Below are 576,716 nucleotides of genomic sequence, written 5' to 3'. Positions count from 1 at the left end.
AGCCATTTCTCCTTCATGTGCACTGGGCAGCTCTTAATTATCTAGCTGACTGCTAGACATCTTTACTGTCATCTCTCTGGTTGTCACAGTTTGAGAATGTAGAGGTTTCTGGATCATTTCATTTATGTTTTTTTATCACTATGTTCAGTGAATGAAACACTTTTAAAGAATGTTAGAGAGCTGCTGAAAGACTCTTTTGCACCCACATGAAAATCTGTACTCCAAAGGTCTGAATCTAATGCAATTTCCAAAAATTATTTCTAATTTCAGCTCTGATAACTCGCTGGAGGGCTGATTAGAAGGAAATGACTGAGTGCACTCGATTTTTTTTATTATTATTTTTTAAAGTGATCTTCAATGCATGTCACATTAATGCCCTAATTAATCCACCTTGAACTAATACAGAGGCCACCTCACATAAAAAGATTGGAGCATTAGAAATGTCACCTCATAAAACCTCAAGAGCCTTCCTTCCAGGAAGTGGAGCCCTAAAGCTGATGTAAGAAAACTGGAGAATTACCCAGTAAAGCTATTAAGCCAGGGGGAAAATAATAAGAAAAGAACCAAACAGTGGAGTTTTTAAAAAATATTTATGCAATTGTCTATAAAAGACCTAATTATCTGAGAAAAAAATTTCAGCTCAGAGACTTGGGTGTTCCCAAACAGAAGCACTAAATAATGACATTCTTCACTGAAAAATCGTATGAACTTTTGAAAAGTCATGCATGAACCAGGACAAATTATATTATCAGGAAAACATAGCAGATCATTAACAGGACAGGAACTTCACCTTGTAAAGGGCACTTCAGCATTTTCTGGTACTGCTTGAACTCCAGATAACACTGCTGCAGGAACTGTTGGAAGGTTTATGCTTAGTACTATTTCTGTTACCAGGAGATGATGGTAGTCAAAGCAATTCCCCTGCTTAGCCAGCCAGAAGAATATTTTCTATCCCCTTAGCCATATATTTTATGTATCATCTGATGAAGAGGTTTTAAACTTGTCTTGCACTTTTAGCTTTATATGTTCATTTATGAATTGTAGCTTCTGAAACTACGGAATCATAATGGCATGCTATGGACATAACCCAGTTATTTTTGTTGCTAATATCATTTTTTCCCCACTCTGGTTATATCTGTAATAATTTTTTTCTTTACAGGTTTAGCTTTCAAACTTGTTTAAAAAATTACTGTTTGTTTTACTTTCCTGTTCAAAAGCAGCTAGGCTAGTTGTACCTTTCATTAAAATAATCAACTTATGGGTGAAGTAACCCAAATATAGTGCTAGTATGTAAATGAAGACATAAATTTAGATGAAAAGCTGTCCAGGATGTGGACATAATATGAAATTCCTCTTCATTTTTCAGTTTTGAATACTGGTCACCCTAACTGCTAATAATGTACGCTATTGTACATCAGAAGACACATTTTCTTGACAAGCAGCTGGTGTTTGTGAGAATATCTGCATATATGAAGAAAAAGGTATTTGTGTACAAACTCAGTGGATTTGCACTGTTAAAAGTATCATCGATGTCAGAGTAAGGTCTTCAAATTTTTGAGAAAATGCAAAGTCCTGAATTTTGCAGTGCATATTTCAGGCCAGCTTTCCTATAGGGGTTTCTAGAAGTCAGGTCTCAAGAGACACTTTCTGGTGAAATCATGATTCATTTTAAAACTCGATAAAAACTTTCATTAAATTCAGTGAGGACAAATTTTATTTCAGATTTTCAAGCAAACAGTAAAACCTGTAAAATCCTGAGCTGATTAAGCACCTTGTGTAAACTGGATCCTTAACCCAGTTGCTTTTATTGTTAATATTGATGATTGTTTTTTCCCCATGATCAAGTTTCTTGCATTGAATAAGGATTAGATCAAGTCATTTGTGAGAAAGAAAAGAAGCAAAACAAGACTGGAAGATGTTTAGTTAATTATAAATATGGTAAATGTAGTGACTACTGCAGTGTTTCAGTATGGAATAAGAGTTTTGATTAAATCTGGATGAAGAAGAAAAGTGACTCTATACTTTTTTGGTCTTCATTGCTTCAGGTGAGACACTAGAAAGCAGCATTCCCTGTAAAACTGACTTCTCCTTTGTGCAGTTGTATATGTGACATTATTGACATATTTGTGAAGATAGCTTTGTATTCATAATAATGATAGAATTATTTAAAGTTTGACTTCAATTATGGTGGATACCAAAGCACCTGCTCTGCAAGATAACTGCTGTTGTCAATCTCTATCGCACTGAACCCTAGGATATCAAACACATGCAGTAACTGTTTCAGTAATTATCAAAGCGGCCTAAAGTGAATCTTCGATTGCTAAATGTATCAGTGAACCAGTAAAAAAGGAATGGGAAAGAAAACTAAGGAGATGATCAATTTTGTGGGGTCTTGCCATCTCCTAAAACAAATAAAAAATGATTCCAAGATTCAAAAGCTGGCACCTAAATTGTTAAACGATTTTGTGTTTGTTTGTGTGTTTGTTTTGGCTTTGGTTTTGTTTTTCCCCTACTAGTTCAATGAGATGTGGAATCAAAACATACCTTCTCAAATGAACTAGCAAAGATTTCTCTAGAGTTTTCAGGCACTGTGGACCTGATCTCAGCTAGGACTAATGGTCTGGAAGTCAGCTTCCAGCCTTACTAACTCTCTCTGCCAATGTAGTGTTTCTAGAATTAATATTTTTATAGTCAAATAAGAAAAAATAAGATAAATCAGAGCTGAGTGTTTACTGGTATAATTGCTATAATGTAGAGTATTTCAATTATTTCAATTTCCCTAAACAATTCACTGTCAAATATGCTGGAAGCATTCTGTCCTTTGTGTAACACCAGAAATCTGTCTTAATTTAGAATCTCAGCTCCTCTGACGCAGGTCTCTTTCTGAAAGGATTCCCTGTCTGAATTTGCAGTCTCTTTTAGAGATAGACTGGTTGTTACACAGCTAGCACAGTTATTGCACAGTCCCATTTTAGTAATCCATAATAGCCATCTGTGCGCTTTCAAAATCCTACTACATAAAAACCAAGCATTTTTACAGTCCAAAGGGGGATACTTAAGTTTTTGAATGGATCTAAGATAAGTATTTAATGGAAACTTAGAATTATGCTATTAGGAGAATATTGACTTTAGAGGAGCTGTCTTCAGATTCATTGCTTTAATACAAGAAAAGGAACCAGCTTAAATATTTCTGACCAATATGTTCAGAAACAGTATAGTAAATTCTTACACAATAGTGGTTTTCTAAGGCTCTTTAAAAAAAGATTTTATAATTTCACAGAATCACAGAATGTTATGGGCTGGAAGGGGCCTGGAGAGATCAGCTAGTCCAACCCCTCTGCCAAAGCAGGATCACCTATACCAGGTCACACAGGAACTCATCCAGGCAGGTCACATATTCTAAAACTTAAGGAATTCAATAGGATAGTCAATTGTATCTTCAAAAATATGTAGCTTATGTAAAAAGGAAAATTTGATTCTGTCTTTTACAAACTCGTTTCTAAATGGACAGAATGACATATAATCAAAAAATATTAGCACCAAGCAGTTTAATTTCCATTAATTCAAGATGAGAAAGCAGTGAAAACGAACTGCACTCATTATTTTGGTCTATATAATAATTATTTTTGTGACTTTTTTTTTTTAATAGAATTAATTGTAACTTGAAAAATAAAAGCATATTTTCACCATACTATCAATCCATTTGATTTATTAAATGACTCTACAAATGTCTTACAGTGCAATAAAATCATAGAGCTTAACACTAAGGTTACTTTCATCTGAAATGTGCATATAAAATTTCTTAGTTCATGTAAGGATAGTCATTGGTTTTGTATCACTATTTACTTGGAAGTAGAAAGATCAAAATTAGTACTATCTGTTAGATAGTCCAAAAAAGGATTGCTTATTTGGCTTTAGAGAAATTATGATGTAGTAGGGAATAATTTTATGAAGTCTGTATTTTCCATCTTTAGGAAATGTTAGTTGTTTGAACTTAAAAATGGTAACTTGCAGTGCCTTTTATTTCAAACAATCCCTGCAGTGTGGGGAAATGCTAAACACTTTTTGAAAAGCACTTTTTATTCCTGATGGAAGCTGTGGGGATAGTCAATGAAACAAAAACATTTTTCCTGCTTAAATTTTATTTTAAGATCTACACTGTACAGTAGAAAATAGAGCACCGATTAATAAAGTCAAGCAACGATAAACCATAAAGAAAAAGAAAGAAATGGCAAAATAACTTGTGTATTAGTACTATTTTCTCCATGGACCCAGACACTGAAGTAGTTACAGGGAAGGGAAATTCTATTAAGCAAAGAATTGTCTTGTGCACTCTAATATTGTAGAATCATGATTATCTGATAGTTTTGGCATGCCCATAATTTAAGCTGATCATTTTCTTGTAATTTTGTTAAGCCTTATGTGCTCATCTTTTGCTTTTAATTTGTTCCATTTAGGTTATTGCATAATGTCAACAAATATATAACAAATAATGTGAAAATAGGTTCATTATATTTGTTTCCATTTTGCATATTTTAGGGCCTGCTAGTGTCTGACTCTTCGCCAGCAGTAAATTTGCTGCTCTTGTTTTAATTATTGTTTTCACATTTTTAGGAAAGTAATGAAGGATTTTGTGTATTCACCATAGCATTTACTTCACCTTTCCAAACTTCTGTCTGGATTAGAGCTGACATATCTCATCACTTGTAGGTAATAATCATGTTCACTTAATTCTTTGGATGCAGACTCAATGTGATGGATCTTAGCTTTCTTGTTATTACAAAACAAACTTGATGGAGCAGTACTGTTAGTAACATCTTTCATCATCATTTATTTTACCTAGGGATGACCTTTGCTAACTCAAATAGGAGTCTACATACTAGAAAGTAATATTTTAAAAGCAATATATATAAAGATAATCAGATATGAGTATTCTGCTTACAGCATCTGACCTAGCGTCTCCAAATTATACTTCTCCTTCACAGATAGCTTGGATATCTCAAGACGTGTCAGTGGTGCTGACATAGTCTTAGATGTCACAGAAGTAAACTATATTTTGATGTCCAATCTATAAAATACTATATTTAGGGGTACATTTTAAATCGAGCTCATACAGAAGACTGTAGGAAGTCTAGAGATTTAGCAGCTGCAGAGGGGACATTAGGAAGCAGCTTATACCCAGTTGTGCTCACGCTGTGGCCCATGAATGCTTTTGAAAGGTAGATGCTTATCTATCTTCTTTCAGAAAATGGGAATGAAGCAGGGATAATCAGGAGAAAGAAGCTGAAGGGGGAGAATGTGGCTATTTTTAAAAAAATGAGTGATTTTTTAGCCACATTTTCTTTTGTTTGGAAACCTAGAGTTTAGAATACATACTGAAATAGCACAAGGTAGAGGACCGTTTATGTGTGTTGTGTGAAGCAGTTCAAACACAGGTTTCTTAGGCCAAAGCAAAAAGAATACTAAGATTATTTGGGATGAAATAGAAGAGCACAATTACAAACATGACTGATTATCCTGGTGGTTAGATATAAAGAGGTCAGATCAACACACATTTCAGCCATATAAATTTAAGAAAAGGAGAAATATGGGGAATATTAACCTGGAAAATACTCTGTGTATAAACTCATTGGAATAAGACTAGTGAAATTAGTTGGTAAAGTATGTTTACATTATATTATATGTTTACATTATAAAACTTCAGAGAAGTAGCCTCTAAATTTTGGATGACTATTGCACCTTCAATTTGACATGAAAATAAGTATTTAACCATACGTAAACTTCAGCAGATTGCATCCGATCAAAAAAGAACAACTTTCAGTTTTGGTATTACAATCATCTTAGGGTATAACTTCCATGGATTTGTAGGGAAAAAAACAATTGTGTAAAAAAATAGTAGAGTATTAAGACATTGAAACAGTCTGATTGTAAATTCAAAACCAGTAAAGTTTGGAACAGAAGGAAATCTCTCAGTTTTCAAAAGCAATAACAATATAGAACCTTTAGCTGTTCACGGTGGTTTGTTAAAATACTTCAATGTAATTGTGACCCATGGAGGCAATGGGTGGAATTTAGAATTTTCTACTTAATTCTCCTAGGAGGACAACATGATACCTTGCAAATCAGTGGAGTTTCACAGATGAGTATGTACCCTGGGTAAATTAAAATACATTAGGGATCAATGTGATTTATATTTTTATTTCTCTATATGACTATATTTCTAATTATATTATCTCTGAACTAGAGAATTACAGAATTCTTTCTCAATCAAATAATTTTTTACTGTCAGAGAAATAAGGTTTGAAATGGCATACATATAGTACCCAAGGCTGGTTGAAGCATCCATCCTTTAATAACAATTTTGCTAGTTAACAAATGTTTACTATTATTTTGCTAAAATAGTAGTAAACATTTATGATTCTGCTAGCAGAAATAATAAAAGAAATAGAACAATTGAGATGCAGTTATTTCTTCTCAATTAAATTCTGTTGTCATAGTGATCTTCCAGTCATGTTTCTGCAATAGTTTTACTACATAGACTCTTCCTGAATTTTTTTCAGATTCTAGTTCTGCTGTTCTCCTTGCCTTGTAAGTATCTGTAAATACCTTCAGTTACAAAGCAGTATTTGTAATTAATACTCTCTTCTGGGGCAGAGACAAGGACCATAATCCTTTCAGGTCAAGCAGTCTGAATTCTGTAATCCCTCAGACCTATTGTCCTTCTTGCTTTCTCAACACTTAGCAGCATATCACAAAACATCAGTAGAATCATAGAATCATAGAATCAAGAAGGCTGGAAGAGACCTCAAAGATCGAGTCCAACCTGTCACCCTAAACCTCATGACGATCTAAACCATGGCACCAAGTGCTATGTCCAATCCCCTCTTGAACACCTCCAGGGATGGTGACTCCACCACCTCCCTGGGCAGCACATTCCAATGGCCAACCACTCTCTCTGTGAAGAACTTTCTCCTCACCTCCAGCCTAAACCTCCCCTGGCGCTGCTTGAGACTGTGTCCTCTTGTTCTGGTGCTGGTTGCCTGGGAGAAGAGACCAACCCCCTCCTGGATACAACCTCCCTTCAGGTAGTTGTAGACAGCAATGAGGTCTCCCCTGAGCCTCCTCTTCTCCAGGCTAAACAGTCCCAGCTCCCTCAGCCTCTTCCTCATAGGGCTTGTGCTCAAGGCCTCTCACCAGCCTCGTTGCCCTTCTCTGGACATGCTCCAGCAATTCAACATCTTTCCTAAACTGTAATTTTGGTTAAAGAAATGAGTAAAAATAGATCCAGAAAATAAATTTCCTTCCTGCTTAATCTGAACAAATGTTCTGAATATTGTTGCATTCCTGCAGGAGCTGCTTTAATGTATTTTCCAGCTGACCTTAACAACAGTCTCTTAGGATGTGTGGGAAGATCATTGCTGACTAGAATCTAATACCATCAATGTTCAACAAGAACATGCTGCAGAGAGGCTACTGCCAGGTTGTATTTTGTTATTCCTTTTTATTATACAACTGCTTTTTAGTGGCAGCATCCTGTTCCGCATATTTAGTGACTGTTCTCAAAGCCCACAGATGCCCAAGAGAAAAAGTGTCAAGAAAAAAGTAAACTGCAATAGTTATGGAAATATCGAACATTGGATAGATATTTCAGGGAGAAATAAATTGGAAAGGTAAATGCTTTTCTGGTGTATCTTCTTCCTGCCTTCACACTGCTGCATTTTTTATTATTGCTAAGGACAAAGATCTTTAACGGAGAAAATAATATTGCAACATGGAACTCTAAATATGTTTGTGCCAGAGTTCTGTGAAGATGTCAACCTTTCAGCAACACACCTTTTTCCCCCTTTTTTCCTATATGCTTATTTTAGACACATTGGAACTGTGGTGCCCATGGTAAAACAGAAGTCTATTGTGAAACAGCAGCTCTTGATATTTGGCAACTGCCTGAGGAAATTTGAATCATTAGTAAAATCTCTCTAGCAGGTTACAGCAGCAGTTAGTGGAGCAAGGGCACTTCTGAACAAAAATGCAAATGTCTTATCATTTTTAATTACAGCTAACAGAGATTTGGTTTCTTTTACCTTCAGTGGTGAATGCAACTTTAATTAAGCAGAGCAGTAAATTAGCTTCTGCCGTTTTGCATCCTGGACAGCTGCAGTACTCAGAGCCACAGCAATGACAGTTAGGAAAGAAAATACATGAGTAACGTGCTGAACTGCAGGGGCAAAAAGTTCCCTCAGTCCAAATAATTTGTTCCAAAAAAGATTTCACCAGGCTAATGCCAAACAGTGTTCAAAGGAAATATACTTTCTTCTTTACTGAAAAACAACTGGCTGAGTTTTCTTCTATTCTTGGTATTTGCCATATTTGCTATGCACTCCATCATATTTGATGTCAAAGCTTTTGCATTGTTTATGGAATGTTAGAAACTTAATTTCTCCTGTCTTAAAGACTATAAAGTACTGTACATTCACAAAGGGAATTAATGTAAAAGTAGTTCAATTATGTTCATTTAAAATAAAATAACTGTAGGGGAAAATGTATTCTTGTGTGTTCACATAAATTGCTAGATCTATTATACCCCAAGTTTGTTTGTACTCTTTCAGAGAGGAATTTTTGCTTTGAGTTAGTGGGACTCTGTTACATAAAATGGTTTTGCATTGCTGTTTTTCTGTCTCCATTTGATCTTGGAAAATCAGAGGCACCACTTCAGACTAGTCTCTAACAGTAAAAGCAGTAATGATTTCAGTAATGTGAATTTATTTCAGTTACCAGTTGGTAGAGAAGATGGCAAGAAGCAGGATAATTGCTTGAATATCTTTGATAATTACCAGAACACCAGGTCAATTATTGGGTCAGATTCAAAAAAACATTTTCTTCTGGTTTGTGAAATTGCACATTGGTGCTTTTCGGTGGCTTATGTCTCTGTTTCCATAAATTAGTGTGTGCAGTCTGTCTCTATGGCCTCAGGAACAATTCTCTTGCTTTTTGAGGCATCCAAGTACTGATGCTAAGACTGAAAAACTTACAAGAGCAGATAACTGAAAATTTGCCCTACAAATAAACATAAGCTGGGGATAACATTGTGTTGGATGGACTTTTTTTTAATCAGAGCTGCTCACATCACTATGCAGTAAGAGGAAAGGGAAACTTGTTAGCTGTTTATTGATTAGAATGTAAGTAGGGCGTTGTTGTTGGAGGGTTTTTTTTTTGTTTGTTTGGTTTGGTTTGGTTTTATGTTTGCAAGACCAGCAAATTTTTATGGATTTTTAGTACTGAGTGTGAGACGGAGACTGATATTTCCTATTTGTTCCTTCTGTAGCTCTGAGCCCCTAACACCGAAACAAGACATTGAAACAGTCTGATTTTGAATTTACAATCAGTAGAGTTTGGAACAGAATGAAATCTCTCAGTTTTCAAAAGCAATAACAATATAGAACCTCTAGCTGTTGTTGGTGGTATATTAAAATACTTCAAGTGTAATTGTGACAGAGACTGATATTTCCTATTTGTTCCTTCTGTAGCTCTGAGCCCCTAACACCTAAACAAAACTTTTAGGGCTTACATGTACAGACAGCAGAAATGGATGATGATTAAGATTACAAATGGTATATGTACAGCTAGAAAGGAATCCAAAAAGATGGTTTAAAGGACAAAGATGGAATGGATTTCTTGAGGCACTTAACTCTGTCCTCTTCCTCACTCTCATGTTTCTTCATAATAAGTTTATATTTCTAAACATTTACTTCCACCTCATTACAGTTAATAAAATGCTTTTCAATAAACTGTGATAAATTTAGGTGCTACAGAAAGAAACAAAAGCGTCAACATAATTTTTCATAGATAAAAGCAGGAGAGATCAGACATTCAAACAGAAGTTCACTGTCCTTCAAATATTACTTTTGAGGTCAGAAAGAGCTAGGCTTTTCAACCCAAGCTTTCCTTTTCAGTCCACAATCACTTGTATCTGGCAAGTTTTCTCTCAACTGTAAAGAGCATAAATGCTCCCTACTGATTTTAAAATTTCACTTCAAAAAATTGTCTGTGGAAACCTAAAAAGCACCCTGAATTTCTGCTGAGTAGCTACAAGAGAAATTTGTATCAGTGTAACCATAGGCTGTTATGTCTTGTAACTGAAATAACTCTTCTCAATATTTACTTGTGCCTCTAAAATATTGATAGACGTCCTCAGCTTTTTGGTTTAATTTCTGTAGACTTCAATTAAGAAAATGTTCTCCTGTCATCTAATCATTGCTTTATTCCTGCTATGAAACCAGCTCCAATTTAAATTCACTTTTCTGAAGTAAAAATGGTTATGAAGTATATGCAATATTCTGAGGCCTTTCCAATTACAAAATGACCGCTTAAAGCAATAAGGCTCTTTGTCTTTCTTGTATTTGTTAAGTTATAGCAATACTTTTAAATTCCTTTTTTGGCATTTCATGTTACACAAAAAAAGAATTACAGAAACATTTATTTCATAATAATAGTTTGGTTTGTTTTGTTGTTTGGTGTTTTGTTTTTACTTCTCACTAGTAATTCTAATAATAAAAAAACAATCTGCTGTTGACTGTGGTAAAAGATGTCACCACAATGCCACCACTATCAGAGAGTATATTACAGTGATAAAAATAAACATTCTATGAATATAAATATACTATTTGTATTGTCTACTTTTAAATATTGCTAGTAACTGTGGAAATAAAGGTCAATGTCTATAAAATATAATAAATATTTCATATAAACATATCAGAGAGTATGTTACTGTGATAAAGTACTTATTTGCTACCCAAATAAAGAAAAGTTTAGTGGAACATTTATTTTTTTTTAAAGATCTATAAAGCTGGTATATCAAGTGTTTTCTACTGATCTGATACTGCCTGTGGATTTAAGTATGCTGCCTGTGGCCATCCTGCAGCTATAGAGAAAAATATCTAGGGATTATAAAACTGACTGTATGATGCTGTGCCTTGATTGAGCAAGACTGAACAAGCAAGAATGGAACAGGAAAGGGCAAGAATTTGATCACAGTAGGTTGGATTTCTATTATACTATTATACTATTTTTCTTGCCAATTTGAGAGGTAACACAAAAAGAAAAGCCAGTCTTAAAGTCAGTACAATGGAAGCATATGGTAACAATCTATTCACACACATTTCTGAAAGAAAAAAAGCACACAAAACACAATGCAGTTACAAGTGTTAGAGAAAATGACATAGTATATGTGGAAGATAAGATGCAAACTGCAGGCTTAGGCTTTGATCATATTTCCTTTGGGATCAGCAGTTCATTTGATGACACAAATACAAGTGGAAATGGGAGGAAGATATAAAATATTTTCAGTTATGAAGTATTTGCTAGTTGTGATGGCAGATTTCTTATTGCTACTGACAGGAATGCTATTAAAGATATTGCTAACACTTTCCTTTTATTCCCCCGTCAAATACTGAACTTGCCTGTTTGAGAATTTCATTTGATCATTGTTGTTTGATACCCTTGGTCCTAGATTATCCAGCTATATAAATTAACATGAAATAATCCAATCTTTATTTTTCAGAAAAGTGCACTTCTCATCTAGAGACAGAGACTGGGAAGTAAGGACAGAGATAATTTACTTTTCTGTAAAGGGGGGACTAAAAGACCAATGAAGTTATAGTGCTATTTTGAGTAGCATAAGCAGGACTCAAGTAATTCATAGCCTCTCTGTTGACCTTTTGTGCTGAGGACAATTTTATCCAGGCAGTGGAGATGTTCTGTAAAAAGAATCAAGAGCAGCAGCATAGTTTAATATTAAGGAAGGACGTTCAGATGTGATATATTCCAAATAATTTGAACGGCTGTCTTTGTGGTGTCACATTCTTAATGCAATTTACGGGTGCTGTTGTGTTCCATCTTCAGTCATTTGTGTTAAAAAAAAAATAAAATCCAAGAGTGCAAATTAGCTGAATGAAAACACAGTGTGTCACTAACTATGGAAATATAGTCTGAAAACTTAAAAATATTTAATAAATCATCACACTTTGTCAAATCAAATCAGTACAATGCATTGATGTATAGAGAACACTGAGCACAAAGTATCACCAGTGATTAAATACCTGTCATTTTATCACAGACCATAATTCACTTTCCTGAGTAAGCAGTTATGATAGAATATAATAAAATAAAATCCTTCAGCAGGATGCCATTATAATGAGGAAAACTGACTTGATAGAGTCTATGCATTCAGTGAAACTTCTATCTCTTCTAGAGGTAACTGCTTCTTATGTAGACTATAGCCCTTTAAATGGTTTCCTTCTATTTTTGGGGACTGCGCCTGTTGAAGCCCAAATTATGCACAGCAGAATTTGTTCTGTGTTTCTCTTACAAATATTAACATACTTGGGTTTCTTACGTCATGCTTTTTTTCTTCCTAGTTTGATAAAAACTCTTCTTTGGTATTTCTAATTATCAGAATTCAATTCTGGCTGTGCTGCATTCATCTTCTGTTTCACCTATTCATTATGTTGTTGCTTGGTTTTTTGTTTTGTTTTGGGATTTTGATTGTTTGGTTATTTTTTTTCCCCTTTTTTCATGTACATCATTAAAAAAGTATTTTTTGGAAATGGATTCATTAATACTTGTAATCACAATACTATAACTTTAATTTCTTCAGAATTGAATGAACAGCTGCTATGTTCTTTTTTATTTACAGGCTGGAAACCTAGGGAGCACAAGAAGGTAAAATGTATTTTTATAGCTTAAAAATGGGTTCTGAATGTTTCTGAATACAACAGTAATAGTAGGGAAAAGATTCATAAATCAGGTGAGACAATATAATTAAATTTAGTTTAAGGATGATAAAAGTATGTGTGACATGTCTAAGGATGCAGTCTTGCAAGCTGTTAGAACTGTGGCAGCATAGATTTTGTCAATAACCTAGCAAGAACAGCTGTCATACACATTCATTAACAGCAAGATAGAGCAAAAGTGGCTAATGTGCAGCACAGTTTTTTGTGTCCTCTGTGTCACAGTCAGTGATATCTAGCACTCTCCCTTGTAAACAACAGTAAGGTGCAGATTAGGTCACATTTGCAGTAGGAAACCTAAGGGAGCACAGGAGATTCACCTTTCTTACGCTCCTGGAATCTTCAGGCCAACAAAGTAAGTCTGTGGTTTGTCTGGCCCTTTCCATTTTACCTTTATTTCATATCTAGGGATTTACTAAAAACAAAGAGCTGTCTGAGAAAGTTGGGGGCATTTTTATCAGCTATGAACAAACCAGATTTGTTGAATTAAGTGCAGTGATTAAATAAAAAAAAAGCAGCTCTGACAGTGCTCACCAGCTGTTGCTGGAAATATTTTCGTAAGATCTAAGTAAGATTTGTAGCATTTTTAATGTTGTACAGAGACAGCCAGTGGCATAGCAGCAAAGGGTAACTTCCAGTTGTGATGTTCCTTCTCAGTTATCAGCTCAATAGTTCCTGGAGGAATAAGATGTAAACTAACAGTAGTGTCATGCCACCAGTCAATGTGGGCAGTTCTCTCTTTGTATGTGAATTCCAGACACTGTCACTGCCTGAGTCCACCCAGTATTCTCTTTTACAAGTCAGCACAGAAAATCTAATTAAACAAGTGTCTAGTTTATGAGAACAATGGGAAAAGCTGATAAGCATTAAACCCTCCAGCTGAAACAATAGTTTAATTGTGAGAATTAGCATGGTATGTGTTGGGTTATAATAACGTATAAAGAACTGTAATAATCATCTTCACTCTCTGTACCTTTCTGAAACTTGAAGCTCCTGACTCTTTTCACTGGATTTATATTGTTTTTTTTGGTTTGGTTTTGTCTATGATAATTATCCTAAATAGTGATTTGTCTGAGTGGTTATTTTAGAAGCTTTGATTAGGTACAGGCTACTATGAAATTTATGTGCAATTTAGTGGTTTTGTATAATGTGTCCACACATCCAATAATGACTGAGATTAATTTCTATTGCTTTTGCAGGAGTTACATTTCTGTAAACATTCCTAGAAATCTACCCATGACATAATTTCTCAACATAATAGGAAATATTTCTCCTCACCTTTGTGTTCTTTTCCTGTATTTTTCACCCATTCATGCTTTCAAAAGTATATGTTTTTCCTCCTCAATTTCAACTGAAAAGAAGGCATGGCTAGTGTGAGGTATTTTTGCCACTCTTCCACTTTGACAGCACTGATTTACTGATTAATGGGCCATCATCTTGCCTGTGTGTAAAGCAATTGCACTCAGCTCTTGCTGAATTACCAGAGGAGCTGTAAAACAGACTGCTGCACACTGCACAAGCTTCCACCACTCAAAACTCTGCAAGAGCCACTGAATCATATTAGGGCAGTAGCTCCTGGCTCCTGATGACTTTGTGAGGCAGGTGACCTATTGCTCCCAAATAAAGACAATTTGGTAGTTTGGGACTGCACAAGTCAGGACTCTCAGCTGGACTGGTCTGTGCCCCACTAAAACACTGTGCTCACACTTCTTCCAATTTTGATTTCTGCTGTGGAAGCCCCACTGAGCAGACAAGTTAGAAGGATTCACATAACCCTCTGTACTGGTTTGAGGCCAGACAGAACGTCTCTTGCCCCGAAAGGGACAAAAGAATGACACACACAAACGGATTGGAGAGCGATGGAGAGTTTAAACGGAAAAGCGATTGGTGAAGCTACAAGAACACTACAAAGCATAGTGGCAAAGAACATCCTAAAGCATACAGAGTCCCTTACATAGTACCCAGAGGTTTCCCAATCCTTCCCTCCTCCCACCTGAGGGTCTACCCAAACCCTCAGGGCTCTTTCTTCCACCCCTCCCACTGCTAGGCAAGTCTCAGGCTGGCCAGGTCTGAGACTCCCCCCTCTCCATTCTCCTCCTGGCATTAGGTCTAGACAGTTCTAAGGGGCCTGAGATACTCCCCCACTGTTACCTGATAAGAGAGAACATCTCCCACGGGGGCAGAGAGGGAAGAAAGAGAAAGAATATGACTCTGCAGATGGATTTATAGGGCGCAGGATTTATGGGTAGAAATAGGCCGTTTCCTGTGTCCACCCCTATTGGGTGGGCACCTGGGACACCAGAGACGTATCTCATGTAGCAGTGGCAGGGGGCACCCAGCCTAAACTGCCACACCCTCACACCTTTTTTTTTGTATTTCCACTGAAACTCAAATTAGACCTTAGGTACTCCCTGGTTAATCAATTGACTTGCATGAATTTTCTGCATGCCTGTTGTCTGAGATGGAGAATTGCTAGTGTCTTGAGGATGGAGGAATCCAATTCTTCTTGCTGCTGAATGACTCTTTCCAGCAGTGTGGAAACAAAATGTACCAGAGGTTTCATAACCTTTCCAAACATTTCAATTGCACCTGTGGTGTTTATGCCACATTAGCTCTTGGGATTATATTAATTATATGTGCAAACCATTCATTCAAGTGTCTAAGAGTACAATTGCTCTGTAGAGTTTGTTTTCAGTAGAGTATATTGCTCTTGTTTCCCTCCACTTTGCTATGCTGAGTTTCTGATTGCACTTGTACATCCTTCCCAACCTGCAGCTGCCTTGGGTATAAATGTCTGCTCTGGTATTCTTGAATTTTAAATTCTGACCTTAAGTTTAAGTTTTAGAAGGGTGGGGAATATAAAATGTTGCCTTCTACTTCTTTTGCAGCACCAACTGTGCCCAGATGACCATTTTAATTCTTCTTATTTGTATCCCAAAGATAACAGGATTATCTTGACAAATAGTGCTCATAGCACTGTATAGGGCAACTTATTCCTCATTAAATAGAAAGTGTATGAACTTTTCAGAATTTAAGCCTCAAGTAGCTGGTAAATAGCTGGCATAGAAGATATTTCTGTGTGGGTCTTGTTTAAGCAGTTTGGAGTTATGCAGAAATTTCTTACATACATCAGTCAGCACTCAGTTCTTTTTCATAAAGCATGTGACAGATTCTAACAGAACTTAGTTGATTTAAGTAATAAACTAGTTATCAGTATGTAGTTATACATCAGTTATAAGTATTGTATAGTTATATATCAGTTATAAGTATGTAGTTTTCCATGTTCAGCTTTTAACCTCATTTTGTATGGTTAGGAAGTGAAGATTTGCAGAACTCCATTGCTAGGACTATGCTCCAAGTTACTGTATTCTTTCCGTGCTAAGTACAGGCTCAGGTAGACAGCAGCAATCATTGTTTCTCTGAACTAGTCTCAGTGACCATTTGACTTTTGATTACTGACCTGCAGTGATCTATGTGCCTACAAGTGGCAGTAGAACTGCAGAAAAGCACAGTCCCATTCTCTTTGAATGTTTGAGAGTGTGTTTGCAGCTGCAAAATGCACTCTCACTGGGTACTGATGAACATAAGTATTAAGAAATCTGCCTTTCCTGAAAGCTCTTCCTTTCTGGCTTCCTGTATTTTCTTTAATAATACTCAGCACAGATGCTGAAGATTCTCCACAAGTATAATAGCTCTGGGCTACTTAGATGGCAATGCAGCTTTTAAATCTTTCCTTTAGCAGTTTAGACTCTCTGGAGAAGGACAATGAAAGAGGTTCATAATTTGCATCAACCTATTTAAGACTATGAAAGCAGATAGCCTTTCTTCTGTGTTATAGTGGATCATTATTTTCTGCATTAAAACTTCTTTTATGCTTGTTTACCAAAATGTCTGTCAGTTCTCTTAGCTTCTTTATTGCTCCATGATAGCCTCATGTTTAATAATTAGGTCTTTCAATTTTCATCCAGGTTTGAAAGAGAATAATTTCAGAAGAAGAAAAGTCAAAACAGAAACAAACTGTCAGAGAATTTAATGCCATTCTCAAAGGTTTCTGGTTTTAAAAAAGCTTTCTAGCATGCAAAATGTTTTTTTTTTCCAGCATGTTAGTAAGGCCCACAAATACAGAGCTACTAATAACAACTGCATGAAAGCCCCAAATATTTCTGCACAGAGAGGGTTATCAAACATTGGAATGGTCTGGCCAGGGCAGTGGTGGCGTTGCCATCCCTGGAGGTGTTTAAGCAGCGTGTGGACCTGGTGCTTAGGGACATGGTTTAGGATTGACCCTTAAACTGGGTTGAGTGTTAGACTGGATGATCTTTGAGGTTTCTTCCAACCAGAAGTTTTCTGTAATTTCTGTGTTTCTGTGACTTCATTTCTGACTCCTAGTAGATCCGCAGAAAATTACTGGGGTTAGATCTGGCAGACACCAATGCTTCTCCTGTCAGTTGCAGAGCTCTCTTTATTTGCTGGGTCTGAAAGCAAGTGATCCATTTTACTCTGTACTTGAACTGTACTTAATGTGAACAAGAAGTGATAGAGTATAATAGGCATTCTGCATAAAACTTTAATTTCAGTTAGTATGTGTTAGATGAAAAAGGGATATATACTGCAGATTTTTGGCTAAGATTTTTGGTTAGGAAATAATATTTAAACAGCAGCTCTTCTAGTTGTAGCTCCAAAATTAAACTAATTTAGAGTGCACTTATTCTAAATAGAAAATGTCTTGTAGATGCAATTATTCTGTTGCATGAAATCACATCACAATAATTGTTTTTCTGGGTGGAAAGTACTTTATATAACTGCAGTTGTGTAATGAAGTGAAGATTAGTATACTGCACATACAAGATGTACAGTAATTGTAAAGAAAAATCACTTTCCTTTCTTTCAGCCTTTCATTTTCTAGAAGAGTCATTTGCACTTATGAAGTCAATCCCAGAATGTCGAGGCTTTTGCCTTTCGGAAAATGTGAACATAAAACTGAAACAAAGAAATTAATGAAAGAATGCTCGTAGGAGGTTTCTATGTGGACTGTTCAGAGTAAAAAGATCCAGGAAAATGAAGGTGTTTTTTAACTGGAAACATCACAATTCTAAGTTTGAGACAGAAAGTAGGAAGGTGAAGAAAGATTTCAGCAATAATATTTTCTAGGTATGATGAATGTGTGGCATAGTTCAGGAATCCATGTTAGAGTGCCTAATCTTCTGAATGTGAGATTATATAGAATTATTTAGCATGGTCTATTTAGTAACAAAATCTTTTAAACTGGTAGTGAGCTGTTCCTCTTACAGAATATGTATTTACTGATGAGTTAATGTTAAGGAATAAAATTGATAGTCTTCTCTCTTATCCACTTTACATCGGTTCACCCATCATTAAATTGCACAATTTGCCTGTCAATCACGAGTAAATTCCATATGGCTGCTTCTTGCTAATTACTCTAATTCACTTTTTAAAAGAGGAGATGAGAGAACAAGCAAGACACTGAAGAAAACTTTTTTTTTATAACTTGTATAGCTTTTTATAACTACAGAATAAAGTACAGGTAGTTTCTTGTATGACTTGGAAGTCATTGATAGGGCAATGGAAAGGTGAATCCGTCTTACTCTGCATATTTGCTCCTTGAAAAGATGAAGATAGTGCATATTGGAATAGAAACACTGATAAATGAATTGCAGCACTGGCGTATTAACCAAGTTGGTTGATATCTCAGTTGTAAATGTGTCTGAATCAGTGACTTTAATCATTGTGGTTTGTGAGGCAAACAATTAAATATCAGATGTAGCTATTTATATGCAGGCTAGCTAAGTATGACTTCTCTTTTTTTATTTTTTTGTCTCCTATTTTTTTCCCTTTTTAAATATTACAAGAAATTGCATTATAAAATGTCATTAATCAGTTTAATAAAATCCACATTAAAAGCAGTTTGATGTTTGGGCTTCTCAGTATTTCATAACAGTGACTAGTAAAAGGCACTTGCTTTGAATTTCCAGAATAATTTCAATTCTTCATGCTCAATTTATACTGTTTTGTTCTTGTGCTTACCTTACCCTTGATAAAAATAACATTTCTCCCCTTTTGATATATTGTCTCTCAATATATCCACAGAAGGTAATCACATTAAACCTTGGATGTGACTTCTGGTAGGTTAAAAGCCTAGATTTTTCTCTCCCATAGTATACACGTCTCTGTCAGATCTACAGTTCTTCTCTGTATCTGCGGCAGAAGAGATCTCAAGATACATTTCTGTGGTATCAAAAATGCTTCTTCAGATCTGAGAGGCCCTTGGCCAGCTTCCTCAGTGGGATCTTGTTCTCTCTGAAGGTGGCTTGGAGGTGATTTATTGCTGAGCCAGATGGACACACAGCGCAACAGCACAGAAAATCTTGCCCTCTCTTGCACTACATGCAATGTAGTAACAGACAAGTTTGAATGTAACTAATCTGGTCAAGTGCATAGTAAAAGGGTTTAGCTTAAAAAAACATAAATACTGACTATTCTGACTTAAATTCCTGATAATATCAAGCACCCTGAGCTCTGTTGATTCCTGTGTACCAAAACTGCAGAGTTATAACCTACAGGAGAATGGAAGTTTTAGAATAGAACAGAAGTGTATGTGATATTTTTCCAAGTTAGTCATTCTTGTGCTGGGCATACTTTTACAGCTGCAGAAATGTTACCAGCTGCCTAATTCAGGTTATACTTTGGATGCTGCATCTGAGTTATGATGTGGATGAAAAATAAGGTCTTGGAAGGTCTGTCAATGAAGGTGTGTCACTCAGAGACAGAAATACTATTTAACAAATAAAAGCAGGACATGCAGGGGTAGCAAAGGGGCCTTCTGAAAGGAAGGAAAGAGAGCTACTGATTTGGATAGACATCTTTGAAATAATTTTCAACATAATATGAACAAAAAGAGCAAGCCAAATTTATGCAAATTGTGTATTATTACACTCTATGTAAAGTGTGCATTATACCAATGAAGACTTCGTGGTCTCATCACTACAGTGAAAATGTTATCATTGATTAGAGTGAGATCAAGGGGTTTTTCCCAGTTCTTCAGTCTGGACTCATTTACAGCTACTGTGAGACAGCAGATGCTCTCATCTTTTCACTACTCTTTAACTATCGTCTGTGAATGTGACCAAATTAATTCTGAAGAGCACTCTGAAACTCACATGCTTATTCAGAGATTATGCATGGAGGCAGTATGGACAAATCCAGTGAACATAACATAGAATTGTTACCACATACATAGAAAAAATCTTTAAAATATTAGTAAAGAAACATACCTGAATACTGTTTTTCAAAGTTTAATTTTCTAAAGAGTAGCAGAGATCATGACAAAATTTTCAAAATTCAATGCTTAAAAATATTCAGTCGTAAAAGTTAATGTATTATTAATGCAATAATAGCATTTAAAAAATATTGGTATTTTAAAAAGTTTATACGTTAACAAGGAAAAAGTGAGAAAACATCTTTCTAGTATTATATAAAGCCTGGGAGATTGCTTTGCTTCCTTTAAAAATAAAGTGAGAAGAGCCCTGTAGATGATCTGTACTTGTATTTTGAAAATCAAAGCTTTATAATATTCCATTGGGAATAAAAAACCTATTGAGGCCATTTTAGTAATGTTCAGAAATGCAGCATGATACCAAGTCAAGGCAGTACCTGCTTAAACCTTAATGTAAGAAAGATTGTGATTCCATGCCAACAGAGCTGCACAGGAAAATGATTTCACTTTAGCTACCTTCAAATATAAAAAGTATATGGTATTTTTTTTCAGCTATTCTTTTCTTAAAAAAAAAAAAAGGTTTTCCTTTTATAAGATCTTGCAGGATCTATAAACACCTCACCAACCTTTGATATTTCCATTATAGAAATGAAATGTAATTCAGGAATAATATGCTCCACTCAAGGTACATGGTGAACAAAACACAGTATAGTGTCTGATGCATTTTTGCATGCTAAAGTCCCATTTGGCTATGCAATTCTTCACAGCCAGGATTAGAAATTTCTAATTATCCAAAATATATGATATTGGTATATGTTTTGAACTGACTGGAGAAAACTAATGGTAGTTTTGTAAAATGTTGGGAAGTTTGGTGCATTTTTGGTGGCCTTATTTTATGTCTTTTAACCAATCTGGACACATGTAAGTAAAATGCACAAATTTAACTAAAATAAACTTGATGAGGAAGAAAAAAAAAAGTATATTGATAAAGATTGAATATTTTAATGGCAAAGGAAATAAAAAGGTTATAAGCAACATACGAAAAATGCTCCACTAATGTACTAGCAAACGGAAAAAGACTTTACATTTGCATTTCATTAGAATGAATCAGTGTATGAAAGCACACAGCTCTGAAGAGTACAAAAACAATGTTTTCAACAGCCTGGTTAGCCTTGTTTATCACAAGTGTCTTATAATATCAGCAAATGACTGTGGGATTCATGACAGTTTATTCTCCTATTCTTCATATTTATTGGTATATAACTTTTGAACTGAAGCCATAAATGTTTTCCTTACCTACTAAAAGATGTCTCTTTGTTTTTTCTTCAACAGCTATACTGTCATTAAAACAATGAAATGCCTAATATCTGAGATGTATAGATGAGTATGTGCAATAAGGTATACACTATGAATTATAATTTACTTGATCATACAGCAAGCAGCTTCAGAGTGAGGTTTCCTTTAAGGTAGAGTATGTGATGCTCAGTTGAATGCAAATGCACAAAAAAGATTTTAAAAAATTGTACATGAATGGATTATGTCATAAAAAAGATTAAACAATAAAATTAACAAAAAAAAAGATAACATTCAGTTTACAGCAGCAGGATTACTTGAAAGGTGTCATTGTGGCTACTGATCTCTTTCTGATAAAAAAAATGTAATGCCACTTTTATTTTCTACATAATTTTAAAATCTTTTGTCTTAGAAATGGTCATATTGTACTAGACCAGAAGTTTATCTAGTCTGTTATTTTCATTCTGACCTTGGGAAGGCTATTGTTTACTGTATCTGTAGCTACAGGAAAAAATACAGTGATAATTTTTGTCTGGAATAATTGAAAATGTATTTTTTTCCATTCTGTTTCCCTAGGTCTTCAAGTGACTTCCTGATACAAAGCTTTTACCCTTAGTCCTGAAGTTTTGTACACATTCCAAAATAAAGAACATTGATATTTGTAAGTATTCAGGATGATCGTCAGATATATATATTATTTTGGGATCTTGATATTTTGGTCTCAGCAGCTTCCAGGAACAGTGATTTCTATTCTGTTATGTAGAACAAAAAGTGTTTCTTATTAATTTGCTACCCTTCAAGTGTTTTTTTCTTTTTTTCCTGTCCACTTATTACAAGAAATTGAACTCAGAAGCTTCCAACCAATTACAGATTAAAAAAATCCAGGATAAGAAAGAGTAATCTTTTTCCATCATCTTAAGTAAAATGATTTCAACCTTTTTGAGCATTTTCCATTCCTTTGATAACTTCTCTGAATTTTTCTCTGACATTTGAACTTCCCTTTCTGAACCTCTGTCAGCTCTTTAACATTGGATGTTTCGGTTGGTTTTGGTGGTTTTGGGTTGTTTTGTTTTTTTTTTTAGCAGATAGAATCAATACTTCATATATTTTTCCGGAGAAAATGGCATTCTAGATAGATACATGGTCATTTCTTCACTGTATTGGCATGTTGGACGATAAAGGTACTTTATTCTTTCCTCTTTCTTTATTGTCAGCTAGTTTGGAAGGCACAGTGTAACTTGTTTCAGATCCTCTGTGTGAGTATCAAACAGAAACTGGAAGGAGACATGATCACTCATTTTTATTTTCTTGGTATATATCAGTGTTGCATTCAATTACTGCTAGATAGAATTAATATCCTCTCAAATGATATGTGATTTGATTTGAGGAGAAGTTCTAGAGTAGTGGCTGGGATAAGAGCTTTTTCTTTCCTCTGAAAGAGTAGAGCTACTCCAGGGGTTGGCAAGGCTAGTTGTCATGGAATGCCTGTATTTCCAGTCCTGTTGAGAAACCCTTTAGTTGCCTGTAGCTGGTTAGTGTGGTACTTTCTAATTCTGCCCAAGATTAAACCTATGGCCAGATTTGTGGGAAAGTAGGAATTTCCCCTTATGCTGGACTGTTTTACTTTATAGTGTTTTACCTGAAACACTATGTCCTGAAATTGATCCATACCTCTAGCCCATGTTCTATGCTACAGAATAGCATTTTCTCTGTCTTGTCCATTTACTTTAGAAACATTGTATTGGGCTGTCTTTCAGCTATACCCTATGTTTTTTGGGGCTTTTAGACTCCTGATTCTCCTTGTATGTCTTAAATTGAATTTAGAAGACTAAGTCAGAGGCATAGATTTCATTAAAGGCAGCAAACAAGCAAAATTAGATGCTTCAGTACTGTGGAATCAAAATTTCTCATAGATATGGATCTAAGGTCTGTCTCAAATATAAAGACATTCCATAATAATGAATTCTTCATGGATAGACATAAGTGGAAAAAAAAAAGACATGGGAAAGAAAAATAAATACACAAGGCCCTGATTTTTCTACCTCATTAAACAACAGAAATTAGAGTACAGTCAAAATATTTTGTTCAAATTGATTTTATAGATTTGGAGACTATAAAAATGAAGTAAAAAATATAAAAATATATTAAAAAATAAAAAAGTAAAAAAACTATACTTCGAGAGTATAAATACAAGTTATTTCACGTTATTTCTTCACTCTTTAATGTTTTATGGTGTAGATGACTTTGGGATTTTTTTAAATATGTATGTATATAACAATTTATTAAATATACTTTAAAAATTTACCATCTGTTTATTTCAATACTTTTGGACTGAGAAGCTTTGCTGGTTTGAGGCCAGACAGAACATCTCTTGCCCCGAAAGGGACAAAAGAATGACACACACAAACGGATTGGAGAGTGATGGAGAGTTTAAATGGAAAAGCGATTGGTGAAACTACAGAACACTACAAAGCATAGTGGCAAAGAACATCCCAAAGCATACAGAGTCCCTTACATAGTACCCAGAGGCTTCCCAATCCTTCTCTCCTCCCACCTGAGGGTCTACCCAAAACCCCCAGGGCTCTTCCTTCCCCCCCCTCCTTCCACTGCTAGGCAAGTCTCAGGCTGGCCAGGTCTGAGACTGCCCCCCCCTCCATTCTCCTCCTGGCATTAGGCCTAGTCAGGCCTAAGAGGCCTTGAGGATACTCCCCCGGCATTACCCGATAAGAGAGGACATCTCTCATGGGAGCAGAGAGGGAAGAAAGAGGAAGAGAATGACTCTGCAGATGGCTTTATAGTGTGCAGGATTTATGGGTAGAAATACGCCATTTCCTGTGTCCACCCCTATTGGACGGGCACCCAGGACACCAGAGGTGTATCTCGTGTAGCAGTGGCAGGGGGCACCCAGCCCAAACTGCCACAGAAGCCAAGATGAACATGCAACACATACATAAGCTAGGCAATAAAACCAGCTTTATGGGTTTTTGCATTACTGTTTTATCTTTGTTTCTTTCTGAAACACTAAACAGGTCATGAATTCTAAGATCTAATCTTCTGTAAGCATTAGTAATGAGGCAGTGCAGCAGAGAGGCATGGCCTTTTCCCATAAGATTTTACTTTGTTTATGAATTAAGTCATATGAAGTGTAGAATGAGAGATAAGACATGAAATTTTCAGGTGGTGCCAGCTGGCACAGCCCCATTAAAATAAATGGAAAGACACTAGTTATCACCAATGGCTTGTGACTCACACCCAGGGTAAATAAAATGGTTAATATGAATGTTTCAGTCATAAGTCTTTTAGATAGAACTATTGACATGGCAAGGACAGAGACAGGCATTCAGCATCTGAGACAATTTGATATATGTTTTGGATTTGAGACAATGCATGAGTTTTCTGTCTATCATCCAGTTGACCCTGGCTCATATTTTAACTTAGTAGAAAGTAACCTAATACTGTGAAGTTTCTGGTGACTGGAGTAAATTGTGGGCTGCTGTATAGCATTAGGATGAAAGATTCAGGCAAAGGGGGAAAATCAAATCTTTTCCCCTTTGTTCCTCATCAGACACACACTGAAGTGTACTGAGTCCTTGTCAGCAGTATGACTCTCGACTGACGCTGTAACTACTAAGTTCAGTAAAACCACTTGAGCTGAAAATATCCATATCACTTTCTGTCATTTTACTGTAAGGTATGTGTGGGATGCCATTTTCCAAACTGAACATGGCAATAGCAACAGCGAAATCTGTGTGTGAGGATGCCTGAATGGCCATGGAAAGAAGTGAAAGCTTTAGATTTTTCTACGGACTTTCACATTTTACAAGTTCCACCTGTGAGTTCTGTAAGGCCCCAAGGAAACAAAATCTAGAATAAGAACCAGAAAGACGTGTTTACCTGCAGTTAAGAGAATCAGAGAGGCCATTCTTTGGCTCTCACTGCAGGAACATGTACCTTTCCCTGCCCTTTGTCTGCCAACACTGCTAAGTTTACAGCATTCTGAGTGAAAGATCATCAGACTAGGTCAATAGTGCATCACTATATGTGTAAGATGAAAATACATATGGTTTGTCACTAACCCTTCATTTATTGTAGCTGTGATTTTTAATATTGTTCCTTGTAAAGCACTCATGTATGGTGGTGTCTGGAACACAAATTAAATTTGCCAGGAGGATATGTTGTTAAAAATGATGAATATGCACCTGTGATCTTTTCATCTGCTTTTACTTCCTCTGGTTCATGAGTTTTAAGTAGAGGAATGACTGGGAACAATAACATCTAACTCTATGCCTGTGTTTTGGACTTAGAAAAAGATTAGTGTTCTACAGAATCAAGAGTTTCATGTCTGTCAGTAACCAATAGTCATTATTACAGTGAATAAGAAATAAATTGCATGAGTTATTTAGTTATTTAAAATACTGAATGAGATGTGCTGACTCCCCTCCTCCCCCCCCCCCCCCCCCCCATTGTATATTTAAAATGTAAATTTCCAGTATAGAACAATGCATTGTCAAAATAGGGAAGGTAGGCTCTTGTTCACTTTCAGTGATATTTAGGCTGTTACATGTTGAGGTTTTCTTAATGACTGAATATGGGAAAACAGTTCTATGCCTGGAAATAAGTTAGGCAATATATTTAAAAACATAAATTTCATAGCCTATTTAATATATATTTTTTTCTGAGATTTATCTCTTCTGATTGATTTTCAATTCTAACAGAGCTAAAATTATCCTACGTGTCTTCACTACAGATTTCTCATCAAAATTTGTAACTGAATTGAAAGGACTTAACTATTATGACCACTGAAATATTGGTTACTATCTTGTAATGAAAAGACTACCATAACAATCACCATACCGTTTTCCATTATAATGAGAATCATTGACTGGCAAAAGGTGAAATAATGTATAGGAATTTTACATTTTACTTGTTAATATGAATGAAAAAAAAATTTAAAAGTAAAGTATGCTTCTTTAAATGTTCTCTTTAACATCAAGATAAGTAGGGAATAGAAAAGAAAGTAGGGAATAGAAAAGAAAGTAGTAGGCAAGACAGAATTATCTTATCCCTTCACAGAAAAAAAAAAAAAAAAGAAAAGAATGAAAGACTTTCATGAATCCTGCTTGCACAGGATGTGAAAGACAATATTATTTCATAGACAGCCTGGCTTCTCCATTTACATTACTCTTGGATCAGTGCACAAGCAAGTTTCTCACTTTGGAAGCTATTGTTAAGCAAGCAAACTCAGCGGTTTTCCTTCCAAATGAAAAAGAGAACAGTTCCATGGACTAAGATTTGCTCTCCAGGTAAGATCATGATATCTCACCAAGTTACAAGTAATTGCCTACCCATTTTAACTATAATATTAGGGATGAATAGACTTTAGGCTATTTCAAAATATGTCCTATTAACTTTAATACATACTAAAAATTGTAGCAGCATTTAATTTTCTACCTTTCAAGAAAGCTATGTTTTTTCCTGCGATGAGGCCTTTCTTTTGAAGAAATTACTGGAACTAAAAGGCGCTCAGTTTCATTTTTTCCTGAATTCTTAAACTTATTGCAATCATAAACTCATAGAATATTTCAGATTGGAAAGGACCTCATGAGCTACCCTACCCCATGCAGCCTCCTACATCTCATCAAACCCTTGCATTTTCCGGTGTCAAAAAGTCTGTAATTATAGGCACACACACAAAAATATCCCCAACCCCCCAACCAAACAACAAAACCAAAAACCCAACACAAAACTTTCTGAAATTAATCACAGTATGTAGGTCTTCTAGTCTGACACTGGCAATTAAGGACTGGAGTCATCCTCTTTCAAGTTCTGCTAAGATTTTCTTCAAATTAGGTAAGACGTGATTCATTATGCATCAGTGCCAATTTAACAAATGTTTAATTATGCTATTGACTTCTGAATGTTCCTTTTTGAGAATCCTCTAGAGACACAGTATCTCACTCTTCTTTCAGTCCTGGGGGACAGGAAGCAACTCATGCCTAGCTGTCAGTTTCATGAAGCTGTAGCACTCACACTGCATATAAATAATAATTGTGTATCAAATGTGAAAATAGGCAATTGAAGATTAACAATCTGTAAAAGCACCAACAAGATCCCTAAAAAAGAAACATAATTCACCTTTATGAACATTTTCAAGTGATTCTACTTCTGCTCCTTTTAGATGAGATAGGAAATAGTAACCTCCCTGAGACAGCTGAGTGTTATGATACATTAGCAGATTACAAAAATATAGTGAGGAAATGCATTAATTATCTAGATTAGTCTATGTTGGTTAGCTTACTCTCTGTTCCTGAATTTAGATTATGTGTTCTTAACTATCCCAATTCTTTCTTGTGTGCACCAGATACTTTTAATGTGATATTTGAATCAAAATGTTTAATTAATGCTATTTTGGTAAAAGTTCTGAGAAGTGCTTAGAATTTTAACTCTGTTTCATTGTGTTTGTATTACAAAATATTAACAAAAAAATCATAAATAGCTTCAACAGACTTTGACTTTGTGCAACTAAGGGCAAAGGTTTTGTTCCAGCCTTCTGTTAGCCTAATTTTCGTGCCACTGTAATAAATTATGTCAGTCTCTAAGTGTACCCAAGGTGTGAATACACATTCTAGAAGTCAGCTAGAGTGACATGCCACTGTGGCATGCCTTCCCCATTAAGTCTTCACTTATATTTCATTGCCAGAAAAAGCAGATGTTTTAGTGACATTTGTGCCATCATCAAGGGATCTCCTTATCTGCCAGAGAAGTTTTATAACTGCGCAATTGAACTGTGCAGCGTATTAGGGTAAAGAACATAATGTTTATCCAAGTGAATGCTTAAGCACTTTAAGATGGATGGTGGATATATTTTCTCCAGTAATTTTCTCCTCTTCTGTAAAACAATATTATAGTTCCATGACTGTATTGCAGTACTCTTATTAATATCCACAATAAATATCCATTTGGTTTATGAAAAAAAAAACTCATATATGTAGCTCTTTTGTCACACAGAAGCAGTTCAATGTGTTAAATCTGTCTCCCAATCAGTAAACAAACAGCCTTGTGTCTCACAATCTCAGCAAAAGTACTCTGTACTCTGTAAACTCCTTGCAGCAGAAAACAGTTCCTCACTAGGAAACACGCTCTAAATGTGTAAAGACATGGAAACCTTTAACAGGAAATTTAAGTGTAATCATAAATATGAGGAAAATATATGAATGATGTGTAGCATGTATGCATGGATAGAAATTTACCCTTATCCAAAAGATGGCTGTATTTCACGGTACACTCCTGCCCTGAGCTGATGAGTAGGTTTCTCAAGCAGCAGATTCCTGATTGCATTAATTCCTGCATCAAGCCTTCCTCAGACTCTTAGCAAATAACTCGGCATAATCTATGGATCTTCCTAAGAGGCTTTTGTTAGTGCCAGAAGTACCTTCTGACTAAGCAACAAAATTTGTTAAACCAGTGGTTAAATAAATTGCTGACTAACAATGCATCCAGCAGTAAACCTCCTTCTGCTGTGGTTCACTTCCTTTAATCACAGTAAATCTACTAATCTGCCATAGCATCTCATAAAACTCATCACAAAATTTGAAGAAAACCTTTGGTGTCAGATCCAAAGATATATTAGGACACTTAACCAATAATTGATTTAGCTACATTGCTCAAAGTAAAATTTATAAACAAAGATGTTCACAAAGACAATTTAAAAAAAAAAAGGATTTTCTCTTCATTTGGTGTATTTCTAGGATTGTTGAAATTAAAAGTGAGAATAAAATGACTAGTAATTACTTATGTTATTCTTGCCAGTATATTTAAGTAGATTTCTTTTGACAGTGTTCTTTATTCAAAAATTTCCCCTTCTTGCTCTTGGAAATATTTAGAGCAGAGGTGGAGAAGGAAACAAAGGAAAATGGAAATCAACAAAAGGATGACAAGACTTGCATATAATACATGATATTATTTCAGTGATAGCTTTGGACTTGGCTAGACTTCCAAATAGTGATTTTTCTGAGGAAATAAATATTTGAAAGTCATTTTGTTGTCTACATTAAGTCCCTAATGATAGTCACAATAAATTTAGTTTATCTAACTGAATTGGGCACTGGTCCTGAGTAATTTCTCTGGTAAAGGGGCCAAAATTATCTCTTTTGTGGTTACTTGCATGTTCTTTTCATGCTATTGGCAATTCAGTGTAGGCTGAAATAATCCTGAAGCTCTTCTATATAATTCTCCAGAATCTTGATTAAATTCATGATCAGGGGCCCAAATAAGTGCTACAGAGTAACAGTTCACTCCTTTGTAAGTGCATGAGCCAAACTATAAATGAAAAATTGGGCTATGAAATTGTATTTTCTCTTGAAGTAGCCAAAAATGATAAATATCCAAATTCATATAATCATTGTGTATAATTTTAACTACAATAAAGCAGATGGTTCAGAACAGAAACAGCTTCTTGTGATTATTGACTTGCTAAAAGAAAAAAGTCTATATGGTACTAGTGCAGGAAGATTTCAGTTGTGAAACTTGATTCCCTTGTTTCTCTACTTCTCTCTTCAATTAGGAAAATACTCAAAAATCAAACAATTGTTTTTTATGCTTTCCTGTATCCCAGCCAGCTGCTATGTACTTTTGGGTCTATAATTAGAAAGTTTCTGTTTTGCTAGAGTTCAGATAGCATTATTTTTAAAAGAAGCAACTGTCAATAATAGTTGAGCCATAAATATTAATTAAAATTTAGCATTTCTACAGAGTGGATGAAGTTTGTTTTTAGATAAAAGACTAAAGTTTTGAGCTTTAAACTTGATGAGAACATTAGAAGAAAATAATGTTGCTTGTATTTCATCTTGAAATCTGATTGTTCAGCATAAGTGTTAGTGACATCAAAATTTAGTGTCAGCTGCAATTTTGCTTTCCTTTTTCCCAGTCATAACATACCCTCTGTGCACATCTATTTATAGAAAGGCCCAAGTTCAGGTTTCTTGTGCTCTTAGAAAGAATGTAACCTTGTGGCTATAGTTGAGCAATTTACCACCGAAGCAAAGTAATTTTAATCTCTCAGAATGACATGCAGTTGAAGACCAAGTATTCTTATTCTATATTCTAATGGAAACTATCTCTTGCTTCCTGGTAAGTAGGTAAATAAAAATACATGGCTTCATCCAGGACTCTGAAACCAGCAACAATGAGTTTCTCTCCTGCCACTTGAATCTGACTTTCAAATGTAGAATTCTTGCTCCACTCCATACATTAAATGGATGTCTTTCACTTGCTGGGAAAAGTCCTTGAAGATGATCATAAGTATGGCAGATTTGGGGGGGTAGGGTGTGGTGTGTGTGTTTGTTTAAATTTATTTGTTTATTTGTTTGTTTATTTATTGATTCTTAATATGTGTAAATTTCTGGGAGGGAAAATGATGAAATTTGAAGTTAATAATGATCACACTTAAGGTTTATGAAATGTTACTACTAACATTTCATAACTGAGGGAAAATGAGGTGGAGTGATTTACTGGAGGTTACTTTGAAAATTAGTGATGCTTTTACAAGAATCCATGCCAGGCAGCCTCTGTAGATCACACTAAGTGAAAAGCAATGAGAGTCTAGAATAGTTTGTTATTCCTGTTTTTCATTGAGCCACGTATGTGCTGTTAGAGACACTATATACAAATCTAATGCCCTTCCCCATGGAGTTTAATCTCCAGGAGGAAGAATGCCATGGATTCTCATGACAGCCAAGAGCTTCTGTTAAGAATTTGTGTCTCTTCCATTCTTGCAGATGGCTATTTGGATTGTTAAGGCAAGAGCAGACAGGAGCCTTTCTTTCCAAAAGCATAAGATGAGTTTAACTGATCCTTGGACAGAGGACTCAGTACCAGAATAAACCGGGGAGAAACATCTAGTGTGAGGAAAAGAACAGGAATAAAACACAATCTGGAGTAAACTGTGGCTCACTTGAAGGCCAAGCAGCAGTTTTACTAGCACTAGTCCGTAGGACTGTTTCCAAGTAAGCTAACAGCAATCAGGTTTGTCTCTGCCGTGATGATTGTGGTGAGTGTAGCCAAAGAGAATTTATGGGGTGCTCTGGATAATGTGCATGTGAGTGCTTGGCGGTAGGGTAGGATCAGGATACTACGTATGCAGGAATGCACATGTGGGAGATTATTATTGTAGCTATGCATGACTTCCAGCCATGCTGGTGGCTTTCAGCTAAGGAGTTGAAATGCTGAGAATTTCAGATACCATTTGAAATCTAATGAAATTTCTTGCAATATAAGAGGCATTACTCTTATCACATGTGCCAGTGTTACTGTACCATCAAAGCCTGATAAGAATATGTGAGGCTAATATTAGTCTGTGACACAGATTCAAAGAGAGAAAACAAACAATAAGATTTGGGATTTCTGCAAGTATTTAGTGCAAATCTGGTTCTGTTTCACAGCTTTTTATGTGTATTGGCAGACTGATGCAGAATCAGCTGGGATGCTGCTGACGCTTATGGCAACACAGAAGAGAAGCAACAGCTAAGGGACTTCTCAATAATAAATGAGGTGAGTGAAAATAGAAACAGAATTTGAGGATTAAATTTGTTAGAATTATGGAGTTGTTAATAATATATGCATTTGAATTGGTGATCATCTTATGTTTATATTAAAAGAAATGTTACATTATATATTCAAATGTCATGTATAATTGTGAAGGAAAAGGAACTGAAAGAAAATCACTCATAAATGAGTATTACTAAAAATATATTTCTGTAACAGGTAAAGAAAGTTATTCTGGATATTTAGTGAGGGGGGAAAAGTGTGAGGAAATGGACTCCTAAAATGAGAGTTAATGTGTTAAGGTGTACAATGGACTGATTCTAATGGCTCAGTCATAAAACTTTGAAAGCAAGGGTTTGTAGAGTAAGTGCTGACACTATCTTAAGCAATATAAACCATTCTGTAATGGTACTGGATTTCTGGGATTTATATAAATATATTAAAAAATAGCTAAGCCTTTTGAAAATAAATAGTACAGATTATAGTACAAACTACAGATGAAGAAAAGATGCAGTGTAGGTCAAAACAACACCTTCAGGATAGTGGAAGATGAGGTTTGCTGAGAAGATGCGTATTCTAACAACTTTCACTGTGTTTGGATGACCTCTTTCAAGTGGTTTCTCTGGATTTACAGAAGAGGAAAACAGGGAGAATTAGTGAACTTCTGCCAAAAGATGAAAAATATATTATTGTGATCTTTAACTGTCTCCAAACATCTCCTTCAATAAGAGATATTTGTATGTCTCTGTATACATGCTTTCCCACTCTGTGTCTGTGAACCAGCTGTGAATGTTTATTCCAAGAAGATCCCCAAGGTAATTTGTTAATTTTCTGGGATTGTTTTAATTGCAAACTTCTTGCATTCATTTTTTTTAAAGTCTTTGCTCAGTTCTAAAGTTAATAAAAGCATTGTCTTAATGTTACACATCTAGTCTGTATTCACATTTCTGTTTCCAAATGAGGTAAGTGAGCATGAGTTTCAAATTGAAATGTTGCAACATTCTGTCCTTATTTAAGGCACATGTTTTGGACTGATGCGATTACCTGAGAGAAAATAAAGAAATTTAGAGGTTAATTAGGTGAAGGGCAGACACAATTTTTGATTTAGCTTCTGGAATAACAACATACTCTGTAGGATGCTTTGAAGTTTTCCACAAGCATATAAAAAATTGGCTAGGAAGAGAAATAGCCAAGCCTAAAATCTTCTCTTGCTTTTAAGGACTGACCCAAAACAAGTGACACTCTATAAAAAATAGCCATAAACTGAAGGTGAAAACACATCCAAGTGCCTTGTAACAAAACCAGTACAGTTCAAAGGCTGTAATGTAACAGCTACAACATATTTGGCACTTATTATCTTTATACTATTTTTATATCCTTGTAAAAGAAGACTAGTCCATTGTTTCATAGTATTGTGTAGAGGAGATTAAAGTATAACACAAAAGTTGTTATGGAAATTGTATCCCTTGAAGTAGTTTTTCAAAGGCAAGTTACATCAGGATGTCCATTCTGGCTTCAAGAAGTCTTAGCTTTTCTAAGAAGCAGACCAGGTTATACCAAGAAGCAAACCATGCTTTGTATTGTAACTTTAATAAGTAATAAAGTATACTTCACCATTTAGAACTGTTCAATTTTTTGTCATGTTTAATGTCCTTTTCATGGTAGCAAGGTGATGAAAGACAAAGATAATAGTTCCTTGTTCTCTATAAAATTGAAATGTACTTTATTCTTGCAGCTCAGAACATAATATTGTGTCACTACTTATCTCTTTGTTTAGGCATAAGTCTCCCACCTGAACTTTATTTTGGGTGGTATTAATCAAGCAGAAGCCAAGTGAAAGCCATCAGAAATTTAAATCCATAGGCTATCAAAATTAGAAGCTAGACAGTGTTGGATGCAGATATAAGTGAGAATGAAATTCCATATTTTAAAAATTCAAGAGCCTCACACATATTGTATAAAAATGTACCTATTTGTTTTAGAACAGTAGCTAACCATATCAAAAGACCTTTTGAAGTTATCCTTGTGAGATGTTGTAAGCACCTGTTAAAATGGAAGTCTGGGTTTGAGAGAGTACAGGATTTGAAAGATTGCTTTTCTTTAGAATTTTTGTGTGAGAACACTGTTCTTAGACTTTCTGGTCAATATTTATTCTCTTTTTATTCTATTGTGCAAGTGTTTTCCCTCATCATGGAAGCTTTAATAGGATTACGATAGTGCTCCACTGTTCTCTCACAATCAATGGAGTTAGGGGCTATTGTACTGTTAATTCAAACAATTATGCCCTGTAAACTGTGTGTATGTTAGTAGAAAGGCAAGAGTAAAGAAGTGGCTCAGACTGGCCAATTGAAATCATAGCAAACTGGGAAATGTAAGCCACGTCTAGCTAGCAAAGTGGGATTCTTATACAGGAAATGTGTAAAGCAACACATTTGACTTACGATGATTTTAGCAGGTTTTAGAAAGATGAAGAGAGTTCACTTACCTTGTTAATGAAGAGTGGCAGAAAACGTCTCTTTTGGATCATCATAGTGAAACTGTGCTTCCAATGTTAACCAAGTTGTCAAATTAAAAGGGGCTTCTTGCTTCAGTATTGTTCTTTCTTTCATATTGCATTGATAGACTTAAAGTGTTGGAAATTAGCCAGTGTTAAATTCTAATTTCCATTCAGTGCTATAATGAAGTAATAAGCACAATTTGATTCAGATTAACAATTTCTTCTTCACCTAATTAAAAGCTTTTTTTTTTTGTAGCTTCAATGTTTATACGAAAATAGCTATTACCTTCATGATTACTATTTTTATTGAAAAAAGATAGTAAAATTCATCCCAAGTTACTCCAAAAGGAAGCTTATCCCCAGTTCTTATAATTCTCTGTGGTATCTGTCTAAGCAAAGCAAAATCTTTTATTCAACTAGATTGTGAACATTTGCCTGGTTTTGTCCTGTGAGCAAAACTTCAATACAAATTTCCTTCACTCCCTGCATGCAGCTTGATTGTTCCTCTTAACCACATTACACCTTGTGGTGTTTCCTGCACAATACTGCTCAGCATAATCTATTATGTAGTATTGAGAAGAAATCTATATTTAATACACAAAGTGCAGAACAGATATGAAGAGGATTTTCTGCTTTACTCTTAAAAGTGCTCACACAAACCCTACTCCTTGCTGTATTGTGTGAGCAACACTCATACGATGGAGTGAGCAGTTGCCTATAGTAACTTGGTAATGTCTTTGAATGAGACCTGATGACACAGAGCGAAATTATTTGGAAGAAAGAAATAGGGCTTCATAGGGGTGAGGGTCAATTATTAATTCTTTCTGTAGTATGTCTCCTTAGGTGGTTTTAGATTCAAGGTCTTTAAGTCTAAGTTTCAAACTTCTAAGCAAGGAAGCTTTGAAAATGTTTAAGATCTTCATCGATACAGCAGAAAGCAGGAGTTTTTAAATTGCTAATGGCTTGTTTTATCTAATAATTTTCAACAGCAAATTCTAAAGTGGTAATTAAATCTGTAGGACAAATTCAGTCCTTAGCTGAATGCAGAACCATTTCCAAATTTAGGGTTTTACAAGGGATCTTCTTTGTTTCTAAAAGTATTGTGAATTCACCTCAACATGAGGAGCAACTTCTTTACAGTGAGGGTGACAGAGCACTGGAACAGGCTCCCCATGGGGGTTGTGGAGTTTCCTTCTCTGGAGACTTTCAAGACCCACCTGGACATGTTCCTGTGCAGACTACCCTAAGTGATCCTGGTCTGGCAGTGGGGTTGGACCTGATGATCTCCTGAGGTCCCTTCCAACCTCTGATATACTGTGATTCTCTATTACAACAGTATTCTGAGGCTTGATTTTTAAAATAAATATGTATTTAAACATTTTTCTATGTATCACCATGTCATTTCAATAGACTTATAGTAGGTACAGAATTAAGGTCTTGGCTTGATTAAAGAGAGCACTGAACTTCTAGAAAAGCTAATTGCCCATTCAATGATACTTAATCTTCTTCAGTCCTCTGAAGATGTGATCTGATGATTTACCTATGAGCTGTAAGCAACCTTAAGGTGTAGTTGTCTCTTTTGAGCTTCCTCAGTGATAAACTTCACCCTTGTCCATAAGAAGAATGGAAACTAATGTTGGAACTTTTAGAAGAATTTTGTGGAACAGAAAATGCTGTGGAACAGAAAATTTTGAATTCTTAATTCTGACTGAAAGAGAAGAGGATTCCAAATACCTTTGAATATATGCTACAGGGTACATTTCCAAGTTACTGAATATAAAAGCAGAGCTGTGACTCAGAAAAACATTAACTGTTATGTTAGAAAGGTGGAAGAAGTCACAGGTAAGTACTGGAAATTGTCAGAAAATGTAACCAAGTTATATTTTCTGTGTTAATGTTATTGCCCAGGAGGCAGGAGAGACCACAAGCATGGATGGTGGTCAGTGAAAAGTACTGACTTTGACGTGGATTAGATGGTTTGCTCCCAAGTTTGGTTGTGAACTACAGGTCAAAACAGTGCACCGTCCCTGGAGGTGTTAAAAAAAAGGTTGGATGTGGCACTTGGAGCCATGGTTTAGTTGTCAGGAGGTGTTAGGTATCGGGTAATAGGTTGGACTTGATGACCTCTGAGGTCTTTTTCAACCTGGTTGGTTCTCTGATTCTGTGAGATAAAGTGTGCATACATAGGTAGAATTATCCAACAATATTTACCCTGCTGAAAGACATATTCACATTAATAGATTTTATATTAATGTAATTGTGGGAAATTTACAACTTGTGTACTTATATTGGGATTTTTATTATTTTGTTATTACAGGATGTCTAAATCATTTATGCAGCTAGCTCAGGAGCTTTCTGAACAAATCATCACTGAAGAGAATAGGGACACATGGAGCAGAAGAATCCTTGTTAATGCCTGTGACTACTGAAAATGGGAATGATGGGCAGAGATGTGTGTTAGATAAACGATGTTGATTAGTAGACAGCAGCTCAGGGATTCGTTGTGGTCTCATATCACTTTCCTAAATTTCAGTGTGCCATGTTCTTATTTTTTTTCTCTATCACCTCCTATATAAAAGGGATATCAGTTCTTTGATCTCACTTTCTACCTGAGACTATTAGAACTTTGTTTATGTATATGCACACATGGGGAGAGAGAGGGGAGACAGTTATGCCTCTGCAGACTGTGGAAAGGCTCCCAAGCTCAGGTCTTCTTGTGTCCCAGTCTGCTCCCCTAATTGTATCTCCTTCTGTTTCCTCAGTCTGTGAAAGTGCTGTGAGTTTCTGCTCACTGCACAGTTAAAAAAAAACCAGTAGAGTTAGATAATGGTTGGACAAAATGATCTTAAACGGCTTTTCCGACTGAAATAATTCTGTGATTCTACAAAAAAGCTTCATAAAAATCAGACAGAAATGGATATTTTATGGTGGTGGTGGTGTTTGTTTTGTTTGTTTGTGTGGGCTTTTGTTTGCTTGTTTTGTTTGGTTTTGTTGCTTTAGATTAACATCCTCAGGTCATGGAGTCTTGAGATATACACTGCCAAATAATAAATGATGATAAGCTTTGTATTCAAGATGTATCCATTTGGGACAAGCTGTAGATAATGTCCCTTACCAAATCACCAACTTGTTTTGCAACAACTGAGCATTGAAGCCTGATAAAATCGTGAAATGTGTTCTCTGAATTTAGACACTCCAGATTTCCCTATAATCTTCATATTTAAAGGGATTATCCACTAGGATATAGAGTGGACAACACTTTGCCTTGAGTACTGCTGTAACTTTCTGAAGTGGAGGAAGACAGAACTGACAGATAAAGGCAAGTAATACAATCATAGAATGCACTGGGTTGAAACGGACTTCTAGAGGGCATTTAGTCCAATTCCTCTGCATTAAGCAGGGACATCCCCAACTAGATCAGGTTGCTCAAAGATCCATCAAGCCTGATCTTAAATGCCTCCAAGGATGAGGTCTCCACCACCTTGCTGGGCCACCCACCCTCACAGTAAAGAAATTCCTGATGATCTGTATCTACCCTTCCCTAGTTTAAAACCACTCTCCCTTGTACTATCTCTACAGGCCTTTGTAAACAGTCCCTCTACAGCTTTCTTGTAGGCCTCCTTCAGGTACTGGAAGGCTGCTATAGGGTTTTCCTAGAGCCTTCTCTTCTCCAGGTTGAACAACCCCAACTCCTTCAGCCTTTGTAGGAGAAGTGCTCTAGCCCTCTGATAATTTTTATGGCTGCCCTCAACCCTTTACATTTTTGTGGCTGGCCTCAACCCTCTACATCAGGCTGATGCCCCTCTTGTGTCGAAGGCCCCAACACAATCTTTACCAGTAAAAAGCCTATGTTGTACTATGGGGTTTTTAGTGGTTTGGGGTTTTAGAATCGCAGATCTGAACAAAAGATCAATTTACACAGTGTCTTCCATGGGGTTTCCATATGCTGTTAGAACTGATGTGGAATTTTTCAGCTTTCTGGAAATACCCTCAGTAAATGACAATGATCTGTGCCCTAAACTGCTAGCGGGCTGCCTGAGAGCACCAAGAACCATTTAGCCCAGGAGATAGGCATCTAAAACAAGCAAAGACATTGACCAGCTGACTTGTTTGGAAATAACTGCTACAGGGCACTCAGTCACCAGCTCTGAAATTCAGTTAATTAATACTTGTCAGAAGAGCTTTACCCAGGATGCCTAATGTCTAGTTGTACTGACCTATAAAACAACAATTGCAGCTGAGATGACTACTTAATAACACCCTGCTTCCTGAATGCTGTGTTTCAGAAATAGGCACAACAGGCTTCTGATGCAATTTTCTTTTTTTTTCAAGACTGTCACACTTCCTGTCCTGCTTTTATTCAAAAGTTTCCATCTAGCCATAGTGCAGACAGTTACAGCTGAGAGCACTTAAGCTTTTCATTTTACCTATGTCCTCTTGCAGACATAGTCAATACTTTCTCCGAGGGCTTCTCTGTGCTTTAAAATATCATTGTCTTCCTTAAGAAGTTTTTCTCTGGCTAAAGTAAATTTCTTGAGGGCTGCAATTTCACCTATTATAACATTTCATAGCTCTAACCTTATAAAACCAATTTACTAAGCATGCATATAACCATTACATTGCAATTTCTGATTTGCTTTTAGTACAGTCCATTCATAAGATACAGACACGAGATTTGGTTTTCAGAGCAGGTTGTCGAAAGATTTCTTCTCTACCTTTTATGCATAGCCAAGTAGTAAGTAAGCAGAGGAGCAACACCAAGACAGGTTTCTCAGCAGCTCATGCATAAAAATGCTGCCATAAAAATGAGGTCATCAATGTTATCAGACTTTCAATATCTGCAACTGTTTGGGTATTACAGCCTCTCACAAGGCAGCTTCTTGTGCTCTGAGACTGACTGCTTGCCTGTGTACAGGCTGCTACTATCTCCCAGGCTCATTTGGCTGTTGATGAAAGTCAGGGTCCATTATGAGGAGGTTCACTAGGCAAATGGTGTGCCTAGAGCTCTGAAAATGCCAGCCAGTTTTGCTGCATCCTTCTGCCAGTCCTGCTTATGGGGGGTGGGAAACACTGGGAGCTGTCTCTACTTGAATACACCACAGAAAAAGTTGTTGGGAACTTGGGAAGTTAAGGGGCTCCCCTTTTGGGGGAGTCATTTCTGTCATGAGGAATTTGGCACCTGGTGAGAAGTAAGACTGTACTGCATTAAAAGTTGGAAATCACTGCATTGCCTTTTACAGGTACAAGAAGACACATTAATCCTTACTATATTATAGCATAAAACATAATTTTCATTTTAATTAATTAAAATTATAACTTTGAAGAATAAACTTCAATTAAAAAACTTAAGTATTTATTTAAATTCTAGCTGCTGTAAATGGAATTGTGCCAGATGCTAGATAAATACATTGTGTGGTATTGACAGCTCTTTAATGACATGATAGAAAACCTGTTGTAGTTGGTAGGAGTGTTTTTACCATATCGAAGTATTTTGAGTCAGGCTTTTCATTACCATGCTTCTGTTGGTTATTTTAATAAAAATATCATACTATATTCTAAGAAGCACTTCCAGAATACTCAAGACTTGCATTTTGAGCTGTAGCACATAATGTTTCTGAATGAGAGAGAGCAAAGAGAGAGCAAAGCCTTAAAGGCATAACTGTGGGTTATTCTGAAATGGAGGGTATAAGCAAGAAGAGTATAAGCTTTGCAAGTTGCTTGAGATAGATTTAGAAAATCATCCAAGTGTGGTTCTTTGTGACATCTTTAAAATAAAGTAATATTCTCAGTCTTATGCATCTACTCACAGAAGTATATTTACTGATCTGTATATAAAGTATGCTTTTGTAACCAGTGTGGTAGCACCAGTATGGAAGCATAGTGCAAAAATAGTATGCCCTGAATTACTTTTAGCAGTATGTATGCTGCTACAATTTTTTCCCCTAAAAAGATGAAAAAAAAATAATCCCCCAACCTATAGAGTGTATAAAGAAACCACAGTCTGATTCCATCAAAATCAAACTTCCATCAGAGGGAAAACAGCCACCCATGCAAAAGGGAATGAAGGGGAATTCAGGAATAAAAGGCAGCACTGTGAACTGTCAGTGTGTACCCACCAACAACAGTTTTAGAATGGTCTAAACTTAAATGCAGAAAAGTGTCCATTTGATGGAATGCTTGTCAGGGAATGACAATGTATACAGGAGATTTTAATCATGAATATTTTCTTTTTTGTTTGTTTTGTTGGATTTAGTTGTTTTACTTTTTGCCTTGGGCTTTTTTTGGTTGGTTGGGTTTTTTTGGTCTAGTAAAAGAACTGCAGGGATGAGTACTTACCCTATCAGTAATTCCTTTAGTTGCTCTCAGGCTCTAACATTGCAAATGGCTATATTTGATGTTTATAACAAATATATCTTAGAAAAAAATAATTTTCTTATGATGGTTTATAAATAGCAGAGTCAGTAGATAAATGTGTAGCATGCTGGCACTGTTTTTCATCCTTCACTCTCTGTAGGTTGATGAATGTTTCTTTGTTCAATGCAACAACTTGTTAGTCCTTAGCAGTAAAATTTGTCTCATCTGAATCTGAAGTTCGTTGATATTTTAAGATACTGATCTTGGCATGTAAAAACACAGTTTTGATGTTAACTTTAAAAAACAACCCAAAAACTAAATGTTTGCTCCCTGCAAAAATTCACATGGTAGCACCCTTCAAATTGAGTTTTGGTTTTGTTAGCCAGCAATAGATGTGAGAAATTTTACAGTTTGGAAAAATGAGGTCCCTAACGAGTCATCACCTTTCCTAGGTGGAGCTGTTTTGAGTATTTGGTTATAAGTAGTTTTGGTTATAAAGAAATGTTTGGCAAATACCAATAATGTTTTGGTTATAAAGAATTCTTTGGCAAATATCTTTTGAACAGGTATGCCAATGAAGAGCTGAGTGAAACAGCAATATTTTTTTATATTCTTGTACATACGATACTGTTACACCATTCATAGACCTAAAATTGATTCATATTGAGCTCCACAGCTTTGTCCATTATAAATATCAATCTTTGATTTTTAAGCACATTAGTACAGATGGTTTGTATAATCCTAGCACTTAAAATAGGGAAGAAGGAAATACAAAAACATATTTCAAGATGAGATATACATAATAATCACAGGAATATAAAACATAAATAATTTGAATTTTACTTCTGTTCTAGGGACATTAAGATAGTTTTGTCTTTGGATAGTGTAATGGAAAAACAAACCTGAAAATTTTCTGAGCTGGCTGCTTACAGCTGTAGTATATATTTATAATAATTATAGACAGTAAACCACATCTAGCAGAATGGAAGTAAATTTCTTATTGGCAGTATTACTGAGTTCTACTTATTTATATACTGAGTTGAGTTTGAGTCTACATAATCTAAACCTAAAGGAAGAAAGCTTAGGGTAGGATTCTTTATCTTTTTTTTTTTTGAGATATCATTTCAAATGCAGCACTTTATAAACTTTCAGTGTAGTTATTTATTTATTTATTTAAGAAATGTTCTAGGCCATAGATTTTTCTAACCTTTCTCTGAAGAGTTAAGACACCGTTTTGTTAGAGGTCAACTTTGTATTTATTTTTCTGTTTAGAAAAATACACCGTAACAGCAAGAAATCCATTGAAAAGCTCCTAGGAACACTGTAATTTGCAGGAACAGGATTAAAAAAACACTTACTCAAGGTGAGAAAGAGGTACTGCTGTGACCAAGAGGAATGAATAAGCTTCCACAAAATGACTTGTTTTGAGAGGCTTACAGACACAGCATTATAAAAAACCACCACACATTGCATTGCAAGTGTGACAAAATCTTCTTGCATCAACTGTTTGTAATGGTCCTTCATGAGAGCTCTTTTTAGCTTAATCTGATATTCATGAAATTTTGTTTTATTTTTTAAATGATATTATTTTGAAGAAAAGGTTACAAGTGGAAATTTCTATAACATATAAACGAATAACAATTTAGGTGAAAAATGTTCTTCTGACAGCCACTATCTGCAGAATGAATCAATGTGTTTTGTCAGAACTTCTCAAAATCACAAGAGAAAAGTGAGTAGTCCCTTTCTCAGTAAAACCAAGAAACATTTTACCCTTTCCTAGTTACAACATGGCTGGTGGGTTTTACAAGAATCATAAGCAGCTCGGAGACCAAGTATAGCAGATTCCTGTGAAGGGAATTCCAAGAAATATGTTAAGGACTGCATTATTTTTTTTTAATGGTCCAGATGAATTTGTGGCTAGGTATAACACACCACATTTAAATAGATTTCTTGTAACTGAAAATTATTTTATAATTTTAATAAATTTAGAGTTTGCATGTTTTGAACTCTGAGAACTGTAGCATCTGCTCTAAAGCGTTAGTCAGTCTTAAGGACTTTGCAAGTTTCCTATTCTCAAGGTGATTACAAGAATAGGTTTTCAGTTAGACAAAATCTTTAGTGCAGTTCTTTGCTATGAGAATAAGGATAGATTTGGAAAAAATTAGATTGCTTTTCTTAGAGTTGTCCCATCATTTTGAATCTACATAATAATTACTGCCACAAATCCTAACACTGTCCATAGCTTCAATTTTAATGTTATAGTAGATTTACAGTTACTTCTCACCATGAAGCTGGTGTAGCAGCTCATATTTTGAGAACTTTGTTTTTGCAGTTTGAGGAATGAAAAAGATGAAACAAAATGGTGAAATGTGTCTCTGTGTGGCTAAAAAGTGCAATTCATGCTACATTATTGATCATAGAATCAAAGAATCATTTAGGTTAAAAAAAACCCCAAACCTTAGGATCAAGTCCAACAATTAATCTGACACTGTCCAGTCCGCTGTTAAACCATGTCCCTAAGCACCATGTCTGCATGGCTTTTAAATACCTCCAGGGATGATGATTCAACCATTTCCCTGGGTAGTCTGTTTCAGCTCTTGATAACTCATTCAGTGAAGAAATTCTTCCAAATGTCCAACCTAAACCTCCGCTGGTGCAGCTTGAAGCCATTTCCTCTCATCATGTCACTTGAGCGAACAGGCCTACGCCTGCTCTTTACAACCTCGTTTCAGGTAAATGTAGAGAGCAATAAGGTCTCCTCTCAGCATCCTTTTCTCTTTTCATCTTCCATGCAGTGCACTGTTACAAATGTGATAGAGAAATTAATTTTGTCTTAGGCTAAATTCCCAATATTTTAATGTTCATTCCATGGAATACAGGTAAGGCAGAGACAGAGTGTGATAAACATGACAATACTGCTTTCTATATTCAAGAAACATAAATTTTAGTTTTCAGAGAAAGCATGTTTTCACCAGAAATTTGTCCCTCTGAGCCAAGTACATTCACAATTATGAGTAGTCCCATTACATTGAAAAATTAATTCTTGACTATTTTTGAGCTGTAAAGAAATGCAAGAGCCCTTGAATTGGATTGAAATGACAGAGTCTAATATAGTTTGTTTGCAATCATTCATCTCTGAAGGTTTCAGGATTAAAACTGCTCACAATTTGTCTGTTATTCAAACATTGCTGAGAGAAGACTCCTAGGAAGTGAAAAGTAGGGTAAAATTTGAATGAGTTCTTTCTATTGTTTTATAAGCTATGAAAGTCAGTCAGCTATACAGTATATGTAGAGCAAAATTTTTACAGTGTGCATAGTATTAAATTGTTCTTCAGTACCAATGATAGCAATAGGCAGGAATTTATACACCTGCATAAGTTTATAATTCTCCATTGCTTTCTTTCAGGCTGCTTTCTTCTCACATCTGAGGCCTTAAGATTATCCTCAACAGGTGGTTAATTTCTTTCCATGTTGCCACAGGAAGCCAAGTGCTTGTGTTCTTTGGGTTAGGAGCAACTAGTCAACCTTGGTTTCATAGATGCCAGAAATGCCTTCGAAGTACATCTCTGCCTAAGGTAAGAGATTTTTATGTTTTTTTTTTAAAGGAAAATCTAAAGAGGTTGGTGGAATAAATGCAAAGCAACCATTTGAATTTTGTGTAATGCTTCATATATCTTTTGAAGACTTGTAGAGAGCACAAGTGATGAGGCAATCAGTCTGTTGCTCCACCCACTGCAAGCACCTTTCTAATCTGGTGTCAGAAAGTGAAATAGATACTGTGATTTCTCTAAGGGGAAAAAAAAGTGAAGGAAGGGAATTTAATAGGACAGCTTAATGTCTCATGCTTTTGGATGCTGTGCAACTGGACAGGTGTTTTGGGAAGTCGCCCAGGGGAATGTCTGCACTGATGTAAACAAGGAAGGAGTTTTCATTTCATGAATCACTAGATTGTCAGTGATGCATTACACCTTGTCACAGATGTTCTGAAGCAAAAGAGGTATTGCCTTAAATTGTAGACACCAATGACTGGAAAATTTGAACCTGGGGATTTGTAGGTTGGGTGATTTAACATGGCAATTTTGTTAACTACTTATTCCTACTGCAAGCATTTTGGAGATGCTTTTTCTGAACAGAACTTGTAACTGATGTAGTGGTTATTCTTTCCTAGTGACAACTACTCTTCTCTGTCAAATGCAAAATATGATGGTTTTGAACATCAAGCAATTGCTTTATTAATGGAATAATACAGTAAATCATTACTATATAGAAAGATTTGTGAGAAAGTCTCTTTACTAATGACTGATAAGGTAGCCTTTAGATAGTCACTGTGTGTAGTACTAGGTATGCTGGAGAAACGAGCACTGCTTTATTAAAGACAGTTTAAATTAGGGGAACACTTGGTGCCTTTCATCAGCATCAAGAAAAAATGCTATGATTGCCCAATAGAAACTAGTGGTGAAAGCTGAGGTAGCCAAGGTAAGGCATGGAAAATAGCATTCTTCCACAGTGCTGAGTAATGATGTGGAAAGTGTCTGGTTGTTGATGCCTGCTGTTGTTTTTGTATTTTTTTCCCATCTTGATTGTTCATTTTCCCAAGAAATATATCAGTGGAATAATTACCTGGGCAAGCTTTTAGAAAACGATTCTGGGCTTTATTTGTTTTCTTAAATAACTTTTCTGTATGTGACTATTTAAAAGTTTATTTTGGTTTAACATTTTGTTCCCTCCCAAAAGTCTGTCACTGAAGCCATTGTGTCTGTCTGTTGTTCACAACTTAGTATGCTTCCCCGAACTAAATCCTTTGGTAAAAAATTTGCAAAAGGTGTTTGTACTATCAGCTAAACACAATATATCCTTTCTGTTAAAAATAGATAGTATTTCTAAACACCTTATATATAGTGAATATGGAACTGCACTTGGGCTTCTTTCACTTCAGTGTAGTGTAATTTTGATTTTGACTGTTTCCAGCTCTTACCACTTTGTGTGTGTCATTCAGTGCACAGAACGTGGGCAAAAAATATTGCTATCACCTTTGAGAAAATATTTTTTATTTTATGGATTTCCAAAATTTTATTCTATTAATTTGAAAGTTAAGATTTAGCATAGCAAACACCTGACAATCTGCAGTACTTAATCTACTAGCTCAGTGAAATGCTGAATTAATTCAAATTTGAAAAGGACTCTCCATGTGTAGCAAAAGCATGTGTCAATTACATATTTAATTAAATAAGAGATATGAATATTTTTGAATGCTTGAAATTTATGGTTTCATTAGACTGAAAAATTAAGCCTAAAAATGTGCAAAAATTCACATTAATCATTTAGTTTTATCACATAAATGCAAATGGCTTGGAACTGAGCTTCATTTCAGATTGTAAGTAGTAATTACCTAGTGACACCTCATGAGTTTCATTAGAACCCTGCTTTTAATAAAAGTGGGGAACTCTGGGGATCTGCACAAATAAGAGGATTATGGTATTTAATCAACACAAAGTGGTAACAATAAAGCTTCATTAGATAGCATTTCCAGTATGAAATCAAGGAACATGGTCTTAAATGTGAGTTAAATGTTCATTTTAAAGTATTTTATTATGTGAATTCTCTCTTCTTCTCTTTATGAATGCGTTGATTTGTATGAGTTAGTTTGGTGCCTGAAACAATCACATCCAAAGATCAGAAGTTGAAAAAGTCTTCCTTCCAATTTTATTTTTTTCTTTATACAATGCCAGTCTGCAATTTGTTTTAGTATTGATTATTATTTTAATATTTGTTATCCACAAATTATTTGTCATTGCTTTTATCACAGAATTGTTTCTGGTCCCTGGCTTGACTATATATTGTCCACAAGCTATAAATTCATAAACAAACACATACTAAAGAAAATTTCTAGCATAATGATACTGAAATATTTGTCTTTATCCATGAGCAATTGTCCAATTACGTACAGAATTCTGTATAAAAGAAGAATAACAGCAAATAATATTCGTGGAAGGAGATTGACTTTTTAGGCAAAAGAAAGGTCACAAATACTTTGCATTAGTTTCTCAGCTCTAATCTGATAACTGATTATCAGATTAAGTGTTAGTTCAGGGAAAGTGTAATTTAAAATGTTTGGATTGTAATTTCCCTTTCTCATATGTTTAAAAAAATATTAAAATAGCAAATGAAACATGAATTCTTTATATTGATTTTGTTGTTGCTGTTTAGCACGCATTAGCATTATACTATGCATATGGGAATGTTGTGGCAGGGTACTACAGTTGTGCAAGTATCCCTAGACCTTTATAATTTACCTTATGTATTTAATCTAATATTGAGAGCCTTAATCAAAGAAAACATCCAAGGAAATACTTCTCAAACATAAGGAATTGTTTCTCTGCTGCTACACTTGTGTGTGGGAATTTTATTTTCATAGAAGTGTGTGCTTCTGACTTATTTTAATTGTGGGTTTGATGCATTCTTAGCACTTAAGTACCTTTCCAGGAGGTCCACCAGTCTTTTTTTTTTAGCATAACAAGAAAACAAAACTGGAGATAGCTTTATTTTCAAGTTGGTTCTCACTTGTGCAGCTTATTCTAGATTTTAGTTCAGTATATGAATAGCAGCTATTAATTTTCATCTTGATTTCTGAGAAGAAATATAGGGATGTTATGGTGGAAGTAATAATATAGAAATCTCATTTTAAATTGGTTTGGATTAGTATTTAAAAGGTATAAGAGAATCAAGTATAGTCGAGGGGTTAAAAGTTTGTCTGTAAAAGGCAGGAGATATGTCAGCTGAAGGTTACTCAAGGTTATCAATGAAACAGTCAGGGTTTAGTCTTTTCCATGTACAAAGACAGGCCAGGTAGCTGAATATGTTATGCATCCTCTGACTCTCTTTGTGTGAGGGAAGTTCTGAAAAACATCTTGTGAGTTTGGCCAGTATCAGACACAGTCTTCTGGACATCATGATCTACTCTGAGGTTTTGTTTAGCAAAGTTTTGTTTAGGTAGAGAAAATGTACAACTAATATTCCTAAAAAGCACCAGGGCCTCAGCTTTTTTTTCTTTATTCTTTGTGGGGTTTTTTTTCTTTGTTTTATATTTTCATCACGTTGTTATGTTGTCTTCTCATTTATAATGTCAAATTTCACTGAGTGTCTCATTCTGTTGCTTTGACTGCTGTTTGTATCTCATCTTACGATATCCTCACCACTGCAGCTTTATGACCTGTGATGTTTCCAGTGATGGGGCATCTACCACCTTTCTGGGCAATGGATGCAGTGTCACATTGCCCTTTCATCCTTGCATCCAGTCTAAATCTACACTCTTCTAGTCTAAAACAGTTACCTTTTGTCCTGTTGCAAGAGGCCTTGCAAGAAGTCTCTCTTTCTTGCATCTCTAAGTACTGAAAGGCTGCAATAGGGTCTCTCTGGAGCTTTCTTTTCTCCAGGCTGAACAAAGTTAGCTCTCTCAGCATTTCTTCATCAGAGAGGTGTTCCATCCCTCTGATCATTTTTGTTGCCCTCCTCTGGACCAAATCAAATGGGTTAATGTCTTTCCTGTTCTGAGGACTCCACAGCTGGATGCAATACTCCTGTCCAAAAAAATCATAAGAATTTTTGCTGTCCAAGAAGCAGTGCCTCCAGGCTGTCGGAACAAGTAGAGCTGTTTCATTTCCCAGCCATCTGTCTAGAGTGAAATACAGAAATAATGTGCAACTTATAGCAATTGTGACATTTAATGCCAGAGTTGTTAATGATAGAGCATCAAATTCAACAAAACAAGAACTTAAACCCTTACACTCTGGTTATATATGACTATTTAGTTTGATTCAAACCCTTCACTTCTGACACTCATGTCATAAAATAATTTATTAATATTAATGTTTTGGAAACAACTGGTCTCCATAAATTTGAATATTTAGAAAATACATATACTCTCAATACTGACCCTTGAGCAGTGTAAAACCATAAAATCTAAGTTCATTTAGTAATTAAACCTCAACAGGAGGAGTGCTCATACCTAGGTTAAGCCAACAGATCTGAGGGGGTGTTAATGGGAAGGAAAGGGTGGTGAGAAGCAGAGAGCAGTATTGGCTTAATGTAGCTCAGTTGCTGCCAAAAAACCCATGTCAGCCCATTCTTATACTCTACTGTTCCCTGTATTTAAGAACAGTAATGCCTGCCAGACCATGAGATGCCAAGTTGATAAAATAATGTGTAAATAAATTATTTGTATATGCTTTTTTTGTAAACATAATATTGCTTTACTTGAAGTTTGGTGGTGAAGAGGAAGACTCAATAAAATAGCATTTCACCGTTGAGGATGGCCATCACGTCTGATCAAACTGACACAGCTATTTTGGATTACTCTAGAGGAACACCAAGGAGATAGGGAAGACACATGTAAACTTAATATTTGCAATTATTGGAAGTTATTTTAGGTATGAATTGAAACTGAAAGGAGTTCTCTTCTGCCACAGAAGTGGTGCAACTCTGTTGAAACTCTGGGCTAAGAAGTACTACCCTATAGGATATATATCAAAGGGTAGTGTTATATGCCTTTTGAATAACAAACCTCCAAAGTTAAGAAACTCAGGATCTTATTTATACTGTTTTCATTGTGTGAATCTGACATTTTTTAGCTTATTTAGCCCCATCAATGTAATTGATGTTAAAAGGGTATTCCTTAGACTAGAGTGATATAAGCACTTCCAGAACTGAGTCCCACATTAGTATAGCTGAAATGAAAGAGCAGTAAGAGTATAAATCAGACAATATCTAAACCTTTTACTCTTTTAAACTACCAGATGGGCTTAAAGGAATTTTACCAGTTTTTTGAAAGATTTAATTCTGTATTTCAAAAAATATTAAAATAACATCCAGTCTAACTTCAACAATTTTATTGACATTTTGACAAAAATTCTGTACTTTTTTTTCTATTCCACTACATATGGCAATTGAGACCTAACAGATGCACAAAGCTTTTAAGCAGTACTGTAAGAGGAAAATTCTTGTGATTCTTTCTAGAACCACCCTTAAAATAATAAATATGTAAATACTGAATAATTTTTCAGTACGTCTGGCTTTATGTGATATTACAAATAATAATAAGGTAAATTAAAGATCAATTTCAACATGCATTAACTGAAAACAAGCAAGTGTTAATGCTTTCATCTAGAAAAGGCAGTGCAATTAAAACCAAGCAGCTGTTGTGGAAACCTTAAGGTTTAATGGCTAAAGCTATAAATCATGATTTATAGTCAGAGAATGCAATTTCTTGAAATGGATCAAGCCTGAATTAAACTTATTCCAGGAGTGAACTTCTTAAGTGTTTTTGGTTGGTTGGTTGGCAAGGGTTTTTTTTGTTTGCTTTTTTGTTGTTGTTTGTTTGTTGCTGTTCTTGTTTTATTTATTTAGCTCTATATGATCTGCAAACTGTCACTTAAGTAGAAGCCAGGGATATAATTTGTACTTCCCATGAGAAAACAGTAAAAAAGTTGAAACTAAGGAGAGTCTAAAGCACTTTGTACGTTCCAATCAATTCTTCCTCACGATATCTATAAAGTCCCCTTTTACTGCGGTTGTTTTTTCTACACTAGCATTAGACATTTCATGATATCTCTGGGTTTTTTGAACTTCATGGGATCATATATCTAAAAGCAGTTTTGTACCACAGACTAGTAAAACATAGGGAACACCACTATTACAAGGAGTGAAAATATACCTGAAGGCATAGAGAAATGTTTATGTGAGGGAAAACTTTCAGCTTATCAGAAGAGATTTGCATTGGCAGCCACTCACTCCTCTTGATGAGAGGACTGAGTAGCAAGTTAACTGTTAGGTAATGTGACTACAACTATGATATGCTCACATTATATAAGGATAGGGGCTGATCATCAATGTCTGACCTTGCTCCACAGCAAATAAATGTTAGATTGTTAACAGAATAATCCGAGGTGGTCTTGGGCAACAAACTCTTAGCCTCTTCATGAAAAGTATAGAAGCTTAACTCCTGACAGATTTAATTTTTCTTAACCCCCAGATGATTTCAGCTTCCTGTTGTTTGTGAGCTTAGCTTCATTGTTTTCTCTTATATATCCCATAAATAGTGGCAACCAGCAGAGGAGATGGTATTGAGATAGTACCTCTGTCTTCTTCAGGCTCCACAAGCTGCAGGGGATATCTTGTCTGCCATGAAGCATCTCCTTCTCTGACCTTGGCCCACCTCCTCTTCAGACCTTGGTCTTCGTTTTAGTGTTTCTCAGTATTATATGCTTTTTTTTTAAAAAAATAGTTTTCACGGATGTGCCATCAACTAAGCTGATGTGCTGTGGTCTTTCCATTGAGCCAGTTGGACCTGGCTGTGTCTGAAATGGGACAGCCCTTGGCTTCCTCCCACAGGGGCCAGCCCTGCAGCCCCACTGCCTACAATCTTGTTGTGTATATACAAAGCACAAATGAGAAAGTGTTATGAAAAAACACTGAAAATGTTTGGCTTCGGTCTTAGTCAAAGCTGGGAAATTTTGTAACATTTTAATTGCATGGGAAGTCCATTTCCTTTCCAAATTTTCTCTTTCTCTCTTGTATACATAGTAGGAGACCATTTGCTCCACATAGAATGTGAAAAATGATGCTGCAAAACTACAATACCATTGATTAAAAACTAAATGTTATGATCCAGAGCACAGCTGTGTGGCTGAGCCTTTGTTTTCAGGAATTGACATCTTCCCTTTGCCCACCAAAGTAATTTTGAAATTTGATTAAAAGGAGAAGAGTATATCACCTTTGGAAAAACTTAACCACAAAGCTTCTAATTTTCAATAGCTAAGCTTCAATTAAACTTTTTGTATAGTGCTCAGACTTTAGCAAGTTTTAAAAATGCTGCTCTAAACATCAGTTGTTTATGACCCTGCAGGTTTAAGGCACAATGCTATTTGCAGTTTGGCAGATATTTCAGCTAGATCATACATATCTCTGCTTGAAAGGTCTTCAGCAGTATTTTGTGCTTCCTGGTGTTGAGTACTGCTGTACATCCAATCACATCCATTTTGGCATGGAAGTCTGTTCTTCCATTTCCTTTTGCAGCAGCTATTGAAAAAAAAAAATCTTGAATTTATAAGCACAGCACTAAGTACTCTGCAAAGATTAGTAGTCACTCAGCTCTGGCATTCTAGTGCTTCCAAAACTGTGTTGCAAGATTTGCTTGTTACATTTTTACAGTAAATGCCTAAAAAAATGTTCTGCTATAATACTGCAAGATTAAACAACAACAACAACAAAAAAAAAAGGCAGCCAAAGAAAAAGCTATCAGCAAAGAGATATTCAGCTGCTACCCAAAAGAAAAAGTACTTCACACAGAGTGCATAGATGAAACCAAAGTGCAAAAAGGAAGTGATCAGAGAGGAAGGATAATGTAGTAATGAAATAAGAGTACTGCATATGCTGGGCATGATAAAAGCTGGACAACGCAAATTAAACACCTTCACTATACCAGCTTACTTTTTAATGAAATAGAAAACTGTCACAAGAAAAGAAAATGTCACCAAATGTCAGCAGCAGAATAACCATGAAATAGGATGTTTTCCTTGAGATAAAAGCTGCACAAGCTCTAAGAAACTCTCCCAGTCAAGTTCTAAAAGAAGAAAAAAAGTCTTAAGGGGAAAATGTCAAAGCTAATAGAGAGTCAAAAAAACCCAGTTCTGCTGGGACAGAATGAAAAATAATTTCACACAAAAAACATCCAAGTACTGAGTGACCTGAATGAATGACCTGGTACAGGACTCTCCAAATTTAGAGAGATCAGAATCTTTGAATTACAATAGAAGTCAGTAAATTGTGTTATGAAAAATTAGATGCTGTGGGGAAGTGTATCAGGGAGTTGTTTTGTGTGCTTATTTAGGACTTTTTATAAAGCCTTCTGAGAAGAAAAGAGCATTTATCTTTCCTGCAGTTAGATGCTTTAGTCCTTGGGAATGAGAAATAAGTTCAGTCCGTTAATACAGAAGACATTCTGGACTCAAGTACCCGGAGATCATGAAACTTGTTTTCTGTTTTCCTCTGCATAGAGATTTTCACCCTCTTTTCTTTTTTTTTTTTTTTTGTTTGTTGTTGTTGTTGTTGTTGTTGTTTTGTTTGCTTGTTTTTGTTTTCAGGTGCCCCTCTTGTGTATTTAGGGCTGAAATGTCTCCTCATTTGTCATCGTGTAAAATCAAGACCTCTTATGTAAATTATGTAACATCCATAACCTATCAACCTATGTATAGTTTGAGATTTTACATATGTATACTGTGTATGTACTGTATACACAAGAGGAGAGGAAAAAGGGTGTAGGTAAAGGGGACTTTAGTAGAAGAGATGCATTACCTTGAAAAAAAAATAGGAGATTTAATTTTTAGAAGAAAAAGAAAGAAACCAGCTCAGATAGAAGAGGTTAGGTCTAAAGTTGCTGCCACAAAAACAAGGGCAGTATCACAAACCTGCTACGAATTTAGCATGTCTGCAGCATCATCACCAACATCCAGATGATGCATAATATGCCTTTGTTGGCTTTGGATGCCAAGCTAAGCTCTGAATATATAAAACTAACAAACAAAAACACCAAAAGAAAACCAAAACAAACCCCAAAACTGGAGAAGGGAGGGGAGTGAGAGGGGAGGGGGGAGAAAAGAAAAAATAAAAGAGAAAGTTAAGTCTAGAAACCCTAAATCAGTGTAATACTTAAAGTAAAAAAAAAAAAAAAAAAAAAAAAAAAAAGGTATTTCCTGACACCGATTACAGCAAGAGTAACTGATTTAAAATGTAATGACTGGCTGTACTGAATTTGGCTGTCGTGGAGTTAGTTTTCTATGTTTTATCCCATATTGTACTGTGGTTTTAGATTTGTGACTTAAATGGTCAGCATCCCAATATTTTAGCTGCTGCTGAACAGTGCTCACCATGATATTCCAAGCACTTGAAAGGGTTCATGTCTCCTCCTCTTGCCCCCTGAGCTACTGGATGCTGTAAAATAAGAGGTCCACTAGGCCCTCTATGCCCAATATGGCAGTCCAGGAAGGCATTACAGGAATGGCAGATATTTAAACGAAACAAAACTGTCATAACTTTATATATAAAATATATATAAGTAATCCTTTAAAACAAAAAACTCTTCAAGAAAGAATATCTTAGAAAAGAAGAACTTTAAGCAACACTTGAGGCTTGCTCTTTAGTCTTTTTTTTCAAATACTATAGTATTAATTTTCTTTACAGATGCAGAGATGACAAATTCCAGGAGAAGGTTTACACTTGTGAATCTTGCATAGGAACCAGTTGCTCCTGATCAATGTCCCAATTTAGGCTACTCATTTAAGAGATGTAAGACTTAGGTTCTTCCCTTTCTCTCTCATCACTTCTTCCTAATCACCCTGATACTGGGTTTTCTGATTCCTAGACTTTTTCTCCATAAACCAAACAAAAGGCTTGAGACAGATCAAGTGGGACGGTCAACACCACAAGATGATAAAACAGTCTTTCCACAAGCTTTATGTGTGTAACATATTGATGATGAACAGCAGCGTTAAAAAGAATGAGCAAGTGGTCTTCCCATTAATTTCCCTTGCCTTTGACTGTCAAATGATACAATTCCCAAAGACATGCTTTCTGAGTATACTCTTACTGAATTCAAGTACAGAGTTTGAGTTTGTGTTTATTCAGTACACCACCCCTTCAAGCTTTCCATCTTATAGATAGGTGCAGCCAGCAAAAATCATCCAGAATCATGGATGTCCTGCTCTCTAAAGTGGTTTTCAACTGCATTTGTAATTCTAGCTCTAAAAAATTTATTTTATTTACACTGAAATTACAGTATAATTTAAAGCATGCTTTTAAAACCTATTATTCAGTGTGGGAGTAATGGTCATATTCAGCCTCAGATCAGCAAAGTATACATACAGAATCATTTCTGTTGGAAAAGACCCTCAAGATCATTGAGTCCAACCATTATCTAACTCTGCCAAGTCTAGACCTAGGGATGAAGAAAAGTTTGTGAGCTCTGAGGATCTTGTTCACTAAAAAGGAGGAATGTTAGCTGGTACTCCAGTAATTAATGGTTAAATTACCCTTGGGTAGTAAGTTGTACATAGCATAACTTTACAATCTGGTAACTTTAAATTTTATGTCTAATTGTAGCAATGGGAGTTAGAACACAGGTTGAAGACATAATGAAATTACCACAGGGAGGAACAGACTAATGAACTGAAGTCCAGCAAAAGTTATAGCTATACTGCAGTCAGCTTGAAAATCTGTAAATAACAACTCTGAAAACCAGTGAGGGCACTAGACAATTGATTTTATGTGTATATAAGCATAAAATGTGGATTGGGAGGAGTAATTGAGTTTGCTATATTGTCAAGTATGTAGTTGGGAAAAAAAAAAAACACTCTGTCATCAGTTAATCTCCTTTGCACATCTTTTTCATCTTATTTGCATTTTTAATGCAAAACCCCACAGAATCTCTCTTCAATCATACCAAATCGGTTTGTGTCAAATAGTGCACACATAACTTTGTAAGTCTTTTAATTCTTCAGCACAAAATCCCAAGAAACCAAACAAAAAAGAAGTCATAATAAATACAGGTGACTTTACTTCAAGGTATTTTACTACAATTGTATATATTTTTAATATTTTTTTTAAGTTTCTTTTCTGTGGCAATGTCACATGAATATCATGTAGGATTCCTTACCTGCTATAGAGCCTGAAAAAATGTCATTTGGCCTTCCAAAGGAGGCCACAGCTTTTACTTGTAGAAATTTAAATGCTATTGATGTAATCCTGCCTATATAGCATCATCATCCTAGGTACTGTGGGAATTTATCATTATCACTATATCATCTGCATCACATCACCTTTATCAACAGAATTAGTTTTTGTTTTACTCAGGCTTACTATAGCCTGTGACTTGTTATAATAGCAGACATTCCATTAGTTTATTGTGCTATCAGATCAGTACTTAACATTGTTATTCTTTCCTAATATTCTGTTCTTTTTGCTGCAACTGAAGCCTGTTACTTCTTGTCCTCCACTGTGGTGGAGGAATAAATTATTTTCCCATTTCTCCAAAGTCTTTTACAAAATTATAACCTATCTTAGCACAGAATCATAGAATAGTTTGGGTTGGAAGAGACCCCTAAAGGTCCTCTAGTCCAAACTCCCTGCAATAAGCATGGTGATCTTTAACTAGATCAGATTGCCCAGGGCTGTCCAACCTGACATAGAATGCTTCTAGGGATGGGACATCTACTACCTCTCTGGTCAACATGTTTGAGTATTTCACCACTCTCAATGTGAAATATTTCTTCTAAAGCTACCCTCTTTCAGTTTAAAGCCTTCACTCCTTGTCCTGTTGCAAGAGGCCTTGCAAAAAGACTTGCATCTCTAAGTACTGAAAGGCTGCAATAAGGTCTCCTTGGAGCTTTCTTTTCTTCAGGCTGAACAATCTTAACTCTCTCAGCTTTTTTTGACAGGAGAGATGTTCCATTCCTCTGATCATTTCTGTGGCTCTCCTCTGCACCCACTCCAACAGGTTCATGTGTTTTGTCATGAGGACTCTAGTGCTGGAAGCAGTACTCCATGTAGGATCTTGAGAGCAGGTCAGAGTGGGCAAGTCACCTCGCTTGACCACACTGGACATGCTGCAGCCCAGGAAAGCCTGGTTGACTTTTGGGGCTCTGAGTGCCCATTGTTGGCTTATATCCAGGTTTTCATCCAGTAGTATCCCCGAGTCTATCTGCACAGGGCTACTCCCAGTCCCTTCAACTCCCAGTCTGTATTGATAACAAGGACTGCCCTGGCCCAGATGCAGGACCTTGCACTTGGCCTTGTTGAACTTCATGAGGTTCACATGGGCCTATTTCTCAAAGTTGTCTAGGCTTCTCCGCATATCATCCTGTCCCTTTGGTGCATCCTCTGCGCCACTCAGTTTAGTGTCTAGTGCTGAGAGTGCACTAGATTCCACTTTCTAAGTCAATGATGAGGATAGTTCAGGTATTTTTTTTTTAGCTTTTTTTCTTCCTTCTTTTTTTTTTTAGGTTTAAAAAGACAATCAGTCCTCCCTTCCTGTGTTTCCTGGACTTCTAACCACATGTTGCTATAAACCTCGAAGCTGTGACTAGTTCCCATCTTTCTTGGACTGATTTAACTAAGTCTGCTCTATTGTTGAGGGCAATGCCCATGGCAATTGGAGAAGAGAACAGATGTGTAAACTGATGCTCTGTAATTCTCATATCCTTATCTGCCACCTAGGCAGGACTTTTTCCTACCCTGTCCTCCTTATCCTATAAATATTTGACTGCTGTCAGCCAAGTGTAATGTGTTGTACTAATTATCTGGTTTGCAAACAACACATTGTACTGCAATTTAAGTGCTGTTCCCCTTACCTTAGTGCAGATTCACTAAGCATCCTCTGCTCCACCATCCGTGTCATTAATGAAGTCACTGAATAAATTCCTAACTCAGTATAGCCTTCTGCAGGTCCCCAAAACACTCTTTGAACTTCATTATGTTAATTGTTCTCTGGCTACAGTTATCCAAACAGTTTTGCAACTATCACGTAGCAATTAATTAATTTCAGCCTCCTGGCTTCTGATGAGCCTGTACAACAGCACTAAAGTATATTATGTGTACTGCTTCTACAGAATGTTTACAAACACTTTTCTGGAATATTTATGTCAGTTTTCTTAGAGCTAAGCACGAGCTGGCTGTATCTCTTTAGCTATCCTTTGCTTGCTTAGATTTTTTTGCCATTAGCACACTACACTTACTCCATGTACTATCATTACAATTATGGTTTTCCAGTCTTTTGATGCCTGACTCTTCTCAATGATTTTGCACAGAGTGATTCTACAAGTTTTGAGATCGTCCTTTATATATCTCTGGAAGAGGTTCATCAAGTCCCAAAATTTTGAAATTATTTAATATGTAAAAGTAGACATTACTGTTGACTTTTCCTGACCTGTTCTGGGCTGATACTCTACCACCTTTTTGTTACTACTAACTGGTATTAGGTATCTACATACTTCCATTTTGTTGTTTTAATGAAGGTGGATGCAAAAATGTGAAACATTTTACCTTTCTAAACATCATTTATTACTATTCCCCTGCCTCCCCCCCCTTTACCAAATTAATATTTTGCCTGATCTTTTTCTGACTATGAATGCATTTAGCTGATCACAGATTTTCACTTTTTAATCCCTCCATTTTGCCAGTAAGTGGTATGACTAGACTGAGGCCATTTTCTCAAAGAACAGATACTGGGTGTAATTTAAAGATATTAAGAACTGGATAACAATTCATTGATAATTCATTACAGTGGTAGATTGTGCAAAACATGGTTAAAGAGCTGCACTTTATTTATAGTCTGAGTTTTTGTGATTTAATTTTCTACTCATTAATCATCTCTGGCACATTTTCATTGCTAGATTAACTGCCCATCCTGTCTTTGCGTGAATGTGCTTGTAAGCTATGATCAAGTCATCTTTCAATCTGCATTTCGTCTCTAAAAAATAAGTCTGAATTCTCCTCGCAAAGGGCTACTTCAAACAACAAATCTGTAAACCTGCCTGGCTTTATTCACATGTTTCTGCAGGTGTATGTCCTAGAATAAGGTTAACCTGGTTCTATGATGATGACTAAAGGGTGGTCAAGGTGGTGAAATATGAGCATTAAGGGATAAGGAAGAGATGACCGAGTAGTGTATGAGGTTGGGAGATAAGTGGGGCTAAAAACGTTAAAGAAAGGAGAGGACTGAGGCAGTGGGAGTCCCTGTGCTGGGACTAAATAAAGAGTGTAAAGATACTTTGATTTTGTTTTTCCCATTTGTTATTTTTGACTATTTGGCTAGCCTGGATTTTTGGATTATGTAGGTCATACTTGTGCAAAAATTTAGATTTCATTATTTTTCAAAATAACTGGTTTCCTGTTTTTTGGTTCATTTTCAGAAGGTGAATAAACCTGTCTGTACACTTTATTTTGACACATCACTGTGAAATATAATCATCCTCAATTTCTGTGTGCACGCTTTAATAAAAGACATGGTAGGCAAGCACATAGATATAGATGACAAGCATTTAAAATAGCATAAACCAAGCCTGAAAGATAAATTCTTGCAAAATATGATGATATGATTTAAAAGGAATTCCTTTCATCCGTTCCTAAAACATTCCTTCTAGGATATACATTTAGGCATTGTGTATAGTCCATATGATGACAACTTTGTATCAGTTAGAAAAAATATAAGGCCCTAATTCAGGACCCAGGTACATAGTAAGAAATGAATGAAAATAAAACTACCTACCTCCCCCAACTTCTTTTTTTATTATTAATTTCATAGCTTATCTCCAGTGCAGTCACTATCTATATTTGAATTAAAATCCTAAGTCACCTTGCCTGTCACATTGCACTCACAGTCACATTGCAAAACCAGAGTAGGAACTACACAGGAGTGCTGGATTGATAATAAAGTACAATTGCCATCAGCCTCTTGAAGTACTTGGTACTCCAAGTGCACTATGAAGTTAATCAGAACATTCGGCTGGCATTATTTACCTACTGGTAAGTTCTTCTGAATTTAAAGCACTATTTAACCTGGGGTGAAAACTTCCCTATGTACATGAGAATGGAGTTCTTAATGAGATATAACTCTTGTTCCACAAGCTAGTGTGGCACTGAAAACAAGAGCATGAAAAAGTCAAGGACTTCAGTAATACTTCCATTGGCCCTCAATTTCGGTTTTACTTTATTCCACCATCAACCTTCTTTGTACAATAAAACATATAATCAAAGCAGGGAACTAAGATAAAAGTGAAAACAGGCACTAGAATCTCTACTTTGGGTTGCTTTTTTTTTTTCTTTTCTTTTTTCTTTTTACTTTTTGTTTTGTTACAAGCTTAGTCTTTGATCATTTCCCATTTGATCAAAGGGTGCTTTGATGCCCTTTGAAGAAGTAATGAATTATGGGAATAAAGATATAGAATTTGATTCACATTTTCATCTGAAGAAAAAAAAAGTTTGCAGTAGATATGTCAAAGGATGTAGAGATAATTGGGAAAAAACAATACAGGAATATAATCTAGTTACAAACAAAAATGAAAAGCAAGCCATATATATAGTGTATTTCTTCTAGAAAATATGTCTCTAACTGCCTCTCAAACTGCAATAAATGTTTTCAGCCTGGAAGGCAATGTATACTTATGAATATCAAAGTGCAAAATGTATTGCAGATCTGTGCCTGAACAGTATTTACCACAGCTGAAACAATTTCATTATACTGAATTCTAGAAAGAAAGGAAGAAAACACTAGGGAAAGGCAAGTATGTTTTTAGCCTTCTATGTTGTTTGTAGAGTTATGTAGTAAATGAGGTGGGTTTTTTTTGGTAGACCGTTTGATTGTTTGCTTGATGTCTGGAGTGAAAATTGATAGAAATGCCTTAGGTAAAGTTTGAACTTCTTTTCAAAATCATCAAAATGAAAGTCAGTTTGCTTCTGACAGTAAATACACCTAACCAGGCATGGAGAGAGAGAAAAGGGATCTGTGCTAAACAAACAAAAGCAAATTCGGGAAAGAAACTCCAAGCAAACAAAAGAGACAATGAGTTCTTGAACATACAGAGGATTTGAACAGCAATCAGAAAGAATACACCCTAAGGAAGGAGGAGAAAGATGTTGCATATTTTGGGGTGGATGGAAAATGTATTTTCATTGTCTCAGTAGTGCATGGAACAGCAGGGCTCAAAATAGACAGGATTCCTACACCATCTGCCCTGCAGGAAACAAATTATTTGAAGGAGCCTGAGATGATGACTGAGTATTTTGCAGGCCTTTCAGGTCTTTTCCTCAAATATTACTTAACTTTCTAACTCACTGAAGTGATCTTTAGCATCCTATTAGTCATTGTAAAGAGTCCATGGTATACTGGGGAAATTCCAGAAAAATGGAAAAGTAATTTTTGAAAATAAAACTTGTAAGATGAGCTGGAATACATGAAGTTGCCTCACTCTGGTTCCACAGGGGCACATTAAGAAAAAAGAAGGTTGTAGTATGCTCAAAAGTGAAGTAAAGCATTTAAGAATAAGGGCCACTAAACATTTTAGAGTAAAGAAAGCTGCAACTCCAAGAAAACTCTAGGAACTATTAGGGGAATGAAAGAAAATCACAATACAGTACTGTAACTAGAAGTGTTAATATAATTCTTACATGTGAGAAATAAGCAGGAGTGAGAAGCCGTTATCAATCTGTCTGCAACACTGGTAAAATCAAGAGTGAACTATTGCATTCTATCTGTTACTTAGTTCTTAAATTGGTATTTTATAATAAACATAGCTGAATAAATACCCCTACTATAGCTGTTTAAAGTGACAGGATAATTGTTGTGGAGAGAGATCAAGCCTGGGAATGACACAGAGCTTGAAATTCCATCCATATTAATTTTTAAATTAGTTAATAAATCATGGTATATTACTGTGCATATAATCTTCCAGAATAGAAATCCGTTTCCTTTGATTTATTTGGGTCATTTCTACTTTTAAAATTATTACAATAATCCTTGTTTGTATTCACTAATGAAGACCATGTATATTTTTAAACTTCTGGTCTCTGTGTTTTGAATGTTTGGGGTTTGTTGTTGTTGTTGTTTTGGCAGGTTTTTTTATCCTTCTGTGGCTTTGCCTCTGAAAGCAGTGCTCTAATTTCTTTTCAGGCTTGCTTTTCTTTTGTCATAGATTTGATCTAAAACTACTCAAGCTGATTCTTGTTTGGCTATACTTGTTATAGAGTGAACTTTTTTTTTTTGTTTGTTTTGTTTTGTAGTTTAAAAAAAAAAAACAAACAAAGCCCCAGAAATCAGTCAGCCAATCTCAGGGAATACAAAATAAATAGGACAATCAATAGCAAGTGTAAAATTATAAATTGAAATTGTGATGTTTTCATAAAAATATTTGTTATGTTAGTATAATATTCCCAAAAAGATATAGTAACTACTTTTGCTACTTTCTCTTAAAAAATTAAAAAAAAAAGTTTATATATGAAAAAAGTCTTTTAGGAGAAAAAACAGATCCATTTCAAGTGGTAAAAAAGACTCCAATAAAATTGGAAATGACCCTCTGGAAAGAGACTTTTATATGAGAAATTATTGAGTAATATTTTTTGAAATTAAAATTGTAGGAAAGTATAAAAAATGAAGATCGTAGCTTGAAGTACAAATAGAATCTCATATACATACATTGTATGTCATTGTGTTTTTTTGGTAGTAGTAGAACAGAGGACATCCTTAGCTTTGATGGAAATCCCATTGGAATTTGTTTATAGTTACTTCAAAGGATTCAGGCTAGTCTGTAAGCCTCTGGCCTACATCAGACCTACACTGATAAAGGAAAAACTTATCCTAGGTAGATCACTTCCTGAGACTAAAGACACACGAGAAAGACATTCTGCCCCAATGTAACCTGCTGAAAGCCAAAAAATAATTAATATCTGTTCATGAAACCAGTCACACACACAGATGTAGAAAATAATTTTCTTGCCAAAATAATTCTGATTTTGAGAACAAAATATGTTTTGGCTAGAGACACGTATATCTAAATTATTTACTGTGTTATTCTGTGCACTTAAAACAGAATAAAAAGAACATGCATGTACGTATATACACCTTCTAAATTGCTTTTATGTCTCTTTTCTGCTACAGAAAAAATATACAAAGCAATGGTCTCCACATTCTTATTTCAATAAAAAATCATGTTCCATTTGGAAACTCATTATTTCTCCTGTGGCAGAAAATCAGTGGTTTGCTTTTTGTGAAGAAAAACTTAAAATACTTCAACCTTTCAGTCCTATCACTGTTCTTGCAGTTGCATTTATACGAAGCAGCTTATGCACCTGCTGTCACACTGAACTTAGATATGCTTTTTCTTCTGATAGAAGTCTGCAAAAGTGCCCACTACTTGCCTCTCTTGCTGTATTCAGAGTTATCATGATGCTTAATTCCAAAAGCACTGTAATTTATTACTATCCAGTCAAGTTTACCAAACACACTGAAATCACAGAATTAGAATCACAGAATTATTGAGGCCAGAATAGACCTCTGAGATCATCAAGTCCAGCCTATGACCTAACACCACCACACTGACCAGACCATGTCACCAAGTGGCACATCCAATCTTTCCTTAAACACCTCCAGGGATGGTGACTCCACCACCTCTCTGGGCAGTCCATTCCAGTGTCTAATTACCCTTTTCATAAGAAAATGCTTCCTAACATCCAACCTAAACGATAAACACAAGACCACAAGTTCTTCTTGCCCTTGAACTGGCAAAAATTGGTCTGGTCATCTTCAATTTAAACTAAGGTTTGTAGCTAGTCAGATACAGAAACATGTTTACATTCATATATACTGCTGCTATTGATAGTGGATATGATGTGAAAAAAAGGATAAAGATAAAAATACTGGAGGTTCTAAAATAGATTATCTGCATTCTGGGCTGAAACAGAAAATCTAAGTTTTTTTAGCCCCTATATTAGTGAACTGTCTAGGAGCAACACACCTATTTATATTTGAAGAAAAAAAAATACAGCTCCAGCAATAAGAAAAGTACTAAATAGCACTGAGAGCATGATGATGTAAGTGTTTGGGACCCTGATATGCCGATTTTAAGAGTTCAGATAAGATATATAATAGATTGTGTGATTCCGCTGCAACACAAAATGAAATGGTCTCACAAAAAATGTCCTCTATGTCCACTACCTTCCAGGTTTTAGAGATACAGGATTCTTCTTATTTATTTAAGGAAAAGATCATCATAGAATAACAGAATGGTTTGGGATTGGAAAAGAGCTTAAAGATCATCTAGTTTCAACACTTCTGTCATGGGCTGGGTTACTCAAAACCTTGTCCAACCTGGCCTTGCACGCTTTCAAGGAACAAGCATCCACAACTTCTCTGATGTTCTGGTGAGACACCTGTTCTGGTGTCTCACGACCCTCACAGTAAAGAATTTCTTCTCAATGTCCTCTTTCAGTTTAAAACTGTTACTCCTTATCACACCCCCTGATAAGGAATGGCTGTGGCTTACCCATGTAAACAGATGTAAGGAGATACATTATTCCTCAGGGCACGGCACCTTAGAGAAACATTGCAGAGCATTTAATGACTGAATCATCCTTCCTTCTTGTCTCCTTCCCTTTACTACACAGCTGAATGGAGAAACAACTCCAGCAAACCAAGCTGAAATACTGAAACTAGAAGAGTAAGAACAGTAACAAGATGAGAAAAATTGCAGGTTAATTCCACCGACCTTGGACTTTAAAAAGAATTTTGCCCTTACATATTTGTCTTCCTGTTCTGTTCCCATGATAGTACAGCTTTTTGCTGTCTCCTGCTGCTGATTGCCAACAAACTTTCAAACCTAGCCTTGATTAGTGAATCTCGGTAACAGATTTTTAGTCTTCATAACTGGAAACAACATACTTCCATCTGTTATGCATTGTGTGCACACATAGATGAATCGCAGTAAAAATAAAAATAATTCAAACATTTTAAAAGATGTTTGTAATTTGATGCTCAGAATGGGCATGATAGAAATCTCCTTTGTAAAGAAAACACCCAGATGGGCTCACCATCTACACTACATATGGCACTCAGTTCCTTTGCTTTACATCCCACTGTGCTCACAGTGTAATCCATAATTGGTTTCCTATTCCTGCAACATTTGCTATCTCTGTTCATAGCTTTCTATCAAGCATCTACTTATTGCTGACATAATGCATTATTATGTGGTAATTTTTAGATTGTTGGAAATGTGACAACATTAACTTCTTTGTGAACTGATCAGTGCTTTGGCTTTGTGAGGTAGAGAACACTCATACAGATCCAAGATGTGCAATTTCAGCCAACTTAAGCACAATTCCCTATTCAAGAAGAGATCTCTTAAGATATGCAAGGAAAAAACAGAGATTCAGGAATGTGGAGGAAGGTCATGAACATACATGAGTTTCTCTAGGTCTGAACAGTTTAAAGATTTTAAATAGAGCTCTGGAGCTGCTAGTATGGCAACTGCAGGCTCATAGTTGAGAGGCACAAAGGACACAGGAGTGTCACTCTGCTGAGGTTTTTGATTTCCAAGGTAAAGTAGCAGTACCTGTAGACTGTGGGCTGTGAATATATGTGATGAGACATTGAGGCCAGTGACAGGCATAGAGCTGCTAATTCCAGGTCCTAGAAATTCTTAGCTTTAACACTAACTGAATCTATGCATCGAAAAAGCACCTGGACAGTTCATTAAGTACTGACACAATGCATAGCAGTGATCCTAAAATCATACCCTGCTAGTGTTCCTAAGAAAAGGGGTACCACTCTAACATATGATGTTACCCAGTTGTTTTGAATTTTACATTGAGTTCTGATTGTCCTTTCTTTGAAAAGATTAAACAAAAAGACACAGTGCTGTATGATTAAATACTACAAGAATATGGCAGACAGATGAAAACTATAAAATATGGGAAAAAAAGACTAATTTTTTTCAGTATTGACTATATGGTAGGGAAGTAAAAGCACAAAGAGAAGGAAAAGACTATTTTAATGTAACATTTCTTATAGAGTACCAAGCTATAGTCCAGTAAGACAGCTATAATGTGCTTAAAAATAGGGAAAACACTCTACTCTGTACACATTGGAATTACCATGTGGTACTTTCAGTCATTTAGTATGTCTACAATGAGGAGAGTAGTGAGACCCAGAAAAGAATCAGCTACTTATGTTGAAAACATGCAGAAATTGTTTAGACGTTACATATATTCTTGAGGGGATTTGTATGTGAAAATATATGTCTGTATCTTGTGCAATGTTAGATAGAAGCTGACCGATAAGAGTGTGAAACTCTACATATACATGCATATATATATACATACACACACACACAAACATATAAGGGAAAAAAAAATTGGCATCTTTCTTGAACTGAGTACAGTAATAAGGGAAACCTTAGGGCTGGTGACAACAGAAAACTCATAAAATAAAATGCTGAAGGTTAGAGGGGGAAATCAGCATGGTTTTTTTGGTAGTCAGCATCTTTTCTACATAACATAGCTTATACAAGGGAAAATATCTGTGATAAAATATACCTCATTACATCCTTTAATTTTTATTGGTGTCATGACACCTGATAAACTGAAACTGCTGATTGTGTCTGGTACAATGACAAGCCATAACTGTTTCTCTTTCTTCCTCTTTCCTCTTTCCCCCACCTCTAAGAGTAATTTAAACGGCTACCGCTATAATCCATGCAACAATTTCTCACCGTACATATTTTCAGATTATTATACCTATAGATTTACAGATGTAGTTATGTCTGGTTTTCAGGCTCTAAATTTACTTGCACTGTGCACAATTTTATGTGCACCTTGACTGCTTATGGGTATTACCATTGCCACTATATCACAAAACAGCTGAGGCTGGCAGGCACCTCTGGAGATCATCAGGACCTAACTCCCACTCAAAGCAGGCTGACCTAGAGAAGCTTGTGTCTGGTCATTTTTTGAATACCAGCAAGGAGGGAGGCTATGCTGTCACCCTCAGAGTAAAAGAAAAACAATATTTTTTTCTTGTGTTTAAAGAGAATTTTCTCTGTGCTATTTTGTCTAGTCACTGGGTCCTGTGGAGAAACATCTGACTCTGTCTTCTTTAGATATTGAAAATATCTCCTCTGAGACATTTTTTTTTTCTTCAGTGTAAATAGTATCAGCATTTTCAGCCTCTCCTTGTATGATAGATGCTCTAGTCCCTTAATCATCTTTGTGACCCTTTTCTGTACCCAATCCATTATGTCCCAGCCCTGTATTGGAGAGTCACAGCACTGCAGTTGTGTCTCACCAGGACAGACCAGAGGGGAAAGATGATCTCTTTCAACCTGCTCTTTTCAACCTGTTGACAGTGTTCTTCTCAGCACAATCTATGTGGCTCTCGTTCTTCTGTGCCAGAAGGACACATGGGCCCAGACTGATGTTCAACTTGCTGTCTACCAGGACTCCCAGGGCCTTTTTGACAAAACTGTTTTCCAGCCAGACTGCAGCCTGTAATGATGCATAGAGTCATTCCTATGAAGGCACAGGACTTCCTGAGGTTCCTGTCAGCCCATTCTTCCAGCTTGTCAAGGTCCCTCTGAATAACAGCACACCCATATGATGTACCAATTACTTCTTCTGTTTTTTCTGTGGTGTCCAAACTGGCTGAAGGGTGCACTCTGTGCCATCATTCAAGACATTAATGAATCCAGTATCTTTTTGTGGTTAAACAGATGGGAAGGGTATTGTTTGTTCAACAATAGGTTAGGTCTGTATAAGGAAAAGGGTGAGGGCAGGAATGGATACACATGATCTAAAATATTAACAGCATGTCAGACTTTAAACAACCTGACCAAAATCAGAGAGGTGTGTTAACCTGTTCCACACCAAGGAAGGTGTGACTTGGGTAGAGAATAATTGAAAAGGGGAGAGCAAAGACAAATAATTATTTTTTAATTTTCTTTAAAAAAAAAGCTCCACAATAAAACTTTCACTTTACTTAGTTTATACAGACACACATTCCAGTGTCTAAGGAATCTTCCTTCACTGTAATTTGAGATGGAGTGGCAAAGACCTTGCTTTCAAGGGGAGAAAGGGGAATAGCCTTTAAAAGGTCATTTTGACACAATCAGTAAGAAGTGTATGTACACTGTTTAGCAGATACTGCTTTTTAATGAGAAATGGGATATCATCTGTTATTGTTTTCCACTGTATTTTTATCAGCTGCGGAGTAAATAATATCTGAATATAAGAAAGTGAATAGCTCAATTGTTCCCAAATGAGGAAATATAAAAAAAAAAAAAACCACAACAACAAAAACAACCAAACAACAAAAAAGAACAAGCAAAAAAACCCCACCCAAACACCAGTCCAAATTGGTATAGTAAAAACTTTATTCCACCCTAATTCATTATTTTAAGTGTTAACATTTTACAAAAAAAAAAAAAAAAAAGTTTGTGTCGTGTTGGTCACGGAGAGAAAAAGATCCTTGGTGGCCCTGAGTGCTACCAGAGCACCAAAAAAAGTGATGAATGAAGCCAGAAATCCCAGAGTAATTTCTTTTTATTTATCCAGATACTTTTAGGCATCATGGCCCCAGCTGTCTCTGAAGGAGATGTCAATTTACACATCAATGTTGATAGAAGCACTGCAGGACCTTGAATAGTTGAAATATTGTAGAAGATGTCAGTCTTCACCATGAATGCAGTCCCAAAAGTAGATGGCTTGGACCATATGTTTATACAGTAGACACTGTATTTATCTTGCAGTATGATGAGATGATAGCAAGGCAAGTCTAACTGTATCTGGTGCAGCATTGCTCTTGCTATTAGAGTTTCTGAGAAGTTCAGCATTTGTGCTCCTGAAAAAAATGATGAAAAGTGCGTTTTATTGCTTTAGACCTGAGCACCAGGTAGAACTGTGACCTAAAGGTGACCCTCATAATGTAAGAAGGAACCAATTTTATGACCTTTGAGTTTATTTGTGATTTCTTCTCTTTCCACCTCTGAATTTCCACACCCACAAGACTCTGAATCAATTACTTCATTATGAATAAAGACTTCAGATAACAGGAAGGATAAATAGCAATAAATTCCATGACTCTGGTGTCTATGGCAAATACTGAATATATGAGGAGTCATCTTAGTATGTCGTAAGTTTACTTTAATCATCTCTTATGCACATGTGAAAGAAATGTGTTGTTGTTTAAACAATACAGTATAATATTCTTAATTGCAAAAAAAATATAGTATGAATTTTAACAGGTCACAATTCTGATGCATGCTATGGTTAGAGACATAATTATGCATATTGGGACTCAGTGGGTTCAATTAATAGGTCAAATAGCAATCCACGGTGAGAGTATTGTTTTAACATCGGTTCTAATCACATATTTTCAAAACCCCAGAGTTTTATTTAATGTTTAAACAGCTAAATGCATGGTTTAATTATTGAGAATGGAGAGTTCTAACTCTTCTCAGTGGTAATAATGTTCCTTAGGAAAAAAAAAATGTTATTTTAGCTTTTTATATAGAAACAGAGATGGGAGAATAGTAATTATCGAGTCATTGAAAGCAGTGTTCCTCAGCTGTAGGCAAGCATTAAATGCAGAGGTTTCCATTCTCTTTTAGCAAGGCAGTACAACTGTCATCTCTTCTTTTCATCATGAAATAGGTAAAAAAAAATTATAAACCAATCATTAAGCAACCTTTAACATAGCTTTGAGTTCTTCTCCTCTTTAATCATTTAAATAAAATTAACATGTTTTATTGTAACTGCTTCTGAAAACCTTGTACCAATCGTTGTGTCACTGGACTAATCACAGTCTAGCTTAACCTTACTGGCTTCAGAGGCATTAGCTGGCATTATAGTAGAATTGCATGATGCATGGTTCAGACCACTTCTGAAATACCATTAGAACATTTTGGTCTGCAATTTAAGAAATATACAAGGTAACACAGTGTATCATAGGAATTTTCCAGTACATCTTGGCACTTACAGCTCTAGTTACAGTTTTGGAAGTAGGGGGGGAGAAAAAAAGACAAAATGACCTTAAAAGAATCTGTCTTACTTTAGTTTGTCCTAGTCAATAGAGTTTTTATAGTTTGCTGAATCATCTGCCACCCTGTAGTACTAAAAATGTCTTTAATGCATTTTGCTGTCTACAGAAGGAACTTTCAGTCTATGTTATTTGATAGTTAACTAAAGTGTACAGTTTCCCTTTTTTCCCTTTCATGGCCAATTAATTTCTCTTATAAAGCCATCAATTTTGTAACTGCTAACCAATGTTTCTCCATTAGACCAAGAGTTAGAAGCTGATCCCAAGCTAAGTCTCTGTGAGCTCTGCTAATAAAATGGTCCTTCTCAACACTGATGAGAGTCAGAACATTATGAACTTGGGGATTCCTATTCACCTAAGGCAAAGTTAAGTAATTTTACACACAAGCTAAGCAGCATGTGCAGCCAAGTGTAACTGCCAGAGTTTTGAAACTGGCTATGGCGTGCACAGCATAGCATGGAATGTGGCATTCCTTGGTGTCAGACTGGTTCCAAGGACTGTATATTATTGCACCAAGGCTGCTGTAAATTTGTAAACCATTCCCAGGAGGCTGTTCCAAAACTGAAAGACTGGCATAACACAAGGACCCCATACTGTATGCAGTCTTCATCAGCAAATTAGGATGTGGGATGATTGAGGGTGATGCTCAGAGGTAATGGTGTAAGTTTCACTCTACTGGAAATGGGGGAAATTCCTCAAAAAATAGAACGGAGACTATTTCTTATTAACATTCAAAGCCACAGAGGTTTTACAAAGAACAAAAAAAATTGACTTTAGGATCACAGGAAGTGTTTACTTAAGGATTGGTCATAACTGTCTGGTGACTAGAGAGACCTAAGTAACATCGTTTTTTTAGAAAGAAATATGAGCTGTTTTCTTGGAGAAGAGTGGCAGAGATCTCTTCTTCCTCCAAGGTGATGACATCTGTAAAGAAAAGGAGAGAGGGAGAGACAAGGCTGTAATGCAAAGAGACCACTGAATTTTCTTGGAAACTCTTTTATTGTTTTAGTGAATTATCTATGTTTTCAAAGCTCAGTAACTTCCACATGATGTATGTGTCAGGTGTGAACAGAACCTGAAATGACCAGGAGATTAAGGATTCAGACTACCTGTGGCATGATGCACTGATACTCATGGTATTTACTTGGGGGGTGAGAGAATCACACTTGGAATTATCATACCTTACTCACAATAGATGTTTAAATTTCTTATGTTTGTTTCAAGTAAACACTTCTCCTTAGGATACAAATCATCACAGGGTAAAATCTGCTCATTCATCTTTGCTGGAGGCTTTCTACCTTCCTAAATAACTCAATATGTGATAAACCACTGGACTTTCTTGGCCTGGACTTCCAGCTTCCCAAAATCAGATGAAACAGTTGCACTGTTACTAATCGTTTTCTTCCTATTCTCCCGCACTTCTCTTTTCAAATTTCATTTCACAGAGAATGAAAGTAATTTTAAATCATACAAATTATTTCCAAATGTGCTCTGGCAGGCATGATGGTTTTGTCGTGGTGAGGTGTTTTGGGTTTGGGTTGCTTTTGTAGATTTATGTGTCTCCTGAGCCATGTAAAGATAAGATAAATTTTATCTCTGTTAAAAATATCTATCCAGAAATTGTACAGCCCAAGAGCTGCATGGCAAAATGGAGAGACACATCAATGGAATCTCCTCAAAGTAATAAAGTTTACAAATTCATTGACCTAGAGATGGGATCTGAATAAATGGATGTAATATCAAGCAGGTGAATTTGGGCAGACAAATCTCTGTGACTTTAGAAAGTCCAAGGATTAGCCCAGCTTCTTCCAGATAAGAGAAAAATTTCAACTAGAATTAGGGTAATTGATGCAAAAAAGTCAGGTCCAGGGTTTATTGAAAATGGCTAGGTTTAGAGAATTGTTGCCTCAGCTGGCATATAATAATATTTTTAATCATAAATATTTTATATAAATTCTAATTTCTCTATGATCCAACAATAGACACACCTTTATTTGTTCAGTTTCCCAAGAAAAAACTCCTTTTGTTCACATAAAATATTTGAGGACAGGGGAGGTGGGACTAGATGACCTTCGGAGGTCCTTTCTGGCCTGGACCATTCTATGATACTAAGTGGCATGCACATTTATTAAGTATGTACTTCCAGATTGATATTAATGTTTACTAAGTTTTATTTACATTTTAATGTACATTTTACAAATACCTGAACCTACATCACATGGAAAAATTATTCAAGATGAAGGTTTTCAGGAGTGTTTGAATGCCTCACACACTTGTTGTCACAGACCAAATATTCTCATGCTGTTTCAATTCACTCACACTGCAAACTGAATTATGGATAAATTCATGTTTCCCAGAGATTCTTCTTCACACATACCTGGTCCTAGGGCAAGCAAATATTGTGACACTGTTGGACACTTAAGGATATTTCCAGAGGCTCTAAGGCTCCTCAAAATATATGTAATTTGCATAACTCACAGTGAAAATTAATTCAAATTAATATAACATATCTTTAGAAAACTATCATGTACTGACAAAGAATGTTCCAAAAATCAGTTTAATGGTGTCTGGATAGGGTTAGAACAGTGTCACATTATGGGTAGAAATCTACCTGTCTCAGAGCCCCAGGGCTCTTACTAAAACTGACAAAACTAATGTTTGCCTCTTTTCCAGTACCCCAATGAGAACACAATGAAGTTCAGAAAGTCAAAATAGTAGATAGATTTAATTTATTAAAGCAAAAAATATGACAGATTCTGGATTGCTGGCACACTAACTGCAAGTGATCGAACTCAAGTTCATAATTCTGGGTAGTATTTGACAAAGTTGGAGATGCAAATCTTTGCAATAGCTCTAATATATAATAAAAATGGTAATGCTAGCACAGTTAAGCCATATATTAAATGTACACCTCTTACCAAGAAGACATCCCTGTCTTGGGTGGAGGAAAAGGAGCACAGCCTGTCAATGACCCTCATCTCTGCTAAATCCAGTTTCTCCCCAGAGAGGTGTTCCTTTCTTGTTCTTTTATAACTTAATTCCAGCTGTTTCTGCCTTCTAGGTGGTGTTGAAAATTATTTGGGTGGAGAATTGAGTAACATAGTCATGCATGTTTAACATTTACTCTGTTTGTCTCATTATCATACTGAGGGTTGTCAAATTTAATATTAACGTTTCAGTTAATCGGGCAAAGGTCTCTGCTCAGGCACTATAACCTTCAAAATCTGTTTTGAAGCTGCACGGTATTGATGGTTTAGCCTTGCTTCATTAGTTTGAGCTGAAACAGGGCTGTTTTATTTTCAAAAAGCCTCCTACAGCCATTTGGCAGGCCACCTTCACAGATCTTAATTTCCAGAGAAAACATAAACATCTCTTGATTGTAAGCATCTCAACCTTGCTTCTGAAGCACACTAAATTAACTTACATTCCTGCCCCACAGTAAGCTGGGCAGTTATCCAAAAAAATGGTTGAACTGAAAGGATTCATATATATAACAGACAGTTTGGCAGACACAACTTATTTACAGGTTCATGATGTCATTTGAGAATTAATACTACTGATGTGTAACTAAATCTAAGTTAAAATGATGATTAAAAATATACGAGCCACTCACCCATAAGGTGAGGGCACTCAAACCCAGGAAGTTACTTTGGATGGCATCCTGATCCAAAGAGGGAGGCCTATGACTGCAGACCCACTTCTCTGAGGAACACCAGCTCAAAAACGCTTTCCATCAGGCTCCATTTATACCCAAAGTCAGACTGGGGCTTGTGATCACATCCAGCTTTTACAGATTGTGTGGGTCTCCAAGTCAGGCTTATTGATTGAGGTGGTCTTTGCCCGGCTCAGGTATCTGGGCTACATAACTGGGGCTTTGCACCTGTCACAAAAAACTTACACTTTTTAGCAGCTGAAGTCAAACTTTGAGGAAAGCCTGGCAAGACTTAGCAGAGAGGATAAGGTGAGCTAAGGCTGCAACACAAAGTATCTCCAATCGTTCAACAGGCAGGGCAAGAAAATCTAATCCAACAGCAAAACTGCCAGCCTGGAGTCAGCAGAAGAGTCATGTAGTCTTCTGGTAGTTTGCAGCAGTGGAAGGACAGCTGAACCAGCAACTCATATCAATCAGGTTCAAAACCTCAAGGCATTATTTACCTCAAGAAAACAGTTCTCCAAGTTAGTTTGGTCAGACTGTGTGATAACTTAAGGAGAAAGACAATGTGACACAAGCACCACAAGAAGATGCCGTGAAACCACAAGGGAACAGAAATCATTGAGTGTCTATTTGGTTGTGAGCTATGCAATCTGTGCTTCTTAAAACTGGGCACAGACTGACTAGATATTTATGTTAATTATGTCTGTGACTTGCCTCCTAATGATCTAGTTCACTTGTTAAAAATGACAGGACATGTTCCTTTTATCAAAAACTACCACAGCTGCATAAACTGTTTTAGCAATCTTTGATGAGTCTTTACCGAATTCCAGCTGAACTCCTATGAAACGTTTCTGTTTCAGGTCCTTTGCAGTCTCTGCTACTGCTTCTTTAGGATCTCTGTAGAATCATTGTTTCTAGGGGGACTGCCTCTGCAAATTCTACCTATCTGCCTTTAAGAACTGGTTGTCATCTACCTTTCATTTTCCTCAGAACCTCATCTTCAGGATTCTGTGCTTCACAGAAAAGGGGAGCAACCTTTTTGATAGCTGCAGTCTTTTAAAGTTCATGAAGTACCTGTGTAGAAATGAACTGTAGATCCACTTTATAATGGATTTCATACTTTTGAATTTCTGTTATACTATGCATTTTTTTGTGTCTTTATCAGTTTTTCTTGCCACGCTTTACAATTTGTTCTACTGTCTGCTACAGTTCTGCTAAATTGAGTATCTGCTTTCCCCTGCTAACTGCAATTTCAGTGGTGATATACTGTGCTGTAAAGGAGATGCCCTTAAGTTTAGTGGAGCTAAACACTTACAACCTCAGTAACCTTCAGAGTTGTCTTTTAACTGTCTTAATTTCTTGTTCATCAAAATGCTCAATCACAGTTAAATGCTGAAATACAGTCTCCTGAAAAAAAGTTCAAACAGTTTTCAGGAGACTTTGTTTCTTTTGTTCCTGTAATTGTGAACCATCACAATAAAAATGTAATTTCATGTCCTATAAATACTAATCTACACTCATGACATAATGCACCATGATCCTTAAATATATTACAAATGTACACTTGAAACATGGCTGGAAAGCTACTCAGTAGAAAAAGACCTGAGGGTGTTGACTGACAGCCAGATGAATACGGACCAGCACTGTGCCCAGGTGGCCAAGAAGATCAAGAACATCCTGGCCTGTATCAGGAAATGTGACAAGCATGACCACAAAAGTGATTGTCCCCCTGTACTCGGAACTGGTGAGGCCACACCTTGAGTACTGGATTTAGTTTTGGGCCTCTCACTACACGAAAGACAGTGAGGTCCTGGATAGGATCTAGAGAAGGTTAATGAAGGTGGTGAGGAACCCGGAGAAAAGGTCTTATGAAGAGCAGCTGAAGGAACTGGGATTGTTAATCTGGAAAAGAGGAGACTGAGGGGAGACTTTTATCACTCTCTACAACTACCTGAATGGAGGTTGTAGTGAGGTGGGTGTTGGTCTCTTCTCCCAGGTAACAAGTGATAGGATGAGAGGAAATGCCCTCAAGTTGCCCAAAGGAGGTTTTGATTGGATATTAGAAGAAATTTCTTCACTGAAAGGGTTCTCAAACACTGGAACAGCCTCCCCAGGAACATGGTAAAGTCTCTGTTCCTGGAGGTGTTTAAAAGATGCAGAGATGTGGATGGTTTAACACCAGACTTGGTAGAGTTAGGTAAGGGTTGGTCTCAATTATCTTAAAGGTCTTTTCCAAGAAAAACAATTCTATATAATTCTTGAAGTTTTTCATGTTTCCTTTGCCAGGAACCCAATCTCAAAGAAATGTGAATACTAACAATATCAAACTGTTTTAGCCAGTGTCTGTAAATATAGACCAAATTTGTAATTGTTTATCACAGCTTCAGGATCTCTCTGACTTTTGAATTTAACTTGATGGCAAATGTTTAGTAATTGCAAAAAATACAACCAGCTCGATTCTCACTTTGAGGTCAGTTTACAATCATGTCGTTCTTCAGGAAGAGCTATTTCCACACACCCACAAAGGTATTTTTAATGGAGATTCCAGTGGTCTTGTTTCCTCATCCAAAAATTCACACCTAGATTTCTCATCCAATATTCATTTCAGTATCAATATCCAATCTATACTTCAGAAGTGTTCCCTTCATGTGTGGGTGAATATGTCAGGCTTGTGTCACCTCTGCTTGCAGCTTTTGAGGATTTAGGTTTCCTCTACATGAACTGCTGTCTGACTACAGATCTTGGGTGTTTGGATCTGTGCATGATACACTTTCTGTCCATCACAGTTTATTGCTATTCTGTGATGTTTCTCACTTTATTTTGTTTTTCCATTTTCCTCTTGTGATAATCTGTTTATCCAGTGCAATTGTACCTCTGTTTTCTTCTAGCATCTTTTTGACATGCCCTTGCTGCCTTTCCTGCTTCAAGTTTCCATCTTGCAGTTGTCATGCCAGTAGTTTTGTATCTTTGATTCCAACCACTGTTTGATCTCTTCTAACAGAATCAGTCAATATGACATAATTACGTGGCTGACTTGTTAAATGGCTGTCAGTTAAACATTCCTGAAATTTAGAGAAATGAAAGGAATTCTCTTCTTCAAGAGGCACATGATGACAATGATGTCCTTCAAAAGGTTTGCTTTTATTAGTACAGTATTTTTCCTATAGTCTTAAAGAGGTAGTTCTTCTATCCTCCCTTAATATCATACTAAGAAGAAAATGGAGAGCTTCAGATATTGCTATGTTTTAAAAAATAGCTACCTTTTGTGACTGCTTTTGAGTCCAGCTCTTCATGCATACATTCAAAAGCCTGCTTAAATCTTCTCCATGACCCTATACCATTGCTGAAGAACCTTAGTAACTTCTCACTTTCAATAGTATTCTTCTGTCTGTCATTATTTCCTTGAAAACTTAATTTTTTCCACAGCTCACTTCGATATAATGCAACAGCTATAAAATGTCTGGTTCTAAAGTAACCACTGGAAAGATTGAAACACTGCTTCTGTGTGATGTAAATTTTTTTGCTTATGTAAAATATAACCATCACATCAAACCTTTTCAAAAACCTACTGGGGAAAGTAATACAACTGACTTCCTTCCAGTAAAATTATTCTGTTGAACTGCTGCTCTAATCAGCCTTGCCTTAAGATGGGATTTTCTTTTTTTTTTTTTTTTTTTTTTTTTTTTAATAACTCACCCCTTTGTCTCTTGTTCTCTGTGCTCCAAAACTGTACCCTTCCTGTGAAGCTGGTATATGTCTTTCTATATCAAAATAACAGTGTTGTGAAAAGCACAGTCTGATGGTGATGTTCAGCTAAAACCAAAACACGAATCACATCCTACCTTGAAATCAAAGCCATGACTGCCTGAAGGAGGATCATTTGCTCCAAGGTTACGCTGAGATAAGGTACATAACCAACTCAGATTGCAGGGAATGTATTCATGCAGGGAGACATCATGGCTGTCACTTTAGATGGTATGATTTAGTATGCCATCTCTCTTCTTATTTTTTAGTAAACTCTCTACAGCCAGAGTGAATTTTTTGAACAAAGCCTAGAAAAAATCCAGGGATAATTTTGGGATTACTGTTATATAACAGTGAGTGATTCAGTTCAGTTTGCCATTTTGGTCCTACTTTGTGAAATTGGAATAGACCACATTAGGAATAGCTACAAGATTTTCTGACTAGAGCCTCTGATGACCTGAGGTGAATCACATAATAAAATTTTAGAGCTGCCAACAAAGTATCCAAAAGGTCATTATTTAGGCTGTCAGAGTCTTCGTTCACCTTTCCCCTGAATCTCTTAAAGATTTTTGGGTCTAGACCTTTATTTGTCAGGCTGGGAGCTTCAAAGTCTGCTGTAATGCTCTGTTTTTGACTGCATGGAGAGATAAAAGACTGAGGGGGAAAAAAAAATCTTTTGTTCCGAGTTAATGAATCTCAGTAACTCTAAATGAATCTACATCCCAGTGTGTCCTGTTTTTGTTGTGACAGAATCACAAGTCAGCCATGGGCTGCAGGCCATTAGCAGTTGTGAGTCAATCAGGGCAGGTGACCAGAGTTGGCTCACAGGTGTATCCTAGAACATAAATGTCACACTCAGTGTAAAAGAGGAAGTTTGGTGAGGACCAAGAGTATTTTGCTTGGGTTCTTTGTGATCCTTCTGCTCCTCCTTCTCTTGTTCCTGAGGACTTACTTGCTTATTGTGATCTCTGTGCATTCACTGGGCTGAGTATAACTTTGCATAATTCGTGTTTGCATTGATATCAGATTTGCTGTTTCATTAAGTCCATTTTCATTCCACCCCATGCCTTTCCTCTCATTTTTCAAATTCCCTTCTCTGTTGTACTAAGGCTGTACTAAGCTTGCTTTTTTTTTTTCTTTTTTCTTTTTTTTTTTCATATAACAAGTAAGTACTGCTGTGCTGCATTTAGGTCCTGATGAATCTTTTGGTATGGCACAGTGCAGTTTGTATTTTGTTTTGTATAAGTGTCAGAGAGAAGAAAAGATGCAGATATAAAGTCAGCCCCTTCTAAAAGTTTTAAGTTACTTTCATATTTGTTTCCTGCCTTTGTACTCAGTGCATAACTCATGAATGACAACTTTAGTATGCTGTGTGATGTGGATGTGCCTTCCCTCTGATGCACCAAATTGCACAGCTTTGTCATTTCTACTGCATGGTCACTTCATAATTCAGTGATCTGATCTTAATGAACATCTAACCCCAGGCTTTAGTGACTTAATAACGGCATTTGAATGATACCAACTCAATCACATTGGATATCACAGAATGTTTTTGGTTGGAAGGGACCTTAAAGGTCATCTGGTTCAACCTTTCCTGCAGTGAGTGGGACATCTTTAACTAGATTGGGTTGCTCAGAGCTCTGTCCGGCATGGTATGGAATATTTCCAGATCTACCAGCTAAGATTCCTCACATTTGTTGCAAGCTTGGAGTAAATGCATGCATATATTTAACAGATCAAAAGACACTTGGTAAGTTGTTAAGTCACAGGAATGTGCTTGATGCGTGCCTCAACTAGGCCAAGAATATCAACGACTGTGGCATGTACATCAGCAAAATCTGTGAGAGATATAACTATCTTACAGACAATATATAGGCCAGATGCCTAGGTTCTCAATCAGCAATTCTTTGTGAATCACTCTATACAAGGAAACCTTTTTATATTTACATAAAATCAAACTAAAGTTTCTCAGGATAATAATTTTTCTGTGTGCTACTGACACTCAAAAGTAGATGAGCATTCTGAGTCCCAATGCAGTAAATGGTAGATAGAAGGTATGATACCTGAGCTCAGAACTGTAGATTTTTTTACCACAAATGTGCTATAAAACAAATGGCAGCTCATAGGCCATTCATTGCTGGGTATACAGTATACTGACCCCAACACAGAAGTGAGAGAAACATAGCACACAAAAACTCGGTGTTAACTACAGATAGATTAAGCCTTTCAACCTGAAATTCATCCAGGGGACAGTCTAACTATTCTTCCGTAAAACAAGATGCATCTCTCTATTCAGAACAGGGTCTTGACGGAGGTGCCTGGAGAATATCTAAAATTATTTTAGATGTTCTTGAGTGTCTAACCCAGCCTCTAGGTGATGACCAAGATGGCTACAAGGTTCCTCTAGCTAGCTCCTGGAAGATGTCTCAGGGCACTGGATTCAGCTCAAATGAAGACATCTAATGTTTTCATTTGTTTTGTTTTGACTGAAACCAGATGTGACTGTAAATGTGAACTTCAAGGAACAGCAAATTTTGACTGACTGATCTCCAGGTGTTTTGTTCTATGAATGTTATAAGAAAGCTACACATACATGCAGTACAACCAAATAAAGCCACAAGACTTAAATAGAGTTTCATGCACAAGAGACAAGGAGCTCTATGAATAACAAAAATTATGGCTGTAGCATCTGCGTAAAATATGAAAAAAAGTTTGCAAAGATGGATTTGATTTTTAAAAATAAATAGCTATATAGATCCTTGTACATAGCCATGATTGTGCTATCAGAGACTTTTAATGAATTTTTAACAGAAAGCTCACTTTCCTTTGTTTATTCTCTGTGAACATCTGAGTAACTACGTTTTATGGCAAACAAGTTTCCAAAACGTGTTAGAAATATTAATTGTAACTAGTTATGTATTGTCTATTTCTATTGATTGATTGATTTTCTGTAAGTGACTGCCTAAACTCTTAAAATACAGGATGTCTTCTGTCTTTGCTTACTAGTTATATTTCCAGCTCATATATCTCTCATATTTAAAAAGGTTATTATTTCAATTGTTTTGCCTATTTCTTACCGAAGGTCCCCACCACAGCTTGCCTACTAATACAAAATAGTAGAAAATCCAAGAAAAATCTGATTTTATACAGATATTTCATGGACAAAAGCAGAGAGTAACTTAATCAGGAATCTCACTAAGGAATCATATTATATGATGGTCACACTAATTCAAAGGGAGTTGCAGAAGCAGCAGTTTTTGTTCAAAGTCTGCATTCATCCAGATAGTGTGTACTTTGCTGAAGTGGCCTGCTTTTCTTCATGGCTTTCTCAGTGTGGGAAAGTTGATACTGCAAACCAAATACAAAGCTTGTATATTTTGCAGGTCTCACGCAATGTCAGAACTAGCTTCAAACATCTAGATAAGGTAATGACAGATTAATCATGGAATTAATCTCACCTAAGAGATAAGTAATGAGTAGATCTTGTGATAGCATAAGCTATTTCAACTGCCAATAAAGAGGAACAGGCATTTGCAGACTGTAACTCATGACAATTTTGGAAATCCTTCTTAGGGTGCACTGTATTCTAGATGTGCCTCTACTAATTATGAAGGGAAACCAGATGACTGCCAAGACACAGGCATCTAGATCACAGTTCTATATTTGAGCATAAGTATTTACCCTGTGTCATCCTCAAGTTTTGAATACTACATTTTAGATTGGTTCATCTGTATTTCTATTAGTTATCTCACCTGATTATTTGAAGACCAGCTCCGATCTGCAAAGCAACAAGCGCAGTATGCATAACAGATCTTCCTTTCCCATCTCATGTTCTTACATCAGAGCTAGTCAAAATAAAGCCACATGCATAATTTTTGTGCTTCAAATGATGTTTCATTTTGTGACAAAACCAATTAGGGATATTCATATTTCTTATCCTGTGGTGCCTTTTCACATGTTAAACCCCCTTTTTTTCGTTGTCGTGAGGGCATCCTACGCCCAGAATTATACCCCAGATATTGCTAAACTTGTCCTAACATTTTTGGTCACATCCCCTCTTCCCCCTCCTTTCTGGAGTGGGTACTCAGCCCAGAGCTGGGAAAACAAAGGCTGAGGTACCAGTCAGACACCATAAATAAACCAGCCTGCCTTCTTTGGAGTAAATAACGCCATGAGCCCACCTCACAGGATGCTTATGCCATGCCTGTGCTCCTTCCAAGTTTGGGCATAATTCTAGCCACATGCTTGGCCATCAGCTGGAAAGATCTTACCACGGTTGACTATTGGTCCAAGTTCAAGGCTCAAGTAATGTATAAGTATTCCCTAAATTGTAAACAAGTCTCTCTCTGCTACCACACTTTGTGCTTAAGCTTTTGCTACTAAGCTCTTTGCTATCACTTCTATTAATCTCCACTCACTTGCACGCGTATTACTGGCGTCTGCTGTCTAGAGAGAAGCCAGCAACCCATGAAGTGTCACCATGTCTCAGTTTACCTGGAAGCCCACAAAGAGTCCTTCTCAAGCTGCTTTAAAGCCACAGCCAGCTTTGCATCATATCTGTAGTCCCATCGTGTCTTGAAAGGGACTGAACCCCTGAAGGGGGTTATCTTTCTAGGCTGCACATGTTCAGTACCAGATATAGTTCAGTTTAAATCTCCATGCCTGTAGCTTGCGTGGTGTTGTGAATTAAGCTTTATAAACAGCCTTCCCGGCAACATCCGGAGTCATAACTCGTGATCTTAATTGACTTAAGTCTCTGAAAGGTTCCTTTAAGTTATATTGCCCTGATGTTTGTGTTTCTTCTAGCTACTAGAGCCACCAGAGCTTTGTCGAGTTGCCATCTGGTAGACAGGCAGCAGAATTGCTATGGATAGAAAATGAAGCTGGCTAGGCTGCTAGTGGGCTAGCTGTAAATGAACTTGATGGTGAGAATGCCTCCTCCTTTGTGTTCCTCAAAGATGACTAGCTCTGCAGCTGCAAGATAAGAGATGAGGGAGGTTTTTGCTCCCTGGAAAAGTGTTTTGGGAACCAACCTGGCAGGGAAGTAAAAAGGTATTTGAAAACCAGGGTTTGTATTCATTAAAGTGCCGGCAGTTGCTGGCAGTTTTTGATGCAAACACTCCTTGTCTTGGTGTAATTATTTGCAAGTGGCTGCGGGCACTGGGCTGGGGGAAGAAGTTTTTTGAAGAGCTCCCGAGAAGCCCATCTGGATTCTCAGGGGTCTGCAACATCCTACAACAAATTGCAAGTCCCTGTTCTTAATTGAATAACTATTTTACAATTTTTCTAATTGGGTTCAAATTGTTATATGGTACCAGTTTATGGGCTATATCCACAATTGTGCACTAGAATCTGCATATAAATATTGATTAATGGTTATTAATATTTTGAAAATACCAATATTCAATAATAATAAATATTTTTCATATTTCAACTTTTCATATTAATAAATTAATAACCTTGTTCATTACATTTGTTTACTGTGTTGAATTGTAATTATCTATGAATGCGACTCTTGTGAACTTAAAGAAGGTAAATTGTAAGGAAAGATATCAGACAAGATGCATAATAGGAATTTAAAATGGAAAAATAATGTTGGTTATTATTTTCTGGCTGATTTAACTCTGAAAATTTATCATCAGTGTAAGTACTTACAACAAAAGTGTGTAAAAGCAGAAGGGACAGATTTCCATCTGATTCACATCAAAGTATATATGTCAAAGTCAGTGGAAGTATGTCAGTTTGATTTAACTAAACATATGACCATTGTGTGGAAGTGTTCAGAATGTTTTTGTGAACAGTTGCAACTTGGGAATAGCAAAATCAAAGTAAGATTTCTTAAACTTAATATTAGATTTTATAGAGCTTGGGTTTTCTTCAATTTCAGTCATAGTTGCATAAGCTCCCTAGGTAAATGATGTGTATGTGCAATATTTTTGTTAAGCTCATTGTCTCATATTATCATCTGATCTTAAATGAAGTCTTAGGCCAAAGTGTGGTATCTTATGGTTAGAAAAGTCAAGATTCAGTATATGGTGTCCATCCTACTCTGGTTTTGCTCTAATGAAACCCTGTTGATTGGCATTCTGTTCTGATTGTCATATTGACTTCTGATCAGCCAGCAGTTTCCTAGGGTTTTTCTTTTGTAGGCAGGGACAGCAGGGACTGCAAATGGTTGCTCATATAAAAGAGAGTTAAAATGGAAAAATGTCACAGCCAGAGGAAAGAAAGGTGCTTTATTTAATCTCTTTGACACTGTATTCCACTAGTCAGACAGATAGACAGATGGAATGAGAGAATCCCGACAGACATAATACTGTTCTACAATGCTTAAGCTTCTCTGGTATTTGATCCTTGCACCTCTAAAAAATGTTTTCCTGTTTCCTTTATGATTCCACAGTCTTTCTGACACCCAATATTCCAATTTTTATCTTCAGGGATTAGTAGGAAAGTGAGTAGTAGGAGGTGACTGTGCTTTGACATAGCTTTTGTTAATACTTGAAAATTATGATGATGTCTCCTTAAAGGTGTTTGGGGTTTGTTTGTTTGTAGGTATTTTGTTTATTTGAGAGTTTTTTTCCAAGACTTAAAAACCTTTTTTTTTTTTCTTTCCCCCCCTCCCCCAGTATTTTCTAGTAGTTCACATCTTTTTATTACTAATCATTCTTCTTCCTCTCACCTGCTCATTGCCTACTGAAACCGCACCTTTTTTTTTTCAGTTAGGAGTGCTCAACACTTGATTGCACACTTGTGTCCAGGTCAAACTGCTATTGAATTAAGAGCAAGATTACATAGCTGACATTTTGTTCTTGTGTCCTAGTATAATTATAGCAATTTGAGCAATAGTTAGACCCTTCTGACTTGATTTTGATGCTCTAGAAGGACTGTTATTGCTGGTGCACAAATGCTGATGGAACCTAGTAGTTTTAGAGGCTTATTGGAATTTTGAGTGTATATTTGTGACAGAGTAATCTGTATTATAAAAGCACATACATTTTCTTTTGGTTTATGTAAGGAAAAAATATTGAAAAAATATAAAATGAGGTCAGTCATATGTCTTTACATTTGATGGGATGGAAAAGAGGAAGAAATACCCATTCCTTTCTCAAGAGAAAGAGACGTGCTGAATGGGGAAAGGGAATGCATCTCTACTATTGATTTCTGTGGTAGGTGTGTGGGTGAGAACACTATTCAAGATGGTTTTTCCACTGTACTTTGCCTCTGATGATTCATCTGTTATTCATCTCCCTGTTCTGTCCTGAAGAAGGAAAATACAACTGTATTGGAAGCATCAGGGAATTTACTTCAGAAAATAAAAAAAGAGATTTACATAGCAATTTGTATATTTGAATCTCAAACTGGAAAAAAAAATTCTATACAGAATACTAGGAACATTTTACACTGGAAAACAAATTAAAAAGCAGAATGGCAACCTAAACAAATCCTGATGGAGATAAGATACTTGTCTCACATAAAAAGTCAAGACTTCTTTGGAAGAAGTTCTGTGTGTCTAAAGGAAGTTTGTTTTGAAATATACCTTAGTAAGTATAATTCAGCTTGTTGTTAGAGAAAGGCAAGGATTCAGCTCCTATGAGGTTAAATTCTTGTGTTATGATTGTCTGTAATTGTATCTGTGCATCGAAATCTGAAGAGTCTTCTTTAATAAAAGAATAATGTGGTTTGCATGGTTCTTACTGGTAGTGACCTGATAAAAATAAGTAGTTCTGCCTATGCCTGATGAAACAGGTAAAATGTCCCTCATATGTAGTCATTATTTAACATGTCTACAGACTCCAGAAAATGCAAAAAGGTTTCAAATTATGTTTGGGAAAAAAATATCTGCATTACAGGAAAAAAAAAAAAAAAAAACAAACCCACATGTAACAGCCTTACCAGAAAAACATTCTGAGCCTGTACAAAGGATATAATATACTATGGGCAAAAGGCATAGTACTATTTTTTTTATTTTTTTTTTTTTAATCTGGAAACTTGTCACAATTTTGCCTGAGTGACCTTAAAACTTAAGTGTCTTGAATAATTGCTTATTTATCTATTTCATGCAAATTCATCATAGTAAAGAAATCCACCATCATATAATTTTTGTCAGGAAAGAAAATGATGATCTTCGAGACAGTATTAATAAAAAAGTTATATTCTTAGCTATATGGTAGAACAGTAATTAGATATTTTGCAATAGATGTAACATATTATTCAGTTGTAGTAATCATCATCCTATGTATTTCAAAGCAAGCTGTAAACTTTTGAATTTTTGAGTACTTGCCTTACACAAAGAAATGCATTTAAAAGTTATGGTCTCAGACTAGTCAGAAAATAGAGGTAAATAGCCATATGAAAATAATAATAATGAACAATCTTTAAAAAATTTTGTTCTTTGTGAGTTATATATGAACACTTTAAAATAGTTTATTATTAATATTTTCCTTTCTTTTACCTATCAAAGAGAACAAATAGGTTAGATAAAAAGCACTAAACAGAAAAAAACTGTGTCTTTCTTGTTTTGTCATTAAACTATTGAACATATAAATAAACATAAAATCCCTTAAGTTTTTATGAAAGCCAACATTTGTCATTAAATAATACACAAATTTGAGTTAATTCTTCTGCAGTGCCACACCTGTGGCAACTGCTAAAGAGTTCTGAATTCTGAGGCTTTTCAGACCTATAGCTGAGGAGCAGTGTGAAATATTTTGTGGTATTGTCTGGTTCATAGGCAGTCACATGTTTTTTCTTTGGTCTGCTATATTTCACAATTGTTTAATCCCTTTTTACAGTGTTAAGTTTACTTCTTTCATAGTTTTTTATTCTGCAGTCCTCTTCTGGGCCTCACATAAACAACAGCAAGTGCCAACCAAGTATCTGGCATCACTGGTAACCACCCTGAAGCTGTTGATGAAGGAAATTACTGGATTTAAAGGGAAAAACCTGTCCCCTGATTGCAGAATGAGCCTGCTAAATGAAGAGCCATTAAAGGAGAAAAGGACAGTGTATTTGCAAATTGCCTTACAATGTCTTGATTTCTGTAGAGACCCTTTTTATTTAAGAGCAAATTATAAGTATTGTAGCTTCCGTAAGGAAAAGACATAGTTCTAGTCTTTCAGCAGCTCCCTACAATCAAATTCTTAAAAACACTTGGCAGGAGAATGGCAACAGGCTTTTTTTATCTATCTCAAAGCTGCTTAATTTCACAGAGGGTATAGATGCAGCCAGTTTCCATTGCTGGCACTCTATCTCACTCTTCTGTATTCTCACTGAATACCAACAGTTACATATCGATACTCTGTCCTAGTTGTGCAAATAGATTGCTGAGGGAGCCAGAGCTGACTACAGTGTGGAGGGAATTAAAAAAAACAAACCAAAACAACAACAAATTTAAATAGCCAAACCTAAATGTTTAAAATCTAATAGCCTGAGGCAGAAAGACAAGCAATTTTCACACATTGAAAGGAAAAGGGAAACATTACAACAAGAACTAGCTACCAATTACTAAGCTGGTAATGGCTGATGAGAGAGTCATGTGCAAGCTGTGATCTAGAAGACTGCACCTGAAAGAGCAGATATATTCTGGAAGACAAATATGTCAATACCCTGTAGTCTGTTTCCCATGGTATAGATTTTAAATCATTTTTACTTTTTCAGCTAGGAACCAGGTGAATACCCTGATGAAACCTTGATCTTAACCTAACAGACTGGAAGTTAACCAAGCTGGCTTTAATGGGTTCTGGATGAAGGCCAGTTGCAATAAAGGTGAGTGACAGACGGTTGACCCAGATTTCTGTAAGTGCCATTCTGCTGCAGTCTCCATTGTGTTTACCAGAGCCATGACACTTTGTGCTTCAGAAAATCAAACATAAACTCAAAATCAAGGCAATTACAAGGCACATCTGATTTAAAGACTTTTGACCTTAATTGGAAGGATATATTTTACACAATCATTTTCGGGGAGGAAGCTGCTATGTGACATTTAAAAATTCTGACATAAAAATGATATAATGCCTTTGGGGGAAAATATAAATCGTAAATGGAAAGAAAAGTAAAAGTGACTAAGTCATAAAGTCTACAAGCTATGAAAAAAGAGAAAGTAAAGCAAACAGTTAATTTGATTTTACAGCTGAAAGCCTACATTTTTACAGAGAAGTTCCTTCTGCTGCTTTTGCATAGGCTCTTTATTCCCATCAGGTGATGAACAGTTTAAGGAGCTTAGGATATGGACATAATAAATGTTCAAAACACTTTCAAAATGCATGCAAATAGGACAGGTGGAAGTACATGACTAAGAATTCATAATCCTCACATCAGTCAGAACAATATAACAGCAGCAGAAGTTTGCTATGCACAGGGCATACTAGAATTTGACAGCTTTCCATTACTGTTGGCAGGAAAGGAATGTTACCTTTGTGTTTTGTAGTAAACGCTCTCAATGATACACCTGCTGGCAAGCTGTCAATTAGCACACATCATTTTCCTGCATTTTCTTTATGCAAAGAAAGCAAGAAACCACTAAAATCACACTGACATAATAACATTAGTTTGCAAACAACAATTCTCTTTACCTTTTAATGATCACACCTCTAACATCCAGAGAAGGGAACAGATTCTTGTTGAGTATCCCATTGGTGTTAAAGGAAGAGCCTGGCAACAACTGAAATATCAAACCAGTTCAGTAACAGGAACTCATTTATCATCTTGAATTCCTACCTAGTGGTCACTAATTTTTTAAAAAATATTTACATCTTCATAAGACATATGGAAAGCAATATGTAATGGCTGGAAAAGCAGTTCATGTGAAATTTCTGTACAGGCAGAAGTTCTTATGGCTGCTTGAGATCTAAATTTCAATAAAACCATGTGGTTTACATGGAAGAAATATTTTAGGGAAAACAGAGTACTGACTGATTGTGGTTATTCTATATTGCATGATGTTTAAAGTTAGTAAGTGTTAGTGTAAATTTAGTAACTATTGCATGGTGTGTGAAGGGAGGCAGAATTATGGAGGCATTAACAAAGGCATCAGGAGATACTAGGCTTGTGATAGCTTACTACAAAGTGAAACCAAATGCAACAAAAACGCTTGATTTATCTTGAGTGTAAATTCTGAAATTAGTGTAGATACTCTGCTGCTAATCACAAAGATATATAGCTCAAGGAAAAATTAAAAACGTCATAAGATGTCCAAAAAATGTTTTATTTGCAAAGGCAAACACTTGAAAGACCATGTTTTTAATTTTCTCATGTTAAGTTTCTTAGTTTTGAGTGAGATGATAGCCCATAGTTAATATATGTGATCCTGAAGTTAAATATATATCATGTTGCATAAAAACAATGACAAAGGAATTACAATTGTCCAAGGAAGTGTAAATCTGTAATGTCTTAACATTTGAACTTTTCAGCCTCAATAATCCTTTTTTATATAAAGATTGTTCAATCTGGGGGGAAACATGGAATTCCTATGCTATGCTTATTAATCTGTTACTGGTTTCGTGTTGCTATTTATCTGTCAAGTTAAAGCATTAAATATTTGTCTCTGCTTTTTCAGAAATACATCCATAGAAGAATAATTGTTGGACTTTATAACGTAGAAGAAACTAAACGCATCTTCCGCAAGGGATACTCTGCTAGCCTGAAGGTTTTCCTCTGTCCAAGTTCACAGGCTTTCTGCAAATAGGCAAATTGATATATTAGATGTTCTTGAAAACCTTTTGTCATCTTTTCATTTACTAAACAATGATTGGCTTTTTAGAACTTCAGGGCAGAAGATACAGAAAATCTTGTCAAAGTATAAAGAGTAGAATATTGTAGTAGCCTTGATCGTCTTTCTGTTTAATCTGTGCTCTATGTTTACTTTTGTATTGTTCCAAATTGTTTTGGTCCTCTCTCTGTGATTCCTGTTATTTTGTTTTCAGAAGTAGCTATTTTCATGCAGAAGGCATGATCTTTGCTCATGGTACAGACTGCTAGATAACAGCAACCATTCTAAGTGCCTTGATGGCTAGGGAGGGCAGAAATTAGGCTCTGTCCCCTCAGCAGCCTTCAAAAAATGTTATGCTCTTTCCCGTTAAAACACTGTAAGTAGTGCTAAAGCTCTGCGACAACATGGACGAAGAGGTTTAGGAGTCAGTCCTCAGTTCTAAACTGTGTTTTCAACAATGATTCTCATCAAACAATGATTAACAGTGGTTAATCACTGAGCTTGTACTTTGCCACTACTATGTATCCAAAAATTTCTTCTCTCATGACTTGGGGTTTTATACTAGTGGTAGGAAAAACCTCAACAGTTCTTGTCAATCACAAACAGACTTCTATATCTTTCGAATGATTTATGTACAGACTGGAAAATACTCTTATTATTGATGGCATAAATCTACCAGAAAATTTAAGATATGTGCAAGTTCATAAAAATCATCCATGTGTGTTGGCATTTTATATTATAAACTGACAAGAAAAGAACACTTCTTCATTTGATGATACTTATCCATGACTAACGATGCATGCAATTTATGATACCAAGGGCTTCAATTTAGGCTTTAAAGTATGAAAATTATGACAGATTTTTTCCTGATTTAGATCTAGTTGTTTGATCATTAGACAGTTTTGTTGAAATACTTAGAATCATAGAATTATAGAATCAGTCAAGGTTGGAAGGGACCACAAGGATCATCTAGTTCCAACCCCCCTGCCATGGGCAGGGACACCTCACACTAGATCAGGCTGGCCAGAGCCTCATCCAGCCTGGCCTTAAACACCTCCAGGGATGGGGCCTCAACCACCTCCCTGGACAACCCATTCCAGACTCTCACCACTCTCATGGTGAAGAACTTCTTCCTCATGTCCAGTCTGAATCTCCCCACTTCCAGCTTTATTCCATTCGCTTAGTCCTATCACTACCTGATATCCTAAAAAGTCCCTCCCCAGCTTCTTCTTACATGAAAATAAAATGCTTAGTGGGATAAAGGTTTGTAACTTCAGGCTTCTGTACAATATAGAATCTATTCCAACTAGTCATCATAACTCTCATTAATTAAGGTTTCCACTTGATTTCTAGCCACTTCTTTTATCTAGGTCCCAAGCCTTGCCAAAAAGTTTTCCTCCAGTATTCAGTTTAGAAAGAAGGAAAAATATGCTCAATGGTATAACTTTTCTGCACTTCTGAAGTAAAATAAATTAAAAAAAAAAGAGTAAATTACAATCTTGATGCTCTTGCGTTCATGAACTTACAGATGTTGTGTTTAGCTGTCTAGCTTTGTACCCTAAGGTTGTAGTGTAAATTAAAATTCCCTGAGTTCATTCTACCAGCTTGTTTAATTATTCTAAGACCAATAGTTTTTATATATTATCTCCAGTTACAATTCAGTTCATAATTCATTCCTAGCTTTTCCAACAGCAGAATATAAAATGTAAAAAATAAAAAAAATGTAAAAGATTCAGTACAGATTGTTCTACTCAATATACTGTGCTCTTCAACTCCCCAAACTCACATCCAACCACTCAGGAACAGAACAGCTAAGTACAGATGTGAAGCCAGAACATTATAGTAACTCACATTAGCATGTTATCACAGTAATAACAGAGTCACTGGATTTTAAAAAATATAAACCAGCCGTTAAAGATGTAATTGTGATAGGAAACATTGTTCTTGTCACGGTGAGAAAGTCATCTCAATATAAAAAAATTATGTTTGAAGTTTTGAATTGTTTTCACCAAGAAGCAATCTTGGCTCTGCTTTCCAGGCTATAACAAGTTTATGCCCAGCTTGCATGATGCTCACATAAGAAGTCAGATCTGTATGCCTCCATGTGTATATACTTATTTAATATTGAAATATTTTCTTCTGTGTGGGGCTTTATAGGTAGGAAGCAGGATCAGAATCATAGCAATTGTTCTCCTATGCTAAACATGTTGTCGTGGTTTGAGTTAGAACAGGCCTTATTCCACATATGTTATATTTGGTACAAAGCTGAGGGATCACGAGGGTCCAGTTCTCTTCTACAGTGGCCAGCATTCAAACAGGTCTCTGCCTCTTCTGCCTTCGATTCCAATCCATGTGCTTCTGAATCCGCTTCCAGAATCTAGCTCCTGAACCTGGTTCCTGTCTGCTGCTGAGTCTGATTTGGGATTCTTGCCATAGCATCAGTGGTGACTGCCATCAGCAGAGTGGGTTTGATATTAGTTTAGCAATAAAATTAAATATATACAAATAAATACTATTATTTTATTTAAATAGTTTTACTTTTCCAATTGGTAAATCTCTCCCTTATTCCCTTTTTCTTCCCCTTTGGGAAAGGGGAGAGATTAATATAGAGTGTCTGTCACTCACTTAGCATCTGATGACAGACACATTCTTATACATCACCATCTGCCAAGAGTTCTGCTGCACTTTTATGCTGGGAAAGATGGTGTGAGGTGCAGATTTTTTTTTTTTTTTAAATTCACAGAACATTTGCTTTTACCATACCAGGATTTGCTTCTACATTCTTTGAAGAGGTGGTGGTTGAGTCTGCACGGTTTTATCTTCCTTTACTTCAACTAAAGTAGGACTACATACCTTTCTGGGGATGAATCTGGCTACAATATTTGGCATTTTGTCTCTGGATATGCAGGCTGGGGGCTGGGGCAGCAGTAAGAGAAAGTGAGGTTTGTGAACACCTGAGGAACCTGACTACATCTAAATCTATGAGACCTGACAGGACTTCATAGTCAAGGAGTATTTGTATCTTTATTTACAAAATACAGGCTAAACTGTGAGACTAGAGCTGTTGGGTGCTGATGATGGCAGCTGAAGAACAATGGATAGTTAGTTCTAGCCACAGCTAGTGAGACATCCATATAGCAGGATGTCTCTTTTTCTACCATACAACTCCTTTGCATATCTGTTCTTTTTCTTCTTGAGGAAGGTAAATGAATCTTTTTGGAGATCCACTGGAGAACTTAAAGATTTTAATGACTGAGCTATTAAGGAGAAATTAAAATTACTTCACTCACTTGCCAGTCACCCTTGAGAAAAACCCTAACAAAATAAGCTTTTCTCTTGGTGTATCAAAAGAAGCTAAAGTAAAGCCATCTGAGCATTTCCTTTGTATATTCAGATGTTAAAGGAAAAAAAAAGAAGATTCCTAATGTGCTAAGCAGCAATATGAACTCAATGAGCTGATACTTCTGTAAGCATTTTTACCATGCATCATGAAGTGGTTGCTATGGAGAGAAACTGGCTGATAAAACACCAGTAAGGCAGTGTTTTTTCCTTTCTTCCTTTGTTTTCTTGAAAGTTTGAATGTTTTGCACTTGTTGAAATGCAAACATTTTGCTTTTCTTGAGCAACGAAAACTATCCCAAGACATGCATTGGAACTGGATTAATGAAAATGTAAACCAGTAATACCTACCTTATTAAACACCTATGTTAAACCTTCTCATTCATTGTAATTTCCATTAAATACATATGTCTTGTTCCTCACTGTTTCCTAATTCCTCTACACTTTCTGATGCCTGTTTGATATCCTAATTGCCTAAAGACAAAATTATTGTCTTTTTTATCTGTTGTTCCGGTTAATGACTTTTCTTTCAGTATTATTAAGCCAATTACTTTTATCCAGCTCCTATTGACTGCTGCCAAGAAGCAGCTTCTGATGTAGTGAAAATATGAGCTGTTGTTTGGCTGAAAGTTTATTATCTGAGATATGATGAACTATGATATAGCTGTTGTCAGTTTTCTATTATGTGCAATGAAGGTGGCCTTGTCGTTTGCTTGGATATGCAGACCGTTGTAGATGAATATGTTGGACATGTGGATAAAATGTTGCTGTCTGAAATTTCTCCTCATTCTGTTTTGTTTTCTTTTTTTTCTTTTGAACTTCCTGTTGCATAGAGGTAGGTATTAGTAGATTTTTAATTTTTCATGTTACTAATAATATTTAAATGTGCCAAAGTACACATAGAAAATTATAAAACTTTACTTAGAGGTGTCTATTAAATTGTGATGATTCAAATGTAATCTTCTAATACTCACAGACTCAACTCAGGGGAAAAAAAAATCTATGGATTTCTTTCTGCTTTCAAAATACCCACTTCAGGACCAGATAAATCTGTAGTTCTATGTGCTTGCTTTCATGGCGCATGCCACGAAAGAAGTCAGATCAAAAAAGCAGAACCCAGTGAAAATAGTGTCTTCTACAGCTAAGAATAAAACCCCTACATATTCTTCTGCATGGTTCTATGCACCTAATATTATATTTAAAGCTGAATTAATGAAATAGTAATTTGTAACTAGAGGGGTTTAATTTCTTTTTATTTATTTACCTGTTTGTTCTCACTGACTGCTGTCAAAGTTACAAGATGCAGAAAGGAAATATAACATATATATTTATATATCAGGGTCTATGGAAAGATGATCAGAGGGCTGGAATACCTCTCTTATGAAGACGGGCTGAAAGAATTGGGGCTGTTCAGCCTGAAAAAGAAAAGTCTCCAGGGAGACCTTAGAGCTACATTTCAATATTTGAAGGGGACTTATAGGAAGGTTGGGGAAGGACTGTTTAGAAGCGCTTGTAGTGACAGGACAAGGGGCAATGGTTTTAAACTGGGGCAGGGTAGATGTAGGTTGAACACGAAGAAGAAGTCTTGTACAATGAGTGGTGAAATACTGGAACAGGTTGCCCAGGGATATGGTTGAGACCCCAAACTTAATCAAACTTAAGATCAAACTTAATATAGCTCTAGGCAGCCTGATTTATTTATTGATTTTTTTTTGTTTGTTTTATTGAATCAAGAAGGTTGGTAGAGACCTCAAAGATCATCGAGTCCAACCTGTCACCCTAAACCTCATGACTATCTAAACCATGGCACCAAGTGCCACCTCCAGGGATGGTGACTCCACCACCTCCCTGGGCAGCCCATTCCAATGGCCAACCACTCTCTCTGTGAAGAACTTTCTCCTCACCTCCAGCCTAAACCTCCCCCAGCACAGCTTGAGACTGTGTCCTCTTGTTCTGGCGCTGGTTGCCTGGGAGAAGAGATCAAAGCCCTCCTGGCTACAACCTCCCTTCAGGTAGTTGTAGACAGCAATGAGGTCTCCCCTGAGCCTCCTCTTCTCCAGGCTAAACAGTCCCAGCTCCCTCAGCCTCTCCTCATAGGGCTTGTGCTCAAGGCCTCTCCCCAGCCTCGTTGCCCTTCTCTGGACATGCTCCAGCAATTCAACATCTTTCCTAAACTGAGGGGCCCAGAACTGGACACAGTACTCAAGGTGTGGCCTAACCAGTGCTGTGTACAGGGGTACAATGACCTCCCTGCTCCTTAGTTGAAGGTGTCCTTGCTCACTGCAGAGGGGTTGGACAAGATGACTTTTGAGGATCCCTTCCCCTGCAATCTGTGAATCTGTAAGGAGGCTAGGACACCTGGAATTCAGTAGCTGTTGAAAAGAGACTATTACTTATCCCAGATAATAGATTCTCAAGGACACCATATAATCTCTTCCCATTCTTTAAATTGCTTTTATTTTTTCTTCTTAGAGTATGTGTGCTGTATGCAAATGTAAATTGATCCCATCAGTCAACACTAAGAAGGACAGTTGTGTAAGACGATTGGCATATGGTGAGTAAAAATATACTTTGATAGAAGAAAGTGCAAGTCTGACTCCATAGCTGTTTGGGTTTTTTTTGTTTTGGGGGGGTGTGTGTTTGTTTGTTTGTTTTTGGTTTTGTTTTTTCCTCTTTGTGAGTTGTTTTTTTTTTTTTTTTTTTGTTTGGTTTGTTTTTTTTTAAGAGGAATGTGGGACATGAGCACAGAAAGTGGTGGATATCATCCCATCTTGAATGGTCATACTCTGAATCTTATTACTTCCAGTAGTTCCATCTTCTAGGGATAGATTTTTTTTTTTTATTTATTTCAAGGCACTATGGACAAGCCAGCAGGCAAAAATGCTACTTTTAAGTTTATAGCACTCTTTGTAGTCCACTGCTAGAGCTCCAAACCTAGAGTTTGCACTGTTGCAAAAATTGTTTAGTGTATTTTAAACAACCCGGTTGCGTAGTAACCTGAACTGAGAAGCATTGTATCTGCTTCATCAAAATAGCTTTACTATACAGAGAATATTTTCAGTTTCCGTAATGATAGGATGTACATGTGCATACACACTTATATATGCGTGTGTGTGCATTGTGTGGTTTATATGCAAGTGTCTATATTCTCCAACAAGTAACTGCAAAAAAAAAACCAACTCAGTTGTTCTGTGTCCCCTTAAATATATTTGCATTATAAAAGAAACCGTTCATATTAAACTTAGAACAAATGAACTGTAACCATTCTGCAAACACAGCATAATCATTAATATCTGCATGCACTTCATATAACCCTGGTTACTTATCTTTCTCTCATGTTGTAGTCTTAATCTTTCCCCCTCACTTTTCCATTTGCTAAGTGGTTTCAGAAAATCTTTTCATGATGTGGAAGCAAATGAATACTTTATCTTCTCACGTTGAACAAAGTGTTTGTAGGGAATGTTGAAATTTATTTGATCTTTTCCATTACTTTATTGCAGGTACAATAAAAGCATATAGAGCCTTTCAAATAATTCTAGGCAATTCCCTTATTTTAGGCTACCATTATCCTCCCTAAATCTGAATTTAAAACCTACACTGTAGGTTACAATATAAATGTGTGTATGCATATACAACACTTGTATTGCTGTCACTATGGAGAAGATATGAATGTTTTATCAAGATACATATACAAATTATTAAAATTAAAAAAAAGGCCACTACTTTTCCCTGTTTTCTCATACATGGAAAAAAATTGTGATAATTTTTAGCTACCAATGTATTTTTTTCTCTTTATTTTCAGTGGGGTTTTTTCACTACATTTTGGAAGAATAATTGTATTCTAGCCTTGTGACTTAAATATTTAAGGAAAGAGAGAGAGATCATGAATCCTAAAGGCTGTTACAGTATCACCTCATTTTACCACACTTGCGATGCTTTGCAAATTAAAACATAACAGAATATGACTGCAGCTAGATATGGCTAATCTCTGGACATTGTTATCCAAGTGAATCTAGCTCTTGAAGTCAGCCCTTGAAAAAGAAATAGCACATCTTTTTGGTGCATTGGTGTGGCCCTAATAACCTGGCTGAGGTGTAAGATTAATTATCTAGAATTTATGGCTGTACTGACATGTTTACCTTCTTTCTGGGATCTCAAATAGTAAGACCACTTAATATAAGACCACCTAGTATAAGATAATGCTGTATCAACATGTTCAGTGCTTATTGAAGCATCTCTATACAGTGATGCCTTTCACGGTTCAGAGGTGGCTGAGACGTTACTCAGTTCCTCTTGCCTTTTAGGAGATCTCCAACACGTTATCATGTTTTCCAATATTTCTTCCACTGTCATGTGTTTTCTACATCTGAAAGTGATTGTATGTGTTGAGCCTCATTTTGAATGTCTCCAGGGGTGGTGCCCCAACCACCTCCCCGGGTAACCTGTTTCTGTGTTCCCCTACCCTCATGGTAAAGAACCTGTTCCTAATATCCAGTCTAAATCTGCTCTTCTCTCGTTTGAAGCCATTTCCCCTCATCCTATCACTACAGACCTTGGTAAACAGTGTCTCTCCATTCTTCCTTTAGGCTCCCTTAAGGTACTGGAAGGCTGCTATTAGGTCTCCGTGGAGCCTCCTCTTCTCCAGGCTGAACAACTCTAGTTTCCTCAGCTTGTCACCCTCCTCTGGACCCAGTCCATCAGCTCTGCGTCCCTCCTATATTGAGGGCTCCAGACCTGGATGCAGTACTCCAGGTGAGGTCTCCCAGAGCAGAACAAAGTGGCAGAATCACCTTACTTCATCTGCTGGCCACACATCTTTTGATGCAGCCCAGGATGTGATTTGCTTTCTGGGCTGCAAGCTCACACTGTCTGCTCATGTTGAGCTTTTCTTCCATCAGCACTCCCAAATAATTTTCCACAGGGCTAGTTTCTATCATCTCATCCCCCAGTCTGTATTGACTGTGAGGATGGTTCTGGCCTAACTGCAGGACCCTGCACTTGCCCTTATTGAACCTCATGAGGTTCATCTGGACCCACATCTCCAGCTTGTCCAGATCCTTCTGGATGCCAGTGACAATAACTGGTGAGAAATCTCCCTGCCTTTATCCTGACCCACAAGCTTTCTTCTTCATGTTCTCCCTATTTCTCCCCTGTCCCACCAAACAAGGGAGTGAATACAAATAGTGAGGTAGGTGCTTGGCTGCTAGCCGTGGGAGTCATGGGCTCAAACTGAAGCCCATGCAGTCCAAAAGCGGCTGCAGAAATATATGAGAGCAGCAACGGGAACTGGAATCTGTCACCCTTCCTCCCCTTCCATAAGTCAACAACACAAGCCATCAAATGCAGTTCATCAGATTTAAAAGGCACTTGCTGCATTTTTGGTGGATGATGTAAAATGGGTAGATATCACCACTAGATTCTACACAGTTCTTTCCTCCAGGGAACTTCTCGAGATTTTGGTACACCACGCAAGGCAGATGTACTTGGCAGTGCAAAGAAGGCCACTGAGTGCCATTTGTGGCCATCTTTATGTCAAAGTTAGGAGGCCACAGGTTTAAAGCTGCCTTAAATACTCTAGTTTTTATTTTTCTCTCCCCTTCCACATCATGTTACTCAGTGAACACCAGCTCTCTGAGTTTGGTATGATAAGAGTTAAGTTTTTTTAAGTATCTTGTCAAATAAGTGACCAAAAATAGTGCAATTAACATAAATGTAATCTTTTAGTCATTGCTTTTTTAATATCAGCACGGTTGATTTACACTTCCTGTATAATACACCAAATCACAGAATCCATCACAGAATCCATCAAATCACAGAATCACAGAAACATTCAAGTTGGAAAAGACCCTCAGAATTACCACATCCGACCACTAACCCTATTCTAAAAAGTTCACCCCTAAACCATTTTCCCAAGCACCATTTCTAAATCCAGGATTGGTGACTCAACCACCTCCTTGGGCAGTGCATTCCAATGCCTGACCACTCTTTCTGTGAAAGATATTTTCCTAATGTCTAGTCTAAACCTACCCAGTCATAGCTTTAGGCCATTCCCTCTTGTTCTATCACTAGGGTGCTAGGGCATATGGTTTAGGGGTGAACCTTGTAGAGTAGGCTTACTGGTTAGACTTGAATGTTTCTGTGATTCTGTGATTTCTCTAATAAGTAGAGATATTTGGTTTCTACAATTATACTATTATATTTTGTTGACCAGCTTGTGATTGTGGCTATAACCATGTTGAAGCTGTTTAAAGTACTTTTTAAAATTTCTGTTACCACTGACACGTTACAGAATCTTGGGAAACATGCCTGATGGAATTTTTCAAGATTGTCATGAGAACTATTCATTGAAAGAATAAAATGAAACCATTTTCAGGGTCTAAAGAACATTATATATTAATGAAACTCCTAAAGAGGGATCAGAGTTATTTTGTTTCAAAAAGTATTTTCTTAGATGACTCATCAGTAAAATGTGTTTTTAAAAATGAGTGTAGATCAAATTGATTTTTTTTTCTACCAGCTGACACTTGCTTATGGCAATAATATTATGCTGATGTGCTCAATAAGAGAGGTCTGAGATCAATATAAAAGCACTTATAGTAATGTTCTGAATTTTTAGCTGTGGGTGTTTCCAAAAAATTACATGAAGAAAACAATATTAGTTACAAAAAAACAAACCACCAACAAAACAAACACACAAACAAACAAAAAACCCCAACACAAACCACAACCAATCCATTATTTTTTTGATATGAAAAGCCAGCTACGGAAATGACTTTTATATTTATGGAATGGTACATTTGGGCCACATTTAATTTGTAAATTGATGCTATTTTTCTTGTTAACATCAAGATTTGAAACAACCTTTTCTGTTTGTGTAGAATTTCCGGTTATATTTAATTTTAGCAAGACTGTTTACACTGTAGATTCCTTACTTCATTTGCTGTGAGGTTGGTGGAACACTGGAAGAGGTTGCCTAGGGGGTGGTGCAGGCCCCATCCCTGGAAACATTCAAGGTCAAGCTTGATGGGGCTCTGATCAACCTGATCTATTTGAGATGTCCCTGCCAATGCAGAGGGGTGGGAATAGATGATCTTTAAAGGTCCCTTCCAACCCAATCCATTCTATGGTTTTAGAAAGCCTTGGTGATCAGCATCACAACATCACATATTTTTGTACTAGCACAATGGTGATGTTCTATGGATGAGAACCTCTGAATTCACTTGTAAATCAGTTACACAGTAATTGTCATGACTGTCAGAAAATGCTGACTTCCAGTGACCTGAGAAAGTTTGTATGTCCAATTTTAATGACAACTGAGAAAATGCTGATATTTAAAGTGCTGTCAGCTCAAACACTGGAAATGTTGAAAAACTCTTACTCCCTGGTGAGGTGATGGTCCTTGATTCCTAAATGTTTCAGTTTGCAACAATAACAACAAACTATGAAGGAAATGTAACACTCCAGTAGCCAGTGGTTCACTAATGTGTTGTAACTAGATCTTCTTGGAACAATTAAATTATCACAGAAGACAATATACTTGGAATTACTAAGAAATCTCTCTACTTCAAAAGACAAAAAGAGTTGCAGCCAGATACAACCTTCCAGCGAAGCCTGAAACAGGGCAATCACATTGCTCCTTCATGTTTACTCTCCAAATGTTAACAGACTTAAATATTCAGAGTAGAAATTAAATTTTTATAGTTACTATGGGAACTGTGGGGAAACAAATAATAGCAACCTTAGAATAAAGACACCTTTAGAAGACAAGTGACATTTAGTTCATAGACATATGCTTTGTCTGCTTTCTGCAGTGTTGGAAATGCCCAGACTTTGGCTCTGTTCCTACAGATGATGACTACCCTCAGCACCTCGTGGGTCAGATCTGATTCTCCTTGTTTACTGAAGTAAATCTGGGGATACCACATTTATGGAGACAATTGGTGCTGATTCACATCAATGAAGGATATTTGGGCATTTACTTATGTTACAGTGCAGGGTGTTTCAAAACATGGAGAGGCAGACTCCTGATTTGCCAGATGTTAGAAAAGGTAAACTCCCACTAAGGAAATTAGGGTATATCTTTGTAATTTTTTTTTCTTCTTGCTATAACTACTGAATCTTATCCTAATTTATTTTTTCCCTCCCTCTCTCTTGTCATGATGTGCTCCTACAGATCTAAGGTTGTACAAAATGTAAAAAATTATAAAAATGAATACCAGAGTGACAATGTGTCAAGACATACAGCCACGTGGGTCAGATCAACACTGGAAGGCAATACCTTCAGGATCTCATTTCTCTATAAGGCTATGCACAAACTTCCACCTCACAGTGATGGTGCAGCACTGTCTCCATGCATGGTTTATCTATTTATAGCCTTACTAGTTTGATACCCCTTACTTTACACTTTGGAACTAGTATGCACTGCCAGAGAAGCTCAGATGTTGAAGCACCAGCTCTGTCTGGCCCACATGCTGGAAGGAAGGTCAGGCAAAAAAGACAAATGGGTCCTTGTCCCCACACTGATACAAGCTAGGCAGGAATACTGCAATTCAGATTTAGTTCATTTGGATTTTTTTCATTAATCTAAGTTGCTAATCTTTAGATTAGCAACTCATGAAGAAGAAATTTGCTACAGAATGCAATTTGCAGAACATCAGAAAACATTAGAAGCACTTAAAAAAATCATAGTAATATTGTGGATTACTTTGGTTTCTAAGTTAAATTCTAGATGAAAGCTACTTAGGAAGTTAATGTGGGAGGGGAATTTCAGCCCACCACACCGCAACAATTATCAGTTTTGTTAAACCATTCTTTATTTCCAGTTAATGCAGTTACATTTATCTCTAAAAGTAACATCACAACACTGTTACTGATAACAAAATCATTGGTAGTCTAGTTAAATATCAAGAGCTAGATTCACATCTCAGTCACTGAGTCAGGGTTTCAGTCATGGAGAATTTGGGACTTGGTGCTTCTGTAAAGTAGAATATACAGGTGGGGTTTTTTTTGTTGGTTTTTTTTTTTTTTTTCCCCAGAGTCGTCTTGGATTAGAGTTCTCTCATTCTCATTTTTATAGTCTCCTCTGAGGTGTTTTTTTTTTACATTTTATCTAAAGAAGTTATCATTTTTGCCAGGCACCCAAGGTAACACCATATCTAGAGCTCTAAAGGAATAACATAATAAATTATGTGTGTGGTTCAGATACTCTTGTAAACTGTGAAATTTGATTTTTTTCAATGACACCATGAGCTGAAATCACAGCCAAGTAGTTTCTCTTGTCAGCACTGCATCTGCTATAAGTAACAAGGTTGCACGAGACTTGCTGTGTTTAATAACTTTCTGAGATCCTCTTACAACTCACATAGGTAAAATCTTTCAGGTTGTGGATCATGAACATATAAAACAAATCTGATGTCATTTACAACACCTTTTCTTGCAGAGCCATCCTACAACATACATCAAAGTTTGGTGTTTCAGTGTTAGCAAATGTTATTCATGATTTCTATGAAGATTTAATTTAAAAGAAAAATCTAAGTATTATGTTGATTTTTCTCGGACGATTAATATGAATTATTTGTGAATAATTATTGTAGAATTATATGCTATGGGTACAATAGAGATAGACTTAATAACATCACAATTATCCATTTTGTAGTTATGGAAATATTGATAACCTTAGTGTCAGAGTATCAGCATATATATTTCCATATCTCAGATACATAGGCTCAAATCTTGTTCTCTCTGACATGAATACTTGTGCCTTAGTCACTGGGGTGTGCATTTAAAAGCATGCACAAGCTGCACATGGGTCAAACGATGTAACTTGTTTTCCTCCATTTATCAGCTAAGAAGGGGTTGGGTTTATTTTTGTACTTTCTTCATTTGTTTGATTAGATTGTTATAGCTAACGGCTAGTCACGTAGTTAGCAAACAAGTTCAGAGACAGAAAAATATATAGAGTAGCCCAGGGCACATGTGTCCAGCCCTGAGAGATGGGCTGAAGTCACACAAGATAATAAAAGGACCACTGCAGGTTAAAGGCTATCTACCTAATTTATATTGGGTTTTTTTGGCAATTACAGTGTTAGATCTCATTAGTTAGTTGAATTATTGTTCTGACAGTTAGGCCTATAGTTAGTTAGTTTGTTTGTTTGTTTTTTAAAGTAAAAGCAATATTAAAGGGATGCAATACAAAATATAAATCAAAACAAATTTGTATTTGTTTGCAGCAGAGCAAGTCAAATAGTCCAGTTTGAGATTGTTAGGTGACCTAATTTTAGGATATTTATAGGTACTTTCACACTTACGTATTTTTCGCATGTTTACTTTTCTTGAGTTTGAACTGAATAATTCATTGTATTGAATAAGATGTAGCCCCAACTATACATATTTGGATTTAGTAGCTGTTGCAGAAACAGCTTGAATTTACAATAAAATTTGTTCAATATAATATTGAAGTTGTGTCACTTAAATTAACAATAAAAACAATAGTTATGTGTTTAAGTTATTAAAAATAAAGATGTTGAGCTATTTGAGCCACAGTTGAATTGTCAATATCAATTCCCACAAGGAATGGGGGATCTTCAGTGTTTGAAATCTAGTTAATTTTTTTTATTGTTGAGTGAATTTAGGTGGGATACCCACAAGAGCAAAACTGCAGTGCTCAGAAGCATATAAGCTGTAATTTATTTACTATGGAGGATGGATGTAGCAGGTGAATAATGATATCAACTTTAAAATTTTTGGTTTAGAACACACTATGTACTCATCCAGTCTCATACTCAATTATGACCTGCATCAAAGATCCATGAAAACAGACCTTCCCATTGATGAGTCCCTGCCTCCACCTCAGGCTTGAGCTTCTACACCATGTTGCACATTTTTCCTTCAAGACCAACAATAAAAGATTAGCAATGTTATAAAGAGCAAAACACAATCAAGAAAGTGCAAAAGAAAAAAAAAAAAACCAACAACAAACCAAAAGCCAAATCCCACCACAGAAATAATGCTGCCCATTTAAGCTGAAATTATTCTTTGTGATTCTGCTCTGAACTCATTCCTTAATACAGAATCACTATATTGACAGAGGGTTACTGTCTCACTCAGTAAGCAAGTATTGAGTCTTCTTACACCACTCCAGGAGACTGTTTGTAATGGCATTTAAGTGCTTTAGAAATAATACACATTTATTGCATAATAACTAAGCACTGTAGGAACATTGACAGCTCCTATTTAAGGAAAAAGAACTGAAGCATCTAGGGACAAATGTCAAGCTAAGTAACATCCAGAGTTTACATGCTTTATTTGATAAACCTACACTTGTGTTGCTGAGCATTGTAAATTTTAATTTTGTGTTTCCTTGTTGTTTGTTTTTTTTTTTTGTAGTGTTGCACATGCTTGAAATTTATTGAGTTTGGATGCAGTTGTCAGTGCTCACTAATTCTACAAATACAGTTCCAGATGTCTCAACCTAAGCAAACAGAACAGGAGGAAAGCATGATTACTGATAAGAATTCTTGTTCCACTTGCACAGCACCCTGCCCATGGGTAAGATTTCTGTCCATTTTTCTATAGTAACACTTTCCTAATCACGAAATAGCTTGTTTCATTTCTATTGCATCATGTATTCCCATTTTTCATCTAGACAAATAACTGAAGCAGATGTCAGATCATTCTCTAGTACACAAATAACATTTGTTCTCAGAATTCTGTTTTTATGAAGTCGTATCTGAGTAGTTTAATTGCAGCTAAATCTTTAACAAAAGTTAAAGAATGCAAATCATAAGCATACCTCAAACGTGACATTGAGTCACCTCCTGGATAGAAACTATATAAAAGCTGCAATTAAAATATAGGAATTTATATGATAAGCTGGATGGAAGAATAAGGAAAAAAGGATCAGAGGGGAAAAAGTGGAACATTTTCAAAGATACTGACTGATGGAAAATAAAGCACTATGGTGAAACCTTATATCTGTTAGCATTTAATGTGCATAATCATTTTATGTTTAGGCAGTTTGACTCCATGACAGAGATTGCAGTTAGCTGAAAAAAATATAAATAAATGCAAATCATTGACTAAGGGATTTAAATATTGGAGTCATTATTTATCAAATAATTTATTTGACAAACAATATTCTGGCTGCTGCAGAACTGGTTGACATCATAAGCATTTGTTTAATCAATTAGTCAATAAGAAATGACAACAAAATAATGTGTTTGATAAATAAGATTTGGCAAGCTCAAATATAAGCATAATTTTACTTTCTGAATCCTGTATGAAGTAATTTTCTTGAAAAGTAGGAACTGTAGTAGATGTTTTTTTTTTTTCTCAGCTCTCCTTTGGTCAGTTAAGAACTGGAAATGAAGTAATGGTTTTGGTTCACGCAGTCATGTTCCTCTAGTTGTTCATGAATGACATTGAAGATTAAGTACTTTCTCCAGAAAAAAATAATATTTGACAGATCATGACATTAAGGTTGAGAAAGGCTTCATCCTAGACTTAAAGGTATGATAAGTTCTTGTAGCACTCCACATAATGGAGTGGTTATTTAAAACACTTTAATTTCACATCTTCTGTTTTTCTCTTTGGTAAATGCACAATGATGATTTGAGATATGCTTTATTAAAAGTATTATTTGTTATCATAATAACAATACAATATGAGCCAGAAATGAGGATTATACAAAAAAAAAAAAAAAATCCCTGATGTTCAAAACTTATGTTAGGTCAAATTGGCATCTAAAATGAAGTTAGTGTTGGTTAATTGAAATCACAGGGCATCTTTCTCTCTTGAGATGTTTCAAAAATTACTCTAACATATTTTAAAATCAGGTCCAAAGGTGCACTGCATGTTGTCATGTTTCCATGCAGGCTTCTCAGAAACGCTTCTGGAAACAAGCAAAAAGATTTATCTATCCCTCAAACCAGGCGGGGCTTAAGCCAAACACGTATTTCAAAATGTATCTCTTGGTTTTAAACTAGATAATGTCAGTTTTCTTGGGCATTGTGTTTTGTAACTTCTTGTCTTGTCATCCTCTCAACTCTATCAATCCAGATTGATAAAACATTCCACCTGAGAAATTGTATGTACTGAATAAACCAGGAGGAATTCCTCCAATGTCTACAGATGTCCCTGGTCTGTATGGGGATGTGAGCACAAGTGGTCCTTTAGTATCTGCTGTACCATACCTGTACCTCATATTTTGATTCTTTTTTTTAAAGATTTAGATGTTTTGCTAACTGAAGTTTTTTTACCTAATAGAGCATATCTGAACGAAACCTAGTAGCTTTTGTTGTCTGGAAGGACAAATAATGTAACAACCGAAATTTCTAAGGAAGCATAGCCCAGCAGTGATTAGAGATAAAGATGTTTTTTGAGGCCTGTGTATCTGACTTATGTTGCAGCTTCCTGTTACTTCAGGACCCTACAGATTTTTCTTTTGCATTCTACATTCACACCTTCTTAGGAAGCAACAATATATGTAAGATCATCTAATGATACCTTTGGATTTAATTTGCATGAAATGATGAAAGTTTGCAAAGGAATGGACATTTTGTGGCATCTTACGCAGAAGGAGTTTGGTTCTGACATTGCGGAAAAGTGAAATTGTGTGATTTTAGCTTAACCAAAAAAGCAAACAATCCAACCCAATAAAACCAGACAGATATTAAAACACAATATCCCAAAATAACCTATCAAAATATTACCTTTACTCCTTAATCTGTAAATGGTGCTGCATTTGAAAGCAGCTGTTAATAATGATTGTATTGTTAGGCTTTGGCAATATTGGTGTATCAACCTGATGCATTTCCAAAACTGTGGGGCTTCTAAAGCACAAGTCCAAGCAGTTTTTAGTCTTTACAGCAATGACAAGGGGATTCACTTGTCTGCTCAACCATATTACTGCCCACCTTTCAGCTGTTACTGACTGTAACAGCTTTGGCAAATGTCAAAGTCACAGGAAAACTCATGGGGTATGTTATCACACTTTCCCTCTCATTGTATACAGAGCACATGAAGTGAAAAATATTTAGATGACCTCTTTGAGGCTCAAAAAAGAGTCATCATAGAATATCATGAGTTACATTTTTTTTTTCCTTGAAGCTGCAGGGCTAGCATATCTGTTTATTTCAATGAAGAAGCAAATAATTTAAAAGTCTTAATAAGTGAGCGTATTCATGCATGTCACCTCTAATTTAACCACAGGCAGTCTGCTTCTAGCTGTCATGTTGTACTTTCAGAATCTGATACAGTAATTTAGACAAGTGTATTTTCCTCATGTTCAGCTGCAATCCTATTGGAATTAAAAAAAAAAAAAAAAGAAAAAGAGAAAGAGGAAAAAAAAAAAAGAAGTGAAGGGTTCAAAATCCTGGGCAGGCTACTTAATTTGTTCATGAAAAACAGAAGAGTCCCACATGGGGATACTGTGCTTTTAGAACCCTCATATCCTTACCCAAACATGAAGTCATAAAGTGCACAAAATGTGTTGTACAGCCATTGAAGAGGAACGACTCTAATATAAATAGCATATATATTTGCCATTGCCAGGCAGCAGGTAATATGTGTTCATAGTCTTGTCCCAAAGAGCAAACAAAAAACAGACATTAGTTATCACAAGCTGAGGGTTTTCCTGTCAAAGTCTGTGTCAAAACTTATATTAACTTCGGTTCTGTCATAGCAGAGCGCTGACACCTTGCAATGCCACAATATATTTCAGCATTTTGTTGGTACTGCTGCATTTTCCTCCTCACATTTTTGCACCTTTCATTATAAAGATCCACTGATTTTCTCTCTCAGTTGGCACAGAAAAAAACATCTTGATAATGAGAACAGTAGTTTTGAGCCATTCAAGCATAGTTTTCAGTAATACTGTTCTGAATAATTTTTTTAATGACACTATTAGAGTTTGTGGTCTGACTGTGCTATGCCACAGAGAACTCAATTTCTTTTACAGGGATGGTAATGAGAGAACATTAAGAAGCAGGTGTGGAAACTTGCCAGTGCCATGACCAAAAAAAAAAAAGGGAAAGAAAAGTGATACTGCACGTTCTAATGGAGAAAAGGCTGAAGTAGTGAAGGGCAAAGCAGACAAAAAAAAAAAGAAAATGAAAGAAAAATAAAACATAGGAGAAGATGCTGAAGTTGAAGAGGCAGGACACCACTTTAATCCCAGGACACCACTTGACAATTTAGGTTTCTCTGTACACAGCATGTAAAAACATTTACTTGTAAATATTTTAACACATATAAATAGATGTATTCAAATATTTACACAACTGACAGAACATGAACCCTTCTGTAGATTAAAACAGATATTTCATTGACAAAACCAGCAATACGCCAAAAAAAAAGACATTTTCAAGTTCAGAAGAATTGTATCTGCTAGTTGTTGTGAAAAATACACTCTGACAGTACAAACCAAGTCCAGGAAAGCTCAAGCATCTTTAGATTAAAACTAAAATAAAACCCATCCACATGACTGTTGTTTTCTTGTTTTTTTTGCAGAGTCAATATCCTGGAATCACTGAGAATCTTCCTTCTTGTGAAGACTCCATCTGCCCACTTCAAACTGCAAAATAGAAGGTAAAAATCCAGAAAAAAAGATCTGTTTCTCTTGTACCTCGGAAAGATCTTAACAGCTTCTAACTGTTTTTTTTTTTAATTTATGGCCTTTTTGTTTGACTTATTTTTACCTTTTATTTTTTCTTTTCTTCTCACAAACTGGAATGTGTAAAATAAAAGTAGAATTGGAAAAGTTAGAAAGATCAGCAGATCAAGAAAGCAGCTTCTCATGGAAACAGAATGATGTTATTTATCCTGTGGCATAGCACAGCTGGAGTGCTTTCAGAAACAGAGAATGTTCATGCTGAGATTCAGTAGAAAATCCAATAGCAGTAGGAAAATCACACTTGTATAATTTTAATGATTGTACACAGCAAAAAAATAGCATTCAGACTAACAATATGATCATAAGTGGGAATGGCAGATACCACTGGAAAGAACAGCATAATGTCTATCAAAAGCTTTGGCTTTTATTTCCTACACTTTTATACGCAGAAGGTCTGCTTCGGTATCTATCAGGGAAGTATTATTCATGGATAGAGACCATGTGGTGCAATAGAAACATGCTTATGATGAATTAGATTCAGACTTCTAGCTATGAGTAAAATGTTCATGGGGAAAGTCCTCTTCTAATTAAGATGTGAGAATTTTGCAAACATATTGCAAATGGTTTTACTGTATTGTACAAAAACAGTGAGTTGTGCAAAAGAAAGGCTTTTTCAGGAGACTAAAACCTGTATCTCTGGTTAGCTTTGAATGAATGAGAAGTTTTTCTCTGACAAGTCAATCTCCTTCCCTCCATGCAAAACTTTCTACAATAACCTATGATGTCTCAGCTATAATAAAGGCAAGAAATATTAATATAGTTTAATAACAGTTTATTAGCTGTTGATATGTAAGGCACAAACTGGCACCTACAAAGCCACTATGACGTTTCTTCGCTATGTTTCCTATAGCTTCAGTCTTGGGGAAACAAAGCAGCTTCAGGTCAGGATCAGTCCTCTCTCCACAGCAAGCCTGACCTTCTGCTATTAGGTAACACAGAACTGAAGCGAGCACTGTGAAAAAAACAAACTTGACAGATTTTTTTCAGAGCCAGCTATGGTTCACCCAGCCTTAATAAAGGGAAAGTTTACACTGATATCTCTGTAAATATTTTGTGGCTGTCTATCTAAGAATGTATTTCAATACTCAGTATAAAATGAACAACAAAACAAAGCTACTGTTAGGCATATATCATTGTGATGAAAGATACAGGTGAAGGGAAATTTCTGTTGTTCTTATGAATGCTGGACAAAAATACCAAACCAAGCCACAACAAACCAAACCAAAGCAGACAAACAAAAAAATCCCCAAACCCAACCCAACTAACAAACCAACACAAACCCACGAAAAAGACAAACCCAAAGCCAAATAAACATCTTCTCCCAAACCCACAAAAATACTCCACAAAACTTTTTCTTAGAATAAGATTCTATGATTGCATTCTGCAAACTATTCAAAAAGATTAAAATTCCTTTGAATTTCAATATAAACTATAAACTCTTGCTTATCAGTTTCTAACATTTCTCAAAAAAGAAGTTTTCATGAGCAAATCATAAGAGGCTCAATATGTTTGAAAGAAAATTATATTATGTGTGATTTTGAACTCTCTAGAGAAAAGGAGGCAAGGACTGATCACTCTCTAAAACTACCAGAAAGGTAGGCGTTTAAGATGTGATGCTAAGAGACGTGGTTTAGCACCAGACTTGGCAGAGTTAGATAATGGTTGGACTCTGTGATCTTAAAGATCTTTCTGAACTGTAATCATTCTATGATTCTATGAAAGTTGTAATAATTACTCATTAGCAGCAATAGCTATTTCAAGACATTCCATCACACATTTCAAGTTCTTGGCTTCCCTGTCTGATAATTTAAATTAATGCCATACACTAGAAATAGAAAAGTTTCTCAGACAGTGTAAATCAACATAGATCCCATTAAATCAATTGTCCAAAACTAGGTGTGAATGCATATAATTCTGACTAAATTTGTAAGTAGTTAATTTACAATCTTTTCTCATCCATTTTACTTGTTTTAATAAATACAAGATAATGAATTATATCATACTCCATCTATCTTGCTAACAACAAAAACAGGGGAGGCTGTGAATCAATCACATAGAACTTCATCAGTTGGCAATCCCCTATTTCTGTTAGTTCCTATTGATTCAAGTGCTGTAGCAGACAGATTCTGCTTGTCTTCTTTTTCTCTCCTGCTTGTCTCAGCATCTTTATTTCCTGGGGCATATATCTTCTCATATCTTATACCCCATATCCTGTTGTGCCTAGCTTCAAATTTCACCAGGGGAGGTTTAGATTGGATGTTAGTAAAAATTTCTTCACTGAAATTGTGGCCAGGCATTGGAACAGGATACACAGGGAGGCAGTGGAGTTGTCATCCCTGAAGGGGACATACCCCTTTGGAACATGGTTTAATGGCCATGGTGGCGTTAGGTTGACAAGTTGGACTTAATGATCTTAGAGGTCTTTTCCAACCAAAACAATTCTATGATTCTATGAAAGAACTAATGTTTTGGGTTTTTTTCTTCAAATTTTGAACTATGGAAAAGAAGTGATAGTGATGCAGAGCTGCAGAGGATCTAAAGAACAGAGGAGGTAACAGCCACGACAAAAGAGGTCACCTGTTCTTCTTTAATCTTGATTTGTACCCTAGTGAAGGATCATAGTGTCACTTGACCAAGACCTGGTGGCTACTGAGCTGCTGTGGAAATGGAAGGAATGTAGATGTGAGGAGGAATTTAGATGGAGGAAAAGTCTCCAAGAAAGAGAAGAGGGAGAGATGAAAATAATAGCTATTGCCATAAGAGCATAGAAAGTCTTGCAGCCTGGAGAAACAGGAGAATGAGACAAAATCACATGAAAAAGGAAAGAGCATCACCTGTTTATATGAGGCTGAATAAAATCCCAAGGTAAACACAATAGAATCTGTTGTTCATCCACTGTGAAAGATCTGACAGATTCTTCCTAGATTATGAAGAATTACTTTGCCAGCCTATGAGGCAGTCAAAAAATTAGAATCTTAAAGGATTTCAAGTGTTATTTTTCCCATCTTTAAAAAAGTTGGTAGAAATTTTGAATAAACTGTGCAAACAGTTTACTGTGGAGGTAAAATGACATTGACTGTGTTTTGGAGACCTTCAGACATATGAAGTTGTTCAGAAACATAAGATCCTGTGACTGGATGAAGTGAATTTTGGAGAAAATCATCCTTCAGGATGCTGTGGCTGTAAAGAACTTAAAAATCAAAAGGGACAAACTTGGACTCGCTATGTAAGTACAACACCTCCTTTTAACACACAGAAAGAGGGGAGGGGAGAGAGAGGGGGAAAAAAAAGTCATGTGGGACATTACAACAGATAAAGAAGTATCATGAGTGAGGAATATGGAATAACAACACAATAGCAAACTAGGTGATAACCGTGATGTGCCTGGTCATCTCGATATAGCTGCTTTATAATGCCTGTAGTAAGTTTTAATTTAAAATTGCAGTTTATCCAACTATTACTGTTTTTCCTTTTAACCTGGAAATAAGCATCTCAGGTTGACTGATTCTGTACTGAAAAGGCATGTGAATCTCACAGCTTTATTTACTTTCTCTAGTGTATTCATGATGGTTTACTATTGTCAGTATGACTTCAGGGATCGTCCAATTATTTAGAAAAATCTGCTGCTGCTATAATTGCTAGTTATAATTTCTCACTATTCTTAAGTGGAATCAATTTTTATGACAGTTCAGGATAATCACATCTTAAATCTTTCTGCAGTAAACTTGAATTTTAATAAAGGATTCCTACCTTTGATAACATGAGCCTTTCAAATATTCAGATTGAGAGCTCCAGATTCAACGCACTTAATTTGTTGCTGAGAGGTGGTGAGAAGGTCAGGAATGAAAATACAAATTTTGTGCTAATGCTGGCAGTTTCAATTCTACATCTGTTGGCTTTTCCATATTGCAGATGAACTCTGATAAATTATACCAATTTATAATTCTAAAGCAGTCCCATGGGCATAATCTTCTTTTGCATTTTAGTATGTAGTTGCAGAGATACTGTTTTCGAGTCTCCTTTACACAGCAAATGTAGCAGACTCTTCTTCAGTGTAATTGTCATGCTGTACATGAATACTGCTTTAGGATCTGGGAAAAGGCCATTGTGTGTATGACGATGCTCACCTCAGCTAATGTGTACCTGGATTCTGCAAGTCAGGGTACAATGTAAAATAATGCATATTTACATCGTTATTTAACACAAAGTTGTAGGAAAAGCCTGACAAGGGTCTCAGGAGATCAGTTAATCTGCTCATCCTAAAGACTGCAAGGATATATATAAGGGAGTCCATGCAGAGAAACATATGGTTAAAATTCCATGAGGCATACCCTTAATAATCCATTTATGATAGACTCTCTAATGTCTGATTATGCATTTAGTTGTGTTTAGATTGTTTTATCAAAATGCACAAAATAAAACCTTTAAGAAGAAAGACTAATATGTTATATGAAACATAGCTCTTCATGTAATTTTTAAAATGATTAGTTACTCTGGTCTACAGCCCTTAAGCGACCTGGTCCCTAATTATGGCAGAGGGATTGGAACTAAATGATCTTTAAGATCTCCTTCAACCCAACCCACTCTATGATTCTATGATAAACATCACTTAATTCTATCAGTGGGTTTATTTATTGCTGATCTATTTATAACACTTTTAGGTAAATTAATTAGACTTATCTTCTGCTCCCCACTCTGTATACTTATGATTAGGAGCCATTTTGATTAATATCTGTATGCATTCTGAATATGAGAGGTGGATTTGAGATAATTTTGTATGTTTCCAGTACAGAAATTTCGTTAATATTTTAACAAGATATGAACATCTGAAATAAAAATAAGCAGAAGCATATTTAATCATGTTATATTTTAGATTTTTTTCCCATGTCTAACAAACTTATAAATAACAAACTTATAAATGGAAATATTTCATTAGTAATGACAGTATTACTAGCAATAAAGGATAACAAAAAAATAATAAAAAATATATACAAGGAATGTGGTAGTAGATAATTTGAGTATTGAAGATAACATTTGGTATCTCTTGATTTCCCAAACCCTTAACAGATAGATGGAACAGAACATTATCAATGGACATATTAAACATGACCTGATAGCTTATTACATGCTTGCACAGTTTGCAAGTAGAAATGCAGCTTCACAACAAAAAATCTTTTGTGTCATCTTTTGTGTCTGCTGAATATTATACAACACTATTATAAAAAGCCTTCTGCTCAGCCACTTTCCAGTTTCTAGAATTCTTGTGAAAATATGCTAGAAAAAATGGCCCTGTGGCTGTTAACCATTTTGTGTAAAGTGTTGGCAAATAGTGTGAGCTGTAAAAATCTGAACAAGTAATTTCCTCTGTGTGAAGATTGCTACATGCTCAGATACTGAACATGTAATAACTACAGGAAACATGTAACAGGTTTAAACATGTTACATTAACAAAAAATTGGTTCCAGTCTTTGCTAGCACAACAGTCCTGGCTGTGAAGTGCTACAGCGTTCAAGCAAAGACCTTTGCCTAATTAACTGCATAGTTATTATTACCATTTACACCTCTAAGTATGGTAATGAGTCAAACAAAGTACATGTTAAACACAATGACTATGTTACTCAACTCTCCACCCACACCAAGCTAGATATCACATAGAAGGCAGGAACAGCCAGAGTTAGGATATACAAAGCCATGAGGATATCACCTCCTTGGGAGGAAAAGTCTGGAGATCTAGCAGAGACATTCAACAGATTGTACTCCAAATGTTACAAGGACAAGTGTGTGCCCAGCACAAAAATATTTATATTATTGCACTTTTACAATTGTTGCTGATGCAGATTAGCTAATCTTAGTGCTACCAAATAATTCTTGTTTCCTGGCACTGGACATAGCTGAAGGCAGAGAACAGTACTACTGAGTAGTGTGGCCAAAGCCACATTTTTCTGGACTGCCTTTCTCTCTCATACACAGGTTCGTGACTTTGCAACGACTCCCTTTTTTGATGTTCCTAAAGGACAAGATGGCATTCAGAGGGACCTTGACAAATTTGAGAAGCAGTCCTGAAGTTCGACAATGCTGAGTGCAAGGTTCTGCACCTGAATCACGGCAATTCCCAGAACCATTACAGGCTGGGAGAGGATAGAATTGAGAGCAGCCTTCCTGAGAAAGACTTGGAAATAGTGGATGAAAGCCTGGACTTGAGATGACAACGTGCACTCACAGCCCAGAGGGTCAAGGGAGCTGATTCTGTCCCTCTACTCCACTCTAGTGAGACCTCACCTGAAGTACTGTGTCCAGCTCTGGAGTCCTGCGTACAAGAAAGACATAAACCTGTTGGTGTGGGTCCAGAGGAGGGTCACAAAAATGATAAGGGGGATGGAACATCTCTCCTACAAGAAGAAAGGAGAGTGTGATGAATGCAACACTCCAGCACATCTCGAGCAGGGCTTTAGTGGAAAAGCTTGGTATCAACACAAATTTTCTGCTTAAGCTCAATTTCTGAGTTGTCAGATGGCCACAGAAGTACATCCCTCCTTGTCTCTACCACTGAGAGTCTCTAGTGAGATCTGACTACAAGCCCATGATCATCCCACAGTGAGACCATGATACATCTTTCCAGCAGGCCCAGGCATTTTTCTCCTATTTGTTATTGATTCATGGCTCACACCAAAGCTCACAAGGCTTCTTGCATTGTACTCAGCTCTTGGCCACAGCAATGACTTGATATTTGTTTCATACACATACAACATATTTTTAAAAGACTTTACTGTAAGTTTAGATCTAATTCTTTCCTTCTTCAAATGGCTCAGTAATCTACCAATTGCTTACGTGTTATTTTACAAGGGGAAAACCTACACTATATAGTATGTATATAATAAAATGTACTTCAGATTTACATTCTCAGACAAAGGAGTGTTTTCCATAAACATGCGAATACCAGAAAGATGTATGAATAAATGCATGATTGTCTGTGCCCAATAGCTGTTAAATTCTGTAGGTACCAGCTTTGTACTTGCCACTCAATTGTTTACAAGAGTCATTGGCATTTTGGAAAGGAGGAAAAGGGGAACAGTTCATTAGGCACTTCAGTTATATTCAGCCCTTAGATCCAGAGAGAGTATGATACACTAGATATGGTAAACAACATTTTTATCTAAGCTCTTTCTTTAGCACTTAAAGAGAGGTGAATGGCTCTTGTCTGTCATTTTGAGTCTATTGTGCCAACCTTAACTATTTACTTTATAAACACGTAGGAATCTACACGTACACTACTGTATAAACTACATATTAAAGCATAGAGGAAAAAAAAGCTTTCAGGTGACACAACCATAAAGATGAATAGCCCTTTAACTTGCTTAGTGATAGGGACCTTACCACTTTCCAGCCCAAAGCACTTGGATTTTTATGTTATGTTTGTAATGCATTTTGTATTAAAATGCAAGCTCTTACGGTAATGAACTATAATATCTCATGAATTATGAGAGGGGTTTTTCTCATCTTCATTTCTATCTTTTGATGCTAACAAAATAAAGGTTTGATTTAAGCTTTAGTCTGAGAAGGTCCAGGATATCCCACTCCTTGGAAGGTTCTTAGATATTTAGTAACAAGGAGCCTCCAACTTCATGTTGGAGATTTTAAAGAAAGAAGCTTGTTCTACTCACCATTTCAGAATGTACACTAATGTACTAAGATATCTAAAAAGTAGCTGAGTAGCTGACAGTATTTCTGAAGCCACCATTGAAGTGCAGCAAGCAGTTCAGACACTGTTATATCTAATATTTTGCACTGGGCAACTGTTTTCCTAATCAGCAACTGAAATTTACTGCCAAAGGCAATTGTTTCCAGTTGTTAACAGCTTCTGGGGAAGCAGACACAAACAAAGCTAACTCTGTGTTCAAAAACCAACTTCAGACAACTAAATCCTCTACAGAATTTGCATTGGTTATCTAATTTCTACAAGAATCAGTGAGTTGGAAAGAGATGCTGATGTGTATCCCTTGTTAGGATAGTACAAATGTGACATCAGCAATAGCAAGTAAAAAGTCACTTCTGCCCCCATAGTTATAACATTGCCATGTTTTCCTTTGAACTTCGAAAGCAAAGAGAATGAAATATAGAGGTAATACTTACTTACTGTTTTCTGTCATATATAAAGTGGAGTGAGAATCTTGTGTAGCAACTGCAGTTAAATAATTTACTTTTTAGTATGTGAATGAGCACATTCTTAAAAGAGCATTTATTATTATTATTATTATTATTATTATTATTATTATTATTTCAAGCCCTCAGAGTGAGGACACATATTATGCAAGCAAGCAATGAAATGTCTTTATCTTCTAAGACTATTCACATTTGAACAAGAACAATATTGTCATTGTCATCAGTGGAAACTCAGCTGACCCTTTGCTAGCATAGCATCTATTATGCAGTTCCCTACTAGGCTTCTGTAGACTTGGTTACACTTTTTATCTCAAATAATAGCAAATAATAGCTTTCACATGTCAAAATCCTTCATTAATCAACCCTATTTTTCTAATAATTTATTTGCTACTTACATAAGTATTTACAAACTAAAAAGAAATGTTTGTGTTGATGGCACTATTTCACCCTTTGTGGAGTATCATTCCCCTGAGTCATGCAGTATTAATTCTTATATGCATGAATGCAACAATTTAAAAAAAAAGATGTAACAACAAAAATAATTAGTACTCTATGTCCCATTTGGATTGTCAGGGTTACAAAATGCAACCACTGAATGGAAAAAATCATTAATGAGAAGATTTTAACAAGCAACCGTGAGCCAAAGTCATTGCTCTCATTTGCATATCAGTTTGAATTACTCAAACAATACTAGGAAAAGAGAGAATTAACCCTGTAAACTAATAAATAAACCCAGATATTATAGGAGTAATGCAGAAAATAGTTGTATTTGGAGGAGACTGAAAACCAGATGATGTATGTAGACTAGATTGAAAGAAACAGGCAGTCCTGGCAATTGAAAGCTATCAGTTGAAATCAGCTAAACTATGATGGTCTATTAACACTTCGTAGATGCAAAATAAATACATTTCCTTAAGCAAGGGAATGAAAAGATTAGCAGGAAACACAAAATACAGAGCAGTACTGAAGCAGCAGTCAATTTTTAACCAAGACAAGACACATTTGGAAAAATGGATACCTTGCACATCAATAAAGGAGGTAGTCTTGATGCAAACCTGGAAAGATATTGGATGCTTTAAGTGACAAAGTGATGAATGATCTCAAGAGTAATTGAATGATCACAAATGCAGAATAAATATTCAGGGTGACAGGTAAATGGCTATTTTTGTGCATGCTGAGAAGTGTAGAAAGTCAAACCTAAAATGGCAAATCCTCCTACTCCTTAACTTCATTATGTGACATCATTGACACTGCTTTTGTCAATTACACATGTGTTCGGTAGATGGACACTTTCTGGGGTCAATGTATACTTGTAGAGTTTTCTTTCTGTACCTTTCCTAGGTGTCAAAGTCTACCCAAACATAATGATGAAACCTTCTTCTCTGTCCTTTCTTTCTTCCCACAGTGATAGTTTATTTTACATAATCAATTATACTCTTCATTTTAGCAGTGTTAACAAGATTCTTTAACCAGTTTTTAATAGCTTTACTTTCATGATTAATAATCAATGATTGATTATTAATACTCAAATTACATGAGTGGTATGTCCATTTACTTGTTGCACCTTTACTGTACACTGACATCAGTTTCTTTTTCTACCTCTAACTTTCGTCTGTTTTACATAAGCACACACTGGTTTTGAAGATAAAACAGCTAATCTGTTTAATTTATTGATTCACACTGATGCAACAACAGGCAAATTGCACAATCATAGATCCTTTCAGGTAGGAATAAATTAATCTCACCGACAGTCATGATCCGCTATTACAGCTACTAGCAGTATTAAGAATGCCTGACAGAGTCACAAAATTCTGATTTTACATGAGAGATGCTTTTGTAACAACACCAACAACCAAAAATGTACACAAGTGCAATTTAGTACCTCACAATTATCTATTCCTAATTTAACTATGGGGTGGTGTTTTTTTTAAATTATTATTCTGTAGGTAAGCACTATTTAATTTCCAAGTTCTTTGTGTGTTTTCTGATCTGTCACATACGTATTTATAGATAAAAAAATTACATGTGTCAGCCTAGACCATCTAAGTTTCATGTACAAGCACATTTCTCACATTAGATTTTATATGCAAATGGAAGTGTTCCTGCACTATGATCATTCTTTGTGAATGTTTTTTATCAGAAGAAAAATAGTTATTGTGTCGATATAACTCTACTGAAGTGTGTGGTGACTTGTAACATTTGAAGATGCAATTAAGAGACTGCATTTAAATTCATTTGAAGTACAGCCTAATAATAGCTTTCAGGATGAAGAATATCAGAAGTATTATATATAGTCCACAGGATACAGTAAATTTGCATCATTTAACCACCTACTGAATCCTGTCTATATGCATTCTGTTCATTACCAAGCTGCATAAAGACCTGTTTATATACATTCTTAAAAGCAATTACACAAAACCATAGCAACAGGAGATAGTGCTGACATCCCCTTAACTGTATCACTGCCTTAACACTGATTTAAATACAGTCTGATTCAACTTTTATGTATACTAACACCTCTTTCATTCCACCATGACTTTGTATTGCTGATACATTCTCATATTGTTTTAAAATTACCTGTTCAAAAGCTGAACGCAACTGCCTCTGCTTGTCTGGAGGAGAATCAAGATTGCAAGCAGCTCAACATCCCCATTACTCCAAAAGCTGCATTCCTAAAATTCCTGAGTGGCTATATTTGACAAGAAGATAAAAATTAAGTATTGCAATAACTACAGACAGATGTTCTACCATTTAATTTAAGTTCTCAATAGCAAACCCTATATTTGAGCTTTAAGGGAGCAGAAGGAGACAAGAATATAAGGACAGGGATACGCAGGAACACCCTTCTGCCTGCACCTTCTCTTTCCCCAGTAGCTGGCTATGCAAGCCCACAGTTTCAACTAATTCAGCATATCTCAGGTCTGTGCTAATACTTGACCAAATCCCCTCACTATAGGGCTGAGCTGTATTCCAGAGCAAATTTGTCTCCTGTGGAAAACGTTGACTTTCATCTAAGAGGCTTCAGTGTTCATTGGAGCAAGGGCTAGAGCTTACACACAAATCAAACTTGTATTTCTTCCTTTGCTTTCTTTCTGTTCCAGTGACTATTACTTTCTGGTAGGGAAACCAATCAAATACCTTCAGTTGAAGAAATTCAGAGCAAGACAGATACATCCCTAACTACCTGGTAACATTGCAATCAGGGCACTCTGCTGAGATGTAAAATATTTTCATCAAAATTCAATCAGATACAGAATAGACATTAACTGAGTCCCGAGTGATGCCTGTCAGCTGTGTAGCTGTGATCAATGGAAGGAGGTTTTTTGTTTGTTTTGTTTTGTTTTCCCCCTAAGTGATTCAGATTGTTCTGAGCATACCTGCAAGATCCCACCCTGAAGGTTTGATTTGTGAATTCCACTGTCATTGGGATGTAGCATAGACAAAGAGCAGCTATGCTAAATGTATTGTTGGTCATCCTGAGCAGCAGAAATGTAGGTATTTCAGAGATTTGCTGTATCTTTTGACACTAAAAGTTCTAATGACCTCATTCTGTGCATGCCAGTGCCTTCTGTTGCTAAGCTAAAGCAAGAGCTGCAGTAAAGTTCTCTCTCACAGCATGATGCAATGTGCTCCTTCTCCCCATGCAGAAAAGTAACTGCATGCCCTCTGTGACTCAAAGATTCACCCTATAACACACCTTTGTAGACTGCCATTTCATCTGACAAGTTATATGCCTGCAAGTCGATACAGTGTAGCCAAGTTCAATAGGAAATCTTAATGTTTTACATTGTGCTTAAATTTGACATTATTTATCCATTTTGGGGAAAATGATCCATCCTGTGAAATAATAAGACATAAGGCAGGGGTGTACATGTGAGATCTGTGAAACAGATAAAACTCTTCTGCCAGCATCTATTCAGCTTGTATCAGATTTATCAAGACTTTTACCATTTTTTAAGTGAAAGAAATTAAAAAATAAGTCACCAGAAGCTATGACACTTAGAACAATTAGCAGATTCATTGTAAAATGCACTTGTGAAAGGCATAAACAAACACAGCCTGAGGAGGAGAGAGAAGATGTTCTAAAATGATAAATCTGTTTAATGCATTGCTGCTTTGACAGTTTGCCGATCCTTAATTTTCCTTGATGTTTAACAGCTTTATATTTTAAAAATCTGAATGAAATATATTAAACTTTTCTGGAAAAGAGTAACTCATTGGATTGCTTTTTCAGCTTCTCTTTTAAGGACATTTTCACACCTGTGTGCTTTCTTGCTTGTCAGTCCATGACTACCTGAAGGGCTCCTGCAAGGCTCAAAGTGACAAACATAGATCTCCATAACTAAATCTCACTGCTGGTCAGAATCTATCATTCCTTTTCCCATCTGTCATTTTTGTGGTCTATGCCTTAGAAAGACCTTGAAAATCAAGTCTTGCAAAAAGTTTCTGCTGAATTTTCGTCATTTAAATGAAATGGGAGTGTGCCAGTAGTTAACCATTTAGATTATACACAAATACATGACAGTGTTTCATTGATATTGTTATATGGATATTGTCAGCCAGAGTTTTACAGCATCTGGACACATAAGGAGAATTATATCATCATAAGAATTAAACAAGAATTAGGCTAATCAGCCGTGAGGCTTTTGTATTTAATCACTTGCCCCATATCCTGACAATAACACACCTTTCTTCCAGACTATAAAAGCCACAACCAAAATTAAATCTGCTCATTGTTAATAGGAACCCGTGATGTTCTGCTGCAAGATTTTGTTTGACTATGTTGGTCCTCTTCAACTATCTCTGTTTTGGTTTCTTATTCCTTTAATAGTGTTCCTTGTTTTTTACCCTCATGAGAATTTTTATAAACTATATTTCACACAGACTTGCAAAAAGGGTCAAAACTGAACCTTCCATAGAAGACCTGTTTATACTGCTTTGTTTCATTTAATCTGGTATTGACTTACAGAAGATACATTTCATTTTGCAGGCAAACAACAGCTCCAGACTTCACTAAGCCTAAATTCAGGATAGACGAGTAATTGCACAGCCATGTGTTTCACAGAACATATGATTTTAGATCATGATGAAGAACATTAAATGCTACTTGAAGATTAAGAAAAGCAAGATAGAATCAAAGACAAACATTATTTCAAACTGTTGCCAGCAAGATTACAATTAAAAGGGACCTCAGAGAGGATAATAAATTGCATAATTCCTAAAAGTCCTTTTGCAGGTGTTACACATTTGCATTTGCAGTGGATTAAATATCTAGAAGAGCATGCAATCATCATCACCTTATAGGTTCAAAAATCAAATACAAAAGAACTTTTTGAAAAGCATAAACCCCAAACTTCATTAGTAGTATTAAGAAAAAAACATGTGCTGCTCTTGCTGCTGTATATAACCACAAGATCAGCAAAGCGAAAAAAAAAAGAGCACACCAAAGTGAACCTCATCCACAGATGGAATAAAGAAGGATAAAAGGAAACTCTGTTACACTGCCAAAGATAAACATAATCCACTCATTTTCTTGACCACAGTCATGTAAAAACCCTATGATTTGGGCTAGGAATTGGGAGTTAGGAGTTACTTACATCTTGCCTACATGGAGCCCCATCTCCCTTGGTCAGGACACCAGCCAAGGACTCCTTACTGGAATTGAGAATGCTTTTCTGAGGGGTAAGAAAATGTGTAGCACACTGTAAATTTTTAATCTCAGGTGATTAACTAATACAAGTATAATGTTTAAGACACCTTCCAGGTTCCCACAGTATATTCTTGCTTTTAAGTGTTGATAAAGCATTCTTCCACTGTAGCTGTGAAGGCCTGTAATAGTGGTGTATTAGATCTGAGAGTGAAGTTCAAACTAATCATTGTCTCAAACACTGCAGTTAAAACTTGTGAGTGAAGCTCAGCTTAATCATTTTCTTGAACCTTTCAGTTCAGTCTCTTTTCATCACACTGAGTGTGCAGTCTTATGAGAGGAAACATGACAAAACTGGGAAATGGTTTATGACTCCCTTCCTTTAGGTTTCCTGCTATAAGTTCATAATTAATTTCAAGTCTATTTAGGACAGAGCTCTTCTTAAGAATCTCCAAGCAAAATTATACAACACAAAGTAGACATTAATACCAGAATCCCTTTTAATTCCTCTTCCTATGGAGAAGAAAATCAACCAACACACAATCTTTCAGCGAGAAAAACTATATCTTGTCCATGACTCTGAAGAATTCTATCAGAAAGTCTCTCCGAAATACAACATACAGGTCAAGAAGTAATCCTATTCCAAAACAGTATATTTTTAAAAGATGATTCTCTGGGCAGGGAAATTTATAGCTGTGCCTAAGACATAAGAGGCCAATGTGTAGGCTTCCTGCTCAGAACCATACAAAGGGGCTGCAGGTGGCTGCTGCCATTCTTCTATCCACTGACCTTTCTCTGTTGCACTGATGAACAGAGTTCTTATAAATGATAAGGGTGCTGAGAGGCTTTAGTGGGTACCCAATGTCCAGCCAGAGTCAAACAATCTCAGTGAGTCTCAGAACTAATCAACACTGATATGTAAAGACCTAGATGCTAATTATAAATTACATGCAATTAAAAAGAGGAGTTGCTCAGATTTAAGTTATTCAGATCCCTGTGCCAGGCCATTAAATCCTCTGAAGCTGTAACGTGTCAGTATAGGACATTTGTGAGTTTACTGCCACAGTGTTTGTTTGTTTTTTTTTTTTTTTTTTTTTTTTTGTTTGGTTTTTTTTTTCCCCTGCCATTGAACACTATAATTTGAAAAAATTCTTTTTACATCTGACAAATATTCCATTTTATGATTTCTATTACCATCTCTGCACACACAAATGTGATCTCCCAGGGGACACCATAAATGCTTAATTCCATTAACCTAGACATATAGCAGTAAAATGTAATTTTTTAATGTTACATTTAAAATTATACTGATATACTAAAAAAAAAATTGCAAGAGAATTGCTGTGTGGGAGACAGTCTTTTGTAGCTACAGGGTTTTTTTTCCCCCCAATTCCTCAGCATTAATGATTGAGTGTCATTGCTAGCACTACTGATGTGCATTTGAACACTGCATCAGGAACACTGTATGTTAGCTCAGCTTCAAAACTATTCCTGAATAGGTGCTTACCCTGCCTCCAAGATTACTGGAAACAGTATTCAATTGTCCTATAGATATTTTAGAGGAATTTCTGGTGTATTTTTGGAAGTATGATCTTCATCCACCTAAAGATAAAAGAAAAGCAACGACTCTCATTATTGTAGGTGAAAGCTAAGTGCTAGGATACCTGAAAATAGACAACGTAGAGTGCACTTTGAACAGAACAAAAGGGAAACACAAACCTGAAGAAGAATAAAGAAATGATAAGTAGGGCATGAAGGACACAAATGGAGATAAAACTGGTTTTGTTGATTCCTAATGTGGTATTCTGCAAACCAGAAAAGTGATAATAAAGTGATACCTGTGGGAACTTCAGAGATAAATCCTTGAAAAGGGGCAAATATCGGGGGGGGGGGGGGGCGGGGAAGTAGTGCATGCTTACAAATGCAGCATGAACCACTTCATGACTTTAAAAGACGTGGCATTCATTGATTGCCAGAAGAGAACAAAGTTTAAAAATACAGTTCCTTAACAAACAATACTGAAAGAAAACTTCAATACCAAAAAACCTGCAAATTTAGCATTTGGTAAAGTAATGAAAAATGACATTCTTTATTCAGTGATACAATATTCCTGTAAATTTTAAAGGAAATTAGAATGAAACCATAAATAATTGTTGAGCTCAAGACTGCTTTTGAAATATCAGTGACAAGCTTTCTATTTCCACAAAAGCTTTTAAAATGTTACTCTAATGTATTTTTCAATATTTCAGAAAGAAAGGAATAGCAAATGTTTGCCATTATTGTAAATGTATCAACCTGTACATAAAATTTTCTATCTATGGAAACAGAGTAGAAGCTTATGTAAACTGACTTCCAGCATATTTCTTTTTTCTTATAAATGTTTAATGTCACTTTTAGAACCTAAATTGGGAAATCAAACCAGCAGTTTCCTTTATATATTAGCAAGATATTTACTTTCACTAATAATAATAATTTGCTTTTCATATATATATTGTGCTTTCTTTTGAAAGTTTGCCTTAAATATGAGATACTATCATTTAGAAGAATATAGAAAAGAAATTGGCAAGATTTTCATTGAAGCAGGTAAAGTTGGTAATAATAATAATAATAATAATAATTTCTGTAAGGAATTGGTAATGTAGAAGCATCACTTCTCTTAAGAGAATCCTGGTTTCAAAGCTTTGTTTTGAACTTTCATTCTGGACTTTCAAACTTCAAGTCAGATCTCACTCCACACTTCCTAGCAATATAGAGAACATTCAGTTTTGCCATTCACTGGATTTGGCTGGAATTAAGTTAATTTTCCTCATAGCAGTCTGTATGGTGCTGCATGTTGAATTTGTGAGCATATGATATTGTGCTTATCTATACAAGCTCAAAGAAAGAGGGAGGAAGAGGGAATGTTAATGGTTATGGCTTTCATCTTCCTTATTTTTCTCTGTGCGCACAGCTTTGCTTCACTCGTTAAACTGTGTTTGCCTTGACTCCGTGAGTTTTCCTCACTTTTGCCCTTGCAATTCTCTCCTCCATTCAGCTGTGGCATCAGTGAGTAAAAACATGAATGAGGAAAGGCCTATCTGCCCACTCAAATAAATGCCACACAAGCCATTAGTCTGACTACAATGGAGACAAATAGAAAAGCAAAACTGCCCTTTTAGTCAGTAAGAATTTCAGGGAAGTTTTTGTGAGTTCTGTGGTGGGGCACTGGAAGAAGTTAGTAAGCCTTTATAAGGGATGCAGATAGGAAAAATGGAGCATAAAGGGTTTTTTTACTGTGGGCTTCTGATATTAACGATGAGGTTGAAAGAAACTAGGGTGGAGATCTGGAAGTTCAGGAAAGCCAAGGTTTGAAGAGAGTTAGTGGAAGAAGATATAGGAGCTTGGCTCTGCCACTTGCTGGAAAATTTGTTGCAAGTTCATTGGGAACAACATCATCAGCAACAAAGTTTCACAAGGAGGAGACAAGACTGTGACTGTGAGTTACACTGACTGCTAAAATTCCTTTCCTAACTCTCACCTCCCGTAGCACAGGCAAAAAGGACAATGGCATCTGAGGCAGTTAATTACTTTGCATATGGATAATACTAACCATGCTCTAGATCACTTCAGCTTCCTTTCTTGAAAGATTTTTTTTTTCCCCTAAATATTAGGGTCTAAGGATTAGGTAAGCAGAAAAATAAAACTTAAGGTTTTTTTCCTCATCCCTCAATAGTGGTAAATGATTTATAAGAATAAAAGATATACAAACTTACTGAGGCTTGTGTGTTGGTTTGTTTTTAAAATGCATTTTAATTACAGATGTTCTGCATTGCAGAGAGATACTGAAAACAGAGATAAAGCAGTATAAAGAAGGGAAGAAAAAACCCCACACCACCACTGCTCGAAGCTCAGACAAAAGAAACCCTCTAAATCATGAAAAAATTCAAGAGTATAATTTCTCTGATTTAGGCAAATCGAGACATAACCCACAGGAAAATATAAGGTCTGATCAAGGTATGAGGTATTTCACCATCATCATTCTCATTTTTAAAACAGGACAGGGAAAATTTTCAGAGCTCAGTATTATTAAATCTTGTATGGATGAACCCAAATCTTTTGTCCAAAGTGTTTTTACTTTATAAATTTATATAACCGTAGCATTCATTAGCAGCAAGTGCAATTTATAATATATATATAAAAAAAAATGTAATGATCTACATTCCTAACAAGATGCTAATGAAGAACACTATCAGAGAATGGGGAAAAAATAATTAAATTATTTTAGAGGTAGGTAGACAGCCCCTTGCAACAGTAGCTTGCATTGAATTTATTAGATTTCAGTTAAACTTTTGTGGATATTATTTCTGGGTTTGCTTTTTTGTTCTATCCCCTTAGTGATAATTTTTACAGTAGGCAGATACATGTTCTTACAGTCCATGGAAATAAAATTGTAACCTGCAGTCCAAAATACGTACTCTATGTTTTGGATAGTAGGCAAATATTTTTTGTAAAGCCAAGGAAAATTATCAATAAATCCAAATGTGGTATGATATAAAACAAATTTAAATCTCATGAAAGTGCAGGCCTACACTACTCTGAATGTCACCTTCTTGGCCAGATATACAGCAAAGATCCAGGTTGCCTAATTTAGCTTCTTTGTGGTTGGCTCTGGCACACTCATTAGAGTATCAATTCTAAGGTCTTGCTGCGCAGCTCAGGCTTGGATGGATCTAAATCTGTCCTGACCATATTGGCAAGATATGAGTTCTTTCTTGATAGTTACAGAGTTGTCAACAAAGAGTCCAACCTAACACACTTTACCTTTTGGTAGAACTTCCTTAATCAGAAAGATTCCTTGTCCTAACTCACAGCAAGAGGATACATGGATTAATGCAAAGCAAGCAAATTGTGCTCTGAAAGGACCAACTGCATTATTTTATGATTTAATTCTTCAATTCTGCACTTTGTTTGATTTGAATGTACTCTCCTGCATGTATTTAATCCTTACTGAACTTTATCTTATTGATTTTGATTGTTTCTCCAGTCTTTCAGGAACATTGTGAATTCCAATCCTGCCTTCCAAAATACTTGCAAACATTCCCATTGGATTTTATAAGGAAACATTTTATTCCATAATGAAAAGCATTAATGGAGATATTGACCACTATCTTGCTCAGCACACACCACTGCAAAATTCCTCTAATGAAGCCTGAGAGTAAGCAATGGATCAGTAAAGTTAATGTCAAATAAATAGTGGTACCTAAGGTATCACTTCTATAGCTTTCCCCAGTGTTGGGGAACCCAGTTCTCAGACCATGAGGGGGGAAAAAAAAATTATACTTATTTATCTTGATTTTTTTTCTTAACAAATTTACACTGGCCATTTACTAACAACTTGTTATTCTATACAATCAAATTGTGTTTAAAATTGATTTGGCAATTAATCTTAAACTTTGATGCTGCCATTTCTTTTACCCAAATAATTTCACACAAAATTATGACACTGTCAAGCAATTTTTTCCATCAGGTATTTCCATCTGGAAATTGTAACTGGGAATATCATGATAAATATTCCACTATTTTTAAGATTTAAAGTAACACAAACTATTAGCACATCTACCCATTTTTAGACTTATGTCTAAGGCACATAGTGTATCTTTTGTTTGAATACATCAATTTTCCTTGGTTAAAGTACAAATTATTGTTGTTCTAATTACAACAAAACAAAACAAAACAAACAAAACCCCCACCAAACCCACAGAGAGCATGAGTTTATTTCCAGTATTTGAAATGGTAGCCTACTGATTTCTTCTCACAGGAACAGCCTTCACTGACATATCTCTAGCCTGTTACCTGGCAACCTTGACACGTTAGGTATTACCTGCCATGGATGTCACTTTCTTACTTAAAAAAAGAAAAGAAAAAAAAAAAAAAGGAAGAAAAAAAAGGAAAAAGAAAGGGCAGAAGCTGGGCTCTGTCTTTCCAAACCAGTGAGTGAAACGTTTTTGTTTTTTTTTTGACAGATCAGTCTGTCAATATCTATACTGCTAAAACTTGTTCAAAACAGAGGAATATACCACTTACATAATCTATAAATTTATAACTAAGTATAAGCAGACCAAATAGAGCTTCATACTTCATGATGTTATTAATGTCCAATAAGTTCTTTTACTGTTACCTTTTTCTGTGACTGATTTTTCTTTGGAAGGATAAGAGAAAAAAAAAGAAATCTTCAAAGGCTCTCTCTATCATATTTGTATGAAGAGTGGACAATACATTAAAATTAAAATATAAATCACAATATCTAAGAGACAGGACTTTATCCTTTATGCAATAAGAGCGAATCCTTAATGAGGATAATGAGTATTGTTTTGTATACATAAGAGCTAGAAAGATGCTGAAATGTTTTATTCATTTAAATGAACAAATATGCAAGTTATTGTGTCTTTGATCTGTCTCAAGAATGGATCAAATAGAAGTAGTCTTTTTAAGTACAATATGTGCCTATGTGAAAGATGTGAGAAAATTCATCTCCAAACCATAAGCAAAAGTAAAAATCTCACTATAAATCTAATGATCAGATGAGGCACATCTGACTGAAGACAACATCTGAAAAGAGGCAAATAATAAGCTTTAGTTCAAAATAAAAGATTTGCTTATTACACTCAGTAAAACAATGCATTAGAGAAACCTCTTGCTTTGATTTGCTAAGAACCCTCCACTTATTTTTACAGCTTCTAACTCTAACCACAAAATAATACATTTGTTTGACAAATATATATATATATATATATGCCCTCTTGCAGCATATATATGCCATCTTCTTTTTGTTATCTCTCACTTTTGCTGACTTTCAGTAAAAGTAGATGAATTAAACTTTGCAGAATGTTGGCAAGACAGGACCTTTAGTTCAACCTCAATCATAATGTTTAAATAGTTGGTATAGCCAGAACAATTAACTTCTCTGGTGATTCAGAAAAGTGATATTATCATTTGAAGATACCTATGGACTTCAACACATGCTGAAGCTCTAATTTATGATATCTGTTGCCAAGTAACATACAACTTCTCTCCATCCTATGGAAATAGAGACATTCTGGAAACCTTTCATTCAGCCTTCAAGAACTGGACTATAGAAAGGTATTTTACAATTTAAACATTCACTTTTGATTTTCCTTCTTCTGTCAACTCTATTGATGCCTTGACTTGATATGTATGCACCTAGAAGAAGATGGATAGTGGCATAAAGTGCCTATGATTACTGCTGTGTTTTTCATTCCCTCACTGGCTCAGCTATGTGAACTGTTGTAGGTCAGAGAATCCCACTGACATTTCTGGCAGTTTTAGGAAACTCCCCAAATCTTATAACTGAATTGGGAAATGGAAACTGGTCTGGAATGAAAGAGATGCATGAAAAAAAGGAATGTATTAAAAGGTATAGGAAAAGGGTATGATACAAATATTCAACTACTAGTGGTATTGTGTGCAGAAAAAAAAAAACAGTTGTGAGGCTTAGATAAAAAAGAATGGCAGAAAAAAATGTGAGACTATTGAAACAATCAAAATAGAAGTTTTTATGCAATACATTGCTACCTGATTTGACACAGAAGAGGATACTGCCATGCACAGGGAGAACAGAGTTGTGCACTTTGTACATAGTCTGAGACAGAAACATAAATACCTGGGAAATGATGAAACAAAAAGATCAAGAACTATCACAAGCACAAAACTTTATAAAGCAAGAATTAAAGTCCAGGAAGTGGTGTTCTGCTCAAATGATACAACATATTTTTTTTTTCCCTATGGCAAAGAACTTCAGTTTGTCAGGATCTATTCCTTTACTTTGTTATCTACTGAGTCAAATAAAACTATTGGCTTATTTTTATTTGCCTTCCATTATAGCACTGAAAAAATAGGTACAAAATCTACTACCATCAAAGCTTTGGTGGATGAAAAAATGTGTGATAAAGTAATGTTGGCAGATGTTAACAGATGGCATAATATTGCTACCATGTGTGGTACAGAATCATAAAGCAATACCGAAGGAATAACTGCCTATTGCAATAATTGTGAGGTGTCAAAATTAAAGATGGATGTTTATAGATATAATGAAGGATTGGCTGAACACCATTTGAATCATAAGACAGGATGTGCTTGTTCTAGGTGCATTCAAAGGTGATCTAACATTAGCCAGTTGTGAAGAATACTATCAAGAAAATGAATTTCGGTCTTGTTATACCAAAAGGAACATCATAGACCATGACCCTTAAAGACTATCTGAAGTCTTCATACTCAGAATGACTATCATCAGGGATCACAGAATCAGAGTAATTTAGAATGGAAAAGTCCTTTAAGATCACCAAATCCAAGTGTTAACCTAGCAGTATGTGTGTGTGCTTGTGTGTGCGTTAAGGAGCAGTGAAATTCCTTCATCCTTACAGACTTCATCCCAGATATTTTAATCATATCATGATGTTAACTGTAGCCCCACAGATTATCTACTTGAGAAGTAGAATAAACCAGCTATTGAAGTTAGCTTTTGTACTGGTAGGAATGAACAGCTTTTGCTTCATTTTCTTGTAGATAAGAACTAATGGTCTGGAATACAAACTTAATTAAGGGTTAAGTTAAAGAGCTCAGAAGCTAATAAGATAATTTTAGTCTTTATTCTTGTAAGGACCACAGTACTCCATCTGAACACTGGTAGTTATTTGAACACAATACTTATATTAATTTTGTTACAGGAGATGAAAAAGGTAATATAGCCTAAATTGTTTTTGATTAGTGCTATTCTGTGGTGTAAATTTTCATCTTAGAATAATTGGAAAGTTAAAATATTTTACCCCTAAAAATGTTGCTTCCTAATAAGATTCTAAGCAGTTTACATACAGATGAAAATAATAATTTCTAAATCTTTATTTTGACATAAAATTTCCTTTGACCAGATGGATGACAGCTATAATATTTTTTGCATACTACTTTTACTTTAACAAAAAATGTTCACAGAAAATAATGAGATTAATCCTTGTTTTTCCAAAACATCATCTGCCATAGGTTTTATAATAACATCATAGAAATAGTTGACTATAGTATCAGGTTTTAAGGAAAAGATTTACCCCCATTTACCCCCTCCCCTAGGCAAAGTTCTTCATGCATTGACTAGAAGTATAGTTTTGGGTTTTGGCAAAAATGGACACAGTGATGGTTTGATCTGAAAAACTTTGAATTTAAGATCATGGGCTAGAACTTTGAGTATTTTACTCTTATTCACTCATCTTGCTTGGAATTCAAACTAAAGCAGTCATATTCTTTCCATCTTGCAATAACTCTTGCTTGTATATTTGGGTCCCCAAGAAGGATAATCCTATTTATGTTTGTTCTCACTTCACTGTTCCATTTTTAAACCATTTTTTTAAAAAGTTGTGAATATGACAAGAAAAAGAAATCTTTATTTCTGTTATTACTTTAGTCCAACTCTAAGAAAAATCTCTTTCAGTTTGCTTTAAATTGATTAATTACTGTACTATGAAATTAATGCAACAGTTCTATGAAAGGAACTATGTGAGGAAAAATGATGGATTCAGACTATTGGGACAGATAGCTTTAGGGTAACGCTTTGACATTGTCCTATTTGGTATATGATAAATAATATTTAGTGACGGATAAAGTGGGGTAATTAGAATAAACTTTCAAAAATGAGTTAACTGAAATACCATGGAAAGCCTTGTTCCCTCCTCCAAAATAAAGGAAAGAGTGGACTGGAATGAGAAGAGGGTGATTCAGAGCCAGATGATCAGCCCGTAAAAAGCAAAGATAGAGCGGTTATTAAAGATATCTTCAATATACTGATTTTGTTTGCTGGTTTGTTTATATGAAGAGGGTGGGTAGGGATAAAATCTTCTCAACTTTGTGAAGATCATACTCGTAAGATTCAGGGAAACTCATAAAACTACTCGTACTACATGTACTACATGTATTTCTTGCAATAGATTTTTGCTAAACTATGTTCTGGATTTAAGAAGCTTAGATGAACCCAAGGAAAGTGCAGAAAATATTGAAAAGGTAGGCCACTGTGGGTTGCTAGATAGACCTACCATGCTTGGGCTGAGGAATCCATTCACGTAAAATTAGCTTGACTTTCAGAGGATATTTCAGTGACATGATTATATAAGGTTGCTCTGTTCCTAATCTTCCCTAGACATCCGCTTAGGTTTGCTGTTGGAGAAATACCTTTGAGTTAGACTGATGCTTGGTCTCAGCCAGTGAAACTCTTCTCATATTCTTTTGCTTGTTCAAAGCCTACCCAACCCCCTAAATTTTGACGGATCGAATGCTGCTCTAGCAAAAAGGAATTCTGATCATTCAGTGAGTGAACATCCTTAAGCTTATGCTCAATTATGTATCTAAGTGTTCTCATCCGACTGCTTATGAAACAGTAGTACTATTCTTAACCTAGACAAAGATTTCTGCACACATTCCTTTCTATGTCATAGTTTTGCACTGGGTTATAAACTATGATTAGACCCACAGGGAATGAGAACCATCATCACTTTTTGTGCACTTGTCACCATGCAGTCACTATGCTCTGGTATGTTCTCCAATTATTACAAGAAAAATTTGGATTCACGTGTTTTTTTTGTTGTACCAGACAACACTTATCAGATATCAGCTAGTAATAAGGGCAAGGTTCCACTGCTGAAAGGAAAAAGAAGAAGAAGGAAAAAAAAAAAAAACAAAAAGAAAAAAAAATATCATTAAGGTATAAAGGAATGGTTTGCTAGGTTCTGGAAATGTCTAGGCTTCCACTAATCTGGCAGTGAACTACAGCAATACCTAGCACGAAAAGACAGAAATTTTATTTTCCAAAGCTGCCTTCTTCCTTCTCAGGCCTGCCAACTCTTGAAAGCACACAAGCAGATGAGATAACAGACAGTTAAATTTCAAGATTAGTTTCATACTTAAAGATGTGCTGAAGTGCTTTACTGGGCCTGGGCCAGACACTCAGCATCTTCCAGGATCAGGTTCATATTTATGAGTGTTTCATCAGTGAAGAAAATCGTAAAATTTAATGGTTTTGTTCCCATAAAAAGGGAAATATAAAGCACTCATTGCAGAGTAACCATGAGAAAAGTACTCATAGAACATTTTTTCCTTTGTTAATTAAGCAAAAATTTCATCTGGGAGGAGCATTTCCTGGCAGCTGATGTTCAGTGGAAGTTGAGTTTTAATTGCCACTTAAATCTATGGCATCTCTGTGAACAAACAGGTGGAGCATATCCACTTTGAGTGTATGCACATAGTTTTATTTATGACAGATATAAGAATGTTTTCTAATTGATTAGTTCCTTTTTATTCCAAGGAGGCTGTGGCCAATTGCTGTAACCTTAGATTTTCCTTTTAAAGAGAACATCCAGAGTTTTGAAATCTGTAGTAACATGAAAAAAAAAAAGCCCCTAATGAACAACTAACAAACAATTAAGCAGGCATATTGCATTTACAACTCTTGAAAATGGGTGTTATTAATTTAACTGTTTGGCTGGTTAGGAAAAGAATCTTTAGCTCTTAACCAGCAGCCATTTCTAGGCTGTCACTTTTTATGATATGAAACTTAACTAGGAACCAGCTACTAAAGTACACTTAATCAGTTACCAAGCTACATTCTATGATCTAGAAAACAACTCAGTATTTTATATCTTTGTTTTTCTAACATACAGAGAAAAAGATAATGCATTTATGAAATGCTTTCAATTTTATTCTAATAACAACAAAAAAGTAGCAATTAAGAACGCTTTCTTTCCTCTGAATCAGCTGCCAGTACAAAGAATATCTCATGTAACCAGCTCTCAGAAAGAATACATTCATTGCATTTTTAGAGGTTTAGATGAGACAGTAGGAGACCATATGTCATTTATTTCACCTATTTGGATGTGTAATAGTACACACATGTGGCTGGAAAGTAAGCATCTGTGTACTGGATGTAAGTCTCCATCCTTTTTTGGATTAGTTTATACTTTTGATTCTCATCTATTGAAGGCCTTGATTTCATTTATCAGTATGTTATTATGTGAAAAGACTTAAGCTGACCATTCACTGACCTTTTTGGTGGTGGTATGCTTTGTGTTACTTTGCATTTTTACTTTGTGTAAAGTACTTTGCTCATGCCACCTAAATCAGTGAACCAGTTGAAAATTTGCAGATTAGTCTAGAAAGGACTATCTGATGTTAATTTATTTGTTTCCTGATTAGAGTAAATTAAAAATTAATACTATATATATTTTTTTCCTTCTACATAATTTCTTTTTTTTTTTTTTTTTTTTTTTTACTATATCCAGTATTTCTTCAGGAATAAATTTAGTGTTACAAACAGAAGCTATAACACTTGCTCATATTGCACAAGACTATTAAAGGGATGACATTTTTCTGAAAGGAAGAGGTTACTCAATTTATGAACTTGAAGTAATTTTGAGTGGTTAAATCTGCACTGGGTTTGTTTTGAAGACAATGTTAACTGTAAGAACTGATATCTGAACTGATGCCTAAACATCAGGGAGAAGGAAAGGAGTAACTTCAAGGAAAAGGGCAGGACTGCAGTTAAAAGCAGGCCTGGGTATAGTAGAAAACTCAGGTACTGCAACCCAGAGGGTCAAGTGAAGAACATGGTTAGAGGTCAGACAGATGGTCAGCTAAACTGGGAATCACAGCATTGAGGAGGCTCTTGAAAGATTAAGCAAACAGAAAGCAAGGAGGTATAAACCAGCTTTGAGTATAAGTAAAGCCTTGAAGGTCATGAAGCAAGGAGAGTGATCAATATGGCAACTATCAGTGAAGATCTCTACCAAAGGACTGTTCTCCAGTAAGCCTGTAACTTCCAAAGAGAATCATACAATCACAGAATAGTAGGAGTTGGAAAACACATCTGGGGACCAACCAGTCCAAATGCCCTGCTAAAGAAGGCTCACCTAGACCAGGTTGCACAGGAACACACTCAGTCAAGTTTTGAATGTCACTAGAAAAGGAGACAGTACAACCTCTGAGGGCAGACTGTACCAGTGTTTTATCACTCAGAGTAGTTCTTTCTTATGTTTAGGTAGAACTTCTTGTATTTTAGTTTGTATGCATTACCCCATTGCCTATCACTGGGCACAACTGGAGGGAGTTTGGCCCCATCCTCTTGACACCTAGCCTTTAGATATTTATAATCATTGAGAAGATCCCCAAACATTTGAGCAGTTCCAAGTCTGAAATTCTCTTGCATGCTAATCAGTCCTAAGCATCTGAATCCATTAAAGTAACTGCCATTTTTTCATTAAAAAATAAACATTGAGATCTTTAAAATTATTACTACTCTTTGGGGCATAAATCACTCCTCCAGAAAACATTTATTTTGTTATTCAATGAAAAACAAAGAAGGAGTACTGAAAGTTATTTGGATCTTTGTTTTTAAGTCATTAATTTTAGCTTAAAAAATATAAAAAACATTATATGTGTTACAATAATAGGTTAATAATCTCTGTTGGTATTCTATGTGAATCCACAACATGAGAAACGATTCAAAATGAGTAGAAATATGGCACGATTAAAGCCAGTTGTTGTGGCCAGAAATGGTACTTTTCAAAACAGGTAATCTTAGAGAGGGTTTTACTGAGGCCATATTTGAAGAATGGTTTCCACAGAAAGATGCTCCCTTCATACTGCAACATTATTTGATGAAAATATTTTTTGGTGTTTAAAGCTAGGCTATTTAAAAGAACAGCAGTTTCATGCAGCAGTTTCATGCAGAAAGGCTGAATTATCTTGTGTATTCACTGTAATGGTCTAAACCTGGTACAGAGAGACCTTCCAAAGATTAAAAGGAAGTGAAGAAAATCATTAGGTAGAAATGGTACCAGTGGAAATATGGGACAGAAAAATTCAATTCTTCACAAAGTATTTCACCTTACAGTAAAGTTTATATATCTTGCTACTTTTAAAGGACTTGGCTTAAGGTGTTAGCTATCTAAAAATTACATTTCTCAACTAAGATCCTGTTCCTACAGAATATAGAAGAAAAAAAGATCTGATGAGAAACGTAACTCCAATACAAGCTAAAATTTACTTAAGACAGAAAAAAATGCCATTTTAGTCCTTCCCCACCCCTAACTTCTGAAAGTGCTACAACTTGTTACAACTTCTATCATGACACAAAACTGAACATAAAATTGTCAGTGTTCAAATTGGCTTTGGTTGTCTGTACCGGCTTCCACTGGGATGAAATTATCTGATTGGCCAGATGAGATAATTAGAAATGACTTTTTAAAAACAATTTTTAACACAATATGATGTCCAATAAATATCTAGTAAGACTTTGAATTTGATGACTTGGTCAAATTTTCATGCATTATTTCAATCTAACCACTTTTTTCACCCCTTATACTTTAAAGTCATATTTTTATCATGTATTGTTTATAAAGAGGGTATGTGTCAGCCATGCAATAAGCTGTGACACACAAAATTAAGATGGCAGAGCTGTACCTAGATAAAGCCTCAAAACTGCTTTGACTGGCTCACACAAGTGACTTGTTCTCCACAAGATTTTACTCACAGTCATCACTGTGATATTACAGTGAAACTTTCTTCATGTGTATGTATGCATCACAGAATAACACAGAATTTGGCTCAACTTTCAGTATTTAAGTTTTTGTTCATCATTAATAGCTTTTGTTGTTGTTGTTGTTATGAACACCTTTGATAAAGGCCCTTTTACAAATTTTTAATTTACTCTGTTACATTAGCAACAACATAGCAGCCTTGTAATGGGGAAATTTCAGTTGACCATCACCTTATTTTAATGTTATGGTTTAAGATTCAAGTCTCTATTAAGTTTCAAGCATCTATTGTCTCTTTCTTTTGTATTAGTTTGTAAATCTATCTCCAAAATGTATCCTGCTTTGAAGCCTGCCCTTATAGATCCCTTTATAAGGGCATTAGGTACTTGCAGGTCTATTTTCCTTCTTCTATTTTAGACAATTGTCAGGAGCTGCTTATCTCTATTGGCTATCTGGGCAACTAGCTTAAGACAATACACCTAACTTTTAGATGCTTAATCTTTCTTAGCCTCTTTTCTAGAAATATAAAATTTTCTTTTTTTCCTTTCTTTTTCCAATCATCTATGCACTTTCCTCACTTAAAGATTCATTTCTCTGCAAGTTCTTTTTGCTGCACTGTTCTTGATAACTGATTAGCTTAAAAGGAGATGGGGAACTTTATTCCTTATTATTTTCCTGCCACATATACTGCATATGTTACCTTTTTCAGTACTGCATTTAACGTCTGTCTGAAGAAATATAACCAAGTGCTAGAAGACAAAGAGCACTAAGATTAGTGAGAATGTTTCTTCTTAGGAGAGCATTACAGTGGAATTGGATGGATATTACTTCTAATGATAAATTATTTTGAGAGGAGTTTTTATTATCTCATTTTTTCTAGAACTTTCATGTGAATTTTATATATAGAAACCTCTTCAAATAACTTCGTTCTTTGAAGGACAGAAGTCTGCTAAAAGATTGAAATTATATTTATTGAGGAATAAAGTGGGGACACATTTAAATTATACCAATATTAACATATATGTACACCTATATTTTGATTTAATGAAAAGTTCATATGCTCCCTTAGTTATAGTACAAGGAATTTTTAGGCAAATAATTTTTAAAACTATTATTTTGATTTTTATTATTGTTGTTTCAATAATCTACTTCTGATTATACTTGTTATTATTACTACAAATACATTTCACAAATCATATTTTTAAAATGACAAAATATATGTGACAAAATTAGAAATCTGTCCAAAAAAGAAACAAAAGTCACTAAACAATATCTCATTTCTAAGGCTCTGTAGAGCAATTTCCTTTTATTGCTTGATAATTGTTAGTTTCATGTTTCATTTTAGACTGCAATAAAGGTGTTAAGGAAATTATAATGCTATACATATAAGAACAAATATTATTTATTTAATAAATAGTCTGTACTTGGGAACCGTTAACAACTATCAATCAACTCCCGACAGTCTAACACATCTGTCTGTACTTGGGCTGCGGTTCTAAAAGGGTGGAATACCAGAAACTCCAAAATCTATCAAGTTCTGGATTTGCACAGCTGATTGAATGTACCTGAATATTTCATCATCTGACTTGGGCTGAAAGGGAAAAGTACATTATCTCAAACCCTATAAATAGAAATCTCAAATGGCAGCCTTTGAGCTCTTCTGGAACTGTGACCTGAATCTCCTCTAGGCTGGGATGACGCTCAGGACTCTGCCAGAAAAGCTGACAGAAGGCAAGGCAAGTCAACCTTCTAAGACTCAGTTATCCTTTGAGGAATGCCAATGCATTGTGAGCATTTACTCCAAACTTGAGAAGGGTTAGATTTTATCTATAGGGTAGCCTCTTCAATCCACTTCTGTACCTGTCTGTGTTTGATTCTACACATTTACCTTTGTGAATATGGGTGCCTATATATTTGATTGGATCCAAACATTTCTGTGTGTCTCTATGTGTTTGTATGTTTTGTGTATATATATATATATATATATATATATTTAATCAGTTTAGCATACCCTGTAGTAAGTTAGCATGACTCTTGTCATTCTCAAATTTGTAATTAAGTCAGTTTCATTATAGCACATTCTACTGAATCACTTGTTAACCTTTAAATTGGTCAGTCATTGAGTTCTGGTAAAATTAAACTTTTTGATTCATCTCATACTATTAATAAATTTTGACTTGCTGCTAAATCAGAATGATGTCAAACATTTTCATCTGTGACATGTCGCTGATACTAATTCAGCTGAGAGACAGATCCATGAGGAAGGAAGCATAATGATTCATAGGTGCCACAAACACTGAGTAAAGAAGTGGGACCAAATGAATAAATGTATGAATCTAAAAGCCAGCTGGCATGAGTTGGATTGCTTATAGGCTCCATAAACAGAGAAAAGAGAAACTGATATGACAAGAAATATGAAGCAAGAGGGAATTATTCTCTCCAAACAAGGAAGGAGGAGTCTGGCAGAGAAAGAGCAGTAAGAAGAGGTATTCAAGCAAGAAGATTAAGGAGTTGAGGGAGGTAATGGAGACTAGTCAACTGGAACCTGGAATGAGTAGCCTGAAGATGGAACCTGGAATAAGCAGCCTGAAGATATGAACACTATAATATATATTCACATCAGGTAGGATAAATGCATAGAATAACAAAGGTCCAAGTGCAATTTTTGGTAGTGTCTGACAAGTGTTACTCATTTGGAAAAAAGACTGGACTCTGTACTGGAAGTTTCAACACTGGGCAACCGTAAAGTGAGCCTTGGGACTTGAATGAGGGTGGGATGAAAGGCAGAGTAAAATGGATTGCAGGGTAAGAAGAGAGTGTCGTGTTTGGTCAAAGCAGTCATCAGAGCTAGTGTTTTTGAAACAAAGCAAGAGGAAAATAACAGTCAAAGAAAAGGGGAAGACAAAATGAGAAGACAACCAGGAAACTACAGCTCTGTGTATAAGTTTCTAAAAGGTCTGATTTTCTCTCAAGCAATGCATTTGGACAAGAACCACCAGCAAACTTCAGAATTTCATAACTTTGAAATAAAGTCTTGCAAGCTCTTCTAAAAAAGTGTTACAATGTTTCTATACAAGCAGCATGTAAAGCGGATATATTTCTCTAATGCTAACATTACCCAGAATTGACTAGATTTTTGAGCTGAAATCTAGGAAGATGTAATCTGTGTCTTGAAGAGCTTGTGATTCAAAGACTCAGTCTTGTAAAGAGCTCTTCTGGGATTTTTCTAGTATAAAAACTGAAGGGTCTACTGCTTTCTACAATTGTTAAGGAGTTTACAATATATGGTTAGAGAACACCTTCCTAATAGTCCTACATCAGTCCAAGCCTCTAATAGAGCTGTTCAAGAAGCAATACATAGTAACTTCAGAAACAGTTGGGTCAGCATGGTTCCTTGGGGAACCATAGTGTTTTCTGGGTGTCGAAAAGAGAAATCACTGCTGATATTAGCTGACAGTACTTCAGCAGAACTAGGCTAAAGCAACCCAGCTGTACTCAGCTACAGTAATAGAGTCCAAAATCAGTGCTACCAAACGCGACTGAAATCAACAAGACTGACTTTGTCAATTCTGCTAATTAGTTTAGCTTGTGCCAAGAAACACCAATTTTGTTAAACCAGGAATTAATTTTTATATTGCAAATGAATTAAATGTAAATAACTTAAGTGTTCAGTTCTTTAACATATTGTATTTTTTTTTCCTGTTTTAAGAGAGGACAAAAATACTTCACTAGTGCCATTTTCTCATCTGTGACACTTCCTTTTCTCAGTAGTATTTGTCAAAAAAAAAAAAAAAACAACCAAAACCAAAAAACAAACCACCCCCCCCCCCCCCACACACACACACAAAACAAACCATGAAAGAAGTAAACAGAAAACCTATCCTCAATCAACAACAAGCCAGCATCACTCAATGTTCCAAGTGCTTCCTTAACCACAACATGTCTTTGGTCAGAGAAACATCAGGCTGTGATCCTCCTCAGTAGTTAAAAGTGGTCTAAATCTCAGAACATATTTGATCTCATATGTATGTATAGACCTTGAATCATGCACAAGTTCGGGAATCTAAACTGTAATTCTAAATTCTTTTTTTTTTTTTTCTCTTTTGTAAATCCGGACAAATAAGTTCTGCATGTTATTATGGTTTGCTTAAAAAAAAGAGTAAGCTAATTCTAAAATTATCTTCTCAGAATCACAGGATGTTAGGGATTGGAAGGGACCTCCGAAGAGCGAGTCCAACTCCCCTGCCAGAGCAGGGCCATAGAAGTTAGCACAGGTTGCACAGGAACACATCCAGATGGTTCCCTGCCCTTCCTGAACTGAGGGGCCCAGAGCTGGACACAATACTCCAGATGTGGCCTCACCAGGACAGAGCACAGGAGCAGAAGAGTAGGTGAGAAAATGAACATAATCTGTCTCCATTTAAATTCTCAGTATGAAAAACATCAAATAGACCTTTGGGTTATCTACAACATGTTTATATGCTCCTGGATTTGCCTTGCCACCACTGCCACTTCAGCAGAGGTGTGGTAAGTGTCACCTCCCCATGGTGCACAGGTAGCAGCCTATATCTGAATAGAGAGAAACAGAGTCCAGGGTGAAAAAAAGCAGGGACTCATACCTCAGGAATGCATGTCGGACTTCGTGAAGGAGCTTTCTCACTCACGTAGATCCATGGGTTGCAGAGGGCAGCAAGCGCACACGGCAAGTGGGATCACCCATATCTCCCTCCAAAGAGGTGAACAAACAGAGAGACCCAAAATCCTGTGAAAAACAGAGGATGTCTGAAACCCACAGGGCCTGTGACCGGCAAGAGTGTACATGTGCAGTGGTGGGAACCTGTGAACATACCTGTGCACACGTGGTTGTGTGTGTCTGTGTGTGTTATTAGAACACCTTGGGATCAATTACAAACCAGCATTTAGAAATTTGTTGGTAATTCTCAATAATTTTTTGTTTAGGGTCAGCTATAACAGAGTTCCCAGGAGCCTTGTGCTGCTACCACGAAAAAAGTCTATGCTTGTCATTTGCAGCCAACACAATTTGAGTTCCCATCAGCTGACTTAGCTGTTTGACAGATTTGTACAGAGGACAGATTAAGCATTTGTGCAACATCAAGAATGAAAAGTTTTGGAAGTCTGTGCTACTGAACTAATTGAAACACTGCTTTAGTGTTTTCGAACAGAAAATACGAGTAAGCTGAGGATTTTTAATGTACCCACACTAATGAATAGCTTGTTCAGATTACGGTATTGAAGAAAGTCAATAATAGGGCAGCTTTTCAAGATTTCCTTTGGCTGAGAGACCAATTCCTAATTATGTCCCTGAGTTGAGGCATTTTGGCTTATATTCACCAGAGTTCTCAAGTGCTGAGTAAAATGAAAATGTAAAGCTTTCATAATCTGCACAAGACAGAAAGAGAAATAAATATGGAAATGCACCAAAATTAGCAGATGGGACAAAACCATGCCATAATTCCCTCTCTCCTGACCTGACTTGTAGCTATTTTTCTTTTACCTCCCCCTCCTGGAATTTTACTGAGACATAGGGGCATTTAGCTATTCCTTCCAGGCATTACAAGTTCTTGAAATAGATTGTTTTAAAGTAAAACAGCTTTAAAAAATTATAAATAGATTTGGGAGGGATGTTTCAGTAGAATACAGGAGGCTATGCTTTTTTTGCCTTCTTTTTTTCTTTTTCCCACAAAAATCCCTCTAAGAAACAGCAATGACAAAAGCAACAACGTACAACAACCTTAAAGTAAATGCACGTCCATTTCCTGACATCTGAAAAAAGGGCCAAGCAACATGTATCAGTTGAAAAATGTTTGATAGGTTTTTCAGATGACATATAGATTGATCAGAAAATGAATATTCCTGGGTATTGCATCACCTTACTAAAGTACTGCCTCTATTCTATTTTTATATTGGGCAAATAATTTTCATTTTTTGTAGTTACAACCTGCTGGAGTTACCCCATGGATCAATATAGGTTCTTAAGTTAAAGGAAAGTACAAACCTCATCTTTTGGAAGGTTTGATAGTGACAGCAGATTAAGCCTTTTTTTTTTTTTTTTCTTTAAGTGAGCAGTTACAGGCATATCGAGAGTCATTGTTGATTTCAATGTCATTGCATTTCTACACCTGAAACATTATAATATGCATTTTCAGTTAACACTGCTAGAGAAAAAACTGAGGGTAATTTGAGATATACCACATCAAAACTCCTGTGTCCTTAATTGTTTGATGGCACAGAGAACTTTCACATTCATTGTTTTAATTGGTTCCTGCTTAACAACTGCATGAATTAGTTTTCCTCTCTAGGAATACAGACTTGATCACTATGCTGATTTGAAATGCACATCTACAAAAAGGAGGACCTGATGTGTTATAAATTTTTTTACACAACCTATCAAATTCTTAAAACATTCATGTTGTTTCAGCTCATGACCCCTTTGTGTTGGTTTTCATTTAACCATCTGAACAGCTTCTTACAAAATGTAGAAAGAAGATTGTGAGAAAAGTCTAAAATTCTTAGTTATGACAGCATGGAGGCTGCATGCTGCTCTATGTCCACTGTTTTCCATACTTACCAGTATAATCTTACTGGGTTCTTATTCCTTTCTATATGTCTGTTTTAAACAATGATTCTTGTTCCATCCATCCTTAGATTAACTCTTTAGGACAGCCATCATCCTGTGTCATCCGCCTTTTACAGTGTTTAATCTCTATTTCTGAGACCACTCAACTTCACTGCAGCAGAACTTGTCAGAAGACTTATTCATACTGCATTGCATGATACACTAAATGCAATCTCTTGTACAAAAAGAAAAAAACCTAAACCTCTCATTTTCTTTAAGGAATAATTTAGAATTTGATTTCAAGCTTATGCATTTCAAAGATTAGGAAAAGACAATATTTATCAGATACAGTCATTAAGTATTTTTATACATTAGTTTCTGTGAGCAAGCTGATCACTGCAGGGGGAATTGGAATAGGTGATCTTTAAAAGTCACTTCCAACTCAAACCATTCTCTGATCCTATGATACATCTGATTAAAATCTTGATCGTTATAGCACTTAATATTACAGCTAACTAAGCTCACAAAAAAACATACCTGTTTGTTATCTTTCCGTGGTCTCATTTTATATTCTGGCATATGTCTTTGTTAAGTGTCGAAATCTCAGCTAGCTGCATGAAGGCTGATGGTAGTAACTGCAGCTTCAGACATGTCAAATGTACAGGAAAAAAAAAAAGAGGAAAAAGTGTGAAAATATCAGGTTAGTCATAAGAATAGAACTACAGCAAAACTTTGCAAGGACATCAGCTTTTCAAACTTCAGCCTGAATTACAAAAGTTATCATAGTATCTTAAGAAAATCTACTATTACTTTGGGCAATCCATATATACACATTTTAAAGTGCCAGAGGGCATTTCTTTGTCAGGATTGACATTACTGTGTTTAAACAGATTCTGTCTCAAGGAAGATCACTAAGAACACATCTAACAGACTATGCTTCAGCAACACATTGTGGAGACTTGAAACAAAGGAAAAGCACTGTGATAGGTTTGCTGATTTCTACTCTTAAAATATAATTTGTATATGTACAGATAATTGCTGCAGTCTGGGGTTTAAATTACCTCTTCATTTTTATGACAGAAAGCTACCTAAAGCAAGGAGATAAGTAAGGTGAAAAGTGAGGTAGCAGCCATTCATTTTAGGCAGATTTGTTCTTTTTGGAAACTTCCTAACAACAATGGCTAAAAGACTTTAAATCACAGAACCCACCGTTTACAGCAGATTTTTCCTATTAATGATTTCCTTCTGCAGAAGCAGAAAATGTTGCTTTAATTAGCATTATCTTCTATGATTTTCTGTTTCTTACTATTGTATAAATCCATTACCTAAAGGGAATGAATGAGCAGATGTGCTATCCTTAAAGCTACCAGATTGTCTTTGCAGAATGCTTCTCCTTTTCCCCCATTACCTTCAAGGCTTCATGACTATGAGAAACCTATCAGTGCATTGCTTAAGCTTACAGTGTATTTAGTTTTGCTTCTCTTTCTCACCCTTATCCAACTTTGCCTGCCTAATCTTTACATCTTTTCAAAACACATTCCTCTTAATGCCTACTGTTCCCACTTGGTAGAATACTGATATATATATATATATATATATGCATTTTATATATATATATATATATATATATATATATATATATAGGTATTATATACGGATATCTAATCACACCATCAGAGTGATCAGCATCACGAGTTGATCTAAAGTCAGCAGAAGTAATGTCTTCTGATCATTTTCCACCTCAGATTAAAATACATTTCTTGACTAAATAGGTAGCAGCCAAGCAGCTGTCAGACAGAAATAAAATGTGAGAGTGAAGGTCACCATTCTGGAGAAAGTCTTTTACATAGTGATCAGACAGACCTGATCAGAAAATAACTAACTATGACAGATAAGGTGGCCTTAGTAGGCATACTGGCAGTGAGTGATCCCTGTGTTGAAGCCTGTACCTGCCAGAGGGAGAAAAATCAAAGTAAGGCTTCTGCATCATTTTTCTAATTGAAAAAGACATTGACAGGGGAGAGGCAAAAGTTTGGCCTTGACATCTAAGGGGCAAACAATGAACGTTCATTAACTACAAAACTCATTTAGATATCTGGAATACAGTGTGTTAACATCAGCAATATTACAAATGTATGTTGCAAACAGCTGACTGTTGGAGACAGTAAAATGTCAAACCTGAAAAAGCAGCAATAATACAATCAATTTTTTCTTCATAGACACCAACAATTAGTGTATTGAGAGTGTGGCTGGGTCCAAATAGCTTATTTACTTTCAAAGACATTTTCTTTCACCTTAGAGAAATGTTCTCTTTAATAATCTTGGCGATTATATTAATAATATAATAATTTCCTTGGCGATCTTACTAAGACTATAGAACACTGTCTTCAGGTGACACAGGAAGGCTGCCTTCTGAGTTTTGTTAAACTACTATTTAGTTTTTCCAAAACACTGAAAATCAGTTAGCTGCTAGCTCTTGCTTCTGTGAGAAGCAGGATAAAAATGTCATCACAGTGGAATGTGATTTCTCAACAAAGCAAATTATGAAACCTAAACCAACTCTTTCATAACTTTTTATGACTTCAGTCATTTTCATTAAAAAAAATGCTTACCTAGTTAAAATAATAAATATACATTTGTATTTTTAAATAGTGTAGAGAAACAGATAAGCTAAACCTTTTAAAAAAATTATTAAAATTATGGGAAATTATTTAAAAATCAGTAATATACTTGGATTTTTTTTTTTTTTAATACAAATACCAACAGAAGGTTGTTAGACTCCTTAGGCTTTATTCTAATGTCACATGGTAAATCACATTTACCACCCTTGGTTGCAGATGAGAACTAGATACTTCTTTGTGAAAAAGAAACCAGTAAGAAGTTCATAATTTTCCATCTATGTCTTGAAAATGCCACTAGTTAAACTTTTCTTTCCATTTCTTTCTTGGCCAATTTTTCTTTTTATTCAGATTTGACTTAAATGTAGGGTGTTCACATTTCATAACATCCTTAACATGCTTTAATATCCCTTTCAAATTTACTCTGTATTTCTTGCATGACTACCTCTCATAGTTCTTCAAATTACCAGTCTCTTCAAAGTTTCTGAAGTTCATCAGTTTGCTTATTTGAGCTCTATTTGGAGAATATTTAATGGTTTTGCCAGTTCAAGCCTTTAATTTTTAAAATTATTCTTTTCACATTGAAGACTTTGATGGGATCTTCCCGTCCAATACCAGAAGGGAACCGACAGGAGGATTGGGACTTTTTACAAGAGTGTCCACTTGATGGGACAAGAGGAAATGGATTTTAAAAAAAGGATAATAGGTTTACACTGGATCTTAGGAAGAAATTCTTCACTACAAGGGTGGCAAGACTCTGGAACGGATTGTGCAGAAAGGTTGTAGATGCCCCTTCTCTGGAGATGTTCTAGGCCAGGTTGGATGGGGCCTTAAGTAACCTGGTCTAGTTGAGAGGCATCCCTGCCCATGGCAGGGAGGCTGGATTAGATGATTTCTAAGGTCTCTTCCAGGCTGCCTAAACCATTCAATGGCTCTATTAAATTGAGGGGTTCGTGAGATAAATTGCACTAACCTAGGCTATAATTTGGAGGATTGCCATATGGTGTCAATAAATAATTTCTTGGTAGGCTACTAGTGTGCTTTAAATAGCTAAATGTATTCAGGTACTCGTAGTTAAATGTATATCATTCCACTCTGAAGTACATCAAATACCAATTAACCACCTAGAGACGGCTGACAATGGCTTCATCACATGACTGATTAGGAGCATCTGAAGGATATATGTGCCATGAGAACCATAGGAATATTTTGCTAATATATTGTTGACATTTTTCTCACCTGGATCACAGAATCCATCTTTCCAGACTTCATGAATATTACCCATTTCCCTGTGTCAGTGAAGACTTTTTTAGTTACAGCAGATGTCCACAATGTCATCAGCCCTCCCAAGTGACATAGCTATTAAAAAAAAAAAATCACCCAAAGCAATAGAAACCAAACCGCTTTTAGTTATTGCTGTTCTGTTTATATAAAAGTGAAACCTGGAAAGAATTTCAGAATTCCATAGCAAGGCAGTCAGGGTTGGGATAGTATTCTTTTAAAGAGCATTTAAAGGAAGAGGATGTTTCTCTTGAAGTGACAACAGAAAAATTTTGACACAGTATCCTCTCACTTCGATTCCAAATCTGGCTGAAGAAGACTTAACACAGTTTGAAGGTAGTTCATTTTAATTTTTGATCCCTTCAAAACCGTCCCCTGGACAAATGGGGCCAAGGCTTGTTCTTGGACCTGAATGCAAAGCAAACACACTTTTGCCTTTGGCTACTCTATCCATCCTGTGAAGCAATCAATGACATGGTGAGACACTGAATTAGAATTCAAGCCCACTTCCAGAGTTTCTTTCCCTGAGCATCAATCCCCAGCTCTTTGATGTGACATAAGCCTAAACATAGGTTGCCAACAGTGACCCTGGTTTTGTAGGCTATGACAAATTCAACAGCTTGGATATAATTTCAGAATAGGAGCTTATTTTTGTAACTGCCTTCATTTCTTTTCTCACATCTGCAGTGGCAGTGCAAAATAAGCTTTTGCATGTGAAATCATATCATTTCAGTAAACCTAAAACTTTTACAACGATCTTTATACTCAGTACTCAGTTTTGGTAGCTAAGATTGTTGTTATTGATTTCTAAGACTGGAAAACTATCAGCTTGGTTGGTTTTCTTTTTGTTTTGATTTTTTTTATTTTCCCCAGAGGCCCTCTAAGAATACCACATTTTATCATTTACATTCTGTTCCATGTACTAGTACAGCTGGTGACTTTCTATAGAGAATTACTTTCTGCACTTAGGGGAAGAAATAGGTCAGATGCACTTCAGTGAAACAAGAGCTTAGAAAAAGAAATCATGTAGGGTCAGAAATGAAAATATTGTAATCAGCAGCCTGCTGCTGCTGTACCTTTGACCTATGCCAAACTTCTTGCCAGCATCCAATTGAAACTTCTGCATTCTAAAATATCTGTTCTCCACACTGCTTTTTTTCTGTTTAACTATTACAAGTTAGGGGCTCTTTTTTTTTTTTTTTTTTTCCTTTTTCTGAAAATGTGAGGAAAGTGATACTTTATGCTTTAATATGTAGCACTTCCTGTATTGCACTTTGAAAATGTAAAGTTAACTAGACAAAAATCCCCTGCATTTATGAGCTGGGTCATAACCAGCAACCTTAATTTAGAGTTGTCAGAATGGAATCATTAAAAAGTCAGCAAGGTAAGATCAGGAATAGAACCACGCATACATACCTAAAATGCTAGTTTATTTTTTCATAATGATCACAAATACAACAGATTCACTTATAAATACAGACTATGATTACCACATTGTAACCTATGAGCAGAAATATCTTGCTCTACTGACTACTGGCTGCTGTGCTAGTGGTAGCCATGCTGCTGAACCGAGCACTTACAAACACTGATTAAAGCACTGCTGTACCGTTCACTACCATCACGCTTCTAAGAGTGAGATATCTCTTTGCAGCTGCTATAATAAATTGTCTATTCAAATGAATTGACTAACAAGATGTCAGCCATATTTGCACTTACTAGCATCAAGGGTCTTTTTATTAAGTTGTGTTCATAGTACATATGCTAATATACATTTTTCAACTGCTATTAGATAAATTCAGCTTTGCATCTATATTTAAAATTTTTAAAAGTAGAAAGAAACTGTTTAAAGTGTCATCACCATAAATAAACCTAAAACCCAGCAGAAAGCCTGCAGTAAGTGTAAAGAATGACATAATTCTTTCCAGAAAACTCTTCAAAAGGACCAAATATATTCTTATCTGAAGGTTATTCCTGTCTTTGGAAAAAAGCTTACCTGCTTGGATGAGACTTTGGAACCTTCCAGGACAAGACAAGCCTTGAAGATAAATTCATCTAAAATTTATCCTTTACTATACGAGATTTCAGAAAGCTGACAAAGTTCATAGCTTGCAGAAATAGGACATAGCAGGATTTTCATTAACATATCCAACAGAGAGCAAATTGAGTGACTCAAATACTGTCACGGGGCAAAGACTGACAAATGCTTTTCTGGTTCTCTGTATTTTGATAGGGGACAACTAATAAAATGTTCTGTATCTCTCTTGGCCATCTTCATCTTTCCTGAGGAAAAACATATTTGTCAGTGGCAGCAGACTGCATCTATACTTACTTGGAGGGAGGGAAGAGGAGACTTAGTGACACCACTGTCATTCCATCCAAATCTTCAGCTTTACCTTAATTTACCTTCTCTGGGGTGCAGTAGTTGCCATGGTAAAACTGTTATCTGAATCCTTGATCCCTTTCCCTTCCACATAAAATGTCACCAAATTGTTATTTTTATTTCTTTCACCTACAAAAATCGTTTAAAAAGGTCAACAAGAATAATAAATACAAAACAAACAAAAAACCCACACCAAAAAAAACAACTCTCAGTTTCATTCTAAGTTTTGGACAAGTTGTCTCATAGAAGATATCACATACTGTAGCTTCTGAAGCTGTCTATTCATGAGATACAAAACAATATCTCATGTCACATGTGTTGTAACTTACAAGGCCGTTTTTGGACAGGTTTATCTCCTTTCCAGAAATAAGGTAAGACTTCTGTTTTGACATTAAAACTATCACACAGTTAGCACAGAAGTTAACAGTAGTGTGCATAACACTGAGACTGGTAGCAAAATAATCAGATTTATTTCATTAAACTTAATCTGGTTTAGATAGCTGAAGTTCTCCATAAGCCACTCTCATCAGTGTCTGGTCTCTCAAACTGTGAATTACTAGTTTTCTGTGAGAGTCTGATTTCAAGCTGTAACCATGTTTAAATTATTTAGAATAAATTGAAGAATAGAAGAATAACACCTATTAAAGTTTATTCTTTCCTTTTCAGCTTATTCCTACAGTATATGTCACAAATGCGGATATAAAATTTACAGACTTGATACCTGACTGAGGTCAGGTCTTCAGGTTGCTGGGCATAGGTATGATCAGCTTTTTATCATAATGCAGAGTCATAACTGATATTAATTTACTTCTGTGTGCCCGAAAAAAAAGCTTTAAATAACCATAAATTCCACTTTCAAATCTCAGAAACATCTGGAAATAGGTGAACTGATACATTACATCCAACTGACCCAAATGAAATGTAATATGAACATGAGATGATTTCAAAGCTGAGGTTTAAGTATCATATACATAAAAGTACCAATGACATTATTTTATTCAAAATGTCACTGTTTCCAGCGACATTACTTTTTTTAGTAATCTGTTATTATAATTGTAGCTTCTCCCTAGGATGGGAAATACATTGAGCAGATGAATCTGAAATTAAGGAAAAAATCACTTGTAGATAGCAAAAAAGGGCTGTGAATCATAGAATGAGTCAGGGTTGGAAGGGACCACAAGGATCATCCAGTTCCAACCCCCCTGCCATGGGCAGGGACACCTCACACTAGATCAGGCTGGCCAGAGCCTCATCCAGCCTGGCCTTAAACACCTCCAGGGATGGGGCCTCAACCACCTCCCTGCACAACCCATTCCAGGCTCTCACCACTCTCATGGTGAAGAACTTCTTCCTCACTTCCAGCCTGAATCTCCCCACTTCCAGCTTTATTCCATTCCCCCTAGTCCTATCACTCCCTGATATCCTAAAAAGTCCCTCCCCAGCTTTCTTGTAGGCCCTCTTCAGATATTGAAAGGCCACAATAAGGTCACCTTGGAGCCTTCTCTTCTCCAGACTGAACAGCCCCAACTCTTTCAGTCTGTCCTCATAGGAGAGGTGCTTCCAGCCCTCTGATCATCTTGGTGGCCCTTCTCTGGACACCTTCCAGCATGTCCATATCCCTCTTGTCTATTACAAGATAAGGGCTCCAGAACTGGACACAGTACTCCATGTGGGGTCTCACCAGAGCTGAGTAGAGGGGGAGAATCACCTCCCTTGACCTGCTGGCCACACTTCTCTTGATGCAGCCCAGGATCTGGTTGGCTTTCTGGGCTGCAAGTGCACATTGACAGCTCATGTTGAGCTTCTTGTCCACCAGCACCCCCAAGTGCCTCTCCTCAGGGCTGCTTTCTAGCCAGTCACTGCCCAGCCTGTATTTGTGCTTGCGATTGCCTCGACCCAGATGCAGGACCTTGCACTTGGTCTTGTTGAACCTCATGAGGTTGGCTTGTGCCCACCTCTCCAACCTGTCAAGGGCCCTGTGGATGGCATCCCTTCCCTCCAGCGTGTCTGCTGCACCACACAGCTTGGTGTCATCAGCAAACTTGCTGAGGGTGCACTCAATGCCACTGTGATAATTATGTCTTATTGGGTATTTGAAGGAAAGAATTAGATGTTTATCACTGTGCTTTGATCTTTCCTGCAGCAGCGCAGGAATCTCAAGCGTGTTCAACAGGGTGCATCTGAGTCTGTCACAGTCCTGTGTTATCTGGACACAGATGTTCTACTTGTCACGCATACAATTATAGACAACCACAGTGATATGTATATATCACCCCAGCTGCAAGTGACATGAACATGTCTACAATCCTTCTTGCCATTCCTCTATTACTTTCACACAACCCCAAAAACATTTAAATGACACAGGGTGTTCTGTAGTGGACCAAAACTTTCTGAGATTACAAGAAATTCCCTGATAAATAAAGATAACAAGGTGATTGTTAAAAATGTTGATCAAATAACTTTGAAAAATAGCTTTTCCAGAGTGTTTTTCTGGATTAGTTTTAAGAAAGTATCCCTCCTTTAAAGCAACTAAGAAGCATGCTCTTAATTTATTCAAAGAACTCTTTTTGAAATGAAAGATAGCAAAATGAAGTACAACATAAAACATATTCAACAGCAAAAAAGATAGAGAATAATTGCATTTTTTATGATTTTTAATTAAAAAACCCTATTTGTTCCCATTAAGTATATTTATCCTCTTCTTCTACACTTGCATTCTACTTAATTTTTTTTTTTTAATACTTTCAACTTGGCTTAGTCATGAAACATTTGACACTGAAATTTGTTTCAATCATTTAAAACATATGCTCTTGCAGGTATTGTAGTAGCACGGAAAGAAATACAGAGTTTGAATTAACATAAGGAAAACTTCTTAAAAGCAGCAAACTACCTATAATAATGCAATTTTTTTTTTCCAAGCAGCAGTCTAGAGGAAAATGCTGTTTCATACCTTACTCTATCATTTTAACTAGAAAACTGTATTCACTGATGATACTGCATCATCAGGTAGGCATGCAGGTACACGTAGGTATGTTGATTTTACACTTAAGCAGCAGCATCATCTTTGAAGCGTTATATATGATTCATTATTTTCTCTTTCTCCTGTGGTATGTTTCCAATTAGTTTCTTCTTTCTAATCTGCAGGATTATCCTTGCAACAGTAAGTAACATAGGCTGGAAAAACAAATAGATTAAGTAGTGGGAAAAGAAAATTAAAGAACAAGTTAAGTGTTCCAGTGCATAGGTACTTGTCATCACCTGAAATGTTTCTGTTACTTCTGCAAAAGGCGACCTAAAAATTTAGAGGAAGGACTTGTTTCTTCCAGTCATGTTGAAATGATGATGAATACTGCCTGTTGGAGCTTATAACTTTCAAGTTTGAGTCCATACAAGTAGTTAAGTGGCCACAATCAAACAGATATTTAGCTGTAGATTTTGGTAAATATTGATTTATTGCATTATATTTTAAAAAATATAGATAATATATATACATACTTTATATGCATATGAAATAATATATTTAATACTACACATACTTGGGTTTCCATTAAAGCTGAGTACAGGTTCATCCATAGTAGTACTGGTACTATGAAATCTGCTGCAGTCTGCCTCCTTACTTCTATATTAGTCCACATGCATTTCCAAGTAATTATCTCCTGAATAAAATGTTTTGAGATAGTTTCTTTTAAACCATAGTATATGCTTATTATAGTGAATTTTTTTTTTTTTTGGCCTGGCCATGTATCCTTTGATCCCTTCACAGTTCACAGCTGGAGGAATCCATTTGATTGCAGCCCATCTCCACTTCCATGTGATTTTTAGCTTTGGAAAAACACCAGGATAATAGGAACTTCATATATTACTAAGGATCTATCCAAGATACATGACTATGCTTTACTCATCCAAAACAAAAGAAGGAATTGTAAGACTTTCAGATATCTTAGTTACATCTTAATTTAAGAAATTTACTGCATGTATGTGTATATGACAATTAAATGCAGAATGATTATTTGAAATGATATTCTGTATACATAGACAGTAGACAAATACATAGTTACATTACTACTTTTCAGTATATTTGAATAACCAATACAATCCCTTCCCAGTTCATGTCAGAACAGAAGCTGTTCAAATTACATATGTATAGCATAATATAAACTTTTCTTGTGGTCTGATACAGTCTTTTCATGTTACTTCAGAATCAGGACTCTGTGATTTTCAGGCAAAAACCCCCAAGAGTCTAATGGATCAAAGGAGAAACAAGAAGGTAGAAGGGGAGGTAGGATGAAAAAGGGAGACAGAGAAAGACTATTGAAGAGTAGGGGAGATTGGGGAGAAAGGGACAGCGGAGGCTAGCAAACACGCACAATCTCCAAGTGCTGGGGAAAAGAGGAAAATAAGAGAGGAAACAAGGAGAGTAATGTGTGACACTGAAAGAAAATAGGTGGCAAAGTGCATGGAAAAAGATCTCTTACTGGGTTTTTTGTTTGTCTGCCTTTTATCAAAATATCCTGAATAATACACTTCAATAAATTGTTATCAAATGAAAATTACCGAGAAATTTTCAAACTCATGAAGATTTTTGTTTGTTAGTAGAAAATAAAATACTGCAATATTGAGTGATACTAAAGGTCTGTTGCCCCTTAATCTGTCAAGTATTTCCCAAAGCATCTCTTACTAACAAAAAATGTGGGAAACAATGCAGATTCTCACCTTCCCATCGGTAGTGGTTATGAATGGCTTATAAGGCTCTCTAAAGATAAAGTTTCATCCAGATTATGATGTTTGACAGTCACTGACAGGATTTCGTTATTCTTTGTGGATTTGCCTACCCTTAGCATATACACATCTGACCTTTACCACATCTTAAAATACCAAATCATGTAACTTGAATTTTTATTATATGAAACAATATTTCTACTTTTATTTTTCCCCCCACTTTACTGCTTATTTTGTACATTTAACTACACAAATTTGCATTCCCATCTTCCTTACTCATTGCAGTATTGGCATACCTGTGAGAATAAGCCTTAAGTGTCAGAGAAATAGATTAGAAGCTCTAAAACAAGAGCATGATTTTTTTTTATTTTTATCATATCTCAAATATAGCAAAAATTATATTTGAAGATCAGAGATATGCTCACATATTTTACCAAGCCCATACAGTAGAATCTACAATTTTGAGGTAAATATAGTTGGCTATAGGAACACTAATTTCTCATAAGTATTAGTTCTGTCAGCAACTTCAGGGGCATAAGGTATGAATTTGTAGATGTTGCAATAAAGATTATCAACATGTTATTATTTGGAGCTCTGTATATAATGTTGCTTTCAACAACAAATATTATTAAAAGCCTGCTCCATCTATATATCACTGTAAAACTATCTATTGCATTTATGCATTTTTTTAGGCACTGGCTGGAGTTCTTGTAGACCATATTCATCTCAGCACTATGTTAAAGTGTTGAGAAATACACATTTCTGTGCTAACAAAATTCTTCAAAATATGTAGTGCTTGTTAACATGATGTCAAAAAACATTTACAAGATTATAAACACGTTGTCATTAGAATGCAACATTCATCTTCAGTCTGCCCTGATACCTATCCTTGGACTTAAACCTTTCCCAAATTTTATAGACATTTACAATAAAATTTTATTGACTATAGTTCCAGTGCAAAACATTACATTTTGGGCTACCCGATAATGAGCAAGTATATTAAAACAAACAAATAAATATTCGGTCTTTTGGTTTATATATATATATGCATACATATATATGTATGTGTGCCTCTGTGTGTGTGGAGCAGACCAAAGGATAACTATTCATCCTAAGTGTTTGGGGTTTTTTGTGGATGGATGGATCAGAGTATTTGTACACACACAGAAACACAAATATCTGGCAATTTCTGTGTAAAAATGTGGATGCCTGTGTTTATATGTATTTTTGTGTTATAATGAGCTCATATATTTTTAAAGCATTTACATAGATATATAAAAATAATTGAATATTTCATCCTAAGGCAGTTCAGCACTTGGAAAATTCTTTCATTACACTAGATGAAATAGTCTTTTCTCACAAGGGATAGTGTATATTTGCAGTTGAAAGTTATGTTTCTTTAAAAGGAATGTAACTTCACTTTTAGAGAGTATTAAACAATCTGAATGATGGTGAGAATACTCTCACCCTCCCCCACTCCCTGTCTCCTCCCCCTATCAAAAACCAACAAAACCCAGTAACCTGTCAGTCAGTAAAACAAAAGAAAATGAACAAGAAATATCTGCACTGAAAAAAAAAAAAAGAGTGAATGTAATAGTAGTTAAAACCTATGATTAAGCCTGGGGATATAGTCATTCCTTGAATAAAACCAAATTAATAGTTGTGCTATACAATCATAGCTGCAAGTTTTTTAGAAATAGGTGAGTTCTTGTGTGTCATCCAAGGTTTTCTAACATAGGCTCTAGCTAATCTCTTCTTTGGATGCATGAATTTGAATAAAGGGAGAAAGTCTGGTGATATGAAAGACAATGTTTAGATATTAAGAATGCTTTCTATTTTCTGGACATGTTTTAAGTTGATGTTACAGAGGGCAATATTATGGTAGAGAACTGTTAGACACTTTTGAGAGACAATAGCATGTTTCATGAAGAACCTGACAAGCAAAATTTGCAAGAAAATACTATATTTATGTGAATTTTTATATATTAATGTGAATTTTTTTTTCTTCAAAATGATGCTTAGTTTAACTATTTATTTTTTGTGGGGACATTAGCTATAGAATGGAAAAAATAGAACCACCTCTTAATTAGCAAAAGTTAGAGGCATAACATAAATGCTCATAACAAATTGTATTAGAGGTATCTGAAAAACTCTGTGTACCAGCAGTAACAATAAGCAACATTCACATGTCGTATACACATTTCAAAAAAGGACAAAACTGTAATAGTGAAAATATGTTGAAAAATTAAGGGGAAAATGATGCTTTGACAACATACTTCAAAGTTCTTATTGCTTCTGTTTGGGAGAGAACTGACTATGTTTATACTGTCAAGGGGGAGCTTTTTTCCAAATCAGTATCAATGATTTTTCTTATACATTGAACTAAGTAAAACATAGCAGCACACTGTTTTGTCAAATCCAATGATCAGCTTATGTCATCATTTGTTAAATATGTTTGATCTTAATATTCCTCCCCTTATTTTAAATCTTATTTGAAATCATAGAATACTTTCTATTGGAAAAGACCCTCAAAGATCATTGAGCCCAAACATTATCTAACTTGAGGTCATTTGCTCTCATCCTATAGTTTGTTACTAGGGAGAAGAGACCACCACCCACCTTGCTACAACCTACTTTCACAGTTAGTTGTAGAGGGAGATAAGACCTCTTTTCAGCCTCCTTTTCTCCGGTCTAAACACTACTTAATAGTGTTACTATTGTCTTGATAAAAGTCTTCCTTTGAAGTATCACAAAATAGTCTAAAATTGTGCATAAGTGTAAGCTGTAGACCTATTTTAATGGTAATATTTTAATTCTCCCCTGAATGCTAAGCTTTATCTGATTGCAGAAAACAAAACCATGAGCAGGCTGAAAACCAATGTAAAGTGTTGAATTAGTTAAGTGAAAATACATTTACTGCAACTGTCTGAATCCAATTCACAGAAGGCACACACATTCTTTTTTGCTCAGTGGTCCAGTACCTTCAATTTAAATTTCATTAACTCCTCCAAACATCCAGGGAGAATTGTTCCAGAAAGAAACAGAAAATGAGCAAGTGAAAGTGAGATAGTCCAAGTTGCTTCCACTTCATTCACTTGATTTTCTCCAAAATAGACGATCCAACTCTTTAAACACTATTTATTAACATTAAGATATGATCTGCATTTCATATCTGCAACTGGAAAGAGAAACAAATTCTGTAATGCTACTGACCAGACTGGAGCCCTTGACTGTTTACCCATGCAGGCGAGAAGGAGAAACCTTTTGTGCAACATCACTGGAATTTTTTCATTGACGGTAGGAGTAAAAGCAGAGAATGATTGTGCTCCAGAAAACTCTCTCTCAGAGAAAGACAATTAATACAATAAAACAAAACAAAACAAAACTTCAGACAAATTCAGTGGAAACTTGCATAAATAAACAAGCAAATAAATATATTTTTATGGATGCTATATGAAAACAGCACAGCCACAGAGAGAATACAATGCAAGATGTATTCTTTGCCTGCCCTATTTCAAACCCCCTTGATGGTTTGGAAAGCAATCAGAAAGAGATTCTCCTGTTCACCCACCTTACCCACCAATTACACTCACAATGTCTGCTACTGGCAATTTATGCTCTTTTGCCTCAAGGCAACTAGAACACCTTGATTCCTATACAGACACTAGCTCTCACTCAGGGTTAGAAGAAAAAATTACAAGTTCCTTCTGTTTATTATTTTCTTTTCCTCCCTGACTCCTTTTCTTTTGCTAGCTTATTTAGTATTGAAGCATTTTCTGATCTACAAGATACAAAATATATTAGACAGATTTATAATTTCTACTTGTTTTGGTGCATGATTCATTCCACAAAAATTAAAGTACATTCACAAGACCCTCTTGTTATCATTGGGCTGTGTCTTAATATGCAATGCAATAGAATATTTTGAAAAGTTTTTATTCTTCTAATAAACATCCTCTGCAACAGTTTTAACCACCATGATGGTAAACCATTTTCTTCCTCAATTACTTGTCTTCTATAGCTATAGTCTCTCAGCTATTTTACAATAAAACAAGCCAAGCAATCAAAACTATGACGAGAATGTTGGGAGGGGATTGCAGCTATAGCATTTGATGAAAGACTTATAGTATAATATGAAAAAATGATACAAATGTAAGAGTAAGCCAAAGAACAGTACACAGTACTAATGCTTTATTAGAAAAACTGCCCAGACATCTCAGATTTAGTAGTCTGATACATATTCTAGAAATTGTTCCCAGTAAGGAGGATAATTTTAGTGCTAGTGTGTGCAGATAGCACCATCATAATTTTAGCCAGAAGCTAAACCAAATTTGCATCATTTAACTAATTCTATTTTACTAATATCACATAACCTCCCAGTGAGTCTAATCATGTCTTATCCAATAAATAAAAGTTATGTCAATGTAATTTTAAGGCAATTAAGGAATTAACTAGAAATAAATCAAGTATCCATCATGCATACTAGACAACTGTACTTGCTTACCTGACTATCTTTCCTCAAATCTATATGTGTATGTTCCCAACTATATGTTTATCCTCTCCTTAAGGAGCTTTCCCCAGGAACCTGTCAAATATCATCAGGGCAGGAGAGGCTGCAGAGCTGGCAAGCAAGATCCATCATGGAGGTTGGAGCCCACAGAGGTTGGAGCCCACAGAAGCTGAGAGACAGGAGAGAGAACAAACTTGGCAGCAAGGCCACAGCAAAGTGGAAAAGCTTCTCTGGGACACATGGGAAATGAACAAATTTTCCTGTTCAGAAAGTAACAATTTAATTGAACTGAACCACAAAAGTTCAAGATTACAGCAACACAATAGGCAGCAGATGATTAATGTACTAGCCTCTTTATTTCTGTTCTGTTTGTTTGTTGCTTTGATTTTTTTCAGTTTTGAAGCTAAATGTTCCCATTTTTACTTTTTTATTTTTGATTAAAAGTTGGGAGGGGGGTGGGGGTGTTGTGTGTGGTTCTTTTTTTCTTTAAGTCTAAATTGCTTGAGTCCTTTGGGGGACTTTTTCTAAGAGGAAGTTTAAGCACATCTGTCCTGCAGCAGTGGTCAAATCACTATCACAGTTTATATCTGCACAGACACAGAGCAAAGAAATAGCTGCAAGAATGTGCTTGCCAAGGATTAAATAAATAAATCATATCCCTTATGAAATGATTATAATGAAGAGAGAAAGTAGCAGAATGTTTCTGTAGGAGATGCGATGCTCAGGTAAAATGGCATTTTCACCTTCTCAGGCACCAAGCTAGAATATAGAGTAAAAATCAACTTACTTCTCACTCTTTTCAATTCTTTCCATCTTATTCTTGTGATTTCCAGGGCAGCTAAAATGTAATTTGTAACATTTTCCTACTCTTTGTACTGGAAATAGCACTGTTAGCGCTTTTATTTCCCTGCAAATATTATTTTGCAAATATCACTGACTTAAATCCTATAAGACTGGTCCCTTTAATGTCTTATAAATGGATTTCAGCTCCGTGAAAACAGAAATATTTTCTGAAATTTTTTATGCCTTTGTATAGTATATTTTAAAGTTTGTTGACCTTACTTTATTCAGTGTTCTCCTGTTTCCATTATTTTCCTTCTAATCCTATTCTAATAATTTCATTTAATATTCAGTGAAGTTGCCAGGGCCTGATCACACCTGTTTTGCATCTATTGTTTTTGTCCAGAGTAAAATTTTGTTTTATCCATCCAGTTTGTTCATCCTTTAATATTCTCCAACAAACATAATTCTTAGCATAAACATTATAATCCAGATTTTGGTTTAAAACCAAAGACATAAATAAAACATGTGACAAGAAAGAAAGTAACTTGTTTCTGTGTACATACTTGTTCTTGATTTCGTACTGCTTTAATATCTTATGACTCCAAATTCCTTCTCTTTCTCTCTTTAAAAAAAGTAAAATATGTGTAGGCCAACTCTGCTCCCTGACAGTTCTTAGAGAATTCAGGAAAATGCTTTTTCTTACTGTTTGGAGAAGACTTTTTACTTAGAACTCTTGACCTTTGCAGAAAAATAATTCCCTCTCTGCTTCATTATTTCCTGTCAAATTCTACTGCAAACATAAACCCAAGTCATCCTCAATTAAGCGGTGTATCTGGCTGATTACTTTGGTATTCAGCATTGAACCTTCTCTATGGAAATAAAGAAGCTTTTATAATCATGCTAAGTAAAACTTACCATGGTAGCAATCCAGAAAATTGCATTGACATAAATCGTTTTCCAGTTTGTCTGGTTTACAATTTTCCTGTAACAAGACTACTTTGGTCATTGGTAGTTTTTTTTTTTTAAAAAGATTGTATATTTAGATTAGATCATTATTTCCTTGTTGACAAGTTGTGGGAACATTTTCAGTGTCTGCCAAAGCACTATTGTTGTGTTAGATGCAGTACAGGGAAAGATGACAAAGCTATTGTATTGCTCAACAGCATTTCAAGATAAAGACATAGCAAATTTACAGATGTCATCAGGTGATACAGATGTTTTTGTCAATTGATCCAGCAAGATTATGAAAGATTTCATAAATTCACCTTTCCAGAAAAGATTGAAGCAAGCAGGATTTACTTTTATTGTGCTAACTTACCCCAAGTCTAACCCTAACCCCAAACCTAAATGTGACCCTAACCCTAACCCATTACTGTAAACCCTAACCCTAACCCCTAGCCCTAATTCTTATATCCATTACTCCATGGCATTAGGTGTCTCCCTCATTTGTATTACAAATAGGAAAGAAGCTCATATTATCCTTTTTTTTTTTTTTCAATACCTGAAATTCCAATTACAAGGGAATTTATAATCTTTTAAAGAATATCGTGGTTATCATGAAATGTCTCCTTCACAAGTAGAAAAAAAATCCATCTTTTTAGCTCTTCCCTAAATTACTCAAATGCAAAAAGTCTACTCTTCTAGATAATTCAACCTCACAAATAATAATAAAAAAAAATAAAAAATGTTTTTATTTTCAAAGAAACCCTTGGTCAGAATCTTGGCCTAAGGATCTTATGCCTTAATATGGTCTCAAAACCCCATAATTTTCCAGGAATAGCTACAGAAACACATAGAGTTATTTACATAAAATGCTAGAGAGCCAAGGAATATTTGTTCATTTATAACAGAATAGCTCAGTTGGAAGAATTCTACAACAATCATCTAGTCCATCTGCATTAACAATTTTTTTTTAAGCAAATGAGCTGAACTTACAAAGGTTATAAATACTTGTTTAATATCAAGAACACACAAGGAAACCAGTGGAATAGAATAGTAATTGAAGTGAGGGAGTTGCTAAAGTCCACATTGCTTGGCTTGTACTAAAAAATAAAGAGGAAAAAGGAATCTCTAGTATGGGTAATTGTCATGTAATGCAAAACTTTCATTAAGTGATCTCATAGAAGTTTGAATACTATGGAATATGAGATAATGAATGTTCACAGTATTTATCAGTACTTTGAATATACCACAAGGAGTGATAATTAAGAAAGTAAGTTTGAATACAAGTGTGAAATAAGGCAATTAATTCTAACTTCTGACAATTATACTCAGGAAATCACAGTTCAAATAACATAAGGAAAGCAAGGATATTGGATTATATCATCAAGGACATTTCATGAGCCATGAAAATATTCTAGTATTTATTGTTACTTTTATTTTAAAATTTCTTACATACCAAGAAACAAACTGCACTCTAGTAAAAACTGAATAATGGTCTTTTTTTACATGGCCCACTCCATTAGTCACAAATTGTACAATGTACTAAGAATTGATCCATGATGCAAAACTAATACAAATAGCTATTAAACAGAAAGTAGATACTTAGAAAGACTTGCAATAGAACTGGCAATGGACTTTTAATGTTGAATAGAAGACAAATAAATCTCTTAGATTATAATATAAGGTGCATATCATGACAGTAATTGCACATGCAGCATAGCAGAGATCCCATGTGTAGCCCTATTATTGTCTTGCCAATAAGCCATTAGTGGTTCAAACAGAATTCAGAGAATTACATTAAGACAACATGTGAAAGCCACTTTTGAAATTTAAAAAAGGAAGACACGTATATGTTTGTTAAAATTGAATTAGAAAGTACAAACTATAACTGAAGGAAGTAAATCCTTCGCTAATTAAGTAAAAGGAAGAGATTAATGGGTCCACAGAAGTAGGAACACCAACAAGGTTAACAAATAAAAATAAAGGTCTTAAAAGGGGACAAAAAATTAAAGAAAAACATTATATTAGTGTAAAGGATTTAACTTTTAAATAGTCTCTTAAATAAACAAGAATTAAATTATTTTCATCATTTAAGTAATATGCCTAAATCAAAGCACTAGAAAATATATTGCCTCTGCCTGCCTTCAGAATGCAACTGAAAGCAAACTGACAAGCTGACCTGCTTTTGTATCTCCAGGAGATATTACTTTGCACTGGTAAAATATCCCAAGCCCAAATAATGATGTCAGAAATTACTAGACTGAATTAATTAGTTGAAACAAAAGAAAAAGAGAATAATATAATAAAAGAAAGTGCTGTGCTTTTTATGCTTGTCAATATTATACCTTAGATAGCTATTATATTCGTCAGATAGTTTTCAGGCAAGATTAAACTCTTCCAGTATTTCAGTCTTACAGCAAATTTCCTCTCTAAAAGTTAGGGTAATTATCAGAAGGTAATAGAAGCACTGAAAAGAAAGAGAACTCCTACAATAAAATGTTATTTTTGAGTGCCTGACACAGGCACAAGTATGTTGAATACATGCTGATTACCTAATGACATTTTCCTCCTTTTGCAAACAAAATCTCTACTTGCATATTATAAAACAGCTTGCTCACTGAAAAATCTACAGAAATTAAAGATTATTTTTGTCACAAACTCTGAAGAACAAAAAAATGCATGCGATACAGAATCCCTAGCCTCTTAAGACTTATCTACAATCAGCATACCACCAAGAAAACTGACTTGCAGCAACAACAGAGATTATCTGCTAACTAGAAAACTTCTCATGGATATTCCAAATTCAGTTCTCATCACTAGTAATTACAGTAGTCGTTTACATAGAAAATATAGCAAAATATTTTTAGCTGCCTTAGTGGATACAGCAATCAGAAACAGGAGAACTCTCTCTACATGGCATGTCTTGTATACCAGCTTGCCTAGTGCCAATTGTTGCTACACTATTGTTTGAGAACCATTGCTGTAAGAAAACAACTGGTTTACTCTACTCAAAATTTCTTTTCAGCTTTTGTCTTTTATTACTGATTTTTAACTCTATCTATGGCTAATATTTCAGGGGCATCTTTGTCATAGTTGAACTACAATCACAGCATCCTTTCAGTGTGATATGACTGCTTATTTCAGACCTCTTACAGTTATTTAGTTCATCCCCGATCAAAATATCCTTCATTGATGAGAAATGATATTTCAGACAATTTTATTTTTCTTAAAAGTTCTTATCTTTTCTCCCTTCACCTCACCCCCTGCCACTCACTGTCTCCCCTATTCTAGTGGTGCAGCCCATTCTTGCAAAGATGACCTCTCTTAACTAAACTTTGATGTGACAAGAATCCTTCCTGATTTGTAAGGGTGGACTATGCAAAAAAATTGTGACCTTCTACTACACGACATTATGTGCCAAGCAATGGTAAGGAAGGCAGCAAAGGCAGAGAGAGAATACAGGAATCTAGGGTAAACATTTTTGCATAATTTTTACATTATTTTTCCTGTCACTTGGATCATTATCTCTGAAATGTCATTGTAATTGTCTAATTATTCCTATACAGATGGTCTTCTATGTTCTATTCAATTTGCTCCACCAAAATTCTATTTTGTAAATAATTTTGTTTTGATGCAACATCTCATTCAATAATCTTAATATCCTGGAGAGTAGGTTTTCAAGTTTAATATTTCCCTTTAAATATAAATCAGTATTATTTTTTTCTCTCTTTATTGTCTTTTGCCAGCAAGATTCTATGATAATCTCAGTAGACCCAAAATAGAATGTGTTCTCCTTCAGATGATACAACTTATTAGTCTCTTTTCTTCACAAAAGAATTTTTTCCTACACAAAGTAAAACCCCAAAGCTATCTATAACCTCATTTAATCCTTTCAGTACCTTGATAACCTGCCCTGCAGTATTTTATCTTTATCACGGTCATGAAACAAACTTCTTTGGTCTGCAACTTTTCATGGCAACATAATTGCACCTCAGACTTTTGCTACAAGACATGACACTGTAATGTGTGAAACACGAATTATTGAAAAAGCAAAGGAATCCTGAAATGGAATCTTCTCCAAAGGCAAAACTTCAGTCCAGGTTTGAAGGGTGGATACTCTAAATATCAAAGCCAGGTAAAACATGAGCTGCAGGGAAGTGAGTCAGGCTATGTCAGGTCGCTTCCTGACAATTAAGATTTGTACAGTCCAGCTGCAACAAATTTTTTCACAGAGAGAGACAACAAAAAAGATAGTTTTACATCTATGTTTAATGATTTCTATTAACTCTTCCTTTCTTACCTCCAACTATGACTTGAGCTAATGATACAATGACTGGAAAAAATACTTCTGTGCCCTCCAAATGTCCACAAAACCCAACTTCTCCTTCCCCCTCCCTGGAAGAACAAAAAAAGACTCCTGTGAGAGGTCACAGACCACACAGTTTTGAAACATTAAGATTAGTAGGGAAGCTTAAGAGTATTTGATTCACATACAATACATAGCCAAATCCACTAGAGTGAACAACAGAGATACCCCATCTCCTCCAGAGCCGGTTGAGAGGAGCTGCTCCTGTACACTGTTCCTGACCCATCAGCAATGAGGCTGAGCACCAGCCCTTCCTGGACACACACAAGGTCTGTACAGGTACACCTGCCTGCAAACAAATTAACACAGACAGCAGATGTGTACCTTCACAGGCACCCTGCTAAAATAGGTACAGCATAAATAATTCAGTTCTGTTTCTCAGGACTCAGGGGGGGAAAAAAAAACCTTCCCAGGTCTCAGTAGCATCTGTCTCCCAGGTGCTCCATGTCTCTGGAGGTCTAGCTTTCAGAACCCAAGTCTTCAGTAACCCAGCTCCCAGACCCTTGATCTTCCTACTAACCATCACTCAGATTTTCCTGCTTGTCAGCTAACCTGTCTTGAAATCACACATACAGAATACAGAACACACTCAGACAGAAAGTGGCTAAAAATTGAGCTTGACCAGAACATGAGAGGTGATAACCAGTTGCAGGGTTGGTGAGACAAGTGCACTGACCAAGACCCCACTTACACATCCCTAACCTCTTTTATCCCCCTTCTTCTTCATTCCTCTGCATTCATTCCATCCAAGCTCAATCCTATCCCTACACTTCCAAGTTTTCCATCTCTGCTAAAACATTCCATAGTAATTTCCATACTATTCCAAATTCATGTTCAAAGCCAGAATGCCCCTCTCCACCCGCCTTGAGATATCAGTTAATATATCCTGCTCACCTTTGTGCAATCACACCCTTGTTTTTGCAGCATTCTTCTGTAGAACCACTGAAGCAGGTTTGCAGCAGGGATGAAGGTTTGCTGTACAGGTTTGAGGCTAACCTACATCAATCTTGCTGGGTTTAGTAATTCGTTCAGAGGCACTGAGATTCCCCCCCTCATTATTGCTTTTCTAATCACTGCTTGCTCTTCCTATTTACTTTGAGCAGCCATTAATCAGATCTATTTTCTTTAATCAGTATCTCTGGGGAACAGTGATGTGCGAGCAGTCTGTTTTCACGTTGTGGTGGGTTTGTTTTGTTTTGTGTTGTTTTTGGGGGTATTTTTCCTAAATTCTTTTACATTTTATATGGAGAGGCTTAATACCAAATCCCTCAGACTGCATGATTAATTTATGCTATCTGTGAGACATTGAGAGATTACAAAAGAGGAGAGTATTTACAAATGTTAGCAAATTAGTGATGCAAGAAACTATATACTTCGCTATATTATGTAAATAGAAGTATTAGGGACTTCAGAGTCATTAAAATTATTCATTTAAGCAGAGATAAGCTGACACATCTAACAGGAATACTTAAAATAATGGTTAGCTCAAAGATAGAGAAGCTTTCCTAAGATAATTGTAATGTTAAATTTGCTGAGGAACTAACAGTTTGCAAAAAACATATCATAGATAGGACTGTATGCAAGCAATTAATGTTAAGAGATTTTTCCTCTTCTATACAATTTTAAATCTTTCTGACTAGATGCCATACTTCTGAAGTATGAAAAAGTAGACTTTTTTCAGATTTATTATCACAGAAACTTGTCCATCAACATGATTTGTAAACAACCCAATAAAGAACCTTGAAAACAAATAGATTAAAATCAAAAGAAAGCAAAACAAGGTAAGTACTAGTTCACATGAAAGTATTAAAAGGACTAATACATCTATCTGGTCTAAACTCAAAAATTCAGAGGAAAACAGAGAAAGTGCTACAAAAGTGAAATAAAAGATGGACTTAACTGCTTTTCTTCTAGTCTCTTTCTTTTTTTTACCTTGAACTGGATTTTTTTCATACATTCCTTCACCTAACCATAAGTAAGTTGATAACTGTTCTACAGTCTTTTCAAAGTGAGCAATCAATACCCTTTCTAAAATAAAATAAATTTTTAAAAGAGGAAAGAGGAAATCTCTCCCAAAATTCATATACTTTTTTCCCCCCTAAAACTGTAATATAAAGTATTTGTTAGAATTTTATTTTTAAAAGAAAAAACACCTTCATTTCAACATAAATTGTAACAGTGGGAGATATATTTTTTTTTGATATTATGATACTTTCTATGAATTTTAATGATTATTCTTGCATATCAGGCTCATATCCTAATTTTTCAAGGTTTGCCTTGGAAGTACTAGTTGAGTGTCTGTACTCAACTTAAATAGAAAACTTCGTCAACTATTGAGACTGGTTTCTAGCAAAAAAAAAGATAGGAAATTTCTTATCATTTGACATAGGAAGGGGGAGTTAGGTTATGTCTTAAAAATGGTGACTGTCTAAATCATCCTTATGAAGTAACAATCATAAAATGGAACCAGACCAGAAAATATGCACCAGTTCAAAATCAACATATATATACACTTCAATCTCACTGTTCCTGTTGGTGTTCCATGGATTTAGATTTAACTGGAGCTATTTCTATTTTCTACAGTACTGTGCTTTCTTAATTTATAATTATAAGCTTGTAGTTTTCAAAATAAATGTTTCTGATGTGTTTGGGCTTTGTTTACACTTCTAGTTTGCAGAGTGTCATTCTTAGATATTTTATGCCACAGGTAAAATCACAGAATCATACAATTGCTTAGGTTGGAATTTTTACCTTTTAAGATCACTTTTAAGATTTACCTTTAAGATCACTGAGTCTGACCCAGCATGTATGAAGAAAAGGACAATATGATTAAAAAAAACAAACAAACAAAAAACCCAACACACCACAAAAAAAAAAAAAAAAAAAAAAAACACAAACCTGTATCTATAAGAAGAGAGAAAAGTATGAAAATAAGAGAAAGAAAAAGACACAAAACTCACAAACAGCTGTATTTTTTAAGGAGATGGAAATATTCCTGGGTGAGCATGATAAGTGCTTTTGTTGTTGTATTGCCTGCTACTATCTCCAAATTAAAGTATTTTAAGAAATTTAAGACTTTTTAAGACTTCCATCAAAAGATGTTGAAGGTGAGGTGTGCGTTTTCCTCCAGTAGTTACTTTCCAAACATGCAAAAAACTAGGAACTTTCATCTTTAAATTTGCATTTGTGCTTATATCCTTTTCTTAAATTGGTTGAAAGGTTTTACTTTTAACTGGTGATGACTAACTACCTTAAAGAAGCACATATTCTGCCACATTGAAAAGATCACTCACCAGTTTCATTAATTATCAAAAGAAATCCTACATACATTAATCCTGCTGTGAGTAACCATTTGACAGATTACATAAGTATGAGACAGTATTAACAATTGGCTTTCCTGGTGTGACAGGCTGTGCATTACACATACATAATGACTTTGGACTTGTAAAAGTGACAGACAACTAGGGAGTATAGATAATGTATCACTAATAATGCAGCTCACATGAACGAATGGACAGGTTAAGCTACATGTGCTTGCCAAATTTCTCTTCCACCAGACAACTAATAAAAGATATTCAGGAAACAGATGGCCAGGTGTCTAAAAGTCAAATGAGAATCTCTTTTATGATCTGTGGGGAACAGTTACTGGCAGCAGAACTTAAGGAAATTAACATGTTGTTGACAGTCTATTCAATCTTCACTATAATTTCATTAAAAAGAAGTCATTATTCTCTGCAAGATACTTGCCTTACCTTTTCATCACACTAGTATAGTGCCTGTAAGACTTACAAGTGTTTTCTGTCACATTGAGTTTAGATCTCTCTGAAACACAAGAAGCTACAATAATGATGTTTTCAGTCTCAAAAGAGAAGTTCTGTGAAATGCAAATACTTACCACAGTGTCTGTCAGGAGTTGGGAATGTTGTATCCTATTATTCAACTTAATTTAAATGTTTAACTTGGAAAACACTATTGTATTCTCTGGATAAGCAAGCTTAATAGGAAGTTACATAATTTATGTGTTTAGTCACTTAAGTTTTACCTGTCATTGCAACTTTCAGATCATTTCTGTTACTTTGCTTGGAAAGTCTTTCAGTTTGGTTTTTTTTTGACAGTAGAGTAAAACATACTGATGTGTGGTGCAGGTGTAATACTATCTGAACACTTTTTATCAGAACTTTTATTATTTATCAAATTTGATGCCCTTGTGTGCCTCATAAAAAGCCATAATTTTCTTCTTTGAGTCTTTTCTACTTTGTTACAAAAAAGAGTCTTCAGGAGGTGCTACTGCTCTCCTGAGACTCTTGGGCAGGTGAAAACATCCTGATATTTGTTTTTCTTGCCATATGTGAACAGGAGACGATTTCTTTGTCCTGCAGTAAGCATTTAAGGCTACTATCCTGATTATTCTGCCCCACAAATAGACAGGGATTAATCCTGATATACACTCATCCCTTTTTGATTGTTGAATAACAGTTCATTAGCAAAACTGCTCTGCTGTATACCCAAGCCCTTGGCAAACTGAAGGCAGAATGAAAACCCCAGAAAACAATTTTGTGCCACCATTGTGTATGGCTTTGTTGTCATATCATTAAGAGAAAACATAATCAGATAATGTTCTGAGATTCATACAGACAGAATTCCCAATGGTTGTTTCTCCCATTTTAAACTACATTTTCTTTTTTTTTACTCATAATTAAAACATTATTTTTTAGATTTATTCTAGGATATGATATGACTTTATGGTCACACGTTCTAAGCCATCAGCTCACTACATCTAGATAAAGTAGTAATCTTAAAGGAGGTTGAATCTATAGAAGATTTGATTCTGATGTCTTTTGAGGGAGGACAAACTTGTACATGCTATTAAACAGTCAGCACATATGGATCAAATCATGTTAATGTAGTACATTCCAATCAGGCAACAAAAAGAAATTTAAAATTCAGCTGCTCATACAGAGCAGTCTCTGTTATTCTAATACTGATTTTTAGCATTATTATATATTTAATACTTAAACAGAATAAAGGTAACTATAGAATGAATTTTTTTTACTTGACTTGGTAACTTGAGCATGTTGCACAAGAAAGTAATTATAAACAAGAAAAACTAATGTTAAGCCAGTGTTGCATTTCTGAAGTATTGAAACAGAAATCTAAAGTCAACAGCCCAATGGATATTTAGACAAAAAGTCATAAACAACTGCACAGGTTATAGGAAAGACTGCAGATCTTAATTCGTATCTCTAGTAGTTAGATAAAGGAGTCCTATTAAGCAAATAAAAGTTTCTAACCATGCTAAGGTTAGGAATACATTTTTTATTTCCAGAGTTGGAAGTGACTATTCCTGTGCTTGCACTCTAAAAGCAAAATATTTAGACTGTTTAGCAGCATAATAGAATAAAAATAAAATAAAAAGTCACACAGAAAAAAAATGAAAGTAGCTTAAAACTACAGTGTGTGAGCAGAGTTTCAACAAAAATAGCCTTTCAGGAAAATTACAGCAAGCAACAGTCCTTACAAAAAATTTAAAATACAAATTCAAAATACAAATTCATGCCTGCTCTAGATGCAAGACTTTCCCCCTCATATTTCATGAAATTCTAACCTAAATATTTTGTCTGGCACTATACAGTATTGCTTGAAAGGAGCTGATTGGCTGAGGAATGAGTTATAATTAAACCTAAAATCCAAAACTTGTTGTCTAGTTTAGTTTTCATTTACTACAGTGTTTGCTCTTTGACTTCAGCCTGCTTTCAATCTCATAATCTCAGAAACCTGTAAATTGCAGATGACTCACAAAAAGCTTACAAGGTAATTAACTAAGAATTCTTACTGATATTTATATGCTGATTATAATGATTGACACTAAGTAACATCTCAAATCAGTGTGGGATCCTGCAAAGAATATTTCACAGGTGTAACCATCTTTATATGCAGATCCTCAAATTACTTCAAAGCTGCTCATAAGTAACCCTTCATGAATCTTAGCGTTGCCCGCTAGAATATTCATGATAATATCCCTTATTCTTTTATTTATCAATAAAACACATGGAACTCATTTGGCACTGGAGAATATGTAATGGTAATAATTCACATTATTTCAAAAAGGTGAAGATGAAGACATAAAATTTCATAATGAAATTCACAGTGGCTCCTTCTGAAAGAATGTACTTCTTTTTCTGTTCAATATATTTTAGCACTAATCCTTATCCAGCTTGCAGCTGCATGTTTTTCTTTCTTCTAAGCTAGATACTGTATTTTTCTGTCATCTGATGCCACTGCAACTTGTCAGATTCACTACAAAACCTTACTACTAACTGTTGGTTTCAAAAGCCGGCTGTTTTGAACTTCTGGGACAAAGATTATCCAGTCCGTATGCTATTTTTTAATCCCATTTCTCTAAAACTTTTTTTTAATCAAACTTTTTATCGACCCCATTTTCATTGTCTACTCAATAAGTAATATTCAATGTCTTCTATTTTAATTTATTGCTTCATTTGTTGAACAGAAAACCTACTTCATCAGCTAGAGGTGTAACCTTTAAACACTCTTCCTTAATCTGCTGGCTGGAAAAATCCCTTCCTCACCGTTTAAATAGTGCACTCTGCTGCTGACTGGTGAAGGAATAAGAAGGCAACTTTATTAACCTAGTATATACCTCCATTATGCTGGAAACAGAGAAAGCAAAATTGAGAATAGATTTCTTCAGCTAATAAAATTCATCTCTGTGCAGCTCTTCTCTTTTTAAAAGCTGTTGCTTTGTATAAACATATTTGTAAACCCTCAATATGTCAGCTTGATTAAAAAAAAAACGAAAAAACATCCTTACCAACAAGGATTTGATGCATTTTGATTTAGTTCTATAATAATAGAATTTCACAACTTGACTTCTTTAATGTAGACCAGAGTTTAAGTGAGCATGCTTCACATTTTAGATCCAGTAAAATAAATAAATAAATTTCTGTCAGCACACCACATTTAAAATTTTGATACTTGCAATTCCATATTTACATTAAAAAATGAAAGATAATGATCTAGTCAACCTGACTCGGTTTCTAGGTACAATTTCTATTAGATTCTAACTTCATTAACACTAACAGAAGCTTAGTTTTAAGCCTTATATTTCTGTCAGCAGTTCCTACTCACATAATGTCCTGAACATACCTGAACTTCAGGATTTTCAAATCTAACATGCATAATCTTGTTTCAAGAGAATTTTTGTCACTAAATACATCCCAAATGTTTTCAAGTTAAGGTTGAATTACTCTAATTGACTTGGCATTTGACTCTGTTAATCAACATTCATCTTATCTCAGTTAAAGAAATTTAACCTGAGTTCAATTAAATTAATTCTCATTCTTAACCTGAGTTAAATTATATTAATTCTCATTCTTGGAAAGTTGCATTCATAATTATACTCTGCACAAGGGTATTTAAATTGCCAAGAACTAGACCTGCATGAAAGTTCATTTTCTTAACAGTTTCTTGACAACTGAGGTTTTTTGGCTCAGGTATTTAGCCTTCTAGACCACTGTTCTCTATTGTTTAGCTCTATTTTCAACACAAGTGACTTATGTTTTTTGCATACCAACACTGAAGCTGAGTGAAACATCAGTAAAATTAAACTCCTAGTTTCACTAGCTGCTTCATTCAGGAATGTTAAGATGTTGAGCAACTTAAGAAATCATTACAAGCAGTTAATTAAATGTGATTAGAATCAGTCTGTTGATTGCCTGAGTTCCTTTGATAATCTGGGAATTTTTTTGGTTGTTACAACTTGGTTATTCACAAAGACTAATGGTTAAGCTGATTTCCTGAGGCTCCTTCTACTAGTGGTAAAATGAGAGCTATTCTTTTAGAGGACAAATTCAAGCACACAAATCACTCTCTGGAAAGGACTGTCTATACCTCTAAGTATAGGAGAAATACAGCAAGACAAATTCCTGGGCAGACGTGGAGAATACTGAAGCCAGAGGGCCTTGGAAATCTGAACATTTTTTAAATTAGGCAATTTTCATTCTATATAGCTAAAGAAAGGCAACATGCTATAGAAGAGTTAATATTACTAAATCATATTAAGGTATTGGACAAAAAGCATTAAGAACTATCACCCTAAATTTTATTTCTCTTTTTAAAATAAGTTTCTCATCTCCTGAAGGAAAGTGAGAAGACATTTTAATAATTCAAGTTAATCAGGGAGGCTGAAACCCATGTGACTACTAAAACACTGATGACAAGGGTATCTATTCTTATTTTTCATCTTCTGCTTTTCTGTGATGAGCCCATGTATGACTTTCTTCAAAATGATACTGTGAATCTGAAAACTACTGTTGTTCTGATCATGAATTTTTTCTTACTGCCAGGAAATAATTTTTTGTTGATGAAACATCAAACTTAAAAAAGAAAGCAAACCATTTTAGCTGCTTAATATTCCTAATTATTATTGCACATGCAGACCAAAGTTACAGTTCAAAATCTGGAGGAGAAAAAAAATAAATAATAAGGTATAGTTGCAAATACTTTCCTAAAATATATAGTATTCTAACTCTGTAAATCTAGCACCTTGCTACTAAACCAAGCACAAAACTGCTGCTATAATTGCATGTGACATAAATACTATACTTATGGGAGCGATAAGTTTTATATACGTTCGTTTATATATTTCAACCTGTCCCAAGTCATGACCTCCAAACAGAGATGTGATGTTTCCAAGGCAAAGGCTTGGAGTCAACGCTTTGTTCCAAAGATGTAAGACTAGGAAATGTCTCAACTCAGTGCCCCTGATGAAGCTTTTTAGGTTGATCAAAATAACATTTTCCAATAAAATCACTGAGCCTAGACTTCCTTTTCACCTGACTTTAATTCACCCAGGTCTCCTAAACATTTCCTGCTTTCTCAGTACTTCTTGCACGGACTGATAGATACTCTGTCTGTATCACATACACTAAAAGAAAAATAAAAATCAATAAATATAATGTTATAGTGAGTACTATAATGAGCACAGACATATACTTCTGAAATATTTTGCTGTATTTGCATGCAAATAACAAGAAATTAACTTGTACACATACATTACTCTGTTTTCTTCTATTGTATAATCTTTGAATTATTTGATCTGTCTCAGTACAGTAAAACCCAACACAGTATAATTTCCCTTCTCTTAACTTCTGCATGCCTGAAGGTCTGTTTATGAAATTCTTTATATTTACTCAATCACGATGCATACAGGCAGCATTTTGATCCATTCAGTTGCAGTACCCACTTTGTATATAATAGTTAGATTAATTTAAAAAAAATATATTAGTGGTATAAATTTCCTTTCAAATATGTCAAGCTTTTCTCCTTGAAATATTTTCTTTTATCATATAATCCAGATATCTGTAACCCAAGGAAGTTTTCCAAGATATGCATCTAATTTTCCTAATTACACAAATATTATAAAAAACCCAACAAAACAAACAGCAACAAAACCTCAAAACTAAACACCACCACCTCCTCCAGAAAACTTAAAAGGGAAAAAAAAAAAAAAAGAAAAAAAAATTATCCAGGAAGGAAAGAGAAGTAGCTGATGTAAAAAACTGTATTTGAAACTTTGAATCAATGAGAAACAGCTGATACATGAACATGAATCTGTATACAAAAGATTAATCAAAGGCTAGCAGTTTACTTGAAACAGTCAATGCAGTAGTGTCAATAAAAGTGTTACAGAAGAGAATGTTAAAAGATATTTTATTGGCTATTCATGGCTTTGGAAATGTAGAAGAAACTTTTTCTCTGGTTAATATGACTTCATATGCAAATCATTTAATCTATGATGAAAGCATAAATAGAAAAGAATAGGTATCCAAATTTTTTTTTTTTTTTTCTGAAATCTCTCTCTAATTACATCACAGAAAGGAGGAGTTGCTGGGGAAAAATAAAAAAGGTTATAAAAATTCCTGCACACAGAATATGCTGTCAGGGTATGAGACCTTGTTTAGTGTATGTTAGCAGACAATAAAGAGTCAATACTAGGAAGGGTACAAGAACACAACACAGGATGTTGGATGACTTTAAAAATAAAAATTTGCAGCTTTGCTTTAAAGGAAAAGGAGACATGCTGGATGAAGGGTAAGGAATAATGAAGAGTAAATTAATAGATAGAATTGCTCATTATCCAGCAATTATCCAGAGTGAAGTATCCTTACAGGTAACAAAGAGCAATTACCTGGGATAAAGCAGTTGTCAAGGATGCAGGCATATGTGACTATATATTCATGTAGCTATCTAAACTGATATATGACCATACCAAGGAAAGAGGAATTCAGGTGCATTAGTGTAATCCCTTAAGTAATAGTACTGACACATCTATAAAAAGCTCATTCACTGCCAAGGAAGCTTTGTCTCACTATTCAGCGGTGTCCCCTCCAAGGCTATATACAAAGCAGCCCACTGTGAATTTTTCTAAATCTGGGAACTGGATACAATCAATGAGAAGTCAGAGATTTTGTCCTCCCTTCAGAGATAATTAAACAGTTGAAAACATTGAACATGTCAGTTCATGGCAGTGTTTGGAGATGCCGGACAGGGTTCTGCTGTGTAAACCCAGACTCCTGCAGCATGTAAGCCCATGGATTTAACTTCATGATATGAAGGGATGGTGTTTCTTTTGCATACGTTTCCTTGCAGGCAATACATCGAAATACCTGTTTTGAAACAGTATCTGAATTCAGTGCCTCATAGTACTGACATTGAAGCATCCTGCAGTGAAATCATAGGCCCTAGCAGTTCCCTAGGAAGTGCCTGCAGCAAATTGTTGACTACATAAGAAGTGGAACCTAGTAAGCACATCGATATGAAGCTCCTGCTGCCCAAGACACACTTAACTAATTACAAAGGCAGGACTGGGAGAAGAAGGAGTGCTTCTTGAAGTTTCTTACAGGCTCAGAGGGTTACCCTTACAGACTATGCTGTCTTGGGGTGGTCAGAGTCTGCTCCTGTACTACTTAACATCCATGCCTTGAGCACAGCTTCTCTTTGCTTGTCTTCCGCGTACCCAGCTAGCACTGGAGCCTGTGCCAAAGCATGCACAGTGAGTATGAGTGAATTGTACTGCTGCTTCTGAATGCAAGGAAAGACAGCCTTTGTCATGGTCCTCAGCTGTCCCTATGACCAAAAAAGGTATGAAACACAACACATTTACAGGTACTGCTCTGTCCTTATTTGAAAGATAGTCTCAAAGATACAATGTAATGCAGCACATAATAGGAATTTACTTTTGGGAATGCACCTGTTAATAATGTCCTCTTCATGCAGAAAAAAATGTGAAAATAAGAGCCTTTCTAGACAGATATCTACTCAGAGCTCAACAACTGACTGTTCCTAGGGACTGGTTGCCCCTAGTGCTATTATTTTTTATGACAACCTTTCAATAAAACAACAACCTTTCAGACAGCTTACTGGTAAGACAACTTAATGTTGTCCATGAACAATATAAATCGAAATAGGCAATAATAATAATTAAAAGACAACTATTGGGAAAGTGAGGTCTTAAAGACATTTCCACCACTTAATGTCTGAACAATGAGCTTACCTCCTACCATTGGGTTAATACTTATCACAACAGCCAAGACACAAGACAAAACACATTCACGCAGATAATAAGAAAAATTGACCTTGCTAATTGTATGGCCGCAAAGAGATTTTGAAAAGACACTATAATGTTGAATTTCTTTGTATTGAACTCACTAAATTTTCAAGTATAGAAACACATGAAATTTGATTGAGTTCAGAAAATTTTCAGAATTAAAGTACTATTCTTGTTTAACTGCTTATATAAGAATTTAGATTTTCTTTTTGACCACATAGTTTCACAACCATGGATTTCTCAAGAGAAAACTGAAAAATCCGAAAGGAAAAAATTAATCCTGCAGTTTGACAGCTGAAGCTAAGAAATGTCATGTAAAAACCCAACCAAAAACAAACAAAAAACCAAAAAAACCAAACTGAACCAAACCCAAACAGACAACCACAAACCAACCAACCAAACAAAAAGAAAAGCCAACATAAAACCCCAAATAAAACAAAACCCCAATGCACTGTCATCCATTCTCCCCAAAAACCCAGAGATATCCTATAGTCTTAAGCAGTTTTCATGTCCTGGATACAATGGAGATAACAAGAAGTACAGATCATATGTTAACAGATTGTTAATAGCTAACATGGAATATAAATTGTACATTACACAATCACAAGAAAAATAATGTAAATATAGACATATATTTACAGAGTTCTACTCCCTGCACATTGAGGACTTGTGTGTATTGATTTTATATCAAATGATAAATCTTACAGTTCTGTGAAGCACACATCAGCTTGTACATATGGGTATGTGTATGACAGAAAGACAGACAGATTTAAAAGAAAACCAATATACAGGAAGGAGGGTTTGCATGAATTATATCTCATCCTCTGATAGAGAATTATAACATTTTGCTCCCGTTTCTATCAGCTGAAAGGACATTTCTTTACACAGATGCAGTCTTTTGTACATATATTTTTATCATCAAAATAAAGGATACAAAAAGTAAATCTGTAAAATAATACATAAAATATGTAAATAGTTCGATATGCAAAATGCTTCCTAATTTCACAACATTGATTTCAAAAAGAGACTAAACCCCAAAGTGAAATTTTAAGTCAGTCCACTCCTTTCAAAACACAAAAGAAATAAATACAATCTTATGCAAACTTCATGAATTGGAGAATAATGCCATAATATATCCTATAATATTCATTGGTAGTGGTGTTGTCTAAAAGATACTTACATAAGGTTAAAAGTCTTCACTATTTCATAATAGGGAATTACAAGATGGACTGCTTGATGGCTTACTTGGGATGAAGAGTTGTTCATGACCGAAGTACAATTAAAATTTTACAGGTTTACAGATCCTAGTCCAACACTATTAGCTCATGCTTGTATCTAAAACATCAAGAGAAAAATGACATTTTACAGGTGTTTATCAATGTAAAAGCTTACCAAATCTACGCATTTGGTTTGTAATATCCTCAATGTATCAAAGTGTCCAAAATCACATTGTAATACTGAGTTGTACAGAGGACTATTAATGTTACCAAGAATTAATTTTAAACCCCTGCTGCTTCTTGACAAATAATAAAATGTGATGAAAATCAAAGAACTGTATACACCCTGAAATAAAAACCCTAAGATATTACTTTAAAGAGATCACAGGAAGCGTAAACTAAGCAGAGCTGGTGACACAAGTCACAAGTAACTGAAAAGTAGCTTCCCCCAAAATGAAGCATATGCAGAACACCTATACATAACAGTAAGATCTAAACAGAAAGCTGTAGGTTTGGAAGAAAACAGTCATCTTTTCTGAAGTATCAGATATGCACTTTGTTAAGGTGCAATGAGCACCTTTCACAGTTATTGAAGAGAAGAAGAAAATGAGTTCTCTAGATACCTGAAGGATTTCAGTAGCCTGTGGACTGAGTCCTGACACCAATGCCAAGCTGTACCTTTCTGAGCTTCAATTTAACATCTGCATCGAGACAGAAATGAGATGCTAAGATTTAACTTCTACAGTTTGCATTTATATTCCGTGAATAAGTAATCCAACATGCTACTGACTGATTACTGTTTGAAAAACTGCAATTTAAAAGCAACACTTTCTTCTACTATGGTTTCCTAATTGGGACACTTGCCGAAGTAAGTGGCTACCATGTAAATAATAGAGCATCTCAACACATACCAACTTTAGGCTTCTATCTGTAGTGCATTCCTTCAATACTCCTTTTTGTCATTCATAGCAAAGAGGACATACACAGTGATTTGTATATATGCATGTATGTATGCATAAATATATATATGCACATGAATGTGGATATATATGTGTTTAACACATCTATGACTCCCTAATGATTCATCAGTTTCACAAAACAGCTTCCTTATTTTTCTTTTTCATGAACCTGTTGAGTCTTAATTGGATACCTATCCACCACAGTAAAGGAAGAAGGAGGATCTATACCCATTTAATTTGGCAGAAGGCAGGTGTTCAAAGATAATAGTAAAAAATAATGGGGGTGGGGTTGTGTTTTGTTTGTCTGTGTGGGGTTTTTTGTCATTGTTTTGTTTGTTGTTTTTTTAAAGTTTTTATTTAAAAAAAAATATTAAAATGGCACAATGCACCTCAAACAGCCACGTCTGCTACTGGAAAAATATAACTAAAATGTGGCTTGTACTGTTTTAGTATCTATATAGAAATTAAGAATACCCAGGATCACATTCTATTTCTTAAATTTATCAAAACTTATTTTTTAAAGATTTCTTCAAACATGAAGAAAAAAAAAATCACTTAATTCAGTATACCAGTGGAATGGATCCTCATTCTAAAACAGTTGAAGTAATGGATAAAGTTTGAACTTCATTAAAAACCAAAATACTATGCTAAAACACTGGTCAAGTAGACTAGAGCACCTTGCATATGTGGAAAAGTTAAGCAAACAAACAGATAAATCGTTGCCAGCCAACTTTACATTTGAATCAGCTGGCAGAATCATTCATTGCTTAGGTAGAGAGCACTCAATGTCTCGTTTTGAATGAAAAAAACCCTAACAGATGTGTCATGGAAAAGGATAAAATAACAAAAAAAAAAAAAAAAGAAGCCATGGTCCATATAAGCAAGACCACTGAGCAAATACTATCAGCAAGAGTGGCTGATTCTATACATAATTATAGTGATTGTCTCAGAAAGAAATAGAGGACTACCTAAATTCTTTGTTCATGATTGATGGGAAATGTTAAGTTATTAAATCAGTAATCCCAGGGAAAATTTCATTTATTCAGGGGATTGTTTCTTTTTTACTTTCATCCTTTGTCATGTGTGACAAGGGGACAAAGGCCACCTCTTCCCAGGCTTGAACAAGATGAAGACATTAGTCTTTAATCTTTTCAAAAGGTAACATAAAGAGAAGTGAATAAGGTTCTTACACAGACATAACCATAAACTGGTATGACCACACAGGTGCAAGTACTTATGAAGGGATGTCCAAAAGCATAGGCAAAGCAATTATATAGTTTTCATAATTTAAATCATTTTGCTGCAGGAGACAGACTACATTATTTTTATTTCTTCACTGTATTATAGCCATAATTACTGTTATTCTCCTAATTTTATGAAAGCATGTCTCAAAACATGGTGGTTGCTGTGACTAAATAATCATAAAAGCCTCTTTCAATGAATTGGCAATAAAATACTTTAGAAGAAACTAGAAATATAACCTTCAAACAATATCAATTAGTGGTATTGTTAATATGAGTTATCTTTAATGCAAATGATTAGTTACTTCCCATTTCAGAAAGTAAAGAGATCACACAGTAAGATACTTCAAATTAAATCCCTGTAAGTATTAAACCTATACTGCAGAAAAGGTCAGCACTTTTAGATGCTGTTTATGAAGGGAAAGCAGTGTACAGTGAGCATGTGCAGTCTTATTGCAAAGTAGATTATCACACCTGATGTGTTTCACAAACCACAGTCCCTTAACAAAAACATCAGACAACAGGATCCACAGGGACTGAACAGCTAGTTATCAACAAACAATAAATACTCATGTAATCCATACAGCATAATCACAGCTAATCCTTTAAATGCCTCCATTTGAAAAGCACCTTAAAACTAAATATATCTGAAAAAAAAAATCTCCATAGGTATGTCATGTGACGCTATAGAAATTGGTATAGTAACCCTATAATATATATGATATATATAAAGAATGTACTCTCTATGTTTTCAGAGTACTCCATCAGACAGAATGTATGTCTATTATATCCACAAGGGATTTTCCCAAGAAATTATGTTTTAGCAGCAAGTATGACAAAAAACGATCCCAGTGGTTGCAATTAGTATAAGAGGGAACTGCACGACTGACCCTTAACGTACGGCAGATTACTCACGATAATGTTGGTCCACGTCAACCTTTATTACTGTCTAGATCTACTGCACAGAGGCGGTATACACTGAAAAGATGTAACACTTACTTCCATAGCTGCAGATGCTACGGAATACCTGGGGCCCATATCACTGATAAGTTATGTAACACACAAACTATTATAACAAAGAAGTTAACTCTGAAATCCCTACAAAGACATCAACACAAACGAAACACTAACAAGCAGATAAAACCAGAAAGGAAGAAACATTACAGAAAAATAAACCAAGCTAAAATGGAGAAAATTCTCAGGAATTAGAAAACTGAAACAATTTGTTTGCAATTCTGTATGCAAACACCATACACGTTTGCCATACAAGTGTATTGAGTATAACAAAGAACTAGATCTACTGCAATTGCACAAGCATAAGACATACATTTCTGGCTTAATGGTTGCAGATTTTCTATTACATAAATTAACTGTTCATTGCTATTTAGAAAAGCTCAAGCAAAGCTATAATGCTAAGGGTGTTTTTGAAACCACTTGACACAAACTCAACTTTTTTTTTCCTTATTCTATCTACCATGTACACAGAACACATCCTTGTGAGCTTGGTACAATAATGTGATTGTAACTTGTGTCAGGATTATAAAAATATTTGCATTGACTGGCTCTTTTATTGTGGTGTGATTTGTCTTGTGCAATCTTAGTGAATAAATGACAGCTTGGGGTGGGGGTGAAGAAACAACTATCTATTAAAGTATTCACTATTTATGGTGCTTGAGAAACACCTGAGGAAAAACTAGAAAGGATTGCTGGACTAATTTTGCATTGTAAGTATCAACATCTTAATAGAATATTAGATTAACATATCAGTACAAATACTTCTAATGGGCAATGAGAGAACACAGGAAAAGCTATCATTCAGTACACACAGCAGGTACACAGCTGACAGCCAAGCTATTCACATTCAGATAAGGAGTTCACTGCAGTGATATTTCTCCATTATAGTGATACTGAAGAAGTGACACAAACTCAAATTTTATTGTTAATGTCCTCTTTTTCAGTCTGATGCTTTATTTTCAGCTTCAGTAGGCAAAACTGATATTTCACAAAATAAAAGGCTTTGGGGAAGGTTAGGATGTGTTTGGTTTTTTTTTTTTCTTTCCAAATAACAACAAATGAGAAAAAACTTCCAAATACAACCAGATAATTTTGCTTCTTATGAGAAAATGCTTATAGAAGTCTACCTCAGCTATTAGCTGCTGCTTGGAATTATTGATTTACTATTCATTGTTTGCTGGAATTATTATTGGCAGAAAAACTGAAAATAGAGTTGCTGATTTCCTTAAAAGAAAGGAAATGTTTCTCATCAGATCTGGAGATAAAAGTGGCAGAATTCTCTGATCCATAAACTATACTCAAAATAGCCAGAACATAAGTTAAAATTATTCCTTTTTTTGGAATATCTTTAAAGTGGAAAGATGGGTGAAAGAGCTCTGTCATCATCACGTTTGCCAGCCTCCTTGCTCATTTGAATTGGAAGAAAGGGCAAATACTGAGGCAGAGCCAGGAAGGTAATAGCTCTTCTTATTTTGTGGATGAAGGAGAAAAGTGATCAAAGTGTCTGGGTTTAACAAAAGAAAACGTTCAACTGAGAAAAATGTTAACTTTCTCTCTGCTCTAGTAATTTGAGACATTTAGGTCTCTCTTAAATCTCTTTGGTTTGAAATGGCTAGGTTTAACATGAGCAATCAGAGTGATACTGTCCCTCTTTTAATGTCAATGAAAGCTGCACTTAAAGTAAAATGTCATTTAGAAAAATGCCCAAACCAACAAAAGTCCCTCCTCCTCCTTTCAGTTATAAAAAATATAAAAATCATTTCAGTTTTTAAAAAATGGGGGCTGTCCTAGAAAAGTAATCTAAGCTGGATTCCTAAAAATAGCTTGAGAAATCATACATGTGACTGAGCTTCACTTGGATTTCTTTCTGTGTGCTTCTGTCCTTACTCCTGTGCTTCACTGGTCTAGCTAATGACATAAGATGCTGGGTCTCTAACTTTTGGTATTTCTCATACATCTGGTATTCAAATGCCATCATAAACAGATAATAGAGAAACAGTCAAGTTTTAGATGTTATGGCTTCAGTTGGTTGGTTGGTTTTGGTGTGTGTTTGTTGGGTTTTTTTTTGCTGTTGCTTATGGGACCAGAGGAATGATAGTTATTTTACATCTCTATTTGTATCACTAGAGGCAAAACAATTGATGCAAAATTCTCACCTGGGATATTATAATGACATATTGATAAATTCTTACAAATAAATCTTGTATATGTACAATGGAATAGCTTCAGAGCACACTCTTTCCAGCTTCCAGAAATCAATATATATATCTCAACATATATATATACACACACAACTATAACTATCCTTTCTTTGCCTACAAACTGAGAATAAAGAAAATCTGTTATTGCTTTTCTCATGAAGCACAATATGCTCTCAGTCTCTCCTGTGATTTTGCACCCACCAAAAGGACTTCTGTAGACCTATACATATCCTGTGTGCCTAAAGGTGGAGCGAATTAAGCCCCCACAGCTTAAATGAAAGATAGCTCATATTCAAACCATATTAGGCCATAAAACCATTTAAAAAAAACTACATCGTAGGTGAAGATAACCAAAATAAGAATCACTGAAACATAACACTTCCACTCAGATGATGAAATGTCAGAATGTTCTGAAGCTCATTTGGATGGTGCCAGTAGGCAGGGATGGGAATCAATTCATCAAGAGTTTACAGCAGTTCTCTTAGGACCTAAGATGAGCAAAGCAGCAAAGTCCAAAGACTATTTCAGTTTTGAATTCTCTCCAAATTTACTGATATTAAAAAAAAAATTAAAAAATCAGTTTTATCCTAACTCAGTTTGCATAATAAATTGTAGTAAGGACCTGTGTCAACCACATTCTGAGAGATCTGATTTACTGTTAAATTACCAGTGAAAGAATGGCTAAGTGCACTGGTGCACTTCTAGAAAAGCACTTACATGAATGCTTCAATCAAAACTCTTGAATTATCTCAATCAGTAAGTAAAAAATCTTTCTTTCTTACACATCCCCTCCACCCCCTGTTTCTATCACTTTGTGCATGTTCATAACACTATGTTAGGTTTAATTATAGCTAGAATTTATTGTCTCTTTAAATTCTGAAAAAGGAAAACATTAAAAAAAAAACACCACAAACCCACAAACTCTTTTTGTCCTGATGAACAAAACAGTGAATTATACTATAAATATTGATATATGTATAAAGGAAAAACCATGTACCTTTGCTAGTTTTAAAATGAAATGGATAAATTAATACAACTAACTCGATTTTTTAATGCAGCTTACTTTATACACATCTATCCCTTGAAGAACAATTCCCTCAAAAACATCATGATTTTGGATGGTTAATTACATTCATTGTTTGCATCATTTAAATATTATTTGGATTTGATTTTCAAGCACTTAGATGTGTACTCATGCCTCAGATCATTTCACCCATCAATCATTCCTAGAAATAACTATGAAGAAAACTGTTATATGATTCTGTGAAAATTAAATAGAACATTTTTAACTGCACCAAATTGTGCACAGTAGCAGAGCAATACAGTTTTTCACAGACAACTACAATTATAATAACAACATTCTCTTTTCCCTCTGCATTTGATTTCATTAAATTTCACTTCAGAGGAAAACCAACAAAAAAGCAAATTGTCAGGAGGTAAATAGTAATTTGGATGTTATTCAAATTCACGTCCTCTTTTAAATTATTTTCATTACTTCAAGAATTTCCTTTTCCTTATTTTTTTTTCAAACAATTTTTAATGTGTCTCTGACTTAGCTACAGAACAAAAAGGTCATACTAGTTTTGTACTTCTATGTGCTTTGTATGATAATGTTTTTGTGAGATTGCCAATCACACAAAGATTATCTTGTAAATAAAATCTGATTCAAGCCACAAAATATCTGACCACAAAGGCTTTATCTTGAACCTATCTGAAATTCAAGAATAATTCAAACTTACAATGGGTAATGAAAAAAAAATCAAGGATGCAAATGCTTCTGTGCAATCTTTTACCAGCCCAAAGCATTCTCAGATGTATCTTTTGGGTGAGTTTAAGGCAGGTTCTGTGTGTTTTTCATATTAAAGTAATACCCAATATTACTTAAAATTGTTTTAAGCACTATTTGTTTTGTCAGGACTGTGCATGTCTGTCTGTCCATCCATCTATCTTCAGAGGTTCAGCTTTATATTTCAAGCATAGTCCTCAGAGGACCACTTGTTGGAGCCTGTTTGTCTTTTGGTTGACAGAGAAGCAACCTGTTTGTGCTATCAAGTAAAGCAAGCAAAGACAAAGAACTTTCGCATATCTCCTTTCATCCATTCATTGTGAATTCATTTTCTTTATCCATCTGTAGGACAAAGAAAATAAGATTTTTTTTTTTAAATTACACCACAGTTTTTGCTCTCTAAAAATTCCTAAAATCACAAATGAGAGTTTTAGATTCTTACTTAGAAACTTGTTTCTTACATTAAGGTTAGACTCCCAAGTTTTTAAAATTCCAGTTGCAAATGAAGTCTAACTATTTATAAATGCTCCTCTTCAAAGATTCCCATTAGAGCTCATACTGATTAAAGCCTGTAGAATGACATGATTCTTGTGATGTTCAACAAGGAAAATACAAAGTCTTTCATATGAGATGAGATAACCCCTTACAACAGCACAGGCTGGGGGACAAGTGGTTAGAAAGTAGCTTTGTGCAAAATAATATGGAAGATTTAGGTAAGCAACTTGATCATAGACCAGCAATATGCTCTTTCAGCAGTAAAGACAAATATCATATTGGACTGCTTTAGTAACAGCATAGTCATCAGCTATAGAGAAGTGACTGGTGCAGCCAACCATCACAGAGCAGCAAGAAGACGACTTCTACGTGACGGAGGATGAACTAAAGGTGACCTTATCTCAGTCTTAGGTAGGGACTTCAGCTCCACAGGACCAATCATGATGGATGGCAGTAACAGGTTCAGCCCAATGATTATCAAACTGTGATGTGATAGTCAGGGCTGAGGTCAAGCTGTTAAGTCCAATAAAAACAGCAGGACTATCAGGAAACCAGGCTGAGCTCAGGGCTACATACACCATAGCTCAGGAAAAGACAAGAGATATAGACTTGTGCTTGAAGAAAGCTGGACCAAAGGGTAGAGGATACCCAAGAAAATTGAGACTGGTCAGGGCAATTAGTACCTGTGGGTACTCTCAGGGCTTTGACGCCCTGAGAGCTGAGTTCCTCATGGTAACAGAGTTTATCCAGATTTATTCAGTTTTTCCCTAACACATCTCTAATGATGTGCCTATTAACCTGTCCTTTTCTGAGATAACGCCAGAACATTCCCTACATCTAGTCAGTTGCACCTAATGAGGCTGCTGTGCTTTGCAGTTGCAAAACTTCTATGCTTTTATTTATTCTTATACTAGCTAATTATGGGGCCATTTAAACACACTTATATGTTTATTTATAAAATATAATTATTTGTCCATTTATTTTTTTCTTATCTTAGCTTGTAATACATCTGCTGCATACTAAATGCAAAGAAATGTTGTACTTCTGAATAATGACAGAGAATGGAGTATTCCATTTCAACTTCAGAATAAAGCCTACTTTCCTTGATACGTTAAAATGTAATTATTCCATCTTTCTAGTCCTATTCTTTTCTTTAAAATAATCATTTATTTGGAATTTATGTAGTTTTGGAAAGTACAAAGAAGAAGAGATGCTATAAAAATATTGGTCATTTATAAACTAACTTGGCTGCAAGGTAAATGCTAAAAAAAATAGTTTAGGACAAACTACTTAGCATCAAAACTTCCAGAGAGCAGTACTCCATCTGACTCAATATACAACATATTTTTAACTTTTCAGAATAAAGCACTGTCTTACAGTCATCATCGCAGCCTGTCTTCCAAATATCAGCCAATCAAATTTTGGGCATCTCCACCTGTAAATATATCCTAGTCATCGTGTACTATAATTGTTGGGTTCTTGCCCCACCCATTAACTCTAACTCTTCTCCCCTCCTCATTACAGGAATGGCTCCACCTGTTCTGCTCAAAAAACAAACAAACAAAAAAATGCATATATATATTTTTACCAGGCTGCTCAAATATATATGCAATATATATTATATATATAAAAATATAAAACCATTGAATTTTTGCAGCAACTAAGTATAGATACAGAAATAAATTTATGTATCATAATAAGAAACACAGCAACGTTATTTTTTAGGTGATTTGCTCTCCAGAATATAATACAATCCTTAAAATCCACTACCAGGTTTTTAGACTCTGTTTGCAAGAAATCTAAAATAAAACAAGAATTAGCAGCCAGCCACCTAAGTCAGCTAATGCAAAATATCAAGTTTTTATAGAAACTTCTGAAAGATAATGGCAGAATAAACTGAGAAGTAAATAGAGTAGGCAAGTACAGAGAAACAGCAGAAAAAAAACAGTTAAAAAATTGCAACAACTCTTAGTCAGAAAATACCTAAGACTTTGGTGAAAGAAAACTGGCAGGGTGGTTGGAATCGATGATCTCCTTGGGTCCCTTTCAACCCCTGACATCCTGTGATCCTGTGACAGTGCATGAACAAAATTATCTGCATGAGAGGGAGCAAAGAAACAACAAGCTTAAGGATATCTGCTATGGAACGAACAAGAGAAACATCGTCACTATTTGGTTTGACATCTTCATGAGACAGCAATAAAGAAAATTAACATTTCTGTCTAGGAAAGATAATCTAAAATTCCTTCTGGAGGTTGTACTACAGCCAAACCCCCCAAAGCACAGGCCTCTATGTTAGGCATAACAAGGAGCAGGTTGCGTTGAGTGCCTGCAAGAGGAGGGCTAAGGAAAAGCTGCATTGTTCCAAAAGATGTAGCTACTGTTTCCTTGTGACTTGTCAGCAGAAAGCAGGCAATAAAGGTTCTTCATTAGGTCTCTTACTGTTTTCTCAAAATATTGGAGCTACATGAATTAAAACATGAAAGGAAAAAGAAAGGCTGTCTGAAAAATATCCTGAGGGCTATTAGCCAGGAAATCCTAATCCTCTCTAAGGGCTGGGAGTCCTGTTACTTTTGACTTTAAGAGCAATTCTGAACAAAATACTTGAAAATGCATAATAATAAACATTTGTGCAGTGGTAGGAGATTAACTCAATGATCTAATAGGCATCTCACCCCTCTAGCTTCTCTAAGTCCGGTTTAAATTGCTCTTTAAATTTGGAGAATTAAAATTAAATAAAAACAAGCAGTTGTACTATCTTGAGCCTTTGAAAAATCTATCAAATTCATTCATCTATATCACAGCTCTCCCCGTGGGCCAAATCTTTCCTTCACTCATATTTCTGTAGTGCTGCTGAAATGAGTACAAGAATTTCAAGTAACTGTTAATTCCCTTTCAGATGTAGCTGCAGCTTGTTTGGGAGCCATCTGTCCTGAGACTTTTATAACACCAAATACATCTAAGGGCTTATTGTTGATTATGCTGTATTTGAAGGCCTATTACAATAACATATTCTTATTGCAGCACAAAATTGATTTTAATTCTGTGTGGGCTGAATACTGCTTTCAACTCCAGTCATGTAAACGACCACAGAATTTATTTTGAGCTCCCACTGCTATTCAATGGTAAAAGCCTTGAAAGACAACATTAGAGAGTCCCCCTGAGAAAAATGAGCGATAACCTCTTTGACATCTCTTATCTCTAATAGAGCAATGGCCTGTTTCATAAGTGGCTCTGTCAACTGATCGCTTCCCTGAGTTTCATTTGCTGCGTGTTTTTATCATAGAATTTATTAATGACATTGGACATGATGCCTGGATTTCATCTATTCCAGCCACCCTTCTCAAACAGAGCCACTTAAAGCCAGTTTTCCAGGACCGTACCAGACAGATTTTGATGTATCTCCAAGAAGGGAGACTCCACAACCTTCCTGGGCTACCTGTGCTAGTGTTCAATTAAAAAAAAAAAAAAAAAAAAAAAAAACAAACCAACAAAAAAAACCCCCAGTGTTTCCTGATGTTCAGATGGAGGCTCTTATGTTTCAGTTTGTGCCCATTTTGCCTCTTGTCCCGACACTGGGCACCATGGAAAATGCTGGTTTCAGCCCCTTTGCATTCTCTCCCTGCAGATATTCATATACGTTGATGAGTTCTCCCCCTCCTCCAGCTCGGTCAGCCTTTCCTCATAGAAGAGATGCTCCAGTCCCTTAATCATCAGCCCTTTGCTGGACTTTGCTCTGTATGTCTTTTGTACTGAGGAGCTGACAATCATTCTCATTTTAATCATTCTATCATACATCGTATTAGGCTGAATATACACTCACAGCAGTATAGCTTTGTGAATCTTCTGACAAATTCAAATTAGAGTAGAACAGTTCTCTGAATAAATGACCATTTGATTATCTGGGTAGGCTCAAAAGAAATTGAGACCTATTTCCCTTTAGTTATCTACACAGAATGCTTCTTTTGAGCAGAACTTAAATTTGTTGGTACAGATTTCCTGATTTCCTTTATTATTTTTATATTTTTTTTAAAAGAGCTGATTGGAAAAAGAAAATCATGAAGTAACCACTTGGAACATATAAAAGCCTTTCATTCCATGGTTTGCAACTGCAGTGATGTCAATTATATCCCAGAGGGGCATATTATCACCTATAAAAGCATAAATGAACTCTACATCTAACTTATGAACTAAGCAACAATAAGAATGTTGCAAAAAATCACTGTGGCAGAAGATTAAACCATTTTATCTAGCAGCATGCTAACTCAGTATGGGGACCATTGCTAATGAGTCTGCTAGGATTAGAAAATATAACAGCCATCACAGCAAGCTTTCTTTAGTAATTATGTCAGTGGTAGGGAAATATAGTTCTTTAAGCAGCAAGCAAGAAACCACTGCTTGCCCTGAAGAAGACATCCAATATCTCAGTCCATCAAGGCTCTTAACCAAATATGTAATGCTAAATACATAAGAGATCTCATTGTACTAAAAGGTCAGCCTGTAGAAAATCTTATAAAAATGAAGTAGGATCTGACTACTTATGCATAGTAGATGTGTAAGATACATCAACACAAAACATATTCTCTCAATCTGTTGTACAGTGTAAAGGATAACTGATTATACATAAAATGGTATGGTAGGATCCTGGCACCAAATCATGCTCTCTTTAGCAATTCCTTCCTTTCAGTCATTTAGGCATTAGCAAATTGTCAGTCAGCATGTGTTGATGCAAAGTCTCTAACTGTCCCAAAGGAACAAATTAACAGATGTTTTCGCCTGAGCCCTTAAATACATTGTTTCCCACTATGGGGAAAAAAATAGCATGTTTATTTAAACATATGGTAATTTCCACTGTAAAGCTAATTCATTTTTGCTCTGCCTGGCAGTAAGCCTGCTGTTACAGGTGAACCGAATACCATCCTGGCTGAGAACTGGTCTTTCAACTCCACAAATATAAATGATGTGCCCCTTGCAGACATATTTCATCTCCTATCACAAAAGTGTGCACTGGGTATAGAATCAACATTAGCTACAATATAAGGACATCAAGATTGATTTTGCAATGCACAGAACAGACTACAGTACAATTGAATTTGCCTATATTTGAAAAAATTTCTAAACATGAAACTTGTTCACAAAAAAGTTTCACACCCATACATTGCACTCTGCCTCACAATCAGACACAGCTTATCTGTGAGCTCAGACAAATGTGAAGGAACTATTACCACTTCCAAATTCCACTCTTACCTTCAAGAAAGAAGTTTCTCAAATGCAAAGGACTTGTCATATCTTACAGAACTGTGTAGCATGAAAATTCTGTCTGACACTCAGCCACAGAGTAGAAGCCATGTGCCTTGGTGGGACTCAAGACTTTCCTTTCAGGAAATCAAGTAATAGAAGAGAAGGGACAATAAAAATAAAATAAAGGTAAAGCATTACAGGAATGAAATTTCAAAGTCTTAAAGAATAAAGATATACCAACAGTTAAATGATTGGTTGTCAGACAGTCTTTGACAAAACCAAATATTGTGAGATATTTGTCTTGCTTTTCTCATATTCTACACATACTATATTTTGGCCTTGTTTTCCACACACTTTAGTAATCATGAACTATCCTGTTCTACCATATTCATTGTAACATGAATTTACTAAAACTGCTGATGCAAACTAAAACAATAGACCTGAAAAATCTATCGTGAAACAATCAAGTCCTCAATAAAGAATACTGCAAAAGAGATATATCAGGATGCTTTTTAAATGTTGCTCTTTCTATAGAATGGTGAATATGGACTTAAAGTGAACCTTTTATTACTGCCATTGCAGATTTGAGGCAACATGGTAAACAGCAAGTCTCACTGGATTAACAGAACATTTGGAATATATTTACTGTTTCTGTATGAGTTCCTTTTCTCAGCATTATCATGGCATAGTTAATAATTTTCAGTGGGATTTTCATTTTAATGAGGCTCTTTAATGAGAAAGCCTATTAGCATTCACACTTGAGAATTAAAAGGTCATCCCAGTCTATGAGCAAATGAATCTTATTCCCTTTGGAAACCATTAGACAACCTGTGTATGCCTTTCTTTGACAATCATTGCACCTGCACTACAAGAGGATTAGAAAATTTGGTGTTACTCTGCAAGCAAGAAAGTGCCACACCTCATGAGGATTTGCCCCCTCCTTGTCTCTCCTTTGTTTTACCACAAGAGGCTGCTGTTTCATCAGCTGCTCTGACAGACTAGGACTCCAAATCAGTGCCTTTAGCTTTGATTTCAACAATAAATTGCAGTCAATGTGTAAATGAGTACATATATTTGAGAATGCACATGTATATGTTACTACCACAGAGTTTTAAGAGAAAATTACCACGCAAAACACATTCCAGATTACTCATTATCATGACAATACTATCAAGATGAAAACCGTCAGCTTTTACATGCTGGAAGTCAGAAATTATAATAATTATGTCATAAAAGACCTTGTAATTTCCTCTTATATGTCCATTCATGTTTCACTCTCTGAGACTGGAGATAGTCAGAAAAATTGCCACTGATCACTACTGTCCAGGCACCTTTGTGCATTGAAAACTCTTTGATGTATTTACTGAGTTCTTTTTCAGTGAAAACAAAACAAAACACCACACCACATATATTTTGTTCATGTTTGTAACAGGAAAAGAAAGCTAAAGCATAAAGTTCTCATCATTCTGCTCAAAAAAAGCCAGGACAGGCAGGACATTTAGACACTTTAGTGTTTTTTTCTACATGACATTTTGTCTCAGTTGCTCTGTCACACAATTATTGAGACTGGAATAGACCCCTGAGATCATCAGTTCCAGCCTATGACTTAACACCACCATATTAACTAGTCCATGTCACTAAGTGCCACATCCAATCTTTCCTTAAACACCTCCAGGGATGGTGACTCCACCACCTCCCTGGACTGTCCATTCCAGTGTCTAATTACCTTTTCCCTGAGGAAGTGCTTCCTAACATTCAACCTAAACCTCCCCTGGTGCATCTTCAGGCCATGTCCTCTTGTCTTGTCAAAGGTAGCCTGGGAAAAGAGCCTGACCCCCACCTTAATACAACTTCCCTTCAGGTAGTTGTAGAGTGTGATAAGGTCCTTCCTGAGTCTCCTCTTCCCCAGGCTAAACAACCCCAGCCCACTCAACGTCTCCTCATAAGACTTTCCCTCCAGTCCCTTCACCATTCTCACCACTCCGGACCCACTCAGCACCTCAATATCCTTCCTGAAGTGAGTGGCCCAGAACAGCACACAGTGCTCAAGGTGAGGCCTCACCAGTGCCAAGTACAGGGGCAGAATTACATCCCTACTCCTGCTGGCCATATTATTCCTCATACAAGCCAAGATGCCATTGGCCTTTTGTGCCACCTGGGCATGCTGCTGGCTCATGTTCATCTTGTCAACCAGCACTCGCAGGTCCCTCTCAGCCAGGCTGCTCTCCAGCCACTCATCTCCCAGGTCTGTAGAGCTGCATGGGGTTATTATGGCCAAAGTGCACTTGACTTTGTTAAATCTGTGCCTGCCCCTGTGATCTTGGGAATAGCCATGGAAATTTGAACTAAGAGCAACTGAACAAGAGAATATATCCTACTGGAATATGTTCATATTTTGGTTGCATTACCAGGTTAAAGCAAACAAATAGGCTAATCTGTTTATTTCCACCAACACAGAAGTGAGGGCAAAACATCATGAAAAACCTCCAAGTTGAGACAAAGGGAGTGAGAATAGAGTTTAATATCAATGAGACAACATAAATGCACAATTACCTTAGCCTGTTACCAGATGTGATGGTTTGAAACTGTCTTTTTAATTTTTTCCCTTGCAAAGTTCAAAACAGAGAAAGTGAAAGAGTGTAAATAAGTCACTATTGGGTGTAAGAAAGCAAAATAATCATTGTTCTAAACACTTCCATTGGACAGATAAAAATATTTAAGAACTATTACCCAAAACACTCTGGGCATTTTGCAGTCGGGGCAGTTGCTGGGCTGTTTGGCTGCTGTTTCTTCCTCTCTTTTGGCAGAAGATAACACACTGACCTTGGCAGCTAAGTTAACAGCTTTCTGCTTTAACTAACTCTGTTTTCTGTCCAGGGGGGTCTGGGGGGGAAGCTCCTGGGAGAGAGGTCCCTTTGGGAAAGGTCTCCTTTGGGGGGAAGCAAAGGGATCTTGGTCGTGTTTTTCTGTTGATCGCATATATTTGTAAATGTTGTGAATTTTGTATATTTGTATATATTCATTGAATTTCATCATAGATTGTAGATCTGCTTGTAAATACAGCTTTCATTTGCTTCCAGACTGAGCTAGCCTGGTTATTGTCGGTGGGGGGGAATTTCAGCTCACACTGACACACCAGAAAAAGCACAGCAGAAAGCAGCAGCAAGCAGAAGCAATCATGCTAAAAACCCAAGCCAGGGAGCTGTTCTGCCATCCCTCCCTGTACCGCCACCATTTCATACAGGCTTAATTTTAGGTTTGAACTTCAGTGGGATAAAGTACATGTTCAATGATTTCCTTGAAACAGGACCTCAGTTTCATAACTCTAATCTCATGCTCTTTCAAGATATTTAGATAGCAGTTAATATTGTGATAGTGATTAATGATAGTAATAAGATGTTAATCATGCTGAAAATTTTAAATCCACGCACACAACACAGCAATAGCTCTGTGAAAAATGTAACAAGTTGAAAACTTCCAATATCTAACACTTAATCTGGAATGTTTGAAACTTTTAAATGTTTGAAAGTTTGAAACTGACTGTGTGTTATTTGTGTGTTCAGTTTAAAAGCAAATTGTTACATTGTGTGAAACAATTTCAAATTATGCTATTTGAGAAAAGAATTTGTTTACACAGCAAAATGTTTACAAAACCTTTCCTTACTGTAACACCAACATCCAAATTTTCCATTGAGAAAGAGATCATAGAAGGTAATTTTAGCAGCAATTCACATTGTATGCTTGATCAACTCCCATTATGCAGAACACAGACATCCTGAAAATGGTAGTACATATGTTGTCAGCCTTTTTCTTTCCTATCTCAAGATTTTTGCTATCAAAATTCATGCATGAATTTATGATAACAAGCTAATGTAAGTCTGGTCCAGAGTCTGAGCACCATTTCATTGGTGCAAACCTAGAATATCTGTTAGTTTCAGTATGACTGTTTGTATTGATACTGTTATAATGAAACATAGATAAGGTATGTTATCATTGTCTAACAAGAACAGCTATTGTTGTTCTGTTCTGAAATTGAGGTTTTGTTCCCGTGTTTAACAGTGGAGTTGAGCCTCTGTGCTGGAAGACAGCATTAGAATTATAAATCACTATTTATTCAAATAATACATTTAAGTGATAAAATTACAGCCTTTTCTGAGTTTGCATTTAGCAGCCTTTATCCACTTCAGCAAAGCATCTGCCTTAAAAGAAACTAACAAGTGCTGGGACGTATCTAACATTTAACATCTTTGCAGGCATAGAAACTACAGACATGAAATCTACAGATACTGTAAAGAAAAATACTCCCAGGCTTTTTTTCCTTTCTTTTTTCTTTTCTTTTTTTTTTTTTTTCTTCATTAGAGTTTACCTAGTCTCTATTTCCAAGACCAAATATATTCTGAAGCATGATATTTTCTTAAGAGTACCACATATCCTGCATTTTAAATACAGACCCCTTAGTGATGAACCTTTTTTTTTTTTTTTTTTTTTTTTAATCAGGTACAAGAAAGACTGGAAAATGACAAAAAAGGAAAATTTTGATGAAAGTGTCCTTTTTATACACACAAGTCTTCAAAGTGGAAACTGGATGTGATCATAATTTACTTTTGGAAAATATTGTTTCACCCAAACCTGAAGGAGTTTCTTAAAGACACAGAAGTTTATATTTAGATTTGTCAATAACATGAACTTTATAATTCATGCACCTGTTCACACAATTATATTCTCAACAGGCAAGGGAAACTAACATTACAAATATAGGATGACACACCTTCCCTCTCAGATATCTTCTAAATACCTTCCCAGTAATTAATTTTAAAAAGATCTGCAGCAAACATTAAGATTCTTAAAGATCATTATGCCTAGGGGTGAAAAAGTGCATTTCACTAGTGGATGAGTAAACACTGATACAATTTAAACCAGCGACAGTGAATCAGCTGAGGAAAGTAATGAAATACAGTCCCAACAGAGTTACTATACCCATCTACTATAGCCTTATCTGCATTTACTAATGATTAATCTTTGATTCTGATTTCTTTCCTTCAGCACCTTCTTTTATAACTCATATTAAATCAGATCATTCAAGGAACAACTTTATTACTAGTTTACTTTGTCGTCTGATTAGCTAAAACCATCACTAGTGAAATTCATTATGCTTCAACTGGAGCTTAATTCATCCATAAACGTGTGGAGTAATCTTTTCAGTCTGAAATTAGACTGCTTTGTTTTCCACAAACAGCTCATTTTTATTTCCAGATCAATGCAGATAAGAATGGCTTCAGCTAAGAATAAATCTTATTTTAACTAGTAGAAACATTACCTAGGTAAAAAAAAGCAGGAGTTAAATGCACATCCTTTTATAAATTGCTTGAAGTCATGGGATAGAACAATTTACCAAATGCTAAATAAATTCTTGTTAACTTTTTTCTTTTTTTTACATTAATATTGGTTTTGTTTTTTAATAATCAATTCTCTGACAGTGGGTGAATCCACTCTTATTCAGAGCAATGCAGCAGCAAATAGACAGTGTTTTGGTTACTCTTAATATTTGGGTTTCTTTTTGGTTTTTGTTGGGTTTGGTTTTTTTTTTGTTTTTTTTTTTTTTTTTAATGAACTTGGAAGATAACACATTTTCAGAGACCTGTTAATGGTTTTGATGGTCTTACAGGTCTTTTCCAACTGAAACAATTCTATGATTGCTGCTTACTTCTAGCTATATGTGAGCTGCAATTTACAGTGGGTTGGACTTTGTCTTTAGTATTTTTTGATTTGCCATCTCTCTCACTACACAAAAATAAGTGCTTTTTCAGACTAAATAAAAATCACTGAAACATCAGGATGTTCTTAATTTTTTGTCTCTAAGGCTTACATATAGGACAGGACAAACTAAGGAAGGATTTCACTGACATGATCTCCTCTCTATGCCCTATCACAGGAATTCTATGTTCTCCTTAAACACGATAATCTGCCACTTATAGAGGTATAAAATACCACGAGTGCACCAACACGTTTTACAAGATAGCTTCATAGCTCATAGCAAGTATCTTTATAAAATTTTCAAATGTTTGCTTAATACTAATGAACTCAAGTTCATTAGTATTTTAAGTATTACTTTGCAGCTTGATGTACTGAATTCAGTATTTATTATTCATAGCCACACCAGACTGCAGAAGACAGAAATTTTGGATTAGAAGCTATAAAAATCTAGGTTTTATCTTTTATGAAGTCCTAGTAGTTGATAACTTGTAGCCAGCAACAATATATAGAATGCAGCAAAACTAATCAGGAGAGTCAGACTTTTGGGGAAAACTGCCCATTACTTCTAACGAACTCTCTTTACCAGTTCACTGATTCCACTGCAATTTTTTTTCTGTGGAGAAATAACGTAGTTTACGATGTAATATTTTCTACGCAATTATAACTACACAACTGTTCAAAAATCAATAAACTGCTTCTTCAGACTCACTTCATTTCTTTTCCACTAGGTCAAAATGAAACAAATTCCCCTATGGGTTTTAAATATCCTCTTTGATGGGTAAATAACCTCTAATAGAGTAAACCTTTTTTTTTTTTTTTTTTTTTTTTTTTTTTACATTTTGGATGAATAAGTCAGTTAAGCCCAAGGACACAATTCTTATAAAACAATGCAAACCATGTCTTGTTCTTTACTCCAGAATTTTTACTGTAAAATATCAAAACACCAGGAGAGAGAAGAGAAACAAGATATTGCTAGCTAGAACTAGGATTAAATAAAATGCAAATTAATCCTGGGGAAGTGTTTTAAAAAAATCAACCAATTTCAAAACAAACACCAATTTACTTATATCTGAACTCAGTTTTGTGTTTGATCTGCTTGACTGATACCTGAGTGATACCTGATAAGTATCAAAAATAATACATGATTGATACTTGATAGATTAATAGAAGGGCTAGTGCTCTTAACAGAATCTTGTCTCTAAATAGAAAATATGTACACATAGAATAACTGTTTCAGATCAAAAATTAAAATCTAAATCACAATTAGGATAATTCGATAATATGTGCATAGAAAACAAAGTATTTTTGTATTATATAATGTGCAATCAAGCATCTTGTATTTGTCAAAAGTCTTGGGAGTATTGACTATGCATGAATTTACTATAGCAATGTCAACCCCAGAAACTTCCTTCAATTCCAGTAAAAGAAACCCCATATTTGGAGGGATCATTATAATAGCTATCCAATTAATCCTTCTCATGTTTGGCATGTTTTAGAGTGAAATATTATCCTCACAGGATATCATTAAGGAAACGTGATAAATGCAACCACACACATACCTCCCCTCCCATATTTCTGCATTCCTAAATTGAAATGGAAATCCTGAGTTAACCTACACTACTTTTACTAAGTACTCTAATGAAAAAATAATCCCACAACAGTAAACAAACACAAACCTTTTTTGACCCATTAAGAATTTAGCTTTGATGAATCTATGACTATCTTACAAACCAAACAGTTATAGGTAAGCCTCACACACACCAAAAAAAAAAAAAAAAAAAAAAAAGACATTCAATGATTCTTTTTGAGTAAGCTTACTCTGCCTGAACGACTTGATTTCTCAAGAGTCATTGAAATTTCCTCCTGTGCCTCTTGTGGGCTAACTCTGAATAACACCCCATCACATTTTTATACCTATGAATAACATTAGCATACTGTATTAGTGTAGTAATAGCAATATACATTTACAAATTCCAGTTCAGGAATTTCACGTTATTTCAATGTCAAAAACTGCTTTCAAGCTATTTGGAATAACTGTTCTGCATTCAATATTGTAAAAGGCCTCTGAACTCCTTTACAGCAACAAATGGGTGCAAGAATGATAGTCTCCAAGCCACAAACAAGGGAACGTGCATCTGCCTAAAATAGTAACTTAGGAGCCTGCTCAAAGAAAATTTGGCTTTTGTTTTGAGGCAGAAGCGTACTTGTATATTTAATGGAGAACATCTCAAATACAACAGTATCAAAATACAGATAAATTAAAGAGGAAGGAAAAGACTGATCACAGAATATATCTGGTTGGAAGAGATCTCAAAGGTAATCCAGTCCAACCTTTGACTGCACCAAAGGGTCAGCAACAGACCATGTCCCTAAGTGCCAGGTCCACAAGCCACTTGAACTCCTTCAGTGATGGTGACTCCACCACTACCCTGTGCTGACTATTCCAATGTCTGATAACCTTCTCAGTGAAGAAGTACATCCTAATATCCAGCCCAAACATCCCCCAAAGCAGCTCATAACCATTTCCTCTAGTTTTCTCTCTTGCCATCAAGGAGAATATACTGGCCTCTTCCTTGTTCCAACCTCCCTTCAGGTAGAGAGCAATAAGGTCTCTCCTCAGCATCCTCTTCTCCAGACTGAACCGGCCCAGCTACCTCAGACTCTCCTCAGGTCATGAACTCCAGACTCTTCACGAGTCTCATCACCCTTCTCTGGATATGTTCCAGCACCTCAATATCCTTCCTATAGTGAGGGGTCCCGAACATAACATAACACTCAAGATGTGGCCTCACCAGTGCTGAGTACAGGTGGATGATTAGCCTCCCTGTTCCTGCTGGCCACTGTGTTTCTAATACAAGCCAGGATGTCCTTGGCTTTCTGGGTCACCTGGACACACTGCTGACTCATATTCAGTTGACTATCAACCAACACCTCCAGGTCCCTCTCCAAGTTGCACTCCAAGTCTGTAACTTACCATGTTGTGATCCAAGTGAGGACTAGGCACTTTGTCTTGTTGAACTTCCTATAATTAACCTTGGCTCATTGGTTTAACCTATCCAGATCCCACTGTAAAGCTTCCCTACGCTCTAGCAGATTGACACAGCCACCCATCTTGGTGACATCTGCAAGCACACTGCAAACACACTCAATCCCCTCATCCAGACCATTAATAAAGATATTAAAGAGGACAGGCCCCAGTACTGAACCCTGGGGGGGACAGAACTAGTAACTGGGTACCAGACAGACTTAACTCCATTCATTGGGCCCGGCCATCCAGCCAGGTTTTACCCAGTGCAGAGTGTGCATATCCAAGCCTTGCGTTTCCAAAGGAGAATGTTGTGTGAGACAATGACAAAGGCTTGGCTAAAGTCCAGATAGATGATGTCCACAGCCCTTCCCTCATCCACTATGCAGGTCACCTTATTGTAGAAGATCTGATTAGTCAGGCAGGACCTGGCTTTCATAAACCCATGCCTACTGGGCCTAATCTGGTTGTCTTGTATGTGCCACATGATGGCACTCAGGATGACTGGCTCCATAACCTTCCCTGGTACCAAGGTCACACTGACAGGCCTGTAGTTCCCCAAATCATCCTTTCAGCCCTTCTTTTAGATGAGCATCACATTTGCTAACCTCCAGTCAACTGGGACCTCCCCAGTTGGGACTGTTGGCAAATAATGGTGAGCAGCTTGGTGAGCACATCTGCCAGCTCCCTAAGTACTCTTGGGTAGCTCCCATCCAGTCCCACAGACTTATGCACATCTAAGTGGCACAACAGGTCATTGATCATTTCCTCCTGGATTATGGGGACTGCTTTCTACACCCCCTCCCTGTCTTCCAGCTCCAGGGGATGAACCCTCAAGAAGCAACAGGTGTAACTGACAAATACTGGGGGCAAAGTGGCTGTTCAGCAGCTCAGCTTTTTCCTTCTCTTTTGTTACCAGGTTCCCTCTTGCATTCAGTAGTGGGTGGACATTCTTCTTAGCTCTTCTTTTATCATTAACGTATTTATAACCCCCCCTTCTTATTATCTTTAATGATACTGGCCACACTGAGTTCTAATTAAACTTTGGCCTTTCTATTTTTTCCTTACCTATCCTTTTAAGAGCCTTATACTCTTCCTTACTTGCCTGCCCCTTCTTCCACAGTCAGTAGACCTTCCTTTTCTTCCTGAGTTGTACCCAAAACTCTCTACTTAGCCAGGATGGTCTTCTGACACATCCAAACACAGTTTTAGCAAAAGACACAAATAAATGGAGTTTAACTGCTCAAATTTGAGTAATCTAGTTATTTCACAGTATCCACTCTAAAACAGATAAGAGTGTGCTTTTTTTTCCTAAGAAACCTATCACTATCTTATAAATAACAGAGAAAAAAGTTCACTAAGAAAAATATCAGGAGTAACTTGTAGTTCAGAGATGAATGATCTCCATAGTTCTTTCCTCATTCTAGACTTAAATGTTTGCAATTTAGCAGAAATAACTTTAGGGTTCTAGATTTCATGATGGTTTTCTCCTGAAATTTTGAGTCAAGATTTCAGTACAGTGAAATAAAAATAATGGAATTCTCTTAAATGCCTCTGATGTTAGATTTTGTTGTGACAGAAGAGTCTAATTGCTCAAAATCTTTTACGAAGATGACAAGTGTATTTTGATGTTGTTGTCTACTTCATCAGGTCATCTATATCATGATTTTGAGGTTGCTTGCTTTACAAAATTTCTCCTGGACCACTTAGGATGAAGTGTTCCCAAGATGGAATTAGAATTGGATGTTCGAAGGCAACCTCCTGGCAAGCCTCTGATCACAGCTCACAAAGAAGCCACTTCAGGATGGTTATCCAATCACACAAATTAAAACAGCTTTCTAAAAACATAATCACATAATTTGGCTTTACTTGCCATAGCCCTACATAGGCAATCAGTTTATCTGTATTGCAGCCAGACTGCAATTTCAGAACATGTGTAAGTACCCAGTACAGCATAGCAGAACCAGCCTTGGATGCAAGTAGCAAGAGGACGACACAGAGGAAGACAGATACACATTGCTTTGAAATTTTGCAGCTCAAATGGTGTCTTATGCTCTTAGGGCCATGCTAATCTTGCACCTTAGTCATATATCTGGCTACAAAGTGTACATGCCACACATAAGAGATATGAGGCCAGTGGCACAAACACAGTTTTAGTTATTGTCAATAAAACAAAGGTTTGACGATTTATGTATTTGTCTCATAGGAAAAGGAATCAAAAGCTAGTGAAATGAGGAAGCTTACACTTCATTGCCATCTCTGGGTTGAAGTAGGAATATGAAGATTTATTACCACCCTTCAGAATGTTTTTTATTTTAATCCAATATGCAAATAAGGCAATGTAACTCAGACCTCTTTGGGACTATATTAACCATTTTCAAAAATACCAGAACAGTTATAATAGTTACTTATTCTTCTACAACAGACATAGGTGGGGACTACTTCTTAAAGAAATGAATAGATACTTTTAAAAGTTTGGGTCGTCCCCCCCTGCACAACCTGATATAATACAAATGTGTAATTAGTGATCTCACTATCACAAAGTGAAATTGCTTTTTCTGGGGTTTTTTGTTTGTTTTAATTGTTCTGGTTTGAAAAGACTCCTAAAATCATTGAGTCCAATCAATGTGCATCCCACCTACCTCATTACATTATTTTTCAATGTAATAAGCAGACCCTATTCGACATTTCTTATGATATTTTTCTCATTGCCAGATTATCTTATATGAGAAAAAGAAGTTTAAAAAGAAGAACCCCTAATCAGTCAACTATAGTAATCTAATCATTTTTTCTGAGGCTGAATTGTATCACCCCATCATCTCTAAATTTAAAAAGACTTCTTATAAATACACCATGATGCTTTTCACATAAATAACATTGATTTGCCTATTCCTTTTTTTTTTTAAATAAGAATATACACCAGGTTTCTCTTTAATGAATACAAAATAAACGTCTGGTAAGTCCACACCTTTTAGCTGCAGCACAGATTGAGTTCTCCATCATCAGTTGTCACCTTCTCCAGGGAAAATTGGTGATACCACCATCTGCCATCTTTCAGAATTAAAATTTTCCATTTTTCTATGGAAAAGTATGTTTACAATTATTTAAAATAGATGCTTTAGCTTCAGTACACTAACAAGCATAAAAAATTAGCTACCTTCTCTTTTTCAGTGTTTTTTGATATATTATACAAAAACAGAATAGTTTGTTTTCTATCATTCAAATCACAGATCTGACAGGACAAATATTGTTCAACATCTTTCAGTAATGTAAAAGAAATTCAGTCACGTAACATCAGGTTGTTTAATTTTTTTTTTCCTCTTGACATTCTGCTTATTTGTATATGTATATATTGCATTTTCTAATCTCTGAGACAAAGCTTTATTCCATGGTTAATCCTAGAATTTGATGTATGAGGTTTTAAAAGCAGTTCTCTTGAAATGACTTTGAAAACCTGAAGTGTCTGATTGCAGTTTCTTATATGCCAGAATGGTAAAATTGCTGAAAATAGAAAAATTGCACTTCTAAATACTCAATGCATTTAAAAGCTTGCATTGCACTAAGGAAAAGTCTTAGTCTTCTTTTCACACAGTAACAAGTACAATTTTTTTCTTTCACTAGTGTTCAATGAGAATACTGGGAAAACTATCAGGGAAAAATTCTTAGCACAGATACAGAAACAGGAATTTCATGGGCTGTAGGTGTAAAACATGGCATTTTTCTTTGCATAGCCTTTGAAAGTGAAAATAGGATTATAGCATCAGAAGAATTTGTAGTTGATGTGATCCTCGGAAATGATGGGGGGGAAAGGGAAGCTTTTCTCTTTAAGATTCCCTCAATCTTCCTAGGGATATTATTTTTTGGTTGGTTGGTTTTTACATTACTGCTATGAATACTTTAGCAAAACAATGGAAAACAAACTAAACAACAGTTATGTGCTTTTCAAAAAATATATCTTACATTTACAGAGCTTACTAACCTGTGCAAAAACCCTGGCTGTATCTGTATTTAATAATAACTATTTTCAACATTCATTATAAATATGAATTCTTCTCTTACCATGTAGAAAGAGAAAAGTTGTGTCTCTGTCTGCTCATGGACTACAACTGACTTAGACCCATGGGAACATATGCTGTACCAATTACTACTGAATGACTTACAAGTCACAAAAAGTCAGTGATGAAGAAAGTCAAATACATGCTCCTTCAGCTCCTTCTCCTTTCTTACTGTAACATACCTTTAGTAAATTTGAAGTAGCATAGATGTAAGCATGAAAAAGTGAATAACAGATCTCAAGAGATTTTTCTAAGTAGAAACAAATGCCATGATGAAGAAAACTCAGGAACTTCAGAATCATGTTAATGAAAAAGTGAAGGAAGGTACAAAGACAGACAACAAGTTCTTTTTCAAAGTCTCTCATCCTTACAGCTCCTGTCCATCTGGCTCACAGCAGTGGCCTTGTCTTGTAGCTCTCATACTGCAGATCAACTCCTTTTCCTAGGATTTTTGATAACACATAGGAAGCTCCACATTAAATTAGCATGGTTTAGGGCCAGAAATTCCCTTCAAACTGAGACACTCCCACAAACTTTTCATTTCTACTAGCCACATCACTAGAAATTATTGTCCAACATTGATTATGACAATCAAACATAAACTATGTTCAGAGTGAGGGCAGCCTAACAATACTAACAGTACCTATGGCTCTCTAATGTCTTTTGAGAAAGCAAACAAACTCCATCTTTCACACATCAATGAATGATCCATGGACCCAGTATGTCACCATGAATATTAATTGAGACATTGGCCTGGATTCTCTGACAGCTGTATGATGCACAGCCCTGGTCATGCTATGGATGGAAAGAGAGAGTACTAGGGGAAAGACGCTAGAAGGAAAAAGAGCTCATTATTCTGCTTTTTGTTACTTTGAATGAAGTAAATTTTTAGCCAGAATAATGATTAGTCCCTTACAGCATCATTCCTCCATAAAAAAAATTCTTTTTCTGACCTCTCATTGTTTTAGAAAAGGGCAGTGTTCAGAAGTTTATATATGTATGTATGCATATAAAACACATACACTTATACCTATATATATATGTACATATATATATAGGCTCTGGGCAGCCTGATGTAGCGTCCCTGCCCATGGCAGGGGGTGGGTGGAACTAGATGATCCTTGTGGTCCCTTCCAACCCTGACTGATTCTATGATTCTATGATATGTACATGTACAAAAAGGTTCTTGTAAAAAGCATTTCTCCACAGGCAATTGTATCTATACTAAATCAGAGAAGGCTGACAATGCTTTCAGACAGTATGTGCAGAAAGACATTAGATAAAGAGGGGTGTTTCATAATGAAGTCTGTTTTGTTGATAAGAGGACAAGCTACCTGAATGCTGAATTCAACTTGCTTCCTGTTGTTGCAGAAATGTACTGTGTAAATCAGACAGATAGCAATGTGGCAGTCGTTTCAAAATTGAATTTGAGGATGTAAAGTCATTGAAAAGCCAGGGACAGATTTTAAGAAGCTAGAAATGCCACCTCCTACTTGGGTTTAAATCCAGACACACTTTCATTACTGAGTTACAGAATGTATGTCTCATTTGGGATTTATAACTTTGACAATTATACAAATGTACATTAAAAACATAAAAAAGGAAGCTTAAATCTTATATTTCCTAGCTGTATAGGGACTATACCTGGAAAATCACTAGCTTGCTTCTTGGAAAACACACGCTCAAAGGAATTTTTTTATTGTCAGCATCACAGTATCATTTGTCATTTTACAGATTCATTGAAGCTGTAACCCCATAGAGGAAAAATTAAATAAGATAACTGTTTTGTCACCTTCAACACCACGAAAGTAGATCAGAAGTATCTTATGACTCTCTAGTATGTAAGGTTGCTTAAAATACAGTATTTCAGAAGTACATAAAATTACAGAATTATTAGCAAATATTTGTATAATTTTCCTATTCAACAGGTTAATATATACTTCCAAGATAAATTTTGTAATAATTTTGAATAAGTATAGTATGATATGCTACATGTTATCAATATTACCCTGCATAAACATTATTCTTCATGAGAGAGTGGAAGAAACTGGTCTAAACATATTTTACCCTAGAATTAAAACAAATGTGCACGATCGAAAGAGAAAAATCAGTTCCTTTCTTCCAGTACGTGTTTTAAGAACTCAAAATTGTTTTTCCTTTGACATGCTAAAGAAATCTGCAGACATAACTGGTGGAGATAAGAGTGCTAATGCACAAAAACATTTGACAGATAAACAGAAAGGAAGAAAGGAGAAAGGGAAGAATAAAAGAATCAAGTAATTTAGGAAATCAGCTACCTCAACGCAGAACTACATACACATTGAAACCTGAGGGGATTTTTTTAGACTATTAAATCGACACATTCTTTATTAGAGAAGACAGCATTCATACACAAATCAGTGATTTCTTTTTTTGAAGCCTCTTGCAGCCATAGTGAGTCTCTTCAACAATCTAACTTTTGTCTTAATAAGAAAACTATCAATAAGATTATATTTCAATAATTTTGTCTATACTTAACTTCCAAAATCACTTCAGTCTTTTAGAATTCAAAATATTAAACCTGAAAATTATCTGCACATATTCCTGTTTTCCAGTGAAGAAGCCATAGCAAATGGGAAGAATGGCTGGAAAGTGCTCACTCGCTAACTGAAGGTGAGATAAAAGTTAATCCGGAGTACTGGAAGCAATAGTTTCGCATCTGACGGAATAGGCCACAAGTAGTGACCAGTGACCAAGGTTTATATTATGAGCATCATTAGATTATAAACTACATCTGCATACTCAGTTTCAAGCTACTGTTGAAAAATATAGTTCCCCTTATTAATCAATGTTTTATTTGTACTACATGTACGTTACTTACAGTCGTTTCCTTCCTTTTTAGAGAGTATGCATGATCACAAAAAAGCTAAACTAATTTTCCAAAGTACATGCACTTTTGTATAAACAATTTTAATTACTAAATATCTTGCTTGGGAAAGCTGAGCATCTTGGAATTCTTGCTGATTGTGATGTAAGGATTATTAGAAATAACAAATGCTTGAAACAGGTACTTACCAGCATAAACACAGTCCATAAGAAACAAGTCTGTCACGTTTGACTGAACTGATCTTCACCCTATTTTGATCTACAAACTGTGAATCTGTGTTGTCTCATGGGTGTAGACCTTCCTACATGTATTTTATCAACTTCAAATTATATATTTTCTAGTTTGAATAGTTCTCTCAACAAGGTCACTTTCTAGTCTGTCTTCCAGGTTCCACACATTTTTTTTTCTGTTGGAAAAAAGTATATTAACCTTAGCAATTAGTTTGTTTCTATCCACTCCATCCTTTATACTTCACTTTTGACCCTCCTATCCTAGTGTAGGTCTCACGGAAAACATCACAATTTTAATCACTCTTGGCTAAAAATAGATGATAGAAAATTGTTATTTTGCTTTCATTTCTATCCCTTATCCTTTAAAATGATTTATGAATATATATATAGAGAGAAAAATTTCAGATAAAAATTGGTTGCATCTATAAATAACTCATTGCCTGAAAAAATCCAAACAACTCTGAATTAAAGATATTCAAAGCTATCATAGGACGACTACTTAATTAACTACTGGCACAGCTAGGTGTAGTGAGCAATTTTCTGATTGTTTTAGGAATGGCACACTATAAAATATCTTGTGGTGAGATTTTTTTAATTGATTTTATTAAATCAGTTAAATTATTTTCCTAATGGGCCTGTTTAACCTAGTGCCATTTTACAAGATCTGTTGTAATTATGTAACTCAGGCAATTAAAGAAATTCCAGCAAACTTATCAATTAATACCAGTGTGTACAAGGTAGCAGCAGAAGAATTTTTATCATTTAGGTCACAGTTCTAAATTTTCATTGCACTGAGATGAATTCCAAGCTAAGAGAGCTTGATGCGTGTTAGACGGTAAAAGTGCAACAGCAATTCAACAAGGGACATTAAGACCATTAATGAACAAACATAATGGTCTGAAAATGAAACTTTTAAGAACGCAGAACATCTCTCTATAAAAATAAAACCAGGAAACCATAACAGTTTAAAATAAAGGCATTTCCAAAAGACACAATGTGACTGAAAGTGGAAATAGACTAGTTAATTCAGACTATAACTGAGTGCTGCACAAAGAAACTAAGAAGAGCATATCATTAATTGAATACAAAGCTGTGAATTAGTCTCAAAACAAACACTTCATACTGTTAAGTTCATGGAATAAACATGAACTTAATCTGGCTGGATATATGAGAGGAGTTGCACATTTATAACAGGAAAAGCTTCTTCAGCAGCAGTAGCCACCTACTGTTTGGTGGCTTGAGATAACATAATTTATTTCAATGCCAGTTTACAATTTTCTTCAGCAGTGTGCCCACTATAGTACTGAAGGTGGCTGTCCATAGTCTGAAGCCATACTGTGACTGCTAAAAGTAGCACATGCCTGTTACATACAAGTGTTAAGCCAGATGGCAGGTGATGGGTGTCTGGCTGATATTTTTAGCACTGTACGCCATGCATGACTATTTGAAGGATGTAACAACTTTTAGCAGTGTTTAAAATAGCTGAAGTGCTGCAAGGTTTCAGGCCTAGAATAAACATTTTCCTTTAAGTCAACCCCCAGAGAAAATTTGTTTGCACACCTCGTTCCAGATAATCACAGAGAAGTAAACTCTTGGATGATTCAATAATTGTTGTACTTATTTGTTTAGAATCTACACTGTGTGTGATATCCCAGGCTGTACTGGAATGACACTGTTACAGTGAGTGGCTTCAAGTGAAAATGAGGGCCATGTTTCCTGCAGGATGGTTAAATATAAAATGAAGTATTCATTTGCTTAGAAAAAACAAACAAACAAAAAAACCAACAAAACCCACAAAACACTAGTGATTCTGTCACATAACCCTAGTCATTAAGAAACATTTCATATTATTTTTCACCTTACTTTTTTTTCAACTGCACCTGCTTTGTTTTGACTTTTGTAAATCTCAGACACAATCTTACAAAAATTATATTGGTAGAGATCTACAATTAATGCTGATTAAAGAGGTACAAGGACAATTAACTTGCTGTGATTAGTCTTCCATTTTACAGTTATATCTGATGAAGGCTACAACAGGAGGAAGAAGAGATGGAAACTTCTTCTTTCTACCAGTTGGTCCTCCATGGCACTTTTAAACTGGTGCAACAATTTTTGACTAGGAATAATGCCAGCCTAACAGATGGCCATAAGTGTTGCTATTCAGATGAAACTAAGATGTGCATCAGCTTTGAGGATTTGGGTAATATTCTTACCCTGGGGATATCAAAGCAGAAATCTGAGATTTTCCTCTCAGATATAAAGGTGTAAAAGCATACGAATTAAAACCTGAATTTTCTTTGTTCACAGTTCTAATATGAGAGAATGAAAAATTTTGCTCTTTAATAAGGCAACCATCAGTTGTTAATTAAAAACCTCACTACAAATTCAAGGGTTTTTTTTTCCTTTATCTGCTCTGACCATTTCTGGTGTGATATTGAATCTAGTACACTCCTCTTTAATACATATAATACCAGTAAGATCAGATTAAAACATTTTTTATTTGATGACATACTTAAAAATATGTTGCCTCACTTGATTTTATATTTTCCTGTTATATTTTACTAATTTCATTATATTGCTGTTATTTTGAAGTATGGAATATATTAGGATATAGTGATTGCTGTGCTTATCTTACTGTGACATTCTTAAAGCAGAAGTACTGACATCTATGACTCAACCAAGGTTATTAACCTAATTAACTCTGCAGTGAAGAGGATGCGAGATTTAAATCTTCAGTGAAGTTTGCGTTCCCTTTCTTCTTACCTTCCCCCTGCTGCTACCCCCTAAGTCCTAAAAAGGATTTTTGGCTTCTAAACTGTTTCTTTGCATCAGTGCTCTATTGAAAGGCAGAGGAGCAAACTTATAGAATCATAGAAAGGTTAGCGTTGGAGGAGACCTTAAAGATTATCTTGTTCCAGCAAGCAGCCATAGGGAGGGACAGCTCCTACTAGATCAGGTTGCTTAAGGCCCCATCCAGCCTGTCTTTGAACACTCCCAGGACTGGGGCCCCCACAACTTCTCTGGGCAAGCTGTTCTAGTGCCTCACCACTCTCACGGTGAACAATTTCATCCTAGTGTCCAATCTAAATTTAGCTCTCTAGCTATCCTCTTGGCTCCCTTCAGAATACTGGAAGGCTGCTATAATGTCTCCCTGGCACTTTCTCTTATCCATGATGAACAACTCCCAATTCTCTCAGCCTATCTTCGTAGAATAGGTGCTCCAGCCCTCTGATCATCCTTGTGGCCCTCCTCTGGACCCCAACAGCTACATCTCTTTCTTGTCTTGTGGGCTCCAGAGATGCACACATTACTCTAGGAGGGATCTCAGAACAAGGGAATAGAGAGAGGGAGAGAACCACCTCTCAATCTGGTGGCCATATTTTTCTAATATAATCACAGAATTTTTTCAGTTGGAAAAAATGCTCTAAGTCCAAACATTGATCTAACAACACAACAGCCATCAAACCATATTCTGAAGTACCATGTCTACATGGTTTTTGAACATCTACAGGGACAGTGACTCCACTGCCTCCCAGGGGAGCCTATTCTGATGCCTCACCACTCTTTCAATAAAGAAATTCCTCCTAATATCCAATCTAAACCTCCCTTGTCACAGAGTGAGGCCCTTTTCTCTCATTCTATCACTTGATACTGGAGAGAAGAGACATACCCCCACCTCAATATTTTTGATGTGGCCCAAGATTTAATTGTCTTCCAGGGCTGCAAGGACGTGTGGGAGTGCAAAAGGAAAAGAGCTTAGAAAAGTGGACAAGAAGATATATTTAACCATGCTACCTTGTTAACAGGTGTTTAGAGTGAAAGTGAACATACCATTAAAGTTACAGATTTCAAATGCTGTTAAAGATTTCCACTGCTTTGCAACATCAACAAATGACAGTTTATTCCAATTCTGATCAGCACTACAAATATAATACTTATTTTGAGAACTGTGGAACGTCATTTATCCAAGTTAATCTGAAACTTGGTCAACATTACCAATAGGCTCAATACTATGTTGCAGGCAGAAGAACAAATTGGTCACTTATGAATTATTTTTGCTCATATTAGACCTAACATGCACTAAAACATACAATGAATTTCCAGTCACTTGGAAGAGATAGACACCATTTTCCATTAAATATAATGATTCATTTAATTTGCTGTACAGTCTCAAAGAAAAGTCTCAGGTGAACAAATCCTATTTGAAAGCTGTGTTAATGTTCACCACTTTGTTTCTAAAGGCCTCACAAAGCTTTCCCCAGAAGTATGAGGAACCATCACGAAAATAAGTACAAAAACTCCCTACTTCTAATTTTTTCCCAATCCTCATTCTTACTGAATGTAATTCAAAAGACATTTTCAGGCATAAGGCAGAAATAAAGGCTGTTGCTGCATTGCCTGCTGAAGTGTCATGCATCTAAGCAGGGATGACAGATGAAGAGCCAGCTGATAGCACAACTGTATGCCATTCTCTCTACTTGTTCCTGGGACAATGCTAATATTTCTGCACATCATTACACAACGTGGACACACCAAATGTCCTCTCTCTCTGATACATATTGCACAAAATCCAAATTTTCCAGAACAAGAGAAATCTAAAACTACTTCAAATCACTTAATAATACTAACTGAATGAACCCCAAGTAAAAACAAAACATTAGGAATTGAACTGATTCTTTTTTCCCCATGGTTACCCAACATAAAATAGACCAAACCAAAAAAGAAAAAAAAAAAAAAAAAAAGCAGCCATGCATTTTGTCCTGAAGTTTTTAATTTCTTATAAAACATATAAGTCAATAAAAAGGAATTTCTAAAATCTCTTCAAACAATCTGACTTCCAGGTAATTAAATATTCTGGGTTTTGTCTTTTGAAATATGAAGAAAAAAAAACACACTCGAATCTTCTGATTTGGGGAGAAGCAGGGGGAAATGTCAAACTGAAAAGTACATTAATTACTTGACATGTTTATTTTTGAGTATAAAGTCTACATATTCTACCTAATGGGAGGAATAATGCCATGCACTGGCACATGATGTCTGCCCAGAGAGGTTGTTCACTCTCTTTTGAGAGGAGATACTCAAAATCCAGCTGGGCAAAATCCTGGACAACCAGCTCTAGAGGACCCTGCTTGGTAAGTGGACTTCATGTTAAATGATCTCAAGAGCTCCCCTCTGACCTAAACCTGTGAAACACATGACAAAATAGTTCATTGTGTGAGGAATGTAACCTTTAATTTATTTCGATGTGCCATAATAAGCTGTGTGGCCTGGCAGATATTTTTAGAGCAAAACCAACAATTAAACATTGCTGTTTGACACAGTTGTCTTTACTTTCCATTAAAATGAAACTACAGACCCTTCCCAGCTTAAGTTTGTGCAAGGAAAAATAGTACAAGCAAAGGTAAATGACAGGATTTTTTTTTTTTTTTTTTTACAGTGCTTACCATTTCTCAGAGGACAGAGAAGAAATTCTTGCAGTGTCAAAAGTTTGCAATGCACTTGTTTCTAACTCATTAACATTATGTCACAAGGATCCAACTTGCAGCATGGAATAATTAAAAGGGAAACTGAAAATTAGTTGGCTTCCATTTGAAGTTTTCAATGGGAAAGACACAGATAAGTCTGTACAATGTAGTGCCTTCCTAGGAAAGGTCAAACCTTTGGGCTGCATGCAGAGCTACAGACAGAATGTCATCGACCTCAAAGGCACATGGCCTTTGATTCTGTTGATTTAAGTGTTTGGGTTGTTTCACTGGCTTAAAACACAAAGAAGCCTCAATAGATTTAAACTTCCATTGACATAAATGAGGATAATTGGAACTTCAAAACAGACATCGTTATTTTGCCCTTCTTAGGGCTGAAATAAGTGTGAACAGAGAACTAAAATCTGCAGCAGAAATAAAGGCAATCTGTTTTCCTTTCTAGTGGAAGGCATTGTGGTAAGTATAGAAATGGTACTGAGAAGTCATTCCTAACATTCATCTTGCCAGTCTTTCTAAATGTCACTATGCACATGATAACTAAAAGCAGTTTTGATTTATTGATTAGAAACTTAGGGTCATGCTATCTCATGGGTCCATACAGAAAGAAAGAAAAATACAGTTATGCACAGGAGCTATTTGTCATGGAAGAATGTTACCTCTTTCACTATAATCTAAAAGAAAAGTTTCTAAATAAGCCTGTGAAAATGATTGAAAGCTGGATCCCCAGCTCCAAAAGGATTCCTTTGAAACCTGCTCCTCTATCTTTCAAGTATGTTATACTATTAACATGCAGATTAGACACATTCAGGAGTGGTCAGGTGGTTAAGAGAGGTGGTAATTGGTATTATACAAACTTAATGTCATTTTGTTCCAAATATTTTTAGCACATATGTGCTACATATCTAATTCTTACTGTTGCTATAGCCAGTCAAGAACCAGCCAACATTAGGTGCCCATCTTGAATCTCACCAAAACCTGGAATTCCCATCCATTACTAGGTACAATATGAGATCAGACCTTAACATAAAACTATGTCATATATTGTGTAGGAGGATAGATAGATGGAAGTGCTTCATTGTCTCTGAGTGGCAAATAGGAAGAGTGTACATTACACATTTTTCCAGGGATGATAGAGAAGGTAGTTGATCTGCATTGGACATAACTACACAACCTCAGAGGCAGAAGGATCCTTACTGACCAGGCTCCCCAACATTGTGCAGCGCTACACTCTACCAAACCAGTATGTTTTCCCCCAATAAGCTATTGCATGGGTAGAAACAAACAGAGAGGATATATAGTTTCAGAAAATTGAATCCATGACTGACTGCAATGTTTTTCTTCAATCTGTTCTGTCAATCCTTCATAATAACCAGGGCACGTTTTATGTGGTTGAAAATTGGCTCATACTTACTCCCTTAGAAATCAGTTCAGCACATATTTAGCCAAGGATCTTAAGAAATTTTCCTTAACAAAAGGAGATTCAGAGATTTTTACAACAATAAACCCAAACTATAACTGCAACAGCAGAACTGTGACAATACTGTTGAATTCAGCAAAATTCAACACCTGCTAACTGCCAAGTCTCTTAGGCAGGTTTGTCCATCTGTGCTGTATGGCTAGATAGCTTGGATAACTATCTAAAGTCACTGTTAATATTTTAGGATGGCACAACAATTTATGACAATGGAGACTGGGGGGAGGGAAGTAGATAGAAAAAAATAATTGCCTTAGTTTAGACCTCTTGTTGAACCTGAACCACAAGTACAGCAATAAATGTATTGTGTTGTCCTCATTTTGTTTGCCTTTTTGTGCTGATTGTGAATCACACTTTAAGACATGAAAAGACATGAGACCTGTTTAATTTCTACTTACTTTTTTTTTTTTCCAGCCAGAAGAACCCAAAGAAAACGCATAATTTTCAAGAGATTGTTTTACTATTGTCTTTCAATTAGAACTTTTATAAATTTCTGGAATTCACCTCCCAAAGGGAGCACAAAATACAAGACAGCTAATGGATGATATGTCAAACCATCAGTACCTGTTATGCGAGTTAATGTACTGAACTACCTGTAATTTTAGAACTAATGTATTTTGTCATGTGAATACACCTCTAATGCACTTGACTTAGATTTAGTAATCCTAATTTCAGTTTCTCCCTGTCTTCTTACTGGTTAAAAGAGGACTGAAAGAAAGTAGAAGAAATTCCATGCAACATGTGACCCTAGAGAAAATATCAGGTGAATAAAATTATCTTTATGTTTCTGTCTTTGCAATTGATTTGTGCCTGAGCTTCAAGTGACTTCATCAAGGATGGACTTGGCCAATGGGCACAAATAAAGAAAAAAAAAAAACAAAAGGTGAAATTCCATTTTAATACAAGAAAGAATGGTTTTACTGTCAGGGTAATAAAAATCCAAAATAGGTTATCTAGAGAAGCAGTGGATCCTTCACTTTTGGAGATATTCAAAGTCTGATTGGACACGTCTTGGACAACCTCCTCTATCTGACCACACCTGAATGGACTGAACCAGGTGATTTCAAAAAGTCACTTCCAAGCCTAAAAATTCTGCAATTCTGAGAGTTTCATTTATGTTAATATGAGGGATTTAGCATCATCTATGGCACATAAAAAGCTTGAGTTTCAATACAGAATCTTATAGGTGCAGGAGATCTCACATTATATGAGAGAATTTAAGAAAAACATATAAATAACCCCACCAACACCAAAATACACGCAAACAAAACACCACCAATGAAGAATTCTATGAATTCCTTGCTTCTTTTGCAAGCCTGGCTGAACATCACTTCTGTAAAGAAGTCAAAAACTTAGGAAACAGTTTTATTTTTCTTAGTTTAGGTGAAAGGAAGCTGAGCTTCCACTGTGCATAACAGTTTTCAAAAAACATTAGAAATTTTCTACTATGTGCATGCATTTATGGTTGAATAGGTAATCTAGAAAAGAAGTATCTCATCTAAATCAGGTAAGTAAACTGTTACCAGATTTGCATTCTATTTAATTCTTGGCAACAAATTTGTGCAGTCATTTTGCTTATGACAAAAATTTGGTTTTCTGAGTCTATACAGCCATCCTGGCTTTCTGAATAGTTACTGAAATACTATAACTTATTTCGATATCTTGAAATAATGTTATTTATTTATTTATATAAAATAAAGAAATTCCATTCTAAGCGTTTAGGATTGAGCATATTTTGAGGACACAGAGCTGGTCTAACCAAACTTCTCCTTTACCCATACATTTTTTGAAGTAGACTGTGAATGATGGTATCCTACTTAATCTTCAGAGAGTGACTCACCACTGTCATGGAGTCTAAATATATTTGTAATAAGACTCAAATTAATATATTCTCTTCTACTTACAAAACCTTTTTTTTTTTTTTTTTTGTCCTTAAACAGTTTTAGCTCTTCATTATGAAAAGTGTGCAGACAATACGATAGTGGAATAAAAGAAGAATAACTGATGTCATCTATCTGTACTTCTGTACATCTGTTGATCCTGGCCTTCATGACATCCTGGTCACCAAATTGGAAAAGTATGGACTTGAGGGGTAGACGACTTGCTGGATAAGGAACTGGCTGGATGGCTGCACTCAGAAAGTTATGACCAATAGCTCAATGTCCAAATGGAGACTGGTGACAAATGGTGTCTCTCAGGGATCAGTACTGGTATCAGTGTTGTTCACTATCTTTGTCAGCAGTATGGAGAGTGGGATTGAGTCCACCCTCAGCAAGTTTGTGGATGACACCAAACTGTGTGGTCCAGTAGAAGAAAGGGATATCATCCACAGGGACTTCGACATGATTGAGAGGTGGGCCCAAGTTGATCTCATGAAGTTCAAGAAGGTCAAGTACAACATCCTATTCCTGGATCAGGGCAATCTCAAGCACAAATATAAGCTGGATGAGGAGTGGCTTGAAAGCAGGTTCAAGGAGAAGGACTTGGGGGTGTCAGTTGATGAAAAACTCAGCAATGTGCACTTGCAGCCCAGAAGGCAAACCATGTCCTGGGCTGTATCAAAAGAAGAGAGGGGATTCTTCCCCTCTCATGAGGCTCTTATCTCATGAGACCCTGCCTAGAGTACTGCATCCAGTTCTGGTACCCCTAGTGTAAGAAGGACATCTTCTGGAGCAGGTCCAGAGGAGGGCCATGTAGACTATCAGAGGGCTGGAACACCTCCCATATGGGGACAGGCTGAGAAAGTTGGGGCTATTCAGCCTGGAGAAAAGAAGGCTCCAGGGACACCTTATTGTGGCCTTCCACTGCCTGAAGGGGGACCATGAGAAAGACAGGAAGGTATTTTTTTTATAAGGGTTTGTAGTGATAGGACAAGAGGGAACAGCTTTAAACTCGAGGAGGATAGATTTAGACTAGATATAAGAAAGAACTTCTTTACAGTGAGAGGGTTGAGACACTGGAGCAGATTGTCCAGGGAAGCTATGAATGCTCCCTTTCTGAAAGTGTTCAAGGCCAGGTTGGATGAGGCCTTGAGCAACCTGGTCTAGTGGAAGGTGTTTCTGCCCATAGCAGAGGGGTTGGAACTAGGTCATCTTTGAGATCCATTCTAACCTAAACCATTCTATGAATGGATCATGAAACAGGGAGAACGTATTTTCAGAAGTACAGTTTTCTTCAAAATTTGCCCTAAATTTGTTATTTGACATAACAATATTAATAAGAAAACAAAAGCAGAGAAATACAGGTGAGAATAAAATAGGGTACAGTACAATGAGGAGTAATCTCTAAGAGAAGTAAAGAGCCTGGAAAGTAAAAGGAATTGATGTTAACTCGTATGATACAAAAAGAGGAGGACAAGTAACAGTTTCCTTGTCAATACACGGCACACAAAAAATATAAACATACATTAGATGCAATTCCATCTTCTGTATATCATCTTGCTAAGACAGTAAGTAAAACTGGCAAGAACAAGAGAATGATTGTTCAGCACACTATCACTGCATGTAAAAATCTACATTTTAAAATAAATTTTAAAGGAAGAAAAGAAGAAAAAAATGTAGCTTCAATTGAAAAATAATGAAAGTAATAACAATTTAAAAAAGATAACTTCAATTTTTCGAAAAATAATTCAGAAACTTACTTTAAAAAACAACAAAAAAAAGATACATTTGAGACTTCATGAAAAATGTCATAATCTAAATAAGTACAAATTGGGTAACAATTACTCCATTTGGAGACCACAAGTAAGATGGAATTTGTTAAGAGCAAGAAAAACAAATTACAGAGGAAAAGAAAAAAAATTGGCATCTAAGAAGAGGTTTGGGGGTGGAAATAAAACCTAGTGATCAAAGGAAGATGAAATGTGACAGATATAGATGCAGGTAAATGGAAACAATACCAGTGAGGAAGGTGTGAAAGTAATTCCAATTGTAACTGAAATTTTATATGAAAAATGTTCTGTGGTGAAGCAAAAGGGATATAAAAAGAGCTTTTATGTAAGTTGCCATTTAAATAACTAGAAGGAAAGTAATAGACCTTACATTAAGAATAAGAAAGTCAGTACACTGAGATTCTAAGTAACAGAGATTGAGTATAAAGTTTTTTACTCCTTGTAGACCAACTGCTAGGCCTGAGCTGTAAATCAGTAGAGAGTAATCAGATTCATCATTAGAAACTGGAGCTAATCAGATATTTTCCACATTTCCTTCAGCTGAACCAAGGGCATTCCTATTGCTGCAGATAGAAATGAAGATCTATCAGGCTAGAAACAAAACACAGAAATTAATGTGGTTTCAGGCTTGCAGCTAAGGTACCTCCATCTTAACTAAGTGAAAGATACATCTTACAGTCTCTGCCACAAGCAATGCTTGACCTCTGAAACAAATAATTACTTCCTGACAGATGAACAAGAGATCCTAGAGGAGCAATTTAGTGGCTACAACTGTTTCACTGTGTAAAGGTGCTCTTGATATCTTCTCAGAAAAAAAAGTTAAAGATACTTTAGAAACACAAAGAATTAATTTTATTTTGAAGCTGAAAAAACTCCATCTTATTAATGCAGTTTGTAAACTTGGATAGGATTTTTTTTTTTCTTGCAACCATATAAACAATTTTGAGTAATTTTCACTTTTTTTAAACCTGTTGCAAAATTGGATGGATGGCTCAGCATCTATAGGTCACATCTATAATAATCTTTCTCTGTGTACAATGCAACAAGCTTATCAGGAAGTTCAGACCTGCTTCTATGAAGTAAATTGATTTAAAAATTTAATCTGTGTATGTGTGCACTGTTTATATTTTTCTTCATCATACCTCTGAAGGTAGGCTCAGGTTCATTGGTGTGTGCCTTACTTTGTGAGAATTGTAACATTAGTATCAGTGTGGGGTTTTTCCCCTCTGAGAAAACAAAACAAAACAAACAAAAAACAAATAAACAAAATCGCAACCAGACAATAATATACAGGGCTTGAAAACCAGTGAGGCTGCCTTGAGAAACTAAACTGATCAGTAAAGCTTACCAACAACCTAGATACTGTAATATTTTGGAACTTAATAGTGAGAAAATAGTAATTTAAGAAAAAAAAAAGATCTAATATCCACCATTTTTTCTTTATTACTTCCTTTAACTCCTCACTAGAGATACCGATCTCTTGCATCCACTGGAAACATTTCTGGGAAAAGATCATCACTTTGTCCTGTGATCCAGAACAATATATTGGTGTACTGTACATCTCACATGCAACACTGTAATGTAAGTTCCAATTCTGAAGAAAAAAAAGTCCAAACTACCCAAAACTAAAACACAAATACATAAACCCCACAACCAGTCCCTAGTACTAAGACTGTGTCTCAAAGCACAATCTTTATAGTACAACATAAAATTAAAGTCTCAGATAAAGAAAGTAAATATTGTAAAAACTTCTTTAGGAATTGCTGGTATATGCTCTGTTCTCATTCAAAACTCTTTCAGTCATATTTTTTCAATCCTTTTAACATATTTACTTTAATAGTGTTTTATTTGCAATACTTAAAGTAATTTTGTTCTCTCCCATTTGACCAATTTAACTCCAGACATTAAATATTTCTGTGTTTTTTTTCCGTATACACTTTCCTGACTTGAGTGGCTTATTGTATTTTTATTTACAATCCCATCATTTTTTTCAGTATGAAAAACAATTTTTTTTTCCTTTTATTTATTTCATTTATTTTTAAATGTATTTTTCTTATCATGGAACAGTGAACCTTCTGCAATAAGAAAAACATTTCTTAACAACAAAAAGAAAAAGAAAAAAACACCCCCACACATACACACAAAAAACCAACAAAAAATAAACACACAACCCCCCCAACAAAATAATAAAAAAACCCCACAAAAAAAAAATCCACCAAAAAACCCACCAAAAAAAAAAAAAAAAAAAAAAAACAACAACACCAAGCCAACCAAAATCAACCAAAAAACCCTACCAAACCTCTTTCATTCTAACACACAAAGAAAACAATTTCCCTAGAGATCTGTCAATTTTTCTCTGCTGGTTACCAAGAGTTCTATCCTCTATACATTTCATAAAGAAAAAGTCAGCATTAACTACTGAATATTTTGGAATGCTAAGATCTAATTAGTTGATCCATCTCATCATGAGTTTTCCATCAGCCTGTCCTTTCCTTAGGCACAATAATATAAATACTTTTTTCCCCACTTAATATAAATTAAATTGTCTCTCTTCAACACTAATTTTGCTATTTCATTTGCCAGGTATTGATATAAGTGGAATGAAACATGGGTAGACAGCTTTGTATTCTTTCCTTTCCATCATCCTTCCTTCCTACTAAACTCTTCATGGAAGTATTTTCTATTATTTCCTCCCTAAATGTTTTTCAAAGTTCTTCATTTATTTTTCAGGGTTTCAGAAATTAACTCAGCCACTACTTTTCTCATCATTCAGATGTCAGTCTTTACTCTTCTCTGTAAACTTTCCCCTAAGCAAGAATAAAACCGATATTTCCATTATATTCAAATGAAAAGTCATCCAGACCTTGTACTAGTATTTCATATTCATTGTTACTTTTTATACTTGTCATGGATTGATACAGACTGTACTGGAACAACAATTAAGCACCACACAGCTGCTCCCTCAGTCCTCTCACAGCTGGGTAGTAGAAAAGAATGGGAAAGACGAAAGTGAGATAACTCATTGATTAAGTTAATAACTGGATTAGGTTAATGAAATGGAAAATAATAGAAACAAACCCCAAGAAAAAAATTGATGCAAATGAACACTATTGCTTATGACTGACAAACTAATGCTCAGCCAGTCTTTTTGCAGCAAGACACTCGTCAGCTTCTTCCTTAGTTTTATTACTGTGATGCCCTATGGTACAAAATATCCCTCTGGTCAGCTGTGTCCCCTCCTGGCTTTGCATACCCTCAGTCTACTTGCTAGGGTGGTTTAAGAAGCAGAAAAGGCCATCATTGTGCAAGCACTGCTCACCAGTACCTCAAATATCACAGTATTATCAATGCTGTTTCCAGAACAAATAAAAACATAGCCCCATACCTTCTATTATAAAGAAAACTAATTCTGCCTGAGCCAAAAACCAGTGCAATATCATTATTTGTTGGTAGTCTTAATAAATCAGGCTTCCAAATATGCACACTTTGACATTCTTTCCAATATTGGACCAGATTGCATCAAGTAGCTTCACTGAAGTAAATAAAAATTCTACCAGGCAAATCTGACCCCTAACATTTCCATAGTTACCCTTTCTTTTGCATCTCTTGTTTGTTTACTTCATAAGTGATTATTCTGAGTCCACTATGACTAGATAAGAGTTATGAAAATATGTTTTCTTATGGAGCATCTGCTTGGGTTAATGTCAAGATAAACTAGGGAGTATGAAAAGCAAAGACCAGAGAACATTCTATATCCCACTTCAGTGTTTCATGAATATCTTTTAACTCTTATTTGTCTTCACACAGAAGAGAAATTACGTAACAAACCTGCACACTCCACTCCAGGCAGTTTATATCGCAAATGGTGGATTGAGATCAAATTTCAGTAGTGTGGCATGCATATCCTATCTCATCTCTGCATCATATTAATCTTTATTATATCTTTAAAGCTCGTGAATCACTTATTTTATGCAAGATCATCTGCTTTCCAGCACCTTTATCAAATCTGTTTGCAAGCAAAGGTAATTTATAACACTTTCACCTCACATTACAAGCTCAGAAGTTTATACCTGAGTTTAAGATCCCAATATAATTGTAATTTCTTTAGTTTTGGGATTTTATTTGGTGAACATAATGATAAACACCTTTCCCTTCCATAAGATTTTTTGTTAAGCAAAAATCTCAGAACTATACAACATAAACAGGTTTCTGTCTAACAGAAATCTTATCCTGGTTTTAAAATTAACTTATGCAGTTTGATCAAGGAATTATCAACACTCCATGATTTTTTTTAATATAAATATATGTGGGATTTTTATCTATACCTAAAGATTAAAACGGTTTCTTTGCTTCTCTGTTACCTGCTAAACACTTTGACAGTTAAGATCACTTGACTATGATTCCACAGCTCATTACCTGTTATTGCAACTGTGGTGGGTTGAAGACTCCCCCCGACATAAAATTGCCAGACCAGCTCAGTTAGAAAGAAAATGGAGCTGTATTTACAAGCAAAACTGCAATCTAGAAATGAAATGCAATGAATTTGTACAAAATATACAATATTTACATATATGTACAATTTATAAACAACACAAGAAACCCCCTGGCCAAACCAGGGGGCTACCAACAGCTTCCCACTCTCCCTGCTCCCTTCCCCCCTGTACACAGTAAAGGGGAGAGAAGAGCAGAGCCACAACAAAGCAATGCAGCCAAGGTCAGCAAAGCCAGCAGAAGTCAGACCTGCTCTAGCAGTATCTGCTAGAGCAAAGGAAGTGAGAGTTAGTTTACAGAACTAACTTTCATATTTGTTATCTGTCCAATGAGATTTACTATTGTTTTCCTTTTTATATCCAATGGTGATTTATTTGCATTCTACTACTTTCTGTTCAAAATCTGTGGAAAATTTTCAAGCTACAGCCTAAAACTACCACAGCAACCTACCTCTGATCTATTACAGATGCAGAGTCTATGATTTTGCAAAGCACCCTACCTACCTATGAGAGCCCCTCTTGTAAGGCAAACAAATCATTTACATTCTTCTCATTTACTATCAGCAGCTTCTGCTCAGAGAAGCTGCAGCTGCACATCTCTTCTAAGACTTCCATATATTTCATTCTATAGTATTACCTAAAGAAATATATATTCATTTTGAGAGCTACTTTATGTTTGTGAAATATATTTGTCAAAATACTTAGCATTTACAATAGTAAATACAATAGTATTAATCAAGTTACACAAACGCAAAAAATACCACATTCTCCTTTTCCTCTTGGATACACTTTGCTTTATTAGGAAGGCATAGTGCAGGCTGCTAATGACATTAAAACACCTCTAACCTGAAACAGCTTTAGCTAATGTGGGGGCAAGATGAAACTTTCTTCTAATGGTGCCATGAACCAGTGTCCTGCTATCTACAGGTATAATAATAATAACTGAAAAAATGTTCAAGTACCTGTCATGGAAAGTACATATGACAACTTCCTATGCCTTTACTCCAAACACATAAATGCAATTAGCTTTGTGCTTTGTTTTTATTCCTTATTAGGTAAGAAATGCCAGATTGTCACTATTTTTGATACAGAGAGGATCACAGACAAAATTTGTAAAGCGAAATAATGAATGGAAGAGGCTATCAGTCTTTCTTTTGCTAATTTACTCCTTATTTCACCAGAAGTCTTAAGGTATTACCAACATTTGTTCACCTTTGTGTCCATATAAGATGAAGAGATGATAAAGAAAGAAATCTTGAGAGAACTGCTGATCTTGTACTATGAAAGCAGTCAATTAGGGTTTTTTTCTCCTGAACCGAATTCTGTGTCTTATAAGACTGTGCAGATACATTTCATATCAAGTAAACCTTGTCCAACCTACTTTTGCTACATCACCACCCCCAAGAAACCTCTAGATTAAGAATATTTATGATGTAACCCACTCTTGCAATCAACAGTCTGTCTCTCCATTTATTGCTTTTAATTAATTACCATTCCTACAAAGGGATTTTAAATTATTTTTTCTAATTTTGTCTAATTTATTAATTTTTAAAGTTCATGACATGGTTAAGTTTTAGGCACAGACATGCTGACATTCTAGATAATAATAACATGAAGTAGAAAATTGTCTTTTGTACACATCCAATAGTAAATCTACTTATGTTGCTGAGAATGATGTAGGTATGATTTATCTTCATCTTTTCATTTGACAGCTAAGTCATATTGTTAAAACCACTGTGCCCTGAAATGTGATATTAGAGAAATTTCTCAGCCAACAATTTTAAGGGAATAATGGAGATTTTTGTAACATTATTGTGAAACAATACATATGTACCTAAGACATACACAGTTTAATACTATTTTTATTTTGGAAAAAAAAATCCTAGACAAAAAAACCAAACCACCAACAAAACTATAACAATATTGTAAATAGGCAAAACCCTGAATATTTTCTACAGTTTCAGTAAAGGTCTGAACAGCATACAAAGACTGGAACAGATCAATGGTTGCCTTTGTATGTTACTATTTCCTATTTAACATCTACTATTTACTTTGTTATTGTTTCTGATTTTTACAGCAGAATGTAATCTACAACAAGCACTGAGCTTAGAAGGAGCCAAGTGTAGAGTTGAAGGATTCTGAAGTCATTTATAGAAAAGGGGATTTTTAAAGCACCACATTCTATTTCAATATCAAGCTTACTGTCTGTAACATAGCTAGGGTAATTAAGCCCTGTTTGGAATTCACTCTCACTTCATCCTTACAGAAAGAAGGGCTTTCTGTGAGGTACTTAACCCTAGCTTGACATTTGAAATGATACAGATTTTAAACTCTGTTCCAATATAAAATGCATTTTATATTTAAGATTGTCAGTGCTAGTTATATCATGCTATGAAGGCATAAGAAGATTGTTGAAATCCTAGCAATAAAACTCGCTCATAGAATACATAATGTTTTTATGTTGTTTTTCTCTTTTTATAAAGAAGACACTACTTAAATTCTCTTGATGACTGTTGTACTTCGACAGCACCTTTGTAGAACAAACTCTAGGAGTAAATTTTCTGCATTATATTCAACTGGTTTATAGCCACACTTAGTATTCTTGTTCGGCATAAGCCAGTAGAATTTTGTTATAGAAAATGTAGGGGAAAAAAAGACATTAAAAACAGGTAAGAAAAGCATTTTTATAGAGAAAAGCAACAAAATTAAGCACTTACTCTGTGGGATAACCTTTATTTATCAACAAAAAGTCTAATAAAAATTAAGTTACAACTTTTTTTTCTTGCTAATACGTGCTGGGCAGTCTTCATTAAGGGGCTTGTTTTACTTCCATCTGTCACTGTAAAGTATACAGGAAAGGTCTTTTGAAATAGAGTTGTTCAGCTGCTGTTCATAGGAAAGTTACTGGTTGGCTGTCATACTTGGAGCCCCTTCATTAATATGAGTTATTGAGCACTTATGGGGCTTTGATAGACAGCATGTTGCCAAAATAGCAGGAAGATCTTAGAAAGATGTTGAAGGAACACCCATCTGTTTTCTTTCCAAGACAAAAGTTATTTTACAGACTTTTCTCCAGCCATTAATAAAAATACAACCCATGTGAAAAACAGAAAGAAATTGAAAGCTTTGAAATATACCCAGTTCACACACAGAGCACCATTTAAAGAAAATGGATCTTGTAAACACAGCAATTCAAAAATAGAGATATTTCATATTCGGATTATAATTTAACTGCTGATTTGAGGTTTTCAGGCATTGCATCTCTCATGGGATGCCATGGACTCATGACACCCATCTCAGTAGGCCCATAAGCCATCTAAAGACACCTCCTTAAGTGTGCAGCTTCTTACATCTTTGAATGGCTAGAAATAGTCTACAAAGCACATGGAAGTCATCGTTTGTATGAGTTGGAGCAACTGTATCAGAATTCTCTGAGGTCTTTTCTTATTATTTGGCATCAGCATGTAAGAATTCTTTCGTTAAATCACAGTCTTTCATTGAAAAGTGAGATGATGCAATTTCTTCCCCGTACCCCAATAAAAAAGACTAATATGACCCTCCTTTAACAGGGGTCAATATTTGGTTTTGCAAGAGCAGAGAGCAAGTACATTGTATTGGGTCTTTTATTCTCACATTATGATGCATTTGGCTAACATTGCACCAAAATGAGTCAAAGATCAATTAATTATTAAAATAATTTGGAGAAAAATGACCTTATTCCAACTATACAGAGATTAATTGTGTCCATCATTCTTTTTCAGGAAAAGGAGAAGAGGCGATGGAGAGGTAGATGAAATTTATTTTTTAAGCTCTTTTGTGTTTGTTCTCTAGCAAGATTCTCTTGCCTCATTGTAACAGATAACAACCTATACAGAAAGAATTGGAAAATATGCCATATAACAAAAAAACTAAGGAGGTCAGACTTCTTAGATTACCAAATAGAAAGTTAGGAATTGATCCATTTGTGATTATCTAAGCCAGGAATAAAGCTTTAATAATGATTTCTTCAGCACACAAAGTTAAAACAAAGATGTAGGAGTTGGAAAACACAGCCATTCAAATTCAAACAACAGCGTATTTCTTTGCAATAAGAAATTAATCATAGAAACTATGTATCAGTGATTACAGCGAATTATCTATCACTACCATGAATAATAATATCTTAAGAGGTGGATTTCACCCCCACCCCAAAAAAACCCCAAAGCAACCTATATGGTTGCTTAGGGATATATAGAATTTCTGTTCAGTGTGTTATAGAATAGTTATGATTATATTGCTTACTTCTTGTTTAATTATGTGTAGTTAATTATATCAGATACACACATTAAGGGTTTCCACAAACAAAACAAATTAGTCACTTGAGTGTAAGTGATGACTCATTTTTCCCCACCTTAAAAGGACAATAACAATTCTATAAATCTTGAAATTAGTTAGGTTATAATTTGGAAAAAAGCAGATGCCCTTAAAGAACCTTAAAAGATAAGTGCACATTCATTCTCGTTCTCTCTGTTAAGAGACTACACGGCAAAGAAACAGCAAACTCCAATGCTTCCCAAGGGAAACATTCTGTGTTTCTGCTTTCTTATCATCCACCGACAGTACCATTCTGTAAAACTGCTAAACGACAACACCCGATTCTCTATTCGCATATAAACTGCAAGCTATAGGTTCAGGCAGGAATTACAAAGTGAAATTGTGTACTCCTAATTATTCTGGGCAAGCTAATAATATGTCAATAGAACAGGCACATATAAAGGAACAAATATAAACATACCTGACACTTAAGTATTTACTACTTACTTTTCCTCACTGCATCATTTTCCCCCTTCATTTACACCTCTATATTTTAGAACTACACTGTTATATAAGGGAAATTGATATGGACAAAATAATATGACACAAAACTCAGGTACACTTCAGCGGTAGTTCATCATAGTTTCTTACCCAGCATCATACCAATATGATGGTAATGACAACCAAACCCCAGTGGCCTACCTAGATTTTTTTTTTTAAAGTCTCTCCTGTATAATTTTTTTCCTCACCTGAGTGCTTTATGTATTTACATTCTGCCTTCCACCCTAAACTAGCTGCATTTCATACAAAAGTAAATTCAGGAAGAAGTGACATAAGCAGTGCTACACAAATGAAAGTTATTAATATTGATTGTTTTTATTGCAGCGTGTTCTGTCATCCAACACACTCGTTCAACTAGCAGTTGAATATTCAAAGAACCGTGTTTTAATATGGTTTTAAAACTGCTATTTACTCTCTGTCTCCTACAGGTTAGACCTGAAGGCATTTTGCTCTTCACTGCTGTTTTCCCCTTTTCTATGCCTGATTGTCAAAAACTATCAAGGCATACAGTGACTACTTTGAACTTGATGTGCCTGAAAGAAACGTTGCCATACTGTATTAAAACGTGCTTCATGATGAATTGCCATGCATTTCTCTAGTGTATGTCATATTTGATTCAGGTAATCTTTTTAATATTTTTTTTTTCTTTTTCAGGGAAAATATTCCTGTTTGAGCACGAGTTCTGAAAATAGGCCTTAATTTACAACATGAAGGTCAAGCAAAATGAACATAGGTTTGTGGAGTTTTCATTGGCTTTCTGATTACTGCTTTTTGTTTAAAGAATTTAATTATTCCCCATCCCAAAGAGTAATTTCTTCTAGCTAGGAAAACAAAGTGTACAGAAGGACAGGAAGTAATATTCATGAGAGGTATAAAAGATTACTTTTTTACCTTAAAACCAAACTGAAGATGGGGAGGGGGTTGGGTGGAATTCTTTCCACATAGCAATACTTCAAACCATTTGTTTTTATTTAAAGCTTATGACATGGGAGAAGTGAGCCATTTTATATCTAATCCCAAAAAAAAGTTCCATTGAATGATGAAATTCATTGAAGTATTTTTATGTGGAGCAGTACGCCCCCACAGTTGATGGAAGCATGAAGTATGCAAATCAATGCTGATCTTAGTCCAAGAACATTGGTTGGAGAATAATAGCAGAGTGGGGTTAAATAACACATGAACTGCAGGTGAAATGAGAGACTTCCTGCAGATTGTGCCTGTGCAGAGCTTTACCTTCAGCTCAAGAAACAGGCCATATTCTTGAACAGTAAAAGGATTCTCTTTTAGTCCCATATAGAATTTTTCAATATAAATTACTTTTAATTACGTATTTATTCTTCCATGGGACTGTAAACAGCTGCACATGACAGCCTCTGATTGCACTTCTACAGAAAACGTAACATTATAAATGATTTTTAGTTCACAAAGAAAGAGTCAATAACTTATACATAGCGTCACAACAGGAAAAACTTGCAGGTATTTCAACACATACCAACTAAAATTTATTCATGCCATATAATGCACTGTATTTATCCTCAAACTCCATTTCATAGTTCTGTCTTTTCTAACTAGAATTCCTTTCCCTGGTCCTTAAGATCTAGTCCCTGAGATTCCAATGACACTTGCTGACAGTCTGTTTGTTGCAATATGTTCCTACAAGTTGATGAACTATTTCAGTGATTGATAATAAGGTAATTTTCAAAGCCAGGTAGGTATTGAAGTTGCTTTAAAATTCTATTCTGATTAACAAATACAGCAAAAATAAAAAGCAACTGAGAGCTCTGAAACAAAAGTGTCAACAAGATACACTAAGACATTCTCACCTGTTTACTGTGATGGTTTCCATTTTATACTATTGAATTTTTTATGATGATCATATGTATTAGGAAGAAAGATAACTGTAGAAACATTATGTAATACCATCTGCAGACAAACTGGGAACATGGTTAAAATGAACATTAGAAATGTACAGAGAATATTAATAGAAAACAAAATTTTTAAAACGTGCCCCAAAATCCACTGCAAAATTTTAACTGCATATCATTTGCACTAATATCCATTTCCAATATGCTTCATAGAATACATACTGAAAAGCCTTGGATTGCAGAATGCCATTGAATATAATTAGCATAGACAGACTAGATGAAAGAAGCTATGTCAGACTTCACCTTGTAAAATAACAGGCACAAGGAGCTGTATCTGGACAGAAACTTAAGTATATGCCTCAGTATAAGGATGAAAATAGTACCAAGAAAGACTAAATTATTAAGGATAAATTGAAATAAAAAGAAGGCAGCACACATGTTAAAAAGTACCTGAAAGTGAGTTCTCAAAATGGCTTTGTTAAGTGCACATCTGTTGCTTATAATTTGACAAAAATACAAAAGTTCTAATTCTGTACATCTCCATGACCCAAAGTAAGATGTGGGACTGTTGACTGATGCACACCTCATTGATTCCCAATTCTTAACTTGTTGTCACTTTCCATTTCATAGAACTTTAGAGACTGATGCTGTAGACCCATATTTGCGAAGAATGTGATGGTGATGACACCATCAGAATCTTTGTACAAACGTTTGTCAACAAAAAATTAATTTACGGGGATTTTTAAAAATTCAGTATATTAAAGGAACAGACCAAAAAAATGTAATTCACCTTCAGATGGGAAATTATAAAAAAGAGCCATTACGTAAAGTGTAACACTACAGCAATGCAAGTTAGGCAATACTTTAGGATGAAGCTTGCAATAGGCATAAAAGAAAATAAAAATGTTTTCAAACACAGAAGTACCACAAGTGTAGAGTGAGTGGAAGCACTATATTATGGCACTACAAAAGGAGCGGTAAAGAAAGGCGAGACTACTGCAGAAAAGATAAGTGAATACTTTCATCAGTATTCATGATGGCAAAGATCAGGAAGGTTCCCTTCTTCATGAGGGGTGAGATGAAGGTATTTTTTAAAAATCGTCAATAGAAGCAGTTTTAGTGCAAATTAATAAACTGAACACTAACAATTGCCAGGACCAGGCAATTTGTTCAAGTGGTAAAGTCGAGGAAGGAATAAAAGACTGGGTTGAGGAGATACAACTCTTGACAAAGAGTCCCTGTAATGACTCTGGAGTTACAGAATAGTAAATTGGATAACTGTCAGGAAAACAGGTATGAATTTTTGCAGCAAACAGAATTAAGACAGGCACAGATAAATATGAAATGTTTGTTAAAACTCCACATTGCTTTTATACGCAGCAACACCACAAAACTAGCATAATTTTGAAGGAGCTACCAAGCATTGATTAATATAATTAATTTGAGATTTTGACAAGATTCCTTTCTCCAGTGCTTGACCCATTCTATTCTTCCTCTTTCATTCCTTTCATTTCTTCTTATTTTTGTTAAACGCATTCTGCTTAGGTCAGCTATATCCATGTGCATTCATAGTTTTGCGGTTTTGGTGGGGTTTTTGTTTGTTGGTTTATTTTTGTTGTTGTTGTTTCATTTTCTGCTTTTAAGTTACTAAAACAATGAAAACAGCACAGAAAAAGCTTTGATGCAAGTTGATAGAAAGCTGTCATGACTGCTGATCAGTCAGTTGGCTAAATTTGCTATGGTCTTTTTACAATGAAATTCTAACAATGTTCCCTATTCAATTTAATGATAAATATGTCTCCTGGGATAATATGCAGCTCAGTTTTCAACCTAGTATTTATTCTGTTCAAAATGCAATTAATATCAAGTTAACAAGAAACACTGTCAAATCTCAGAGGCAAACACCCTGTACTGTGCAGATAAATGCACAGAATGCTGTCAATTTTTATGGAAGCTGGGTAAAACACCCCTTGTAGTATCCTGAAGAACAGCTTTGAAAGAGCAAGAAAAAAATATGTTTGTTAGAAAAAACAAACAAACCAGCAAGAGCTCACAGGTATTGGATTTAGATGTGCTCTTTTAAATCACTGTGCATACATTCTTTTTTAATTGAAGAAGAAGTAGATTAGGTAACATGTTTAGACTTAGCCATAGATAATGGGATTTTCTCTTTTTTTTTTTTTTTGGCAGAACTGTAGATGTGTAAATTAAACAGGAATATGGTTCAGTTATATGATGTAGCTATGATTGCAGGACAGAATTTCATCTCAGCTGCAAAATTCTGCATTAGTCCTGCTAATGATTAAGTCCTTCTGGAGAAGAAAAGGAGCAGATCCCTATCAGTCCCATTTCAGTCATCTTTTATGCAATTAGAGTGATTAGATTAAAATTTTACTCCAAGGGAAAAAAAAACTACTAAAAAATCTTGCAACGAAATGTCTTTTAAAGTTATTTTACCACTATTTGAAGAGAACAGAAATTTGAGTGGCATCTACAATGTTCAGCAACACCAAACACAGCACAAACATCCAGTTTGTCTTATATCCTGTTATGAAAGTATGCCATTTTAAAAATCAAATTTTTTTTCCCAACTACAATGACAAAAAAGGGTTTATTGTACATACTGTTTAATAAAGAGCAAAAAGAAAGTTTTTAGTCCTGGTTCAGTTTACTGCTATCAATACTGCTTACTGTTTTGCTTTAGTAGTTGCATATTTTATCTGTACTTAATTCCTTTATAGACCAGTTCTAAAGATTATCATATAAACTCGAAAAATCAGAAAGCAATATGCTTGCCTCCCACCAATAAAAAAAAACCCACAGCAAAAATTAATCCACCATACTTTTCAGAACACAGAAAATTTTATAGTCAGAAAAAAACTAAAAGCTTAAAATATTACCAGGCAGTCTATTTTCTATGAGCACAAACCCTTCTACCAAGCATGCAACAGTGTTTGCAAAAAAGATTATCTTGGTCTCTACAATGTCAATGTTTTGTATTTGAGCAATACCTGACATTAGCGTTCTACTGCACAGCACAGCCTTTGAAAGCAAAAGTAAACACAATTTTTCTTTTTAATCATGTCATTAGTCTGAAAGAGTGAAAGGGAAGATTGTCCAAAAAGTTATTTGCTGTAGCTCAATATGGCACAGCAAATAAAGAACAAATGACTAACCTCTTAACTGTGTACAGTCAGTAAGATATGAGTTCCAAAATGCATCAAGGTAACGTTAAATCTTCAATTTAAATAAAAAGCAACTTAATCCCAACCCCTTTTACTGCCAAAGAATTTTAGGTTTCCAATACAGATGCTCCAGTACATACAATATACCATTAGTGAAAGCCTCCACCCTGACTGTATGTGATCAGAGTTTTATTCTTACATGAGTTCTGAATTTGATGTATTTATTAATACTAGTGTGAAAGAGTTTCAATGAACTTCTGAACACGAAAAAAAAGGAAAACAATTTTTGTTTTTTTTTTGGTGGAGGTGTTTTACTAAGATTTTGGGTTTGTTTTATTAATTTGGTTGGTTGGGTTTTCTTAACTCCCACATTGCGAGTCTAATACTACAGAACTGCAAAAAGAGACTTTATTCCTGAGAGAAGTCTTCCAAAGGATTCCAGCCACAAGTGGGACCAAGAAAAAGCTTCATAGTTGCATCAAAAGTCGCAAATTAAGAAGGCAAGGAAGGGGGTGCTATTTTTTATGATACAGGAAATATTTTTAAACACCCCTCCCAATGGAGAAAACTTTGTTTAGTTGCTGGGTTGGGCTATGATAGGGGCTGCAGCCAAGACCAGCAGCTTAACCAGCCAATACCAGGATTACGTCATGCCCACTATATAAAAGGACTGGCTAGGGTAAGCATGGGATTTAGAGTATGCAGTTGTGGTGGGGTAGGATCAGGTGATCTCAGCTCACACGGTTTTGCTTTTTTTCCTCCTGATTCTCAAGTACAGGTTAGGGGAAATCAAATGCATGGAGAAAGACTTGGAGTCCTGGTGGACGGTAAGTTCCCCAGGGAGCAGCAGTGTGCCTTTGTGGCCAACAGGGCCAAAGGTATCCTGGGTTGCATTACTAGTGTAACCAGCAGGTTAAGGGAGATTCTCCAGCTCCTCTACTCTGCCCTGCTGAGGCCTCTTCTGTAGTATTGCATCCAGTTCTGGGCTCCGAAGTTCAAGAGAGACAGGGAACTACCAGAGAAAAGTCCAGATGAAGGGTATGAGAGTGATTAAGGGAATAGAACATCTCTCTTACAAGCAAAGGCTGAGAGACCTGGGGCTGCTTACCTGTTCTGCAGCTGTTAGTTTTGCAGATGTTTCTGTCACCTCCTGAGCTGGAGTAGGCACACTTTCACTGAGTAAATAATACTGAATATATACTGTGCAGAGTCCATTCAAAAGAATTTTTATTCTTGTACTGCATTTCCTTAACCAAAAGAACAAGGTTCAGTTGAAGCTTGAATGGAGCTGCAGTATTTAAACAGTTAATGATATCAAGGTTTTAAAAGTCCAGAGCAAGTAACTTATAAACTATATTTGATAGCTACTGAGCTTTTCATGCAACTGACATCCTCTACTAAACTCAAGTGATGCTTGATTTTGGAAGCAGTATATAAATATAGCGTATGATGATTTATTGTCATGTTCCCCTTACATTCTTCCAATATTTTGTTCCTGGATTCAATATGAAGAAACACCAGTACAAATATGATTCCTGCAGCTGTAAAATGACATTACTACACTTCTGTAAAAGACTCTGTAAGGAGAAGTACAATAAGCCCTGTCTACAGTCTAAGTTGAACAGAAATGAATCCGTGTGTCTAACAGTCAGATGTAACAGCAAAAGCCTATATTTCAGGTAATAAGTCCTGCTTGGAGCCATGATATAGCACCTAAGAAATGTTTACAATACTGCTGTACAGGGGATGACTCAAGAGGAAAAATAGTAGAATACAAACTCAAACTATCTCTGTATTTAACAATACTGGATCCCCAAATTCCTTAATCTGAATTGTGCTGTATGCTTCTTAGTCCCCACTGATATGGGTCTGTTTCTCTACCCTACTAGCATGTAGAAGGGCACCCAAATGTTTTAAAATCTTATCCAGAGGACTGGCGGTCTCTGATGGAAAAGTCAGTTTTCAAATGAGATTTCCACACACCATACACCCCCTTTATATGCAATAGCCTATAATGAATGAGCAAACTATTTCAGGATTGTAGCTCAACAGGAACATGAAAATTAATTTTGTCAATCAGTCAGCAAGTAGCAGCCTGTCACAAGTGCCTGCACCTATTAACTATGAAATGAGTCAAAAGAATAAATATTTAGCATGAAAACCTTCTAAGTGCATAGTACATAGTTATGTCTGTTTCCAGTAATATTCACAGCACAGCTGTATTTGCTGTGCCAAACAGTGATACAAGTCTAAGCCAAAACAGGATTAATTAAGCAAGGGTTGTAGGATCACCACAGGCTGATCCAGGCATCACAAATGAGAGGAAGCCTGGACGCCTGCATGCTATCCAAAATAATTGTTCTGTAGAGGGCTGTGCTTGGAAAGATAGCTCTGAAGGCATGTTATTTGGATAACCTCTTACCAATTAAGCCATGGATTAATCTGTTGATGTTTGTCATCATGGAAAGACACTCTAAAAAATCCTAGATACATTATTACTGCCCACTATGACCATCTGCGACGATCAGCTCCTTGGAATAAATTTGAAGCAGTGGTGCATGTGCATTTTCAACTAAGACTCTGCTGAAAATTACTGTCTTGAAAAGGCTGTGGGATTTTCTGAATTTTATTATATATGATGTGTAAACCACATACATACAGTACTATTTTTGTATTAAAATAAATATAACAAAGTAACATCTCTCAGGGTAGCCTTGAATTCTGTCTGTGTTAATGGAGAAGGGCTCAGCTTCCACCTGAAAGGAAACAAACCCACCCCACTCCCCCTGCCCAAAAAAAAAAAAAAAAAAAAAAAAAAAATCGGAATTTAATTCCTAGCAACTAAACTGTATAGCTGCAAAGCTTGAACTTAAGAGATGCATAAACACCTCTTGGAAAAAAGGTTAGAGGAAGCAATCCGGAATGAAAGAAAATCCCAGGCAGACAGGCTGAGGTTAAAAGGGACCTGCTGAAAAGCTGCCCTTCAAAGTCTTCGGGCTCAGTATTGAAAGGCAGTAGATATCCCTAAATTTAAAAACATTTTATTTAGTTCTCAATAACATTGGATGAATCCAGAACAGCCAAGATTAATTATTCTTGTTAAACATTGATAATTTAACTCTTCATAACCTGGATTCCAGCCCTGTAATTAAGACCACATGTTTTTATTTGCTAAAATAATTTTATGCTGATTCTGACCCACAGAATACTTGTAATAGAAAAGCAATAAAGGTAAAGGTAAGAAATCTTCATCATGCTTTCCCAATCAGACTGAAATTAAATGGTCTATATATGTCACATGTATACATACCTCTAAAGGATTTAAAGACCACAGGCACTTTTAAAAAATGTTTTTAAGCAAGCAAAGTAGCTCTTGACTCTTCAACTACTTTGTTTCAGCAATGTTACTAGACAATGGACAGTCAACAGTTCTACACAGATTGTGAAGTCATATGTAGCAGAATCCCTGTCATAGTGCTGGGCTCCAGAAATATTAAGCATGGGCTTAATTTTAATATTCTTTTGCCAAAGTGTATTATAAGCAAGAATTCCATGAAGAAGGAACACTTACAGTTTAGTTAACACAGAGTATGGCACTTCTACAAAGCATAATGAGCAGAATAAGATTTGAGCACAACTATCACTGCAAGAAAGAGGGGAGATAAGAGTCTCCATAGTTTAATATTTATCAAGATATACTTTAAGGAACTAAACATGTAGGAAGCAAGATTAGACTAGAAACATTTTCCCTGTGTGGAATCCATTGCAGAAACAAAAACAGTTCTCTCTTCCACCAGAAACTATGCATCATTATAGCACCTGAGACTGCTTTGAGTGTATTTGCAGTCTAGTGAGACAATTCTAAACTAAATTTGTACTCACAAAATTGCTAACAAGTTGTTAACTTGGACTTGGCAGAGGGGAGAACAATTCAATTATTCCAATTAGATAATATGAAAAAAATGTATTTACAGACATGACCAACACTTTCTGAAGTATGTACACATGTACATACTTGTGAGCTAAAAAGAAGTATTTGATGAAGAAAACCACAAATAAGACTTCTGTCCTTGAATGCTAAAGTGAGGTAATGCTCATAAAGTCATTTTCTGATGCCCTAGAAAGTAACATTAGAATCAACACTACTGCATAGCCAGCATTTTTTGTAGTGATTAGTAAATACACAATATAGACATTGATAATGATCAGATAGAAATGGGCATCAAATCCACAGTCCAGATTTTTTTAAAGCATATTTCAGAGTTGATAGCATAGATGCAACATTTTCAGATATTAAATCAAAGAAGATACTTCAACAAATAAGGCAATAGTCTAAATCTAGACGATTTTAACAAAACCTCAGCTCCTAGGCTGGCTGAGGACAAAAGCATGAAAAGGGTGAATAAATTATAGCAGAGGTAAGAAGAGGACCATAATATGATGTCAACGCCATTTTCCCCTGTAAATAATACATTTTTACTAGAGGAACACAAGACAACAAATCCCTGCACAAAAGGACAACAGTAAAACTGTTAAACAACAAGCAAGGTATGGTACAAGTTACAAAATCTGACAGACTGCTCTACAAGTTTACTTGAATGCTACACAACATCACAGTATCACTGAAAAACAAAACAAGATGAAAACACACTTCCATGATAAAAAACCCATCTAGCTTCACAAGGGTGGCATCCTTTTGTATTACTGCCCAACATGGAACACACGAAATACTTTGAGAGCAGCCTGTCCTTAGTGAAGTCCATAGAAAATTTCAAATCCTCTTCACCAGGGCCAGGACAAAAGTCAGAGACTAGCCTTATTGATTTCAGCAAGATTGCTAATTGTCTGAACCCATGCACAAGCATGAGTCTTTGAAGAAGCAGGGCTTCAAACAGTTTGGTTTCGTGTATTTAAAACAGTTCAGAAGAAAACAAAGTCTTAAAGCAGACTGCAACGCTGACAGGTGCTTTGAATGAAATCAAAAACATTGTTTCATTTTGTTGAACCTCAGGTATATACAGTTTAACTGAAATGAGCATTCTGCATCAGCAAGTAGTAGTTCCCTAGTGTGAAATGACTAATAGCAATAGCTGCATCCTGCAGCATAGTCCAGGAGCCATAGGTGTTCTACCTCTACATCAGGGAGTCTGGATTGGTAGGGAACCAGCTTTCAAACCAAGGCTCTAGAGGTTTCCAGAACTGCAATTTTCAGGGTTCTCATTTTTATGGAGTAGAAGTGAGGGGAAATCTCCACACAGAGATTTCAGGGCATCTAGACTACTTGTTCAATTCAGTCTGATTTCCTCAAATACTCAGGCTGTTGGCAGCTCACACAGGACAGCCTAATTCACTCAGCAGCACATTTTCCAAAGTCAAAGGCAACAAGAAGAGGTGTTGGAGCCAAAACTGTGCAAGACACTCTCCAATGATGGAGCAACTCAGAATTCCATGTTGCTTCCACATACGAAAGACAACCAAAACAAAACAAAAAGTAGTAGGTCAGCTTCCACCTTATCTTATTTACAATTTTTGTTTCTTTGTTTGCATGTGTATTAAAGAAAAAAATTTACATTTAGGATTGCAATATTTTCTAAGATGGTCAAGATTTTGTATCGGTTTCCCACAAGCGAAGAAATAACCTACAGTTGTAGGAATACCTACATGATTCAGTGTATGCCAAGTGCATTCACATCCCAGTTGTAGAATTTTTTTGTTTGTCTCCACTATATGATCATTACTCTATTCAACAAAGTCATATCTACTTTTTTAAAAAATACAAATTGGCATGACAGGTTAAGACTTTAGGAATGTGTTCTGTAAGGTTTTTATTGTTAGGTGACATTTTATAATTTGTCTAATAACTCTCAAACTGCTATTAAATGAAATTCACTGATTGGGTTTTTTCTCCTACTACAATTTCTTCTACAATTGATATCCAAGTTCTGCAAAAATATCACAGTACATAAGAGGTTGGAATCAAGCTCCAGAGATCATCAGGCCCAGCACCCTTGCCACAGATAGAATCTATATATTTAAAGTCATTAGGCTTTCAGTTTTATTAGGCAACATGAAGTGTACTGCAACTATTCAGTTTAAATAACTTTAGAAAAGACTAAAGCTATTTCTTTATTGCATTATTTGCATTTCACAAACCTTAATAATCATAATGCTAATAATTTATTAATCACTCATGACAAAATTGAATGCTGAGGATTCTAACACTGGGTTTATCTCCTTAAAATAAAACTACTTTTATAAAAACAAAGTTAAACCCCATACATTTAAATGATTAGAGTTTATGAACTGTTACATAACTTAGCATCTCCCACAGTAACAAAACAATTAATGATTTTTTTTTTAACCAGACTACTTCAGATGTCTACAACTGTTGCCTAGTTTAGTCTGTTAACTTCATATTTAAAAATGCAATTTAAATATAAATATTTTGTATATAATATGCAACAAGTCAACTCTGAAATACGTAAAGTTATAAAAAACCCCACAAACACAAAACAAACACCCCCCAAACCTTTATGAAATATGTTGTAATGTGTTTCACACTTTTAATTTCCTCCTATCTAAAAAGCAACAGCAAAAGCAATCAGGTTTACTGGATGAAAAAGTACCAAAGTCGTCCATTTGCGACTATTGCTTGGAAAGTCAAATCAATAGGGGTTTTATTATTAAAAGTTCAGTTCTCTAATAAAACTTTCAAAACTTATTAACACTGTGTTCAGTCTGTCTTAACTGTGTTTTCTTCTATACAGAGGACATTTGGAGGAGTGACTACTAAAGGACAAAAAATTAGCAAGAAGAACAGTTTAAATTATTTTGGCAGAATACTTCTGATAAATGAATCTCATATTTATAGTGATGAACACCTGAGACAATTTGGATCCCAAGATATATTCATCTACTGAGGGAATAGAAAGTGTATAGCATTATTTATATCACTGATCAAAATAACCAGGAGAAAAAACACTGAAGGAGCTCTTTATGAACACGCTACATAGTAATACCTAATTTTTTAAGAAATCTGAAAAAATAACCTATTTTGCTTGTACTAATTTTCATGTTTTCAGCTTCCTTACCAGAAAACATGCATATTATACCTAATAAATTGTAAATTGATTTCCCCCCTCCCCTTCTCAGTAACCCTTAGGTACAAACTGGACCATGTGAACTTTTCCATCACCCTGACTAGAGACCTGCCTGCTGCATCCTCCTCATTTTGCTTTTGAACTTTACTTACCCTTTACAGAAACCTGCAGGTAGAAGCCAGCATGGACACCACCTCCTGTCCCAGAATAAGCTGACATACAGAGCCAGTTCCAGAAAATGCAAATGTTCATAATATTCCTGCAGCTAAACATCCATACGTGCTTTGGAAGAACTGAACCAGAGCTCGTGAACTACATCATTGTTAGCTGAACTATTCAACCCAAACAACATAATCATAAAGCAATATTGGGGGTAGGGGGAGAGAAGAAAAAAAAAAAGTTTACATTCTCTATTCTCAAGAGCTCCAGGGTTCATCTTAATTCTTTTCTTAATCAGACATAAGCAGTGTAGTCCATGATTACTGGGTACACAGAAATCTTAACCTTCCAGAAAATTGAGTGTATCAGAAGAATTACATGGTTGCCTTGCTTTTATATTCTTGAGGTAGTCAGGTCAGATTTGATGAAACTCTGAGCAACCTGATCTAGCTGGGGATGTCCTGCTTGCTGCAGGGGGATTGGACTAGATGAGCTCTCAAAGGCCCCTTCCAACCCAGTACATTCTATGATATTGATCTGGCATGTTAAAAGCTATAAGCGCTAGTAAAATTCTGATCAAGTTTTCCCTTGATTTTGTTAAACTCTGAAATTTAAAGAAAAAGTAAAATTAAAATTTACTTTTAACACAGTATTTTGGCTTATATTAGGGATTACAAATAAACAACAAAAATTATCACTGAAATTTGTGAATGCTGACAAAGCAAGTATTTCTGAGTGGATTTTCTTTGGTGGTGGTTTTCGTTTTGGTTTTTTTTAAGTGATTTTTTTTTTTCCTTTCAATTATATTGCATGAATTGAGGTACTTTCAATACTGCATAGGCAAGGAGTAACTGCTGGAGCCTAGGTAATGCTGCAGAACACAGTGCTTAATAGTGCCTCACAGCACTCAGCTTCTTCCTAAGATTGGGGTGAAGGGAAGGGTCTTGCATTTCCTTGACTTCTAATTTCCCTGACCACGTGATTTGTTTATCCCTTTCTGGCAGAGGGCATATTTTCTCCACTTTCTCTGTCTTTATGGTCATTTGGTGAAGCAGCAATGACAACACACTTCATCCTTGGGTTCTGTGTAGCTGACGGTTTCCACTGGAGACCCAAGCAGGAAGCGGTGCTCATTGTAATGCTCACACCTGACAAAGCTGTTCTGCTTGGACTTTTTCTGGTTTTATCTTTAAACAGGCTAAAGTGATGCCATTGCAGCAAAAGTAGCACGCAGTGTATTGAAAACAGAACAATAATTAAAGTTGTTTATCTGTACCACAGACTATTAGCTTTTGTTATTATCTGCCAGGAAGCCTCTAGCACTAACTGGAAGGAAAAAATGGATAGATTTTACAAAACAAAGTGATTTCAAAGCAAGAACTATTATACATAGCAGTACTGCTATAACAAAAAGTCCTTATCATACATCAACTTCAGAAAATATGAGATGTGAATTATTTTTTCCTTCAGAAAAATAATACGAATTTTTTTATAGACTTCAGTACTCATAAAATGTGTGCTAAACACATTACTAAACCCAAAACATATTATCAAGACCAAATTAATAAAAACTGCAAATACAACCAAACAAATAAATAAATTAAAAAAAATTAAGAGCACCACACAGGTTGAATTTCTTTGATATGCTAAAGTAAAAAAAAAAAAAAAAAAAAGAAAAAGTAAAAAAAATTCTGAAAGCAAGCAATATAAACTATACTGCAGAATCAGAGCGATCCTATAGCTGTTCAGTGTTTTCTCTTTCTCATCCTGAACAATTTCAGAAGACTAATACCTTTAAAAACAAAATATATTTGAAGAACTTATGGCTCTAAAAGTCTGATCATGTCTAATTTTGGGAAGGTGTTTTTTGTTTGATTTGGGCCAGGAGTGGAGGTGGTTGGTAGGGGGGTTAAGGGTTTTTTGTTTTAATGTATTTAAAACTTATTCCAATCCTTGTAATCAGATTTCACTTGTTACAATCATTTTAACATATAAGGGAGCAAATGGATGATGTGATGCCTTAATGAGAATGTTTGCTGTCATGGACACTAATATGGGAAATGGATTATATCACCAACTGTTGCTGGATTAGATCTGAGTCTTGGTTGTGTGAATAAAATAATAAGTACTGACGATAGAGTGCATGACAGAACAAACAGATTTTTGGAAAATTTCTAAATAATACATTTTTAATTAGAAAATACATTAATTATTTTTAGATGACGCACAAAAAAAATCAAAATACTTAAGTATAGTTGCTTATCAATTTATATTTTAGTTACAAAAGAACGGGAAAGCTAAATCATTACTATAAAATAGTCAATAGTTACAGTGCTTTATAAAGAGAGAAAAACCACCTCATTCCATGTTTTGCTTGAAAAGATAAAATTGGTATTCTAAATTTATTCTAACTTTAATAACTGGTATCGACAATTCTATGTACAACTAGAAGAGAGAATAGGTCATGCTTTTTTCACCTGTGCCAGTGCAGAAATTGGCCATGTTTCCTTTTGGTATAGATATTACACTTGTTTGTGCAAAGAGAAAAGATGGTATTCAATCAGAAAATGCGTGCAGAGTGAACCTTCAGGTGAGTAAGCATAACACAGCTGAAGCAGTATGTTATGACAACAATTCACCTAAGCTTTTCCAAAGCTGGGGTTTTTTTGGGGGGGGTTTTCTCTTTTGTATTTTATGTTCTGTTGTTTTTTTTTCACTCCTGAAGCCTATAACAGAGAATGGAAGAGATTATAGGCTAAAAAAAATAAAATCAGGACACTCTTTTTCAGATATTTCTCAAAAAGGATAAATTTTGCTTTTTTTTCTTTTCTTTTCTTTCTTTTCACAGCGGAATGCAAGTTTGCTACCAGCACACTATAATTATTCAGGAGCAGTAGAAAGCAGAAAGAAATCAAGAGATCAAAAAATGACCTACCTACAGAACTCACACAAGTAGTCACATCGATCTCATCCTACAGCTGATGAGAATTCCCTGTCAGTTGGGGCCATAGTCTTTTATCCTTTATTTTTCTTAGATCCCCCCCCCCCGCCAGCTAACACATTCAATCTTACATCTATACATCTTATGAAAAGCCAATAACAATTCCATTGTTATGCTTTTCCCTGACAATATGGACTTAGCAGCAAATAAAAACATTGAACTGAACTTTTGTGGGTTTGTCATGGGGTTTTTTCTTTGCTGTTGTTTGGGGTTTTTTTTGTGTGTGCCTGTGGGGTTGGTTTGTTTTGGGTATTTGGTTTGTTGTTCTTGTTGCCTTTTTCTGTTTGTTTGAATATTATTTTTATGTCGTTCAGGTTTGTTGTTTTTTTTTTAAAAAAAAAACAACAACAAAAACAACAAAACAATTCATGACATTTCTTTTCATTATAGTTAAAAAGGGACATTACAGCAAAAAAATGCATTTGTAGAAAGACTAAATGACTAATATTGGGTTTATATTTAAAATTAGCCTCTAAGGAAAAGAGTTATTAGCTAGAAGTGAATTATGACTTCGTACTTCAATTTTTAGTATCATCTAAGGATAACAGTAAAATGGATACTACTCTACCACGTAATGAAGAGTAAAATGAGGTCTAAGTTACAGGGAAGATCAAGTAGCATGCTAGTTAGTAGTAGCTGCAATCTGTTTTCATAACATCTAAATATAATTAGACACAGTTATGTATTATCAGAAGTCAACTACTTCATTAATAAACAGATGTTGAAATATATAACCTAGGTCCAGCTGTAGAAACAGTGACACTCATTTCTGTTGAAACCAGAAAGTATTTTCTGTTACTTTCCAACTGTTTAAAAAAATCTTTTCAGATCTTACTGTCTTATGCATGACATTGTTCTATTGTTGATCATAATCTCTGTCTCCAAAGTGTGAAGGGTACTTATAAGTAGAGAAAAATAAATATCCTAGATACAAGCAGCTTCACAACAAATACAAAAGCTTTGTTATATTGCATCTGTTTACTTTTTTTTTGTGGGTGGGGTTTTTGTTGTTTTGGGTTGTTTGGTTGTTGGGGGGCTGTGTGTGTTTGGGTTTTTTCTCCTCTTTGTTGGGTTTTTTTGGGGGGTTTGTGATTTTTTTTTTTTTTTTTTTTTTAGTTAAAGACATCTTCTCCTCTTAAAACTGATCTCAAATGAGGTACAAAAGTGATTTGCATTAAGTTACTAGTCATTTTGATTGTTTTGAATCAGAGTAAAGATTTCTCTTTATATTCCCAAAGTAGGTATCTGTTTTATGGGCTTGCCTTTCTTACTCTGTAACTGAAGTTTTGAGACAGAGTGAAAAACTGAACATTGGGAATTTATCCCATTGTACATTTTGAAGACTGATGAAACTCTATCCACCTTGAATGACACACTGAATATGTGATACAGATAGATACAGGAAATGTGAAATAGCAGTTGTGATTTATAAGCTCCAGAAGGCACTATATCAAAACAGCAGGGAGGGCTTTCATACAGTCTAGAATTAATCCTGCTTCATAGCAAATAAGAAAAAAAAAATCCCTAAGAATAAAAAGCTGATATAAAGGATGTAATCTTCCTTCAGTTGAAAGCACTCCCCTATTGCTACTTACTCTAAATGAGACTCTCAGTTTTGTTCCTAGCAACAAGCATTTCCTGGCTTCTGATGGATTTATTGTTCTCCAGCCTGTTTCCAGCAAATACTTTTCTTCTTCAAAAGATGAGATTAGTGGCCTCAGAATTTTAAATGTGTATTCTTCCATAACTTTGAAATTTTAAATTATATTCTGGCAAATTACAGTAGATAAAGCCTGTCATGAACTGAGGTATAACTTGTGTTGAAAAGTTGTTCTGGACTCAAAGAAGAAAAATGCACTCATTACTCAGCTACCTATCTATATCTAGTCAACTGTGTATTTTCTCCGTTTTAGCATAGATCATGTGCAGATTAACATCAGTGACACCGGAACACAATGTAGCAACATCCCATCAAGGGATACCAGACAATGTTACACCACCATCACACTGACTAATACAAAAGCCTTCAAAAAACCAAATGAAGGAAAGGCTCCCTTACTCTCCCTTCCCTGACATACCCTACAATGGCCAGTCCCACCTGTATAAGCTGCTTGTACCTGCACAGTCCACCAACCCACACAACCCGGTTTGTATGACTACACTGCATTTGTGGGAGAAATATGCAAACTGCCTTGTGTGTTTTGAGGCAGAATCTCCTGACAGAGACCATTCTGAATCTACATTAACAGATAAGGACCTTGTTAGATAAAAAGGTAGGTAAGCACGGCAACAAAATACATATATAGACACTCATAAATACATGGAACACAGTATGTGCAAATGCAACTGTACAAATAAACACATCCTTTCCCCACATCTTGTCAGCACTTCTTCCAGTACCCATTTTTCCTTCTGCTGAGAATCAGTTCGAAATAACAGGTGCATGGTTTTATCATTTCTTCATCTACCCAACAAGCTTTGCAGTTTTCTTGGGGTTCTTGTTTCTGTTGTTTGGGATTTTTGCTCATATTTGTGGGGTTTTATGTTTATTTTTGGGGGGGGGGGTTTTGCAAGTATCTGAAGCTTAAGACTGTTCACACTGTTCAAGGTGTCTAAATAGCTTATAATTAAGGTGTTTGAGGGAAGTCAGAACCTTAACTTAGCAGCTGTCTTGCACATACTCTGTAAGATTTAAGGGCAACTTCAGGGAAAGTCTAAGTCTCTGTCACTTCTGTGGGCCACAGACTAGCAAAAACTGCTTAGAACATTTGAAGAGATTTTTGGGCTGATAATTTAGACACTGGAGAGTGCTTTTTTTTCCTTCTTCATGTCTGAAGATTCTAAGACATATATTGCATTACCTAACAAAGAAGACTGAACTCTATCTACTACCATAAGTATTTCACAGAAATCTCATCTGCTAAAAAACATGCAGAAGAATTAGGTCTCAGAGATGGCAAGAGCAGGGCACAAAGGCATTTATCTGCTCTTACAGGTCTTATTACTGTCAAGTAATAAGGTTGTAAAACACTGCTGGTGAAGAGCCAGGTTGGTCTTTGCTTCAGCAAAAGCAGCTGTTGCACAGTCATGGTCACTGCTCATTGCTATGATGCACACAGGTGGTATGGAAGACCAAAGAGTTTTGGGTACTTCAGCAACAGGGCAGATACATTTATATTTGTTGTTTGCTAAATAGCTATACCAGCTGTCTACTCTCTGAAAGGAAGTTTTGAGTGAGTTAGAAAACAACATCTATCTTTATAATTTTGCTAAATCTATGTTCTTATACTCCTTCAAGAAATTCTATACATATTAAGGATATATTTTTGACAGGTTTATCATTCATTCCATTTTGTTTATCAGTTGCAGACAACTACCTTCTCACAATTATCTTTCTTAATGGAAATACATCTAGAAGATCCACAAGTTGTGGTATTTTTAATGATGTTGAAAAACAGGATTAAGTATTTCCCAGATTTTGGGAAGAAAACCACTTGTGTATTGTTGCTTAGTAATTTGAAGGCTCTAATGTGAACAGATGACCAATGGAAATTCCTCAGTGATGTTTCAGACTTCTGACATCTCTTTGCCACAATAACAACTATTAATTAAACCCACTGCAGCAGAACACACTCTAGAAATCACCAACTTAATTTACTGAGGATATCACATTTTAAATTATTAAAGAATGAAAGGTACAAAAAATAACTTGATCAAGCATGCTACATTTTTCACAATATAACTTCTATATACTTCTTATAGAGGAGCAATTTAAATCAGCATGTCCACTGTGACATGAATATGTTTCTTTTCCAATGTCAGAGCTATTTGTCATGCCAAAGATCATCCTACTAGCTATTTATTTGTGTCATAAATATATGCTGTCATTTATCAGAACGTCTTTTATGTGAAGGCTTTTTTTCCCCCCCGTTTTCCCAATTGTGAAGATACATACTTCCTCATGGAAGTGATATTTCCTTATTCTTCCTATATATGAAAAATTTCAATATTCAAGATGCTGAGCTACCACTGCTCACATTAAATTCTACTACCTAGAGTCAGAAAGATCGGTAAAACTCAAATATGTAAGTATATTAACTGTATACTGCACCATAACCATCAGGGAAGAAGAAAATGATACCAAGCTATTTCCACTGGTGCTGAATAAAATTTTAATAAAACTTTATCCTAGCTTGATATAGCTAACAACACAATGCTCTGTGTAGAGACACGGCCATGTAGTGCTGACTGCTAGAAGTAAAGCCCCTCAATGTCAGTGACTGAAAATGATTAGAAGACAATTAGTGTCCAACTAATCAAAATCCAGGTTGTTTCACTGACGTGTATGTCCACAGCAACCCTGGTGTAGCAGCAGACATCTCCAAGCAGCCACCTGTTTCTGGAGGTCTGCTTTGAGAGCAGACAGATCACAGCCCAAAGTAACAGCTAGTTTTCTCAAACTGTCTTTTTGCTCAGAGGGGAGGGGAAAAAATAAAAAAAACACCCAACCAAACAAAAAAAAAGCATAAAGAACCAACAAAACTGTGGATCGTTAAACATGACAGTGACATCCACCAATGCCATGTTAAATTACACAATCATTTATACTGATGAAAAGAAGAAAACAGGAAGTTCTGAATATCTGTTTCAGCTATTAGTCTTCAATATAGTTAGCAATGTAGATAACCCATTTAGCAACCAACCAAATGAATCAAGGAATATTATTAAATTCTTTTCAAAGAAAGAGAACGGTTACATACCTTATTAATACTGTATTGCAGTGTTTGTGTCATGGCAAGGAACTACTCTTAAAAATCACATGAATTATGGCTGTGTCATCAGAATCAGAAGCTTATGCAGTACAGCACAGATAAAATCCAAAGCTTTCTTGAATTTTTTGTCTAGTAAGAACTTAAGCCACTTTAATTGCTGAGAGAGATGTAGGAAAACGCTATTGCTACCTCCTTGCTTACTTCTTCCCAACAGTTACATACTGAACAATGTAGATAATGCACATCTAATCAGTATTTCATTCGCTCTGCTTGAGATCAGGCAGAGTACAATAAGTTTCACTGAGACTGATTAGCGTTCATACAGAACATCACTAGTAGAGCAAAATATAAGCAATTATTTTTCTCCATAAAGAGAAAACTTTTAACATATATTCAGTGGAGAATGGGTTAAAAATAGGCAGGATCCTGCTATGAATTTGAGGCTGTGCTTCTGAAGGAATTTTAAAATTCTTGTTACTGTTATGCTAATAAAGAAATTCAATTCTGAAAACGTATTTGGCTGCTTGTCATGGATTTTATCATACTTTAAAAAATAAATTGCTATAGAAAGAGCCTAGAATGAATCAATTTCAAGTTTTCTGAGAACTATTGATTACCTTTTTTCATTAGTTGCAACTAAAATTGTTCAAATAGGGTATAATGAAATAATAAAGGACATAATATTGCTTTTAATAATCACAGTGTATATATTGCAAACTTCTGGAAATTACTAAAGAATAAAGTAAATCCTCAAAGTCACTCACAGACCATATTAGTATTTTGTCTGAAGATGTCTTATCCCCCTAGCACACCCATGAAACAGTGGCCATAAGTCACAAGTTCTATTGCATGATAGTGATGCTTTGGGGTACAGGCAAGAATCATAGAATTGTTTTTTGGTTGGGAAAAGGCTGTAGGGAATAACATTCCTATGACACTCATACTGATTATAAACTCTTTTTCGGAGAAACCCTTAATATCACTTATTTTTGTTAGAATCCCTTCCAAATTCAATAAAATTTAATAGTGGGAGTGCAGAAAGGAGCAGGGGGAGGCAGGTTGTGTGGTGTGTATGAAGTGAGACCGTGGCAAAAAGTTAAAAAGGACATAATGTTACTCCACTTATACCATGGGATATTTCTCATTGGGAATTCTGAATAATAGAATAATGCTATTTCAGCAGAAACCCTTAATAATAGAAGACCAGAAGGCTAAGAGAGATCTAAGGGTAAAAACATAAGACAAGAAAATTAGTTACTGATCATTAAAGGAATGTAGTCTTTAGAGTTGAGTATAAGTAGCTTTACAGGTGTAATGGTTTAGGGCAAGGGCTAAGTTCCCCCACTTCCTCTATCATCTCCTCTCTCCTTACCGTAAGATAAGAAAGGGAGAGGGGAAAAAACGGCAGGGGAAGAGTTTTCACTTTATTTACACAGAATATTTTACTCCCCTGCTACAAAGGTATCAGATTACACCCTTACACCCAGAGAACAGAAGTAAAAGGAAAGAAATGCCCATCTGAATACCGTAACAGGCAAAAACACAGCCGCCTGCTCAAGGACCACAAAATCCAGAGGGCAACCAGTCCCCCTGTTCCAGGGACATAAATGCACAGCCATTAATGCAGTAGTCGTAAATTCATGATTCTGATAGTAGAGAATATATATATATATATATCTATATCTATCTATATATCTATCTCATGTGGTTCAAATCACTACAACAGAATGTATGAACATGTCCAATACACTTGAGACTGGTCAATTTGAAAATAATAGAAACTCTCCAGCTTTATCCTCTCCAGCTAAGAGTGCAACACCTGACCCATGACAACACTTTAACACAGAATTGTTTTGACTGGAAAAGACCTCCCTTCAGTAAAGCAAGAAGGCTACATTTTGATTTCTAATTTCCTACATTTTATTTATGATTTGCTTCAAAAAGCAACCTATGTATATGTCACATATCTAACACAGGATGACTGATGTCACATCAAGGCACAACAAGTAGATATGCAACAGCAGGCTTAATACCAGGAAGGAAATGGGATGATTTCAGGGGAAGAAGTCTGTGGAGGGACTAAAGCATGGTTGTAATCCTGGAATGAGTGGTTAGGGAGAAAGAAGGAATCAGTCAACTGAAAGAAGATTTCAGATTGTTTAAATGATAGATGTGGTCCAATGCCCATTGTAGTGCTTCAAGAAAACCAAACCAAACAAACAAAAAACCACACATACAAAAATACAGTCTGTATTCTTTGGCCCCCTTGTTTAACTGACTTTTTAATCAATCCTCATAATAAAAAATTAACTAAGATAAATATGGACAGTGATGTAAGTTCATCATAATAACTTCAATAATACGAGTGAGCAACTAAAAATATTTCTAAAAGTAGGTAAATATAAGCCTTACAGTGTGCTAGTAATGCAATACATTGTTCCCAACAGGCTTCATCATAGTTCCTGGATACATTTAATTTTATTCATGCCTAGCACAGCTCTCAAACAGCTATTAGAATATATCATCTGGCTTGACACAAAAAGAAATACAAGTCATTAATTTTAATCTAAAAGTAAACTGAAAACAACAACAAACCGACAGCAAAAAAAAAAAAAAGAAATTAAATCAAACACACATAAATCTCAAACTAAATCGCTTTTACCCACTATTTCAATGTATTTATTCTTTGTTATTGTGGAAGTTTCTTTGACATCCATGTAATGACAATTCATAGAAACACTGAGATCTTGAGAAAGATCATAAAATTTGCCTCAGATGCAAGATATGATTTTTGTCTGAAATGCAGAGGTGGAAGACTAGTTTAGGAAGACAACCTGAAGCTTGAAAAGAGCAAATCATTTCTGGTGAACATTAAAACTTGTATTGCTTCTCTTTCTAAAGCTCTCAACATGTGAAGGAAGTAAATTCAGGGTATTGTTTTTTCCATTCTTAAAATAGAAGAGCACAGCCTCAATGGGCATTGCTTTGGAAATCTTTATTTCTCTAGTTTCTTTAGCTAGTGCATGCTGTCTCTGTAATCCTCCAAAGAATAAAGTGTAGATGTGATATTTTTGCAGATGAATCTATAACATTAACATTCATTCTATTTTTAATATAACAAAAATTTAGTTTTGTTGATTACAACTGCTTTCCATCTCAAACCTGCTTCCTGGTAAACAGGTAAGCTAAAAGCAGGATATTATTGACTATAGGTCATACTGAAGACCGGTTCAGTCAGCTTACATTCCAGAAAAGAATTTGAGAAACAAACAACAATTTTAGTAACTAATAATCATGCAAGAAGCATGACTATTTCATTTTTTTTTGTATAAGGAATTCACAATCTACATACACTGATCACTAGAACATTTGGTGATTGTTCAGTGTAGTAATCGGAGAAAAAAACAACCAAGGGTTACTTTAAAAATAATAATTTACACCACTACCATTACTTTACTCTTTATAAAAATATTCGTTTATTCAAATTTCAAAGTGATGATTGCCATGATCTAAAATAGTGATGAAGTTGTTAATTATGTAACAATTTTTCCACCTACAAGTCTTTGTAAACCTGTCAGCTTATTTTACAATTCATCAGAAGTAATTCATTTTAAATTGCTTCAAAAAAAAAGAAAAAAAATCAAGATTAGGATAGGAATACTTAGCTGAGAACTATCCAAAAATCATACAATGATCCTCTTAGTCAACAGCTTAGTGCTGCAAAGCAGTCACTTAGGAGGGATTCAGCTGATAAAGAAATAAGTATGCAAAATGAAGGAACCTAAACCTCACTGTCAGAGGAAAGTTACTGTCACTGACCTCAGGTGGAATGAATTGCCTTCCATCTCAGACCTCTTCCACAACTGCTTACAGTTGTTTGCACAAAAAGCCTGATGTAGGTACAAGAATGTTAGATGCATAATCTTAGGTAAAATGAAACATCACTAGATGTTATTTTAAGCAAAACACTTAAGACAAGAAAAGCATCAGCCAGGTGCCTCATTTTTTGTGAATTGCCTGATTCTCTAGACAAATCCTCCAGATCTTCTGCAAGGCTCTCTTCTCCAGCTAAGGTAAAATTAAAGCCTTAAGTCATCTGAAATTGTTTACTCATGGGGCCTTAAAAAATGGAAGATTTCTGGAGTAAACTAATGAGAACTAGTAATTTTTCAATTATCCTAAAAAATTGACTGTGTTCACACCTCTCTGCAACTACAACCCACTTACTTACTTTCAAATCTTACTCTTCTTACTTGAAGATTTTTCTATGTTTTGCATTACATGGTCACTCGATGTTGATAACTAAATGCAAAACAGTCACTGAAACATTGTTTGGCTTTCTTCCCCTGAACCAGGAAGCGAGACACCTGTCCCCTGAAGCACTGAGCAATTTCAGCCATAAGAAGCCATCCTAGAGGAGCAGTTCTAGCATTTCCCTGGTGACAACAACCTCTGAAGCATGAGAAACCTCTCCTGTTTTCTGAATATGCATTTTAGTACTTGAACATATTAGTCATTTTATATAGTACATTTTATATATATATATATATATAACACCTTTGCTTTGTGCTATCCAAATAAGTTTCTACTTTTTTTCTTTAATCTGGTTATTTTTACTGAATTTTTCTGCCGTTGTCTATTCTCCAGTTACATATTTATTTTTCCTCTGGGAAATGCAGCACTTGATTTTATTATTTAAGTGAAATGAGAACATCTAGATTTCAGCTTAGGTTCAACCAAATCCTAAATCTAAACTCTGCCAAATATTTTCAGTGTTTTTCTTATCTTTATCTTTCCCCTCCTCTTTCACTCATACACAGTTGAAAAGAATATTTTTGTCTATAATGAACAAGCTTCCTTCAGACAGGATGTTTCCTCTTGGCAAAAACTGTTTCAACTTGTCCATCAGTTTTCGTTTACTGGATCATGCCTTCAGTTACTACTTTTATTAAATACAGACTTCTTGAGCGTGTTTTTTCTTCACCTAGACAGTATTGTGGTGGCAGGGCCAAGGAGTCCCAATGGAAATCCAGACAAGTCCTGGTATGTCCAGGCACAACGCTCCTCTCCCCCTCCCTCCTGCAGGAGTCCAGGGAAATGTGGGAGAAGGGCAAAAGAACCAGCCACCAGTAAGTCTGGTAAACCAAGGGGTATGCCCTTCCTTTACGGTAAAGAGCACATGCAGTGGCCATGCTTCTCCTAGACCAGGCCTATATCTTTGCCTATTATGGTCATGGCCTGGCACAATCCCGTTTCATCAGCCAACTGTTTGCTTGCTTCAGTTGCCCTATTGGCCCAAACGGAATCTCAGGCAAGTGATGAATACAGGCCAAATTGTATTCATCTTGCCTAAGATCTGGGAAAGCAGCCGTGCAAGTCCGAGAAGCCAAGCCTCACCTGCCTTGCAATTTGGAATCCATGCCATGCCTCAGTTTACCAAGAAAGACGCAAGAGTCCTTCACAGTAACATGTGGTAAGTAAAAGCCAAGGAGTGGACCCATGTGTCTTGCTGGGCAGAGAAACAGGTTATCTGTCTAAAAGCCTGAAACCCCAGGACAATCTGTGGATCCCAGGAAGAAGCTTCAAGAGTCACCTGCCATGGGACCAAGGCCAGGTTAGCCAGCAAGCCAAAGTAGCATCCTGCCAGCAACCAGCATCAGTGTCTTGCCGTGCCAGGTGCACAAGAGTACCTCAAAAGCCTTAATTGCTAACATACAGCAGCAGCACCCCTATTTGACTGGAACTCATTGTGATGAACTAGTTGCTTCCTTTAACAGTTCGTGTTGACTCTCTCCCAGTGGTCAAGCACCGTATTGTGCTGGGGATTCACTTTCCCACTTATTTTTCTGGTTTGCTTAAAATTGTTATATTGCCTAAATATTGTACGTTCTCATTGTAAATATATATTCCAACCTTACACCGAACCTATTAGTGTGGTTTGACAAATTTTCATGTTAATAAAAATGTATTAACATTTTTATTAATATCATATTTTACTTATTTTTTTCATAATCATAACTATAATAAGTATACACAGTTGGGAACACATGGTTGAGATTAACCCCTTCTCACCACCAGGTCAAAGCATGTAGTAGTTTTGATGAAGCAAGGTAAACATATTCAATGGCAAGATGACAATAAATCATCTATATAATTAATGGATTCCAACTTCCCTTGCCTAGCCTGTTAACACCTTACAGGAAATATCAGCGACTAATTTCCTTTTTTTCTCCTGTAGTGCCTAATTCTGTTTGCAATAAATTATTATACTCCACCTATGTGTTAGAAATGAGGTCAACTGTCTTTTTGGTTATGTTTGTTTACATGCATGACTGTCGTTTCAAGGCAAAGACAGATGACAGCTTTATGGATTGCCAAAGGATTTTAGTTGAAATTGTAAATTCAGAGCTTTCATTTTACAAACTGTATCCTCAAGCAATAATAAATCAAACAGCGCACTAAAAAACGTAGAAAGAAAAAAGTTAAAATATTACCAGGATCAATAGCCTAGGGTTTTATAATTGTGCTATAATTTACTAACATAATATAGCTTTAGTGCTATCTAAAAATTAGTTTAATTACTTAAAGGTATCAGAAAAATGGAATAGAAGATAAGCTAAATCCTATTTTTTCCCTGAAAAAGAAAATAAAAAAGCAGCTTTTCAGCTGAAATTATGTGCTCATTGTATGAGACATTGAAATCTATTTTAATCACTGTGAAAAATTAAGACATAAACGTACAAAGTCTAGAAAAATGAGTTCCCTAGATACTAAATATTTGTTAGAAAATATCTTGTGTCCTCATTTCTGTGTTTACCTATTTGATGCTGAAAAGTTAAGAATATCACAAAAATCCCTTTTTGCTAATGAAATTCTAGAGAAGAACCTTATTATTCTGTTAGTAACTGTGCATGGTGCTGCATCACTGCACTTCAGTTCTGACCTATACAAGTGGCCTTTTCTAGAGATAAGAGTAATTGGGTCTGCATCCTTAGAAAGCAACAACTGCTGACTGTCCCATGTATTCCACTTTTTAAATAAATGTTATTAACTAAGCAGAGTTCATCTGAAAATGCATTAATTTCAAATGTGTATTTCAGCAGATATTGTTAAAAGAAAATGTTTAAATTTATTCTGTCTGGTGTGCTTAGAAAGTAAACAGTAGAACTGGTTAAACTACACTTAGATTTTTCATATGAAAATGTAGTTCTTCATCGTCATTAGCAATTCTAAATGAGCTCAACCTCATTGTAGTTCACTGTTATTCGTTATTTAATCTGCCCAGTGAATGATGTCATTCTTATCCACATGAGCAGAGTTGGTTTATTACAATACCAACTGAAGAAACCAGATTTATATAAACAAAATCTTCTGTGCAATAAGCTAACAAAGAAAACCCTGTAGTTCTCATGTAAACAACTCAGCTATAACTATTTATTGAAGACTAATTTATGCTAATCAGGTATAAAGCATTCCCTTGAGTGATTCATCGTGATTGTTAACTTGAGCAAGGCTAATACTCATTACAAAGATAAAACAATTTTACGGAAATTGCTTTTCTTTAGGCTATCTTTAAATATAGACATGAGAAGCAAATTCACTAATCAGACTATATCTAGCCATCTTTGAAAGACCATAACTTCAATTCAAGAAAAAATGGTCTGCAACAATTTATTCCAAATTAAAATAAATTCAAAATTACAGTAATAGAGTTGCGTGAGAAGAAATCTAGTAACAAGCTGATGAAATGAAGATTAAACAAAATTAAAAAAGACAACTGTGACAGTTAAATTTACAATTATACTATAGCTTAGAAATTCACTTCTGTATATTTTAGGAACAACTGGAATGATTGATAAGAGTGTTAGGGTTCAGTTGTTTGGGGTTTGTGGTTTGGGATTTTTTTGGTTGTTGGGGTTTCCCCCCCTAGTGTTATACAAGAAGCCACCATCTCCTGAATAGTTTAGTAAAACAGAGAGCTAATTCTTCCACAGGTGGGAAAGCATACTGCCTTACTTCTGGTAGCAGTATAGATATCTCCTAACCATGTTACTCTGGTTTCAGACATGTTTGCTTTTACACAAATTCTTAAACTGGGTCAAACTTCCCTTAGCTCCTGAGTGCTTTCATATTTATAACCTCAGAGCCATGTAAATTCACTAATATGAAAAGCACAGTTTCTCTGTCTAACCTTTAAAGATCTTTCAATACTATATGTAATTGTGCTGTTTGTAAACATCAAGATTTCAGAACAGATATTAAAGATGGTTTAGATTTTGTCACCATTCTTTCCAAAAAGTATGGATAACAGTTAACTACTGTTAGAAAAAAATTTAAAGCTTTTCTGTTACCAGCATGAAGAACAAAAACTAAAAAGGTTTCTAATTTGTTAACAATATTTTTCCAGCTATTTAAAAATTATTTGTAAACAATAATCCCCACAGAATACACAAATTAGAGCCATCATAAGTTTAGGCTGAGAAATAAGCAAATTATACCAACAAGACAAATTAACTTCTATCAAAATTTGAAATAATAAGAAAAAAAGACACATTGTTCCACAACAATTAAAGTATCTTAAAAACCCAAAGTTGTGCTATTAATGAAACGCTTAATATCTAATTTCTTCTAAAAAGATTAATTAATGTGATTTTGACGTTCATATGAAATACTTCATACGTCCTGGATGGCAATTTCAGTTATCACTCATGTATATCTACTTTACCTAAATGGAAAGGAATAATCCATTATCTATAATAGTAGGAAAGGTAGAAATCTTATTTAAAAAACAAAACAAAACCAAACTCCCAAACAACACATGAAGAATTCTACACTGCACTGGATCCCAAGAGTGCCAGTATAGGGCTCTGAATTTTTCATTCAATTTCATTTAGTTACTGAAAAAGATAAGCTAACACTTTCCAGAGATGTCAATCTCTTCACACACATCCCTTTTGAAAAACACTCACATATTTTATAATTCATGTCTGAAGAGATGATTGCTGAGGTTGAAAGCTATTGGTATATCACTGAAGTCTACTAAATCATCTACATCAGAAGACTCAAAGTTCCTACATGCTGTGTTTTATGAAGATGTTGGTTTTTTTATCCTTTAAGAGTACACCTCTGCTTGAGTATTTTGTGTGAGTCATACATACATCCCTTATACCACCATCTTTGCTTTCATCCTAGCTCTTAGCAGGATGCAGGAAGTTCCCCAAGTGAGGAAAACCTGAATTTTTAAAGATATTCTTGTACCATAAGTGCTGACAGAAAGTCTATGTATCAATACAGTCCAGTTTGAAACTCCTAAATCACTAAAGATGAACGAAAGGTCAGGATTACTGTGCTTGTGAATTATCAAGAAATGATAAGTCATAGTTGTTGCAGAAACCAAGCATCACTCCTGCAAAATCCTACTTGATTTATTTTAAAGTGAATGCAATGTCTTTGCCAGATACATACTTAATAGCTCCTATTCAAAGTATGCCTTCTTTCTGGAAGGTCTGTCAAAAAAGCAAAAGCTAAGTTCCCGCTCATTTTCACACATAATCTCACTCTTACTTGTGCAGGAGAAAAAAACAGTAGTATGTGCAAAGTGTCATATTCTCAATTTGAACCCCATTTTGCTATTGCCTTTCTTAAATTCTGCAATAGGATCCATTGCAAAATTTAGAGTCTGCTATGAAGCTTGATTTTTCAAGACATTGTTAAAAACAATTTACTGAAATTGTAATGTGAATCAAATCATGCATTTGCAAACATATCAGATTAATTCATTATTTAAAATCTGCAGGAAGTTTGCTTAGGTATGACTGGGAAATAAAAACTGAGCTGAGAACCGTAGAGAAATAACTTCAGAATTAAATGTTCATCCTTTTTCTCCAATTTTAGAACTAAAACAACTTCAGGGGATACAAGCACTGCTGAAGAGTTCTTTCCAGGAATACCTTTGGGCAAGCTCACTTAAAAATGGGTTATTTCTATTACATAATTCACCTTTATTCACTAAATGTATATTAATAGCATCCATATTTTATTACTTTAATATATCTTCCCATGAGTCATAAGCAGCCTTAAGAAAAATATTATTAAATGTAGAGTTTTGCTGCTTAAAAATATACTAGTTTTGTACAGACTGTCAAACATAAATACTTATTCCACCAAAAAAAAAAAAAACAAAAACCAAGAACAAAACAAACCCGAAACAACTTCCCAAAACCCCACAAATTACTAAAGAAAACCAAACCACACACTATACACAAACCCCGTAACACTACCACAAAATCAAGCAGATTTTTTTTCATAGAAATAACTAAATACACCTCTATGGAATTAATGTTCTGTGGAAGGTCTTGTTGTCATACATTATACCTTTGGATGATAGAGCTGCTGTGGTTCATTCCTTAAGCAGATAAGAATAGAAAACTAGATGACAGACCAGATATTCTTAATCTGAGGAAACAGTTACCTCAGTACTATATAATCTTCATTAAAAAACAAAAATAACATTAAAAATGAAGATATTATTTCTATTTTCTTCACAAATCATATGAAATTTTTATTCATCTTGTTATTTTCCTACAAAACAATTGAAAGATACACTTCATAAACTGTTACCGTTACGTGAAGAAGTAGGCAACATCGCAAGAAAGCAGTAACTTTATAAATCATACAGAATGAATGGCAAATAGATTACTGATGTTACTGCCTTTTACATACAGCCTACAATAAAATTACTCTAAAAGACTTTTATTCAAGTGCATATATTCAGAAGTATTCTTCAAAACAGGAAGTTCCTTACTTAATGTCAAATCCTACAACTTCAATACTGCTGCTAGGCATTTTTCAGCTTTTTCTAGTTCTGCAAACAGAAATCTTCATCTGCTCTCTTCCTTCCCAGTGTCCCCAAAAAACTAAGTGAAAGGCCTGTTACCCTCTCCACTAGTTTACCCTCCCTCCAGAACTCAGCTGTGTTCCCTCCAAGGTCTAGTTTTGAAAGGACACAGCTGTTCAACTTTCTTAATATTTTCAAACCTAAGTCATAAGAAAATAGATAGATAAGAGCCAAGCTAGGTAGGAAAGGAAAGACTGAAATGAAAGCTAAACTCAGAAATTAAAGATTAAAACAAAAATCTGCAAAAGCATACAATTAAAAAACCCAACAAACAAAACAAACCCCACCCAACACAAATGAAGGGAATATGAAGATGGCAACTCAGCAACAAGAAAGATCAGCCTGTTCCAAGGAACACTAGAGACTGACCCTTCCACACATGACCAAAAAAATCTTGGGTAGCAAAGATACCTTCAGCGTCATGAGTATGATATACTAATGCTTAGGCAGCAAATAGGTTGGTCTCATCACTTGTGCATATTTGCCAAAGAGCAACTGCTTTGTAATTCTCTGCTTATTACCTGATTGTATTCTCACTGTGCACATGTCAAAAATCATGTGAAGTGACCTGGAGTATGAAGGCTTCACCTGAGACAACTATTGATGTCAAGACCAAGGCTGGGTATTACAATCAAAACCCATATCCCTGATGCGACCTCAGTTTTCTCATAGTTTGCTATCCAAGCACAACTGTCAGAGAGAGGTTACCACCACTACATGACTTGCAGAAAACCTCTAAAAGACTTTGTGATATATATTAAATCCAACACTAGGTATATTTTTTGCTTTTCTTTTAACCTTTCTTCCCGCATTTTGGATTCCTGTAGATGAGCTGTGTGGAAGGAGTGTAAAGATTGCTGTGATGATATTACAGACCTTCTAAATGAGAAATTATAAAATCATTTATGTTGGAAAAGAACTTTAAGATCATCAAGTCCTCACTACAAACTCCTTTACAGTAGATGTAGAGAAAGATAAAGTCTCTGCTCAGCCTCCTTTTGTCCAGATTGAACAACCCCAGTTCCTTCAGCTGCTCCTCACAGGGCCTATGTCCTACCTCACCAGCTTTATTGACCTTCTTGGGACATGCTCCAGCACCTAAATATCCTTCTTGTAGTGAGGCCCCCAAAACTGAACACAGTGCTCAAGGTATAGCCTCATCAATATCAATTACAAGGGGACAATCATTTTCCTGCCCTCTTGGCCACATTATTTTTAATACAAGCCAGGACCTGGGCATACTGCTGTCTCATATTCATCTGGTTGTCAAACCACAGCCTCAGGTCCCTTTCTGCTGGGGAGCTTTCCAGTGACTCTTTCTCAAGCCTGCAGCATTGATAGAGTTGCTGTCACCCAAGTGCACCCAGCACTTGATTTGTTGAATCTCATACAATTGACCTTGGACCATCGATCCAGCCTGTCCAGGCCCAGCTGTAGAGCCTTCCTACCCCTCAAGTAGATCAACACTACTTGATCATCTCATCCAGATCATTGACAAAAATATTAACCAGAATGAGCCACAATACTGGTGGGAAACACCACTTGTGACTAGCTGACAACACGATTTAATTGTCATGGTTTCTCCCTATATCCAAGAAATTATGAAGATTGTCCTTAGTCCTCCTTTTGCATTTAGGGAAACAGTTTTGTCTTTTGCAGCAGTATCCAGATTCAGTTCTATAGCTGGGCTTTGGTCTTTCCAATTTCTTCCCTGCATAACCTTACAACATACTAGCTGTGATGACAGGAAAAATTGTGGCCCTCCTCATCACTCAGATTGGATTTCATACCAAAGTTTTCCATTAAGCCATTCCCATAGGCAATGTATTGATGTTGTTCACATACACAAATGGAAAATAAATGTGCTGTTCTGATACAAAACTGTTTTCACTAAAGAAGAATATAAAATAAGAAGTTCAGAATATTTTTTGACTCTCTAGTGATTCAAAGATAGGCTTTAAAAATGGTGAAGAAAAAGAAAGACAGTAGGTATTTGTATATGTCACAATGTAAGGTAGGTAGCCAAGGGGCATTACAGATACCACACTAATCATGACATACGTAGAAATCAAAGTAGATAATCTAATACAGAAGTGGATTTTACTCTGGGAATTTGAGAGAAAAATTGCAAGCTAGAGGATTAAAGAATTCTTGTGGTGGATACTGGAACGCTCCAGGCAGAGAAAAGTAATTTGCAGTCATGTAATGATTACAGCTAGTCTCTTTGTACAGGGCACTTCTTTCATTTTATGAAGCATGAAATAAATGTATGAAGGTCCAGTTCCCATTCTGTCACCACCTATGGTTTTTAGGGAATAAGAACAATTCATCTCCATGTTTTAACTGTCAGCTTTTCTGCTGATAAAATAGGGAAGAAAGTGATGTTTATGGTTCCTGCGAGAAGCACCAGTTTCTTACAAGGATTATAAAGACAAATAAATTAGAACTTCCAATTTTCATAATCCAGTTTGTCCTTCAATGCAATCTACAAGTCTGCGTGAGGCTAGGTAAAGTCAAAATTCTAATCACTTTTTTGCTCACGTCTTACCTAAAATAAATTAAAGAATTACTGATGGAAAAACTATATTTTTTTTTTTAGTACGACTATGCTAAAATCTATGTCAGTTACAAATATAGACATTTATCTGAATTTCAGTGAGATCAGTACAGTAATTTCACTGTGATTTAAACTCAGCTCTTACATACTCGTGTGAAATACAAGAGTGTAGTCACGAATTTCAAGTATTTACATGTTAGCAGTCCAGCAAATTACTTCACATAGAATGTAAGCTTACAATGGAACCCTCCACCTGTAATCACAAAGAACTAAAATGCAATTAAGAAGCACCTTAGGGTATAAACTTTCCATGAATTAAAATTACCTATTGATTTTTATTCATAACATCCTCAGCACTCGTGGTTTGAATTTTTTTGTTACTGTTGTCAAAGCTGAGTTTCACAGAATTTTTTAGTAATTGCATTTGTCTGGCTTTCTGCCTGCGCAGACTAGATCTGATGCATGGTAAAACAGAAGTGGGACAGGAGACCTGCATAAGGGAAAGTGATGGAATGAAAACTGTTGTTAAAAAAAAAAAAAAAAAAAAAAAAAATCAGAGCTCTTCCAGGAGATGTAATTAACAAACAACAAGTAGGATTAGTCTGTGAAGGCTGTTTAATGGAAGCCTTAAGAGAGCTCACATTTTACTTGGATAGAGTAATAGTGGGCATTGTTGGAACCTCAGGAAAAACCAAACCCAACCCAACCCCACTCCACACCCACCTGTCTCTTTCCTTCTCTAGCTTGCAGTGTTACAAAGAAGCAAACACAATCAGAAATGCTATTCTACCACAAAATACTGTGGTAATGGGGTTTATATTCAGGAGACTGAAACAATTATATTTGCTATATTGTACCTACTAGATCACATCAGGAAGGGCTGAGAACCCCTCTGAAGTACTACCCAAGTCATTGCTATTACTGGTTGGTTGTGTGGGGTTGTTTTGTTCTGTTTTTTGTTTGGTTGTGTTTTTTTTTTTTGTTTGTTTGTTTGTTTTTTTTAATACAGTTCCTTATATTCTTTCCAGATAATTAAATCAACATAGGTATACCTAGTAGAATGAAAGAATAAGGCAGGTAACATATCTGTATCCAAAGCACTTATTTTAAAAGCTTTATCCCTATATGGACTTCAAGCAATTGAACTAACAAATGCCTTTTTCTAATGAAAACAGATATTTAAAGGTCCATGTTACCCTTAGGAACAGAGAGATACCTTAATAGCAAGGTACATTTTATGCTTCACTAACAAGAAAATATCAACTAAAAACATCAATATTCAATTTCAAGCTATGACAAGCCAGAAGGCCTGCTTAAATAGTGAAGAATTAATTGAATATGGTTTAAGAAGCAGTTTTAAATGTCTGGTATTTTGTTTCATAAATTACTGCATCATTGGTTTCACATTAGATAAGCAATGTTTTTCCTGCCACTGAGCACTGTATCAAATACACTGATGATCTGCTGCTTAACCTAGGAAAATTTTCTTCTAAACACTGTTGCTTTGCCCAACCCCAACTTTTAACTTTATAAACAAAATAAATTCAAAAATTGACATCAAGAGTTAGTACACCCTGTGATTAACTTCCCATTCATTACTATTAGGGAGTTTACTGAAAGAAAAGGGTTCATAATAATGTTAGAGTATACTGCATTTAATTCTTAATGCCATTTAACATTTTCCAGGTGGTTTTCAGCTCATTGTGCACAGAGAATTACAAGCAGCATCTCAACTGAAACCGTCTGAAAATCAGATTTCTCCCTATCATGTAAAGTTTTGGTGGTGTTTGGTTTGAGGGTTTTTGTGTGGTTTTGGTTTGAGGTTTTTTGTTTTGTTATTTTATTTTCCCACTAAATGTAATTGTTTAAAACAAATATTCCCAGGATCTTTCTTTTCAAATGAAACAACTAAGGTTTAAATACACAAAAAGTTTTGTAGAAACTCCCAAACTCATTTCTGTGCAAGCCTGTGATAGCCACTCCTGTGTCTTTATAAGCTATTACTACTGTACAGCTTTCAGCCCTAAGAACGTTTTTATCTAGAAAATGTTACGTTAAATATAAAGTTTGACTTAGCTATAAGCTTACAGTCACTGTAAATCAAGTATTCATTACATCTCACAATTTCTCTTATATTACAGTGCCTTAGCACTTGCAATTTGTGAACCCCGTGTACTATTTCTACATATATTCTGTTATCAGGACATCATTTTAACCATTGAGACAACAAACAGGTCATTTCCACTCATTCAACGCTTAAATGTTTCTGTAAAGGAAGCTTTCTATGAATAAAATAACTTTACAGAACCCTTCCCCTTGCAGCCACTCTGAATGCCTGAATTGGGCAGGGAAGATCTTTCAGTAATCAGCTGTTCTGAGTTATGTGCTGTATCACTGACCTTTGCAAACTTTAAGTGTTTTTAAGCACTTATTAGTTTCCCTCCTCACGCCTCCATTGGTCTAAATAAATTAATAAGTCAATAATAAAATTACAGCTTCTAATGTTCCTGAAAAAACGTGAGAAGAGAAAAAAAAAAAACAAACCAAAACAATAAAAACCCAATATGTTATTTAAGAATGTCCCCTAGAGATCTTCACAAAGGTCTTACATTATTTTGAAAACTGCTACAAAATTTGAGTGTGAGTTCAAAGATTACTAGTTATCTTGTAATTCTAAGTATTGTGAAGGAGACACACAAAACAGGTGGCTAACAGCCACCCATTTATTACAATTAAATCTGTTCTCTTCCAACACGATAAAATTGCAGGTTTTGGATGTCAGTTGGGAAAATACTGCTGCAAAAGTAGTTAAACTATTAACACACACACACACTCACCCAGCTGGGAAGGACGAAGGTCCTTAAGTTCTATTCGAAAGCAGAGAAGATGCAAGCTGTAACAGCTGCTTCTGCGAAGCGACAGAGCTCATCTTCCTAGCAGAACTCCATTTATAGCCCTGTCGGTTTGGCTGTGGTCAATTATTCAATTAGTAGGGAGGGCCGGTTTCTCCAGTTAAACAAGAGAACCTAGACCGAGGGGCACCTGAGACAAGGAGATCGTTATCAACTCCTCAGGACGCTGCTCTGGTGAGGGTTGATGTAGTTGTACCTACACTTGCCACAGTAAGTAATCTCAAACTCCTAACAAATTTCAGTAGTCAGGTCTTGTCAATTCTTACTTTACTTGCAGGTTTTAATATTAATCCTCTGTAAGAAAGCAGATGTTGAAAGTAATGCTAGAATTAAACATTGAGCTTCTATTTGGTTAATTTGTATCACAGCAGGATTCTCTGTTCTTCAGGATTTTCTGTTCTTCGGTATTTTGTGCAATCTGAGGTACATTTGTTCTTCACGAGAGAAATAGGAGCTAATAATTTACTGACTAGAAAAGAGCAAAATAGTTTGCTAGTTTTCCTTAATAGCTTTCCTACTTAACATTTCTAGTCAGATTTTCTTATGAATACACAAAGGGCCAATTTCAGAGAAACAAGCTATCAGATTTCATGATCATAATAAAAACTCTAAAAATGACGAAGGAATATTAAAAAAGTTATTGAGAATGGTTTAAAATGAAATCTAATTAAAATTAATAGTCAATTTCATTAAAAAATGAGCAATTTATGACAAACAAAAAGTCCACTTAATGCTTTTTTTTAAAGAAATATAAACATTTTTTGGTATTTATTTAAAAGAAACATCATAAATACTGAATTATTAAAGGAGAAGCCTTGACTAAAACTTATCTGTGTTAATACTACGTATTTGAGGCTTCCACACCACAGGAAAAAAAAAGCCTTTTTTCTTTTATTCCCCTTTCTTATTAATCTTCACCACACTTTTAGCCAAAGTTAAAAGTTAAAGTTTTAGCAAATATTGAAAATTTCTGAATCTTAACCACTGCATAGCTTCACCATTCCATGGCTAGTAGCTTTTTGGGTAGTGGCTCCTGGAAAGACATGGGACAGGCTCAGTGAAGATACCTGGACCTAACCCACTGCTTCTTCATCTTTTGTTCCTTGGTATTTCTAAGTGTTATAAAACTTTCTATGGTTATAATTCTGTTGTTGATGTTCTAGTTATCTCACTGTCCAAGATCACAGGGAACAAATGAGGTGAAGGTGCACCAGGCACTGATGGGGAAGGCACAGTGGTGGTAAAGGTTACAGGGAAAGACCAGAACTAATCTGCTCCCACCACTTACTCACTTTTCTTCCCTCAAACAGGAGAGGAGAGTGAGCATCTTACACAAGGTTACCAGGGAGAACAATAGGATGATATTGGAGCTATTTCATAAATGGGCAAAGAAACCTTTTCCCACTAAAATATGAAAATAAGTGAGATTCTGCCAGCAACTTCACTGTAGAACTTAGCAGTGAATTCTGTTACTAAAATGGTATCAATCTTTTTGCATCGTAAAGCAATTCTGCATCTCCCCACAGTGGGAAGAGCCCACTGTCATTGTCAAACAACAATTCGTATTCAGTATGTGTCAATGAAGTGCTCATCATCAAAGTTCTTCAATTTCCAACAATTTCCCAGCATAGCACACAAAATAAACCACCAAAGAACTTGTCAGGGTGTTGGGGTTTTGTTCAGCTTTGTTTTTTTGTTTTCCTGTTTAATTTAAGATCTGTAGGTTATGTTTTAAACACTCTCATAGTAATAAATATGAAGACTATCAGAGGTGTGGTCATTACTAAACATAAATCAATTGATCAGTTTGCCAGGTTTACATCTCTTATCTCTGTTATCCACATTCCTACTGCTGGCATTTTTCATCCACCCTGCTCTTATTTATTCTCAGACATAATTTTATGAGATTTATAGGTTTTAGACTGGATATTTCCCTTGAAGGTTCAGTAGGCTTACAAATAGAGAGAATACTTTCTTTTGGAGGCAGTCTTTCAATATCAAGGTGCACAGAAATTTTAACTCACTCTCACACTTTTATTAGTAATAAATAATCCCTGCATGCATGCTTTTAGCCTGAATTAGGAGATTCTATCACAGAGACTAGAACTTTGTACAAGAAAGAAAAAAAAAAAAAACCAGCAAAAAAACACAGACCCCCAAAATCCTGGCAACTCTTGAATGCTCATAAGACCAAATGAACAACTTTTGTTTCAACGTGTCCTTAACAGGTCATAAAGATAGTAAGTCTTTTGTATAGGAACACAGACAATGTAGAATGTTAGGACTAATTATTCAGGTAGGTGTGAAAGATCACTTGCTTAAAATTCTGAAGTATATCTCTGAAGAAGAAAAAGAAACAATTAAGCAAATCCTAGAAATATTAGCCAACAATTTCTCTCTGAAGTGAGCGTTACATTTGTTCTGATCCCAGAACAAACGTGTTAATATGAGAAAGCTGTAGAACTTTATCTATATCTTAAAGATTGTTTTTTCATCCTCAATATGGAAATACATTGGAGTTTTTTTAATATTTCAAATACAAACACTGAAAGGTGCATACATAGTTAGACAATGGAGTTATTATTTGATATGGAAGAGCAAAATAAAAACATCTGCTATGCATTTTTAATGATTTTGAGAAAGGACTTTGATGCAACAGAAGGTGACAGAAAAAAAGTCCCTAAATTCTTCATAACATGTTTTATTAATAGCCACTTCTTTCTTATACTTTAAAAAAAAAAATAGTCTTTGAGTTTTTGGAATCAATTCCTTTCTATTGGTGCTTTGTACTGCAGGACAAAAGTACACTTTTCAAGATTCAAAATGAGAAACAACAGGACTTCTTCCCATATGTCATCTTAGAAAAACAAAACCAGAAAACCTTCCTCTTTAAATTTGAGATTTAACTCTTGCCTTGTTTTTTAATTAAACTACCTATTATGTTTTCTTGTAATTCAAACTGTACAAACTGTATACTCTTTTTGCTGCTGAATGTAAATAGTGATTTCCAAGTACCCTATATATATGTGTGTGTGTGTGTATGTGTGTTTCTATATAGGTCTCCATAATTTTGCTGCTAACATCAGAAAAGTAGAAATGTATGTAGAAAAAAAATACTTTACATGCCAAACTTCCCAGGATTTCATTATTAGAGCATTGCCTCAGTTTTATGTTGTCAATGTCTGGGGTTTTTTATGTCATCTCTGGAATACACCGGATTACCAATTATAATATATGGAGGCAATAAAAATTGTTGCTTATCTCAGATTTTCTGGAATATTGTAAATGTTAAAGGGTCACTGGTTTAGAAATTTGCCGCTTCCACAGTGCTTATAATCTCACAATATTCGAATATTAACATCCAGCTGCACAAAGCAGTTCCACTGTCATGTATTTTTTCTTTTAGGTCTGCTGTACTACAACAGAGTCAAGTAGATTTGAGTCCGATTTTTTTCTGTTATTTTATAGTAGTGATGCCCTGTTGAAGCTCCCAGAGAGGTATTGTAAAGACTCCTTCCATAGATGACACTTTACAGGAACATATCTTAAGTGGATCTCTCAATTTCTAACCAAAGAAATGGGAAGATTTTATTTCAGCATATATTTTCACTCTGAAGAGATCACAACAATCTGCTCCCCTTTTAAGGAACATATATCTTACTTCCTTTAGGAATGATTTCTTACTGAGTTCAGAACTATGTGCAATGCAAAACTAGTACAAGTATCAGAATGTCATTTCCCTTCTCTAGATGCTGTAAAAAAGAAATGTCCTTCCGTCCCCCTAAGAAACCCAATCCACACCTCTTTAACATTAGTAGGTATTTTATAATGCTTTTAGGTATAACAAGTTTTGTCCTTGTGCTTCTTACAGATCTGTGCAGGGCAATATCTTTCCAACAAGAGAAAGGGTTTTGTGCTCACCCAAAAGAACTTGAGTAAAGAACTTTTCCATGATGAACGGCAGCAAGTTAAGAGAAGCATGATCGTTTTTGTTTTTACATCTTACCAGAGAAGGATAGGAATTTCATCTAGATGATTCTAACAGACCTGTTTAGTTCTGAAAGAGGTTATAACGATGAAACTGCATTATACAGCACAAGGGCTTAAAGCAGAATATTAAGACCTCATTTTTACTGAAATATTCTCTTGCTTAAACATAAAATAATAAGCTGCTGGTACACAGATATGGTATTAAATAAAATATGTCATAATTTCCTTGTAGACCTACTATGTATAACTGTAAACTATTTCTGATTTTATATATCAATGGTAATCTCTTTGGAGCAGTAACTGCATGTGTTGTGTCTGACCAATAAGAGCCATATTCATGAATATGAATATGGTTTACAGCAACAAGGAGAATGTTACATAACAAACAACTAACCTGCAACATGAATATGGGCTGCCATGAATAAACAAGGACATTGGGTAAAACTTCTGTTACTCTGATTTTTCATATTGCTGATATTTTATATATCTATGTGCTATTGTGGTTACTTTTTAATTTAAATAACTTTTTAAACCAAATAGTATCAAACAATAGTTCAGCGCATATGGAAATTATTTCTGCATAAGAATTTCCTGTTCTTATACGAAATTAATAATTTTTGCTCTTGCCTATCCAAAATCCTCCAGTTCCAGCTGGTTTCATTGCCTTAAAATTAAACTATGGCTTCAGAGGTTATACTTCATTCTGTGATAAAAATAGTTAATTTCTAATGAAACCGTAATGGAAAAAAATGTACAAACTAAAAGCAGTAGTTGCTCATCTACACACAATACAAATATGATAAATGAGGAAAAAAAAAAAAAAAACAACAAGCCTGACATTTAGGAAATTTGTGATCAGCTGAGTGTAACAGTTCTAATAAACCTGCATAGTGAGCATACACTGTTTGAAATACTCAGACAAAAAACAAACAAACAAACAAACAAAATGAAACAAAACAAAAACAAGCAAACCAATCAAACAAACAAACAAACAAAAAATCCCCAAATCAAGCAAACAGAAAAACCACACAAAATCCCAAGATGAGATTCAATTAGTCATTCTGCAGGGAAAAAAAGAGAAAAATTATGCAATTAGGTATCTGAGAGATATATAGACACATACAATTCACTGTATTCCCATAACAAATAATAAAAATAATTAAGTGTGATAGCAAGGTGCTGTTGATCAGAACAAATGTATCAGGAGCAGAAAAGGAAAAAAAGAGTGACTAATGTTTCTCTCCTTAGCTTCGATTTTTAATTTAAAATATTTTTAAAAATTGTTAAAAAGAGAGCATTGGAACACAAATGATGACATCAGGTTTTGCCTTTATGTTCTTTCACAATCCACGTATTTTGTTTCTTTCTGCTACTAATATTTGGAAGCAATTCAAATGTTTCTCATCACTAAAATGTAGAATGCTTGAAAAGACAAAAAGACTTGATTACCCTTATTCCTCAGGTGAGAAAATTAAGACATTGTAAGACAAAGATCTTACTGAAGTGGTCATGCTCAAACTTGATACTTCAGCACCTTTGTGGCAAGAAAAGCCTTGATTGTTAACATAGTGCTTTTCAAACCACTATAGAAAAAAGGTAAATATTTCCCTCCTCTAAAACTTTTCTCCATAAAATTTGCATACAACTGCTTCTACAATCTTGGTAGCTGGAGTCCTTTGGACACGAGGCATCTTTTCAAGCAACGTATCTATAGTAGTTGCAGGCAACACTAAAAAGCAGAATTTTTCTTTGACCTCGAAGCAGCATGAAGGATGGTAAAAGAGTGCTGTCCACCCCAGAGGACATAAACAGCTACACCACAGAACCTGTGTTTCTAAGGAAGATTTATTCCACTGAAGCATGGAAATGCTTTCACATAGAAAAACTCTTGGGCTTCATCTGAGTGTTTTAATTAAGTGCAAATGCCAAAACCAAAATACTATTAAAGTCCTAGTTTTGCTCTTGAGTTTCCCCAGGTGGTAAATGTGATATGATAACATATCACAATGGGAGGAAAACCAGAAGGTGTTCATAGCATCATTGAGCAGAAATACTCAGGAGTAATATGCACACACTACTTATCACAGAACTTTAGCAGAACTGTTTAATTGAAAAGTGTGTAAGGTGATTTGATCTGCCAAGCATTCTTCTAGGTTTTAGTGATAAAACCCTTTGGAGATATCCTTAATAATACAGTGTTTGCAGCACAGAATGAACAAAGCAACATTGCTGAATCCCCATTTTTACTGTGGCTATCTCAGTATGATTACCTATAAAAGTTCACAAAGACTTTCTCTTTAGAAGTCAAAGTGAAAAGATGACAGAGATCCAGACTGTTATCTATCACTATCTGCAAGAGAAATCTCCTAAACTTACAGAGGACAAAACATTAATTTAGAGATGAATATGAGTCTCCCTATAACCTGATGCTTTGCATCAGTAGAGAACTACAGTTAATGACCCAAGGAGACATTTGAAGTGCTATTCGAATGGACAGGCAAAAACCTCCACTGCAGTGGAGTCTGCAGCATCTCCATATGAACATCACTGTCCCTAGTCAGGAATTTTATTAAAAAAAAAAAAAAAAAAAGAAAAAAGCAACAGAAATATATTTTGATCAACTAGAATCTCAAATGTGAATAAAAATCCAACACAATTAAATCAGCTCCCAGGGAAATGAATACCTCTGTGACCAGAATACTGGATATAAATATAGTCAGAAACAGGTAGTATGAGATCTGCTTGGATGATCAGTAAGGGTTCATATATGTCTTTATTTTGCAGAAAACAAACAGTAAAACTGTTGAGCTAATTAAAGTTAAAAATAATAACATTTCTTACAGAAACAAAAACAAAAAACCCCAACGAAACAAAACTGTAAAAACTGTTCAGTTTGAACAATTGGTTTGCGCTCCAGACATCATTAATTTAATATTCTGTTTAAGATTAACAGTCATTACCTGAAACAACATTTTTGGTTTGCAGCAAACACATATGAATAAAAAACCTTGAGTGACTTTCCCACCTTTTTCCGTTTTCCACCAACACCTTCCATCCCAGACTTAAGCTCATTACTTCTGGAAGGAGGCTGTGTGACTCACTCGTGGCACATTTCTCAAGAACAAGTATATTCTAATAGAGGATTCTATCCCAGGACTAGAAATAATATTCTTAATGACAAAAGCTTCATTCTGTTTATATTTCGTTTCCCTGAAATGAAAAAAAAAAAAAAAAGTATTTGTTCAATACTTTCTGAAGTTCTCCACAAGAAAAGCATATTCTTCTACAACCTATATTCTCTTAATTTTTCTTAAAATTTCTTAAATCCCACCACTTTACTCAAAATAGATAAGATCATGATTACATTTTTATCTCATGCAAAGTATATAGAACCAGAAAAAATGATTATGCTTCACTAAGAACAAATTGTTACTTAAATCAAATCTATATCCCAACTTTTTCTCTGAGTTTATCTTTGGTGTTTTCTGCTGGACTTGAAGAGTGGACTGATATCAAAGGACAGTAGAGTGAAAAAAGAAATACCATATTAATAAGTTTGAAATTAAAGATAAAAAGGAAATATTCATAAAGAACCTAGTCATATTGCCAGTATTACAGTCTTTACCCCAAAACTTCAACTATACCATGTTAAAACTGCATTTTCTTCCCAGAGAAGATAGTGACCTTCAAGTACAGAAATACAATTCCATAACAGTGTGAGGGTACCTCATCCGAAAAACTTATTTTCTCATATATTCATATGTGAATAAAACCTAGGAAAGTCAGCTAGGGAAAACCTTTTCTCCTATGAGCTTTGAAATTTAGCCCTCCTCCTGACCACCCCACCACATGCCTTTGTATCTTTATTCTACATGAATAAGCTCTAGGCATGAAATACTCTTTAATTCTCTACTATTTCTCTACCACAACAGTTAATACACGTTTATAGTTTTTAAGCTAGTTATCTCAACCCAAATCAAGATAGTTGTATCTTTAATTCGTATTTCAGTTTTAACTAAAGCAACAAAAATATTTTAATATTTTACTTTTCATCTCTCGGGATACAAGATCAGAGATGATTCAGAAAAAAGTTTAAAAGTTCTTTAGCTCTGGTAACTAGAGTCATATAAACAGCTCCTTTTAACCAAAGAACCTAAGCAGAGTTATATGAAGTCAAGATTCTATTTGCATTATTTACTTTGCTGCCTCCTTTCCACAGTCATGTTTTCATCACTGCCTTAAACTTCATTAGCTAGTTTACAGGGAGGTCACCTCAGGTTATTCAGGGCAGACAAGGTTTACTGTATGGAATTGATAAATCAAAGGGAGCACGGACTTGTCTATAACAGAGATTTGCTTTGGATTCTTCTCAACAGTTCTCAGGGACTGTCACAACACATACATAGGACTCCAGACAGATAAGGATGTCATTTTAAGGAAGGCTCTCCTACAATCAGTTTTAGATACTGTTCTGTGATGTATTCCAGTTGTTTTACAAATCCTACATCTTTACTTCTCATGATAATTTAAAAGTAGAAAAAAAAACAATAACAAACCCTCAATAAACCATGGAGTAAGAATAAAAGATTGTCTATATAAAGACTTGGAAAATCCAACATGTAGATTCTAGAACATCATTTAGTGGTTGCCTGACAATGGAGTTAGCTAAGCCTCATGCTCAGTGTTATGGGATGGATTGGATTCCACAGCCCCCACCCCTCAATAACTTCATGTAAATCTGCCCCAGAAAATAACTTCACCACAACCTAGAATTTGTAAAGTCTGAAAATGAAATTGTATTTTACAAGACGACAGCATAAAGCAAAAGCAATAAACTATTACATATATATATGTGCATACAACATTGGCAATGGCGCAATGGGGGAAAGCCCCCTACAGTACCTTAGAGGAAGTTGAGATGAAGAAGCCACTAAGTCCAGTAGGAAGAAGCAGTACAGCCCATGTCCCTTGAAACAAAGCCAAGCAGCCAAGCACAGAGGCAGCAGCAGAGAGAGAGACAAGCTGTGCTGCAAGATATAAAGTTTTCAATGCTCCAATGAAATTATATTAACTACTGCATTGTTGCCATTTCATGGCCTATCCCTAGCATTATTTACCTTTCACTCAGAGACTTCAGTAATTTTCCATTTTGCAATTAATGTCTAAGATAGGAACTAGCTCTAACTGCCACACTCAGGATTCTGCTGTTGAAGTCTGCCCTTGCTTTATAGTGCTTGTGGTATGCCACCAATGGAATCTTGAGCCCACTAAGTTCCAGAGAGGTTGTGGAGTCTCCTTCTCTGGAGACTTTCAAGACCCATGTAGATGTGTTCCTGTATGACCTTCACTAGATTATATGATTATGTGGTCCTGCTCTGGCAGAGGGGTTGGACTCGATCTCTGGAGATCCCTTCCAACCCCTAACATCCTATGACCCTGTGATCCTGTGAAGTGCAGAATTTGGCAGGGCTGATGAGAGGGCAGAAGAGGGATCCAATATGTCTAAATGGGCATCAGCCCCTTTCCAACTTCCTCTGACTCGCTTCAGCCACCAGTCTCAACCTCAACAACATTAAAACTACCTCTGCTGCTGTGGTGCAGAAATTGTTCTCCCTCAAAGTTCCTAAAATGACTAAACTATTTTGTCCTTATCCTTTGGTCAGTGAATTTCAGGTATGGCTTACACTACTGAAAAGCCCTTAATCAGCTTTTCAGGAAAGAACAGTCTTAAATATAATTTTTCTTTAGTGCTTAGGCATTTTAATGCAGACAGTAGAGAAATGTCACTCTTAGCTGGGGATTTATATCCCTGAATCCTCTTCTGGATTTTCAAAAAGATTTTTTTTCAAAAAGTTTTTTTTCAAAAAGCTTTCCTTTCAAAAGAGCTCCCAAGAAATAAAGAAGTGGTACTAGTCTTTCAGCTCATAAATAGAACCCAAGATGCTACTTAATTTTTCTTCTCTACCTGAAAACATCCAATCTACTCAGGTAATTCCCCTTACTGTAATGCTTTAATTTCACATGTCATAAATGAAGAGCAAGAGAGATCATGGCACCATGTCCTACTAGCTCAACACTCATATGGTTCTTAAACAGCAGGAACATTGCTACTGAAGCTTGGACTTTCCTAACTTAACCCATGACACCATATTTAATAGCAATAGCTGAGAAAAGTTTCTACAATGTTACTCAAAGCCATTAGACCTTTGTCCTAACATAAACCAAAGTTTGGATTTTCAACATAAGAGAAGCCTTAATGAATCAGATCCCCAGCAGAACCTGTATCACACCTTGGAAAGACCTTTGTTGGGTGCCATAAGACAATGTCAATTAAGTATTCATTTATTTCATAACCTAAAAGTTTTCATAGTGACAATGCAGGAGGCTGTACTTCTTCTTTTTTTTTTTAATAGCTTTTTTTAAAGTCTTCAGATGGTAAAAGTTCCAAGCCAACAAAATTTGAATTTTCATTAGCTTGTGGAGACATGAAAAAAGAAAGCAAGTATTGTATTACATCTCAGCAAGACTAATACATGTAAAGATAACAGAAGAGGTGCACTTTACTGATAATCAGCTGATACAAAACTGTGACTCTGTTTAGCATATTCACTAACGTTTCACTTTTATCTGGAAGTGAATCCAGTTGTTTCCCTTGATATGCTAAGAACATTCCATCTCATGAAAGAAAAATAAAGGTCAATTTCTTCTGCATTGACATTCAGGAGAGTACGTGGGGCATTTCACATGAAAATATTTTGTTCACTGCTGATTGTCAGACAGCTCTGCCTTCTCACAGCTTTCCCAGCTCTCTACTTTGTCATCCAAAATTGAGACTTGCAACACAGATAATCACTGCTGGGATTACTGAGCAACTGGCTACTACTGCCAAACAGGAAGGGAAAAAATAAATAATCTAGTGTATATCACCTGGACATATTCTTCAGTGTGTTTGATGAAATAGGGACCACCCTACAAACAGGTATCTGAATAATCTTTCTTTGGTATTTATTTAACTTACATTTATACAAGTAATGTGATTTTTAAGTGTATTTTCACACCACTTCAAATGTGTGACATAGATTTCTTTAAAAGTGGAAATATAAGAGCCTAGCTCAAAGTCTACCATATAAACAAACAACCACCAACAAACAAACAACCACCACCAAACAAACAACCAAACATGATCAACATTTTCAGCTGGTGCCTAATATAGAAAGAACTGTAACTCTTTCATTGCTTAGGTTTCTACTGAGGTATACTTCCTATTCTGACCTTGCACAGTATAAGATCAGAAAAACTGCCTGAAATCCTGTATAAATAATATTATTTTTAAAAGCCCATTGTTTTGCCATCAGATTATCTAGGCCTGATTCTAAGCTTTCTCCAAATACTCTTAAACCAGGCACACTCCACGGACTGTAGCATTAGAAACAGTTTCTTCCTCACATTTGCCTTTTGGACGAGATATTTATTTAAAGAAGTGGTAGGTAAGGTTCAAATTTCCTCCTAAGGGAAGCTCCCAGGTATTTCTACACTGTGGTCAAGCTGTGACCACAACTCACTCATCTGGATACGAGATTCAATTTCAAAAGCACATAGGCGTAACAGCACAGATATGTCAACACTTACTCAATATGCTTAGCTACATGATGCCAAAACAGTATCATTTGACAGTATCCAGGTGTACATACAGGTGAGTTTTAATTCTATTTAGTCTTTTTGGCAAAAAGTGCCCTTTTTTTTTTTTAAAAAAAAAAAAAAAAAGGGCAATTTTTGCCAAAAAGACTTTTTTTTTTTTTTTTTTTTCAAAAAAAAAAAAGGCTTCCAGTAAATAAAATGCCTGTAAGCTCTCCATCTGCACTGGGAAAAGTAGCAGAAACTACCAGAAGAGGGAAAACAAACAAACAACAAAAACAACCCCAAAACACACAAAAAGAAACATCATTATGTATGATATCAGATCAAGTCAGAATATACATTTTTTTTTTTTTAAGTGAAAGAGCACCCTTGGGCTTGGGAAGTACATGTAAAACAGCTAACAAGTTCAGAAGGATAAGGGAGATCTGACTGATACAGTCAGTCACAAGGCTTTCAAAAAGGTTACTTGCCAAAGCTGTCATGGGATAAAAGGAAGGGTCTGTACAATTTGTTGAAAGGTGGATTAAGGTGAATGTTTGCAGCAGTGAAAGGCTATGAAGAGAGTTTCATATATGCTGGGTTACAAGCTGTAAACAGCCTGGAAGAGGGAAAAAACAACTAAGTGTTCCTATTATGAACAATGCAATTTCTTGAGTATAACTGAAGGATGACTGCAGAAGAATTCCAAAAGACTTTATGAGATTTACTGGATTATAAATTGGTGAAATTAAACATAAAATTGCAAAGTGATACAAACAAAAAGAAATCACTGCTGTCTATATATAGTAATGAGCTTACCCATATTAAAACAAAACTTGGAGCTACAGACTGTTCTGAAAAAAAATTTACGGCTTCAAGTGTAACAGCACTTAGAATGAACTTAGTAATTACTAGGAAAGATGCTGTGCTTGACAGACTCCATTGTGAAACTATCTGATCTTAAATATCAAAAAGCTCTCTAAAAGGCTCAGAAACTGAAGTGTAAATTAAGAGCTCAGAAAAATCCATGGTCAAAAGGCAGTTATTTTCAGAACAGGTTAGAAGCCAGCTATGTGGAATGATTTTTCAGTAACCATAGTATTAACATCAGTGGCAACAGAAACGGATTGGTGAAGAAGAAAGTACCTTTCAAATGTAATGCACCAGCTTGCTCTGATCACAGAACCTACAATCCTTGAGTAGTGCTTGCTGAGGAGCCAGTTGGAAAATAAGCAGCATCACAAGATTTTAGAGGAAAGAGCATGACAGTCAAATAAGAGCTTTGTTTCCAAGGTAGGGCATAGAACTACTTTATTTTTGCTATTCAGTTTGTCACATTCCGAAATAGTCTCCAAAATGGTTGAAGTCAAATTTAAAACTTATCTCATGGGGCTGGTCTTGTAAATTTATTTCAAACTAGGATGGAATTATTTCTATATGTTTTGGGATTTTTGCTAGTTATTAAGTCGTTTACCCAGTAGATCTCTCTGGTTTTGCCCAGCTGCTCTTTCTATTTGATGCTGAAGAATGAATTAAAAGGAATAGAATGTTACTTGAGCTCCAAGATGACTTTATACATTCACAAATAATATAATCCCTTGAATATTTCAAGTGAAATGTTTAACTTTAAATAGACTCCTGAAAAATTGAGAGCTGTGAGGTAAAAGGAATTCTCCTTAGTGATCATAGGCATGTGGCATCCATCATCCTACACTAAGAAGTGTACTGAGTACATTGAATAGTAGCTTTGAACAAAACTAGAAACCTTTCAATTTTCCACCAGGTATATAGTCCAGTTTTATTCTTTCTCCTGGTAAAGTAAAAGTTCTGGTACACACTTCCTGACTAAACTCCCAAAGAGCAGAAGTCAAGTCACACAAGCCTCTCAGTTCTTGCAGAATATTGACAACTGTAAAGAATTTTATAGGTCTAGGACAAAAAATATCTAGCCAGAAAGGACTCTGCAGTCTTTCAGAGTCATCTAAAAATATAAGTTAATTGTTTTATGAAAGGGCTGCTGCAATATTTCCTGCATCAGTGACACAGAACATCAACAACCCCAATGTCTTTTATACTAACAGAATTCCAAAAGTCGTACAGTGACACAAAAAACCCCAAACCAACAAAAACAAACAAGATAAATCCAACCAAAAATCAGCTGTTGAACTGTTCTGATCAGCACTTAGCATAAGAAAGCTAGTGCTATGCCTAAGATCTTTTAATTAGACCCTTAACACCTCTCTTCTGATAAATGCCTTTAGAAACCTATTCAGTGATGATCATTATCAGCATTTTGGAAAACAGCAGCAAGTGAATGTCAGTGACTGTGTCCTGACAGCATTGAGGTCTAAAATAATTTCATACTACCTTGCCTAGAATTTCAAACACTGCTAGTGATTGCAGACTCCCAGTCTGATCTCAGTTAGAGGGTGATTTCTAGAAAGTAGGTACCCATATTGTCTGAAAATCCTGTACACCTGTCATCTTAAAAAAAAAAAAAAAAAAGAAAAAAAAAAAGAAAAAAAGGTTTTCAGAATTCCCCCTCTGCTTTTACTTACAATTAACTCTTAGCATAAAAATGTTATTATCACCGTTTAATGAAAACAATACAGAAAGAACAGGGAGGGGGGAGGGAGAAAGAGGACAAAAAGAAGTTCTGTGAAAGAGAACTAACTAATGAATTTAATAATTCCTTGTGCAAGAGTGCAAAATGCCCTGTCCTGCTGAGATGCAATTTAACATTGCTTGCTTGCATTGTTACAGGGAACCGTGTTAGGGCACATGGAAAATAAAGAGGTGACTTCACTAAGGGCAAATCATGTCTGACAAATTTGGTTACCTTCTGTGATGAGGTTAAAGAACTGGTGGAAAAGGTAAGAGAAATTGACATCATCTACCTGGAGTTGTGCAAAGCTTTTGATATTGTCTCACACGACATTCATGTCTCTAAATGGGACAGACATGTATTTGGTGGATGAACCACTCAGTGGATAAGGAATTGGCAGGATGGCTACAAAGAGTTGTAATCAACAGCTCAGTGTCCAGCGGGAGACCCTCCCTCAAAGTGTTCAAGGCCAGGCTGGATGGGGCTTTGAGCAACCTGACCTAGTGGAAGATGTCCCTGCCCACGGCAGGAGTGTTGGAACAAAGTGATTTTTAAGGTCCCATGCAACCCATGATTCATGTGAGTATGGTGTGTGCTTCAAATAAACACTGGAGTAAGATTAATTTCAAATTAAGACAAACCCTAAGTATAACAAAATCCTAACTATGAGATTTATCATGCCAACAGAATTCTAGATTTTTTTTTAAATCCACATGAAGATAGAATGTAAATAAGATCTGCTATTGTATGCACATATTCTGAGAAATATCAGTCTAAGGGAAGAACAAGGATTTCTACAGTACTTTTTTCTCAAAGCACTATGACATCCAGTGCTTTACAGATTGGAAAAAAAAACAAAAAACAACAAACCAGAAAGAAAGAAAAAGGCAATAAAAAAACCTCTATCTTGGTTGCAAGCCCTAAAGTAAAGGATTACTGTGATAAAGTCAAGCAGTTGTCTCTGTGGAGTATTTTAAATTGTATAAAGCGAAAAAAAGAGGAGAGTTAGATATAAGTACAGGAAGAGAATCTCTCTGGTAGTGTTTGACATTAACTGGTGAAAAGACCTCACACTGCTAGACTGGTGCTTCTCCTTCCTAGAGTTCTTGTCACGTTCCTTCATGTTGCAAGCTGCTGAACGATCTTGTGTAGCAAAAGTAAGTTCTCCTAATTTTATAGAACTCAGATATTCACATACATAAAGTGGTGAAATCAAAATAACAGTATTAAAAAAAAAAAAAGGGAAAAAAAGCTAGTGAACACTGAGAATATAAAAGCACAAAACTGGGGAAAGAGATATTGCTGTAATTTCCCAGGTACTCGGAAAGAATTGATTCTAGGTGCTGCAATTAATTCATTGGGAAAGTAGTAAGTGGATAACAGCAGAGAATACCAAAATCCCCAAACTGATTTATTCACAATTATTGGTATGTCTGAGCAGGTTTCTTGATGGAAACATCAGCAGCAAATTTTACAATTCACAGATGTGACAGCGCTTTTAGAACTCCAGCAAAGACAGCTGTGTTTGAACAGCTTCAGCCTGTCAGGAAACAGTTTCTCACACTCCTGCTTTTCCCAAGACACTCTCTCCAAAAGTCCTGCAAGCTTGTTCCACTCTCTCACTACAAGAAACTAAAGGATCTTTATGCTTAGGCACAATCATGGGGTTATTTGATATATTCCTGTTTTGTGACTACATACATCAGCAATTCCCTAGTCTACAGGAGCAAGGTTACTGTTTGCAGTCTTTGAATTTCCCTCAGCTACAAGACATTCAAAACTCCAGTGAAAAGTCTGGAGTTTGCCACAGTTTGCTTCAACTCCATTCTGAAGGCGAGGTAGCTGTAGCTTCACAATCAATCATGTATTTATGTCATGTCTGTTGAAGACTATTATCTTGATTTTTCAGAGTGGAACACAGTCCTAAATCAGCATTACACACCTGTGATTCCAATGACTATTCCTTAAACACAGGAAAAATTAGTCCTTTTATAGCAGGATTAAAAGGTACCTCAAAGCCCCATTGCTAAACCACAATTGCCTTGTAGGAAATTGTGCCATGGGTGTAAAACTGAAGTATTTTTCTCTGTACTGTTGCTCATTTATGTTCATGTGTAGGAAGAAAAGACAGTGTTATTACTAAATCTCAGTAGTGAGAAGACTAAAAATGGAGTTTACATGTGCTTTGCAAGTTCTCAGAGACAACAGATATATCTTGATTTTTTTTTTATGGTGTGAATACAGTTTTAAATATTTTTAATGGGGTACTTGAACAGTATAGAGGAAATCAGGAAGAGGGAAAAATCTCTGTATTGTACATACGATTTTGTTAACAAACACTGAAAGCTGTGAGAAGCTCTCATGCTTAGGCAAACCTATTAACAGCCACAAAGACTGAGATATTAAAGAGCATCAGTCCATTAGTTTTAATTTCACTTAGATACAGCAATGCAGCAGATTTATCATTCCAGTAATTTTTATGAATTATCCTCACTAGGTCTCTCTAGTCTACATACAAAGGCTAAATCCTTTTTGCTGTGGGATATGTGGTCTAGCTATCCCAAGGAGTGAAAGCATGAGGCCTGCAGAGAACAAAAGCAACTGCTGTATGAAGGCAGTGCTTTTAAGAATGGCGTTTTAGTCCTAATGAAATGTCTTCCTGACATCTGAGCACATCACAAGTGTAGCTTTCTGGTACCATTGTGATCTTGGTTCCCTGCTCCTCAGTCAGCAGGGGCTGAGATTGACAGAACACTTAACTTCTTAGGCATAGAGACTACCTCTTACCTCATGTCACTTAAAAGTGAGCCTTCTGGCTGGAAAAGAAAGGAAGGCTGCAATGGGAGAGACATCTGTTTTCACTCAACTAAAAGGAAGGTGGTTCTGATGCCAGGTTTCAAAGGCAGAATAATGAAAATAGTGCAGAGTGAAGGAGCCTTTTTACACTGAGTGATACTTATGATCCCCTAGTGAGTATCTCCTGTGTTAAACTTCAAATTTTATTCATTTCTACAACACTAGTGTCTTGTTCATTAATTCAGTACTATTATACAACGGTATTTTACTATGAAATATGTTCAGCAACTGCTATCAGGTTATAATTACTTCACAAATATATTTGTAAAACCTGAACAGGCCCTTAGAAAATTGCGACCACCACTCTTCTCCACTCTGCTGCCCCAAAAATAAAAAAATAAAAAGCCTCAAAGGCATTTTTATGAAGCACATATTTAGAAAATATTCTGTATTATAGAATGTCTGCTATAGTAGATTATAACATATTTCTTTGCATAATGAAAGGTTGTCTAGCTCCCCAGTGGCTGAGTGTGAAGAGTTAAACATGCACTAGCAATTCTCATATGTCAATTAGTCATATAAAACAGGAGCAAATTAGAAGGATAAAGCTACAGTTGTACAGAAATAATTTATTAAAAATTGGTCATGGGTATCATGTTTTTATTGCTAAGTTTTCCAATAGTTCAAGGATAGCATTCATGATAAAACACAAGTATTTCATGGCTCTTTTTTCCATGCAAAACATAATTTACTTTAGTATTAAACTGTGATACATATTCAGAGACATTTCAGGTTAAATCCTAAAAGGACAATACCTGTTAATATTATAGAACTTGAATAATTAGATAAAAATTGAAAGGGCAAATTGTTTGATAAATCAACTGGTGTTGATTTATCAAATCAAATGGTAAATCAAATGGTGTTCTTTTTAAGTATTACAGATTTTAATAACTCTGGGGTTGGTAGGTGGGGTTTTTTTTCATTTTTGTTTTAAGCTTTTGATTTTTTTTTTTTTTTTTGTTGGTTTAGTTTTTTGTATGTTTGGGCTTTTTTGTGTTTGGGGTTTTGTTTGGTCTGGTTTTTTTGAGGGGGAGGCTGGTGGCGGAAGGTGGGTTGGAGGTTTTGCTTGTTTAGATTAGGGTTGGGTTTTTTTCCACAACAGGTTCGTTTCATTGTCCCTGCAGTAGAACAGAAGGGCTAACATACAGCAAATCCATTGATCTAATGAACTTTGTGGAATTTCCAGTTGAAGTCATGTAACAAAGAGATTTTAGCTGTTCAGAAAGTTGTTTTTTTTCTTGCATATGTTACAACTAGAATGAAAGGGTGTTATTTCTTATATTAAATTCTTTACTCTGATCAAGCAAAACAAAAGCCAAAACCCTAGCTGAGCAAAATTTGACCTGCTAATGATAGCAACCAAATAAATAATTAACTGAAAGAAGACAATTTTTTGGAATGCAATAGCTGTTGAATTAATGAATAGCTTAGTTATTTTGTGAGAAAGTGATGAACATAAACATGCAGTCAGAAAAAAAAATCCAGTGACTTCTCTCATGGTTTGGAATAATTCTTTTAATTTGCTTTAAACCACATTTCTCTAACTTAAATTTTGAACTATTGAGAAATAACACTAATGTTTACCTTTGTGTGCTGGGCAACTGGAGTTGCCTTAACGATGGAGCTTCTGTTTCACAGAAGCTAAAACTGTGCCCTCTGGAATTGTCCACTTCATAATCCTGAAAACAATGCAGATGATAAATATGTTTACAGTAGGAGACTGGCTGGTCTACTAACCTATCCTTTGGGACTCAGCTAATAGTATTCTGTTTGTCAGAGCTGTCAGAAACAATGTAGATTATTTTGAAGGTTTTGAGATACCTATCATTCATTATCCTTCAGGGCTACCTGGAGAACAGGAGTATAGTTTCATGAGAAAATATCAAAGTTTTCGTCTTGCATTAGAACAAAAATTGTATCTTTGAACTTTTCAGGAAAAGACAAAAGAAAAACAGTTATAACCCAGGCTGCCATCACCACAATGGGTTTGACTATCTATTTAGTGTGCTGAGACCTCAGGAGCATATGTTTGCTGAACAAAAAAAAAAAAAAAAAATAGAAAATAGAAAGGAAAAAGCAAAACCCAAATACTCAGACAGAACCAGTTTCTTGTATTTCAAGTAAAATTTTTAACTAGCTGACTTCCCCATGCTGTCCTCTTTGCACATTCAGCCTCCTCAAACAGCAATAATTTTTGCAAAAAAACCCCAATACATTCCAACAAAATAGATTATTTTCCTGATTTTGCATTCCTCTTAGAGAAAAGGCTTTACAGTGTAACAAGTTACTTACCAATGAAGAAGTACAAGTTCTTGATGACGTGGATGAGGGGATGGAATCTACTGTTAGGAAATTCATGGATGACACAAAGTTGGGCAGGAGTGTTGATTTGCTGGAAGGTAGGAAAACACTTCAAAGAAACCTGGACAGGCTGGGTCAATGGGCTGAGGCCAACAGTATGAGGTTTAACAAGGCCAAGTGCAGGTCCTACACTTTGGCCATAATAACCCCATGCAGCACTACAGACTGGGGGATGAATGGCTGGAGAACAGCCTGGCTGAGAGGGACCTGGGAGTGCTGGTTGACAGCTGGTTGAACATGAGCCAGCAGTGTGCCCAGGTGGCACAAAAGACCAGTGGCATCTTGGCTTGTATGAGGAATAGTGAGACCAGCAGGACTAGGAATACAATTCTGCCCCTGTACTTGGCACTGGTGAGACCTCACCTTGAGTACTGTGTGCTGTTCTGGGCCACTCACTTCAAGAAAGATATTGAGGTGCTGACTGGGTCCTGAAGAGAGCGACAAGGCTGGTGAAGGGACTGGAGGGAAACTCTTATAAGGAGAGGCTGAGGGAGCTGGGCTTGTTTAGCCTGGGGAAGAGGAGACTCAGGGGGACCTTATCACGCACCACAACTACCTGAAGGGAGGTTGTAGTCAGGTGTTAGTCAGGCTTTTCTCCCAGGCAACTTGTGACAAGATGAGAGGCAGCCTGAAGCTATGCCAGGGGAGGTTTGTGTTGGATGTTAGGAAGCACTTCCTCACTGAAAGGGTAATTAGACACTGGAATGGACTGCCCAGAGAGGTGGTGGAGTCACCGTCCCTGGAGGTGTTTAAGGAAAGATTGGATGTGGCACTTAGTGACATGGTTGTTGATGTGGTGGTGTTAAGTCATAGGCTGGACTTGATAATCTCAGAGGTCTATTCCAGCCTCAGTAATTTTGTGATTCTGCCCACCCTATTCTGATGATAATAACTCCCCAGATTTGTCTGTGGCTATTCTCTGGCTTCAAATTCAAACAGCTGGCAACCTGGCTGCTAGTGTAGAAGATATTTGGCAACTGCTAACAGCCTCTATTATGAATCATCACAAATGGCAACAACAATAAATAAGATATTCTGATGTTCATCATGTACATTTAAGAAGCAAAGATAGCAGTCTAGTTTCCAGCTATGTCTGTCTTAACCTGCATGCATTTAAAGTGTAAGTTTACACAATTAGCTTTTCACACAAGTACATATTAACCTTTTAATCTTGCCATCTCCATTCCTGCTTCAGTTTGGGGTTTTGTGTGTTTTTTTATTTCATAGGCCCCTGCAAATAAAATGCTGTTTTGAAGTGCAAAACCATCACAATAACATCCATTATTTTATCTTACTTAAACTACAGAAGCACTTGAGAACATTTAAATGTAACAGTACCATAAAAACCATACTTAAAGATCCACCAGTGCCACAATAGCAGCTGTATCTACCAACTTAAATGACAGCAAGTCTCATCGGTAATGCCTGCCAGGACAAGATCCATTTGGAGATCATGTCACTCAAAGTTAGGTATTTACATTGGAAACAGGTTTCTGAACTCCCATTACAGAGTTCCAATAGGCACAGCTATTCAATTTACTATTCACTGCCAGGGGGAATAGCTCAGCTCAATCTAAATCCCACTGGTTACATCTCAAGCATGCTTATCTGATATTGCAAAGAAAAAAAAAGAAATCAACCTCCATCCCTGCCACATGAAGAGACTAGAATCTCTGACAAAGAACACATTTACTTGACTTGTTATTAATTTCTCTTTTAGTCAGTGAACACTTGTAACATTTTATTTTGCTCTACAAATTCAATCCACAACCTTATCTACAGGGGTTTTATTTAAAAAAAAAATCACAGAAACCTCAAGCTCTTCCCCACTTCTATTCCAAAAATATGCTTTAAATACATTTCATGTTAGGTATTTTTAAACAAATAGAGTCTTGTTCAAGTCCTGCTTATCAGAAGCATTATACTCTGAAACTATTTCAAATAGAATAATACAAGGTGCTTATAAATATTATCATGACATTGCCTGAAGTTTTTGAATGAAAAAGATATTGCTCCAGGCTGCATGCTTTACATAAGTAATATTATCAACCAAAGCTCTCTTCTTTCATATTTGACTTCCCCCACCCCTTCATAGCTGAATAGAAGCTTTATGACTATTTTTGGTCTCATGCTGTTAAGGGACACTATTTAATTATGATTTTAAAGGGTGCTCAGTGTGTATTCTTTTAGGATATATGTTCATCTGTGAAACTGAAATACATTCTTTAGCAACAAGAAATGCTGCTGCCTCCTCTCACAAAAGGAAGAATCCCAATATTCTGTAAGAAGCGATCACTCCCAGTACAAAAACCTGAGTGTTTTCAATAGAACATATTTCAGTCTGGCCTATTCAGATACTCTCAAAGCTAGAAACCAATAAAAAGAATGAATTTCTTTCTTTCTTTACTTGACCGTGGCTAGAGCAGGTGATTCTTGTAGGGGAAATGTAGAAAACGATGAAAAAAAGGAAGAAAAAAAAAAAAGGATGGAAGGGAAAATTTTCCACATCGAGAAAGGAGCAAATTCTCAAATCAGATGACAGTAATATCACAAACAAATTCAAAATCTGTGGAAACTGATGGAAACATATATAATTTCAGCACATTTTTCAAGAAGTTGGTTTACTTTTAGATCTTAAGGAATATGATTAGCCACCAAAACACTACAGTGAACATTTTGCTCTCTGACATTAATGTTTGGATCTTTAAATCCAGTCCATCAGATATGACAGATTACATAATTCCTTTACAAAAATATCCCATTCCATCCTCATCATTCCATTCACTGAGCCATTTCACTACCTTCTCCACTGACTTCCAGTATTCAGCCTAAATATAAGGAGACTATGTTACTGCTAGCTTTTCAAACAATATGTACAGGCTCCACAGAAGGGTTGCAGAGTCATCTTCTCTGGAGACTTTCAAATCCCTCCTGCATGTGTTCCTGTGTGGCCTGCCCTGGGTGATCCTACTTTGGCAAGGTGGCTGGACTAGATGATTTCTAGAGGTCCCTTCCAACCCCTAACATTCTGTGATCCTTCTCTTGGATATTTTAAGTCACTGCTCCCTCAAACTGTTATTATACCAAACTAAGAACACTGAATAATTTATTCACTTTTTATTCCCCTCAACCCATATTGAAGATTATGCTGACTGCCTTTCTTCAGAATTGTTCAACTTGTGAGTGACACACACTAGAGGTACCATCAATGACTTACAAAATAGTCTTGAGACAACTTTTTTTCACTACTGGAAACAAGTTTCCTAACAAGTTGTGTAAAAAAAAAATCCAATACATCTCCTGTAAGCAGGCAATCTTTTTCTTCATATCAGTGTATATGTTAAGGCGAAAATATCAGCTGTTTGGATTTGATCCAGATTATTCGTGATCTTGACCCCAGTTCTCTCTGCATAATGTCTGTGTCTTTCCTCATTGTAATTTTATTTTTCAAGAATTTTATTTCGATTTCCACAACTTCAATAATGCATTGTTTCTGTCCTTTAAAAACCAAACCAAACCCAAACCAACAGCTTTTTTTCCTCCATTTCCACAGAATATATTCACAAGCAGCCTGCTTCTTATTAACAACACAGAGCTTTAACCTATTTATTTAATCAAAGATATTGTAAGGATACAGTTTATTAAGAACTATGATAACAAGAGCTCCTCACACTTCTGTTTAGATCTCCACATTTCCCTGAAACAGACCACCTCCATGATCACACGCCACTTCACAGACACCTGGTTTATGAACAGGCATCAGCTTTACATATTTCATTCTTTTTCACCTTATTTATACCTTTAAATTGCTTGCAGCTTTGACCAAACATTCAGCAGGTCTTGTAGTAGCATATTCTGGTTTTGCTTATTCAAGGTGTTTAACAAATATCCCAACAGATGTACCCTGAAAGGAAACATTTCTGTTAGGAATCTCAAAAGACCTGTGGTGTATTCTGTTCTTGGAGACTAAACAAAAAATTCATCTGAGGAACACTAGATAGCACATTATGTCCTGGTACATATTAACTTACAGATGCAAAATAACCCTATACATAATATCTTCCCACATTTACACATCCCACATACACACAGCTTGAGTGCACTACCGCTATACCAAACATTCTCAGAAAACATTTCACACCAGAAAAAACAAACAAACAAACAAACAAACAAAGAATACACAAACAAGGGTCAGAATTATTTTTCTAATAAAAACTATCTCACCAGAGCTAAATTCAATCAAGCAATATAGTCTATCAATGCATTGATACAAACACACAGAGAACAAGAGAAAAGAGTCCATTTCAGTGCTTTCCATTTCTCAGATATTTATTCACCTATTACAAGCCAGATAATTGTGTCCTCCGTGACAAAGCATTCATCTGACGCCACTCCTACAGTCTCAACTACACAAAAATCACATTTAGTACCTCCAAAGAATTCCATTTTTGACAGGTCTGGGTTAACAATACACCAATTTCATGACTGTTATTTTTTCCTTCATTATTAATTTATTTCATCTCCCATTGCTTGCAGAGAGATTGTCAGCTCCACTCAGAGACTCTGCCCTGAAACATCAAGTTGTTGATAAAGTGACTGCTCTATTTTTTACAAGTTTGCTGCTGCAGCCTTTGAGACAAAGCATTCAAAAGCAGAAAGAATGCTAACCACAACCTGTATAAGACACATTTCACCACTGCTGCTTTCCTGTTTAAGCTATGCAAAACAAAATAAACAACCTGGGAATTCCACAGAGATACACAAATGTTAAGGCAAAAGGTTAATCTCATTTCAAGCTATCTCATCTCTGTCATCTTTTCAGAACTATTAGGAGCATGACCTTAAACTCAGCAGCTCATATCAAACACACCAAAAGGTCTATCCATCATTACAGACCTCACTGCACATCTTAGAGACACTTGAAATTTCCAGTTCTGGCTAAATTATTGGACAAGTAGTCAATCTGTCTCTGGGGCAAGAAGCCTTGAAAGGAGTCTTTAAAGACCCGTGGTGTAGTCTGTTCTTGGAGATCAAATAAACCCTTGTTTCTGTGGAACACGATTCTCTCCTAGAGAGGAAGGAGGCACTACCTAAGCAATCACCTACCCCCCCCCCCCAAGGAAACATATCAGAGGTGTGGATAAAGAGATTTGCAAAGAGGCAGGGTCAGACATCAGAATAAGTAAATGGAGAGGAAAGGGAGAGCAGGATGGAGGTCTGGATAGAAAATAAGCCTGCATTTGTTTATGTCTTGTTTGAAGTTTTCTGGAAAAAAAAAAAATTCAAATCCACATTATTTGTGTAATCCTTTAAAACAACGGACATGAATCTAGTTATATTTGTCAGTAATGAATCAACTCAAGCCATATAAAGATACTGTGTCTGTTACAAAATGGTTACAATTAATAAAAATTGTGAATATATTTTTTAAAACCTTTGCAAAATCAAATTCCAAGGAAAATTAATTGGTTTCAGCAGAATATTTTTTTTTCCTTTTGTAATGTTCTAGGTAGTGCTTTAAAACTCAACAAAGATAAAATAAATAGTCAGGGATTTCCATTTGGCTACAGAAGATTGTAGTCCAAATATTTGCCTTTTTCTTAGTTCTGAGTAGAGCTAGGATCTGTTGTCTCAGACAGTCTCTGTTATAATCACTCATTTACTGCCCTTGCAGCTGTTACATTCACTATTCAGTTGGCTGAAAGGGAAGCACTCCCCTGCTTGGTGGCCAGAGCACACACCTGAGTCAAAGATAAAAATGACTGCTCTCAAACTGCAAATGTAAACACGTGAGGCTCTTAAGTGGTTTAATAAAGTGCTTTTTTGGTACTGTATATTCTAAAAAATACAAAATCTTTAAAACTGCTTATGGGTGAAAATATTTTTTATCTCTGCCCTGCTCTAGGAACATTATGGAGAAATTACTCCTAAGGAGCAAAGCATCTGCATTAGCCTTAGAAGAAAATATCCTTAACAACTGGCACTGCTAATCATAATGACGGGTAAGGGAATCGTTAAGGAAGTTTATGAAGCATCTCACTGACATCCCAAAAGGGCAATAAGACTTTTTCTAAATAATAGGAAGCAGTAATGGATAGTAAGACTTTGCTCTGGGTTGGGTTTTTTTGGTCGGTTGGTTGGTTGGTTTGTTGTTGACGTTGTCACTGACAAAGCTTCTGTTGATATTTTATCATATGAATGAGCTGCAACATGAGCTTTATTGCTTGAAATAATTTCTAAGTGATAGCCTAAGACTCAATGTGGTCTTGTGAGAAACTAGCCTGATACTAGTCTTCCCTACCACAAAAAGAGCAAAGATTAGCAAATACTTTTCTCAGAAAAACTTTGTTAGAGAAAATTCAAATTTGAGTATTCTCAAATACATTATGACCTTGGTAGCACAAAGATATGATGTTCTTATGGCAGATATTGCAAAGGTCGTACATGACATCAGAGTTCAGACTATCCAAACTGAAGCTGAAAGATGTTCTCGTAGATGTAAGAATTTTTATAGACTCATAGCAAAGATTCATCTGCTCTCCTGTTGCTTTAAGAGAAGCCAGCAGTCATCATTTAAGAAATACATAAAAAAGAGTAAAAGCAGAGAACACTATTTTCCATCTTCTGATAGGACTTAAGGCATTTCCTCAGTTAATCTAGAACATTATTTTTAATAACTGTTTAAAAAATAGGGATGCTAATTCTCCATGCTCTTTCACAAACTGATCTGAAGACTTGACCCAGAATATTAAGCACTTTACCTATGAATCAAAACAGGAAGGAAAATTTTGCATTTATCATAAAATTCCTTCTGCTTCTGAAATTACCTTTCGTGAAAGGATTAAACACCTCGCTAAAGTACTCGTGTATTTATCAGGCAAGTCATGCTTCTTAGATTTTATTTTAAAGATAGTACTCTGGGAAATTGCTAGTGGAACAGAAGCCTTTGAAAGACAGCTGGAGAAAGAAAGAAGTTAGAATCATACAGAATTAAATATATGATTGTGAACAGAAAAAGGTTGTTCCAAATGTCACTCTAATATAGATCTTTTTTAACTTTTATCTAAAGGCATAATCTGAAACAGATTTGCAGGTTGTCATTACAGCCAGTATCTGCAGCATATTTAATCAACTGAATGCACTGACTTCTCTTTGACATTCTAGGGGTCCTAAAGGGTTTTTCAGAACTCAGGTGCTTCTGCTAAACAGATTTCCCACTTATCCAAATACATTTAAATGTATACATATTTTCCTCAAATAGGTAACAGTATTAATACTGTAGAAGAAAATTCACCCCAACGAACAGTGGAATAATAGAATAATCCTGGTTTCTAATTTCCCCATTCTGAAGGAGACTCTTCTGCTGATAGTTTGTTGATTTTTGTTTTATTTTTTTCCTCCTCCAGAAAAGGTGATTTCTAAGGGATTTGGACTATGTTATCTGGAACAAAGAAGTTGTAAGGCTGCTGACTTCAGATGAATGAGATTCTAGGGCTCTGGTTACATCATTTTGAGTTGCAAATCAGTGTGGGGTTTTGGGAATTTTCCTAACCATACACAAAAGCAAGGTAAATTTAAAGGGGAAAAAAGTATTTTGTTGCATTAGCAATATAACTTTTTGTGTGTTACTCTTCCCCTTACTTTTGTATGGGGGAGCAGGCAGATTAGCCCTTGTGCTAAACCATTATACTAGAAAACGGCTTATTTTATTTCTCATACAAATCTACAGTTGATAATTTCTTGCACATGGTGGTAATTTACAAATATTTGAAAATCTACAATATATTCTCATTTTTGTCTCCATTAGTATAAAAGATCCTGTTGCACTCACTTCTCTCCCCTACCTACTCTCTGTCCCTATTCTGTTTCAGAGACAAGATGAAAAGTTAGATAGGTAGGTAGGTGGGTGGTAGGTAGGTAGATAATTATTGCAATGAAAAATTCTTGAAAATTACTATACTGTTTGTAGTATAGTACAACACAACTACAACAATTTGTAGTTGTGCTACAATTCTGAGAACTCTATAACAGTTCTCCAGCAAGTAACATGAACCTAGTACCTGATTTTTGATGTTGCATGTCAGAGAACGTAGACACTGACACTTTTGGCTTGAGGCTCATCATTGTGAATCAGCTTTCCAACAAAACTTTAGAAACCTGGTTGCTATTCAGTAAAAAGGGATTGGGACCTTTTTTCTAAACAGCTCTTTCCTGCAATTTTGAGTATAAGCAAAAGGAAAAAAAGTGCTATGTAAGTTTGCTGGAAAAATAGCCCTAGTATCTTTTGTGAACTATCTGCGTAGCTAGCTTTCTATTATGTATTCAGACTAAAACCTAATCCATCTATTATTAGGAAGTCCTAAAAGGCATTAATTTTCAGAAACAGCCAAATCTAATAATATTCTTTGAGGGAGGAAAAAAAAAAAATCTGACACATTATTCATTATGACAGCAAGTGCGAATGTAAAGTACTGTCAAAGCATTTCCAGAAGGAAGAGTATTCTGTGTGACAAATCTTCTGTTAATAACTTCTTCTTGAAATATTGAATTGAATTCATATTACTTGCCTCATGAACCCAATAGCAGATATTTGCAAGCATCTAGAAAGTGTTAAGAAGACTCTAAGAAAAAGTTAAGAAAACTTTTACCACTCTCCGTCATTTTTGCAAAATTGTGGCAAAGAGCAGAGGTGCCTGAGGCCTGGAGGAAAGTCTGTGTCATTCCAGTCTTCAAAAAGGTTCCAGGAAACTACAGGCCAGTGAGCCTCAACTCCATCCCTGGAAAAATGATGGAGCAGCTCATTCAGGAGATCATCTCTAGGCACTTGGAAGAGAAGATGATGATCAGGAGCAGTCAGCATGGATTTTCCAAGGGGAAATCATGCTTGACTAATCTAATAGCCTTCTATGATGTCATAACTGAATGGGTAGATGCAGGGAAACCAGTGGATGTAGTCTACCTTGACCTTAGTAAGCCATTTGATACTGTCTCCCATAACATCCTTGTGAGCAAGATCAGAAAGAGTGGGATAGAAGAACAGAGAGTGAGATAGTTCAGGAACTGCTTACAAAATAGAGTCCAGAGAGTGGTGGTCAATGGTGCCAAGACCATCTGAAGAGCTGTAACTAGTGGAGTCCCCCAGGGATCAGTGCTGGGTCCAGTCCTGTTCAAGATCTTCATCAACATTGATGAGGGGACAGAGTGTCTGCTCAGCAAGCTTGCTGATGATACCAAACTGGGAGGCTTGGCTGATAAGACTGAAGGCTGTGTGGCCATTCAGCAAGACCCGGACAGACTGAAGAGCTGGGCAGAGAGGAACCTAATGAGTTTCAACAAGGATAAGTGTAGAGTCCTGCATCTGGTAAGGAATAATAAACTGCACCAGTACAGGTTGGGAGGTATGGCTGTGCTATATAATAAATCTTAACTATTCAATAGGTAAAAATTAGTACGGACAGGTCTTGCAAACTAATTGTGTTTTCAGGGGAAAGGGGAAGGGAAAGGGGAAGACGTTTCTGATTACATAATTGTTATTCAACACTTACTAATATCTACTGCTTTTTCTTATGTTCACCTGTCAATGTCTCCTGAGTGACAAGGTTGATGGCACTAATCTCCATCAAGCAGAGAGATGGTGGAGAAAACAGTGTTACAGCAGGCCAGCAGCATTCTGAATTATTTCCAGTTAGGACTACAGTTTAAGTGCATACAAGATCCTCCCTGACTCAACACTGGCATTCACCTAGGGCTGTTTTTACATGCTTTCTTATCACAATATGCTTCATTCTCTGGTTCCCAAATAAAGTTTGAAAGCTGCACTATATCTTCTATCTGCTTTATCCCCCATAAGGGCCTATTGCTCCTTGGGCAATGAATGAATAACTGAATCTTTCAGACCTTTATAGTTAAGTCTATTCACAGAACCTAATCAAAACAAGCTAGGTATTAAACACTAGGTCAGATGACAATTATTAAAAGCAGCTCAGGCCAAGGCAAGCCCAGTCAAGTTATGAGACCTGCACTATCAAGACTGTGTCCTTTTACTAGTCATGGAAAAGGTCATACTTACTGGCCTACAGGTTGGGAAAATATGACATTGATGGCAAGGTGGAGCTCACTGAAGGAGCAAATTGCTTTAGTACATTATGCAGTCACAGAATTTGTATGCTCAGTCATTATAGTTTGGGAAGGGGAAAATAATTGAACAAGGCCTAAGATGCAATGAAGAATTGAAGAACCTGAATAAGGGATTAAAATTGTAAGGTCAAAGAATTAGGTTAAAATACATTATGGAAGTTAAAACTTTTTGTAGAATTTAAAACGATGAAGTATTGGCAAAAATACCTCAAACAACCAAACCAGCAAAAAAACCCCAAAACATACTCAATGTTTGGCAATACTGGCAAAAATTACCATACCCTGAATATATGGATCACTGTGCAAGAGATTTAACTATGAGATTTGCTTTCAAAACTGTCATATCCAAGATCCTAATCCAGGAAAAGCATCTTGCGGTCCTCACAACTGTTGAAGTAAATGTCCAGATGCACGAAAAGGCCAGGTTACAGTTTCACCACTAGATGGCTGTGTTGTTTACTAGAGCGTATCTTCTCCAAGATTTACTGTGGAAACAGCTTCTCCAGAGCCAAATTGGATTCTTATTAAGCAATACCTCATCTCTGTGTTCATGGTTAAATGCAAATAATGCCCATCTGGGAAAAAAACAAACAAATGACTACTGGAATTGACATGATAAAGCAGAATTTGCTCTATAGAATAGGCATGAATTTGGAAACTAGGATGCTATTAAATTATTTTTATGTTTGGCATGTTCAATCAAAAAGCAAATTATACTAGAAAATCACATACTGATTGAATGTAGCATTGCATGTGAATTTGCAGTGCAAAAAAAATTAATTTTGGTACAGTGAAGGACATGTGTCTTCTCACATTTTGTTATGAATTACCACTCTTAGAACCTGTTTTTCTATGGATGTAACATTTTCCAGGTGAAATAGATTGGTGAAAACTGTAAAAAATATATTTCAAGGAATGCTTGCTGCTCTTAAGCAATTTCGATTGTACATGCATCAATCAGTCAAACTCTCTTGTGAAGTTTGTAGTATAATGTAAACAGTTCAGCTGTAGGGAAGCCCCTTTGTACATGCTTCATCAAAATTCATTTCAGTGACTGCAGTTACTAAACATCAACGAATCCAAAAGTACAAGAGGATGACACATGAATTTAAAGACAAAGAGTAGGCAAGGGTAGGCAGTTCCCTCAGCAAAACTGTCCACAGAGCAGAGAACATGCTAAGACAGAGTCTACCAAGACTATCCTGAATTAGAGAGCATTGTTGTTGACCTGGTTGCAGCTGATTACCTCATATAACTTCACCCAAGAAAAATGAGATATTATTAAGACCTAAAAACTTCAAAACATTTTATCAAAATCTAAAACCATAAACCTAGAAATACCAGTTAGAGTATAGACTAGCAGCAGAGGCAGTTAACCTGCCTTAGGTTTTGACTTTAACATTCCCCCATCCTGAAAGGTCCAAGCTCTGCTTTTTCAAAGGCTGCCTCATCTTTGCAAGCAAGGAACAGCAGCTGTACAGTAGCAAGGATGGCCACGAGCAGAAGCAGCATGTGGAAAGACAGAGAGAAGGGGCCACACACACAGACTGTTGTTTAGGCTTTTTTTTTTTTTGAATTACATGAAAAATCTCACAGTTGTTCTAGTTAATGTGAAAAGGAATATTGCAAAAAAGTGCTAGTCCTACAAGTTAACTGGCTCTCAGATCACAGAATTACAGAATCACAGAATCACAGAATGTCAGGAGCTAGAAGGGACCTCGAGAAATCGTTTAGTCCGACCCCCCTGCCAGAGCAGGATCACCAATACCACAGGAGCTCATCCAGGCGGGTCTTCAGTATCTCCAGAGAGGGAGACTCCACAACCCCCTGGGCAGCCTGTTCCATTGTTCTGTCACCCTCACAGTGAAAAAAATTTTCCTCATGTTTCCATGGAACTTCAAATTCCACAGATTGCCCCTTATCCTGTCATTTGGTATCACCGAGAAGAGCCTGGCTGCACCCTCTTGGGACTCATGCTTTAGATATTTATAAACATTAATGACATCACCCTTCAGTCTCCTCCAAGCTAAAGAGCCCCAGATCCCTCAGTCTCTCCCCATAAGGAAGATGTTCCACTCCTTAGTATACAGTGATATAAACAGTATGAGAAATCTGATTACAATTTAAAAAAAAAAATGCCTTGAACAACAAAAGGGGACTGACAATTCAGCACTACCTGAACATCAGAGCTGTTGAATTTTGACTGTGCAGTTCGCTTGTATAAACCAGCAATTACAAAAATACTTCAGAATTACTGAAGCTTACAGAAGACTGTTTTCCTCCTTCCTATTACATGTCTATTTGTCAGGAAAACACTTAAGAATCTTGGTAAATAGTTTGGAATTATACTGATATTAAATAATAAAAGAAAGCATAGGTATACAGTACATTTAACTCTTCAAAAGACTCCATTCAAATGGAGTGTTTTGGAGATGCAACAGAGAAATTTAATGATCTCATTTTACACGTTACATACCTGTGAGGTATCAATTTCAGTTAATGAAAATCTACAGTCAATAACTGAACCTTTAACTAAATAGGGTTTACTAGATCTTAAAATTAAAAATTTCTAATTAAGAAAAAAAACATCCAATGACAAATCTCTTTGTAGATGACAAAGCAACCACATTATTAACAAAAATCCTTAAAGAACAGTCACATTTGTTGAACTGAGGATATTCAGTCCTTGGCATATGTAAAATATTTAGGAAACCAGAAACATACTCTGTGAAGCACCAGGCAGTCTATTAGACACTCCAGTGTAGGACAAGCTCTTAATTTTTTAGATAAATCTCATCAGATATTTAGGTTACCTTGAAGAAAAGCTTCATTTATGTACAAACTGTTCTTTTTTCTTTTTTCTGCATTGTGAGGGGTAGCTAACAGCTTATCCCCTCCTAGGAGACCTTGTTTCTACTCTTAGACCATCACAGCTTTCCTGTGTCTTATGCATTATTACTTATGTCAGTAAACAGAATGAGAGCAAGAATGAAAAATAAGTACATGCAATCATATCTCCTATTGGCATGTAGTCACGACAATAAAGTAGCATCATTTCTGTTATAGAACAATAGGATAGGGGCGCCAAAATCAGCATTAATGATTAAAGTGATAATGAAAAAGTAAAACAACCTTAAAGACTTTTACCTCCTCTGAGAAAAAAGTTTTCATCCCAAGACAGCAGTGCCTTAGCTTTAATTGGAATTCTGTTTGACCCCATGTTTTGGAGGATTGTGTGCAACAAAAAAAAAAAAAAATCTGGAACCAAGTCTTCTCTTTACCACTTACCAAGTCCAAAAGCACTAAAGATTGCTGTGCTGAACTGAAGTTAGTATTCCACCTGCTTTCTCTCAGCCACGCTCAACCTGCACTGGACTACATCCATTACTCTGTCTCCCTGTAATTGTTGACATCACCAGCATGTGAAGTAGCCAGAGGTAAACATGAGACAAAAGCACTGCAGTGCTTATTACAGGTTTTGTTTCCTGCTACACAGGTCTTGACTGATGTGATGATACCTCTCTTTCATGGCTTCTCCCCATTGTACACACAAGTGCTAGGATACACAAAATACTAGCTCTACATGATACTCATTCTCATGAGTAAATGAAGAGATTCAAAAAATGAGGCCAACATCTCTCTTTAGTGAACCAAATGAAAGATGTCTTATTTGAGTTTTTATAAAGGACAGTCAGAAGTAGGAAAATATCTCTTCATTACTTAGCCAAGGTAAGTGCAGCTTACAAAGCAAGTAAAATCAAAAAAAGTGTTTTGCGGAAATATAATAGGATTGGAGTGAAAATGGTAAGCCATTTCAGCCAAAATTGTTTTAGGCATCAGATACAACTGGAAAGGTCATGCTCATCTAGTGGGAAAGAGGTTCACCATAGAAGTGCTGAATGTGGTATTTAAGACCACACAGAAAAGAGGACAAGATAGCAGGAATGCTACCCCAAAAGTCCACTTAACTGGAAATAGAAAGGAGCCAAAAGCCACCAGAGAGCTGAGGAGAGGATATGGAGGTCTGAAAGTCCAACCTGAACAGTGTTAATTATGTAATTGTTCTTTCAATGTGTTAGAAGAAACCTATTTGGACAGAATGTCCAAATACAATTTACAAGAGCATCTTGATAGTTAATTTTTACAGTAATCATGGAGGAAATGGCTAATTATTTACAATTTTAATTAAGATACTTCAAATCTATTTTGCAGTAGCTCCTCTTTCCTTCTCATTTATGAAATAATTTTTCCTTACATCACTTTCAACATAAATATGCCACTGGTTCTACTTCCTTACAGCATATAGATGTAAATCATTAACAATGATTTAGCACAAGCCTACTGAGATGAAAAAATAATGTTGATTATTCTTTTTTGGGTTTTTTATAATTATGTTTACAGCTTGTATTATCTCTTAAGAGTGTTCACATTAATAATTGCATTACACACAGGAAGCTGTGTGCAAGAAATTTTGTTCATGAGGGGAAATGTGTAAAGGACTAGGTGGGGAAGGGAATGTTCTTGTGGAAGACTCAAGGTAGTTGCTGGGGAAAAGCAAATTGTGGTCTGGGGTTTTTTTGTTTCTTGTAACATATAAATGGAAAGCACTGAAATATATTGTCAGACAAGTTATTTATTTATTTACTTTGGCCATAAGTTTAATACATATTTAATCAAAAGGAAGCCATATATTCAATTTTTCACTAGTTGAGAAAAATACAAAGAGAAAGATTGCAAAATGAGAGGACTATCATCCATCCTTGTGGAAAAATAAAGGACATGCTACCTCAGGAAGCTTAAAAATAAGAACATTAACTCCGTGACTAATAACAAGAAGCTATTTTTTGATCTATTATATTAAAATGAGAACAAATTAATATTCATAAGATAGAAGAAGTAATTTTTAATACATTACTTCTAAATAAAAAAAGGCAATTTTGGCATCATTTGGTTTTTTAGTAGTAACTGAATTTGTCATAATTTGTGAAAGATAGCTCACTAAAGAGTTTAAAATAATTTTTAGACTAATGGCACACCAAACAGGACATTTAACCCATTAAGAGATGACAGATAGGGGAATTTCAAGCGAGATATATATTTTAAATCCTAGTTATGAATTTTTATAAAACTGATGCCAATAGCTTTTTCCTTGTGAACACACAGTTGTGTATTTTCTGAAGACTTATTTCCATGTTACTATTAAAAAGCCCCAAACAAGCAATGAAACAAAACACAAAAAACCTCAAACAATCTGGAAATTTCTTTCAATTAACCTTTGCCAAGGAACGTAACCATCTCTGCCTTGCAAGGTATAAAACATCAGTTTAACTCTTAGGTTACAGACCCACCCATCATAATCTCTTCCTTCCCCAATATAAGAATGAAGCAGCTCACCACCTTGTCTTTGTTGCCTTTACTGTATTCTGGATAACATGATGTTCAGTGACTATGAAAAAACACCTACTAACAGCAAATTAAGATTTTGCCCATTTCTTTCAAATGTGAATCTTACTGTGAATGAAAGTACTGTAAGTGCTAAAAAGTGTGGGGTTTTTTTTCATTCCAGTATTATATAAAATAGAGTGATAGACAGTGAATGTCAGAGTTCAATATCCACTGACTAGGGTCCTTTCAGATATTACACATAAGGAGGGTTTAAAGTTTAGTATCAAATTTACTTATTCAATGTAATTGTCATTGCATGGGATTTTGATGTAGAGTGGTACAGCATTATACTGAAATCACAGCAGAAGCACAATATAACTATTGCAGTACACAATTGAATCACTATGCAAATATGTTTTGCATTACCAGTTTCTCAACTTTTACTGTCATGATACTGGCTATGCCCAGTCACTGGAAAGGAATATCAAAGTTGAAGCTAGGTCAAGCCCATTGGTGTTTTTTAAGTTAATTTTATGATCTAGACAGTCTTGAAACTTAAAGTTAGGCTGAGCCAGATATATGCTTTCTCTCCCCATGCTGCTCTGGCTAGTTCAGAAAGATACTACTCTTTGCTAATTATCTCATGGAAAGCTGTTTACATGACCTGATGAATCACTAATACAGCTATGTATCTAAAAAGGTTACTCTTTAGTACCCCTAAAAGTGCAGCTTTCTTTATAATACTTGGTGGTCTTTCTTTACACTCTTCCCTGAGCTCATTATTTTTGCCCTTCTCACCTGCATCTTCGTCCATTAGGGAGGAGGTCAGTCACAGCGAAACACGGTTAATATGATACAAATGCAAAGGTTCTTAACTGCCAGACTCCATCTAACATCTCTATAATTAGCAGATATTAATCATCTGAATGACTTTTTCTTCTCCCTCACCTAGTACATTCTGTCTTGTCTTCTGAATTTCTCTGAAATTGTACTTTTGAGGTGTAGAGTTACGCTTGTGCTTTTCCCCATCCTGACAACTGTACTCATGGAAAATGTAATTCATATTTAGGGGCATGTACCCCTAAGTATGGGTACAGCAGAATAACAATTAAACCCACATTTTTTTCTTTATAGATGTTCTATGATTTTGTTGCTAACCTCAAAACAAAAGTAAAGAGTAAGTTTCCTTATGACCTGCTTACAATGAAAACTAAAGTGCAAAATACAAACTTATGAAAGACGAAAAGGACTTTCTCCATATTAAAGTGATTGCTTTGGAGAGATATGGCACCATCTCTTCTGTCTCAAATTGATTAGCAAGTTATCAAATCTTTTATTCTACTACTGAACCATATTATAAATGTACCTATTAGGTCTCAAAGAAATGCCCAGAACAGTTTTGCTTGAAGAGTTGGGACCAAGGGTACGCCTAACTGGCTATGTTCACATTTGGATGTATGCTGTCTCACAGCATTAAGAGATTCTATCTACAATGGGGTCCTCAAGTATCACTTTCCTCTGTTATAGCTACGCTTCAGATATTTAAAAAGGAGCACTTACCTTCACATACTGCATCCTGTGCAAGTTCTATTACCAGCTTCGGATTTCATGGATGTCAAGCTTTCAAAATGACAATATCCTTGGTTTAAGATGAGATATTCAGAGATATGGATTTCAAGTGACGAAACATACTTTTTCAGTTTTGCTTAGGCCATATTTCAGCCCAAACAGCACTTGGGTTTTTCATTTGCAAACGTACATTTAAATACCTGCTGTGCAATCTCAGTCAGAATATTACACAACTAAAACAAATTAAGGTTGTTATTGTCATAATCATAGAATCACATGATAACTCAGGTTTGAAAGGACCTTGGCAGATATCCAGTTCAACACATTCTTCAGCCAGTTCAGCTAAAGGTCCGAAGTGCATAATCAAGCCAATCAAAACCTCTAAACATGCTCTTGGAATGCATTGCAGGTGTTTACTTCAGTATACCGTGAGAAAGGGAAAATACGAAAACAGATAATCGTGAGGGGGTTTTTGAATTTTTTGAGACTTACCAATTTATTTACAAAATACCCTTATATGTATCCTGTTACTGGGTCTTTCACTAGGTTAAAAACAAATGTCCCAATTCAGTCATACTAAGTATCTTGCAGTAAGTAGGCAGAAAGATGTGGTAACTAAGTTCTTTTCATAATTAGCAAATCATCTATTCGCCATCCATATTTGGGAATATTTCATTTCTAACTGAAACGCAGACACTACCTCAGTGAAACCAGAAGATTCTGTTAACTGAAAACTTGAAACTGCTGATGAAGAGTTGCTATTTAAAATCTAAATAACGTTATCTTAGTCTTAAATGTTCAGATTCCCTTTAATCTTTATCTAATGGACAGCTCTACTTAATGATATGACTGTGAGCAAGAGGCTCAATAAAATCTCAAAATGACACTTTTAACCTCATTGATACAAATTGTAGAGTTTTTTGAAACTTTTTTTTTCTTCCCCCTCCCCCCAAGCTTTTAAAGATTTGTTTATACAAGATATATTTCTCATGTACTTGCAAAGACATCTTATTTTTGGACTGAATGACCTGTTTGGCACTTATGTCTAGATGTTTGAAACATATCGTTTATGGGAAATATAATTAAATACACTAAAGGGGTTGTTCTGAGCTCAGTTTACTTATTTTTACAATTGCTTTACTAGAAATGTCTCACAATTTGATATTAGTAACCAAGCAGTCAGAAAGTATATAAATGGAGACAGATGATGATACTCTGGACCACATTCAAGAAGTGAAAAACTGCAAGATCAAATTCTGAAATAAAAATCCTTACAAGTTTATAAAAGAGAAACTTTAAAGAAAAAGTCATTCCTGCTTTTAATCTCTCATAAGTGTTGACTGATGAACATATAGTACTGCAGCAAATAACCAGCTCTTTATCAGTACGGAATAGTATTTTAAAAGACACCTTTAGACATGAACTATTAGAAATGCCTACTACCAAACTGAATCAAAAAGTAATTCTGTTTTACTTTGGCACCAATTTTTCTTTCGTTTGGTGACTCTTAAAATAGCCTGACAAATAATTTTCTCCATAAATAATTATTTCTTTAATACCTTAGCAAAAGCAGTGCTGTCATTGCAATCCTAATGAAAAGCATTCAGTCTTGTTCTCACACGTGCTTCTCAAATTCATTAGCATACAGGAACATAGTAGAAACTTTGAGCAGTTGTAGCAGAACTTTGTCATCGCCATGTATTTGGCTTCTTCTATTATATTTCCATTATCTTGCACTACTTTAATGTATTTCCACAAGAAAATTCTAAACCTCAAAAGTTTGTAACAGCTTGTCAAGTAAAATATGAGTGTTTACCCTAAATTAAGATAAGGCATTCATTACCTCTTTTTCCAACAAGCAATTGGGAAAGACAGGATTCAAATTCAACCATTATTTCATCTGGGCTTGTATTAACGGAAATCTGAAACACTAAGAGAGTGTGTGATTTTCATTTATCCAATGGGATTAAAGAACTTCTTGCACACTAGAAACCTGTTTAAAATGGTAAAGAAACAAACTGTGGTCTTTGATCTATTACATTGAGCTAGGTAAACAAAATGCAGGGAACTGGTAATAGTCCTTTACCAAAATGCTTCAGTTAGCGTCAAAGGTGTTCTTAGGGTGAGAATAGAGGAATCAGTTTCAAGCAACCATATTAACCCAATTAGGACAGTTTTTCTACCATAAAAATTACTGTGATACTACTGACATAGTCAAATCTGTTAACTTTATTATTAGAGGTTTTGGTCTCCTGTTTCATATAAAGACCAAGTTAGGTTATTCAAGTTTTAAAACTTCTCCAATTGCTAAATATTGCTAATACAACAGAGTAAACTTCTGCTCAACTTGACGACTGACTTGGACTTAATGTTAAGGCAAGGAGAAGGCAAAATGAGCGTACAATCCACCTGCACTGAGCAGACTGGATAGGGAATTTTTCAACTGTGTTACTGCAGTTCATGCTTATTGGTTTGTACAGCTTCTAGACTAGAGGTTTTATGGCTCCAGAGGCTAGACATGAGAAAAGATGTCTGTCTGTACTCTAATTATGCTGTGCCTAATTGATTAATAGATGAGTTTCAATTTGCAGCAGCCAAATTAAACTTTTCCAGCTAGTTAAGCTCTTCTAAAAAGTTTTTTTTTTTTTCCATGCTGTGGAATGAAATGCTACATGCCACCTACTGCTTCAGCATGGCTACACTGGAGCATTCACCAAAGTCAGGACTGTTTAAAATTTATGGGGTTTATTCTCCTTTTGTCAAGCATTTTCTACATACAGAACATTCACATGGTGTAAGTTACAGAAGAAAAACACATGAGACAGACTACTGCAAATAAGTGAGTAACGACAGTTTACATGATTCATGTTTGTTCACAATGGAGAAAAGTTGTTGAAAAGAAAAACAGATTCAGTAGCTAGAAACGTAAGCAAACTTTAATCTTAGTTAAATTTACCTATCAGGAGGTTTGCTCAAGCTAAAGAGATCTACTGTACTACACAGGGCTGGATGCTAAATGCACAAAAGTTTACAATGCTAGAAAATTCCAGATTTCTAAGCAATTTTACACAACCTAAATTGCAGTAAAATTTTGCTTAAAAAAAAAAAGATATTTTTTCTGATTGCTTTCAGTAAATGGAGGTCAATTGAAGAGCTTATAAGCACATTTCAGCAAAAACATAATAAAAATAAAAATACTCCCAAACTTTTAAGCGATTGCTTGAAGTTTGGATACCTGTTTACTGCTGGCTTTCTGATACTACCAACTTGTTCCTCTACTTCTGGGAATCTTATTTTTTCCATTTACATATTTAACTATTGTTAATATTAGAATTCTAAGTAAACAAACTATAAAAAAATACAAAGTTTTTCTTTGTTTTGTTTTTATGGTTTTGGGGTTTTTTGCACAAATTCATTTGGGTGAATGGAATAGAAAACCTGTTGAGCTAACCAAATAGTTTAACGAATACAGATCAATGGTCAAAAGCATAAGCAACAAAATTATCTGCTGGCTGTAGACTTCAATTCTTTGCATTTTCAGTTTTTTTGAAATGCATTTTGTTTGTTTTAAAATGTTTTCTTGATGATGTAGGTGAAGCTTTGTGATGCCAGGTTTTAAGAATGTCATTTACTCTGAAAGGATAAGCACAATATTTCTCTTCAGTAGAACTGAAACCCCTTGCTGATGAAATCCTGATAGGTGAAAAATCTATTTTTCTCTAAAAATGTTAAGCTTCTACAAGCAGCTTCCTCAACTAAGACTTAGAATAAAAATAAACTTGTCAAATTGCAGTGATCAGAATACACTGCAAACATATTTCTTCTTTTTTTCTCTCCATGTTCCATAACTTGAGACAAGAAATTTGCTACTAGAAGTTTCATTCTATTGACAAGCAAACCTGTAGCCACTATGGGGTTAAATTATACAATTCCTGCACTTTACCTCTCCTGTGAAACTTTTGCTTCAAGGCACAAAAAGATTAAACAGTGGACTGGACAGATTAGGACGAAACATTTTGGTTTAAGGGGTCAACAGCTCTTATTTTGTGTCGGAAGCAACCCAAATCAAAATTTGAATCATATTTAAGTCTTCTATTTACAAATGCAAAGTATCATATTAAATTCCCTGAAGCATTTTGTTTCTTTGTTTTCCTACTTCCTTTAAAATAATTTATATTTATCATCAATTTCAACATTTACTAATTTCAGTCAAACACCACAATCCCAGCTGATAATTAACAATGTGTACCATTATCAAATAGATACTGTTTTGGTAACTTTTATGTAGAAGTTGATTCAAATTCTGTTCAAGTCAAAGAAATAACAGGCATAGAAGGGTCTAAAGAATTTAAAATAAAAAATTCTGTAAATTTGAAGAATGGTGTAATTTAAGTGCAATGTACTGTAAAACTATTCATATCTAACACCGATCCTTATGCTTCTCCAACCCAAACTACTGTGTTGCCTCTCTCAACTTCAGTGATTTCGCAATTTAGCTTATTGAGTCGTCCATCCAAGATAAACAGAGATTCCTTGGAAGGGGTCATGAGATACTGACCAAAAAGGCCACTGTCCTTTATAAGACGGTTCTTACTGTTCCAAGGCCATTCACCTGCTTTGACAGGCTCCTTCAGACTCTTCACCATCTTAACCTTGCCAGAGGAGAGTTCCATGAAGAGAACATCAGTTTGTGTGCTGGAGCTACAGTAGACGTTGTACTGATGAGCTTCAGTGAATGATGGCTGAAAAGCGACATCAGATATGTGCAAATTAGTGTGAATGTCAAATGCATCCTGTATTTCTCCTCTCGTTGTTATGGACTGGATCCTCATGAGACCTTTTGCATCATCAATGCTGACAAGATAGTGTCCATCTGGAGAGATATGTGGTGTGCCTGTTACATCACCATTGTATCCAATCACAGAATCAGTAATGCTATCCACTATAAGCTGTGGCAGGACAGCCCCAGTGCTATCAGGCTTACAGCAGATAAAAATATATCCTCCAAGAAGTGTATAAGCCAGTGACTGAGGAATGCAATTATAATCCTTTAAACTAATTGTCTTGATGTATGACATAGTTTCTAGATCAATTTTCTGGAGTACAGGCTCATCCTTGTGAAGAATATATCCAAATCTGTAAGGAAAAGCACAAAATGAAAGAAAGTCAGAGCTACTGTGTGCATTATGTACAAACAGGGAAAGTAATTATAAGCAAAGCAGATAAGCAAATTTGTGCAGCAGTATATTGCTATATAACTCAGCATCAGGTGTTTCAGATATCAGTTTAAAATATTTAATTTCAAGTGTTCTTGCAATTGCAAGTCAGAGTGCATCAAATTAAACATCTAAAATCCATTTATCTGATTAATGGAATTATTTATTTTTTCTACTGACATAAAGTAAAGGTAAACATTACTCTGAGCATATCTATTCAGTTATAAGTTTTACAAAGGAAGGAAAAATATTAAATATATAAAGATAGTACATCGCACACATTTAACTCACTTCATAGTGTTGTTCAACATTCTTGGGAACATCACTCATTGTTATTCAGATGATTATCTGAATCTTCCTCATTTTAATTCAGCAGAAATGAATATCATAAAAAGATATAGGTTTATGCCTCCCAACTACCCAAGCCTCATAGTGCTTACAATTTAAATGATCCCTTATACTTTTCCATACATCAGGAGATTTTCACTGAACATGAATAATATGGTTAAACTTTGAAATCCTAGTGCTGAATGTTTATAGTAGTTTAAATGCTCTTTAACATTAACTCATTAAGTTCTGACTCTCTGTATACAAAATCCACTGCCCTAAATGTTATGGAGTCATTGGAAGTTTATTGGTTTATCTCATAATCTAAGTAGCTTCCACAGTATGGTTTGCAAACAGACATTTTTCTTTGGCACATTTCTGAACATAAAATTTTCCCCTGAGTCTTTGATCCTAAGAATGAAGCTGCATACTTGATATATAATCTAAAAACAACTTTCACATTCTGTTGATATAAAGCACTATGACAGCCAGAATGCTTCAACAATTCAGTTGACAACAGCACAAAATTTTCAGACTGTGCTTTGCAACCGCAATATATTGACTAGTAACAGGCAAAAAGGTTTCAGGACATTGCTAAGTCAGTTCCTCCAACACAGCATGAATTACATTTGCACTTTCTACTGAATTGATATAAGAACATCGACAATTTTAGCCCCACCTTCCAAAATTTTTGCATACTACTTCAGTAACCTAGGATAACAAAACTGCAGAATTATTTTGATTGGCTGGATTTAGTTTAGTCTAACTCCCACTCAAAGAAGGGCCAGATGCATCATCCTGCCTGCAATTTTGAGTCAAGCTGACTACGAGCTAATTTTTGGCTTTGCTTATTGAGCCACTTACACATATGTGTAATCTAAATCAAACTGCCTTGGTTAGAAAAAGGGAGACTGAGCCTTTAGGAAAGTTATGTCAAGATAACTTAACAATTACTTCTGCTCTTCCATTCACAAAGTCTCTTGTTCTCTCACACAGGAAGACTAGAACCATCAAGCAGAATTTGATTTTTAGCTGTCTTGGCCATCTAGTATTATACTTTTCGTTGATTACTAATTCCTAATTCTCTTATTATATAGTAAGCATTTTTTGGTCATGAGGTACAAACTCATACTGTATTAGAAGTATGTAATAGAAGAAATTAAATAACAGCCTCAGCATTTAACAACCAACATTAGACATAAAAGCAAACAGTGGTTACAAAAGGACAATGGAATTAGCTTATTGATTGTTATGTAGCAGCCTTCAATGTAAAGCAACAGTCAATGAACTGTCCAAGAGCATTCACAGCATTGTGGGTAATGAGGTACACTTATGTTCACTTCTGCCAAACAATGACCAAAAACTCAATGTATCTTAAAAGAACTTTTTATCTAGACAAGAATTGTCTGAGGGCTAGACATTATCATCACTGTTCATTTCAGATGCAACACAAAACTGAAATATGTAATTTCCTAACTCAAGCGCTAAAAAAAAAATCAGAAAACATAGACACAAGAAAAACAAATACAGAAAGTTATGATAGTTAGTACTATATACAATCTAAACTTGGCCAAATTTCTTGACCTATCAAGTCTATTGTGTATAATTAGTCTTCAGCCCCATTCCTAATACAACTACGTTCATGTAATTATAGGTACACCACTGTCTCTTTGTCCCAACACTACTCCAGGGCTACTGCTTTGGAATCCATTGGCCACATCAGAGGAGAGGAGGCTGTAATGCTGGGGATGTGCATTGGTGGCTTAGTGGAGCATAACCATGTTCTTGCAGAGGGTCACATGGGGAGAACTTAGCAGGAATTCATCCTGTGGCTAAGACTGGACATGGGTGGAGAGAAGGTCCAAAGTGAGAAGCTGGTAAACCTTCACAAAGGATCTACCCTTCCCCAGAACCAGAAGTACAGCTGCCAAAAGTAATTTATGACAACTAATAGAATTTTGTCAATACTATTGTTCAAACAATTCTTTCTTAGCCTGTCTTCTTGCCTGCAACTTTTCAGTGCATCAATTAAAATTCAGGAAAGCTGGACAGACGTAAATACCCAAAGAGTTCAATAATACAGACAAAAAAGAAGTGTGTGTGGGAAATGTTTTCAAAGATGCCAGTTTCCTCTGATGAAAAAGGATTTGGCAAGCTGTGTGTTTGATATATTTGTTTGTTTACATGTCTCAGTGAAAGCTGGGTGGCTGGGGTTTTGAGAAGCTGAACAAATCAAGAGAGAGGTCTATTCATGTAGGTGTAAAATCTGTGAAGCTGATTCTTAGTCTATGGCAACTGCCAGACAGAGGCATAAAGAAGGAAAAAGTAACTGAAGTTCTGGAGGAAAATTGCAGAAGGGAATAGGGGAAGTGAATAAAACTACTAAGAAAAGAAAAGTTGAGGACCCCATAGTGAAAAGAAAAAAAAAAACAAACACCAACAAACAACCAAACCAAACAAAGAAAACCCTAAAGAATGAGAAATTATACTTTTACTATCTAAAGATGAGGAAGCATTTGCCAAGCCACTAGCAACTGAGAAAGATAATAAAGAGTTTTTTTCATAGGGTAATATATCTATCAGGTTAGATAATTTGCTAGCATTTTAATAAATCTCAGAATAACAGGAAAAAAAAGAAAAGAAAGTCTAAAAGAAGGTTTTTGAAATATTCATAAGATAAAGTTGTGTATCCTAGCTAAGCTGCATAATTTGATGCATATCCCTGGGAAATAATAAAACAGACTATATGAGAACCAGCTACAGAAAAACATGAAAATAATGCAGTCAACATAGGACTATGGAAAAATGAATTTTGTCAGACAAACCTAATTTAATTGTCTTTTTTTTAATTAGAAAACCTTGCTGAATATAACTGAGTATCAGGAAGGTGTACCTTTCTTGGAATAAAAACTTACCCCCAAAGGAAAAACAATTTCTCTGAAATAAAATGTGGTTATTAATGCAGAATCATAATTTTGCAGGCAAATTTTGCTTTTTTCTTGATATAATTTCTGATACTTCACAAAATTTTCACATACGATTTGGATGTAAATATGTTTCCATATGACACTAAAGTTGTAAATAATTATGGGAAAGTCACTATATTAGTTAGTTGCTCATTGAAGCAAAATGTGTTCAAATATAGCCAAGTGTAAAATCCAGCAACTTTACATGTGAATGAAGAATGTAGTACATGCATATAGTAGATTCATTATCCTGAAAAGTAGTGACTATGAAGGGATATAAGAATCACAGCAGACATGAAGGTCAAGATGAGATCTGAGTCTAATAAGTCAAAAAAGAAAAGAAAAAAGAAGGACAAAAGCCCATGTAAAGTCCTTAGAGGAATATACAGAGAGGTAAGAGTAGTGCAGCATTCTCCTATGTATGTTGCACATTGAGGAGAACAAATTAAGAATACTACCTGTTGTTTTATTTCCACCCTTCTGAAAAAGGAATATTAAAAAAAATTAGGGGCATGGAAAAATCTGAAAATTTCTTGACAGATGGACACAAGAGTCTGAGTGCAATATATTTAGCTTATGAAAAATATATTTGAGACATTACTTACTTACAACATATATATATACCTGAACAGAGGCAATACACTGTTCAACAATGTTGTCTTTAATTTCAGAGAGGAAAAATTTAAATGAAAAATAGTTTGGGTTTTTGGGGTTTTGTTTGTTTGTTTTCATAGCAATAGAGAGAATAAACCATTGCAACAAATTACCACAGAGGTGATGATTTTCCTTTGGTGGGCATCCAGGGAAAGATTATGCTCTTTTTTGGCAAGATTTGGCCAAACCCAAGAAGAATATCAGATTAATTTTCTGAATCTCTGGATGATTCTTTGATTTTTTAAAAATGTATACCACAGACAGAAAGTCAGACAAGACGTTTCAGTGGTCCCTCCTTGCTGTGACTATATGAAATACTGTTTTTTGGGCTTTGTTCGTACAATCAAAATTGCATAAGTACAGTAGATTTTAATCCTGTACTACTCAGTCATTTAACATGAAATTTTAAGAAGCAGACAAGTGTTTCAAAACTTATGAAATTAATTGTGATTTAACATAATATCTTAGCTCATACACACACAATAGAAACACACACAAACAAAAAGTAGCATGCAGAGATCTGTCTTTCTGTAAACCTGAGCTTTAGAAGTCACTTTTACCTGTACTTTAAGGAAAAAAGCTGTTAAAAAAGAAAATCTTACACTGTTTGTGGTCTTAATTAATTATGAATTTCACACAAGTTACTAATAACTTATACAATTACTGATCCTTCATGCACACACACACATATATTGAAAATAAACATTCCCCTTGAAAACACATTGGAAGTTCCTGAATTACTTGTATAATATTACAACTATACCAGCTATAATTTCACTCAGGAAGGAAGATGTTCTAAGACTGGGATGGTCATTCCTTTGAGATTTATTGATCTAAATGTAGATCATGGTGGAGAGGTTGAAGAAACAGTGATAGATCATGGAGACCTGTTTCAGAACAGTTACCTGCTTGCACATAGCAATAATCAGTAGCAAATAAATCTTAGCCTGTTTGTCCAATAACCTAATTGCTGCCTTTTAACCACCTTGTGAACCTGTCTGTACTTCACTTCTGTTCAATATTAAGAACCTCTCGGCACACCAGTGTCAGATTATTGTTTCTGCTTTCACTACCAGGTTGGACTTCATCAATGAGGAGGCAAGAGTTAACTGTAAAAAAGTACTATTAAACCAATTTGTCAGAAAATACTATTGCAAGTTACTGAAGACCACTTTGAATGGCACAGGTTAATAGATTGGGAAACCCAAAAGTTAGTGATTTACTCCACCTGTAACAAAATCTCCTGCAGTGGTGTCTATAAGCTCAGCATAATCGCTACATTTCACAACATTTATATCAGTAAAGGAGTTTTGTTGGAGGTCCTCAGCACAGCAAATCAGCAAGTGCTGAGCTTTCACTGTCTTTTTTTTTTTTTTTTTTTTTTTTTTTTTTGCCATTCAAAGTAAAGGAAATCTATTAAATCTAAGTAAAGAAGCCTGCATTACACTACTCTGCTTTATGGATAGCTAAACTCAACTCTAAATGCTACATTTGAGTTTTCTAAAAGGATTCAAAAAAATACAGCCATTCATAATCAAGAGATGAAATTGTGACTGATGCCAGCGTAGCCTGTTTTTTATGATTAGGCTGTTGGAAAACAATTGGTATTTGAGAATACCTTCACTTTTCCCAAATGATTTATAGAGAGATGGTGGTGTATTTAACACAAAGTTTCCTCTTATATAGATTGATATGCAGAAGCCTCTTCTCACTGCTCATTAATCCTGATTAATATTTATGAGAAACTGAACCCTTGTGTCTCTTCTATGCAGTGAAATCATGCACAATACCAGACAACATATAAAGTCATTTGTCGGAGTGCAAATTGGGATCCTGTGCAACTCAACTCTGCAAGACATGAGAGTAAATCTTCACATTGTCTATAATTTATTTTACAGTTAATGCAAGTGGGAATCTGTAGCCTGTGGGCATATCACTCCAATTGAAGTAAATGCAAGAACTGTGAAATCTGAGACTGTTTCATTCTTCACTCATGCCATATGAATGAATAACAAAAATTCTAATCCTAGAGTTTCAAGATTTTTCAACCATATATTTTGACAAATAGTTAAGAGAAACAGGATTAATCATACTTAGCAATTCTATAACATTTTCAGTATGGGCAGTATACTGGGTTTGGATGGGATTGAGTTAATTTTTTTCATACTGGCTTGCGTGGGGCTGTGCTTTTGATTTGTGAACAAAAGTGTTGATAACTCACCAATGTTTTACTTACTGCTAAGCAATGTTTGCATAGCACCAAGGACTTCCCAATTTCTCACTCTGCCCTCCCTCCAAACAGGCTGAAGGGTAGCCAAGAAGCTAGGAGGTGATACAACTGGGATAGCTGACCTCAACTAACTAATAGGATATTCCATGACATATAACATCACTTTCAACAATAAAACTTCGAAAGTAGCCATTGCTCCTGCCAGGTAGGGCCTCAGCTGCCAGCTGTCATCAACCCACTAAAGAGAGTCATGAGTTTCCCATAAAAGCTCATGACAGTAGCCAAACAAAGGCAAACTGAGGTAGATAAAAATAACTTGTCCAAACTAACTTAAAAGAGACAAGAAGAATAAGGTGATAATTGCAAAATGCATTTTAAGATAAAAATAAAGTCAGGCTCATATGGGTGAATGACTTATTTTCCTAACTTTCATGTAAAACCCACCCACCTATTTAAGAGTAGAATTAAAATAACTAAGTCAACAACACGTAATAAATTACTTCTATTGTCTCACCATATACATTCAAGACCAGATTTTTAAAATCATTTTTAAATGTTCTAAATGCATTTAAAATATGGGATTTGGGTCCTAGTTTTATGGAACTGTATGCCTGCATGTAACACAAAATATAATGAACAGTAAACCCATGAATTGTATCATTCTTTTTTTCCAAAAACAGTTATTATAATTATCACTATTCTATTTCCCTAACTGTTGCAAATCCGTTAACCTGAAAACTCTCATTTACAAGCTGAAAAACAAAGGAAGCAAGTCAGACTAATGCTCTACCAAAATTACTCCTCTCTCTTTTGCCAAAGTACCAAATGTGTCAGAGAACAAGAAATTTCTCAACAAGTGGGTTTGGAATAACTTGTTCATAAGAAATTGACCATCTTTGAGAAGGAACTTATGTTGATGAATGCTAAAACTAGATTTTAGTGCTACCAGTTTTGGAAATCTCAGTGGGCGTACTGTTATCCATCCACATTGCCAGCTTTTACAAGTCTTGCTGTCCTCTCCTCACATCCAGTTTTCAAATTATATTTCACAAAATTTCCATCGCCTTAGGTTCCATCATTTGTGATAGTTACAAAAGGTGAAACCACATTTTAATAGAAATCCTCACATGGTATACAGCAGATGATTATGAGAAAAATGTGCAAGTTCAGAGTATGTTAACGCAATAGAATTTATACAGCTGGCTTCATTTTACTGTTTAAAATACTTCAATAACTGCCCTTCAAGGTGGTGTTTTACTTTCAAATCAGATCCAGTCCCCCTGTTACTGTAGAAAAGTAGTTCATTAAGTTTTTGAAAAAGTAATGTTGGGTTGATATAAAATCCCTGTCAAGTTCTTTATCATGTCTGTTCAGCTTAAGTAGCTCTGACCATTGCATAGCATAAGGGGAAAATTTTGCTTTTGAGGAAAGAACAAGAAGACATTTTTCCTGTTAAATACCTTGTTATTGTATATCTGATGCATCATCATTCTTTCTATCTATGCCTAAAGTACCCAAACAAAAATGCTTTGAATGTGATTAAACAAATTAAAATGTTTCTTCAGAGGTTCCTGCTCTGTTTTCTGTGAGTTTGTTCCATAACAAGAAGCTAGATTTCAATTAATTAACTACAAAATGTACTTTTGAAATGCCACTCTTAAAATGTGTTATGAATTGGTAGTGGTAAATGAACCTGTAAAATAGAAACTTGACTGAAATCTTAGTGACTTACCCAGTTCTATAGAAAGTTTTCTGGTTACAAGACACCATATTTATGTGCCTAACTCCTCATCATACCAGTAATACCTAAGCAATTTTTTCCCTATTTTTAAGTACTGGGTAAAAGCTTAATGAGAAACTTATTTCCAGTGCCAGAAGGTCAGTAATTCTTGCCTGAACTTCAGTAGTGCCGCATCCTAATATCCCTTTCTGGTTCTGGAAAGAATTGACATTGTTCTCAAACCAAAAGAGGTAGTCAAGGAGGTTGTTACATCGTCCATCCTTCTCTAAATGCAGTTGATAGGGCAACACTCATCTTGTGATTTGTTGCATTTCATAATTAATATAATGCTGATTAAAACTGACAACAATTCTGCTACCATTTGATTACGACAGTATATAGATGCGTAGCAAAAGATCCTAAAACATCTGAGAATTCCTCTGTCTTCAGACTCATCTGTCATCTAAATACTACATGACAAGGGAGGGATAAGAAGGGGAAAAAAAACTCACACCAATGCAGTGCTGAAACTGCATAAATAGGACTCTCACGTATTTGATTTCCTTACTCCCAGTCTGCAGAGTTTTAATGGAGGTGTGTATAGTTTGATACAAAAAATGCATGTTAAGTACCATACATATGTATACATGTGCATGTGCATATAAAGCAGGTATAACATCTCAGTATGCAGTTAAAATATAGGGAGAAAAACATGCATTAGGGCATCCTTTTTTTGACTGCTTTTTCTTCTAATACCAGAAGTGGATAAGTAAAAACCATTTTTGCCTCCCATATTCTGGGTTTCAGTCCTAATGCTCTAAATGTTTTCACTGCTGCTCTTTGCACAATTCTCTGTTTTCCAAATTTGCCTATATGGAGCACACTGATGCCTTTTCAGGTCAAACGGTTTGATCCTTAAAAGTTATGACCTCTCATCATCCTTTCATGGAATCGGCATGCACTCCCCTCTTAGGATTAAAGATAAACATTTTCATGACACAGCTGAAAAATTGGATAGCTGAATGCTCATATTTCAATGTCATATAAAAGAATTGCAGTGTTAAATCTCAAGCCACACAGAGCTGAATTTGGGATGATTCTGATAAGGATTTCAAGTAATTGACCTTAAAATTAAGAAAGGCATGCTTTAGATTAAGTACACATATAAAATGAGTACACTGCCACAATGGCAAGTCTATTTTTTAGTACTGTATGGTTTATAATATGGTCTTTTAATAAGTTTCTAATATAAAAATATTTATAAATCAGGAAATAAAAAATGGCAAAACCAACATGGCTTAACCTGGTATCTTCCAGAGTACATGAAAATACAATCACAGCATTACTGCTTTCAAATGAACAACAAAAAAATAATATTTATACAGCCCAAGCATAGTTGCTTTCCCCTTCTATGATCATATCTGTATGCAACAAAGAGGTTGAAGAATTGTCATTACAAATGTTGAGCCTGACCACAACTCCTCTTTACAGGCAGTATTTCTTTCTTGTAACATCTACATTTATGCATAACTATGCATGCCTGCATATGAGCTAAACATCCCAGCTGGTATTTTTATAGCAAAGACCTAGTCCATATAATCAACAGAGTCTAGGTGATTTGTTAAGATGACCAGTGCCAAAGCCCTACAAGGAGTAAACAAAATTGCCTTCTGTAGTCCATTACCTGTGCAGTCCAGATCACCAGACGTTAAAGTTTACATCCAGAGATACACCATATTTTCACATCTAAATCTAAGTGCCCAAAATCTGAACTTCACACTCACCCTAAGTATCCTATCAGAACAAAAACATAGTATCAAAAACCAGCCTTATAAAAATTTGCACAGATTTGGAAAATTGATGACTGTATCAAGATGCAAGAGCTACAATTATGCTTGAAATGTGACTGTCTATTTCTCCAGGCCATTATAATGAATTTGGGTATCACACAGCTTTAGGGGTTATTAAAGCTGCCCTTCATGGTCAGATATCAAAATGACTGTTTATAGGAGCAGCTACCAAAGCTAAAAGCGCCTGGATAAAGAGAAGTGTGTTGCGTAAGTCTCCATATAAAAGAGAGTTAAATGCAGAGAAGACATCCCTCTCAGAATTTTCAGGGATCCCTGATAATGGTTTTCACAGCTCTCAAAGGGTAGATTTAGCAGAAAACTACAAATTCACTTTGCTTTCCAAAAAGGTCTATTTTTTCCAAACATAATGATCAGCTTCAACATTTTCTCAAAGCTAAAGACTCAACAGAAGTCAAATAAAAGCTCTTCAGAGTCTGCCTTTATTTTGCTCTTACAAATGAATTTTCCAAAAGCCACTGTTTATCACTGTATTTTAGTCAGTTGAAATTTCATGCCATTATCAAAGTACTTGACATAGTTTTAGAATACCATAGTCTGCTGCAAAATATCAAGATGAAATTGCATCATACAACTTTTATTATCTCTCATTTAGACAAATATTTTTCAAGAAATAGTAAATGTAATGGAATATGGCTAGTAATGATGCTAAATTTACCAGTTTGAAAAGTTTACATTCTGGAGCATGGGTTCCAAGTGGATAACCTGGGAAGAAATTCAAGCCTGTTGAGACACTGTTACTTGAATCACCTATACCACAGTTAGGCCCATCTTGTCTTAACTTTATTTATTGCCTTCATAATACTATGAGATTTATACAAGGTAACTGTGAAAAATACACTAAGACAAAGGTTGCAAAAGAAAAAAAATCATGAAACTCAAGGTTAGGACTTAGAGCAATGCTGTAGGAACAAAATTTATGTTCATTTGCAGCACTTGAAAACCTTCAATTCACCCCGTAATAATACTGCATTGCCAATAATACAAAGACCTTTAGGTATAAAAATATTTAGTGAAGACATAACCTTATTTTGATGGGAAGTTCTAGTTAAGTAAAGTATGAATTAATAATGGACAAATATTCCATACAAAGTTCCAAATTCATGTGAATTCTGACACTGCATCTTAAAAACTGGGTTTGCAAGGTATCATTTTTTCCACCCTTCAGGTAGTGCGAGTTAGTTTGCATCTTCTGTGCACAAAGAATAGGCAAGCAAGATGCTAGTGTGGAGCTACCAACAAGCTGTAAATTAACAACCTGGCTTCCTGTAGTTTATTTCTTCAGACAAGCCATATGTATTTTTTGCTACTGCAACCACATTTGTCATAAAAGAGAAAGCATTCAAACACTGATTAAAAAAAAAAAGCGTAAGATGTTTTTTTCCTAAAAATAAGGATAAATTTAATTATATTTAAGCATAAAAATGTAAACATAAAACTATTTATTATTATTGATTTCAGAGATATCAACAGAATAGAAGATGGCGATGATGTAAAAACTGATGTAAAATTTCCTTTTTGTTTATGGCCCTACAAGCACAAACCACCCTCATGAAGTCAACAGATATTTTTAAAGAGATATCTGAAATCAAACACTTAAGGAAAATTATGTTCTCCAAACAGAAAGCAACTCAAGGAGAAGAGAAATAGACAAACTACAATCAGAATTATCTGTATAAGAAGCCAAAACAGTAGTACTGTACAAAAGACAGGGGTTGTAGCCTTTAAAATTTTAATCAAGAAAATAATAATAAACTTTATCTACTTTATGCTGAGTGAATAATATTTGTGTTGAAGCCAGTCAATGTTGTATACATTAGGGAACATTGCTTTTCAAAATTCGTGCCAAAAAGAAAAAGAAAAATCAACCCAGGAAGAGAAAGTTCTATTAGTACACGTCTGCTGACCAGAAATTTTCTGGATCTCAAATTAAATGCCATTAACTGTCCAAGCATGGTCTCTTACTGTCCTGATCCTATAAAAAGCCTTTAATCTGGCAACATGGAAAAAATATTATAATTGAAATAAAATTCTAAAGCAGAAATGTGTTATATACCGAGCTCTTTTTTTCTGATGGGCTTGAGTTATCTACAGTAGCAATGTAGAAAGAACTATTAACAATTAAGAAAAGGAAAAAAGAAAATTGGTCTAAGAATTGTTTTCTCAGCTGTATAGCTTGATTGCCTTCATTGATCCTTTGAGATTTTTGTCATCAGCAAAACAGAAAAATATGCAACTTTTCCTCTAAGGATTTGCTAAGAACTTAACACAGCACTTCAACCATTATTTCACTTGTTAAATTACTTTTCACTTTATGATGATTTTAAAGAAGATTGTTCATACTGATTTGTATTACTTCAGAGGCTTTGCATTCATGCCATTTAAATTATCACACAATTAATTTTCCTTAATTTCAAAATACATAATTCATTTTTTATAGTAATTTTCTGTTAAAATGACTGTAGTATATTGCACAAATAGAATGTTTACCTCCAGATAAAAATCACACTTTTCATTTTTGAGGTCTTTTTTATTTCAAAATCTGCTAGCATTGCAAGGGCATAGCTGTCTTTGCCTCAGGACTTACAAAATTATTGTTGCTTAGAATAGTACTTTTTCTCTGGCAGGTTGCTGAGAGAAGATTTTTTTTAATTTCTTCAGTTAAGAAATGTTTGATGATAATAAAAGCCTAAGTGAATTTTGTCCAGTAGCTATTGCTCATCAGCACAAATGGTGCTTTTCTTTTGGGTACTATAATAGACTTTGACTTTTGAAGTTTGTTTTCCTAATTTTGTTCCTGGAGCTTTTTACAACATTAAGAACACGTGCTTCACTTGTTTGTTTTCAGTTGGAAAATATTTTTTTTTCTCCTTTCTTGGTGTTTGTATATAACAGCATTAAGCACAAAGCATCTTCCTATCTGAGGACATATGTACATCTAGGAGATTGCCTTGATAATTCTGAAGTGTTTATGCATGTGAACATACATATTCATGCACACACCTGTAAAAGATTTTTGATTCTTGACCAATTTTTTTCATTCATTCCTTGCAATGACTGTAAATTAAATATTTAAAAGTCCCTCCTAAAAGAGACAGAAATAACATTTGAAGCAGTAATGCATGACTGTAATAATGTACCAGGGATATACTAACATAGCAGTCCTCATAAACAGGTATAGGGGAAAATATGATAAAAATAAATGAAAAATAAAAACCAGAGATTAGAATGTTGTGAGGTCACTCTTATGGAAAAAGAGTGATTTTAGTATAAACCAAGATCATCACTACCAGCTCTGTTAGCTCAGTTCTGATGAGGAATGGAATTTGATGACTGAGAGCTGAGTCCTTTGTTATACTCTTGCTTGGAAAAAAGTTCTGGGTTTTGAAAACTTCAGGCTTCTGAGTTCTTATGAACTTGCACACAAAATATGTCATCTGTACCTTTTCAATCAGAAGAAAAAAATGTCTATACAATAATAGGAACTCTCTGAAATTTATAACATTTGCTCTAGGAAAGAGGAAAAATAATATTCAGATATAACTTGCTTTCAATGAAAATCAACACTATTTTTATTCTTAATTGTGAATGTGGACTTAGGAATACCTTTTAGGATGAAAAATGAGATCTAGTAGAGATCCAGTCCCTCAGAGGTTATATAATGCTTCATAAGTTTGCTTGATAACAGTTACAATGAAATATAGGCCTTCGTAAATTAATTCAGAAAGGAAATTAATATTCAATTGTAAGAGCTATGAAACCAACATTTTTTAGATCTGTGGGAGTGAATAGCCTAGTGTGATAAAATTCCTGATTAGACCCTAAAATGTATTGAAATATAAGAGTGAAGACACTAAAAATATTGAGAGTAAAAAAAACCAATACCCCACAAAAGTTCTGCTGTGCTTCAGAGAGGTGATAACTACTGCTGAACATGACCTCAGAGATCTAAATGAAAGGGAGGTGATCTTTATACTAAACAATCCAAGATTTCAGAGATTGATACAGATTTGATCTAGAAGCACTGAAGGTCTTTATTCTTTTTTACTATTGTTTTATACACACTTCATAGAAGTCAACATGTTTCAGGGAATTCAGTGTAGGGAGGAACAAGTTGGATGGCTGAGACCCTACAGTCGATGATAGCCAAATGTGCTAAAATGATTCTTTCTTTCTCTCTTTCTTTTTCTCTCTCAGCACATACTGACCATTATTTGTAAAAATAAGGGTATAAAGAACTTCAAGACACTCATGCAAGACAGATGGGAGGCAATTTCCTCTAGGGCTCAAAGGAATACTGACAAGTGCTATGTTCTCAAAACAAAAGGACCTCATCAAAGCTTGAATTTGCATAGAAAGATTTCCATTCCTAGACAATAAGCAATGGGGACAGAAACGCATGTTACAAAAGAGATGGGTTTTGAGCATTAGCAAGCTTTCAGTAATGGACAATCATGAAACTCTAATTTCTGAATTTATCTTACATCCTATTTACTAAGACTAGCTGTAGACGCTAAAAAAACGAGTGCCACAAATTTAACTTTTCTGAACCAAAGTGTAAGTACCATCAACAAAATCCTCATTCTTATTGTGATAGTTTCACTTGGGCAGAAAAATCACAAGTGATACAGTCTTTCCAGCACTCTATGTAAGCTGACTTCTGTAACATAGCTGAGTAAATTATGTAAGTGCTTACAAGAGAAACATAAACATTTTTTAACCAAAGTTTCATAGTGATAGAAAAAATAGTATACTGCATGAAATCCTCTTAAAATGTAATTTTATTTTATTTTTTAGTTTTATTACTATTTCAGTTTAAGATTTTACTTGGAGAGCTGTATCTCACTAGAGACCCAGAGGAATAAAATGGCCTGTCAAATTCATGTTGAAGAATATCCTCAAATGACCCATGAATAAACAACTATTGGGAAAATTTCTCCATTCTTGACAAGATATCTATGGTGGTTTCTTCAGTAATTTTTAGTATGTTACACACAGCTCACAACTTCTCATTTACATTTAGTGTACATTTGTACACAGTAGGGATAAATCCTGAATTTTCAGAATACTAGGATTCGGGAGTGTACAAACTGAGGGCTGGAGCACCTCTGCTATGAGGACAGGCTGAGGGAGCTGGGGTTGTTCAGCCTGGAGAGAAGTCCCTGAAGGTATCTTATAGCTGCCTTCCAGTAACTGAATGGAACCTACATGAAGGGTGGAGAGGCACTTTTTATATGGATGTCTAGCAACAGGACAAGAGGTAATGGTTTCAAGCCATGGGAGGTTAGATTGAGACTAGATTTTAAGAAGTTCTTCAGTACAATGGTGATGAGACTCTGGCATAGGATGCCCAGAGAGGCTATGGATATCTCCTCCATGGAGGTGTTCAAGGCCAGGTTGAATGAGGCCTTGAGAAACTAAGTCTAGTTGAGAGGCACCCCTGACGCTGGCAGGAAGGTTGGAGTAGATCTCTAAGGTCCCTTCCAACTTAAGCTATTCTATGATTCTCTCATGGGACACTTGGAACATATGTATTTACAATACACTTCTGATCTATTGCAAATTGTTGTTCAATGATTACAGCATTTACAAGAAAATAATCCAAGAAATTTTTGGACAAAGGAAAGCACCTTAATTTCTAGATTTTTGGAATGCAGGAATATATGAAACTGTGTTACATCACAAAGGAACTTATTCTCAGCAGCAGTGTGCTTGTGTTGGCAATAAATGTATTTTTCTTTCTTGTACCTTGTACAGAAGAAGAGCCAGCACTTCAATTAAAACAAACAAGCAAGCCAACAAAAATAAAATACCCCACCAAAACTAACAAAATCCCAAAACAAATATACATTTTTTAAAGCAATAAAAGTCAATGTACTAGCTACACAGACACAACAAACCAAAGACATTCCTAAAGATGACTCTAAATGTCAATACAAATGTCACTGTCCCAAAGTCACTGATCGAAACCACAGCACCATTCTGAAAGCTACCAAGAAAATTTACTCAATGCAAGCCACATCCAGCTCAATTTATTAAAATAACTATACTCGGATAGTTTATTAGCAAGCATACAAACCCCAGTTAATTACATAGTTTTACAATTGCCTCAAAGCTAATAATCAAATCTTTATAATTTGGTTTATTTGGAAAGCCAATGAATAATTAGAGCACCACTTTGTGTCATGTATTTTCACCTACTGCTAAATGTTGAATTTTTAAAAGCAGACGGGTACTGGGAGACAGGTACAAGTTATTTAATAACAGCTGGTTTGGCCACTTCAGATGGCCAGACCATGGTACTCTAAAGGTAAATATGCCTATAACGACTTCTGCACATGCAAATTGGAAAACACAGTGTGAAAAACATTTACAGTTTAGCAAAACTAATCTTTGCCTTAGTAGAACTAACTAGACCTACTTAAGCCAGATTCAGTCTATTTCCTGAGCTATTGTGGAAAACCAAGTAGAATGTAGGGAATTTTCCTTTACTAACGCTCTAGATTTATAACACCACAAAGAATCAGCTACAATCTCCTGTTTCAGGTAATATCTGAAGGGAATTTTCATTTCTATGTAGCCACACTGAAAGGGAAGTGGTTTTTGATATATATTTTTTTTTCTGTTGGCAGCTGACATTTTTAGTTTGTGATCTCAATCTATTTAAGAGGAAAAGATTTCAAGCATGAGTTGAATAAACTGTTCAAGCAGCTTTTGTATTATATTGTCAACTGACATGAGAAAAGGCATGCTGGATAACTAATTCCGGAAACATGATAGTTTTCTAGACTGATTTCTTATATATGTATGTGTGTGTACACACATGTACATATTGCAAGGTTAGAAACAATCACAGATTTCAGTGTGTTTAAGTAATATTTTTATTTTAGTGAATTACTTATTAAGAATTTCCATAATGCTTACCTGAAAATTCATCTTAAAAATAAAAATATTTTCTCCATAAATTTGAAAATTATCTAGATTAGAAAATGTCATGTATGCCTCAGAATATCAGGTCTTTGCCAGATTTCAGTGAATTAACTGTATTTGTGGAAGGCTGGCAGTTACTTCATGATTTTTGTACTTCATAATTACAGACACAATTTGGAGGCCTTACTGCCTATTGCATATGAGAACCTGCAGATACAGGTCCTTTTGAGTTAGAATATAGGAGTGGATGTGAAGGAGGTTACAGATGAAATGTAAATATGGGCACATGGCACATCATGTATGTACATAAAGAACTGGGAGTTTCCTAGATTGAATATATCTAGGGCTTCATTTATGGAGTCCTACTTTTTTGGGCAGGGATATGTGAACAATGAAGTGGAGAATACATGTTTGATATGTGAAGAATACTTGAAATTTTTCTGAAGAGGCACTTATTTTAACAGTTGTCAGTGGTGGTAGTTGGAGAAAGTAAGTTTTGCATAGCATTTAAACTGTTTTGACTGGTTCATTCAATCTTTTGTTCTTCATATTCCCTGTGGAACAAAGATGCTGTAAAATCCACAATTCAAAGGAAAACAAAAAAATGCAGAAAACTAATTTTTCCTGTCTCCTTTCCATCTTTTCCAGAGGTCCTTATAAGCTTCTCTTCCAAAATCAACACATATATGGACTTGAAGGGTACTCCTTTTGGGGGCACAGAAAGGTGGACGAGTGACTACAAGGTTTCCATTTAGTCTCAAAAACTCACAAAGCGTAAGACTGCAGAGTGTGCTCCTAACCCTGGCAGACCTTCTTTGTGTGGTGTGCTACCATATAGAATTCACTAATAGATTCCACAATCATTAATAGAAATTGCAGTTATTTTCTACATCTTCTGGGCTTTCCCTGGTACTACTGAGCTTCTTTCTCCATTTCCTCAAGTATTCACGTTATTTTCCCCTGTAGCACTGGAATAATGTTTGCCACTTCATGACTAAGAACTGTTTCACTCTTTCTACTCCCCTAATGTACCTTGTTAACTGAATTTGTAAAATATTAAATTGTCCCTTATCTTTGAGCTAAATCACATTCTCTATGTGAAAAATTCAACTCCCAAATTAATTCTACCTCGTTTGCCGATGCTTTGTCTACAACTGACTCAGCGTTTAACACTTTCATTGTTTGACTTGGAAACCATCGAACAGAAAGTAAGTTCTGATAAGGCAGAATTTTTGAAGAAAAAAAAACAAAAGCAAACACAACACTCCCCCCCAAACTAAACAAAAACAACAAACAAAAAAAAAATGCAAACACAAAACAAACCACACAAAACCAAAACAGCAAACACACAGGCACACAAAAAAAAAAAAACAAACCAAAAGAACAAGCACAAACGGAAAAACCACAGCATTTTCTGTTTGCTTATTTGCATGGAAATACTGAAAATGCTCTCAGTCCTTCAGCTACTTCACACCTTTGTAGAGGCTTAAACTGGAATGAAGTGTGAATTTACTGAATCGCCAGGCCACAGGGGATTCATTTAAAAAGGTTCACAGCAATGCATTGCCAGCCCATTCCAATTACCTCTTAAAGAAAAGCTTAGGTTTTGGACTGGTTTGTGCAAACGAATAAGTATAATTTTAGAAAGACTGCGTCCTCTACAACAGAGAAATAAAAGAGAGGGAAAAAAAAAAACTCAAACTGAGAATATTTTAACTCTAGTCAGTTCCTGAGCCATCTCACCAGTGAGCTGATTGCTCATTCTTCCACTTGTTAGGTCAGGTCATAAGACATTTAAAGTACTTGCTAAAAGATTAAAACATCTAAAAGGATAGAGTTACTTCACCACAATGAGTTCATTTTACAGCAGTGTAATGACAGACTTTAATTTATTCCAACTATTTTTTGTTCACTTTGATTTACAGACAGCAGAGCTAAAATAATCAGCCCCTTTGCTCCTTAGGCTTCCAAGAATACATTTTCATGAGTATTGTACAAGTCATCTTTTTGCAGCCATTGCACATACTAATTGCAAATGTCTATTTTTATGATAAAGAATGGTATTATCACACAATTAAAGAAGAGATCATCAGTTGCTCTGAACTGCTTTGGTGCAAAAAAATAATTCACTGAATAAAATTTCCTTGTCAGTAAATGTGTAAGAACAAATATTGAATATATATACACACACACTCAATTCTTCAGAGGTGCCTCTACAAAGAAATAAGGTTCAGTAATAACTGAAAAACAAAAAACAAAACAAAACCCCACAACCAAAAAACCCAACAGCTCTTGGGATTTGTATCATTTATCAGAGATTAATAGATCTCATTCCACCTACTTTTATGGCCCCACTGTCTTACAACTTATGAACACAGAATTGTTTCTCCTTCATCTCAGCAGTGAAAGAAAAAGGAAACAAAGGTGAGACACCTCCACATCCCTCCAAAACTAACTGATGGTACTTTCATGGAAAGATCATTCTCCCCCCAAAATGAGAAAGCTTTTTTTTCATGTGTATGTGTCCTTTTCCGTGTGTCATCATCTGTTCATATGTCAATTGTAAGAGGGTTTTCGAAGAACAAAATTACTCTCTTCTTTACTATTTTTGGCTCATGCTTGCTTAGTTTGCTTAGCTTCTGCTTTGATGACTCATTACAGATGTTCAGAGCATGAATGTTATGCTTGCACATTATGAAACCACAAATTTCATCCTGCTGTACTGTAAGTATGACCACACACTCCCTCAGTCTGTGGTAGGAAAAGTCTGGGAAAGCTGCTCAATTTTTTCTTGGGATCAGTATTCACAGAATCACAGAATGGTAGGGGTTGGAAGGAAGGTATGAGGATCATCTAGTCCAACCCTCCTATTAGGGCAGGCACATATCCAGGTGAATTTCGAATGCCTCCACAGACAGAGATTCCACAACCTCTCTAGGCAGCCTGCTCCAGTGCTCTGCCACCCTCAAAGGGAAGAATTTTCTTCTTATGCTTAGGTCGAACCTCCTGTGTTCCATTTTGCATCTATTGCCTCTTATCTTGTCAGTGGACACTACTTAAAGAGTTGGGGTCCATCCTTCTGACGTTCAACCTTTAGATATTTATAAGCATTAATAAGCTCCCCCCTTAGTCTCCAGCTAAACTGATTCAGTTGTCTCAGCCTTTCCTTGTAAGGTAGATGTTTCAGTCCCCTAATCAATTAAGTGGCTCATTGTTTACCTTAGACCAAAATTTTTAATACCTCTTCAAATCTGAGAAGTGTGCCCTAATTAGCTGCTGCTCAAGTGAGCATTAAAATACATGGTGGTTTGGTTTTTGGGTTTTTTTTTGGGGGGAGGGGTTGTGTGGGTTTTTTTTAATAATGGCCAGATAATTTTCATATATAAAAATAATCCACCCAGGCAAACCAAATGTATATTTCTATATTTAAATAAAATTAATCTGCAACAAATTTTAAATGCTTGTATATGTATTTTTATCAATTAACATTTTAGATATTATTAAAAAAAGACAAATTAATGCCTTACTATAGCTTTAAATTCACTCCTATTTCTGTCCCAGCATGCCAACAAGCCTACATATCTTTACATTCTGTCCCTTGCTCTTTACAAGGATTAAAAAGTAACTGACTGGACAGAATATGAAGTAGGTGGTAGGACACTGTAGTAGACTGTGTTAGTGTCACATAACTAATATTTTTAAGTGGTAAGCATTCTTTGCTTAGAAATGCCTTTATTTAGACAAAAATTTTGGTTCTGGATGCTAATTTAGTAAACTATGCACAAACTGTTTTCTGCGCTAGCATTCAAAATTTTAGCTTACAGGTGACAAATGCACCTATCTACAGAAAGCTTACATTTTTCTGGAAAGGGATGGTGTTGTATGGTCAAAGGGAACTGACTTCTAACAAAGAGTAAATAGGGCCCTTGAGCAGTTACCTACATTAGCTATCTCAGTCAGTGTGGTTATTTCCCTTGTAGCTGTTTTTCATGTTTCACATTCATAAAATGCTCCCCTGGTTGGTATATTCACCAAAGAATAATAAGCTCAAGCTTTATGTTTGTTGCCTAACATCCTTAAAAAACACACGTTGTTACTGAGCATTGTTATTATTGACTGGTGACAAGTTAGATTTAGTAGACTTTTCTTTTCTACACAGCTGAGTAGAATGTGTGTTGTGATGTGTGCTGTGATGAATGCAGTTAATTTAAAACCTTTTCTGGCACAGCATTCACATAGTTAATGAAAAAAAATGAAAGTACTGAAAAGACAGACATTTTATCTAAGGCAGATACTTTAATGACTGACAGACTTCACCTAAACAGCTCCTGAAAGAATATGTAAAAAATAAAATGTTTGTCTGCATAGAAAAGACATTCAGCATTTTAGAAAACTGAAATAAGAGTCTTTGCATTCTAAGTAAGGCCATGAATAGCTACTTAAAATAGATAATTACTGCTGAATTGATTTTGTGGGTTAAACCCCCCAAACATACAGTTTTAGCACTGGACAAACTACTGTAGGCTTTTTCTTAAACGTCAGAAATATTGTTCTTTATCTGGCATGCAAATTGCAAAAAACCAAAACAAAAACAGAAACAAAGCAAAACCCAAAACTCCCAAAAAAAAAACAAAAAACCAAAAAGCAAAAGCAAAAGTGACTTATCCAATTTTATTCTCACACTGCTTAATTGAATTTTGTGTTCCTTTTTTATTTTGTTAGGTTCTCTTTTATTTTTTAATTCTCCTTTTTCCTAAGATGCCTATAGGACAGATGAAGTGACTTATCAACTGAAAGTGGAAGTGGCTAACCATGCAAAGCAGAAAGCACTTAGATGACCTTTCCAGGCAAAACATCAACTTAAAATTGTTAGACAAGATGAGGTCCTCACTAGCTTTGGACTGGGGCTATTTTTCTTTCCCAAAGCTTGGTTCCTCTCCTTGCATGATGTTTGTCCCCATCCATCTTCTTCTTTTCCTTTTTAAATGAAAATTAATGTATCTAAATGTTCAGTTCTGTTGGATTGGTACCTTTAGTACTTGGTAGTTTACGACACAGTAAATTTTGTTCTCTCAAGACATGCTTGTTACAAATATAGTAGAATTATTTTTATTTAATGCTTTTCTAAGGCTCAGTGTGAGGACTGCATATTACTTCAGGGACAAAACACACATTTATCTACTCAATTCAAGAAATGTGACAGTTATGGTACTCAAAGTCAATTTACTATTCCATTATATTAACTTACACATTCCGTTTTAAATTGCATATAGCTAATTGTTAATTTAATTGCTAGTTCAGGGTTTTGTAGAAAATAGGGAAAAAATTGTATTCCATCAACAACCTCCTTAGGAGAAGCCAAATGATTTTTCATACAAAAGACTAGATTCATCACAGGCATGTATAGAATAAATTTTGAAATCAATTGTCAAATCATCTTAAATTACATGTGTTCACATTTAAAAGGCCACAACTCAGTACAATTAGAAATTATTTATATATGAGAACTGAGATTTTATCTAAAAATAAATTAATATATCTTATAACTTAAGGAATCATTGTTGAGATTATCCTAATGAAAGCATTTCTATACAAACTTGAACTTGGAAGATAAGAATAAACAAAAGAGTTAATTATTTGAAGAGTGTTTTAAGCTGAAATAGGTACGTGTCAGCTTGCAAAGAAGCTGACAGTCCTAAAAAGACAAAGTGCTAATTCATATTAATACAATATTCAGATGTACAAATCCTAGAGCAGGGAATTTTTCAATGCCTACAGGTAGAAATGTTACAGAAAAAAAAAACATGAAAAGAAAATGATATTTCACATTCTTACTAATGTATTTCAAGGAACAACAATATATTTTCATTTAAGAGGCATTGGGGAGATCTTGAAAAGTTTTCTGCTTTATGCCTTTATTAAGTGCTGCCCTCTTTTTCTCACACCTTCTGTCTCTGTCCCATAACTCTCAAAATCCATCTGCTTACTGTGTTCCACTCTTCCATACTTAATAGTATTTCTATTAGAGCCAGAACTTGTCTGTTGTTTGGACAAACAGTAAGACCATAGTCTGATAGAAATAACTAAGGTCCCTGGAATTTACAGTGTTTCCTGACGTGGATGACAATAGGAATCATTTAAACATCACATGATGAGCACCTGTGAGACCAACTTTTTTTTCATATGTCTAAACAGAGTTTATGTTACATGCTCAGTCATGGCTCGTTTTAGAAAGCTTGATGAAAAACCAGGTATCAAGAACCAAATAATAAGAAGCAGCAGCTGATAAATAGTTAAGTTACACAAAACTCTGTAAGTGTTTTGTTTTTTTTTTCTGGTCTGTTGATTAAGAGAATACCTCCAATAAAACACACATGTAATACAAAATGGCAAATACTATATATGGCAAATGCCCTGAGTAGTAGAAGAAATTAGTAAGCTATTTACAAATCAAGATTTATATTCCTAAATTAGGGAACAGTCTAAATATTACAGCTAACAATTCTTTGAGAAAAACCCCAGGTGATATTACATCTCATTATTTAGCATGCAGAGCCACTGCAACTTTTGAACAGTGCTTTTGAACAGGAAAGAAAACTGTAATCAATGTGTTTATTCTGATATCTAGTTTGTTCTCAATAAAACTCACATTCAGTTTGTTTATTAAGAGTGTTCCAAAGCAATATTGAAGTAGGCGGCACAGTTTCAGATTTTTGAGATTTTAAAATTGTATTTTCTTTGGAGATAATATTATAGTTCATTTAATTCAGGCAAAACTTACCTTATATGGGTAATGATGAGGGTTGTAGCTGGAATGAAGAAGTCATCCACTCTGTCAAACTGCTTACCCACTGGTTGAGTGTGGATTGTGTGATGAGAAATGCTCCCACTGGCTTGTGTTATTACCTACATAAAATAATATTATTATAACCTACAGAAATACTCTTTCAAAATTTCATTTCTACTCAAATGAGTTAATACAGTATTGCCTCCATAAAGATGGAGCTTGTCACCTCCAGAGCATCAATATAATTTCAGTGAAATAGAAATGTGTCTAAAATCCAATTTATCCTCTAATTTGGGAAAAAAATTTTGTAAACAGCAACAGTTTGCTCTCAAATGACTGACAGTTAGAAAACATGCTGCTGCCTCAGTAGTATTTCTTATCCTTCTATCAATTTAGTGTTGCCACTTTTTAGGATGTTGAAAATAACCTCTAACTTTTCTAGCACTACTGCTGCTGGGGTCATGATAATAAGCTTAAACAAAAACATACAAAATGTTGTAATCACACAAAAATTCAACTTGCCTAGATTTCCTTGCATGCAATCATTCTGATCACCTCACCTGCAAAGTTGGTGAATTCTTTTCCATGCTTCCCCAGCTCAGCACCCAAACTTGATCATGTGATTTATCATAGTGTAGTTTCACTGGAACAGGATCTGTACTTACTGCCTGAAAAATAATAAAAATGGAAATCCTCAGTTTTCTGTCACATATTAGAAAGAAAAATTATATATATGATTGAATTACAATGAAGACTGGGTATGCATTACCTGATGTTTTCAGACCGTATTTTAAAATTATTGTCAGTTACTGTAATAGCCTCTTGATTAATTCAAAGTTATTGAATTGCTGAAAAAAAATTTATTCATTATGTTCCCTAACATTTGGTATCAAAACTACATTATACCAAAGCTATTAAGAAACTCAAAGGTTTTAGTTAAATAAAAAAAGACTTATCTTCCTGCCCTACCATCACTCTCATATTACACATATCAGTTTAAATACAACATAAATTATGAGAAAATGTCTAAAAAGGGGAAGAGCATTCTCAAACCACATATTGAAATCAGTGCAAGGTATTACTACACAGTCCTGCATAAAACCAGCACAATGTTGTCCTGCTCAATCCAGGATTGTCTCTGCTAATCCAGATGTATTTTGTCGCAGTTGGGAATGATTGAGTTGCAACTTTTGGTAGACATGATCGGAACTGAAGTGTTTTCCCTATAACTTTGAGCACTGCCTCTTGAGATCACAAACTTTTTAGATGGTTAAGCTCTACACTTTGTTATGAGATGTACCAAAGACTTCAGAGGTATGAAATGGAAGGAGAACATACTTGATTAAGAGACATTCTGCACAAGGTAAACAACGGGGGGGATTAGATTTCTATCTTCATCATCAAGGCAGAAAAGCAGGTGGAAATTGTGTTCTAGTCTCACCGTTGTAGAACTGTAAAGCACAGCTTGTTTATCAGTTTGTCAAGGAGAGTACCAGCTGGCTAATTAAGTGAACCTAATTTAAACTAATGATGTAGATCCTCAGATAATGTACTAATGGGCTGGCTGAGACTGCTGATGATACTTAACTGTACTCCTGAGGTGTTGCAAGCCTCAGCTTCATCTAGGCAGAATTTGTTTTCCTTTTTGAAAATGGAAGACGAAGCCAGGCTGCTCACTGGCTCATTTAAAAGCAGAAAGATAGCCCTAGAAAAAGGTCATTCGTGTTTGATAACATTTTCCTCCTGCAGACTAGAAGACAAGTTGTCTAAAATAGCTGTTGTGAAGCTAAGTAGTTCAGGTGTGTCAAATTTCATTTTGGCTTCCCCAGACAAAAGGTCTGAGCCATACATGTTCTGCTGAATTAGTGCTAGCTATATCCAAGGTCTGCGCTGTGGCACTAACAGAAGGAGAAGAAATTGCCCACAGAGTCAAACCCAAGTAATGCAGCTCCCAAGAGAGAAGCCAGCAGCACAAAGGAGCTGAGTTGTTAGAAACAGGCTTTCACAGCTGTATCTAGTTAGCCAGGCTCATCTTCCAGCAGCACAGTGCAGACTGAACAGTGCTGAACTCACTTTACCTTAACATGCCTCTCAGTCATCCCATTTAATGGTGTGCTGCTAAGCCATCCTGGACAATTGCAGGTGACAGTGTTTGCTTTCCAGAATTTACAAATGAAAGCAAATAATTACATTAACTTTATAATGAGAATTATCTGGCTAAATTCACATATACCTAAAAGAAGTCTCTAAAGATACACTATTCATGTTTTGAATACATTTCAATTTAGATTGCTCTAGAATCTTAAGTGTTTATTTTGATAAATAATTGTCACAGAAGTACATCATCTTCAAATTTAGTTGTTACATATATACATCTGTGCACACATCTTTTACATTAACCTTCATAGTAGAAAATGTAGCATACATTGTGGTACTTCAGAGAAAACACCATAATTGCAAAATAAAATTAACATTATTTTTAACAGAAAACAGCATAGTTGCAGAACTTAATACCCTTTCAAATGCATTTTTAGTTGCCTTTAGTTCTTTTGCACCTTGACAGATTTTTTATTAGTGCTGTTCACTGTCAAAAAAGATGATTTCTCCACATTTGTCTCTACTGGAGTATGCATTTTTGAAATATTTGGTTTTACAGAGCTGAACAAAATAAGTCTTGCCTTGTCACTAAATTCCAAATAAGCCTTAATTCAATTCTAAAAGCAACCTGTAAATCAGCGGCAGTTTTATTTTTATAGTCTTATACTATGTATAGAAGACTGCATAAGTTTTGTGCTTTTGTGACGACTTTATTTTGTTTGCAACTACTTGTACAAACTACTTGTTTTGAACATTAGCATGGTTAAGTTTGCTACAGAGCAAGTCCCATACTACTTTTCATATCTACTTGGCTATGTATATGCTAGGAAATAATGTTCATGTTGCTAACAAATAGCAGAAATATTGCATATTCCAATAAAACCTAAGTTTAAGTGAACCTCCGACTTCTCTAATATTTTTCAGTGAGCTCAAAAGGCGCAAAATAGATTTGTCAGTGAAGTCTAAATGCTCATAAATACAATAATATTGATATTTCATCCATCACCTGTAGTAAAGCAAGATGATGTATGAATGTCAGACAGATTGGAAAATCATTGATAGAGTCCAGAACTTCAAATTCATGTATTGCAGTTAGACTGTGGATTTTTAGTCTCTATCCCAAAGAAATATATTGAATTGGTCATAAAAAATTCTTGTTTTCAGAAAACAAAAAAAATCATTATTTGCCCAGGTAATCAATAACTTGATAAGCAAAAGTAAATGTAACTCAAAAAATGTGAAAGGAAAAAGAAAACAAATGAACAAAAATCTTTTTATTATTAACTTTTTAATACAGTATTTTAGCAGTCCCTATCACCATTTGGAAAGGTCAGGTTTTGAAGAAGCTATGTCTTCAGAGTCAGCTGTTAAGAAATGCAGATGCTTAAAAAATGCATAATTATTAAAATTATTTGTCAAGTTATTTTAATTTTAAAATTGTAGTTTTGCTATGTATTTTTTCGATTTTACATTAATATAACTAATACATATGTATACTAATATCATTGAATCAAGGAATGATTTGGGTTAGAAGTGACCTTTACAGGTTATCTAGTGCAACCCCTCTACAGTGAGCAGGGACATCTTTAACTAGATCAGTTTGCTCAGAGCCCTGTCCAATCTGGTCTTGAACACTTCCAGGGATGGCATACCTACAGCCTCTCGGGGCAACTTGTTTCAGCTTTTCACCACTCTTACTGTACAACATTTCCTCCTTACATCTAGTCTTCATCTACCCTCTTCTGGTTTTAAACCATTACCCCTTGTCCTACTGCTACAAGCCCTGCTAAAAAAATATCTGTCTGCATCTTCCTTATAAGCCCTCTATGTATTGAAAGGTTGCAATAAGGTCTCCCTGGAGCCTAATATATGGTATATAATCTACACATTAAAGATTTTCATTTCTTTGTCAGTGAAAAAGGTAGAAGCCATTAAGAAAACTCTATTGAAATATTTTTTTAGCAATTTAGATTAGATTTCTAGTAAAAAAATAAATTCATGTTTTATTTAGAAATGTTATTTAGCTAATGAATATCTATTTCCTATGAATGTGTTGATACCATAAGTAACCCTGTAGACATTAGGCACTTTTATATAATTAAAATTTGAATCAGAACACCCAGTGTGGTGTCAAAACCTTTTTATTACTTTCACATATACATGTTCCTTCTGAGAATCAGAGGAGGACTGTTAACAAATAATTAGCTTCAGAACTTACTGACCAACAGTCCTTCACTTTCTGTAGCCATACCTAAGCCTCAGACTTTTCCTGTCAAAACCAATAGACACATCCCTGTGATAAGGCTTATCTGAGTATTCATTTTCAAATGAAAAGTACCTCAACCTAGGAAGTTCCCTAAGAACTTGTTTCCTCATCTTCTTGATTACTATTTACAAGAGAGATTGTCAGGTTGGTTCTCTCCCTCCTAACTGCCTTTTGACGCAGCCACTAAACATAAACTGCTGATAAACGTCAAAGTAGATGAGCTTTTTTCTAGATACTGTGTTCATTCTCAAGCTAATTGTTTTAGAAAAAAAAAAAAAAAAAGGAAAACTTCAGAATTTTTCATCCAAGTTAGATATTTACTTTAGAATAAGAAATAAGTACCTGTACAACTTTCTGAGATTGCACATCAACAATAAGAACTCTGTCAAGTGTGGGCTGAGTTACATAAATGAATCTGTCTTTTACATTAACAGCAGTTGCCCATACACACCGCTGAGCAGGATCTTCATCTGCTTTGGGACAAACTTCATCCTATAATTCAAAAGAGATGGGGAAAGTGTAAGAACCAAAACAGTCAACATAGAAAGATTAATTGTACTCTTTTTTCTTCTTTCTTTATCTGTAAAATAAATTTAGGGAAAGAAAAACAGGTGACATTAGGACATAGGCTAATATTAGTCATTCTGCATGTTTTAAGCACCACACAACTCACAGGTGCTTTAGTATAAACATATTTTTTATTATTCTTTCTAGACATACAGGCAGTTAGCAGTGTTTTTCTGAAAAAGAAACCCATTTAAAACAATAATATGTGTAGAAAAAAAGCATGAGCCAAGAGACCTTAAAACCAGGGGAAAAAAAATTTAGACACAATGAGAAGCTAGCAGGCCCCACATCTGCACCACTGCAGTACCTTGCAAAGGATATATTTGCAAGTATTTACTCCAAGTGAAATCTTGGTTTTGCAAAAATTAAGTTTGGAAGTTCCCTTTATGAAATAGCACATTTTTTTCTTATAATGGACATCAAATTAACGTAAAAGCAAGGACTTGAAAATTATTCTACTTGGAGAGGCAGAGCATATCAAGCTGTTTTGTTTTCCTGATCTAGTCTTCTTTTCCCTCTTAATATTCTCTTCAACACAAGGGGCAATTTTACCAAATCACAAGTATTATTTATTTTAAATACTTATCTGCTGATTATTTGTAATCTAGAACGCACTGTCCAATATAACTGTTCACTGTGAAAATAATTATATGTCAGCAGATGATGACTTCAGTGTAGAATGAACAGCAAGAGTTGATGAGATCTTAGAAAAGAATCCTGTTTCTAAGCATCTGACTCCTTTTAAAAGGGAGAGAAATAATGTGACAGAACAACATACCCAGCACTAAGGCACGCTTTTCAAGAAGATGATGAGGATGCATTTCAACACTAACTTTTCTGTATCATCAACATTCTTTGCCTGCTGTGTCTCTACATTTGAGAAAATACACTCAATCTTTATATGTCAAAATAAGAAATAAATCACTTTTGTGCTCTAAGTGAATTTCTTTATAGGAGATCAAAAGCCATTGCATGTTCCTATATGGTTCTTGAACCTCCACAAGGGGAACGCCTTTCAGAAATCACATTGATAAGGAAAGGTAACTATATTCAGGTACTATGGATGGTACATAATCAGCAACTTCATCAGAACTTAGTAAAACAATAAGATCTATTTTACACTGCTAAAAAGACATGAACTTTGGAAGGGAGAAGTTGTTTAAACTGCTTATTAATGAATTATAGGTGTGGTGACAGATGGGACTTTCAAATATGACCAAAAGTTTTCAGTGCATAAAGTGAAACTTCAACATAAACATGTCTCTAATATGATGTGTAATCATCAGATCGATGATATATTGTCATCTGTCTTCTCTGCAGTTGTCACTGCAACTGGAAAGTTCTTTCAGTTATCTCTAATTATTTTTTTATAGCTATTCTAAATACACCTTTTCTTAGTCACATATTTTAATTAAACAGGCAACTATTTCTTTACTGTCTGCATAGTCCTCTTTCTTCCTCAGAGAATAGCTTCTTCAAATAATACATCTGCAAACTTTTACAACATCTCTATAGTGTCATTCTTTTCAGTCATGTCTCTCAGGGACTCACTTTAGTTCACACTATTTTTTGGTGCTGTGGATTCTGCAAGGATTCAATGTGCTATGCATAAAAGACCACCACCAGTTCCTTTTGAAGGAAACTAGGTTTCTCTCATAAGACAGTATGTTTATTTGTGTTGTCATAAAACTCTGTAATCCAATGTCAACTCTCATTTTGTCCCAACACCTGAAAAATTAAAAGCAAAAGATGTGCTTCGTCAATGCAACAGTGAAAATTATGCACCAAAATCCTCATAACTGAAACAGAGTTGTTTTCCAGGCATGAATCAGTTTATATATTTTTTTGTCTCTCTTTATTCAAACTTATATTTATCTAGATGCCTCAAAAACAACTTCAATGGAACTGAAATCTTGCTTCTGAAAACTTAGCATTTATCTGATTCAACAGTTTGGATTTTATTTTTTTTTATATATCTACTACAGAAAGCATTTCTGTGGTTCTATACTAATTTCCCCAGTGGCTGGGTAATTGGTTAAAATAATTTCTCTTTAAAATATAAACATAAACCCACCATTTTCTTCCTCTAATTAAAATGTCAGTACTTCATGCTTCCTTATTTATTCTCTGACAACAAAACCAAAACAAAACAAAATCCATCTGATAAAATGTTAATTGATTTCCTTGTTGTTTTTTGTTTCCCCAGACTTTAATCAAAAAGTGACTCACCCTCTAACAGCCCAGCAGATGGAAGAAAGTAAATCCTTACAGTAAGTCTTTTAAGGTAGTCTCAGGCAAAAAAATCTCAAGAGAAAATGTGTAGATTTATATGTGCAAATTCTGTGTTTATAAATTTACACTCAATGCAAGAGTCCACAATATTTTAGCAAAATTCGAGTCAAGCTCTTAAAGCATTGTAATGAAAGACTAAGGTGATATCAACAGATTACAACAGTCCCTGCATTAAGACATTAATTTATATTTTACCTATTTGATATTCCACTACTGTTCACTTCACATTCTGCAGTAAAAAAAAAACAGTCTGTGGATCTTTTCCATGTTTTTTTTCAACAAAGGTTAACAATCTTATATTTACTCTACTTACTGTGCAATTTCTGGACTATCAAGTGGGATTTAAGTTTATTCCCTATGGACATTATGTGTTAGTTCATGTAATGAAGAGGAAATGAGGATTATGTTGAAACCAAAAGGATTTTTCCATTGGTTTCAGCAAAGGCATATGTTTCCACTGCTTCCTCCTCCCTGCCCTGTCAGGTTTCTGAAATAATTATTATTGGGATTCATTGGGAAATGAAAATAAAAACAATTTTGTGTGAGAATTTGAATTTAAAAACTTTGGATTATATTAATTTGCAGAAGATAAATACACGTTGCATTCTAACAAGGAAAATGTCCCAAACACTTCAGAGTGATGAGATACTTAACAATTGACAGACTCTACTTGGGCCATGGTTAAGAATATGACAACAGGTAAAACAACCTGCTGTAAGATCTGGTGTAACTAAACAATAACCTGTATCAGAAGACAGAAATAAGTTTATTTCTGTCCCTGTTTACCTAGAATTGTCACTATCAGCCTAATAAAAGCCTATTTTCATTTGATATTAGTTTAGAAGATTCAAATAATTTAGGAGATTCTGGGAAGGAGAGGAAAAAGCTCCTTATAATTTCCTGTGCACCATGACGATCCAGTAAAACACTAAATCTTTTGCTTTACTTTAAATACAATGAAAGTCTAATTGATTCCCATGTTAGACACACACTAAATTGCTTTGCTGTACTGACAGTCACTTGTATAAGGGGCAAGGAAATATTTAGACAAGGGTTCTAAATTATGTAGTTATTGAGAAATTGTATTTACCTTTAGCAAAATTAGCATACCTAATCATGAAGAGGTGTTACTGTTACAGAATCACAGAATTATCAGAGCTGGAAGGGACTTCAAAGATCATCTAGTTCCAACCCCCCTGCCATAGGCAGGGACACCTCACACTAGATCAGGTTGCCCAGAGCCCCACACAGCCTGGCCTTAAAACTTCCAGGGGTGGGGCTTCTATCACCTCCCCGGGCAACCTGTTTCAGTTATTACAATATTGCAATATTCATTCACAGTGCAATGCAATGCCATGTAGAAATACCTTTTACAGAAGCTCAGCTAAAGGTAATTTATTTTCTTGATAGGCAAATAGTAAACCTGGGGAGGAACACTGCAGTATCATGTGCAATATCCAGACATTTTCTGTAACACTTCTAGTACCTAAGCTGCACTAAGAATTTAGAAATATTCCCACACTTTAGCAAATGTTTGGTCTCCTAAGGTTTTTCTTATCACTTGAACAGCTAATCTGGAAAAGTGTAAATAAATGGGAGAGCTTTAAGGGTATTGTCTTTAGGCATATGTTAAGACCTAAATGATGGATTATTTATTAGTAACAGCTGCTGTAGATATAAAAGGATATGTAAAGTCAACTCAAAACATGCAATCTATCAATATCTCTGATTAGTAAAGTATGTATGACAGAGTCAAGGAGAATTACTAACAAAAAACTTATGACATGAAGTCTTACCACAAAATGATCACATGAAGAACTTGATAAAAATCTGATCCTGAGACAGATCTGTGTTACTTATTTAGAGGAAACAGGTTTTCAAAAGAGGCTTGGGGAAGATATAATATTCTTCAAAGAAGGAAACGGTTGTCTAATGCTTCACAGTCAATGAGTTTGTTCAAGAATATAGTATTTTTGTTGTAGCATTAGATGTACATGCAGAAAATTTATTTCAACTCCTGTGTCATTCCTTAGCTAAGAGGAAAGTAATCCTAAAGGGGTTTATTCAGAATTTAAACTTTTTTACTGTTTTGTTTTGGTATGGTTTTGGTTTGTTTTGTTAATGTGTAATACAGAAGGAACAGTAATGTCACTCTGAACAGAAAAACATCATAGGATATATTTTCCAGACATTTCTGATTTCTGTTGCAGGAATAAACATTCATTAACCACTACAAGTTACGGAAGAATTTTTCAGTGTTCAGAGGAATAAGTAGAAATATTGCTAAATTTCATGGGCAAAATGTCATGTGTGTAGGTAGAAAGCATAATTTCTGGCTATATATTTACCACACCTACCAAGAAACCAAAGATAGCCAAATAAGGACAAGTCTATACCTACTTCAAAATAAAAGTTATGAAGTCCCTGGTGTGGTTTTGGTTTTGTTTTTGTTTCTGGTGGGATTTTTTTTTCTTGCAGTGTGTAGTAGTTATGCTACTTTGGGTTTGAAAGCTACAAAAAAGAAACGAGTTTGACTTATCCATACTGATTATTACCATATTTCAATATACACTTAAATTCTAACCTGCACTTTAGACCTATAAAATCTTAATAGACATCTTAAACAATCAGCTTTTGAATTAAGCAGTCATAAAAAAAGTTTTTTAGCTTATTTTTGGCTGTGTCAACCTAATTTAACTTAAGCAGCACAAATCAAGGTATGATTAGCTGTTCAAAGCATAATTATTCACGCTAAAATAAATCTTGCTGCTGAGTACAGCAGCCTTTGACATCAATAATGATAAATGAATAGGCATATTACATCGAGACAGTTCTGTTGTTATTTCAGTATGCTTTAGGTATTTGGGCAAAACCCCAAAGTGTACAGCTCATGAGTTATTACAGATTTCAAGGTCACTCATTCAAATCCAAATAACAAGAAAAAGTTATTATTCTTGGAGCAAGTCTTAATGCATTGACTAAAATCAAGTGTTCCTGTGAGAACATGAAATGTGTTATCTAGGATTTTGATTAACAGTAAAGGAAAAACATAAATGGAAGTGCACAATATACTACTGTTTTTCTGTATGCTACACATGGAAACTACTCCAGAATTCGGTGAAATCAGCTGTAAATGTGCTAACAATAAAGTTATTGAAACTTCTATGAATTGTAAGCTGGAGACAAAGATCAATCATCTCTACTAACTTCAGCGGAGCCGCAAGAGTATTTATCAGGATAGGGATTTGCCTCATGATAGCTGACAGTTTAATACAGACAAACATCCAGTAGAGAAAAAGAAATCATTAAAAATAATACCTTTAGATATTTTATTTACTAGAAGGAGAGGAAATCCCTGATCCATAGAAATGCACTTAAGTGGAGGTAGGGGAGAAAAAAACAAACAACAAACCCCAAACCACAAATAAATAGTAGAGAGCTGTTAAGGAAGGGACTGAGAAAAGAGAAAGCCAAGGAAAATAAAGGGTTTGAGAAATATACAGGAAATATTCAATCTAAAAGAGATTGAAAGTTTAAATTTGATCAAAGGAAATACAAAAATTTTGAGTATATTATTTTAAGCTACTTATTAATTGAGAAGACATGTCTGAGTTTATCAAGCAGAAAACACTAAACTAGCAATAATAAATTCTTATCTAAGGAAAGCTATAATTGAGAAAAGACTAAAAATAAATTTAAAAAAATAACTTGCCTGAAAACCGAGGATTTTTTCACTAGGCTTAATATGTCTCTGAAATTCACATTCCACTGGTTGTATTACTTTGATGCCATCTTCATAAAAAACGTAAAACATGTTCCCAATTCCCAGACCTTAAGAACAAAAAACACATTGAAATGTATAAAATTAATGACAAAAAAAGAAAATCCTTGTCTTGAGCTATAAACCTCATTACACCTTGGGTATGAGATTAATTAGTTAATGTGTATAGTGCTAATATAGCTAATCCTACAGCAACTTTTGTTGTAAAACTAAACCCAAACTGTTGCATTATTCAGAAATTAACATTTTTTTTCCATTGGCAAAACACTATCTTTATGAGTAAGATCTAGAAATATATAGTTTGACAGCTGCAGTAACAAAAGTGATTGTGAAATCATCTATCCTGAAATCAAATTAATATAAATTCGCCATGTGTCCTTATTAGTCTTATTTTTCTGAGAGATGAAAAAGTTAATTTCTGTGATTGAAACAGAAATTCTGAATATTTCTCATAAATCATTTGAATTTTCTTTCAATCAGAAAAGGAAATATTCTCTATTGTAGTGATTGAAGAGCCAGCCTTGGCCAGGAGTCATTCCAAGACTGAAGTGCTACAAATGTTTACAGAACTACTAAATCCTTCTACCACAATGTTACTAAATGAAAGGCATGATGTAATATTTTCTGGAGAAGGTGGGAAACAGATCTGTAGCATGAAGTCTCATAGTATATATGGTTAGTCTCATGACCACAAAAAAGGACAGTCTCCTTAGTTTTCCATGTGCCAATTAAGATGATAGTTGTTGGTTTGCTATGTGGTTTCTATAATGGATGATTAGTTCATATTGTAAAATTCTAGGAAGAAAATTACCATTATAACCAACTCTGGCAGCTAAACTGAGAGCTACAACTATAAAAGTGTACATGTATACTTGGCTACAGGGCCTAAGCTCACACTGGATATAACAATATTTGTTATAGTATGACAGAGAAATAAGACTCAGGAAAAAAATTGAGTCTGATATTCTGCATATCCTAAATTCTGAAGGAAATCCTATGTTAATAGAGAAAGAACAAATCTTAATATCAAATAAAATTATTAGAATGTTAAGGTGGGGGGAAATGTGCATTTGTGTATAGATGTATGTACGTACACACATACATAGAAGTTCCCAGTCCCTGTTAGGAATCACATAGGTAATACAGTCATTTAAAAGGCGAGTGACATGCATAAAGTTGTCAGGCCATGCCCAAAATGGAAATTCAGTTATATTTGAGAAATCCTGTGTAATCATTTTCCACTTCTGAGTTCTCTTAAAAAGAATGATTGGTCTTCCTCATTTTAAATCAAATCTACCCATTAAGAAGTTACCAAAAAGTGGGAGAGGAATTTGTTTATGCTGCATTTCTTGAAGCATTACATGCAAGCTCAGGTTCAAGGAAAACTTGCCAATCATGTCTATTCTGAGCATAGAGTGTACTAAGGGCAATATGTCCACTCTGTCCAAAGGGTATTTTTGCATGATTTTGCAGGTATATCATACAGTCTGTGTAAGAAAATATGTCAAAGTCTTACTTTAAAGTATGCCTCATATTGCATCCTGTAAGAACAGCTGGAATTTGTAGATAAGCCTGACTTCAGGTTAGGCTGCCCCTGCCAGTGAACACAGTGAAGACATCTATAGCTAAGCAACTGGCTTAGTGTGTCTTGGTGATAAATAAACATGTGGAGCTGGCTGGGGACAAAACAAGGTTTTCCCTTCTCCCTTGTCCCATTGACTGAAGTATATTATAGTTATTAGCAGGATAAATAATACCAGAACATGAGGAAGTAAATCAGCTGGTAGCCCCAGGTTATACAGGCATTTGATAAGCAGACTCCTAAAACATCCTCTTCAGCTGCCAGTACTGCAAGGCACGCTTTCCAATGTACAGATAATGTTCATGTACAGTAACCCAGTGCAAAGTTTGAAGACTTTATTTCCAATGTTTGGATAGTAACTTCTTCAAAAACACTGGAGACACTGTAAGAAATGTCCTCCTCCTGTTTCAGTGCCAAGTTAGGCAAGCGAGTTCATATAATGAAGTTTTACCTGTGGATCAAATGAAATAATTTCCCCCCTCCAATTTATTATGACCCCAAAACTTTTCCTGTGAACATGACTACAAATATCTGTACAAATACCTATTCTGTACAAAAATCTAACCACTTAGGGAAGTCACTTCTTCCGAACTTCATGAGCTATTCCTCTAAAGACATCTGACCTAATTTTGCAACCTTCCTCATATCAAACCAAAGCCAGCCCGGCACACTGATAATACAATGCCAGAAGCAACAACAATAAATGAAAATATATTTAGAGAGAATCTAACTGGCTAACATTGATTTTGAAGAAAAAAAACCCTGATACAAATGAATGTACCTTCAAATCCTTTCAGATTTTCTGACACTCTTTTTACTCTTACACAACCAAGCAATTGTGATAAGGCTTTTGTGAACCCCATATACAAATATGCATTGCAGACACTAAAGTCTCTTTATGGTTTCATGATCTTAACTGTCCTACTAATCACCTGTGGCCCCTCCCTTCCTATCTGTTAATATTTAGAGTAAGCATTGCCTAGAGAAGTTAGTGGTGTTGCTTATTACCATCTTCAGGGTATTGCTCCCTTGTAAATGAATTTTGACTTTATGACCTGCAATAGTATTTGTTGGAATCACAAGGCCAGTAAGAAATGCAGGAGAAATTAAGAAAGCCTGCTCTAGAAGGTGATATTGCCCCCACATTCTCAACCTCTACTATAAATTACTTTCTGTTTAGTTTCACAACAGTGACAGGGAAATTTGAATGACTTTATCATAAGCACTCTGGTAATCTACTATTTTAATTTGGCTTTATTGTCACAGTTTTCCTAAGTGCTTTCTAACCACTGAAAGCAGCACAGGACTTGACTTAAAAAGATAATCTGGAAAACCAAGGAGGTGCCAATGATGTTTTCAGTTTTATTTGAGACAAAACACAAGATAAAACTCAAATGATACCTTCATAATAAGCAGTGAGACCATATATTTGAAAACTTTGGTGTTAGAATCTTGTTGTGCATCACCTTAATTGTTAACAGCTAAACTATATGAAACTGAACATAGAATTTGTACTCTGCAAGGCCAATAAAGCAGAAGATCACAACTGAGCTCCAGCTAAATGAGAGAACTGATTGTTTATACCAGCTAAGCAACTGGTAAAACAGAAATATAAAAACTAAAACTAGTTCATGTTTTTAAATACATTGGGAAATGCTAAACGTTATTATGGAATTATGCAAATGAAATACCATTTTTTTCAATGTTTAAATTAAATCAGAATATATTTTTAAGAAACGTGCAGAAATACCATTTTCAGCATGAATTAATAGCAAAGCCCAATCCATTTAGAATATTAGCAGTCTCCCTATGGAAATCGAAACAATGTCCTATTCCTGAAATATATTAATTTCTAAATTTCAACTTTAAGAACAGGCTACTTAGAGCAATGAAACTAGAGCTCATGATGACACTTTGATTATATTCTTCTGCAATATGCTACATGAGATTACCTCAGATGTAAGAAAATTAGTATCTATATTTGTCAGTAAACTATACTTCTCCTACCACAAATCTGCATTTCCCCTCTCAATATTTATTTACAAACCTCTCCTGAGGATAAGAAAATGCTTTGTCTCATTAAGCAATCACAGGTACCTCAATTTTAATTGAACTATTTATGATTATCATTTTTGTTTAATAATAATGATTTATACATGAAGATTAATCCCCACAACATACAGGCTGATTGATTGGAAGCTTTATCATGTCAACAAACAAATGAAAGTTAAAGGTCTACATTTTAAATCTGAGCTTCTTATGGTATCCTTTCAAGTAATTGTCTGAAATTTTTGAGCAGTGTATTTCCTTAGCAGTTCACAAAGGTGTGAACATTTGAACTGATTTTTTTTTCTTTAAATCAAATCCCTCAAATATTGCAAGGGGAAAGTAATTACTGTACCTGCAAAGTATGGACAAAAAAAATCTCCAAACAAACACACAAAAGAGTAATACATGAGCATTTTACTGTAATATAGAAAATATGAAAAAGACCATCTGTATTAATACCTTGCTCCCGCCACAATATGTTTGCAACTGCAGCATGTAAGAGAAAGAAAAAACAGAAAACACAAATGAACAAGAAAAAAAGCATGAAATGACATATCAATTCTGAAATAATTGTGTTGGTTTAACCTCTGATTCACTGAAATACTTCTACAGGTAAATCAATGGAAACGGTGACTTGATAACAAGATTAAATAAAGTTCTCCATGTCATGTGACAGAACTGTGAATAGTCATCATAGTTCCTGCTGTGAGGGTAAAACTCATCACCCCCATTACACATACATCCCTCCCACCAAGATAACTGCATCAGCCTTCATCAATACTCTGTTTCATAATCTATTACATAAAGCATATGGAGTTTGCATAGACGTAAACTATGTATATTAATTACAGGTGATGTAATTTTTATAATTTCCTTTAAACACTGGAATTTGAAAAGATTCATCTCAGGAAACAGCCATGAGAGAAATATGTAAAAGTAAAATGAATGCAAAATAATTTTCTGTAGGGCAGTAACAAGCTGTCACAATATAAACTTTGCCATTGTTTTTGGAAGTCTGAGATGAGAACTAAAAGATGGAATGGTAACCAAATAAGCACTTAAGTGGTTTTTACCATGAAAACATATGCTGCATTTGACTCTCATGTTTACAATTGCATTTCAGACCTCTGAGAATAATGAAAACTAATTTTCCTAGTAGTGGTCTTTCTGCCTGGGGAGAATAAAAAGCAAGCAAGTAAAATTTGTAAATTTTAACTATTTAGAGGTTAGCATGACAGGGAATAAATTGGGGTAAACTGGGGCATGCTACAGGTGACCAGCCTCTGCATGGAATTGATGGCATAGATCACAACCTTTGGGCCTAGCAGTTCAGTCAGTTTTCAATTCACCCTTCTGTGTACCTAGCCTGTACTTCCTTCAGTTTTAAAGTGTTATGGGAGACACTGTCCAAAAGCATTTCTAAGGATAAAGTAAACAACATCCACTCCTTCTCTCATCCACCCTGTCAGTCACCTGATTGCAGAAGACTTGCAGGTTGACTGGGTATTATTTCCTCTTCATAAGCCCATGCTGACTGCTCCTAAACAGCATCTTGACCTACACGTTTTTGAGAGAGTTTTCTCAGGGATCAAGGTGGTGCTGATGGGCCTATTATATCTAGGAGTCTCCTTCTTGCCCTTCTTGAAGAGTGACACAGGCTTTCTTCCAGACTGCAGAAACCTCCTTTGATTACCATGATCCTTAAAAGGTTATTATCAAGTGTGGCCACACAATCATAGAATGCCAGGGTTGGAAGGGACCTCAAGGATCATCTAGTTCCAACCCTCATGCCATGGGCAGGGACACCTCACACTAGATCAGGTTGCTCAGAGCCACATCCAGCCTGGCCTTAAAAAACATCCAGGGATGAGGCTTCTACCACCTCCCTGAGCAACCTGTTTCAGTGTTTCACCATCCTTACGGTGAAGAACTTCTTCCCAACATCCTGATGGGGCAACTTGCCCTGCGTTTGTGGATGCAACCTGTACAGGCTCTTGGACCTGTGAATGTCCAATTTGTTTAAACAGTCTCTAATCTGATCCTATTGACATTGCCAGACTTCCTTCCTAGACTTTCCCACTGGTTTCGTGGGTTTGGACTCCTGGGGCCAGTTTTGCCAGTGAAGACTGAATTGAAGAAGACCCTCCGTGCAACTTGGCCCCTTCCATGTCCTTTGTCATAAGGTCCCCTGCCCCACTCAGCAACAAGCTCATATTTTCCCTAGCCTCCTTTTAGCCGTTGTTTCTACAGAAGCACATCTTTTGCTCTTCATATTCACCACCAGATTCAGCTCCAAGTGGATTTTGGAACATCCCTGAATCCCAGATAGTGGCTCTGTATTCAGATGACAGTTCTGTGTTTGTCTATGTCATCCTATATAGTTTTGTTTTTTGTTTTTTTTTTTTTTTGTAATAAAGTAAATTAATTTCCCCAGGGCAACTGGGATGATTTTGTTCTAAATTACTTTTCTCTTCATATTGTAAGGAAAGAATCATGCAATATATAGCACTCGAGGTTCTGTAAATTTAGTCCTAAAGTTCTATTTTTTATCAGTCTTTTTTCTAGGGGTGACATAGCAATGAAAATAAAAAGTAATTACAATTATTCAACCGTGTGGAACTACACAGCATCAAATGAACTGATTTAAGATGCTAAGAACAGAACACATTAATTTGTGCTAATGAAAAATGATAAACATGGTACTGACTTCTGGTCAAAAACTAATACAAGAGGATTAAAAGGAATGTTTTAGAAGCCTTACACTTAACTAACAAAGCAGTTTGAAGGACAATGAGACATTATTTAAGACTGCAATATAAAATCAAAACAACAAACCATCACCTTACCTAATACAGATCAAGAAACCTCACTTATTTTTTAAATCAGTCCTACGACTTTTATTCAAGAAATATGTCCATTCTTGGCATAAAAGTTGCAATGCTGAAAAAGTACATCTGTAGATAGAAAGTATTCTAAGGAACATATTGTTTACCTTGCTTTTTGGTTAAGCAAAAATTAACATCTTCAGCCACACCATATACTCAATTCTCAGACATATATAAACTTAAAGATGAAAAAATACATAATTATGGATAGGTCTTAGTAAAATCTTCTGACAGAACACCAGTGTCTTCTTTTGTGCTGTTTTTCCTTGATTTATAAAAAAATGGATATCCAGATAAACCAAAATTATTAAATAATATCAGGAGATGTACTGGGACCCTTGTGGAAGACGTATTCAATGAGCTGAACTTGAGCAGGCCATGTATGCTACACCAGCCTTGTTCGTAAGGCTTGAGAAGGTTGTATGTTAACATGGGTAGCTACTGCAAGGTCATATGCTGGAATGCCCATAATAGTCTGCACTACACACTGGTGTATTATGCCAGAGATAACATTGCAATCTGTCAGAAGATATATGGGTTGGTTTGTTACACAAGATAAAAGCCACCACAGTACGGGAGGGAGAAGGAAATTTTCAGTGGATAGGATCTGCACAATGTGCCTTGAAAAAAATCCATCTGGAGTTAATCTGATGTACAAAGGCAGGGTGCCCAACGCCTGAAGGGATGTAAGATTTACTTGCTATCTATATTCCTCTTTCCAGACTTATTAAAGCATCTATTTTATTACACCACTTGTTGTTGGACCATTTATACTGACAAATAAATAGAACTGTGCACTGTGTCCCTCTCCCCTGCTACCCCCTCAGTGCAGAACAAGGGACAGCACATGTCTTGAAAGAAGAATTAGTTGGGTTTTTTAAAAAACACACTTATGTCTCCACAGAAATCACTTCACAGTCCTTACATAGCTATTCTGTTTTTCCAAAGACCCAGCCTTTGATTATGAGTGACATAATATCTGGAAGCCTACTCTTCACCTCTGTTATTAATTTTCTACATTGGTAAACATTGGTAAGTTGCACATTTTTCAGTAAACTCTGCCCCTAGTGCTTCATGAAATTCTGCAGCAAATTCTAACACCAGTACATATCCATCTCCCCTTTGGATGAAAACAACAACTGCAAAAATCCATGGTATTTCTGTTATTAAATGACTAAGAGGGTGCTACTATGTCACTTTTCAAAAACAAACACAAAACCAAAACCAAATTACTATATCCTACTCCTTTTTATGACACTAGTAATAAATATTACATTGACTTTTCTGTTCTAACAACCAATGACAAAGCTTTCAACCATGTCAACTACAGTGCTCTTCCTCCCTACTTTTCTTTTATCGAAACATTCAAGACATAAAAGTTGCGAATAAAGTATATGTGTAAGGTTTATATTTAGTGAGTCTGGAGATTAAATATAGCTGTTCTGCTTCCTTTTGGTGATATGATTAGGCATTCACATTATCAGTAATCAGCACACAATACTATATATATCCATGGAAAAATGAGATTAGGGCAGTAAGATTCAAAAAAAAGAACTTGTTCTTGAAATACAATAGTTAATTTTCCTCCAAAACCAATTTTCACTCTTTTATCATACACCTCAATGGTCATTATCCAAGAAAATTCTAAATAAGCTTCTAAAAAAACCTATGAACATTTTTTTAATTATAAACTGTTACTCCTTTGCATCTATTTTATGTATTTGTAGTTAAATATTCTGAAATTTTCCTTTCTTTTTTCCTGACATTACATATTACGTCAGGTAAATAAAATATTTTCATAAAATGTTATTTTTTTTGCACTGGCAATCAGGCAAAATGAGTATCTGAACATGTGAAAAATTTCTTAGTTTGCTCAAGTAAGAGAATAATGCAGTTTAATATCGCTTTAAGAAGAGTGAAAAACGGAAGAAAGATATGTTTTATGCTTTATACAGTACAATATATGGAGGGGTTTGGAAATCCACTAATATCTTCTGAATTAAAATAATTATTATTCATGAATATAGAACTACTGTTGTTAATTCCATGTTTTATCTCAGGCAAACAGTCTGTATTATGTAATTACTCTAATTTCTGTCAGAATGTAACAACTGATCAATAAAATTAACAGTCCTGTATCAGTTCATTTTGCTCTGCTTTGCAGCACCACATAAGCAAACCACTGTCCCTTTCCAAACCTTCAATCCCTTAATGGCAAGAGGTCATAAGTAGATGTCGGAAAATAGGACAATAAGGAAGATGCAGTAGGGTTATGTAGCAAAATTCAGTATTGTCCAGTTGGAATCTGCTGTACTTTTAACTGCAAAACAAAAGTAATTTCAATACACCTGAAGGGCTGCTGTCTCCTTACTTCATTGATGGCCACCACTGTTGTCAGCTGTTCTGGTTAATCATATGCACGTGATTAACCAGAGACTGTATCTGTTATCTTATTCCTTTTTCTCACATTTTTAATGTATAAACACATGCCCTTACGTTACAGGGTAAATCTAGACCATCATTACTGGCTGGTTGCTGAACCACAGAAGATTTTAATTATTTTTATTTAAAAATAATATTGCTAAAAGTGAAGACAAGGTTAAGGGGATTTATTTTTTGCTCAAATTCAACTATCAAGCAGAATGAGAACATTTATGCATGTGTCTGCTTTTATATTTATTCTTATATGAAATTCAGATTTGTTAGGCTTGCATACTACTATAAATATATATAAACCTTATTTGTGAAGCAAACACTTTTTTTCCCCCTGAAAGTTATCTATTGCTTGTTGTGACTATATTTGAAGTAATTATGTCAATACAAATTCTATCAAATTTCTGTAAAGTCACTGTAAAGTGACATGCACTTTAGTTTCATTTCAGGGTAGGTTAATACAATAGCCAAATATCTGGTTTTATGATTATTAAACTATTTTTTATCAGTTAAGTCACAGTTCACACTTTACTTTTTGGTCAAATGTTAGCTTATTCTTCTTTAATATTTTTCCATAAATCTTGATAATGAAGTCTTTTCCCATAGCACATTAACACAATCCAGTCTACACTAGTAGGAAGAAAAAATGATACATGAGCTGAATTTTTACCCTACTCTTGACATAAAGTCTTTGCTATGATGCTGTCAACAAGTATAAACTTGTTTAGCCCTGCCATAAAATAAAATGCCAACAGAAATTATCTCTGAGGAAATTAGGTAAATAGGTATCATTCAGTATAAGATGTGACAGGAAGATTCTATTAAAGTTGCATAAATCTTGTCAGAGAGAATTTAGGCAACAAATCACAGTCAAAAGGCTTTTAGTCTCATTGCAAGTTCTAGCCAGTGGAGATGCCTGGTTGCTTATGATGGCCATAAACCTGTCAAGTCAGTAGCATTCAGTCCACATAATCTCTGGTTAGGTGATAGGACTAAGCCATTACATAAAAAAGGCACAGCTAGAAATTTATCTACTTAAGGCACAGAACAGGTATATTATTTTTTTTAAATTTAGCCCCAGGATACAGTGTGTGAGGCAGGTAAATTTTATCCTGCTTGTGTGGCTAGGTGAAAGAATCCATAGAATTGCTTTGCAATATATGATGATGTCATTGTGGGTGAACTGGGTTAACACTAGTCTGTGACTGATGACCAAAAGTAAAGCTACTAAATATTAAAATACTACCAAGTACTGTCAAATTTGTCTTGAAAATGCCTTAACAGCAGTACTTGATAACTTTTTATCATGACAGTTGTCTCCCCAAGGTGCACACTTATGTCTCAACGAAATTTAAAGAAATACTTAAGAAGTTATATTAATCAATGACAAATCAAACTGCATTTTAGTAATGAAGTTTTGGAAAACATTAAGAGAAATTAAAACAATAGAACAGAAACCAAACCAAACAACAAACATACAGAACTCTTTAGCTTTAAGTGTTTATGGCCAATTGTAATCTGCTGTACTTTTAACTGCAAAACAAAAATAATTTCAATACACCTGAAGGGCTGCTGTCTCCTTACTTCATTGATGGCCACCACTGTTGTCAGCTGTTCTGGTTAATCATATGCACGTGATTAACCAGAGACTGTATCTGTTATCTTATTCCTTTTTGTCACATTTTTAATGTATAAACACATGCCCTTACATTACAGGGTAAATCTAGACCATCATTACTGGCTGGTTGCTGAACCACAGAAGATTTTAATTATTTTTATTTAAAAATAATATTGCTAAAAGTGAAGACAAGGTTAAGAGGATTTATTTTTTGCTCAAATTCAACTATCAAGCAGAATGAGAACATTTATGCATGTATCTGCTTTTACATTTATTCTTATATGCAATTCAGTGATAGGATGAGAGGAAATGCCTTCAAGTTGAATCAGTGGAAGTTTAGATTGACTATTAGGAAGAATCTCTTCACTGAAATGGGTACAAAATACTGGAATAGGCTTCCCAGGGTGATGGCTGAATCACCCCTAGAGGTGTTTTAAAAAGGCAGAGACATAGTACTAAGAGACATAGTTTAGCACCAGACTTGGCAGAGTTGATATGGTTCGATTCTATGATCTTGAAGGTTTTTGCCAACCATAACTATTGTATGATTCTATAATTCCAATTTATGGGGGGGAAGGAAAGGAAAAAAAAAAAAGAGAGAATCAAAGGAGGAAACTGAAGGAAACTAAGCATAATTCTATGTTAGTGAAACTAATTAATAAAGCAAAATAACAAGAGAAATGAGGGATTATTCAATCCTTTGTGTCTCTAGCTCAGGTAGATGTATTTCTGGAACAAAGCATTAGATCTGTATTCAGGCAGAACAGGATGTAATTTAATGTCTTGTGAAAAGGAAAAAATAGATTAGAGTTAGATAAAATGGCTCCATTATGCTTAAATCTATGAATCTACAAAATATCTGTTCTGAAATATCAGACTACACAGGAATGGAACTAAACACAGATTTTAAACTGCTGTTTGTACTACAAATGTGATTACACCAGAGACTCCTAACACAGATGAGTTCTCTCAGGTATTATTAGAGGTTCATGACAGTGGGGGAGACTGCTGTCCTCAATGAGATTTAGACTAGATTGTTAATCCCCAGAATGCTTTTACCAGTCGTTGTAGGGGTTATCCAGCTATCAACCAGACCAGCTCTCTCATTCTCAATGGCTTTAACTGCAAACTTGAGGGAAAATGGAATTCACAGCACAAAGGGAGTTTCCAGTCTCTAGAGAGTTGAAACAGCAGAGTTCTTGCATTCTGAAATATTTTAGATGCTATTGTAGGAGTAGGATGTACAGGTCTATTCACTCACATGCTTCATGATTCTTGTTAACTATCAAAGTCATAATAGTTCAAGATTAATATTCTGAAAAAGTATATAAGGAGCCAATAAAGAAGACACAAGAAATAAAGAAGTAATTAGAATTTTTTTTTTCTTTATGAATCTGAGATGCTAATGCAGGAAAGACTAATATGTACTGGGAAAAGCAAAAATAAGTGTTATGTTTTTGTATTAAGTATTATAATAGTTTCCAGTTATAGTAGAGATTTTATGAACATTTACTTTCTTTGAAGGCCAAATTTTCTCAGATTAAAATATAGCTTTTCCAACAGAGATTTCAAAATCTAAAAATTCTCAGGCAAGGGCCGTGCTGGTAAGAAAAAAGGAGAATAAAGATCACATTATAAAATGTATGCACACCAGGTAGGAATTAATGAGATAACTGGGCTTGTTCAGCCTTAAGGGGAGAAGGCTTTGGGAACACCTAATAGCAACTTTCCAGCACCTACACAGAGGTTCTCAAGAAGATAAAGTAAGGCTCTTCACAATTGGCATTGGAAAAAGCAGACAGGCTGTCACACACAGAAGCCCTTTAGGTCTGATACAGAAGCAACACACTTCAAAGCCTGAAGAATTACTGAGAGTTTAATTAGTAAAACTGCATTTAGACACTTATGTGATGGAAATCACTTGCTTTCTGTTGGAGATGGTCAGAATGACACGCGAGCAACTAGATAAATAAATGTTATCAAGATTATTACAAACTATAGACTGTTTCTACCTATAAACCTTCTTTTGACTATTGTTTTTTGTGTTTGCAAATTTTCCTTTAATACACATTTCTACTCCAATATGTTACCTTATTTTTTTAAAAGCAAGTTAAATAAAGTGTTCCTCTTACTAAAACAATAGAAAGTTCTGTTTTCTCAGATATCTCTCTTATTTGTTTTAATTGGCACTAGAAATAACACTATTCTCCACATGGATTACAAAGCAGCAGCAATACAAGGTGTACATTATCATGGTGTGATAACAGATATTTAATGACAAAGACATTACAGTGACTAGATACTCCTGGATGCAACTCTATATCTCATAGACGATAATTCTGTATCTTTTAAGAGATCATTTTACCCATTTTTCCTCCCTTTCTTTCCGCTTCAGTATTCTCATTCACCTGTCCTCTTTCATCTGCTGATGTGTCCTCCCTTTCTTCCTTCACATTACTGGCCTCTCCTATTATATCTATCACAGGTCTCTTTCACTTTCTCAATTTACTCAGTCTTATTCTTCCTTACCTACCTTTCCTGGGATACTATTAGCAGAAACACTCAAGGAACCAAGAGCAATTAGAGAAAGTTATCCTCACTTCCACATTCACAAAGGCCCATGGAAGCAAGAAAACACAGTTACATTGAGAATCTGCTCTATTCTGGTAGTTCTAAAGCTACTCAGTGTGACTGGCATCTCCACAACTCTACCAAACTCCCAAGAAGTGTTTATTTACTTTGAGATTTTTTAGGGTGTAAAACATCAGATAAATAATTTTTGTTGCAATATGTTCAAGTGATAATCTCACTGCATGAGCCACCAATATCAAGTCCCATATTGTGATATAAAAACTTTGAGCAAAATGACTGCGGTATTTTTAACATCTTTTCTTCCTAATTTCTGTTTCAGGAGTGGTCATAGTTTATTAGCAGAAACGTTCGAGTTTGAAATTTATAAAAAAGCTTTCACTTGATACAACAATAACAGAATGTGTCAATCAAGTGGTTGAAATTAGAAGAATTAAAAAGGATGTGATAAGGGACAGCATGAGACACTTCTCACCCGTACTTATACTGATGTTTATATATGTACTATAAAATAAAAAATTCCATTAAAACTTCACCAGCCTAGAAAAAAGTGCACATGTGTTTTTAACACAAGTGTTACGTTTATCAACTTTCAGCTACAGAATGAGTTAACTAGTAAAACACAATACTTTAGTTAAGGTATTTTAAAGAAAATAAATTAATTCCTCTCACCTACAAGAATGCCAATATGAAAGCATATTTTCAGTTTTAATTTTAGTGCACACTGAAAACAAAAAAAAAAATTCTGGCACATTAAGAAAAGATTATTCTTGAAACTGTCTTCTACTATTAAAAATGTTACCCATGTGTCAGAACAATGGTTCAGTGATCAGTGCTGGCATATACGGAACAGATCTGGATGACAAAGCATTTTCACAGTATTTTCATCTTCACTTTCATCTCACATTACTGTCTTGATGATGAATCATTATCATTAAAGTATAATGACTTTTCTTGGGAAGTGGAATTCAAATTTCTGAAACTAGAAACGTTAAAATATGCTCTGGCATCCCTGCGTCATACTCTTTATTATGTATTTAATTTTTCTATTAGAATCACACTTCCCACAATTGCGTATAGGTTTGCCATTCACTTTATTTCTTTCCTGTTTATAATCCAGACATGTGCATTACATGCTTCTGTTACCAATGCTTTGAATGTTGAAAACCTAGCAGTCTGGTAACATTTTTAGGCACACAGGTGACAGAAAGCTTCACTTATTATTTGACAATCTATTTATCCATAATGGCACTGGTTTTAATTTAGGCAGAGGTGCCAGAAAACACAAGATTTTCTCTTAGAAGCTGTTTATGCTATCCATTTCCAAAGGAAGGAGTTAGCCGTGGCCTTTCTGCTGCATATGCTAAATTTTTCTCAAAGCACTTTACTGAGCTTTCCACATAACAAATTTGGGATGAGTTGAAAGCAAGATTCCACAAATATCTACCAAAAAATTATTTATTATGCTAAGTAGCATTAAAACTCACATTGGGTCTGATAAGTGCAAAAGCAAGCATTTCCTTTGACCGTTAAATTTTCCACGAAATAAAATACATACACTGGTAAAAATGGAACCACGTTCTGTATTCGCTTTGTGGCTAAAAAAATTACTGTCACACTCAATATAGTGCAATTCTAGTTTATGTTTTAGAGATCCACTGCAAAAGTTCTCACTACCATCCCAACAGCCAATCAACTCAATGCTCTGAAATGTTTTATTTTGCTATGACTTTTATCTTATGTAATATTTGGAAAGTAGACAAACTTAGAATAACCGATGAGCTAATGGGAATCTGTTCTACTTTTGTTCAAAGTAATATCCTTATTTACAGAAGGAAGTATTCCAGTAAGGATAGAAACAAAAATAAATTAAAAAAAAACCCACAACACCATACAAACAAACAAACAAACTATGGCTGTTTTATTCTCTTAAAGTAGGATAAAAGCAAAATTTGTTTTAAAAATTTATCTATGACAGGTATAGTTTATACCAGATCATATGAAATAACATTTATATCACCACAGACTTTAGAATATAACTCGTGACCTAATCAGCAGGTTTTAAATTAAAGTAGTAGTAGCATTGTGTTTAAAATGTGTAGGTAAGGGAACAAAAGGCACAATCCTATCCAAGAGGTTTTAAATATGTCATTTTCTTCCCTAATAATCCCTAATTTGTTGCATGAACCAGGGTTCTGGTAGAAAGATAAACACAAGCAGAAAACAGTTAATTATAAGTTAGTAAATAATTAATATGAGTTCAGCTCTTCTGATGCTAACACCTCCTTCCAGGCAATTTGTACCTATGAAAGCAGTTTATTTGCTTAGTTGTGATAATTTACTGATGTTAATTGGGTTTTGGTTTTGTTTCCTTGTTTGTTTGTTTTATTTATTTGATTTTTATTAGTATGTACCTTAGTTCTCCTGCATGTAGAGGGATTTTGAATCAAAGTCAGTGAATCAAAGTATCTCACGTAAATATCTGTGTCACCTATATTTGAATGACATAATTATGCAGCTATGGACTGTAAGTGTATTTTCACATCCACCAATTTTTAGGAAACCATGTCCAAACACCAAGGAACACAACGGTAAAATGCCTTCCTCCAACATGCAACACAGAACTTGAGAGTAAATTATTTTTATGGGAAGAAAGAATATTGTATTTTGGATTAATTGTCTTAGAAACAATATGGTTTACATTCTGTCTACCTTCATTTACATTATGCATTACACCAATGGCCATACACAACTTATTGCTGGCAGATTTTACAGCATTTGTTGAAAGCAGTATTCATTGATTTCACAAATCCTGTAAAGTTAAGAGATCTAAAATTACTGCATGACATTACAATGCCTGAAAACAGTAGTTTGCATAGGTCTGGCTATTCCTGCATAATCCCTACAGAACAAGCCTTTAGAGGATACAACAATTAGGTAACTAAAACACTAGGAAACTGGACGGTTGGGAATAAATGTTTTGTTAAAGCCAAACAAGCCTCAACCAAGCATAAATAAATTCTAATTTCTCAGGGCTTTTTAAATTGGCACCACTCACTATATTTTTCACAGACTGCAACAGGCAAATAGAGGTGACCAAGCTACTTTCTATCACCAGATTAATTCAGCATGATCAAACAACCTATTTATCCTCAGCTGCCTTCTCAGAAACATCTGAGCAGGCATTTTCATGACACTTAAAAAAAAAAAATCATGTTAAGAATTTTGAAATGGCAGTTATAATTAGTGTTACTGAAAGCAGCTAAGTAAAGATATTAACATTAGGATTATAAAATTTTCCTGCATGGAAGATTTCCTCTGAAATGTTTAAAGCTTAATAAACTTGTATGCACTGAACTCAGTGTCTTGTGAAAGGGAGTGTCACGTAGATTTTCAGTGCTACTAATTCTTCCTCTAGTATCTTCTGTCAAGTACTTGGCACCGTTGAATAAGCTTAGATAAATATGAATGCCTTAAGTTAATGCAATCAGATTCCCTAGTCAAATAACTATCATTTTACAAGATATATCTCTAATGAATATGTAGCAGTCATTAAGGAAATAGACTCAAAAGAAAAAAATAAAAACAAACAAAAAAGCAAAACCAAACAGATTAAGCATAAATTCAGGAATGGATTTTTCTGAGAGGAGAAAGGAAAAGGAAGATAAAAGGAGTATCAGACAATAGTTAGACAACGTTTACAAGACCCACTACCATTTAACAGAGGATAAAGAAAACTACTTTCTGGTATTGGTAGAGATTTCTTTGGCACATTGAATTCTCAGCTTACCAACTGAATTTGGTCACTGCTGCTCTGCATTTCTGGGGAGCCACAGTTATCCAGACACAAGACAGCATGAGCAAGTTGGAACTGATCTGGACCTACTGAGCACTCCAGCAGGTGAGAGGAAGTCCTGTGATGGCTCTCATATCATAAGGGTCAAGTTTGACCCACAAACATACAAGAAGAAAGATTGGAAAAGGTCTTCTTCCAGAATCCAAATCAACCCTCAGAATTTACACTAGAACCACAGCTTTGCCTTATTTAAGCATCCAGTTCCTTTTCTTTTTCCTATGCAACAAATCGATCACAATGAATCTACCCAAATTTTAACAGTGATGTGAAAAATATCTGAATTCACAGAATGAATCAGAGATTTCATTTTACTCCTAAATAAACTTCAGATTATGCAGTGTCTCTGGTGACTCTTGGATATCATTATTTAAACATTTAATTTTTAAAAAATCACTTATCTACAAATGCTCATTTAATTTTATTTAATGTTTTATAGTTTTAAATACTGATTTATGTGAGAACTACATGCATTTTTTGTACTTCTTCTAATACTTACGGGTTTTTCGAGCAGAGTCTTCCACAAAAAGAGAAGAAATATCTTCATCCACCCCTGCTTCATTCTTTGCAATACAAGTGTATGCTCCTGTATCTTCATAGCGCACATTGCTAATGTGAACCTCACTACCATTTGCTGAAAGCAGAGGAGAAAGTCAAGATGCAGACATGCTACAGTGCTTTCAGATTATACATTCAGAAGCCTTTAGCTGCTTCTACTAATTAAACCATTTTCATTCCTGAGTTTGTAACTTGGAGACATGCCAAACTAATCCAAAGGTATTCAACTGGCTAGTGGATTACATGCACTATTATTTATCTCACAGATACCTGGATTACCTCAGTTGATTATGTGCCTGAGAGTCAACTATCAGTCTGAGGTTTTATGCAGGTTTAAATGACTAAACCTGTTTTTAAAATCAGGTAAATACACTTTTATTATGCTACTTTTAGTCATGTGACACTATCATTGGCTTTACACAAAATAATCCAAGTTTCCACAGAACATAATGTGCTAAAATTTCTACAAAAATAATAATTGTAATAGATTAGAATGAAAAAGAAATAGAATAGACATAGGAATGAGAAAAGAGAGTGGAGAAGAGAGGAGGAGAAGAGGGGAGGAGAAGAGAGGAGAGTGGAGAGAGGAGGAGGAGATAGGAGGAGGAGAGAGGAGGAGGAGAGAGGAGAAGGAGAGAGGAGAAGGAGAGAGGAGAAGGAGAGAGGAGAAGGAGAGAGGAGGAGAAGAGAGGAGGAAGAAGAGAGGAGAAGAAGAGAGGAGGAGAAGAGAGGAGGAGAAGAGAGAGAGGAGAAGAAGGAGAAGAATAGGAGTAGAATAGAATACCAGGCTGGAAGTGACCTCAAGTATCATCTAGTCCAATCTTTCAGGGTAAATAAATAGACTTGTTTCTAATAACCAGAAACACCTGGTTTTGTTTTTGTATGAATGCAGTGTAACAACAGAAAAAAACAAACACACTGAAATTTTATACCTACATTGGTGTCTATGGAAACGATTTCCAGAGCTCCATGTCAGCTTAAGTAGGAATGTCAGCAAACAGTCTAAATTTCACAGGCAAAGGTGTTTTAAATAATGTGATGTACATAATGGCATGACCAACAATTCCTTGCAATTTAAGTACAGCATCCACTTTTACCTTGAAGAGTTAGCTGTTTGGATAACTTTGGAGCGATATCAATTCCATTCTTCAGCCAGCCAATTTGTGGTTTGGGAATACCTTCAGCATGGCACCGAAGACTAGCTGTCACACCTGGCTCTCTTGCCTGGCTCTCTGGATAGACTCGAATGACTGGTGGAACTGAAGGCAGGAAATAGTTACAGTTCAGCAGAGAAGACTGTTGTCTTGATTTTAAGAAAAATAATTATAAGCTATTCTAAAGACTCCTGCAGCTACATATAACACACAGATGTGGCATTAGTCATGTATTCAGTGACATTCAATGCTGAACCGCCACAGTAAATTTATGAAGCAGATAGAACATTCTGTGAGAAAAACACTGTTCACTGCCTATAGTATCAGTGAAAAAAAAGGCCTGAATTCTAAATCAGTAGTTTGGGGTTGAGTAATAAGATTGTTTCTCCTTAAATTTATTTAGTAAATATGAATAATGTACAACCAGTAAGTTATGATGTCATGTACAGAGATTCTAAATGTCCTGTTTCACAAACATTTTCTTTAACACTTCATCTGTACCTTTCCCTTTTCTCCAGCACTCCTACCAGCAATCCATTTTAATGGTATAAAATATGTAAGCACAGCATCACGTAACGGTTGAAGCTGAAAGGAATCTCTAGAAATCACCTTGTCCAGTCTTCTTGCTTAAGCAGGGCCACCTAAAGCCAGTTGACCAGGACCATATCTAGGTTTTAGAATATCTCTGAAGAGGGAGAACTTACAACCCCTCTGGGCAACCTATTGCATTCCTCAGTCATGCTCACTGTAAAATGTCTCCTGACGTTCAAACAGGACCTGCTGTGCCCAGGATACCATACACCTTCTTGGCCACATGGACACATTGTTGCTCATGTTCCACCTGGGGTCCATTAGGACCCCTAGGTCCTTTTGCTGCCTAGCTGCTTTCTGTGTGGGTGGCCCACAGCATATATTGGTGCATGGGGTTGTTCTTCAGGTACAGTACTTTGCAGTTCTACTTTTTGAAATTCATGAGGTTCCTGATGGCCAGTTTCTCCAGCCTGTCAAGTTCTCTTTGAACAGTAACATCACCCCCAGGTGTATCAGCCACTCCTCCCAGTTTGGTGTCATCTGCAAATCTGCTGAAGGTACAAATCTTCCCTATCATCCAGATCAATAATGAAGGTGTTAAATTGGACATTTATAACACTAGTCTTCTAAATGTTATTATTAGCAAAAATGTAAGAATTGTTGACATCACTTTTCCAAGGTTTAGAAACTTGCTGCAATATATGATTACCAACTAAGTATTTGATACATACTACACATAAGTACTGGCAAAGAGAGGGCATATGATACTACATGGATATATTCCTATTGGCAATCATGATTAAGCAAAAGGATTAATTCTTGATCTTATCTTTAACTATTTATAGAGAGAACTTGCTTGAGGCTGTTTCTAACAATAAAACAAAAACCCAAAACTGTAATGAAGATTAGAGAATCATATTTCCTATTCTCCAAAGTTTTGTTTAATGAAGATTTAAAAATATGAAATACTCAGCTGGAGTCATGAAACACAGCTGGATAGAGGATGAAGTATCATTTGATAATGAAAGACAATAACAAGATCAAAAATGAACTGTGTCTATTTTGGCACGAGATTAAATATTTTCAAATGCTATCCAACTGTTTACAAGAAATGTCCCAGCATGCTGTCCTATTACACCACAGAAATACCCAGATTTCTACATCACAGGAAATACACAGATGTATGTACTGTTTCTCAGAGAGGATGCACAAATCAGTGGGTTTCAGGGATATTTTAAACCCAGTTAGAGATGAGGGTCTTTTCAAATAATATACTTGGAAAATTACATATAACCCCAACATGCAAATTGCAAAAATATAATAAAAGAATATGGAAGAAGATTAAAAATGTGAAAATGATGTCTGTTAGCTGCCTAGACTACTGGCTGAGAGCAAAAGCATTTAAAATTCAGGGATTTAAGGTTTCTATTGTGTTTCTGGGAGGGATTTTGCTTTTGTGGACATGATCCCTAGTCTGTCTTCTTTCCCATAGGATCTGTGTTTTCCACATTGTGACCTTGCCTCCCCCACTGTGTTTCTCAGACTGAGTCCTGCTTGACTGCATGCTCAGATGGCTTGAGCCATTCAGCACTTCAGCTCCCAGTCTTGCACTGTCTTACTTCCTAGAATCCAATTCCCATGTATGCCCTGTTCAGAGGTCTTTTAGGTGGCCTAATCATGCTACAGACTTGTCACAGCATCAAAATCTTATAGTTTATTTCTCCATCTTGCTTGAGAAGAGTTGCACCTCCTTAAAGGCAGTTTTCTGTCATTTAATACTCTTAAGCATCTCAACAACACAAATGTCTTTTATGACCAACAGCAAGGCATTGCAACTCATTGCATTCTGACTACCTATGGCAGGATATTTCCTGGGTTTTTTTTGTGCTACTGAATGTTCTCATTGCATATAAAATCTTACTGGTGTTTGACTACCACACCTTAGAAGACTTCTACTGAGTCTGTGTGAAGAGAAATTTTTTAACCTTTCAGTTTTGGAGAATTTTCATTGAGTAGGAAAAGGCATCAGCTTATCTTGAACAACAGGCAGATGACATTTTTGGGGTAATTTTGTTCCTAGCAAAGTTCTAGAAAATATTGTAACTGAAATCAAATACTTCCTAAACAAACAAAACAACCCCCTGCATCACAAGATGGTATTGTTGCTAAATTAACTTCTTCAGGGTTAGGAGACATGAAAATGTGGACCTGCTCAAGACAAAACAGTCTTCTGTTTTCTTCTACTACCCCATATTACTCTAGGAGATGCTGTGTCCCTTTAGCAGTGTCTTCCCAGACTTCAAAGTACTAGCATGATACTGTAGTATTTTCCTTGCCTTATCTTTCCCGCATTTGTTGCCATTTCCTACTTTCCTCTGCAAATCTGTGTCAGATACATTATCTATACAGCTAGAAAAGCTTTTCAAACTTTGTTTTTCATTATAATTTTTCATTTCATATTACCTTGAAGCCTTTCTATAATATGGTGCCAACAACTATGCAACTAAAACATACAGACAATTAAAATGTTCATGCAGTGTGGGGTCAGTCTAAAAAAGTTAATTTAATATGACAATTTTGATGTAAACTCTTTGATTTTTATGTGTGTGTGTGTGTAACTGGAAAGCAAATTCTAATAATGTAGTTGTTCACACCAAATTTCAATGAGGTATGTTTTAATATTTTAAGCTAAAGAAACCTGCTTTTTAAGGGAGAGGTCATTACATAGGTCAAAAAGGGAGAGGACAAAAGACATCACATGATTGTATTTAGCAGAATAATATATAATGCATAATTGAATGGATCCTACACCCCTTATCATTCAGCCTTCTAAGACCATTGGTTCCAAATATGGTGAAAATATCTTGGAACTAGGCTAGGGAAAATTCATGTAACCTCTGAAAAGACCTTGCCTTGTAAATCAAAATGAAAGCTCAAGGAGTAGCATACCATTTTTTCACCATAAAAAATCTTTTACAGTGCCTGTTATCTGTATTGCTAAGACTCCAAAGGAAGCTTATTATTCTCTACTACTCTACCAGCCAATTTAGAACTAAAAAGAAACCAAACAAACAAGCCTTAAATATTTTAATCTTATGTATATAATTGCATTTATTTTTCTTTTAATATTTGAAAACTAGTCCACATAAATATAACAATATATTTTATATATAAATATGTGAAGCATATAAATATATTTTTTCTACAATAATACGGAAATTTACATAAATGGAAACCAGAAAAGAAATTGCAAACTACTTATATCGTTTTCATTAAACCTTCACATGAGATCTTTGTGATCAGCAAAACCTCATTATCACATTAACCTTTTGTCTGACTCTCCTGATAGTACAAGAACCGTTATATTAATTAGTCATCATCACAGCTACAAGTACTGACCATCATGTCTGTGCTTAGGAGGATTACTGCTTAGAAGTACAGATCTAGGGTGTGGAAAAGCTGTTCATTTGACCTTTAATCTCAATGAGTTTAACTCCATTTATGCACAATATGCACAGCAAATGATCCTACTGTTCGAAGAGACTTGTTTCTCCTTTTTCTAGCTCCCCAAAATTCAACATCCAAAATTGTGTTGGAAGATACCACTCCAGTGCTGACATGTGGGACAACAGCTATCTGGGCTGAGCAAACAAAGGCTAGTGAATTTGTATGGACAGCTTTACATTTATATGATGAATGACACAGAGGAGCAATAGTATTGATTGTCTTTGACACCATAAAGGTTTACAGTGTTTTCCAGATCAAAAGTACAATTTTCTGACACTCACTTCGTCACCAGAAAAATCTCCAATTGTCCTACTTCACCTCTCCCAAATTATGTTTCTTGGTTTCTAATCTTCCAGAAACTTCAGTTTAAGTGGAGTTTTGCCTCATTGCCTGCTGAACTGAGCCAAACATGAAAAATTCTAGTATTTTAACTGTTACAATGCACCTCTTCAAGATTTTGGGATAGGTAGGGAATGTGTTGACAAGAATATAGTTTTGTTAATAAATTAGGGTAATCCAGAACACATAAAACAGAGAAGAAAGTTGGCCAAGGAAATACTAATGTTCTCAACTCACCAATAATTCTGCTATGTCTGCAGCTATTAAAATATCATAAAATCATGAATCATCTGGTTGGAAAAGACCTTAAGATGATCAAGTCCAACCATAACCTAACATCTCTCTGTGCATGACTGTTAGATCCATGTCCCTAAGCACCTCATCCAGACTGCTTTTAAACAACTTCAGGTATGGTGCTTCCACCACTTCCCTCGACAGCCTGTTCCAGTGCCCTACGAGCCTGTTGGTGAAGAAATTTTTCCTAATATCTAATCTAAACCTCCCCTGGCACAACTTAAGTTCATTTCCTCTCGTCCTATCACTTGTTACCTGGGAGAAGAGACTGGCCCCCACCTCAGGTAGTTGTAGAGAGCAATGAGGTCTCTCCTCATGAGTAAATACAAGTAAACTACATTTCAGCCTTCTCACTAGTTTCGCCAGTATTTGGTGTTTCACTCTTTAAATGACAGAAAATAATCCAAGAATAAAAATTTGGAGGACAAATTGCTGATTTCACGTATTAGCTCAGACAGAATACTCCATTTAAAAAGTGTTGGAGGTCAGAAGGGGAAGAAGTTTAGAAAAAAATAAAATATTTGAAAGAGATGGGTAGATAGACAGATGGATGGATGGATAGAGAGATAGATAGAGAGAGAAAGAGAGAGAGAGAGAGAGAGATTCCAAGCCAGTTCTCTGGAGAAACACAATGGCAGAGAAAACATGTGAATGAAAACTGCAAACAAGCACGAAATGTCAAAGTCATTTAAAGTGTGAGGCATATTAACAACAGAAAGCTAAAAGAAAGAAAAACAAAGGCTATTAAGAGAAGGACGGATCATATTAAAAGGCAAAATTATCTTGGAAGACGTATTTGGTGTGACTATCAATGAAATATATTCATATCAGTAAATATTTTAGCATTTTTGGATAAGAGATGTCAAAAAAAAAAAAGTTTGTGCAGTTACCTAGCAAAACAAAGAGTAATGGCAACAGCAGTAGTCAAGTTAGAGCCTGCTAATGCAAAGTAAATTTGCAGAGAAGATTGAGTCCAAACATGATTCTGGACAGGAGTGAGTATCAACACACAATAACAAACACTGGTAGTTTACTGAAGAAAGGTAGACTTAAAAAAGTCACACATAACTATGAACTTTAAAGTAAGGACACTGGAAAAAACAACAACAACAACGAAGAACAAACAAAATACCCAACCCCCAAAACATTAAACCTTACTGGGTATAAACTCCAGTAGGACCCTTTGACTGTTCGTCAGTGGAGGAGAACAACTACTTAAAATAATGTAGTAAACAAATTACACATAGGAAACAGGTCTTGGAGAGCATACTACTGTTAAGGAGGAGGGAAAGTCCTGTCGTCAGGGCACCAGTAACAACTGCAGTTATGTTTTGTCCGGGTACAGAGTTCAGAGAAGTACCCTCAGAACTTGAGAAGGAAAATATAAAGACCAAGATTTCAAATATAATTGTAGATTTTAAAATAATAAAAGTAAATTTAGAATCTTACATCAATCACAAAACTTTTAAAACTTTACAAAAATTAATACTAAAAATTACCCTCTATCTATATATATCTGTATCTATATATAGAGGGAAAACACATATAATGTACTAAAAATAATACTATAACATACTATAAATCCTAACATAATAAAAATCCTCAGAGAGAACAGCTTACAGTGCAGATTCCACTGGACTATTTTTATTCCTTTTAAGGACTATTATTCATATGGATGAAATAAACAAAAAAATTTATATATTAGTGTTTTGCAGTTATTTATAGAAGAGCAGTAAGTAAAGGAAAAGGTACCTCTTTTTCTGTTAAGCTGTAGGACAATATTAAAAAGAAGAAGTAAACTGACAAGAACAGATCTGCTGTGACAAAATCTCAATCCAAGCCTTTTATGACTCGACAATTATAACATTTTTTCTTACCGTTCACTTGGAGAATATGAGTTTGATAGAGCTTATCATAACCATCAGCATAGCAGGTGTAATTTCCCATATGAGTTGTGGTAACTTTAGTAATGTACAAAGATCCATCATCTCCAAAATCCTACAGGGAAAGATTAAAACCAGTGTTGTCATAGTTATGCCTACATCTCTGCAGTAATTATGTTCATCATCTTGGCAAAAAAGTTGTGATGCAAGTATCAAACATCACAAATATTAAACCAGAATAGCTGACAGTCATTTGAAACCCAAATACTGTATTTGTGAACCCTGAAGTTCTTTGATCTTGGTATGTATGTTGTGCCTGTAGAAAAAAAATAAAACTTTTATATTAACAGCTAGTTAAATTCTGCAGAAGTAATATGATTATTTAGCTATGACAGCTATTTTCAGAAGATAATCTATTTAAGACTGGATCTGACCAGACAAGCACATACTTGCTTCGAAATTTCCTTCCTTTTAATTTGAGTTCTCTCAGCATCTCCTTGTTCATTAACACAGACTTATGGCTGCCTCTGATTTCCTGGTCATTGTAACAGACCATTCCTGAGCACAGAGGTGATCCTTGAAAGCCAACCCTCTTCTTGTCAGCATGGTTTCCTATGGGATTCTTCCAAGCACGTCCTTGAATAGGCTGAAGTCTGACTTCCTGAAGCCCAGGATTGTGCTCTTGTTTCTCACTTTCCTGCCTCCTCTTAGACTTCTTGACTCTACCATCTCACAGCCACTGCAGCTGAGGTTGTCCTGACCTATTTATGTTCCTTGTTTCTTCATAAACTTTGTGGCTTTCTCTATAATTTTTTTCAAATTCATACAATAGTCTATCAAAAGCTTTTAAAATCAGAGAACTCAGCTCTAGTACCTCACTCAGTGAGTCCATAAGCTACACAGTAAAATAACTTTGATAAAATATATTACTATATTCTGTCTTATTCTTACATTCTGTCCTTGAACATCATCCATGACAAAATACTGGGCTAGAGTAACCTCCGCTCCATCGTGACTAGTTGTAGATCCTTCCAGGATCTCACCTACCACTTTCCCAATTTATTGGGATTTCTTTTTTCAGTTCACTTTCCCGTTTTGTTTCTTTCCCTGATAACACAGTCAGTTATTTTATGCTCATATTTCTTCAAGCTGCCTTTCACTATAACATATTGTCTTCTTTTAGATTGAAATCTAAATGTGAAAATTAAAATCTAGATGAACTTCCCTTTATTTTTTTTTTCAGTTTTCTTTACATAAATATACTCAAAATATTATTCAGATACTTTACACCTCACTATATTTCTTAGTTAAAACATGTTTGGGCAACTAAATTCCAGGTTGCACAACTCTGTGCCTCAGATGCTGCTGCTCAATAAGTGAAGAAACTAATGCATCCACAAGTTAACCTACCTAGTAAGACTGCCAATAATTCTCCTTTCCTAAAGGTAACTATAGCTTTCTGTATTAGCACTCGGTGAGAGAGACAGTATTTCTACCACCTCTCTCAATATGCTGTTAAGCAAGTTACCACTACAAAAATAAGAGCCTCCTATTGTGAAACAATACAATTGTATTTTCCTTCAAAAAAGTTCACCTGAACAACTTCAACTATCTCCATAGTTGTATATTTTTTTCTCTCTTATCTTTTTCTAAAGTTCTTGAAGCATTAAGTTCAAATAATTTTTTTCCCCTTACTAGCTAAAGACATGTTTTCAAAGTGTTTCTTTTCAACTTCTTAGTGGAAGAATAAAGAAGAGCTGTTCAGAAGAGCCACACTAGAGCTACTTACATTTTACCTAATATTATCACGGTCTACAATTTGTCATTTAATCTCTGCCAAAGGCATTTGTGAACAAAATAGCAGAAAGGATGCAGTGTGTTAACATTTAGATGCTACAATGCGGGTTGGAGGCAAGTTTAATCTAACAGTCCTTACACTAAGTTACTGGATGTTCCTCTGAAGCACACTTACCTGTTCCAGGCCTTTGACAGATTCACTGTAGTGTGATGATGGTTTTTTTGGTTCCATAGCTATTTTCTAACTAAATGAAAGTCTGTGTTACAGCTTCTCCCATTTGTTTCACAGAAACCGTCCCTATGTTTATTTCACTGAGATCAGTATTTCAATAGGATTCCCACATGACATTTCATTGCCCAGAGTTTTAATTTTATGGATGGGTTTTTTTTTATGGTGTTGGGCTTTGTTTTGTTTTATTTGGTTTGGTTGATTCATAGCTACAAAACAAAAGCCCCTAGCTTATTGTTATACCTTCCATGTTTGTTTTGGTAATTAAAGCAAACAATTCAATACAAAGAGAACTTAATTGTGAAATACCAAACAATGAAGTGGATGTGTAATTAGTGTTTCCTAGAATAATTCACATGCTAAGTCACTGAAGTGTGTCAATACCGACAAAGTTGGGGTTTTTTTGGGCTTTGTATGAAAATCATCTGTACTCCAAATGAGCATTCTCTCCTCTAGAGATCACAGCCTTCCTACCATATCCCAGAACAGATTCTTCCCCAAAATTAAAATTATCATGGCTTTGTCTTGCCTTTCACTCAGTTCATCCACACTTATTTCTTTCCAAATCTCACTTGTAACATATAACCACAAACTCAGTTCAGAGAACTTAAGAGAACTGGGTTTTCCATGTGGAGTCTGATTCGAGTGGCTCATCTTGAACTCAAAAGACAGACAACACTGATTTAATGAGGCTTGTTTCATATAGGTCAGAAAAAACAATTGGTACAATTTTCTCATAGTCTTAAAATATTTGGCTTCCAAAGAACTTTAAAAAAATAATCTTAACTCCAAAACTCCACATATGGAGGAAAGAAAGAAAAAGAAAAAAGTTTACAAGGACAATAAAAAATAGAGAAATGAGGACATGAGAGATGGAAATCTGAATTCTTAGTTACGTTATCAAATAGAATAAAATAAGCTTTCTAGGTCCATAATAAATGGAATCAGCAAGCACTAAGTATTTAGAATTAATAGCTTTTTGCTTACATATAAAACCTGTTTCTCTTTTCAATCTTTGACAAACCTACAACAAAGAAAAAAAAATGCACCCGTTGATATCTTTTTTTACTGACAGTTAACAATGTAAACACTGTAATGCTGTTATACTAGCTAAGTGATAATGACAACACAATTTGGGTGCAGACTTTTTTTTCCTTGTTAGAGAGAAATCTTGATTTTCTTACAGGAAAGGAAAAAAAATTAATCATCTGTCTCTGAGCTGATCAGGAAAACAGATTGCACCTAAGAATTAAAATTTTGCATTAGTCCGCTAAGAGAGATCCACATCAATAACTGCAGCTGTATTTTCAAAACAGCCATTGTTTTTTTGGTTGGCTGGTTGGGATTTTTTGAGGTTTTATTTGGTTGTTTTGTGGGTTTTTTTGTTTGTTTGTTTGTTTTGTTTTGTTTGTTTGTTAAACACAGCCAGTATACATAAGGCCTTTTTTCTTTTTTTTACCTGCATATCCCTCCTATCACAGAAGCACCAGTAACACTAATGTTGCACTTTTATTCACATTTTACATATTTATTTTTCAATATCTATAAGTTACTTTATTACAAGGACACAGGAAAGAGATAATCTTTGGATGGTTAACCAGAAACATTTTTAAGAATAGTTATTGATGTATGCTTGATTTGCCAGATAAAATCAGCTCAGGCTTTTCATACTAATGTCAGTATTACAACTCCTACTTTCCAAGTAATCAGTTTCTCTGTTGATGTCAGCAAAGCAATGCAACTTTGTGGTTTGTTATTGCAAGCCAGAAAGAATTATATTTAAGAAGCTTGAGAATAATTGCACTTGACACGAATTCAAGTTTGAATTTTCAAACACAAGCTTTCCTTCTAGGTCAAGAGGTAAAACAAACCCTAGATTTCCTAAGCACAAATTTCACGTAACTTCTCTCAGTCTCAAAATTTACAGCTGCTTTAAGAACAAATCATGAATCATGCAGCTAGTGTAAATCCACCAGCTGAAGAATCAGCTTGACAGAAAATTATAAATCAGGTAAAAGTTTAAAGAAAGAAAGAACACAGTGTAATATAGTAAGTAGCAGTATTGTATATACAGTACAAAGTGGCAGACTCTCAAAAGAAACTCTACTATGAACGCAATACCAAACAACAGTTTGTGGTTATAATTCAGGCTAACTTTAGTCAAGGGAAATTAATCTTCCTATGCTTCTTTTACAGTCAGTTAAGAGATGAATTGAAAAAAAAAACAGTCTTTAGCAAAATCTTTTCATGGGACAGTTCAATGGATCTGTCTTTTCTCATTGCTTACCTCTCTCTGCAGAGCATGGAAACAAACTTCCTAGCTACAATTAGATATTTTAAGTAATTAATTGGTTCCCCTGTTTCTTGACATTTGTGCAAATGGAAATAAGCAAGCACAAAAAAAGGGATTGTTTCTACAGAGGCTGTTTTTCAACACAGCAAAGTAATCTCACCAGCATCAATCTACTGCCAATGGGGAAAAGTATGATAATTCAGTGAGTAATTCAGTACATCTAACTAAATCTCCTATTTTGAGAAGTCTTCATGAATATCTTTCTGAGTTTGTCTTACCAATGATCAATGCAGAGATCACCCTCTATTATCTCTTCTTAAAATGAGACTTTGTAATGCATGAGCACCAAACATTACTGAATAGGATTTCTTTGTATTCAGCAAATCTGAGACTACAAATGAACAGAATAACTCAGTACCTACTTAAATAAGCAGAGATGTATAAGTTTTCCTTTATTCTTTTGAACATTATTTTTTTAGATATAGTAAGGACTGCAGTTTAATTTCATGAGGAAATTGTAACATCAAATAAAGAGTAACGTTCATTATTCTATGGACAAAACACAGCAGCTTCAAACTGTATCAGTTGATTAAAAAACAGTTTTGTCATTTTGAAACCTAATAATTTTTCAAGCTTCCTAAGAATGTGAAGAGGGATCCCATAGAAAAGAGACATAAAACTTCTTACTCCTAAATCATCAGTGCTTTTCAAACTTTGTCAGTTGATTAAAATTTGGTTTTGCCATTGTGAAACCTAATAATTTTACAAGCTTCCTAAGAATGTAAAGAGGGACCCCACAGAAAACGGACTAGATCACCAGTGAGAACAGCAACTTCATTTTATAGTCATGTAAAGAGAATTTGGATTTCATGTGTGAGAGACAAGAACTACACATGCATAACAGTTTTAGCAAAGCACTAGAGCTCTTGAGGCTACCATAAAACATCACTAATCTTTGACTTCCTAAAAAAATTCTATAACTTTATGCTATTTTTCTATGAATCTGCAGTAAAGATTGGTAATTTATTTAGACGTTCAAAATCTCCAACTGAGTAGATACAGCTTATTTTAAATGGAAATTTCAGCATGCTCTGAAACAGCTGTCTTTTTATTGGTTCATGCTACACACAGAGATCTTCAGAATGACTCATATACCATTTAACTTCCACTCCTTTTTAACAAAACAGTCATATAATCAGATTTAATTGGATAAAGCTATTTGACATTTGTCTCTCATATATTTTTTCAATTTAACATCAAATGCAGTGAAATGATTTTATATCAATTACCTAATTACCATAGTTTATTATTCCTTCAAACTCTCCTTATTTTTTAAAAATCAGCTTTAATTGTAAATGTAGTTATCATTGCACTCCAAGCTAGAGCTGGAAAAAAATCCAAAACCAAAACCAAACCAAAACCAAACCCAAAAAACCAACACTGGCTTTGCACTGCAGAATTTATTTAGATCACCTAATTTCTAAGAAGCAGAACTGAATTTATGCCTTAAGATGATTCAATTTAGGGTCATTGTGGAATGAGCTTGGAAAAAGCATCCCTATTTCTACTTTCTTTAAACAGATTTTATTTGTGGGAAGAGGAAAAACAAATCACTGAATACTCGCTAAATTTTCCCAATTCTGAAAACTCCTCATATCTTACACTGAGATCAGATCAAATTTACTTATTTTCAATAACTTAACTTACAAGCACTTTTGTTTGAAATTTATAAAAATTTAATGAAGTTTTTGATCTTCATGTTGCATAAATCACAGAGTTTTGGTTTTACTTTCATGAGTGCAAACCCCTTTTCTTGTATTCCTGAACAGTACTCATCCTAAGGTAATAGAAATCATTCATTTCACAGAAACAAATTTTGCAGAATGTTTCTTTACAAGCTTAAGAGAATCTCAAAAAAAAAAAACAAACCCCGAAAAAAAGGAAAAATCCCAAAACCAAAACAAAAACCTATCAAAAAGACCCCTTTAAACTTTTGTATTATTAAAATCGGAATCCAATTTTCATCCAGGTCATCTCATGTATTTCCGAACTATCCAGGAGTGAGACAAGCAGGCAGGTAGAGCGTCTTCAAGCTTTATGCATTCTCCAAAAGCTCTCTGGGATAAATTTTGTTTTACCACAAACTACCCGGTGCACACTTGATTAACCAAAAGGCAATAAAATACTTTGTCAAACAGATATACGTTCAAATATGCAGCAGTCAAAACATCCTAAAATAAAATAAATTTTTAAAAAGATAGAGATTGGTAGAGAAGCTTTTACCAGATAGTAGTTGAACTGGACATACAGAGGAAAACAGGGAAAAAAAAAACCTAAAACAACAACAACAACAAAAAACTTAGTACCCCAAATATGACTTTGAAAATTATAATGATTCACTTTAGGTTATTCTTCAAGGACAAGGGCAAAAGAAAAAAAAAGACAACAAACAAAACCCACAAACCAAACCAAACCCAAACCAACCAAAGCATACTGTAACTTAGTTTTCTTTAAGAGTATGTCTTATTTAATCTGTAGCACTACTGTATGAGCTCTGTAGAGAGAAAATAGAGCCAGTGACACACACTACTTGAATTGTTAATACAGTGCCAATTATGTCAGCTCGTTATCAAGTATGCTATGTAAGAAAAGTGCATATACATGTTTGGAAAGATTTTGAATGGAATTCCTATCCAAAAGATGTTTTCTAAGTATACAGTGAGTACATAGAACATAATGAGTGACATCTTTCTACTGTCATTTTTTGATCTTTGCTTACAGAATCAAAATATTGACAGCTTGGGTAATAGCGCAGCAACTTCAGTTAGCAAGTGTGGCAGTTTAGGCTGGGTGCCCCCCTGCCACTGCTGCATGAGATACACCTCTGGTGTCCTGGGTGCCCACCCACAGGGGTGGACACAGGAAACGACGTATTTCTACCCATAAATCCTGCACCCTATAAGGCCATCTGCAAAGTCATTCTCTTCCTCTTTCTTCCCTCTCTGCTCCCACGGGAGATGTCCTCTCTTATCGGGTAATGCCGAGGGAGTATCCTCAAGGCCTCTTAGGCCTGTCTGCCGCATGAGATACACCTCTGGTGTCCTGGGTGCCCACCCACATGGGTGGACACAGGAAACAACGTATTTCTACCCATAAGTCCTGCACCCTATAAGGCCATCTGCAAAGTCATTCTCTTCCTCTTTCTTCCCTCTCTGCTCCCACGGGAGATGTCCTCTCTTATCAGGTAATGCCGGGGGAGTATCCTCAAGGCCTCTTAGGCCTCTTAGGCCTAATGCCAGGAGGAGAACGGGGGGGGGGGCAGTCTCAGACCTGGCCAGCCTGAGACTTGCCTAGCAGCGGGAGGGGGAAGAAAGAGCCCTGGGGGTTTGGATTTACCCTCAGGTGGGGAGAAGGGAAGGATTGGGAAGCTTTGGGAATTCTGTGAGGGGTTCTGTACGCTTTGGGATACTCTTTGTCACTATGCTTTGTGGTTTGTAGTTCTCTGTAGCTTCACCAATTGCTTTTTCATTTAAACTTTCCATCACTCTCCAATCCGTTTGTGTGAGTCTCATTCTTTTGTCCCTTTCGGGGCAAGAGATGATCTGTCTGGCCCCAAACCAGCACAGCAAGGCTCTAGTCCAGATTGACACGCTCAATGCTCATAAAAATATTTTTCTTGCCTTTTAAGCAAACTGCAAATCCAGTCAATCTGAACAAAGCACTTAATATGAACTGGACTACAAAAAGCAAAGTAATAAAGTTATTACTGTAAGTAATAAAGTTATTACTGTAAGTGATAAAAAAAATTACTGCTGAGACGGTTTACATTTCATACGAGTCTTAGTTATCTGCAAGCATCACACACACATTGACATGTACATTTTCATTGTTTTAACCAATGTTACATGTTCATCAGCCTAATCTTTTATCACAAGAAGGCTTTACTAGACAAGATCAATTCCTTAACATCAATTTCGGTGTCTTTGGAAGCTACCTCAAGACTTTCATTGTAACCTCTGAAACTAGTTGTGCGGGAGAATTTTTTTTTCTTTTCTCCTCTTTACGTAAATGTACCAAGCATGAATTGTGTTATTTTACTAATGAAGCTCACATTTATGAAGAAAGTTAATAAGCTTCCAGGTATCATATATTTTGATGGTTGTTCATATGCATGTATATTAGCATAAGACTGAACTAACAAAATCTAAACTTTTCTACACATTATGACCAACAATATATTTGTTTCGTCTTTCTGGTACATATATTTCTGCTAGATGTAGTTTGTCTTGACATCAGAGGAATGAGGATGGAAATTCCTCATTTCCAGAGGGATTGTGCATAGCAGTCATTAATATTTTTTGTCTGTTATTAACAAGCTAAGATCTTGCTGATATTTAGTAACTTTGCTCTTATTAAACATTCACATAATTTGTTATACATATAGATGTCCTGCTAAAATTCATAGTAAACTGTGTACTGTTTTGTAGCAAATTGCCTAATTGAGGTACACGTCTTCCCGACACTACACAACAGGTTTAAAAAAAATTAAAAATCAAACACAAGTACTTTCAGTTTCACAGTTGAAAATAAGACCATAAACTTCAGTTAAACAAAACATTCATACAAAGGATTTATATGCAAGTAAGTGCACCATAGTTTCATGAGCATATTTTTGCTCTTTGAATCGAAAGCAAGAGTTTCTGTCTTCTGTGCAACATTCATTGCTTTACTTTTGCTATTGCTGTGTCATCATAATACAAAATTCTCTTTAGCTGCAACAGTAACTAGCTCTTTGTTAACGGACTTCAAGTTTCTAGGAGATCTACCAAAACAATTTTACCTTTCAGCACACCATTATTGTTTATATTTGTCTTTAATTTATTTTTGCTTATTCCACTACTGTTTTCTGCAATGGACCCAAAAATTCATTAGCAGTAAAAGTCCTTTATGAACCATAAAGATATATATATACACACATGCACACACACACACACTATACTTCTTTTTTCACCTTTGTTCTATGCCTTTGTGTTAAACAATGGGACAGCCCTACTATTAACTTTTTAACACACATGGCCTTAAACTTCAAGGCATTTTTTTTATGAATTAATTTATTGTCTAATGTTAACACTAATGTATATCATGTCAAAAACATGAAAGCAAACCAGGATTTCAGTCTTTCATTAACTATAAGTGACAATAGCAGGAACTTCACATAATTCCTAATATTTGGCAAACTGCTGAACACAAATTAAAACATCTCATGGACAAAAGTGATATGGCATTGGTATTTTACTGTGCCAAAGTATAGACATTCCATTTTATTTCTCATTAACAAATGAAGAAAAAAAAAACCAAAACAACAGAACAAACCACACACACAAAAACCCAAACTCAAATATATAACAAATAACAAATCTAACTCAGGCAAGTAACCATCACAATATGTCATTACTGCACATGTGTTCCAAAGACTGTGTAAAGATATATTTTTGTATCAAACTTATTAGCTGTAAAGCATCATTAAAACAAGAGCTCTCTTGTAATCCTGTCATAGCTCACAAATTATGTGGGCTTGTTCTGGATAAGTACTTTGCTTCATGATGCTTTTTGTAAGTAGCTGCACTGGTGATTTTAGAGGTGGGTAGCAGCATTGAATCAATACCTTGATACCTTTCAGAAAAAAAAAAAATAAATCCTATAATTTTTTAACACTTATAAATGCCAGCTGAGCCCATATGAGTTCCTCATAAGTAATTATGTCCTACCCATCTTCATTCTTCCTCCTGGGATACTTGGGAGGGAGGGGTAGAAAGGGTTTCTTTTTCAGTGTTTAAGCAATTAAACACTGAAAAAGTCTATTCGGTGAAACAGACTGCTGGATATCAAACACTTTTGTTACTGGTGATGTGGTCCTCCTATTTAATGTACTGTATTGATGATTTGAAAGTGAGGGCTGTGAGCCACAGGAGGCCATTATTAACAAAAACGTCTTTCTCGTGCTTTAAAGAAGGACTGACCTTTCCTGCTAGCTATAGCCTTCTTGAGGTTGCTCTTTTGAGTCTTCTTTTCTAAAATAATAGCCTGAAAAGCTTAGTATTCCTTTTGCACCCAATCAAACTTTTTCTACAATGCTGTGGAAAGCATTTATGTTTAGTAGGATAGCAAAAGTACTTCAAAATGATCTGGACAATTTGAAAAAATACGTATGTAACCAGTCATAAAAGCATTCAGAGATGATGCTAGTTTTCACTCGGCTGAGGGAATGTGTACTGCAGAACAAAAAATAAGTAAGTCTATAACTATACATAAAAATTAAACTGTAATTTTTTCTATAAATAAATCAGAATTTAATAGAACAAGTTGAATTTGCTAGTATCAGCAATATAAAGTGCAGATATATAATGCATCTCTCTATAGTCATATATAGAAATGAATTGAGAAAACTGTATATGGAATGAAAAGAAAGGGTTGAGGAAGAAAGGTACTATGGTAGTGCAAGACAACTGATAAAATAGCTTTCTGCTAATTTTAAAATACAGGGAAGACAAGCAAGACTAAAAAGAAAGGAAGTTCTGGTGTGTCTAAAAAAAGAAGTACAGGCTAATATAGCAAGACAGTAAAAAATATTGTTTGAATAAATAATATGGTAGAAAATCAAAATCTATCTACAAGAACACTTGCTGAAAGGAGAATATTAATATAAATGAAATTGCTAGCTCTGTACCTTCTTGAAAATATTTCAGTGTTTGTATACAATCTGCTAGTTAGTATTTACTATACAAAACTTAAAAATAGAAAGAGTATGGGTGGGTGTAACTATATTGTAAATACATTTTTTGAGATTTTTTTTATTTTTATGAGAAATTGTGCTTGGGGAGCAGAAAAAAGGATTGAGGCATATTTCCCCCAATATTTCCAGCTTACCTTGAATTCTGTGATAAATAATAATTTAAAAAAAAATCACAGATAGGGCATTTTATATTTATGATAATCATCTTAAAGTCATAAGTGTGTCATACTGAGGACAATTTAACCATGCATAAAGAGAAGCTTGTATTTAGGTCTACACTATCTCATAGGAGAAGACAATATAAAAGGGAATAATTATTTATAAGTTTCTCCTGAGAATTTTAAGAAAGATGGGGAAAAAAGGATAAGAAGTTGGAAGAAAAAGGGTAGTTTTAGGAGTTCTTTCTAGGAAATAGGCTTTAGCATTTGGGGCATTCTTAAGACATTTCTGTCATCAGCTGCTGAGTAGAATGAAAGACAGCATGTTCTTTCAGAGGACATTAGCTTTTAATGGCATCTGCAATACAGTGTTTTGGTTTTGTTAACGGGAGATGGTAGGGTGAATATATCAATAAGAGAATGAAGATTGTTGAGTGATACCCAAAAAATGGAAATTGTAATCTTTAAATGAATTTTAACAAAATAAAGAAGTAAGAAGTAGTGTAGTTCAACTACACTCTTTTAAAACACACTAATTTAAATATGTTAGCAGATGTTAAACATCACACGTGGACAAGTTACCTAAGTAGATCTAGTACAAATGTAGTATCAAAGGGCAGATATATTACAAGAAAAGTGTTATTGCTGACAGAGGAAAGAAACTGAAGGCAAGACTGAATCAAAAGGTCAGAAAAAGATTGAGATAAAATTGAAAGCGAATGAACTAACATAAAAAAAAAAGGTAATACATATTGTAATTAGGAAAAAATTGCTACTTTAAAATTTTTCATAGGTAAGACTTATTTTCTGTAATGAATAATAGGTTGGATAAAACAAAATATATTTAGAGAAGTGGAAAGACAGATATAAAATTTAAGATGCTAGACAACAGCAAGATAAAAAAACCTTTCTAAATGTGTACTAAAATATCTACAAAATGTCCCGTGATATCAATTTTGAAGTGAGTCAGAGCACAATTTTATGACAATTTAAGTAAAATTTGCAGCATACAATTTTTTGATGTTTTCATTCAGAGAGATGCTGATTATCCTTGACTTCCATCAATTTAATAAGATAAAGATCAGCAGAAAGATTCATTACTTCCAGAAATAGTAAGTTCCTTAGGAGAGTTGAAGAGTACTAAGGACTTCTAAAATAACCAATTGGATATCAGTAATATTATTAATATCTGACCACATGCTTGATAACATTATCTAAGTTATTATTTTTAAAATGCACTACTTAAATATGATTTTCATTATCATCCTTTGAAGTCAAATAGCATTTCTTAATATTTCTTTAAAATGTTGTAGTGTATATAACACCATTATGTAAGAGTAGCTCTTAGCCACTCCATAATTGACAGCCTTAAACCTGTATCTTGTACACTTTTTAGTACAGAAGTGTTTTTTTGTTCAACAAAACAGAAATTCAACAGTCACAATTTGAGTTTAGACTTGACTCTTTTGCCTCTTGCTTTTTTTCCATTTGGCAAAACACTAGGCATAATATTGTTCCAAGTTTGTTCCCCCTTGAAATGAATAGCTTAACTCATACTGAGAAATGCATAAGTGCTTGCTATGATTTACAAACTCACATTGTCACTACTGATTTTTAGTGATTGGTTTCCTAGATGTGTGCTAGCTTCCAGTTATGATGATTTCTGACACATTTTGCTGAAAAAAAATGTTTGTCTGTCTTCCCAGATCAGTGCTTGTCATGTTTTTTTCAGAAAGTGCACTACTATTTACATAACATTATTAGTCTTGAGATGCACAGATGTGGTTTTTGTGTAACTGAGTAAATTAGTAATTCCCAGAGTTAGGCAAACATGATTGTAGTTTATAATATAGCCATAGTAAAACCTAGAATACATTGCCTCTGGGGACATCTTAAATTATACAAGGACTTAGGGGTTTTGAATGTTTAAAATTGCTTGAATAAGTACAACACTTTCTTCGGTGGTTAAATTGAAACATAAACTGGAGTACACTATGTTTCCTTCTACATTTGTTCCTTTGAAGTTAATATTTAAGTTCTAAATTAATTTTACATAATAAAATATAAAACACCGCTCTTCTTTTTGTCCAATTATTTTTCTTTTCCTGAAGGTTTTATTTTTAGTACATTGCCTGAATGGTTACTAAATTATGGCTACATAACAACCTTTAAGCAAATGTGAAACTGTAAGAACCAAGCAGGAAATATATTATGAACAGGGTTCAGAAAGGTATAAAAAGAAATATGGAAGGTAAAAAAAGAAAAGAAAAAAAAAGAAACTGAAGAAAGATCTAGAAACATATACAGGAGGATCAAATCAGTGTGAAAAGTGAAACATGTACAATAAATATTGAAGATGCTCTGGGACCAATCTAATTGAATGTCTTTATGTGCGTTTTTTCTTTGGTTTTGTTTCTTTGTTTCTTTGTAGTGCCTCACCCCATGGGTATTGGATCTGTCATCCTCTTTCTGTATTTGAATCACAAGTAAACTATTAATGTTAAAGGACTAAGCTATCACGTATTGTTTGATTAAAAGGACTTCCAAGCATTCCAAGTTTGGTTTATATATTTTTAATATTTTTATTAAGCTAACAACCAATCAACCAACAAACATTTATCTTCAGAATGATGAAATTCTGTCACTTTTCCTGCCTTTAGATTTCTTACTGTACCTGTACACACAGGTACACACACAGCCATCATCCCAGCCACACTTTGCAGAGATTATATTTAATTTATGTGGGTTGTCAGTTCAACACACTATCACATATTCCTCCTCTCATATTAAATATAAACAAATCTGTCTAATTCTAACAATTTCAACATTGCTTTGAATGTCTGATCACCACTGACTTCATATAGGGCATCCCACAAGTGTTTAAAGTTCCATACTCAATCCTCCTCCAGCTGTGATAAGTGCTTCAGAAGCATGCTGGGTTGGCCCTGGCTAATAGCCAAACTCCCACCCAGCTGCTTGCTTACTCATTCCTCCTCCACCCTCCACAAAACAGTGGGGAAAATAAGAGTAAAATGAATGAGAAATCTCAGGGTTTGTGATAAAGGCAGAGAAATTGCTTACTAATTACCATGGTGGGCAAAACAGACATGGCTTTGGCAAATTCAGCTGAATTTGTTGCCAACTAAAAGTAAACAAGCAAGCACTAACTTGGGTGGTGAGAAAAAATACACACATTATTAAAACGTCCGCTTTCCTTCCTCCACTTTCTTGGGCTCAACTTCGCTCCTTTGCTCCCAATTCCCTCTCCCTCTGCCTGAGTGGTGCCGAAGGTTGGAGTACACAACAGTGATCAATACACAACATTCCCCCTTTGCGTTTCCTTTCTCCTCACCTGTTTTTTTGTCTGTTCCAGCCAGGACTTACCATGAGCTAAGTCCTTCAAGACAAATCTGTCCAGTGTGGCTGCTGTGGATATCTGCTCCAACACACTGCATCTCCTGCTACCCCAGCCTAGGACTTCCTGCTGCTGTGTCTCAGTCTTTTTATTCTCTACTATTCTTTCTCTCTCTGGCATTATATGCCCTTTAATGAATGTTTTCCCAGGGGTGCTATGAGTGCAGCTGTTGAGCTCAGTTGTGCTGTGAGGTGGGTCCACTGAAACCAGTTGCAACTAGCTGTGTCTAGCTTGGAGCAGCTCCTGGCCTCTTGCACAGATCACTCCTGCAGTCCCCACTGGCAACACCTGGGAACATGCACCTGGCACAAGAAGTTTCTCTGTTGAGGACTTTTGGGGTTGTTGTTGTTTTGGTTTTTTGGTGTTTTGTTTTTTTTTTTTTTTTTTTTTTTTTTTGGGGGGGGGGTAGGTGGGTGTTTATTTGTTGCCTTTTTTTCCCCATAATTCTCATATTCAAAATGAATGTATCAGGCTTTGAAAACATTTGCTCTTTTCACATCTGCAAATACATTAAACTGAACCTTTCAAACTGAGCTCTTATCTTCATTATTTCCATTCATCATTTCCCTTTTATTTCTGTGCCCAGATGCATGTTCCTGTTTCTATCTACAGCTCATGCCATGTATTACACTTATAAGTGATTAGGAAGTACTCCAAACCATTATTTATAAGCATCATGAATATTTACAGAAAGCTAACAAATATTGCAGAAAGGAGCTTGTGAATGTGAGCAACATGCTTTTGAGGACTCAGCCATGCAATTAATACCAAACTAACAGAAGTAACAATTATTTTACTGAGAACTTTTCAGAGGATGCTATTTTTTTCTTAAGCCTTCAAAGTGACTTTAAAATGACTTTAAAGCTACCACACATGCAAGATGAGCTTTGCCCCTTATTTTACAAAGCACTACTGTGAATTTATAATTTATAGAACTAATATAAAAATAACAAACAAAATAAAGGTGATATGACAGAACAAATGGAGGAATGAGCAAAACAACCTATTCTGTGGCAAAATAGTTATTTTGGAAAAATACATATTGTTCCAATTTTTTGAAAGTCATATAGAGCTTGTTATGCATCACTTCTCTATTCTTTATGAAAAGTTCTGACAATAAGCTGTTAAATATAGCTTTCTCTTACTTACATTGATATCTTCCAAGTCTAAACTATTCAGAATGACATTGTTCCTCTTCCAGATGATGGGAGGTCTCAGAGTTCCCTGGATTGCGCAACTTAAGACAGCGCTTTGTCCTACTGTTGCTGCAGTGGTGCTTAGTTTTTGATCTTCAGGCAGACTTAGCTGAACTACCTCTGCAAAAGACATATTATTTGTAAGATTAATTAGCAGGCAATTTCATAAAGTTAATTAGCGTGCAGTTTCTGTATACTGGTAATTTAAGTATTTTAATTGGAATCAAAGCAAAAAAGAATTTCCAACAGCACAGGAAGTTCAGAGTATTTCAAATAAAGGTCAGCATGACATTTCAATTAAATTGACTGACAAGTATCACCCTGTAAGAAGAGAAGCATTTAATATGAAAATTAATTTCAGAGGTAAGACAGTAATAAACATAACGGTGTATCCAAAGTCAGACACTGGACATTATTTGACAGCTAAAGCCAATGCAGCAGAATAGTCAGCACCTTTATCTGAACTAAGATGGCAGTGCTGCTGTAAGACTCATTTTATATGAGTTCATTTTCAGAAAAGAAAAATGAAAACAGAGCTCAGCATACAAATCATACAGGACTGAGATCTGAAGTGGACAACAAAGTGAATTCTGCATTCAGAATATAAAATTAAGGAATAAGACTTCTTTTCTGTCAAACCAGTTTTTATGTTTGGCTTCTATTTTTTTTTTCTTGACATCAATAAAAACACGGTTTCCAGATCAAACTGACATTAGTAATCTCTCCCATTTCAGCCTCAGAAGAATATGCTTTAATCATAGTCTGCATAAATTCAGAGCCAGAATAAAAAGTAGGTGTGCACAAATCTTTTTAAATATAGAAAAATATAGGAAAAGAAAAAAACAAGGAAACAACAACAAAAAAAAAAGAAAATTAAAAAGTGCTCTGTCTGCCAAGGAACAGAAGCAAAAACCAGGATAGATTATAGCACCTGGTAGAAGTATAGAGTACAATAATGCATAACATTATAAACAAACCTGAAGCAAATGCAGTGCATCACCTGAAGTATTGTGAATTATCCCAATCCACAAATATATGCTACCTATATTTGGGATTTACTGTTCAACACAGTGAAAATTGCTGGTGTTGACATGGTATCTCACTAGGGTTGACAATCATTAGTATTACCTAAAATGCCCCAACATAATGTATCTGTGAAATAAAATATTTACAGGAGTTTCAAAAGTGTATCATAGGTTTTTATTTGGGATTGGAATGTGTGTATGTGTGTGTGTGTCATATTTTATTTTTTCTTCAAGAGAGACAAGTTGCTAACACTTTTAGAAGCAAACCTCTAAGAATACATCTAAAACCACATGTTCTGCATGGAGGCATATGCATGAGAAAATCCAATATGAGAAGTCTGAAGAACATAAAATTGTTTTTTCACACTTGTAATTATTTTTTGAATGACAAAGAAATGTCAAAATTCTTCTTCAAAAAATATCCAGTATTTCTAAAATTAAAATCAATGAAACAAATTCAAACTCAATATCCTGTGAGGATGAAGATGATTTATGGCACAGCACATGAAATAACTAAAATAAATGGCTGATTTATAAATAAATAAAAAAATCTTAATGAAATTAAATTTGGTATGAACAAATATGCTGTAAATATGGAGTAAGCAGCCTTTAAACAAAAATATTTTTCATATTCAATTTAAGGAAATCTTCATACAGTTTTGGAACAATTTTACTTGATGCAGGAAAAGTAAATAAAATTATTATTAGTAGAGAAATATTCTCAAATCTTTCAACTTAACACTATGGAAAGTACATCTTCACCTATTTTTCATTGCCTCTGGTATTTCATATTGCGAGTAAAATAATGCATGACTTCAGTAATTATCTTTGTACCGTAAGAAAGGGAGTACAGACCTTGATACTCTGATAATCTATGTACTAAGCAGCTCTAATATTAATAGAATGCCACTTTGCTTCATGTCCCACAACTCATTTGTACACATATAAACAGTGTTACACATTTTATAACACTGTATACTCCTTCTTCGAGTGTGATTGACTATAGGTTAGAGACTGAATAGTTGAGATTTGTGTTATCACTTGTCATATGCCCAGTTAAATGTAATCTATTAAAATTCCATATTTGTAAGGATTCCTTATTTTAGAACTATACAGGAATTTAAGATCACCCCAATAGCTATTTTCCAACTTAGCTGTTAAAACTTGAAAAATCTCTAGGTTTTATACCTTTCATTTTCCAGTAAAGTACAACAGTTGTTATATATCTATAGTATTTTAATTACTAAAATACTTTCATATAAAGAGAGAAAGTAATCCTTCCATTATAGCAAAGCAGCAATCTACAAGCAAGCTAAGATCTTTTATTGGTTCTTTTTAGCCTCATAAAAGCAATACTTGTAATTAACACAATTTAACTTCCCCCCCGCTCCCCCAAATGCAAGCAACAGAGAACTGGCTCAATATCTTCAGAAAAGAAAGCTTCATTGTTCTATACTCAAATTTAATGGTTCAACATGTGTATATTAATTTTATATTTAGACAAAAATCTCCACCTTGATTCTTTTATTTTCCGTAAGGAATATTCTATGACTCAAAACTCAAGTGACACTGCCCACCAGACCTGCACAAGTGAGACTGACTCTTTCTTCTTCTTTCTTTTTTTAAAAAACTTGCTTCATCATCTGACACAATTTGTTACACTAATTAGAGGAAATGTATGAATTAAGTTGAATAATGTGCTACTTACTGCAATTTTTAAAATTTACCAGCCTTCTATCCACATTCTTATAGAGCAATGATAATTCTTTGAAGTTTAGTTTCATATATTTTATTCAATTTTAAATGAAAGTGCAAAGGTTTAGAAAATTTGGAATTGAAATCAATACAGTTTGCTAATACCAATACTAAGAAGAACAATTAATTTTAGTATTGTTGGTTACAGTGCAGTAATGTTATATATAATCAGCCAGTAGGTTTAACCTTTTATAGCTTGTTGTTATAAGAAGCATGAATGTACGCTCTGGTATACTGTATTGAAGATTTTTTTATCAACTCTTCCAGAAGCAAGATCAGTCTGACACTCATCTCTGGTTCTTAGCTACCAAAAGTGACTCGATATGTTCTTTTAGATCAAGAGGAGAAAGGCAAATGAAAACATGAAAGAAACTCATTTACATAAAGTCAGAGGCATAGTTAGGAGAAGTTGACCATAGAATTGGTTACAGACAGCTGTGTACAAATATCTAGACAGAAATAAAATAAAAAGATATTATTATAAAAGAGGACAAAAGTGGTAAGTGTTAACAATTGGGAAGATATTTTAAAACATTACCATTGTCCAGGAAAAAAATACTCTTACTGAAGTATCCCAGAAATACCAAAGATACCACAGACAGGAATTTTTTTAAGACATAGACAATGCATTCAAATAGCTTTCCCTAAATAGCTTAAAATCTATCATACATGAAGGCAAACACAATGAATGTGCTCACTCACAAAGCTTTTAGCTTCACATGTAGCTCACCTTACGTATTTTTTAATTGTATCAACCAATACACTGAAAGCAGGTAAGTATAAGTAATTGTTAGGAAGGTGTTACAACACTGCAAGTGATGGCCAACTACAATAGAGTGTGCTTGGTTTTTCAAATAATTAAACTGTGAATGATAGGGGAAAAGAGTTTTCAAAGCTTGCATTTTGAAACGATTTCACAACAGCAATAGGGTTAAATGGATAATGGAATTTTAAGCAGTATTTTTCATAAGTCATGCATCTTGGGCTGTCATTCTTTGTGTAAGTTAAACTATAGTAATATTCTTGTAATCCAACAGATAAAATGACATCACTGCATTTTTAAAACATAGCAGAAGGAGTAGGGTAGTGCTAGGGAGCAAAAGAGATGTGGAGTGCTTTGATAAACCTTCCTGGGTTTGGCACAACATGGAACATTCTGATGCCCTGCATTGAGCACATTTATGAGTTGTTACATTTGGATTTATTTGTGTTTTCTGAAGAAGTTAGAGAATAAGTAATAAAAATTGGACTATTTCAGTTATCTCCCTACGCATGAAAAAGTCTGATCTCCAACTCCTTTTAATAGCCCAAAGCAGTCTTTAGGGGATTGTACACAATCATAAAACTCATTTGTGATCTTAGAATACCAAATCAGGCTACTAAGAGGAGAAACACTGAAGCATATGAAATGTCTTGAGATTAAGTAGTTCCTTACTGTATCTAATGATCCGTAAAGAAAAGCCACAATATCACTGAATAAAAGTTTTTGAGAGCTAAAAAGTATGAGAAAATGTTATACTAGGACTTTGTATATAATTTTATAATTGAGTATCTACAACTGAAGTCTGCTTTGGTTAAATTAATTCCACTAAAACATATACAACTTGAACCTTCTTATATACTTATGTAAATTGTGTGTATTCATTCACAGCAGCCATAAAATACGCTTCTGAGTCTAAAGTAATGAACATTACGCAGAGTGGTACCCACTATCTAAAATTAAGACACCATCAAGTCTGTATTTATTTTGTTTGCCTACTTCAAAACTAATTTAAAAGCAATCATCTTTTAAAAACAAGCAGAGAAGCCTTTTGTCCATGGACTGCAGTGAGCTCAGTACTTAATGGAGAGCATTACTTCATGGCTTGAAATAGCTGAAATGCAGCTAGGTAATGTGCCTTTTCCTCTTCTGGCATTGATCCCACTTCCATCAAAATGACATGAAAAAAGCTTTTTTATCAGTGTCATTTTGCTGTTCTTTTACAGCAATTTAAAAATCAGCACACATCACCATTAGCATGACTAATTCTGTCATCTGCTGTATTTTCTGCTTTGAAATTGTTGTAAACATATTATTCACGTATTTAGTACAATGTTTCAATAGGGTAAGCAACAGAATGTGGTTCAGGAATGGCTTTCTCTAGGGTCTTATGCCAGCAAAGGATTTTTTCTGATCTTGTAATCTACTGAACAGCACACAGAAGTTAAAAAAAAACAAAACCAAAACCAAAAACACCAACCCCAAAAAAACCAACAACAAAAAAAACCACCCCAAACCAACCACCACCACCTCCCATACATAACTTTTTCACAATTCCTTGATGTTTTAGCTGCAAACCTTAGATTAAAATTCAGGAAGTCTTATTTCCAGTCCTGTGACCACCATAAGAGATGATTCTACTTCTATATTACGACAATGCAGTTGTTATTCAAAATTAAAAGCCCTTAACAGGCTTAACGTTATAATTAATATCTTTCATCTTTGCTGGCAATAGACTTGAAAAATCATTTTTGTTGACAAATATAATATTGTACTAGCTTCTGTTTTTCAGAAATTCTGGACAAGTCAATTCCATAAAGAAAATTATCAGGAAACATAAAAGAAAACACAACCTTTTCTAGTTTTATTTGTATCACTACTCAATGACATTTAATAGAGAATGATTGATAGGTCATGGTAGGAAACATTTTTTTATGGGAGAAAGGCAAAAAACTAGGGTTTATATTTCTTCTTATAAACATAAAATGCATTATTCTTTATTCAAATACCTAGAAACATTTAGAATGCTTCGGTTTTAAAAACTAGGATAAAGTACAGTATGTCAGCGGACCTGTTGCTTAAGTGAATTTAGTACATGAACTCTTTTATTATTAAAACAGCTTTCATCTTCTGATTTTGTTGGGACCAAAACTAACCACATAAGCAAATTTCATTAAAAAAACAAAACAAACAAACAACACCCCCCCCCCCAAACAGCTGAAGTAAATAAAAGAAATACATAAAATATAGAAAATTACAAAAAGTTTACAGATGTGTGCACTAATTGTTTATCACTAAAGTCTGTATTTTCAGATGGCTCTTTGAAGTATGTAGAATGAATGTAGACTCTAAGTAGTTCAGGGACTTTATCAGATGGAGAATGCAAACAATAAAAGAGCAGATAAATTTAATGGGGTGAAGTATTATACCACAGCAAGAACAATGGATTCTAAGTTGACTTGGCAGGAGAGAGACTGGAGTGATAATAAGTAGAAAAATTAAAAACAAGATCAGGAATTCTTAGGAAAGGAACTAAAAGGAAACCAAATTTTGATTTATGGTTTATCCACATGAATACCAAAAGCAGTCTGGGTCCTCTGCAAAGTAGATAACCCTCAGAGTTAAAACAAGCATGGTAAGAGTATAGAGAAGTTTAAATATGAAAAAAATATTAAATAGGCTTGCATTTTTCTTTTACAAAATAGATGATCTAGAGAGTTTCACAGAGGTCTATAAAACCATGTCTGTCATGGAAAATGTGGTGGAGGGATCAATGGATTTGCTTGAAGTGACAGATCTGAAAAAAAAATGCTTTGGAAAAGGATATTATGGATTGCAGAAGCTTACATGTTCAGGAAGATGTCATAGTAACACTCTGAAGAATATGAACAAAATATAATGATATTAGACACTAACTTCATTCCATGATGGAGAGGCAGTATTGGACTGTCTGAACCTGGGACCAGTGCAGCCATTTTTTATTGTCTAAAGGAACGTTTCTTTATTTTACAAGGAATTCACTCAGCAAATGTTATTTCTAAGTTTTCTTTACAATGTTTATATGCTCTGGTTTTAACTAAGTGAAACAACTTAAGGTACTTTAACAGTTTAAAGAAAAAAGTAATTTTACTGTAATGCAGCTGAATTAATAAACAGAATGTACTACCTCTCCTGAATATCATTTTACATAGTAGGTGAAATGACCCTGCTGATAGTTTCAATTATTTTTAACAGGATTATCTCTGAATGGCAATTAGTCTTCTCTGCAGTACTTGTATGTCACAAATGCTTAACTATTTTTTAGTATGAGTGATGATAATGGTTATGAAAATTAGTGATAATAATTTTGCTAATATCTAATTCACAAACCAATAAAGCAAACAAAATTTCAGAGCTCATTATACATGTGTTTTAAATTTAATTCCTGCCTTAATTAAAAGAATTTCACTTGCTATATCCATTGAATCACACTCCTCCTCAATGCCTTTTGTTTCTCACAAATCTGCACAATCTAAAGCACCCAAGAGGACTCAAATTATAAATGAGTGCAACATGGGCTATAATGATTCATTCAAGTCTTTACAAAAATCAATAAAACACATACTTTTGCTTGCTCTGCAGTGCCCTAACATCATTAAAAATAGTTCAGAAGCATTGCTCATGGATATATGAGGAGTCGTCAATTCTCTTAGACGCCCTTGTAATTGTATACAGAAACACAGAATAATTCCACGCAGCTGTGGGCTGCATCTCATTTGATACATCACACAATATCAAGACTTGCCAGAAGTGCAGTATTAGCATCACTGACTGACAACCCAAATACATGCACCAGGTTTCTGAGATAACCACCTTACCGCGGTTACACCTCGACCAGATCAGGCAGTTGGAGAACCACTTTATGGACAGGAAATACACAAAATAAATGGCTAAAGCTGGTCTGGAAAATACAAAGAGATACCTATGTTTTGCTTAGTATTCTTGTATCAATGCTACAGGAGTACCAAGTAAACCTGACCATGTGTTGAACAGTTTCACCACTTTGCTTGAGGCATATGAGCCTGCTGCATTCAAGTGAGGGGAAGCAGGAAGGCATGGAGGGGCATTGATGCTTCATGTTTGGCCTGGCTGGGGGTGAGGTTCTGGCCCAATGAGGTTTTAGTAAGCCCAGGATGGAGAATTGCGCCAAAGCTGAATATGAATTTGTGTACTTTGTATGTGGAGCATTTCTATTTTACTCCTTTGGGGAGAGGTAAAACAGCTTTCTGTCTGCTCAACCCAGGACAAGAGGAAAACACAGGCCAAGAATGTCAGCACATGATCTGAATGGCTTAAAAGACCTGGGTTGCAGGAGAAACCAGCAGTCTACTCCTGAACATCAGCAGCCTGTTTCTCATAGACTGTTTATCAAGGATAAGCAAAACAATCTAAACATTGCATATCCTCAGTGACAGACTAGTTATTCCTCCTTATGAAAAGAACAGAATTTCAGCTTTTATGAATTTGCATCTCTTGAACAGGCAGTAAATGAACTGGTACCTCCCGTTTCTACTTTCACCAAACTGAAATTGCCTTTCCAGCTGTAACTTATCTTCTCAATATGTTCTTTAAATGATTTTATGCAAAATTCAGTGAAACCCAAGAGAAATTTAAAAGTTATTGTGATGGGTTAAAATTTGATTTGATACATGTTATTGGATTGCTGATCTGAAAGTAGTCAGATATGGTATCTTGGGTTTATATGTATATATAAGCTTGCAACTTTTACAGACATCATATTAAGAGTTATACAACAATGGAATTTTAGCCAATAAAACTGCAGCAAATAATATATCTAGAAGAGAATACCACAGTAAATTAAACACTAATTTCCAAATAAACTACTGCTATTTTTAGACTATTGAATAGAATCTAGCATACCATTGAGCTATATTAGCACATGTACCTCAAATTAGATATGTTAGATTTTCAAATTGATCATAGATTCACAATTGATTTTCTCATTTAGTGTGCAGCATTCAACATTTCACACTTGTATCCATTGTGCATTCAGCAGAGAATGTCATGTGGACCACAATATGAAGAATAAGGTAACACTCCACAACACCACTAACATTGTCAGTAAATAAATACTGTGCCTGAGTTTTAGATCCCTTCTTTTACAACAGAAGAGCAGATAGCATAATGTTAAAAACAATTGCTAGAGAATTGGACTGAAATATGCAGGGTTTTGAAAACAGTAATAGGTGAAAACAAGATTACAAAGTATTGATGCAACATTGATGAAAAGTTAAATTTAGTCTTAGAACTTTTTGTAGAATCTCAGTGTTAATATTTTTAGACACACATAATTGAACTTTTAATCTTCCAAAACTGCAGTGATGGGTCTTTGCAATGGCATTGAGAAATATATTTAAGAAAGATGTACAAAAGAGCTAAACACCACGTATTGGGGGGGGAAGCATATAAAAAATGACACTAACAGAAAACATTTGGAGGTTCCTCAGTCTGAATAAAGTTTTCCAAGTCACTTTTGTTTACATTCATTTTATCAAGGATTAGAAATATCTAAAGGATTGGTGTCAAAAGAATGGGGCTGGTACCTGTCGATAGAATGAGGAGCAATGGGCACAAACAAATATAGGAATTTCCACTTGAAAATGAGGAAGAACTTCTTTACTTTGAGGTTGACAGACCACTGAAACAGGCTGCCAAGGGAGGTGTAGAATCTTTCTTCTCTGGAGATATTCAAAACCTGCATGGACACAATCCTGTGCAATCTGCTCTAGGTTAACATGCTTTAGCAGGGGGGTTGGACTAGATAGTCTCTAGAGGTCCTTTCCAATCCGTACCATTCTGTGACTAAGATTTGAGTTTTGGGTTCACAAGAAATTTAGGAGCTTGCTTTTTTGTTTTAGAATGAGGGAGAAAGAAATAAGTAATATGAAGGGATTATTTTGCTGAAAAGAACACTGAATGTTCCTTTGCTACACCAGAATCTGTGACAAGTAGCAACCTCAGAGGAAAGTGAAGAATTGCAGTGGACCAGATTAAGCTATAAACTCCCACAACAGGACTGTACTTGGAGATCTGAGCAGTCAAATCAATGCTTCTAATGGCCTAACTAAAGCAGAATTTATCAAGGTATGTACTCTTAAACACTTTTCCCCAAGGAAATGCTTCCAAAAATATCTAAAATTTGATTCAATCTGTTCTACTCAAAAGACTAAAGGAAACTGCTTTTCAATAGTATCTTCAAAAACGTATCTCTTCAGGAAAAAACAAACAAGCAAACAAACAAAGCAAGCAAGCAAACAAACAAAAAATAACAAAAACAAACATGAAAATTATATTTCATAGAAAGCAAACAAGGAAGCTGATATCCAACAACTTCAGTGTTTATTTGTAAATCAATAATCACTCAAAAAAATATCCATTTAAATTGTACATATACACAGCCTTACACAAGATTGTTATATTTATAAATAGTGTTTTGGCAGCTTCTCTTGTTTAATTCCTCATAAGCACTATTAATAAAACTTTACTTTTTCTTCTAATTGCTTTCCTAGCTACACAGAGGCTCAGGTGCATTCAGAATAGGGTTCACCTTTTTATTTTTCCTCTTCTCACTGTCTTCCATCTATCCTTATTTTCATCTCCTTTTATTTCTCCCAGTCCTTCCCTTTATATTTCTGTGTATCACTACTCACACCTACTCATCCTGTTAGTCCTACTTGTCCTTTTCTTAAATATATTCAGATACACTATTTCAGTAAGAGCTCCAGATATTGAAATGAGTCTTAGTTGCTTTCTTTTAGATTTCTTTGGATTTATCACTGGCAAAGGGTTTCATGGTTTTGCTTAGCTTGTGGCTTGGGAGTACAACTTAATGTGCTCACAAGTCAGAGATTGTAGGAGGGCACCCTTGCCACTTCCCACCTGAATTTTGGGCAAGATGTACCCATTCCTACATGCATGTGTCCTAATGTATAGGAAGAAGGGAGCTGTAATATTCCGATCTAATTTTGGGGAACATGGCAGTTTATTTTAAATCCAATACCTTAGCTCAGATATTTTATTCAGATGTAGATCTTATTCTAAATTATAGCACATCATTTAGAAGATGCTACTGGTCTATAATTTGCTTTCAGAATAGCAGGAGTATATAAAATTAAGTACAATATTTACTGAATTACTGATGGCAGTGGTATGGGTCAAAAAAGGCAAAGATGACCCCATTTATGAAGTCTAGCTGGATTTCTGAAAAGCTCTCAACATTATCCCTCAACCCTTCATCAAGAGCTTTGAAGGGACAGCTACATGTTTGACAAACTCTGCCATCACGCTTTCATTTTTCAACGTGAGTCAATAATGCTAACAATAAGCAATAATACTAATATCATCTAGTACAGGTGTGGAAGTGAGGCAATGAAAGGTTAAACTGTCCAAAGTGCTCAAAAGGCCCTAGGTTCACAATATCTTGCTGTATTTATCCGGATATCATTGTATTTCTTCAAAATACAGCTTCAGTTAACTTCAGTTTCATCTAAGACTGCTCAGAAATTTGTATTCTCCATACGAGAAACATGCAATCATGTTCAGCTAAGCAATTCAGCCAAGCTGAATGAACTGTTGATCTGACACATTATGCTACATTCAAGCTTTGATGCAAAAGCACAGGTAATTTTGACACTCAACACACACATTCATTTACCGCTAGTTTTCTCTGTGTTTTTATTAATCTGCCCTGATCACTAAACACTTTTCAGTTTCAATAATGCAGCCTTAGCAGAGTAAACTAGTTTTTCATTATAGTTCTGATTAGTTCTTCCTTCTCTTTACCAAATAAGACAGAAATATACAACTTCTAATAAATAATTAAAATGTGCTTCATAATGCAGTAACAAAGTAAAGTTGATACGAACTTTTTTTAATATCTTAATTTAAATGCTGTTATTATAAATCATACTAAAAAGATGATGATAATAAAAAATCCGCTATTTATAACTACTGAGAGCCCAGCTTATATGAATTTAGATCGTTGGAGTGTACAAAAGTCCAAACTGATCTAAGGAACTATATATCTGAGAGCTGCCATATCTTCTCATATCTGTACAGGCATTATTCACTACTCCTGCAGTGGACTCCACAATTATTTGGAGGCAGCCAAGAGAAAAGACCAAGGATCATGGTACTTAAGTTCTTAGGGAACATTTGCTAATTATTTACTCTTCTGCATTCCTTTGCTTAGCAAATTTCTTTCTCCCTCTGCTTATCACTGTATTAAACTCCCTTCCTGTGTGCTTCATTGCTTCAGCAACTCTTGCCACTAGTGCTATCATTTATCTGCTTTCTAGTTACTGTCAGTGAAATCAGCACAAATTGATGGTAATCTTACCCGAATAAGACACAATCATAGAAAAAAACTCAGTAGTCAGATGCTCAAAGGAAGTCCACTGTGGAACATAAAGCTATCCAAAATGCCTTGCTTAGTTAGAAGTAGTCTTCCTTTTGCACATTGCTTAGCATTACTTCATGCTACATGCCCAGAATTCTGCTTTTATCTAAAACAGTTAAAATTAACTTAGCTACTTTTAGTCAGCCTTACAGCCTGCAGCTTAAACACCTGGTTCTTCAACTGATATATTGTCAAAATGCAATGAATTTTAGCAGCTCCTTATTTCTATGAGATCTATTAGATCATTGTGAAGCAGAGGACATAAATCTTCAACTATTATCAACCATTCTCTTTCTAGTATCCTGCAAAAGCTTGGTTCAAATACAAGTTTTCTACCATTGCACATGTTCAGTATACTCCAAAAAATCTTAAGGTAAATGTGATTAGAGTTTGCCTCATAGAATCATGGAATCATTTAGGCTGAAAAAGACCTTTAAGATCAAGTCCTAACACTATCAAGTCCGCCACTAAACAAGTCACTAAGCACTGCAATATGCACCTTTGTTGATATTTTCTGGTTACTAGACCAACTTCTCTGGGTAGATTGTTCCAATACTTAACAACCACCTTAGTGAAAAACGTTTTTGTAATATCTAACCTCAACCTTCATCAGTGCAACTTGAGACCACTTCCCCTCTTGTGCTTGTTATTTGGAAGAAGAGACCAACATCTGCCTTACTACAACCTCCTTTCACGTAGTTGTAGACAATAAGGTCTCCCTTCAGCTTCCATTTCTCCAGACTAAACCCCAGTTCCCTCAGCTGCTCCTCACAGGACTTGTGCTCTAGACCCCTCACCAGATTTGTTGCCCTTCTTTGGACATGCTCCAGCACCTCAATGTCCGAATTGGGGGCACAAAACTGAACACAGTATTCAAGGTGCAGCCTCATCAGTACCAAGTACAGGGGAACAATCCCTTCCCTGGACCTGTTGGCCACACTGTTTCTGACACAAACCAAGATATAACTGGCATCCTTGGCCACTGGGGCACACTGCTGGCTCATACTCAGCCAGCTGTCAACCAACATTCCTATGTCCTCTTCTGACAGGCAGCTTTCCAGCCACTCCTCCCAAGCCTGCAGCGTTGCATGAGGTTGCTGTGACCCATGTGCAGGACCAGGCACTTTGCCTTGTTGAACTTCTACCACTGTCCTTGGTCCATTGGATCAGCCTGTCCAAAACCCTTCTGCAGAGCCTTCCTACCCTCACAACCAGAAAACACTGCCGCCCAACTCGGTATCATCTGCAGACTTACTGAGGATGCACACAATTCCTTCTTCCACATCATTGATAATGACATTAAACAACATTAGCCCCCATACTGAGCCTTGGGAAACTCCACTTGTGACTGGCTGCCAACTGGATTTACTTCCATTCACCACCACTCTTTTGTCCCAGCCATTCAGCCAGTTTTTCATTCAGAAAGAGTATGACTGTCCAGGCCATAAGCAATCAGTTTCTGCAGGTGCATGTTGTGTGATTTGTGGTGTGAAAGGCTTTATTAAAGTCTAGGTAGACAACATTGAAAGGCTTTCGCTTATCCACTAAGCAGGTCACTTTGTCTGTATCCCAGTTTTTTCAGATTAATAAATGAACAGTTAAAATGAATTGCAAAACATCTGTAGATCTAGACCCATTGTTTGTAATGCAGTTGTGATGAACAAATTAAAAAATCCTAACACTGCGTTATTAAAAAATAGGAACAGAACAAAATTTCTCTATGTACTGTATTGAAAACTACATTTCTTGATATAAATTAATATAAACAGCATTTGAGTAAGGACAGTCAGTAACGTGCATTAGGAATAACACCTAAATAAAAAGGCTATTAGCCCATTACTCTTTATAATGTTTTCTGGTTTACTGCTAAAAAAAAAAATCACAGAAATTTAATTTTGGAGTTAAATATAGCTTTCCTCTACAGATAACGTGGAAGTGCTAATTCATTAAAGTAATAATGATCATTAGTTTTGACCTTATTTACTGTAGAATATCTTCTTAAATTTATCTAAACAAAGAAAGGAAATTTTGCAAAAATTATTTTACTGTAGGTTTGTTGCATTTGCGCATGACAAGTTCATGCAAAAACATTATTTAAACGCTGAGAGTTAGCATAAATATTTTCAAGTGATTTGACTAGTATAGATCCAAATTTAATGCTTCTTCTGCTTATTGCAAATACAGATGCTGAATATCAATACTGCATATTTGCAGTTACCTCAAATGAAACATTTAAATTGCAGTTCAATCTATGAAGTATTTCTGGAACTAATCAATAATGAAATGGTAATTTTAAGAGGAGAGTTGACAGCCCTGGTAACTCACAGGTTTATGCACAAAGATTTCAATTTATAAATATAATAATATGCCAATTTTATTTACTGCATAGCTTCATTTCACTTTCAAATTTCAAAGCTTCTTTCCCAGAATGGTAATAAAGTTTTTAAGTATTTAAGTTCTCTGGACTTATCCTGAAATTTATAATAACCCATCTTTCTAAAAACTATTTCCTTGTCCAGTTCTATCAGGAAAACGACAGGACAATATTCTAAAATGGTAATTCAAGAATAAATTACTTGAATAGTAGTTAGAAAGTCTGGAGCATAGCAGGACTAGTATATTTCCACTGCAACGAGTGCCATGCAACTGATACTCCCGGCATCGAGTTATGAAGTATCTTCTCACAGAAATCTTTAATATAGAAATAAGCACTGATGAAAGCAGTTTTGGGATAACTCTAAAAGATCTACCAACTAGCTGATGTGACTATTTACATTTAGAGGGGAAAAAGAAAGAAACCAAAACTCAAGATATGTTCTGTAACCTGTGCACTGGCTGAGATGGAGTTAATTTTCCCCACAGCAGTCTTCATGGTGCTCTAATTTGTATTGGCAGCTAGAAAGGTGTTGCTAACACACCATTGTTTTGGCTGCTGTTGAACAACCCTCACACAGTATCAAGGCTGCCTCTTCAACATTCTCATCTCACCATCTGGCTGGGTGCGGACAAGATCTTGGGAAGGGACACAGCCAGAACAGATGTCCCAAAGTGATCAAAGGTATATTCTATACCATATGACACCTACTCAGCAATAAAAGAGAAGAGAAAAGAGAAGGATGGAGGCCATTTGTTATTGCAATATTTCCCTTCTGAAACAACCACTACATATACTGAAGCCCTGTTTTCCAGGAACAGGCTAGGTATTGCCTGATGATGGGAAGCAGAGAATACTTTCCTTTTTCCTTCACATCCATTTTATTAAACTGACTTTATCTTGACTCATGAGGGTTTCTTCCCATCTAATTTTCTCCCTGCCCTGTCCTACCAAGGAGGGAAGTGATAGAGTGGCTTGGTGGGCACCCAGCATCCAGCCAAAATCAATCCACCAAAACATGACTGTATGGAGGCTTCTAAGTTTTGTTATTTGCTGAGTGGTGTTCTACTCCTTTTAAGACTGAATGTCTGTGCAAAGTATCATGAATTCATGTTGTGCTGTGGCACATTCTGAGAACAAGAAAAACTGTGTTTATATTTGTATATTTCCACAAAATCAAAGCAGACAATGGGCTATGCATCTAAGATCATCAGCACAAAGGTTAAAGAACAAACTAAAGACAGACTGGATCGAGCTATGGTTCTTAGTACTTCAGTCTAACACACTGTTTACAGTATCTTCTGATCTACCCCTTCACAATCAATGTGCATCTGATCTTGTAATGGATCTTTCACTTCTCCACTGAAAGAGTCTATTTGCAGGTTTGTGATGAAGAAAAGTCACATGGACCTCCACTGGAATTCATATTGTTCAGTATCATCCAGGTGAAAAGGTAAGAAAAATTTTTGAAATAGAATTTTTGGAGAACTAATCAGGCAGTTCAGGTAGTACACACAAAAGATTTGCTTAAAGACCTTCCATATGATACTGGGATGCAAAATTCAATACATTTAATGCAGTATTCAAAGTACTGTGTGAAGGACAAGAAAAGTGTCCAACCTTGTTTACACAGTGATGGGCTCCAAATTAGTTATTATTGCTTAGGTATAAGATCTTCTCAGGTCAATTTGCAGTTTTGTAAAAAAAAAAAAAAAAAATCTATAAACTCTTGGCACTATGAAAATAAAAGGAACTATTAGGCATTGTCTAGTACCCTAACAGGAAAACATTACTATAGCACTGTGTAAGACTATGTTGCAAGAGCAACTTGTTTGCTTTTTGTCTTTCCCTCTGTAAAAAAATTTGCAGTAATATGAATGATCAAAGTTTTCCATCTGAGCAGCTATTAAATGACTGAGATTTTTTCAAAATGGAAAAGAGATGTCAGAAGCTTAAAAAAAATTTAAAAGAAATATAATGAAAATCTGTGAGACAAGGAAAATAGAACAATTGTTCATGATTTCTTGCCATACAAGAACTAAGTAAACAGAAGACATGCATGATGAAGAAAATGTTCCAGTAAGAAGTCACAGAATTGTGAAAGTCTTTGAAAGAAAATGTTGTAGATGCTAATTTCACATGAGTAAAAAAAGTAATCACATTTAAGAGTGAGGCATACTTTAAGAGTTATGGAAGGCAAGCAGTCTCTGAGACAGAAATCACTAGAGAAGAAAAAGTGTATTAGAGAAATCTTACATACTTCTTGTTCTTTTAATCTTCCGTAAGCATTCAGAGCAAAGATACTGCACTAGACAAGAGAGAAGTTGTTGATATGTATATGTTGTTACTCAAAGTAGGCATTAAGTCAGCACTTTGTAAGCACAAACAAAACATTAATCTTTGTTTAGCATCAACTATTTCTTAAATAGAGTGTTCAGCAAGTTTTAAAACTCTATAACTATGCCTTCCAACGAATACATCTCTACCACATGTCTAGGTTGGGAAGAATTACAATCATAATACAAACCATTTTTTTTTTAAATGACAGTTTCTCCAATCATTTATTCATGGCAGAGTGGCAACTAGATTAATTGTTTGGATCCCTTCCATCTTAGACAATCAGTTTCCCAATAACTACATAGAGAAGGCTTATGTGGTTTATGGGTTTTTTTTTTCTCCCTTTCAGGTTTTCACTGTCTTGCACGGCCTTTTTTAACACAACATTGCACTATGTATACCTTTGCATGGCATCTTCCTTTTTACTATGGTCGGCATCTTCCTTTTTACTATGGTCAAAATAACATTTCCATATAAACCACCTAACACAAGATTTGTTACTCAGAGAGCATGATCTGTTTAGAAAATTGGCTTGAGAATGTATTAACAATTTAATTCTTTATACAACATAAACATAGATTTATTTTGTTAGTCTGCTTCCTTACTTCCTTTGGTAGAAAATATTTTTTTATTTTATTGTTTTTATTGAAGGTTGAGATGGAAGAAAGAGGTTTTGCATGGGTGATTTTTTTTAATCCAAAAGTATCTAAAATACATTTGGATAATTGCACAAGTTTTTAGTCTGCATAAAACCCATATAATAGTCATTCAATTAAATAAGGGTTCCAGTAATCAGAGGGAGTGCAGTTAGTACAATATACAATTTCATCAAGTATATGCAACCCACAGATATACAAATGTTCCTACTGAACTCAGCTCACACGTATCTCTCTAATGAATACCTAAATAATTATTATATGCAGTTATGAAATGTTTGTTTCTGAGCAGTTAGAAAGCCAGGAGTGATGAGGAACAAGAAGCAACACAGTTTAGAATACCATTATCTTAGACCACAAAAACAGTTTTGACAGGCTGGGGTATTTGATGTTCTTTCCTCCCTCACCATACAATTGTCAATATTTCTGTGGAGTTGTAGCAGCTTAAATTCTGGGTACCACTTTCCATAATTCTATACACATCCAAATATTTTTAGCAGTGACAGCAAATGGAAACCTACTTAAATACTTAAATACAAATACTTAAGAGATTTGTGGTACATCAACCAGGCAAATGCTTTTTTCAAGAGATAAGAGCTACTGAAATAAAATAAAAAACAAACAGTCCCCTCCTCCCCCAAAAACCACAATGATCAACACAAAACAAAATAATAGCAACAAACCCCACAACAAACAAAAAGGAAGACTTTTTCATGCATAGCTTTAAACATACCAAATAGTTCCATCACTACAGGATTAAATCAACCCTACTTTTACAAACTAGACTAATAAGATTACTAGATGTGTTAGAGAACAATAAAAAAAAAAAACCAAAAACCTCCTCTCTTAAAAAATTAAGCCCAAAAGATATCTTAAAAGGATTTTTCAATTGTTTTAAAAACTAAGTACTCCCACTAGCTATTTGACAAATCTATCCTTTTTTATAAAACAGACAAAATTTATAGGTAAATGGTGTATTTTGTCGAGGACAGGTCCTACAGTCATTAAAAAAAAAATCTGAAGTTAGAAATCAGAAAATATGCATTTGTCATATTTAACTAATATTACAATTGCCCCACCCTCTTCAAACCTTGCAGCTTTAGAATTTTAGGATGAGCTAAACACTGAAAACTTACTAGAGAGATTATTTTGATTTAGAAGAAGTCCTCTGCTCCTTTTAGCTCAAAGTTGTTCAGGAGACACAAGTTAGCAGGTTAGATATACACTTCTGCTTTCCAAGGAGATACATCATAAATCCCTTGTAAAAATTATTTTTCCATTTCCCCCCCCCCCCCATTTTTATCTCTTATCATATTTTATGAACAAGCTACAAAAAGTTGTCCAAAGAAGGGTAAAAAAGCTCAGAAATCCAGTTGGTAAATGGGACATTTTCCTCTGGTCTATTACCTGTCTACCTGTGCTGAGGGAGTCATCAAGCAAGGAACTCTTCTAAATTTTTTCAAAACTTCAACTCTTTCCACTGGTCAGAGCCCTGCAGCAACTTTAGAGCTGCGCAGTGGTGAAGTGACAAGAAGGTGCTCTCAATATTGGCATAGAGAGGGCACTTTCAGATAGAAATTTGAAGTCGTAAATGGGTGCCTTAAAAAGCACCGATCGGATTAAACTATAAACCTACACACTTTTACCTAAGGGCACATATATGTTATTTGTAGACATTTTTATGTGTACAGCACACAGTTTTAAACTATTCTCCTTTTTTATATATATATATAATATATATACACACATAAATAGTAAGAAACTTCAAATAGTTATTGGAGCATTTAATTTAGGTTGCTGAGATAACTCACTTCATTTATTTCTTACTTAAAATTTAATACACTGACAATTTTCATATTAAAAAATAATTTATCCATATTTTTGTTTGAAATTTTCTATAAAATCTTTGGATTGAAACATTTAAATCACTGCTTATTTCAGTTAGCCAAAAATAGTGCCTTTTTGACAATGGTATATATGGATGTGTTAGGAGAGTTGCAATCTGCAAAAACATACAACATACCAAAACACACTATATAAGCATTATACTGAAGAGGGAAAAAAAAAACCAAGTAATGCTCAAAGGTTATGGAGGACTACTGTAGTAAATCTTGAAATTGAATTATGCTTAGGAAATTAAACTAGCAATGAAATTTCCTGAAATAAACACTCTACCAGAACCTAATTCAGCATGAATGATGAAATGAACAAAAAAAGGTTGTTCGTGTGTGTTTTGCTTTTTCTTTTTTTTTCCTCCCAATATATTTCTCTGTAATGAGACATTTTTGAGCTATTCTTCTTTCTTCGTCTATGTAATGGATATTTGAGGGTATTCAGTCAAAAGAACTTTCCCAAGATACTGTAAAACACAAGCTTTGCAACACTGGAATTATTTTCTTATTAACTCCATTTACAGCATTTCCAATGTACTTTCACATAATGTAGGTGGAAGACTATGTCTTCAGATACTCTTTTTATAGCGTACATGTCAGATATGTGTGATAAATTCAGGTATCTCAGGAATAACTAAAGTCTTTTACAATCTTCTTGTGACTGTAAAAATTTTTCTACTTTTATTTACCCAGATGCAAGAACAAAACCAGAGCAAGCCGCACAGAGTTATCGAAAAAACCTCCAAACCTAATCCCCTGCTGCCTTCTTTTGGGAAAGTTTGTTTCTTTGGACTCCATAGTAGCCCATAAGGTACAAAGATGAAACAAAATGTTCTAATGTTTGAATAAAATGACTTATTAACTCTTTTCTAAAGTTAATATTAGTGTTTGATATTTAATAATCACCAGTAAACTCAACCTTGTATGGAGTCTAAAGTAACACAAAGCAGTTCAAAACGTTTTCCAAATAAATAAATAGATTATTGGACAAAAGAAAAAAGTATCTTATTCATTCAGACTACATATAAAATATTCAAATTCTCTTAGTGATCAAAATGCTGCCTTTTGATGACTGGGGGCAACGATTTTTTTTTTGTATTTGCATTTCTGAAGTGCAAGTGTCAAATGACCAGTAGTCTTATCACATTACAGTCAAGTTCTCACAGATATCAAGTTAGCTTCTAGCAGATAATTTTTTCTTTTTAATTTTCAAATATTTCATTATTTAAATTTAATGCTAAACTAATAAATCATTGACTTCAATATGTGGTAATGTTCTCCTTTTATTAAATAGATTTCAAATTGGTGCATTCAACTATATGGAAAACAAAACATTTAGTCGCATAAAGAAATATCTGAGATGAAGTTTTGAACATTTCACCCATGTCTTAAATTCAGAGTAATACTTTTTTTTTAATACAAAGAAAATAAATTCTCTATGCTCCTTCCTTAAGAAGCCAAATAAAAAAAATATGTTTCAATTCTTTCTAAAGGAAATGTAACTTTGCACTTTAATATAATGATAATATTGAAAATCATTATAGCATTTATCCTTAAATTAATATTTGATGTTAGCTAACTTTGTTTATAGCCAGTTACTCCGAAAATTAAAATTAGTGATGAAATTTATCTATGAAATCCAGATAGAAATATTATGGATGCAGAGGAAACAAGCAATGCAATGGTTAGCAAGACTTTCTTAGTAAATAATATTTTATGAGCCTATTAATAACCAGTATAGTTCCAGAAGAGTAATTCTTCCTTGAAGTAGAGATACTTAATATTCTTGCTAGTGAATGTCTCCTCTAATGCACACTCATTACTCCTTATATTCCAAAAGTATTTCTCTTTCTCCCTGGCCTGCCATGGAGACAGTGCTTCCTTTAAAATTGTTAATGAAATTATGATTATAAATGATTACTATTAATTTGCCTTGAAATAGTCCTTGCAATATCTAGATAAACGTGTTTGTGAATGTTGGAACATGAGAGACAGCCTAAGCTTACATGTACACTGTTCACAATGATGAAAGTATTCTCAGAATTAACAATATTAACAAAATTATAGCAAAAATACTGTAAGTCATCTCAGATAACTGATTCCAGAGAAACAGCTAATACATCAAGTACTGGGGACTTTGCTAACTATAGCCAGATAGATATAATTGATTGGTGTTTATTTTTTTCCTTAACATTCTGTGTTGTTCTCTACAGCACTGAAATAAGCTCACTGAAAGACTTCACTCTTGGGCGTTTTGAGCAAATAAGAAATACTACGCAACTCAATCTTGTACTGGTTTGGGGCCAGACAGATCGTCTCTTGCCCCCGAAAGGGACAAAAGAATGAGACTCACAGAATTCCCAGAGGATTCCCAATCCTTCCCTTCTTCCCACCTGAGGGTAAACCCAAACCCCCCCCCCCAGGGCTCTTTCTTCCCCCTCCCGCTGCTAGGCAAGTCTCAGGCTGGCCAGGTCTGAGACTGCCCCCCCTCCATTCTCCTCTGGCATTAGGCCTAGACAGGCCTAAGAGGCCTTGAGGATACTCCCCCAGCATTACCCAATAAGAGAGGACATCTCCCATGGGAGCAGAGAGGGAAGAAAGAGGAAGAGAATGACTTTGCAGATGGCCTTATAGGGTGCAGTACTTATGGGTAGAAATACGTTGTTTCCTGTGTCCACCCCTGTGGGTGGACACCCAGGACACCAGAGGTGTATCTCATGCGGCAGTGGCAGGGGGCACCCAGCCTAAACTGCCACAAATCTCTACCAGTCTTCTTTTTTGAAACAATGATACTCTAATGAAAATGTTTGGTTCCAGTCTTCATCCTCTGCAATCGTTTACTTCACAGCGCTATCTCCAACAGCCTACACCAATGAACCAAGCAAAATGCCCCAGGTAAATGAATTGATGGGACTAGAAGTAAGCAGAACTTAAGGTTCATAAACAAAATCTCCTAATTTCACTAGTGACCTTGTGAAATATTTGTCTCACCTATTCATGCAAACATAATGTGGCCTTAAATTTGTTACCCAATTCTCCCAAAACCTGAAGAAGAAAACTTGGGCACCCTGCCTTAGCAAAAAGTGAAATTCTAAATTCAGAGAACTGCAACTCATTTATATAGCAATCGAATGTAAGCATATTTTATAATTATTCCATTTATCAATATTTGGATATAGGAAATAACTGCTTATTCACACTTACATGTGATTGGTTCACTTTGACACTTTTTATCCAGTCCTTTTAATAGCAAGTCACTGTAAACATCCTATGACTTAGAAGAAACAGTAGCAGAGCAACATAAAATGACGAATAGCATATTTCACCAGAGCTTCATGACAAGCATGTACAACATGTGATCTTGCAGTACCTTGATAAAATGTTTCTTTTTGTGTCTATTAAGGATGAAGGTAGAAATCAGGGAAGATTTTAAAAGAATAAGCTACATGATACTCTAGCATCAAACATTTTGAATGCATGCTGTAGTGAAATCATGTTAAAATTGGTTATCTCCTACATTGATTCAGATCTGTGCTCAGTATTACGCAGAGGACTTTTACATTGTCAAACAGAAACACTTAAGTTTTTTTTTTAAGGGCCCATTTTACTCTGACACTTTTTAATTTAAAAATTTAACATATTTCTTAAAAAACCCAACAAACCAAACAAAATACCACCAACAATAAATTTCCAGAACCTAAAAAAACCCTACACGTTCTTACCGGGGAAGCACCAAATGAACATTTGTCACATCATCTGGAAATTATCACACACCAAAAATGGATTGATTTAGTGGTTTGTGAGAAATTTCAGGCATGGTACTTCAGTCCATGAAATAATACTTAAAATAGTTCCTTGTTTGAAGTGATCAGTTTAAAATACTGCCTCCTTTATAGAAGAGGTTGTGTTCTTTCCCCACTGATCATCTCTAAATTGAAAATACATGTCGCACAGGCAGGAATTTGAAAGACAGATTATGTTGAGCAGAAAAATATTGCCTGTAAGTCCAGTAGCTCCTACTAAATATGATGTTAACTGGTATTTTCACAGGTTACTGGTGAAATATGATACCCTCTGGAGCAATCTAATAAACAGTAGTTGTTGCTGAGAAGGAATTAATGGTAGTAGTCGACAGAATAATACCTCTTCCTTGCTCAAAATCTTTCCTTTACAATTTGTTAACCTGTTTCACTCTTGACAACACATTGTAGCTATAAAACTCTGACTCAGAATCCACATTAAATACATTTGAGACCTCATATTGAAGTCTTTAGAAGTATAAAATCAGGATTTATATACTTTTAAAATAAGGCTTAGTGTACTTGAATATTAATTTATTTCAATGAATAATTTAGTATAGGCATTGTATTTAGATTTCTCTTGTTGCTGAATTGTGGTCTATTTTGCTTTGTTAATATACTCATGTCCCAAAAAAAAAGAATTTTTTAACATGATCTTGTAATAATTTCATTCAACAAATTAAAACAGAAGTAAATCTACTGTAATGAAAGCAGGGATGTTTTGGAATAGTTTTAAAAACTGAATCTAATAACTAAGTATATGCAAACATAATGAGCCCTCTATTTATGGAGAATTCTTGCTGCTTGTCTTTTCACATGATTCAAAACACAGAAAGCATCCAGTTTGACAATCACATAAACACTAGACTTACATTCCCTCCCAAAAGCTAAGCCCAAAGACAAGTTCTGTAATTTCAGCATAAGATAACACTAAAATGAATTCATCAACAGTAGAAAACAATTATGAAAGTTTGGAGGGGGTTGTATGTTTGTTTTAATTTTTTGGTGTTTGGGTTTTCTTTTCATTTTGTGAAGGATGTAATTTGATGCATAGAGCATATAGGCCAATTATTTACAATAAACTTATTTGTACTAATTGTGTTCAATCAGTTCTATTTATACATGTCTAAAACAATGTATTCTTCCTACTGTAAGAACAAAGAGAAATGCCTATATATATCTCCATCTGCTAAGGTCAGATCAAACAGAAAAAAAATTTACTATTTTTTTGCTTGTTATATGTCTAGAGTTTTGGCAATCCACCACAAAGGCCTCTAGAAATAACCTGCTTTGAAATTTCATAACCCCTAACATTCTGTGATTCTGTGATACTTGAAGGAAAAAAACACAGTCATCCTTTCAGAAAAAGAAAAATTAAATATATTTATCTCTTTCTAAAAGAACCCATTTCCTGATAGAAAATCATTTAGCTTAGGGCTGGCTAGAGAAGAAAAACAAAAAAGCATAATAAAATATAAAGATGGAGCTGCATCACTTCTGAGACAATTTTATATGATGTCACCAAAGCAGCAGAGGACCAAACCCTTCAGTCCTAAGCTCCCAAAACCTAGCTGGATCTAAACTTCCTGGTTTATCTTCTTACACCAATGAAAATAATTTTTCAGGCTCCTCTCTTCATTGATCTAGTTAAACTGCTACAGCATCTAGTAGAAAGAGATTTAGTAGATAGATGTTACAGCACCAAAAATCCCTGCAGGGTATGAGTGAAAACAGCCACTGCCCCAAAAAACACATCCGTCTTGTCACTATGTGCAGCACTAGAGATTCCAGTAAGGATCTTCGATTACTTATAACATTTTGTCAATCAGGACATGGCACAAATCTCCAAAGCAGAGAGCATCCTTTCAGGCATTTTCTTTCTTTGTTATGGCTCTGCACCTGACCCACTGAAGGGTAAAACGTTTTGTTATTCCACTGCATATAGTTATTCGCATTTGGTTTTCCTGCTCATTTTGAACTAATATTGTCAGATAAAATGAGACTGTCAGAAATAATTCACAGAATACAAAGAAGCATGCATGCGTATATGTTTACGTGCATGTAAACACCTTTAAAACAGGCAATGATTAATCTCCACTCTTCTACCACCACAGAAAAAAGAATTGCTGTGGGGAACTCTTCATGAAGCAGTATGATGTTCAGCTATGTTTGATTCTTTAGATAACAGTCAAATTTCTACTTAAGTATGTCAATGAAAAAAAGTTCCTACCTGTAAATGCTAAGGAACAGTACTGGTAATAAATCCCGCTGATATGCACTGATATTAAAATAAAATATGACTGCCTAACCCTTTAAAAATAAATCACTTTAAGGGAATAGGTGGTTCAACAGCATAGCAAGGATAGCTTTTAATCCTATCCAACTGTGTTCAAAACCTCATCCAAGTGCATTTAATTATTATTTGAAATCAGAACCAGAAATGTGCATAGTAGTTATGTTTATTACTATCGCCTTTTTAGGCTTAGGCTGATAACACAAATATCCCTAAAGCCTTCTGTCAGTCCTTTTCCAGCCTACTAATTTTTTTCAAAGGTTCTTCTGTGCAGCTTAATCCTTTGCTGAGTAGAGGATGTTGATGAACAACCATATTTAGAAAATGAGAGGTTTAATTTTTACTAAATTCAAATGTCTTAAAAGTATATTTTGTTATCTATAATACATTTTGTATTTTAGCAGCTTTAGGTACGAACTGGCTTTGAAAGTACACTTAAGGTAATGTCACATATAAAAATTTTGGTGCTGTGACATCTGTCCCTCTCTGCTTCTCCTTGCTCTAGCCCTAGCATTTCTGTGCTCATATGACTGTCTTAATAAACAAGGTGCTAGAAGTAGTCCCCTTCTATGCCCTTGACCCTCCCCCCCCCCCCCCCCCCCCCCCATACCTCAAAATGCAACTCACTATAGAGTTACAGAAATAAAGAATAATAGGTTAAAAAAAAAAATCAACAAACATCTACACTTCTTTTAAATGCCTCCAGGGATGGTGACTCCACCACTTCCCTGGGCAGGCTTTTCCCATACTGAACAACCATCTCACTGAAGAAAGTTTTCCTAACATCCAATCTAAACCTCCCTTAGTGCAACTCGTGGCCATTTCCTTTCATGATACAGATTATTAACTGGGATAAGAGACTAACATCCACATCACTGCAACCTCCTTTCAGGCAGGTGTAGACAATGATAAGGTCTCCCCTCAGCCTCCATTTTTCCAGACTAAACAACCCCAGTTCCCTCAGTTACTCCTCATGGGACTTGTAGTCCCCTCACCAGATTTGTTGGCCTTCTTTGGATATGCTCCAACACTTCAATGTCTTTCTTTTAGTGAGGAGCTCAAAACATGCAAGGTGCATCTTCATCAGTGCTAAGTACAGGGACAATCACTTCCCAAGTCCTGCTTGGTCCACTCTTTCTGACACAAACCAGACCAGAATGGTGTTGACATTCTGGCCACCTGGGCACACACTGTTGGCTCATATTCACTCTGCTGTCAACCAACATCTCCATGTCCTTTTCTGACAGGCAGCTTTCCAGCCACTCTTCCCAAGGACCTGTAGGATTGCATGAGGTTGTTGTGACCCATGTGCAAGACCTGACACTTGGCCTTGTTGAACCACTGGCCTCAGCATCATCCAGCTTGTCCAAAATTATGTCAATGCATAATCAAACCGTACTTACAGGGATAGCTGAGCACAAACATGATATGCTATGTTGCCATATTGTTGATTATGGAGCAATAGCTATTGAAATCAGCCAGATTTCAAGATTCAGTCTTAGATTTGTGATGGGTAAGAGCAAAAATCATGAGTTTTGATCTGGCTATGTATGTAACATATAATTTAAAAAGCTATCAATATCTTTCTTCTTTCTACTACTCACTACCATGTTGACCCATACCCCAGTAGTTTGGTCAAGATGTGTTTGCATGTACTGTACAAATTTGTCTCATATCAACTTTGGCACTCAGAGAACACTTACAAATACAGGGTGTAGAGAAATGTTTTAGCTTTTTTTGACTCTATTGATTATGTCTTGACCACGCTACTTCACAGACCTACCACTACATGCTAGCATTAAGAAAGATTATCTATGAATTCTTCATTACCTTAATCCCTCAGAAAGCTTGACACTAATGCACCTCATTGATTTGTGCCAAGTTCTCTACTGTATCATGAGTGTTAAATTGTAGTCATTAAGTACAGCATCTTGATACGCCAAGATTTAAAAACTGAAAAATACCATTTTAGGGAAATAAGAGAGGGAAAAGAAACCCGAGAGAATAGGCTTTGTACTTACGGAAGGCTCTGTAGAATTCTTCCAGAGCTAGGTGCTTGTCACTATTATAATCATCGTACTTCAGCAAATCGAACAGAGAGCAGTCAGATAGATCCTTGCCAAGCTCATCCCGTTTTATTACCTGACAAGAAAATTATAACCATGAAATTACATTTGAGCTCTTAGAGTTCTTTGGTATAATTAATTGTTTCTAATAACCATTTAATAGATCATTTTAAGGTTGCTGTGGGGCAGTGAACTGCAACTGTGTAAAGTCAGGGATTTCCAGTTAGTTATTTATTGCAGTTTTAGAAGTTAATATCTTTAGGACAGACTCACTGAGATTCCACGAAAGTTTTTTGAATACATAGAGAATATATATAATGAAGATAGACAGAAGCACTATAAAGACACTGTGAATGTAAAAGTTGATTTTATGTGTGTAAGAATGGTGATTAAGAATCATTCAAATACATTTGAGATAATAATTTCAGAAGTAGACATGACAATGTCTTTTTCCTCTCGGTATAATTCCTGACCACATAAAACCAAATTCAGTCATTTTCAAAAATAACTAAAACAAACTCCTATGGCTCTACTAATTGAATCAACTTCTTATAAGCTTTTGACAAGCCTTTAATCTTCCCAAAGACCTGTTATAAAAGTAGCTGACCTGAAAAGTCGCCTGTTTCTCAATGGAAGCACATACACTTCATGAATAGATCATAACAGCTATTAGATTTTAACTCCAATAAACATCTTCCAGAGAAATGTGCAAATTTCTGGTTTACTGGCTGTGTATGTGTATATCCTCGATTCCATCCAAGGAATTTTTATGATGTGTAAAAATATAAAAATATTCAAATATTCAGAATTCCTGTTTTATATGGCACATATGTTAAAAGCACTATCACATAGCTGAAAGAACCAAACCTAACACTGTATTGTTTCACAGTTTAAAGTTTTGTACCAGGCACAGGAAAAATTATTAACTATAGTTAATTCCCTTGTAAAATAATTACTCTTCCTATCCTGTACCTGTGTCCAAAAATAACTGCAAAACTCTTTCATTTGTATCATCGTATGAGGATACAGAGGGGTTTTGTTTCAGTTGCTCTGCAAAGGAAGAAACAGGAACAGACAGAAATGTTATTGTTCCTGTAAATAGGAAATTTCTAAACACATAATACAGAATAAAAGGAGAATTAAAGAGAAAGGATATAAGTACCTTGCAAGAAGTAATCTATATATCAATATAAAAGCATTATATAAGATAATAACCTTGTTAGTACATTGAAAATTAAGAAAACCATTCACAAAGAGGAAAAATCACCACAAAACCAGCTTTAGGTATTACTAATTAAAGATACATACTATGCAACCTGCATATTAGTGCTAGCTACTGATACTTTAAAAGCCTGGTTAATTAAGTTCAAGTTCAAATGAATTATGAAAAAATGAAATTGTGTAGATCTTACAGCTGGTACATAAAGGACAAAAATGTAGCCTGGAAAAAATTAATAACTCTAAGCCCACTGTAACTATACAAACATCACTAAAGATAGAATGGTGTGCATTGAAAACCACCCTAGAAGAAGTCTCTGAAATTTCAGGACCATGAAATGTGCTTAAAATCACAGCTGGCTCCTGAAAAAGAGGTTCAAAACACTTGTTCCCACTAGCTTCAATTGTGCTAATAAGGATTACACTTTACACCTAATGTAATGTAATAAAACCTTTGTTAAAGCCCACCAACACCTGCCACTAGAGTACCACATTTCTAGTTGCATATTAGTGTTCTCAGCTTCAATCCTTTGAACTGAAAACTGTCTTATGATGCTTTTAATTGTTAATTGATGAATTTTATTTAAAATTACAATGATATTTTTTAAAAAGAAGATTAGCCAGCATTATTGAGGTATTTTCAAGAATGATCCTACGGACAGATATAATTTATTTTTCTGGCAATTATTTAATGTTGATCTTCAGTAAACGCATAATCTGCTTACTTTATGATGGTGGTATAAATTTGGTTTCCTTGGAAAATTCACTCAGTTTTGACAAAGCCCCCCCAAAATATCTGTGAGGATAGATTTTAGAAGGCACAGAGGTGATAACAAATTATGATTGATCTTAATGAATCATCTGTGATTTTCTTCTAGAAGAGCTGTTCCAGTTTTCACTCAATAGGAATTCTCTTGTGCTGCATCTAGCCATCTCCCAATTCTGCAATGCGATCTGTGGATAAGATCAGTTCTCTGACTTAAAACAAAATTAATCTTTGTGGAGAAGTTGGTGGGGGTTTTGTTGGTGTTTTCTGGGGGGGGTTTGCTTTTTTTTTTCTTATTCTTAAAGAGGTTGAGGATTAATATTCTATCACAAGAGGTACAACTCAGAACAGGCATTTGAATTTGGAAAAATTATTTCATTCTACGGAAGCCTGCAGTTAGATAAGATTGACTGGGATATGAAATCACAACTCATATGAGACTCTTGCAAAGCAAAGCTGACTATATGCCAAGTCATTAGCCAACAGAGAAGTCGCTTAGCAACTTATGTTAGCATCAAATGTTTAAAAATCATCAGAATCAAATTGCTTGTTCACTAGGGTCCCATATTAAGCAACTGATTAGACCTTTTTCCTGTTGACATTACCTTTTAAGAGATTATTTTACATATAAGTGAAATTCCGAAAGGTGGGACATGTTACACAGCTCAAATACTTAAGCAAGACAACAAAAAAAAATTATCACCATTGATTCAAGAAATAAACAGTGACATTCACAAAGACTGAATACTACTTGTGTTTTCTAAATACCGAGACAACATGCTATTTTAACAGGCTGCCAGACAACTCCATTTTTCATTTTGTTTTACTTATGTAGGGGATTTAATTTTACAAAGGCAGCTTGCTTAACAAAATAGCTTCTTGTAGGTATTTTTAATTTCACACTCTACATCTTTACAAACTAACAATAATACCGTGCAGTTTCAATAAGGCATATATTGCATGAATAATGACGACTGTAATTGTAAAACCTGAAAAAGGAGATGTCAGTAAGGACTCATTAACGGCTGAAACAATCCAATTACGTTTTGAAAGTTTGAGGTCTCATCCCAATCCTTTTTGATAATTTAAAAATAAAGGAAAAAAGAAAACTGGCAGATGGTATCTACTTTTGAGGTGAATAATAATGAGGAGAACAAAACTGCAACATACGATATTAGATGGATCACATGGCTGAGTGTTTTTCAAGAGGATCTGTATTTTCATAAAGCCAAATACAAGGTTATTCATCTAAAAATAAGAAACTAAATCATACCTTAAGAAACAGAAATGAGCCCTGTAAAGCACTTTATTTCAAAAAGAGGCAGGTAAAAAATTCTCAAAAATTCCATGTCTATTACACGCAAATTAGATTAGATGATGGCATATCATAGATGATCTAACACTGTGCTTTAAATTTCAAATTTTATTAATCTGTCTATGGAGGACAAAAGAAAAATTCAAGGAAACTGATTCTTAAGCCACTTCTTTAAACCCAGCTTTCAACTCTGCTAAACAGACAGCAATTAATAAGGGATGCAAGAAAGAATAAGGCAACATTTTCAGTAAGTCATATGCTGTAAACTAAATCCTTACTATAAAGATTAAAGCCTTATTAAAATTGTGCAAATCATCTTATGATTGTACCATATAAGTCATAAATGGGAGTCAGACTAAGTTATAAATTCATACTGGAAAATATTCACAAATACTTATTCTCACATATTTTACTATAAATTTCTCTAGACTGTGAAATATTTGCTTTCCGTATCATGAGCTTGTAAAAGGTAAGACATATAGCAAAACTGATGCTCTGTTTATAGCTCATTGTAAAACCCTATAAATCCTGAAAATTTAGGATCTTAGCAAAATTCTCAAATTAAATATGGCTTTTCTAAAGTATAAATCTTATCCTTGAGATTTGAATGTTCTTTGAAACATGGAAAATGGATTAGTATTATTTGGAAAATACTGTAGTTTTTAAAGATATAGTACACAATTATTTACTCACTGTGAAACAGCATAGTATTAGATAAATTAAAAACCCCTCAGGAATTTAGTCAGTGCTACAACAAACTTTAGAAGACTAGGAAAGTTAATCAAATTAAAAATGACAAATTGCATGTCAGATTAGATCATTTCATTCATTTCAATTTAATTTCTGACAGCCACAACGAAAAGTCTGCAGACGCTATAAAACTAGACCACAAATAACATTTCTTGTATTAGTCTATATTACATCTGTGGTTTTTTGCTTGCTTATGATTGATGCTCTCTATATACTTAAAGAAAATGTTACAGAAATACAGCTACAAACAAAAACTTCCTTTACAGCAAATATACTGGTTTGCTTAATGTGTGTTCATCTTTCCTAAAAGCAAGTATCTCATTGCAACAGTATCACTCAGTGCTTGATCTAGAGTACATCAAACACCCTGGGAATCATACTCCAAATTAATTTTGACAGCACAAAGGGGTTCAATTACCTTTTTCCATTGTCTTCTACAGTAGTATAACTTTGTGAAATCTAAAATAATTTATCATTTATTAAATCAAATAGATAACAGAGCTTGGCAAAATTTCCCTTGATTTAACTTCCCTAACCTAGTTAAATTAGTATACTTCTTGCAGTTTACCAGCATGTTCTATAGGGTATCAACATCATCCTTTACTCAGTATCCATAGTAAAGCATTACATTTGGGAATCTGGGGTAGAATGAGAGATTTGAACTGGTAAACCCACATGGAGGGACATGTAAAGGCATAGACTCGATTTTGCCTCAACATTGTCCCATACTAATTGAGCTACACTACCTCAGATATGAGGTCTCTCTGGGAAGACTGCTCCAACGAGAGTCACACTTCCCTGCTTTTGCACTTCCACACTTAGCAGCAGGAAGATCTCACCTGACTCACAAGATGTAAATGTGTCCTTAGATGTCTGCAAGTACAATGATGAAGTTGTAGATGCCTAACCTGCAGTATAGGATCAGAATATGTAGCCAGAATATTCACAGCCCTTTTCTTCTTACATGCTATTCCAGTAGCTAAATAATTATATTCTAATCCTGCAGAGTAACTGAATTATCCATTATGCAAGAAAAAAATGGAAAGTGCCCTTTACATGATAATAGCAAAGTCAACAACCATAGGTCAAGATGTTAATACTATAACTACAATGTTTGTAAGCTGAATTTGTTAAGGTACTGATCCCTAAGAAGTTTCCTTTGCTCCTATTTTTAGTATTTCATGCAGGATTTTTTTTTTTTTGTATCTAGAATTAAATACAGTGCATGTTCAGTTTTTCTTAGATTAGTGACAGCAAAAGTAGATAATACAACCTAAATAATAAAGTATCCCTAATTAATAGGGAGAAAAAGAACTATGGTTTAACAAGCAAAATAGGCTTCTGCATGTGTCACGTGTAGGAAACATTAAAGTTGATTAAAAGTTCAAAGAGAGGTGATAGGCTTACCATCTCTTTTCTTAGTTCCATGTCCTCCAAATAACAAATAACAATACCAATGCTAAGATGCAAAATCAAATGCCATAAAGGTAAAAATTTGAAGATCGAGGCTCCAAGAAGTATTTTGATGAGAGTTTGAGAAACTAACAATGACAGATAAGGTGTAATTTATATTAGTTGTAGCTGTGCAAGCAAGTGCCATGAAACATCAGTGGGCATTAAGTACAACAGTATTATCATTAATATAGAAATAAAACTGGAAGAAGCTAAATTTATTTCTTTTCTCAGTAGTGGAACATAGGTAACATAGTTTCACGATTTTAATCTTTGAAGGAAAAGACATAACAGTTCAGGCCAAGTTGTATAAAAAAGGACTCACATCTGTTCCAAATGCACAAACAAGCAACAGTTTTATAGCAAATATAATATCTAGTGAAGCAATTCTGAAAACAAAAGAATAAAACCCAGGAATAAACTAATTTAAATGTTATCTTACTATATATTTAACAGCAATTAATGCTGTACTAAGCTAATTAAATGGATAATTCCTTTAAATTGCATTCTTTAAAGATAATATATAGTAACTAAGGTGTTGATAGATACAGCTCTACATCTATGGAGTGTATTCTTCTAAGCTACGGCATATTCCTGAGATTTACAGATAAGTACTCATACCCACACATAGATACAAACCCACTAATACTTACCATCCTACTTAAAATTTGTTTCTTTTTTGTACATTTCACATTAGAATTTATGAATTGATGCCTTATGTAAAAATAAACAAACACACCCACACGTTGTATTTATCTACAAATAACGGATATGTAACTGTTCAAAGGTTCATCACACTCTGTGACAAATCTGTATTTCTGATGTCATCTGTAACTGAAACACACTAAACTGTGATGTGAAAATTACACAATTGATCTTGTAGTAGTTTCCATAACTTCCACTTATCATTCCTCGAAACACTGATGAACTTAGTACAGCTTCCTGAGAGTGAGAATTTCATTTGGCTGGTTTTAATTGATTTTTTTTGTTTGTTTTGTCTCACTAAGTGGAATTAAATGACTATGAGAAAATATCAAAATAAATGCAAAAATAAGGATGAATTTATATAACATATTTTTATTTTTCCTAGTAAATCTCAGAAACATATTCAGGTATCTGAAACTACTTCATATTACTTCATAAATTACTTTCAGTATCTGAAGGGGGCCTACAAGAAAGCAGATGAGGGACTTTTAGGGTGTTGGATAGTGATAGGACTAGGAAGAATGAATCCAAGCTAGAGGAGGGTAGATTCAGATTGGATGCTAGGCAAAAGTTCTTCACCATAAGAGTGGTGAGACACTGGAACAGATTGCCTAGGGAGGTGGTGGAAGCCCCATGCTAAAAACAACCCTGGATGTTTTTAAAGCCAGGCTGGATGTAGCTCTGGGCAACCTGATCCAGTGGAGGGTGTCCCTGCCCACAGCAGGGGTTTGGAACTAGATGATCCTTGGGGGTACCTTTTGACCCTGACAATTCTGTGATCCTGTGTAAATAAGGATGATAAACTTGTTCTCTGACTTACTTGTAGACTATGTCACTTCCCTTTTCTATAAAGTTTTGCTTTAAATAAATGAGTCTTTTAAAAATTAATATTCATAGCTGATTAGAAGAATCAATTGTCCTCTTTTATTTTCAATTCATTTAAATTCTATCAAAAGGCTTTAAAAATAAAATACAGCAAGGCCTTCTTGGAACCACCTCACTTTAATAGAAACCTTGCAGACATGTTGCATTCAGGTTAAACCAGAGGTGATGAAGGTGATGAAAACTCTGCCTATTTCATAGCCTACCCTTTTGGAAGTGCATCTCCCTCTCTAAACAAAGTGCTCTGAAAGGTTAACTTGATTTGTATGTCCTTTCAACATAAAGCCAAATCTGACTTGTCAATATAGGATTTAGAAAACTAGAACATTAAACGAGTTAGGCTTAGCAGTGAAAGAAGTCAAGTCAGAGAATTATTTGTATGGGGATGAATATTTATATATTCATTTGCGTTCATAGGGCTATATAATCACACTGCTTCTCTGTCTTCCTTACTAAATAACTTGCCTGGCATTTACACTGTGTAATGGAGTTATAATTATTTTTTAACTGTAATACAAAGCCATCAAAAAAATTTATACCCAGATGTATGAATCGTTCAAAGGAAAAAAAACTAATACCCTGCGATTTTTTTTTATCAGTTTAATACTTGAAATATTTTTTTTTCCTTCTCAGTATTTGAAATATTTTTTAATAAAAACCACTACTTTTGGGTTTGTTTTTTGTTGGTTGGTTTGGTGGGTTTTTTTGTAGTTTGTTCAGGTTTGGTTTGGGGTTTTTTTTGTGTTTTGTTTTTTTTTTTTTTTCTGGACAGGAATATTTGTTTCTCTTGCATCAAGATGCAAATACAAGAACTTTATGATTTCTGATCAATAAAAATTGGTGTTGCTGTCATCATTTCCAGTTTCCAACTGCTTCATTTCAATTTTACATCAGGCAGGATGACTATATGAACACTGACAAGATAACAAAATGCAATCCAAGAGCTTGATTGCACTACTCATTGCACAGCAAGATTGAGGAGATATAAAATTTAAGATGCAGTAAAAACTGAAGTTCAATATTCAGGCAAACATAAACTAACTTCAGGATTCCTTGTTGTTTTCTACAGCAAACATCATATTTTTCATATTTCCTTAATATAATTAAATTTAACATGCAGAGAGGCACTATTATTTATGATATGTCTGTGCATTTCAAAATTTTATGTGCATTGTGAACATAGTTGAGAAAAAATTCTCCTCGGCTTGAGAACATTTGCAAGAGTACAATAATCTCTTCCTATGTTGAGTTGATCCTGGCTGGATGCCAGGTGCCCACCAAAGCTGCTCTGTATTACTCCCTTCCTCAGCTGGACAAGGGAGAAAAAATGTAACAAAAGGCTCATGAGCTGGTGTAAGAACAGGCAGAGATCACACACCAATTACCATCACACACAAAATAGACTTGACTTGGGGAAGAATTAATCTGTGATCAATCAAGAGAAGAGTAATGAGAAATAAAACAATTCATAAAAAAACCCTCTTTCCCCCCCCCCCCCCCCTCCTGGGCTGAACCTCACTCCCAATTTTCTCTGCCTCCTCCCACCAAGTGGCACAGGGGGACAGGCAGAGGGCTTGCACTCAGTTCATCACACTTTTTCTCTGCCACTCCTTTCTCCTCAGAGGAGACTCCTCAGGAGCACTCCTCCTTTGCTCCAAGATGGAGTACCTTCCACAGGATTCAGTCCTTCAAGAACTTTGCCAATGGGAGCCCTTCCCACAAGCTACAAGCACTGCTCCAGAATGGGTCTTTTCCTCAGGGTGTAGTCCTTCAGGAACAGATGTCAAGCATGGGTCACCAGCAGAGTCACAAGTGTGGCAGTAAACCTGCTCCAGCATGGGCTCCTCTCTTCACTGGTCCTGCCACTAGCCTGTGCCAGCACAGCTTCCCACAGGGTCAGAACCTCTTTCAGGCATCTGCCTGCTCTGGTATGGGGTCTTCCATGAGCCACATGTGGATATATTCCCTACTGTTAACTTTAATGGGCTGCAGGGGGTCAGCCTGCTTCACCATGGTCTAGATAGTGCATTCAAGATGATGTCTTTTGTTCATGCTACTAACTTTACAAACACAAACTACTAACTTTACAAACGATAGCTATCATATGCACTAATGGCAGAAGAGAGAAAGAGTCTAATCTCACCTTGCAAAGTGATCTTGATATTCAACAAGAATTAAAAAAAATCAGTGTCTAAAACGAGAATATTGAGTTAAAAAAAAAAAACACAACAGTAATGCTCTGAAAACCTGCATTTTATTTGAAAATACCACTCTGAGGCATTTTAATTTGCTATCTTGTTTTAAAACTTCAGAGACAACCCAAATGACACACATGGTTTGTTTTCAGTAAATTTGCAGGCTAAAATCTTCCTTCAACAGATGAAGGCAAAGGTTTATAAATATTGTGCTTATACAGGAGCTGGGTTCTTAACTGCAAAGTCTCACAAAAGGAATTCAGTGTTTTCTTTCATTATAAGTTTTCACATAATAAAAACTTCACAGTTGCCATTCTATTATGTATTTTTTTTCTTAATATATACAGGTACTAGGGAAAAGTATCTACAGTAAGTTTGACAACACTATAATGGAGGGTTTTTTTTTCTTTTTTTTTTTTTTCCTTTTTTTTAACCTGTGTTTGACACAAAAATAAAGAAAAAGGTGTATGTGTAGCAACTGAATAGACAATAATTCTTTCTTTATGCAAACCTGGAAATTCCACAGAATAGTTTTGATACTGACTTTCAGCACTAATCCTTTAATCCTGCTCCTCTAATGTAAAGATTATGATTCAGTGATAACTAGACAATGGATTTGTAGTGGTTAAAAAATTCAACTATTTTCCAACAGTTCTGTGAGGAAGTCAAGCTACTTTTAAGTGGTAAAATGAGGAAGCATCTCAAATTTAGTTTCATTAGATTGCAAATCAATAGATATATCTATTTTAATTATTAAGTATAATTATTCACATCTGTATCTGTAGCTCAAATGCATGGTATCTATTCATATAATATATTCATATAAAATTATTGTTTGCAAAAATATATACAGGAAAGAAATTTTCTTGAAAGCTGAAGTGCTGAAAGAGTTTAAAAAACTCTAGGAAAACCCAATGTTATGAAGTACAGGAAAATAACATCTTAAAATTGTTTTCTAGAAATAGTTAATTTATTATTATTTGAATCCTGGTCCTGGAAATTATCACTAAAAATCTAGAAGTTAACTGTATGGAAGTAGTAACTTCAGCCTGACATTTAACAAGTGAATATATCGTACCTAAATATTTCTTAACCCTGCCATGCAGCTTGAAACAGGATAATGATGAACAGCATCATCTAACAAATATTACTTTTCTTGAATTTTCAAAGGTTGGCTACTATTAGATTCAGTAATACAGCTCAACAAGGATTAAGTTCATCAAATATGGACTTCTACATTATCTAGTAAATCCAAATACATTTGCTTTAGCAATATTGTTTAATAGACTTCTATGTAGATTTAAAAAGTGCTGTCATGCCAAGCAGAGCAACAATTACTGCTTTAGATTGGCAGTTAAAGCTTGCTGTTTAGAGACTACCATGAACTCTCTTTCTAAGAGTTCTCTAACCCTCACATGCATAAAGAAATGATACTTGGTTAGTGTTACAGAAATTATTTAAAATATAATTTGCAGGTTTTTAACTTCTGAGATACATCTACACAGTTGGATTTTATGATAGCACATGCTGGGTAATAAAAGAATTCATGGTCGAAACAACCTATAGTGTTCTAACACCCTAAGGTAAATCATAATGCATTATATGCAAATTTCAGAATAGTCAATGTAGAACTTCTGAATAATCAAGCTTTTCAAAATCTCTGAATGAAGTTTCCACCTCAGAGACTTGTATATTTTCTAGAGTCAACACATTCCGTGTGTGCAGAGGCTGACAAAGACAACTGAATAGATGCTGTGATAACAGAAATGGAATCCAAATCTTACCTGAGATAATTCATTAGTGTCCACAAGTCCATTGTTGTCTGAATCAAAATAATTAAACATGCGATCTACAAGAAGTTTCTTTAAAGCCATTTTCTCCACAATGGTTTTATCTTTTGATTGTGCCATGTATCTCCGATTTTGTAGATCCAGTAACATGTTTTTCACTTCAGCATATTCAGTAGGTTTGCATTTATTTCCTGAAAAAAATAATACACAACAGAAGATTATTTTGAATTTGATTTCTTAATAAGAGTTTAAAAGTAATAAATAAATAAATAGGAAAACAGAGAGTAATAACTTCTTACAACAATACCAAAAGGGTTGATTTATTTCATAAGGAATTTGTTCTCTAGTAATTTGATCCATATCACTTCCTTGTCTGGTCCTCAGATTAAGGCCAAAATATTATTGCACTTCTAGATATATTCTGTAGACAACATTTTCTGTGCAGGGAAACTAAAAAAAGTTTTAACGGTTTCCAAAGCCTGTACTGTATTCATGTAGATCATTCTGGAAAGAGGCATCTGAAGATATTTTAAAATGTTACCTTTGGTAAAGCATTTAGAATAAACTTTCATAAAATAAATACTGAAATATAATATATGCAGCAAAACCTGCAAAGAAGATAGAAAATGACACACTATAAAAATACACTTCATAATAGTGTTTCACTTTATAAAGTAGAAATTATACTTGAGTGCTCACAAGCTAGGTCTGTATTTTCATTTAAGGGATGTACCAGAATTATTTCAACAAGAGAAGGTGTGATTGCTGGAAGAAGAGAAAGGATACCTTTGAAAAGATCTAATTTATTCTTTTCCTTATTAAGTCTCCTATAAAGTGGAAATTGCTCCTGCAAATGTCCTACATATAGCAATTACAGTCACTACTTTAAACCAGAGCACAATATTTTGTGTAACTGGTATTCTCATCTCAATTGCTTTGTATTTTAAATTGAACAGAGAAACAGTTTAGAAGATTTCATTTTTAATAACCTTGGTATTTCAAAAAGATTTGATGAGATATGTAAGTATGTACCAGCAAAATACCACACATTTTTTTTGCAAACATTATTTACAGTTCCCTATTACTTAAGTTTGAGTACTGAATTCAAGGCTAGTGAAATACACTGACTAGCAAAGAAAGCTGTTTAATTCTTGTAAGATGCTATGATGAAGATACAAATACAAATTAAGAACAGTTATTTACCTCACATAAGCTGTTTAGGTGGTTGTTTCATTTTGCAATTGGAACCCATTTAAGAAATACCTAATTTACATGAGATTCAAATTTATTATTTTGATGTATTTAATGCTATATGCATTATCATGGTGACTGTACCACACTGACATCACTATTTTATAAGGTAGAGAGACTAAAAGTTCCTAAATACCTCTCACTATCCTAGCAAAATTCAGGTCTAGAAGAGAACTTCTATGACAGAAGTTAAAACGTGAAAGCAGACAAAACATTTTCAGGAATTAAAAGCACTCTAGCATTTCAAAATTTCATTTAATTTTTCCCTCTAAAAGCTACTGCTTGTTACATAGCTCTCTGAAAATCCCAACTAAAGAAGCAGAAATTAAGAAAATCAAGTTGCAAGAAAATCAAGACATCCTAAACTACACACAGTGTTTACATATTTATCCACACCTACATGCTGAGTCCTGCATGACTGCTTTTCAGGGGAAAAATGGGAAAATCGAAAAAAACCAAACAAAACCAACAACAACAACAAAAAAACAGTAGGGAAACATTCCTTAGCCATTCTGGAGCTGCAGTAAGCAAACCTTTCCATCTGAATGGGTGCAGGCTCCAGGTGGTGGGGAGGGAAGAGAGCACTCATCGTAAACATACTCTGATTCATTTGGGTGAATTCCAAAAGGCTGGGTCAGGAAAACAAGCATCATCTTGCCTTCCCCAGATAACTTTTCTGGCTGTGGCATCCTCAGAGAGACAGACTGGTTTTATTCTGGTGCAGCTGAAGTCTAACACCATTTTACCTACACATCTTGCAAGGGAGCAAAGATAAATCCTGCGTACAGATTCTATCCTCTGTAAATCATTTTTGATGTGACAGTGCTCATTCTGCAACTCTAAAACTGAAAAGATATTTCTACTTTAGAACACAAGTAAATAAGTTTATTTCCTAATAATATATATTAAATTCTGAACTTGTCACAGTATTTTTGATGAGTCCACTAAATTTCAGAGTTAGAAAAAATGGAAAATGAACAAAAAAGTGAAAACGACCTTTTTTTTTTTGCATGATGCGCAGCATAATGTCTCTAAGGATCAGTCAAGAACTGAATATAGGCCATCACCTCCACAAATACAAGAATCATGTTAATATTCATTAGACTATTAAAGATTTTTTTTTTAGTTATTAAATATGTTTGAAAGCTAGTCCTTATGACAAAAATGCTGCTAACATCATATGTTGTCCTGGCCATTAATTGTGGTTTAAAACAGATGCCATTTTGTTTCTCACTCATCTAAATAGGTTAGTTTGACCCATACAAAAGACAGCTTATTCAACAGTAGCTTCATATTCCTTGCAACCCACTGTACCACAGTTCTCAGCAGTATTCCTCTGTCTCAAGAATGTCAAGGTCACTGCAAATGAGTGCATGGTTTGCATGCAAGAGTGGGGAAAACAATACTGAAGCATTTGAGTGCTTTGGTAAATGGCAAATGACCCTGCTAAGCTATCATAAATAAAAATAACCGTGTATGTAAAAGTAGCTCTCCTGTGCACACATTAGTTAAGGTGCTTAAGAAATTAGTGAGAATTTTATTTTATTTTGGTTTGCAGCAAATTAAAAAAGAGAATAATGAGCACAGTACTGTCTGCTACTTATAATATATAAACTTATGTAAGTGCAGGTAACAGTCTTCAAAAAGGGCCCAAACACTCTAGAGCAATTCTACCCCAAAGTCCACATCCATTTTTTCTTTTTACTGCTTTAACTTCTATTATGTTTGGCAAAGTAATCTGTTCTAATAGAATTATTCTAATTTGATCTAACACCCATCATTAAAATCTTACTATTATTCTTACTATAATTCTAAAATAGAGTTCAGGATGCTGTCAGAGGAACCTTCAGTTTAGAGACACTGCTAGACAACATAATATACAGTACTTCTAACAAATCACCCTCTTATCTCATTGTCATTACTGCCTTTTAACGTAATATTCAAGGAAATGTGAAGCAGATGTTTAAATTACAATAATGAGAGCCTGCTTACAGGAAACCTCCCCCAGGCTGGAGAAGCACCACAGAGGAAAGTTGGCTTTATTTATATTCTAATTTAGTAAGCATTATTTGGGAACTAGTTGTCTCAGTGACAGATAAATAGTAAATGGGGATTAAGTTCTTTATAGTAAGAAAAAGTAATTTATGCTTAACATAATTGAGAAAAACTACTGGGAATATTCTACAATTATATATTACCTCCCAAAAGACCTGCTGAATTGCATATAATTATCTGCATACATGAAAAAGTAACCTAAATGTTGTGCATAATTTACTAACTTAATTGAGTTTTTAGTATTTTTTTCCATTTGTGAACTAGGCTTCCTACACAAATAAACAGTTTGTTTCTGAAAAATTACTAGAAAGCAGTAACAGCAAATTCTGTTTTTCTCTTCTTTATTTCATTCATAGAAAGGAGCAATTCTACTATACAGAAGATTTTTGTCAAGAAAAGAAAAACAAACAAAAAAACTTTGCTAGGATTTATTTTACAAGTTTTCTGATACTGTGTGTAACCCTAGACGGTGGGCAGAAACATAAAAGTGACAAAACAAACACACTGGAACTGAAGCGCAGTTTCCTGATCCCATACCTTGTAGTTTCTGAAGTAGTGATAGTCCTAGGGTTTATCTAAGTCAAACTAAAAAATAGTTGAAAAGTTGGAAACACGTGACTGTTTCCTTCCATTCAGTACAACAGTTATACAGCTGTATCTCTGTTACCTAGGAAATGGCTGGAAGCTGGATTCTGAGTACTATTGTCCCCATAGACAGTACTGAGTGGAAGGTATTTGAACGTAACACAGAAAAAAAATAAGTAGTTGCATTTGACAGTTTAAGCCTTACTTAATTTGCAGGAGAAAGATATAAATAATCTCAAAATTGTTTATGAAAACTTGGCAAATGAATATACAAGGAAGGAAAGGAGGAAGAGAGGAAAAAAGGAAGGAAGGACAAAAGGAATGTGGAAGACGGAAGGGAAAGAATATAACATCAATAAATGCAATAAGACAAAGGATTTGATTTCTGTTCTCAGTTCTGCCACCATTTTCATGGCTGATACAAGCACTTTAACCTTTTCTTGTCTTAGTATATCCATCTACACATCAGGAACTACTCCTATGTCTAAAAGCTATCATTAATATTAATGGAGTGTGTATCTCCACAAAAGTCATCAGCTGCTGATGGAATTGGATATTTTATGACTTTGAACTGTACTATCCATATAGTACAAAAAACATTTTTACTTCAAAATGAAAATAACTTTGAATCTCCCAGAAGTGGTAACTAGTTTTCATTGGACCATACTGCATACAAACAGTTTTAAGTATTCCAAAATGGATATAAACATAAATCATATTGTTGGAAATGAAATAGACCTGATGAGAAGCAAGCCTATTGCTAATCTTCTACATGCATTTTGAGCATATCCAGGATAATCCAATTAGCCAAAATGATTCACTGCAAAACTACAAATTATATTCCACAGAGCAAAAATGAGAAATTAATTCAACATATATAGCCATACACATATATACAAACTAACACAGATACACACATACACATTCATGTGAGCATACACACCTCTACCCACATGATGAAGAACTCGCTACAGATATGGTCTGACATCACTTGAATTTTAACATAACACAAAAGATACCAATTCAGTTTCAAATGTAACACAAGAGAACTTGTCGTAATGGATTTGAAAACAATTCTATGATTCTGTGATTCCAAAACACAAAAATTGTTTGGGTTTATTTAAGAGAAACATCATGTTCAAATATCATTTTTCAATTATATCATTTCACAATTTTTCAATATTAAACACATTCTTCCAAATCGAGATTTCAACCATGTTGACCTTTATTCTACACTTCCCCCACTGAAACTCTGGAACTGCACACAGAGAGAATCAATCTTATTCGTACATAGACTTAACTTTTGATCTCTGGTCCAGAGGTTGAGGAGTGTGGAGAGGAGATCTTTACACTCAAAATTAGTATTGATCAATAAAAATTCCCTGATAAGCAGGGATTAACATCAAAACCTTTCACTGTTGCAGCTGCATTCTAAATAAAAGGTGAGAATTTTCTACCATTTTTTTCAAAATGTGAGAGTTTAGGACTGCAAATCTTAGTCCTGCAGCTGCTCAGTTTTACACATTCAGGGTGCCAAAAAAAAAAAAAATCCCAAAAAAAACAACAACAAAAAAACCAAGCCACCACCCCCTCCCACAAAAACAAAACAAATGAACAAAAAAGCCCCAAACCAAACAAAAAAAAAATCCAACCGCACAAAACATTGCATTTATAATATCTCTGGGTTTGGCTTTTGGGTTTTGGGTTTTTTTGGTTGGTTCTGTTGTTGTTATATTTTGCTTGGTGTTTTTTTTTTTTTTACGCTAATTTATACAGCACTCCATCAGCACATGGGCAGCTTTGTAGCATACTTTCCAATGACAGATATATTTTCCTAAATCTAAATTCAGCGTTACTGTCAAAATTAGATACTTGTATGGTTAAAGACTTGGGTTATTCTGTGTAAATAGGTTGAAGTAGCTACAAGAATTGCTAAGAACTTACAATGCATATATTTATATACAATATGCATATAAAAATACCTCTCACATACATAAACACCTCTACATGATTACCATAGCTGGCATATAAAATAGAATTGAAGCTAGCTTTTCAAAGTCTTAGTTCTACTTTCTAAATATGGAATAAGGTCCTCTTCTCAAATGTTACCAGTTAAAATGCTCTTATCTATTCTTATCTTTCCAAACTATAGATCTTAAGACAGACAACATAATTTTATTTAATTATACACCAGTACAAGTCTGGTGTCCAGACCTGTCTGGAGACATACACAGCTCTACAGTGCTTAAACAACAAATAGTTCAGATTTTCCTTAAAAAATATACTGCTTATGCTAGAAGCTGAATCAAATTTGCATTAAGAAACTAGAAAAAAATAGGTAGTATTTTTTTCTTATTTTTTCAGGATTAGTTAGAAGAAATTTTATATGAAGTGAGAAAGAGTAATCACAAAATTAGATAGAAAATGGAAAAAAGTAACAAAATCATCATTTCAGGTAATGGTCTGTAGGGAAACACCATCTACTTATTCATACAGGTTAGTTAACATATCATAGATCTCTTGGTAGAATAAAATAGGTCATACAAACTTTTCCTTCAAGATGACATTTGAAAGCCATAGCAGGTTGACAATAATAAAAAACCCCAACATTTTCCACAGATGAGAAAACACTGTTGGGACTGCACGTTAGCATCACAAAACACTGTAAGGAGAGCAAGTATGCAGCTGGCAAATGCAAAACTCTTCTACAGTATTGACCCTGCCTTCAAACAACTGGTAAATCCGCACTGGTTTCAACCAATGGTATCACTTGTCAACATTTCCTGATGTCTCAAGTGTTTACTTCATGGTATTCTACCATAAAAAAGAAGAAATAAATGTAAGTACATTTAACAAATGTGCTCAGTTTTCCACACATATCAGAACATATCCAATACATCATACTTTTCCCAACACATGCTGAAGACACTACCTATTCCCTCATTTTTTGTTTTCCTGTATCCACTCCAAGCTTTCAGATCAGTTTTTCTATTTGTCACAAGTATTTAAAACAATCCTTCAATTTCATAAGTAAAATTAACACAGAACAAGAATAAGATGATAATCTGGACTTCCTTGTCCTTCCTACCTTACTAGAAGAAAAACTGAGAAATAGAAAAGCAGTGGGCTCTGAAAGAAGCAACTACTCCTAAATGTGAAGATTGAAATGGGAGTTTAATGCAGCATTTTATCTTCCCCTCTAGTGAAGTTAAGCACTGCTGTTAGTCTTCCTCCCACAGGGTTTAGAGAATTTTTGACATGCAGTAACTAGAGTGATACTATGAAATGCTATAGGCCTATATTAAAAAAAAAAAAAAAAAGATTAAATAGTATCTCAACTCCAGCAGAGAGATACTTATGGGATGTAAGTTGATAAATTTATGTAGAGTTCTGCTTTTGCTTCTCGGGAAGCATTTGTCAGAGAGTTCTTATTTAAAATAAGTTACCAAAAAAAATTTGAAAGAGATGAAACATGACTTATATTAAGACACAATCTTGCCTTTCCCAAGTGCTTCCTAGAGATAAGGAGTATTTACAGGTTTATCAAGGTGACGTCTTAAGACTAACTGGGATAGTACTAGAGTTAAGAAGAACAGTTCTGTTGCTCCATTACTATTTCTTCTCCTCTGTCACATACTTCCCCACTTCCTCTGTTTCACCTTTCATACAGTGGGCTTTTGGTGATAATTAGAGAACTTACTATATTCAGCCTTTTGCTCTGGGGGATAATGAAATTGTGTGTGTGTGTATAAACACAGAACCAAAAATTTGTTGTAATTCCAAATAGTATTTTAAGCTATCTTTAAGCCTTTTAAATTAATTCGGAAAAGTCAAAACCACAAATAAACCTACTTTAAAAACCTTCCTCTTGAAATATCTATATTACACCTACCCTTGCAGTTTTTCTCTGGGTACTAAGATTTCTATCTTCTCCCCAGAAAGAGTCAGGGGAAAATGCCTTAAGGATTTAAGACCATCCTCAGATTATGAATGTACTGAAGAGGTTCTTCCTCCTCAGTCTTGCCATCTGCTTATGTTAATTTTGTAAATTTCACTATCATGCTTATTTTTGGTAACACAGTTAAGTATGAAATGGACAAATCATCCCTCAGCCTCAGATGAAATAAAAGGGCTATTACATGTTAAGCATAAGTAACCCATATATGGTTTTGAGAGAGGTTAAGGTAAACATCACTTAACCATTAGGCGATTTTTGAAACGAATAAAATCAACTCAGGTTGAGGAAACACAGGGCAAGACCTGAGAGAGATGTTCTGTACTGTGAGATCAATACAAAGTGCTTTGTGCGATTTTTTTTGTTGCTGAGTTTGTTTTGGTTTGTTTGTTGTTTTTTTTTCCCTAAAGCAAGAGGAAAGAAAAATAAATAAATAAATAAAATAATGGAAAAAATAAATCACATTTTACAGTGTTATTCATCTTCAAGGCACAATTACAGTATAAGTTAAAGCAATTCAGAGGAATCTGAACTACAATGAACCAAGGTCAGGAAGCGTACGTGATGAAACTTGATTTTAGCCAGCCCAAGGAAGAGGTGTAACTAGTGTTTCCCAGCTTGAGCATCCTAGTTCTGTACTTATTCTCTACTTTTTCTGTCCTTCCCAAAGACACAAGGGAATATGCTGGTTTGGTGAAAGAAGATGGAAAACAAGACGTATAAACTCAAACTCAGGAAAAAGAACATGCAATTTGCTTTTGAATTCACAGCAGAACTTATGCTAACCACACTGGTCTGGCCCCAAAATAAACGCTACTGATCAGGCTGGTAAGTCTTAACAACTTCACATATCACACCCAGGTTAAGTGATTCCCTGCTGTATTTACTGTAGGCTTGAAATTGTATTTTGAAGTTTAAAAAAGTTTTGAAAGTTGATTGGTTATGGTTGGGATGACAATGTCAAAAGGATTTTAGTGTAATCAGAAACCTTGCTGAGACTTGGGTGCAGCCCCACTTATTTTAATGTTACCATGTCAACAACTATACTCTAAATTTTCGTATGCTTAAGTAATTCACTGCTCCAGAAAAAAAAGGAAAGATGATGCAGGAAAAGACAACATTGTGCTATGAAGATAGATACCAGTATCTCACTCAGTTATGCCTGAAGAGCTTAAATGGCTGCTAGCATTTTGTAATGACACATCTCATCACAAGTCTTGCAATATTATGATAAGATGGATGAGGTGAGGGTAAAATACTGTGACAATAAACACTGGTAATACCCACTGTGGAGGTTTTCTATTAAAAACTCTGTATTGTTTTACAATAATTTGTCATCAAACACATGCATCTGAATGCTTGCTCATATCGATCCTCCAGTTACAAAAGTCATGTAAATCCATGCAACAGAAAAGCTGGGCCTGCATAAGCTCCCTTTCACTTCCAGATGCAGTGTGTATCCTGCAAAGTTGTGGGATTATACACAAACTGTATTTTGACCTGTCATACCTAACCAGAATTTGGATTGCTTCCTTTCACAGACCGTCACAGAAAAGGCTACCTAGGGAGAGCTGATCAATAATTTTATTTGATCTTTACTATAAAGAAACAAATGTTCTAGTCAGAGATTTCTGTATACAATTACAAAAAGTCTGCTGACATGGTAGTTGTTTCAAAGATATTATTGTCTGTCTTTATGTACAGTCTTGTATCTTTATTCCTCATCTGTGGTTTTCTGTAAGACATTAAAGTGAAAACTACTCATCGTTTTTTCACCAATTGCAATAAAATTCAGATTTATTTTGTTACAACTGAAACTTTGCTTTTCTTTAAGTGTTTTGTTCAGCCAAAAACATCCTTAGTCATGTAGACTTTTGTATTTTAAAAGTAGTTCAATTTCTATTAATTTTCAGATTGGTTTTGTGTTTAAAGATACAATCCATATAATTCCTTAGTATTAGCTTATGACACCAATCGCTTTCAAAGGCAGGAGCACTTATTCAAGTTAAATTTTGGCAAAACTTAAACAAGAAATTAAAACCATCTTTTCCATTACCATCTAGGGAGAAAGTGTAATTAGACAAAGCTCATTTTAAAAACAATGAGTTTAGTTCTTTATAAAAAAAAAAAAAGGCACACAAGGCTAACACCGAAAAACCCTAATAAAAGTAGATTTTAAAAAGATCAAATAAAGCCGAAATTTAACTGAAACCTCAGTATTTTATAATTATGCAATTACATACAGTACAATATATTAAAGCTAAATCCTAGTTTTTCACCACACTGTATTTCTAACCTTTCTAATGGAAGACTGCATCCATATCACCATGTAAAGGTCTACCAGGAATTACATGCAAATAGATTTTTTGAAAAAATATTAGTTTCAAGCTGGAAACAAGACATATGCAGGGCACAGAATCTCTAATGGAAGAGAGCAAGTATACACACGCATACATATAAAAACACCAACCAGTTACACATATGCAACAACTGAAAATACTTACTCAAGTGTTAAGCTTTTTTCCATGCAAAGAAAAAAAACAACATTGAATAGCTTGTAATATAGGACAGGAAATGACTGAAATTTAGTGTCATAGTGCTAACTCAGTGGCTTTGTATTTTGCTAGCAGTATCATGATATATTTTTTCATGAGAATTACATCATTTTCATATTTTCTACCAACCATCTCACTTCTCAAAATCAGTATGGTTTTCCTAGCTTTGGCATTATTTTTTTTTTCTGAGGCCACGCTACATGGATTAGAAATCCATCGCTTCCAGTCTGTTTTCCTAACCTAAGAAACAATTTGTTCCAAGAACGTGCAGATTGTGCTGTCACATCTTCACTTTACACTTTTAAGTGATGGCCTTTAAAAAGTAGAGTTCCTATGACATAAATTACTGACAGTTGTACCACATTCAGCTTTCCTGAAGAGTTAAGACACTTTTCATACTTTTTTTTTTATACAAGGTTCATAAAAAAAAAAACCTGTGATGGTTTGAAACTGTCTTTTTAATTTTTCCTTGCAAAGTTCAAAACAGAGAAAGTGAAAGAGTGTAAATAAGTCACTATTGGGTGTAAGAAAGCAAAATACTGATTGTTCTAAACACTTCCATGGGATAGATAGAAATGTTTAAGAACTATTACCCAAAACAAAGTGGGGCACTCTGCACATTCTGCGTTCTGCAGTCAGGGCAGTTGCTGGGCTGTCTGGCTGCTGTTTTTCTTCTTCTTCTCTTCTGGCTGAAGATAACACACACTGACCTTGGCAGCTAAGTTAACAACTTTCTGCTCTAACTAACTCTGCTTCTCTGTCCAAGGGGGGTCTTGGGGGGAAGCTCCTGGGAGAGGGAGGCTCCTTTGGGAAGGGTCCCCTTTGGGGGGAAGCAAAGGGAGATTGGTTGTGCTTTTTCTGTTGATTGTATATATTTGTGAATGTTGTGAATTTTGTATATTTGTACATATTCATTGCATTTCATCATAGATTGTAGATTCTGCTTTGTAAATACAGCTTTCATTTGCTTCCAGACTGGGCTAGCCTGGTTATTGTCGGTGGGGGGGGGGGGGGGAATTTCAGCTCAAATTGACACATATTTTTATTTTTTGGCGCTCCAACTCGGGGCTCGATTGCTTGATTTATTCCTGCTCAGATTAGGAAGCAAAATGAAGCTGTTTTGGATTTTGAGTCATTCTATTTCATCTGTTATCGGTGCAGTTGTCTACAGGTGGGCCATTTCTTGCATGATAGACAAGATTGTGAGATATCTGGCATATAAATTGTTTCTTTGGGTTAAGAACAAGTTACTAAATGTTGTTGGATTCTGTTGTGGTCTTATTGGGCTAAGAAGCTATGGTAACTCAACTATGAATCTGCTAGCAGACACATTTGAGTTTGTTACTCCTCTTACAACTACAGACGGTCTTTGGAACCAGTGGTACCCTAGATATCTTGTGCTAACCTTAATTCCGTTGCTTCTTGGAATAATCATATGGCTGCTGATAGCACTGTGTCAAGAAAGACGTAAGGCTACTTGCTCTTTCGACCTGCGTAGGTGTAAGAGGAAATATAGAAAAGCTCAGAGAGGTTTGGAATTGGTTTCTGATTCTGATTCCGGTGACCAGAAAATCACAGTTCAGGTTTGTGAGAAAGCTGCCGATAGTTTTGACTCAGAGCCAGCAGCAGTAGCTGCGGGACCTTTGCCAGAATCTGAGATAACAGACTCGGGTACACAGGCAGACATAGTTACACAGACAGACTCGGCGACACAGACAGACTCGATTACACAGGCAGAGAGGGGTACACGGGCAGACAGGGGTACACAAACAGACACAGTTGCACAGAGAGAAATGGATGCGCAGACAGACATAGTTACACAGAGAGAAATGGCTGCGCAGACAGACATAGTTACACAGAGAGAAATGGCTGCGCAGACAGACATAGTTACACAGAGAGAAATGGTTGTGCAGGCAGACATAGTTACACAGAGAGAAATGGTTGTGCAGGCAGACATAGTTACACAGAGAGAAATGGATGCGCAGACAGACATAGCTGTGCAGGCAGACACCATTAACGAGGCACAGTCTCCTCCTCCTCCCTCTGCTGCCCAGACAGAGGCAGCAGTGGCTGCAGGATCTCAAAGTACACCTCCTGCCAACCCTGCACAGACCCCCTCTGCTCCTGCTAACCCTGCACAAAATTCCTCTACTCCTTCCAACTTTGCTGTGAATGTGAAAGCTCAACCAGTGAATTTGGTTGCCACTATCACCAGAAAGCGCAAAGGAGCTGCAGGAGGAGATGCAGATGCTGCAGGAGATGGTGCAGATGGAGATGAGGGTCCTTCTACTCAGGGTCCCTCTGTTAAGAAAGATCCTTCTGGTGAGGAAGAGAAGGTTAGCCTTAAAACTCTGGCAGACCTCTTGAGACCCCACATGGATGATGGAGATGTAGGTCAGGATGTAGACCCTGGTAAATTAGCAACTGCTGGCAGAGCCTCTGAACTCAAGGAAATTCAACGGAGGATTACAATAGGAATATGGGGACAGCGACCTCAGGATGATGATGATGATGATGATGATGATGATGATGATGATGATGATGATGATGATAATGATGAGGATGACAAAACCTTTTCAGAAAAGTATGCCTACACTCTGCAAAAAGTTACTATGGTTCATCTCATATTATTAGTTCATAAAATACATATGTTGCAGCTAAAATTTAGAGAAGATATTAAGGGAAGCAACCTGACTGAGTTTGGTCTTGATATGTCTCTTCTTACTAACTGAAGTGATTTAAGTAAGATCCTATTTTAGGAAAAGTTTAGAAGATACAGAAAGTATTTTCTTCCTCAAAATTTCTGAAAAACTAGATGAAAACATTTGCATTTTATTTGAATTCAAATTAAAAAAAACCTATTCAATTCAAAATCAAATATAATAAAATTAGTTAATTATTACAAACCAATCTCATCTTTTCTGCAAGTAAACAGCCTGTCTTCTACCTCCTTCAGAGGTAGAATTCAATTCTTAGCTTTACAGGAACATAGTGGAACTGAAATTTCATATACAATGACATTTCAAATTGTCATCTAAAAAAATGACCTTATGAGAACTTCAGCTATTCAAATTCTATAAGCAACACTTAGCCATGACTCTTGGACACAGGGCATTCATCATTGGCAACAACTGTGATAAAGATCTTAACAAGAAACATCTTCATCACAATTTCAAACATGTATCTGTTGAAAAAGCCTCTGAACTACTCCTCATACTTGGCTGGTAAGAAAACTGTCTTTATGTAATCAATATGCATACCAATGCAATCTGAAGGTAACAAGGATCCAACAATATTTCCTATCATTTTAGGATCTCTGTTTTTCATGTCATCACTTTATTAGATCAAAATAGAATGAAGAAGAAGTTGTGTGGTTTATTTGTCCTACTTGTAATTTCAATTTATTACAATATTTTTGCATTCTCTCTGCGACTGTAGGAGAGTGTTTTGTTAGTAATTTAGCAGCGCTATCTTCCAACTCCAGTGATAACTGTCTCTTAAACAACTCAAGGAAAGTGCCAGACATACCAAGATGTCTATATAAGGAGTGCCATATGTGTGTCAATCATTACTAGTAACAAAGTGATATGCAGGACATCTTTTGCCTGTGAACCAAAGAGAACACATTTACATATGTTATTTCAGCATTAACTTAATTTTGCTGATGGATTTTAACATCTGTCACCAAACAAAGCCAACTTTCAAAGTAAGCATGGAATAAAATTACAAATTGAAAAGATTTAATGATTCTGTAATCGTATTTCTTCCCTGCAACACTACATTTTGTCAGAGGGGTTTTTTTGTTTCTTTTTGTGGAGTTTTGGGGTTTGGGGATTTTCTTTGCTTGCCTGTTTATTTGTTTTGTTTTAAACATGAAAATTCTGTTCGACTTTTCTTATTCTAAGTTTTTAGGATAAAAAAGATATTTTTAAAAATCAGGCTATACTCTTACTAAATGACAAGAGGTGACCTGAAAGACCATTTGTCATATTTCTTAGAAATTATACTAATATCTACAAATTATACTAATATCTACAAATTGAAGAGACCCTTAACTGTGGAATATTACATATTTGTTATGAAAAGGAACTGTGAATGTTTAATAATAGCATTTAAAATCTCTATTAACTCTCTAAACCAATAAATTAAAAAACAAAACAAAACCCAACCAACCAACCAAAAACCCCAATTTTTCAGAACTATGGAAGTAATCATTATATTCCTTAACATAATGGAAAAACTAATTTTCAAAATATTGTATTATCACATATATTATTTTAAGAGTAAAAGCAGATGCAGTTTGAAATGTAATATTCCTGTTACCTGTGTTAACAAAGGTCAGTAGAAGCTGTGCTAGTTCATAAAACTACAACAGCAGGAAAGTAATGTGAGATGAAGGCCTGGACAACAGAAACTCCAAGCACAAATTTGCTGTGAGAACAGGTTTATTCGAATTTTCACGCTTCTAAATGACAGAAACAAGTTCAAAACCAGAAGGAGATAGATGAACAATAACTGCCGTTAAAATGTCAACTCCTTGCCATAGTATATTACTGTTACTGATGTAGAGAAAATATGATGTTCATAAATTATGACATACATAAAGCTTGTTTTTAAACTATATAAATTTCATCTTGCTTGATTTCTTGAAATAGCAGGCACAGATCTGATTTAGATAATATTAACTTGATTTTAATTTCCCATGCTAAGCAAGCATCATAAAGAAATTAGTATCTTGATAAAGACATTTCTTTTTCATATAAAGATACAATTGCAATATGACTATCAGATCACTTAGTGAGTGTGGTCAAACCATTCTATTTTTGCACACTCATTCTAGTTCAGAATTTGAGTATAAAGAATTCACAGAAAAAATAGGTACTGTTGAAAAACATGCACTGAAAAACAGTGACAAAAATCTCCAGTGATTCAGTATGACTGAGTTCTGCATACTAGACAAGCCTTTTATTTGAGATTTATTTCCTTGATTTTTAACTATCTAAATTTCATATTCAAAAATCCCTCTCTGGAAACAAAAAGCATATATTAAATACTATTACTTTTGAAGTCTTCTAATTCTAGTATCCATAAGTGTACAAAAATGATTTCAAAGGCTACAGTCTTTAGAAAAAACAGTATATTGGGAAGAAAATTGTACTGTGATATGTAGCCCACTGTGTGAAGGGATTACACACATTTTAACGATTTGTAAGGTTGAGTGCACTTGACCTCAGTTTGTCTCTAGACCTTGACTGAAAAGGGATGAGGAGGAAAAAATGTGGTAGAGAGCTTCATATTCCAAGATCATTTTCAGGTTAGGTAAGATTTCATAGCTTTCTACAACTGACAAATAATCAGAATTTAGTTTATCAAATTCATAGAATGACTTTTCTTGGCTTTGGGGTTTTCCTAATTTGTTTGTTCATTTCTAAAATTTCTCACTTCAGTACTTCTTAGAAATTCAATTTTCTCCCATTAGCTGTATTAGCAGAAAATAAATCTAATGTTTAGGTACAGATTTTCACTTTCATAAATTCATAAGCTTATTTCACCTTCTAGCTACAGCTAATCTGTTATTGGAATAGATAATCAAGATCATCCAAATATTCAAAATATGATTTTTAAGTCTCAAATACATTGTAAGTGTTTAGAAAATTTAATTACCGGTAACTAGAATTTTCCAAGATGTAAAGTTCACATGTATATTTATACCTTACGACCGCTACAATCAGTTAACTTTTTTGTGGCCCTGTAATAAATGGGCTAAAACATAGTGTGTACATCAGAACCTGGTCCCTTGTACATAGAGTGCATATTTCACTGGGTTGGATTGAATAGGATGGGAAGTGAGTACACATGACAGGGAGTTTCTTTAAAACTCTAGAAAACTGTCACCACATCATTTCAAAACTTTAGTGACTGCAAGCAATGCCCTGGACATTTAAAATTACTTTGAGTCCTTCCTGTGAATAAGGATCTTCTCCTTAAAGTCTGTCAACCATAGCTAATTCAACAAGGGCACACTGCTGTGTGACAGTAAACAGAAACAGCAAGATACCATGATATACATCACCAAGAAAGGGATGTTGTGGTTACATTTGTAGGTCATTTAAAATGTGCTATAAGCCTTCAAGGCAGTTTCACTCTGACTTGTCAGAGGTTTCAATGCAATCTGTTATTTTTCGAAAATTCACCAAGACAGTCAAGAAACTTGGGGCTGCATTTGAGACCTACTGTTTTATACATCACTAGCTTCACAAAGTCACAAGTATTTCTGAAAAAAAGATTCAGTCATATGAGAAGACATACTACTGAAGATAGAAATTCAGTACAAAATATGCATCTATGTTTGGGCACCTAAACCAAACAGTGCTTGCATTTATTCCAAAGCGATGTGGATGTGAATAGTCTCCTTCTGGAAGGTCCTTTCTACAGAGAATAACCTAAACCATGAGGAGAGACATTTAACTTATCTCACAGTATTTATTTGCCCAGGCAGATACTCAATTCTTCATTTAACTTCTCAGCTTAGATGTACAAGGTTTGCAGTACTTTTAAGAATCCTTTTAAAGAATGCTTTCAATTCATTTGGATATGGTATGTATAAGAGAGAGGGGTGACCCCCAACTCTAACCTAGTCTAAGTAATAGAGAAATTATCTCACTAAGAGGAGGACACTTTGCCTTAATAGTCTTAATTCTTATGTTATGTAAATTAGTGTGTGCCAGAGCAGTGAATTACAGCCTATTCTCAGAATCTGTTCTCCTGATGATAACGCTTATCTGACCTTAAAAAAGGTAAGGACAGCCTTCCTGGACTTGAATGAGTGGCCAGGCTTCAGAGATATCCCTGAGGCATCTTGGCACACTCAGTCTCAGATACTGAACAGGTGCCAAAGGGCACCAAGAACTTCAAGAAAAGAAACTGGAAAAGAAAAATCTATTTCAGAAAAGATTTACATGTGGAGGCTTGACACTAAAGTGCACTTGTAAAAGTGAGATCACTGCATGAAGTCATGTTCCTCAGTAGGGCAGATAGTGACAATCATGGCATGAGCACTGGTGTTTCTGCTGCTAAATTTCTTACCTATTTGTTGGCTGAGATCTACCCATTTTGTTTTCAGGTTTCAGGTACTGAGAGAAGCCATTCTGGCTATAAACTAAGAAATCAATCTATATCCTAACTGAGCATGATTCTTGACTTCTGATAGTTCTAAGGGCCTATGAAAAAGATTAAAAAAAAAAAATCTCAGCAGAATAAACTTCAACACCCTCATGTGCCAGGTGCATTATGAACAATAGCCCAAGCAATCCCAGAGCTGTGAAGGTCACAGGCAGATTAACAAATCTGTTGTTCCATTTTTTTTCTACCAAGGACAAAGAGAAACCAAATATAAAAAGAAAATTATAACAGTAAGAACACATATTTCAAAAATAAGTAGATCCAATTAAAAAAACCACAATCAACAAGAACCCCACAGAGAGGGAAAAAAACAGCACAAACCAAAAAAAACCCAACCTAAATCAATCCCCCCAAACAAACAAAACCCCAAAACCCGCAAAACAACAAAAGAAGAAAATAAATTGATATTTTCAATTAATATTTTAATTCAGAACAGGAAGATGGAATTAAGGATGTGAGGGTGCATCTAGCATTTCAACACATATGTATCATGCTTAAAAATAAGTATACCCTACAATGCTAATGCTGATCAAAATGTGACTATTGCTTTGATACAAATCTTCTTGCAAAGAGTTAGATACAGGAATCTCAACTCAACATTAACTAATTTTATAGTGTGATTCTCTGAAGAAGAGTTGAGAGCACTCAGAAATTTTTTCAGCAAAAAACTTTCCAGTTTAACATGCACAACTGGATATATATTTAGGTAATTCTTTGAATCTTCTTTTATCTCTTTTCACAAATACTGCTGTGGACTGATGAAACCCAGTCTGTAGTCAGTATTTCCTTCAAATCTAGTTCTCATCACAAAATACTGATGGTGACCTTTTTTTTTTCTCTTTTTTTTTTATGCCAAAGGTAGTCCTCTAAGAAGAATTTCACTGGGCATAATAATTTCTTAGTGAATACTAGAATATTTTCAGATATGAAGAAAAATATTTTGTCAAAGTATTTGGTCAGCTACAACAACTGACTGCTTAAATAGCAACTGTTATTGCCCTTTTGCCATCTGATGCAAAAAATCAGATTCAGTTTATTTAGATTATTTATTCAATACTAAAAAACATTGTATGTTATGCTCCATGAATATAAACACTATCTTTTCAGAAGAACCTATACCCTAAAGGCAAACTCACAGAATACAATCACACGACTCTCCCTTACCCATTTCTTTCTCTACCACTAAATCTTCCTTGATGGTTTCTGACTTGTTATACAAGATGTTTTACCCACTACAGCAGAATTAATCATGTTAAAAGCAAAAGAGACCTTGCACTTTGTATTAGCACTGAATTGCTGGGCTATTATAATGTTGTTTTCTTCGACTACTCAATGAATTAATATCCAAAGAATCTCTCAGCATTACACACTGAACATTTCCAGAGATGACTGCACTTGTTCTAGATTTACATCCACTTCATCCTTAAAGCAAAAAGTGATAAAAGTCTCGATGTGCTTTTCCTGTGGGCATAATGTTTCGATTTGATTGGTGGATTTCCTCAATCTCTATAATAGGAATTAATGGAAATTTTTAAAAAGGATTTATTGACTGATGGCAGATGGTTGAAGGATTTTTGAGAGGTATGATTCATGTAAATTACAACAAAAGCAAATTCAGCCTCTTGCTGTGGACAAAAGGTCAGTGTGCCCAGGTGGCCAAGAGAGTCAATGGCATCCTGGCCTGCATCAGGCATAGTTTGGCCAGCAGGAGCAGGGAGGTCATTGTACCCCTGTACACAGCACTGGTTAGGCCACACCTTGAGTACTGTGTCCAGTTCTGGGCCCCTCAGTTTAGGAAAGATGTTGAATTGCTGGAGCATGTCCAGAGAAGGGCAACGAGGCTGGTGAGAGGCCTTGAGCACAAGCCCTATGAGGAGAGGCTGAGGGAGCTGGGACTGTTTAGCCTGGAGAAGAGAAGGCTCAGAGGAGACCTCATTGCTGTCTACAACTACCTGAAAGGAGGTTGTAGCCAGGAGGGGTTTGGTCTCTTCTCCCAGGCAACCAGCACCAGAACAAGAGGGGACAGTCTCAAGCTGCGCCAGGGGAGGTTTAGGCTGGAGGTGAGGAGAAAGTTCTTCACAGAGAGAGTGGTTGGCCATTGGAATGTGCTGCCCAGGGAGGTGGTGGAGTCACCATCCCTGGAGGTGTTCAAGAGGGGATTGGACGTGGCACTTGGTGCCATGGTTTAGATAATCATGAGGTTTAGGGTGACAGGTTGGACTCGATGATCTTTGAGGTCTCTTCCAACCTTCTTGATTCTATGATTCTATGATTCTATGATTCAGCATTAAATTAAGAGCATTATGCTCTGATGTTAAAAGGAAGCAAACACTTTCTTTTTAGCTTTGTCTGATATGACTAGAACAAGACATCAATAGTTGCTTGATCACTATACATAGTGCAGGTAAAGAGCTGTTGCCTCTGTGTATAGTTTAATTTGTCTTCTGCAGTCCCAGCTCCTCATAAGCTATAGGCTCCTCAGTGACTGTTAGCAAGCTGCATTGTTTTGTGTTCCTCATGAGCAAAGCAAAGGTGAAAACAGCAGGAAGGAAACACACGAACGGTAGAAGCTTTCGTTGCAGTGTTACCCCATTTTCCACAAGTATGATTTCATATTGGTACACATCATACCAGAACAGTTAGTATTCACAAGTCTAGGAAAAACTGTCTTGATCTCAGAAGATCAGCTGAGTTTGATTAATAAAATTATCTGCCATGGTAAATATTGCTGCTCTTGAAACATCAATGCCATCGGCAAGTGCAAAGCTGTTGGAAAACCACTCAGACTGCCTGCTGGTGAATACTGTCTGTACAAACAGCAGGGTACTGCAATAAACTGTTCCCTCAGCCCTGTAAGCACATGGAGCTCTCTCCCCGTCTTACACTTTCCTCACTGCTGTAAAGGGTGTTTGATATTGCTTTCTTTAGGTCAGGCATGACACAGGGGATTCTTTGCAGTCACATCATTCTCCTAAGAAATGCCAAAACACAGGTTGTTGAATGATCTCTCGTAGAACACAGGCATAAGATTAGTCAATGATGATATTGCTGGTTTCCTGAAAATAGAACCATAGAATTGCTTTGGTTGGAAAAGACCTCCAAGATCATTGAGATCAACCACCAGCCTAACACCACCATGGACGCTAAAACATATCCCCAAGAGCCATGTCAATAGTAACAGGTTTGCTCTCATGTACCCTACAAAGCCAACAGGAATGCAACAAATTCATGAAAAGGCAATTAGACTGACCAAAAAGTGCAACTCCATTTTTTCCTTAGCACATTATTTTAACACGAACATACATACACACAGAAAGAAATTTTAACTTTGGCAGAAACCACTGAATTCTACAAACATAGCTAACCAAATAAAGAACCATTTTAGAGAATGACTGTCAATTATTAATAGGCCCATAGCTAAAACTCAGTTAGTGAAGTCACTATTGTCACATTAGGTTACTGCTGGCAGTCGTCCTTTGAACTTCCTTCAGTATCACCACAACTCCTGAAAATTTATTTTCATTTTTTCCCATTCTTATATATCTCATTTTTTATTCTCCCCATTGTGCTTGCTAATGTATTCTCTCTCCTCCTCTTTATCTTAGCACTATATATTAGAATTATATATGGTCCATAGTACTTGTGAAAGAACATGTTGCATTGTCTACACACATTTCTTAAAAGCTGTTTTAAAATTCAGGGTGAGCGTAGATGTATTAGTTAAAAAATTCACGTGGATGGAAAAGTCAGTCCAGATTCTCATACTGCAGTTGTTGAAGGTAGTTCACATGCTGTTAGGAAGAAAGGACACATTACCTTGGTCTTTTTTTTTCTGTGTTCCTCACATGGGTGATTAACTAAGGAAAGAATGTTCAAGAAAAATTATGCCATCTGTATGAAGATTGAGACTATTCAGTACACCAATTACCTGTACACCGTCTTCAAATTCCTTGGTAAGATTATAGAATTGTTAAAATGACAATTGCAGTTACTTTCTTGGTATCCCAGACAATTAGTATAATTTCTTCACTGATTTTCTTCCTTATTAGGTAATTAAGATCTGTAGAACTTCTGCACTGTACAAAAGACCACTCAAAAGCAGGAAACACTAGGCAAGTTACTACAGAATCAAAAGCTTCTAAAACTCTTCATTACCAAGGTAATTTCTAAGGCAAGAGGTTTAATCTATCTAGATTATTGACTAAACAGAAAAAAAAAAAAAATCTGTATTGAATCATTCAGATCAGCACAGCCAGCCTGTGATTTTTGTCTTGAGACAAACTGGCTACATGCCAATCCCAGACAGGGATAAGAAGTGGACAAAGAGAAGAAAATAGAAATATCTCCCAGACTACACTCATTCTCAGATGTTTCTGCCACAATGCAGTCTCCCTCTTCCCCTTGCCCCATTTAATCTCGAATGGCTTCTTCAATCAGAAGCTACATGGAAGCAGTTTCATACTTGTTGCCTGGCAAAGTTCCTCAAGTATAATTCCAGAGTTAAAAGGCTGGAACTAAGGAGAACAACTGAAGACTGTTTAGTTAATGGCACTCTATATATCTGATTATCTATATATCAGAGGTATAAAAATGCACCTTGATTTCTTACAATTTTGTGTTCTGAAGAAGTTATTTAAATCAGTTTCTGTTAATTATATATAATTAAATATATGTTAATTTTATAAGTTTATATACATAACATATAAAATTACAAAAACGAGACAGACTTCATATCAACAACAACATAATCTTCATCTAATAAACAAAATTCTCCCCCAAAAAATCCCTTTAAGATTATAAATGGTTATAAATAATGATTATAAGATTAATAAATAATAATTTATAATATTATAAATCATTATAAAATTATTTATAAGATTATAAACAATGAGATACTCAGGATGTATACCTCATCAAAAAATTGTCAGTTAGGTCAAAAAGATTCTTGGAAGGGTATGATGTAATGATTCATCAAGCACTTAGAATCTGCCCAAACAAGGTATTCTCAGAGACAACTGAGTCATAATACAGAATTCAAAATCCTATCAGAATAATGTGGCAGAAAGGCTGAGCAGAACTCAGTGTCAGAAGACAACAACACAGTGAGCTACTCAGGCAAATATCACAAGCTAGGATGATACTTCATGTCCATGAAAAAGATAAAAAAGGCAGCAATCCATTATATCACTTTGCCTAAGTTAAAAGGCTTCAGTGTAATATGTTCAGCACGAACAAAAAGGGTAAGAAAAGTTTTATTGACTACAAGGAGAAGTAGATATTCTAATGGAGTATAAGCAAGTCACCAGCCATTGAATAGCTCACTATTTCACACCCTGTAAGCTAAACTCCAAGTATGGTTCCAAAAGCACCAACACCACCAGGAAGTACACTACAGAGAGGTAGTTGTATGAGAATCTCAAAGAATACAATAATATCATGATTCCCACTGGGAACAAAAGGCATATGCAAATGTCATAGTGCCATAGTAGTAAGTAGTTCATTTAACTAGTACTCTTTTTTGGTAACTTGAGTGTATGTCTCATCAGAGAATGCTTGTTACCCAAAAAAAGTCAGGACAGCCCTAGATCTCAAGACTATTTTCAGCTACAAGTATCCCAACTGAGTATTTTGTCACCTCTCACAAAAGACAAGAAAATCAATCTCATCTGTACTTAGGACTGCAAAACTACAAAATGGTGCAAGTGAATAACAGATTGTCATCTGCTGATATTTTATTAAAAGACAAACCAAACAAACAAAGCCCCAACAACAATTAAAACCAACAATACAAAATACAATCAACAAAATCCAACAAAATAAAAACCCAAGTATGATTGCACTCTTAGAAACCAACACAAATGTCACTGTGGGCCTGTAAAGAGATTAAAAAGGAACAGATAAGGCAACTGGAAAAAAGAAAAACACTCTAGATGCAACTTTGTATCAATTGTTTGAGAGCACATCATATTGCAAACACAGAGCAAGCATATTTCCGAAGAGATAAAAACATTTCACTCTGAAGCTCAAGAAAATATTTTTGTTTTATCATTAAGCCCAGATGTTCCACATCATCATGAAGGCTCAGCAAAATATATGAATTAATTATACCCTGACAAAAGCAGTGTTGGTAACTCTGTGAGATCTGCATATCTGACATATGAAGAAACCAACTCAATACTCCCAAAATTATCGACATTAAAATTAATTAGATTTTATGAAGCACTTTATATTATGCTACTTTAAAGGCCTACAGTGAGCGTCTTCAAAGATTTTAGCAAGGAATAGAACAATGTAACATTGAAAAGGTCACAAAAACTCTGTAGCTTTCTTATAATAGGGCAGAAAAGTTAAAGCAATACTACTGGAATGAACCAATAGTTTGAAAAGATACTGCTAAACTTTTAGAAAAAAACCCAAATCTCTATATGCTTACAACACACAAATTACTCTGGTATCAGAATGGCTTGTTAATTGTCCTATGAGGCTTCAACGTTGCTGACAGTATTTGTGTCTTCTATTGTATTTTTCTTTTACAGAAGAAGTGAAATGAATAGCTCTTGGCTGACAGGCTGGTCTCAGAAGTTCTAAAGTTCCTGGGAGTTTCTTTGTTCCAGAGCATTGCAGTTCTTATGAGACTTCATAGCCAAGGACTAAAAGAGATGGTGTCACAGCCTAGACTAATCCTATGAATGGCTTTGACAGTTAAAACCTAGACCTTGATTTTCAATTGACATTCAAGATATAAGATAGTGTAGCAAGCACAGTACAACAGAGAATGAGCAGCAGTGCTGACTACTGTCATTAACCAGACTGCTCAGTTATCAACATGTTGAAACATTTCTCAGATTTTGGACCTATTTCCATGTACGGTTATCAGTAACTGAACTTGAACTATTTACCATACTTTATAGCCATATGGTACAAGATATGTTATTCAGGTACTTTTTTTTCCCCCTCTCCTTTTTAATTTTAAGCAGACATTGACACATGGTTAGCAGTGTCACTGAAGATTCCAGACATTCCCTGAGGTCCTGGTAACTCAAAGACAAGAAATGTTCAATGAATATAGACACTGGAGAAATAGATAGTTCTAAAGTTTTTGTTTACACTTCCCTAGAGCTTTGACCATTGTTTCATTGTTCAGCTTCAATTTCCTGTTTGTCCAAGAACCAATGTCTTTTAGCAACTGCAGCTGTAAAAGACATACAGATCCAACTATATTCAGTGTATTTATATCTCATTTAGGTTACATGACTGAAAGAGAATGGCATTAGCAGAATATTTTGAACATCCAAAATGAATATGCTATTGAAGTAGCAAAAGCAATTCACAGAACTATAAATAATAGAAGCAAAGACCTTTAAAAAGTCAGAGCAGCACTTTTGTCTGTTATTTCAAATGTATGTTAGGTACATCTTTTCATGGCAGCAAGGGAATGCATTCCTAGAGAATAAAATGTCAGAAATTCAAAAAAATATCTTATGGTGAACACAAATCTAACTTCCTTTTTTTTCCTTTGTTTTGAGATGGTAGCATATTTGAAATTAGTATTAATAAAAAAAATAACAAATGAAAATACTCTACAATACCATTACAAGTTATCAGCAATAAATGTCTTGCACATGCCATAACACTAAACTACTGCAATATCAGGCGTACCTAACAGCAGGACTGTTACAATTAGAACCACCTTGTTGTTGTTATATAGTTAACATCTGTGCTTCCTAAATGGCAAAGTAAATGAACAAAACGGTTATTGCTTTATATTCACATTTTGCCACCTGCATATTCATGGTAATATACTGAGGAACCAAATCACAAAACCAAAAATATCTTTATTTTCATCTTTCCACCTTTCTTTGAACATCTATATGAGATATGTTTATATGCATCTAAACCAATATTCTGAAGTTTAACAGATAAGCCAACCAATAACAACCAGTTGATGCTATTAGCTGTGATAAGGACACAATCAGCAATGCGCCTTTATATCCTGGCAAGATAGTATAAAAATGCTGGAGAAAATCCTACTTTCTGGTATATATTTAGTAGTTTTATTACTGTAATTATGTAGTAATGCTAGAGATCTGTTCAGCAGTTACTAAAACCTGACACATTTGGGACTTTTTAAGATTAGAGGTAGCCAAAACTCACTCAAATATAGTAATTTAATCCTCGACCCCCCCAGATAACATTCTAGGGCCACAGCTGGTGACTTCTACATATTTCAACATTTCAAATAAACATTACTTTAAAAATAATAATTAAAAAAATATCTATTTCTAGCTCTCATGATTAGCTAAGTCTTACATTTAAAGGATCTTTTTGCTGAAGGGAGAGTAATATGGGCTGCCATTCTCATGAACTGGAGCATCTCTCTTACAAAGCTGAAAGACCTGGGTCTTTTCAGCCTGGAAAAAAGAAGACTGAGAGGGGATCTTATCAATGCTTATAAATATTTAAAGGGTGGAGATCAAGAGGATGGAGTTGGGCTCTTTTCAGTGCTGCCCAGAGAAAGAACGTCAGCAACAAACACTAACTAGAACACAGGAGGTTTCACTTAAACATGAGAAAATAATTATTTACTTTGAGGGGACAGAGCACTGCAACAGGCTGCCCAGAGAGGTTATGGAGTCTCCTTCTCTGGAGGCTTTCAAAACTCACCTGGCATACTGCTATGTAACCTGATCAAGGCAAATGTCCTTCAGGATGGGTGTTGACCTAGCCAACCTCTGGAAGTCCCTTCCAACCCCTACAATTCTGTGATTATACCAGGAACATAAAATTTGAGACTAAGATTAATGACAGATAAAGAAAATACACAATCCTCTTTCCAAAAAACTCTGCTTGTTTCTAAGACTGGATTCTACATGCAGCCCAGATTGCTTATTTAGAGTGCCACAAATCTTATTCTTAAAAGAATATTTCCATTTCATTCCACATCTCAGCTCTTTGTAAATAGTGGTCTGCATTTTACGTGAACCAATATGATTCAAACCTATGTTGCATCAATGCTCATGGAGAATGGTGGAGTTGTAATGACTCAGTCTTAGTGTTGAATTACTAGAGCAAATCATTGAACTGCATTGTTGCTTAATGAGACAAAACTATTAAAACTACTCAGAGTAGTTTGTGTGTACTGGAAAAGCACTGTTTTGTGTGTCAATGTATGAACCTTCCTTAGCTCTTAATCTTTAATTAGTAAGATTTAATCATAAATAGCCTTTTAGAATGTAAGTATGGGATTTTTAATAAATTTAGTATGATTTTTTTTTTTAAACTGCATTTTGTCTTTACATGTCTTCAAAGCTTTCTAAATATTATGAATAGTCCCTAAATCAGTTACAGCAGCCATATAGATGGAACAGCTATTTCATTTTCTGGATCTTAAGAAATGTAGTACAAGAGCATTTTATTACACTAGGAGGGAGAATCCAAGAGTATTCATCCTAGAGAAATTCAAATGTGGTTGCTACTTATAATTGGTGTCAGGACTTCTATAAGTCTAAGACAAGCAGATCCTAAAGGACATTAACTATTTGTTCTATATTCATTCCATGAATGTTGGCACCATGCCCAAAGGAGTGAAAAGACTATATAATCAACTGTCTGTACTCCTCCACAAACATTGTTAAATAAAGCTTTAGTTAGAGTAAAATTATTACCAAAAATAGAGTGTTGTGCACAGTGGAAATATTTGGGGGCCCCATATTTTGCAAACTCATGTTTGCAAGCGTATGTTGGGTCAAAATAATAAAATTTTGAATGATTTTTAAAACATGTAATTCTTTACCTCATATGCTCTCAAAATAAGATGCTTGCTTTTAATGACTTAAGATGCTGACTCCAGGAAGTAGCTAAAATCTTAACTTGTAAATTATTTCACCTAAATCCTAAGGAAAACATGAGTCCATACAAAAAATACATTATAATGCATTATATAAGATCATATTGATTTTATGAAGGTAATTCTTATGTGGAAATTTAAGCATATACTTTTTCATGTGTATTTAATTATCAAGCTGTCATTGAGTATCTCTATCTATCTATATACACATCTGGGGTGGTGTTTTTTTTTTTTTTTTTGATTTACAAGACTTAAAAAAAAAATCTTATTGAAAAGATCTATGTCTGTGTTGGAATACAAAAGATACTTGAAGGCAAAATTAAACAGATTGTCATTGACTTTGAGGAAAACATTCAAATTTGAAGATAAATTTGAAGTACAAATAGGATAGGCTCATAGACTGAAGTTGCATGTTCAATGTATTCTTTTACTTACAAATAATTTAACCTTATAGTTCCAAGAGACATTATCATAAAATTTGAAAGACTTTCAAATGTTAAATATATTTTTTTAAAAAAGGAACTGTGACTCCAAGATAAAAAAACAAGCAAGCACTTTATCTTCATATTCTCTCTTATTTAAGACAATATGTATATCCACATCCAGGCCTGTTAGAGATCCTACAAGCCTTTTTGAAGGAATAGACAACAGTTCTTGATCTAAAATTATACATACTAAATTTTATTTTGTTCACATATATGTTGTGGAGCATTCTCTTTTCAGTTCTTCAAGAAATAATACTATCAGAATTAACATTGCAACAAATCAAAACAGAAATGGATTCTCCTTAAAGCCTCAGAAACAAATGTGGCTTTAGAATGTATTAAACATTAAATTTGTTATCTCTTTAAGCTAACAGAATAGTTCGCTAAATATAATTAGCATATAAAAGCCTTACTGCAGTCAATGTCCCTATGCATTAGCAGGTAAGAACATTATTTTGAATTTCATCAGCTCTGATCATTAGCTTATCATGTGGTGAATTGATATTTAAGACTGACTGTAGCACCAAGATATTGTAAAGACACAGGAAAAAGTACTCAGGCAAGAACCCACAACAGATTTTGTTTATAATGAGGAACTGAGGAATTACAACAAATCCAAACACTAACACAAAACAGTGTTTTGAAAGACAGATGGCAGAACACTAGCTTAAATTCAGTCATACAACTAAAATTATATAGTAGATGGGAAAAAAGGACACTTGGAAAATTTGAAGATGGCTTATTTTGGTGATACAAACATACGTATATGCTTTTTATAAAGTCTAACGTATTTACATCATTATAAGCATGCAGAGCTGGCCTGCAGCTTGGACAGGTCTGATCATTTACTAAGAAGAACCTGCTTCTGGTTTTTGTGGCTTTTCAGTTTTCTGGTTTGTTTTGTTATGTGGTTTGTTTTCTTGTTTCTTTTGATGTGTTTTTTTTTTTTTTAATTATTATTTCACTGACATTTTTCTCTATATAAGTTTATACTAAGCCCCTCAGAAAATTGTCAGATTGCATCCAGAATGCAGATTAAGCAATAGAATTACATGACATGCACCTTTTTGTGTGCACTTCCTTGTAAAAAGGTGCATGAAGTGGAATGACATACTTCATTAGCATTTTTCTTTCAAGGCAAGTAGGGCTGCTGTTGTATTTATGCATCTGCTGTTCCACGTACTGGAGCAGAATACAATGATGTTTACCTAGACCCTGACAGAGCTCAATTTACAGTCTTGAACAGGCCTTCAAATAAAATAGCTTCCTGCAAAAATATGACTTCCACATTGTTGTTTTGCTTTTTTTTTTTTTTAATTACCTTTTCTGGAAAACTGTTCTCTGAGGAGAACTGTTAGTCATGTTTTCCTCCCAAGATCATCAGGTAGGCTGTTACAGATCAATGATATACAATATATGGAAGAAAAACTCCAGCTCTGGATTTTAGTATATACTCAAATTTCACATGTAGTCCAGAATGTGCTCTCTAAACCTTAAACAAAAACTAACCAGAACTTAATTAGTGGGGCAGAATGGGACAATTCGGTCTGTCTAGATGATAGTATATTCTTTGTCAGTGTATTCTTTGTCTCCAAGTCTTCAAATAGGAACATCCCTGAAGAATCTTGTATCACTCTACTCACAATTATATAGTTGTACAATGCCACCCATCAAAGTAACTCCTCAATGACTTATAAAAATATCATCCCTTTAATCATCAACATATGTCTCTGTTTTAACCAGGGCCAATTTAAACAAAGGTGTGGAATAAAGTTTTACACTATCTGCACATTTCAACAACTAACTGTTGACACTGACCAATGAATTTTTAATATTTTGATGACCAATATGTATGAAAGGGATTTAAAATGCACATCTTTTGTGGATTCAGATGGACAAAGATGCAGCCTTTTTGCACCAGGTTAATACTAACAACTGTTACCGATACATTCTGACAGGGCTTATAGGTCTTTTAAAACAGATTTAGCAATTTGTCTTCAATAGGTGATGAACTCAGATACCGGGTTAGCTTCAGTGGAGACAAAGGGAGAAAGTTCTCTGATTCATCACAGAGCCTTGCTAGAGGTGTTTTCAGCTACTCAACAAATAATCAGATCTCACAAGTACTTGACTGCCAATTCTATCTGATGGCTACTCATGCGGTTGCACTCCTCACGCACACGCTCATTCTGCTAAGCCTGTAATCTCATCCATTCACGTTGCTGGGATGTATAAATAACAGCCTGCTGGGTCAAGCAGTGCTAGAGATGCTGCAGTGCTGTACTGCAGTGTCATCTCTTATATTCAATGCTCTATGTTTAACACCACTAGTGACCATCCTCATAAACAATCTGCTCATCAGTTTCAGTGCATGGTGGCATGAAGCAGCAAAAAAAAGCCACCATCATGTGTAGCAGCTGCACATTTTCTGCTTACTGATGTCCTGTATTCAAAGTAGTCTTGATAATAGGCCCACTCCCACTATCAGCTTAATTCCACAGTTCCTTCTTACTCCCATGATGTCATGCACAGCATCTCATAACAGGAGACAGGGTATTCCTCCAGTCTAAAAAGCCAATTTGATTCTGTTAGCAATGTAAGAAAAGCCTTTGGTATGGTATTACACACTTTTGTGACACTTCACTGTTTTCTTTTAGAGACAGAAGTTATAGAATCCTTCATTCAGTATTAGTACCACATGCTACCATGACCACATGCTACCATGACCCAGTATTCTGAGCCAAGGCTGGGCAGCAGGGAAGGTCACACTGGTTCAAAAATTCCCTTGGAGTGAGTTAAAGCAAACCAACAGCCAACAGCTGATAAATTTGATCTGTTAGAGGCAATGAAAGCTCTCAGTAAAGATGGTTGGTTGGACCAGAGCAGAGGAAAAATGGGAAGAAAAATGAGAGGGGGAAAAAGAGGGAGATATTTAAAAAGTCAGAAAGACAGATATCACCACTCCTTGGATCCAGAGTCTAAGTCCTTCATGGTGGATGTACATCCCAGCAGGGTTTTCTGTGATACATACAACATTTGACCTGGGAAATTATGGTTCTTTTACACCTTTTAGGCAGGGTGTTGGGGAGGTCTCTCTAAATCACAAAGTGTGCAAAGTGAGATGTGCACAGAGGTAAGTGCTCCAGTGCAATGTCTCTCACTGGCCTATCCATGGCGCTGCTGTAGTGGTTTTAAAATAAGGAACAAGGAAATTCCTGCCTCTACAGAAATCTCTTTAGATTGTTAAGCCATTATCCTCAAGAGCTATTAAGGGCAACCAAAGTCATCACTCTGTCTATTCAGACCATGTGTGTCACACATTGTTTTGAGACAACAGAGTTAATGGGGTCTCACACATGCTTAGGATTTATTTTGCAATTTTGCATAGCATTTCCTAGTAAACTGCATAAATCTAACTTAAGAGCATTTCTGGTTCACAGTGCCTTCTGTGCAAGCTTTCTTCTAGAGTTTACCAAAGGCATGCATGGAAACCAGGAAAATAAATTATGAGGCTTTGTGACCTTCTTATCTGGCAATGACAATAAGTGGCATTGAGGCAGAGTTCTATACATTTCTAGGGAATATGTAATTTTCCACTGAAAATTATTCTCATTCATCTGTTATCAAGTCTAACATGAATCAAGCAGTTAAAACACATAGCAGAGGGCTGTTTTTTTCTAATCCTCACTCAAGAAATGAGGCCTCTTTATCAAATATTTTAAGAAATTAACTCAATACTCAAGTCTATAAGAGTGGATGGTGGCATGGGTAAAGCATACATATAATGAGATGAAGAGGATGATGACCTATATGACCCTATTCATAAGAAAAATAGATTTTTTTTTCAGTAGTGACCTATTTCCCACAAAGGCACAAGTACTTAAACGATAATGAAAAACAGCCTTGAAACTGGACAAAGGCAAATCTCAAAATCGTGATTAAGCCACAATCAAATATTGCAATTTTATAAACAGCTTCTGAATCTACAGGGTTTTTGTACGTAAACTCTTGCACTTTCTTCAAAACAGCCACTATTGGTGCTTTCCAAATGGCAAAAATTAAGTTATATGACAAGAGCTATTGTAATGTTAAATAACAAAGCAATAACTGGGCAAACTGCTTACAAATGTTTGAGAAGAATCTAGGTATAATGCTTTGAGCTGCAGTTTGATGCAACAAAATAATGATCAAGTATAAAGAATTATTTTTATTGCAAAAATAGGTTATAAGCTGTCATCAGAATATAATTCACAATAACAGACAATTTTTTTTTCTTTATCACTGGATAAGAAATACTCAAATGCAATAGAAGTTTCTTCTGATTTCCTTTCAGAAAACACATTTAGACAAGGTGAATGAATACTACTAAATTTAATGTTCTTCCTCACTGGGGACATGCTTTTCCACAGCTCCAGCCCCCTTGAAAAGTCTCTATATAAGCCCTTTCATTGGTGGATTTTATAGCACTTCACAGAAGAAATAAGGTATCATTTTCCTCTCAGTTTACAGTGAGGAAAACCATATGGACAGCCCAATATAGATAGAAAGGGAGATTTTCAAGGCTGGAACCACGTAAGAATTTTCAGACAAGGCTCCAATGCTGATGACTAACTCCTGCAATCCTGAAGGCTTGCAAAATCTCAGCATGGTTTGTCCAAATACCAATGGAGATCAATGGAAGAGTCACAACCTTTTTCATAGCTTCTGGGACTGGCTTCCCAGAAGCTATTAATTTTCAGTTTTACCCCAGGTCTACCCAGAAACATGGCAAGAAAGCCAGAAACAAAGATCCAAGTCTTAGAAGAGCAAGAGTGGTGGGTCTTGAATTCCATACACTGATTTGGCCATCACCATCTACAACAAAACAAATGAGACCTTTTGGGATTTCCATTTTATAGTTTCAAACCTGAGTCCACAGCATTTTTTTTTACAATAAAATCTTCAAGAGCAGATCACAAAGACGAAAATCACATCACAAGCAATGCAAAATATTGACACCAGTAAAATCTTTGCTAAGGATTTATCTTTCCATTTGATACTGCTATGGCACTTACATCTAGTCATAGGCATTTACAAAAAGTTGAGCTTTTATGTCAAATACCAAAAGTATGAATGCACCAATATAGTGAGAAAAGTAAGAGAGAAGAGCTTAGCTTTCCATAAACCTTTTATGCCTCAATTCTGTAACATAAATGGACTTCATTTTCATTAAAAGAATTCTATTTGATTTACAGAGTATTAGTAGTTGCATATCATTTCTCAGATACAATGTGATTGGTAACTATGCTTAGAGAGAAATAATGTACTGGCATCACTCACGCTTTCACAAGATCATTACTGCACTACTGAAAAAAGTTTAGAACACGCTGCTAGCTTAAAGTAATCCAGAAGGTCAAGAAAGCTTTCAGACTCCTGGCCTAATATTGGCTTATTATATCAATTCTTTCCAACAGGTTTCAGAAGAATCACTTCCTGAAAAAATTATGATTTTTCAGGAAGATATATCTGACTATATAGGATCCTTACATTCTCTATAGTTCACTGTTCAGAAATTGAGTAGTACTTCATCTCCAGTTTTCTGTATCTAGACTCTTGATTGCCTTCTACTATCTCTCCAACAGTCTGTACACAAGCACTTTGCATTGTTGTCTTACAAGTTGTTCATGTTTTGCTTTCTTCAACTAATATTCCAAAGTAACTATGGCACAAAGAGGTACAAGAAAGATCTAGAAAAGGGTTAACTTAAATCCAAACTGCTTCAAAAACTAAATAGAAGAGATAATTCCCCCTGCTCCTCCCACCCAGTCAATGCACCTCCTCACATGTCAGCACTAGATTTCTAGTAGCTTGCATACAAATTAGAAAACCAAGCTACATTTAAATGTTTGAATTGATAACTCTAAAAGTTAAATTGAAATGTATTTCCCAAGTTTCCATCAGTTTTGACCTGACCTGGCTAGAGTTTCCCTCCGCTTCTTGCAACTAAACTTGATTACTGCTGATGAGCATGTGAACTTCTATTATAAAAAACTGCTTCCTAGCTATCTCAGAAATTTGCACAAGAGCTTTCTAACTTTGATAAAACTCCCAGTTTACAGGGTATGAATACTAGAATAACAGGTCCTTGGGACTAGATATGGATGTCTTAAGCTTTACAGAGTCTGAGAAGGGCTCATTTGTGAAATTCAATGCTCAGGTGAGGCACTGGGCTTAGCCATTTTACTCCAAAATAATCAACCAAATAGAAAAACCAAACACACAAACATAACAAAACAAACAAACAAAAAACCCCTAACCTGCAACAACAAACAAAAACCCCAAACCACAAACCTATGCAAGAAAAACCCAACCACCAACCAAAAGGATGAACAGAAAAGCAGTAAACTATCCCCTTTGTCTTTGTGAGGTGATTATCCTTTATTTTGCCAGTTTGCCATTCTCCACTCACAAAAGTCTTAAACTGTTTTTCCTTTATGCATACTTATCATAAAGGCAGATGTCAAATTTGTGTATTTTGGGGTTTTCTTGTTCTTGAGTTTCTGGTATACAAAGTGATGCTTGTTAAGGGATTTTGCTCCCTTGCTCCACAGTTTGATCACTTCTGCTACAGGAACTGAACACAACCAGATAACCATAAGGTAACCATACACTGATTTCCCAGAACAAGCAAACAAACTTCTATCATTTATTGCAACATCAAATTTGCAATGGAGACTTACATAGTTTGGGGCACTGCTCCTGTTAGAGAACATCTGTTCAGCTCCACTGACTTTAGTGGAGCTATGTTTTTTATATGGTTAAAGGATGTAACCCACCTAATTTGAGACTGAAAAACAGACACAATAAAATTTAACATAGCTTGAGAAGGCTGTATATTAGAAAAAAGCTTACAAGCATCAAAAATTACTTTTCAGACAGTTACAAGAATGGATTAATTTTACATCTTGTTAATTTCCTTTGATTATATGATGTGGATGAATCGATGCTACAATAGGAAAAAAATGCAGGAATGTTGATCAAAATGTGCAAATGTTTTACAGCCCTTTGCTGCATGTTCATTCCATTTATTTTTCACTTAATTCTTTATATTGTTGAGTAGCAATGAAGAAAGCTTCTGATAGAATCCCTTGCTACAGAACAGCAAAATTGCAATACATGGCAAAGTCTATTTCTTCTGTAGTACCTCCCTCACTAAAATGTCAACACTGATCTCATGAGGGTATGTCTCCCTGGTTTTTTTGGTCCCTTATATAAATAGATTTATATAAAATAAATATCTTTATTTAAAAGATATTTAAGAGTGTCATAACCTTGAGTGGGCAGAAAAATTATTAATTTTGTCATACATAATCCACAGAGAGAGGAGATGCAAATTAAAATTGCCTTTAGTTTCTAGAATGCAGTTTTATTCTATAAAATCTATGCTATGAAATATCTGTCCCACTGGTTAAAAGGAGCTAATGCTAGAAATATTTGTTATTCTCCTGTTTCCATCCTTCTGTAACTGTTTCTAGTCTTGGTCACAGCCTTTTTAGATTTAGAATACACAAAAAGGAGATCGGTCAGCTCTTTGCACAGGCTTGGGCCCTGACAACTGAATTTCATGACAGAACACAGAACTTTGGTCAGAGGGGGAAAATTTTTATGTTTTCTTTTTCTAGGACTGACGTAAGGATATTCTTGTTCACAAAATTAGACCTACAAAACATGCTGGGTGATTTGCATTTAAACCAGCCTAGTCATCTGAATTAATAATGTGAGAAAGTAGTATTAGAAAGCAACATCAAACGTTAATTTAAAAATGAGGACAAAGTGTCAATCCAGAATGAAGTCAGTAAATTTTGTGATACAATTTCTGATTACCTTTTTTTGATATTCAGAAAAGTACATGGAAAAAAAGAGAACAAAACCATCTAATGAATGGGAACTATACCTATTTTAGTGAGAGATTTAACACAGTCATAAAATTCATACCTATTTGAATTCATAAGGGAAGAAAATGCTAATAATCTACACTTAATAGAGGTTTAAGACATGGTGTGTAGTGAACAGTGAAAGATCCCTTCTGCAATGATATATAGAACTTTTTTAGGCCCAGTACTCAACATCTTCAGTAATGACACAGAAGATTCAGTAAGGAATAAGAATAAAGAATCAAGAATCAAGAAGGTTGGAAGAGACCTCAAGGATCATCGAGTCCAACCTGTCACCCTACACCTCATGCCTATCTAAACCATGGCACCAAGTGCCACGTCCAATCCCCTCTTGAACACCTCCAGGGATGGTGACTCCACCACCTCCCTGGGCAGCCCATTCTAATGGCCAACCACTCTCTCTGTGAAGAACTTTCTCCTCACCTCCAGCCTAAACCTCCCCTGGCGCAGCTTGAGACTGTGTCCTCTTGTTCTGGTGCTGGTTGCCTGGGAGAAGAGACCAAACCCCTCCTGGCTACAACCTCCCTTCAGGTAGTTGTGGACAGCAATGAGGTCTCCCCTGAGCCTCCTCCTCTCCAGGCTAAACAGTCCCAGCTCCCTCAGCCTCTCCCAGAGGGCTTGTGCTCAAGGCCTCTCACCAGCCTCATTGCCCTTCTCTGGACATGCTCCAGCAATTCAATAAGCTGAAGAAAGATGCAAAACATACTAGAGATAAAGCAATAACAATGAGACAAAGATTTACAAAATAATCTGAAAATAACCACAGTGGATTAGACTAGAAAAAAGAATTGGAATGGTTGTTGATTAAAAATAACACAATTTCAGAGCAAGATCAAATGAGGGGAGTTAAGAGAGAAAACAATATATTTTATTGGTGTGAGCTGGTAGCAGGAAAGCCTTTGAAGGCTTAGGCTGTGTACACCGAAGGGATTAAACCTCTGGGATATTTTTATGTTATAAGATTTAGGTAAACTACACTTAAATAGATCTCCTGAGCAAGGATTAAAAAAACCTAAACAATTCAAATATATTTATAAGGTTAAATAATACGGTTGTAGAGGATTTAATTGTCACAGGAAACAAAAATTATGTTTAAAAAAAAAAATCAAATTAAATATTTAACTGTCTGGGAATATATTCCACAACTGGAATAAAAATACTTGATGCAACTTTATTCCCTTGACACTGAGAAAAGCTTCTCTGGAAAATTTAGAACCATCATAGTTTAGAATAACACAGACTAAGAGAAGCCAAGAAGAGGCACCCAGGGTAGGGACAATATTAGTGTATAGCATGAAATAGCAAAGTTTTAACATCCAAGAAAAGGGAACAAAAGAGCACAGAGATCCCATGAATGACAGAAACTCCTACAGAAAATTATTAATTCTCAGAACCTCACTTGATATCTCAGGACTTCTGCTGATTAGTACTTCACATCTGCAGCATCTAGTTCTATAAATCACAATTTTCCATACTGGATGCATATTAGCAGGCTATTCTGTCCAGAAATACTGCCATCAGTTAGAGAAAATATTTACTGTAAATTTAAATAACAGCACAAAGCAAGGTAACCCAAACCAAAATCAGACTTCCTTGCAGAGTCTACCTTGCTCTGCAGGTAATTATCACATTCAGACCTAAATGAATAGAGGTGTAAAAGACTTACTTCAGACAGAGCTGAGTTAAACAAGAGGTTGATAGAGGGGGGCAAAAAAAAAGAAATCAACAAAAAAACAAATCATGAAACAAAAAAAACCCACACACAATCACAACATGACAACAAAACAAAAAACACAAACCAATGAACTTTATTGCAGGAAGAAATAAGCCAAAAAGTCTTTCTAATATACTCCTACTTCAAAGACCTCTCAGGCATGAAAGGTGAAAATTTTAAAAAGGTTAGTTTCAGCTCTCAGATATGCCTGACTAATGTCAGATTACAATAAGAAATTACTTTAATTACGGCAAGTCAGGTAACTGTATGCCCAAAGCTTTTAGCTCTAATAGTCATAGTTAAGGAATTTTGAGTGAATCTATCATAACCACCACATTCATATCAATGCACCATTTGGGACCAAATTTTACCCTTAGTAATACCATTTCGAATCAGCACAAAACTCACTAAATTAACTGTTAATTCTGTTTACAAAACCTTCAGACTCATAAAGCAATCAGAAACGGAGGACATCTTTAATAACTAAAACAGTGGCGAGTATTTCTTAATTCAGACATTCACAGGAAAAAATGAAAAAGCTTGAAACCATCCTTAGACAAATTACTCCTCAGACACCACTTCCCTGGGAAGGTTCTATAACTGACTAGTGAGTCAGGAAAAATCTACCTTTTGATCTTTTCAGCTGAATCTCTGTAGCTTAAAACAGTAAGTGGAGTAAGGGCAAGGCCTTGATCATTCTAAACTGTGCTCTAAAGAAGAAGTTAGAAAATATTTCCCATGCATTAGCTTGCATCATGAATTTTTAAGACTCTTCCAACCAGAATAGGCCAACCCTCAGGTTCAACTACAAGCACTGTTGTGAAGTGCAGTTCTTGAGAATTAAGTCTCCCTCCACCCCAAAGGGGCATGTGATTCTTGTTTCTGGTATCACTGCCTGATGAAAGCAGGTGGAACACCACCTCCATTTCAATGAGTTTTACAAGTGCTTCAGCAGAGCCAAGTACACCTAACAAAATTAGTCCCTATAGGTGAACTATACATAAAAACACTGAAATTCTGACTCTGTGCGAGATGGATTCCAAGCAATCCAGTTTGTGATCCTTGGCAGCAAAAAGCTCTTGGGTCATTATCTAAAGAAAGATAAGTAATTTTTTTTTTCCCCCAACTAAAATGTTAAAGAAAGTTACCACAGTGACAGTAAACGAAAAAAATAAAATCCATCTTTACTACAATGAGAGTTACTACAAAATTATCTCAATGAATCTTCCCATTACCTTTTTACTATATCCATCTTCCATTTCTTGGATTTTTTTCAGAAGTCTCTACTACTGGCTGCCATCAGAACCAAGTTTTTGATCCAATTAGGTAGGTATTTAATATGACTTAATCAATGCTACTACAGTAAATCAGTGTGGTATACGCAAAGCAAGCTATATTGGAAAAGTCTGTACTTTCCCAGACTCAGGTCTGTGTTTCTCGGCACCGAAGATGCAGTGCTACTTAGATCATGTCCAGATGAAGAAGAAATTCAAGGTAATAAGCTAAATTAAAAAAAAAAAAATTACTCAGGCATGAAAGTTAACTGAAGAAGAGCTAAATATAGATGAAAGTATATTTTACATTGATGAATAATGTAGAACTAAATGCATAAAGCGATATGCAAAGGAAATGAAGAAGAATTTATTTGAAAAAATTAAGACAATCAGGGATACTCAGTGCATAGAGGAACAAACACAATTTCTCTTTTCCTCACCAACATTTGCCTCATTACACAGTTTGAAAAACATTACTACTGTGTAGTCCCCACTCCCCCCTACAGCTCCCCCCCCCCCCCAAAAAAAAAAAAAAAAAAAAAGAAACCCAGAGGAGGAGCTATAAGTTGCAACAAAAAATGCTTGGAATTTCAAGAAATATACTTTTGAATTCAGTTGTGAGAAAGAAAAAAAAAAAGTGATTGTAAAGTTTGAGTTGCTATTCTGAAGTTTCTAAAACCTGGTACAACCAGATGCTACAGAAGTGTATACTAAGAAAGTGTCAAACATTTCTGCCATGGTAGCTTTGAAGAATAGCAAAGAACAGTTTTGTTAAGGTTTGACAAAATGTTACATATAATCAAGGTTTACTTTGGCTGATATATTTGCTAGCTATGAGTTATCCTAGATATGGAACTTCAAATTGCTGAAGCAAAACAACATTCTGCCTTCCCTTTTTACTCTGAGTATATAGTCAGACATAAGAACATCTTGAAGTGAGATTAAAAAGAAACATTCTTGATAATTCCTAAGAGGTGTCTTTTGTTGTTTCAATTTTTTAATTAAATAGTTACATTTTAGTACCAATTAGCATTTTAATGATCATAAGCCAGGAGTGAAACAAGGTTCTATTATGCTATATTTAAAAAAGTTTTCTGTTCCAAGGAAACACCTTTTCAATAAAGGAGCTATGTTGCTATGTTCAATAAGTTAGAAATAACAACTAATAGAGAAGTTTATATACAGTGCTTGTGCTAGTTAAGGCTTTTTGTTGAAAAAAATCTTACCTTTGAAAAATGTGATGCCAATTAACACTGAAACAAAGGATGTGATACATGGTACTACTGTTGCCTCCTTATGAGTCCTTTTCCCCGATGAAATTTACCAACCATAAGAAAACCAAGGAGGAAATGCACAGTGACTTCAACCAGCATTTTGTGACTACTACTGCAGCCCAGAAGACAAAGTAAACAGCCTATTGAAACCCATTGCAGCGATAAATCCACTATTGGAGAGATACATATTCATTTTAGGGAATTAAAAATCCATGATATTTACATTTGACAGCACCAAATCCATAGTCTACTGTCTAAAATAACAACGGTACTCTCGGAATAAAGATTTTATATGCTGCACTGAGTTTATCCTCCTGAAATTAACATGTGCTTACTGTACAGATAAAAGGAACATGAACTTGTCTTATAATATTTTATAACATCTTAACTCAAAGTGATTAAAAAGTCCAACAATGAATTTCATACAAGTAATCCTAACCTACACGGGGTTTTTTGACGTCTGCCATTTGCAAATTTAAGGCACTGAATATTTGGAATACAATTAGAAAAAAATGTGACTTACATTCTTTAGATCTAGAATGCAGACCAGATTGACATTTTATCTACTTGTTCCTAATGAATTTAGACAATTACTCTCATAGGACAGATATGCGTTATATTGCATACAGAGCAACTGTCTTTAGAATCTTATTTTCCCAGACACAGTAATACAAAAAAAGAGAAAACCCCCAAAACACTCCGAAAAGTGGTAAAGAGACATCAGTTGGATCACTCTCCAGTTGGTAACATTATATACACTTATGTATAAAGATTTTCACAGGATGATACACATACGGAAAAGCTACACATGAGAAATTCGTCACTGAGGATGTGGATTTCCCAGACTTATGATCATTAATGTTGTGTCTACTTTAGCCACCACATTCAGTAAAATATTGAAAGTTTTATGGTATCTATTAAATTCTATTCTGTATTGCTCTATGTAGGGGCAAGTTTACATCCTCTTTTTCTATTCTACTTTAAAAATAAAAACCAGGAAAGTAATCATGAAATAGATTCCTGTGCAAACCTTCCATCTATGGACTCCAGCATATTCAGTTCAGGTTAAATCTTTGGAGATTACTTTGTGCCAAATTTAGCTTGCACTGAACATGCAACAGTATAAGTTAACCAAGAGGTTCAGCTAAAATAGCATGATTTTTTGGAAAGGACAAGAAAAAGTGAAGCAGGTACACAAGGCAGTACACAAAATTAACAGCTTTCTCTCTAAAGCATAGAAATAACAGATAAATCTTGTAAACAAAGTGTCTGGAACAGTAAGCCAGGACATACTATTCAGCAGAAAAGCAGAATTAAAACTTCCTATGCAATGCTTATTGCACTACCTTCTGCAAACACATTTTAAAAATCTTTCTTCGTGATGCCACCACAATCCCCACTTATATTAACTTTTCAGGGGTCTTTAGTTTCATTAAACCTGCTACGATAAAAAAGTATACTCTGTATGAAAGCATCATCATTGTAATATTCTTCAGATCATAAACTGCTAAGCAAACAAAAGCCAAGTATACGATTACCAGTTCAAATCAAACAGTGCTTTATATCCTAATTTCTAAAACAAAACATCAGCCAACTCATTAAGGGTATTTGGAGCTCAATTTAAAAATAATGAGAAGAATTAATTCAAACTCCAAAAGCTAACACAGTTTCACCTTGCATTACATGGAACATGATATAGCTGCTGGCAAAATATACATTGATATTTTATGCTTATTAGTGAACCACTTCTCATAAACTTATCACACTTTACAGATTATCTCCTGAAATGTAAATTTAACAATGTTTTTCCATGCATAAAATTACAACATTTACAAAGATCAACCTAGTGCTTGTTTATGTTTGGAAAATAGCACTTTATCCATATAAAAATTATTTAACAAAATAATCAAGCCTGAGTGTGCCCACATCTACTTTTCACTTGTCCAGAAGATGGCAAAAAGCATTAAAAAAATATTGTATTCTATTTTTCAAAGTCCATTTTGCCATCCAACAACAAATTCAAGACAGTAATCCATGAAAGAAGACCACGCTTTCAGAAATTCCTGGTGGTAAGTATGGCAGAAACTGAGTGGTGTTTTATGTAATTTATCAGAAAAATCATTGGCACATAAATCACAAATTTCAGCTGTATTCAGCTCTGTATTGTGGCAATGTACAGAAAACGTCTGGCTCCTGAATTAAAGACCTCATGTAGTTTTCCTGCAATTGTTTTTCCTTTTGGATCTCATACTCACTAATATTCTGAGGGATAAATTGGATGCCCCCATGATTATTGCTTATCTAGTTAGTCGCAATAGCACTGCTCCTTCTTGTAGAAAGATGTCATGAAGGATTCTGAGCTCAGAAATGGATCTTTGAAAGATCTCTTTTAAATGCAAAACTATTCCACAATCACACATTCATCTTGAGATTCCAAACCACCTTTTCCTGCTCAAGGCTTGGATCGTATTTGTGTTCATAGAATCATATTGCAGACTGCAATCACCACATCAGAAACTATTTTATTACTTCTTCTTTTCCTATTTTATCTGGGTTTAAATCCTAAACATTTTTTCCCCCTTATATTGATTTGCAGAGATTTATTTTGCAACTACTTGCATTAGAATTGCTTGAGGCACAGGTTCATCCATTTCTCCTGAGAGAACTCTGATCACATTTCTTACGGAATTTTTTCACTCATCCATCACTGATACCTATTCTAAGACATCATTTTCTGTCTCTTTCCTCCTGATGGACACTGCTGTCAGCATAGCTTGAAAGATATTAATCTTTCTTCTTTCAATATGCAAGCACCGTACTCTGCCAATTACCTGCCTTAACACAAATTGCTCCTGTATAACTCAAGATTTTGTTTGGGTTTTTTTGTTGTTGTTGTTTTTTAAATTACCACTGATTTACTGCTGTAAAACCATAAATCAGCTACTAATTCACCATTAGAATTATGTATTGTTCACAGCGAAACTCATTTGCTGTGCATGCTTATTCAAACCATTTCAGACACCAACTTTGATTTCTTAGGATGTATTTTAGCATGGCATTTATAAATCTCACTCAGGGAAAGTACTTATATGTAAAAACAGAGACATCTTGTGACCTCATGTCCACTTTATCTGGTGTTTGGTAGCTGCTATCTTAAACCTTGTAAGGCTGAGCACTACAGGGAGACTACTCTCAGCAAACCTGGCAGCTCCACACAGAGACAGAAGAGAAGCAGACCCAGTAAGTGACAGGTACATTATGCCTGTCTGTGCTAAGAAAGGGAGAAAGAGAGAGTGTGTGTGTGAGCACACAAACTGTAGTGTCACCTCCCCCAACATTTTTTGCCTTCATCTGACTATGCCACACGCCTCTTCTACTGGCTATTACTACTGATTCTATGCAGTTACAATTCCTTCTGTTGAAGACTCTCGCTGCTTTCTATAGTAATAAATAAGGTCAAACAGAAACCAATGATGTTACTTCAGACAGATCATCAAACATAATTCATATTGCCAACAGAAGGCATGGAAAGTTTAAAGAATTCTAATGCCATGATGTGATTATGCAGTACCAAACACAAAGGATTTTGTTTTCCATGACACAGCAGCAAGTTTTCTACAGAGGTTACCTCTTGCCTGACCCTTGGCACATATGATCAAACAATCTCTGTTCTACAGATCACCCACTAGGGTCAGTAACAACAGACAATAAGTTATTTTCCAACAAGTTCCCCTTGAACTCAGACGAGAGGCCTGGACACGTACAGCATTTGAAGCACACTTTTGTTAGTTGTATATCAGAGATTAAGCATATTTGCTACAGAGCTTGAACAGGAGATTTGCACTGATGCTGCCTGTAATGTGAAGATTTTACTTATAGTAATTTTAACTAACATTTCTTTAGTAAGCAATAAATCTCTTGATTTAAAAACCATTTTCATCCTCTTAAATGATTAGGTGCAAATTAACCAAGTATTTTGTGCACTGTACAATGCCTACAGCTAGTCAAAATCTGGTGACTATCTTCTGACATGCCTCTTCCCAGCAAATGACAAATCTTTCTTTAACGGAGATTCAGACTTAACATTCAGAAATGCAACTCAATTATTACATTCATAGCAAAGCAGCCAAATTACTATTGTGTGATTTACCAGCTAAAAATATAAGGTGAATGTAGTAGTCATTTAAACTGGTCAGTGTGCTAAGTTTTTTGCTGAGCTCCTCAAGCAGCTACTGAAGTCAGCTGATACAGCTTTCACAATAATTCCTGTATCAGAAATACAGAGAGTTCTGTGCTGCTTGTTAGCAGTGCTGCATGTGTAGCCACATCATTTCTATAGGCAATCCTTTTGTTAATTTAGACACTGATAATTTTACTACTTTTACATACAAGATAGTCTACCAGGAACATTCTCCACCCCCCCACCCCACCCCCCTTTAATTTTTACCTTCAATAATACAAATACGATAGTTCAATTTATAGGTTTCTACGTTTCAAAGGTTTCTTTTATATTAAGAAAGGCAATGGTGATATTGCCTGTAAATGGAGCTAAAATGCTATTAAATGTCTGTACTTTGAAATACATCCCAAAGCTATTTGATTTCTTTTCCTGCATCTTATTATAAGTCAAGAAAGTTCAGGTTGCCAAAACATCTTAAAATGCTGCCCAGAGCAGACCAATTTTTATTGTCAGCGGAAGCAAGCAATCCACAAACTTTTTGCCATAAGCAAATCTAAACTGGTCATATATGTTCATACTGATGAAAATATTCCCTACAGAGATTCAAAATAAAGAGATGGAAACAACATCTCAGCAGCAAAAGAACCATCAAGGGTCCTTTAAATAAAACCCTCGTTTGGATTTAAGCCTGTGTAACATGGGAATCTACCAAAAGGAAATAGTGTATGTATTTGTGTGGTTGTTTATTGGGTTTTGTACTAAAGCTAAAATTCACTGGTTTGGTTTTCAAGGTTTTCTTAGGTGTTTTTTTGTTTGGTTTTTTTTTTTTTTTGTTTGGGGGGGTTTGTTCGGTTGTTTTGGTTATATTTAGGGTGTTGGCTTTTCAGTGGCTTGTTTTTATAGAGAACTTTCAGAATCCTTTAATAAGTTGTCATTTCCTCATGTTTGTATCTCTCATCTCCCCATCTAATCCAAAGAACTGTGAAAGCATATATTCATTGAACGTTGGATAATTACTATCACTTTCTTCTGGTTATATAGTTATCATTCTGGATTAAAAGAATAAATTAGGCACAATTAGCAAAGGTAAATTATCTTCCTATGCAGTCACATTTTCACAGCCAAGATGCCTTTGTAAACATATTCATATGTATAAACACATAAATATACATTTAGTATTGTACGTCTGTATATACACACACACATACATATATATATATATACAAACAATAACCTGAGAGGGGTAGCTTGCCTTATGAACTAAGAATTTTCTTCATCAGGCAGCTCTAGACACTGACAAAGAAACTGATTAGATAACCTGGGCTTCAGCCATGCTATGAAGAGAAATTCAGAATAAAACTTCAACATTTACACGATAAAAATGAGCTCCATGCTGAAATCCCAGTGCAGTATAATTCCTTTTACAGCCACGGAGACTCTGTTGGAGATGAGAAATTAAAGTTCAACCTTAGGAAAAACCTTGACCAAAGATACTTCAGGAATGACCAAGGAAAACTGGAATACTGAACAACAAAACAATGAGGCAATAGCAATTTGTCTCAAGTGTCACACACGCTGTGTAAAAGAGGAAGATAAGTCACTGATGCAGCTTTCAAAATGCAGAACAAAACAGAAAATAAAATTTACATCGAAGTCAATGTAAAAGAAGATGGTGGTTTCAACAGTGAAAGTGCATGTTCTTGAGGACAGAAAATAAATCCCTTCCAGTCATTTAGGAAGAAAAATTCTTACACTTAGGACAGTCTTACAGGGAAGACAACATTTGAAATACACTAGTAGAATTTCTCTTTTTATAGACTAAGACCTATAGAGTCTGTTAACAGGAAACAGGATTCCTCAGGAACTCTCAGTCCCTGTTCCTTCACAAACTAGTATTAGCTCTATCTGAGCTAACTCTGCTGAACATGACTGTTTCTCAATTACCAACAAGCACATGAAGAACACAATTCGCTCTGCTGGCAATTTTGACAGAGTCAGCATTTCCAAGGCCTGAGTCAATATTCCCAGAGTAACAGTTTAGAAGTATTTAAAATGCTCAAAGTCACCTATGAGGTTTCCACTGCTCCTATGAAAAGATACTTTGAAACAAACAAACCAACCAAACAGAACTGCAAACATAATCAAGGGGCAAATGCCCACTTTCAGCTTTCAGAGGGCATCATTCACCCAGCTCAAATTTTTATATCAAGGAAAAGTTCAATGAGGTGATAACTATCACAGCCTGTGAATATCTGCGCTACTGTAAGAACTCTGATTCCAGGATGTTTTTTGGTCTAGTTATTTGTATTTCATATAAACCACCTTTAAACTAATATCAGTGCTTCATTCTGGGCTACTTTCTGGTATTGCTGAGTATTGATGATCTCATGAGTGTGATAGATTTCAGAGAACAAGGGCAACACCCAGCCAGTCAATTCACAGACTGGAGCATCCAACATTTTTATGCCAAGGCAAACAGTGAAATACCTGTAGGCTCCATGTTTTATAATTTGTCTTGACAGGAATTCCAGATTCCTGTTCTTGCGTTGTTCATTTGGGGGCTGACATTATTTTTGCTTGTTTGGGGTTGGTTTCAGGTTTTTTGGGTTTCTTAAAGGACTATGTCTCTACTCTTATTTCCATTTTAGTATCTCAGTTTCTCATCCTTTTGCCAGTTTTGAGATTGCTTTTGTTTTGTTTATTTTCTTCCCCAACATAAAACAATAAAAATAAAAATTGTTGCAAATAATATGAAAAATGAGAGGGGAAAAAAATTCGCACACTACAACACTCCTAGTGATCAGGTAACACATAGCAGCGTACCACAAAGTAAAAAGTAAAACAGGAAGCTTAAGTTAGAAGAGAAAATTGAATTTATTCCTTCTAGTCTCTTTCTACCAAAACTTGTGTTTCTAACTTCACGAAAAGAACCCTGATTCATCAAAGCTGTGGTTGCATTATATCACCTGTATAATAGCTTGTTCAATAAAAAGGTGGATCACTCAACTGGAAATATTTACCTTTTATTTGAGAAGGTTTTGTGAACAGTGTTTTCTTTTCTTTTTTAATTAATTATCTTATAAATAAATATGGTAAATAAATTGAAGTTAACAGCATTTCTGGAGAGTTATTAAGCCTCATTACACATGTGGTGTGGCTTAATCACTATGGATTTGTAGTATTGCATTTATTCAATTCTATAAACAGAAAATCTTTGTTCATCTCTTTTCTGACGTACTACAATTTTTTAAATTATTGTGTTTAATTTTTTTTTCCAAAGTGGCAGGGGAAGAATGTTCATGAACATTCCTGTTAACTTTCATTTGCACAAGTAATTACCACAAATTTTGCACTCAACTTCTTGTGAAGTAAGCCTCCCTTCTTGCCTGTAGTCCAATAAGCAAATAAAAAGGGTCATATATTAAAATGATAGTATTTAACCTTTACTTGTAATCTTATCTATGCTCTTTTTTTTCTTCCTCCACTAAAGACAGAGAATTAAGTTCCTTTATTCTCTGATTTCTCCTCAGGATTTTAGAAATAACAATATTCTGCTCAACCTTCTGCCCCAAAAGCTCAACTCCTTAAATTATGCAGTACAAAAGAGCATTTAAACACTGCAAATACTGAACCATTCGTCAGCTGACCTCTGCAAAAGAAGTCTGTGCTGTCAAATTATAATTGTAGTGCTCCATTCTCTTTGTCAAAATAGGAATTTAACAAAACCAAGTACAAAATTAGGAATTTCTCTCTGCCACCATTCACTTTTCAGTTAAAGAACTCCTTTCACTTCAAAGTCCAGAACGCTTAGTAAAGCACTTGTATAGAACTCTGGAAAACAGTAGATATAGACTGAAAAATACATACACAAGATATCCTAAAGTTCCTAACCTTTGATGATCTAAATAACAGCATTATTCAAGGAAACAAACCTTTCTACTCAATATAACCAGATTTTCATCTACTGGAAACAAGTATAAAAAATGAATGCCACAGGCTGTCCCCATCCACAGAAATAGGAGTGTCAAGTAGTGGTGTCAGAGAAACCTTCTTATTGAGTAGGAGGGTTTTTCCCCTCAGTAATCCTTAGTATTGAGGGGTATTTCTATACAAAAAATCTGAAGAACACAACTTCTGCTTTCCTTTAAAAGTATTCTATTTAAAAATATTGCAAAGATTAAAGAAAGCATTAGCATTCTTATATACAGCAGAAGTCACTTCTCATGTACCTATTACATAATGATTTAATATTATTAGTGACTTTAAAAATCTTTTGCCATTTTTTTTCCTACAAGGTTTACTAAAAAAGTATGTTTTTCCAACCACTGTAGCTGAAATATCTGCTTTAAAACTTCATTATGCAGTAAAAAAAGATGGATATATTCCCAGTGTGGCCATACACCATCTGCTTAAGCAAATACACTTAAGGTGCTTCTACAATTGTGATAAAATGACAGCAAATGTAAGCACACACTGAGCTTATATTCTAAAATGATGATTATACAACTATAGTTTGCATCATTAGAGAGCAATAAAAGTCTTTATGTTACATTTAAAAGGCAAGGACCTTTATCAAAGAGAAGCTGGAAAAGGAAAATAACAAAGAAATTGTCTATTCAGTTGTCTTGCATTTAGGAGCACTAATAACTTCATGACCGTAATTGGTATCTAATACTGCAAAGGTATTTTTCTCACTTTCATATATTTTTACTGATATACAAGACCTGCAGTTTTATTAGGTTCCAGGAGTGCTTCTTTCTCATTTTCCAGGTGGGATTAATCATAAGCCCAAGTAAATTCCTTGTTCTTAGGAATAGTTCAGTCAAGATTCTCTGTCTATTTAGATTGCTGTTCTTTAAATGAACAGTGATGACTGGGAAATGCTAAATTCATAGCTTCCTCCTTGCACAGTGAAATGCCCTCTCAAACAAAGGCTGAATAAGAAATAATAACTTTTCATTTTAGTAGTCAGTAGCACCTTTTCTATTCTGCATGACTAACATTATTAGCTAGATATCATACCTGTACTAAAACATGGCTAATAGAAAAGCTTCACTATACGGCACGCTTACCAGGGTATTAGTAATAACCCTGTAGAGAGTACAGCTAAAAACTCTGCTACTTTAAGGCCAACATCAGCAGTTTTCTTTGGCAAAACCACTTTTTCTTCTAGAGTTTCAGTAGTCTTGGTCTCTAAATTGTGGAATGAACAAAAAATAAAAATCCACCATCTGTTCCTGTGTTCCCGCCCTGAGGGAGACAAACTTTCCTGGCAGTAAATAGTTCAGGATTTAATTGCACCCAAAGCTAATACAAGTAAACACAAAAACATAAACCACCATTCTTACCAAGTGGAAATTTTGTATAATTTTACTTAAGCCTATTTCTTTGGACTATACTTTAGCCTATTTTTGCTGTAATCTGCTTTCCCTTATTTCTATTGTTTGCTTTCAACAACTTTACATCTATGCTATCATTCCAGATAAACAAAAAACTAAAGGATCTAATTAGATTTCATTGTCCAATTTATCAAATTCTATTTACTTCAAGCTTGAGTATGAGGAAGAGTACATTTGCTAAAGCAAATACCAGTAGCAACATTTTCTAATCTCAAATAACTCGTTTTTTGTTTTTTTTTTAAAGCAATCTAGTGTCTTAATGAGATGTAAAACCTTCAAATATCATAAATTTTAGAAATATTAATAATGTTTTAGTATCAGTAGAAAAACTCTGAGATTTCAAAGACAGCAAAAAGAATAAATTCAGAGTCAAAAGAGATAACTAAATTAAATTGAGAAAAGAATTAATTATTTTGAATTCCTGAAATTAATCTTTCAAAGTCCGCTTCAGCTGCAGGATTCTTTGGGCCATTCAATATAAATTTTGGTAAGAGCCAAGTCTGCATTATCTCAGGTCAAAGTCTTAATTTGATAATATGTTCTCTTTTAAGTACAGTTTATGCTAAAAGGAGTATTGTATGGCATCAGCAGTTCCATAACAAATAAACAAAAGGCTGTCATTGGATTACTCCACACATTATAGGTCTCTGCCAAATTTCCAAATACCATCCTCTGCTTGCAATATTTTCTATCACAGTGGCATAACTAACTGTCTTATGTTTTTAAAACTAAGCTAACATATTTAGTATATAAAAACTTCTAAGTCATGGTAATAAATAGAATATATATACTACAATGTCCATCAATATCATGCTACTTGATTTATTTTATTAGCCCGTCTATGACACAACAAAGAGTATGCAACCCAAGTCATGTTCTGTTAGAACAGCTTTTAGCTAATTATTTTCTGGTTATTTCTTGTGTTTGCCCATACCATCACTTTGAGAAATTATCTTTTTAAAAAAGGCAGATAGCTGTCACAGAAGTGGAAGGAGGTCATCTTTGTAGCACGTGATCTAGTCACAAGATGAGATGAAACTAAGGGAAAAATTGGAAGCTATCTAGGCAGTGACATACAAAGAATTTACATTTGGAAGAGTCCAGCTTTTACATCTCATTAATTACATTCTCCATTTTCTAGTAGATTCCAAGAAGCATGCAAAAGCCTACAATATTTACAGGAAGTAACAGAATTTTGCCTAAACTAGGTACTGTCAAATATGTAGAGTAAGTTACCTGGAATCATATCCCATTTCTTGGGTTCCACTAAGGGTCTACACATAAAAAAACAACCAACCCTAAAAAGACAATGCTACTTTTCTAATTTTTGTTTCCTGTGAACCCACAAAAATTTCTATTATTCTGTGCTAAGGGAGAGTAAATAGTAAGGCACAAGAGGCAGCTTTAAACTCACATATTTTATCTACCGTAGATTTACTTTCCTGATCAACTATTAGTTACTGGAGTCAGAAAAGGAAATTTAGGATCATTCATGAATACCTACATCATTTCAGTCTTTGTTAAAAGGAGGTTGGGGGGTAGTGTGGTATGTATGTTTGTTTGGGGTTTTTTGGTTATTTTGGTTTGGTGTTTTGCTTTTCTTTTTTTTTTTTTCAGTTGGTATGCCATATACTAGCCAACTTGAATTACAAATAGTATGCCAATGTTTTGTAGATCTATCCAATTGCTAATGATTTTGAAAGGCCAACAATATGTTCCATCAGACAAATTTCCCACGAGATCTAATGACACGATTTTAATTAAAACTTTAAAAAATTTAATTTAGACAAATCAATGCATATCAGCTTTTGTTGTTCTAAACCAAAATAAAATTATTAAATGTCAGATAAGTGCAGAAATGGAGGATGCAGAGACTTTTGGAACCATACTTGTGCAATTCTTATACTCTTAGTAACATGTGAACACTTTTATGATGGTACTGGATTAGCAGCAAGAGTGTGAAAAAAAATCTATATTGTGACGTGCATTGTCCTAGTTGCAATAGCAGGATCAGGTTAGAAGGAAGGGCACTAGCAGGACTTTAATGCTACCTCTACACTGACCACTGAACTCTGCTTCTGTTTCTCCTCTTATCTCCAAATCTCCTTTAACAGTGTTGGAAACCACTAGTGGAGCTCTGTGGACTAATTTCTGTCAGTTCTAAACCAGACCAAGGATGTGTAAGTTGGGATGGTTTTCAGAGATGGTTGAGATTGAAAGGAATCTTCAGAGGTCACCTGATACAATTCCACTACTCCAGAAGGGCCACTTAGAGCTGGCTGCCCAGTACCATGTGCAGAATATCACCCAGGAAAAAAACTCTGCAACCTCTCCAGGTAACCTGTACCAGTGACTGGTCACCCTCACTGTAACAAAATAAAACAAAAAACCAAAACCAAAACCACCACCACCACCAAGTATTATTTGATGTTCAACTACAACCTCCTGTGTTTCAGTTTATGCCCATTACCTATAGTCCTCACACTGAGCACCCTGGAAAGAGTCTAGTTCCATATTTGCAACTTTCCTTCACACTGAGGAGATCCTCCTGAGCCTTCTCTTTTCCAGGCTGAAAAGTCTTTGCTTTTCCTCATAGAAGAGGAGCTTCACTCCCTTAATCATCTTTGTGGCCTTTCATTGAACTTTCTCCAGTATGTCTGTATCTCTCCTGTACTGGGGAGCATGGAACTGGTCACAGTACTCCAGGTATGGCCACGTCCTTTGATCTGATGTGAATAACTTGACCAGGATACAATTAACCTCTGTCACAAGGGCACTTAGCTGGCCCATCCTTTAGCTTCTTAACATACCAGTCCTATGCTACAAGGTCCCTCTCCCAACATGGTCTCTTGCATGGAAGGAATGATATAATAGATAGCTGCATATTATCTGCCTCTATAAACAACATGTAGAACTAACGTTGAACTATTCAGCCAAATGCAAAGTGAACTGCAGACTTGAACTTTATGCAATATTTGTTCTAATAAAAGAAGGTGAACGAGGCACTTCATTCAATATGTAATAAAACATACCATCTAATACCATCTTAATTTAGAGCAAGAATGAACAATATATGCATAGCTAATGAAAAAAGTTATTTATTTTCTAGTAACTATAATCCGAGTGTACTTATTTGGAAGAACTATTGTACTATATTTAGAAAATATGTAGGAGATATAAGTATTTGTGAAACAGCTCATGAAAGCAGTGTTTCCATTTTAAGCCAAAAAATCACTAAAGCTATTCCTTTTTCTTGTCCCCTTAAGCACTATTTCCCATTTACTTGGAGAGGAAGGGGTGGGGGGGGGGGAGGAACCCTACAACACCCAAACTAAAAACACTAAATGTTGTTTTGTTCAAATTCCTGAAGCTCATACAGTCTGTAAGTGAAGTTTATTATCACAAGCAGGCACTGAGTTTCCATCTACACTAGGAAAATAGACAATCTGGGTAATAATATCTGCATTTTAAGTGTTGCTTGTTTGATTCAGAGACTTTATAGAGACTTTAGAATGCAGCTTCCAGCACAAATGCAGCTTCTTTGAACAGATTTAACATTGTTACTGGAAGCAGAAAATGTTTTAAAATTAAAATTCTTATGCCAGTGAAAATCTTTGATGTCTATAAACCCATTTCTTTGTGTGGTAGCAAACGGCAGTCATGCCCCATAAGCAATTTTAAACTACATTAAGTTTTGTACAGAGATTAACTAGAGAACACTAATTCCTCATCACTAAATGAATGCAGAATACATAATAGGTTAGAATTTATTAACATATTTATTCCACTGTTGAAGGAATTAACACACAAAGATTAACACTGCCCCAGCTACTGAAAATAAGAGATGTCTTTGCAGCATGTCTTTAGTCACTGAAAAAAATCCCTATATTTATATTGTGTTTGAGGCTTATCACTGCCTCATTCTACATTTTAGAAGTAGACATTTCATTCAAAGGAGAACAAACAGAATACAGTTCTAGGCTTCATATGTAAAGTGGTACAATATCACCAACAGCAATGAATGCAGGGTATGTTGAATGTTTAGGTTTTAATTAAGCAAGTTATATGCATGTTCTTATAAACATCTTGCACTCGGTTTCACTCTGCAAATTTAGTAGCAGATATCACATACACAGGTCTTGCATTTTTATTCAGTTAGGCATTTTAAGACAACAGTGGGCAATTTTAGGCAGCTGTTTGTAACAAATTTTGCATAGATTTTTTGAGGAAGAAACAACAGTCTTCCAAATCTCATGAACAATGCAACTCAGGATAATCAGGCACGTGGGGAAAGCAGACTGCGTGAACAGTGCTAAAATTTGGGTCATGGTTTCAAAAGGCAATTAAAAGAACCAGTTTTTCTATTGGTTGGACAATCACTTTCCAACAAAATGCTGAAGGAAGCAGAATTGCCTACCACTACTAGTTAATTTTTACCACTCTGTGAGTGTACAATTGTTAATGTTAATAGTTTAAAACATGTAAAATTTCTGCATGATGTCATAGTTAAATTAATTGTTAAATGTTCCACTAAAGTGAGCATGAGTAGATCATGTACTGAATTCCTAATATAAACCAAATTATTCCCATGCTTTTTTCAAACCTTTTTTAAGATAAAGCAGAATCTTAGACTTCTGATACAGTTCTGAAAGATCTTTCACATTTGTTTTCATAATCCAGTTTATGCTGAATATGTATTGGGATGGTAGTTGAAGCTTGGCAGTTTATCAGCAGCAGCCTTAAGGGTGTATGCTATCTGAAGGAATCCAAGCTTTCAAAAAGAGGATAATGATGAAGTTTTTGTGAGCTTCAATAAAGATGATAACTGATAGCCACAGGAAAAAAAAATCAGACATATATTTTGCAATTAAAACACTGCACTAGAATATTGTTCAGATTAACATAGCCTAAATTTCTTTTTAAATACTAGCTAATGATCGACAATGAATCATGAGTTTTCAAGATTTGTATTTAAGACCAGATAAAATACTTCCTGCCATTAAATTGGTAAGATGGCAGAGACTTACATGTTTCCTCTTGAAGTATATGAGCATCAAATGAGATTAAATAAATGACATTTCTTCTAAATTAGTGTGTCAACATTTCTGGAAGCAGCCTAAGACCACACTCACAGAGTGTACTAATGACATCCAAAAATAAAAATAGAAGAAAATCTTTAGCCTAATCCTGTGGCAGTCACTAGAGAGGCTAAACCAGTCTTCTAGATCTTTTATTCAGGCTACTGTTAGGATTTATTTCAATTTAACTCGCTTCCTCCAGCCCTCTTTCAAAAGAAAAATCCTAGTATTTGCAAAGCCTGCTTGTGAAATCCTATGTTGCTTTTAGTTATAAGACCTGCTGTGTAGAAAACAAACACCAAAGCTTGTTTTGAATATGCTCCTGATGCCTTATTTGATATTTAATTCTTTTACTGGAATAAAAAGCAATCTATTCATATCCACCCTCAGCATGCTCTGGTAACTAACAGCACAGAAGGTTACAGCTTTGACGTAGTAACTTCCACTACCTCAAAAAACATTTAGCAAACGTTTCAGACATATAATCATAGAATTGTTTTGGGTGGAAAAGACCTTTAATATCATAGAGTCCAACCATTATCTTACTCTACCAAGACTTGTGCTAAACCACATCCCTCAGCATTCCTACTCCCAAGGAGATCAACTCCTCACATGGCTCTTTGAGGACTACCTGGTTTCATACATGCCTTAGGTAAGACACTTTTCAGTGATGTTAATGGAGTTTCAACACATAAACCAAAGATCTCTTTCATTTAGCAAATCAATTCACCATGTATGTATTTAAAAGAGCAATTTTCAAACCATTAAGTAGAAGTCATGATGTATGATATCATCTGTAATCATTCACTTACAGGATGTATTATTTAAATAATTTTAGCTACTTAGCTGCTATTGTAATGTTAATCAGATATACAGAACATTTGCTTACAAAATTTTCTTCTCCAGACACAAAACATTAAAGTGTCTTCTGACAAGCTTACTCTTTTAAATAAGGCGTATTCCCCAGCTTCTGTGATCTTAAGCCCAAAATCCAATCCAAACTTAAAATAAAAAGTTTAAAACTTAAAATTTATTTATGAAGAAATACTTCTGCCCTAAAATATCTATTAAAAAAATTAACCCAGTACAAGGATTTGAAACCCAGAAAACCAAAGCACAACCTCATCAGAGTTAAATATAAAGCTTAGAACTGATAACATTCATCAAACAAATAAAAAAATCAATAAAGTGACCAGGTATACAGTCTTCTGATCTGAAAATCAACTGATTTAGCAATAAACCAGAAAGCAAAAATCTATATCTGTAATCATCATATAGAGTCATTGTTGTCACTGACTATCGTATCATGCAACAGTATGTTGTTGACATACTGAACCTCTATCCCTTCCAGTGCCTGCCAGTTCAGAATCTCAGAATGATAGGAGTTGGAGATGATTTTTGGAGATCATCTTGTCCAACAGGATATGAGCTTGACTGCCCTGTAACTACATGGATCCTTCTTCCTTCCCTTTTTGAAGACTAGACAGTGATTTGTGGGTGTCCAACTTGCCTACATGTTCTCTAATCTAGTCCTCCTCAAATAAGGGAGAGTCTTTTTTACTCCAGACTTTCTCTCTTGCCTCCAGACACTAGGATTCCTGAGGGAATTCAACAGGAAGCCCATGTTTTTCCTATTCTTCCTTTTCCGACTGATATACTTGAAGAAGCCTTTCTTCTTGTTTCTCACATTATTTCCTAGATTTTATGCCAAGATGACCTTAACTTCCCTTGTAGCACCCCTACATACCCTGGCAGTTCTTATATTCTCCCTAAATGGCCAGTCCCTTTTTCCACACACTGTAAACTTCCTTCTTCCACTGGATTTTTTTCCAGAACTTCCTTGCTCAATAATGCAAGTCTCTTCCCTCCTTGATTTCTTACTCATATGGATGCATCAATTTTGAGCTTGGAGGAAGTGGTGCTTGAATATTAACCAGTTCCCTTGCCCTCCCTTCCCCCTCCCCACTCCCCACCTTCTACAGTCCTAACCCATGGGATTCCTCCAAGTAGGTCTCTGAAGAGTCCAAGTCATCTCTCTCAGATTAGCCTTCAATAAAGAATTCTGTGAAAGCCTGAACAAAATACTCAGAATATTTTTCTCAACTTAAGATTTTTTTACTTTATTTTATTTCTTCTGGTCTCAGAAACAGCTCATTGAAGTGAGACCATTTGTGCCAGAAGATGCCAGCTAAACTCAGAAACAGCTCATTGAAGTGAGACCATTTGTGCCAGAGGATGCCAGCTAAACTAGCAAGGAGGACATGTGGCAGTGCCCTTCTAACACCATCAATAGTGACTGAGTTTACCTTCTCTGTCCTGGAGTCCCACTGAACTTAATTTACTAGTGGCTAGCTCTGAAGAGTTACATTAAAGGAAAGAATCACGTGAAAATGTTCAAAATATTTTGCTTCGTTTACCACAGAGGTAAAATATTTTGCCTCCTTTACCCTCCCTGCCCCCCCCCCCCCCTTACCCTCTTGGACACAAAGGGACAAGAGAAAAGAACAGAAATGTTAGAACTTAGCCAAACCAATGCAGCCAAGGTCAAGCAGAAGCCAACAGAAGCAAAAAGATGGTATCTCCCAGAGCAAAGAAGCCAAAAGAGAGAGATTGTTTACCAGACTAATTCTTATGGTAGATATCTCTCCATTGGATTGTTTAGAACTTATCATTATTTTCCTTTTTACACGCAATAGTAATTTATTTACATTTTACCACTTTCTGTTCAAGATCTGTGGAAAATTTTAACGGTGCAGTCTAAAACCACCACAAAAGTGTCACCTGTTTAATACCTCTGAAATCAACACAAGATGAGAAAGAAAAGAGAAAAGGAAGTATTTTACACTGTCTGTAGGTATCTAGCTATAGTGCCCATATAAGAAGATTTGGGTATCTCATAAATAACAGTTTTCAGAAGGCAACTCATATCAAGCCACTTGGATACCCTAGTCCTTTTCCGAAGATTGTCACTGACTAATGAAAAAAATTTACTTATTTTTAATCCAGCATTTAAATTAGGTGTCTGAAATTGAAATGATTCAGATATTCTGTTTCCACTATAATAGATATGAAACCAACACGGTAACTTTAAAGCATAAAGATGAGCTAACAAAACCTTAGTCAACATTTGGATTATACTTCTAGCTAAATTACTGTCTCATTTTGCATTTCAGTAAATAAATCACACTACATCTTTCTCCCTAAGAAAAAGAAACACTGTAATTTACAGTGAACATGCTCTGAATTTATTTGTATTGTATATGGCACATTGAAGGACTGAAATTAGGCCCATAAATTTAAACACATTAGTGTTTGTTACTGTCATTTGTTCTATTGGAATACGGCATCAACAAAGTTTTAAAAAGATACTGTGATTAAGACAAGACAGAGGCATTCACAAGCCATTCCCTGTGAGCCCTAAAAACTATATTCCTAAAATAAAATTGTAATTTTTTCACTATGTCAGAACACGTTTCTTACTTAAAGTGTATATATTGTGATGATATACAAATTTTAAGCAGTGTCCACTTTAGTTTTGAACACATATAAACTTTACTATTACTTTGTGATGGTTTTAAGACTGACGTCTTAATTTTTCTTCACAGAATTCGAGCAGAGAAAGTGAAAGAATGTAAACAAATCACTCCTGGGTGTAAGAAAGCAAATTAATGATAATTCTAAACACTTCCATTGGAGAGATAGAAATGCTTAAGAATCACTACTCAAAACGAAGCTGCTCAGTCTCAGCTTGCTCAACCTCTGTCTGCCTGCTAGTTTTCTGGCTGAAAATAACATGCTGACCTTGACAAGCTAAGTCTAACAACCTCTCTCTGCTTCTTGACTCTCTGCCTTCTGCCAGGGAGGGTCTGGGGGGAGGCCTTCTGGCTTGGGGGGAGAGGCCTTGGGAGGGGAGGCCCCTTGGAGAAAAGCTCCTTGGGGAAGAAGCACAGCCCCTCAAGGGGAGGGGGAAAGCCAAGGCGGCTTGGATTTGTGTTTCTGATGATTGTACATATTTATAAATGTTGTGAATAGTGTACATTTGTACATATTCTTTGCATTTCATCATAGATTGTAGTTTTGGTTGTAAATACAGCTTTCATTTGCTTCCAGACTGAGCTAGCCTGGTTATTGTCGGTGTGGGAGGGGGATTTCAGCTCTCACACTGTTACATACATAAAAGCCTATTTCCTGTTATACTATTCCCACACGCATCTCCTTTTATCTATGTATCTTAGATGTCCCTCTCTCAGCTTGTTTTGATGAAGTTGCTGAGTTTAATGTGTACGTTGAAGGAGGCAGAGCAGGAAAGACACCCTACCTTGGCAGTCTTCCCATTTACTTAGCAAGAAACAATTGTATGAAGCCCAGTTGTGCAAGTGTTATATTTTTTTCTTTAAGTTCTTGGGAAAAGATAACTTTTAGAATTGGTTCCACTTGAACAACCTTATACTAGAATACAATCTTGTAAATTCTGATTAAAATTTAATTTAATATTCCCCCAAAGGTGAGTATGGTTTAACAAAAATGTTTTAGTAGATGTCTTTCTGTGGTCATGGTATTTATTAGTTACTATTACCAAGAATACAATTATATCCACAACATATAATAATGTTAACCAAAATAAGACATGAATTAATCCAGATAAACTCATTCTAAATAGCCATATTTAAAATAATTTTCTTCACACTCCCTAAAAGCCACCTGCCTTTTTCAACCAGTAAAAACATGCTGCAAATCTGTCAAAGCATTCATAAACAACCTTAATCAAGGCCTGTATTGTCAGAATTCCAGAAACTTGTAACCTATGCTCAAATTACATAGGATAAAGCAAGTTGCAGTTGCTGACATGCTTAGTATGAGATACTAAGCATAAAAGTCTTTATCTCCCTCAGCATCCAGACTGGCATCTCAGTATTCACAAGATTAAAAAGCAGCTAAGTTGACATACTTTCATAAAGATGCAAGTGTCCAAACTCAAAGCAAGGAAGACCCATATAGCCATGAACAAGTTGCTGATTTATCAACTTCAACACCAAATATGAGCACAGGTCCTGCAGCCTCACAAAACCCCTTCCAAGAGACAACTAGTTTAGTCAGGTTAAAAAGGGGTGATTGTCCAGAGCACTGCATACAAATAAAAAGGAAGAAAAAAAATCTGTAAAATATCTCAGGAGTGAAATATTTGCTGTATTAAATGATTCATTTATTCACTGTACACTCAGTACAGTCCCTAGGGAGCTTTAATTGAACAGCTTGAAAACACATTCATGATAGCAATATTTCAGATACTGTTCAGCTGCACTTACCTTTGAAGAAGCAATCTTCATTGTGTACGATGGTGACCTTTTGCTTTTTCAGACAGGCAGCCCTGTGCACTTCACAATGATTTTCATAGAATTCTCCATCCGAACCACACACAGGCTTGTAATGTGGCTTGCAGTGCTCCATGCACAGACACTCAGCTTGACCTGTCTCCTCGTTCACAACACAGTGTCTACCCAGACCACAGTACTTGTTTTCACAGGTTCCAAAATGTCCATCTTGACCCATATACCCTAAAAATAAAAAGTAGGGGGGGATGTGAGATATTAATTATATTCTGTTTAATTGCATACAAGATACAAAAAGAACTGTATTGTGCAAACAAAAGTGAGGCTATGTCCTTTGTTACATCCTTGACTAATGCTTACCATAGACCTGCCTGAAATAAAATAAATTTAATCTCATTGTCATGACTAGTTGTATTTTTATTCATTGTCATGTGTTAGATTAACTGTAATTAAGAAAAATATCTAGTAACATGGCAAAACTTACTGTTTATTGAAAAAATTAATCAAAGTATATCACTTCTTTTTTACATACATTTTGAAGTTGCCACCTTAAGATTGCTGTGATACTGCAGTAGAATAGAACAACACATTCTTTAGAATTTAGGTCATAGAATGATAGAATATCTCAAGTTAGAAGGAACCTATAAGGATCATTGAGTCCAACACTGTACTCCTCACAGGGCTACCTATAACTAAACCATATGACTAAGAGTGTCATCCAGACACTCCTTGAACTCTGACAGGCAGATAAAACAAATATTCATACATCAAGACTGATACACAACAATAACTAGGGCTCTTAACTAACATGGAGAAAAAACCCCAAAACCCACAAACCCCTGTAGCTGCAAGACAATGACATTTCATTGAACAGATCATGGTGGAAGAGTAGGACTGATATATCAAGTGAACGGTGGCTGGAAAGAGTCTATGGTATTTCAATGAGACAAATGGGATTTGGAAAACAAATAGAGCTTTAAGTGGGTTGGAGCAGAGGTATAGGAGTTTCTGTTGGCTGCAACTCCCACTTCCTTCTGCTCCTAGAACATGGAAGCGTCTAGATTAGGCTAGCAAAGCCATCTGTCCACTTCCTATTCTATCCATGCTGCTGCCATCATGAAAAATAAGTATCATAGTCAGTAGCGGATCTCTAGGTGAAAAGGGAAGTATACACTAATATTTCCTTAGTATATCCTCAATTTCCATCTTGGTTGCCATAGAATTAACTATACACAGTAATTTCTTGGTGAGGGAGAGAAAAAATTGATGAGGAGAAAGCCAACCAACTGCAGCAGTGTTAACCCCAACTACCCATGCTTCAATTATGTAGGTGTTCTGACACCATCATGGCACCCAAATGTGGGAAAGACACTGCCCTTCACTGTTACTTCATTTTATTCTCTTGTTGTACACTCCTACTCTTCAGAAGAAACAAGAACTTGAACATCTAATATTCTCATTCCTTGTGATTCTTTATCCTCATAGTCTATCTGAATGATACTTGGCTGCCTCATAAAACCTGTAAGAACAAACAAATAGCAATGTGTAATTTGGTAGCGCTAGATTCATTTTGTGTACTGAAGAGTTAATACACCAGTACCATAGTTTGAGTGACATCGTTTCTACCTTGGAAATGCATGTGTTTCATTTCAGTGGCAGAAGCAAATTCTTACCTTTTTCTTCTTAAACCAGGTCTATCAGACCCAAGACAACAGTGCTTTGAATCTTTGCTTTCTCATACAGCACAAATTTCTACAGACAAACGTACTATGGAAAACATGCAACCATGAAATTTGGCTCGAATATGACAAATGCTTTTCTTGCCTATTTTATAACCATTTGAGCACAAAGTAGAGACAACTATGTGTTCACCTCAGATGTTCTGCATCTGACAACTACACTACAGTGATTTTTATACACATGGATAAAGCAGTATAGACCATGCTGATGGTAGGTTTAGCTGCTCATGCACCAAGCTCCCTTGAAATGGGAAAACACAATTCAATATTAAAAATTTCCTGTAAGTTTAAAAAAAAATATTACTTTGTGCTAATGTGTCACCACTCTATACAAGCATTAGGAATTAACTGACAGAAATGAATGTAAATCTGATTTCCTTCTATTACCACTAAACTCAAATAAAGTCTTGCAATGTCCAAGAGTACCTTACAGTACAGGTCACATACATCACAGAATTACAAAACTTCTTTGAAGTGATAAATGGTTGCAATGTGAGGCAAACGTCCATAAATCATCATTATTTCTGCTTTCTGAATTGGAAGATAAAGATCTCAATCTGATAACTGCTCTGAATTATTGAGAGGTGTGCACTGTACTGTATATTCCTGTGAAAGCAGAAACTGATTTAAGAATCCACTTGGGACTTCATTTTAGCAACATAATTGAACCTGATGCCTGAATGCAAAACAGCTACTTTTACAAGAGGGTGAATGATTTGCATGATATATATCGATATTTATAATACTGGAATATGTGAATGCACACCAGTTGTGCACATCAATAATCAAGCAAGATTTTCCCCCAGTGAAAATCTGCTTTGCTTTGTTATGGAATGTTTTATAAATGTCTCCATTTTACACCATTAACTATTGCAAAATAATACATATATTTCCATTCATCACTGCACATGCAGTTCCTTCTACTGAAGTCGATAGAAAAATTCTCACTAACTTCAATAGTGGCAGGATTCTTTCTTCAGACTTAGTCTTTGCCTTAAGTTCAGCTATTCTTAATGCCTTCAGCATCTTTAACAAGCACTGTTCAGTGCTGTTTTGTAATCTAGGAACTTGCAGATCTTCTTATGTATTTGATTAAAAGGAGTGGCTATTCAGTGTTTCGAGTGGTTTATAGTACGTATTTAAGAAAAAAGAGGTAAAATGTTTATTTTTAAAAGGTTCACAAGCTAGTGGCTAGCAGATCACTCATAGTGGAAAAAAAAAAAAAACAAAAACAAAAGGCAACAACAAAAAAACCCCAAACAAACAAAAACAACAAAACACCAAAAAACACACAACTCAAAAGAAGTGACAAAACATTCACAAGCATAACTGTGATGTAAGTTTGAACTAAAAGTGCACCCAATTCTAAAAATGTAAGCAAATCAATAAATAGTGGACAGCTACTCTGAGACAAAAAGAAGTGGGGTTAGACACAAGGAATTTATTTTTATTTTTAAAATAAGCTAATAACCCATAAATCTAGGAATTTTAAGAGTACCAACAGAAAACAATGTTATACCTTATGGATACAGATGTATGGATCTGATCTCCATCAGTTAAGTCAAAATAGTAACTTTGTTGGGGGGATCAAATCAAATTAGCAAAAGGTGCAGAGCATATGCATTGGCTTGGATTTTTTTTCTTTCATCTGAGTAATAAAGCATTAAGTGCTATACTACTGAGAAAAGTTTTTCCACAGATACTTATGTTCCCTCTTTACATTTCTGGGAATTATTCATGAAAGAAGGGAACAACCAGACTTCTATTCACAGAAGAATAAGCTAGTGAAACAAAGCAGATACCAGATGTTTCAAATAGCCTTATAAATGGGCACTTACTAGCTGCAGATAAAAAACAGTAGCATTTTGTTGTCAGAGCTGAAAAAAATGGAAAACACATAATGCAGATATGATGATACAACATTCATAACCTTTTGGTTTACAAAATGCATCACCGTCAAGTAAGTCTTAGCTCATTGCCAAAAAATCTTTAAAATAACAGAAATAATCAGATATGCAAATAATTTTTGCAATCATAACAAGGTTTAGTTGATACAGGCAAGTAAAGCACAGCTTCATTACTGGTCTGATCAACTGTTTGTTAGGCAGACCTGAGTGTTAGTTTTAACAGGTAGAAGCACTGCGGATCTAATCAAGACTGTAATTCTAATGTTGGTAAGTGTTCAGTGTAGCCTTAAGTTTCACATGTAGCTGAAATATGTCAGAGAGAACAGGGGGAAGAAGAAGAAAAAAAAATCCACCAAAAAAAGATTGATCACCACCTCCCGTTAACGCAGGTGGGGCATTAACACTGTGCATGACCTCAGCATGAACTGAATCTGCTCATAAATATTAAAGACCTAGACTTTTTCTTACAGCTGTAGAATTTTAACAGCATTTTTTTGACAAATTTTGATATCTCTAGCAAGAACAGCTTGTAATTACACCGATGAACATGACACTAAATGTACATTACTCATTATCCAGCACTCTTGGTATACATAATTCTTCGGCAATTTAGCATGCTTTATATTCTTCAGGAATATTTTGGGCAGGGGAAAAAACTGAAGAGTGGATTGAGAGCAAATAAAAATTATTCATAATTTGTCAATATAATGCTTATGGTAATAAAGTTCCTCCACGGAGCTAACGGTACGTACCTCAAAACACTAAAGATATGCAGGATTTTGAACTGTACTTACCAATGTCTTCTCTAAATATGGTATTAGAGTTCCTTATCATAGCACATAACTTGATTTTAGACTATAGCATCTTTTTGTTGTGTAAGCCTATGTTGTAACAGGCAATAAAGTTTTAACAACTGAATACTAAGTGATCTGCATTCCAAACTCTAACCAGCTTAGCTAAGCTTTTAGACATTTTTAAGGACAGTCTCCATAGAGCACAAGAGCTCTTGATCCCCAGGTGTAAAACATCAAGCAACGAAGGAGACCAGCATGGCTGAGTCAACACCTGCTGGTCAAACTAATAATCAAGAAAGAACTGCACAGGCAGTTCAAGCAGGGACAGGTATCTTGGAAAGAGTACAGGAATGCTGCCCAGCTGTGTAAGTATGAGGTCAGGAAGACCATGGCACAGCCAGAGCTGAACCTGGTTTATTTCTGCAAAGCCCTTCACACAGTCCCTCACAACATCCCCCACGATGACAACATCAAGTTCATAAAAGAAACATACCCCCAGATCTCTAAAACTCACTGTCCAAACCCTAATTTGAATTTAAAACTAATCCAATCCCACATTCTTTTCAAAGTAAGATTAAACTCCAAGGTCTCCCTTGGTCTTTCCAATCAGAAGTCCTTTACCAGCTCTTCACATTCAACTATTTTCCCCCCCTTTTTTCCCCTTGATTTGGCTAGAAGCTTAAGTTTAAAGCACAGGGAAACAAACAAACAAACAAATAAATTAACTTGCTGTCAAATACATTTTGAAGCACTCTATCTACATGCAATAGTGGAGGCAGAAAGACACAGATAAAGAGGGAGTTATGCAAGAAATGATAACTGAAAGAGATTAAATAGTAGCATTTTTTTTGACCGCAGAATAACAAAGCTGAGAATAGAAGACCTAACATCCATAGTGAAGTCCAAAGCTCATTCCTCTTAACAGATACAAAGAACTACTTGTCTGTCTAATTAAATTTGGTAGAGGAGAAAATTAAATTTGGTATAGTCCTTTAGCAGAAGAAAAATCATTACAGTAGCAAGTCACAGTCATATAATCTGAATACAGTGACTATGAACAAAATAGAGAAACAACACCCAAAATGTCATTATAAAGGTGGAAGAAGAATTCTCCTGAGGGGGAGTTCAACAGCATATGGAATAGTAGATGAACAAGTCTGAGGGACTCTGCTGCTTTGTACTGTTAAGATGTAACCTTGTAATGTTAAGATAACGAGATAGGAACTGAAAGAACTTAAAGACAACCAATATATAGGCACAAGAATGTACCATATAAACTTTTGTTAGAATATTATTCTTTCTCCCAGATGGCTTTCAAGAGCAGAAGTGCAAACTTGTTTTGAAAAGTGAGGTATTCCAATTTCCAGACCATAAAGAGCTTAACAGTTCTGTTAAGCAATTCCTTATAGTGTACTCTTTTCCATAACTCTGGTGGCTGTAGCTGTCACTGACAGCAACTCATCGGATTTTTTCTCAAAGATACAGGCAGAACAGGAATTCATATCAGCAATGCTAGAGGTGTAAAGATAGGAGAGTGGAAAGAAAAATCAAAGGCAAGCACCAGATCTGTGAAGGGGCAGGAGAAGCACCTGCAGCCCACTGCTCTCAGTGGCAGCCACTTTCAGCTCACGTCCCTCAGTCCCACTCTCACCTTGCAAGAGTGACAGTAAATCATACACATGGCTGATCATTAGTTTACTGTGCCGTGTTTTTCTTTCAGCATCAACCAAATAAGCTAGAGTACTTTATACAACAGTTTACTTTGCCTCTGGATACAATGATTTTTTGGCTGGGACTTGTACTTCCCTCTCCTCTCTTCTTCCCTGCCCAACCCTCCCCCCACCCCTCCATCCTCTTTGTAGGGGGACTGAAAGTAAAGTACAGCAAGGTTTTGCGCCTCAGATATGACTGCAATCTTCTGGTGCACTCAGCATTTTTAGTGAGGACTGACTAACAGAAATAGACACAGACATTGCAACTGCTTTAAAAAAAAAAAAAACACCACAAATAAACCAAAACAAAAATCCCTTAAAAGCGATGTTCAATACACTTAGGAGAAGTGTTGTCTCATGTGTTCAAATAAAATTACTTTCTTATTCTCCTCTAAAAGTAAATTTGGAACTAAATAAGAGAAAGTATCACAGTTCTATAGGAATAAATGTACAAAACTAGACTGAGTACAAGGAGAAGAAAAATCCTGTAGTACCAAGATTTTTAAGTGCTGCATAGCCAGCTATATATCGAACTCTCCCAAAAGAGTGTATTTGTTGGTCATGAGCACTGTGCAGCTATCTTGACCAAGTTTCATAGAATATAATTTCCCCAGAAAAGAGAAAAATCAAATCATTCTCCTTCTGCTTTAATCAAATTGAAAACAGGGGACAAAAGCACAACATGAAGAAAAACAAGAAAGCAGAATCGTAAGTAGCACTACACAAAAACACCTGCTTATTAGGCAGAATCCTTTCTCACCTTTCAGAGGCTTGACATGCTCATTTAGCTGATCATTTGTGGACTTTCATGCCGCTGCGCTGAGGCTCTCTCCCTCCCTTCTTATTCTCTCTCATCCAATCCAGGCCCAGTGCTCGCCACAGGTTTTCCCTCCCCGCAACCAGAAGGCTCAGCAGCTGCCCAGATATCTCTTCCTACAATTGAGACTTTCTGTGGATTCCTGCCTCTGTAACTTCCTAGCTCACTGACAGGGTTATTAAGCAGCTGCTTTGATACCAGAGCATAAAAAATAACTCCACTGCACAGCCTTTCCTCCAGAGCAGTGCTTTGTTCAGATCTCTGCCTGACCCAAAATCAGTTTCACCACCACCAAAGTGCTGCTGGATAATGCACTGGCCCTGTGCCCAGGGCACAGACAGCAAGGTCTTTTGTGCAATCTTACAGTCCAGAGATCTGCAGATTCTCTCAGGTGAAGTTACTGTCCTGGCTAGGACTGCTTATATGCTCAAGGCAACCAAGTGCTGCCAAAGCCTCTTTCACTGCTAGGAGATGATCTTCTGGCATTATCCTAAAGCTTGGAAAAATCTCCTTCGTTGATCACTCTCCTTACATTTGACCAGCAACCATTAAATTGGTAAAACTATCTGTGGGCTCAAGATATGCTTCTTGCCTTACAAAGAAGAATGGAAAACACACACAGCTGAACAGATCTGAAATAAGAGTGCTGCCAGGTCTATGTGTAAATGCAGACTAATGACCTTTGAGCAGTCACAAACCAGCAATCCACTACTTTCATTGAAATTCTCAGTTATACCTAACATTTCTTGTGCTTTTCTATCTCACATTTTATCTTTGTCTTTTGATAATTGTTTAATGTCTATTCAGTGTCAAACCAGAGGCAAACAGTGCATGCTCTAAAAGTTGGAATTGACATATTTGCCTCATCACAGACCTTTATTCAAATGGCTGACTGCTTTTCAATTGCAGTGCAGCAGGCAGTGCTCTATTCAGCCAAATGTGTTACCCAGTGTCACTAAGGGCAGGAACCGTGCGTCACAGCAACAGCAGTTTTGAAAAGGTCATACTTTGAACAACCTTCCATACACTGTAATATAGCTTGCTGAAAATCACAAAGGGCTAGCTTGGTTCTCAGTAAGACAAAACATCCTGAGTATTGCTCACTTGTAACTTAAAAACAAATTTGATTACTTTTAGCAACAATGATCAAAATAAGCAAAATTCTCAGTTAAATTGTTGACTGGATTTTCCCTTTTACTTAATTAAAAAATAGAAAGGCTGTTAGGATTTGGTCTCAAGAACAAAGGTAGTAACTACTGTATCACACAATAATAATACTAACAGTTCCTCTGTGGTAACTTTTCACATGAGGAACAGATCTATCAATTTTGAGTTAATAGTATAGTAAAAGACCGTTGTTTCCTTCACAGATATATGTGGCTTTCTGTGGGATTAAATATGCTACTATCACGAAAAAATGTTAGAAATTTAAAGTTATCCCCTGATCAAGTGGCTGGCACTAAAAAGGTCATTCAGTTACACATGGTACAAGCTAGCATATCATAGTCCAGATATTACACAATTCATGTTAGACATTGAAACAACACTGTTTTATTGCAGTTTTTTACTTCAAAGCCCTCCCTGCAGAGAAGAGCTGTGATGCCTTTCTGCTACCTTCTGCAGGGATGTCAACTAGAAAAAGCAGTATAGATACTGAGCAGCAGTTAAACTGTATGGTTGAAGTGCAGTATTATTACTGTTCAAAGAATGCTAAAAAAAAAAAATTATAAGTGTTTTCAGTTTTACTGATTAGAAACATTTGCTCCTAGTAAATCTGACTTGAATGTTCATTTCCTTGTCACTAAGGAATTGTGGTACGTTGACCCTTCATGGAAGGTAAGAGCCCATCCAGTCACTTAGTCACTCCCACCAAGAATTCAGAATTCACTAATTTCTATTGGCAGGAACATGTCCAACCACCTCCTGGAAATAAGCACACATAACAGGGCCATGTCTTAACCACCAGTGCCTCCCCCAACACACACATCACAAGATGTGCTCAGGAGGCAGTGTTGAGTAGTGTAGTTTTAATTTTACTAGTGTCTGAGCATTAAATATTGATGAAGGGTCTGCCCAGGAGAAAGTGATTCAGTATAAAGCCTTTTTGCCTAGGGTTTTTGCTTTGCTATGGTTTGAGTTTATCTTAATCTAATTAATTGATTAGCAGTTTGTATTCTTTAAATCAACATTACAATCTATCTTTGTGTTTAGGCTTTTGTAGTATAAATGCAACTAGAAGAAATTAATTGCATCTGTAGTGTTATGCAGAATGTTCGAAGAACATAGGTATGAACCATAATATTCAAAATAATTGAGCAGTGTTAAGTGCACCATCTGAATTGTGTTGGTACCATCTGATTCCTGCAGCTAAGACAGAAAGCACAGCAAGTGCCAATGATTAAACTTGGCAGAATTTCAAGGGCTGAGTTCTGTTTGATCTGTTTGGGGCTCTTTTTTCCCCTATAAATGGATTATTTATCATTTCAGTTTAGCATTTTCTAACTTCAAGGCTAAAAATGAGAAGTAATGTGTGGTGGGTTGAAATTCCCCCAACATAAAATTGCCAGACTAGCTCAGTTGAAAGTAAATGAAGCTGTATTTACAAGCAAAACTACAATCTAGAAGTATGGAATGCAACGAATATGTACAAAATATACAATATTTACCTATATTCACAATTTATAAACAGCACAAGAACCCTCCTAGACAAGACCAGGGGTCTACAAACAGCTTCCCCCTCCCTGCTCTGTTCCACCCTGTACACAGGACAAGAGAAGAAAGCAGAAAAGAGTAGAGAGTTGCTTGTTAGTACTTAACCACAACAAGAATGCATTCAAGGTCAGCAAAGCCAGCAGAAGCCAGAAGCTATTATCTGCTAGAGTGAAGGAAGCAGAAAAGAGAGAGAGTTTGATTATACACACTAGATCTATGTTAGTAGTTAGACCAATGGGATTATTTAGACCTTATCATTATTTTTCTTTTTACATCCAATAGTGATTTATTTACATTGTACTACTTTCTGTTCAACATTTGTGGAAATTTTTCTAGGCACAGCATAAAACTACCACATCATGCTGTGTCCTTTTTGTGCCTATATCAGTTTCTATTCACTGAAATGAAGAAAATGTTATTTTACAGTACTGGCATTAACAGAGAGCTCATGAGTGACCCTTGCTGGTTTACTGTATCTACAGTGATCTGAAAGTAGAGGTAACGAGCTGTGTTCTTGATTGATTTCATACATGGTGAACAGCAGATTTTTAAAAACAGTATTAAGAATGAGCTAAGTTCATACTGAACACATATAAATACATATGCAAATAACAAATTGTTATTTTTTAATATTGTATTTTAATAAAAAAGGAAAATCCCTTTTCACAGTTGCTCAGTGTTTAGTGCTTTTGATTTCAAAATAACATGCAATCTCATAACAGTATCTAACAGATCCTTTTTTAAGGCAAAACACTTCACAAGAAACAGCAGGTGAACATATTACTTTGTTTCCTAATTATCAATTCAGTGCCTAGAATCTAATGATCAACAGCAAAAGCCATACTCCTATTGCTCATTTCTGAATTTACCTCAAAATCATTCTGGATACCTTAAATTTATTTTCTTTATTCTAATTTGTAAAATAGAGGAAGTATCTTCACTGCAGTTGAGGTTTCTGTGGGTATAGCTTAAAAAAAAAAATCAGTGTAATGCTTAGAAAATCACTTTGTCATGAATGAACTTGAATTTGATGGAATATATGAACACCGGAAAAAACACCTGAAATATCTGATTTTAGCTCCCATATTCACATGTAAGGAAATATGCAAAACACAGCTTAAGAAACAGTAAAATTTCTGGTTCATTTTGTTTATTTGATTCAGCCCAAGCATATAGAATAACATGTCTGTGTTATGATCTCAAATGTGTTAATCTACACAGTCACCATGACTTCCTTTCAATAACAAGTTATTTTAAATGTTTTCCAGTGTCAGAATGCTACTGAACTCTCCACTTTGGTTTGTGATATTTAAAGATTCTCAGTGGATTTGAAATAAGCAGTCAGTGATCATGTGAAAAATAATTCAGCTTTATATTACTTTAAGAAAATGAGAGAACTAAATAAAGCATCCTTTTTGCCACAAAGAAAGCCTTGTGTTGAACTACAGACTATCCTCTTTAGTACCAAACCCCAAAATTTTATTTTGCAATGTAAAGCAATGCAAGAGTGTGTGTATTGCTTTAGTACTTTTCCATAAAAGCCTTATTTTATATGGTTATGTTTCTGACCTGTCCTAAATTTCCTAATATTTTCCAAGAGAATCCAATTTTGTGCTAATTTGGTCAGGTGTAAATTCTAAGTGTCTTGAACAGCCTGAGTTTCTACTCTGGGTAGAAAAAAAGTAATCATAATATACTTGGAGAATAGCAGTAGATATTGGTTCTTGAGATTATGAAATTTTGTGAGCATGATGAATTCCCTCATCTGAGACAAGACTATAATTTCTACATTCCCCCTAGAATAAGAGGAACATTAGAAAATCAAGAGTTATCTAAAAAAACCCTCAGTACTTTTTTCCATTTGCTGCTGAAGCATTCTGAAACAATATAATTAAAAATGTAGCTTTCCTGAAGAGTAGTCAATGCAAAAAAAAAAAAAAAAAACAAATAAAAGTGAAATGTTGCAAGTATGTGAACATATGAGAGGAAAATATAAGGTCTATAAACCCCAAGCTGAAGTAGAAAACAGTAGAATACCCACAATCCAGAGGCCTGGATGAATCAATTGTTAAATAAAACTATGAAATTAAATGTAATGAAATCTGCTGTAAAGTGAAATTTACTCTTAAAGAGGACAGCATTGCAAGTATGCATGAAATAGCACATAATTCATCTTATATAACATCTCATAAAATCAACTCAAATAGCATTAAAAACTAGATTTATTTTAATTCTAATGCTAACACAGTCTTTCAAAAATAAACATCAGCAAAATCTGAGGATGAACTGAAAAATGCATTTTATGAGTAAGTCCAGCAACGGTTATCACCAGGCAAACAACCCTATAACCCTGTACTAGCATACATATCCAACTATCTCATAAACTGTGAGTTCCAAGCTACTACACAGCTGAATTTAGTAAATATTGAGATGCAATACTATATTCTGAATACAAAAAAATATAGTAATGAATGTAATTCTGAAGAATGAAAAACAAAATAAGAAAGTAATATCAGAGATAAGAAGAGCTGTTACTGAGAGCTGTTTGTCGAGGACACTATATCACCTACACAGCGTGTGTGTAAACAGGGATGCATGAAGAACAAAAGAGAGTTGTGTTTTTCTCTGTGCTTTAGAGAGAGAGGTGTTATCTTGGAACTTTTTGATTGCTTTTTCTAATACTGCTATTCTTTCTGGAAAGTAAAATGGAAGTGCAGCAGAGTTAAAAAAAAAAAAAACAACACACTAAAAAATCCCTTCTACTCCTGGGATTCTCAGCCTGCAGCTCTTTATGGGGAAAAAAAAAAAAAAAAAAAGATGTTCCAGTCAAGCATTTCCTGTTTCTTCCCTCCAGAAGGCTTCTTTTCTTTCGTTATCTTCTCCTTTGTTCCAATGAGAGCAAGTAAACTTCCCTCTTTCTGAGATTCTCAATTCGCAAACACCTACACTTTTTTGCTTAGCCAATCAAAATTGTTTAACATGAATAGCTGTGGCATGCAGCTTTGTTGTTCTGCATGAATTTCTTCTTAAAAAACTCCATTATAAAACATTATTAACATGGTCAAGCTGCAATCTACAACTCAGTTTCTTTTTTTAAGTAGAATATTTTCGAAGGATCAAAAGTTAAAACTACAAAACAACTTGGAGACCACCCTGCTATCAACAACTGACCCCAGTTAATGAAAATACTGATCATTAAATAGTGAGCTGCCTTTTATTCCTAAGACCTTAGGGAGCTGTCAAGACAGAGAACACAAAGATCACCTCAAGAATATAGTGAGCAGAGTTTGCATAAACAAGGATCCTTGTTACTTAAAAAGGGACACAAATATGGGGGGAAGGTGCCATTGCTCATATACTCCAGTTCAAGGTCAGTCAGTTGCCAAAATTCCTCCAGAAAAATCTCTTATGTAACACACCAGGACTGTGCAAAAGGAGGATGCACTGACTACTGCATGTCTTCTCCTGCATACCCAGCCTATTTTCATCTATAGCATTGAAACTTTGATTTAAAAAAAAATATTGTAATTAAATCATCATTTTGAAACACAAACGGACTCCACATATCAAAGGCACTTCAAATAAATCTAGTACTTCTGTCATTAAACAGATGATTTAAAATATTTTCAAATTTTTGATTAAGGAGTCCTGAAGTCTAGCACCTTGTGCTTGGATATAAAATGCTGCTGTATACTTGTAACAAAACTAGCAAACAAGTTTAATTGACATTTTATCATTAAAAAAGACAAACAAACCTAATGATATGTAATTTCTTCTTGTGCACAGTAGGGTCTACTCCTCATTATTAAATAAAGGTCTTTTTGTCAATGCCATATTCTCATAGATTCTTCTTTAAACCTGATTTTCATTAGTTGTCATATTTGTCAGGCAAATCCAGTCTTGAAGTAATAGTGTCTTTTTGCTACCTTCAAGAGAGTAATATGCCAAAAGCTACTAATATTTGAAGACTGATAACAGAATAAAATCATTGCAAATTATCTACCAGGTACTGCTAGGGGCCTAGATTCTTTTGCCATGCTCCACATGATAGCTAGCCCTATGCCTAATTATGCACACAAGAGGTTAATCATAGAGTAATTACTAATGCAATAAACATCCTTTCAACATGTAAAAATGAGAAGAAGAAACTGATTTAACAGAAAATAACCTCAGAAGGTGTGGAAGAATTCAGTATGTTATTTAAAAAGGCTAAAGTACATCTTTTAATTTTAAAGCTTTTAGAGAAAGTTGACCTGTCAGGTAAATCCCATGTTACTGTGCTACAGTTGTTCTCATGCTGTGCTTATTAGGATTCTTATCAATCTAGTCTATATAATATACTGAGTGTGATTCCACAAAATTGAAATTGAACTTGCACTGAAGAAATACAGTGCACTTAACACCATGAAGGAATACTCAAAACTCTGTTAAAAAACCAGTTCTTACTCTTCACAGGGATTCTGATAGAAAAATATTGGAAAAAATATTATATTATTATGATGCTTTTGTTAAGTACTTTATAAAATCAAAAATAAACTAACTAAAATATTAAAGAAGAATCCTGATGAACAAATAAGTATAAACACAGTTTTATGTTAGAAAGGACTCTAGCTTCACATTTTCAACTCTCATATGTTTCCCAACATGTAATAAAATTACATAATAGAGTGAAAGTTATCTCAGTTGCTTTGCTACTATTCAACGCACTTCAGGGTAACAAAAGAGTTTAAAACACACTAGTAAGCATTTGGATGTTAAGGATACTGAGAGAATAGCAATCATATTGAATGAAGCTCACTGAAAAACACTGGTTTTGCCAGAACTGGTTAATGTTTTTCAGTTATATAAATTTTTATTAGGAAATATAAATTTTTTGAAAAAAAAATCTCCATGGGAAGACATTCACTTGGAAAAATTGACCAGGTAAAGTAGTTTAGACTGTAATAGATAGTACTCTGATTTTTGCTAAGGTCTCAGGATACTAAAGCAACTAACGTTTAGAATACTTGAAGGCAATAGGATTTACGAGTATAAAAAGCCCCTCAGCTCTGAACAAATTACAGTAAATTCTGGGAAGTCTCAATTCACATTTACCATTGAATTTTTATTTATTTCTGAAACAAAAGAGAACCTGCACCTTCCGTTGAAAATTTGTCCAAGCTTGAGTGTATTTTCGATTTTCCCCATACTGAGAAAGTTTTCTCCATATATCTCTGAAATAGTGCAGTCAGTTTCTGTACTGAAAAGCAATTCCTGTTCCCTTCACAGCTTTCTTGCCATTAAGACTATTCACCATAATGGTACTCAGTAGTATAAAGGTTCTTTATAGAGGGTACACCTAGGGTTAAGCTTTAACTATATAAAAATCTGACAACAGATAACAGCACAGAAATCATAATATGTTCAGTGACCCCATCTCTTCCATCCTCTTGCAGTGAAATGAGTATTCTTTCTAGTGTCATTTCAGAAAATTAAAATGATGAATACTGCTCATTCTGCACTAATACACATGCACATCTCTCTTCTCTGCAGTCACTTGTAATACTTTAGAATTTTATCCCTTTACTCCTGAAGTCCAGAACCTAGTACTTTTAATTTTTACCTGCATTTTTACTCCTCCAGCCTTAAATTATCACATCTTCTGAATGTCCCTTGCTATTCCTCCCAAGTTAAACTCATTTAAAAGTGAAAATCCTCCCTTAGCCCAAGACAATTTTTATATAATTTGTTGAATTCTAGTAAAGGCAGGAAGGAATCTTAAAGATCTAATTCTCCCACAAAATACTGTACCACAGTAGTTGTCACTGCACAGAAGTGCTCCTACAAAATACCTATTAAGACCACAGAAGAATACTGATTCTTCATAACCACTATGGTGTTATTACAATTGCACCATATGCAGGCTGATACTGGATGACTTTCTATAAAATTTGTTCACAATAATGAAGTTTCATTTAATATGAATCAGCCAGAAGGGACTCCACTTGTCACTGGCCTCTACTTGAACGTGGACCCATTGACAGTCACTCTCTGGGTGTGGACCAAGGATGTGCAAACTAACATCACTCATAAAAAATGCACATTCTATTTACACTAGTTGGACTGGTTTTGCAGTAAGTTTAGAGTTGCCATCTCTCTGTGAGTTGTAAACACAAAGCATTTATGGGTTCTGGTTCATGTGCTTGTTTGTGTCGGTGTGAGCTGAAATTCCCCCCCCACCAACAATAACCAGGCTAGCTCAGTCTGGAAGCAAATGAAAAGCTGTATTTACAAGCAGAGTCTAAAACCTACAATGAAATGCAATGAATATGTACAAATATACAAAATTCACAACATTCACAAATATATACAATCAACAGAAAAAGCACAACCGCTCTCCCTTTGCTTCCCCCCAAGGGGACCCTCCCAAAGGGGCCTCTCTCTCCCAGGAGCTTCCCCCCCAGACCCCCCTGGACAGAGAAGCAGAGTTAGTTAAGCAGAAAGTTGTTAACTTAGCTGCCAAGGTCAGTGTGTTATCTTCAGCCAGAAGAGAAGAAGAAACAGCAGCCAGACAGCCCAGCAACTGCCCCCACTGCCGAACGCAGAATGTGCAGAGTGCCCCTCTTTGTTTTGGGTAATAGTTCTTAAACATTTCTATCTATCCAATGGAAGTGTTTAGAACAATCGTTATTTTGCTTTCTTACACCCAATAGTGACTTATTTACATTCTTTCACTTTCTCTGTTCTGAACTTTGCAAGGAAAAATTAAAAAGACAGTTTCAAACCATCACATTGTTGCCAGACCATATACCCAGGTGACTACCAACATATCTTTATCTTTCAATCACAGTCACAAAAATCAACCTTTTCCAACCAGTTTAATCTTTGATATTCACTCAAATTCAGATTCTGCATATCTGTACACAGCTTACAACTCTCACAGGCTTTCTTCTACCTCACTCTTATTACATTCCATTAGATATATTTAGTGTCTCATTGATGTTCCTAAACAGGCTGCTATATTTTGGCATGATAAGTCAAAGATACTCTAATATTTTGAATTCACCCTTCCTGAAAGACCTTCACTCAGCTGGGTCTGGTCTGCACATGGGACCTTCTCTTCACAGAATCACAGATAGGGGTTGGGAGGGACCTCTGGAGATCATCTAGTCCAACTGCCCTGCTAGAGCAGGTTCACCTAGAGCAGGTTGCACAAGATGGCATCCAGGTGGGTTCTGAACAACAAAACCCTCTTCCTTTCAGCAGGAGAAGACAATGACCTGTCTTCTTTTCTTTGTGGAAGGAGTTTTGACATAGGGCACATGCCGGCTTAACCTTGGCAACACCTTCAAGCTAGACAGACCATTGTTCTCATCACCATTTGGTTCCATTCATAACTGTTCTGTGAGGGCACCCAAGAAGGTGAGGTGGTCACAGAGAAGACACACCTACTGTGCTGCATGGGAACTTGTTGCCATTGTCCTTTGTGCCTTGAGCCACTGTATTCTGCCAGGATAGGGAATCCTCTATTTCACGTGCCCTGTTTGCATGTCAATCTGGTGCCAGGGAAGGGACGGTATGATTCCAGTAGTCTCTCCTCTTGCACACCTTGATACTCTTCAACCTACCCACCTCCTCCCAGAGGTGAGTAGCATCTCTAAGCAGAGGTGTTCCTCTACCTACCTGGGTGCACCTCCCACAGGACTGCTCACTACTGCCATCCAAGGACACCCTGCAGCATGGCACCTGGGTGGTTGCATGTTCTGTCTGGACAGCTGCGTTAACTATGGTGAGTGCAGAACTTAGGAAGACCATGGCTTTCTAGCAGGTGGAAACCATTCCTACCTGGTGGAGCTGTCAGAGCTTCTATGCCTGTCCTATGCAAGATGCTGCACTACACCCTGTTAGTCTCAGGTCACTTTCTACAGGTGTGCTTGTGCCTTCCATTACCCTGGACACACCCAGACCTCATCAGTGTCTCCCACAAGAGCTGTTGGCTCCTGGCCAGTCTCTTCTGGCATGCCCTTGCCTCAGAGAAACCCCCTGTCTAGATGATATGTATTCTGCTAAGCCTTGTAATTGTATCACTGAAGGGAAGGAGCAGAACAAATCCAAATGTATTGCGCATTTTCTGTTGTCTGAATAATGTAAAACCCACAAATCTTATCAATTTTTCAGACGACATAAAATGGAACGGTGTATTTTTTCATTATATGGATTTCATTATTTAGTAGAATAAAATGACTGCTCCATTATTTATCATATGGTGCTTATTTATTTAATATAGGACTACCCAAACATTTCGGCCCAACAGCCAAAAAGTCAGTTTGACATTTGTCAAGATGACCTTCTTTCTTACTCCGGAAAACATATGCCAAAACATAAAATGTGAACAAAAAAGGGAGCAAAATGTCACCCCTTCTTTTCTTAGGAAAGCAAACCAAAACCAACTAATCGAAAACCCACATAAAACCCAAAAAGATGAAACTATGGAATATTTAGTAGTAAGAAACTAATAAGGAAAAGGAATATAACAAAAGTAGGGCATTTCTATGTGCTTTGAAAGGCTGAATGGATGTATTCAACACATCTAAAATGTTTCTATTTTTTCCATTCTGAAACTGGCTTTCAATAGCTGTTTTACACATGACTAAATTTCAGAACTCCATATATAAATATTGGCATTTAAATAAATACAACATATAGTTCAAGCTCTTGATCATATATATGTGTGGAAAGACTGCACAGACTCACAGAATCAATTGGCACGGCTCTAACAAATTCACTTGATACAACATGGATTTCAGTTCCTGCTTCCGAAAGACCTACCTTTTCTCATAGAGCTCTTGGGAAAAAAAAGAACCACTAATAACAGGGGGCATACAGATTGTGAAATTAAAGGTCATTTTCAGTAGTTGGGTGTATTACAATTATGCACCATAAATTTGACAAAACCAGATATTAACATGACATAAGCACTCCTTCGTATTACAGGACATAGATCCTATAGACAGTTTTAAATTGAATGTTATCCTTGCAGCTTCTGCTGCCGTATTTCATGGCTGATGATAAACCGCTGCATTTTACTTTTGTTTCAAAATAACATATTTAGCTCCTACAATCTCCTGTTCACTGAATTCTAGAAAACTGTTCCCCTCTGTCTTCTTGTTCAGTGGAAAGCCTAACATTACTCAGCATTACCATCTCAAGTTATGAAACATTCAAGACAAAGTAAAAAGTTATGAGTCAGTTAGCTTTTTTGTATGCATTGCATGATTCATACAGTGTAAAGCTTACTAGAGCTCATGAATACCGCATCAAACACTGAGTTAAAATTAAGGCACAAATAGCTAAGTTGCCTCACTGGTGTCCACATTTTCTCTCTTATTTTGAGAATGGCGCCAGAAAACTCTCCAAAGCTCCCTCTTAGTATCTTTAAACACTTCCTTGAATGCTGTAATGGCCAGTTCCATCTTCTATGGATGCCATCTTGTATAACAAGAGGCATGACTAAATTGGCTGGTCAAATTATGTGTAACAGACAGGTATTAATTTCCAAATATAACTTAAAAATGCACTGTTTCCATCCATTGCTGGAAGATGGGAGGCTTATTTTGATCCTATTTTTGTGCTAATCAAGGACTATCTTTTCTACCTCAACTTAATCAATTAATATAGAACTTTGTCAAGTAACTTCCTAATGCCTTATGATAGTCTGTATCACCAGTATCTGGAAATCTAGATCATTTTCACAAATTGAATCGGTTTGAAAGCTAAAAATTTAAAAATGAGTGATCTCTACACAATATTTCCCAAAGCATAAAGTAGCAATTTTGTAAGTGTATTGCTAAGATATTGCCATGGATCCTTGAAAATGTTGTGGGTTTTTTTCTCAGTTATAAAAGATTTCAAAACAACATGTTCTGCTTTGAGTCTCTGTCTGCAATCTGAATGCAGCACATCTGCAGCATCCCACTGAAGTCAATCAAGCTCAATATATGTATATAAGATTCTGCTCATGCAGAACAACTTTTAGTTCTATAGCCTGAAAAACATGATTGCGTATGAGTTACAAAATCATCATATTCAAATTACTTTTTATTAAAATTCCATTGATTAGATAATTTTTAGATCATTTAAAAATCAGCAATCTATTTTGCACTATGGTTTGCAGGTAAACATTTCTCAGTATCAAGTAAGATTCAAGTTCTTAAAAAGAGGAGACAGAAACACACCATGAACTAAAATAGCTTCTCTGTGTACAATTAACATTCTATGAATGAAAGTATTTTTCAGTATTTTTCTTCAAGTTGTCCTTTTGGTGCCCTAGATGAAATTAAAGAACCTCAACTTCTAAGCCTGTTTAATTCAGAATAGCACATAATTAATCCTAATAATGAAATAACTCCATATGGCATTGTCTTTGAGTCATTAGAGAATTTGCAGATTGTATCTTGTAAATGCAAACAAGATAGTCATACAAGCACAGATACCAAACAGCCTTTTTTCCAAACACTGGTGGGCATGCATATTCAACAGAATGCAAATATTGACTTTTTTGATAGCAATTAGATCAGATTGTTAAAGTTTCTGATGGGACACTAATTCCATCATGGGAAACTGTACTGACCTACATGCTCTGTATGGCTAGCATGTGGCTTGCTTGCATTTATGATTCGCCTAATCTTTAAGCATTTTCCATGACTGGAAGAATAAAGTAGACATGTTGAAAAGGGCAGTCTCAAACAGTACAGAAAAGCTTGAAAGAAAGTAAACAGGCTTCATGTCCTTCAGGCAAGGAAAGGAAGAAATGTCATTTGCATACATGTTTGAACATGTGGTTGTGTGACCTGTTATGATCCTTTCCTTCCTTGTTAAGGAAAAAAAAGGAGTCTTTTTATGTGCCCACTTATATTTAATGGTTTCATTGCTGTGCCTCTGGAAAATTTTGCTCCTGTCTACTCTACATTACTATATAGGAATGGCAAATCCTTAACTCCATCTTCCACTAACTAACTAACTTTACATGACAATGCTTTTATGGAGGCACATAGGGGAAAATCATTTGCACAAGATATGGAGATGATGAGGCGTGGTTTTTTGCTTGCTTGGTTGTTTTTTAGTTATTATTTATTTAACATTACCCTTATAAGCAGTCAGTTGCAAATGACATTTCTTATTTCTTGCCTCTCCAAAGAGATATTATGAGACATGAAGCCTGTTTACTTTCTTTCAAGCATTTCTGTACTGTCTGAGACTGCCCTTTTCAACATGTCTACTTTATTCTTCCAATCATGGAAAATGATTAAAGGTTAGGCGAATCATAAATGCAAGCAAGCCACATGCTAGCCATACACAGCATGTGGGTCAGTACAGTTTCCCATGATGTGATTACAGTGTCCCATCAGAAACTTCAGCAATCTGATCTAATTGCTATCATTACCTTCTTACAAAAGCAAAACAAAATCATAAAGTCATGTCATAAAATAAGGGAACAAGCAAATTCCCAGTCTTCTGGAGCAGAAAACACTTTATTGTTGGGGTTTGAATTAAGGACTGTGATGGTTTGAAACTGTCTTTTTAATTTTTCCTTGCAAAGTTCAGAACAGAGAAAGTGAAAGAATGTAAATAAGTCACTATTGGGTGTAAGAAAGCAAAATAACGATTGTTCTAAACACTTCCATTGGATAGATAGAAATGTTTAAGAACTATTACCCAAAACAAAGTAGGCATTCGGCACATTCTGCGTTCGGCAGTGGGGGCAGTTGCTGGGCTGTCTGGCTGCTGTTTCTTCTTCTCTTCTGGCTGAAGATAACACGTACTGACCTTGGCAGCTAAGCTAACAACTTTCTGCTTAACTAACTCTGCTTCTCTGTCCAGGGGGGTCTGGGGGGGAAGCTCCTGGGAGAGAGAGGCCCCTTTGGGAGGGTCCCCTTGGGGGGAAGCAAAGGGAGATCGGTTGTGCTTTTTCTGTTGATTGTATATATTTGTGAATGTTGTGAATTTTGTATATTTGTACATATTCATTGCATTTCATTGTAGGTTTTAGACTCTGCTTGTAAATACAGCTTTTCATTTGCTTCCAGACTGAGCTAGCCTGGTTATTGTTGGTGGGGGGGAATTTCAACTCACACCGACACAAGGACACCACAAAAAACCTAAAGAGCCTGTTACTTGATAGAAGTCATCTTTGCAGTATGTCACACTATTGCTTTTGCCGTTACATATGGGCAACCTGAGCGCTTCCCTCAAGAGAATAAAATGTCACATTTCAATAACAGTTTTTCTTTTATACTGGATTACTTTTAAAGCAAATACTTGGACTTCTACTACAGAGATCTGAAATGGGTTCTAACAATATAGCCATTCAACGTGTGATAAGACACTTTTATAAATTGTACTTGATCTCGTCAAACATTTTTGCTGTTACAAATTGCTGATGTGTTTTTCCAACAACATCAAAGCTTATATGCCTGTAAAAACAATTTGTTATTGGGTAACTTTTTAAGATTTTCCTTTGCAACTTTAATGTTTAGAGTGGTCTCTGTCAAAATATTCATATTTTTAGGCAAAATTATTAATGCATAGAAAAAAAGAATCAGGCACCATAAGTAATTAAGATTGAAAGGGACCTTTAGAGGTCTTTAGTCCTTCTTCCTGCTCGGTAAAGGGTCAGATGTGAGGTCACACCAGGGTGCTTAGGGCTTTGTCCAGCCAGTTCTATTTCAAATTTATGAACAGTCTAAATAATGATCAGCGATGTGCAATGTTATTTATATTATTACCAGCAATACATAATTTGAAGCAATCTTTACCACATCGACAAATTTATGCATTCAGCATCCTTATTGAACTTTCTATGGAAAAAGAGTGTCATACTTGTTTCAGTCTTTTTACTAGTGTAGGCAGTGTAGGGCAGTCTCTGCCCTTTTACTAGTGTAAGATACAAAAAACAGTTGCCCTGACTGCCTTAAGCATCTAACTTAAGCTTCTCATTAATCAATTTTCTACGTGAAAGTAAGGTTTTGAACTTAAGCAAGGAAACAGCAAATACTTCACAAAGGTTAGAATTACATTAGACAGACATGTAAAGAAGTGCATATCATTTAAAGTCATGTGAAATCTCTCCTTGTTTTGAAGGTTTTCTATCTTCAGATATAAAGGTAGCCAATGTTTCAATTATGTACAAAAGCAAAGAAAAAAAAATTATCTAAACCTGTTAATTAATGTCAATATACAACATTAAACTGTATTTACCAAGTCATAATAAAAAGTTTAAAGCTAATCTGCATTTTGACTGAAATATTAAAAAGCTTAGTAACTCTGCCAATCCTCATTGTGAGCAAGTAGGAGCCTAGAGCCACTCTTCACACATCTTAATTCCTGCTAAATTTGCAGAAAGCAACCCCAAAAACTAAAACCGCATCACTTCACAGCTCACTCCTGACATTTTAAATCTGTGAATGTATACACATGCATTTGTAGTTTATTCATATATATCAGAGCATGCTGAACCGCAAAATTGTATCTTCTTCATTTTATGAGAAGGAGCCAACTTGAGCTAATTAGAACCTTGATGGTAATTATAATACAAATGGTATTTTTGTAGACCCTTCTATTTGCTAAAATCCTTTATTCTTCCCTTCCTCCTGAGAGCCTTCATTTAACCATCTCTATGCAAGATTTTATAAAACTAAGAAAAATGCTTGCTTTAATGTTCTCAAATATATTTTTAACCATAATAAATCTTTTCTTATGCCTCTATTCAATCATTATTGATTTTACGGTGTTTCAAGAGAATAAAAACATCCAGATTTGATTGACTACCGCTCGTGGGCCAGCATCCACAATTGTATCTGTGTTCTTTGTGCATAATTTAAATAGAAAGCAATTTGTACCTTATTATCTAGAATTTTTGTATTGACAACCTGCCAGCATAGCTATCTAAGCTGATGCTTAGACTAAGTCTAGACAGGAAGCTAAATGCTGGAAACCCAAAAATTTGTAGCCAGTACACCATATGTGCAAATAGATCATACATGCTACAAAGTGAAGCAAGCATGAAGAGAAGAGGGAATCCAACTATCACTTTGTTTTTTGAATACAAAGACAATTGATTATAGAATGGTATTTAGATGTTCAACAATTTGTGTCAACTCTGTTTAACCAAGTATCAGTGAGGACTTCACCAACCATGGATTTACCTTTAGACAAATCCCTATGTAAGAAAATTGTGATATGTGTATGGAAAATAATCTATCCTATTGCATTTCTCTCCCAGGCTGCAAATGCTCACAAACCTTTTTTTTTTTTTTTTTGCTAGTAGCTCTTGCCTGAAGAGATAAATGCCTCCACTTGTAGACATGCAGGGTCAGAAAGAATGAGTTTGTTACTACTATTGCCATGATACCATATGGCTAAACTTTCAATATCTGAGCAAGACAAAATTTGGCAAACCTTGTTGTCAAATATTACAACTTCGTAAAACAAACTTTCTGATAATTATCTATTCATCATATACATCAAAAACTGTTTGACAATCAGTAGAAATTCATCCTGTTGAGATTTAAGATAATATCTTAAAGACTAGACATCTGAATGAATATTAATTAATAAAATACCATTCTTTCTTGAAGATTATTCAGGCCCTCCAAGGTGAAGAAAATATAGGTCAAATGACCAACAACATGCAGGTAAAAATCATGATCTAAATTGAGAGTTCATTTGAACTGTTTTCACGTAGACTATCCCACAAAGTTCATTCCCTTTTGGATTCTGAAACTGAAAGCTCTATGTCCTACAACCATGAAAGAAAGCTAGAAACTAGTTCAAATATTTGATCTCTAAAAAGGCTTCAAAGTTCAAAGGCATATCCTTCCCTTGGATATTCAAGAAAAGTTGAATTTTGAAGTCTTATATATGTTGTCTCTTGAGAATATAGATTACTTTCTGCCATGTCGAATCATCAGAGGTATGAACGACTGGTATGAGAAGCAGAAACATCTTACACAACATGGGGAACAAGAGGGAAAAACACTGGAAAAGAAGGCTTCAGAGGAAATGTGCTGGTCCACAGGTACACAAATATAGTTACCTTTACACAGGAAGCAGAGGGTTTAAACATATCCAGCATGAAGCATATTACCTTGCCCTGTAAAATGATTATCTCAGGTTAGACTTCCAGATAGGGCAAGTCCAGCTTCAATTTAAAGGACAAACTGTGGTCCTTCTGCTGTCTCCTTCAGGAAATTTCCTCATGTTTGTTTTGTTTTTTGGTTTTGGTTTTGTTTGTTTTGTTGTTTTTGTTGTTTGTTTTGTTCTGTTGGGTTTGTTTTTTTTTTTTTTTTTCATTAACATATTACTTTGCATGAACACAGACAAATTTGTCCACTGGCAAAGCACCAAATCTCCTCCTTACTTCCACAGAACTGTGGAAATTCTTACTGAAACAGGTTTCGTATTTCTTTTATCATGTGCATGTAATTACACATGGTACTTTTAAAGCTGAGGCTATCATATTAACTCATGCCAAGAGGAATAATCTGCACATAGAGAAATGTCTTGCTGCATGCAAGAACTGTGTTGTTTAAAATATTGGTAAGATACCTAACTTTTCACTCTTTTTGAGCATTTTTACAAAAAGAGTTTCAAGCTTCCATTTTGAAAGTGAAAACAAACTGATTTTTTTTTTCACTTATAAATAAATGCCTAATCACTGCAATAACCCTTCTCTGTACCTGTTCAAGATTAAATTCAGTTTAGTCCAAAACATAAACATTCAGACATAGCTACAGTGTGTCAGACAAGGTATAAGTAGTGACATATACAATATCTTTTTATTTCTCTGTGCTATGAAAATTTTCCTTGATAAGTTATGAATACACATGGTTTTTCTGACACGTTGGTTCCTCAAGTCATCTTGCAGTTAATTTCTTTCCCCCTGCCCCTTTTCCTTTGTTGTTTCACAATTATAAACTTGATTACAGCAAGATGTTTATTATGTCATATTTAATTTTGTTTTCAATATAAAACTGAAAATTAATCAATTCCTTCAGCAATATATGCAGATCTATATCTTCCTAATTCTACTGGAAACTTCTTGCTAAATCCTAAGTTTCTTTTTTTCCTCACAGACTGCTGTGATTTGGGTTAATTTATGTGGATTCAAATCCACAATCAATTTTATATTTTAACAAACTTTTAAAAAGCTACTTTAAAAAGCTCCAAGAATTTTTATAGTTAGGAAGAAAGCATAGTAAGCTGCATTCATAATCAAAGTAGGGTTGTACCTTTTTGTACTAATCACTTGACTAGCTGCAATATAAACATAGTTTTTAATTGGACACAATAGAAGCAAATTTTAAGCTATGAATTATCTATCCACCATTTTAAATTAATTAAAATCTTTAATAGTTAAACTGCTTGTAGTTCTAACCTGCAGAATATCTATGGTTAGCCACCATCTCTATGCTCCAAAAAGTACACCTTTGAAAGACAAAAATTTCCTAATTTAAAGCCCAATCCCTTTGTGCTGAAACTGTCTTCTAAAGCAGTTATGCACAAATGAGGATCACCTCCAGTGTCAATTTTCTGGAGGCAAGAACTGCTCTCTACTGGGCCACAAACCTGGAGTTTGTTTTCAAAAATATTTGAAACGCTAGAGCCTTTATAACTAATAGGGAATGTATCTGTAATATTAAATTACATTCATTTGTGTAATAGCCATATGATTTTGCTTATTTGTATATCAGCATACTAGATTATTAGTATGGTATTAGATTAAGAGATATCATGGCAACCAGTGATATCAATACAGGCTGGTGGATGATGAAATTGAGGACAGTCCTGCAGAAAAGGACTTGGGGTTCTAGTGGCATGAGTCAACAATGCACGCTTGCAGCCCAGAAGGCAAATTACATCCAGGGTTGCATATAAAAAGACATGTCCAGAAGGTCTAGAGAAGGTGATGCTGCTCCTCTGCTCTGGTGAGACCTCACCTGCAGTACTGTGTCCAGCTCTCAGGCCCCCAAAACCAGAAAGACATGGACTTGCTGGAGTGCGTCCAGAGGAGGGCCACCATCAGAGGGCTGGAGCACCTCTCCTGTGAAGCGAGGCCAAAAGAATTGGTGATGTTCAACCTGGAGAAGAGGAGGCTCTGGGAAGACCTTATAGCTACATTTCAATATCTGAAGGGAACCTACAGAAAGACTGTTTAGAAAGACTTGTAGCAATAGGATGAGAGGCAATGGTTTTAAGCTTGAGCAGGGTAGACTTAGGTTGGACACAAAGAGGAAGTTCTTTACAATGAGAGTGGTAAAAGAACAGGCTGTCCAGGAATGTAGTTGAGGCCCCTTCCCTGGAGACATTCAAGATCAGACTTGATGTGGCCCTGAGCAGCCCAATCTAGTTGGAGGTGTCCCTCCTCAATGCAGGGGGGTTGGACAACATGACTGTCAAAGGCCCCTTCCAATCCAATGCAACCTGTGAATTTGTGAGTCTGTGAATGTGTTCTAGATAACCATACAACTAACATTTCTCCTAAAAGATCTCTATGTTCTTCACAATTAATGAATACTTTTTCATAACTCTGTCATGCAGACAAAGTAACAGGAAACTGTTTCTGTTCATCTTCTGGGAAAAAGAATCCACTATTTCTTCTAAGAAGATTATTGAAAATGCTTCTGAATCAAGAAAAAGGCAAAGACGGGTAAAAAAATCCCAAACCACAAAGTTCCATTAAATTGTGTTGGAATAGATAGGGATATATGTATTTTTAATATGGATACATGTATTTTTAATATGGAGAGATGTATTTCTAATACACCTATCAAAAAGCAGACATCTGATCAACAACGCCCTTTGGTTTGGATTGCTTCAGAAAAGGGTCTAATAACTACACACATTTAAACTGCTAGTTAAAATGGATGCATTTTCCTTGTAAAGTCTCCTTAGAAACACTAGAATTTTAAGCATAATCAAAACAGACAGCTGGGTCCACCCTTTATGATAATGTGCCATGCAGCTTTATTAATCTGACCTTTGGAAACAAATGAGAAATTTAATACTGCCCCACCTAATTGTTAGTGGCAGGCATTTTAGCAGTCTTTAATTTGTGCTTCACTTTAATATCTGCTTCCAGTTATGATGTAAACCTTAACAGGATCTGACACTGTTAATCATTTTCTGGTGTCTGAAGTGTTGGGAAAAGAGTGTGCTTGAAGTAAACTACAACATGACCTTAATGGATAATGAAATGCATCAACTCCTGCTGTTCTAAGAGTAAGGCAAAACTGAATACCGTAATTGTGTCTATTGACATTCGAGTGATATATAGTACTGCAATAACTGGTAGAAGGGGTGGAACTCACATTGGAGGTTATGTAAGCTCTGATTGACCTTTAAATTGCTTGCAAGAGAAATATATGCAAAAATATGTCCCTGATATATAATCAATAGCATTCTACAATATTTACAATGAATTCAGAAAGTAACTCTCTTTTAGATGGTAGTAAGGAAATTTCTCCTTAACAAGCTTCACAGGGAGTGATCCCTTTTACATTCTTAGATTTCTGTTGCTAGTATAATTAAATGAATATTCACTACATGTGAGAAATATGACACAGCCTACGGGCATTGCACTAATGTTTATATTATGTGTATTAAACAATCCAAGTACACTTCCTCATTACATTGCATTGTCTCTGAATTTAGATGAAGTCTTCAGCGCTCAAGAGCTAACTTCAGGAGCTAATTCAAATTAGTTCAAAAAGCAATCTGTGGTTTGTCTAGCTCTTTTAAGAAGAAAGAAAGAAACAAACCAAAACTAACATTACTGAAAATACACATACTCCAGAATATTTCTTCTTTAAAGTGCAAGAGTTAATATTGAAAAAAAAAAAAAACCAAGCAAGGTCAAATTGTGACTCTAAAGGAGTAAGTAAAATTTAGCAAGGTTTTAGGTGGTGATGGTTTGCCCTTCTTGTTTCTTTTGTATTGAAGACGTGTTATGAAACTAATTCAGTTTGCAGTTTGTACTGGTGATAAACATTTTCATGCATGAAAAAATTCAGAAGTGTAAAGCCGTTGGCCAGCATACATTAGGATTGTAAAATGTTACTGTACTGTTTTACCTAAAGTGTTGCTTTTTTCTCTAACAGTGTACACAACTGTAACTGATAAATGAAATTAGAAAAAGATCATCACAAATCAGAGAGAGAGATGAGATTGTGTCATAAGAGGGCACATTTGAGTATTGTTTGCTATTTTGGTGTGATTGAATTAGTGGCTGGAAGCAGAAGAAACAAATGGAAAAAACAAGTGGGTCAGAAAAATGCCAGGAGAAAAAAAACATGCTACAAAACAATATCAACATTGTTACTAAAATATGAATAGGATTCATATTTATTTTATAGCAGTAAATGAAGGAAAATGAAAAGTTACTAAGCATTTATAATATAAGATACAGAACAGTACTTTATACTAATGTCTTGATTGTGAGGAAGTCAAAAGGTATTTGACTTTGATTCTGCTGCAATAAATACAGAGTATTTAAGAAATTCTTGATAAAAATTAAATACTTAAATAGTGATATCACTGGAAGGTATGAAGCACACCAGAGACTCCAGAGTTTCATTGTTTAACAAGAGCTCCATTTGTCTTCTGAATTAAGAGGACCACATAGGTTCTGAAAGTTTCCGAACATTTACGGAATGATAGAATATGTTTTTGTCCTTTTACAGTAGCTCCCTTATGAATAGTGTAAGGAATACTTTTAGAACCCTGTCCTGAGAACCAGAAGATAAGTTACCCAACCTATCTCATGAGAACATGTGCAGAGCACATCACATTTAGACACTGCAAGTGAAGGGTAGTTGCTCATTGAATACATGGGTAAGTTTATACTGAAGCATTAATTTAGCCTTGTTTCATCCGAGCCAATCGGTATTTTCAGGAGAAACACTTTTACCATCTTATATGATGTAAGCTACAAATTAAGTAAAAAGTAATTATTTCTGAGGATTCACAATGACACAGGGTAAAAAAAAAAAAAAACACCATATGAAAACAAATAAGAAATTTAAAGAATAATAAAAGAGACAGCCAAAATAACCCACCCTGAACCACAACAGTATCCCAAAAAAAGCAGTAAGCAACTAAGCATATATATATAATCTATGTATGTATGTATATTCCAAAGCCTACTCTCTGTATGAGTATTCTTTCAGACCAATGAAATTTTCTAAGTTGAATTGTCAGTTTAAGCATAGACATGCACAGCATGGAGGAAGTTTAGTAGATTAAAAATTTCCTCAAGAGATGTTACAGACATAATCACAACAAATTTTGTGCAGCTGAGGACCAATTTAGCTGCCTGCCTGGAGATAATGGATACTTCTCCAAGTGCAGTTTATTACTTTCCTTTGGCTGTATTTGTGGGTAGCATCTTCTAAGCCTTTGAAAATTGTTTCTGTAGCTAGTCAACTAAACCAACAGCTAATTAACATGATAGGCACTCTCAATTAGCTCACTATTTTATTCCTACTTTTACTGGTTCCTCACATATATACCATAACAATGATACGCCTGGCAACAAGGGAGGGGGGAAGGGAGAGAGAGTGTCAAACAGCATAATAAATGAAATAAGCCATAAAAATCCAATTTCAGGACCCTTCTTTGTAGATAGAGGCCTCAAGTTTATAATTTCTCTAAAACGAAGTATTCGCAAATATCTTATTTCTGCACTTTAAACTGCGATCTCACAAACGTATATAATTTATACTGACTTATAAAACAAGAAAATATTTTGAACAATATATCATGGATACACTTACTACATGTAGAGATGATTCAACTTTATATTGTATTAATCCCAGAAAACTATGAATCACTAATTGGTTGAAACTAAAGCGGCTTTTTTTTCATTTTTACAGTGCACACTCTTCAAATGAAGGATGTAAATTATCATATCATCATGATCAATGCAATTGTCCTGACACAACTGCAAACAGCCACCAAATTTAGTTTGTCTTTAGATGCCCATGTGTAGCCTTAGCATGGGAGAAAGCAAAAAAAATCTGAGATTAAGGAGTACTGATACAAAAATAACTGCATTAAGAACAGGTAATTCAGGTGATATGATCAAGCATTGCTTCCAAAGGCACTAAAAAAAAGCTAGAGGTTAGATTGTCTCTTAATCGCCTCCTCTCTTCATAACTTTTACCTGTTTTTCTTTTCTCTTCTACCTTCCCTTTTTCTAAGTATCTCATAGAGTACCTCTATAAACAAATAAAATATCAAGAGACCAATCTTTGTCTCATTGTTTGCTTATCAAACTTTTAACCAAGATATTTAGATGTTCTGTTAACAGACTTTATATAACAAAAAAAAAAAATAAGCATAACATTCATAATATGGATTTCTGAACTTAACTTTCTTAACACAAGGCTGTTTCTTCAGCCTGGATATCCTATATCATGTAGTGTTTAGCTACTGGCACAGAATAAGGTGCAGTGAAAGTCTAAAAACCACAAATAGTAGTTTTGCAAGGCAGCCCGCTAAAGACACAATTATTTTGTGCATAAATTGGAATCACATCCACTTACAGATTTAGGTAATGGAAAGGGAAAAACTAAAGTGATGGTTCTGATGTTTCACTGAGTTACAATAAGCATATATAGCTGAGGACACAAACTGAGTGAAAAGCTGTGTAGCCCATCCCATCCAGAACACAACAGTCATCCTTGTTTATCTCAAGTAGACTTCCAAAAATAGTAATTTACATATTTCTACATTTCATCTGCCTTTTCAGGATGTATTTTTGTGATTTAAAATACTAAAAGTACTCGGCAAACAATACATTTGGATATTTTTTTACAAACAATGGATGCTAGATCTGTGACAATTAAAAGAATCTCCATTTTTGCAAAATAATTATCACTTACCTTTATTTCTTGAGCTTTCCTGATTCTTTTCCTGCTGCAATTAAAAGTAGAAAAATATATTATTTACAGAATTAGTTACCACAAAAAGCATAGATAAACATATCCAAGAGAGTCATTCTAGTTCTTCCTCCTTCTTGCTCCAAGATAAAATCTGTTATACTTTGCCTACTGCAGAAAGATTCCTATATAATCTAGTTTTAAATCCCCCCCAGTATTTTACACAGTTTTTTTTTCCAGTGACACTGATGATGCACTGAAACACATTGTCCAAAGAGGCCATGCAGTCTCTGTAACTTTACCTCTGTCTACGGAGATGCTCACAATTCATCTGAACAAGATTCTGTACAACCTAATGTAATTTTGAAGTTAGATCTACTTTAAGTAACTGGTTGGAATAGGTAACTGTAGAGGTCACTGTGAGTCTAAATTTTTCCATGATATGTGTTTCATAACCTAGTAAGCCCTGAAGCACTATGTAACTGTTGTATGTTTCATCCTGAATGAAACTTTGACAAAATCCACTCAACTACAAACAATATTTTTTCCTTATTTTTCCTGACTTGCTTGCATCACAGTGAACACAGAAAACATTTCACCCTCAAAGCAAAACAAAGACATCTTCTCTTGCTTCAGCAGTCTTCCAGTATTCTCTATTTTTAACTTTGTTTTAATGTGCTGCCTAAAGTATTTCAATATTCCAATTTAGAATTGGCTAGAACTAAAGATTTTTTTTAAATACATCAGCTCTATAACTGCATCAGCAACACCAAACATACTGACATACTTAAAAATAACATTTATTAAAAAAAAAAAAAGAAGTATGAGGCAGCTGATTCACAGTCAACAATTTTTTTCACAATGATCATCCTAGTTGTTCATTCCAAGCCACCTGTCTTTTCCCATAGCATGGTTACCTAGTTATTTATCACTTTGGGGTTTCTTTAAATAGCACTGTATTATTTTTCTGTTAAAATCCATTTAAAAATAACATTAAAATATGTAGGAGAAAGCAGGAAAAGATTCCTTCTACTAAGAGGACAGCACACAAAAATGGATGTAAACATCCATGTTTAAAAAACAAACAGCTGATAAATCTTCTGAATTGCTTTTTTGAATAAGCAGAACAAGTCACTCTCACACCTACATCCAGAAGATTAAACAGGAGCAAGTTGTTCATGGAGTAAGAGATTTTATATTTTTTGTTACACAAAACCATGTATCTTTTACGTCTTGAAGACTAAACTTTTGTATCTATTACTTCTTACCAAGTCTGTTTGACACATTGTTCATATAAGTCTTTTAGTTATTATTTATGAGGAGGAGGAACAGAGAGCAGAGAGACTAAGGAAAAAATAAGAATTAGCAGCTGGGAACACTCTGCAATCTAAACCATTCTATGACTGACCAGTACTACATCATCTGCACATAGCATGAAACTACTCCCAGGTAACTGAAAATCTCACAGTGGTGGATATTTCTTCCATATTCCTGTTAAAACAGTAACTGTTGTAAAATCTTTATACATATTAATCTAGTACGAATACCAACACTGTAACTGCAATTATATCAACCATGTTTGTATGTATGAACTTATTTCATATATGCCATGGGTCATAACTAGTTTAAGCAAACATTTGAGAGTTTCTGCAGTAAAAGATAAGTGCTTTTGAGGCTGATATTATAATGATCCACCAAATCTAAGTATGTGGCACAGAAAAAAGGAGAACAGACACAGCAAAAGATACCACAAGCACAATGATACCTGAGGCCCTTGGATGACACGTAGGTCTTTTAGATGGAACATAATAGCTCCATTATGAACTGAACATAAAGTGGCTAAACTGAGCAACCTGATACAATGCTCACTATAGGCCAGCAGAACAACTTGAAAACCACAGGCAGAAGGGCCAGGCAAAAACTTTGAATCAAATTAGTTAGTTAATTCCTGAGAAAGTATCACATTTAATAGATGACAAATTAACTGGTTGTTACCAGGAACTGGGACAGCTATTACATCTATCTGGAGGACACCTTAAAGGTACCAGCACAACCTCTTAGGCTGACCCACTTATTTCCAGTTCAAGTCAAAGTATTTGGCTTTCCTCTGCTCTGCTTTCGTCCCCTGCAGATCTCTGAATCCCTTCCATAAAAGTGTAACAAAGTGCTTTTTCGATCAGCCATATATTATACTAACAGGGTATTAGTCTCAAAAATTGTAAATATTTACAGAACATATTTGTTATTCAGAAATTCTGAAAAAGGTACTCGCTTTAAACATGTTAAGTGTGTTGACTTATTGCCACTAAGCTAATGAAGTGGAATCACATCAGAAATTGCTTATGAAAAAAACCCCACAACATTTATTTTGAATTGAACTCCAAATATTTAAGCTACTAAAATTTATAATTTTTCTGGTTTAAGCTAACCAGTGTAATACTTTGTTGTAAACATCAACCATTTCCAGCCTCAAGCTTCCTATAAATATACATTCTGATAACGGTTTACAAAGCTTTTTACCTTTTCTAATTCAACTTTTCTTCAACAGTTTCTGAATAATTAAGCGCTGCTCAAGTTAGTTATTTATTATTTGAGCAAGTAGTTATTAAGCCACTTTTCCCAGTTATATTACATGTTTCATATGCTAAAATATTGAATGAAAACCCACCTGAAAATTAATGGTATGTTTATATAGTAACTTTTGAGCAGCATGCATCTTAAATGCTTTACTTTCCATATATAAAACATTACGATGCCTTACTAAAGAACCTTTCCTTGCATATACCTACACATACTCACTAAACACATTAGTTTATGTGAGAATGAACACAGTATGTGAGAATGAACACAGTAAACATTTTGCTGCATAATCTGATATTCCGTGTCAGGTAAACACCGAATCAGTTGTCTTCAATGCCATGATAAAACCTGTAAGAATTTACTTAAGGCTATAATCTGTCCCCAAAATTTCAAACTCTAGTATTAAATATTAGTTGCTCAAAACTATGATCTTTGCCTTGTGTACTGCAATTCTTAAAATTTTTGATTCTTTATAAAGTTTATGCCAAGAGAAATGACATAAGGGACTAGCTAAATGCAAAAAAACTTCTAACTTTCTTTTTATACTCTTTAATTGGAACACAGAGAGGGTGTTTGTTTTATTGGGTTCTTTTCCTCTTCCCTTTCTTGCAATACAGGGTGCATTTTTAACATTATATAACCTACTCATAACAAAGAGTCTAGTGATTACAATTCACAGCACTGTTTTATTCTATCTTTATAAGACAAATATTTATTATTATGGTGCTCTTATCAGTTTAACTTAGTCTTAAACGTGTCCAGATTGTACATACAAATCTACAGAAAAAAATTAATGTCTACAGCAATACATATGTTTTCCAATAATATACCTTTCAATAGCATTTTTCCCAGTTACCATGCAAATAATTACATAATAAGACTTATCACCTATCTTTGTCTAAGTAATAAAGAAAGATACGACATGAAACTACTTCTGTGCATTCATATTGCTGTTTAAAATCTAGCAAGACGATCTGAAACTGATGAAAAGAAAGCCATATTGATAATACAAGCTTATGTTATAATTCAGAGGGACATAGAAATGTTTAGTTACCACTAACTTAAACGAGGGCATCTAATCCACAAACATCTAAAATGTACTATTTCAACTTTCCTCACTTTGTAAAATAATACAGGCAGTGTTGTAATACCTGTGTAAGACCTGCAAACTGGTCTTACAAATTTAAGTCAATGACTTTTTTTCTTGTTTCAAAATAGAGAAATACTGATCAGATGTAAAATGTTTCTTAAGTATAATGAATGATATTTCCTGAAATACAGGATATGACATGACAGGCTGAATGTACAAGTAACTCTAAATGTGTAAAATTTTCATGCCATTTTGATCTTCACACTATAATAAACCTAAAACAATAGTTTTAGTATTGCTTAAATTCTTTGATGTTTCTTTTTAAATTAGAGTCAGCATTTCATTTGGAAGAGCTATTGAGTACTTTCTTCTAATCTTCACAAAGGAGAATCTGCTTTTCTTTTATATCTGTTTAGAAGTCTGAGAATGAAACTTAAACAGGCCAGTATAAACTCAATGGAATCTTATTCAAATCTCATCTGTAAGGTTTTAGAGACAAGATGTAGCCTAGTTATTTTAGCATTCAGATGTAGGAATTTATAGGCTCCATGAACAGTTTGGTCCCATGAAGCACACTAGATTTTTTTTCCCTTCCTTTAGGTTACAATTAGAAAAAAGGAATTTTTTTCCAACAAAGCTGCAAAGCCTGTAATGTCTTCTGCTTACACTACAGTAAGTAGATTCTGAAGACTTAACCTAAGCATTGATTACTAGATCAGAGTAGCAATGTAGGAAAGCAATTTTAAAACCTAAATCTTGGTATCAAAGGATAAAAGGACAAGAAAGATTTTTTTTCGGGAGAACAGAGTGCAACAAGCTCAGCAAAGTTCAGAGAGGAAAGGAAATGATACAAATAACATTTTAAAGTTTAAAAAAAAAGAGGCTTTCTTTTTAAAAATAAACGAATTCTATATAAATATTATGGTGTAGAGGAGGCAGACTTACTTTTGCACAGATTTGTGTTATTTTTCTCTTGTATTACATTATGATATAAAAATAATTGAAGAAAATAGATATATCTGCCGTTAAATAACACTGGAATCATAACAATACAATATCGTGTTTTATGTAATCTATTGTGTCATCTGTAGGCAGAAAAAAAAATCATTTTGCATCCCAGGATATTCTTTCTGCTTCAATATAGCAAAACAGGTTTGGATTTAACAGCCTCCAACCAAATTAATTAGACAAGTTGCATGGCTTTGAATGGGTTTGTATTGCACCATATTGTCTCAGCCTGATTAAATGTATTGATGCAGAACATATTAGAAGTGTAAATAAACTTTTTCTAGTGTCCAACAAAGATAATTCAATGTAAACTTCTCAAAGCACAGTGAATGAAAGTGAGGTAGATGTCAAATTTTCTGCTGTGTTTGTGAACTAAGAAAGATCATGGATGGCTGACCACACAAATCACTCTTCTGGCAAATTGTATGTTATAAACTATTTGCAATATATATATCAAACGAGAATCTGTAAAGAAACATTTAAATATACACCTTGCTTCTGCAAAGTATTAAAAGCTCCAGTTCCAGTACAATTTTTTCTTTGTCTTGGCATACAAACAGTATCACTACCTATTTAAAACATCCTAACATTTTGACACTATCTTTGTTTAGAAATCATATGTTTGAAAAATACTGTTGGCATAGTATCAAATTTTATTTAGAAAAAGCGACTCATAACAGCATTAAGTGGAGTAGAGCAGAATAGTCAAGGAAGACTCTTAATGTACAGGGATTCCAAAGAGGGTACACAGCAAGTAATAAAAAAAGACAAGAGCTGATCTGTAAAGGTAGATAATATTCTAGGGCTAAGAAATCCATCAGCCATTTTAGAAACAGTAAAGCTGATTTCTCAGTCCCATTTAAATATCTATCATCTTTATATTCTGTATCATCCCTTTCTGAAAAAAGACTTGGTACTTACAGACCATGTACACTGCACACAGAAGCATGCTAACTTCTACTTAATTCTGTGTGTTTCAAAAGACAAACTGCATAGTTGTATTGCATGTAGAACCTCACTCATCTCTCTTGCTGTATCATCTGCTGAGGATCTGGGTATGTGTACGACAGCATGGGCTAGCGATAAGGAGGAGAAGCTTTGTTTTTGTCTTGCAAAAATCAAGCAAAGTCCATTTTTCCGTGCTGGCTGTATTTAAAAAGTTGCTACTGAATAAATGGAATTCTTAAAATAAACAAAGAGCTAATTAGTCTGAAACATATGGCAAATTGTCACTGATATGTGACAAAAATTAAAATAATTTAATAAACATAAACCACTAATTACAGAAACTCAGATGAAAGAGGGAGTGCAGCCTTATTTGTTTAACATTTTATAATGAAAATTTATCATTAGTCATATCATAAAGTATAGTTAAAATGCAGAAAATTATTCTTGTGTTCATTACTGCTAATGTTCATCCTGCAGTAGGGGTTCTTTGTTTCTATATAGTAACTTAAATAATTAAAGGAATAGTTGATATTAAATACAATATTTCACTGAGAGGGGTACCAGGATAATTGTTTCTACCATATACAAGCTATGATAGTTGAACATCTTATGTTATATTAGTATTATAGCTTTAAATACCAGAAACTTGAATTGTACAAGTACAGAAACTCTATATTTATATTGTTATTCTTTATGTACAGAACAGTAGAAGGGTCACAACCATAGAGAGTTCACATAGAGCACAAGACCGTTTGATAAACTATTCTCTGAACCCATCTAATCAATGACATTGTGCTGCGCGTTTCTGTTCCAAAAAATTTCACAGCATCAGACCTCCAGCAACTGCAGAATCATTGCAACTGAAACTATAAATACATGCTAAGCAGAAGCAACAACATTTGCATTTGTAAAGCTATTCTGTTAAGTAGCAGTAAGCAGTAAACAGGCCTTGCTTACTATAGTAAGGAAGAAAGAATGAGCAAAAAGTGATTCATTTTCCTGTTGCTGTTGTCAGAACACTATTTGAAATTTAATGCTTGCAACAGGATTCTTGTACTGGTATTCTGCATTCAGAGCTCAGTCTTGTTGGAGATTGCCACCATTTATGACTGCAAATTCTTGGAAAATAATACAGCACAGGCTGTTCCCAAATCAATTAATATATCACATGGATGAAACAATTTGTGGAAGAAGGTGGCTAGGCAGAAATAAGAAAAAATATAAAGCTGTTTTCAGAATTAATGACATTGACAGGATTATTACTAGATATTAAATTATTAGTGCATTACATATATATATAACTATATATATTAAAAAAAATCATTCCAAAATAGATAGAGAAAGACTAATGCATTCTAAAAGCAACAGTTCTTCTGGTAAAATTGTTCAGGGTTCATGTGGATACATTTCCTCAAAAAGCAGGCTGCAGGCAGCTCCAAAGGAATATAAGTAATACAGAATTAGGTCTATATGCCCTGATTATTAGTATTGAAGCTAAAAAGGAAGTTGAGAAATAGTTTTGATTTTCAGCTCATCTTTAACATCCAGAAATCCCATTTCACTAAATCATTGCTTTTTTAGTAGGATTGTTAAGGGGTTTACTGTCTTTTATTTCCATGTAAGATCTTAAAATCTTAAGATTTCTACAGGCCAAATAAATCAGCAGGCAAAGGTGAAACAGTCTTTCATTCATTTTACTGAACCATAGAAGGGACAAAATATTGTCTTTTTTAAAATGTAAAACAAAATCAAAGGAAATTTTTGGGCTGCCTTTAAGGATCAATTCTTCCATGACTGTTGCCCTTCTATACATACACAGCTTTCATTAGGACAGTTCTCTTAAAACAACCTGTCACAGTCTTGAGCTGTATAGGAAAAATAAAACCATCAACAGAACATGCACAGAAGCTTAGTCTGAGTAAATTTCTTAGGTTACTCTTGCAAAACCATAATGTAACTTTAATATGATGGCTTTATTCTTTGACAACAGACTAAATATACATTTTTACATTGAAATGTACTACTATGACCAACACATCTTATATACTGAAGTTTGCCAACGTATGTAGTCAAATCCACACCACAACTGCCCTTAGCTAAGTTGAAGGAGATATGAATGCTACCTAAATGATAGATATACAAAAGCAGACTACTGTTATTTGTGTATATTTTGCAATACCCTTCAAATGCTCAGCCATTCAGTGTAGAAATACTTCCCTATATATGCATTAATAATAAAAGGAGGGCCAGGGAAAAAAATCTCCATTCCTTAGTGGATGAAGGGGGAACATAGTAATGGAAGACAAAGAAAAGGCTGAGGTACTTAACAGATTCTTTGTCTCAGTCTTTAACAAATTCTATTCAACATCTTTATCAATGACCTGGATGAGGGGATCAAGTCTACCGTTAATAAATTCACGGATGACACCAAGTTGGGGGGGAGTGTTGATCTGCTGGAAGGTAGGAAGACACTTCTGAGAGACCTGGACAGGCTGGGTCAATGGGCTGAGGCCAACCGTATGAGGTTTAACAAGGCCAAGTGCAGGGTCCTACACTTTGGCCATAATAACCCCATGCAGCACTGCAGACTGGAGGAGTGGCTGGAGAACAGCCTGGCTGAGAGGGACCTGGGAGTGCTGGTTGACAAGGAGATGAACATGAACCAGCAGCATGCCTAGATGGCACAAAAGGCCAGTGGCATCATGGCTTGTATCAGGAATACTGTGACCAGCAGGAGTAGGGTTGCAATTCTGCCCCTGTACTTGGCACTGGTGAGACCTCACTTTGAGTACTGTGTGCTGTTCAGGGCCACTCACTTCAAGAAAGATATTGAGGTGCTGAGTGGGTCCAGAGGAGAGCAACAAGGCTGGTGAAGGGACTGGAGAGAAAGTCTTATGAGGAGAGGCTGAGGGAGCTGGGCTTGTTTAGCCTAGAGATGACTCAGAAGGGACCTTATCACGCTGTACAACTACCTGAATGGAAGTTGTAGTCAGGTGGCAGTCGGGCTCTTCTCCCAGGCAACTTGTGACAGGATGGGAGGGCATGGCCTGAAGCTGCACCAGGGGAGGTTTAGATTGGATGTTAGGAAGCATTTCCTCACTGAAAGGGTAATTAGACACTGGAATGGAATGCACAGAGAGGTGATGGAGTCACTGTCCCTGGAGGTGTTTAAGACTGGACGTGGCACTTAGTGACACAGTTGTTGATGTGGTGATGTTAGGTCAGAGGTTGGACTTGATGATCTCAGAGGTCCACTCCAGCCTCAATAATTCTGTGATACTGTGATAATACAGTACAGTTGACACAGTGCTGTAGATTAATATATTTATATCTCATATAGGTCATAAACTAATCATGTCCTGCATATTTATTCAATTTCAGATTATCTGAGGACAGTCCAGATTTGTGTAGACAAAAGAAGAGAGAGACATCCAAGAGGAAATATTTTAGCATACTGATTTATCACTGGAAATTCTAAGGGGCAGTATTTAACGGGAATTCTATTATCTTATCCCTCATGTGATCTCCTAAAACTCCAGGTACCTTCCCAATTACAGAAAAGTATTATATTTCCTCACAATACAGTGTTATTTTTTCCCAAAAAAAAAACAGTAAGTACAGACAGATCTTAGCTGCACAATCCCCACTGACATTAATGGGAGTAATTTGCCTAAAACCTCTATTCTTCAGGGCTTTTTTAAATTTCAGAGATGGTTTTTAAGTGTAATTTTCTACAGTATAATTTTCTAAAAAAGACATAATGTGCATTGCATTTTATTATTCAGCCTGCCTGAGGCTCATTCAGATCTTATCTCTCCTCTTTGCAAATTTTTGTCTAGATAAAAGAAAATCTGCAAAAAAAAAAAAAAAAAAAAAAAGTGACAGAGTACAGACATCAGAGCCTCAACGTCAACTACCTTCTTACAATCCAAGAATGCAAGTAACATTTATTCTGTGATAGGACATCATTATGGGTAAAATTGTAGTATATTTACCAGTATTGATTAAAACTAATATGCTAAGAAATTTCTAGGAATACTATTTTGTTTCTACCATTCATCTTAAAAAGACGGATGAGGTAATGTTGCAAAGGAAAAGAGAAGTTTATGATATGAATGTTAATCAGTTGCACCTGCCCTTTTGTAAAGTGTTCAACAATATATTTGAGGAACGTATTAATTTTAACCAGAGATTTGATGAAAGGTTATACTGTATTACCCACTGTGTGACATTTAGGAAACTAGGAAGTTAAATTAAGAATTTTTTTTCCTACTAGATCTTAGAAAATTCAAGATTAGCTCAGTACTACACTGTTGAATTTCAACTAACATTTCAATATGAATCATGAAGTAAAGTAATATACATTATAGATATATCAACACTTGGTTAAAGTCTCTCTACTATGAAGCAGGCAATGTATTATAAAGTTTTTAGCTATTGCCATGGGGACAGAGTTGTGCTTCAATTCAGAATCAGATTATCAATCAGACCAGAAAAATTTTACCCAGTGAGGATGAGCAGCCTACGAACCCTCTTGTACACTTTGAAAACCTGTCTGGACGTGTTCCTGTGCAACCTGCTGTAGGTGAACCTGCTTTAACAGGCTGGCTGGAATAGATGATCTCCAGAGGTCTCTTCCAAGCCCCACTATTCTGTGACTCTGTGTGACAACACACTCCCTTAGCTTTTGGTTCAAGGATTTTCAGCATACTGATGGTGCTCTTGTCAGGCAAGAATTACCAAGGAATCAGTAATAAATAGTATGCCCTGAGCTGGACTACTTATATGATCTCACCAGCAAGTATAAACGAGGAAGAGTAAAAATAAAATGTCATGACAGATACTGTAATCTGCGCAGAGTCATCTTACACAGGATTTTAAAGCCGCATTTTAAGGTAAGCATGAACTATTTCAGTGGCAATGGTCCACAAGGTAAGAGCTCAGATGTCTATGAGACTTTCTTACTGATATTTTTCTCCTTATAAACAATGGAGGTAAAGTAATGAGAGTTTTCCATTTGCAAAACTCTCAAAAGGAAAGGCTGCTGAGTACTGGGTCCAGTTTTCGGCTCCCCAGTTCAAGAGAGACAGAGACCTGCTGGAGAGAATCCAGCGGAGAGCCACGAGAATGATTAGGGGACTTGAGCATCTCCCCTATGAAGAGAGACTGAGAGCTATTTAGTCTTGAGAAGAGTGAGAGGAGATCTCATCAATGTCTATAAATATCTGAGGGGTGGGTGTCAAGTGGAGGGGGACAGGCTCTTTGTGGTGGTTCACAGTGATAAGACAAGGAACAGTGGGTTCAAACTTGAACATAGAAGACTTCACCTCAACATGAGGAGAAACTTCTTTATAGTGAGGGTGACAGAGCACTGGAACAGGCTCCCCAGAGGGAGTCTCCTTCTCTAGAGGCTTTCAAAACCCACCTGGATGCATTCCTGTGTGGACTACCCTGAGTGATCCTGCTCTGGCAGGGGGGTTGGACCTGATGATCTCTTGAGGTCCCTTCCAACCTCTGAGATACTGTAAATCAAATACATCTAAACCTAATATACATGAACACAGATCTGTGCCTCTTACCAGGGCTTCTTTGCAAAGCTTTCAACTGAAAAAAGAAATATTAAACTCTTCAGGAAAAGAAACACTAGAAAAATAGTTTATATATAGGGATAGCAAATATTGTTACTGAAGGTTAACAAAAGCCATTGTTCACATGGAATACTTATGAGTTGCTTAACCTGACATCTTGGTAACATGAGTTCAGGACAGTTGATACTGTAAGAATGAAACAAAACAAAAGTACAGTAGTATCAAATATGGTTTTATACAAAAAGTACCAGATTTGTGCTCCCACTGCACATCACATTCTCAGTAAAATTTTCACAGTGAAAAAATAATTAGGACAAATCAACCAATGAAGAATAAAGTCTTACAACTAGTGAAGATTTTCCTAGTGTTAAAAAGAGTTATTTTTTTCTTTTCTACCACACAATGTATTGGACTGAAAGTCTTAAGGATGTTTTAAAATATAGATACTGGAAAGAGAAATGGATGGAAGAGCTAATATTTACTCAACCTAATTGGATCCAACTTAAAAGGAGTCTAATTGTACACAAATGCTGCACTTTAATTTTATACTCGGGCCTAATGCACTTAACAGTTTTTTTGCAAAACATTATTGCTTATTCCTGCATTTACTCATTTGAGAATATACCACTGTATGGATGCACAGTGTACTGATGTTTAAAACCAGTGTTTAAAGTATATAATTATTTTCACTTAAAACCAGAATTTATATAGCTAATTAGAATCAGAAAGATGAAAAATCAACCACAAGCTAAGTGAATAATTATATAGTTAAAAAAAAAAAAAGATGCTAAGGTATATCCCAGTTTGTCTGAGCACCAATAAAACTATTATATACCATGTTCATTATTTCATAGTATTTGTGTACTGCTTTTTGCCTATTAGTTTTCACATTATAAACACTGTCTGCACTGGATGATACGTCATTCATTTTAAAGAAACAAGGTAATAAAGGTTAATAAATATAATAAAAGTCTATATCTTCTAGGTAATGAAAATAGGAGATAGTGAGCCTGAGTACTGCATATCTCCATATGCCACTACTTTATATTTCATTCTTTGGTGCCAAGCTGACATATGAAATTAAAAAGACAATATTAATCAAAAGTTAAAAAATACATGTGGATCTCATCATTCCTTACAATAATTGGGGGAGATTGATCTTTTCCACAGTGGTGATTTTCAGTAACAGATACAGAAAAGAGGTACAGCAAGAGGTCCAGTAAAATAGCAAAGATGCATCTTTTCTCCCTCACTGGCTTCATAGATTTGACAAAAAGTTTCCAGCTAGGTGTGACTAACAAGTTTGCAATGGAAGCATCATCAGGCAGCTTGAACAAAAAATTGCCTTAGTTCTAGACTTTGACATCCTTTTTTTCCCCTACAATGACTGAGTAGTCAGAAGAATATAGAGATATCATTGAGAGATTTTAGACAACTTGTCTATGTCTTTTAGATAACATGTTTTGTGCATGTAATGAGAGAAAGCAAAGATAGCAAGTTTAATTGCTATCAACTTATTCATATAAAATTGTTGTAAAGGGATTTTAAAAAACTTAGGCAAGCCTTTTGAATGCTATTGCCCACAGGAAAAAAAAGGCATACTCCCTCTCCTGAGAAAAGTAAAGTAAAATAAAATCATAAGACTGCAGTCAGACAAAGAAAAAAGTGAGTCTTAGATGAAATCCTGGAATTTGCATAGGACACAGATATTGAATTCAGTGAGCCTCAAAAAGAAGAAAATTCACTTGACAGCTTGGAGCCAAGAGCAGCTCAGGAAAAGCTCTGCTCTTAGTCCTTAGAATTCACTGCTGCGTCTTACTGCAATGGATTTTTTTACCCTCTATTTCTAGGACAGAGGATTTTAGAGGATCAAATTTTACGACTCCTCAGACCCTGAAGGCAAATAGACTTTCCAGACAAATGCAGTGAATGACAAATCTCATGCTGTTTAGAGACAAGACCACATACTTTCCAGAAAGCTCAGGTTATTTCTGAATTCTGAAGTACAACTTTCTGTGCATTTCTTTCTTGGCTATAATACCATAAATGAAATTAAAATCATTGAACACACAGTCTGTCTGTATCTTACACGTGTTTCATTGTAACACAGAATGTGCTATGAGTTGTGGGAGAACAGTTCATAACCTTTGGGCAAAAGCCAAAATGGAGATCACATATTCTAGGCTTTCTGCTTATACATTCAAATTTGTCTTTCATAAACTGGGAGACCATGCTTGTGCCACCAAATGTTTTCCTCTTGCTTCGTTTCATTCAAAGTTATTATTGCCTAAACACCTCTGAACTGGACCTAAGTCTAATCTAACCTAAACACCTCTAAACTGACTTAATCCTGAGGCCTAAATTAATGAGGATCATGGTTGAACTGCCTAACTTAACAACAACAGTAAGAAGGGAGGGGGAATGAAAAAGGCAGACTTTTCACAGGAAGGTAAAAGAAATGTGTTAGACTGGAGAAGAAACAGACAAGTGCTTGTTACACACCTGACTCAGATTCCAAATTTCCTCGAGTATTCCCATTCCTTTACCCACCTCCCCCGGCAGTTCCACCACTCGGCTTAGCTAGTGCTTGCTCTTAGATAGACCTCACAACCCAGGCTATAATGAATGCAATGGTCTTAATTCTGTAAGATCAGAACTAGCATAAGACATCCAGGTGAAAACGACTAAATGAGCAGTCTTCCAATCACCAAACAACATGAATCACCTGGATTGCATAGGAGGGTTGTACTTGCATGTGTTAGATATCTGGAGTTGGCATGCTCTGGAATATATAAATAAATGTACAGGCTATAATCCACACTTCATAGCCTCTGATAGAGAATCATTCTGTTGGCTGCCTGCCTGTTAACGCCTAGAAATTTTGGAGCATACACTTTTTCACTGAAAGCATTGCATAAACATTGCTTCCTATCAGAGCCATGCAAAATACAAGAATAAAATTAATTAAGATGCTAGAAATACTTCCTAATGATTTCAGGAGGGAATCTAGGTACTAACAAATTGCTTACAATACTTCATCAGGAATGCAAGAAAAGTCCCAAATGTAAAGCCACTTGCAAACTTTCCAGTGTTTGACAAATGAACCAAGGATTAACTGACACTGAAAAATTCACAGGCTATTCAGACATAGCCTAATATTTTTCAGCAAAAACATGTAAGTGTAAGCCATGGCAGTTTTACAAGGGAAAAGTACTGAAAATAAAAAATTGCAGGAGCGCTTTGTAAAAATCCTTTCTCTGATTTACTTCAGACAATTAATCTCCTGGTTTTGACTATTTCTTATATAAATAATGCAGTCAAACACTTGACCTTTGTGGTCATGATAATGGCCACAATAATTATTATAGTTTGAACTATAACTTAGGCATAAGCTGGAAGTTCTTAGACCTATGAACTACTGCAGTTTCTCCGTTAGAAAATTTCCAGAGTAACGAACACAATATTTGAATATCAGCAGCTCATCTTAGGTACTGAATGTTACAAATTCCACTGTAATATTAGAGCAGTTCCAAGAAATGCATAATAAAATTAGAAAACCTTTCAAAGCAGGAACTTTTCATTAATACATCCTATGATAAATTACAAAGTCTGCTGAAGAATAGTTTGTTAATTCCTACACATCAAGTTAAACACAGCAAAATACAAAGTAAGAAAATGTATTTTTATATAAAGGTTATAAAGAACACAGGTGGCAAAACTTGCAATATCTACAGCATTACATGTAACTTTCTGTTAGTTCCAAAACATGGCAATTTCACATATCATAAGACTGCTCTGACATTAGCCAAAGCAGCACTGCAGTCCAGGCTCAGAAGTTAGTTATCTATATATTTAAAGTATATTTTACTATGATTTTCTGTACAGTTTTAACAAAACACTGTAATATTTGACACTGAAAAATAGTGGTTTCAGTTGCCACTGAATGCAGATTTCTTAAAAGGCAGCACAATTATCCTCTAAGGAAAAATTGGATGCAGGCTCTCACACATTGCAGCACTGAAAATTTCTATCAATAATACCAATTCTCCCAGTTCTTTCCACTACTGAGGAAGGATATGAGTTCTGTGCAACTGTAGCATGAGAATTAAACCAGCTTTACATACATTATCTAAAGTAGCATGAGATATTGCCCCTTAATTGTTAAAACATCTGTCCTTCTATTTACTCTATTATAAACAAACCCCAAAAATTCATGGAAACAAGAACACAGTAAATATTATCAGTGGAGGAGCATAACGATGAATTCTAATATTCTGTTACTGGAATGCTGTTTATTCACAATCATTTTTTGAATGCAACATGGAAACCCAAAAACTCATGAAGACAATCTCTTAACTGGAAAGTTCTTTAATCTCTAAGCAAGAGCTTTAAGTAATCTTTCAGAGATCCCTAAAGAGCCAGGAGATTTACCTAGCAAAACATGTTGAAACTTCCTAGTGATCTACCTGTATGAGCTGTTTCCCCCTCCAAATCCAGATGTGAGAAGCCACACAGCTCTGAATCACATCCCAACAAAAACTTAACAAGACTCAAAACAACATACCTCCTAGGCCTGACAATTAATAAAAACTTACAGGCTCAATAGCCTTGCATGCAATCAAGGGGATAAAAATAAATGACATATAAAAACATAATAAAAGGAAGGACAGTACAAAGATAGACAATATCAGCAGTTTCCTATGTAAAACAATTTCCAAGTGTTTGAAACTTTTGAAGTCAAAATTGTGCTACAAAAATTTGTTATTAAAACATGAAGACCTTCTCACTTTAATTCATCATACATTTTACTATCAGCCTATTAAAGCAGTGGAATAAGGAATATTGCCTTTTTCATTATCATGATATTTAGATTTTCTAAATCTAATTTGTAATTTTTATTTTACAATTTTGTGAAAACTTAAAAAGAATACTTTGTAAAAGATATTCTAAAATGTTTTCTTAAAATGTTGGCTGCCTGCCTGTTAACACCTAGAAATTTTGGAGCATACACTTTTTCACTGAAGGCATTCTATAAATCTTTTTAAACCTTTTTAAGTTTCATCAGAAAAATCTTACAACTATTAAGTTAACTATGTAAATTGTAAAAACCTATAAAGTAATTATATTTTATAGTATACAATTATTAATTATGCACTATAATGAATCACAGAATGGTTGAGGCAGCCACCTTGTCCCATCTCCCTGCTCGAGCAGGGTCACCTACAGTAGGCTGCCCAGGATCAAGTCCAGAGTGTTTTTGAGTATCTCCAAGGACCAAGACTCCACAAGCTCCCTGAAATATTTCTTCCAGTGCTCATTGTCACAATAAAAAAAAAAAAGTGGTTTCTTACGCTTTTTTTTTATGCACTCAGATTATCAGGCATTCAGACTAAAAGTTTACTTGTAATTTTTGTACATGAAGTACTTTTAAAACACTAAAACCTTCTTTATATGAATGACTGTCCTCACCATGACTACAATTATTTTTTCAAGACAATACCTCAATACCAACAGGATTTATTTCCCTGCAATCTGAAATTTAGAGTTGCTCTGATTGGACTACTATCCAGGTTGGATAAATTCCCCTTTATTGTAGCAAGAGTCATTGCCTTTTTTCAAAAATAAAAACACACAAACAAACAACAAACAAAAATAAAACCCCCAAACCAAACACCTTCACACTCAAACTCGCATATATATTACTAGATCAAAGCAACTATGACTCTGCTGATAATCATTATCATCTTCTGTTTCTAACAACTATTCTGCTCGCATAACTTAATCTAGCACTTGATATATATTGTTTGACTGATGCAGAAGGTCTTCTCTACTGTATTTACATTTTGAATATGTGTATCTGTTCGAAACTGGATTAACACATTTGCTTCAGAAACTTTCGCATTTCTTAGCTTTTTGTACTAAATATACTCATTATACCAAAGTAGACCCAAACACTAAACTACTTTTTTCCTGAACATATTGCCTAGGAAAAACCCTCACCATGTTATCTTTGCTTTTCAAAATGAATATTTATATTATGTAGTAACTATATTATGTTTTCGTTATTCTTTTTCCTTTTTCTTCATACTTTTTTTAGCATTCATTTTCTATTTAATCTTTATCCTCTTTCAAAAATTACAAAAAATCTATTCAGAGGATGTGCTATTTGCATATTTGTATGTATATTTTTAAAAAGCCTATATATAGGAAATAAATAGACAAAAAGTCTCTCTACCCTTCATGTGTACATGGACACGGGCATAACAGTTGTATGATCCTCCTAATATTAAACTTGAAATGTTTATGACACCTATTCCACATATTACATGAGAGTTATAGGAGAATTATAAGTATTGTTAAGGAACAGCATTATATAATTAGTTCTATGTACAAACATTAATGTCAGAGACCATCTAAATGTCAGAAATTATCTTCACTATACCTCATATCCTGCCCTTGATTCTTCTCACAAAATCGTAGAATCATTGAAAGGTTTGAGTTGGAAAGGACATCCAAAGGTCATCTAGTCCAACCCCCTCTGCAGTAAGCAGAGGTATCCTCAACTAGACCAGGCTGCCCAAAGCCTTGTTGAGCCTTACCTTGAATATCTCCAGGGATGGGGCCTGAACTACCACCCTGAGCTTCCTGTTGCTGTGTTCCACTACCTTCACGGTAAGGAACTTGCTCCTTACATCCCATCTAAATCTACTCTTCTCTATTTTGAAACCATTGCCAGTCATCCTATCACTACAGGCCATGGTAAAAAGTCTTTCTCCATCCTTCCTGTAGGCCCCCTTCAGGTACTGGAAGGCTGCTATTAGGTCTCCCCAGAGCCTCCTCTTCTCCAGGCTGAACAACCCTAGCTGCCATAGCAGGGGTGTTCCAATCCCCTGATCATTTTCATGGCCCTCCTTTAAACCAGTTCCATCAAGTCCATGTCCTTCCTCTACTGAGGGCTAAAGAGCTGGATGTGGTAAAATTAATTGGTTTGGTATGTTTTCGATTTTTTTTAGATGTGTGATTTCTCTATCACATGGTTCATTACAGAGTTTCATTACCAGTCTGTCTCTGTCCTAAATTTCAAAGTATTGTTCTTGTTCTATTTTGTTGTATTTTATTTAAAGCTGGTAAATGGAAGCAAAGTCTCAGATTTTTCAAAAATATTCGGTGTAAAAACTTGCATGCTTACACAGTTATGTGTTTGCTTGACTGGGGCCTGATGCATATTTTTTCTCTGATTCAACAACATTCCCTAGAGTATGAAAACTATTATCATGAAATTTAAATTTTACTATTTTATTTTCCATTTTTAAAAACTTTCGATATTTAACCTAAATAGTTTACAATAATCAGTTAATAAGCAAATAGTTAACTCACTTAAGAACTCTGTTATCTGTTCCTCCTCTTTCTATGCTAGACAGAATCAAGTGGTATAGGATCATTTTTTTTAAACCAAGAACAATAAGGAAATAGCTTTCATATTTTATAAAAATTACTGAGAAATTAAACTAATCAGATCTTGAAATGTAAACAAAAAACTAACACTGAGTTTCTCACTATAATTCAGACTTCCTAGTTGAAATACTCAGATTCAGAAGGAGGTAAAGAATTTCTTTTATCATCTTTGTTGACCTGACTGTAGACGTTATGTTGATCCCATGACTACCATGCCAAGAAGACAATAAGAATTTGGTCAGATCTATACTAGCTTCAGGTAGCCCAAGGAGATACTATTGCCATTTTCTTTGTTTTAGAGAACCATCACAGAGTTTCCTTTCTAGCTACCAGAAGAGCAGCAGGACTTACCAGCCAAGAACTGTTTTGGCAGTCCTAGATTCATAACAAAGGTGTGGCAGGTGGACAAAATTTGAATGGCATATAGTGCTTGAAAGTCAGAAAGGCAGGACCTCATCTCCATTATGCCATGGTTCAAAACTAAATTCAGCAAGCACCGTGAACATCTACCTCACAAGGTTTTGTTAACTTCAGCACCATACTGCTTTGTCACACAATTGCCCTGGATGCTGCTTGGTCTGAAATTCAGAGTGCTGGGACAAGTTGTTGCCTTAAGCAGATACTGACATTTGCTTTAAGAGAGAATCTCTCCTAGCTTTCTCTCAGTTTCTGTTGCTATGCATATTCTTTACTTTGTGAAACTTAACAGATCTTAGCTCACTATCTTTGAAAGACATCTGGGCTTTCAAACTGAAAGAACTCCTGCTTACTTCTTAAACCAAGTCTATATTTTTGTAGGTGTTATTTCTGAACAAGTTAATTTCTAAACATTAGTCCAATAAACACAAATAAGACAAGACTGGCAGGTGATTTATCCCTTGATCATGGGAGAAAAGTCAGAAGTGCTAGAGAATGAAGTGTACCTTGTGGCGTAATCTTACTAGGGGATGATAGGGCCTAAAGTCATATCCCTCCTTGGCTGGCCATCCATCTGCTCCCAGTAAAATGCATCCAAGAAGTAAAAGAGTTGACCACCACATAAACATCTTTACAGGTCTGTTCCTGTCAAAATAAAATGAAAAATTTCAGTGACAGATTTCCAATATTATTTTGGCACAAGTCATATTATAAAAATTTACAATACTGATGTTCCATTTGTGGAGTTGAATAAATACAGTAGAAATAGGGTAATACATCTGGCATAATAGCAGAGAGAAAAAGAAAAAAGGTAGTAGTATTTGGGACCACAATATCAATTTGATTCTGCTGAACTAAACATTTTATTGTCAGTGTTCAAAACTCACAAAACAGGCACTACCAATGCTCCACCAATCCATTAGAAGCAAATCCAAAATCACAGATGACACCTTCACAAGACACTTCAGGAAACTCCAAAAATATTTTGGTATTAGTGCTAATGACATTTAGTGAATGTGATTTGTCTTCAGAAATAGTTGGTTCAAACACTGTTGTTGGTGCAATTTTGCACATATGCAAATTTTTGCTCCATATTTGTCTAATGTTATTTTACAATGAGCAAGAAAACTATTGTCGTCCTAGTGGCAACTTTTAAATAACTCTTATCAAGTATTTCATAACATTGCAACAGTGTCTTTTACTGTAAATAGAGAGGAGTTCAGTAATTATTCTTATTTGCAGAAACAATGGCACCACATTAAAATTTGTGTAAGAACACCAAAAATCACAGGTTTCAAACAAACCTATTAGTGTTTAAAATGATGCACTGAAATATTTCTGACAAATGTTTCCTTCTTATGAAAAGATTTATATTACAGATTGCTTAAACTTGGCTGCTGCATGCTTGAGTGGAGGAAACTGGAAGAAAATCTTTGGCTTCTGCCTCTGCTTTTGCTAAGGTAATTTTAAGTGAATGATCTCCAACTTTTATCTCAACTCAGATGGTTTTTTGGTATTACTTTCCCTCCCATCTGTATATGGGGAAGGGGCTTGCCTATAAGAGCAAACTGTGTTAAACCAGGACAACATATTTCACCTTCACAAATTGAAATGTTACTTAAAGAAATGAGGAAGAAGAAGGACAAGGCCATTCTTAATAGCTGGCACAATCTTTTTTTTTTTTTTCATTAAGAGAACCTTAGCTATTTGCAATTTTAATATTAAACCAGAATGTTAAAGTAATAGTGTGAGACTTTATATTTTAAAGGTACAGTCTAACAGTAAATACCAATATCTATCTGGTTGATTGCCTACAGTATGCCTACAGCATGCAATTATGCAGAGTTATAGATCTCATCGACTTTGTCTGTACTCTGTCCAAAAGTTTGACATCCCGCAGTCATAACAACAACCCAGTTGGTGCTGATAGCAATGTTCTGATATATTTTAAACAAAGTTGTAAAAAAATTATTTTCTATTCTAATGAACAAAAAAAATTATTTTTCAAGATAACACTAGGCTGGTTTCATGAGTTGATCCTACATCATCCAGCTACTGTGATACATGGAGTGACCAACCGAGTTCCAATTATGATAGTGGATATTACATACTGGTATTAGAAAGGGAGATACAGTGCAATCTGGAAGAATGCATGGAACTGTTTCTAACATTAAGAGCCTTGCCACGGAAATTGATGAGAAAATCCTTGCAGGGGAAAAAAAATAAAATAAAGGGTTCTCTTTCAGGGCTGCTTTTGACTGGACAAGGACATTAAAACTTCATAAAGGTAAGAATGGAAGTATAGAAGGCCTATAACAATCACACTCATATATTTTATAGGTAGATATATGTAGTGGGAGAGTTTCCTTGTATGGTTCCTAATAGACACAGAAACATGCATTTCATAAGTGGTTTCTGTACCTATTAGAGATATTTGTTATATATTAGTGATCTTCACTGTCTGCATTGAAACTATTGTGCTAGAAAAACAATACTGCAAAGTGATCCTCATTGCTTAAGAGAAATGTGCAAGTCGTTCTGTCTGTATTATTTAGTCCTGTAATATGGGACTGAGATGAAAAACTTCTATGCAGGCTGACTTATGAATGAGAGTTGTTGTTTTTTTTTCCCCCTTTCTACCTCACTCTGATTTGGTAATATAGAAATCTCTGCTAAAAATAGAGATATATATGAAAAAGTAAAAAATTTCATAAGCGTGCCCTAAGAGCACAAGAGTGTGTTCAGAATGTTAAAGTCTCACCTAACATTTCCTTTTTAATAGGAAATCAGATGAGCATAAAACGTGAGCAAATTGGGGATCACTTATTATCCTGTATCATTTACAGTCATGCTCCTGGCAAAGCTGTTACACAAACTGTGGTTGTGACTCTCATCATTCTTCTTATAGCAGTAGTCATCATGATTGCCCAAGGGCAGGGGCTGCACAGAATTAATTCCTGTGGAGATATTGAAGGTACTAAATGGACTCTAGCCTTACCTCTATTCACAGTCTTGGTAACGGGACCCTTTATAAGAATGCTACCCACCTCTGGGGATTAGTAAAACTTGGTGAAACTGTGTAACTGTTGCTATCAGTTTCATTCTCCTTCCACCTGACTTTTACCTGCTTGACTAGTATTCACACCTTAAACTCAAGATTAATATACCACACTATTTTGAGGCCCTCTAATAACCATATTTAAGATTTCTTCTCATTTATCACTGCTTATTTTAACAGTCCCCACTTCAAGTACTCTGATTTTGGTACTCTAGCTTTTCTAATACATGTAGTAGAGCTATGTCTCCTAGGAGAACTCTTGAAGAATATATTAAGGAGCGAATTATTTGAAACAAAGACAACAAGCTCTATAAGAAAGAGAGGGATATTTTTTACATAACTTAAGACTTGTTCTTTACGTCTGTTCAATAACTGTATTAAGGTGATGACAAAAAAAATAACGCAGTGAAAGTTTTCTTGAGTTCCCCTTGTGCTTACATCAAAACAGAGCTGCTAATCAGATGTTACAGTGGACTTTTGCTATGTGGTTATGACAACAAATCTAGCTCACTGACTTGAAACACCAGAAAAAATAAATTCAGAACTCTGAGAACTCATGTTATGGAATGGCAATTTTCTCCACTGCCACTGTGTTAGTTCTCAGTATCACTGTTATGAAAAAGACCATTACAAGAAAGAAGGACGAAAAGAAAAAAAAAATGGGGGAGGGAAGGGTGGAGAAATAAGAATAATCAGAATCCTGAATTTTAGTCTCAAAGAAAACACCACTTTATTCGTGTCTGTCAGGGGAAAAAAAAAAAAGTTTTTGAAAATAGTTTATTGTTGACTTTTAAGGTCAGAATCAGATTAGTTTAGAAGTTATGCATGATAAAACTAGCTATTCACAGCTGAACCTTTGTCTCCTTTGTGTAGTTGTGGAATATCTCTCTGTACAATGAAAATTAGGTTGTAGAACAGTCATTTCACTGAAGACAGTAAGGGCAGCCACATTCCACCACCCTCCCATCTAAACTGCATATATTTTAGCCTCATGTGGTGTAAAAGAATAGAGTCCTTATAGTTTTGAAAATTGCTTGTCCTTAAAAGACTTTTCCTTTGTACATGTCCAAAAGAAGAGAAAACTATTACAATGAAGTTTCTGACTTCATTGCCTGTTGCTTGGATGACCACTTAAAATGTAAATTAAAGAAGTCAGCTCTTTGGACAGATGCCACATAAAATCCCCAAAGTTTGTAGGGTGTCTGCAGTTACTACTTGTCTTTTCAGAAATTTAATTTTTTTTTTTTTTTACAAATATCAGAAGTTTTCTACTGAATTAGTTACAAACCAAAACTAGTACCAAAACCACACCTCCCTTTAAATCAATGCTACTAGTAACTATTTAAAATTTTAAAAAAAAAGTCTCTCCTTAAAGATCTATACTGTTAAGGAGTTGAATTAAAGAGAAGGAATAAAAATTAGTTTTGAAACCTTAATTACAGCTCCAGATTTTGTTGTTGTGTATAAATAAACAGTAATAAATAAGGTATGTATTCTGTATATGCATAATACTTAAAATAACTTGCTCCTTATTTCTATTTGGAGGTATAGCAAAAATGGTAAAGGATTTTTGTACATTTCTTTTAGTGATTATATAATCATTTACATAATGTTTAGAAAATATATATCATTTGACCTCTCCCCTTGCTGTAATCTTCACAAACAGATTGAAAAATGTATCATACTATACACAACCATTTCCAAATGTGAGAATGTATATATACCACAGTGGGCAGAAAGAAAAAAAAAAGAAAAGGAAAAAAAATCTAATTCATAAAAGCTGGCTTAGCTAGAGTTTATAATGAAGAGTGAAAATATATGCTTAAACACATGAAGGCCCTATTTTAAAAGGAACATATATTTAAAATTAGGAAATTTCCCACTTTCAAAGACATTGTTCCAGACATTCCTCAGCTATTACGCTCTCGTTCTGTATTAGTAAATGGTGACTAGCCAAGATATTTGGCATTAAGAACAAAGACATAATTCATTTGAAAATACAACCATTCCACTCCAATAAACTGATTTATTGGACTTAATGCACCTACAAATTATTATAAGTTAAATCTTAAGCACTGGCTAGATAACTGCAATCCTCATATCTTTAAGAGAGAAGATGCATCAGATTTTAACGTGATACTATGTGAAAAATAATTTTCAATATATCATGGAGTATACACTCAGGACATGTCAGGTTTTGGGTTTTACATACTATGACTCTGAAAAAATAAGAATAAAATTAATTATTTTGTGTGGATTAGAAAAAAGAGCTTAAGTTCTTTCACTATATTCAGTGTTATTGATAGGTTAATAACACAAGCACAGTAATAAATATAAACCATATTTCATTTCCTGTGACATTGAGGACTGCATTGTATATACCAATGGATGCAAATACCTGTGTCAAGAAAGAACACATTGTCATCCTTTCTTAAAATGCTTTTATCAATCATTACAATTTCATGACAGAAAGGAATCTGCAAACAGGGTATTTTTTGTATAAACAGTGATTATTATATTACATAATCTTTGAACAAGTGGCAGAAGTTTCAATCAACATTATGTCTTCTACCTTTAGCCTGCTTCTACTCTAAACTCTAGTGCCCCTACATCTTCATGCACAGTCCAAATCCTCAAAAACCTCACAAAGGCTATCTTATCTCCAAGCTGGCTGTCCTTTCACATCAAAAATTAGTCTCTTTAAAAGTAATTACTGTATCAGATTATTTCTATGAATGCAGCCATACTCCATATCTAGCAAAGTTTGTCCTTCTTAAAATGCTACACAGATAGCAGATCCCAGTGTCATGAGGTCAGCTCTCACCTTTGCTGCCAGCTTTCATGAACAGCACACACCTCATCTAGTCACTCTTCAGTTCTCATCCAGACGTGGCTGAACCAGAGGTGTTAGGTCATCTTAAATGTGTACAGCTGGCTTGGGGCTTGCAACAACAAAATGCAATGCTACCACGGCAGCCAACAGCTCATACATCTGTGTACCAATCTGTTCTGTCTCTTAGCAGCTACTTTATGTGGTTACAGCCCCTGACTGCGCAATCACACGCTCTTCATCCTTCACCCGATGAAAGAGGCTGGCAGAGTCATTTCAGAGCAGCCAGCAGTGCTGCTGACAGCTCATGTGCTGGAACACACAGGCAGAGAAATACTTTTTTTTTCTTTTTACACTTTTTTTTTTACACTTTTTTTTTTTAATCTCATGAAAAGCACTCACCATGCCAGATGAATCCTGCCTTCTGCTGACTCCTGTCCATCTCTCCCTCACTCCTGAATTAAATTGCAAAACTATCATGCTGCACAGGCAGAACTTGAAGCACATACCCTTGTACTCCTGGTCTTGTACTACCACATTTATTCTTTGTGTGGACATTACAAACATGTCAGGTGGCTCAGAAATGTATCACAGCACAAGCTCCAAGTCTTCCCTGTCTCTCACAATTACTTTCTCTCTGCCCTCATGCTGCTTGCACTGTCAGGTGTTGGTGGACGACAGCAGAAGCCCAGAGACCAATGTTTGTGGAGGGCTGCAACCTAAAGGCATCTGCTAGGGGCTTTTCTAGAAAAGTTTTCCTGGAATTAGGCCTAAAGGCTTACAGGTGGCTCTGGTGAGCACAGACACAAGTGGCCTGAATGTGCCAAGGACATTTCCAAAAGGTCAAAACAATTATAGCACAGAGTCACCTGGGACACTTATTAGGTGAAATCTTTGCTGCTAACTTCATGCTCTAATTTAATATTACCGTATTTATTTAAAAAATCACACCAAATGCCTTGATGTCAGCGAGAAATGGAAGTTTTAAACCTTGCTGATCATGTTCTTCACAGGATCTCAACCACAAGAAAGCAGAAAAAATATGGGGTACTGTGTTTCACATATCGCAGAGGAGGTTTTTTCAATAGAACTGAGTTGTGCCTGTTGATCTAATTTTTTCAAAGACTTCAGCCTCAGGAAACTGGTATTTTTTCCATCACTGATACATACAAAGTGCTAGCTTCTGGAAGTTATACTGACAGCAAAGCAGTCTCTTTTGTCCCTTATTAAGAAAGCTTATTAGAGTTGGTAATATCCTAGAGGATTAATGTTTGTCATCATGGTGGTATGTGAACCAATGCGAATTCCACTATGAAATCAGAACTATCAAATCTTCCAGCTTAGAACTCAGGAAAATATTTTGGTACTGTTCAAGTTTTACAAAATTAACAAATTAACACCAAACAGACCATTGTGTAACTGTGTGCTCTGCTCATGATAGAAAACATATTTTTTTTTAATTTAGTCTTCTTAAATAAAATACTGCAAACTTTAATTAAATGTAAGCAGAAACCACAGCTGCTGACTCTGCCATAGTAAATAATTAACTGTACTTTTGAGTAAATGTGTCATCCTAGAGAAGGCAAAATGGACACTACAAAATAGTGCCTGTTAAATTAAAGGCTAAAATTCCTCCATATTTCCTATGATATGGTAATCTATCACCCCTACTTCTCCCTTTTGTTATTCAAGGATATTTTGGGGTTTGGCAAAACATTAGTTACAAACAAAAACATTGAAGCCTTGCTGTTACTGAACTCCTTGCATGAATGCTAAACCAAAATAGAAAACATCAAATCATCACATGACAGAGAATAAAGATGGATGCAGCTTTTGGTACCATTGGATCAAACTACAGTTTGATCAGTAACCAGGAGGACTGATGAATGTTCAGCTGTTTAAACAAACAGGAACTTTTGTAGCTGAGGGCCATCTGTGATTATCAGGATTGAACCAAAAATATATTGGCCCTCCAGTACTTTCACCCAGTTCCATCATTAATATAATTAAGTCAACTATGGATGAAAACCTGGCCTAATTGAAAACGTGAAAACAACTCTTAAATCCACATTTAGTATGTTGGGTCCACAATTTTAGCCTGTTTTTAGGACTTAGTGACAATGAAGTTCCACAAGGATAGTAACAAAACTCTAAAATTAAATTTCATTAACTAAAAGGAATGAAATCCAAAGTTTCTTCTAATAGTCTTTAAAAGAAGTCTGTGTCTGATCATCCACAGAAATAACACAGATAGAGGAAAGTCTTCTGAACTTGAATAGCTCTTTTTTAATTTGAATGCTATGGAGTTTTTCATCTCTCTTCTCTTCTGCTTTGTAGAGACTTGTCTCTCTTTCTTCTTTACTGCCATAAAGGTCAGCTTTCTTCACAAGCCTCAATTCAGCATAGTCAGAAAGAAATACAGAAAAAAAAAATGTAATTTTCTGTCAGTGAAAAAGATGGCTTGGGTTACTAGTTCAACTGAGGAAGTGTCCAGAACCTGTCAGTTTAGCTGCATTCTTTGAGAATACTAGAAACAAGTTTGAAGTTATATCTTTGACACCAATTTGAATTGAAACTCTTATGTCTGCTAGACTTGCTGCTTCACTTGAACATTAAAGTCCAAGTGAATAAAAGAAGGGTCTTCTCTCCTTAGGTAAAATGAAATGAAGAATATGAAGCAAACATACAGTTCTGAGAATTTACAGAGCTAAATAAAACCAAACTACATTGTCAAGAAAAAATAATAATAATTGTTGGGTAACTGTGCCTCTTACATTCTGCTAATTACAGTAAATTTAGTTAATCATTATAGATCATATTCATTTTTCATTGAACAACTTCATTGTTCTTTAGATGTTGCACAGATATCTGTAATAAAATAATAAATTTATCTTATTGTAAGATCACAATCCCATTCATTAGGATCATAACCTTAATTTCCTGCTATGTTTTCACTGCCTTATTCTATTTTACAGAGTTTTATTTCATATGGTTTTATATTGCTCTGATAATATCTACTAGACAATAGCTGACAGTAAACCGGAAAATCTACAATGTCCTGATGAACTTATAGCTAAAATAGATTGTGAAGTAAGAGTTTTTTCCAATAGTTCATTAGCTAAAGAAGCTGTCATTTCTAAGAATGTTATGGGGATAAAAGAAAAGAATGTAAGGTAAACATCTTCATTTTTAGTTATACAATAGAAATACAGGGAAAAGCTAATGTAAAATTGACTAGAATTAAGTTTTGACCATCTGTGGTGCCAGGAAACACTGAGAAGAGCCTCTTAAAAAAAAAAAATACATTTCAACAAGAAATTAAATCCCAGATGACTTAAGTACAGCCATCCCCAGAAAGTACTTCTTACAACTGGTACAAACTATATAGGCAGGAGCATCTCACTGCTCATCTCACATGAAGTTACTTCTCTGAAATTACAACCTCAAGAGTAATCACCCCACTTCCTTGAGATGCAAGTTTATACTCCCTTTTTCACCCCACCTGTGTCAAACCATCACACCACCATAATACTGTTCCAAATTTATAAGCCTACCATGTAGACTCTGGAGTTGTCTAGAACACCTTTGTGAAGTACCACACTGCAACAAGGATCCAGGAGACATTGCTCAAGATCACATCCCTACTGCTCAGCCCTAAAGGCTGATCAGATGAATAGTGGCAAATGTCCAAGTACTGCAGCTACACACAGGCCCTTTACTGATGAATAAGTTGCTGCCAATAGGAACACATCCTCAGTGCTGACTTAGTTAAGCATCCCCACAAAATAAGAATTGAAATTTCCTCTTGCATCTGTATTTTGAAGATCTGGGAATGCCTACTCTTCATCTATTTTTTTTTTGTTTAATTAATCAGTTTCTTATTAATCATTCTTGTATTCTCAAAATCTCTCATTTTGGCCCTCCCTTTCTTCCTCATCTTCAACATCTTAAGCATATAATTGTGTAAATGATGCAGTCTGTATATTCAATAGAGAGGGATAATGATTTCTGTCTACCACAACAAGACAGCACACAGATCACTTTGAATCACAGCTGATGGCAAACCCAAGTCAAGCCTTCTTTCTTTGCCTCCTCCAAAAATAAGGCTTAGGATTGAGCTATTCATGTAGCAATAAAAAATTCCAGCAGAAACAAGATGAGCATGCCAAAGATAAATGCAGTAAATACAAGGGATTGTACTGAGGAATGGTTCCTCTTTTTGACATGGGTCAGAGGATTAGGGGAAAGTGGATGATGCTAAGGAAGGTGAGAGGATGTTCCTTGTAGCAGTGCATACTGGTCATATTCCCTAATTTCTCATTTAATAAAGGATTGCCAACAGTCAGAGCTGGCACTGCAGTTCCTGTGTTGAACACTTGGAAACAAAACACCAGAACCATTGCTACTCTCTCCCAGTAGTTGGCTCCCTCGGGCAGCCTCCTGTGCTTAAAGCCAGCCTTGACTGACAAATCAAGATGCAGTCTCAGATGTGTTGCTCTCTGTTCACAGCCCATAACAGTACTACAGCCTCCGAGTTCCTCAAACTTCCAAGAGCACAATATGATAATACACATGGGGAAAAAAGAGTAGTGCAATTAAAAGAATCTGAAATTATCCCATATTTCCAGAGTCACTTGACTTCTTTGAATACCAGCCATGATGATTCAGGTCTACATTTTGTCCTAGTTTGTAGTATTCTAGAAGCCCAAGAGAGATGCATACCCAGAAAGGGGGTATTTAAAAGCTACTCTAGAAGAACTATTAGGTAGAATTTTTGTTGTTTAGGTTTAACCGTAATAGGATATCAGAAACATACATGTAGATGTAGTTATAACACTGTTTCAGTCTCTTTTCTAGAATTACATTCCTGTAAGGCTATCATCACCCACTTGAATTTATACCATAGGGAGAAAGTATCCTGATAGAAACACTGACAGAAAAGCCTAAACTTACATCTCTGGGGGTAAGGGGTTGGACTATCTACCTGCACCTGGGTGACTGAAGTTATAAGACTGTGCTGTTCAACTTTTAAATGGGACAATTATTTTTACAGCCTACTGTATGCCCAAAGTAACACAGCAGTTCAAATCAATTTCAAATGATTTTGAAGAAAGGTTGTTAGTTGTATTAGAGCTTAAGATGATGTTGGGCTAGAACACTGCAACTGCTAATGACTTGAGGTGGTGCACAGCAGTAAAAAAGGTTAATTTATAGCCAGATCAACTCCCTAGTCCAGCTCACCCCCCACTCATATGAACACCATTGGTTGGTAGAAAGAAAGGAAAGAATGATCAATGGATATAAAAGAAGGGAAGGGATAGAAGTGGCCCAAACACAGATTAATTAATACTCCTTTCTCTTTACAAGTCATAACAACAGAAAATTTTCTCTCTTTTTTTTTTCTTTTTTTTCCTTTTTTTTTTCCTTTTATTTGAACACACTGTGAATATTTTCTAATCTTAATTCCAGTACAGGTTGTTTGATGTTTCTCTAAATGAAAATTTTCATTTTTAGGCCTGGACAGACTAAAAGATTGCATAACTGGTCTTCACATAAACCAGTTAAGTAATTATACTATTTACACTGTCTGTGCATGACACATACTTTCTTAATGTTACACAACAAAAGCATTTTCACTTCAACTAGACAAAGAATGTTTTTTAAATCATTTCGCCAATTACATTTAGTGGCTGCCTGCAAAATGAGAGATTAATGCAGTTGAATACTTTTATCTTTTGTTTTCTGATACGAGAGCCCAGTAAGTACTTATATATTTAGTCAAGGTGTGCAGATACATAGCTTATTCACCAATTCATAGCTTTACTTGCCGTATTGCGTCGAAGTGAGCACAATAAACTTTAAATCAACACACTTAAAACATAATTGAAACGCTGTTTAAGAAAGCTTAGTACATGAGTACCTGTCTTATACAGTTGACTATAAACTTGACTCTGAATCCCACAGCAAGGAGGAATATTTTTCTGCTGTTGGACTCTGAATTATCTAGACACAATTAATAGATTTTTGTTGTTCAGATGATATTTGCAATGTTTCCTTTTGAGTATGCAACATTAACTTAGCCTGATATTAACATCCATTCTAAAGCAGCATTACACTAGTGTTTGTTTTCAGAAAGCAGATATTAGTATTTGCTGTTTATATAGAAAATGTGTTGGAATCTTTCATTTAAAAAAAAAAAAAAAAGAAGATAATTTCTTAAAAGAAAATTTAGATTTTAGTAACTTTTATATGTGCAGAATGCAATCTTAAAAACGTTGCAATCTCGTAGAGTTCATACAGGGAACAAATACATCCTAGGAATGGTAGCCAACATAGGCATTTTTATGCTGGTCTTGACTAGAGGCCATATTGTTATGCTTTCCTGGAAAAAAACAAAATAAAACAAAACAAAAACAAAACCCCAAAACCTTTAGTGGCAAATTATAGAATACATAATTTTCTTCTTCAGTTATTTATACATATCTTGTCTTTACATGTAGATTTATACTGCTGCTTTTCTGAACGTTGGTCATCAACATCTTGTGTTAGATCACACCTAGAGTACTGTGTCTTGTTTTGGGCCCTGGGCCCCCTAGTGCAGAAAACTATGGACAAACTGGAGCAAGCTCAGGAATAGTGTAGCCAGCAGGTCAAGGGAGGTTATTCTTCCCCTGTACTCAGCCCTGGTCAGGCCACACCTTGAGTATTGTGTCCAGTTCTGGGCTCCTCAATTTAAGAAAGATGTTGAGGTACTAGAACGTGTCCAGAGAAGGCCAACAAAGCTGGTGATGGGTCTGGAACACAAACCCTATGAGGAGAGGCTGAGGGAGCTGGGGTTGTTTAGCCTGGAGAAGAGGAGGCTCAGGGGAGACCTCATTGCTGTCTACAACTACCTGAGGGGAGGTTGTAGGCAGGTGGGGGTCGGTCTCTTCTCCCAGGCAACCAGCGCCAGAACAAGGGGACACAGTCTCAAGCTGTGCCGGGGGCGGTCTAGGCTCGGTGTTAGGAGGAAGTTCTTCACAGAGAGGGTGACTGCCCATTGGAATGTGCTGCCCAGGGAGGTGGTGGAGTCACCATCACTGGAGACGTTCAAGAGGAGACTGGATGAGGCACTTAGTGCCATGGTCTAGTTGATTGCTTAGGGCTGGGTGATAGGTTGCACTAGATGATCTTGGAGGTCTCTTCCAACCTGGTTGATTCTATGATTCTAAGAAGACAATGAGCATGAGATGAAATGGGAAGATTGAGACCGGATATAAGAAGCGACTTTTTCCACAGTTATTTTACCCACTTTCTTGCTGTTTATTTACCTTTCCCCCCGTAAAAAATTGTTAGATATTGTGGCGTTTTGATACATCCCATACTTTTGTTGCTCCTGTTACTTGATATCACTGGAAGAGTGTGACTATCACCAAATATAGTCCTGATGCTAAAGGATTATTTATATAATTGTAACATGGGTGGTACTATATTAGGCCTTTAACACAAACAAAACTTTTTTGTAACTGCTCTTGCAGATGAACTAAGATTTTCATTGATCTGCCACAATGACACAAAAGTGTGTTTTTTTCGTTCCTAGTAATTATGGTTGACAATCTAATACAATTTTTAAGTAATATATATTATCAATTACAGTGGTGTTTTAAATAAAGTTCACGAAATAACATGTTTTTTAAAATACCAACAGTGTAGCATGTTCAGCTTAAAGCATGTCATAATCTTCAAGGTACTTGAAAAAGAAATTTATTTCCACTGCTCCTGAATGAAGGAAATTTTCTAGCTGGCTTTGTTTCATCACTCATTTGTTTGCTTAAATTTAATCCAAAGTATAATGATTCAAATGAAAAGTTCTGTTATAAATTATACATACAGTTCAGAGTAACAATGCAGAAAGCATCTACAATATTTTGTTTCCAATGGAAGCAAAAATATGTAAAGTTCCACAGTCTGTATCATTTAATAAATGAGTACTTTCAGTAAGGAATAACATTTTATCTGATTAGTGTCATGAGGTGTTTTAAGATTATTTCTTTTTGTAGGTATAAAGAACGTTGAAACTAAAGTCTATTTCAGAAGCTTTTTAACATGCTGATTTAAAAATTGCAGTGGGTTTTAACACAAGAATGCCCAATCAGTGGTAAAAAATATTGCAAAATTACAATAAGCCTTACTAAGAGGAAAATAAGAGAAAAGCTCACACTATCAGAAAAAGAAAGTATTTTAAGTATCTTTCATCTTCCAACTAACATTTTCAAGTACTTTATTACACAAAAGAAGTCTTTCTGAAGCCTGCTCTGAAAAGCACTGCTGGACACCAATCTCCATTAATTCAAATGCAAATAAACTGTGAACTTCAACCCACTTCAAGAGGTTGGTGCAAGCATTGCCAACTCTTTGCTCATTTAACTCTTCAGAACTTACTTTCTTCAGATTTGCACAACAGAAGACTGCAGCCAAATAATTCATCACTAACTTCCCTTAGTGTATGGAAAAGGAGTGATTAAACAGACTTAACTATGATCGTTTCTAGGGTAGTAAGCATAAATATCTCCATAAATATTACTATCAAATAAAGCTAAAGATGGGTAATAAATACATATTTTTCAAGTTGCTCCCCTATCCACAGGGTAAGGAATCATGCCTGGCTAGATCACACAGTTTGACCAATGTGAACTTATTTCATTACATCCCATGGCCAATACAACCAGAAGTATCAACAGCAAAGAGGAAATGGCAAATGAGCATTTTTGCCATTCTTCTGCTGCATTAACTGTACAGAAATCTAACTGCACTGGCCCATCCAAATGAAAATATATCTGTTAGTAAATGTAAGTGCTAGAAAAGCAAACAATCTACTAAGAGAAAAGACATTGTAAGAAGACTTACTCATTTACCCCAAAACTTAAAGAAAGGATTTGTAAAATAGCACAAAAGAGACTTAATCTATGAGTTTGATTTCTCTTGACTTCCCTGGGGACTAGTGATCTTAGAGGTGTTAGGAGGAGTTTCACACAACACTGTTTTCAAAGGTGGTGTTCATCTACAACTCTTATTCAACCCACAGCCTTCTCAATATCTCTCTACTACAACGAGGAAGTTTCAAGTTACTGTTTCAGCTTTGGTTTAGTAATATAAAATAATGTTCTTTATCATCCCTGTCTACAAACAAAGAAAGGCATGCTGTATTGACTATTTATAATATCTTATGCAAGCAACTTCCCAGCCTTTTCATTTGCTGACATCTATTCCCTATGCATTAGAAAAAAATGGGAAAAAAAAAAAAAGAAAAAGTCTGGAACTATAAAACAGGATTATATTTGCAAATAAAATTGCTAATCTTCTTATTTTAAAATTAAATACCATAATAGGCCAACTTACACTGCATAATTAACTATTATTTTCCTGCTTCTGCTTAGAAAAACTGAAGAACAAAGTTCTTCCCCTTAAGCCTGTGATTCACTCCAGCGATATTTGCCAGTCTGGAGAAAAATACTCAGAATTGGCTACCTGCATTTCATTTAACCTCTTCCCTTTGACATTTGTAGGCCCAGAACTGTTAAAAGGTAGAACTCTTTGTATTGGAGCTCCACTTTTCTATTCAAGCTTCAAATTAATGAAACCAAGCAGAACCTTCCTTTCATTATTATTTTATATTCTCTAAATTCAGAGAAGAGTGGCACAAAATTTATATTTTTTGAAATGTTATATAAAGCAACAGTTTAGAACTGCATGCACTTATCTCAAGAAAATAAAAAAATTACTATTAGAGACACAATTTATATGATTGTAACAGGTTTTTTTTCCTAGTACTTAATATCTTTGCATTTTTAAACAAATACTGAGGGGTACTGGATAACTTACATAAAAAAAATATCAGAATGAAAAACTGTAATGATTAGATAGATCTAGAACACACCTAGAACTGATCAGCCATAGCATTAGGGTTTTTACTGAGTCACCACTTAATGTTAAAGACTATAGCCCAGCAAACAGCTAAGTGATCCACTATCAAATGCAATCATAAATAATCTGATAGGTTGTACCCCTGTTGAAATTATCAATAATTATATGTGTATATGGCCTCACGTGCACATCTTTGTGTGTTGTTGAGTGTAAGCAGGATATGTAAATCATCCCTTTAAACAGGGGGGTTCCCTGAATACTGATTTTATGACAAAACCCCTCCCTGAATTTGTGTTAGTTCTGGTGTCAGCTGTTTTGAGCTTTTTTTATACAAGTCATTAGCATGCATTTTTTTCAGCCTTTGAACAGTATTATAAAATTAAAGATCTCAGAACTACACACTACACAAAATCATATCTTTAAGAGTATAAAAATGAGCTTGAAGGAGGATTATTATTGAGGGCAGATTTTTCTTTTTAGAACAGATGACAAAAATGGCTATGAACCACACTTGATGTATATTTAGAACATAATTTCCTTGAAACTTATGACTGCCAATTTACTTCCTTGAGAGTAGTTTCAAATCTCCTTTTTTTAAACATGATTTACTAAATACAGCAGCCCAAAACAAAGGAAGGCAACATTTTAGAAGATGCAATGAGACATAAGATATACATTTAAAAGCACAAAATTAATGTCTTAGCATTAGAATTCATCATCTGATTGATGCCTGTAAAATGACTGATCTCAACAAGATCACTTTTATTTATGCAATAAGGGATATAGTCGCTTTGCAATTCACAGGACCATGTGTGCAAAAAAAGACTACTCAAATAAACAAGAATTTGAAGATTAAGTCCCTTTATATTTATAGCTAAATGTCAAAAGTTTGGCCATATATTGATGGGTTGGGCAGTTTTGGTGATTTTGTTGTGGCTTTGTTTTGGGTTTTGGGGGGTGGGGGGTGTTTGTTTGTTTTTTCCATTAGTTAATACAATTAAATTTTCTGAAATACTTTTGTAATGTCTGCTTTAGAAAGCAAGCATCCTTTAATCTTCATACTTAAAAAAAATATCATTAAGAACATATCCAAACATTTCAAAGTAAATTAATATTCTTGTCAATGACAGATGATAAGAACTGTCCTAGCCGATGAGTAGAATATTAATGAGGGTTTGCAATCAGTGCAAGTATTGTGTAATAATTTTTCTTTCTTTCCCTGTTCCTTGATAGGGGAAGGTGACAGTTGCTTTATAATTCAGGAGGGTGGGAGGGTGGTGGTGCAGTGAGGAGGGAATATTAACACATGTATTTCCTAATTCTACCTAAGTTTAAAGTCCTGGCAACCTAAACTATAGTCTCCTCAATTTGCTTGCTTGCTTGCTTTCAGCTTGACTCCTCAGTAGGTCTTTACTGCTGCCCAATGGTTATCTTTATATTCTAGATGATAAAAATGTTCAGTAAAAACAACCCACTTTAATCAGGAATAATGAAAAATAAAAAGTTACAGTAACATGAAACAATTTCCTTTCATCAGCTTCATCTACTCAGCAAAAGTTACCTCACACTCACAGTTACCACAGCTGCTAGCACTTATGCAGGACAACTATGTAAAGAAACAGTTGTGGTTGGTTTGGGTCACACTTCCAAAGAAAATTCATCACAACAGCAAGAGTACAAAGTGCTACATAATACTAACAAATATAAGGTGAGAACCTTGTTTGCTTGTTTGTTCTGTTCAGCAGCAGCAGCCCATTCTTTCTGGAACCAGCCTTAATCTCAGACAGAAATCCCTGTGTGCTGCCCTACGTGTGCAGAAATCCCTGTATGGCACTCTGCCCTGTACATGTAGAAATCTCTGTGTGGCACTCAGCTCGGCGATGAAGAACTCTAACTCAGAGAAGCAATAGAAAACGTGCCTGTGAAGCAGAGCACCCTACCAAGCTTATGAAAGGTTAAAGACTGCTGAAATAGCAAGACATTTCATCTGCCCACACTTCCCAGTTCCATTCATTACTGACAACACCAGTCTGACACTGCAACCCATAATGCAACATAATACTGTATGATTAAACCAAATATTCATTTTTACTCATGGCCTGGAGGAAGGCCTGACATTTATCAGTCAGTACCAACGGAAACCATCCCCAACTTTCACCGGCACACACACCCCACGTTGACCTTGGTGGTGCAAATGATCCCTTTCAGAAAGGTACTGTTTTACAAGTTCACAGTGTTACAGCATTAAATTGTTCACGAAGTAACAAAGTATCACAGTCCTGTTAACACAGGCATACAGGCAGGCACAGGAACCGAGCAACATGAGGCTATGCTTTTAAATCCTCTTTAATTCCTACTTTGCTCTCTATTTCCCAGAATGACCTTATATATCCCTTCTTCCCCCAGCCAGAATAAATTAGAGCTTTCTCCTGTCCACCAAAATTGGTATTTATGTAAAACAACTTCTATAACATCTTTTGATATCTTCTTATAATAGTCGATTTCTAAAATAAAATGTTTTCTAACATTTAAACGTGATCCTGACAGCAAGTTTTCAGGAAAAAAATAAGCCTCTGACTTTCCATTCTAAATTAATCTCCTCTGTGCAGAGGTATTCTCACTGAAATCTGTGCACTCCGTTTCCAAGTGTTCCCCCTATTCACTGACCCAAGGGCTAACGAGCTTCCAACTTTGCTCTCCTTTTATCTGCCAGTTTCTCCATCCGTCTGTCACCACACAACCGCAAACAAAGATATCAACTGAAAAAAAAAATAATAATCAATATTCCTGCTTACCTTATCCAAGAGTCACTGAAGTCTGCAAGGAAAATAAAAACCAACGCCGGGTCCCCGGGCAAGAATCGCAAACAGGAAGACCTCTTCGTCACACAAAGCCAAAAGCAGATGATCCGCGATCCGGAGCGGGAGCCAGCTAGTCCGGAGAAAACTCGCAGCAGTTCCCGGCACCACGCTTCCAGCGGAGACCCGACGCCGGGACCAAACCCCGGGCACCGAGGGCCGCGGGAAAGCGCCGCGGGAAGGCGCCGCAGGGCGCCCGCCCGCCCTTCAGCACCCGCAGCACAGCGGACAGCACCGGCCCCACTCGCCGCCACCGAGCCCTCCTGCCTGCCGCTGCTGCTGCTGTCGCTGATGCCGCCCCCGCCTGCCCGCGCCGCCGCTCGGCTGCGCTCTGGCCCGCCCCGGACCCGCCCCCGACCCGCGCCGCGCCCCCACAGCTGCCGGCATCACTGTATTCGCACGGAAACTTGCTCTCAACTTCCCCGCCCACATCTTCATTAACAACAACAACAACAATTGTTTTTTGTTATTTGTTTTTTTTGTTAAGGGGGGGGTTGATGTCTCGTACTTCACCTCCTCTCGCCGCGGAGGGCTGCTGCCCAGGTGGAGTTCACCCTTTCCCCGTTTACGTCTCCGTTTTGCAGAGGCATTGCTGGCCCCCACTCGCCTAGCCGCCACACAAGGCTGCATAGCTGGGTCCTCCCCGGGGCGGCTGTGCGCCCCGGGAGCGCTCGGGCCAGGCTGCACGCACGGACGCCAGCAGCAAGAGCAACTGATGTGAGGCAGTGAGGCATTCCACCCGAGGCGCAGGGGATTATTTCGCGTCCATTTTTAAAGCAGGGTGCATGTTATGCAATATTTATAAGCTTTAATATATCAATCGGCTATCTGAAAGCTCAAGTACGCTGAAGGCTTTGCACAGTCTATGTAATTCCCACCCCCTATAGCAAGTTTCAGAGCTCGAGTGTTGAGTTCCTCACTGGTAACACATGACAAAAACATCAACATCTTCCTGTGAATCATCTTTAGTCATGAAAAACATACCCTCAGATATGACTATTAATTACATGTTCTATAAGAAAGAAAAGAGATACCTTTGGACCAACAGAAACAAAACAGAAAAACAGACAAAATCCCAGAAGCTAGCAGCCTAAAATAGTAGAAATATATTTTTCAGATGTCAAGCAAAGCAGCAATAGTTTGAAGTCTCACTCAAATCTGATTTCTTGTGGGGAAAAAAAAAAAAAAGGTTTAGTTATTACTTTCAAATTAATTTACTGCCCATTCCATCACTTTTAAAGAGTAGCTACTTAATCTTCAAAATTAAATTCTTATGAAAATGAAGTATCTACTCTTCCTGTCATTATAGTTTATCTGCTTCAGGCCTTTTGCAAAAATGTGTTACAGATTAAGGTATTAAACTGTCTTTAAATCAGCCATGACTAGAGTAAAGCCAGATAGAGGTCAGCTGTTCTGACATGCATGAGAATGCTAGATTAATTATAGTTGTGTCTACATGTAGTGAAAACTTGTAGTGAGAAGCAAAACTAGGTAAAACTAGGTAAATCTTGTACTAAGGTAACTAGTTAGCACAGGAAACGGCAAGACAGGGTAGGCTGGATTGCATTATCACTGTTTTGTAAGGGAGTTCTTATTAGATTGATAATTAGGTCACAGCTCTGCAAGAAGAAACATGATTAATTTTTATGCACAGAGCATAGAATATAAAGCCAAATCAACCAGATTTTTATTGATCCAATTTATAATTGCCAGTTATCATAAAGCCAGCATGGTTGGCATAATGCATAATATTTTGGAACCACTATTATTCTTTCTCTCTCTTAAATGCCCTTTTTTTTTTCCCCTCCAAAATACAGACAGAATAAAACTGCACTCCTTAATTACATTTTTTGGTGTACAAAACTGATATTGAGTCAACTTTGCATCCTACTAGCACAGATGCACTAAAAACTCATCTGGATCAGAGAGGAATCCAAAAATTACTTGTTCCAAAGTAAGTGGAAATGCATGTTTTGGGAGGGCAAACAGGGACTTTGCTCACTCATTCTCCTTTGCCACGATGAAAGTATATGAAACAAACCTTTAATTACAGAAATTACGTAAATCATAATTACATAAATCATTGAATGAAGTAGTCAGGAAGTCTATCAAATAATTAAAGGTCTGACATACTCTAACTTATTGCTTATCTTTGCAGGTTGGCAAACAACCCCAAAACAGCACATGGAAGTCAATGCAAGTAACACATTATTAAAGTTGTTTAACGATCCACTCGGTATTTGTCCAAAACATTTGCTCTTATACTTTACAGGCTATATGTAACTCAGTGAATTTAGAATAATAGTAGCATTCTTTGACTAATTTGTTTCTCCAAGAGAGACTTCTACCACCATTTTGGAGAATGTGTTGGTGACCTTGTAAACAGCATTGTAAGCAAAAAGTGTGCAGAATTAGAGTAAGCATAGCATTTCAGAAGTGATTATGTTTGTTCTCTTGGCTTTTCTACCACTAGCATTTCTAAAGCTACTTAGAACATTAATATTCTTTTGTGCATTTTTGTTATTGTTGTTTTGGGGTTTTTTGTGGGTTTTTTTTTTTTTTTTTTTTGTCTTAGCAATCAGTATGGACAAAAATAGGAAGTTTCTGAAATTTGCACTGTTACTAATTTTTTAGATTATTACGATGACTTCTGTACAGCTTGGTACCACCTACCACCTGGAAGTTCAGCAACAACATTTTAATTTTCTGTGATATATCTTTACACATTGAAAATGAGAAGAGTGTTCCCATGAGTAACTTTACCAAGTTACCAAAGAATACAGGATATTAAAATCTGATATTGCCAAGTATCAATTAATTGGTTGTTCCAGCTAACCTGACACTTATAAAATAGTAAACAAGACTAATATAAAAAAAATATTATTTGCATCACAAATACGCAACACTTTAAATACACTTCTTTTGTAGCTTAATACCAAAAGTTTCAGGCAATCTGACAGATTCAAGGATTCAAACAATAAAGAAATCTTATTTCAAAATATACAGTCTCAAGTACTGCCTTTGATAGGGTTTAAATTCCACTTTTTTCACAGAGTATTTATTTCTTCTTTTTTTCTTTTTTTAAAGATTTTTTTCTATCTGTTTTGTTTTAATTGGAACACAGCTGCAGAAGGGCAGCTGTTATTGGTGATCATTGATTAGCTTGAAGTCAATGACAGCAAAAAACTCCCAGGCTGCTCTGAGGTGAAATGGCACGAATAATCCTCCAAATAGCTCTCTTTTAGATACACACCATGAAGTTTGGATACGTGTCTTTCCCTCACCTTCCACTGGTCTAATTCACTGAATGACTGTTCAATATTTTAATGAAAGATGATAATGCATCTACTATAAACTTTGTCCTGATCAAAAAGCACAATGAATCATACTGAGACCTGGACCAGGGCTTTTATAACAGCAGGGCATCATAAGCACCAGAATGGTAATGGTAGACATTGGCAAATGCTACAGAAGAAAATTAGCTTACTTGTGGCTTGGAGAAAGGCTGTGCCAACCATCTGCCACAGGAGATCTCCCAAATGACAAAAGGATCATAAAGGCACATTAAGGTTTACCCCTTATCTCCTCAAAGCCAGTTCTCACAAACGGAGAAAGAAATACACAATAGTGTTTGCACACAAGAAACCTTTTAGATTCATCAAAATAAATCAAATGTATACCACAAAATGATAGATGTAAACTCAGAAACAAACAAAAAATCAACAACAAACCCCTCAAAAACAAAAATAAAATTTAAAAAACAACAAGCAACAGCATAGACTCTGAGGTTAGTTCTGTATATTTCTCCATTATTAAGTAGATGCTATAAATTCACATCAGTCTGTAGCAACTTTGCAGTGATCATGATTCTGATAAAATGATACTTGCCCTATTCTCATCTTGTGAATATAAAGCAACAGCTGATCAAACAGTAAAGAGGTAATACACTACAGAATGAACATCCACATTAAAACTTACTAATGAAAAATAATTTAGCAATAAGGATAAATATTTAATGTCTTATCATCCAGCCTTTTCAACTTCATTTGGAATCAATTTAATTATTGGCTATCATTGAAACCCCAAAACATAATGCCATTCGATAGGAAACAACAAATTCTACATAAAAAACCCGGAAGAATAATTTAAAAAAACAACCAACAACAACCACGAAACGCAACCTCAAACCCATGCAAAAAGAGAAAGCTGAAGAGAATTATTTCAGTACTTCGTCGTGATGTTTATAAGAGATCTCTTAGGGCATCTACTGGGGAATCTTAGTATTGCACGCTAAAGGCGCCTTGCAGAACGAGTAGGAAAAAGGAGGAACAAGTTTGGGTTTGTTTTTGTTTTGGTTCGGGGTTTTTTTTTTTGTGGGTTTGGGGTTTTTTTGTTGTTGTTTTTGGGTTTTTTACTGATTGAAACAAGAATGTTAATTCTTACTTTATTTTTTTTTCCCTTTCCCTCTTCTGGGCAGTCCTTTTTCGATTGACTATAACATTTAAAGTAAACAACCAAAGTTTAAAAAAAAAAAAAAACTTTATCGTTGAAAGTATTCATTGATGGAAGCCAAAGAGCTAATACTTCCATTTCACCATTTGGCAGCTCATTCAGTCTTGAGATTTTAAATACACATTAAGCTGAACATATCATGTTGTATTTTTTTAGAAATCTGAACCTCTATTTTGCATGGAAAACATTTCCAAAAACTATAGTGAAAGACTTAATTCATAAGGAATAGGTGCTAACAAGAATGGCAAAGGTGGTTTTAGATTAGGCTTGTTTAGTATTTAAGTGATTTCCAATCTGTTTAGATATTTTGAATTTTTACCCATGAAGGTTTATGGTATTAATCCTGGCATATTTCCATGATTTATTTCTGTCCTGTTCTCTACCTCATGTCCTCAAATTCCCAAACATGGATGATTTTTTGAGGCAGATGCTGTGTAGCTAGGAGTTCTGGCTACTTTATGATAGAACACAAAATAATTAACTTATATTACAGAAACTATAGCTTTTGAAATTTTATAGAGTGCTTGCTACTCTATGGATATCAGCCTCATTAGGCTGTATTTATTTTTAAGCAGAAATTCTGTCAAAGCTTCTATCTTCCGCTACCTATTTTTGTGTCCTCCAAGAGACAGTGATGGTGAAACACTCACCTACAAGGTCAAGGTAGGTCTGATTGATACCATGTAAAAGAAATCCACCACAACACCACACTTGAGCCTGAGGCATACTGGCAAATTGTTAATATTGACTACCACTGCATTTTTGGTAACATTTCCCAAACCGATAAAAATCCCTTTGTGCAGCAATGGGTAAGTTGACTCAACCAGATATAAAAATATTCTTTATACCACCAGCAAAATGCAACCTAAAATATTCTTACAGGAATGAAGCATCACAGAAATTTTTAAAAACTGTGCAGTCTTCTGTGGCAGTGTACAAACATCAGATGTGCTCAAATGCAGTCTGTAAACATCTATGAATTGTCTGACCATTACTGCATTAGAGAATCATTTTTTCTACAATTTGAGCACTCCTACATTTCTCCTAATTCTCTGTCATGGAAATGAAGCAGGATGGCTTCTTTTCAAGTAAGCAAGATAAGCAAATCTAAATAGTGATTGTGTGTGGGACATCTAAATTAATATACACTCCTGTAGCCTAATTCACTCTGAGTCATGTATCTCATCATGTGACTGATTCCATCCCAAGTTTTACAAAAGATATAAAGGAACCTGTTTTTCAAAGAAAGTACTTACTAACTTTGAAGCAAGCAGGTATGTGAAGTCCAGTATTTGTACAGGATAAGAAACATGTCCTACAGTTCTAAAGAACAAGGAGAAAATACAGTGGGATTCATAGGCACATCTTATCCTGCCTCTCCTTGGAAGCAATCAGCTTGTCCCAGAAGAGCACAAGGAATATTAAATGGGGCAAATATTCTGGCTTACTATCTTTGCAACTTTGATAGTGCACAATTTTCCGTTTCTTTAGGAGATGAATTTCATCAAAGGTTCATACTGATACTACAACAACTATCTGCAGTAAAGAATGCAGTTCGCTTTTCATCTGGGGGACAATATCATTGTCTTATATATCAGTTAGTTCACAGTTTTGCTCAACCAGAATCCTTCCTTGTCTCTCCAGACAACATTGTAACAACCTGAATGAATTATAAAGTGAAAAACAAAAATGAAAAAGCTGAGATGTTCAAGGAATAAGGAAATTTACTCCTTTGTGTCCTAATCTCTCTTCCCCCCCCCCCCTTGCAATATTTTTTAACCATTTTTCTACTGGTTGGAGAATTCTGAATGGTAGGAACTGAATGGGACCTCTGGAGTGAGATGATCTAGTCCAACCCCATGCTAAAATGGGTTCACATAGAGCAGGTTGAACAGGAACACGTCTAGGAAGATTTCTAAAGGCTCCAGAGAATGAGTCTTCCCAGCTTCTGTGTGCAGCCTGTTACAGTGCTCTGTCACCTTCAAAGTAAAGAAGTTTTCCTCACATTCAGACAGAAATTCCCTTGTTGCAGTTTGTGCCCATTGTCCTGTCACTGGGCATCACCAAAAAGAGAGTCTGGCCTCATCCGCTTGTACTTGCTTTGCAGATACTGATAAGATACTTTCTCAGTCTTCTATTCTCCAGACCTAGGTTTTGTAGCCTATCCTCATAAGACACATGTTCCAGTCTCTTAATTGTCCTCATAGCCTTCCATTGGACCTTTACCATTAGTTCCCTTTCTCTCTTGAACTGGGGAGCACAGAACTGATCCTGTAGAGAGGACTAGGCTAGTGTGCTTGCTTCGTGTTGGCAAATGCTAACGTAAAACCTGATATCTTCATGTCTCTTATAAGACAGTTGCTGGGTTCCTATGCCTAGCCCATATCTGAGGCTACACTCTAGCAGTTGTTCTGTCATCCAGTGACCCCTTCCCCAGCACAGAAGGGGAGTTGAGATAAGGAAAGAAGACACATGGGTTAGACTGGAGTTAATGAAACAGCCAAACTAATACTGGTATCAGCATAAAGTATACAAAGATAAACTCAGCCAAATGAATGTACAGCAGCCAAAACCAGAAAGTTAGGGAGCAGGAGAAGCCTGCACCCAAGAAGGAGCAGAAACCCATGCAGGACTTTCTCCAGCAATTTTTCTCATTTATACTAAGTGTGGCATTTATGGTATGGGATAGACATGTGAGCTAACTCAGGTCAGCTGGAAACTTCTAATGGCCTGCAGACCATGGCCTAGGATTCTGTTCCAGCAAAATCAGCATGCTGGGACAAAATTAAAGTAGTCTTATATTCTGCATCCACTTTATTTCATTTTCATTCATTTTGCACAGGTCACTCTGTAAACTCTGATGTTCATAAGGAACCATCTTACTCCTCCCAGTGATGTGGTGTCATGTGTTAATAGGAACATATTTCTTGAATATGAGAGATGTGAAAGAGTTAAAATCTCAAGTTCTTGCACATCTCAATGAGCCCATTTCAGGATTCAGTTAATTCTCCAAATATCAGCTAATTTAAAATGTCATACTTTTAATTTCATATGACATACTATTCCATTAAAATTAAAAATCTATTTTCATGAGTACAGTAATATTTGAAAAGTTGAGACTTGTCCAAAACATTAGATTTTCTCCAAGTGCTTTACATTACAGCTTCTAATTGTTCAGTTTAAAAATATCTCTTTTTTTTGCAGTATGCTCTATCCTGCAGTTTTTATAGGAGTCAGAAATTGGTTGAGTAGGTTATTATTCTTCATTCTTTCTAAATTTATAGAAATTGAGTTTAAAAGGATTATCCAGACACATACAGATAATGAAATCTGGAAGAAAAATGCCAGAAAATAAAAATTTATATTGTTTCTAGAAGCAATTACAAACCAGTAGCTGAAATTCACTGTAAATGAAATTTATGTGTCTATTGTTAACACAAATCTGATTACTAGTATTCACAAATACAGGACATTGCTTTTGTATGCTTCTACAAGGAAGGAAAACATTGATGCCCTCTTCTTGTTTAAATGGGAAAAAGAATACCAAAAGGCTATGATAATCCTGCCTTATCAATCACCATGTAAATTTAAAAGCAGTGATTACGAGACATCAGTAGCGTTGATCTGATGTTTTTGTGCAATAGAAACACATAACTGAACTTCGAAGACAGTTAAGAAAGAACACATAAATTGTACTGCTTGCCTGACAAAGCATAGCTCACTGGCTTAATGTGTACAACAGAAAACACATGCACAATATTCTTTCAGCAAAAAAAAAAAAAAATCCAAAGCTACATATAGCACAGATATGCTGTTGACATTTTGAAACTGGACCAAAATACGTACCACACTTCTACACCTGCATCTCTGCTAAATCATTTACTTGTTTGTAGTCCGAAAGTCAGCTTTATTCTGAAGTTTCAGAATTCATAGGTTTGAACACTTCATAGCAAACATTATAAAAATATATTGGGCACTACCTGTAAGTATAGACACAGGCAACAAATGGTTTTCCCTAGTATTTCTCTATTCACTGAATAGATGAGTGAGACCTTTACTTTCAAAAACTACCTTTTCAGCCTCCTATAATTGCCAATCATATATGAAGTATTTGTTAGTAACTTACTAAACACCAAAACGGCAGAAGACAAGTTTCAAGGCAACAACAAAGTGAATAAACCAAGAAACCTCCTTACACCACCTGCAATTGTGCTGTCCCATTCACAGCATAAACTCAGTCATTTATAACTGGTAGTACATTTTGTATAGAAAGTATTTCACTCACAATGTAATGATGTCTTCTGCAGTCTTGAGGGGCAATTGTTAAAAATCTGAAGGTAAAGTTTAGACAGAACAGTGTGTGGACTAGGTAGATTAGTTTACAATCAGTATTGAATTGCCAGCATTAAAAACAGGGTAGAAGAGAAAGGGCTGAAGCATACAAACACAGAAATCAGAGTTATATTTTCATGAAAGGGTATTTCCCAAGAGACATGCCAGAGGAGCAGCCAAAGAGGTTAAATAGCAAGAAAAGATCACAAAGATTCTGTGGACAGTTAAGGACAGGAAGTAGAGAGAAGATAAAGTGACAAAGCGATAAAAGAAACAGCAGGTGAGAAGGAGGAAGGGAGAAAATTTAATTCTCAGAACATGTAAGTGGAAGGGGTAAAGAGAAAGAAGAGAAGAAATGTTGAGGAAAATCATTAATGGGTCCATTAATGTTTCCCTGAATGACTCCATCCAGAGAATGGGAAACTGTAAACAAAAATTATTTCTTTGAATTTCAGGACTAAGGAAACTCTGTTTAACATCTAGTTGAAAACACCAATTTGCAAGTCATGTTAGCATGCCTACATCTCTTATTACAGTACAGAATAAGCCTAATTTAAATTGTTAATCTTGCTAATTATTTATTAAAAATCACCTACAGATGAAGATTTATTCACCTAATAAATTCTCACACAAGTTTGAGTAATGAATTTGTTTGAAAACCAGTGATTTGGCAAACACAGCAATGGCAAAATTAATGTAATTTATTTGCACAGCTCTATTAGACAGTGCTCCAAAAATAAAGGAGGGTGGTGGGGTGTGTGCATGTGAGAAATCAACAGGACAATATTTATTCAATGCATTCCAATACTACACACTATGTACAGGTTTTACCAAGTATAATGGAGCTTAGTGGAATCAGCAACAACATGACTGGATAGCCCAAAGCCCCTCAAAATAGAAATCACATTACACTCAGACCTGTGTTGTGTGCCAAGGCCTATTAGGAGAGTTGCTTAGATCGGCTGTAAAAGCATAGCAAAATCACATTAACTGATTTAAAACTCCTGTTCACACATATTGCAGTCTAAGCCTCTATAGGTGCAAGACAAAAGAAATGAGTGAAGATCTTTTCTACCTCAGCTGTGGCTGCCAACCCCATCCAAGCAACATGGAGATACATCAGTAGCTAATTTAACACTAAAGTACAGATGTCAGTCTAGCAGACTAATATAATATATGACCCATTGGTAGTGCAGATTTAGTTACTGTAAATACTCTCCAAGTGTAGCTTTAAAATAAAACACAGTATTATATTGTGATTGTGTTGACATTATGTTCTCACTCTCTCCTAAATTTGGTAGTACAACTGTAGCCAGAGGAACAGCTTCATTTTGAAACAAAATATGCAAAAGTGAGGCTCATTGTGCTGTGAATATACCAAAGAAATTCAACAGCAACTTAAGAAAAAATACAGTTAGACAAATAGTTTAGGAAAATGAAACTGGCACAACATTATCTATTTTCAAACATTAAAAACATTATTGTAGTATATACTTTGATTTGCTGCATGTGGATCTATTTAAGTATGCAGCTGCTCCAGTGGATCTATTTCACTAGGTATGAAAGTGCATGACTACATACAAAACAGTGTGATGGGTGCAAAATTAAATCCCAGCTGGGAAATAATGAAAAAATACATTGTTGTATAAGCAGTATAGCAAAGTAGATTATTTAGATGTATTTTGATGCATTGATTTTTATTTCTATGCAAGTCTGTGAAGTATTTGCAAAGTTCGCTTTCATTGAAACTATCCCTTCATGCTAGGATGTAGAAGTATGATCCCAAATCCGTAAGCAATGACTGTTCAGTAAACTTCAGCTGAATGCATGGTCAACCTGCTTAAAATTCTATCCTAGCTTTCAAGTCTTGTTTTCAAATCCCTAATTCATTGCCCATCTGAAACAATTAATTGATTGTAATTAAATCCAAAACAAGGTCACCACATAACTTGCCCTTATTCATTGTACATATATATACACACTCAGCAGTTTTTCTTAACATAAGAAGGACAGAATAATAAGTCTGCAGAGAACAGACTGCGTACAGGTCAACCCATGCAGACTATTTTGGATAGACAAGTTTTTGTGTTGTCTTAGAAAAACTATCAGTTTGTACTGATTGCTTCCATGTGTTGTCTTTGAAGAAATTAAGTACAATTCCTACTGACTCAAGCTGTAGCTGATTTTTCCAACTGATTCCATCTTGCAGATTTTATAACCATCGGCTGTTTTGGAACTCAATCTATAGATATTTCTACCAAAAAAAAAAAATCTCCTTTTTGAGTACTTATTACTTTATATTCCTGATACAGTCTTCCAAGTGCCCCAGAAAGGACAACTCTGGTGATCTTAAGTGTACGACAATGGGGTTTTATTTAGCACGTTCTTTCCTTCAATGAATTCTAAACCACAGAAACAATTACATTGATACCTAGGCATCCAACTCCACATTTTGATTTGTATTTTCACATTATTAGGTTTCAGAGTCCCATAGAGTCCAATTGAAAATTTATATACATGATTTTATGCATCAAGACTTGAAGAATAATCATCCCTGTTTTGCCTGAGCTCTTCTATCAGTGTTTCTTTTGATTAGATAAATGTAAAATAATTAGAAAACTCTTAATACATTTCATTGTATTTTGGCACACCTTATCATACTCTAATTTGACTTGCTCCATCTCAAAATTTCATGCTGGCATTAGCAGCTGTGCTTCTTTCAAAAGTTTGCCATCGTCTTTTGAGGCTTTTTTGTCAAACATGAAACAGGAGAAGCTATTCAGTTTGCTATAATATATCAGTCATGTGCAGTGCTCTGTAGAGTAAATGTGCAAGTTTACATGATTCAGATGTGAACAGTGAGCATAAAAGCATCTTCTGTAGGGCTGTAGGATTCCACAGAGCAATTTAGATCAGACATTTTAGAAGAGAAAGTATTCTCCTGAGAGATATGGGCATTTTGAATTCATCCTTCATCCCAACTACAATGAAAAAAACAGGGGTCTTTCATGTTTTTAGAACTTGGTGTGTACTTAAATTGAATCATCTAATCATATATTCTTTCCTTACAGAAGATGATTAATTCTTCTGATCTTGTGGGCTGTGGCTAGCTGAAGAGTTAAGAATGTATTCAACATATTTCTCTCTCATCTACATTAAAACAAACAGTGCTATAAAAAACACTAATGACTTTTATGGTTTATTGGTAATAATCATAAAATAATTAAATTTTAATAAACTCATAAATATTGAAAGCTGCATATTTTCAGAATACTGAAAAGCAATTGTTGATACAGTATAACTTAGTTGTATGGTCTTTATTTCATAGCAATATGACTTCCCCTCCATCAAGAGCCCAGCTCAAGTGAATGTTGCCAAAGCTACTAACACAGAAGAATCTGATTAGCCCCAAATTAAATTCTCGTTATATATGTTAAAGCATTCTTGGTTCATTTATTTTGTGTGGAGGTTTAGGCAAAGAATATCCACAAAAAAAAAGGGAGGTACATAAATTATGAGCATCACAAAGATTTACTCTAGAGTTAATGCCAAAAATTGTAAGAAAGTAAACGCAAGGCAGCACTCAAACCAACACACGGTAACCATGATTTTGTCTAAGATACCAATGATGGCATTGCTACTTTTGGTAGTGATGGTTTAGCATCCTGTTCTACTTCATCAACTGAATTGCTTATACAGAGATACCTAGAAAACTTTTAAGGAGGTTTAAAACTGAACTTGAGAACTAAATTTTTGTTGAAACTCTTAAACATTGTTTTACAGGGTGCAATAACAACTCTACGCTATATCCAATTCATCTTCTCCAAAAATATCTGATGTTTATGAAGAGTCACTCACTTAACAGAAAAACAGTTAAGCATGTCTAGTGATTATCAAAAGAAACAAAAAATATGAACATTATTGTTTTAAATCTATTTTAGAAATAAAAATACATTCTATGACATACAGGTATCTGTATCCTTCCACAGAAACTGGAAGAATTAGTTATTATCACTAAATCAGTTTTAACTATTCAGAGTTGTGCACTTTTGTTTGCTAGTCTGAACTATTCTTATGATGCTTTAAGTTCTGCTTGCTACTTTGTTAGTCTATTGCCCAGAGACAACATTAAAAGAAAATAATCTCTTTGCTTCCTCATGCTAGTCCCTGTGGTAGCAACACTGAAAAAGTTAAGGTCTTAGAAAGGCAGCAGAAATCTAAAAGAATCAGAGCATTAAGAATGTTACTACAAGTAGTTCACTAAGTAGATTAATAAATGTAATACTTCCAAATATGATAATGCAGTCTGCTGAACTTGTCCACTTGCTCATGAGAGAACAGTTCCTTTCCAACCTCAAAATTGTCTGTCATAACACAAATCCATAGTGAAAACCCAGCTTTCAGCTATAGGCAGCTTGTTTCTTTGACTATCAATTCTTCTTTATGAAATATGAACTTTCTCTCATGTCAAATTGATTTAGGAATCAGACTTTTTTGTATCCTTCTGGTTCCTAGTGCAGCTACCTGGGGAACTAATTTGAGATAGAAAAGAACAGTTTAATTTTGAATGAGACCCCTTTCAATACATAGATTATATAACTTGGTCTAAATTTGCTAATGTTTAAATGACATTAAGCAAATTAATTGTAGAATTAATACATGCAAACTTTAATCAGATAAGATGAAGAGTGTTATATAAGACCAACATTGCAGTCTTCCAGCTTCACTAATACCAGACATTTTTTCTGATCCTGCTCAGGTGTTTGATGTCTCATACTAGGGAAAAGAATGTGGGAAAAGACTTTTTCCAAGTCTTTGCTTGACTGAATGCAGAATTGCACTTCGACATTGGTGAGTTTTGTTTGGTTGGGTTGTAGTGTTTTCCTTAATAAATGCTTAATCATGTTCTAATCCATGATAAACTATTAGATGTAGAATTATACTGTGGACATTTAAATTATACAAAGCTATTGCACAAGCATTTGTTTTTACTATGCTTAATTTATCTTTCATCTGTGGCAATCATTTCTTGTTTTATGTGAATGCTTAATAAATAGCTCTTTTGAGTGCCTCTGTTTAACCTCCACTCACTTTAAGCTCTTTTCAGCAAAGTAGTTACGTGTCTTTTATTTTATCCTTTTTCTTTTTTTTTTTTTTTAAACTCTTTTCAATCTTATTAAATCCTGTGCAACACAGTCTAATGGGCAGATGATTCTGTATTTCCCATCTGTACAGGAAAAGCACTGGTAACATCAGTGAGGATTTTGATCTAAAATCCTCTCATCTGGGCAAGATTACTTTGCAGTCTATCTGGGAGACTGTGAAATCATTATTGTTTCAAATTCTGAAGGAAAAGAAATCCCAGATATTCAAAAGGACAGGATTTCATCCATTGTTAGGCTCATCTTACCCTTCTTGTGAAATAAGGGCATTCTAGTTCAGAAGATACAATACAGGGGTTTCTTTTTGTGTTTTTTTTTTTTTAACTGGAAAATCATATTTTGGGGTTTTTCTGTTTGCTTTTTTTTTGGGGGGGGGTGTTTTGTTTTTTGTTGGTTTTTTTTTTTGTTTGTTGGGTTTTGTTTTGTTTTGTTTTGTTTTAGCTTTCTAATCCTGTATATATAAAGTAGGGCAAATTGAGATTCTATGTATTTGTACTGAAAGAGCTTATCCTGACAGTTTTCTGTCTATCTTTTCTTTCTGTTAGTCTTCTGAAACACACGTTTACATATGCTGAGTGAGATTGCTCCAACCATTACCGTTGTTGGAGACCGTTGGGCACAAAACAATTCAGCAGCTACAGAATGCTCAAACAGACTTTTCAACACTTTCAACATCAGGTTAAAATTGACCACTTCAGAACACCATGTTCTCTCTTTTCATTATGACTTTTATGTCTCAGAGGACACATCTTTGGTTTTCCTTTATTTACTTCCTGTGGTTTTGGGTTTGTTGTTTTGTTTTTTTTTCTTCAACAAGAAGCTGGGAGGAGCCACAGCCAAGATGGGCCACTGAGTCAGCCACTAGGGTATTTGATACCGTACTGACATCATGCCTGCTATAGAAGGGAAAGAATGGCCAGGGCAAGGGCAGCTGCTCCAAGCAAGTGGCTGTGGTGCACTAGGACCAAGTGGCCGTGGCCACTATTCTGTTTCACTTGCTTTATATACTATTTCACCAGTATTAACATTGTTCCTGTTTGCTCTTCTCCCTGCATTATTTCATTAAACTATCCTTATCTCAGCCCATAGGGTTTGCCTTTTTCTCCTGATTGCTTTCCATCACACCTGAGGGGTTGGGGGCAGTTGTGTGAGTGGCTGCATGAGGCTCAGATGCCAGGTGAAAATTGGAAACTTGAAATGCAGTACAGTTTAACTGAGGTTTTAATTTGATGACACCCACATGGATCCACAATATTTCCTCTGGAATTGGAGGATGTGGCTTTTGGACATGAAGCTCAGCAGAAAAGCTCCCTCACCCAGCTGTGCTTCCCCCTCCACGTCACAAACCACTCACTCTGTAACCACCTTAAACAGTTTCCTCCACTTAAAACAACAGCAGTCAGTTATAGATAGGTGGAGATATACTAGTTTCAAATGTTTCACCATTTAAGTTTTTATTTCTCCTTCAGCTTCTTTTTTTTCTGAGCTATGAATTGTGGTTGAAACAGGGACACTTACAAAAAAAATATAATCAAAAAAAAAAGGGAAAAATAACCTTACTGAAAGTCAGAAAATAGAAAGCCACACTTAAATTGGGGAAATAATAAATTGAGGTCCTTCTTTGGGAGAAAGATGAATGTATACGTGATTACATGTCACAGAGACAAAGTACCAGTGTGTCGTCTACAATACAAAAGAGCACAAAATAAAAACTTAGCAGAAAAGTACCATTTCAGTAATAAATACTTATAAATGTATATTAACTATTCAACAAACAAACTAAAGGAGCACAGTCACACACAATAGCTACTTAAGTGACATGTTGAAACTGATGCAAGATTGAAATTCAGCTGGTTTAAACTTAAGGGAGCAGGAGGGTGGTGGGGGAAGAGAGAGGAAAATGTTGACTACAAATACGTTGTCCTGGCCTATGCTTATCATCAGCCACACTCACATATTTTGACTAGTCTTTAAAAGTGGACTATAAACACTTTGTTTCTACTTTTTTTTCCACAAATTGGGAGCTACTACAATAATTTCTTACAATATCAGGCTATAAAAATAGTTTTTATTTACTGTTATAACCTCTGTTTATCTTTCCCTGATTGATAGTGAACGCTTAATATATTTTTACACCAACAAGTTGTTGATTAAATTGAGTTAAATCTACTTGAATGAGTTAGCTAATTTTACACATATGTATCTAGATCATCAATGTCTATATCAATGTTAGTTTCGTATGCAAGATTGCAGTGTAAATGTGATAAGTGCATCTAATTACTAGCAATATCAGCCTTAATAGCACTCTTGGCATCATAGCTGAAAGCCTGCTCCAAGACAGAAACATTCACAGTCCTTGGCCTGCAATCTCACACATAAAAAACCACATCCACAACAGAGTGGCAAAGGCCTCCTTGCCATGCAGCTATCCTTGTCTGTTTGGTATTGTTTTACCATAAACACAAGACCAAGAGTACTACATTCCACTGAATATAGAAATTCACAAAATAATAAAAGGAAAGAAAAGTCCAGCTGGGTAGCATAGCCAGCTACATGTATTTGTTTTATGATGGATTTTACAACAATTAAAACTTTACCAATAATTGAGCTTTGGAGTCCCACAAGAATTAGTATTCAATTAAGACAGACACACAAACTCAAAATAAAACCACAGGATGCCATGGGCAGATCAATTCTAATTTTGAAGTTTTTGTGGGCAGTAAAGGTTATGCATTTACATATCACAAATATTAATAATTTGTTTCACATTAAAATAAAAATAATAAAAATATAATCACCATTGTTACGTCAATTCCAAACATCTTTAGGGATCACAAAAGCGAATGTTAAAGGCTCTTAAGCATAGCCTTGATTCATTAGTGTTGATGTTTAAAGGTGACTGCCAAAAACATGGCTAGGGATGATTATAACCCCCCTAAGATTCTAGAATACAAAATTCCTACACAAAAGCAGCGTCCAGATGGAAATGCTTTTTTTTCATACAAATTCTAGTCCTTACTATAACTTTTGTGTATATTTAGAGTATATATAAAAATACATATGCATACTGCACATATGTATCCAGTTCTGGGCCCCTCAGTTTAAGAAAGACAGGGAACTGCTTGAAAGAGTCCAGCACAGAGCCACAAAAATGATTAAGGGAGTGGAACATCTTTCTTATGAGGAGACTGAGGGAGCTGGGTCTCTAGCTTGGAGAAGAGGAGACTAAGGGGTGACCTCATTAATGTTTATAAATACATAAAGAGTGAGTGCCAAGAGGATGGAGTCAGGCTCTTCTCACTGATGCCCAGTGACAGGACAAGGGGCAATGGGCAGAAGTTGAGAAGGAAAAATTGTTTCCCTGTGAGGGTGATGGACCACTGGAACAGGCTGCCCAGGGGGGTTGTGGAGTCTCCTTCTCTGGAGATATTCAAAACCCTCCTGGATGCGTTCCTGTGTGGTCTGGTAGAGGTGATCCTGCTCTGGCAGGGGGGTTGACTAAATGACCTTTTGAGGTTTTTTTCCAACCCTTAACATTCTGTGATTCTGTGATATCCTTTTAGCTGAAATATTTCACAGTATGTCTTTCATAAAGAAAATACATACTGCATTTTAAAACAAACAAAAAACCCCCAACCAAACAAAACCCCACAAAAAACTCAAGACAAAATTATTTCAGAAAAATAATCAATTGTAGTCCTAGAAAAGCAATTTTTAAAACATAAATTCATATAAGACTAGTATAGAAAACATCATTTCAAATATGTTATTGTTTTTTAAATGTGAGCGCAGAGGCATTTCTGTGTAGGGTAACTTGTTTCAAAATAAATTGTACTAATTTTCACCTGGTAAATCTGTTACTCCTTAGCTCCCTGTCTATTCATTTGTGCACATATTTGATAGTTTCTAATCAAAAACAGCAAACTACATCAATTTTGTTTTGGTTTCAAAAGTGATGGATGACTTAGCTCTGTTCAGAGAACATGGTGATCTACAAGTTTTCCTTGAAAGAAACTTAGATGCAAAGCCACATTGCTTTTTTTTCATTTAGCATATAACCAGTAGTCAGTGACAAATTTCCTGTCTTTCCTTTCTCAGACCAATTTGATTGCTCAGCAAAGTTATTCATAGTTTCTTAAAGTGCTCAGTTTTCAACTTTGGATCTTTTGTTTCTTGTCACTTGAAAATTCAACAGCTACCGTATGCTATTTTTTACTGCATTGACAAGACTCATATTTTACATAAAAGCATAATAAGTAAAGAAATATTTTACTAAACTCAGACTGTGAACTACAGGACTAGAAGTAATAACAAACAAATTCAATGTTTATGTTTTGAGAAGCTCTCAATCAGGAAGAACTGCTGCACTTTGGTTTAATGCTCTGGCTGTCTCAGAGCCTACCTAAAGAAAAGAATAAAAGCAAGCAGAAAAATAAATATTTTGGTGTTAAAAATTTACAGGTAATGACAGGTGGGACATTTTGTAGGAAGTGAGAGGAATTTGGGAAGTTATGTATATGGAAAGGAAATATACAGGAAAGATAGACAAAGGCCTGAAGAAAATGCCAACACATAATATTTTTGTACCATAAGCTCCTGGAAGAAAGAGGGAAACTATAGCTCCTGTGTGGAAATTAGTTTAGTTCTACACATAAAACCTCAGGCAGTAACAGACACACATGAAGACTGCATAATCACTCATTTTCAAGGAAAATTAATTCAGATTACAACTGAACCAAATAGATGAAACCCAAATTATTGAATAGATATGCTACAGAGTTAAAGGAGAAGATCTTGGCTTGCTTACCTGAACCCAAAAAAACAAAAAACAACCAACAGGGAAAATAATTCTTTAATAATAACAAAAACCCAAAACCCAACCAACCAAACAAAAAATAGAACTGAAAAACAAAGCATAAACATCAACATCAATATACATTTGGTTATAAATTCAGGCCAAGGAATGTATTATTTTCTATTGTACTAACTGTATTATTATTTAACTTTATTATGGTGTTCTGCTTAGTTTTCCTCTGTGTTACTGTTCTCTTAGTCTATTAATATTTCAGAGAAGGAAATAAATTCTGACATTTTTTAAAAGCTGTGTATGTTTTGCCTGTATTGAACATAACATTTGATTTAGTTTTGTCAAATACGACAATAAAAGATCATGGAAAACAGTTGAATTATGCCTAGAACACTGTTTAATTACAAGTATTTATACAGCCATTAATCAAAATAAGAGTCAGTAAGCAGTATTTCTATTCTAATTAAGCAAAAAAAAAAAAAATCCCTGCATATTTTGATATGCATATATTAGCACTTCAGTTCTAAGTGAACATTCCCCCTTCAACCCAGTTTTCCTTGTTTTCCTTAACACCACTCTATGAGACTTTATGATAAGAAAATTATCCTTTTTAATTTTTTCCCCCTTCTCTCATGCAAATTAATGAAAAAATCTATTTTATTACTTGTTCTGAAAATCAGACTTCTAAATTTGTGGCCATCTGTACTTATAAAAATTATCTGAAAACAGAAATATACTCTGTGGCTAATCTGATCTTTAAATCAAAACCACCAAATACTTTTTTCCTCTAAGACAGCATTTGGTGAATACCTGATGTAATTGTTCACTAAGTATAAACAAATAAAAGAAAAAAGACACCTAGAAAGTTGTTCAGTTTGTATAATATGCACACAAGAAAAAGAATTAATTTTCCTGGCTACCTTGGATTGTGTTCAATGACTGCATGTTTTAGTGATTCTACACATGGCGCTTTTGTAAAGCTACCTACACTACACAAGGTAAGTCACAGTCAGATGTTCGTCTCAAATACTTTAGCTCAACTCCTTTCACTCCAGTGCATTCCTTCTTAACTGAATTTGAGTGGCCACTAGTTAGTACAGAATGAAATATATATATATCTGACAGAGAGTGCTACAGATTTAATGGCACAACTTAAGCATACCCAGAGTTTTGAAGGTTTCATTTTACTTCCATATGCAGAAACTTAGCTCTTTGCAATGCGTTTGATAGAAAACATACCATGATACATAATTTCTAGAAGATTTTTTATCTCCAGAGTAGATTGGATAGAGCGTTTTAGTGTGCATTGAGCTCATGAAAATATTCCTTCTCTAAAGTTTTACCCTCAATTCAGTTTCCAGACCAGACAAATTTAGGCAGAGGGAAGACTTTTGTCTCTATATAGAACTTTCAGAAATGTCAGAAGACTAAAGTTTATTCTTGAACACCAATTATGCTATTGTGCAAATGTCTAATTGGGAAAGAGACAAAAGGATTTGGGGAGATTCTGGTCACAACAGGTAGAGTATACAATTGTGCCTTGAAGACTGAGGTTAGAAAACTTGTGTTGCTTTTATTAGATTCTTTTTGCTAAAATGTAAGTTAACCTCTTGCAAATCCTTACTCTAAAGTTGCTTTGTTGTGTCACTACTGTTTCTGTATGAAATATATGAAGACACTCTGAAACTAATAATGAATGCTTCTTATAACGTCAAACCAAGATGGTAAGTGACTTTCATGCTACTAGTTACAAACTGCTTAAGCAATATTGCCCAAGTTTGCACTATGCATACAGAGAGCAACACTTGCATATTTAATTTCAGAAAGGAGCCTATTCCTATAAAACATGTGATATGTTAAGACTCAAATGAAGCAAAGCACTTGGTGTACTCTCTGGCTTAAAACCACAGTTCAATCCCACGGGGTTCAAAAAGGCTCAAGTACATGGTTCTGCTTATTAAATCTGACAGGTGCAAAGCTCCTAGCTACAAGCAATTAATGAAGACAATAGCATAAGTTCAGCCAGCAGAGAAATGGGTTTAGACAGCAGTAATTTCAGATATATAATATAGACATGTTCAACTGGCTTAGTTAGTGGGTTTAATTTTACCTTGAAAGCTGCTAATACCTGGGCTGAATCTCCACTAGTATGCTGAGACAAGCAGATAAATCAAGCAGCAGGAAGAGTTTAGCTGCAGCTCTGTGCAGACCATTTCTGAGATGATAAATAGTTTGTACAGAATAGTTCTTAATGAATCTGATATACAGAGCTGACCCAAGAGGATTCACCACACAAAACTGTATGCAATCAAATAGCTGCAAATCAAATATTACCCTATGTATAATAATACTAATACTAATAATACTAGTACTAATTTAAAAAATTATCTTAGCCCTAATATGCTTTCAATGAAATCACATTAACTACAGCAGTGATTGGAAGCAGACAAGAAGTCTTTAGTGCTAAAAAACAATGTATCTATTGGTAAAATATAGCAAGCATTGCTTATTTCATGTTTTAACTTGCATTTGAGTGTTTGATAGCATATTACAGTATAATGTAAACAATGATAATTTGGCCTGGCACTGGCAGACGTATCCATTGATATTTTCTTCTGAGAAAAACCAAAACCAAACGCATAAACATGTCAAAAAACCCAAAGCCAAAAAACAAGCCTTCAATAAATTGCAGTATATATTTAGTTTGTATTTAGAATTATTTTATGAAAATCAGGGATTTAAATAAAGCTTAATTGTTTATGAATCATTTTTCTACACAACTTAATCAGATTCCTTCTGCTGCGTTCACTGAAAACAATATTAATCTGAGATACATGTTGATCTAAAACTGCACCATGAAAATAATTTATGGAATATTAACAGTTTTGCATATCTTTCAAAGTTCAGTGCAAACTCCCACGCCCTTATAATTGTATACCTGCAGTATTTGGCTTTATCAGCTCTCTCACCTTGTTTATATTAAAAGATGACACATTTGCCCCATCAAGCAAGACACCAACACATTCAAAGCCTTGATCTGAGGTGATAAAAGAGCTCAGGTGAAATGTTGCAATAAATAGTCATATGTATTCCTGCATAGCTGAAGAACATTTTTTCTTTTTCTTTTTCTCTGTCCAAAGAAAGAAAATAATGAAAAACAAGTTGTATAACACTGAATTCTTGGCTGTTAATGGAAAGGAAGGAATACAGAAAAATGATGGAGACAATGCCACACATTCTCATAACTCCTACATTTCTTCTGAGTGGATGGACTACTTTACTATTAATAGCCAAAGATTTTAAGTTGTCTGTCTTTAGAAACAGAAAATCTGAAGGATATAGGTCTGAAATACTGAGAAATGTTATATCTCCTCTCTCTTTTCCCCAACTGCTCTTGAAGTGCTAGATAAGGATAAGATCCCTACTCCTGAAAACTGCAAGCACCACAGCATCTCTGTTAAAGAGGTCAAGGATGTGACAGACCCCAGCAAGCTAAGCAATAGCCAAGAGGAAGGGAGGTAATTTGCAACCAACAGCACAATGGTATCTGATAATAGCAACCTGTAACATCCATCTCGTAACCCACTTAAAGCACTAGCATGTTAAATGCAGAGACACTGCTTGTTAGATATCCTTATTTCCCACCTCAATCTTTGTCAGATAGATCCTATGGTGTATAATGAACTGTTTTATTTATTTTTTAAATAAATCTCCATCTCCAGGGATGAAAAATCCACAGCATTTCTTTAATGACATACCCAAGCTCTAAGTAACGGTGTAAAGCTTGCTTTAGACCAGGGAGTAACTAAAATTTCAGCATCAGTCCAGCTATGTAAAAAGATATCTACTATAGCCCATAATTTACAGTGTTTACACTAGAACCTGTTGGGCAACTGCTTTTCAGTCAATGTTGCTCTTCTACTACTATTTTATCTAAGCAGATACTTTACATAAGTGCCATGAAGTAGTAATTCACTAAAATCCTTCTCAGGGAAAGTTCTCTACAATGAAATCTCAGACTAGGTTTCAGAGATGGGAGATGGTTATTTTTTTATTATTGCTAGGACACCAAAGTGTTTTTTGTCAAATATAAGACTCCAGGAAATACTTCTTAAAGTTAGCAGTATTTTAATTTCTTAAATGGGCATTACTTCCATCTTAGACAAATATATTTTCTTAACTGCCAAAATTATAATCTGAAATTTATGAAAAGGTTAAATAGTGACAGCATCCCTTACCTTTTCTCCATATGCCAGCTGCTCCTTCTCCACTCAGAATTGCTCAACAGTTGAAGTATGGTAATTATATTGTAAATTGCCCAGTAATTGCCCTGCCATTGCAACAAGTAAACATTGCAGAATATCAGCACCACCACAGTCTCTCAGAAGTCGTAGGGGAAAAAATAATGTCAAAGGAAAAAGGATAATTTCTACCATAGGCAGAAAAAGTATGATTTACTTGCTTGAAATAAAAAGGAACACTATTCAAAATCTTCAAGTATCTTTTGAATTACCCTTGAGAACAATTTATATTTCAGTCCTGGCATTTGCCTTGGAAATTAGAAGCAAATTCTGTAATCTTTCACTAAATAAAATGGAATGTTTTTCAGTAAAACAGCATCTAACTTTTTTTTTCACCCCAATGTAAGACTTTTATCTTTAAATTGCTGTTGAAACTGCAGTCTCTAGTGTATCGTTCAGCTGCCTTCTTACAAACATCTACATAAGGTCTCTATCTGCAGTGATTTTGTCCTTTGGCTCTCTTCACTGGTAGTCTGAATACTCTGTCTAGAAGCATAAATCATTTTCATACCCTTTCAATATCTAGTTTGCACAAACATTTTAAAAACCCGATCCTAATTACAGACATCAGAATAAGCTATAAAATTTTATCTGTCTCTCTTGAATGCCGTATTGCATATACCTTAACACTTCGGTCAAGTGTATGCTGGGCTGCATCAAAAGAAGTGTGACCAGCAGGTCAAGGGAACAGATATACCTATCCCTATACCCTGTTCTTGTGAGACCCCACATAGAGTACTGTGTTCAGATCTGGAGCTCCCATGGAGCATGGACCTCTTGGAGGGCTATGATGATCAGTGTGCTGAATCACCTACTGTATGCAAATACAATGAGAGCTGGGTTGTTTAGCCTGGAGCAGAAAAGGTTCCAGGGACACCTTAGAGCAACCTTCCAGTAGTTAAAGGGAACCTACAAGAAAGATGAAGAGGGACTTGTAGTGATCAGGCAAGAGGTTTAAACTGGAAGAGAATAGATTTAGATCAGATGTAAGGAAGAAATTCTTCACTGTGAAGATGGTGAGGCACTGGAACATGCTGCCCAGAGAAGCTGTGGATGATCCATCTCTCCAAGTGTTCAAATCCAGACTGGATGGTACTTTGAGCAACCTGGTCTAGTATAAGTTGTCCCTGCTCATGACAGGGAAAGTAGACCTGGATGAACTTTAAGGGTGGCTTCCAGGTCAAAATATTCCATGATTCTGTGGTTCATATTGGTATTTAAGACTTCCAGAAATATTTCATTTATAATTGTGACTTCAAAATTAATCTCAGAATTTTTCCTGCATTATAAATTCAAAAATAGTAACAGTTAACAGAGGCCTTATATGAAATAATGGAAAATTCTATCTTAGCCCTTCTACGATAATAGAAAAACAAAATGCTTATGTCTATAATAAACCACAGAACTCAATCTTTCCAAACTTCCCAAGCAACAGAGATCTACGTTCTTGCAGTTTGTCAAATACAGTTATTTTCTTGTGTTCCACATGTAATATGGATTTGAATGTCCCCCACCGTATATGAAATCAAATAGACTGACTCATTTCTGCTAGAAACAACAAAAGAAGTAGCTTCTTATCTATGTAGCTTAGTACATCCTTAGTAAAATTTCAAGGACTTCAAAAATAAGAATATTATAAACAATATGGTTTTGGTAGGCATTACTGATTGTCACCACAAACCAGACTGCTAGCTTCTGAAGAAACAAATTGTAGCTGGTGATTACACCCCAAATCCCCTTTCACTCCTGTGCTCATGGGGCTACCATTACTCCTGGAAATAAAGTTCACCTATGACTGCCTTGAAATGAGTGCACTTGCCTTAGACCTAGAAGTGTGTTCAGTGCACTACTCTGACACAACAGTCCCAGAAACAACCTGCTCCTCCACTCATCTATCCATCAGCCTTCCTCTCCCTGCTTGAGAACACATTGAATAAGGTACAGACATGCCAGTTCTTTAACACAAAATGATGCTCATACATTGGCTTACCTAACTTCCAAATAACTCATTGATAAGCACAGGATATATAAAAGAGAGCTACTGCACAGCAATTTTGCAATTACAGCTTTATAGCTTCTTGTATGTGAATTTCTCATCCCAGTAATATTTACGATATGTGCTCAGACCTTCAAGTGCAGTCAACAGTCCTTTTACCATGTAGGTTTAACAACACACTGAATGTCCTGACAGGCACAAAATGTTACCAATTAAATACAAAAATGTATCATAGTAGAGCTGTTTATTTGTTAGGAAGAGATGTATGCCTGGTAAGCAGATTATTTTTTTCAATTGTTACTGTGCTAGCCTGTGGTTAAGATATTGTTGCTCAACCAAAGTATCTTCATTGATGTCCCTCTCTTAGTAATGTCAAAAAGAAGAACAGAAGGGGCACCAAGGGAGCACATACAAAGAAAGGAATGCAGAAACCTGCTCAGCACTCTACACTTTAGTTGGTAAAATGATCACAGTAATAAATATGAAGAACATTTATCAAATCTCAGTATGCAGAACTTTGTGACTAAAGATAGTTAAGACATAGCACTTGCATTAGTGTCTATGCTTAGTCCGTATCTGGGGCTGAACTATATCAGTTGCTTTATCAGTGATGACCCTTCCCCAGCAGAAAGAGAATCAGGAAAGGGGGAGAAGACCTACAGTCTGAAAACAGATTTAATGAAATAACCAAATGAATATCAATGTCAATACAAGACACATGAAGCCACACTCAGTACAAATTAAAAAGGGGAAGAAAGAGGCCATTAAATGTAGTAACAAGTATGATTATGCTTCTTAGGTTCAAACCCAATATGGAACTGTTACATTGACAGAAGTCAAAGAGATCTCAGTGTGTGAGATGATTCCAGAGTTCTGGCTGCAATGTAATATGGGGGAAAAAAGGTATGACTGAAGATTGATTCAATAATCTACTCAGCAAATCAGCCCAAGACTCAGACACTTGAAGTAATGCAATGTGTACAGAAACAAAAAAAATTTAAATGCAGATCCTTATTTTTCACTTATTCCCTAGCCAAATTGCACTGACAATCTTCCTAAGGCACAGATTGCCGTATTTTGGTGTTCCACTCAAGATACACAAACTTTTATTTTTTTTCCTCCAGAGATAGAGAAAAAATGAAAGTGTAAAATAACAAAAGTGAAATAAAATAATAATAATGCAAACAAAACCACAACCAAACAAAAACGCCATGAAAAACACACAAGCATTTAAAAATGTTCCAAACCCAAAACAAGAAAATAAAAAGAAATTTCATCAAGAATGAAATCTACTAAGACAAAAAAACCCAAAGTAGCCAGTACCCAGTACCTCTTAAAGTGTGACAGAATGAAAAGCATAACATTTTATATTACATTCAGAAATTTATCCTCTCTATGAATCTATTTTAATGTTCTGGCACTGAAATTTTTTCAGCTACTCGCTTCAATTACACCATTAGAAGTAAGATGATTAGAAATGCACAGTTCAAGTCTTGTGAGTTATATGCCCTTATTGTAAAAAATATAAATAAATAAGGCAGCTTAACTTGTGGAAGCAACATCAGTTTCAAACTGTCCTTTAGAAAAAAATTGTGCACAGCTAGAAATATGACAGCTGCTCTCCCTTTATCTAAATTGGTTTTCCAAAAATAATTACCTCTTAAGCTGTTCATGTAATTAGACCATACAGGAATCAGCTAATTCCAGTCTTCAAGTCACAGGTAACTATTAGCTTGAGTGACATGCTAGCAGAGACAAGTATGGTGTCATATAAACAGAGAAAATACATACACCATTTGCATATCTCCTTACAAGAACGTTGTAAAAACAGTATATTGTGATACGAATTCTTAGTTATATTCAACTATTTGCTACAATGTGAAAAAGAAGGTGTTGGCCACCCTGATACAACGTGAAAAGAAATAGCAACCTTTAATATATTTGTGTAAGATATTCACCATAAATAATGAGAGACTTTATGGTATTTTGACATTTAAATTAGAGATAGTCTGTGTTTAAAAATTAGGCCTCTATTGCAATAATTTTTACAACATTTTAAATAGAGTTACATATTAGGGTTAAAACTAACCTACTTGTGAACAGTGCATGAAAGTTTAATTAAAAGACCACTAAATTATTCATATTTAATGAAACTGCCAGGAATTCTGCAGAAAAGTTCAAAAACATTTATCATATTATTGTGCTAATGAACTTATTCTTTCGAGGTAATAAAAGAAAGTTAGTAAGAATTCATGGAAATTTCTTAAAGGTTGATGTATCTTCAGATGTATAAAAAAAAACAAACCTAAATATGCTTCCAGGTACTCAACAAATATTTTGTCACAGTCTTTACTGGCAATCTCTGTTCTCACACAAGTTAATGAACAGCAAGATGGGGACAGGGCGGGCAAAATCCCTCTTACTGTAAGAGAAGATCAGGTTCGTGATGACCTGAGGAACCTGAAGATACATTAGCCTGTGGGGTTCATCCCAGAGTCCTGGGGGAATTTACTGGTATACCACTCTCCATGATACTTGAAAAGTCAAGGTGGTCAGGTGAATTCCCTGGCGACTGGAAAAAGGGAACCTATTTTTAAAAAGGACAGAAAGGAGGATCCTGGAAACTACTGACTTGTCAACCTCACCCTCTGTGCCTGGGACATGGAAAACAGGGAGGTGATTTGAGACAGCCAGCGTGGTTTTGCCCAAGGACACATCCTGCTTGAACAACCCAGTGGCTTTCTATGATGGAATGACTACATAAATGGACTAGGGAAGCTGTCACCTACCTGAAGTTCTATAAAGCCTCTGACATGGTCCTCCAGAGCATCCTCTCACTGGTGAGCTGTGAATTTGATGGGTGGTCTGTTCAGCAGATAGGGAATTGATGGGATAACTAGATGATCTTTGAGGTCCTTTCCAACTCTAACAATTCTATGATTCTGAGGATAGTGGTCAATGGCCCACTGTCAAGATGGGGACTGGTGACAAGTGGATTCTCTCAGGGGTCCATACTGGTACCAGTGCTGTTTATTATTTTCATCTATGACACAGACAGTGGGATTGAGTACCCCCTTAGAAAGTTTTCAGATGACACCCAGCTGAGCGGTGTGGTCGACACACCTGAGGGTGATGTTCAGAGTGACCTGGACAAGCTGGAGAAGTAGGTCTGCATGAGGTTCAACAAGACCAAATACAAGGTATTGCACCTGGGTTGGGACAATTCCCAGTATCAAGACAGGCTGAGGCACAACGGGATTGAGAGCAGCCCTGCAGAGAAGGGCTTGGGGTACTGGCAGATGAAAAGCTGGGCATGAGTCAACAATGCGCACTTGCAGCTCAGAAGGCCAGCTGTATACTAGGCTGCATCAAAAGAAGTGTGGCCAACAGGCTGAGACAGGTGATTCTGCCCCTCTAGTTCAACCTCACTGGACCACACCTCTGGTGCACTCTGTCCAGATCTGGAGTCCTCATCATGAGAAAAACATAGACCTTCTGAATCAAGTCCAGAGAATTGCCACAAAAATGATCAGGGAGCTGGAAAGTCTCTCCAATGAAAAAAGACTGAGAGTCGTGATTGTTCATCCTGGAGAAGAGAAGGCTCTGGGGAAGCCTTACTGTAGCCTTTCAGTACTTAAAGGAAGACTATCAGAAAGATGGACACAATCTTTTTAGCTGGGTCTTTTGTCACAGGACAAGGAGGAATTATTTTAAACAAAAGAAGTTAGATTTAGACTAGATATGATGAAGAAGTGTTTTACATTGAGGATGGTGAAACACTGGCACAGGTTGCTGAGAGAATTGGTAGAAGCCCTATCTCTGCAACATGATGGATGTCAGCTTTAGCAAGGCTCTTGAGCAACCTGGTCTAGTTAAAGATGTCCCTGTTCAGAGGGGTTGGGCTTTCCAACCTAAAACATTCTAGGATTCTGATTCTAGAAAAAGGCTGCCTGCCACTATCATACACAAGGTACCTGGCTCAGGGAAAATGATAGTCACAGTCTGTATGATCACTCTTATTTGAAAATACTCTTTGTTCCTCCTCAAATACAGAATGTGAGCATTGCAGAAACTTCATTTTATTTCCGATACTACTACTACTAGCCAGACATTGCTTTAGATAAAGCTGTTCATCAGCTCTATCTAGAAATGTCATCTTTTTTAGATCAATAGGGCCTGATCTGGTAGT

At 35.4% G+C, this 576,716-nt stretch overlaps 1 protein-coding gene across 3 annotated transcripts; it reads right to left on the bottom strand.

The window, feature by feature from the left end:
• Positions 1-303,073: 303,073 nt before the first annotated feature.
• On the bottom strand, positions 303,074-529,397 carry FSTL5 (follistatin like 5). Of its 3 annotated transcripts, none has more exons than XM_054383005.1 (15): positions 529,275-529,397; positions 509,686-509,719; positions 478,061-478,309; positions 417,981-418,177; positions 406,869-406,989; positions 379,451-379,617; positions 363,611-363,731; positions 357,006-357,167; positions 355,850-355,984; positions 342,432-342,458; positions 338,273-338,391; positions 332,044-332,193; positions 327,899-328,006; positions 327,333-327,457; positions 303,074-303,776 (listed from the first exon to the last, which is right to left on the bottom strand). In XM_054383005.1, the coding sequence occupies exons 1-15, from the start codon at positions 529,395-529,397 to the stop codon at positions 303,074-303,076; spliced, it is 2,541 nt and encodes an 846-aa protein (XP_054238980.1). The 3 variants fall into 3 exon arrangements, with proteins under 3 accessions (XP_054238980.1, XP_054238981.1, XP_054238982.1); XM_054383006.1 differs by having other exon boundaries at positions 509,686-509,716; XM_054383007.1 differs by lacking the exon at positions 342,432-342,458 and having other exon boundaries at positions 509,686-509,716.
• Positions 529,398-576,716: the final 47,319 nt, after the last annotated feature.

The sequence above is a fragment of the Indicator indicator genome, chromosome 8, assembly GCF_027791375.1.
Source record: "Indicator indicator isolate 239-I01 chromosome 8, UM_Iind_1.1, whole genome shotgun sequence".
Lineage (NCBI taxonomy): Eukaryota > Metazoa > Chordata > Aves > Piciformes > Indicatoridae > Indicator > Indicator indicator.
This window is presented reverse-complemented; position numbering and strand designations above follow the sequence as displayed.

What these genes read in the sequence shown, in the direction of transcription:
- FSTL5 (XM_054383005.1), bottom strand. Translation starts at nt 529,397, where the DNA reads ATGTTTATGTGGTGGTCAACTCTTTTACTTCTTGGATGCATTTTACTG. An exon ending in CATATTGTGGCGGGAGCAAG is followed by an intron (nt 338,392 to 342,431) that starts GTATTAATACAG and finishes TTTGTTCTTAAG; the next exon opens with GTCTGGGAATTGGGAACATG. An exon ending in CTCATCATTACCCATATAAG is followed by an intron (nt 303,777 to 327,332) that starts GTAAGTTTTGCC and finishes TTTTCCTTACAG; the next exon opens with ATTTGGATATATTCTTCACA.